The sequence below is a fragment of the Ammospiza caudacuta genome, chromosome 3 (assembly GCF_027887145.1).
Source record: "Ammospiza caudacuta isolate bAmmCau1 chromosome 3, bAmmCau1.pri, whole genome shotgun sequence".
Lineage (NCBI taxonomy): Eukaryota > Metazoa > Chordata > Aves > Passeriformes > Passerellidae > Ammospiza > Ammospiza caudacuta.
The window spans coordinates 59,532,642-60,099,411 of record NC_080595.1 but is presented as its reverse complement, the minus strand read 5'-3'; the positions used below and the strand labels follow the sequence as shown (position 1 = coordinate 60,099,411).

Sequence of the window (566,770 nt, the reverse complement as noted above, 5' to 3'; positions counted from 1 at the left end):
GTGACTAATAACAAAACATAGTAGATAACATCCTTGATCTTAGGGATACAAAAACTTCTGGAAAGTGATGATCGGAACTGTGATGTAAAACCCCAGATCATTTGAGGGTTCACCTAGATTTTTGGGAACTTTTGCCTGCCCTTTGCTGCTGCCCTGCTTAGGAAAGCTGATTCTGCCATGTTGTGTGCACTAGAGGCAACCCATAAGAAAGCATCAAGCCCAAAACCAAAACCTCTGATTGCTTTTCCTCCACTACTTCCATTTTCACTGCTGGAGTTGTTTTTTTTTTTTTTTTAATGGTGGTTGTGTCTAGAATCAAATTGATTTAGTATCTCTGCTCTGGAAAAAGTGGCTTTAATTCTTCCTTTTCCTTCCTTACTTTCCTCAGAGGAAGTACCATCTATTGTCTACTGTAACTAGCTGTGCCAGAGCATCTCTCTGTTTCCAGTCTGGCATCCCTTCCCTGCTGTTCCAGGGCAAATCTCACATTCCTAAGCAGCTCGGTTCAGTTGCCTAAACAACAGCCATCTAGTGCTGTTTAAGTGCCTTGCAGTATCAGCAGATATTACACAGAGCCTGTGCATAGTCCATTCCCTACAGAGGAGAAGGAGGAGCAGGGTATGCTAAATCTGGCATCTTAGGGGGAGTGGGGAGAAGTTGTGGATGCCCTGAAAGCATCCAAAACCTGGTTGGATGGGCCTCTGAGACACCTGGCCTAGTGGAAGGTGTCCCTGCCCATGGTGGGGGGCTTGGAAATACATGATTTTTAAAGTCCCTTCCAACTCAAACCACTCTACAAATCTAAATGTTGCAATAATTAGAACAGAAGAACTGGTCCCACCCTCTCTTGGTAGTATCCATCTGTGCCAGAGTCAGAATGAGGACCACGTGGATGGATGAACCTTGGCCTTCTAGCAGGATGCTTGCCTTGCAATTCCCATTGGCAAAGAGCCTTCACAGAGGAGGTGATGGGGCAGGAAGGTAGGATTAGTGTCTTAGGAAATAAGGACACTTCTGGGACAAGAGAAGAGGGACTTGTGCAGACTCTGCCATGGTTAAATGAGGTCAGGCTGTGCCTCTGAAAAGGCTGAGAGGGAAATAAACAGATTGGAATGAACAAGGAAATGAGGCTGCCTGTGGTCCCTCTTGGCCAGCAATGCTCAGTGACAGAGCTAAGCAAGAGCAAACCCGTGCTTTTACAGCAGCACTTAGTGTTTAAAAATGAGGATGGGAGAATGAGCATTCCTGGACTCAAATGGGAACCCTGGCAGAGCAGTCATCCCAGGGACATGGGATCCCAGGGAGGAATAGGATCAGTGGGATATGATGTTGCCAGGCTACCAATCTTACAGGAAAAGAAAGCAGGACATATTTGTGGGGGAGTGATGTTGTATTTGAAGAATAATATGAGGTGTAATGGCATAAAAATGTTCCAAGGAAAAGAGGCATGCAGTGGAACCCCTAGTTAATGGTGGCATGGTGGGACCGTAGTGACAGGGCCCTGATTAGGGGACTGATCATTGTAACAGGACTGGGCAATGTGAGCTGAGAGGGGCTGCACTTGCAAAACAGGGAGCAAGAGGGGATGGTTGTGCTGTTCCTCTATAGACTGGATTGATGCTTTGTCAGGGCAAAGTGTGGAGGTAAAAAAAGTTTGACATGAAGTGTTTCCTGCTGTGTAGAACAACCTGCAGAAGTTACTGATCTCTGTTTGGACCCAAGTGGTTCACGAGACCTACTTCAGAAGGTAGCTGTCTCAACGTAAATAGATTTCAGCAAAAGCAAGCCAAGTGAATTCAGAACATGAATATTCAATTTCAAGACAGGGCGCTCTGTGGAAATGAGACAATTTGTCAAAAAAGAAAATAAAACAACCTTGAAAACACTAGTCTAGGAAGTGAGAAAATTGAAGCTTCTAAAAATTACAGTATTAGCAGTTGAGGTAAACTTTGCATTACAATTAGAAAGAAAACAACATAAATCCAGTGAAATCCCTTCAAGACTTAATAAAGAAGTTGAGGCTATCACAAAAAGTGGATTGATATTAAAAAAAAATGGGGAAATTGCCCAAAGGAAGAGTCCATAAATTATGACAAGCAAATAGGCAATTAGGAGAAAAGATAAAACTTGAAGAGAGCCTTGCTAATGATGCTTGAGCTATTAGTGACAAATTCTTCAAATGCATAAGAATTGGGAAGCAAATTCTTCCCGTGGGATCCATGGGAACACTTGCTGGCTGAAGGTGCTCTCAGGGCTTCATATCCAAGGACCTCACTGTATTTGCGCTTGTCTTTGCTGCTGGGGAGATTCCTACACACAGTGATCTTTTTTCACAGCAGGAAGGTGTGAAAAAAAACCACAGGACCCAGATGAGGTTTGACTAAGCAGGTGAATGAAGAAGTTCTGAGGACTAGATGGCATCTGTCCTGGAGGTCTGAAGGATCTCCAAGGGGAATTTACTGCTCTTCAGCCTGTGTGACACATTGTACCTGCTGTGGCAGCAGACTGGTGGGTCTCCCTGGCAATTCCTACCTATGACATGAGGCTGGAGAGGATCAAGGGATCTACAGTGAGTCTGATTTCCGCTCTTAGCCGGTTAGTGTTGGAAAAGAGAAGGTCACTGAAAGTGTGGATGAACAAAGCTGGCTTGGAAAGTCCTCGTCACTGCAGTGAGATCCTGTCTTGCTGCTCTGCTCAAGTTTGGTACACAAAGAACATGGATAAAGAAGTTCTAGTTGGCACACTGTAGCTTGGATCTTTCACGTTCAGAATGCCAACGCAGATGGACCATTGCTCTAACCCAACAGGCTGTCTCCTGTGCTCCCAGACACAAGATTTAAACCCTTGCAAATCTTTGCAATGGAATGAATTCTGTGATGCAGGGCACCGTGAAGTGAAAGCCACTGTGGGCTGCTGCTATGGCATGGCAGTCTTTGTCCTCTTGGAGTCTACCTGCTCATTATACAGATAAATGTTTATTCTTCCTTTCTCCAATTTGTCTGAACACTGGACAGACAAATATATATCTGATCCCTGAGAACTTACATCTAGTTTCCCCAGACTGACAAATCACCAAATGTAATTTTCTTGCTGTTAAGAATTGGCAGAGATGTCCCAGCAAAAATGAACTTACAGAATCCTTCAGAGCAGCATGTGTTGTTAATGGGGGTTTAATTACCCAGGCATTTTCTGAAAACAAATGTGACAGAACACAGATGGTTTGTCCAATTTTTAGTGTACTGGTGGAGAGTTGTGATACCAGGTGGTAAAAGCAATTGGGAAGAAAAGTACTTAAAGACTTATTTCTTACTAGAAGGAAGAGTTGAAAAGGTTACGCTGGGGAGCAATTAATATGATGGTGATTGTGAAATGATGCAGTCTCTGATCCTCTGGATGAGAAGAAGAGATGACTGAACAGTCAGGGTCCCGGACAATGAGAAAATTACAAGTGTGTTACTGATAATTAAAAAGGGGAAAGCAGGTGAGTTATTTTTAACCTTTCACCAGTTATCTGATAAAATCTGAAACAAATAATTGTGTGGTATTTTGTAGGCACCCTTGAGGTAACAAAATAAAGATTACTGTTATGAATTTGTCAAGAACAATGTGTTAAGCCAGTCTTTTTTTTTTCTAAAATAGCAACCCATTGGCAGGTAAGAAAGAATCAGCGGGAGCTGGCATTTGACACTCTTTCACATGTCCTTATAAGTAAATGATAGAAAAATGGTTAAAATGGAATTGCTGAGGTGTAGAATCAAGATGTATACAGTATCCATTTTCTCAGGTGACATTAAATGTTTGTAGTCAAAATGACAGGATGGATTAAGTGGGGATTTGGGTAGTATATATTGGGGTTTTTCCTCCTTTTAGGATCCCAAAGCATTTTTGGTAACTTGAAGGAATTTCTGGGAGATACAGTGAGACAGTTCAATAGGAACAAGTTCAAAGTACTTGAACTACCGACTTCCATTTATTAACTAGCAGCTACATTGGTAGTTAATAAATGGAAGCAGTCAATATTTGACCTGAGGCAGTCTGATGATTCAAATAAGACACAGGAAAATATTTCCAAAAATCAAGCACTAGAATAGATTTCAGAGTGGCAGTGTTGGTGATGCCTCATCACTACAAGTGGTTAAGACTGGTTAGCCAAATCTGTCCTGGAAAAGATAGAGGTACAAGGTGATCCTGCTGTGGGACAAAATTTTTCTGAGACTGACTTTTCTTCCCGTCCTGTGTTGTTCTGACTCCCTAATTTTAAATTAAAAACCTTTTCTGAGCTGCATTCCCTTCCCCTCTGCTCTATTTTGTGTTCTCTTTGAAGTGATACGTTCTTTGAATTGTGCCGCTGATACTTTTCTGCTCATCTGTTTCACCTGTTTCAAAATCATAGGAATTGTTTGCATGACACTTTTATTCCTGTTCTGCAGTAACAACCTGATCCTTGACACAATAATCACTGAAGAGCACAATTGCTTCAGTGCTCGATGAAAATCTCAGCAAATAGTGAAGGAATTGGAAATACCTTCCTGTGTTTTTTTCCTGAGTACCCTTTCGCTTTTTTTTTTGATTCAATCCTTTAAATATTTTATTCTTCCTCTCTTCTACCTCCACATGTTGTATTCTGTTCTCCAAAGCCAGTTAATTTATGAGGAAGGCATTTCTTGTGCTCTGTGCTTGCGCAGTCCTGTTCTCTCTTTAAGCACATCGCTTCCCTTGATGTTGCCTGGGCTAAGTAAAGGAGGATTTAATGTAATTACTGAGTGAATTTGGAGAGAGCTCTACATTGTTGGTGACTGGGATGAATTTAGGAGTTTGCTGTATATTTGCTGTCTGAGCAGAAGGAGTTAAGGAGATAAAAGGCTGCTGTCTGGTCTCCTGTGTGCATTGTTTTACTCCCATGACAATTTTTTACTTTTGTTGACAAGGTAATGTGCCCACCCATTCTTTCTGTCTCTCTTATTAGGAGAAGACAGAGCAGTGAGTCAACATGTTTCTGTCTTCTGTTGGGAAGTATTAAAATTCTACAAGGCTTGTAAGATAGTATGGTGAAGAATCTATTCCTGTCACCATGACCAGGAGGTTTTGTGTGGAAAAATTGCTTCCAAATATGTTCTGCCTCTGAAAAAACCCACCTTTTATTCTGTGAGACACAGGGAATTTGTGTTGGAGCCACCTGTTTTAAGTAGACTGTCAAAAGAGCCATAGGAGGATGTCTCAAAACTCAGATGGGGTGATTCCAAATAAAGGATGAAAGAGGAATGGGACTTCTGTGAGCAGGAAGCACAGGCAATCTGTACCCTGCAGCAGGCAGAAAACCACATCTGTGCCTCAGCCACCCCAGACATGTGCCTGTATGAGTTGTGATGTGTGTTGCAGAGTGTGGATGAGAAGATCTGAGGTGCTGGTCACCTCAGCAGCCTTGGGAATGGCCAGCTGCAGCTGCACCTCTGTGCTGATGAAGGCTATAGAAGATAAAACAAGCTTGCAGAAAGGCAAATGAAAAGATGAGAATCTTCAAATATTTGCTTTTCCCTTCTGTCAGGGTTTCTCACTTCTGGAAGTGAATGGGATATCCCTGTGAGATTTGGCTTGTTTGCAGGAGGGAGTGTTGCACTCTCTGCAGCATCTTGCACAAGGGCAGCAGCTCAGGGGAGGATGAGAAGACAGCTGGGTATAGAATAATCAGAAAAAAATAAATTCGAACTGCTGAAGGCCATGAAAAATCTTTTCTCTGTCCTGCATGTTGAATTCACCTGCAAATCACTCTGGGGCCATTGCAGGCAGCCTCTGCCCTTGGGTTTGGAGTGGCTGGTGAGACTGACCACTGTTGTCCTGGTAGTGCAGCTTTTCCTGAAGGGGCTGGGAAGGGATTTATTCTCTGCTCAGTCCATTTGTTGCACAGCTACACTAAAGGCAGGCCCACATAAGATTCAGCACAATGGCTTTAGCTGGAGAAAGGGCCCTGCTGTAGATGTATGGGTGCATCTGTTTGGTCTTCACACTGCAGTGGTGATGTTCATCAGGGGTGTGACCCGCTCAGCAGATGCTGCTGTATTGAAATAAGAGTTAACATTGATGCCTTACTTATTGCTAGGCTTGATCAATGATTTCAGTAATCAGGGGGAAATCAGTGCTTATCTATTAAGATTCCTCAGTAAATCGAAGTATGACAGACAGATAATAGACCTTGATGGGTCTTTTAGACCTTTTGTTTCCTTAATAAATGCAAGCCAATAATATTCCTTATCCAAAAGCAAACTAAATAGCTGCTAAAGGAAAGAACTGGTATCCTTGCACCCCAAAGTGTGCCAAAAACAGGTGGTACAGAGAGCACAAGCACCCAGGTTGCTCCTGGTGGGGCCAAGATGGATTATGTTGATTACCAGCAAGATGGCAGTACAGAAGCCAAATTGGTGTGAACTCCAGTGGAGAGTGGGAGAGTTTTGATCACTTGTTTTCCATGAATCAGCTCTTCTGACTGTTTCTGTCTAGGAGGGGTGGGGGGAGGATGGCAGTCAGAGGCAGCAGAAATTAAATTACAGCAACTTGGGATAGCAAAGTAGCATTTGACGTGAATTCTGAGGTTGAGATTCTTATAAAGATCACAGCTGGCATCAAAACGTCTGAGCCTGGGGAAATGAAAATTATTTGTGTTGCTTAGTTCTTTGTGACAGGGAGTTTAGTTCCTTGCATTCTAAAAATATGCAAGACCTCCCCCTGCTTTGAACAGCAGCATTTCAACATAAAATATTCCCCTCTACACAACCACACAACCTTATTTCTCAATGGAAGGGTCTTCTTCTGTAGATGCTATTTTAAATTTACTGTACAAGAGACATGTCAAATTAAGAATGTCTCTAACATTATTTATTGAATATGATTTAAATTGACTTGAGAAACAGTTCTGTCAGCTTGAAAATACCCCAAGTCATTCATGTGTTATAACAAGTTGCTCATTCCATGATTTCAGACAAGCAAGTGTCTCCATTCTGGGGTTTTCCTTTGATTAGCACCCATTACAATGCTTCTGTGAATGAATTCTTTTAGTCCTCTAGAATCTCATGCTGTTCAGACAGTGCTGTAGGAAAGAAATGGACCTCTTCTTTCAGTGTGTGCACTGAAGTATACAGCGGTGTTTTACAGCATGCCTTGGAAAAAGCAAGAAGTCAGGAGACTCTGTGAATTGCATTAATAAAACCACTGGACTGGCACTTTGTGATGTGACCCATTACAATTCCAGGCAATAATCCCTCCTGCTAAGAATGCCATTCTGTGTGATTTAACCAGACCTGCTTCCATGCAGGGCATGCTTCTGCCTCTGTGAGAAGGGAGCCAGGAGCAAGTGCTTGGATTTCAATATAGAGAGGAGGAAGGGTTGGTGCAGGATGTGAGGCTCAGCCCATTCTCAGAGAGTGAAGAGCAGCAAGCCACTGCTGGGATCCAAGAGGGATGGGCAGAGGGTGTGTGTGCGGGTGGATGTATAGGAAACAAGGACAGACAGGGATTCTGCAGGAGGACTGCTGCACATCCAGAGCTTGCTGTATGTTGACCTTGGGATGTACTGAAGGCTTCCACTTCAGAAGAAACAGCACAGTCAAATACAGGAACAACTTATACATTTTGAACCTATTTCATCACATTCAGACACATGAATGGGTGAGGCGTGCTCAAACCTCTGCAGCAACTTCTGCCAGCTTAGTCCACAAGAAATGATGCTTGTATCACCTTGTTAGGAGCCTTTTCCTTTTTAAAGGAAACCTTTAAACCTGTTAAACCTTTTTCTCTTTAAGTTCCTGTATCTCATTTGTTTCTGTATTAAATGTGGTGCTGCATTTTCTGACCATGTTGGAAAATGTGCAGTGTGCTGTTCAGTGCTTTTTTTTTCATCACAAGAACACTGCTTTAGACTTAAATATCTGTACCAAAGTAATGTGAGCTATATATTGAGTCAATGACTGCTAAATAAGTGAGGTTGTAGTTCCCTCCACAGTAAGTGTGAGTTATTCCAGATTTTGCAAGACCATCTGTATTCCAGACTTCTAGCTGAACTTAGTGCAGAATATGTTTGACAGACAATAGTGTTATTAGATAAATTAAGTGTTAGCAATTGGCTGTCAGCTTAATTATGGTAGCTGGCTGCTCCTAAAAAAAACAGTGAGTTGTTTGGGATGGAAGTGTCAGTGTGATAACCTTCTCCAACTTCTTGCAGATCTTGAAGTTGGTACAGCAAGGCAGGAAAATGCCTGCAGCAAAGCCCTGCTCAGAGGCCTTATTTGATAGCATTTTTTGTTTTGATATGAAACAACCATTGACTGAATAACAGGATGACCTCCACAGCTACTGAGCCACAGCTCTCTGACAGGGCACTTGGAGATTCTCTGCTGTTCAGTTGGCTTGGCTGTTAGATTTTTGTTTTCCTTTTATCAGCCAATTCATATCAGATGTCCTGTGTGTTAACATGAGGCTGAAATGGTCAGGAAGCAAGATGTGCATGAAGCACTCTGGAGATGCCTCATGCTCTCTGTTGATGCTTGACAAGTACATTCATTCAAAAGTGAGCAAGGGGCTTTTTTCATGGACCTGTGCCCTGGGATTCACTTGCTCCTACATTAAATTGCAACCCAGTCAAAACCTGCCTGCTTCTGCAGTCTTTTTCCTTGCTTGCTTCAAGGACCTGAGCTGGAGATGAGCTTTCTGGTAGGAATAACTAGACTCTGCAGTGAGGGCCATCACCAGCACTGGATTTTGCAGTAAATAGCACTGGTAGTAGAAACGTATTACACAAGTGTCTTATGTTCTAAAGCAATTGTTATAGTTTGCTTATAAATGATGTTTGCATAATGTCATTTATTGCATTTCAAGACTAGGGCCAAGGCAATATCCAAGAGCCACAAAACCTGACTGTAACAGGGTGCTGCACCCTGGGGAGTGGGAATGAATCTGGGGGTTCCTTCAGGCAAAGTTCCACCAGGTGTGTCCAGGAAGTGACCTTGTGCCAGCTTCTTGACTGGCTATGCAGCTGTGTGACCAGGCCTTTTCCCCTGCTAAATTCTCCTGACAAACTTCTGTTCAATGGCAGTGAGCTGTGCTGTCTCTCCCAAACACTGCTGAATGGAACGTCTCTGTCTCCTCTTCATCTTGTTTGCCTGTTTATGTGAAAATATTGGGTTACTCTGGGACTGGATTTCTCCCTCCTTCACTAATGTTAGTTACCATGGGGACTGCTAATAGGAGAAAAATCAGTGATTTACCCAAGTAAAAGCTGAAAGCACTTCCATGTTTTGTTCATGCTCTGCACTGAATATAAGGTTCCTGAAGGATGGATATATGAGTGAGGTTTGTTGTGTGAATGGTTGTAAATGCTAAGTAAGGGGAGTGTTGTTCTTGCCTTCAATATATCTGGCATCATAAAAGAGTGTTCTGGTACTTTTGCTTCCATGTACTCTGTGTCTTATAGTAGAGGGATTTCTCTATGAAATCGTATTTTTCCTCCTTTCAAAGCACTTGTAAAATGCATATATATTAGTTAGCTGTGACAGGCATTTTTAGGATCACAAATAAATTCTACAAAGTTTCAAAGAGAAAGAATGCTCAGATCTTAAACAAGGACTTGATTTGACCTGAGGTGAGGCAAAAGGCAGATTCCCAATGAGTCTCTTGAATGTGGTGACAAGTGCTTTTATGTGTATGCTGCTTGCTGAATGGCACCAGGCAAATGCTCAGAAATCCGAAACTGCTTTTTTGTTTTTCTTTTTTTTTTTTTTTTAAGTAGAAGTTGTAGATGACTGAAAGAGACTTCAGGAGTGTAATTTCCACTTTTCAGTACTGTGTAAGATTTTTTTCCTTGGTGGTGGCTTTCCTATAGAGGACAAATTAAACAGAGAGAAGAAACTGCTAGGAAAAATGTCAGAACAGCCCAGCACCAAAGATTTGCTATTTGGCTAGGGCTGCTGGTAAAGAATGCGGCTTCCAGGTAGCCACTGGCTGGGTCATCCTGTGTGATGTGATGAAGAGGAGAGGATGCAGCTCTGTAGCTTGCCTCTGCAGACCTGTGCCATGCTGCCATGAGGCAAGGTGAGCTCCACCCTCTGTCTTTGGTGCCAGACTTGTTCAGGCACTGATTCTGAGTACAATACAGGTTTGGTGCATGCTGAGAGAACTGAGCAGGAAAAGGGAAGGTGTTGGAGTATTCTGCTTCAACCTTCAGCTTGCCCTTGGGATGCATTAGGTGTGGGTTTCTGGTCTAAATTCAGCAAATGGTACTTACAGAGTTAAAAAATCTCCATGTTGGTCTTTCTGCCACCCCCCCCCCTTCAAAAATGCACATGCATATAGACACACATGCAGACTTATATCTAAAAATGTGATTTAGAGTTCTGTTCTTCTCCAGCAAAGCAGAAAATTTATGTATGCTTTACCTGCACAGCCCTGTTTCAGTTCTGTATAGGATCTCTTCCAGCTGACCTTTCCCAAGCTGGCATTTATGTTTTGAGGGATTGTCCTTGAATCCCTCACCCTTATCCTGCCTCCTTCTGTCACTAACATCACAGTGAGTTGGCAAAGTCAGCATGGAATGCTTTTTTCCCCCTCAGACTACTGCAGAAGTAAAAGTTGGAAGCTGTGCAAAACGCTGTTACCCAGATTGAAATTAGAGAAAACAAGGCCCCACATGCCAGACTGGAAAACAATGTGAGGAAACTGAGTGATGAAGGGCAGGGTTTCTGGGTGGAGACCCCTGTTCTTGATCTGCCTGCTTTTTCAAGGGGCTTGCATCTGGGGCTGCAGTGTTGCTGCTGTGGATGTGTTCACTGATGCAGGATGAGTGCACTCCTCAGCTCTTCTGTGGGCTTCCACCTAAAGCTTCTCACATTCCCTTCAGTGAATGTTTCCAACTCTAGTTCAGCCCAGGGAACCTTCACATCCCAAGCTCTAAAATATTTCATATGCCCCTTTTTATAGCAGGAAGAGAAAATATGCCCTTGTGTGGGGTTTTCCCAGTGTGGGTGGTGATGGAACATGTCCTAAACCAAGAGCAATTTTACAACCCCAGCTCTGCCCAGTGCAGTTGGTTTGAATGGCTGTTTCCAAAGAACTATGAGAAATGTTTATAGGTTATTTTGTCTTTTTTTTCTAATTGCATCCGCTGTAGAGAAGCTTCCCATTGCCTGCTTCTGTTATTGATAAAAAGCTCTGTTAAGGTTTTTTAAATGTTGTACAGTGTTTCACTTTTTCTATAGTAAGAATTAATTCTGATTGAATACTTTGCTTCACTGAACTGCAGATAAGATGAATGGGGAGCTGCTGGCTAAGAAAAGGCTCTCACAATGTGTTTTAGACCTCTGTGTCCCTGAGCACTTGATCTATTGATGGGTTTTGTAATGCTGTTATCCTGCTGATCTAGTTGCAGGATTTTACCTCATGCTGCAGAGTGCCTGAGGAAGAAAAAAGGGAGTAAGAAGTAGTGGTGACCCAGTTATTGGCACGTGTGTGCACGCAGAATGTCCTGGATACCCTACAAGTCATTGTTGGTGGACAGTTTCCTTTGTGCTGGGCTCAGTCTCAGAGTTTGTTACTCCTGCTGATGTTCTTGAGGAAAAAAAGGAGCAGGACAGAGTGGATGGTATGCTCTGTGTAATTTTTTTTTTTAATAGCCAGGATTGTGGCCCTCATACTACCTTATAGAAGGTGAAATTGATGTTTTAGGGCTGCTTTAGGAATGTCCTCAGATGTGTTTTTTGAGGCTTAATACCCTTTGGTGTAAGCTGTGCAGAGTGAGGGAGAGAATTAGTATTAACAGTACTCTTAAGAAAAATGTGGTGGCTAACCCTCAAAATCCCAGGGCTGAAATTGCATTTATCTTCTTCCAAATGCTTTCTAAAACCATAAGCTTAATAATATTTGCTTGGAGGGAAACCAGAGATATTTTTAACTGGAAGAGACCAGGCTGCAGGGAAGGGGCGTTTAGCCCAGGACCACGAGCATTTAGTGCTGCTTCTTGGCTCCAGCCTCCCTGAAGGGAATGAAAGGCAACTTATTTGCTTTGTCCTTGTACCACTGGCACCAACACAGTGCCAGTGACAGCCTCATTACCTCCTGGAGTTCTCCCAGCTTAAATATTTCTTTAAAGCAGATACCTACAGGGCCAAATTCCAGGTAGTGTACCCCTTCTCATTGGATATACACCCACATGGATAATTTACATTTCAGGCACTCTCATTATACGTTATTCTTGACTAAGCAACTGATAGAAAATCCAAAGTATTAATTAGAAGCATGATATCCAAAATCTGTGCAAATAGTGAATGTTTTGGTCTTATGAAATGTCATAGGCAGGGGCTATACTGATTTGGACCCCACTGAGCAGTGTGTGTAGAGAATTACACATGACTGGCACAAAGTAAGGTCCTGTTCAGGTTCACAGCAATTGCCAGTTATATCAGTGATGACAAAGTCACAAGGCTGAGGCATATCTTCCAGTGCCTGTTAAAATTATTGTTATTTTTTCTGTCAGATATGAAGTGCAGTTGACACCTACCTCGATGCCTCCAACATGTTTTCACAGCTGGCATGTAAATACACATATATCAATCCTTCCTGGTAACTGGCTGGCTGACAAAGCTACTGAATGCACTCACAGCCCTGTTTGAATCTGGACACACATCTTGCAGCCTCTGAGATGCTAAATAAGCCATGAGCTGTTGCAAGAGTCAAACTAGTATTTATCCACTCTCTTGTACCCAGTTCTTGGAGTTCTTCAAAACTTCCCAGCACCATGAGAGACCTATCAGGAGCCCCAGGCTTGTCTGGGCTTCCCTTCAGCAGCAGTGGCCTGAGATGCACAGCTTGGGTGAGTCAGGACATTGGGGGACTTACATGAACTGCCTGGCTGATCTGTGTGCTCTTTAGACAGAATTAATTACAACTAAAATCAGAGGGTGAAGATCACTGGGATAAGTCTATGCCACAGGCATGACCTTCACATGTAGTAGCTGCCCTTGTTCCAGAGAATACAGTGCAGATGTAATTTAGCACTAAACCAGATGTGTTTGAGTATGTTTCAAAGTTGATGCTTGCCAATATAGATGGTTCTTTCTGCTCTAGACATCAGCCTTTGAAATTAAAAAGAGAGCTGAATGAGTTTTTCTGGTAAATGGGGCATTTCTACCTCCCTTCCATGGGGCTTCCCTGCTTTCTAATTAAATGTGTGTTAAGCCAGAGCAAGAAAAAAGTCACTTTTCTTTGTGGCTATTTATTGTGATTATCTCTTTTCAAACTACTTGAAATAGATGAAAATTACTGAGACTGCATAAAGGCATTTTGCTGCTTTGTGAAATTTCATGGAATTTGGCCTGTGGATTTAAGAAACCCGTAACCTGCACACACTGGCATTGCACTGGGTGTATTTCCACAAAAAAATTGGGCTAAGAAGGTCAAGCTGTGTTTAGTCCCAAAGCCAAATATTACACATTGGAAAATGTGCCTCAGTTCCTGGCTTACTTCTAAATGAAAAATATTATTTGTTTTTAACTGTTAACAATTCCTAGCGCTGCAGTGTTTCCCTACTTTATTTAAGGTTTTTTGCAATTAGAAGAAAATGAATAATGCAAAAATGAATTTGCAAATTAATAGGTTGAATTTATGGTGCTAAAAATGAGGCTGCGTTATGAATTATTAATGTATACCTGAATGAGCACTATCTTTTCTTATAACATTTGTGAGGTCCATAAGATTGAGTCTCTTTCCTCACCAAAATAGTCTTGTTTGTTAGCCAAAAATAACAGCATCAAAATCACATAAGAATAACAAAAAAAAAACCCAGACGAAGTAGGTTTTATGAGTCATATTCATTAAATATGTAGAAACACAATGATCTGTTTTAAATACAGACTAACTTTGAAAGGAAAAAAATAGTCTAAATATTATACAAATCAATGTGGATGTTAGTCTTTGTAGAAAGGAAAAGGTTGTTAGAGGGTGGCATGAATTATTTGTTCAGAAACTTGCATTAGAAGATGTTTAAAAAGGCTCAGCATATTTTATAAAAGGGCAGAAAGCCTATTCCAGCACAACTAGCTGAATGAAATTCACCTTGGGGATTCAAGTGCCCTGAGGACATCTACTCAGCACTCAGCTTCTGCAGCGTTCACATTGCTGTCCTTGGCCAGAGGCCCCAGAAGCACAGGAATGTCTGACAAAGGCGACAGATGATAGAAGTCCTGACTTCTATCCTTCGATTCTGAAAGAGAAAATATTTAGCACTACAAGAATGGGACAAATGAATGTTGATGTACTGACAGACCATCCTTACATTTGTATTTAGCAGGAACATCCTGTTAATTAGACATGAGGAAAATCCAGAAGTCCCTACCTGAGGTGCTCCCCTCTGGTTAGGGCTCTCTTTCAGGGCTCTGCACCTGAATGACATGGTGATATGACCTCTGTGAACTCTTGGAGGAGGCAAAAGGCCTAGACCTTTCTCCTGGTCTCTTCTGCATGTGTGTGGAAGATTCCTGAGCTTGTTTGTAGAGATAAAAGTTGGCTCAAACCCTGGTGCTTTGCAAATCACCATTTAGGTTTCTCCTGTTTAAAGACAGATCAGTTTTACAGCCCTTTGGGTAGTCTCTGCAGATGCTGGCCTTGTTCAAACCAGCTTCCCAAGAAGTGAAAATCCCAAATATACTGTGAGTTTTCTTTGCAGTAAGTGTCTGCAGCTTCACTTCCTCTGTAATCCCTTCCTTTGGGGCCAAGTGACTCAATACTGCTGGTGGTAATGAGCAGACCATTTTGACTGATGAGCACTTCACACTGATTCTGTGATGCTGGGGTAAAGAGCACAGAAAATTCCCAGAGTGCAGCCTAAAAATGTGCTTCACTCAAACCCCTTTCTTCACACTGATAAAAGGAAGGGGAAAAAATGGGTGTGAGGTTAAATACTGTTCTACTTTCAGGTTTTGGCTTTTAGATCCATCCTTTTCATGAACAAATATCACTCTGTTTAAGCAGTTATCTATGCAGTTGGAGCACACCAGGCTTTTGTCAGTACTGGGGTCCCAGTTTGCCAGGTGCTGGGCCGGGGGTGCCAAATCATTTAGAGCCTAGTGAAGCCAAGACACCATGAATGGACAGAGCAAAGTGCTGAAAAGAAAGGAGAAACGTGAATGGAACAAGTAGCTGTGGGAACAGATGTACATTTGCAGGCTAGAAGCAAATAGTAATTAAGAAGCTTTGAATGATTTGTAGTACTTGCATACAAACATCACCTCTTTAACTTGCTTTTCTCACTTTCTCCCTAGATCTCATCTGATGTGGCACATCAGATGGACATTCAAATAGAATTTTGTATAAAAGGAATTAGAGGAAAATAAATATTATATTTGTTACATCTGGGAGACTCTTTACATCTGTTTTTGCAAAGATTCATGAACAGGAGGTTTTCCAAATGGGGAGAATTTGGTTGATGACAAGATGTTGCTCTGTCAATATCATAGCATTTGAAGAGCAGCTGCTGGTTGTATTTGAATCTAGAAGGGGCGGGAAGGGGGGAGCAGGCTAGCTCTGGGCTGGTAACTGCTGAGAAAAGGAATCATTTCTAAATCACTCTTTTTCTAAAATGTGGGGACTATGCACTAGGGACACACTAAGTCTGAAACATCTTGGTGCCTTTTTTCCCATTTATAATACTAACCCATCTCTAAGACACTGGCTATGGCTTGCTTTTCTCTCTCTCTCATGATGTTTGTCAGTGCTTTTACAGCCTTTGGCAGCTTCCCAGCCAGAGCAGGTTCCCTGCCAACAGAGTCCCCTCATGGCAGCTCATCCTATAAAGGGCTGACTGCTTTGATGGATGATAAGGCTAAAGAGAATGAAGGAACAAGGGATTTTTTTATTTTAAGGCAAAAGTCCCTCTCTCATCTGAAAGACACTTTGTAAATCGAGTCAGTCCAAACCTTGCAAGCTTTTACCAAGAGGGAGCTCATTGGGGGTAAAAGCTGTTCCTGTGGTGCTATATGTGTCATACTGGGTGTGGGAGGTGGAAACATTAAGGCAGGAAAGGTTAGGAAATTAAAACCAGAGCAAATTAGAGCCTTAGGCTGTGAGAGAAAAGCACAGTGAGTGAAGGGAAGAATAATCAGTCAAGGGAGAAAACTGGAATAAAGAAGGAAGGAAGTTGGAAAGCAGAAATAGAAACAAAAATGGTTTGTAAGCAGGAGAAAAGCTGAAGAGAAGTGCTGGAGGAAAATAAAGTTGATATATACCCATCCATGTATGGACACTTGGTAGAAGAATGAGGAAGAGCTGAAACCAGGATGACAAATAAATCATTAGAAAAGATAAAAAAGTCTTTTTGCTCACTTCCTTTCTCATGAGTCCAGCTGGTACCCCTCAACATCAAATCTATTATTGATGTTGAGTTCTGCAGGTATCTGGTTGAGCCTAAAAGGCCTTGGCTATAATCATCTTGTGGAGATTTGCCTCAGTGCTCATAATTGTTGCAGACACAGAAGGAAATACATGTTTTGAATCAATCCAGTGTTTCCTTCATTTTTTGTGTCCTGGCTGGACTCTGAAGTTGTCAACTACTTCAGCTTTGCCCACCTTACCTTATCTTACCTTAATACATTTTTTGTTTATCAGCTATTCAAGAACTTCTAGTGCAATGTATACATCTCCTGTAGATTATGCTTCACATCCTCTGGCTATTGAGAAACATAAAATTACATGTTCCCTCAATGTCCATATGATCCTTCCACAGCATCAATCTGTCACTTCATTTCCTTGCTCATTCCAACAAAACCCCTCATATGAGTGTGATTACTCAGGAGCATGTAAATTGTAACTTATGGGAGAGACCTGTACAGATTTCTTGGCAGGACCAAACCCATCCTACATGCCTGTATGCTTGGGTAAAACTCTCTTGGGTCTCCAGAGAATTTAATGAGCCAGTCCAGACTGGCTCATTACAAACCCTGCATTTACAATTGCCTTTTCCAGAGGCAATGTCCAGCATATTAATGGCTACTTTGTTAAGACTTTTTGTCTCTCTTTTTTTTTTTTTTTACTTTCTCCCCAGCTGAGGAGGTCTGCAGGACTGTCATTACTTTAAAGTAACTCTTAAATGTCTAGAAATAGGGTTATTGTAGGTTTTGAACACCTTTCTTGTCTACGCCTGTAGGTCTTGGGGCATTCCTGTCCCATTCACGTTTACTGCGATAGCACAGACAAGTGCTCCCTGAAAATGATGCATCAACTCTTCTCTGTTTCACGGTGAATTTTCTGGATTCCTTGCATAGCTCAGGTTGTGCTCTGTTCCACACCAAGTGGTGCTGCCTATCTTGCTGCTGCAGGCTGTGCTGTGGAGGCTGGCACGGGCTGCCAGGCCCCGCTGCTGCCGGCAGCCAGCAGGATGGCCCTGGGCCTGCTCCGCTGGAGACGCCTGCGGCACGAGGAGGGAGCAATTCCAGCAGAGAGGGATTGAGCTGGGTTGAAGCAAGCTGTGCCCTTAAAGAACAGTGGTGTTCTGAGTGCTTACTTGTGGTGAATCTGGCAAAAGGTTCCCATTTTTTGTTGTTGTTTTGGTTTTCCCCCTTGGTTGCTGGTTGCTCGTACTGTTACAGTGATTAGATAATGTGTTTATACCTCAGCCTGGTTTGGCTCTTGTTACCCCCTACCTTCAAGGCTCGTTCCCTGTTTCTGTCTTTGATCTAGCCTAGTTTACAAACCAGTTTCCTTAGGATATAGGCAGAAGTTCTGGGGTTTAAGCAGCAGTTGTCTGCTTAGTCACAATTGAGGTTTTATGCAACATAAGCACTGACCTGGACTCTGGATTTTTTTAAAACCAGCCCTCCTTGGGTTCCAGTGAAGGTGGCAGGAACTCTCCAGTTCATGTTGAAGTGTAAGCATTCCAGCCTAATCTCTGAGTTGCAAATGCATGCAGATCCTTCCCATCAGTGCCTGGGTGCTGTAAGAATCATCTCTTCTGGGATTATGCAGACTTCAGTTTCTATGATGTGACCATCCAATCTGACCTCCTATACTTCAGGCTTACTCCTACAGATAACCCTAATAAATGGGTTTAAAAAAAATATGAATGTAAAAGTGAAATAAATGAGTTAAGAAAATTCTAAAAGTGAAATTCAATGTGTTCTGCCTGTGCTTATTTTGTGAATCTTTGCTTCCTCTATCAATCAAAAAGAGATTAAATTTATTCACTTGCTTAATACTTGGTTAAACATTACACAGTCCATCGGCTCCAGATAAATGTGTCCCCAATTACATGGGACTTTTACTAATAGAACTTGAGCTAAGTAGTAGTCATTAGAGTAAATCAAATACCCCAGTAAAGTGGCTTCAGCTGAAGTTAGGTGTAGTCCAATCGTGGCCCTCAGGGCATGTGGCTCGATTGCTTACAGCCTGGCATGTATGTTTCTATAAGTGCCATTTTCTAAATGAAAAATGTCTTCTTTCTTTTTTTTTTTTTTCCTGTGGATCCTTTCAATTCATAATAAAGGACCTCAAGTACTTTTTGAAGCCTCCTTGAGGGAATTCTATTTTTACTGGGATTTTATAAAGGGAAGTAAATGGGAAAACAGGGAGAATTACAGTGTTTCATCTTGCTCACCAAAACCTCACCTTGTTTGAACTCAGCAGTCTGAGTATATTCAAACATCACAGAAGCAGAAAGTGTTCAAGTTTGTGGAATAATAGCCTTTAAAAATTCACAGAGTGTTAAATATTGGATGAATAGCTGAATGAAAATTCCAGACCTAGAATGTGGAAAGATTAGTCAAACTTCCCAAAGGAAATGTAGCTTGGGCAGCTACACTGTCTTTCTAAGCTGCCTACCCCTCCTCTCCCAGGTGTAATTTTTGAACCCAGCAGTCACCTGAGCAGATCTGATGGAAGCATGGGGTTTCAAAGGACATGGAGTTGTTCCAAGCTCTGGCAGGGTGGTTAGTCAGAAGGGAGGGACAAAGGGGCTCTGCAGGAGGATAGAAGCTTCTCCATGCACATTCTCCATGAGGCTCAAACCCCTTGCAGCAGCTGCTGCCCTCAGTTCAGCAGGGAGCAGGACAAGGTGGGGGGATGTTCAGACAGCCAGAGGTGTTCGGGGTGGTTCCAGGGGGCCACACGGCGGGGTACCACAGGCTGGAGGTGGTGTGCTGAGGTCAGCAGGGTACATGGGATGTAGAACATTAATCACCAGGAAACCAGCTTCATTCATCTTGTTGGGAATAGAACAACTTGTTGGTGCTGTGTGAAGGAAGGGAGAGAGGGAATGAATCTCTGTGCATTTATATCAACAATTTTAATGTGTAGCTCAACACTCAAGAATACAAAATATTGCTTCAGCCCTTCCCTGATTAAGACATCAGGAAGAAACTGGGCTGCTGGAGCAGAGCAGGCAGGAGGGGGCAGGCCCAGCTGGGATGATGGAGGAGGCACCCAGGAGGGCCTGGGCACTGCAGCTCAGTGTGATGCTCCTGGGACACTGCCTGTGCTGTGCTGGCCCTGTGCTGGCCACTGCTCAGCTGGCTGCAGTGATCACCCAGTGCCACAATCAGAACTGTAACTACATCAGGAATTTTTTTTTTTTATCTCTTTTTTTGTGGTTGTTGGGTGTTTTTTTGTTTTGTTTGTTTGGGGGTTTTGGGGTGTTTTTGCAGGGGTTTGTTAGGCTTTTTTCAGGGCAAGAAGGTAGGATGCTGCTGCTGAGCAGGAACAAGATGTCTTCCAGTTACAGCTGCTCATGCAGAAGCTCTGTCTGGTGATGCTTTGTTTATCCTCCTTGTGAGGATTGTAAAAAAGGAACCAAAAATACCAGGCAAGCTCTGCTTTAAGGGATAACCTCTATGATATCTCTCCTTTTGCATCAGAAATGTGCAAATGGAAAATGACAGCATTATTTTCCTTTCCCTCTTTTTTTGCTGCAGTATGCTCTCTCCCCTGCCTGGCATATTGATTTGCTCGAGAATCCAGGCAGCAATCTGGTGGAGAAAAAAATTAAGAACACACAGGCTTTGCTCAGCACTATATCATGACTGGACTCCTACTAGAATCTAATAGTTTTTGCCCCCAGATCTCAAAGTACTTCATGTGTAAAATAATGTCCCATTTCAACAATTTTTTTTCAAGCTTTAAACAAAGAGAATGACTGAAATATATTTCACAAATCATCTCACGAGTGTCTTCCTTGACCTCACATGTGTCACACAGCTCTGTCTCGAGCATTTTTGAATACTTGAGATGGCATTTTGCAATGCCAGGATATTCTGGTTGCAAGGCCTTTCTTCATTTAAACTGAACTTGAGCAGTAGCAATAAAGCTTTATGCAAGCCTTGAAATCATCAGGAGAGTAGCCTAGAAGATGTAATTATATTTGTGCTCTTTTGTAGTGGTGCTCTTATTTGTGAGCCTGAGAGATGTAGACAAGCTTGCCTCTGGTATGAAATTTTAAAAAATATGCAATTCAGACAGAATTTAGAAAATTATTTGGGGGAGGAGCCAAGGAAAATGGTAGATTTGACACAGAATCCCAGAGGTAAGTCAATCCATAAAGAAAGATGTTGAAATTTCCTTACAAGAGAGAGAATTTAGTTATTTTACAATATAACATTGGTGATGCAGACCCTGACCCAGGTTTGCCAGCCCAGAGTGCTATTTCTGACAGTATCCATAGGTGAAGACCTGTGGAGGAGTCTGAGCAAGACAGGTACGTGTGATACTTGGTGTTCTCTCAGCCTTCACGTTTTTGAGCTCGGAGACTTCATGGCTAGATGTGGCCCAGGCAGCTGCCCTCTGTGAGAATATGTCCAGCCTTCCCTTGAAGCCACAAAAACTTGTACCATCTGCAGTGGCCTTTGTCAAGGAGCTCCTGCTGCCCTTTTTGCTGCTATTTTGGCTCCTTCAAGCTTCAACTGATGACCCCCTGTTGCTGGTACTGTTTCTTAGAGAAGCAGACAATCAGTCTTTTTGCAGACTTTTTTTTGTATACCCAGAAGTCACCTCTTTCACAGACTGATGTGTCCTACCTCACTCATTTGTTCCTTGTTCAGCAGCTTTCTCTACCTTTGATCTTCTCTTCTGCCTTCCTCTGAACATTTGCCAGTTCTGCTATAAAGCTTTTAAGGGATTTTCTTGCTCAGTTGTATGAGATTCCTCTGCAATTTTTCACAGCTGGTGCTAGTCCTTACTATCCTGAATAACTTGGTATTCTTGATAAGTTTTCTCACTTCACCCTTTTCTGAATTTTCCATGAAAATACACTGAACAGCAGTGTATTTATGGAAATTCAGACTCTTCTTAAACTTTGCTTACTCTTCATTGAGAAAATGTTGCTACTGTTTCCTAACCAGGCAAAGACCTTCCATGAATGTTTGGTTTCTTGTAATGTTTCAGAAGATGTTTTTGAAAATCAAGGCAGTCAGCATCAACCAAATTACTCTTTTCTTTAGGTTTGTGGATCCCTTTGCAGTTCTCCAGGGAGAGCAAGAAAGATCATCTCATTATAAAAGCCTAACTTTTCATACTCTGATCATACCAAGTAGCTTGTGCTTCTCTAGTTGACCACTATTTTTTTTCACTATTACCATTCCTCTAAATTGTCCTGATTCAAAGGTCAGGCTGCTTTTCCTATGTCGCTTCTGATGATTTTTTTAGGAATTGGTGCCACTTTGGCCCGCAGCTGTGACTGAATGTTGCAATGCATCCTAGAGCTGAAGAGATGGAGGAGCTCAGCACCCTGCTGGTGTCCTGGCCCCATCCTGGGCCAGCACTCAGGACACATCACACTGCTCTCAAGTGAAAAACTGTGTGCTCAGAGAAATAAAAGGTATTAAAGCATAGATAGGTAGGCTAGGCTGGGTGCTCACATGGGAGGGGGATGTTCAGTCCCTGCTGTGCCACTGCTCAGTCTCTCTCTGCCTCTCTCCCTGCATGTGCTGTGGGTGTAGTGGTATTTTCCCAGCTCACAGGGTTAGGGCTGGATAAGTAGACTGCAGACAGCAACAACCTTATTTACTACTGGAATCTGTGCCACAGTAGAGCCAAAAATAGGTGGGTGAGTGTACTTACAGTACCAGTGGAGCATTGCTAACCTTGTGTGACAGAGTGAGGGTTAGCATGCTACAAATGTGCTGTGCAGAGGGAGTGGGAAAGCCTTGGCTCAGCACAGTAGGATCATCCTCTCCTCATGGAAAAGGTGCTGGTTCCCCTTGCCAAAGCATTGCCATAGGCAGGACTTTCCAAACAGGACATTTTTTGTCTGATTTGACCCTTTGTGTGTGAGCTTTAGGGCCTGCCTAGGGTTGTCAACCTGTACCTTCAGACATGCTGGAAGTTCTTCATGGTCTGGAGATGAAACGGGGGTGGCAGAAAGGGCCAGGCCTTGTGAAACACAGGATGACAGAAAGGGACAGTCACAGAGGGGCACGCTGGCCACGAGTCTGCAGAGAGTAGTTCAACCTGGCTAGAGTGCAGTTATTCCTTATGTTGCACTACACCTCTAATTTAGCTTCTATGTGGAAATTGCTTTCAGCAGGTAGTGATTTGCAGGAAAAATAATATTATTCTACTTGGTATTATGAGAGATATCTCAGGCTGTCTGAGGCACATTGAACTGTGTGCTCTCCCTGCTCCATGCATTGTTCATTAGTCCAGCCACACCTCACAGAGGCATTTGCATGAGTGATTAACTGCCATTTCCTGCAAATCAAATTACTTGGAATTAGAATTTAAAATTACTTTCCAATTACTGAACCACACTTGTTAGTGAGAGCAATGTTTTTACTGTGCCATATTTAGAAAGGGCAGAGGCTCTTAACTCTTTCAAGAGAGCAATTATTTCTGAGAAGCACAGTGTGTCCAGGGATCCCAACCTTATTTGCTTTACACTGCTAACAACCACTGGAACTGGTGATGCTGTTCTCACAAGTGAGACAAATTAATTTGCTTCTTAAACTTTATGAGTAGAACAACATAAAATTTCCTTTATTAGCATCATGTTTCAAGGATGGTTGTATGGGCTTCAGTGCAAAATTGGTTTTTGTTTTTAAGGTGTAAACAAACAAAATTAGGCAGAGCCTTTTCATGACAGGCTGTATAACTGTATGTGCAGATGTATATATAATTCTAAATGAAGATATCCCTATTATCACTTAGAGTATCAACTTAGAGTATCAACTTAAATTTCCAATAGGAATGTTGCACTAATATTAGAGAAAATAATTTTCTAAAAATATTCTTTGAAAATTTACAGACCCTGAGTTTCCTCGTGTCTTGTGTCTGATAGTGATCAGAAAAATTGTCTTTCTGTCTTCCTGAAACAGAACTAAATAATAAAAGGGATTATGCAAAGATGATGAAGCTAGGACATCATATTTTAAAGTTGTGCTGTGGGAACTTTGGCTGGCATCAAGAAAATAAATGCATTCATGTTTCTTGATTCCAGCAAACCAAGTCTTGCATGTAACTTAAATGACTTCCTGGCTCTCTAGTGTGGTTTTACAGAGTCAAAGCCTTATTATTAATGTCTGCTTGAAGAACACAGTACCCTGTTAACCGTTAATAGGAGTCAATGAATCCTAATTGATTCAGCGACCAGGGAATATTTGATGTTCAAGATCATAAAATATTATGAGAGCAGCCATTAGTTTTTGCTATCTCCTGCCTAGAAAAGGAAAAGATTTAGTTAAAAGGAATACTGGAAGTACAACTTGTTTTTTCTGTGTTATATATAAAAGCATAATGACATTGTGTAGCTAACTTGAACTGACAGGAGCAATGAAATGTAAGGTTGAGATTCTTACTACCTCTAATCTTGCTGAGGCTGGAAGTACTGCAGTGCACTAAGCAATAACACCACAGAAATAAAGAGACCAATTATAATTGTAAACAGGGGCATGGAAAAAGTAGAGCTTGACTCATTTCTTGTCAGATTTATTGGCTGACTGTTAATATAATCATAGAATAACCCCTTCTGAAACCAATAGAGGTCCCCAAATTAACAGCAAAAAAAGAATTTGCCCTAAATTTGTTTCATCTCACCCCAAATGTTGCCTTTAATTTACCCTGTCAAGTTAGGGCATGGGTTTAAGGAGGAGTGCTGGCACAAAAGGCATCTCATTGGTGCTGCCTTCTTTCTTTTGCTCAGGCCAGATGGCTCTGCTCTGGGAAACCTGCAGTGCATCCTGGAGGGCCATCATAGTATGGGAGGTGATTGCTGAAGATGAGCTCCTCTGCCAGCACCCAGACAACTGGAGCTAGGGTTTCACTGACTCTCATGTCCTAATTGTAAGCAAAGGCGATATTTGTGCTGTTAAAGGCTGTTTGGACCTGTGATGGAGGCTGAAAAGGGAAGAGTGCTATGAAGTTGGACATTGGAAAATAAAAGGAGAGGGAAGAGGTAGGGGAAGTGAGAGGAAGATGAAGCAGGACAGCATGGGTGGATGGAGCAGGTGAGCAGGCGGATGGTAAATGAGCAGAGCTGCTTGCTGCCAAGCAGCTCCCAGAAGACAACACTGGGAAAGAGAGTCTTGTCTCTGTGAGGCCTGAATGCACTGCGTCCCCCTGGGCTATGGCTGAGCTTGTCAGCTTGTGTCAGCATGTTTTCAGAGCGTCCTCAGGAGGGTTTGATTCAAGGGTGATGAAGAGTGCAGAAAAGAAGCCTTTTCTTAAGACACCTACTAGCACAAGAAGCCCATCAAGCAGAGGGTCATGGTAATTCAAGCCTTTACCTTCTGAAGAGAAGGCTGACATACTTTCAGTGATCTGCCTTAACCATTGCCTTGAAAGGACCTGGTTTTGAAAGAGATGAGGACTTAGCATCTGAGGCATTTTTTGCCACCATTGCCAGGATGCTGGAACAGCTGAACAGTTGCTTGGATCTGTTGGTTTGGTGTCTGTTCAGAGGCTCATCACACAGTTTTGCTGGACAATTAGCTCCCTGAACCTTCTCTAATAGGAATAATGCTGGGCAGAAACCAGACAGGACAGTGCTGTGCAATGTATTTAGACAGTTAAATGGTTAACAACAGAGCTCCTGTTGTGATTCAGTCATGCCAGTAGCATAATGCCAGCTTCTGTCCTCATCTGACACTTTCATGCTGCTTGGAAGGAACCGCTGGGGAAATATGCTTTCACAGATTGTCACTTGTACAGCCACAGCCCTCAGAGCCTTGTATAATAAGGCACTGGCTGAGGAAAGGGAAATAACCAAGTGCTGGTCACATACCATGTCTATTTTTGCTATCAGCACAGCCTCAAAGGCAGCTGATTCTGGGTGGGAGGTAAGGCTTCTCAGAGGGCCCCTCAATTAACACCAGGGCTTGGACAGGGGCCCCGCCTGGTTTCGTAGATAAAGCTTTGCTGCTTTTTCATTTACTGAGACAAACCTGACTAAAATGAGCAATTGGGTTCTTATGCTGCAAAAAGCCCCTGACAAAGCTCTAAAGTAGGATCCTCGGTGTGTGTGTGTACCTGCTGGCAAAGCACAGGATGACAGACTACCTCACAGTTAGCAGGGGCAGGACAAATCTGTGGCACAGAGAAAGCAGTATGTAGGTCCTAATTATTTTTTATTTTGGAGTGAAATCACACTGAAAAGCAAACAGTTGCAGTCAATACTGAAAAACGAGCTTATTTATCTCTTTGGACACAGAAGATGCTCCAGCATTGATTAACTGTAATGGACTGCAGGGCACTGATTGCAAGGTAAGATATGATTGATCAAGGGTGGGAAGACCCTTGGTATAGGGGCAGCACCTTGGCAACCTTTAAAAGAGCATCAGCCATGCATGCAGAGCTGTCCCAAGTGATGTCCATGTGCAGTGAGCAGGGACTGTGCTGCTGCTGCAAGATAATCTGGGAGCATCAGGCAGGGCAGAAGTCTGTTCTGTCACTGTACTGGTGACAAGGCAAGGTGAGGGTGAGGATGCTGGCAGAATGCCTGGATCTCTGAGTTCACTCATTTATGGTGCATATCGTATTTTTCTAGAAATACCCATTCATAAGTTTTTAAGTAAAGTAACCTCTGTGGAGTCTGAGTTTCTTCTTCTTCATACCAACAACTACAGTCATAATACATCTGTGATGTGAAGAGTTTCACAGTGGGTTTTGCCTGTGTAGTTAGTCTGATCTTTTCAACGAACTTAGATCCCAAAGATACAGAAGAAAATTTCAGACCAGCCCATTTCCAAGCTCAGTATGCATAAATCAGATCTGACCCCCCTGGGAGGAACCACATGCCAAGTTCACTGGCTGGTAGAATAGCAAACTTCAAGAAGTTTAATTGTCCCACACAGTTGTATTTTTCAAACAGTCCAATAATATCCAGTTTCAATTTCATGAAGCAATTGTCTGTAAAGAAGTGTTGGCTGAGTAAAGTGAATTGTTTGAACAGTGCTGGGATTTTGAACTGTCCTTGTGAGAAAGGCTGTGTTTTTTTGGTTTTTTGGATTTTTTTCTGGACCAGCCAGGGAAAGCTGCAGCTCCTTTCTATAGGAGGGAAGATGGTGAATATTAATCACCCCTTGGCAACATGTCACGTGGTGGATTGCAACCCCATAGAAGTGATTTGCTGATTATCTGATGTGACAGGTTAATAAACAAATATTTGCACATATTTGTTAAAAGTAACAGTAACAGGGTAAAAGTAACAGTAGAGTTGGGCAAGATATCTGCATCTCCTGAACTCTTAGGTCAGTGATTTGTGTGGGAAAAATGTTTTGCTTTCTGGCCTTGGGGAAAAGGGCGGAAATATTTTTGTCAGGAAATATTGTTTAAATTCTCTGTGTGCTTGGGATTTCTCTTTGAGCAGATCATTCAAGAAAATAACAAGATTGGCAATTCTGGGTTTCTTGGCTGACTTTCCAGCCTCAAGACTGCTGTGGCACATGCTGACCTGACTACCCAGCTATCTCACCCTCTCTGAGTACCAAAATATTTGACATTATCAGACTCTCTAAAAATGTCTCCCATGGTGTCTGATGTCTCTGTGGTTTACCTGAGAGCTGGGTCAGCGCATGTGCTGTTCTGTTCTGCATTGCACAGGCATTTACTTCCCAGCTTCCCTTCATAAACAACAAGTGCTGGAGCAAGGCAGAGGGAAATACCGAACACCATCATCCTTGCTGCAGGTGAACCAGAGTCCCAGCCGATCTGTGGCCACTGATTCCACTGAGGGAAGGGAGGAAGGGTTTCACTTGGAGGTAATTCCAGGGGGCTGCAAAGTGCCCTTAGGGAGATGCTCTCTGTTGGGCTGGGTGGGGAGCCCATGTGGCAGCCCCACCATCCAAGCCAAGCCTGCAGACAGCAAGGTGTGACTCCTGTGGAGGAGAGCAGCTGGAGAAGGTAGAGCCAATGATGGACACATGCACCTTAACAATGAGAGGAGGCTGTGGATGCCCCTGGCAGTAAGGACAGGCCTTCAGACTCATGGTAGATTTCTTCAGGGGGCTAGGAGATGAAACTCATTCAAAGCATGTAAAGAAGAAGAAAAAAATTCAAAACAAGCAACCCACAAAAAACCTGAGCCCTTTGAACGTTGCTATTTATGATTACATAGGAATCCAAGGCTTCCTTCATGTTCATAGCTAGAAACTGTTTTCCTAGATAAAGTTTTAGAGGCTTAGATGTAATCAGCTAAGGAACTCTTCAAATAAGCTAAGCCGTGTTTTGATTTGGTGCAAATAAGAAGTGAAGTAATAGGAATAGCTATTCCTGGAACAGCTGAAGCTTTGAAATGCTGATTTAAAATGCTCCATGCTGCCATTCAGCTGTCCTGTCATAGCAGTATGGAACAAAAGACAGTTTTCCTCTCCGTGAACATACAAAAAGAAGGATATATTAGCAACTGGAAATAAAAATCCAGCTCTAAAAAAATAGGAGAGAGAATTTTTGTCCTCTTTTACCTTTTACTATATATTTTTATTGTATTTTTTTCCTCCCTGTATTTCTTCTTAGCATCAAAAAGACAATAGCAATGTTTCTTACAAAAGACATCCAGTTATGATTTCTCTACTGCTGTTACCTCACTCGACATCATGATCTGAAAAGCCAGATCATGTGGGGCAGGACTATGAGTTTGCTATAAACACTCATTCTCCTGACAAGGAAGAGAGATCTGGCATGATGCCTGTGCTGCAGCCAGAAGCCCAGGCAGGGCAGGAATGGGCTCTGTGACCCTGGGGATGAAGGCTGGGGAGCTGCAGGGTGCCAGCACGAGGAGCTGTCAGAGTCTTTGCCCAGGTGTTGGGTGAGCCTTTGGCATGGTGGCAACTGTGTTGGCTCTGATGATGGAGCTGGTTTTGGTCTACCTATACATGTGCTTCAGCCCCACACCCTGGGCAGTGTGGTCAAACACAATCTGCCTTTTGGATTTCTGTCTCTGCATTCTGCCCCTGCCTTCCCCTCTTTGGCCCAATATGCAGAGAATGTTTCCTGTGATATTTGATCCAATGTTTGCTGTGATATTTGATCTGAAGGAGGCTATTCTCAGCCTGCTGGCCATTGGGAGGAGACCACTGCTACCCCTCCTTCCTGTTCCCTAAAACCCCCTATTCTGAAGAGGTTTTAACAGCCTCTGTTAGGCTTTGTGCTCACACAGGGCTACTCAGAAATTGACTTTACTTTCCCCCATCAGCTGGTATCAAAGGTAACTCACAGAATAAAGCAGATTTGAACACAGCCTGTTATGAGTCTGTGCCTTAAAGTGATTGTCGAAAAACAATATTTTGTCTTTATTTTGCCCCCAATTTGGGGCATATATCTTCCGAGGTCTGAGTTATCTGCAGACCCTTGGTGGTTTCCATATAAGTTCAGTGATGTTATTGGGATTATTGTTTAGAGTTTTAGTGAGTTTCTGAAAACTCAGCCATGCAGCTTTACTTCAGTGAGTAGCACTACTAATGTCCACCAGATTCCTACCATGTGGAAACTCATTCCTTCAGCTTTATGGTGGTAACATTGGTACAGCAACAGCAAATTTCTTGTTCTGCTATGAATCTGGGGGCAAATTATTCTCTGGGTTAGATTTACTTTCTGAAATCAGAAATATTTTTAGGAACACTTGTTTGTCCTTCTCAACTTGTTTGTTGAGAACAACTAATGGTGTGTCTGATAAGACAGATCCCAATAAATGGATTATTCTATTTAGAAAGGTCCTAGTGAATCATGTCTATAGTTAGGTTATTTCTTCTGCCTGTGGTACATAAACACAGGGAGTTTGCAAGTGAAGGGCGCTATACTGAGGACAAATGGAAAGAATTGCTCTGTTGCATGGTGCTCTGTTGTCTTGTGCTTTTGTTGCTATGGGATGTAATTCTATTACCCACTGTACTGCTAGATTTCAAAAGGGTAGTTCATAAGCACTAATAACATTTGTGGCAATCTGAGCTAAGTTAATGAAAAAGATAATCAAATCTAATGCTCCAGGGCAAGATATGTGATATCTCCAGGGGTCATAAAGAGATCATACAGCTGTCTCGGGGCAAGGGGCAGTTGTATGTGTGAGTGCAAGAAGAGGCAGGAGGCAGCAGAAAAGTGAGGGCCCCCTTGCCCAGAAGTACTGTGTGCTGGTCACTGGCAGAGGCAGGAGGGGATTGCTAGATATGTCTCAGAAATGGAGATGCTTATTAAGCTAATGATATTTTTAGTAATGCCAATACATAATAGATAAGTTTCAGCTGATCCCAGACATTTGTCTCAATGTGTTGATTGGGAAATTGGATTAAGTAGCTCATGCATGGCTCTGCCTTGCTCACAGCAGGCATATACTGACTTGGGAGCTGACCAAGGATTGAAATAGCCTTTGGAATTTGTTTTTTGGAAAACACAAGCTTCAGTGTGAAACTCACTTTTGAAGCAAATGCAGTATTTTATTGCATCTCTAGACAATACCCAGTGGTGAATTTTTCTTGCTTCTAGCTATAAACACAGATTCTTTTGTGGACCCCTTCATCACCACCTACTGGTATATTACTTGAGGGTCCAAGCAGGGACTTTGTGTTCTTTGCAAGTATATAACTGATGATGTTCAGCTGAGGACACATGCAATGGGAATTACAGCCAGCACCCAAAGCCATGTTTTCTCTCACAGACTCATGCTGTATTTATTGCAAGTCCCTCCTTCATCTTACTCTGCACTTCTGTATGTTCACTGTGAGCATTCTTCTATTTCCACTAGTGTTTGTTCTCATTAACACATATCTGCTTTATGCTACAGTATGATTCTGTCCTAGTTTCAGCCAAAGGCTGATTTTTAGCTGCAGCCACGAGGTGGCAGAGCCTGGAGCTGTGTGGGTGTGCCCAGGTTGTTACTCTGTACCGTGCACTTCATCAGGGGGAGGCAGAAATAAGGGATTCTCACTTCCAAGGAGGATGATGTGGCTTGTTGACGCTGCCAATGTGTTTTTCTCCACTCCTCTGGCAGCAGAATGCAGGCTGCAGTTTGCTTTGACCTGGAGGGGCGTGCAGTACACCTGGAATTGACTCTCATGGACTGATCCAGACTGCAATGGAAATCTGTGAGGGTCCAGAACACCTGCAGTTCTTTGATGACATCATTGTATGGAGCAACATGGCAGAGGAAGTTTTTGAGAAAGGGGACAAGGTAACTCTGATCCTCCTGAAGGCCAGTTCTGCCGTAAAACTAAGTAAGGTTAAAGGACCTGCTCAGGAAATTCAGGTTTTCAGAGTAAAATGATGAATGCAAAATGAATGTTGTCACATTCTCATAGACATGGTCAAAACCCAGCAAAATACCAGCTGTGTTCCTACCAGCAGGCAAGGAGGAAACATGGTTTTCTATCTCATTGCTGTTTCCAGTAAATTTTTCATATCTCAACTAAGGATACCTGTCCTTGTCTGTCTCACTGGAGGCAGGACTAGGAGGGGAGTTGGTCATGGCTTTCATTTTAGTGGGAGCACTAAATTATGTAATTCCATTCCTACACCACAACTCATACCAAATCTTAGCCATGTGAGGATATCACGCACCATAGCCTGTGTGTATATTGCCAAAGGTAGAAGATTAGGAAAAACGAGAAGGCTAAGGACTGCATGAAATGGTCCCTCCTTGCATATTCCTTCCCAAGCCTCAGAGACTTCCTAAATTAGGTGTTTTAACTACCATACTTTGCCTTTGACAGTTAAACAATTCTGAATAGACGTGTTGGATCCCTTTTTGAATGTCTGGATCTCACTAATTTTCTGTAGCACCGAATAAGGAGCCCTAAGAGTGCTCCAGTAAAGAGACTTCTCAAAGTAAAAATGTGTGATGGGCAGGTGCCATTTGTTGGCTTCAGGTGTCCTTGCAGCCTACAATGGTGCCCATGCCCACCATGTGACAGTCTCATGCCCATGGGTGATCCTTGTGTGACTGTCCCACCATGGGTCCATCCATACTGGCATTTGCTCATCACAATTTTTTTCTTTGAGGAAAAAAAATAAAGGGCTGTATTTGACACTAGAGTACTTTTTTTCTTTTTCCTTCAGAACAACAGCTATCCACAGAATTTAATGGGAAATATTAAAGTATTTTGGGACTAGAAGCTTTTAGTATGATGGTCTGTACCTTTTAGGAGTGCTTACATGTTTTTCATGCAGTAATAGTGGAGTATTTTGCTGTTTGCAATTGTTGTATTTCTATCAACATTTTCTAACGTCTTTCCATGTTTGTCAGAAAAACTCCATTAATTTCTAAGAGTAGGATTATTTGTAACATTTCTCCTAACTTTTTTGAGACTCAAAAAAACCCCAAAAATGCAGCTGCTAGTTTTAAGGGTTTACTGTAGAGCAGAAGAAATGATTGTAATAAATTTTCTTGAATTTGCCATAACATTAATCACATTTCTATAAAGCTTGGATTGAAAAAAAATTAACAGAAAAACTGATTGAAAGCTACTGTACAAAATTAACTGCTTCCACCCACCCCTTCCCCCAGTTCCTCAAGACACCACCATGTTTCTGTTTTAACTGCTTACAATATAAAGTTATTTAAATTAATTCAGATTTTAATTAAACAAGGTAGGCTGGGGTTTCTGTGGCATTGAAATGCAACCCAACAATTCTCAATATGTAACACCACATAGATTTTGCTTAAGTTAATACCAAAGTGACTTTTATTTAACTTTCTTTCTTTCTCTGTTCTACAGAAGAAAAATTAATATCACCTGAAAGGAAGTCAAAGTTATTCTGGAGCAGTGAGCCATTACAAAGTTTCCAGCATTGCAAATAGAGGTAGTTATTTTAAACAACATAATTCACCCTTCTGTATTGCTCCTCTCTCTTTCAGCACAGACCTGTCTCTTCATAGGATGAATTCTCAGCTGCAGAGCATCCAGATCCTAATTTACGTGTATGTGAATAATCAAGGTTAATACATTCCCTGTGGGAGAAACTGTCAGTGCCATTCAGACCACATTCTGTTTTCCTCCCTTGCCACAGAGTAGGCTGTTGAAAATGTGTCCGACGAAATTGCAGGTTCCTTCCCTATTCTCATGAATTAATTTAATGTTTCTAATTGGGATTAGGTAAAGTACCTCTCCCCATGACTGGACAGCCGGCAGGTGGGACAAATGAGTTTAAATATCTACTCTCAGTCATGGAGAGAGAGGATAAATGTACATATTTTCTTTTTTCCCCACATGATAATTGTTTCTATTCCTATAAAGTGTACTGATTTGGGGACTTTTTATACATGCAGCCCAAATCAGTGACCCAAGCACGTGTCCCAGGTCACAAATTGAATGGAGAGTAGGAAAGACAAAATTCATGGCTTGAATTTTCAAGAAAATTGTCCTCTTAGCAGAGGTAAATGGAGGTTTATTGCCAACTTTACTGTATTAGATTAAATTAGGAAACAAACCACAACTTTCTCATGTCCTCTTTATTACATCTCTGATGGATTTGTGCAATCCCTTGGCTGGTACTGGGGCCCCCCTTCTTACATAGATCCCAAATACTGCCCATAAGGACTGGTATGTACAGGAACTGGGGGCTTGTGTGTTGGAGTAGGACGCAGTGGAACTGCAGTAAAGTATTTATTCTATATCTGAGCTGGGCAGCTGAGAAAGCCCAGCCTGGGTACAAGCCTTGAGGCAGTTTCATGTTGCCTTTCAGCATGTCTGGACAATATGTGCACAGCTGTGCAATTCACTTGGCCTTGCCCTTTTAACACAAGGATCATGTGTTAACAGAGGATACAGGTCTGCACTGTCAGCCAGACTATCATTGTGTGTGGCCAGCCAGTGTGGTCACACATTCCTCTTCTTGTGCAGCAACCTGGCCACTAATCTGTGCTTCCCAACACACAGACCAGTCCACAAGGCAGCTGGCAGTATCTGCTGGGGCACTGGAAGGTAGGGAGCCCTTGGAGTGACGGTGCCAAATGGGAGCAGTGAGGGTGTGCCCAGTGCTGCAGAACTGGCGGCATGAGAGGTGTGAGTGGTAGGGCATGGACTGAGAACCTGTCAGGAGGGAACCGGTGCATGCCCCAAATTCTCTCTCCCCTTTGCGTCCTGGTTTCCATGTTGAGGAAAGGGAGATGCAGTGACCCCCTGCAGGTGCCAGCTGGGACTCACCATCTCCTGGTATGGCTACACTCACAACTGCTCCCACTTGTCTTGGGAGGGCTTAATCAAAATGTGAATTATCTTGCCATGGATGCTGGGACATCAGAATGGCCCTGTATGCCATGGGATAAGGACTGGCAAGGATGGTGCTTGGCAGGTTCTAAGGAGAGCTGATGGACACTGGTGACTGCATGCAGAGAGCACTCCTGCACCCTGCTCTCCAGCACAGCCTTCAGCACCTGCTGACATCTGACATTTCATTATCCAGTATGTCCCAACAGCCCCAGACAAAGACAGCAAATCAGTGTTGCTGTGTTGGTTCAGTTCCCAAGCAGCTGGCTGAGGTAAAAATGGGTTAAGCATTTAGACATTGACCATTATTGGATTATACAAGGATCCTATCGGTTTTTAATCCTTGATAAGATGCTGAAACATGCCTTTTAAATTCACTGTAGCCCTCACATGTTTTTCACTTTGATTCCTTGAATTCTTCCCAGAACAGCCAGGATGAATACAGGGCTCTGTGAATTGTCTCACTCACTTTATAGAGAGGCAATGCTGCCCCTTTACTTATCTGTTTTATTGACCCATTGACATAACTGAGGGTGGTGCTGCAAACTGATTTGTGATTGGTGATATTCTGGATTCCTAGGACACATGTAAAATGTTAATTTTATGAGTTAAACATTGAAGAGGGATCATTAGTTTTTAAAAGTCATATTCCCACTTGGCTCTTCTCATAATCACTGTTACAAGGATGATTACTGGGATGACCATGACAATAAAAAATAAGAAGGGAGAAGTCTTTTGCCTTAGTCTGGAGTTTGAAAAGATCTTGGGGTTTTTAAATTTATTTTGCTGGACAGCACTTATATGTATGGTCAATGACTCTGTTTGCTGTTTGTAAGATGTTTCCTCTCAGAAAATATATAAACCTGGGTCTGGAGGTTTTTTTAACTGCTATTCATTAACAGCAGCTATTCATTAACAGCAGGAGCCCATCACAGATGAGATTGTGGGGGCGGTGTCTGAAAAGTAGAAGCAAGATAGGGTAGAGGACTGAACCTTGAGTCCACCCCTTTTTGCTTACTGTTTTGCTGCTCTTCCCTCTTCAGCCTCTCCTTTTCATGAGAAACTACTGAACGTGGAAGAAAGGCTCCACATTTCCATAGTCATGGCACTCTTTTCTTCCCTCACACCAGTATTTATAGCCATTATATGTGTTTTGATTGGGGTAATAATGAAGAAGACAAATGGAGAGAAGGAAAAACACGACACTAAAAGCAAGCATCCATCTCGTCCGTGGGTGGATGAAGATTTAAAAGATGGCACTGACCATCCCTTAGAAGAAGAAGGTAAGAAAAATCTTATCCCAAACACTTTTATTGTTTGAATCTTATCTGCTGATATGAATAAAGGAGGTGTAGACTTTGGGACTTGTCCACAGTGGCAGCAATGCTCAGTGCAACACTGCTGCTGGGCCCTGAGCTTGTCAGCTCCCAGCCAGGGAGGCAGACCTCATGTCATGTCACTCTTGGTGTAAATTTCTATTTCCTCCAGACCCCAAAAATCAGAGTGCAAAAAAAAAAAAAAATTCTCAGAGACTCCTGTGTGTTCCTCTGTACAGCACATCTCAGACCTATGAGGGACTTTAGGGACAGTGTAAGGAAAGAGAGGAGATCCTGCTGAATTCCCCACAGACTCTTCCCAGGTCTTATTATTGTGAGCAAAGGGAAGACCTGAGCAGATGTTTCTACCTGCAAGTAATCCCACTTTATCACTCAGTGGTACATGTTTGGTCTCAGCACAGCTAAAAATTTGGAAATGGGTTTATCACTGTTTTTACAAAGGTCCTCCATCTGTGGCTTCTGAGAATGTCAATGACAGCTTTTTTGGGAGCTTTTTTGATCAAATATTTAAGAACAAAATGTGGTGGTGGTGATAATCTGGTCACTCAGCTGCCTATTTGAACCCATACAGAATGTCCTTTATTTTCATTAGCTTTTTCTGATTCACAGCTTGGACAAAAGTCTAAGCTAAAAATGTACCCTTCCTTCTTCTTACTTCCTAACTATCCTCCATAAACTCACTTTATTTCTTTGTAAAATAAAAATCTACAGAGTTCTGTTTCTATCAGTTTTTTAAAGTAGTAGTTAATGCAGCTCTCTTTTTTTTATTCTTTTTTGTCCCTCAAGCTGGTTTCAAAGACTTGTTGAGGGGTCTGTCTGGGTTATTTTTTCCCCCATAATAGCACTTCCCCCAGTCTGCTTCTAGGAATCTTAAAAGTTACAGTGTCCTTCTGCATATAGACCTATTTCTAAGGAGTAATTTAGCTCTTTTCTCAGTGTTCAGCGTACTTTGAGTTAGTGTTGTTTATCAGTTTCTGAAAAGAGTTGATACTAAGAAAGGTTTAAACCCTGTTGACTATATTCCAAATATATAAAATTTCTTTACAAATCACTTTACCTGATGGTTCAATGCAAAATACATTCAGTAAAAAATTTTTCCATAATCTCTTTGTCATTAATGACTTACTACTTCAGTTAAATTGCTGCAAATTAGAATTCCTGTGGGTAGTTAAAATGATAATCTATGAATTATCATCTTGGACTATAGTTGTTTCTATCAGTTAAAAAATTTAGATCCTTTGCATAAACAAGCCTATTAGCTCTTATCAAGGAGCCTCACTGCTGTAGCTCCATATATAAAATTTTGGTCTTTTACGTGTTAGTTGTTTTCCCTGTTATTCAGGTTCTAAATTCAAAATTGTACTAGTTTTTGTTGCAGAAAAAATTGCTTGCAAAAATTTTTTGACAGGTAAACATGTTGGTACTGTTGCTAAGTTTTGTTTACCTACTAAGTTTTATTTACTTTTAAATGAAACCTTTCTCAATATACCATGTCACCCAATATTAAATTTTCTTGCTCTTTTAGTAACAAATAATGACCTTTCCCTTAGTGGTGTGTGATTCAAAGCAATTTCTTTGTAAAATAGTTGTGTCTTTTATCTCTAGAAATATTAAAAGGTAAATTTTTCTTCAGCCCAGCCTAAATGAGAAGAGTAGCAAGGAGAAGAAAAAGAGTTAGTAAGGATCTGCTACTTTGCTAGAGCCTTAATTAAGGGTCAAAACATGTTAACCTTGTTGTCAGTGTTAAAATTTTCACTGACTGCACTAGGTGCTGAAATGGAAACATGGATGTAAAAAGAGATTTTTTTTAAATACTAAAGAATACCTGCTGTGTAAATTCTGTTATTTTATTAATGTGTCTTACTTTATCAGACAAGCTCAGTTCTACTTAAGCGTCTCTGGCTGACTTGTGTTTAAAGATTCTCTTCAGTTCCTCTGAAGAGAATTTGAGTTAGGTAACATGAAGGTGACATTCTTAAGGCATGTTCTAAAGCTAGAATCTAAGGTTGCCCCATGTGAACAAGCTGAATTTTCAGCAGCCCCCTGAATAGGAAGGTGCAGCTGAAGAAGTGTTTTGATTCATGTTCCTGACCAAAGCAAGGTCTATTTGCTGAGAGAGTGAAGCACTCAGCCAGAAAAACAGAAAAGCATTGCCCTCACTTGTGGCCCCACGACCTTGCCTGCAGTGGAGCCCTCAGGGATGTCTCCCATGAGAAGGACATGCCTTTGAGCAGCAGAGCATTTGGTGCAAGGAGCTGAACTGCTTGGGCAGACTCAGTAGGGTCACTTATTGGCAGTGAAGGGTGCAATGGTGAGGGCTAAGTGCTCCTGAGCTTGTCTGTGTTGTGTTTTCCACAGCTGAGGAGATGGATGTTTCTCATGGCAGCCAGAAACCCAGTTCTTTTGTTAAGTGCAAAGCACTCAGGCCATTTGTTTAATGCTTTAACTGGCATTACTTCAGATTTTTTTGCATGCCCATCTATCCCATAACCTTTTTCTTCATTTATATTATTAACCTTTTCCTTCATTTATATTAAGATCCAGAATGAGAGATTGTTATGCTGTGGATTGGCAACGGCACTGATGATACACTCTACTTAAGGACTACAAAACAACACACAAAGTCCCAAATGTTCCATTCCTACTGAAAATGCTCTGCTAGTTGCTTGTGATACTCATTGTCATAGACCTGTCGTACTTAAAAGCATTCTCCTCTCCCCAGTTTCAAAAACTTCCCATATCTTAATAATACTACTACTGGCATGGATGAGGCAGTAGCAATTTAAACCTCCTTTTCAATGACAGTTCATGTTTTGCATCATTTAGGAACACAGGACTCGGATGGACACAATGCATTACTGTGTGTATCTTCCTGTTGCTGCAAATACACCCAGCCTTTGTCATCAGCTGAATGAACCTGAAAACTGGACTTTTGTCACCCCTTCTCTTTAACCTTGATGAAAGGTTGGTCCAGAATTTCTTAGGATAGGGTTAAAAACCCCCCTCGACCTTTCTGCCTGCCCAAACTTATTTAATACTACTGTATATCTATTTAATCTGTTCCATCCTCTTGATTTCAAAGGATTCTCTTCTAGCCCTGGCATATACTCTCCTGTGGTTTATGGATTGCAACCAGATTACCTCTCAGCTTTTCTATACTAGGTTTTCTCTTTACATAATAGCCACTCTATTTACCCTAAGATTGTAAGAAACCTTCAGCAACTATATTCCAGTTGAGGTAATTTTCACAATATTTTGATGCTGGGTTATTTTTTCCAGGGTCTGTGCCTCTCCAACTTGGTACTTCTTTTGCTTAAGATCCCTGACCCACTCTTGAGGTTTCCAGGATCAGCCTGCTAAGCACTATTTATAACCTACTAGTAGGGTAATCCATCTCTTTTAGTTCCCTATTAGTCACACTCAGTTCAGGGCTGGATTCACTACTGGGATTCCTGTAGTGGCCCATTTTGCAGCAGTCTGCCATAAATCACATAAAGAACCCACAGGGTCAGTTACCCAGCATTTAAGACTAAAGATGTGAAAACTTTCTTTACATACATTGAATTTTTTTCCTATGCATCGTGTCTTTACACTGGAAAAGAGAGTTAGAGAGGAACTGTATGCTCAGGAAGCAATTCACTAGAGAAGAAATTTGTTTGGAAAGCAAATGCAGTAGTCTTGACTGGGGTTTCTCAAGGATCAGTCTCAGGATTAATTGTTAATATTATCTAGTGGTCTTTGCATAAAAGCAAGGAGAGTAAAAGTGAAATGTCTTAATGACATACAACTGGAAGCCAGCAACACAGAGAAGTGTCAGTGTAGGTAAAATAAGTGGCCAACAGAAGTGAAATGACAACTTACTGTTCTCAGTATGAGTTTTTAATTAAGAACTCATGCTTCAAACTGAGGTAAAATTTATTACTTGATTTGCAGGCTGATTATAACCTCCCATATGGAGTGCTGGGAAGAACATAGTTATCATCCGAAAATGTATCCAGAGAGGAATTTCTGATAGAGATAGAAAAATGTACTTTTAAAATGAGATAAAAATGTACTTTTAAAATGAGATTCCATTTGGGATGTGTGAGCCAAAACCATTCCAGATTTACTTAAAAAGCAGGAAGCTTGATGACTACTGTAAATGGCAATTGATGGAATTGATGGCAATCTTGAGAATGTGGCTAACAAGGTAAAGGCCTTGCTAGCAGGATGTCTGTTGTCCATCAAGTGGTGGAATACAAAGAGGTATAAACAAGACACTTGTGGTATTGTGTAACGTGACTGTACAAACAGGAGAGTGGCTAAACACAGCAATTAGAGATATAGAGTGCATGCACCAAACAGATGGTGCTGATAATGATTTAAAGTTAGCATATGGATCGTGTTAACTGCTCGGAAAGAATGGTAGACACATGATGGAAAAGAATATATAATAGATTAATTTATTTTAAGAAAATAAATTTGCCAGGAGAGTTTTTGTTTTGTGTGTCAGTTCCTGCACTTCCAGGTTTTTCTGCTTCAGTCAGTATTCCCATGCTGAGTGTATTGAGGTTTTCCATTCTCATTGGCCCTGTCACCTTTGTCCCATGTTCAAAATCTCTTAAAGTACATTTCTTTTTTCACCTTATTATTAAGTTGAGATTTCTTGACCAAACAGCAGCTTCACTTCTCTTCTACTTACACAGGAAAACCCCTCACAGCACTAAACAAGCAAGCACTCACTATTTTACCAAGTGTAAATCACACAGGGAACATTACCAAAAGGCACCCTTTTACTTTTTGAGCGTGCACAAGATGATCACTGAAATAATTTTTACCAGGGCTCACTGCTTTCCACTAACCTGGAGCCAGGTTCTTGCAGACTATGGCCAAGAGCGCTTAACACAGGCATGAAATGTTAAACAAAACAAATTCTCAGGGTGAATTCTTTGTACAAAAAATGAAATGATGGTGGTTTGGGGACCAGAACCATTCAGTTTAGATTCAATTTATGAAACTGGATTTATTTTGCCCTTTTGCGCAGGCTGAGCCACACGTGAATATTTCACTGCTTTTAAAATGAAAAAAAACCAGCCTGGTCTCTAAGGCAACTGCATACTACTAAAACACAGAAGTAATTGCTGTTTGAATTTGTGCTTGAGATTGCTATGATTTGGGAATAATAGCCTAATAGCAGCAGAAAAAGAACTGGAATATTTTTTCCTGACTCAGCTCTCTGTTACAGATTGCTCAATACTATTGACTAGTCAAAATGTAGCATTTAAATAGCTTTAACTTCCAGATCATAGCTGCAAAAAATGCTGTCCATGCTGATTCTAGGAATATGGGGGAGAAAGAGGCCTCAGAGACAACAGAATATTCATTTTGTGATATAAACAGACAGATTTCATTGAAATGGAGAATCATTTTGAATTTTTAAATTAAAGCCAAGAAACACAATATCCTACATTTGATATGTTGTTATCCTAAATATAGATGCCTGACATCCATTTCCTCTTATGCTGAAAGTATTAGGAAACCAAAGAGCTTAACCACAAAGTCACATTTCTGCAGAGCCAATGCTTGCCATGTTTCTGCTATGAAACATGAATATGGAAGAAGTTGACATTCAGCTCTTCAGAGGAGATTTTACACATACTAGTAGTTAAGCTTCTCCTTACTTCAATAATTTAATTGATTTTTTTTCCTTATTGAACAGCTCAAGAAGGAACACACATGTTCACATTTACTTGCTGAGAAAATTGGGCTGGAAGCCTGTCCACTTTTTCAGTGCTGTTTCAGCTTGTAACCCGTTTTTGCAGGCAGGCTTTCAGGCTGAAGCGGAGAAGGCAATGACTTCTTTGTGGATCACGCTTGCTACAGCAGGTCAGGACCCTCCTGCCTCTTGGTATTCAAACAAGGTGTTTATTCAGTAGCTGGAGCTGGGGATCCATGAGTTGTGTCAACTGGAACCTCAGACTTTGCCTTACCAGAGGTGTAGAACTGCAGTGTATGCCAGTGCAGGACAAGGTGCCTTACAGTGTGAATGCCAAGAATATCAACAGCATTCTCCAGCAAAAAAAAAAAAAAAAATCCCTAACCACTTGTATTTTCTTGCAGAGGGTGAGGAAGAGTGGCAAGGATTTGAAGAAAATGTTGCCCATGTCCCCTTCGCTGGCGAGCGCTACTCTGAGGCTGAAATGATCAAGAGGTCACAGACATTCTATGAGCTTCTAAATAAGAGACGGTCTGTCAGGTTTCTCAGTGATGAGCCGGTCCCCAGGGAGGTCATTGATAATGTCATCAGAACAGCAGGTGGGTACTGAGTGGTTCAAGGGCTGGGGGAAAAATAAAGGACCAGCACTGCTGTTCAACTCTGTAACCGTGGTGTAAAAGGTGGTGTGGAAAAGCCAAGGGAACTGGAATTTTGCTTGTGGTTTTCCTAGATTCACCTGTAGCTGGAATGAATTAGCACCCATTGATTGATTGGAAATTACTCAGCTTGAACAACTGTATGTCAGAGACTCATTTGGAGTCTCCCAGCTTCTCTGTTGCAGTTCACCCATAAGGGAAGAAGGGCATTTCAACAGCATGAAACAAAAAACTTAATTTTCAACTTATAAAAGATGTTATTTAAAATTAAATTTATGTATGGTTTACAAAGACATCTTTCAAATAGAAATATTGAAGTGTTTTCTCAAAAATGTCAAGCCATATGTACTTCACATGCTCTAAAATTTAATGCATTAAAATGATATTTATCATGTGTGGGTTTTGCATTTTGGGGTCCCTCCACAAACAAATAGATTAAATTGTCTTAGCCATGCAAAATATTCCATACATATTGAATATATGTTGGCAAAAATGTTTGGTGCTTAATAAAGGGAAAGAATTTCAGTCTAAAAAACCTTTTCCAGTTCTTCCAACATTAGTGCCAGACCCCTGTTGCATACGATTGGAGTATTATGCTGAGGACCGTAATAGAGGTTATTTGACTGAATATCAGAAATGGATTATCTTTGTTGTTGTTGAGATTTTATGTATTTCAAATCATTACTGTCATGTCCTGGCCTAATCTCATCTCTGCCTAACATTGACTTCAGCCAGGAGTGGTTTTGATTGTCATGATTTCTCTTTTTCTATGAGCCAGCTGCTGCTACTATAGAGAATATTCCCAAGCTGCCTTAGAGAAAAGTTCAGTAGCCTTTAGCAGGGTTAATAATCTAAAGAATCTCCACATTTGAGGTGCATTATTTTCCCTTTAAGAACTGTAAGCAGCTTTGTTACTGCACTGTAAAGACTCTCCATCTCCCTCTAATTAACTAGGCATCATTAAAACACTGAGCATGTTTTGGCAAATGCAGCAAAGCAAACAAGCCTGGCGTGCAGATGAAGTACTTAGTAACCCTGAAAGCTTTGGGCTGTGTAGAGAAAAAGAAAACAAAAGGAAGCATAAATGCCATCAGTTTTTATGCAAATCTGAGGAGAGGCAAGGTTAACAATAAAAAACATTTTCATATATCTAGATGAGTTCAAGCTGCTTATTTAGTGCTTCTTGAACTAAAACCAGTCCTTAGTATTGTATGCATTCAAGTTCTTCAAATGTTTTTAAATGTATATGAGGGATCAGAGAGATCTAAACAGTCTTCTTAATGTATATATCTGTGAACCTGTGCAGATATATATTCTTCAGCTTTTGGCTTTTAACCTCTAGGCAGTTAAAATATTTCTCCAGTGGTGTTGGTGGGTGAACAAGTATAGATTTAATATATATAATATATATTAAATATATATATATAATATATATCATATATATATCCACACCTATGAACACCAGCTGTCTTTGGGACAACAAACTCAAACCTGTATGCTCTATGGCAGATGTGTGTGCTGCACAGCTCCTTATCTTTGTCAGTCAGCAACAGGTTCCTGCCGGGGATCACTCAGCCTTGTTTTCCTGAAAGCCATTGTTTTCTTCCTTTAGCTAAAACCACGTGTCAGAGTTGGCTGTGTATTTGGACAGAGCTCTGCTTTTGGTACAGCACTTTGTAATAACATTACTGCATTCGTATATATTGCACCATATTACTGCCTCATCATAAGAACCACCAAAAACGGAATTTTTTACAAATCCTTAACACTGGCTTCCTGTAAGATGGCAGTATGAAAGGATTTACCTCTGTTCTTCAATGGGATTTCACATTCTTTGAGAAAGAAATGAACAGGATTGTCTGCCAGAACTTAGTCCTTTTCTTCCCATCTCATCCACTTGCTTTCCTATTGCTCGCTTGGTCAGCCTAAAAGCTCACAAGAAAGAGCTGATACCTCTCACTGCTCACCCTCCTTCCTGGGTTTTTACTTTTCCTTGGTTTTGTATGAAGGTACTTCACCTAGTGGAGCGCACACTGAGCCCTGGACCTTTGTGGTAGTGCAAGATCCGTATTTAAAACATAAGATTCGTGAAATTGTAGAAGAAGAAGAGGAAATCAACTACAAAAAAAGGATGGGAGACAGATGGGTAAATGACCTGAAAAGATTGAGGTATGAAAAGTCAATTACCTAAGGGATGTGAAGATAGCTGTTGTTTCAATGTAGGAAAGGCTTGTATAATTTTCTATTTCTTCCACCCTCTCACTTCTAATGTTTTTCTAAAATCTATGTTTGGAAACAAAAATTTCTAAATATATGTAGAACTGTGCCTTGGTGGCTGGTTCATAAAATTGCTTCCAGTAAAAGGGATTACATGCTCTCTATTTTGAAAGTTTTCCAAGCACTTGGCTCCATCATTATTTTTTCCTATGTAACCTCTGCGGCTGAAACTCCTCTCCCAGATTTTTTTCTGTTGTTTGCCAAACAGTCAAGCTCCCAAAGTCACTGGAAGCTTTGCTCCCAACTGAGGAAGCCCCAAGGCCTGTCCCTATCCAAGTGCTGAATTATGCAATGTTTAATTGTTCCAAATGCCCTCCCAAGTCTGACTGACTTGCTTAACTTCACACAATGGGAAGATGTCTACTGAGCCTGGCTTGTCAAATGGAGCACGGGCACAAAGCTTTGTAGGATTGACTTGCCCTGCTTGTTTGATTATATTGCTATTTTTTGGGTGCTTAGATGCTATGCAAATTTATGTGCTATGCAAACAACTGTCAGAGGTTCTTATGTTTTGAGTGACAACAGTAGAAAGCACTTATTTTCTTGTCTAAATCCTATATCACAATTGTCATTTAAGAAATTGGGAACCAAATTAATTGTATCATGATGAAATACATGAATGAAATACATGGATGAAATACCCAGGAACAGAAAAGCAATTTTTGCCATTGGAATATATTTAGGTTTAGACCTTAGACAAAAAAGTTTTGAACTTTTCTGACAGCAGGCTTTCCTGCAATGACAAAAAAGTTGGTACTGCTGGTAACAGGCAAATCTGCAAAATTCCAGGAATTAAATAATCACAAAGGCAAATGCTCATGAGGCCAGTTCATAGATAAGAGGTCAAGAGCTATCTCTTATTTGTATGCAATTCCACTCTTCAGAGTGAGCAAGCACATCAACTCCTCAGCCAAATCTGTTAAAACTGAGAACTCTCTTCCAGCTTTTTTCCCTTTCTGAAATGTTTCTATTTAAGCTGATAATACTTAATCCTTTGCAGTAAATGTTCTAAGGTTTAGCCTGCTGCTTTAATTGTCATGTACCTTTAGTGCCACTTTGCAGACAGTAAATGTAACTTACAGGAAAGTGTAGAGGTTGCAAAAGAAATGTCTTAAACATTCTTTCGCAGAACAAATTGGATCAAAGAGTACTTGGACACTGCTCCGTATCTGATCCTCATTTTCAAGCAGGTGTATGGGCGGCTTCCAAATGGCAAAAAGAAGACCCACTACTACAATGAAATCAGTGTTTCCATTGCCTGTGGTATCCTGCTTGCTGCACTGCAGGTATGTTGACAGAACCAACATACTGTGAGTCCATATATTAATTTGGATTACCTACCAAGACTGTTCTGCCCAAATGAGGGTGGAACTCAGTTTAGATTTTAACATTTTTAATCTCCTGGATTACTCCAATTCCTGGCAATATGTCCTAGTTTTGAGTTTTAATGTTATTCTACACAGGTCTGCATCTGAGAAGGTGATTCCTATCCTCAGTACTCGTTAGCTGGAAGAAAAATATAATGTTGCTTCCAGAGTTGTCACTCTTTTCTCGGCACAGGCTTCAGCCCCTGTGGTTTCTGCCTTATGCTAACAGGGCTGACAGGCTCTTCAGACTACCCAAGCACGACTGTGTGGTGCCACACTGGCCCCTTCTTTTCAGTAATCCCTACAAAACAGCTTGACACCAAACCACTTTTAGTATACAATGCTGAAAAAAAATCAGGGACATATGCAACAGAACACGCTGTACTATTTCAATCAGTCCTTCTGAGGCATTTCTGAAACTGCACTGATCTCTAAAGCTCAGCATGTTTGACGCCAGCCAGTTAGATTTTCTCAGCGGTTTCTCAGAGCTCACTTCTGCTTCTTGTACCTGATGTACTCACACAAGTGTTAAATAGAGAAGCCATTCTCATAGTTAACCTGGCCTGTCAGCAAGATAACAGCAAGGTGCCTCCTCTTATATTAGGCCAGCTTCCTACCAGGCACTGCCATTTCTCCTCCATTCTGTTTTGAATGGCACTTTCTTTCATGCATTGCTGCTCCTCAGGCACCACTCAGCACCATCACTGTTAGCTCTTCTCCTCTTGAGAAGATCATAGAGATTACTAAACATGACAGGTGCATTTCCTGGGCACCTCTCCCTGGCTGACTTGTGTCTCAAAGCCTCCCAAAATGCTTGCACTGGGTACACAGAGAGACTGAAATCCACAAGTGCAGCTCTCAGGAAGTGACTCAGCTGTGTGATCACACCTGGGATGATGTCAGCTCTTTATTGTTTGCCCAGATTTTTTAGGGTTTTTGTGATGTTTTGAATGAGAGGAAGAGTGATACATAGACTTATTTTGGGATTCTGATGTAATCCATAACAATGGCCAGTGTGAGAGACGCCAACAGACTCCTGTGACAACTTCTGAGGCAGAGCCTGTGTCCACTCTCTCTGTGAGGTACAGCTCTTGAGGAGGAGCTCGTGTGTTCACAAGGCTGTAAGGCAGCTTCCTACCAGCTGTATGGAGGCAAGAACCGAAATCGTTCTCTGTATGAGCCAGATCGTAGAATCAGGGAATAGTTTGGTTTGGAATGGCTGTTTCAAGATCATCTAGTCCAACCACCAGCACCATGGGATGACTTTCCAATCGTATCCCCACTACTGCCTCTCAGCTTCCCTGTGGCCAAGGATTCCCCATCACACTGGCACAGCAGGCAGGCTCTGGCTCCACAGCACACAGACATGGCACACAGACTGTGCTGCTGCTGTGGTGGAGAAATGCTCCACTTCTCTGAAAGCACAGCAGGCATCTTTCATGGTGCCCCTGAGGCTGTTAGTAAATCAGGTGTTCTAAAGGCTGCAGCAGGTCTGACAAAGCAGCATTTCTGGGCTAGCTGACAGAAGGATGTGTACAGGTGTGGTGGGAACAGCCACTACCACAAAAAGAGCACAGACCTCTGTCTCTCTGTTGCTGTGTGTCTTGCTGCAGAACGCAGGTCTGTACACAGTGACCTCCACCCCACTGAACTGCGGCCCCCAGCTGCGGGTGCTGCTCCAGCGGCCAGCGAACGAGAAACTCCTGCTGCTGCTCCCCGTTGGGTATCCCAGGAAAGATGCCACCGTGCCTGCGCTGACACGGAAGCCGCTGGAAGACATCATGGTGGTGATGTGAGCCCAGAGCCAGGGGAAGGAGAGCAACCCTGCTGACAGCTGAAGTTGTCACTGCTGTTTCTGTGCATCGTCCCCCTATGTTGCTGTTGCTCTTGCTGTTTACACCTTTATTTCTTTTTGTGCTCATAATCCTCTAACAGCAGTGAGCAGTCAAGCGCTGTGCCTTGGACAGCTGCTGTTACTTGTCTGACCAGGGTGTTGTTGCAGGGGATATGCACAATGGCATTTAAATGATCTCATCACCTGATTTTTCTCATGCATTTTGGGGACGAATCTCCTCTTGACCTGGAATATATATTTTCTTTATACTTTTGTGATTGCCATAACACAGTTATTTTAAGAATTTTAATGAAGGTTGTATTAAAAGATACAAAGAGGTCAAACTGTGCTGTCCTGTCTTGGCCAGTGTGTGCTGTTTAAATGCCCCTTCCCCTTTACTGTGTTTACTGTGTGCAGAAAGATGGTATTTTTCTCCTATATGGTAGGATTTTTCTACTTGATTGATGTCAAAAACTTTCTTAAACTATTGCAGCTACGAGTGTCTCAGATTGGAGGAAATAGAGTAGGAACAAGACATTCAAATAATTTCCTTGTTACCATTTATTTGTACGTATTCCACGCACAGTTAGATCATGTGGTAGCTATCAGTCGTGCCCCTGGAGGGAGCTCCTAATCTGGTTATCCTGTTCATTCCTACAACTATACCAGTTTAACACCCTGAAACCGAGACTGCTTTGGACACCCTGGCACGTGGGAGGTGCTGGCACGGCAGGCCCAGCCCGGGATTTGGGAGCTGCTCGCTGGAAGGGCTGGCGCTGCCCGTGCCCGGGCGGGCAGAGCCCCCTCGTGGGGCCGCGGCTCCGCCAGCAGCGAGAGGGAAAGGCTGGAAGAGACGCGTCCTTCCTGCAGGGCTCCCCGTCCTGGGAAACACCTCCCCACCCTCGTCTCTGCTGCATCCAGCGCCAGGCACGTTCAGCCAAATTGGTTTCAGCCGTCCTTGAGGGATGAGAGGCTGGAGAGCAGAGCCACAGAAAGGGACATGGAGGTCCTGGTTGATGGCAAGTTGAACAGGAGCCAGCAGTGCCCTGGCAGCCAGGAGAGCAACCCTGTCCCGGGGGGCATCAGGCACAGCATGGCCAGCCAGGCAAGGGAGGGATTGTCCTGCTCTGCTCTGACCTGGGGCATCACCTCGAGTGCTGGGGACAGTTTTGGGTGCCACAGTACAGGACATAAAGTTTTTAGAGAGCGTCCAAAGGAGGAGCAACGAAGATGGTGAAGAAGGACCTGAGGGAATGGCCTGAAGTTGTGTCACAAAGGTTTAGGTTGGTATTAGAAAAAGGTTCTTCACCCAGAGGGTGGTTGGGCACTGGAACAGGCTGCCCAGGGCAGCGGTCACAGCACCAAGCCTGCCAGAGCTCAAGAAGCATTTGGACACTGCTCTTGGACACTCAGTGTGTCTCTTGGGGGTGGTGCTGTGCAGGGCCAGAAGCTGGAGTCGGTGATGCTTGGGGGTCCCTTCTAACTCAGGATATTCTGTTCTGAGCTAAATCACTCCTTATCTGAAGTCTAACCTGGTCTAGTGGAAGGCTTAGCAGGGGGACTGAAAGTACAGGATCCTTAAGGTTTTTTCCAATTCAAACCATTCTATGATTCTACAAGTCAAATCCCATTTACCATCACTTGTCAGCTGAGCAAGTGGAGGGGATAAAGTTTTGCAGAGGTACAGATTTTGGCTGCATCGATGCCTCTGTCACCTAGTGGGAAAAACTGGGGTTTTTTTTGACAGACTATTTTGTTGGTATTTAGGAGATACGGTAATGTCTTCATCTGTTGTACTAACCCGTTTCACATTCTCAATGGTACAGCTATGGCAGGAAATTTCTTGTGCAGGCCTAGTCTGAGATCAGTCAAACACAATCCTGTAACTACAGTCAAACACAATCTAAAACAGAAAAAAAAAACCACAAAAAGAAAAAGAAGGAAAAAAAAAAAAAAGAGGAAGTCCTGGATCTACACACAGGATTAAAACTAGTAAGGGAGGTATGGATGAGCTGAACCAAGCCAAGAAGCCAAGGCTGATCACCTGCAGGTGCCCAGTTATCAGGAATACATGTAAAAGTCACTGTTGCCAGTTTTCCTTCTGTATATATGCTGCTCTTGCCCCGTCATGTCCCTTCACAAGCAGTTTGTACCTGCTGGTACTACTCTATTTTAATTCAGAGTCCACATCAACAGAGGAAGGACTGATTCCCTGCCATGTTGCAATCTTTCCTACAGAAACAAACTCTCAGCTACAGAAATAAATTGTTTCTGCCCGGTCTCAGTCTGCAAAGTAGATGACACTCACAGAAAGTTTACTAAATTAATTCAGTTTAAAACAGCAGGAGCTGCATACATAAGGCTATTTCTAGTGTGGTTTCATAACTACAAAGCAAAGAACTAAAGCAGTTTAAAAAATACATTAAAATTGTCACAATAACATGATTGGTATAAGCCAATATACCTTTTCACATCAAAGAAAATTAATGGTTGGTTTTTTCCTCTGTGTGTTCATTCTGGACACTAAGATACACAGTAGTTTGAAAACTCAAGCCCTCACACCTACTAGATGGGAAAGATTCTATCCAAAATGCATTTCTGGAATCATGAAATGTAAGTAAAATAAGCTTCTCTTTTCTTCTTCTTTTTTTTTTTTCTTTTTTCCCCTTCCCTTAGAAATGCTTATTCAAATGGAAATATTTCAGTAGTATTACTACTGCTGATGATACTGCAGAGTCCTTCGTAAATCATGTTAGAATTCCTGTTGTGACAAACCTACTTGGAATTGCCACTGTTCTCCAATGACTGCATTGTCTTTACTTAAAACACAATTAAATAATAATAAATTTTGCCTTTCCATGCAGTACACTGTTGAATAAAACAAAGGTTAGCATTTAAATTGTTTTGCATTTAACTAGGGATACCTCATCGGCATTTGCTCAATTTTAAGGTAAAAAATGTTTTTTCTGCTATCTAAATGGATTTTCCCATGCTTTCACTAGTGTCCATTGACTGTTGGCCTGATGCCACCCATCTCCAAGAGAAGTCTGATTTCATCTTTCCTCTATCTTTCCATCAGGTAGCTGCAGACAGCAGCTGGCTCTCTCCATTTCTGGGAACTTTCTTCCTTGAACTGCATGGACAAATTTGTGTGCATTCAAGTTCTGCATTTTGCTCTTGAAATCAGGTGCAACATGGTGGGTTGCATGACAGTCCAGATAATTAAAGGAATAAGTATCACATTTGTTGGAACCACAGCCAACTGCCCATCTCCTCCCTCTGCAAGGCTGACTGAGTGGGTGCTGGCACTGTTTTCAGTCTGCCCTTGAGCAGGGAGCTGGAGGATATTGCAGCTGGGGTTCATTAGCAATCCAGCTGGCCGTGCCATGAGGCAGGGAAGCATTGCTCCTGGAGCAGCACTGCCTTCCCCACTCCACGGTCTTCTTTTCAGGACAGGTGAGCCAGAACGCAAATGATGCTGCAGAAATTTTTTGAACTGAGGACTCTGTTCAACTGGTCTATGTGCCCATCTCCTCCACAGCTATGTGACCAAGTTCAAGATTCCCCTAAATGAGCTGGGTTGGAGTAACCATCTAAGTGCTCTCTGCTTGATGGAAATAGCAGGTTGCCAGTATTTAGCTTCTTTACAAGTAGTTCAAAACAAAGTGCTGTTATCTTGAATGTGACAGAAATAATTCCCAGGCAGAGTTACTGTGTCTGAGCTGGTCCACAGGGATGTAACAGGCTACAATTTATTAGCTGTGGGTTTGAGCGTTTATTACAATACAAATTCACACTAGTACAATAAAAGTAAAGCAACTTCCGAGTGTGAGGAGGAAGTATCAGCTTGGTGCTGTGGATCCCAGATGAACAAAAGCACACAAGGCCCTACTTCAGGTTGTGGTTTTGCTCTGATTAAGCTGCAGCACTTTGAAGACATTTAAGGAGGTAGATGTGCCGTCAGCATCTGATTGATTTATTTCTTTAATTGCTACACAGATGTCATGGGCCCATGAAAAGTCAATATTGAGAAATAATCCAGCTTGAAATTCAAGGCAGGATCAGCTATACTTGACTGCCAGGTACTGACAAAACATGACTCCACAGCACTAATAAACTGCTCCCAGCAAAAGACTTGAAAGAAATTAAAATGCAAATGTTAATTCTGCCAGCACATGCAAGTCCTAAGAAGTTTTTGTTTCCGGAAGGGCTCAGCCTTGGCATCATGTTGTGTCACTGATGAGACCTCCATGGAAATCATTAGGAAGAGGTTGGGCTACTCTATTGGTTTTGAAGATTTCCACCCACCTAAGTTTAGTCAAAGCAGAACAGCCATTGTACTTAGAAATCTCAAGGAACTTAATTATTTTTTTTGCTAACATTACCTATATCAAGCATCTATGAAAGCCAAGCCTTTGCAGATATAGACAGAACTCTCCTGTGCTTGTGGAGTGTAAATAATGAGAACACTTAATTACATGAGAGCTGGGCAACAGTTCCATTCAAATTTAAAATGGAAGAGTCATTGAAGCTTGAATCAGTGCAGCAGCAAGTTAGCAGTTAAATACACATCCTGTTCCAGATATTAACTTAGCCACAAGATTGGAACTGAGTTGAACTAGTTCTGATAGAAACAACAAAGGCATTCCAAGAGCCAGGTGACACAGTGTAAGACATGGGAAAACAGTGCTGATCAGCAAGGTGGATAATAACCATGACCCCAAGGCATCAGTTGACAAGATTTTTGAGACATACATTTGAGAGATGAGGTTTTTGAAGGATTTTTAAGAAAACTCTTGAGATTTTTTATGAGGAGCTGCCCTGTGCCTGCAGGTAAGTTCTTGTCTATTACCTGAGGGCAGGATGTTGTAGCTGAGACCACAAGTGACTGAGCTTGGAAGGGTGAGACCAGAATCCAACAGTTTTGCCCTACAATGTGACAGCATTGGTGAAGTTATCCTGAGGAGTACCTCCTGAAAATACCACGTTCAAAGTGTGGATATTGGGAATCAGATAGACAAAAGCACAGCTGTGGAGACCCACAACAGTCACAGATAAGCTTCAAAGAGAAGAACTGCTTTAACAGGCTGCCTTTCATTTTCCAGTTGTATATGCAGTAGGGACATGGGTCTGAAGATTATGCACTGGATTTTAATTAAGCTTTTGTGTCATTGTTTTTGTAGTGCAAATGGTCCAAATGTCAGAAGGCTTTTAACATCTTCAAACTATTCCTTTAGCTCACTCATAGGATAGCAATTATCCATTCAGCTTGCAGAAGGCTGTCACAGCCAATTCTCTGTGGGACTAATGCCAAGGTACCACTCTTGGGTAAAGAGAAGTATGCTCCCTAGCAGCTTGCTGTGCAAGATCTCTCTATGCAAATAGCATTACCAAGTGGAAGGGTTAACAACAACCTGCTGGCTTTGTCTTCCTGGGGGAAATAAATATGAGATGTGATATAAGTCCCCCCTTTTTCAGTCTGAAGATCTTAGTTTGCTTTCAGTACTAGTGTACCAGTAAACTTGTTCTTTGTGGCTTATGAATGAAGAAAAAAGAAACAGAGCAAGACAAGCCACAACTACTAGGCAATGTTAAGTGTCAAAGGAGTCAAAGAGCTGAGGAGAAAAAGAGCTTTCCTACACTGGCCATTCAGTTTGTTCCTGGTTGTGAACTGGTATGCATTAAATTTAGCTCTGACTAAATTTCAGGAGACTAAGTGACCCTTGAAAAATCTGTGTCATTCTTGGAATGATGTGTTAAAAGCTACTAATGAGCAATGACTTAGCTGCTGTCAAGAAGGATAGCACTCCTCTTTTTAGACTTAATACAATACAGCACCTCATTCTTTAATATTGTTCTCCATTTCCCTTTTTGCTGGAAAATGGAGATGGGGCACATGATAGGAGAAGAATAACTTTAAATTCAGTGAAATATAAATATTGGTCAAAGGAAAAGGTGACATATCGATAAACAAAGTGATGGACATTAGCTTTATAAATTTAAATGTTAAGTGATCACATATTTTACAGTTTTGTAAAATTGTATAAAATGAGAGCATCCTCAACTTTTAACTAGGGTGAATTATCAATTAACTTTAGTAGCAGCTGGTCCTGAAAAGGGAAGAAAAACTTCAAAATGAATACTTGAAATATTTATAAATAAATTATCTATTTAGAAATCAAAAGCCACTGAAAATACTGACTCGTGATTATTTTCTTTTGCTGCTTTGGAGACCAAAGCAGCATATGCAAGTATAATCACTTCAAAGAGATTTAGGATCTGTTTCATGCTGAATTGTATTTCAGACTGCCCTTGAAATGAGAAATTGTATTTCCAAACTCTCTGCTAGCCAGGATGTCAAGGCAACAACTGATCATCTCTGTGTAGGATTCCAGATATCCTTACTGTGTTTCAGTTAGGATATGTTATGCACTGAACAGGGCATGGTGGCTCATTTCTGTGGTTCAGTGAGAACTGAGAGACAAACATGATGCACAAACCTTAAATACATTGCCCTCAAATGTCTCTGTTTGCTAGATAGCATCATAAATCAGAGGTGGTCGATGGATGGTACCTGACAGGGAGATTTCTTACTGTCACCACTAACTCTGGCTGTGCAAGCACATGCAAGTCTGTGTATAAGAGCTGTATGTATAAATATAAAGCACAGATAAAGCATAGCTGTGAAACAGCAGAACTGTTCTTGCCTCATGTCATACAGATTGGTGCTTCCTAACTGGTTGCAGTTTTGCTACTCTTCCAGGAATAAATCTTAGAAAAAAGCACTAAGGTCAGAAGGATTCTTAAAAAGGTCTTAGTTCTTAGCAGAAGATAGGAATGTTTTTTATAGAGGGTAACCTCTAACTATTGCTTCTCTCTGATACCTGGTATCAGGTATATCTCACAATTTGAGTGCATGATGAATGAACAGCAGTAAAATAGTATCTGCTTCTTCTTAGTATCTGTTATTAGTATCTGTTTATTCTTCTGGTTTTGATCTCAATTTCTTTTCTGTCCTTCATTTCACATCTGTCACCTCACGGTACATTTTTGCTATAGGTACTTTTTGATCTTTAAGCATGGTGTTCCTATTCTTTAGTAGAACAAGCATGAGTACTATGCAAAGTGTGTTGAGCTGGCAGAAGGGTCAGGAAAACAGCAAGCACAGGTCAATAGCAAGATATCCATCTTTCTGCCCTTATTTTTACTGTGATTTTTTTATCTGTGTGGGTATAGTACCTGAACTCCACTGGATTTGTAGCAAAAAGTGGTTCTGACTCAAAAGTTTGTCTTCCTTTTAGCTGGATTTGTTGTACTATCTGTTTATAATTAGATGACAAAACACAACTATGAATGTGGTCATAAACAAAGATTAGAGCAAACTCCCGTCAACTGTTGTCTATTTTAACTGCCAGCAGAAATCTGGCAGGCACCTCCTTTCCTGCAAATCAAAGTGAATAAACACTCTCTGTGAATATTACCTTCCCATTCAATTTAGTAAATTGTTGATGAACAAATTGCAAAGTTCAAGAATGTAATTATTTAGGATTAGTAGAGAATTTCTTTAGCATGTAATTGATATTCTGTGGATCATTTGATTAGCAGCTGAAAACAGTTTGTAATTGATGCTGTAATTAGCCAGCACAGTGCTCATTCCGTATGAGACTGCAGTGTTATAAATTTGGGTAGACCCAGAATACAGAGCAATGCAGCTTGACTGCTAACCAATTCACACTGTTTTGTAGGAGACTACACTTTCACCTGCAGGAATTGAATACAGAAGATTGCAGCCAGGTCTGAATCAAAAATTGCCTCAGAATTCACCTGCCTTTAACTCTGTACTGATGTCAGCTTTCTTTGTGTTCCCACTTTGTGGTTTTTGTATCTCAATGGTGGTTCAGGGCAGATAAAGGTGACTGATTTCTAAAAATCTGCATGGAGAGTAGCTATGGATGGTGATGGGTCCTCTGTATAAAAGTCTCCTGTCTGTGGGGTGTTCCCTCAGAGCACGAGACTCCCTCTTGACTGAAGACTGTGTATTTTCACCTGCACAATCATGCAGCAGACCTGTATTGTGGGAGGAATGTGTTTCCTTCCTGTCCCTTAGATGCAGGAGAGCAGAGTCCTTCTGTAAGCAGCTGAATGGGGAAATACTATTTTCTGCATGGATTATGATGTAATAGGAAACCCTGTTGCCTGCAGGCCAATATCTCTGTCCAGAATTAAAATGCCTTTTGTATGAAAAAAGTAAACGATGTTTTAAATAATCTTTCTTTTTTTTTTTTTTTTTGGTTTGTTTATGAACTGTAGAACTAACCTGGCAGCTCTGTTCTGCTCTCTAAGGGCTGGATACATAAATGTAATTCTATGGTTTAGCTTCCCATACAAAGTCTAGTCACATGGAAGGAGCTTCCCCCCAACCTTTTGTAGATACAATCTTTTTTTTCATCCCCAGCTGCTCCTAATTGGCGAGAAAACACATGAAGTGCTCCTTTATATTTGCTACCATTGCCTTTGTACCACTAGATGGCACGAGAACACCGTTTAGGAAGAGAGGACCTTTGCCTGGAAATAAATTGACTCCTTAAGTCCCCTTACTCCAGTTATCTTTAACCACACTCTGTTGCCCAAATCACAGATCTAGGAATATGCATCTGAGAGATAAAAGCTGGAGGTTTATCTGTGATCAAAAAGGACATCACACAAAGACTGAATTTGTCGTGCACCTCAACAGCTTAAGAGTTGACTGTAAATGCAAAGGGTGAAGCTCACTTCATCCAAGCTCTGACAGGCTTGTATAGGTGGGGCTTTTCTTTGCTGTAGAAGGGACCCAGTTTTATCTAGTTACGTAGTCACATACTGCCATATACTTTGCAGTGATACAGATGCAAACTTCCCACTAGTCATAGAGCAGACTGCCAAGTTCACAGGTGTCTTCAAATAAGCATATGGTCACTAATTTTCAGCCATTTCCTTCCATTGATTTAATTCCCCATGTGTTTCCCTTCCTCCCCTGTTGGTCCTCACACTCTTCTCCAGACCTCTGCAATCCTGGCTGGCCAGCAGCTAAGGCATGACACATGACTTGTCTCTTGAGAAGCAGATCCAGCTCCAGTCTGCTCAAAGGCTCTTACTGGCTCCTGAGAAACACAAAGCATGGTTGGCCTCTGAGTAAAGAGCACAGACTTTTTTAGTTTCTGCTGTTTGAGAGAAAAAAGAGATAGTTCCTTCTTTCGTTCCATTCAGATATGAGGGAATTATACAACACAAGAATATATGGTGACCTCAGAAGCCTAATGGGAGCTTAGAAGGGCAAAAATGTCTAGGAGTGCAACACAGGTTTGAAGGCATGTCTGTAAGGCTGTGTTCAGGCTATATCTGCTGTGTTACAACAAAAATTGTGTACTGGGGGAAGGTAGGCTTGGACTTGCCTGCAGGTGTGGAGGAGTGACTTTGGTGCCCAAGTAGTGAATCAGCCAGATGCCAACATCAAGTGAAGGAACATTCTCCTCATGGAAGATTCAGTCAGGTAGCTAAGACACAAGGCTGGAACAGTGTCCATGTGACACTGGATAAATCACTTTACATATTTTTTCTGTCAGCGCATGAATGGTGGGATTTGTGCTGATAATCTACAAAGGAAATGAAGGGGGAAAATTATTAGAGCAGCCCATGATAATCTTGGTCTGATAATCTCAAATTGGCTGCTTACATCAGTTTTCTAGATTTCATATTCAGCTTATCTGTGACTAAAACTTATCTGCACTTGATCATTAATCACAAATGTATTCTTCCTGTAAAAGTCGTGGTTGCTAAAAGGGTACCAGGAAAGATGAAGACCAAGAAAGGAAATACTGCAGAAATATTTTAACACTGGGCAGGCTGGCAGCAATGAGCTTTGTGCACTTGAGGAAGAAAAAATTTTACATTTGAACTTAAAATTTGTCTTGGATGCTGCTTTCAGCATTTCAGTTACTTCTGAGGAGGATTCCAGGTGTCTACTTGAAAATAGAAAGTGTTCCCAGGCAAGGATTTCTGTCTGTATTCTGCACTCCTGTACTCACACAGAAGAAGAAAATTTCTTACAAAGGTAAGGAACTAGATGGAATATACAGTGTTGGATTTTTAAAAAATAGATCCATACAAGTTTAATAAAAGCCTCCTTACTATGTTGTTTCTATAATGTCTATATAGATATGAGTGAAATTTCTCCAATTATTTAGTGATTCCTTGCTGTGTAACCTAATGTACACTGCTTTTCACTTTTTCACTAGAGGCAATGCAGAGCAGTTGATGGAGAAACTGACTTTGACAAGATACCTTTAGTTTTTACCTTGAAAGAGTTAAAGGTAAAATTGAAGGGAAAAATTGAAGCAGAGGGAGCACTAAGAACTAAGCAATGAGAGAGTCTTATGAATTCATGGCATATGTGGTAGAAAGTGGTTACTGTTCTGCAGAACTGCATTACTTGAGAGATACAATTCCACAGCAATGTTTACCAACTATTCTTTGGTGTTTTCATGAATTACAGCAATAGGAAATTATTAGCTGTACATGCCCTTGGCAGCCTCTCTGCATATATCCCTTTACTGGCTGCACCTGGAGCTGAGGAGCAAGCCTGCCTTGGGTAGTGTGGTTATGCCTGATGTGGTTAAAATCAGAGCGATGCTGAGGACTTCAGGGCTGACCACCACCTCACCCAGGCTAGCCCATGGCTCTTGCTGAGCTTGCATGTGCTGGGTGTTGACTATCTATCAAAGCCTGTGGTGGTGCAAGGCAGAAGGAACAAGTTCTCCCACGTGAAGAAAGAAAAGTGTGTGTGGCTGAAGGAGGAAATAAAGCACTGATCCCACAGTCTTTAAAGATAAACTATGCAAGACTGAAGGGTTGATTATTTTTAGTGGGGGTGAGCCTAAGGGGAGGGCTTGTCAAAGAGATTAAACAATTGCAAGAAGCAGAGCAGGATTCTCCTGCAGCACTTTCCATCACACCTGCATCCTGGTGTGAAATAAAAAATGTGTGCATGGTGGGGGGGTGCAGGGGGAGACATGGAGGAGGGAAAAGCTGCATTTGGGAGAGCTGAAGTGGTAACAGTTAGTGGTGGAATTGTTATTTCCTGTCACTGCTTTTACCCTATTAGCTTCTCTTATGCTGATTTCTTTCTGTTAATTCCCTGGATAGCCTCTGAGGGTTGTTTATCATCCCGGGGCAAAATGGTTCCAGCCTGCTCTCACCACTCTTTTCCTGCACGCAGTGTTGCTGATGTGTCTAAATATCCAGAAGAGCCTGAGGACAGAGTGGGAGGATATTTTCTCGTTTTTCTAATCTCTCTGGGCTCATGACTTGCTCAGCACTGTTGTAGTTCCCCCTGCTTCTCACAGATACCCAGGCTGTGAGGAGCAGTGCTGTCATGCTGCAGCCAACAAGGTGCTGCACAGCTGCTGGGCATTCATCCGTGCTGAGCCAGGTGCTGTGTAACCTTCCCTTTGGGAACATGTGTTTGAACACTGCTCACATAGGTTTTACATGTGAAACCCAACCTAAACTTCCCTTTGGGAACACATGTTTGAACACTGTTCACATAGGTTTTACTGAAGTGTTTGAACGCTGTTCAGAGCAGTGTGGTCACAGGGGGATGCCATGGGTGCACTGGGAAGGGTGGGGTATTATTCAATGCCGCCCTTTGCCAGCTAGGTTTTACTAATTTCCTGGTTCTGCTGCATGGCTTATCTCCCAGACAGAAGGAAAAACAGGCTGGGAGGGTGTGTTTGCCCCAGAGAGAGAAGGGAGGACAGTTGGAGGTTCAGCCAGGTGTTGTGACAACAGAAGCTGGCTTTTTTTTAAATCTGGAGCAAGAGTGTGAATATGTGACATGCATTCCGAGACTGGGAATTAGGGTATAACCCCATCTGAGTCTGTCTTCTATCTTTCTATTCAATTACTTAGTTCAGCCTTCTAAAGAAAAACAACTTCAGGTGGCAGTCCATCACAGAAGACTTCTGTGACTCTTTAGTCCTGATATCATTCTCTAGTTTTGTATTGCCCTACAGATCTTCTGCCTTCAGGTCTTGGAGTCTAGAAGAGGAGGCTTGTACATAAAACAGCACCATGTATTTCCTAATAAGTAAACTTTGGGGGAGAGGAATCAAAGAAATATACAAGCAGATAATCCATGTACAGACCTATTCTCTTTAGAAGCCTATCAAGCAAAAAGTGGAGTCTACTGGGACTCTCAGCTTTGAGTGGAGAGAAGGAGGGACTGAAGGCTGTCTACTCTCTTAATGGTCTTTCTGAATACTTCAGGAAATGTGCCTCTAAACCCAGTCAGATGATGCCTCCTCCACAGTTCTAATTTCTTCTTACATAGCAGGTTAATCTGACTTTGGGAACCTCTTGTCCATCACAAAAAAAAAACATTTTTAAGCCTTGTCCTAGAGTATTCCCTCACCCTACTTCATAATCTGAAAGGAGGGATGAGACCCCCTCCATATCCTCTGAAGGGCCCAGTGATCCTAAGTGTGACAACCCTCTCCAAAAACGGTAGGTAAATGGCTGAGCTGCATGAAACTGAACTATGTTCTTCCCTGCCTGATGTAGGCAGCTTGTTTTCCAATTTAACTCCCTGTTTTTATACAGTAAATTGCCTTCCAGTAATCAAACAAACATTTAAAAGATTATATATACAATTTCAGGCATCTTCAAATCCGTCACAGATGTCCTTGGGGTTTTGTATGCTCAAGGGAAAGCTTTGGTTTTTAAAGATGGAAGAAACAGGAAGAAGATGAGAAATGAAAGGGGAGAGACTGGTTGCTTTCAGAAATATGGGAATTATCAGTCTGAGCCAGACTTAAACCATGTAGTCTGGCTTGGATACATGGAGTGCAGAAGGGGACTCTAATTATCACTCAGCACACACTGGTGGAGTGCATGTCTGCAGCCATGGAGGCTCCTGGAGTCTGCACAGCTGAACTGTCTCCCTTTGGAGCTGGGATCCCTGCAAGCAGAACTAGAACTTAATTACTCTGCCTGTTCCTCCTGGGAAGGGATCCACACACTGACGTCTGATAGCAGGCTGAGCTAAGGGAGGAGCAGGGAAAGAGGAGCTGTTGCCTTACTGTGGAACAGCTGCATTTTGGGCTCAGTGCCAAAAGTGGGGGAGGAAAACTTCTGGAGGCCTGAAGAGATAGAGAAAGGCAAATCCCTCCAGGTCTTAGGCTTCAAGAGACCAACGCCGTGTGTGGGCAGGAGCTGGGACGCTGTGTGGGAAAGATTTGCAGTTTCAGTAGGAGTTCCCTCCCAGGTCTTCATGCAAAGCAAGTCCCCTAAATCCCAGGCTTTATCACAGATCTAGGCTAGTACTCTGGGATGGGCTGCAGAGTTACAGCCTCCACCCCTTTCCACCCACTGGCACAAGATAGTGGTAACCTCTGGATTTAAGGATGCACTAATGGATTTAAAGATGGTCACTAATTTTCAGCCATTTCCTTTCTCTGATTTAATTCCCCATGTATTTCCCTTCCACTGCGGCACAGAGGGTCTCAGAGCTGAAACCAGCAGTGTGGCCATCTGAACCCCCCCTCAGTAGCATGAAGCAGTACATTATGGCAAACTCATGCTCAGGGCACAGAACCTGGCAAGTCTGTGTAATGCAGTTGCCACAGCTCTCAACCACCTTGCATGCTTTATATTCTGTTGGGTGCAGGACAAGGGCATTCCAGCAGGGCAGGGAAATTTAGGGCTCAGTAATATGGCAGCTGACTGACTGCTATGAAGTGAGAGCACAAAGACCATGTATTGCTTTTATTTTAGGGTGTTTGAGATCAGAAAAGCACTTTGCAACACTGCACACATGCCTGGGCTTCCAGTGACTTCATGATTTAGAAGTGTCCAGCCACACCTGGAGGGAGCTTTAAAGTGCAAGTCAGGATGACAGCATCTTTTGTAAACAATGGGATTTTCTGGGATTATGTTTGAATGGTTGGCCCTCTTGGAGAGGGGGAGTATATATTAGATCTCTGCAAAGTTATGAGAAGACTTTATGCATTATGTAATTTATAAGGCCACTGGTTACCATTGAGCCAAAAGCCTGTTTCAAATTGAATGGGTTAAGGTTATCCACATGGTGCTGTTGAATAAATTCAAATCCCATGGAATACAATTACATTAAAAGCTTCAGTCAGTTTAAACCATTTCTCTGTGGATTTTATTTTTGATAAGCATAAAAATACCTTGTAATGAAACCAGGTAATGGTGTGTTACTTGCAGGAATGTGTCATAGGATTATGTTGTGACCAATCTAAGTGCTTTTTCTATGTCTCACATAGTATGCTCTCCATAAAACGTTTTTTCTTTTTTTTTTTTTTTGTATTTAAAATTTATCCTGACTGTCTGACCAGGACAGGATAAATACATCTTAAAGAATCCTGTCATGAATATGAAGCTGTTCTGGCAAACCAGTTTAATTTTCATGAATCTCATTGATAGAGGAATATATTTTTAAAAAATAAAAGGTAAACACTTCTTTTGAAATTAAGGCAATGTTTTGTGACCATAATGCTTAGCTCTTGTTCAGTGGCAGTGACCAGGTAAACCATGCTGTTGTAGCCCTATTAGGTGATATATGTAAGCTTTAAATATGATATCAGCAAAAAAAAGGGTGTAGCTTCAAAACAAGCTTTGGCAAGAAATCAGTCTGGCAGCATTTGACTGGACTTTCAGCAAAGTAGAAATAATAAAGTACACTCTTCTTCAAATTTGCTTGTCTATTGGTGGAAATAGTCCTTGTGGTATTTGTCCAGTTGTGTTACTGAATCCAATCACTGCTGGCACCACTGGATGTCAATTCTGAAATTCTGAGCAGTAGTTTTAAGAAAAATGCTTTTTAAAGAATCAGTCTCAATTGCCCCAGTGATTGAGGCTTCAGTGCATTGTGGCATTGTTGCTATCAGCATCAGGCCATGCTGACAGGCATCAGGAGCTAGGAGATAACCAGGATCTGTAGCAATGCCCATAATATTGGAAATTTGTCCTCCCTAGCAAATGCACTGTCCCATTCTAAGAAAGGCTGTTGGGTTTTGACCTACTGAGGTTTTGCTGCTTCTGAAGTGAAGGGAGTGAAGTGGGCCATGGATGCAGTTCAAGTGGTTCTTTGTTTTAAGCAGCCATTGGATCTCAGCAAACATCAGAAAATTTTGGGGTACCAGACATCACCTTTGCAATCTGAGCTGTATCTTTTCTGGCATGCGGATACAATTTTCTTTTCCAATATAGAGAAAGGAAGTACATTTTGGTTAAGGTTGGTAGTGTCAGGAGATAACATTTGCTTGAAAATGAAGGTGTATTGTTCTAGCACAATGTACTGTAATTTAAATAATTCAGGATGCAATTTCTTCTGTGGTTCCAGTCTGTAAACTAAACTAGAAACTGACATTTTAGCTGGTACATTCAGTTTCAAAACATTGAATACTACACATAACGTAAGCAAGAATTCTCATTTTTTTCTTTGTGTAATTTTCATAAGTAGTGGTGCTTCAACTCTTTTCTTCTCCATCTGAATAATGTCTCTAACTATTTTTTGCTGGCCAGGATCCCTGCATTTACTCTTGCTTAGGAACTTGCTGCAGAGAAATGGATTTGTCTCCCCTCAGGTGAGATTACTGACACTCAGTCCTGCCTTCCTGGCAGGGGACCATGGAGGCCAAATTCTCTTTCAGCCTATGCAAATCATGATTCTGCTTGTTTGCTTCTCTGTGTAGGTTTTCCTTTCAGCCCCATCTGCTGTCCTTTTGCCTCTTCCACTATCTTTTCCAATGCATCATTCATTCTTAGTGCCACCTGATTTGGATCTGGTGATTCATGTATATGCTTCCCTACTGAATAACCAGCACAAGGCAGCAAAGTCTACCTGCTGACTAGTGACTGCTTCTTTCCTACTTTGCCTTTTTCAGAGTAGATTGAAGTCCAGCTTTTAATGGAGAGAAGGGACAAGAGTTATGCAGTGCCACCAAATTGAATGCCACCTTCACTCAGCTTTTGTGCAAGCTTTAAACAGTGTTAGAAAATTATATGAGGGGACAGAAACCTATCATGTTTAGACCATATCTAGAGGTTTTTCTTTAGATCTCAATATCACTATTATATTCCACATTAACAAACTTGTTAATAACTTGTTCTATTTGCTTTTTAAACCAAGGTTTAGCAGGGTTTTGTTTGCTTCCTGTGGTGACATTTGAGGGATTTCCATGTATGGCTGCATCATCTGAAAAAGATGCCAAGGCTAAAATGGACCTCATGTCACAAAGTCCACAGGAGTCTGTGTAATGTGGATTTCTCCCATATCACTGTTCTGTTCAGTGCATGGTAGAATGGATTTTCCTAGTAATGGTTGTGCGATGTTACAGACTAGGGATAAACCAATTGGAAGACTGGGGAATTATTCCCAAGTCTTGCATAAGTAGCTCTGTTCAAGCTCTGTTTTGACTCCATTCATGAGCCAGCTTCCACATCTTTCTCTCCATGTTCAGGCTTTCAAGCTTCTAGAAATCAGCTCAAGCACATGATCCTGAATGGAGTTTCACCATGGTGCAGTCAGACATTCATGAAATCAAAACTAAAGAACATGCCAAGGAAAGAACTCACCTCACAGGCTAGATGTGGAAGCAGTGTATTTTTTGCAAGAGGAGTCGTCCCTCCAAGTAATTCTTTACTCCAAAATCAGAAGCATCAAGTCCCTTCAGGATGGCACCCACGAGGGTTTGGGCAGGGACAAAAGATGGGAGCTGCTGTGCCTTCAGGGGGATGACTGTGACTTCCAGGTACACTCTGCTCCTGAAAGATGGAAATTCCTGTTGTGCACAGAGGTAATGTACAGCTTTGAGCATATGGCAGGTGGGAGCTTCTTGCCTCTTTGAGAAGCAGTACGTGATTTATCTCTAGTTCAGTAGAGAAAAAAATTCTGGCGTGTCTTTATGGAAAGGTTGCTGGGCCTTGACCTCCTTTGACCTGATTTAATTGAGGATTTTGCCAAGCTTATTACATGGGATGTTCTTTGGCAGCACTCAGCAAACAAAGCAGGCTGATCACAAATTCTCATTTTACACGTGCACAGAACAAAACATAAAAATAGCTCTTTAAAAAAAAAATTTCCTTTTCACTGACATATAATAACCTTCCTTTAGTGACTTGTCATAGACCTCAAGATCAGTATGACAAAACATCTCCGCTTCCTCAATTTTATATCTTCCCAGACACATTACTTACACAAGGCTGAAAAATTTTTGAAAAGTGCATATCCCATAATTTTTTTTCTTTTTTTTTAAAACTACATACTGGTTCTACAGAAGTATCCATTTTGTGTCTGCCTACCAGCAGTGTCTGCCTACCAGCAATATCTGCCAATATTTACTGATGCACCTGCTTTACCTTTTACATTTTCCCACAAATGAAATACTGGGACACACTAACATATTTCAGGAAAAAATATCCTTTGTATACACAAAGCATTTGCTTTTGAAGTATTAAACCTCAGCTTGTTGGTCTGACAGCTACTTTCAGGACAGTGCATTTCATTACATGAATGAGTGAGACAACAGGATAGATCAAAAGGGAATTATAAGTGAAATTACCTTTCCTTACTGTTTTTAGGCAAGATGCAATTTTTTTCAGAACATTATTTATTAATAAAAAAGGTGAGAAGTAATATTTCGAACTTCTTGATGAAAATGAAAATTACATTCCAATATAACTGGCCTCAGTTTTATTTGAAGAAGCTGTCTAGAAATTCTCCTGTGGTAACTCATCACCCTCCTTGACACCGGGTATGTTTCTGGGCTTAGGACAGTCAATAAGAAAGCAAGTGACAGCAATTTTTATTGTGCCCATAACAATTAGAAAGTGATAAAGTCTCACAGTAACTCCCTTACTATTGAGAGTTTTCCCATGTTTGGAAGCTAACAAGACTAGAGATTTTCACCTTTATGAAATGTTATTAGCTACAAGAATGAATCATTTGCCAAATCTGTGAAACAAAAAACCACTGGTGTCTTAACAGCTCTTAAGGTTCATTGCAGGATTTGCTTTAGTTTTCTTATTTAGGAGGAGTCTACCTCTGACCTAAAGTAACTGCAATGCTGTATGTTGACATCAGTAGCATTCCTAAGTGTCAGGAAAGGAGACTAAACCATAATTAATCAGCTGACCAAACTGCTAAAGACTCATATGTGAGCTGGTTATTTTCCCTTTACCTTCTTTTTTGCCATCTCTTGTTTTCTGTTTGGCTGTTTCATGTTTATGTTATAGAAAGAAACAGGTAAAGAATCACTTACTTGGGATCAATGTAGGATTCAAAAGAGATACAGAAATGGGAAAACTTGAGTGAATATGAGGGTTAGGTATGGCCTGTCAAGCTCTGCAATTTCACCAATAAATTCTAAATTTCAACCAAATTCAGCAGAAGTGGAAACATCTAAGAAGATAAGTCCCAAAAAATATAATGAAAATTCACTGTGAGGAAGAAGACAAAGAAAAGTTTGAGTTCAGTCCGTATCTTACCTCTATGATGTGCAAGTGCTGCTGTCAGCACTCAATGTTCCAAATCAGTTGTGACCCATGCTGCCTCTTGCCCAGTCAAACAGGAAATGTGTGGCAGGAAAATAGAAGTGTTGTGAGAATCAGGGCTAGAGCATGGAATATGGGATACTGAGAAACTAGGATGCTTACTACAGAAGAGATTCTGGGGATATAAGAGCAATCTGATGGTGCAGTGGGAGCTTTGATTAGTATCATGGGAAAATGAAAGTCTTTAGTGACCATATGGATATGCAGAAGACAAGTGCTGTCTGGATAGCAGCCTGGATTTGTAATACTACTTTCTTCTTTACATGTTTGCCCCTTTAGTCACCCCACCCCCTTATCTTTTTTTCTCCCTCCTCTGCTTGACAAGCTTCCTCACTGACGTCGCAGCCAAGGTGGCCATAAATCAGCTGAGAAATGAGGAATGAATAATTTCCTTCCCCTTGGGGCACTAGCACGTCACTGCTATGAAACACTTAGGTCACCTGTCTTCCCAGCAGGAGCACAGCAAGGACACTGTGTAACCCAACAACTTCCATGTGTCTCCTCCCTTTAGAAGAGCTACTGCAGTGGCTACAAAGTTGGGGGGTTGTATTCTTAGTGAGTTCTGTTAGCTTTTACCTGAAGGTTTTTTTTTTCAAGTCATGTTTTCTCACAAACTTCATGTTTTCAGATACTTCTAAAGAACCCTATGCTTTTCCTGAAATACTGCAGCAGTTCTGGGCTGATAATTGCAAAGATATTAGTTGTCAACAGCTTTAAAACTATATGAATTTTTAGAAACAAACAAACAAACAAACAAATACCGAATCACAGAGGAGTTTCAAAGCAAAGTGAAAGGAGAGTTCTGAACAGAGCACAAGATCCCAGTAAGGCTGGTAAGTGTAAGAAATGTAGGTTGCATAGCAAGCCTGGCCCGGAGATTGCATAACCCATCTTGGAGATGTCAGTTTGTCATTCTATGCCCAGTTTCACCTAGTTAGGAAAGAGGTTAGTACTCCTGTCTTTAGAAATACAGTGTTGCCAATTTATTTAGCTTATCTTTTCAGAGCATTTTGTGATGCATAGCTAGAAGGCACTATAGAAATATAAATGACTGTTTGGGAATTAGTACAGTTCTGCTACCATCTATTCAGCTCCTCAGGAAAATTGTTTTACTGCCTTGGGCTGCTCCTATAACACACTGAACTTGACACAAATCTGTTCCAGCGTGACCAAGCTGGAGGAAGTAAGCAACAGCGCTTGTTTTCCTGCCTCTGTAAACTCATCCTGCTTTCTCTCTCTGACTTACACAATAGAAACAAGACAGTTTAAAAATGGCTGTAAACTGTAGCCCTTGAGATTCATGACAGACCTTAAGAGAATTTCCTCAGTGTAAGCTGAGGTGATTTAGAGAGATTGCCTTTCTTTAGCTGGAAATGTTTTAAGAATGTGTTAACAGCATATAAATTAAAAAGGGATTGAAGGCTGGAGCTTTAACACTAATGCCACAGGAGGACAAGTCAGTGCAAGATCAAGCAGTTGTGGAAGTAAAATCAAAGCGATGTCAGAGCGATTAAGAATAAACCACATCAGAAGTGCAACTGGTAAGAGCCTTAATCATTCAGAGTCAAATAAAGCAGGGAATATGGTATTCCTTAGCGCCACTTCTTGGAGAGATTTTTCTGGCCAGATGCAGAATGGAAGAAAGTGCAGTATAATAGGCTGTGGTTCTCAGATGAAAGATGAAGACTGGACTTATCTGGGCTAAATGGGGGCATATATGAGGTGTCTAGTGGCTGATATAATGTAGTTTACTCTTTTACAGCATACACTTGTTTTTGGGGTTTTTTAACTCCTTTGCATCTGGTGCAGGTAGTGTCTTAACTGCAGCAGTGAAACAGTGAACTAGCTTGTATTTGTATTTTTCCTATTTAATTCTATTCCATAGAGGGCTGTGTTGTCAAGGAGCTCTAAAATCTGTGCTCCACATTTTTCAGTATGGAGAACACTTCTGTTTGCTAGGCTGGCAGCTGCTGTGTAAGCTTTTCAGTCCTTTTTAATCACTCTGCCTCCCATAGCAAGTTACTGTGAATTAGTTCTTTGGGGCTTATTATCCAGACTCTTTTACCACCCTTGAGAAGGAACAAGAGGTACTGAAGAAAGCCCAAGGGGATATCCTCTCCTTAATGAATCTCTGCTCTGCCTGTAGAGCCACAGTGCCAAGAGAAGGATGGAAGGGTCATGGCTGGAATGTATCATGCTCTGGATGGTGGTGCATAAGAATGGATCAGAGCAGGCATGAAATTGCTTTGCAAGACACTGAAAGCCAAGTTGGCTTTCAATGATACCAGGAAACAGAAGGATAAGGACACTGGAAATTTCCTTTACCCATGTCCTCACTTAGGCTGCAGTGCTGAAGTCACTGACAACTGAATGATCAGTAACTGGAAAGAGAAAGGAAAAAGTCCAGTATCTCTGCATTTTTTTGGTATTTGCTCTGATTCCAGAGAATCTGACCTTAAGCAGCATGCCAAGGTGGGGAGGCAGGGCTCTTCACATGCAGCAGTCACTCTAATTGACAGAAAAGAAATGTGATTATATTCCTTGTACTTCCATTGATGGGTTTTACTTACCCAGATACTGATGCTGCAGATTTATACTGGAGAGCTGTCAACTGAGATTTCAAATGAGGGTGTTTGCCCCTCTTGCTCAGCAGATGTGGCAGCAACAAAAATTCTCGCTTTTACAACAGAAAAAGAATTCTTCCCTATTATGCATTGTAGTTGCTGCATTCTGATTGGAAACCTGCTGAGACCATTTTTACAATATAAGGCTCTTCTCCCTCATTAACTCCATCATGTCAGGTGCAGGAGATAGTACAAAACAAAGCATTTACAATAAATGCTGAAGCTTCAAGCTCAACACACACCTCTGTGTAGACTGGAGGTGCATGCTACTATTCCAGGTTTTTACTTCATTAAATCTCCAGGGATTTTGACTCATTAAACTTGCTAATCCCAGGATTATTTTTTAATTGCAGTTTTCATCTCATCTGTTGTGCTACCTGTTGCTCCACCAAAGTTGTGCTCAGAAGGAAAAGCATGAGAAAAGAAACCAGGGGAAATTTGTTTCTGTGGTCAGTTGCTGCCTGGAGCTCTCTCACTGACTTCTAAGTATCTTGTGAAAGCATGACTGAGAGTGGAACAGTTACATCTGAATAGATTAGGCTGTGAACATCTTCATGAAGATGGGGAGGTTCACTTACAGGTACAGTATGTTCTTGCAGCTAGCTGCATCAATATGAAGAGGGCAGAGAGGCACACCAGCTGTGCACAACTGCACCACATTCAGCACCATATGCAGTGTTTGAATATGAACAAGGCTCTCATTTCAGTTTCAGTTCTTTCCCTCTCTCCCTGTTAAGTGAATAAATCTGCTTTGTTCCTGTTTATGTGATACAAGTGGGTGCGAATTAGCAGTTTGGAATTACTGGTTTGGGTTATTAACTTGGGTTCATGAATAAACAAAATGACTGCTGCCAGGGAATCGTGCATTAATTATCCTTGAGCTATGCTGACGGAAGAGTGATAGAGAACCAGCAAATATACTACAAGCTTTTGACTGTTTTATTATTATTAGAATTGCTAAAAGGAGAAAACTGGGAAAAACTGCTTTTCCTGTTTGCATCTGGCCTGTGCAGGGGGCTGCAATTCAGGCACCTCCTCTAGAATGTGAATGACGGATGTGTTGTAGTTACTAGTTTTTTGTTGTGGTCATTACTAGCCAGTCAGGGAAAGGATCCCATTCTGATTTCTCTTGCCTTGGACATCCACTTGGTTTCCATAAAACTGCTAACTGTTGCTGGTCATCTTGGGGCCAGCTCTGGTAATGAAGTTGTTAAGTGAGACCTGCAGAAAACCCCAGAGAAATGTACTGATTAAACACTTTAGTTTTATCTTCTACTGTTCTTCTTGCCTGGTCTTTTTCACCTTCTTCCGGCCTTGTGTTTTTTTGAAAAAACTGTATGGGAAATTATTTGGTTCAACATATGTTAAGGAAGTGGAAACAGCTGGGGGCCAAAGGCAGAATGTGGCTGGCAAGGCAAGTTATTATTTTTATACAGAGCTCTTCAGTTAGGTCTCTTTGTGTAGAGATGTCATCCCACTTGGCCCAATTTTACCTCGATGCCTCCTATTAATCCCCCTGCCTTTGAGCATTTTGTCTGAGTAGTTTACACACCTGCATGTTTATGCATTGTGATCCACTGCAGCTTCTCCTTATCTCTCCCTTTCCTCAGCACTTTTCTCTTCCTTTTCCTCTCCTACAGCAGTTGCCACTCCTACAGATACCAGGGGCAATGGGAGGGGTCTGGCCCGGTTTTGTCTGTCACCTTCCCAGCCCTTCCTCTTCCCAGGAGAGCCTAGGGTAAAAGCTGCTCTGAAGGAAAAGAGACAGCCAACTTCTGCCAAGTTTGAAGAGCCAGACCAAGGATCAGTTGAGAAGGAATTATTAGGCAGGGGAGAGGATGGGATCTCCATGGTGCCCAGGGAAATGGTCTAATTTAAGTAATTTGCATGGAAGTCATAATGAGACTTAAAACTTCAATTGTATGGGTGATATTCTATGCTCCGTATTATTATGTGTAATTGCATGTATGTATTATATTATTATGTATTCTAGGGTGATAGAGCAGGAACTCACAACCACCTCTTTTGGGGCAGGAGAAAGCCTGAAGTTATTCCATTAGGAAAACAGTGATGTTACTCTCTTAGAAGAGAAAAAAGTAATGCAGTAAGTGATGCTGTACCAAGGCAAAGAATAAAATTGTCTCCTCCTTTTTTCTTACCCTTTCCCTGTATGTTTCAAAAATTCCCCTTTGAGTCTATTGCCACTTATTCCCAGTAATGAATTCAGCTGAGCAGATTGGCACATTTTTGCCTGTCACGTGGAGATCTCGCATAATGTGGGTGAAGCAAACAGATATACTTGGGCCTTGATTATACCAAGGCCACTTTATATGGCCACAGGGATCACTCTTGGTGTAGTCAAGCATCAAAGACCAAGGCCATTCTGTTATTTCTTCCTGGTTTGCTAAGGAAAGTGATTTAGTTGCAGAGCTCTTACTGCTGTTTTGTTACTGTTGTGTACAAACCCTTATAAATTCCTGGGAACTGAAAAACACTTCCAAGCAAGACATGATTTTGACCTAATGGCTTTCATGTGAGAGCTTTGTAGCCTAATTCCTGTGTCAAAGATCCCATAAGACTTATTCAAAGTCAGCATGGCGACATTTAACTTTTAGTTTTGTATCAGTGACTCTGAAACAGGAATTTGGCAGCCTTATGCAGAGAGGAGAAATGAGGCTCAGAGCCACCTCACTGATTCCTGCCACAGGAGTCTTTAAAACAGCCTTAATTCTGATAACCTCCCCAAAAAAATTTCAAACTGTTCTATTGAGTGTGTCACTAACAGTATTTCTCAGAATCCATCTTTGTGTCTTCTAATACTTTATTTATTGAAATATATTTAGTATCTTCTAAAGCTCAGTAATGAAGTTGCTGGTTTTATGTATTTTATGTGCAAAACAGGGTAGCCTTTATGTTATGCAGTGCCATTAGGTGAATATAGGAACATTAAGCTTAATAGCTTAAATGCTCAAACAGCAGGCATGGCAGTTGCTTTACCTGATTTTTTTTATTAACGCTTTTGAAGTGTTCACTTGTTATGTATTTATCATATGCAATAAAATGCTCCAAGGGCAAAGAGCAAATGGGTTAAGCCATTGTAATAAGTAAAGCTAGTATCAGTTAGCTTGCCATTGCTTTCTCCCATTAAGCTGGAATGGATCTTAGCTCTGGCAGCTGCACTTTTGTTTCTTTAATGTTTTTTTTTTAAAGGTCCTAGGTTGCAGCTATGTTTTTGTCAGTAAAGATAAAGCTGTTGGTATTGATGCCAGCTAATTGCTTCATTTCTACAATCAGGTGTTTTCCATTTTAGAATCCTTTGATTTCCTATCAGTCAGATGGTAAAAAGAGGAGAGAGGTTCTGTAATAAAACTTTCAAAGTAGGAACAGAAAATAAAATCTATTTAGAGTCTAACAATATAATTCTGGCCTCCTTTCTAGTTCAAAGGGACAAATTACCAGCAGCCTCTGAAAAACCAGAACATGTACAAGACTTCATAAGCCAACGATTTCAGGAAATATTGACAGATCTAGTTCTGAGGCAGAATTTCCTGCTTCCTGCCTTGATGGATAAAATACTGACACACACAGATTCATCTGTTCATTTTGAATATGTGCTGACAGAAACAGTCTGACTTTCAGAGCAGTATACACTCCACGTGTACACACTCGGGATGTCCCTGACTGCACAGATCAAGACTCTTGCATCCTGTTTGACATCCCAGGGGATCTACAAGAGGAAAACATAAGCTGTCATGGACTTGTGATGGCAAAGGTATGAAGGTGACACCTAGTATGCTTGCAGGAGAAGGAGCATTTCCTCCTGCCAGGCTTCAGCACATATTTTTCTGCATGAAGAGAAGTTAGCTCAGTAGCTGAGCTTTAACAGCAGTAGTTCAAAATGGTTTCTGTCACTTTCTTTGCATTGCTGTTTGTTCATTTGTCGCTAACCATCTCCATCCTTTTGGTCTTCTTTTTGAAGAGACCCCATGAAAACATTTTGAAGGAAAAAAATCTCAACCTGACTTGACTGTGGAAGCATAATATGCCTAAAAATTTATTATTTTTTCCTTTTTTTTTCTGTTGTAACTCAAACAGTTTCAACTAGTCCTAAAAATATCAGCCAGCTTTTTAGTACTAAAAGACTTTTGCTTTTTCAGTAATTTGGAGCCAGTAGCATTGGTCACACTTAGAAGATCGTCTCACCCGAAGCTGTCACAACTTGCAACAATGCTGTATGTTGGAATGATGGACCTATTGGTGGAAACCAATGGTTAAAGCTGAAGTGAACAGGCAAGGAGAGAGATCTCTCCGGAACCTTTTTTGTGTCTGTAGGCCTTTAGAAAAGCTTGATTTGTAGGAAGCAATGCATTGGCATTTAAGCTGTCTAGACATAGGTGCCTACTTTGAATTAATTTTGAGGGGAGTTATGCCCAGGCGTGCTTTCTAAGTGCCAAAATGCCATAAAAAACATGGTATGGTTCTCTTTTGGGGGCCATTAAAATAAATAGTTTGTTCAGATATTGTACTGACAAAGACAGTATGAAAAAAAACAAACTAGGGAGACTTTGATAAAGTAATATACAGCAAATGTAGTTGCATACATTAGGTATGTGTATAGTTCTAGTCACGCCCATGGTAGGAGTGAAAACTTCTGAGAGAGGATAACATTAAAGAAGCAGCAAATGTTTGGGGTACAGCTGTGGTTGTTGGCACTTAATGCACATCTAAGCTATGCATCTGAAAGCCATTCAAAAGGCCTAACTTGCATAAGAGTGCCAGGAAACACTACTTTATTTGTAGACATCCTGGGTAGCTGTTGCCAGACTATAAAGAAAAGGCAGAGAAGGCACAGAAAGGAAAAAGTCTAAATGTAATGTATGTTTTGGACTGAACAATCTGTCCTCTTCTTTTGAGACACTGCAAGCTTAAGGAGACTTCAAATGGCTAAAAAGCTGTAATTAGAGCCTTCTTCTGAAACATGCATTTGTTTCCCTGACACTATGCAGGAGAGTTCCTGTTTTCCTGTTGTTTCCTGTGGCATAAACATTTATTTTAAATTTCTTTTGTCATCTGGGGAGATGCAGTCTGGGGGAGACGTGCTTTCACATGACATTCTTCCTTCCCGCTGCTGTTTTTGTGGCCTCAAAGGCAAATGCAGGATATTCCTCTTTCAGTTCCTTCAGTTGCCTCTGCTTATTCCAGTATCTCTGATCAATTAATTTGCAGTGATGTCAGCATTTCCAAAGAGCTGATACAATTGTGTGAAACAAATATAGAACAGACTGGCATTGAATTTCCTAGAAAAGGCTGAAATGTTCTTCAAGCTTGTATAGATTATAGAGGATTTGAACAATAACAAAAGTAGAATATTTCAAGTACTGTAATGTAAGTATGTATAATATTACAAGTAATATAAGTATGATTCAGTTGATACTAAAACGAGATGAGGATAAACATCAGATTGACATAATTTGTCTAAACCCCTTGGGGTCAAGAACAAGTTTAGCAAAACCCTCAGAAGACTTTTTAATCAATTGGGACAATCCAGATAAAATTGATCCTCTCTGTGCGTGGCCCTGATCTGTACTATCTCTAAAGTCCCTTCCTTGCTGTACTTCTGTGACAACTACATGACTCAAGTTGCTTAGCAGGTGATATCCTATATCAACACTAAGAGTTAGAAAGGTAGGAGAACTTCAATTAGCTGCTGGTGCACACTGATAATCATATTTAAGATTCTGCCTTCTGCACATCATTTCTCTATAGCTGCACAGCAGTGATCTGGACTGAGCAGTCCAGTGGATAATCTATGCTAACAAAGCATTAATGGGAAAAGTCTCATAGGAGACTGGGAACTGCAGAGAACCCATGTTAAAATTAGCACACAGGTGTGCTCCTGCAAGAAGTGCTTGGCCTGATTTACTGCATGACCTAATGACTCATGACCATATGGTTAAACACCTCTGGATAATCTAGCTTAACTTTCTAATAGTTGCAGGAAATCATTTAAGTAAACCTTCAGAAAGGCAGGTGTGAAGGAAGGAGTTTCTTGGTTGAGATCCTTATAAACTCAAAAATGGAAGATTGACATTAGGAGCCCTGTCTTTTGAGATGACATGTAAAGTCCAGTTTATTTAAGGTGCTTTCTGAAGGCTATAATTGATGAAAGCCAGAAGTTTGTGCTCATCAGGACAGAAGATGGGAGGCACATGTGTGTGTGCTTTACTCTGAAGAATTGGGCACGAATTATACTTAAAGATCATGTGGGTTTATCTTCTACTAGGAATTCCATAGCATTAGTTGACCTTGGCCTTCATTCAGTAATGCTCTTTCTCCTGTAATGCTGTAAATTACTCTAAAATTGGTTTGCTTTAGCATCATGTGAAGGAGAGAAGGTAGAAAGGAAATATGAATGGTCAAATCAATTGTGTAGCAAACAGAAAATATGTAGCACAAGTTTTAGATAGATGTGCCCATAATCAAGTGAAAAGGACATGATAGAAGTGATCCAGCGATTTGTTATAAATTAATTAACCCCTATAAGTAATTAACCTCTTTGTACAAAGGTCTGTATTTCAATAGAAAGATATGCAGTTTGAAGAACAGTGAATTTTGTTTGTGATGCACTTATCTTGCACCTGTTTACTCCAGTATTGCAAGAGGAAAGGTTTAACCTTGTCTCAGTGAAGGTTTCACTACATAGCTTTGGTTGTTGGCCAAAACCAGCCTGTGTGATACTTATGAAATGTTGGTTATTTTAGAAATCAGGCTTCTCCTCTCCTCAAGCAGCCTTCGCCATATTCCCTTCCTCCTTCTGACTGGAGCACTGTCAGCATGTTAGCCTGCCATCCTAGCTATGGAAATTTTCTTTTGTGTCTCTCCTCATAAACCACATCTTCTGTCCAGGTTAAGGACAGCTGATGTGATCACAAACTAACCATAAATATAAGTGTCCATAAAGACTTTTTCTTAGGCCCTGGCATTCCTATGGAGTTTATAGCAACTGGCAGGGGATTGGGTCTTTCAGTAGGATCTGTTTTGGGCGAGGGTGTGGACACCAGGCTCTGGCAGAGGAGAGCAGGGAGTTGGGAGTGTAAATGTGGGAAGTAAAGGGCCACCTGCTAGTCTGCAGATTGGTGCTACTGCTCAAGGAGAAGAGGCAGAGGAGGCTGAAGTGGTTTTGGTGGTTGGGATGTCAGTGGGCTCTTTACCACAGCATCTCCATGCAAGTCCCCTTCAGTTGAACTAGGCCTGAGTACTGATGGCTGAAGTAAGACACAAGTACAGTGTGGGTGTCAGCTGCTCCTTGGTACCTGCCTGGGTATGCATTCTTACTACCTGATAAATTTTATCTCTGTTTCAGTGATGAATCACTCTCCCTGAAGGATAATGTACATTGTGTTTACTACAGAGAAGTGGCATGTAAATAGGCAGTTAATGCAAAGTAGCTGGCACAAATGCACTACTACTTACAACCTGAAAAATGTGACTTTCCAGGTGTCGTAGTGTATTTTTGATATTCTTAGTCTTCTAGCTGAAAAATGTCTCTTCCCTTCTGTCTGAGGCTTCTTTACCAGAAGCAGCAGGGTGTGGTTTTGCAGTGTGGTAGATGGATGTGGGAGGAGGCTTAAATTAGATGTCAATAAAATTCAAAGTAGGAAGGAAAAAGCCATTATGAAAGCGTTTATCACTGTTGCTTCCATTGCCAAGGCAGGTAAGTGTGCCATGAAACCATCAGGTGTCAGGTTCTAAACAAACAAGAGATAACAGGCTGCTTCACAGGCTACTGCACGTTGAAGTTATGCAATCCTTGGCCACGGCATGTCTTGGGGTCCAGAAGTTCTCAGAGCTTCAGAAGCTGGCTTTGAAGGTTCACAGATGAAAGATGGCTTGAGATTTAACAGGCACAAATATACCTACCATGGCTTAAGGTGTCTGTCATACACCAATCCCTGGACACCAAGCATGAATCTTGCAGAATGTCAGTCTGAGCTTTCCATGCTGATTTATTCCTTGCTGATGTCCACTGCTGGCCAGTGTCAAGCACAGAACATTGTGCTAGATGCCATTTTTGACCCACCATTAATTTTTTAATGTTCATAACTGTGCTACTAGAGGGCACGTTTGTACCAGTACTACTGCTTCTACACTTGGAGAACATGGTGTTATCTTGTACTGCTTTAACTATTGTCAAAAGGATCTAGTCTTTCTGTGTGGATGAGGCAGCAAAAGGCATTTCAGTAACAGCTGGGCTGAACCAACAGTTTATCTTTTGCTCTGAAGACAGAAATGCGGTAGAAGATATTTTTAATACAATCTTTATAACAAAATAAAAGTCAGATGTTTAAATTCCATATGACAAAGAATACCTTTTAGGCAGAATTGCCTGTTTGAGAGTTCAGTGCCTTGTTTTGAGTAAAGAGAATTGCTGTTTGGATTTTGAAAACAGAGGGGAAAACAGAGACATTCAAATTTTTTATAAGGAAATTTTTATTAGTCTGTGGATACCTGCTAACTTAATTTAACTGGGACTTCATATCTTGTTTTCCCAGTTGTGTGATTAGGAAACTAATGCTGCTTTTTGTAAAGACTGACTGGAAATTTATAATTTTGGCAGGAGACCCTAAGGGTTTGCACACTGCAGACACCAGCCTGCAAGAAACTTGGGTGAAGCTTCTTGCAGAGGGAGAAGAGGAGGCTTTCCAGTTATTTTAATTTCTGTAACGAGGATGAATTAAGATATTATCCTTTCTCTGATAGTTAATGGGCTACAAGTCATTTGTTGGGCACGAGGAGAGGATGAAGTTGCACAGACTAACTTTCTTGGATACTCCGTTGTGGTACAAGCAAGAAAAATGGCAGATAAGCCTTTGATCATGTGATGGAGTCAGTTGCTGGCCATATCTGCCTTCAGGCTGGCCAGCAGGACAAGTGCAAACTGCAGATAGGTTATTGAATATCTGTGTCCATAGCTATTGACTAATATTAACCTTAGGATAAAGAAGCCAGAGAAGCCCTCCATACCTCCTGCTCAAGACTTGCTGAAACCCCCCTGCCTCATGCTGGTGTATCCTGTGTCCTAACAAGGACATGGAGTCCTAAGGAGGAAATTCAGCAAACCTGTGCCCAGAACTTTCCCTAGTACCTTGGTCTCCTTTCTCTTAACAGCTTCTCTGAATGGCTTCAATGCCCCTTAGTGCCAAGATCCTGGAATGTGGTGTCCTGGGAACAACTTCTAACCACAAGAAAGAGCCTCCCTGTCTCAGGCCAGTGCTCTCATTGGTCCCTCATTGAAACAGGATAGTAGGAATAAAGTTCTACCTTTTTTGCCTGCACAGGCAGCAGAAACAAACACAGCTGCCAGGAAGGAGGCCACAGATGCAGCAGTGATGGCTGAGATAGAGAGTTCAAGTGTCTCATTAGACTGGGAGTGCAGTAGGAAGGTGAAGGCTGCACCATGGTCTGTTCAGCCCCACGTCTTAGAGGCAGCAGCCTTGTTTGGCTGAGATCTGAACCTGTTTGCTCCTTTGCAACATCCACCTCTGTTTAGTTTCCCACCTATGACTCTCCTGCTGTTCCTTTTGTTCCCAAAGCTCTGGATGCAAGTATAAGAACCAGAACAACTGGGGACAGGACACTGCTGAAGACTGACAGTTTAGGGAACTGTGAGAGCAAGGGAAAGGAGGAGGAGGGGGACACTTGTTCTCAGCTTTTCTACATGCAAGGTTGCTAACATAGCCCTAGTGGTAATGCAATGGTGATGTTCTCAAACCTTGTCTGCCTCTCTCTAGCTCAGTACATGGGTTTGAGCACACAACTATCTGCATTAACCTTGAGCTTGGACCATACGCTTTCAGCTGTAGAGTGAGTTGGTGGTGAAGTGAGACAACAGAAAGCAGGAATTTCTGGTCAGGAGGCAAACCAAAATTGGGAAGGGGCTTGTATGACATTCATTGTGATTCAGAGGAACCCTGACAAGAAATGTGCAGGTTTGGTAAACAAGCCAATAGCACTAAGAAAACACCTGGCTACATGTCACCAATTTTGACTCCCAAGGGAAACTGATTTGCAAAACATTGTCATTCAGCTCAACTCTCAGAGGCTGTGCAGCTTTTGCTCAGTAAACATTGCCTTACTCAACAAAGGCTATTACTAGTGAAGAAAGAAAAGACCAGGTATACAGTTGCTGTGAAGTAAAAGCCTGCAGGCAGAATAGCTGACATTCACTTAAAACCCTATAATTCTGCTACTGAAGAAAAGAAAATGCTCTCAACTGGCAGATGAAATGTACTCTTTTCCTTGTCTTCATGTAAAAGGTCAAACAGAAAAAAAAAAATCAGGAGGTCAGAAATAAATCAGGAACAGTAAAAATAGTCCTTAAGACATTGCAGCGTTAACAGTGCTTTTCTTCCTGTAGCCTGATCTTGCTGCAGGAAAAAAAAAAACCTGGAGAACCTGCCAAAGCATTAAAAGCAATACAATTGTGTTTTGAAAGGCAATAAAAGCAAACTGTGTGGGTAAAGGGCTGTGCCATTCACCTTTCATCTCTCTGATGGTCACCCGAGGATCTCTTTTGTGTTTATAAAGGGTGCCATTTTAAGACCATTTTTGTTGTTTGGGAGAGTTATTTGAACTGTATCTATGCATTGCTGAGGTAACTTTAATTGGGTTGCTGTTTAGGTGATGCAATTAAACTGTTGACCTTCTGATAGCAAAATATTCAAATGAAATAGTCTTGTTTGGGTAGGGGCTGTTAAAACGTATAGTGGCTTATTGATATACTTCAGGTTTATTGACCTAACCTTCTGAAGTTACCTTTTGTAATGCAGAAAAACTCCTCTGTGCCTGGCATTCATTTCACAGACTTTCCCCCCTGATTTGTCAGGGGCAAGAGCTCAGAGCATCCTTTACTCACTATTTAGTGAAAGTCCTCCTGGAATTTGCATGTGCAAAGAAATTCAGTTCTTGCATTGAACTGGGCCATAGGGCTTCAGTTTTAGCTTGCAGAGGAACCTTTCAGCCATCCCTTCCAGGAAGAAAGCCAGGTCAGACACAGGGCGTTTGATTCTCAGTTGTATGTAAAGAGTTAACAACATCTGTGTTTTTTCCACATATTAGACACACATAATTAGAATAGCTTCTCATGTCACCTTGCTGGTTCATGAACACAGAAGGATTTGTGCATTTATACCCGATGCTCTGATCAGACATAGATTATTTTGTAATGGTTTTCTGTTTGGAGCTAATCTCCATAGAAGGCTGAGACCTGGAATGTGATATCAGTGTGAAGAGGGTCTGTCACTTCATAGCTCTAACTGGGGTAGATTAAGACAAACTCAATTAATTGACCTTTTCTTCTTTGATATCTAAGGGCTACTTTCCATTGTCTGAATTCTGATTAGCTTTTATTTCATCACCACCCCGAAGATGATGTCTGTGTCTCTGAAACACACTACACAGTCTAGTCTGCTTTCAGCTTCTACCTGCACTTCATTCTCCCTGGGTTGTATCTGTTATCAATCTGATGGAGAGACTTCTCCTTGAGGTCTTCTGTCTGCCAGAGCAGTTTATCCTTTGTGGTTTAACTATTTTCCTTTTTTATATCTTGGGTTTTACTTTTGGAAAAAAAAAATTGTAGTCACGGATGGCAGTGGTTTTCCATACTTCAGATACAGATAACTTCTCTTGACCTGACCAACCAGTTTGTTTCTTACCATGTTTTCCCTCCCTGCCCTTACCCAAAACAACTTTTCTTGATAATTCAGGTTGCTTTCTGACTTCTGGAGCATGTTTATTCCTCTTCCTGAGGGACAATGACAGCTGGTCCTTCCTGGTTGCTGTGAGTTGTCAGGGCTTAATTTCAAGTCCTACTCTGAAGAGCTCAATTATGGGAGTTATTTTTTTTTTTCTCCTCCGCCCCCAAGATTTAGCATAAGCCAAAAGGGAAATTAATCTGATGGCTCTTAGAAACAAATTTGTAAATTTTTTTATATCATACTTTTGCCACAAAAGAGTTTCAAATCCTGTTTTTATGAAATCCATGGAAATTTCCAGTGGATCCAAGTCTGAGGTGGGTGTCTGTTAAGAATCAGAAAACAAAATGTGGTATGAGTTAGAAACAGAGATCATATTAACTGTTTTCTTTCCAGTTTCCTCTCAAAAGAAAGTTCTGTTGTCCCACATATTTCTTCTTCAGGCTGTTTTCCTGGAGAAAGTCTGGATGGGCAGTAGGTTATCAGTTACTCTGCCCCATAAGTTCATGTTTTTTCAAATTACTACCTGTAAATGAGGTAAAAAAATATGTGCTTTTACAACTCTAGTTTCCTGCCAAACAACCTGGGCTCAAGGCGACTCTTCACAGTGACATGTCCAAGGCCAAAAGCAGTTCCCATATATACCATGAGATAAGAAGTTTTTTTGACTTAATAACATGCCTAACTTTCCCTAAAAAGCTAAACAAGCATCAAGCTTGTTAGGATAATTCATCTTTTATGTGGTCATTTCTTTGCTTAATCTATGAAACTTATTAGAGGCTGGAATACATCTAATTTATACAATATGGTATTGGGACTCCAGGGAAAGGTACTACTGTTCAAAGAAGAAAGGGAAAGTGAGACATCTGGAAAAAATCAGATGAGGAAAACCAGAATACAAGTTGGTGGAATTGCCACAAAAGTTTTATTTTGCTAAAATTCCTAGGGTGAGCTTGTGGCATTATTCATTTTACATGCCAATTATCCTTGCCTTTGCATCTATTTATAGTTGCCTCCTCTGGAGGCCCAGACTGAGAAACATACTTTTGAACTCCTTCCACACTCTTGTTGCACAAACCCATTTCATGCTATTTTGGGGCCAGACACCTGCGGCCAGAGTAATGGACGGGCAGTGGAGAGGAGCAGGCCCTCAGAAAGAAAGGAATGAAAACAATTCCTGCACAACATTTTGTAAGACTTTGACCAGTTCCAAAATGGGATTCATCAATTTTCAGCAGCCCTGAAGAAATCACGTGCCTGGTGCCTGACCAGTTTAACCACAGACACTGTCAGTGCAGGGGGAAGGCCGGGCGCTAATGTCCAGAGTCAAAAAGCAGCTCTGGCCGCAAGCGCCACCATCCCACTGAGCTCTGGCTGCTCCAGGGTAGATGTAGGAGTGAATCCTGCAGATAACCTGGAGACAGAGCTCTGCCCATCCATCCATGGTACAGTCAGAGGGCTCCTGGCTGCTCTGCTGGCCCTGGGTGAGCCCCATGGGCCTCACATGGCCTCGTGCACCCCGGCATGGCCCAGCTCTCTGCCCACCCAGAGCAGGGGCTCGTGGCAGGCGCTCGGCGAGTCTGGAGGCTGTTTGGCACTGGAGGCAAACTAATGCAAAACACAGTCAAGGCTTTCATGTGAGCCCCTGAGGAGACGCTGGGGCGGCTGGAGAGGATACGCACAGCCTTGGGTTTGTTTACGAGGAGAGAGAAAGGGCTGCTGTGGGAAATGGCCGCATCACTTGTGGTGTACTGTGTGCTGTTTATACAATAGTGCCAGGTGGCAAGCACAAACACACTCGTGACAGAGCACCTCAGGAACTCCTTTTGATCTTCTTCAAAACCTAAAAAGGGAGAGAGTTGTTTAAATTTGTACTACTGTCACTGCTGCTCAGCTGTTTGAACCTTTTTTCCACCCACTTATGTTTACTTCTCTCTGCGCCAGTGAGTTTCTAGAGCACATTAGAAACATTGCAGGCAATGCCAAAGTTTGAGCAGCTGAGGTCACTTCTTCAGCCTGGAGGTGGGGAGGCTTGACAGATCTTATGGTGGTCTGCAGCTTCCTCATGAGGGAAAGTGGAGATGCAGGCACCAATCTCTCCTCTCTGGTGACCAGTGACAGGACGTGAGGGAATGGCATGAAGCTGTTTGGGGGGAGTTAGGTGGGTTATTTCAAAAAGGTTCTTCCCCCAAAGGGTGGTCAGATACTGGAACAGGCTCCCTGGAGAGGTTACCATAGCACCAAGCCTGCCTGAGTTCAAAAAATGTTTGGACAAAACTCTCCAACATGGTGTGACTCTTCAGGCTGTCCTGTACAGGGCCAGGAGCTGGACTTCGCTGATCCTTGAGGGTCCTTTCCAACTCAGGACATTTTGTGATTATATGAAATCCATGCTTTTCTCTTTGGATGGATGTTTTATAACAGTGAAGAGCTGGGTAGTGTGATCATAGTTGTATTTGTAGCAACCTCTGTTGTCTGCAACTTCCCCTTTTTTACGGACATGTTCATAAGTACTATCCCAGACTCAAATGAAAAATATTTGTTATTGTTTCATAAGACACTAGCAAGGTTGGTACATTGTGTGAGTCCAGGAGTGTAAGAACTCCTGGCTTTTCTATTCATACTTTGTGAATTTAATTTACATTTTCAGATTAGTTTTATTCCCTGTAGGTATGTCCTGGACTCCTCTCTAGTAATTATTTTTGATGACTCCACCAACGCCTACTTCTTAAGACAGAGATGATCTATTTCAGACTCCTCCGCTGAATGAATTTAGCCAACAATCCACTCTGGCAGATGTTTTTACTTTATTTCTTTCCTTCAGGCCAGTAAAAAACTTTATAAATCTTTTCTCTGCCATTCCAGAAATGTGGGAACTTCCCCCTTGACACCTGAAACATCTCACTGACCTTGTCTGCATACAGTAGAATATATTTGTAGATATTGCAGACACCTAAGTTTAAATAAATGAAACCCCAATATTTAGTCTTATGAAGGGTTGATCCAGATTAGACTAGTATCCACAAAACTAGGTTTTTCTTAAGAATACTTACTCCTGAGGCTCATATGCCCACAATTCAACAGCTGTCAACATGATTACCTACTGTAGCAAGTCCAAATGCTTATGTTGGTTGCCCCTGTTATTTATAAAATAACATTGTGTCTCCCCTCCTAATATGCACATCAGTAGCCATGAAATTAATGGACTATTTCCATTGATCTCAGGAAATGTTAGCAAAAGGTCTGCAAAAAATGCATGAAGTCCTTCTCCAAATCAAGCTGAGGCATGCTCATGGCAATCTTTCCTTTGTCTCAGTTTTGAGATGTTAAGTAATTGGTCTGCTCTCCCATTGAAGAAGACCTGAGAGTTCAAAGAGGCTACTTCAGACTCTCCATATGCCCTTTATGGCTTGTCCTGTTTGGTTGGAACTGGAAAAGTTGGTTATTTCCAGGGAAAGAGTAAAGTGAACTGATTGCTGTAGTCTATCTCTCCTGAGACTAGGGGACACATTGTTTTTTGGAACTAAGATTTGCTAAGAAGCCAAAGATTAATTGGTTATGGAGACTAAATTATCCTTTCACTTTATAATTTATTAGAAAACTTCATGGCATTGTGAATAAATAAAATAGAGATTAGTATTCCAGGGAAAATACATAAATTCACAAAACTGCAAATGAAGATTAGCATACACTTTTGTGGTTTGGTTTCTTTGGTTGGTTTTTTTGGTTTGTTTTTTTTTTTTTTTTTGTAAATTGTGAAGTTGCTGGAATTTTTCCAAAGTAGTAGCATAAAAGGGGGTATTTTGTATCTTATTATCTCTGTGCTAATTGCATCTCATTTACAGCCATTTTAAAAGAAAATTCCCATCAGGGCAATACACTATTTCAGTTTTCTTCATAAAGGAGTGGTATGGGAATCTCTCCCTTGTCATTCTATCTCAGTGCCATTCTTTTTCTTCTGATTCTCAATGAGCTTGCAAGTTGTCTGTGTAGAATTTGCAGTATTTTACTGTGAAAATTTGTGTTGTACTCCATGGACATCTTGATATCACACACCTACCTGAGTATTTTCTGCTTTCTGTGCATTCTCTGCAACTGCAAATCCCAAATGCTTGCATCAGTTAAAACTGTTAGTGGTTCTATGGGATGGATTCACTCAGGTTCTATGCTGTGTTGAGGAACAGCCATTAGTGTAAAACTCACAGACATGAGGCAAAGTCATGAACACTTTATCCAAAAAACTCACCACCCCACAAAAAAGTAAGAATGACTTGGTTAGGACAACTATACAATTTGCACTTCCATCCAGCCACAACAGCAGAGTGTAATCAGAATGAAATTTTGTTCTTCCTCCTTTCCTTTTGCCCTCTTTGAAAGAAAACATTTAGAACTGTAGCTTTCTGTAGGATTTACTGAGATTTCATGTAACCCAATGTCTGGGACCTGACTTTTAGAGGTAGCGAGAACCTGTAACTCAGGTTTTGATTTGCAGCAGGTATGGGAAATGCCTGCTCCTGCACAGGAGGCAGTGTAAGTCAGGAGCTGCTTTGTAAAACCAGTGCTGTTGTCCTGGTAGTGATGGAAGTAGTAGTGATTCAGGGGACAGCTGTAATGAGAGTGCCATTTGCTTATAAAATGCCAAAAGGTTGAAATAACCATTACTCACTTGCAAGATAGGTGTGTGTGCTTATTAACCTTGAGCACCTATTTTATTAATTATATTGCTGTGAACATTGTGTTTAAACTATCAATCCTTTATTAAGCCTGAGAGCAGACAGCCAAAGCTATCAGGGTCTTTCATATCTGGAAAGGCAAATTTTGCAGGACAATATGCCCACTGGGGGACACCTGGGAAGCTAATAATCATAGAATTGTCCACTTAGGTCACCTAGGCAGATGTCATGACTGCCTTAACTCGCCTCCTCAACAATAGCCTGACTATTTCCACCTGTAGTGGGTTTTCGTAGGAGTGACTTGCTGAATTTGAGAAATTAGATCCCTTCATGCCTTAAGGGGAGTTTTATCTCTGACACCCATGAGGCAGCATTGAGGTTTTGAAGATGTGTGAGGAACAGCAACCTAGCTGTATTGCCCATCTTTCTCGAATAATCACCTAGAGAGGCCACAGGAGTTCTTGACACAGAGAGCAGGTATGCAGTGGGAAAAAGTGCTGCTTCTTTGCATCTGCTTTGCTGAGAACACTCCTCTAATCATTTCAGACTTAGAAACAATGTGCTTACCAACAGCAGAAATAGGTCCAAACCATTAATAGCTGCTCAGATTTTAGACTGGATGTTTGGGGATCTCCTAAGCCTCTACAAGTGTTTTCTGTATCTGTCTGGCATAAGAAGCAAGTAGTATTCTGCCATTAATACTGTTACTGTAATCCTGTATTATTTGTCCATGTTTTACACAGCATTGTTCGGCTCCCTAAGGACTAGACTTTGGCCAGTGTTGGATTCTCATCAGTGAGGGATGGCTTGTGCATCTGGGTTTTATATCAGAAACACGCTCTCTTGTTTGTGTGGAACTCATTCAGAAAAGTGACTGAACTGTTTTTCAAAAGTGGGATGCTGTAGTTTTATACCAATGGAGTGCCAAAAGACTTAGGTTTATGTGTCCTTGTTTCTGGTTGCAGGAAAATACATTAAAAGGGAACACATATGAAATTCTGCTTGTGTAATGAAGAATATTCTTTGACTATACTGTTTCCAGTGTAAACTACTGAACGTGCAAACACAAGTTTCATGGGAGATAAGCCAAGGTGATGAAGTCCAAGCAAGATGAGGAAGCACAGAGACTGTAAACACATTATCTTCTATTAAAGGAAACATGTGTTGTAAAGATATAGCGTCTTGTCTTTTATTTTGGTAAGAATATGTTGTTTTTTTCTGATACAGGTGGCAAATTTACCAAGGAAAACATGCGCCAGAGAGTAGAGGTAGGCCAGAGCACTTAACAAAAGCTTCATTATCTGTTGTTCTGTTAAGCAGAAGACTGAATGCTGGTCTCCTGAGTTACTGGCAAAACTAGCTTTTTCAATGGCCTAGGAGTTTATCCCAGGTGTTTTGCTACCATAGTGACAGTCTTTTTCACACACGTAGAGAGCAGTTGGTTTAAATTAAGAACTGCTTTTATCAGGATGCAGTTTTTGGAACCAAATGGCAGTTACAGTTAAATGCAAATATAATGAATAGTATTTCTCAGTACACCTTTTAGATGTAGATTAATACTAGGCAGGATACTGGAGGAATCACTGCAATGCTAACAGATCACAGTAAATACAGCAGAAGTATATATGATACAGATGATTATCACCGTTTTTTTATTATGGTCACAGGTATAAACTGGGCAATTATTTTTTGGAGGTGCAGTTTTTGTGAAGCAAATGAGTCTTATTGACAGATCTGGTTCAGATGATGATCTGACAGATGGTTTGTATTCACAGAGAATTTGCAGATGCCACTTGTGACTTTCTATTGCAGTTACTGGGAACTGATTTTAAATTCTTTGTTGCTGTTTGAGACAGATAGTTTTATTTGTTTCAAAATTTTAAGAAAACTGAGCTGTTTATATCTTTGAATATGCTTACTACATCAGCTATGAAGTCATTTAAATGGTAACAGTGCTAGTGATCATAGTGGAGTACTAAAAACAAAAAAATATTTTGATAGATCAATAGGGTTTTTTTAAGCTCAAAACCATCTATTTGATTGAAATCACATGATGTGTGACTGTGATATCATTAAAACAAATATCCCAAATGAGCCATCCCTCACCCTTCATACCAAAGGGGTGACATCATTTCTGCACATTGTATTGATAGTTTTTGTCATTCAGTACAGAGGTCAGACAAGTAAGCTGCGAAAGCAAGCTGTGATCCAAAAGGCCACACCAAGTCCCAGCACGAGCTTTTTATCTTCTTTGAATGTAAGATCATAAGAAATTAACTTTTACTCTGTTTTGTCCACCTGTGTTTACTGTAGCTAGGGGACCTATTGCTTTTCTGTTAGGATTCTATTTATTTAACGGCAAAATGAGAACAGAAAAGTATATGGGAAAACTCCTAATAAGGCAAATATGGCAAAAGGAGTCTGCACATTACCACCCCACACAGTGGTAGCTTCAGAGCAGACTGCTGATTGTTTGCCTGGTTGATTTTTTCCTGTGCTTCCTACTTCAGGGTATGGCTCCTACAGCATCAGTCTCATTCTTTATGTGTTGTGGAAAATGGCATTTGCATTGAAGTCAGTGATAGTTGAGTGCATACACTGGAGAAAATAAACATAAACATTGCTTTCATTGTCTCTTCCTTCCTCTATTATGTATGCTAAACTTTTGCTATTGTTGTTTTTTGCTTACAGAGTTACCAGGAATACCAGTGGAAATTGTGTCTTCCAGTTCCTTCCTTGAAGGAAGGACAAGGAATCAGTTTTTTATTTTTATGTTTTTAATGATGGAAGAGTACCAAGTCACAACTCTGAAACTTGTTCTACTATGAAAATAGCCCTGCTGAGAACATAGCATGGCTTTGTTTTGCTATTCCACAGAAAAAAATCAAGAAGCTGATGAGCAAATGGAAAAAATATGTTGGAAAAAAAGGTTTTTTCTTATAAAAATTTGCACATGTTTATCCTTAGAAACATTTGCAAAAGGTCTTTTGTTATGTCCTGAAACAACCTGTTCACTGAACAATATGTAACAGTTGAGCTAAATGCTGTTTGCTTTTATCATAGTAGCAGCAGAATGGATGTGACAGTGCCTGTAGTATTGTTTGCAAATTGAGGCTCATACTGCTTGTCAGACACAGAATATTCACTGTATGGAGAGATAAATTAGTTTCCATTTTTATGCAAATTTTCCTGCTTATTGCCTATAGAGCTTTTCTGTCGTATTTGGAGGTACTGCACGTCAAGCAGAGGAGAGGCTTTGCATTACTTCCAGAAGTCCCACTAAGATATGAGGGGATATGTAAAGCAGTCAGAGAGGCAAATTAATGCTGTTTCTTTCTGCTTTCTCTGCATTTCATCATTGATTGAAGACACAATTTAGGAAAAAAGATTTTGACATTTCTAGTTGAAATAGCACATTTTCTGGACCACTGTTATTCATATAGCTTTGTATGTAAATGTGTTCATTGTGTTGAGAAGACACAAAAACCCCAGCAGAACCATCTCAGATTGCCCTGTGTGGTATAGACTGCGAAGGAATGAGAAACTAAAGTTGCCGTGTTCAACACAGAATTAGTTCTTTGCTGTTGGAACATTTCAGTTTTAAAAGTGGTAGAAGAGAGATGAGGAAAATAGGGCAAGGATAGAAAGTGTGACTTTGAAAAGTCTATCAGAAGGATTTCCTGTTTATCTTACAGCTCATCCATTGGAACACTGTCCTGGGATGCGAGTTTACGTTTCCTCTCTGATTGAAGCGATTCTCCTCAGAGAGGCCATCCCCTCCTAATGTTTCAGAGATGAGAGTCCTTCTCAGGCTGTGGCAGATTCCTGGCTCCTGCCTACTGGAACTGCCCCATCAGCACTGAGCAAGTGAGACCTCAGTTTTGCCTGCTCCCCTGGGAAGCAGGACTGTCAGGTTCCATGTTGCACGTCCTACTTTGGATGGAGTATAGTCCAAAACTTCAGATAACTGTGCTGTGTGTACCTGTGGTCGGAGCCCTCTCATGAAACTTAGAAATACATGTTCAAGTTGTCTCAAGCAGAGGAAGAACCCAAACTGAGGTTTCCAGTACCTAGGCAACATCCTCAAGTCAGGGGGGAGAAAGAAGTTATGTGCAGTAATAGTGTCCCATGATATTCCCTGGCTGCTCGGCAGACATGTAAGCATTAAATGGGAGATCTGGAATGGGAATCTAGAACAGTTTTTTCCATATTTTTCTACCATGGGAAAGCAAGTATTGCTTATCATACCTCTAGCTTAATAAAACTTGTGGGTTTATGATTATCTTGGAGACTTTTAGCCCATGTTCATCTTGGACTGAAACGTTTCTATAGCCCACCAAACACTTGGGAGTGAGAAATATGATTATGTATGTCTGGCTTTCTGGAAAATATCCAAGAACCCTTGCTTCTATCTCTTCTACTTTTGTTGCTGTAATTATCTTGGTATTTTTAACAAGCCGTGAACACTTTTGGGATGAGGTGGGCATGGGGAAAGTATTCATTTGGCTCTACTGTCCACAGAATTTTTAAAAATGCTTCTTTCTTATTTTTAGAAGTTATTTATAAGTTGACAATATAGTATGTGAACTCATGAATAGCATCACGAGATGAGTATTTCAGTGCAACACAGAATTCCTCAGCTTTATTTGCATCTTCTTTTTTTGGCACATTTCCAACAAATGCATGCCACTTAGGTATGTAATTCCTGAAATTTATGTCCTCACTGTATTTTTGTAGAGTCTTTTTTTACCTTGCCTATTATTAGTGAATAAACAAATTTTGCTTTCTTAAACAAGGTCTACTACAGTACAATTCTAAGATCATTTCTGATGAAAATTCCCCAGGTGATTGGCAGACTATACTAGAAACCACTCATTAATACTGTCCCTTTGTTAAATGTCTTTGAATTTCAACAGAAGTGCTTTATGGAGACTGCTTCAATGGAATCTGCATTTTCATTTCTAAAGGATTTGAATGCTGGAAGACCTATAATATGTATAACATTAATTCTAAATGACACAGCACTTATAGAATGTAATTAAAATGTTGCCTGAGTGCTTATAATTCTGTGCACTATATTTTTGTTCTTACAATCTTTCTTAATTGAGAAGTCCATTTGGTGACTATATTTTTAATCCTACCACAATTTCAATTTGTTGTTTTTCTGAATCTGTTCTGAATGTCAGAATAGATATAGAGACCATCCACCAAGTGGTCACTTATGTAAAGCTAGATTTTAAAAAAATCTTGGGGTTTGGTAAAAAGTGTGGTCCACTTCACTCCTTATCACTCTTCTTCTTATTGACATAATTACCATGAATTACATTTTCCTGCAATTTAAAATTATGATTTCTCCCTGGCCATATTGATTGGAGTTTTTTGTTTGTTTGTTGGCCTTTTTTTTCAGTTGGTTGGTTGTAGGGTTTTCTGATAGGTTGAATATTGTGTGCTAGAGTAGAGATGGCAGACTGTCCACCATTCCACAGAAACTGGTTCAGCATGTGTGGGAGATCTTAGGGTTCATGTCCTCATTGCATGCTCTCTCTTCTGAATTCTTTTCTATTTTTCACTGCAATCTATTTTTCATTGGCTTTTCTCTCATTAATACCATAAAAAGGTCAAACTGAACTTTTTATCTCATCCGGTTTTAGTTTTGTTTTTCTGTTTGTTTTTTGTTTTGTTTTGTTTTCTTTGTGAGGTCAAAATTAGGCAAAAAAGAAACCTTAACTGAACACCTCTTTTTAAAATCTACACTAATAGCACTGGGATAGAAAAATAGATTGGAGAGAGTTTTAATCCTTAAAATGCAAAACAAGGACATGTAAGACATGGACAGTGAAATGTGGAAATAAACAGAAAAGCAAGAGGGGTTTCTTGTCAACAGTATTTGGTAAGTGGAAAATTGTCAGAGTCCAGAAAGGCCATAAAGACTTCATTGTGTCTTTCAATCAAGTTTTAGAGCCAGATGGTTACAAGGCAAATTCATTCTCAATATACAGCCTCTGGAACGATGACCATAGCATTCAATTAATCTGATGTGACCAAAATGTCAAGAACCTCATAAAGAAATCTTTCACTCATCTGGCTTATTATATCAAGAGGGTTTTTTTTGGGTTTTTTTTTTTTGTGAGTCTGATAAATATAGGGCATGGAAGGAATTGACTTATTTATAGTTTCTTCTTATTTCATAGTGATAGTGCTTGCCATCCCTCCCATGCAGCTGTAGAGCTCCTTAGATAGGAAAGACATAGACTGAGTAACCATAATTGCTACCAAAAAGGAGAAAACACAAAAGGATTGTGTTCAAAACACGATCCAAACCCAGCTCTGCTGCCCTGCACTCTCTGTGTAATATTTTACCATTACTTCTTCTAAATGTAGTGTTGAAACCCATTCAAGCCCAGATGTCACTGGAAACTCATAAAAGTACCAGTTGAAGCAATCCCATGCTGGTTGAGCACCCCGCTAGCCTGTCTCGGACAATGGCCAGCACCAACTGCTCGGGGGAAAGAGCTTAAGAAACACAACAATGATCCATTCCTCCTTCCTTTCTTCTAGTGATCAGTGCTGCAGGCATTTCCTCTTCTTGATATCACATTAGAGCCATTGTTTAGTTATCCTCGATGGACCTTTCTCCAATTGACTTGCCTAATGCCATTTTCAACCTGCTAATATTTTTCACATCCAAACTTAATTTAGAAGTGAGTCATACAGCTCAATATCTTGTTGTGTGGAAAATTGTTCCCTTTGGTTTTAACTGTTTTTAAACCTGTCATTGGATAAATTATTTTGTTTATATGGCAAGGAGTAATGAACAATTGTTCCTTATTCATCTTCTCTGTCTTAGTTATGATTTTATAAACCTCTCCCCACACACACAGTCCTGAGCTGAAGAAAGATGGCCTGCTTTGCTTGAGCCATACTTGCAGCCACCCTTGTGTCCCTTCAGCGTACTCCAAGTTCTACTGTATCCTTTCAGAGGGAGCATCATCATATCAACACGCTTGCCAGATGTAAAAAATGTGCAACAATGGAAGTACTCCAGGACATAAAATAATAGGATTTGTGGTTTGTCTATAGATTTAATGAGTAACTGGTTTGGGAATTTGGTTGGTTTTATCTTGAATAGAATGGTGATTTTTTTCATCTCTCTTTCTAAATGAGTTCAAGCTGCTTTGCATTTGGACTAAGCAAGCTAGAACTTGCTCCAGAATAGGAATGTTCACTCACATAGAGGCAATCTGAAGCAGCTATCCATTTGAAAATGTCTCCCTATCCTGTTATACATCAATTTGCATCCATCAACAAACCCTCAGTCTCAGAGCTTTCTGCATTTCTTTCACAGGAGCACTGTGTGGATTAATTATTGCACACTGTTGGTTGAAAATAATTAGTAACAAAATTTAATTACCTTCAACACCAGTTGACTCTTATCCACACATGTGCAAACTATAATTTCCCATTCCTTTGGGATACATTTCTCATGTGGGCCGCACGTTTAGTAAATTGAAATGTGTTGGAGGTTCTCCTTATATTGGGAAATTTGTGTGGTCTGCAAACCACAGAGACAAGAAAGAGTTCAAAAGGATTCAGTAGAATACAGTTGGCTGTAGCACAGTAGATACACAGGTCAATAAACATCCAAGTAGTGCACCTAAGTTGATAACTAACTACTGTGTGTGCTATTTAGACAGAACTGAGAGATGAACTGCCTTCCAGTCTCACTCAGTTAAAGCAAGAATATTGTCCACAGTTTTAAGTCAGAAGAGACAACTATTGTCCATTCAGTCCTGCACAAATCTGTAATGAAACTGTTAAATGGCAAATCCGACAGGTATTTTCAGCAATTGATATTTATGAGAAAACACTATATAGCTGGAATCAAAATGGTCATTTAAACAAACTTTTTCTTAAGCCCAAGGTCTAGTATGCATTTTAACATAATTTGAATGTTTTTTTAATGCAGCTTGATGGAGTTGACTCTTGACCAATAACAGTTAAAGACTCTACAATATAACATACTGGAGCTCTTACTAGGTTAAAGGCACTGAGAAAACAAGAGAGATGTATATGACAGTGATCCAGGACTGCCTCAAGGGACCTGGATTTGAGTTCTGAAATTGCTGATGACTTGTATTACAGATATGGTAATTTTTCACTTCCAATTTTGTTTGGCTTGCTCAGCTGTAATGTATTTGCAGAAGACAATTTCTGTATTTGTAGTCAAACACAACGTAGTCCTTCTCTCTTGGATGTCTGCTAGTCATTTTCCCTGCTACAAACCTAATAACACAGAGATTTCCTAAACTTTCCTGCAGAATATCTTTATGCACTTTGTAAATTCATGAAATTAGTATGAATTAGTTAGCTGAAGTCAGCAGGAAGTGTCTTTTTTAGGAGAGGAGGTGAGTCCTTACTCTTTGAGTCTTGTCATATTGTTACTTACTGAGCAGTGGTTCCACGCGCTAATGACTCACAGATTCCAAGATACGAGAGTCTTGTTCTTGTCCATGCACGTGCCATCCTGTCCATTCCTATTGATTCATTTCCAGGCTGAGAGCAGTGTAAGTGGCTGGTCCAGCAGCATAAATTACTCAGCAGAAGAGCTGGGCAGTCTTCTACAAGGTTAGGGCAGCATCCAGAAGAGTCCAGATGTCACGTGTGTGGTGTAGGAGCAGGGCAGGGGAGAAGAGAGGCCAGGCAAGGGTCACACTTCCTCTTTGTTGGCCACCATAGGGCACCAGGTTTGCTCAGTTGTCCATGGAGCCTTAGCTTAATAAACTGTTAAATTGTCTCCAGTTGTGTATCAGAGGCCTAGAAGATTCTACAACTCTAGGCTGACCCAATTTCTTTCTGAATTCATGCAGTATGATTACTTACTTCATTTACCAGAGGCTTTAATTCAAATGCTGTGTCCCCCATATACCTTTGTTAACAATGACACAGATTAGTAAACATACTTCACTGTTGGAGCGATGACTGTCTTCCGTGGGGAGGGAGCAGTCTGTTTTGGCATTCTAGGAAACTGTTTTCATTTTATCAACAGACTTTGTTTTACATAGCTGCATAACATGAGACTGAGTTGAACTTATGGTCAGGTTTAAGGTTACTACTGAGGATTTCAACTTTTCAACTACAGGGGAAAAGGTCTTACATTTTTTTCATCACAATCTCTGTTGAAAATGTTTGAATTTGCCTAGAAATAATTACTGTTTCCTAACCCAGTATGATCTTCCAACAAATACAAAGAGGTGCCTGGAGTTCAGACACCATGCAGATCTGTTTTGTTGTTTGTTTATCTTGGTAAACTAGGAGTTTTGTTACAATAGGATGCATATTTTGGCTTTTGAAAGGCAGCAAGGAGCACAGGAAATTATATGTGCTGACAAATGGATTCTGAACTTTTGTTAGGAGGAAACAATTTCAGAGCCTCCACTAGGAAAACTCCACCCATCTTGTTATATGGAGTTTTAACCACTAGCTGTTTAACGACTTACATGCTATGAAGGACATGCATGTTTTCTCTTAGAATAGATTCTTATACTCAACCCTGCTTGTACACAAAATTTCATGGATTTCACTAAACAAAAATCACTTTGGTAAATGTTTCAGGAAAAAACCTCTACTGTATTTAACTTTACTGTCGAGTTCTGTGTTCTTTCAACATAAAAAACTCTTCTCCCACTATGTAACAGAAACACTGCTATTAACTGAATCTTCAAAGCAATGACGATGATTTACATAATATATAGCATGTATATATATTAATGTACATAATATATAGAATCTCTCCCTGTAGTATCTTGTAATAAGGAGAAGGTCTTTCTCAAATAGGCTTAACATATGTTCTTACTGTTTTTCCTTGAAGTAATTTAATGACAAAGGGCAAGGAACTGCCAAGCACAGTGGAACAGAAGATTTGCCCTCGTGGGTGAGGGACAGTCAGGAAGGTCGGTGTCTCAGGGCTGGGATTTCCCATCCATGCTGCATGCACTTGGCTGGGCCGCTGACCATTGTTTCAAGTGATACGCTGTGCTGGCTCCCACGCAAGGTGATTTTTTTCTATGTCACATTTACTGAACAAGCTCTTCTCACAATATCTAGGATAACGGCTCATTGTGGCTTCTGTGAATACAGGGGAAATTCCTGGCATATTCCAGGACCAAGACATTTGAAGGCCCCTCAGTGACTGAAAATGGGACTGAACCTTTCTTGAGGGTACGTGAACTGTGAATCTGAGAGTAAAATTCACTTTTCACTGTGGGAAAAAGTAGTGCTGTCTTGGCTTTCTGCATGGTCTTTTCTTTAGAGCAATGTATATCGCACACAATTTTGCCATTATTCAGTAAAAGTACTGAGTGATAGTGTCTGACATGGAGCTGTTGTTCCTTCAGATTTTCCTTATTCTGGAGTTCCTGATTTATTAAGGAAGCTGTACCAATCAGGGCACCCCTTCTAACATTAGACTGTGAAAAAGAAAGAGGAGTGCATCAAGTGTTTTGGGACTGAGGTTTCAAGGGAAGAAGTATTAGCTTCATTTAGCCAATCTTCTTCTATTACAGCATTGACTTTGTCTCTTTGACTTTGGTATATTCTTTGCTATACTCCCAGGAGAGAAACCTGTATGACAGAAATGAAGAAAACAATAGAATAATGGATAAACAGTCTAAAACTTTTGGCTTTAGGACATCATGGCTTATTTCATCTCCCCTCTAACTATCTGCTCTCTCTCTCCCCTCACATGTCAGATGAACTCTCGGGGTCTCTTATGTCATCTTGTTTTGGGGTGTTAATCTCCTAGGACAAGGAGGTCAAATATATAAACTATAATATACTGATCAATATAATGGTTGGCTAGTGAAGGTCAATTAAATAATAAAAAATATTAAAACTAGAATCACTCTTTTTATTGTAAGATTGACGCTTCCATGGAACACAGGCATCTCCTTATATAAAGGTGGGGCTGCCTCTTGACTTGTTTCCTACTTCCAGATTTCCATTTTAACCGTGGCAGGAAGACTGGGATTGTGACAATAGGAAGGGGAAACACAGAAGAACAGTTAGTAGCAGTAAGTTTTCTCATGTTTAGAAATAGCCTGTATGCAAAAACAATTGTCAGCAGCTTTCAGCAATTTCAGTGGTGGGTTTTGTTTTCCCAGACCTGACCACCCCCTGTTCATCAGTCTTTTCACATCCATCAGTCATGAGTCTGAGTCTCTCAGCATCCCCATGCTGAGCTGTCATTAATCAGTCTGCACTTTGGAAGCTGCTTCTAAGTCTGCTTATGGCACAGCTTAGGCAGCAGGGACCAGCTCTATTTAAGGTTATTATAAGCACAATAAAGCTTTTCACTGTCCTGTATAAGAGGAAAGATAGAAATGCAAGTTCTCCCAGATCATTAGGAGAACCAATGGCAAGCTGCTGTCAGCCATTCCAGAGAAAAAAGGAACAGGGTCAAATCTGATGTACACTCACTAGAACAGGTGTGTATACCCTTATCTGGTGTCTGAAGTCAGATGCAACTTTTAAATTATTTTCATGCCTTCTAACATCAATACAAGCTACTATGCAAGCTCACCAGTGGGGAACAGCATAGTTCTGGTGTGAAAACACATAGCTAAGATTTGGGACCAGTGCTCAAATTCCAGCCTCATTACACCATGAAATTCTAAGTTACAACTTTCTGTCGTGTCTTCTATGGGTGGTGAAAGCTGAACAGCAGTGAAGACTCAAACCATTGTGTGACACAGTGAACCATGCTACGCCAGGATAAAGTTAAACAATGGAACAGTAAACACATCCAAATCCCCTCTCTGCTACAGTGTCCACCAGTAGGACTGCAACTGCACCATGGGATCCTGAATTGCAAGTCCTTTTATTTGAGGGAAAGGGACACACATTCTAAATATTAGTATAATTTTATCACTTAGTTTATTATATTAGTCCAAAATGCTGTAGTGAATGTCTAGATCAGTTATGCTTTTTCATAACTGCCATCTTTTATAGGGTAATGCTAAAAAAAAATCTAGTACTTTGGTTTATCATTCACATCAGAATGACCTACACCCTTCTGAATTTGGGTACATAAATGTGTCTGTTCATATTTTTTATGTTTCTTTGCAAAAGAATGTTTCTACTCTGCACAGTTCGGTCCTGCATGAGGAGCCACCAAAGATTATGTTGTCGTTATTATGTATGAAAATGGAAGAAAACAACAGCTTCTTTCACATTCAAATTCAAAGTAGAGGTGAAAGGAAAGGTTTAGTTGCAGTGATTTTTGCTGCTTCAGCTGTTTGCACTAATGGGGGTAAGGCGCTTGAGTGCTACTGCTTTTGTTTTTGAACAGAGTGCCCCATCCTGTCTCCCTTTGGTGCTGGGGACTGGGTGGAAGGTTTGCTTTGTTTGCAGGGAATCTGTCTGCTTCCACCTGTAATCAAAAGACTGGTGTACTACACCCAGGCCCTTATGAGAGCTGTCTTCCTTCAGTGCAGCAGATCCCAGGGAGATGTGGATGGACTTCCTGAGTGTCAGATAGGAGAGAGGTGAGAGAGGTTATACCCAAGCTAACCTGGTCTGTTACAAATTTTTAGGCATGCTCTAACTTTGATTAACGAACTGTTCTGCCCCAAATATTTCTTGGATGTCTACATTACCATTTTCAATTGTGCTAACTCAAACAAACCAGCAATCAATTAACTAGAATTACAAAACTCTAGGCTAAACAAAGCCATCGTGAAGAAACTGGCTTTCAGCCCAGTATCTGCTGATGATGGGATATGAAACAGCCTATTGATTCTGCAGCTCTCGAATTCTTGTACAAGAGTAAAAACAATGGTATTTGCCTTTTCAATAGGGAGAGGAAAAAAAAAATCCCATTTTATTCAATACCTCCACTTAGAAAAGGCAAACTACATTACTGAGCCAATTTTTAGAAGGTTGTACAGAAAGAAGTGCTTCCGGCACATTAAGAAAACTTCAGCTTAAAGCTATACAAACTCTAGAAGAAAGGCAAGGACATTAAATTTTAAATTAGATTTACATGTCTACCTGTCAAAAATGCTGTGCAAACTTTTTGAGGTATTTTTATCTTTCATCAAGAACGCAATTTGAGAAGACAAAACAGCTCTTTCAAGTTTTTGTGCTGGTGACTGTCAAGTTTATTGCTAATACTATGATATTTAATGCTTTTCATCTGGCTTCAGATGACAGAAGCCTAAATGGTATGAAGATCTCAGCTTCTAGTATTCATGCTTTGGGGGAGAAAAACTTGGAAACTTGAAACAAACACACACAAATGGCTTAAATAAGAGGACATGCAACAACAACTGAAAACATCACTTTCCTAAACCTCTTCTTTTTAATTAATTCTCTGCTCTGGAGGAGCAGTTTTGTAGTTTTTCAATGCACAAGGGTTGCCAATACAAAAAGCATGTGGTAATTGTAAAAGCAATAACCAGTCCAGCTGCATTCCCTGTGCAGAAACTGAGAGGGACGACAAGCCATAAATAGTGGTGTCACCGCCACTCTTTGCCTCAGTTAAGGAGTATTATTATTCTAAACACAAAACAAACTATTGCTTGGGCTCCAACTGAAAGTTTCAAAGCCTCATAAATCTGCCAGGTCAAAGCCAATTTTCATTAGAAATTTGGAAGGGAACTTCTTGAGAGAAATAACCAGTGCTAATTTTAACTTCATTTTACTACTTGTTTTAACAACCTTGTCCAAACCCAAAGTTTTCTTCAAATGGAAGAATACAAATTTTCCTCTGATTTTCCTCATTCTATGTATGCCTATCGCTCAGCATTAGTCTACTACAGCAAACCCAACCAGGACATCTACAATGAGTACATATTTTCCTTTAACCTGAAGCTGCTGAGAACTGTCTGTAGGCAGAGATTGATGTGATGAATGACTGCATCTTAATTACTGATGGGCTTTAGGTAGAATATTGCTGCCTAAGCTGTTGTGTCCAAGGTCCCAGTCAAGGCAGGTGCTTTTCCTCAGTGTAAACCTTTTTTAGGTTTGTTCAATAACAGTTTGGAAACTGCTGCCAATGAGGAGAGTTGTTGGCTCCAAAACATGAAGAGAAAAGCTTTGATTTTTTTTTTTTATTAAAAAGGAAAAATCTTTCCATGAGAACTCAGCAGACATCTGAGGCAATTTTCAGAAAAGTCTACTCAAAAGGAAGGATGTGTGTATGTGTTCACTCTCTGATTGCCCTTCCAAGAATAATTTTTTTCCACTACTTTTTCTGCTTTGGAGTATCTTCCCAGGTGGAGAGGTCAGCCTTCCCAACCTTCTGAAAAGGGAGGGGAGGCAGGTCGGAAATGATGGTCATTTTCCTCCCTTTTCTTAAGAAATTCCTCTGCCATCACTACCCTCCTGCTATAACACCTAATTGTCTTCATGCATTCATTGTACTCTACACAGAAAACCTGCTTGCACCACAGTGTTTCCTAGACTAAATATTTTATCATTACAATATATGGCATTATATGTTTGCCAATATGTATAAGAAACAAGATGAGCAATATAAGATAAAATCAGAGGTCTCTTTCTTTCTAGGGATATTTATTCCATTTTCATGGTTATGAAATTTTGTTCTCCTTCTATGCAAAAAAAAATTAGCTCTGAGCATCAATGAATGCAGCGATAGGAAAGACATGATTAGAAAGAACTTCAAAAATGAGAAAAGCAGCAAAAAGGTTTTAGAGTGAGAGATATTGATCAAGATATTTGGTATTGTGAGAAAATTCTCTTTTTCCCCTACTTGCTAAATCTTTTGCTCCAGACAGGAACAATTGATTTTAACAAACATTTGGCTTAATTTTGGTGGGGTTTTTTTTTGGTGGAAGCATACAATAGGCCCATACCATGCAGCCAGTCAAAACCTAGGTCTTGGGCCTAAAGAAAGGCAGCATAGAAGTGTGGGGTTTTTTTTCAATTAAAAGACAGAAAGTAGTAAAAAGGAGTACTTTACACAGTTCAAGTGATTAGGGTAGAACAGAAAAATATTCTGCCTCTAACGTGTATTTAAATAAAGATGTTTCTTTGCTTGTTAACCACTGTCAAAAGGGACCTCATTCTGGGAAACATGCTGAAAAAAGGTTTTCTTTGTATACCATGCATATCAGCTGCCTAGTAGACAAAGAAAGATTCTTTGTGACTCTCTTGGTTTTATACACAAAAGCAAAAAACAGTGTCTGCATCCATAGGTATTGTTTTCCAGTGAAACAGTTTTATATCATACCAGTCCGTAAGATTCAGAAAAAAGAATTGTACTATTGTTGGCCATAATGAAATGTTGTGATTAAAAGAGATCTTCACTCTGCATGTCAAAACCAAATATATAGGCTTGAGAGCATTTTTTAGCTTTTTGCTTCTCTGTTTTGCCCCAGATTGACTCTGCATTTCTGAATTTCTTGCTCTACTAGGATAGCTCTTAACTTTATTAACATAGGCTCTTATGAAAGGAATTCCTCCAGGAATGACAAAACAGAGAGTTACTAACTATCAAAGCAAATTCAGGCTTCAGACACAAGTGTTTCTTTCTTTTTTTTTTGTCCTGATACTGTGCAAGCTATAGTGGTGTCTTGTAGGTGAAAAGAAATATGCAGCCGGAGGGTGTCAGAGGTTTTTCCAGCAGTATCCTTGTCAATAAAACAGCCTGGAACTTTGTTTATAGCTTGGCAAAGCCATCAGAGGCTGAATTAGTCACAGCAGCGGAGCTATCTGCTCACCAGTAGGGAATCTTCATATTACAAACATTTTGCATGAACCTCATGAGGTTTAATAGGAATTACTTTATATACTAGTAAAATCTATAGATTTTTACAGACTTTAGAGCCTGTTTTTACTCTTTCTAACACTTTGCAAATCTAACGTGAGTTCCTCTGGCTCCTAGGCTCTTCTCTCTTAGCTTTCTACCAGATGCTGCTGCTAAATGTTCAGCATGCATGGATGAGTCTGGAGGCTTGGCTGGAAGGCAAAAGAAGTCTGGGGCTCAGGAATATTGCTGCCTTTCCTGTCTCTCTCGGTGAACTTCCCAGAGTGACTGCTTCTCTTGTTTAGACAGTAGTGTGGTTACGATCCCATCAAACAACTGAGCACAAATGCAATTCTGTGGTATAGCTTACAAATCTTTAGGAAGACTGGTATTTTCAAGCTGTCTCAAATTTGTGGACCCCTGTAAAGTGAATCTAAGTCCACTGAAGCAAACTTTCTTTGCTCAGTTATCTTTCCTAGGAGTAGACCACATATTAAAGACCACTGATCTAGTAAAAGAGACCTCTCTTCCAGCTGAAATTTAAGCTACCTTTACTCAAAAGTTCAGAACACTCTCAACATCACTTAGATTAAAAATTCCCTGTTATAGGGACCTTCTTCTTTTTTACAAATGGTGCATTCAGTACATTGGTCACTGTGCTTTGTGAACATTATTGCAGTATAAATAATAAATGGCAGTTTTATCTGAGGGTTCTCAAAAATATCACTCTGTAAGCAAACTTCTCCTCACTGGATTTGGAATATTTGGAAATGATTACTGTTACATTCTCAGAAGCAGGATGTGTTTCATGATGGTTGGTAGACTAGAGGTATGAGGTAAACATTGTCCTAGCTGACTGAGTTTTTGTGGTTGCACCCTAACTTGTACAGCTTTCATAAGAGAAGCCAAGACTGAAAGGAAACATGGGAGTTTCATGGAGCACAATTACAGTTGTTTATTCAATTATTAGCCAGTCCTGAAATGACTCACAACACAGCTGCTCAGATTTACAGGCAGTTAACAGATTTAAGTGTTTGTTGGCTTTTTTGTTCAAAGTGATGTTGTGGGACACTGTCCTGGGACAGATGTACCACAAAGTCGAAGGCTTGAGGAAACAGAACAGACTTTTGTCAATGGCTGTGAGAAAGATACTATGGAAGTGATTTTATCCATCATATCTTGAGATAGCAGAGCAATCTAGTAACAGTATTCAGTGAAAGTTGGGCACTATTGTCTCTGAGATGCTCTGAAAATTCTGCGATTCTCTGATCTGTTGATCAGAGAATGAGTCTTCCAAATACTCCAATTTTGATGTGACTTTATTTGGTAACTCTTGCATCTGTAATGTTATTACAGTTTGCTGGCTGCTTGACTGATGGAATTGTTTCAAAACAGTGATAATTGACATTCAGTCAGAATAATTTGGAACTGTTTTGGTTACATTAACATTCAAATTTCATACTTTTTATACAGACGATTGCTTTGTGAATAGAGATAGAATAACCAGTAAGCAAAGGCCGTGTCATGTCATATAAACAAGTATTTACAAAATGCTGTGACACATTGCCTTTTCTAAATGATATTGTTTCTGATTTTAATTTGGGGTTGTTCTCCTGTACTAGACTTCTATATTAAGTAACAGGAACTAACAACACTGACCATAATACCTTGGGATTTTTGGGTTTCCTTTTTTACTTTTCTTTTTAATTTTCTTCTGTTTTTCTTTCTTATTTCATTAGTTCACAGAGGTATCTCTTCTGCTCTTAATATCCTTTGCCTAAGGTTGAGGTACCATCTTTTTTCTTGCTTCTGTTTAAAGTATTTTGTATTTTTACACTTCTATATACAACCATTAAAAATTGAAAGCATCTGTCCCTACTGTATGTAGCAGGATTTGTAAAACTGTAAGAGGTTCTCTGTCTTTTTGTCAATGACAGATCTTCATTTTAGGGCTTGCATCCTTCTTCTGGACAGGCACTGATCGAGCTCAATGCAAGTCTCCATTTGGAGGTTAACAGCCTTCATTGTTACAAGTCCTGATAAAGCTTTGGACTTCCCTTTCCACTGCCCTGTCTGCACTCATGTAGATGGAACTACAGCGAGTTTGTTATCTTTGTTCTGTCTTGACAGGACCTGAAATATCACCTTCCCTCAATGAGTCTGCAGTCACTGAGAGTGAATTTTTGAGTGTTTCTCAAACTTCCTGAGGGTTGTGATGAATTATGCCTGCTGCCCATGGTCTGGTTGGCTTTTGCCACTCATAGAATTTAGTAAGTGAGAGGAAAATCTTTTGCTGTGGTAGTAGGCGAGGACAGCACAGGATGCAGCTTTGATGAGGATTGGGATGGCTGAACAGTGGCCAAACAGTTATCTGATAGGTGATTTGGACTGCGAGTTGCATTAGACAGCGATACAGCAAAGGAGATTACAGTCCTCTTAGCTCCTTCTTGGAAGTTTGCCCCTTGGGATCCTCTCTGATGCATGCCCAGAGAAATGCCCCTGCAGTCTTCCTGCTCTGGGGTCCTCACTCTCTGATGGGCAGCAAACCAGAATAAATGCAAGGAAGCATCCAGGACTAGTTGTGCTTGAGGAAAATACTCCAGGGACTGGATGGTGATCTTGAAGAAGTTAGGGGCTGAATTTAGTTTATTGCCTAAGAAAAAAATGCACATTTATTACTTATTACTCAGAAGGTAGTTTAAAACAATTAGTCTAATTATTGTGGAGCATTGTACTTTAAAAGCTACAGCTGAAAGTAGGGAACCACAAGATTTCCATGTAAGTAGTAAAATTTCTTTTTAAATAACCTAGATGAGTCAGAAGAAACCAGTAGTTTCTTATATTTGAAGGAGTTTCCTTGAAGTTGGAGTCCTGTAATCACATGATTTCATCTGCCATCTGAGCACCTGTATTTGCAGTGTTGAAAAGCAACTCTTAGTTGCTGCTTAAAACAAGTCCTAATGTACCCCTTGCCGTGCTCTGAAGACCTTGGACTTGATCCTGCTTTTTTGTACATGTAGACTCACCACAAAGCATGTAGCAAGAAAAAACCCTTTTAAAGAGCATGGTCTTGCAGCCCCTATATAAAACACACAAGATGAAGGCCTCCTTGTGACATCTTAATACTCTTTTTGTGAATAATTAATTTAAGCCAAGAAGAGGCAGCTGAATTTTGAGAAACAAGCACCTCCTGTATGTCCAGTAAGGCTGTTTGCTGTGCAAGCAACTAAACAGAGAAGAGGAAGTGGCTGGGATCCTGCTCCAGCTTTATTTTGAGCTTTTGACTGTCCTGTCCAGAGAAAATGGGGTAAGCATCTTTCACCCTGGAGGGGTTGCGATGAGCCATCCTTAACTGGTGGCTTTGTTACGAGGAGCATGGAACTAGTGGGAACTTTCTTCTAGAGCAAGACGGCTGCAGGCCGAAGTCCGAAATTAACGGCTAAATTCCAGCTTTGTAACCAAAAATGCTCCAAAGAAAATTCAATTGGGAAGAAGATGAGCCCTTGTAAGACTGAAACATGGTTTTTGTTTGCAAGGGTGTAGCTGCAAATGTTTTCAGGAATAATACAGAGGAAAAACTTTCTGTAGAAGGACAGATGGGAAATGTAGACAGCTATTCTTTAACACAACGAAAAAAGCATCATGGTGGAGGCGGAGGCTGTGCTTGAGACCCAAGACTTGTAAGGAATTTGAGACCTGAACTGACAACGTAATTGCACCAGCTTTTGAATTTACCAGAAGCCTATTTCATGAAAACTGCAGCTGGTCTCCTGCAGCTTTTTTTATGAAATACAGTTGCATTTGTGGAAGATCCAAGCAGTGCTGCTATGGGGGAAAGCAAATCATCTCAAAGATGTTTACTTCTGCATGGAAATATTCCCAGACAAAGGAATCAAACCCTCTCCCTAGAAAGATTAAATTCAGTTGTTTCCTTCTGTACAATATTTTGCTATTTTCTTTTGTTGACCGTCTTCATACTTGTAACCACTAAACTTTATGCTCTTACTCCCATTCTTAATGCACACTATTTGTTTCCCAAGGCAAGTGGCATGTAAAGTCGTCTTGTATTTAAAGTACTTCCACTTAAACTTTACAGTAAGATTGGGAGTAAGATATTTTGAACTTTGTGATTAAATTTTTTAGCAGCTGTTGCTGTAAAGACTTAAATATGCTTCCAATTTTTTTTTTCAAACAGGTATCTCATCGCCTTGGAGGTAATTGAATACCTGCAGGATACAGGCATAAAGTAGGTATGATAGCATGATAGCATTTTATTTGGTATTAATGGTTTTACTGGAACATGTAATTACTGGAATGGTTGTGTACTCCTTGGCATAAGTGTACATGAAAGAGTGTGTTCCACAGAACAGGAGTACAGCTCTAAAAACTTACTACACTTAATAATATTGCTTTGCAAAGCAAATGAGTGTACCTGTGCCTGCCAATTAAATTGTATTGTGGGTGGAAAAATTAATTTGGACACAAGGCAAGGAGAACACTGCATTTTTTTTTTTATTATTGTTATTTTTATTGCTGACTGGGGAGTGCCCAGGTTAACATTATATCTCTTTTCCCTGTTTTACACCCTTGTGCATGGCATGGATGAAGCAGTTTTCTTCTACAGATCCTCCCCCTCACCAAACAATCAATTCTGGGATGTATCTTTTTCTTTTAAGTGTGCATGGTGGGGGTTTCTTTACAAGTAGCAGTTTTCTATTATTGTACGGACAGGCTTTCCCCCCTACCCAGGTTCTAACTCAGAACAGATAAACTTGTGCTTCTCCTAATTTCAGCATTCACTTGTGCATGCAAGTGAATGCTGAAATTAATCATCAGTCAGCAAAACTGAAGTGACAGTGATCTCTGTACATTTAAAGGCATTGGTTACAGGTTTGCTGAGTCACAGCCAGAATGAGGAAAACATTAACACAATGACTGGTGCAGTTCAGAACTGGTGATGTAAAGATATGCTGTGATGTTTGAGAACATATGTACAAACTTATTGGTAGACCAGTTGATATAAGCAGGCCTAGAAGGAAAATAATTTCAGGTTACAGATGCTCAACACAGTAAGCAAATCACTTTCAAGTGGTACATGAAGGGGAGTCCTGGCCACCATTGTGAAAGACACCAACCCATTAGCAGTGCAAATTTCTGACTGCCAGCACAGCTGGAAGGATAGAGGTGAAGAGCTGGCAGATGGAGCTGGATCCCACCTTATGTATGGGGGAAGGCAGGGATCCTGCAGTGTGAGAGTATGAGACATGCTGTGCGAGTGAGCAGAAAAAGATGTGTGTCAGAAAAGGTGGAGCTGGGAGAACAAAGACCTGCTTCTTGCCTGTGCCCAGGAGTGCTGCTGAGAGTGACTGACAACAACTGGTGCTCCCCCTCTGCCAGTGACCTTCTGGTGCACAGGCAAAACCCAGGAGAAAGGTTCACCTGCCTGCAGCTTCCTTGTCACCCATGCCCTTTTACCAAGAATTATGTGAATTACCTTCAAAGACAGGAGTTCCCACAATTCGTCCATGTATCTAATTCCTCCAAAAATGTGTGGTTCTTCAGATACACTATGTTGTGTTACACTGTTGTGAAGCTTGGCCTTTAAACCTCTCTCACTCCTTCTGCAATGATAATCCTACATTATCAGTCAGTTGCCTTAAAACTCAGGGTATTTTGTCAGTCCACTGTAATGTTATTTTTAGCACAAGCAAACAGAAACCAGACAGACTCATGATCAATCCTTTGGGGAAATGGAGGTAGAAGGATGAAGAGAGAGGAAGAGACTTCTCCTCTTGAAGATTTTTCCTGTTAGTCACAGCACTGAGGAAAAACAAACTCCATATGGAACAGATCATGTAAGGCCTTTAAAACATATTTGGAGAGACTGTACAGTTTCTTAAAGGAACTTGGAATAGTCAGTGGTTTGGGGCTTTTGCTGTATTTCCCATTTGGGGATGTGTGTGCATTTTCATTTGTTTTAATTTGGACCGAGTTAAATGCATCAAGTAGTAGTTTGTTTTATTACCTTCTTTCAAAGATCTATTCATAAAGGAAAAACATTCCCTGATTCCCCAAATGGGAAAGAGTTACAAATGCTTCTCTCCCAGTAGTTTCATCAGAGAAGTATTGCTGCTTTTTTTCTTGATTTTTTTTTCATTTTTTTTTTCTATTGACTTGCAAATGAAGGCTAACTTTTTGTTCCCAGCACAAGGCCAGAGTGTAGTGTGCTGAGGCAAGGATGTGTGCTCAGCTGGATGCTGAATTCAGACATAGAGTAGGTATGTAGTGCAGGAGATCACAACCAGTGGGCTGATTTTAGTGAAGCTACTAAATCTCATCTGAAATTGCCCTTTTCCCACTTGCCCCCCTGCTATGCGACTTTGTAGAATACTGTTCCACAGTATTTACTGTGGAGTCCAGCCTTCTGTGATCTGCTTTTCCTGCCTGGTAGGACAGTGATGTCTCCCAAGGAAATAGGAGTGGAGTGAGATTTACCCCTTGGTGATAAGGTTCTTCACCCAGAGGGTGGCTGGGCACTGGAACAGACTCCCCAGGGAAATGGTCACAGCACCAGCCTGGCAGAGTTCAAGGAGCATTTGGATAACGCTCTCAGGCACAGGGTGGAATTCCTGGGGCTGTGCTCTGCAGGACCAGGACTTGGACTTGATGATCCTTGTCAGTTCTTTCTAACTCAGAATATTCTGTGATTCTATGATAACTCTGCTGTAATTCTGCAATGTCAATAAATGTTATGTGCAAGAACAGCTGTAATTAAAACATTTGAGGATTTTTTTTTCTTGAAAAGGTAATACAGTCCCACTTATTAAACAAAAACTTTTGTTTAGAAATGGGCCCAAAATTAATAAATGGGGTAATCTTTTAAAATTCAGCACTGGTCTGAAGAATATTCAGCGTGTATATTGGGAAAGAGCTCTGGGCTTCTGAAGCAATGATAGAGAAACAGACCCTAACCAAGGTGTTTTCGTGGTTTTGGGCGAGTTTTTTTGTTTGTTTTTTAAGGATTCCAATGAGAACAGGTAAGGTGAGGGCAAACACTGAAACTTCCTGCTTTTCTGAATTACTACTGTAATTACTTCTTGTGACATCTGAAAAGTATGAGCTGTTCTAACCTCTCAATTTTCCTTGCATTCCACATGCTGTGTATTAGCATGAGTAGAGGGAGAAACTGTTACAGAACAAAAGCAATACAGCTTTACTAAATGTGAAATATGGAATGAGGTTTCACAGGAAACCAAGAATTTTGTTAGGGCTCGGAGGAATAAGGAGCACTGAACAGGTATGAAGAATTCAGGCTTTATTTAAGCCAGTTTTTTTCTCTTTTGTGTGTGTCTTTTTAATGGTTTTTTTTTTTTTTTTTAATGTTGTGTTACTTTTAACACACCTTTCCAAAGAAGATGACCACGAAGCAGGTGTAATGTCTATCCACAACCTCTTGGAATTTGCTTTTCATGGGTCTGTATTTCGTGGTGGACTTACCCCCTTCGCATTTTGGCAATTTGGTAAACTCATTTACAGAAGCTCTCTCAGACCTGTGAATTGAATTTCAGACCTGTGGTGGAGGAAGAGGAGCCGGTTGGCAGCTCGGCGAGGCGGGGATGGGGCTCGCAGGGCGGAGAGGCTGTGACCTGACACACGGGGGAGGGCAGGAGAGCCCAGCGCTTTTCCCTCCGTGAAAACAGTAGCGGATTTTTAATTTTTTTTTTTTTTCTTTCCATCCCCCATTCCCTTTTCCTCCCTTCTTCTTGCCGAGGCTGTAATCCGACTGCTCTCTTTGGCTCCATTCCAGAGACAAATCCGAGTGTTTAATCCCCGTTCCCCCCTTTCCCAGCCTCGGGGGCTGAGGGGTGGCGGAGCAGGGAGGGGAAGGAGAGCCGAGCAAGCCCCAGCCCCGAGCCGGGCCAGGCCTCCCCGGGGAGGGGCTGAGGCAGCGGCTGGGCTGCGGGAGCTGCATGGAGGAGGGGAGTTGCACAGACTCCTCTGCCCGGCCGGCAGGAGGAGGAGGAGGAGGAGGAAGTTTGGCGATTAAGCGGCTGCCCGGAGCTGCAGCGCACGGAGTGAGCCGGGGCGCGGCCGCGGGCGCTGCGGGGCGGACAGCCGGCAGCCGCTGCACGGGCTGCGGAGCGGGGTGAGCTCCCGCACTCCACCCGCACCCCCGCGCCTGGATTTCCAGCGGGAGGAGGAGCGCTGGAAAGACGGCGAGAGGCTGCCGGTGAGCGCTGCCGGGGGCTTTGTTCGGTGGGGCGCGCCGGGGAGGGGGCGGCGGCTCCCGGAGCGGCTCCCGGAGCGGGGCGGGCCGGTGGGACGGGAGGCACCCGGTGTCCCGCAGCCCCCGAGACCGCGGCGGGGGCTCGGCAGCGCAGCGCGTTCGGTGAGCGCAGCCTTTGTGCGCTCCCGCCGCAGGCACCGTGCGCCCGGCTCCCAGCGCGGCCGCCGCGCCGCTTTGTGCTCCGCCGGGCAGCCCGGCCGAGCTGCACCGGCTCAGCCCGAGCCTGGCGGCGTCAGCGACTGTCAGCGGCGAGGGAGAAGGTACTTCTTTTAAAATACGATAAAATTCCATAGGGCCTCAGGTTCTGTGGGGATGCTTTAACAAACCCCCAAAACCCATCCTCTATTTAAAAAAATGTTTTAAAGTTAATGGGATTGTGATAAGTATGGCCTAAAGAGGTTTAAAAATATGATTGATCTATTGTTAAGTAGCAGGAGCTTTGATTCTGTGGCGAGGCAGTGGGGCAGAGCTGCCCTATAGGGTCCTGTATGCATTTCCCCATATCCTGCGCTCATCTTTTCCTTGCTTTGCGGGTCGTGTGTACTAGTCCCTGTTGCTGGAAGAGAAGCCCTTCAGATCTCATCCTTCAGTGACAGACCTGAGGCACTCGTTTCCTTCTTTCTTCACAAGCCACACTGCTCCAAGTATGAGAGAAAAGGACCCGAAACAAACTTAGATGAACGTTCAGCTGGTTTCCAATACGGTCTCTCTCTAGTTGGCTTTTTTTCCTCTTTTGATTATTAATTGGCAGGCACAGAAAGAGCTGTGGCCTTGCTTTTTTCTTTTAATGCTTACTGGTACTTCAGCAGTTTAGTAACCCTGCCTAGAGAACCTGATGACTTATAGGTGTGTTTTGAAAGCTGTGTAATAAGAGCCTACTAATAGTCATCTTTTGCTACTGTTTCATTCTTGGAGGGAGCAGTCTTTGCTGCTGGAGAGCTGCGGTTCGAATTTCCACAAGCGTTTGTTGCCCATGCCTCTAGCTAAATTTATAAAGGAATCCTGTTAGCTTGTGTGAAGCTAAATCTGGATGTAGCAACTCCTGGCTGCACAATTCACTGTGGTTGGCAAGGCACAATATATAGCTTCCTTGAGATTTATTTTTAGGGTTTTTCCCCCCTGGTGTGTGTAGGACACGTAGTTGTCATAACTTTGGGAACTCTTCACCAATGTGTGTGTGGGTGCTTTGGGATGAAAACATAAGAGTTTTGCTAAGGTTAGGAAATGTATTAATAGAGTGCTTGTCTCGAAAATATGAGAAGGCAGTTTGAGATTGGCCTCTTAATGAATATTGGTATTGTTCTCAGGTCCATGCAGATGCTTAGCTATTAAACTTGGACTCCACTTCTGCTCTGCGTTTTCAGTTGGCAGACTAGAAATAGTGCAGAACACTGATAAAAAGTTCAGTTTTAAATGTGTTCATTTATGGGAATGCTGGCTGTTTCTCACAGATCTGGAGAGCCCTAAGCCAACAATGTGGATCTGTGGCCACACAACTTAGTGCATCTCTGCAGAGGCATGTTATGATTCTAACACTAGGTGTTAAGGTGTCATTTTTCTTGCTGTTTTACTTTTGATTTTCCAAAAAACAAAAAGAGAAAGGAAAAACAAATAGGTTTGTAGCCTAATCAGTTTGTAATTTATAGTCTTACTTGATAACATCTTGCAAAGACAGCATTGACTTGATTTTTAAGTGGAAATCTTCAAGTAGTGAACCTAGTTTGTTGGCAGCTCTCATCATTTCAGGACATCTGCTAATGTGTTCTTCCTTGGGCAGGATGTGAGACTACAGATTAACTGTCTAGAGGCATACTTTGAGACTAAAGTGTTTCATTGTGAGGCCATGGAAAAAGGTAGAAAGGGTTTGGAACTAAGTGAACGCTTGGTACCTTCCTGTGTGGAAGTGGGCTGGTTTTGTCTAGGTTTTTTATGGGGTCGTGTTTTGGGTTTCTTTGTAGTTTTGTTTTGTTATTTCATTTTAAACCTTTGTTGTTCCCTAGAAGGGAAGTGAGAATACCTGCTTACTTTCCTAATAAGTGGCACGTAGTGAGCTTGGGTACTTTTTGCTAATGTTATTTGTGTAGGTTGGTTTGTTTGAACCTTTCACTGACACAGTCTTTCATGTGGCACCGGTGATAGTATTTCTGTGAAGTCATTTGGAGCAGTATGCATGTTTGAAAGCTGCCTTGTGTGCATTTATTTGGATTGGGCTGTTGTATACCTGTTGTCCTCTGCCTTTCATATGCTTGTGATTTCTTGGCTCCCGTTCAGGAAAGGCTTTTTAAAGCCCTGCTAACCAGATAGGGCTGTAGCAACTGACAGAGGCATTTACTTGAAGTAGTGCTTTATTGTCTTTGAATGCAAACACAGCAATGCAGAGCTGGTCTGTTTCTCTAACCATAGAACACTAACAGAACTGTAATTTGACATTGGCTTCTGCCATTTTATCTTGCTTTCTGGTAGCATCACCCATACAACTTTTAGGCTCTGGTGAGTACTTTTGAGATCAACCCAAAAATGGGGAAAATTACAAAATCTGCTGTTACTAATAGTGAAGAGTAGATCCACAGATTAGCCTGAGATACTGCTATTGAAAAAAGTTTATGTACAGAGGTGTCATCTCTAAAATTGTCAATCTCTAAAAAAGACCAATCCTAAACCAAAGCAATTCTTAGGGAAGGATACTGCAGAATGGATGGAGCTTTTTAATTTTATCTCTTCATTTTTTAAAGAATTCCAAAATAACAATATTTTAACAGATACTTAGCAGAGTTGTTAAAGTACGCCGGAGACTCATTCAACTGTTGGCTTTTATTTATTTATTCATTTATTCATTTTCTTCATGCTTGGCTGCATCAGTTGCAGTTGCTGGGCACCACTAAGTCTCTACTGGCCAAGCCAGAGCTGCAGCTCTTGGTCTTGGGAGCATGGGGTTGTGAAGAAGAGGGACCACATTTCTGGTTGGCAGCATGGCCCTGTCATGCACCCCAACTCCATAGGGTCAGGAAGTAATGGGAACATCCAAGCTGATGAAGGGAGCCATTTGCAGGCTCCATTAGAAGTGTTTCTCAGATTGGACATGTATAGAGCTGTGGCAGTTATGAATTAGAACAAAGGAATTAATCTGATGCATCTGATGCTCTTTTGCATTCAGTTGTGTTGAGAAGGAAGGTTGCTGTGTTAAAGAAATGTTTTATTGACATGTTAAATTAATTATGGCTTTAAGTTATTTTGCCATAAATTTCTTAATTGCCTAATATAGTGAACAGATAGATAATATATATCTAGAATATATAATAATAATATATCTAGATGATAATATATCTAGAAGATAGAATAGAAGATAGAATAATAAAGTATGAAAAAATATAGGTTAATAATGTAATGTCTACTGAAGACATTTGGAGAGACGGTGATCCTTTTATAATAAACTGGATTTTTTTCTGGTGGGGACAATGAGGATGTCTTACCAGTACTTACTCTAAATGACATTCTGTTTCTGTAGAGTTAAGAGGGGGAGGTGGGGGAAAAGAATTTTTGCAGCCCTCAGCAAAGTCTGGAGTGACTGAAAGGCTTGCAGAACTGTTGCTGAATGGTTAATTCTGAGAACCTGCATTACTGTCACTGCACATAGAAAGTTGTAGCTAGTAGAACTGTCAATGAGGAAAAAAAAGTGGAAGAAAGTGTTATTCTTGTAGACTTAGAATGCAAAGGATGTAGAGCCTAGATTTCTCCGCCACTTTAGAAAAGCCTCACACACCACAGTGAGTGGTGAAACCACAAAACTGGCCTCGGAACGGGAGTAAAGGGAATGAAGAGTAAAGTCAATCTTAGTGCAGTGGCAACAGTTGCAACTCTAAGTACAGGAGTCTTTTATATATGTGGATGAGAATACAAAAGATGAATGTGAACAGATTTAATAATAACTAAAGGTACCAGTATGGCCTGTTGGTATTCATTAATTAAAAAAAAAAAAGGTGTGTGACAAACTATCTCTTAGTGCTTAAAGTCTCCCAAATCACTTAAGGATATAAACTTTTTTTTTTTTTTAATGATGTTTGTATCAAATAGGTGAGTCTAGGCTGATTCACCAAAAGTTGAGTTTATATGAACTTGGTCTGAAATAGGCTTAACCATGAACTTGATTACAAATACAGGAAGAGAAAGGGGCCTAGTCAGGGAGGACTGGGGAAGGAAATGGAGGGGAAAACTGCTTATACTTATGAAGGAGGCCTGAAAGAAGCAGTTGTCTAAGCCATGCTACAACTCTTTAAACCATTCTCATCTCTTGACTGGGGTGCCTACTGAAGTACCTGCATGTGGGAGTGGTCACTACCTGTGTTTTCACTAATCACAATGCAGAGCATTGCTGGTAAAATACAAAGCAAGGCAACACTGTGAAAATTTATCTGTAAGAGTGACTTCATGCATTTGACTTGATTCTTTTATTCCTTCCTCAACATGAGCTCCACTAGTGCTGCTTCCTAATGTTCTCTGGGACCATGATGATTATGCTAGTGGAGGCTGCATGTGTTTTTTATAAGGGTAATGAACAGGTATAAATTGAGCTGGCAGCAGTTTCCCATGTAAACTTTAAACTGAAGCAGTGCTAATTAACTTTGAATCCTTTAAGTCTTGCTTGCCTGCTCTGAGTTTCAGACTGCAAGTGGTGCCAAACCTCTTCCTGTAAGCATACATTCTGTAGAAACTTGCTTGTGAGCCCTGCCCAGATGTTTTAAAACCTAACTTAATGAATGCTAACATTTAAATATTTGAACCTTCATATCCATTCAGTGTTTCAGGATCACGCTCCAAGCATTAATATCATTCAGCTACTGTTTTGTGCTGATAAGATGCATGCTTCCTTTCCCTGGAAGTACAGAGCAGAGATAAAAAGTGTGTCATGGCTACAGTGATTGAATCACCTGCTCATTTGCTTGCTCACAGCCATTGGAGATAAAACCTTGGGGAGAGGATGGATGTTTGGGTTGTCGTAAGGAGCGGTATCGGGAACAGCGTAACAGCCGGTTTCTTTTCATGGTCATGGCTGACATCTTCCAGCCCTGTCATCTGGGTGTGGGCTTCAAGGTTGGCCTCTGCCTTTTAATTAGCCCACATAAGGAGTCTCTAGCTCCTAGATTTAGTGCATAGGCTCTAGTGCTTGTACTTTCTCCTGTCCTTCCCCTTGTGTTATGCAAAGTTATCTGTAAACACAGACAAGTTTTCCTCCCTAACCTCCTGTAAACATTGGTTTGTTAAAGTATTTAGAAAATGTTTACCCTCAAGTATGTCCCCTAAGATTAGATACACTGTCTGCTGCAGCTTCATTGTGATTTCTACATACTGGAATCAATGTGTTGTTCGGGGGGGGTTTCTTTCTGTCTTTGTTTCTTTTTCAGTATTTGCATTGCCTGTCCCAGTGAGTCCAGATCCATAGCTAATGTCCCAACATGTTTCAGAAAGGCAGAGACAGAGCAGCTTCCATTCTGCTGCTGCCACTGGTCTGTGGTGCTTCAGTATAAAGTAACATAGTGCTTTGTGTCCTTGATGTCTGATATGGGGGAAAAATGATAGTTCCTTCTTTGTAAATAATTTCGAAAATAGGTGAGATGAAGAACTACTTATTTGCACGTCAGAAATCTTTATCACTTCAGTATGCACAGAGCTTTCCACTTATTGTTTTAAACTGAAACCAAGTTAATAGCAGAAACTTGGGTTTGGCTTACAAGCAGTATTGGTGCTGCCAAGATGAGCATGCTTCATACTCAAGTGCTTGTGAAGCTTTCTCACTGTTTAGTTTCCAGTCCCTTCTCCCTATCCTGATAACAGGCCTCGTGAGGTTGCTCAGAGAGCTGTCACACCTCAGTGTCTGTGTGATGGCATCATAGTTCATTTGCTTGTGTCACATCACATTCAGTTGCTTGTGGAAGCACTAATTTCTCTGAAGAATCAGCAGTCAGCCTATTTGAGTGGTAGACAAAGATGTGTTTAGCAATAAACCATTACTGAATTTGGAGAGATAGTTTGCCTTCCCTCATACTCTACCAGCATGTGGTTTGTAACATCTTTCTGTCAGTCTCTTCTGGTAATTGTCAGTCTCTCTCAGGTTGGATGAATCTGAAGTCATAAATCTCTGATTTGCTTTATCTTGGTCATTCTGTGCTCCTCCTGCCTTGAAAAGGGTTGCTGTCTGTGTCCTGCTAGCAGACAGGACCACTTAGTCCACTCCTCACTGGATACAGCCTCTGGCAATCCTTGCCTTATCAGGTTGGTTGCACTGTGAAGGCTCTTCTGCCTGATGGTATGAGGAGATTGTCTCCATCATCTCTTCCTCCTGAGCTTGAACTCATTCAATCTCCTGAGTTTTCCCAGATTTCTGGGAAAAGCTGCTGACTTTCTTAAGTCAGTACCGTGCATCAGGCACAGTGTAGATAGATGTTTTGGTAGGCCACTCTAGAATACTGTGATCTGTTATTAAGTGGAAGTAAGTAATTTCTGAGGGCATTAATGACCATTTAATCTCCAAGATTTTTTTCTCGTATCTTGGGACTGCCCAAGACTGACTTGGCATGCTTGTGCTCCTCCATTGCTTTAGATAACATGGGTCCTAAATTCATATTGGAAATATCTGTGCTAGGAGAGTCGGTGCTAAGCACATTTCTCAGGTGAAAAGGACAAGTTTTCTGCAGACCTTCCCTTCAGGAATTGTTTTCCATTTTCTTAGAGCCTGCCAGAGGGAAGTGCAGACCAGAGCACTAAGAAAACCCCACTTCTAGTGTGAAGGACAGAGTGGTTTGCTAAGACACAAGCCATGCTGGGCAGATTTTAGAGCTGATCTCCTGGTGCTGACTCATCCTGGTGATCTCAGTTACTGCAGTTTGCACTTTGCCACTTTACCTGCAGCAGCTGTCTCCTTGGCAGTGTGGCTTGTTCCCAACACAAGTGTGCTTCCTCACTTGTGGCTGTGCATGCTGACAGGGTCACTTGTGTTTTTCATCTTAGACCTAGGCTGTCCTGCTGCTGCCAAGCACACTGCAGATCCAAAAGGATCCATGCTGAAGAGGTTCTTTCTGCAACCTTGCAGCAGAGGATCCTGCTGATAAACAACCTTTGCTCTCAAACACAGATTTGGCTCTTGCACTCCTCAGGCCCCTTTAAAGCAGTTTGTTCATCCAAAGCACAGAATAGGTGTGCTTTGGATGACTCAGAATCCAACAAGGTCAAAGCAAGGAGAATAGGTCATTTTTTTTCTGCCCTGTTTTGGTGAAGCATTGGTGTGATTGGGACCTGTAATATGCACAGGTAGGGTATGGAGGAGAAAGGTTTTCTCCCAGACACCACTGCATGCTGTTTGTATAGGATAGGGGCTGCAGCTGCTTTTCAAGGAAGAATTCTGCAAAAAACAAAACCATGATGATCTCATTTGCTCTATTCAGAAGAAAAGCTGGTCATCAGCCTTTGTTACTGAAGACCTGTTGCTTGTGAGTCTCTTTTCATCTCAAGAGGGGACAGTGCTGACACACATACCTGACAGATGCACCTGCCCACCCTGGCTGTGTGCATCATGCAGCTCCTGGAGCTTCCACAGGGGTCTGGATGCTAGGGCCATCTGGGTGCTTCTTTGTTGGTGCTGTCTCACAGGGAGTCTGCCCACTAAATGTTATGGGTTTTTTCCCTTTTGCTCTTTAAATCAATGTCAGTGTTGCACAAAGAGTTCTTTCACTATTTAATAGAGGATCAGTGATGTCCATCCTCTGATGATTTTAGGAAAATGTACTGGGTTGCTTCCTTTTATTTGTTAATTATAAATATTGAGTCATATCAGGGGGTGATTAGTTCTGGTATCTGGATCACAGTTACTTGTCTATGCCCATACTTGCCCAGTGCTGGCTTCTTTCTGGGGACAGTTTGAGGTCATAGCAGGGATGGTCTGGAGGAGTTCTGGCAAAGACTCACTCAGCTGTTGACCTTGTCATGCAACTCACCTTTGTGCTGTTCACTGTTGTGAATGGGTAGAGTGAAAGAAACTCCTGGAGCTCTGCATGAACTTAGTCCATGAAATTAGCTTAATGTGTCTGGGAAAGCTCTCAGCTGATTGCATGTGGAATAAATCCGTTTGCTTGGGATGTGGTGCATTTTCCGTCTGTTAATGGGTTCTGTCGTGCACTGAGAAGGTGCTACAGCATGTGGCCTTCCTGTAACAGCAAACTGCATTCCTCAGCCAGAAAAGCTGGGCTTTAGGAACTGGCACATAGCTCAGTAAAAGTCATGTCAAATAAATTTTTACTTTAGTCCTCCTCTCTGGTGATTAAACTTGCACAATGGTTTGCTGTCTAGCACGTGTGAACATCTACTAAGGATTTTATTCTGAGCTTTTCTTAGAGGGTCAGTATGTGGAATTGTTCAGCAAGTGTTTGTTTTAAAATGCTACAGTATGCGTTGACACAATTTTATTATGTCCAATGTGCAATAAAATCCAGGTTGTAGGGATGGAGTTGTATGGGTGTATGAGGTGTGGCTGGGGACTAGGTGAGAGCAGGAATGTCAATAAACAGAATGAATATCTTGATATCCTACTTGAAATGGAAGCAAATTCCCACCTGTAATTTTGTGGAACACAATTACATGTAGTTGAGTGGCTCTGGGTTACTGTAGTCTTTTAGCCTGGCTGAAATGGGATAAGGAAATTATTTAAAAGCAGAGATTTCAAAGCTCAGACCTCATGATTTGAGGGAGCCCGTTAACTGGACTAAAGTGATAATGTTAGCTTTCACCACACTGAGAGAGTCAGTAGAACACAAGGGTTATGTGTCATTTACACTTCTTAGGGAAACTGAGGTAAAGATAATCTCAGTGACAAGGGATAAAGTAAAGCACCCATCCTCTTACTGAAAATTATTTTGCTTGCCTCCCAGGTATGCTAGAGTATACTTGAAAGGAGCACCTCAATTTTACAGCATTTTGAAAGATAGTTTTCAATGTTAGGGGCTTTTAATTTAACATTATAGTGTGAACCCCAAGTTCCAAAGTGTTTTTCACAGGAGAGCCAGACATTATGGTTCAAGTCAGTTTAAATATCTGAATGCAGGTTTCTTTGGTGCTTTTGCTATGCTATTTGCTTGATGCTTTAACCCTATGTATTTTCTAAAAGTGATTAAGAAGTCAAGCTTTTTGTTAATAAGTGTTAATAATATATTTCTAGACTAAGACTATTTTAAATCATGCAAACTTTTTAAAAATGAAATGGAAATTGCAGGACAAATGGTGTATTTGTTAATCGCTTTCTTGAAGGAAACATGCAACATCTTTTCTTCATGGTAGTTTTTCTAGTACAAAAGTGTTCAATTTTCTTACACTGATGGTTAAGAAATAAACCACTGAATTGATAAAAAAATTTCACAGGATGAAAAATTCATTTTCCTTACAGATTAACCTGTTTTATAGTGTGAAGATAGTAAAATCATTAGAAAACCTTCTTGGAAAAGTTAAAGAAGGCTGATAGAACATTCTGTAGCATCCAAGATCTTGTACTTTAGTCAATTTGGATGTCACTGTCTCAGATCATGCATTAAAAGGTTTTGAAAGGCCATTGTATCTGCTGGGGGTTAGAGAATATCTCAGCTTTTAGCAAATAATTTTACCCTAGAATTAAGAAAGTGTTGTTGATGAAACTACTGTCAAACAAGAGAGCCCCAGTAAAAAGTGTAGGCTTCTTTGGGGTTATCTAGATTCCTGATTTTCATTTATTCATATATAATGTATATTATATATATATATACACAAATGTGTGTATATTTAAATGGTTATATTGTCAGTCTGTTTTTTTTTTTTTTTTCTAGGGTTCTTAAGGAGACTGGGTTCTCAAGCAGTTGAAATTGAGTCCTTTGACTCTGGAGGATTTGAGGCTAGGGAAACTTACATGATAAGTGGAAAGTAGGATGGTAATTATAGGTCACTTTGCATTTCTGTTTTGCTTAATTTAAATCTGAACTACAGTCAGGTGGTTGGGAATTTGAATGTTACAGCTGTTACAGTCTGATCAGAGGAACTCTGTGAGACTACTCATGTAGTCTTCTTCAGATTCCTCGAAATGTTAGTGGAGACTGCTCTGTGTCTTCAGTTGTTAAAAGGAAAGACTAAGTGAAGGAAATAAAATTATTGCTGTAGTTGTCACTCGGTGATATCAAAAGAAAAAATATACTGTTTTAGTCTGTGAAATTATCTGCTAATTTATTGCTATAAAGATAGCATGGAGAAGGCAAATATATTGATATTTTATTAAAAGAAAATTTCAGATGGATTTGTTTTTTGTATTTAAAAATGTGTTTATCTGTAGATGAACATTATGCCCCATTAGCAAGATTGAATTGATGGCATTACTGTTGAAGTTAAAAATAGACCAGTATTTTTGAAATGTGTTTTTGAAATAAAAAATTTTGTCTGTTTATGATTTGGGTCAGCTAGACCAAATTAACTTGGACACTTAGCAGGGTCTCTCATTTATTCTGGCATAAGAACAAGCGTTGGGCAGAGCTTCCCAGTCTCAGAAAACTGATGGTGGTGAGAGGCCTCCATAGTGTTCCCAGCCAGCTGAATGCCTGAGGTATTTTGCCATACAGGAAATCAATTGCAGCTGAATGTGCACTGTTTCCATTTCAAGTATATAAACAGGCCTTATGATGGTATAAAAAAAGAAGAAAGATATTAAATAGTTTCTTGAAAGTTCAGAACAGGAACATTTGATGTTCAGTTTCTGTGGATTCTTCACTGTCACCTTTGGCTCAGTCCATGGCACGAAAAGAGCACAGAAGGAGAGGTGAATTAATGTTGGATACTGTAGAAAAGGGAAATGTAAAGCAATGTCTTAGAGAAATGAAAATAATAAAAAAGGTATCCTTGTTCAGTTCCAGTTGATATTCTGCTGAGGCTGGGAGGGGTTACAAGTTTAGCAGAGGGAATGAGCTCTTTCCCTTGTTAAATCAAAAATCCTCCATTTTTAGGCTTCAAAGCAGGCTAATAAATTTTGTAAGAAAAAGCTGCGCCGCAATTCTACCTAAATAGCTGGGGTTGGTAGGAGAAACACTATTTTTGTTCAGATATTTATCACGCTTTGTTGACCTTGTGAAAATACCTAGATTTGGTGGAGGTACCAGGCAGATCACAGTGACCTATATCTCTGATGTGCTTTATAGACCACTGATGTTGCTTACCAGGGAAGTGAGGGCTCATTTGGACAGAGGTTTCCAAGCATTAAAGATAATTATGTTGAGAATCAGCTCTAACAATTTCCAGAAGGAGTGTGGCCTGGAGCCCTTGGGGTTTAGAGCTTGGGAACCCAGCAGTACTTCCTTGCTTAAGCACAGCCATACAGCATGGCATAGGCAAGCTGTCTGATCCACATTTTTAAAGATATGTAGGTAGGCAGAAGTGATAAAGGCTCTTAATAGGATTTTCAGAATGACATTAGTGTCTAATTCCTATTCAAAGTCTGACTCCTTAGCTTGTCTGAACTGGATTCAGCCTGTGCTATGTTTTATTCAGCTGCTCTTTCGGACAGAATGGGAGGTGTTCGTACAGCAAGCGTGACTTAGGGGGAATAAACCGAGGTGTGCCTAGACCCCTGCTGAGCTGTGCAGCTGAGCTCCCTTTTATCCTTTCTCTAATTCCATAATTTCCACTCTCCTTTCTGCAGAATGCCAGAGACTCAACAGAGGAGAGGAAAAGTGACTCCATTTTGCCCAACCAAACAGCGACATATTAGGTGAGTACTCTACCAGGTAAATTTTTTTACTATTATTTTTACATTTTTTCTTTAACATTATTTTAAATGTGAGATGATTTTTGGTGTGTCTCTGACTGAGAGGATTACCACTGGTGTACAGTGAATGTGCCTCAGGTTAACCATGAGGCTGCTTAGTGTCCAAACCCACAGTAGGTCACTGTGCTGAACAGCCTGGCATGTGGGTTAGCCAGGAGAGAGGGTGTTCCTCATGTGCACACTAGTGGGGTTTTATGCCCATTAAATCCAATTTTGGGGGGCACCTAAGCAGTTAGGGGAGGTTAACAGTTCAGTTTTAGCATTTGTTTCTGAAATGGAGGTTTTACTAAAGATCTGTAGCTGAATTTTTGTTCAGTGTCTTGATTCTCTCCCTTTTGGAAGTGAAAGTACCAGTTTTATGGAGAAACAATGTACCTGTGGGGAGATCCAGGACAACTTTGTTCTCCTGAGATTTCCTATGTTAGTCTGTGTCATTTTAGCTTATTTTCTAGTGATTTAATTTTGTTTATATAATCTCACTGCCTGGCAGTCTTGGAGCATCTAAGAAACTTGGGAACATAGGAAAAAAGGAGGTTTACATGCCATGGAAATGCAACCTGATTGTCATAACTGATTTCACTCATTGACTATCTGAAGCAAATCAACATTCCAGAAAACTTCTCAATAGGACTGGAAGGAGACTCTACAGGAAATAGTCTCCTTCTCTATTTTCTCTCTCATATGAGAGCTTTAGGCAAGATCCCTTTTTCCTCCTCTCCAACAAGAAAGATTCCTGGTGCCAACCTAAAGGAGTCTTTTCTTCTCTCTGAAAAAAGCAGACATTCAGTGACTAACAACTCAGTCACTGCTATTTGGAAAAACTTGATGCCTTACAGGTAATCTGCTTCACTCCTTGCAGTGCTACTGTTGAAAGCAGCATAGCATAGATAAGTATATTTAAAAAAAAAAAGGTGAATTGTGTTAATTGCCTCTCTGGCTTCTGTGGCCTGCAGAAGGAATACTAATATGCTATATTAGACCACTAATTAATAATATTTATTCTTTTTACCTTACTGTTAGTGGGGCTTGTAGTATAATTTTGTAGTATATATTTATGATCCAATTGTGTTCAAGTGTTTATGAAATTTTAGAAGAATGGCAACTTTATTTTGACTCCAGTGCTTTGAGATTGCATAACTGTAATAAAAAGACACTTGCAGGACTGTGTAGCACTAGATTAAAGCTTACATCTGACAAACATTAATGAGATCTTACTTTCCTTTGGATCCAAGGGAGAACAGTCTCTGTAAGCAGAAAAATGTTTTGTGGAGACTGCAAGAGGAAAGACCAGAAATTCCTCTTCAGCCTTTTCCAAAAATAGCAAGATTTTAATAAGGTTGCATGTTTTAACATGCATTAGAGAAAAATAATTGTCATGACCTAAATGCAGTACACTAGTTCTCTGTCTTATTTGCTGATAGTTAATTACTAGCATATTTTTTTATCCACAAGCATGGAGGGGCTGTACATTCCCATCTTCCACACAGGAAATAATTTTATTTATTTAGCTTGAAGTTTGTGCATACCCAAATGCATGCAAAGTATTTGCCTAGTGACCTTAGAGTGAATTATTTGCACAAACTCTCCCCCTTTCCTGATCTCCAGTTAATTTCAAGTGTGCTGCTTGGCCTTGGTTTTGATTTGCAGTGGTTTTATTGTGTTTTCATGATGAACAAAAAAGCTAACCAGACCAGCAGACTAAAATAACCTCTTTTCTGAAAGCAGAGATAACATGGATTGCTCCTGTGGCCTAAGATGCAGAGGATTTCCTAAGATTCTTTGGGATCCCTGGCAGACAAGCATTCACTGTGAAGTGCTTCAAAAAATTGTTGTGTCAACAAAGCTGGAGTGTGTGGGAATGTATCAGCTAAGGGGATAAGGCATTCAAGGACTGGATGAAGTGCATATTGTAAGGAATTCATTTTGTGGGAAAAAGGAAGAAACAGAAAATATGAGGACTGGTGTTCTGTAAAAATAGGAGCTTAATGGTTTAGGCAGATACAGCTTTGAGGGATGGATGTTGAACCTTGCCAAATAACCACCAGTAATTTTTCCAAATTTGCTTTACGTGTCAGGCTTATATCTGGAACATCTAAGAATATTTTCATTCTGAAAAACTTTTGGGGGTGGTGGGGGGAAATGCTTTATGAAAATTGTTTCTATTTTGTTATTATCCATTTGAATTACATAACAATATTGTCTGTTTTTAATTGTTTCAATAAGTTGGTGGTTAGAATATCTTTAGAAGGATTAAAATGGGCTTCAGCATCTATTAAATCATAACATGTGTAGCAGAAAAGGAAACATTAGATCAATATACTTTATTCTGACAATTCCATGTGACTTTAATATGCAGTGTGTTTATGCTAAAAGTCAATACATTAAAAAAATTCCTTGAACATTTTTGCATCACTGAATGCTTTGTTTAGGTCATGCCTTTAGTGGTGTGAGGGCTTGCAAATCTGTGTGGGGGTGGAGAGGAATGATCCTATGCCCACGTATGAGCTTTTCTGTAAGTTGGGTCTATTTTTGGTATGCAATGAAGCAGAGGTACAGAGTGAAAATAAGGGTTCAGTTGCAATGTGAAGGCCTGTAAAAGCTTTCCTATTGTGGGAAGTGCGTACCAAGCTCTTAGAGCAGTTGCATTAGTGTCCATGGGAATATTTGGAGTTTAATTTAGCATGCTAGATTAGGGCCTAATACCTTAATTAAGGCTCACATTTTTAATAAGTTTCCTGCAAACCCTTTGTGGCTGACTACAGTTGTGGAACAGACATAATATAAAGCCCATGTCTAGGGTTTACTGTTGTTGGCAGTTTTATGAAAGCTGTCATTCTATTTCAGAGTGATGAAGCTGACCAGCAAACGTAGTCTTTAATGGAAGGATTCACAGATCTGAATAGACTTCTTAAAAAATTCTAATCCAAATAATTTATGCCAGTGATGTATTGAAATTCTATGTACCTAGTACATTTAGACTGATGTTTTTATAAAAATTGTGATAACTGTTTTAGAAAAGCCTTTGTTAATTGATAAAACGGCTTTTTCAGATAGAGGCTGCTTAATTCTCTTGTCAGTTCCCATGTTTGCGGTTTTCTGCTATGGAAAGCACTAAATGTATTTTCTGAAAAAGTTCAGAAATAATATAATTAGGATTTTTTTGGTGTAACTTGTAGGCGAAGTGATTTAATTTTTAAACATTTGTATATTAAAGTATATTAAAGTTGAAGAAAAATTCTTATATATTTTTTAAAAAATCCAAAGAAACCAGCTCACTCACGCCTCTCTGCTCTCCCCGCCGCGCTTGCTCAGAGTGGTCAGTCCTTTCCCGCTTCCATCCCCTATTGTTGCGGTCAAGTGACCAAGGAGAAGTGTACGCTTCCTTTTGTGTCCTGTAGATAGAGCTTCTTAATTGATGCCTGCTGCTTTCTTTCTGGCAGAAAGGAAATGAATGGGCAGTAGTGATTATAGCACATCTGTTGTTTTCTGGTGAGCATCCTGTACAGCAGTGACACTGTCTTGAAGACTCCTTTTTTCCCCCCTTTTTTTTCTTTTATTTTTCTGTTGGCTGTTTTTTTGTTGGTTGGTTGTTTTTTTGTCCTGTTCAGGGCTAGTTAGTAGAGAGGGTACAGGGACAGTGTTGTTCCTTTATCACAGGTGTAGCTGGAGCAGAAAAACAAATTGCAGACTGGAAGAAAATCACTTGCTTTTCAAACAAGTGTATTTTACACATGCACACACACACAATCTTACAAAATCTTTATGGAGGTGCTAAGTATTGGTTGCATGTGAGTCCTGTCTTCGTAGTTGACTGCCTTGTAGAGTTAATACTCAAAAATCAAGCTGGAAATGGCTTCCTTTGGGGAAGGGAAGAAATAAGGTAGCGTTCATACCAAGGACTCAAAACCCAAAACATTCACACATCTTTCACTACAGTTTCTGAGATGCCATTTCTAGGTCTGTGATACCATTGTTCAGCTCTTGCTTGAGCATCTACTGCTTGATGTGTTGCAGCATAGCTTTCAGAAGTGCTGAGAAAGAAATGGGGGAGCTCTGTAGTGTGCTCCTGCTCTCCCAGAGAGGAGGTTGGACGTATATGGAGCTCCTTACTTGGCTTTACAGATGACAGGGAAAGAGGTTCTGGGGACAGATAAATGTTGAACTATTGATAAGTGTCTGGCCTGAGAGAAGAATGAGACTTGATGCTTGGGAAGACAAATGTCTGGAGAAATGATTGAGGAAGGCCAGTAAATCAGCTGGGTGAAGTAGGTTGTGGTAGCAGAGTGTACCACAGCTTGTCCCTTCCATCGTACCAGCCATAATTTTTCCACAACTTCTTTTTAATTTCTGTTTTATAAAGATGTGAAAGTGGTATGCACTCTATGCAAACCCTGAGCGTGTGTCTTGGCCATTTTGTTGTCTCTTGCCATGCAAAGTTCTTGAAAAACCATTAATTGAAAGAGCTCTGTGAGTTTTAGTTCTTCCTACTTATTTGGTTGTTCTTTGTTCCTTCCTTTTCTTTCATTCTGTTTAATTGCACCATTTCTTGTAAGTAAGGTGCCAGTACTCTGCTTTTGCACAGACTAAACACATTGATACTTGAACTAAAAGAGTTTGTGTTGAGCTTGGATGCAGCTGGTTACCTAAAGTTGGTGAACTGGGTAGTGCTGCCCTCTTCCTTGGGGGTTTCTGATGGGTACTGGATAAAATTGGGGTTTTCATCAGCCCTTTCTTGTCACTTGCAATCCTGAGAGCTGCTTTGTCCCTGTCCTCTTAGGAGAGGATCGTTTAACAAAGGGTATATTGAGATGTACAACTTTCTATCCATACAATGCTGGAAGCTTACAGCCTTTCAAAGGTTTTTCAAATAACACATACACCTGGCCACTAGAAATGGGAAAAGTGAGAGAGTGTTCTGTAGTTGCACACCAACATGGGTGAACACAAAATTTGTGATACCAGAAGTGAATCATGCTGCAGTTAATGTCCCAGGTTAACCTTTAGCCATTCCTTGATCAGAACAGAATTCAGAAGATGAAGAAGCAGGTGACATAAACCCAAATTTAAATTAAAATTGAAATTGGGTGGGGTTTCCTTCTACTGTGGTAAAACTGAGTTTTGTTTCCCCAAAGACTTATCTAAGAGAAATTTAAGCAACTAAGTAATCCTTTTGCTTTCTGAGTGAGATACTCAGAGACCCTGTTCATGCCTCTGAAGTCTTTTAAACATTTAACCTACCCCCATAGGATTTCAGAATTATCTTGCATCTCTTGGCAAGCATTATGGTGTAGTAGCTAAGTGTTAGTCATGGCAAAAGCCAAGTAATACAGGAAAAAACCCACAGAATCATTTAAAATGTATTTGTTCGAGTTTCTGTGTATTCCATTTTATGGATCTATTAATATATTAAGCTTTATAAAGAGTGCATTATTAAGAAACATAATATATTGTTAATGTGAGCTTTTTACAATTCTGAGCACTACATTGATAGATTATTCTGCACCACTTGAATTACTTGTGAGAAACACTTGAATATTTGTGTGACTTAATGTATTCAAATTACTATACACAAGTTTGCTAGGATGGTTTTAATATGGAATCTTGGCTTTGAGAACAGATGTGACTTCTTTTATCATGAATTTAAGATGCAATACATGATGTAGAGCGTGACTATAGATTGTTTTACAAAATTTTCAAAGACAGCTCTTTGAGTACATATGCATTGATGACTATACACACAAAATCCTATTAAAAATTAAAAATACTTCTTCCATTAAGGCAGATATTCATTAAAGTTTGATACATAGTTCTTCAGTAAGAGAAACTTCAACAAGACCTTCAACCTCTAAAAGAAAGATTAGCTACTGCTTTTATCAGTACGGACATTGCTTTGAAGAAACTGAACATCTGGTTTACTTCTGAGAGAATTATGTTCTGTCCACTTGACCCTTTGTAAAAGTAAATATTTTTATTAGTTATGTTATGTAGGAATTTGAAAAAATATTTAATAAATGAAAAGCCCCCACCTTTGCATATTTAGCTTCAGTTACAGAAGTGCAATACATCAAATGATCTTATGTTCTTGATTAATGACTTCCTATTGTATTAAAAATTATACCAGTATGGAATTTGATAAGAGACATAACTTTTTCTTTGTTTTCCTTTTAATAAGAAAATATTTCTTTTTCTCCCTTGTTCCCTCCCAGAATTATGTTTGTCAAACCACAGACATTTCAGCCCTCACTCCTTTCGTTCAGCTGTGGCTGTAAACTGCACTTCCAGGGTAAATCCACCTGGATGATATTTGCTTTCCACATAATTTAAATGTGTAAAGTTTTGGCTGTGATCAAACAGAGGTTAAAGTTTATTGGAGATGTAGATTCTAATCCTGTTTTCAAGGTAGAACAGAACAGACTGTAATATCGTAGGTGTTATATTTATTTCTTCTATGTAGAAATAGATTTCTTAGGAAAAATGCCCCCTATGCATCATAGGTTTAAACACAAATGTTACTTGTTTTGTGCTGGTATGAGAGTGAGTGGATATCTTTAAAATACACAATGCAGCCTTTTAACTAAGGAAAGGCATAGGACTTAATGAAGTGTTGCACTCGAGAAATTATTTTACAAGTCAAGCCAGTTAGGAATTTTTCAGCCAAAAATATTTTGTTGGAAAACAACAATTTATTGAAAACAGAACATTTCACACAAGCAGTTTTTGACAAAATATCAGCAAGAGAAGTTTTTCAGACGCAGGATTGTAAGAGAACCTGTTTCAGTTCCATAGAAAAATAACAATGTAACTCAAACAAATACTATCTCTCTGGAAAGCTCTCTATTTTTAATTATACTTTCTTTTTGAATTAGAGTCCTTCAGTGATCTCTAACTGTTTTTCACAAGGAACATGGCTATTTTCAAAATTCTATTTTTTATTTTTTCATTAAGTGGGAAAGATGGCTTCCTAGTTGATTCTAGTCTATTGATGTTCATATTTGGAAATTGTTCCTATGGAAAAGAGTCTTCCATTGTTTTAATGCAAACTTGCTGACAAATGGCAGACATGGCATGACTCAAGTCATGACAAATTATTTCCTCTGTTCTTTTTCATTCCTCATTTGACATGTATCAAAATCTGCTGGTAACTTGTCAGTGAAGTTAAGACTTACTCCAAATTCTTATAAATTTTATTTGTCCAATTTCTTGTTGTTATTGTTATTATGATTGGTCTAAACTGTGTTGCTTATGTAATAGGCACTGTAAGTGCCTGTCTCTTTACTGGATATGCCAGGGTTGAGGGTTTATTAATCTTCAGGGTGAAGTAAAGCCTTTCAAAAGACTGTGTATCAGAGTAGACAGCTTTTGATCAAGTGGGTTGCAGGATAATTGAGCAATGCTTGTGCCAAATTTGTCTAGGATCTAAACCAAAAATACAGAGTTTTTGTGTTTATTTTGGGAATAGGTTCGTAGTTGTACGTTTGCCTTGTACTGCAATATTTATGAGAAATGACATTAAACTGCACTTTAAACAGCACATTATAATATAAAATGTTACTGTGTCTCTGAAGCACATCTGGTAATGCAAGATGTAAAGCTATTAATTTGGTCAGGACAATGAGTTCCTTACGAATTGGGGCTAGCCCATTGAAATGAGTTTGCTCCTGAATTAATGATGATGGAGGGTGGGGAATTTGGAGTAATGACCATCTGCTGGGTTGTTGATGTCCAGCAGACTTTAAGAGACAGAGTGACGCCTGTGGTAACATGCTTGGGCAAATCTTAATTTCTGTATTGTTACTAAGCATAGAGCAAGGAAAGAAAAGATGGGTGAATCTGTAAAATTTAGGTAATTTTTGCATGAGTGAGAGGACTGTCTTCCAAGGGTTGAAGCTTACTATTATTCTCCATTCTTGAGAGCAGCTTGATTTGATTCCCCCACCAGCCAGGAGAGATGAGAGGCAAAAACCTCAAATGCTTTTTACTCTGGGGGCTGGAGGAGCCCCACACAAGTGCTGTTGTGCTTCATCTCCTGTGGTGCAACAGTGCATATTTGATAAACTGAGTGCCCCAGCTCTTCATCCCTGTTGCTATTCATTCCATGTACCTAAATGGCTTCCCAAGATGTAGTTTATCTGCCTGAAACTCTAATTCTCATGAAGCTCTTTAACAGCCTTTCAGCACCAAGAGTGGTGTACGTTTCTTGAGATTGTCAAATCGTATTTTGTCTTACCCATACCTTTATGAGACATAAAGATACTTGAGTAAATTCTGTAGTGTAAATAACTGTATAAATGAGGGAGGCATGAAATTCCCCTGCACAGGTAGTTTCCTTCCCTGCTTTCTTGGATATTAGTCTTCAAGGTGAGTGACATAAGCTGCTGCATGCTTGCTGGAAATGAGATTAGTAGCTGGGGTTTTTTCCTTAAAATGAATGGGCAGTACTGGTACAAAAATGCACGCTTCTTTCTGTATGTGTGGAAAGCATAATGTAAACACACATCTAATTATAAGTAGACATCATACAAATATCTTAATATCTCTATAGTATCATGCTTCCTGCCATTGATCTTTATCACTAAAAGTAAACAAATAAGTTTTCCTTGATGATTCTTATATGTTAATCTAGGATTGCAAACCTCTACTCACAAAAATGCTGCTTATGGTAGATATCTTGAAGATTACAGTGTCCATGGTGTTCTGATATGTTTGGATGGAATATTTTCAAAGTGTATTTAATACTCTATATGAAGTGTTAGTTTGGATATAGGGTTTTCCCTGCAGTCTACAGTAGTAGGCTCCCCCTTGGGAATAGGTGGAGTGCAGCCTTCTTGGGGGAGGCACCAGTATCCCAGAGGAAAAGTGGAATGTAAAACACTACCCAATAATCAGGCACTGGGTGAGTCATCTTCTTCAATTTTGTAGAGCATTCAGTGTTCTTCCTAAGAGATTTCTTTTCCTTCATTGCAGCTAAAAGATTGATAGTCTTTTTTCATTTGGTGTCTTCTTATAATCTTGCTAAGTGTGCACTCTGATGCATCAGTTAAAATAGATCTTTGATGGAGTTCTTGCAGGGTAGAAAAAAGAGCAAAACTGCAGAAAAGAGCAGAACATGTATGTGGTTGAAATGGACTTGATTATCTATTTCCATGTTAATACATGCTTGAATTGGTAAAAGAAAAATATATTTTTCTAGTTACTTCTCTGAAAAATCGAGCAGTTCTCTTATTTCCTTAGAGAAATATGCTGAATTTTCAGCTTCATAGATTTGAGACTGGTAGTTACGGGTAATCTGTTTTAGCTAGTAACTTTTGTAACAAATTAATTAACCAAACAGTTGAGTTTCTGTGTAAATTTTGCTGACAGTTAACTTTGGAAAAAGACAAAATACATCTAGACATACTATAAAGGTTATGCTAATTCAAACCATTACAGTTTACATGATTCAAACCCTGTTCCTTAGTTTTGTAGTTTTGTTTTTGGGGTTTTTTACCAGTTTGATAGTAAGAACAATTCAAAAGAAGTGCCACATAGTTTACATGTTTTATAATAAATCAAACTTTTCTTAAATTTAGGTGTAAAAACTCAAAGCTTTTAAAAATAACTGGTAATTTTGAAGTTTGGTAGTTGCCTTAACATTCACTATAGTTGCTTTTATTAAGTACCCGGAGTTCCTGTTTTCCACCAGCTGGGGTAGATGCTAAAATGACTGAACAGTTTTTAAAGAAGTTTGGCCTTTGTTTTATGATTCATTCAATCAACTGTGATTCATTGCAACTTCTTCCCAAACTTTAATAGTTTTTGCTTAAACTATATTACAGTTGGATTTTAAGAGAAAACCTGAAGCCCCCAAACCAAAGAAAATTCCCTCCCACTAAGGATCTGCTTTACATTTCATGCTGGCATTTGGCTGGTAATATCACAGAGATGCCCAGACTTAAACTTGTGTATGGATTGTGTATGGATTGTGTATGGAACAGCCAAAAGAGGAATTTGCTTGCCACAGGAGAGCTGGGCAACTGCCCCTGAACTCTGCTTGTGTCAAAATCTCTTGCTCTGACACAGTGGAAGGAGGCATCCACCATTTATTGGATACACAGGAGCTGAAAGTGCAGAGACAGAAAATTATGCTTTTTTGGGAAAAGGTTTTGGTCTGTTTTAAAGGTCAGGACTGAAAGGTGAAAGTAAACGCTGACCCAGTGGCATATGCATAAGGGAAGGGGAGTTTGGTTGCATGTAATTCTACTTTCTCCTCTGCCGAAAGTATGGTTGTCTTTTTTCTTTCTTCTCTCCCTGTTCTGCTTTTTATGCCAGCAGGTGTTTTTCTGTCTCCAGTCAGAGTTCTTTAAATCTTTGAAGTGTGTAATAATGCACAATTAAGAAAAGATTGTTCTAAGTTTTTTAGAAGTTTTTATGAGCATAGGTGGCCTGATAGAGGAGTGCTGTAAGGTTGCACCTGTGTAAAATTCAGTTGGGCCTAGGAGTGTTCCCAGGCCTGGGAGAAGATGGTCTGTGATGGTCATGTTTGCTGGTGTGATGGTGGGAAATGGCAGCCTTCTCCACAGACAGTTTGCAGGCATGACTCAGTCTCTAGAGCGGGTCAGCCATCACTTGAGAGATGGCTTTTATGTTCCCTGTTTTGGACACTAGGATTATTTATTACCACAGAAGTCTTATTCTGTCCCAGTTTGCTTTTGCACCCAGGAGCACTTTTTGGGCACATCTATTGCATTAATTTAAGAATAGCCTTCGTTTTTCTGATGATGAAACCCTGCAATGTGACCTCAGCATTTATTCAGCATCAGAGAATCTGCAGGTTGGTCCAGAAATCCCATGAGTGTTTTCACTGCGGGGAAGATCAAGGGTCATGTTTTATTTGATGTCAGCACATCTTCTCAGTCTGCATTTCTCTGCAGATTTTTCATTCCTTGCTTGGATAAGTTTGCCCTACAGAATTGCTGTTGCTTATTTCAAAGTGAATTTATGGATTGGTTGTTTTGTAGAGAGAAATGGAGGAGTTTGGAACTGGGAAAGAGGAAACAGAAGAGTTTGGAACTGACTTGGCACTTTGATATGCCTTGGTGGGTGAGCACGTGGTGGTGACCACTGGGGGAAAAGTGTTAATAGCTTGGTGGTATCTCTGGGAATACTGCAAGGCTGTGGGAACTGTGACAGGATGAGGAGGAGATCAAGTAACTGTCATTGGATTTAAAGGGAGCAAATCTTCCCCCTGCTCCTCTTGCCTAAATGCCGTAAGGCTTAGCGGGCTATAGAAATTCATTTGCTGATCAGATAGAGTAGTTCCCCGCTTTTTGTGGTAATATACATAGCTCTTAGAGTGTGTTTGAAATACAGCAGGGACTTTTTCTTTCTTTCATGCAGCCCCACTGAATAGGCTGGCATGGTCTCAGAGCGAGGCAGGGCCAGGTGGTTTCCTCACTCTGCTGTGCCTCTTGCTGGGTTAAGTGGGAACCTGGTGTTGTTAGTATGCACTCTGTGTGCCTGTGTTCCTCAGAGGACAAAATGTGGGCTAGGCAGCAAGAATGGAGGAGCTGGGGTTTTTATGTACTAAGGGGATGGTATTACATAACTTGAAACAGCATTATTGGAATACCTCTGTGTTGTTTCAGTAGATCAGTGCTTAATATTTGTATGAAACATTAAGGTTTATAAATGGTTAGCTGTGTGTCTTGGCAGTGCTTTAGGTTTGTTCCCCACTTACTAAACTCAGAAGGGTGTTTTGCAGAAAGTTCACATAAGTTATTTCTTCCCTTAAAAGTGGAAGAAAAGGAACTTTCATCTGAATTCACCGGGCTTAGCTCTGAGAATTCAAAAGGCTTTGGAAACTGGCTGAAGCTCTTGGTACTGACTTGAGTAATATCCCTTTGAATATTTACTTTAATCAAGCCTTTAGAGATTCCCGCTCACACCCTGCCCTTATTTTTGTTGGTTTCCAGTACTAGATAAAATGACCAATGAAATATATAGCTGTTTTCTTAAAAATAGGTTCTTCTGGAGTTCTCAGTGGTATTGCTATAGCTGGATTTTGTGTTATTTTAGCACATAATAGGTATTTCTTTGTTTCTGTGTTTGAAAGATAAGTCCACATTATTTATTTTATTTTCTGAGAAGGTGAATGAAGTATCAAAGTGCACAATGGCTCAGACAGTTGTCTGAGAATTACTTATAAACAACCGATTGATCAAACCATATCTCTTAGACTGATGTAGAAAGGAGAAAAACATTCATCTGAAGGAAGTCGCCTTTCCAACTATAATCCTCTTAAGTCGTTATTTGTTTCCCCATGTGTTTTTTCTGAATGGAAGTAATATTTTGGTCAGGAGCCAGTGAAGGTTTGCATTTGGCGATTCAATCTTTAATAAGAAATTTGGCTCTTCTGAGAAAGAATAGTGGAGATAAGATGCTTTATGTATTTATATAGAAGAAGTTTGCATGTCTAGAGAATTCAGCAGTTTAACCCAAAAGAAATGTTAATTCAACAGCTTGTCACCTGCTTCTGTCAAAATGGTCATTCAAATTCCTTTGGAAATTCTGGCAGGTTAAAAATTGTTACTGTGAGTGGTTTCCCTTTTACCAGTTTTAGTCTTCTAGACTCTGTACTTGTGCTGATCAAGTACAAGTGCTGAAATAATTTCCTTTCCATTTCTAGTTCTATTTCATCTAATATTCCTTATTTTTTCTAATGAGTATATTTAATGACTGTATAAATGCATGTGTTCTGTCAGAGATGAAACATGAATGTAATTTGAAACTGTAGTTTCTCTGTGCTCTGCATATGCAATTCAGTGCCACAAAGGCTGGTTGGACTATGCCTGCAGTTACAGAACTCTGAATTGAGGGCATGCTTTTCAAAGCTAATATACAGCAAGAGGGCTCTGGCTTCTCCATCCCCACTAGTTGCAGTGTTCTGTAGATAACTGCAGGCTTTGGCTCTGGAAAGCATGTTGTTTGCAAGCCATGCTTCAACAGTTGCACTCTGGAGTGGCTTGATAAATAGTGAAGTGTTTTTACAGGAAATGTCCCAATCTGAGTTATGAGGCCATTCATTTGGGTAAATTGCAAGGGAATGTACTCAATGCTGTTAGCTTGTCTGTTATTAATTTCTTCTTTTTTAACAATGTGTGCACAGTGTGTATATAAATATGTATACATATATACACATAGATGTATGTATTCCCAAAGTAGGGAGAAGGAAAGGCTGGAGGAATGTGAAAGGGTCCTACAGTCAGGACCAATCAGCTGGTCCTGAGCCAGGGCTGGGGGGCTGCCAGGTTCAGCAGCATTCGGAGCCTGGAGTATGTCAGCGCTCAGAAAGTTTTAACTGTTGACTCTTTTATGTGATTTGCTGTGTTGTTTCCTAATGTTTCATGCTCTGTGATGAAAACAAAACCCCAAAATTTTCATTAATGATACTTCACTGTAGTCAGAAAGTTATATGGACTTTTTCTGGTGGCTGTGGGTAAAAAACCCGCAACAAACGTGTTTCAGAGGGCATGCCTAAGTAGTTGTGCATGGCTGTACTTTGGCTAGCCACTCAAATGACAATTTCTGGAAAAGCTAACTGAGTATTACTTTCTAATAATTATAAAGTCTACATCTAAACCTCTCATTTCAGCAGTAATGCCATACTCAGGCAATTGCAGTTGAAGGAGAAATACAAATGGGCATTGTAGGGGCCCGTTCTCCTCATGGTGGATCTGTGTCTGAGTATTCCCTTGTAAATGTAACGGTGTCACTGTGTGTCATGGAGACAAAACTAATGAAGGACCCGCATATAAAGCAATAATTATCCATTATTCTGGTTTTAAGTAGGCTTCCCTTTCATGAACATTCCCCTTGTCAGCAATGCCAAACCAACATTCCGTTGTATCTCCCCCCACCCCCCCGCTTTAACTCTTCTCAAGAATTTGCACTTGAAGGGGAAAATATCATTCTCTCTTCTTTACTTGGAATTAACATTGTTTAGGAAAATTTTTAAGAAAGTAAACTGACTTTCTGGGCAGTGCTGACATTTTTGTCTTTCATCAGTATGACCTTATTCTGGAAGTTCTATGGTTTTCTTTTACAATGAGGTCTGAAGTTATTTCTTTGAAAATTTGCAGTGAATCCAAACATATTGCAAGTATTTTACAGAAGAGGTGTAGCAACCTAATTGGAGTTGATGCATATTAATTTCTCTGCTGTTAGCCAAATTGGAAGAAAAACAGTGGTGCTTTTAAAAAGTATGCGCGTGAGAGGATAAATTTGTGTTTTTAATTTGGTGCAGAGCAGCATTTTGTGATTTGCTGTTTTTTGGTTTGCTTTTATTTTGAAGGGTGGGAAGGAGCTTTCAGAAATGTGTTTAAGTGCAGAGAAGAAATACCCCTGAAACAGCTGATTTTGAATAGCACTTTTCTGTATTTATACCCTTGAAAAGCATTGGGCTGTTCTGTACTCTTGGAGTATTTGCTTTTAGATGTACCTTATCTCTGTCAAGTTGTCAGGGTTTACATTGCATACTGGTTATATGAGTTGAGGAAGATGTCATTCCCTATCTCAGTGCCTTGACTTTGGCCCTGTACAGAGTTTAAACACATACAGATTTTATTCTTGCCATAGATAATAGATTTCTACTGACCTTGACTATAAGGAATTTCTCTGTAAGAGGGCTATGAAGTTTTCATTTAAAATGAAGCAAGCCCCAGAAAAACCTTCATTATTATCATAGTCCTGTGATTTCAAGAGAAGCTACCCTGCGTAATAGAGGCAGCCTGATGTCCTTACTAAGCAGATGACAAGGTTGTTTCCTTTCTTCTGATGAGTAAGTGTGACAAAGTTAGTGAACTTTAGTTGGGTGTCAAGAAACTTCCTGAAACAGAAATGAAAAATACAAAAAGGAAGTGTCAGAGGGTGAAACACCTGCAGACATGGTAAGATTGTTTCTACCATTGTTAGATCAAATTTTTCAGATGTATTGGGGTTCACTGGTGTGTTATCTGTCACTGTAATATTTATTAAGCATGTAGGACTGGATTCAAGTAGTTTAAGGCTTTGCATATTATAGTTTATTTTCACTGTTATTTGACTTGTTTGCTGTAATTGGATTCCTTGGGCTCTAACAACAGCTTTGCTTCCTTGCAGCATGTTTTTATTTTATTTCTTCCATGAAATGATGCATTTACCCATCAGTGTCTTTTCCAAGATGTTGTTTGGTGATACCCCCAGCACAGGCATCATGTAAAAAGAGAAGCATCTTTTTAAGTGCTACACAACCTCTCTAATAGAAAATAAAATTTGGAGGAGGCTTACAGCCTGTAAAGGCAGGTACCAGGTGCTCTTTACTATATAAGCCAGCTGCAAGTCTGGAGGATTTTTTGTTTGTTTGTTTTGCTTGTTTTTTCTTCTATAAAAGAGAAATAGGAATAAAAGCTGCATACTCGGGTGCTAGCTGGGTTATTGCTCCTTTGCTTGTTTGGTTTTTTAATATCTGTGAGTGGAGTGGAACAGCAGCAGCAGTCCTTGTCTTTAACCCGAAATCATAAAACTGTAGTTGCTGAGCGCCGGAGGCTTGAATATAAAAAAGACTAAAGGGGGACAGAATGTGAAAAGGACTAAAGAAGGACTCTTTGCATGTGTGCATCGCTACAATCAGCATCTCTTCTAATTGTAGCAAAGTTCAGAGCTTTGAAAGGAATTTGAGTAATTCTCTGATATACAATGCTGAAATTCTTTCCTCTTCAGTTTCCTTTTCTTAACTATGTGCACTATAAAGCAATCTCTGCTACTGAAGAAGTTTGACAGATTCACATCCAGCTGTGGAATGTTTTGGAATTTTTTTTCTTCATCTCTTAAGCCAAAACTTCTGGCCTGGTAGTGAGGTTTAACCTCTGCAGCTCATTAGAATGAAATCCTAGAGTGGCTTTGGTTGGAAGAGATCTTAATGTTCATCTAGTTCCATCCTCCCTGCTCTGGGCAGAGACACCTTCCACAAAACCAGGTTGCTCAGAGCTCCACCTAACCTGGCTTAAACACTTCCAGGGGTGAGACATCTACCACTTTTCAGGGCAACTCCTTCCAGTGCCTCACCACCCACAGTAATAAATTCATCTGAACCTATTTCCTTTCAGTTTGAAGCCATTCTCTCTTGTCCTGTCACTACATGTTCTTGTAAAAAAGTCCCTCTCCAGCTTTCCCATAGGCCTGCTTCACATTCTGGAAAGCCACAATCTGGTCACCCTGAAGCCTTCTTTTCTCCAGGCTGGAAAACCCCAACTGTCTCAGCCTTTCTTCCTAGGAGAGGTAGTCCATCCCTCTAATAAACTTGATGGCCCTCATCTGGACTTACTTTGACAAAATACAAGACCTAATGCATTTGTAGTTGTATTTCTCCTGAGAAAGATTCAAGAAGAGGGGATGCTAGTGACCAGTCAAAATAACTAATGTAGATTTAAAAAAATATACTTTAAACTTTATTTTCCCCCACAAAGTCTGAACAGTTGCCTGGACTGTTTAGCTGGGAGGGTGAGTGGTGAGCTAGGCAGAAGTGCAGCTGTAAACCCAACATCCAGAGACTGTATTTAGGATGACATGGTAAAAGGACTGTGTAAATTCTGACAGTGACAGTGAATTTGTTGGGGGGAAAGTCAGGTATTCTTTTTTGGCAACTGTTAGAGTTCTGGCCATGGGTTTGGCTGTTATCACAATATGGGGACTTGTACCCTTAAATCCTGTAGTCTCTTTAGTGCTGTAACTGGTCTGTGTGCATAGTACATGCTCTTTGTCCTTTTTCTGCACTTGGTGTATGCATTACTGAAGAGCCACAAATTAATGGTGCTGGAAATAAGCTCTTGTAATAAAGAAAATGTTGAACTGTGAGTTCTTGTCTATGTTGAGGCATTTGGGTTTCTCTTAAATAGGTTTGTTTCAAATTCAGTTTTCTTTGTGTGGCCCTAATTAGCACTTAACAGTAGAAGTACTATCTAAAAAATGAAATCAGGAAGCAATGTAAGGAAAACTCAGTTAAAAGATTTTATCTCTATCTTTCTAAGAGCCAGTAAAGAAAACCATGCTGTTGGTTGGTTTTTGCAGAGTAACTACATGTAATGCATTTTGTGGGGCTTTTAATTGGCTCAGAAAATGCTTTGCTTAGAATACATTGTGTGCTTCACTGTATAGTTGTTGAGTAGCAGATTTCTTTGAGTAGATGACAACAGTATTTTGTGATAACGATAGCTGTTCTTGGCAGCGATGACTTGCTGCCGCTGTACTCTCAGCGGTCTGTGCTGGGACTTGCCTCTAAGTCCCTAAATATCTCGGGACTGACCTGCTTATCCTGCTTTTCCTTGGTTTTCATCAGTGTATGTCAGGCATGTCCTGTGCTGAGCCACTTTACCTAAGTCTGTCTGTTTTCTCAAGCTTAGATTCAAAAGAAAGTGTCTGAAGTGACAGACTTTCTGTATGTAAGTGAAACATGATCTTTTGATGGATTGTTTTTTCCTTTGTTCATGTGGGGTTTTTTAACTTTAATGAAGAGCTGCTGAGATTAACTGCGCTGTACAAAGACATGAGAGAAGCAATATGTGTACATAATTTGAAAAACGCCCGGTGCTTTACAAAATAATTCTGTTCATTCCGGTTATAGGGAGTTTTGAAATAAGGAAAAGGTGGTAGAGCAGTTTAGCTGTCAGGCTACCCACCCCCAAATCCAGACTCGAGTGATGGGTACGACGACTCAGAATGATTTTTACCCCTTGTCCGACACGCTGGCCGGGAGGGAGAGGCAGGTTCTGCTGCAAGCGCTCATTTTTGTCTCCGGTGCAGCAGCAGCGGCGGCAGTGCCACCTGCGGGAGCTGCGCTGGAAGCGGTGCCCGCGGCTCCCAGCATCCCGGCAAGGATGCGCTGCCGCCGCTGCCAGCGCCGCCGTGAGTGGATTTCTGTCCACATTCTGCAGCGCTGCGTGATTCCTTGTCATCTTGGGCAAAGCTGCGTGTGCAACAGTGCTAAAAATATTTTCAAAACTACTCGTCAGTGGTTCAATTTTACAGAAAGGGAAATAGCAATGGTTAATCATAGTAAGGAATTTCCTACAAACTGCGCTGAGATGACTTGAGTTTGAAAGACATTGCTTTAACTGAGCTGAGAAACTCCTGTGATCAGCACAGAGTTAATGCATACATGCAGGAAATGCATGCATTTCACCAATTAAAGCGGATGTCTTTCTGCTTAGGCTTTGAGCATATGCTTCACAAGGGTATTTGGGGAGTGTCAGTCAAGGTTTTGATCCCTCTTCCTCCTCCCACAAGACCCTGTGGGGAGTTTTCCTCTTTGTTTCACTTGGCATAGAAGCAGCATATGCTGTTTTAAGTAAGGAGCCTTGCAATGTGGTTGGACACAGACCAAAATTTGAGTATAGCTCATCTTTTCTAGAAGTTCTGTACAAAGTTTGAAGGAGAAAATATTGTGTCACATGCCCTTCTAGACCTCATATCTAGCGTTACTTTAAAAAACACACTGTCATGCCTTGCAGACTGAAACATGGTGATTAGCTGTTGAACTTGATCTTTTAGTGGGTTTGGAAAACCATGACCAAAACCTTGGAGTAGTGCTGGGAATGGATTCAAAAGTTGGAGAGATGGGAGGAGGAAGAAGACAACGTGTAGCAGTTAAACCACAGAGGAGCCAGACAGCTAATTCTTTACATTAAAACATTTATGATGTTTTTCACATTCAAACACTGTGAATTTGCAGTAAACCAGAATAAAAGTGACAAAGGGATTCTGTGATTTGGTCTTTGCCTGCTGGCAAAAAGTTAAATGTTTTGGATTGGAGCCACAGTATGGATGATTAGCTCCAGAAACTAGGCAGAGGATGCTGTAGATTAAATATGTTTTGAAAAAGTGGGCAGGAGAGTGATGTTACTGTGACTTTCATCAATGGGCAAGTGTGTAAAGGAGGTTTTGCTTCTTCTTGCCAATGTAGATCAGAGGGTCTTGTTTGGACCAGCTCATCTCTTGTGGCATTTGTCTTAAGTGTCACAGTTACTGCCTTTCTGTGGAAAAGAAAGTGAAAGGATGGCATGGTTTGGGAATATCAGCAAAATCTGTAGTATCTTACCAAAAAAAGCCCACAAAATCCAAACCCCCAGCTCCAGCAAAACCCCTCAAAGCTGGAACATTTAGGTATGTGTTGATGTGCAGGGGGGGAAAGACTGGAAGATTTTTGTGGGACATTGTTGAAGAAGGAAAGCTGTAACTCACATCCAGAGTGCTGCTGGAAGGGAATGGAAGGAGCCATTAGAATTCTGTGCAATTTTTGAAGGAATAACTATGAACTTGAAATAACATTTGAATCTTAAACAGGTACTGCCATATTACGTAGGAAGGCTGAGGGGTGGTGGTGAATAGGAGCAGAAATGAGGGCTTGGTTTATGTCCTCATAACTGCTATCCCTTAGGTCAGTGTTATTTAGGGTTTCATTCAGTGTCACTTCTTGGTTCATGTGAAAGAACTGTGTTAGTGTTAGCATATGAACTTGTTTTATGGTTTATGTGACCTGGGATCAAAGCTATTCTCGTGGGGTTCAGAGCAGCAAGGCATCTGCTCCAGAAGGGATTTTGTAGGCAAACAAAATCAGGGACAGATGTGCTTATTCTCTAACAAAGATAGTATGCAGTGTTTAACACTCAGATGTCAGAGTCTGAGTGCATTGATGTGAGGATGAGTTTTACCGTAGCCGTCCTTGGAGTTTGGAGTTCATCCTGAAACCTGAGAACGTAAATGCTGGTTTTGGGGTTCTCTGAGTTGTTTTGCATTCAGAAATGCAACATCCAGTACCATTCATCCAAGAAGGGGGGCTGGCTGTGCAGGCTGTCTCTGGGCATCTTATTGTCCCTATTTGTTTACAAAATATTTTATGTCAAAAAACCTACTAACATCTATTTTATTTCTACCCCCCTTGAACCTTTTTTTTTAATTGCAGCAGAAAGAACTCATCTAGTTACTATTTTAAAAATAATCCAACAGACAGCTTTTCTGTTAATGGTACAGTATGTAATGTAGATTTTCATGAGTTCTGTTGTTTTACATGTATTCATGTGTGTATAAAGCACTGACTATTTAATTTTAATCTGTAAAAGGCTGCATTTAAAATTGTATTAAAGTATTATAAGGGAACATGTATTCTGATGGTGAATAAAGTGACCACAGCCGAATCTGATATTAATGTTGATTGTGCCTGTGGAAGATGGGGGAGAAGTGCAGTGTCTGTCATTGAAATGTGACTGTATTTGACAAGTTTCTGAAGAAATCCAACCAACTTTCTTGAATATGATCACTTCCAGCTATATGGAACAGATATAGACTAAGGGCCAAGGGTTTGACACAAAGGAGGAGGGTCAGGTTAGATTTTGGTTAGTGATGATCATTGTTCAACATAAATACATAGCTGAGCTCCATAGTTACATCTGCAAACAGTCCTGTGACAAACAATGGTCTCTTTCAAGCGCCTGGATGCTTTTTTGAGAGTATAGAAATAAATTTTTCAAAGAATGAAAGTAGAACAGAAGTCTTCTCTCCAATGGAAATTGGTCCATGAAACTTTAAATGTGAAAATTGTGATTAATAGTGATTTTGAATAGTTGGAAACCTTTGCTGATGGTTTTCTTTTATTTGTTTTTTTTTTTTTTTTTTGCAAAGTACAGTTAATTAAAGAGGCAAGGAATATATTTGTCTGTGAAACTCAAGTAATCCATATTTTTTGTTACCATGATTTTTTTAAAGTGTTTTTTAGCCTCCCATGTGCTATAAATTTGAATGTTTTACTAATTCACCTACAGCACACTATTGGCTTAGATGCTGTGTTTAAAGGATCTTATGTTTTTCATAACGCTAAAGCTGATTTGCAGTTTTTAGCAGCTCAGGATTTTAAAAGCAAATCAATCTACTGGTAGGAACAGAAAATTTCTTGAACTAGGACCTCCCAGTATGCCTGTTTGGGTGGCCCTGGCTGATTATGGCCCATGAAAATGCATGGTCATACATCTGACTGGTTTTGGTTGCTGTTAAAAGAATTTTGCTTAACTGAGCAATGTAAACAGTATAGCTGTGTTTATTCATAAATTATCAATGCATATGTATTTCAAGTTCTCGTACTAGGATGTTCAATGAAAAAGTGCTCTAAGCAATAGGTAGCAGTTTTGACTAATGGACTAAAAAATACAAGGTACCTCATGGACTACTAGAATAGCTGAGCCTGAGATTCAGAGAAAATTAGAACTATTTCAATAATAATATTGCAAGAATATTTAGAAGGGTCTACCTGGAATGTTTTTATAAGGTGCTTAAAAGCTTTAGGATACTGCTACTACTAAGATTGTCTGGATAAGTGGAAATTATTTGTATAGAAAGTGAGCCAGCATTATTTCCTTTTACATTTACTAGCAAGCTTGTACCCCAAATGCTACTTTTTGACTGAATTTTACATGAGTCCAGCTTGGGCTTACTGCAGAGAGAGGGAGATTTAGTTTCCTCATCTGGTTAATACTTTTTGTCAGATATTTCCTTCCTAGATTAAAAAGAGGAATTGTAGAAGTAAAGGAATGCTCAACATTGACTTCTGTTTCTTGAATAATTCAAAACTTGGTGTGTTGCAGAAAACAACAGCAGAGTTCTCTATTTCTTTTTTTTTAAGTTTTTTAGTACATTCTGCAATTTCTAGCAATAGCATGGAACTGGTTTGCATTAATGAGACAGAAAAGGGGAAAGGTATTTTTAAAAATATATAGATTTGTGTACTTTTTAAAGAATTAATAAAACACTTTTCTGTGCCACGTTACTGGACCTCAGTTTTTAGATGTAATGTTTTCAGTTGACAGTGAATTGGAAAAGTGCTGAAGACTGTGTCATGTTTGCACCTGGTTGTACAATTCTGGTACAACTAAACTCCTGTAAACTTTAGAAAAAGCAGCCACAAATTTCAGACTGTTTCATTACTGAAAACCATTACAGACAGTGGCAAGAATCTTTGTGGGGGGAAAATTCTTTATGGAAAGGGTTTTTCAAGCATTGAAACAGGCTGGCCAGGGAAGAGGTGGAAATACATGGAGATTAAAAGACACATAGATGTGGCACTTAGGGACATGGTTTAGGGGTAGACTTGGCAGTGTCAGTTTAACAGCTGGACTCAGGGATCTTGGAGGTGTGAGAGTTTTGGGACATTGTTCTGAAGATGTGTTTTTCTAAGCACAGAAGCTGACTTTCTTTAAACTGCAGTAGTGTTTTAAGCCCTTGCTATCATGTTTTGTAATGCAGAGCTGCTAAACTGGTGAGTCCGTAGAAAACCATTAGTGGGACTGTAGTTTATAAAATTGCCATGGATTATCCAAATGAGCTGTTGAGACAGAGTTGTTGTGGCAGTGGCAGGCCTGAACCTGTTCAATAAATACCTTGGTCTGTGTGCAGTAATTGAATGATCCAGCTTTCAAGTTACTATTCCATTATTAAAAATGACAAGGTCATTCAACGCCCATTTGAATCCCACTTGGTTTTGTACTGGGAATGATAGGTCATGCTCCATAGCAACGGATAAGCACAGGAACTCCATTAAATTCGCATAAATGACTGTTGGGGTGTGCCTTACTTGCAGTCAAATTGCTTTCTGGTTTTGAGTTTAGATAGCAGAAAAGCAAGGCTGTCACTTCCTTAGAACGCCAAGTACAAAATGCTGGCCTACTTTAGACAAGGAAAGGTTTGACTTACGTAAATAAAAATCCGGGCAGAAGAGGCAAGAAAAAAGGTCTTTTTTTCATGCTTCTATTTAGCACCTCTACAAAATGTCAGTGAAGAAGCCCAAAATTATTTCTGAGACTACAGATCTTTTTTTTGTCATTAATATGTTAGTAAGTGACTCTGTGAGCATTTTCATGGTGAAGTTTACTTAACATATTTATTTCAAGTCTATGCAACTCCAACCAACCAAAACCAGAAAACAAATATGTGAATATCTGTTTTTCCATTTTTAACATATTTTTTCCTGAATAAGTGATATTAAATTATTTATTTAAAATTTAAATAAAATTGTTTTTGTATTTTAAAATTAATCACAGAAAGTAAATATAGTATTTATTGATGACATTTCTTGTTTCAAATATATTGTGTGATTAACTGGTTCCTATCAACTTTACTAGTAAGTCACTGGATAGCTGAAATTTGATTTATAAACCTGTGTAATGTTCAGAGAATATGTAGTGCATCATTGAATGCAGAGTGTTAGACACAAGCTTGCCAAGTTTTAAAATCAGTTGGTGTATTTGTTCTAGCCAACTGCTTAGTGATGATAACCATAGATAATTAAATTTGAGTAATCTGTTTGAAGAACAAATTCATTTTTTAATTGTCTTGTGGAGAGTGGGTTCTGTTTTACAGCAGATTTATAGAGGAGTTTGGAGACCCCGAGGTTTTTATACTTGTTTAAGCCTCTGTTGTGGTCACACTTGTTTGTTCAGTTTGTGGCACTGTCCAGCTGTGTTTTATGAACTCATAAACCCAGACCTTCAGGTGGATAAGCATTACAGCTATTAATTTGGGGGAATTAGAGAAGATGTTTAGCTAGCTCACAGTCTTCACTATATGTACTGTTATGTGGGTGAAATATCTATGTTAAGGACAAAGTAATTCCTGAGTAAGACATGGTGGATTTTATCTTGAGAAGAGATGAATTGGCTGATCTAGAAAATCATACAGAAAATCTAGTAGAATTTCCATCAGCTAAATAGAAATTAATTTCTACCCTAAGAAGTGTTAGTGGATTATAGCCTCATGTGTGTCTGATATTTCTAAGTATTTTGCATATTTGTGAATTAAATATGACAAATATACTTGCCCTGGATATAACACCTGAAATACTGTTTTACAACTTAAACAGCTAGCTTAAGAAATCCTACAAATTTTGTATAGTTTGGTTGTAATGTAAACCTAAGATCTTTATTGGACATTAGGGCACAAATGTTTTCATTTTATGTCTGAAGATAGGATTCAAAACAAGATATATGAATTTGAAAGCAAAATAATTTAAGAAGGGAGGAAAAAAGGGCCATTTATTTGAGTTCAGTCTCAGTTCTGCTGCAGGGTTATCCAGTGAGGTCTCCAATAATTCTGGATCTAATGGCTGTCTTGAAAACTGCATGCCAAATCTTCAAAATTCATTAGGAATTAGGGCTCTACTGTGACTACTTCTGATGCTGTGCACTCTGTACAGTGCTGTACACATCACTGAACTGTGTGGATTGTCAGCTGAGATGAAGTCCCACTTGGCACACAAACTCCTTCAGACAGAGAATCATCCTTGTTCTGATTTGTCTGGTCTTGGTGCATCCTGTCTGATCTTGAGGCTTTCATTATGTAAAATGGAGTGTCAGCGTTGCTGGTGATGGAAAAATATTCAAAGATGCCGGAAAGGAGGATACAAAATCCCAGCCAGTGTGTGGTGGCCAGATGTTGACCACTGGCCAGTACCACAGAGGGTACATAAGGTTGCTGTAAGAGGAGACGTGTTCATTGCCTTCCTGAGCAGCCTTTTCTTCTCTGCCCACTGCTATGCTGGAAGAAATATTGGTGCTCTGCAGTACAGTAAAGCTTTAATTTAGGGGATTTTCTGTTTGATGCAAACTGCTGTGACCCTCCAGATGGTCACTCCATGGTTAACTTCAGCAGTACCTGAGTGTAAGCAGCTCTTCCATCCCAGTTCAGACCTCTCACTCGAAATTAACTGAGGCAGAAAAATGTGTGAAATCAAAGGCAGAAGTTCACCAGATGTAATTAGTGCTCTCAGGTCTGAGGGTCTTTTTGTGCCTGGTAGAACATCCAACTGAGAGCCTTCTGAAGGGTGCTGCAGTTAATCCTGAGAGAAGTTTGTCTGTTTACGCTTCTTACAGCCAGACACAGAAGCGATGAAAGCTGAGAACCCATCCTGCACAGGGGCTCTGGAGCAGGGGAGTGCCTTGCTGAAACATGCTGGTTTTGATGGAAAACTCTTCTTTGCTTTGTGTCCATCAGGTTCTACTAAGCCTGTGTCTGCAGAGATGCCAGATAAAACACCAGGTGCTACAGAGCCTGTGCCCAGAAGTGAAGGTTAGTAGTTTTCTTCCATTTTTTTGTCTATTGAAAAAAAAGAAGTGCTGTTTGGATTCTGTGAAGAATTTTTTGAAGTTAAAGACTGAGTTTCCCTTGCTGGCCTTAATCTTAAGTGGGGGCTGGATCAGTATTATATATGCATGTTTATCTAGATAGCAGGAAATTTTTACTTGTCTTTGGGTAACCTCTCCATCCCTCCCTAGCCCAACATCCATGATTGTACTAAAATATATAATAATGGGGAAGTGCACTGCTAGGATTTCAGCACTGGAGATGTTTTGTCCCATTTGCTAAAGAGATCTTGTTAACTGAAGACAGTTTTTTGTATGGGATACTTGAGTCTAACAGAACTAAAGCTGACACATTTAGGATATGGGTTGATTGGTACAAGGAGGAATTGTCTGTGTAATTTTCACTAAATCAGTGGAATCTTGAAATGCTCAGTCAGACTATTTTGTTTCCTCTTGAGGTCTATTAATTTTAAATTTCTACATCTGAAGGTTTGGTACTTAGTTTCGGGGAAAATTCATTCTTTGAAGACAATTGTAACCCTGCCTAACTTGATTCCTTCTCCAGAAGCACTGCTGGATGTGTCATTAAAGCATTTTATAAAAATTTGCTATTTCGTGTGAAGTGAAATTTGCTATTTCATTGTGAGGTGTTTCTGACAGTATTGTGTCAAAACTATAGTAGCTCTTGTATATCTTTGCTTTCTAGATCATTGCTGTCCTCACACAAGGACTATAGGACTATATTAATTAAAATGTGTGGTTTAGTTTGACTAAAGTTTACAGCTCAGGATTGTTTCTTCTATGCCTCAAGACAGAGGTCTCAAAGTTTAGTTTAAAGTATTTTTGTAGATTTTGAAACTCAGTTTTGGCATTTGAAAGGCATGGAGTAGCAAGCTGTAATAATAATTTCAAGAAGTGCATCAAATATAGCAGAGAAAGGTAATTCTCTTCATGTAAAGGGAGAATTAAAATTTAAATTTACATTTAAAATTTATTGTAAAGCTTAATATGTTACTGGGAGAACTCCCGACACAAGGGGAGAAACAATTACAGCTAGTCTTTTAAAAATAGAGCTCTCTCTCATGCACATGTTGTGTGTCATCCTTATAAATAAATGCTTATGCTAAAAGCGTTGCAGTGCGTTCACTTGAAGCAAAAGCCTACAATAAAATATAGCCAACTAAAATGATGAGATTATTCTGAATCTTCATTTTCAAATTGCAGTTATCATTGTACTTTGTGATAAGAGGTCATGAAGTTATTCCAGAGTCAGTATGAAATATCCTTGCTCAATTTGTTAGAGCAGGATGCTGATAATGCCAAGGTCACAGCTTTAGCCCCTGTATGGGCCATTCACATTAGAGTTGTACTTGCTGATGCTTGTGGGTCCCTTCCAACTCAGAATATTCTGTGTGATTTTGTGTGTGTGCTTTAACAAATGCAATGTTTACTAAAACAAAACTTTATCCAGGTTTCATCTGGATGCTTTGTTTTTAATTGCTCTTTAGGAACTAATTTTTAGATTAAAAAAAATAAGATGAGCTAATGAATAATGATGAAACTGCACTTAAGAGACCTGTTTTTTTGTCTTGAGGAAAATGCTCTATTATAGATAAAACATTCTAATGATATGAAGTCATGAGTGCTGGAAGTTAATGAGAGGTTGTGTTGTTTTATTGTAATAAATACATTCAAAGATGTTATGATAATGTTTACTGAAAAAAGATCAGACATATATGACAGTGGCTGCTGCAGCATGGATTACAAGATAAACTTCCATAGTCAGTCTTTGATCATATACATCTCTATTTACTTAGCATTTATACAGCTAACTGGTATGTAGAAATATTTTGCTGGTATTACTGAGTCAGAATTGAGAAGTGGGAATTTCATTTCTCATGATTAAAATAGCAATGATCCTTATGTGCATAAACATTTATGTGAACTTTTGTAATTGCTTCCAGAAATCATAACAACTTATTACTGCTTGTTTTTTCCCCCAAAAGAAATATTCTTGCAATCATTGGTTAAAAGAAAAGAAAAAGGTGTATTTGTTGTTACAGATTTCTAACAATTAACCTCCAGTGTTCATCGGGGTCAAGTTGGGTTGAGCAAAGTGTTGGCAAGTAACTGATTATCTGGAAACTTTGAAAAAGCCAGTGTTGCTTTAACCTAGCAGTGCCCCTCCCTGCCCCTGACCCACTGCTCCATATACTCCAGTTAAGCCATGAAGCACACAGGAGCAGACAATTGAGAAAGGAGTTTCCTGTAATTAAGTTACTGTAACTTAGTCCTTGACTCGAGGGTCCCCAGTGGGTGGGCAGACTGTTTGCTTTTCTGCCACCTTTTCTGTCAAACCTTCTAGAGTCAACAGTTGTATTTATAAATGTCAATGCTTGCTTTGTGCTATCAGGAGAAAAAACCCAGGACTTGGAGATTTGGTTGTTGCAAAGATGGAAGTGTGTGCATATCACACAGGGAAAAATACTTTTCAAGAAGCTTGTCTAGCTATCAAGGAGTGGTAGACAAACAAATTAAAACAAAAAACTCCTACCACGATCCACGTATAACTATTTCTTAACTGTTTTCCTTTGGCAAAGCTATTATATTCTATTTACAATGGATGCATTTACAACAATGTACTGTGTCAATACCAGGAAGTGGATTGAGTGTATTTCTGGTTTAGCTTGCAAAGGAATTAGCTTTTTTTTTTTTGCTTGTGTTTGCTGAAAAATCACTCTTAAACTTCTGGTATAGTTAATCGCTGGAAATGAGGTTATGACAGGAGCACCCCAGCCACAGGTCAAATTCCTCCTCTCTCCTTTAGAGAGGCTGCTGTGATTCACAGTGGCTCATGATGGTATCTGGAGCTGAGGAGTTAACTTATTTACAAAAATTTAGGGGAATGATTGTAGAATTCTTTCACTACAAATTATCTGTTTTATAGGATTAAAACCTTTTCTAGCTTAACAAAATTTTGATGATACTGAAAATTTTTTCATAAAACACAAGTGTTTCATCCTGTGGATAGTGGATTAATTTTTTTTTTTTGTCCTGATACCCATGAACAGCTGTTCATAACAAAGCTAGGCTTGCTTCAAAGAAACCAGATGAGGTCTACCTTAGTATCTATTTGGAAGATTCCCAGACACTAAGTTTTTGGGATATCAGTCAAGTGCTACCTTAGCAGTAGCTTTGTGCAAAACACTCAGAAAATATATATGAATGTGGGAACCTTTATTCAGTTTCTCCAGTCAGCTCGAGTGGTTGTTTTTCTGTGCCTTAAAGTAGGCATATTTGAAGAAGACATGAGGAAGTTAAACTCCCACAAAGTCTTCTTCCTTTCCCTCTTCCCACACCAACTTTGTCATTAAGTAAGAGCCATGACTTCCCACAGCTGGATCCTCTCTTACTGACTTCATGGTCCACACTTGCATCCTGAAGGAAACGAATGTTACACCTGGACTTTATAAACAGCCGCTGACAAATCCCTGTGGACGACCAGCTTATGTCATTGTAAAACATCCTACAGCAACAAGGAGTGGTTTTCCTTGCATTGTGTACCTGGTGGCACTAGTGGGAGACTGCCAGCTCTTTCTGTTGCTGCTTGTGATGTCTCATTGCGTTTTGTAACTCCTCTGGCTTAGCTTTGTGTGCTGTTTTTGCTGTAATGTGCAGCATTGCACAGGAAAAACGTGCAAGCACAGCCCCATGGATCACTTCAAATGCAATGAAGAAAATAGCATCAGTATTCCTACTTCAGATTTTGCCAAGGCTGGCTCTTTCATGGCAGGAATGCCAGGGTGTGGTTGTATGGGTTAGGAAGTGCTGCCTTTTGTCCCAGTGCTGCGTGGGCTTTCAGTGCATCATGTGTAATGGAGAAAGTTGTTGTTGCACTTTATTGTTACTGCACCCCTTTTAAAGAAACACAGAAATAGATGGGAAAATGAAGCATCTTATCTAAAGCTTTTTCAGATCTTATGTGCATGTGAAGTTATAGGAAACTGTGGTGATAGTGCACTTGTAGGCTTAATGCTACATCACTGGGCTGAGATGGGCACAAAAAAATCTGTGTGCTGACACTGTGTGGGTGAGATGGAACATGGCTATTTATGCAGAAGGTGGTGGACATTGTGGACTTCCCTGCAAAATAATATTGTGAATTTTTAAAAATCATGAGTTGGAAGGGAGACCAAGAGAAGACAGCTCCAAATAAATGAGCCATTGTAAACTAAGGAAAGGCCTTTAGCTGAAAATGGTTGGAAGCTAGAAAAGTGATTGGGAAAACATAGTACATGCTTTTATATCCTCACTATCCCCAGTAATTTAATTTTTCTGTGCCAGGTTATTCCTTAGTTACTATTCATAGCCTCATTTTGCAGCAGCTTGTAATGCCCCCAAAATCATATCTTGATGGAGGAGGAAGTCTCTGTATAACGACAATATCTGAAATTCTTAACCCTAGTGTTTATAAAAGGAGGAGATGAAGCCTAAGTAGATTTGAAATCTGATTCAAAATGGGAGAAAAGCAAAGTGGAAGGGTGATGAAATCGGTTATTTTGTTTCAGACTCCTCACTAAATTGTTGGCTTTCCTCTGCACACTGCAAGAGGGTGGCACATCCTCCTTTGAAAAAGGGGCTGTAGGCTGTTGTCACAAGGCATAATGACTCTTGTCATAACTCTTGACATGTGGGCGAGCCTCCAGCCCGCAGAAGTTGAGCGTTCCCAATAGCTGAGCCAGTCCGTGTGCAGCCCCTGCGGTGTGCAGTGCAGCTCATGTTCTCTGCTGGTGCCTGAGGCGTTAAACCACAGCTTGGAATCCACTGGCTATTTTCTTGAAAGCCCTTCGGTGACCTGCCTTAGTCACTGAGCCACTCTGGCTGGGTCCCACTTTCTTTCTCAGTCGCCAACAGGCTGAAACCAGATGGGCTTCTAAACTGCCTCAGCTCAGTGAGGAGGAGGAGGAGCAGGAGGTGGTGGCTGTCTTGATCGAGGGCAGCGAAGGGCAGCGAGAGGCAGACTGTTCTGAACATTGTGAAATGTCTGAGTACAGCAAAGTCTGCTCCTCATCAGAAGTGAAGATGCAGTTGCTGTAATATCATGGTGATTAAGTCACTGATAAGGTTGGGCCATTAACAGGTAGAATGACTTGTTCTTCAAATGCTGAGCACTTTCCCTGGTGTCCTGACTGGCTGGTATCCTGCCAGAGATCAGTGTTCCAGTCATCCACAAATTATAAAAAGTTTATGTAGCCTGAACTGCTTAAACTTGAGGTTTGGAAAACTATGGAGGGTTTTTTTTATATCAGCGATCCCATTTTCAAAGAATTACTTACATTTTTCTGTTTCAATGGTAACTAATTCTTAGTTCTCAAGAAAATTAAGAAGTGTAGCAGTTGAGTTTGATGCATTTTTTTTTGCTTTTTTATCAATAAATTGCACACAATGTAAAATTATATGTATAATGTTTCACAAATAATGTGTACATATTAAATAACCAATTTGGGGTAGTTCAAAATAGAGAGGCTAAATGTGGCTTGCATGGAGCAGTCAAATGTGATGCATCTGGATGAAAACCAGCTAGTTTCTTTAAAGCCCTTCTGAGTCCTAATGTTATTAATTTGTTTCTGAATTGATCTTTCAAATTGAGAGAAATCTTAAACAATTCAAACATTCCTGGAGGAGCAAAGGTTCCTTGCTAGAGAAAAGAATGAAGTGGCATACTAATTTTCTGTGTATTGAAGTGTAAACATTCATTTTCCTATCAGAAATGGTAAATAGTGTCTAATTATTGAATGAATTAATTATTTTGAGCTTAGATGTGTCTATAAAATGCTTGACAAAAAGATTGAACACTGCTTTATAAATAGGTTTTTTAAATTTTTGTGTTATGTTTAGCATCTGTCTTGCTTATCACCTCAGAAATGTGCTGCTGATCCTAAAAAAAAAAACTATTGCAGGTTTAAATTATCTTTTTGTCTTTAAAAATATTTTGAATACCATAATAGTTTTTGGAGAAGGCCCCAACCAGAAGTTACACTCTAATACTGGAGTCTTAGCTGTGCATGACCTGGAGTAAAAACTTAAATGTGCTATTCTGTGATTACAGAGCTTAGCAGTATGCTTTGCCTCTGCTCATTCTAGATTGGGATAGATAACCATTGCTTCTCTTGAGATTCCTTTATTGGGAAGACTTTGTCCCCAAACAGAACAGTTATTGTTGTTAAAGCAGCTACTAGGTGTTAAATTGCTGTTCTGCAATAACAGAAACAGCCTAAAAAGACAGTTATAATGAAAATTGTTCTATTAAAAATGCTGATTTAAAATAGTTTCCTTTGCCAGTTTCATAATGACTTGTTTTGTTTTGTTTTTGGTGGTGGTGGTTTGAGGTGTTTTTCTTTACTATCGTATATTCCATGTCATTGTGTGGAAACACAATCCAGATTGCTGGCAACTGCACAGGGTTAATATATGGAAAATAAGTAATAGTAACAGTTAGTCTTTCAACAGTTTCTTAAATGTAAATCAGCTTTCATCCCCACAACTGTGCTTGTTCCCTCCCTTTTGGAATTTCTGTCATATTTTGCCTTGCTGCTTTAGTCAAGTGACAAGCCAGAAATCTGTTTTCAGATTCATTGATTCCACCTCCTCCCCAGCCATATTTCTTCCAAAGTAACTTAAAGGACGTGGAAGGATAACAGACAAAAATGAATTACGTGCTACCAATTAAAGTGAGCTGCAACTCTTAAGGTAAATTACAACGTCAAGGTTACATTCTTTCATCTTGTGCTGACCATATCCTTAAAACCAAAAGATCCAAAGTAGTAAAAATAAAGATAAAACACCATTTTGCTGTTTGAGTTGCAGCAGCACAGGTACCTCCCCATTATTGACCGCTCGCTTCTGAAGAATTTTGACAGGTGTTATATAGATAGCAAATGTAAGCCTACTAGTAGTAACTATCACTTTTTTTTGTTATTTACCCAGTTATATGTCTAGCAGTAATTTTAAACTATTCCACTGACATTAGAAGTGGGCTGAGAGGCCTTGATATGCTAAATTTAAACTTGAGAGATTAAAATATACAGAAGAAAGTTTAGTTGTAGTTTTGCTTTTTTAATGGGTTCCCTGTAGTTTTATTTAGCTTAAAAAGGGGTAAATGCTGCTTGCTGATAAACCAGGAGGGGAGGTAGCTTTGATGTTTTATGAGCAATAAAAAATTTTGAAGCGATATGTCAAACTCCTGGAGTCAACTTCTTGAAGAGTCAGCAAGCTGAGGAGAGCAGGGAAGGGGAGTAAAGGTGGGAGGCTGCCTTTGTTGTACTGTGCCCAGATCCATTAGTGGTGCAGGCAAAAGAGCAAACAAGGTACTTTAATTCTTTAAATTATATCCACATTAGTTTCTGGTCATTTCTCTGGTCAGAATACACTGCAAAACCAATTGTGCAGTTCAAGACATGAGAAGTTATTTTATTTTTTTTAATCTGATCTTAGTTGTGGCTTTTGTGGAGTGAGTCTTAAGATAAATTCCATTACATACATCTTGGCAATGGTTCCTCCAGCATATATATTGTAGAATAATTTAAAAGCGACACTGCTTCCAGGTGAAGTAAACACTTTTTTTCCCATATGCACACAATGTAGTCTGTGCTTCAAATGATGGAATGACCAAAAAATTTATTAAGGTGGTAAGAATTTGATCTTAACCTTTGTCCTAGGAAATATAGACTCTTCTGGTTCAGAAAAGACAGGCAATCCAAGTTATTTGGGTTCTGTTTTGTCTACTTTCTGTCGAGATAGTTATAAACTACATGCTTGCTCTCAATGTCTGTTTGTTAGAAAGGGTGGTTATCAGTTTGTGTATTTGTACTTTTCACTGCATAAAAATTTCATGTTCATGGTTAAATCTTATCTCTTGTGAGGGTATGTGTTTCACAATGGAAAGCAATATTGGAAGAAACAAGTCAGTCATGTGTGAGGCTAATTGTTAGGGAATTTTGCCTGATGTCTGGCCAGGAGATGGTTCTGTCTGGTCATATCTGAAGTAAGCCAGTGTTTCTAAAGATGGAACATCCTGCCATGAATGTTTTGTGGTTTTGCTGTATGAATATAAATTGTAGGCAACAGGAAATCCTTTAGGAAGATAAGACCCTGCTACAACTCTCCCAAAAAGCAAATGGCTGCATTCAAGGTTTGGCCCCAGTTAGGATCCCTACCCTGTGAGAATCTTTGTATTAGATCCCAGTCCTAGGAGCTCTGTAGTCACTCAAAAAAGAGACACAGAGACCCTTCTTCACACTGTAAGTATGATAGGTATAAATGGAATTTTTCTTATGTCATTAATGATTTTTTTCCACAACTGAGTAGTAGTAAAATACATTATTTTTGTTTAAAGGCTGTCTAAAATTTTGAGGATCTTTTCCCCTTCAGAGAAGTAGCAATATTAACTAGAGGCACTGGTCTAATCTTACAGCATTTGGCAAATTTCAAATAGGAAATTGAAGAAGTCCCAAAGCTGCCCTCCTCATCCCCACCACACAAATATTTTGTGACCTGCTGAAACAGGCAAAGTATTTAAAGACCCATTCCATTGACAATCTTTTTGCTAGGTAATCCTTGTGACAGAAAGATGTGACAGAAAGATGACTTTCTTGAGTGTGAAGTCTGTCATGAACTGTTAGTCATTTCTCTCCTCAGAAACATTGATGAAAGATGTCCTGATTGTATTTTAAATCCATATTCATTATTAACGATTGTTGGTTAGTTCTGCTGCTTACCACCCTGTCTCATTTCAACCTCTTGAAGGAAAAAACTCACACCTGCATCTTCTTACATATCTGGACCCCACTTCTTGGGACTTTAGTTTTAAAAGAGCACTGTGCTTCAATCCTGCAAGAAGGTGGCTCCTTGTAATTATGGAGTAATCAGTGGGTGTGAGGAGCTGTATGGTGAGTTGTGTTGGAGCACTGAGGTTTCAGATTGCATCTTCAAACGGTAATTTTAGGACCTACAAATAAAAATATTTGTCTCTGCATATTTCCTATCAATGTTGTGCATTTAATGAAGTGCTTAGAAATATTTTAAGTGTTTCATAAGAGAAATGCTGAAGAAAAATAATGTTTCCATTTAACATGCTGAAGAAATTGAATGCTGTTGAGAACCTGAGTTCCAGTGTTTGTCACAATTCTTCAGCTCTTACTGCAAGATGTGGCTACAACCAGGGTGGCAGGGACTGATGGCTTTTTTGAACAGGTCTTACATTAATGCCTCAGGTTTTCTAATAATAAAGTTTATCTGCTCTCCAAGGCTTCAGGTGTACTGAAAGTACTGGCTTTTTGGCCAACACCCAAAGCTGAAGGGCTCGTGATGACATGACAAGCTTAATTTGATTTGGAGAAGCAGCAGTGGGAACTCACAGTGCTTTATGCTTCTGGGAAGTTGCTCTGTACGCTGCTTCCAGAAACTTCTTTGTCAAGTCAGAAAGCTAGAGTTTCTGCTTTAGAATCAGAACAACTGATGCTATGTACAGCTGGGCCTCTGCAATCTTCTGTTGTGACTTAAACTTTTGTACCCTACATGGATGCTGTGCATTCATCACAGACCACGACTTGCTCATCACTTCAGGCCTGCCTGGAATCCACATTATTAATGCAGCAGCTCCAGTTTCTTTTGCCACACGTCTTTCAGACAGATGCAGACATGTGGAATGATTCAGGTCATGCCTTTGGAGTAGTTCTGTGGTCTAAATCCAACTGTCCCAGCGTGTTCCTGTGCCCTGTGCTACACTGAGCTCTCCTGGCCACCAGGGAGGAGCGGTATGACCCCATCAGAGCTAGCATTGGCTCCAGCCAGGGCTGTGTTTGTGTAATCAGGGTTCAGGAGAGTGAGCCAAAACCACCAGAAATGCAACACATTTTTGAGTGCTGAGCCCTCTTTCTTGTGAACAGCCTGAAGATAGTGGTTTAGACTTTGTTTGGATAGAGGTAAATTTTTTTATGATCCCTGATGGGGTAGAATTTGACTCTGCTTCATACAATTTTTAGTGTTTTAAGAATGTAGTGTTTCTAAATGAGAAGTTTTTGGGGGTTGTTTTTGTTTTTTTATTTTATACTTCTTTGTTGGTGCTGAGCCTGTATTTAGATTTTCACATTTTTAAAGACAGCTGGGCTACCTGGATAGCTTGCTTCTGTGGACTCTTTTCTTGAGAGGTGGGGAAATCAAAGTCTTACTAAGAATAAAAATTATTGCACAAGCTTTTTATGTTCACAAATTTAAAAGTCATGGAATTACTGCTGTGACTGAAGACCACGATACCCAAACCCAAGTTTGCACTTATCTATTGTGGGAAAATGTCACTGCATTGTTGTCACTTCTGAATACAGACAAATAACTGCCTTTTATAAAATTGTCAGAGTTTATAGGCATATTTACTTTACAGCTACTTTTATAAGTTACCCACACCCTTTTCTGCATGTGAATAAAAGAGCTGGAAAGGCCACACTGATAATGTCATACCAGAAAATCTTTAATGTGAAATACAGAGAATATAAGGAGGAGGGAAGCTTGTGGGGCAGGAAAAATCACACTGAAGATACTGTATGGAGGGGAAAAAATATAAGTTTTGTGTCTATTCCTTTTTTTTTTTTAATTTTTAAATTTAAAGAAAATAAATTTAGCTTGCCTTTGATATAAAACAGCAGATGTGTTTGTAAGCACCGATATACAGGAAAGCTTCTTGGTTCCAGGTTTAAGCCTTTAAAATTCCTCTAAAATGAATGCATATTAAAAGGAGAAAAAAGAACCAGAAAACTAAGAAAAAAACCAACCAACCAACCAACCAACAACACCCCTGAGTCTCGTAGAGCTGAAAATACTGCCTGTTGACCAGACTTGATCCTGCTTAATCTTTTTCTGCCAAGTTCGACATTCTGGCAAGCTTCCTCAAGTCTGGATGTATTCAAGTACTGTATTTGGCTGACTTAGTTTGTTACTTTGTAAAGATATATGAAAATCCCAGTTCAAACATTTCAGCCCATAGTTGTTTTTACAATCTGTCAAGAAGCACAACTAATTGATATTTCACTTTATACATCAGATATAATTTTTCTACCAGTACATTATGTATTTGGAAGTACATTTTCCATTTAAGCAAGTTCTGCTACTATGTATTTTACCTGAAACACTTCATAGTTTTACAGAATATGTGCTCTTTCTACTGAACAAGGTACAGTAACACTTGGCAAGTCATTAAATTTTTTCTACCTTTTTTCAAATTAGCAACATCTTCCAAGTCTTGGCTTCTAATGTTTCATCTGACTTTAATGCACAGTGTGTCCCTGCAGAGATGACATCTTTGTTGTCTTAACTTTGATTTTATGAAGAACTACAAAACCATTACATATGAGACATTCTGTATTGGAATACCTTTGATAGTTCCGTCCCTTGTATAAAGCTGAAGTTTAAAGTGATAGAAGTAAAAGTAATCAAAACTGTATTGTTTTATTGTAGATGTTAATTGGTCTTCTAAGGCCAGTGCTGATTTCAGCAGTAATTCTGCTTGTCAATGCACATATTACCTATTGTATTTGGTGTATGAAGAAAAGTGGAAATTTTTGTGTCCTCACAGGAGTTTTAAGAATTGAAGAGAATGAAGAGAATTAACACTGAATCTGCACCTGTTGGAGAGGTATCTAGAAGTTTCTAAAACCTGGAAGTACTGAAATAGGTGTGTGAGCCTATCCCCTGCAAAATGTGGTCTTTGGAAGCTGAAGACCTGAATTGCAAGGGTTTTGTTTCTGGGATCTTCTACTGTTTAGAAAGAGATTTAGTCTTTTAAGCAATAACATATTGTAGAATCAACCATGACAAAAATATTTTTATCCCTAATTGTGCCATCAGTTCAATCCTGTTTCTAGACTGAACATGTCTGTGTGTTTAGCTTAAACCATTAAATTTTTGTTTGAAGAAATGGTTGTGACCCTCAGACAGTTACCCGTTGACTGTGTAAATTGAACAGATGGAGCTTCTTTTACCTGTTGTTGCAATGTAGGATTTCTGGCAGCACACGTTTCTCATGTCTTCTTTTGCAATCTTTACAATGCTTGGATGTTTAGAAATGCTAGAGCTTGAGTGCACTGAAATCCTGCACATCTTTTCATTTTTCTAGAAGGCATTTTTTCCCTATTCCCACTTGATTAAGATGCTTAGGATTATTTATAAGTAGGGGAAAACTGGTCCCCCACCATTTGGAATTAAAGTGTACAAGCAGAAACTTGATGAGATGGAATATTGCTCTATATTGTTCCTAAAATAATGTGAAAGACTTCGTAAGAAAGGTACTGACTCATTAGTAGACAACACAGAGTTAAACTTAGGCACAGAAACAAGCCAAAAGTTGATTTCTTCATTTATTTCAAGAAGTCCACTTGGAACAGCAGTCCTTGTAATTGATATGCAGATGTTCGGAATTCTTTTCTGCTGACATGGAATAAAGGCTAATCCAGGTCAGTCAGTACCTTGTAATTAATGCACATTCTTCTCCCTTTTTCAATCTCTCTTTTAATTTATTTCCTTTTTTTTTTTTTTAACATTTCTATTCTTTTTTTCTCTTGGTAGGGAAAAGGGAGCAGTCCCTGGTTTAAATCTCTGAGCTAGTCCAAAATTGTAATAAAAGTTTTGAATAGCATTCAGGTTACAGAGTAAAACTATGCTAAACTACTAAATAATAGAGCCCTTACATTTAAAATTTAATTACAGGTAATTCTTAAATGCAGGGTGATTTTTTTTGTAATGTTCTTCTCTGCCCACCCTGGTATTGTGAGTTTGCAGAGAAGCAGTAACTTGCATTACCATATAATAGTGCAGGGTGTTAGAAGGGTTAAGCAGAAAGGAAGATAAAAGCTACTTTGAGCTCACTTTGTTGCCTTGAACTTTGGATGCTGTTGAATATAGCAGTCATCTGTGATCACAGGTATCTTAGCAGCTGTATAATCAAAAACTATAAATGTCCAGATAGGAAATGATCCAATAATTAGAGGAAACAGCACTGAAGTGATGACTTGAAGTCACTTTCGTTCTTAAATCACACAGTTGTAGCTGTTAGACTTTATCCTGTGATCTTTTCTCAGTACCTTGGCAGAGTACTTGAAAACTCTGATAATCAGATTGGCTGAGAGTTGGAAAGGAGAGGAGTATTGGGACTGCTGTTTGTTGCTCCTTGCCAAAGAAGCACCTCCTGATGGAGAGGTGCTGTAGCTAAAGTAGACTGGAAGGAAGCTAAGGGCTGGTCTCTCTCTTACCTAGGTGCCCACCTTTCTTTCTTTGTGTGTGTTGTATTGCAAATATTAATATGCAAGGGAGGGTTCTAGAGTGGTTTTGTATATGTGCCACTGAAATCTAAACACTAATCAAAGCTTCAAAAAGAGCTCAGATTTTTAGTTTGGACCAGTTTCAGAATTAAAAAAAAGAAATCTGTGGCCTACTTACCAAACAAAAGGGCAATACGTTTTTAGTTCCTGTGTGTAATACAACCCTGAATGTTGGAGGTTTGTGGGTTCTTTTCTTTCCTATTTTTTTTTTACCTACCAGAAGAACATTAGGAAACATTCAAAAGTGAAATGGATTTGTTTCAAGCAAAGTGGGATTTTGTAATTTAGGCTCAGAAGTCATCAGTGAAGGATTTCCTAAAAGTTATGTAAGAGAACTCTGTTCTCAGAAACACAAAAAAATCCTCTACCTCTTCTGTGATGTTGAAGAGTTGCTTAGTTATCGACATGTGTGCACACAATATTATCTGCTTCTTCAAGATACTCAAGTGTGTTTTTGCATATTATGTCTACTAACCTTGTGCATGTGACTTGGGGCTCAAAATGACTCACAAATTTGCTTGCTGGCATGGTCATAATTATGACTTATATTACTGAGAAATCCCTTGTCAACTCTTCAGATTCTCACAAGAGATTACTCTTCTAAAATGCCAAGAGTCCTCTTTATCAGTACTGAATACTGAAAACAGTATTGTATCAAACAGTGTGATGCAAAAGAAACTGAAATATATAGTGATTCACTGGCTTTATTTACCACTGTGGTAAATAAATACAGGTTATGGTTAAAAGTTCTAAGGACTCTGCATTTAATGCTAAATTTCTGCTTAAAATTCATCCCTTTTGAAACACTAGTATGTTCTGGGGAGGTGACTAATCTAGGCTGATTTGTGGACTGCCAACTTTGAGAACAACAAAAAAAAAAAAATCCCTGAAGAAACTGTCCTGAAGCAAATACACAGACACAGACAGACAAAATCTATTTGTTTTCTATTTTGAGTCATAGGTAGCTGGCTCACAGTTCATGTTACTGTGCTGTGTCCTTGTTACTACAGAATAATTGTGGTTAGTATCACAGAATAGTCGTCTGAAGTTTATTCAGTGTGTTTAAGATAATCTGAGATCTTCATGTCAAGATGTCATAGCAATATTTTGTATTTAAATTAGGTGTGGGGATGGAATATCTGGAAAGCTTAGGTGTACTTTGAATGCCATTCTCCTGCACAAAAACCAAAATAAGTTAGTTTTGAAACACCTCCTGTAAACTATGCTGCCAATAGCAGCAATTCTAAAATGAGCATAGAGAAAACATAACTTTAAAGTGCCTGTTGAATCAGAAATCAGTATATTTGGACTCAGTGATACAAAGCTCTCAGAACAAGACATTTAAGCAAATGAGTAACTTTAAATTCATGAAGGATTCATAGATATAGAGAAGTTGGCATGCTCATTGCTAAGTACTCACATTAAAATTTCCAGCTTGCAGGGAAAGAGCTATGATTTCTTGATACAGTTAAGCAGATTTATCAGTAGTACCATAAGAAGGAACAGTCCCATCCTGTGTCTAGTTACATATTCACTTACCTCTGCTTGCTCTCACCCAGCATGCAAACCAGAGCGTTTCAGGAGCAAGACCAGCAGGAATGTAATTTTTTTTTTCATTTGAGGGTTTTTTTTTCTCATGTGAACCGATTAACCATGCCTGAGCCCACTTACCTTTGGTCTTTGCTGCTAAACATCCATGTTCATTTTAAATCATGCTTGGTGCAGTGGATTTGCCCAGCTTTATTAAATGTAAAAGCTTAGTTCAACATTATTCAGGCCTTAGTAAGATGTTCTGCTTCATGCATGCTGAAAAAGTGGCTGTAACTCATTTTGCTTCACTTTGGTGTTAACTCTGTGCTAATAAAATAATGGAACTTCTGGACTCAAGCAATAAAAATATCACTTCTGAAGCAGATGAGAGGCTGTTTCTCATCCAGCCAGGGCAATTTGATACTTTTAATGCCAAGTTGGGAAAGGATGTAATTGATAGCTTTACACAGAGCGACAGGCACAGCTTGCAGAGGGAAAGTGGCGTTTTTGTTGGCTCTGGGACAAGACTTTGAAATCCGGGTCTGTTTATTTCCTTGCCTGTAATACTTAAACAAGTCCCTGACTTGCCTAAGGAACCTGATAGGAACTTGACGGTGTTCTAGGCAACCCGAAGGGAAGAATTTAAGCTGTCATCTCAGGGGAATTTTCCTTTTTTCTCCTCCATGGTTAGTATTTAATAATGTTTCACTCTGCCTACCACTCTTCTTTGTCCCTATAGTCCCAGATCTTGTCCTAAGGCAAAAAAAGATGCTGCTGACAATCCTATTTGTATAAAGCAGTAACTATTCACCACTGTAAGGCTCTTTAATGACTACTGCTTGTTTTATTACAGGAGATAGATAGTTGTTTGGAGCTGGAAGGATGTTAAGTTCTGACTCAGACACAGAACTGAGGTGTAGTGGCTGGCTCTTTTTCAGGTGAAGCTTCACCCATACTCTAACACATGCTTGTTGGCAGATTTTGTTGAGAGATTAAATGACAATGATAATTAGCCTTTGGTTATGGATTTACAGAGGATGGTTATCATAAACAAATATAATCTTAAAAATATTTTTACAGTGATAATTGGACACTACAGCTCTCAAGCTCTCAGGTCTCTTCCACTCAAATTAAAGGGGAGAAGCATCATGGTTCTAGAATCCAGGAGGATCTCTGCTGAACTGCAGATTACAATCCAAAACAAAAAGCATGAAACATACTCTTTTAAAAAAATATTAAAATCTCAATGTCACAAGCAGGAGAAATGCAAGTGTCATTTTACTGACATTAAACGATCCCAGTTTGAAGGGGTCAATATGCACATAAACATGAAGAAGAATAAAAAAGGTATCCATGGGTTTCCTCTGAAACTGCATCCCTTGAGGGTGGATGAAAAGAGACCTTATCCATACTTGAAGGATTGGAAAATGATGTAAAAAAGTGGATGTGCCTGTAAAGTACACCACAAATGTCTGGGCTTTCTAGGAGTAAGTGCTAATTTTCAAAGTCCTGGGATTATATTTACCAATTATTTGGTATAATTACTTGGTTGTATTTGGAATGCAGTGCCCAGAGTAGCTTATTCTTTGTACAATGATATTTAAATAAAGCCTGTGATTATGATCTGTTCTCTCCAAATCTCTAATATGTCTGTAGGAGAGCAAACAGGAGCTCTGATTTTAAGGTGTGTTTTTGGTGGGTTTTAATTTTTTTTACAATATTTGCTCAGTGGTTGGTATAATCCTGTTTAAAAGGGTTTTTTTGCTTACTGGGCATGTTCTGTCTGGCTACCATTGTTTCATCCCTCATTCATAACTGAGTAACTTAATACTGAAGTCAAACAAGTTGGAGTTTCAAACCCAGACAAGGTTTTTTTGTCAACCCATTTTCATTTTGTTTTGTGCAAACAGGTAGTACTTTTGTTGGCTGTTCTGCTGCTAGTGTCACATTGAAAACATGTGAAGCCAATTTTTGTACAGAGTAAACATCCTGTGGTTAGAAGGGCTTAATTAGCTCAGGTGCCTTTACTGCTGGCATATACCTCCTTATCTTGAAAGTAGTGTCCACCAACTAATCCTTTATTTATGTTGAGCTTTGGAATTTCCCTTGAAATGCCTGTTTGTAACCTCTCCCAGTATAAATGGTAAGTGAACAAAGTGTCAGGTAAACAGTGAGGTTGCTGGTAAGCAAATTAATAATACAGATGAATGTAAATTTCTTCTCACTGGTGGCAGGTTGGATGCCTGTGATTAACCTCCGAAGGAGTGCCAGTGATGTGCTTATGCCTGTGATATGGTTTGTTACCTTTTGTTGTACCATTTTACAAAGGAATCTTTTTCTTTTGTTTATGCATGGGAGGACTGAATTTGTTAATCAGGTGTCCAAGGCTATGTTTTCAGTGCTCCAAAGGAGGGAATTGTTCAATGACAATGGATAATTTGCGATAGCAATCGCAATGTGAAATCCTAGTGGGCATTTGGATCTCTTCATCTAAAGCAAGCTGATATCACAGTGTATTCTACAATTCAGCATGAACAAAATGGGAGCCTATTTCCATTTTTACAATGATGGTACTAGCTCAACTTGGCTCCCTTGGCAAAAAAAAAAAGTATCATTTTAGTTTGGTTTTGGTAAATTCTTAGCCCCATTGTGAAATGGTCTTTCTGATTACAGGATTAAAGGTAATCCTAGAGAATCCTGATAGTGGCGGCTGAAAAAGAAAATCTGTAAAACCATTGTATTCTGTTTCTCAGGTTTCTGGTTCTATAATAGTATATGATTGCACTGACAACTGGTTAATTGAGAGTATCCCATCACAGGAGGAGAACAAGGAGTATGGCAGAAGTTACTGCTTTCTTCTGTCCCATATTGAGAGAAGGGTAGTAGTGTAGGGAAGTTGACATAAACAAAAGTAAAGAAATCATAATTTTGGCTTAACTATACTCTACATGGTAAAAGAAGCTTCTAGACATCATACCTGAAAAAGCTGCCTTTGTATTCTTTTTTTTTTATTAACCCAAGAGCCAGGTAGCTTGCCATTTCAGATCAGGTCATGGTGTAGGCCTTCCTTACAACATAAAAATAAATTCTGATCTGTTTTGAGTTTGTTTTCTTGCTCTTATTCAAGATACTGCAGCAACAGCAATATAGCTATTAGTGTATAATGGAGTAAATTGGGCTAGACTATGATATATCTCCCTGGTGTAGTGGAGGGTGTTTGCCTGTTTTTTCTCTCATACTCCCTGCATTTAGGCTCTGAAGGAAGAACTGCATACGCCCATAGTAGAAAACTTTTTTGAGCTTTAGGGGGCGTTAGTGGGAATGGACCCTCAAGCAGGTGTCACGACCATGGGCACAGGTATTTGAACTGAAAGTGATCACCCAGGCTCCAGCTGGCAGAAGAGTGCAAGAAAAATGCTGGTTTAGGTCCAATAAAAGCAAGTGCTCATGAATATGTTATTTCTGCTGCAAGTTTAACGTGTAACGGTAGCACAGAATATGCCTGCTCAAAGGCATTTAACTCGGAATTCAGGGTTGACTTGTTCAGATCAAAGGGGGAACTCAACCAAAATACTCAGATTTTGAGAGCTCCACTTTTAAATTTTTTAATGTTACTGTTATTTTTACTGTTTTTTAGAATGTAACAATCTGCACATCTGAATGTAATGCTGATCCTGCTGGTAAGACTTTGAGAGTGAACAGGTTCAGGGGAAAATCGAAAGCATAACAGCTTTTGATATCCAGTCTGTTGTGGAATGGAGTCAGATCTTTTTTTTTTATCAGAGAAAGGGTCATAACCTCATCAAGCATTCCCTCCCTTCCTCATGACTCCCCAAAGGTGCAGTGCTCTTAATTGCTTTTGGCAGATAAAAGCTATGAGGAAGTCGGGCAATAGGTTTTATTTTATGTTACTGTCATTAGTCTGAATTAGTTCTTAATCTAAGATTACAAAGACATTGTTTATAAGGATATACCTACTGCAGTTTCTGTTTCTACTCCTCTAGGTTATAGAAGGCAAACAGTAAAATATCTTAGATCCTTAACTTACTGAAAATTGAAAATGTTGTAAATGCTTAAAATTCAACACTTTCCTCTTTGTTTATAAAATCATTGAGCTCTCTTCATGTTACCCCAATATAATGACTGTATCTGCAGTCCATACACAACACTGACTATTTTTCATCTATTTATACTTGCTAGGTCTATGTAAGGATAAATTGTGAAGTAACATGAGGTGTTTCTAATCAATACAGCAAGTGAACAAAAATGCAAAGCCTTGCTTTGCATTTGATCCTAGTTTTGTGAAAAGACTTCTAAATCATACTACCAAGGCAGCAAGTAATCTGTATTGTACACTTAGATTCTATATCTAGACCATACTGGCAGTATATGTTTTATTCAGCATTAAATGTAATCCAGCAGTGATGCTGGGGACTTGGTGGTCCTGTGGCTGTTCCTCCTTTAAGGTGAGTAATATTAAAAGAGCTGGTAGCCCTTCTGATGCTACATTTGTAACAGGGTGTTGTCAGTTCAAAAATCAATAGCTAAGGTGGTCATGTGACTGTATCTGTCCTTTCCTCGGTGTGTCTAAAAGTGCTGCCTTTAATGTTTTGGTCTCTGGCCTTTCTGTTTGTTTTAGGGAAATCCCTTTTGTATTTTCACTCTAATGTTACTCTGCAAAAATGCATATTCACATAAAGAACTAAAATTTCTCTGTAGGTTGATACATTCCACAACAGAGCAGTGACATTGTCACAATCTAAGCAGGTTGTGTAATTGTGATGGAAGAACTTTTAATAAAAAACAAAACAAAAAGAGTAGGAAATGCTTTGAGTGAATTCACGGGCATATAACTTCTAAGTAAGATATGCTTAATATTTAAATGAGGAACTCTGCTTAAGAGGACAAGTGAGATTGCTCTGACCTTGATTCTTTGCTCTGAAGAACAAAGTTAAGCATGTGTGATAAAGATAAAAGCACACATTGCTGTTTGGTGAATTGGAGCCACTATTAATATTTGAATGTGGCGGCCAAAGCCAAGCCTGTAAAAATGGGAAACTTGGAATCAAATTGAGTATTACCTGACACAGTAGTACTTTTTGATACATGCAGCTGAAAATCAAGCCCTGCTTTCTCCAAATTCTTCATGTGTATTTGAAAGGTGCATGCAATTTGTCAAATAACTTCATTTTTGAACAAGTGTGATATAAAACCTCCAGTTTTTAGATGCTGATTACAGTAATGAAAGGAACAAATCTGTTCCTGGTCATACAGAAAAGAGCTGAAAAGACAAACACTGTATTTACTCATGAATTTTAGTTCATGGAAGATGTAGCTCATTTGCTTAGTGCTGCCTGAGGGAGGGAGCTGGAAGACGATGAAATTAGTTTTCTGCTTGTTTGTTCAGAGGTTTCAAGTGTTATCATTGGGTTGAGTTTGTTTTTCTTTTCTGATCAAAGTTAGGTGCAGAACTGCAAAGTTAAAAATTGCTATGCTGATGATGGGAAACAAGCTGCCTCCTTTGCTCCTTCCTCTTTGCTGTCCCAGCTCCTTTTTCCCCCATCCAGCCCTAAAACCTTCAATAATTACTTTGATGATTGAAATTATGGAAATGTTCCCAGTGGTCCAGACCTGCCAGTACTAATTAAATCTCAGGATTTGTCAGTCTTTTCAATTTAAAATTAAGCTTTGTAAAGCTTATCTGAACATGATTTTCTTATCTCTAGGGGCCCTGACTCACTTCATACTTTAATATGATTTCTAGGGAGTAAACATGCATTATCTTTAATTCTCACAGCTGTGAAAAAGAATTAATGAAAAACCTTCATTACTTAGTCTCTTTCCATTTGCATCTTCCTTGTTGCAAAATTTGGTCAGAACACATGAAAGAAGGGACAGGTAGTTTCCCTGAAGCTCAAATGAGCAGGCTGTTGGCCCCCACCCATGAAGTATATTACTTAGGTTTGTGGGGTGTATTTTAATAAATGCTGGGAAGCATGTAGTTGCTGTTGTGATAACTGCTGAAGTTAGGGTCTGGAAAATACAGTGAGCATGTGCCATGTGTGCATTTCTTGCAAATTTATTGCTTGGCATGCACATAGGTGTTTGACAAACACTGATGGAGCATGCAATTGTAGTTGTTATTCAGCTTAACACTTACTTAATGTATGTCTTGCCCTCCAACCCAGCTAGAATTTATCTTTTAATGCTAGGATAACTTCAAGTAATATTTTGACTCTTTATGAAGAATTTTACTGAGGCACGTATTGTACTAATAATAATACAAGCAGTAGTGAATACAGGCAGTGATAGTGAGCAGTAATGGATGTTTTAGAACATGTGGTAACTGCACATCTGGCGTGCCCTGCCTTTGAACAGCTAATTGGTACTTCTGGGACCTAAACTCTTGTACTCTTTAAGGACTAGAGTCAAAACTGTTCAAACGTCAGTGCAGGCTCCTTATTATGCAGTGCTCTACCCTTTGCTTATCAACTGACATTATTTATGTGTGAAACTGACCTCCTGCCATTAGTGAGTGTGGCTTTGCTAGCAAGTGGTACCATATAGCATAAGTGTTTTTGTTCAAAATAATCTTAGAGAAAAATTGAGTATTCATGCACACCATGGAAAAGAAGTTAAGTTGATACATTATAGTCTGTTTCTAGTAAAGAGGTGTCCACTGTGGCTTTGGGGCTGCTTGGTAACTTCAGTAATTTAAGCATGTGTCTAGAAAGGAGAATAAAGAAAGAGATGTTGTATACGTAAAGATGTGCACTTCAGAAGTTTGGGAACGTTCTGCTTTTGTCCTTAAGTTATTATAATTAATTTAATATACAACTAATTTATTTTCTTTTGGCAGAAAATAGAATTTTTCTTCCTATTTTTCTTGCCAGATTATGTGGGTCTAGGTTGGTGATGTGGTGGGGATGTTACTGTTTTAAAAATCTTTTCTGTCAGTCTTTTCTGCAGTCTGTACAAGGAGCTTGAGTCCTAAACACAGTGTGAATTTATCAAGCAGCATTTCCCACACAGCTTATGGAAAACAATCCTGGAGGACTCCCAAACTTAAGTAACTGAAAGATACTGCTTGCTGTGCCTGCAGCTCTCTGGAATTGGAATGTAAAACTGGCAGTGGAATAAATGCACTCCCCAAAGAGGCTGAAGATGCTGCAGAGCAGCAGACGGGGAGAAAGAACTTTCCCGAAAGAATGAAATTTTTTTGTTTGTTTTTGGTTTTTTGTTTTGTTTTGTTTAGCCTTACTCCTCTTTGAGGCCTGCAGTGATGGCAGATGTCCAGCTCAGTATCAAAACTGCAGTTTTAAAATTGGAATGAAAAGATGGCTCTTAGCCAGTTGTTAATCCTGTGCTGAAGGTCTCCAGGAGAGTGACCAGGGCTGCACAAGTGCCCGAGGAGTCACGGCGGGGTGGGGCAAAGCCTCACTCTGCAAGTGTGTTTCTGGACAATAACATTTCTACAATATCTGAGAAGCACAGTACCTAATTATCTGCTGTTTCTTGGCCAAATTGGGCTGTATGGTGTATATAGTTATGCTTCCAGAGAAAATGAATCTGCATTTGCTGTAGGAAGAGTTTTATGGGGTAAGCCTTTCCTATTTTTTTCACCTTTTCCATCTTTCTCTCTTTTGTCTGCTTCCTCTAAGAGTTTTCATCAATATTTAGAGTTCTTATAAGATCTTAAAACCAGAATATTTTCTAAATTTCTGATAATGCTGTTCTGTAAAACTGTTTGGCATTTTTTTAATCTTTTCTTTTCATGTACCAGCCATATAATGTAGTACAGTAAGCATTGAGTGTTGATTCATTTAAAATAGAAGATTTATTGTGCTGTTTCAAATAATTTCTAAAGTGTGCTAATGTCTAAGAATGAAACAGCAAGAAAAATGACAAATAGTGACACCTTGTATTTTCATGACAAAATTTTGAGAGGAGGATCTTTGAATCACTGAGTTAAACATCTCTAGGATGACCAGTCACTGTGGCCATTGAAGTTGGTCCATCTCTGTGTGCTTGTGTTCTGTCATCTCAGTCAAGCACCTGAATGTCTTTAATTCACTACCTAAGTGACAAATGTCAAATCAGCTGTGGGGCTGATTTGATCATCATGGTAATTGTATTTTGTATGGGTTTACATGGCTGTATAAGAATGAAAAGCTTTGTTAGAACCCAGAATGCATTATTCTGGATGTTTCATTTGTCATTTCTCTTTGAGATGGGGGAAAAGAAGCAGAAGATAGAGGGAGACACTGCAGACTTGGAGTGTTTTAGAGATGTTTCATGACGTGTTTATACATAAACCATAGCAGTGCAAAGTCTTTTTATTTTGGGTGTCAGCATAATATCCTATTCCTGTCACTGCTATTGTTTTATGTCTAGAGGTTGATTTGTGGAAGTGTGATATGCAGACACATGCGAAAACACAAGTAGTTGTTGTCATTAGTTAAAGGTTAAGAAGATCATGGCCTCACATATCATTCTAGTTTCCTTTAGTGACTGAAAGATTTGCTGTCTCTAAAAGTTGATAGCTACAGGAGAAAGCTTTTCAGAAGCATTTTTCCTTTAGTTTGCTGACTTTTTAAGTTCAACAATTTACCTTTCTATGGTTCAGAATACGTAAATTGTAGGTCTTGGCCTCCGTGTAAGTGATCTACAAAGGATGGCTTGAAGTGAAGCCTTACTTGTGGGAGAATGTGGGAAAAAAGGAGAAGGGAATATTTAACACTCTCCAAAGGCACTAACTCTAAAAGAGATAGAAAGTCCTAAATGTGCATCTGAAACCATGGAGGCTTACTGCAAGTTGGTTTTGTTTGAATCAGCTGACATGAAGCGATGTCTGTCCAGAAACTAATGTGCCATGTGTGCATTTCTTCACACACAAACATGCACACAGACACACAGACACACACATTAGATTTCTTAATTCCAGTTTAATCAATGACTCTGCATGCCTGAACCCGAAGTCTGTATTTAAATGCGGATAGAAGGAGGATATGGTCTGTCAGTCTGCCTGTCTGTCTGTCATCAGGTTCTTATGCTTTTAATAACCCACAACACCTCCCCAGAGGTCCTTTGATAGGCAAGGGCATGGGCATGTTTTCTAGTTGAACCTGCAAAACCATCTGCCCAGTCTTTGGGCCATCTCAGCCTGGTTTTTGTGCAGCTCCAGAGTGCAGGTACCTTTGTTCTCCCCAAGGTCTCCAAACACAGAGGAAGCTTTGGTGCAGTGACAGAGGGGATAATTCCTCCTGCCCCTGTAGCCCTGGGCTCTGTGCTGTGGCAGGAACAGTCCTGCAGCTGCCCAGCTTGAGCAGAAGCCTGGTGCAGGTGGGAAGGGAGCTGAGTGTCCACAGCACCATTACTGCTGGAGTGAGCTCTTAGTGGGCTTGAGGGTGTGTGACCCAGAGTGAGAGGAGAGAGGCAAGCCCACCACTGGGCTTAACAGGGATTTAAAGTGACTCCCTTAGAGTGCTTTGAGACTGAACTTGTCTGAAAATTAAGATCATAAATGCATTTTTCTGTCAATTATATCCTTATGTTAGCATTTAATCCTCTTGCAAGGATTTTATTTAGCCTATAAACCAGATAACTGTTTTATTACAGTCTGTCAAAAGGAGCAAGAAAATATTTAAAGAGTATTTATTAAGAAAATATTTTTGAAGATACATTTTCCTTGTGCCTTTAGAGTACAGAGAGAAAGACAGCAGATGGAAAATGCATTATATTATTGTTTCCTTCAGGAATTAATGTCTTGAGTGACAAGAGCAAAAATTTGGGGAGGTGTGTTGTTCCTGTGTATGGTGTGGATTTTTTTGCAACGCATATAAATATACTTTAATCATGTTTGCTAGCAATGTCAGATACTTTGTGCATTTCCACAGCTGTGTCTGGGTTTTGGGAATAGTCTAGAGAATACATGTCCAGTTACTGTAATCTTGGATAGCTTTTTGTAGTTAATTTATTTTTGTAACCTGGGGCTTTCCACTGCACTGAGCATTTACTGACCTTTAATTTCATTTACTGGAGGGTGGAGAGGAAAGAGGAGAAAAGAAAGGCTTTAGGAAATCCCTTTCCCCACCCTGCAGAAGAAGGTAACTTTCTGTTTAAGTCTTCTTTGGGTTTAAAGGCTCTAAGCAGAGAAAAAAATACAGATCATTTTGCATCCTTCATAAAAGCCAAATGTTGAAAGCAAAGTGTCAAATATTCAGAAGCATTGCAAATTTGATAAAACCTCTGGAATAGATGATAAAATGATTTTAGTTCCTGCTGAACAACCTTTATGCTGATACATGATTATTACTAATATGCTGTAGTTAATATTTCAATAATGGTCTCTTAAACAGGGTACTTTTACTTTTTATAATGGATTTTGCTTTGGATTAATAATGCACACACCAGATCAATAATCTCTTAAGATGCTTTTCTTCCTACTTAAAGATCATCTAGTGTTCTCAAACTGAAAATATTTCCCCATGCAGTTGCTTACTTTTTTTTGCTAGATTAATTTAATCTGCTCCTTTATTTCCATTTTAAATCAATAGCAGACATTTAGTATAAATTAATACTTTTTTTCTTGTGGTCCAAAAGGTTGGGTTTGTCAGCTACTTTCCTACAGCTGGGGAAAATCTATTTGTTCATTTCTTAACCTTTTGACATGTCTGTTTTTACAAGCCTGGCTGTTTGTGATGGGGAATTTAAGTATAGAGTAACAACAACAGAAGGAAACATCTCTTGTTATGATCAGAGTGTAAACTGAGCCCAATGCAGCAAAGGGTTTGTAAACCTACTGGTTTACACAAGATTTTTGCACACTAGGGAAAAAAAAGAAGAGACCTTCTTCTTCATACAATTCCATGTTGAATTTTCATATGGCATAACAAAAAGTTCATTTTTAAAAGTTTTATTCACATTTCTTGGACATATGACTGTAAATTGATTTGCAAAAAGTTTAGACTGCTGATTCTCCACTCTAAAAGGAGGCTCAGCCAAGTCACAGCTGTATTTTCCTTCTATTCATGTGGCAAGTGAGACAGGTCTGAAGAGTCAAGACCACAGAGCCCTGTGTGAAGTTGCTAAAATGCCTTTGCTGTTGTAACAAGCAGGGAAATGCAGGAGTTTGGAAGGGAATCAGTTGACAGGGTGTGCACACTAAGTGTTTTCTCATGGCTGACCCCAGCCTCAGGAGTGTCCCAGGTTGATGGTGCATGTAGGTGCTGAAGAAAGAAGTAGCTCTATCTGTCTTCCGTCTCAGAGTGTTACATCTATCAAACGTTCAGGCTTCAGCAACTCAGTGCCAGTCCTGCTTTTATCACACTTGGCAAGCATAACCATTATATCAAAAGTATTTAACCTTGCCTGTGTTTTTGCAGTAAGAGTGGAGAGTTGTAATTGTGACAACAGATCCAGCTTTGTCCTTCTTTCTCAAAACAAGGTGTATCATGTGGCAACAGATGATAATGATGCACGTATTTATGCCATATATATATGTTTATATAATATAAAGTTGGAAGGTTTTTCCCTCTCCTTATGTCATAAAAACCATATCTGAAGGTGTTGCAGTGCCAAAGGACACCGGAGTGATTACATGTGCTATAAGCATGTGTGAGATGGCTTCTGCATTGATCTGAGGAACAGTTAAGGGTCTACCTACAGCAGCAAAAGTATCAGAATGGTGCAGTCCTGTTCTGGACCCTACAGAGGCACTGGCTGAGGCTTCTGTTGCCAGTGGGACTAGGAATCTGTGGTAGAGAGCCAGCTCTGCCCCAGCACAGGGCTGATGGCAGACACTGCAGCATCACCTCTGGGTTATGCAGACAAAACCAGCTTTTGCTAAGTGTGTAAAACATTATTCTCATGGGTTACTGATAATTAAGTACTAATGAAAAGTATGATTCCCCCCCACCCCCCATATTGGTAGGGTGGCTATTTTAGCTTCTTATTTAAATACAGTAAGTCTTTCCTTAAAATTCACACAGAGAAAGTCCATGTCTAAGCACTTTGAAAATTTGAAAAACCTGAAACCCTGACATGCTGCATGTGCATCCCTTCTGTACTGCTTTGGCAAGTCCAAAGGTTTCTTTTTTTCTTTCTTTTTTTTTCTCCTTCCTTAAAATGAATCTATTTCAGATGAGAATGTGGAGTTACATAGTGAATTACCTTTATTTGTGCAAAGTATAAGCTGTCACTGCCCACACCCATTCATCTCTGTAACAAAGGGGATAAATGAAAGGGGCAAGTGGGAGTGCTAAGGAGGGATTCCTAGCTACATCACTATGTGCAGAGTAATATTACAGGCTCAAAGCAGAACCACTGGTATCAGTGATATGCTCCTAAACCCACTGTGTTAGTCTGAAAAGAGGAAAGCAAACATAAGAGGAAGGAGTGTCAATACAGGGGCTGGGGGAGGGGTGTATGGGTAGGCTCCAGTATAACACACTCAGTGCATACTGCATAATTGTTTTCCTGTTTGCTAGTGGTGATTATTGGGTCTTTTATCTTAAATATGCTTCTTGCCACCTTTGGATGTGAGAGATAGTGCTGACATAGTGAGGCTTGGAGTTTGAGCTATCCTTTTCATAGTAAATAGAAATTGATAATGAAAAAACCTCATGATCCTTCCACTTACAAATCTGGCAAATCCCTATGATACTAGTTTGCTCCCATCCCTGTATGTCAGTGTCATTGTGACTACTAAGAAAATCCATAAAGTGGAAGATGGCAACTCACAATCTTACAAATTGGCAATGGTGACTGGCTAACACTGTTGAGTGGTTAGGCATTCTCTTCTTGCTTTCCTGGGCTTTCATCCTCTCACATTTCTCCCTGTGCAGTATTCTTCCATTGTAGAGTTATTGGCAGATGCAAAAGTATGATCAATAAATTATCAGCTGTATCAGGATTTTTTGTTGAATGTTCTTCTTTTTTTTCCCTGGGTATGAACGAGTTCTAAATAAATCATAAATGCAACCTATATCAATATATGTTAAATGTAGTGACCAAACTGGGTTAGATTTTGTACAATCCTGTGGCAGATACCTCTAGAAACAGTTTGTGTCAATGTTGTTAATTGAATCTTAAAGATGACTTCTTGTTGTTGCACCTTAAAGGGCAAAGGTGATTATGGATATTGAAGTCTCTTTTTAATAATTTCAGTGAATCTGTACTGTGCTTATTGGGAGATGCTTTTTACCAGTCTCTCTCTGGTAATTTTGCCATTGAAGATCTCTTACCCATTGTGATCCACTGGCAGCTTCCCTTCTTCAATGTGCACGTTCATGTCACAGTTTAGCTGTGGCACTCTTCAGTTTTTGATGTTGCATTTTTCTGAGTCAAGATCAGCTGTAACAATTGCCATGCAAAAGGCAGCAACATGAGCACAGTCAGTTTGGCTATTCTCACTATGAAGTGTTCAGGCCTTCAGTGCAAGATGCCTTTGTCATTATTTTCAAAGAACTTTGCTGTAATTTCATCAGGAGGAGAATGTTTCTCCCAGACTGTTTTTCTAACCTTCAAAATATTTTGCAATGAATTTGTAATTGGCAGGATCTGTGCATAGTTTAAAGGTTTGAAGTGTTTCAAGTCCATTAGTTTTACATTATAAAGAACATTTATTAATTGAAAAATCATTGAAGAGGAAATTTTAGTATCTTTTGCTGCTCTGTTAAGTTATACTGATCAATTGTAAAAGAGACTTGTACTCTTATGCTACTTGGTCTGATGGCAAGAGAATATAGCCATCCTTATGGCCTGTGGTATTAAGAGATGCGTGGTTTTGGATACAGAAATAAGTATAGCTGATTTCATCCATGGCTGTATTTAGAAATTAGTGCAAAAGAATTGAGTAAACCCACCATCCTTCTCTTTTGCTGAATAAAGTTACTTGAACTGAACCAGCTTGCAAATAATTTCATCATCTTACTAAATTGTTATGGCTGGTCATCTGTTTGCATTCACTTACTGACTTAATTACAAAAACTTCACTAATCTTTTGTCAAGATCTTTGTTAAGGGAATGCTTCAATAGTGACAGAATTTCTATATAAATGTAAAAGTGAATGCTTCTTAATGAAATTCTGCCTATATGAGTCATAGTTTATAAGTAATGCCAGAGATGGAAGAGTAGGGAACTGCCCAGCTAAACTTCTTTTAACCTGTGCCTCTTTTGTAATCAAATAATGGTAGTCAGGGTTTCCAAAGAGATGAGGGTTTGAAAAGTGAGCATGCCAGCTAATAGCTGTGGTAGCAGGCTGAGGGCTGTGGAACAATGCCCGCGGAGTGGCCTCTCGGTGCGTCTCTGGTGTGTCTGTGCCGCGGAGATCAATAGTGAATGCGCGGCATTGTTCAGCTGGGAAGAGTCTTGGGGCACTGGGGATGTCAGGGCAGACCGAGGGAAACCGATTTTCAGCTTGCAGCCTCCTTGTCAGAGGGCTGGGAGAAGCCTGGGGTGGTTGGCCATTCCTCAGGGCTGCTCTGCTCTGCCAGCTTCGTGCTCGTCTGTGTGGGTGCCCTGCAGGGATCTGCTGCTCCACAGTGTGCCCGTGGGGCAGCATGGAACAGAGGGGAAGGATTTTCCCCCCCTCACGATGAGTTTCATGTTTGAATGTCAAGTGAAAGCTTCCCTGAGGGAAGTTGGAAGATGACATTTGAAATTAAGGAAAAGCGTGGACATAACAGAAGTTATTTCATTGAGGATTTACACCTTAATGGTCTGAATTTGGTCACAGGTTTTGGAAGAAGAGAAATGTTTAACTGTGTGGGGGTTTGGGTTTTTCTTAAAAAAAAAGATACTCTAGATAAGTCATGAGAATGGCTCTTAAGAGAATTACCTGGTAAGTTCCCATGTGTGTAGGCCATGGAGTTGAGAAAGCTTTGATGTTCTCTCTATAAACAGGAATAACAAAAAGAATTGGGGTTTAGAATGGCTTGTTAGGAAAATCTTGCAGTTCCACCAGAGAGTTAATACATCCTCCCCTTCTCAGCCCCACCCTCACCTGTCTTAGACCACAAAATTGGCCTTTGTGGCCAAGCTTCTCCAAGTCCAGTCTGTGCGTTTTGGATTTGAAAATTTGATTTGGATTCTGGCTCTAATATTTTAAAAAGGAAGGCTTTGCTACTTCTTTCTCATAGAAAAGCAAGTAGAAAACCCAAACAAGGAAAGTGGTGGGACCGAATGTCCCTATGTAGAAGAACTATAAAATGCAAAGGAAAAATCTGAGAAAAGTAACTGCTTTAGCTGTACTGACTGGATTTAAATAGGAGTCTAAGTTTTTGTTTTTCCTGTCTCTGATCTAAACACTGAGAAGATTCATCTGAGTTGTTTACTAAATACCAACGGGTTTAGATGTTGTTTACTGTAGTTAACAAGAACTCTGAAAACTGGCCTATATAGAAGTGCTTGAAGGCTGCAAAAGAGAAGTAAAATGGTACTGGCTGTAAAATCCAGAGAAGCAGAAGGATAGTAGCAGACTGTTGTCATCTGATGACTTTTCATGAATGTTTTAAATTTCAGCTACCTTGCTGTGAACCACAAAGTGGTACGTTTTTAAGAGGTTTCATGTCCCTCTCTTGTTTGCATTTGTCAGGGTTTTTTTTTCCTCCAGATTGACAAAAAATTGCATAATAAATCCAATGGTCAGAAGAAATCTGAAGATCCCTTTATTTTACTAACGTTCTTTGTATGGTGTTACATATGTCTATAAAATTTAATGGCTATACCCCTGGATAGAAATGTTACAGAGTTTTGATGCTTTGAAGTCAATAGGATTATTTTTCTGTAGCTGTTGGTAAAGAAGGCACAGATTCTGCAATATATATAGCATTAATAAAATGACTGTCTGGTTCAAATTAAGCTTTTTATTGCTGTGATAAGAAGACACAGAGAAAGGCTTATGACTCAGGAAGTCAGTTGCTGTGAATTATGAACCAAATGTTCTCTGTAACCAAGTCAGGGCCTCTAATCTGTTTGCTTCTTGCCCTGTGGCTTCTGAAGTGTGATTGTTGTCACTGTTAATCTTGAATTCTGATATGTCAGTAAGTGTTGCAGGCATTAACACCATCTGCATATGGGTGCAGAGGCTGCACTGCTCTGTACACTGACATTGCAGAGATTTCAATCTCAATTCATGCTTTGCTTCTTGAATACAAAAACTCTAAGGAAGGTACTGCTTGTTGGGATAGGAGTTTTGCACTCAATGGTTTGTCTTCATGAAATAACAGCAAAGAAGTAGTAGGAAGCATTGTAGATGCTGCATAAGGGCCTTAAAGCAACTCTGAAAGCAGTGTGAAAACTTCTTCATCACAAACCTGGATCTGTTGGAGTGGCTTTCATAGACATGCATGAAAAGCTGACAAGGCAGGGAAGGGAATGACAGGGAAGGGAAGTTTCATTTTCATGTAGCACTGTGTTTTCTCTGTATTGCAACAGGCAAGGACATTGAGACGAAAGGTGTAAAATATGATTCCCATAATTTAAAAATGCAGATGTTCTCCCCATGCTCCAAGGGGTTATTAGGAAGGACCAAATCAAGGTAAATGGCAGTCCTGATGTGATAGGGTCATCAGTAGAAAATAAAAAATTAAGAACTGGGGTGGCTACATTTTTAAGGATCTGTTTGTGGCAGCAACAAGACACCTTTGATTTTTCTGCTGTGACCAGTTATTTTGCTGCCATTTGGCAGTCTTAGTCTACTTGACCTTATTTATGTAAAATTCCACGCTTAGCTGTAGAAGCAATACAGTGAGAATACACTGTGTATGTTAAACTCCTTTGAACCTGAGCATCTGCTTGGTTTCTTTTTGTTTCCTTTCGTTTAATGGTTTGTGAGATGTCAAAATACTGATGATAGTATTTTTTAAAAATCTGCTGCAGTAGTTTATTAAATCCAGAGTCCTTTAACTGTCATTCCATATCTTCCTATTGAACTGGGATTTTGAGAGAGCTGTTAGTTTACTGTTGTAACACCATCTTAAAAATAAGACTTAATGTTCCCTTTTAGGAGGGTGAGCACAAGAAAACAACTGACTTGAAATGCCATAGCCAGTCTGTGGTGCAGCCAGACCACCAATATGTCTTAGTTCCAACCTGCGTAGAATTTAAGGATTCTTCTCTCCAAGACGTAAACATGAACAGTGCTTTCTACAACTTACACTTTTATTCCAGAGAGAAAACGCAGAAGAAACTTTTCATTTCATTGTAAATGTGAACATCTGTTCAGCAGGAGGAGCCTGCTGTTACTATTTCAGTTCTGTTTCAAAATTCTGGTTGCTTCCTGAGGTGCAGAGGAGGTTCCACTAAGTGGCTTTAGTTGGAAACCAAATGGGAGAGATCATTTAGCTGTATTTAAAGAAAACCATCAATTATTTAAAGCTTCTGAAACTCACTTCTATTTGGCATCTAAAATTGTCTGCTGTATGAGAGAAGTGGCTTTTATAAAATGTGTTTTGCTTCATGCAGGATTTTCACTGGAAAGATTTGTGGGTCAACAGAATTTGGAGGCAGAAGGAAACAAATAACTGTTAAAATGAGTTTAAAAGAACTAATCTATTTGTGCTAGATACTGCAGTTACAAGTTATATTGAAATTGAAAGAGGTGAGTTGTAAAAAGATGTCATACAAGTTATTGTATGTTGGTCATATGAGTTTTTCATGGGAACTAGCAAGAATGATTCATAGATGCTACGTTTCCTTCTTCCAAAACTGCATCACTTTCTCAAGTGTATTTTACCTGCTTTAAAGTGAGAGACAGTTAACAATTTTTAGTCTTAAAAACCTTCCAATGTTCTTGGTAAAGCAGCAAATGTTGTGTGGTGTATTGGCTGACCCAAGACCCTCTGTGTGTTTATGCTGCAGTGGGCTTTGAAAAGTTGTGAACTTCAGTAGCAGCTTTGGGCTGCTTAGATGAAGTTGAAAGCGTGTGTGTTACATGTTGGTCTGACAGGACATTTGCCCAGATTAGTCCAGGAAGAAGTAAAAACCAAATGTGGAGTTCAAGCACTGTTACAGTGATACAGTGTGGCATGGAAAGTCACCAGTGACGTGCCAGCAGCAAGGCCTGATCCTGTGTGGTGCTGGGTGGATGGAAGCCTATGTGTGTATTTTCAGTCTGGCACAACGGTTTGAGTGTAAAACTGAGTTTGAGTTGTACTAAAACATTCAAGCAGGATGCTGTTGAACACTTTTCATACATTTCTTCACTAAATGCCAGTAGGAGCAAAGAAAAGGTGTAAAAGCTTTGATTGCTTGTCATCTGGGGTGTTATTCCTCCATATGCAAATTCCATATTCTACAAATCTTCACTGAATTTTCATTTGTTCTGATGTAGAAAATAATTGAACTGTGCCTTTTAAAAATTCTTTTTAAAGAGGAGAGAAGCCAGCCTTCAAAATTGACAAGGAGATGCAAAGCAATTCTTCTAAAAGGCCTATAAATGGAGGATTGGATCCATATGCTCTGTTTGTGTTGCAGTACATCAGCAGCATGTGATGGCTTGTTCCTTTTGTTAGGTGTCTCTGCAGCACTGTGTACAGATTAAATAGCTACTGCATTGCAGAGAGTTATTAATACATTACATTGCATTTCCAGGGAAGATGTCAGTGTGTCCTTTAGCCTGAATGTACCTCGTGGTTGAGTTAGGGGTGATTTTTAAAAATTTTGCTGAGGATAACTTATTTTTCAGTAAATTCTTAGCCAGCTGGGAACTATAGAATAACATCGTTCTTAACATCTATAAACTTCACTTATTGTTGGAGTTTCAAAAAATCAAAGCCTTGTTCCAAAATAAAAACAGGTCACCCTTCTCAAATCTTAACCCTTATACACTAAAAATGTGATTTTATGCCACTGAACGTACAATAGAGGGAAGTGGGAGCAGAGAAAGGTACGCAACTCCTAAAATATAATGCAGATAAACAAAATGCATGAAATACCAGAAAATGAGAAGTGGGGCCAGCCCATTATTTTTCTGACCTATCTGTGTACTGTTTCATTTGTGATGCACATCAGTAAAACAGGAGGCTTTTTGCTTTCCACTCTTCTGCCCTGACAGCTCTCAGAGCTGTGCATGTTTAAAATGATGGAGGTTGAGAGGTTGTTCCTGGGGAAATTCTTATGTGTGGGGGAAAATTCTGCTGACTTATACATGGGGATGGAAGGGACAGCTAAGGTCAACTGCAGGTGTGCTGAGATGAAAGACCAAGACAGAGCAAAGTAAGGATCTCAGCTCTGTGTCCCTCTTCCTCCACCCGCAGGAGTGCTCATGAGAGCTCCCTGTGCCAGTTCAGGCTGAACCAGCTAAAGCTCACACTGCAAAGCTGCAGCCCCTGTTTTTACCCAGCCCAATGAAACAGATGTAGGGCACTTTCTGTCATTGAGACTTCAGAGTTCAGGAGTTTTGTCACCACTAGATGATGAAGCTGCTGATACTACTTGTATTTCTTAAGACTTCTCAGAATTGATCAAGTAGTGCGCTATGTTTGGTTAATGCTCTACAGGTCTGTCCAGGAATTAGTTCAAACCTCTGACTTGGAGGTGATAGAAGCTTTGTAGGCAAGGTGGGCACAAGGTGTGAGGAAGGAGAAGTCCAGAGCAGTAAATCATTAGCTCCTGACAGAAATATGTGTGCATGTGGAACATAGCAAACCTATGGTATATTTGCCATATTCAAGTGATTTGAGTAGCTGTGTGCTGCACTGTAGATGTACTGAAAATTTTGGCACCAGTGTTGTCCATTCTGTGCCTTTGAGTGTGTCCAGAACTTACAAATATGTGGTAGCTCACTCTAAAGTCTTTTGCACAGATCTTGCAAACAAATCTTTTAATGTAAATATGTAAGTATTAAAAAAAATCCTCAGAAGCTGCAGGAAAACCCCGAGAATACAGGAGGGAGCATATCTCAGTGATCTGTGATGTCAGCATGGCAGGCTGTAAACACCTGATCTCTTAGCCTGGGTAAAAGGGACTTTCACCCCAAGAGCCCTGATGTTCAGATCAAAGTGTTTCACAGCTTTGCCAATGGTCTCAAGGCTTCCTTTTCTACCTCCAGTTTCCTGCTGTAAGGCATTGTTCAAGGACTGTGCTCTTTAGGAATACTCTGAATGAAGCTGAGGCTGTGCCATGTGCAAGGACATCAGCAGTGGATTTCAAGTATAATTTTAAAGATAGAATGCCTCTTTGTGGGCTACATTTCAGCATGCAGCTGTGAGAGCACACCTGGAAAGTGATGCCAGCAGCTGGGAACTCTTCTGACTTCTTTTGCCTCCCAGCTCCAAGATGGAAATGCCACCACACCCTCTGCAGGCAAAGGAGATGTCAGCTTTCTCATGGGTAAGCAGGTTAGCACCAGCTGATATCCTTTTTTCTTATTTTCTGTTTTTCATATTTTCTTTTCTCCTGCTTCTCCTCTCAGTGTGTCCTTTCTTTTTTCTTTTTTTCCTTTTCTTTTCTCCTTTTCCTTTTATTTGTCTTCATTGTGATTTAGCACAGAACACTTGATGGTATGGTTTTCACATTTTCTTCTAAAATTCATTTCTCTTGCCCTGAAAAAAAACCAAAACCACTGAAGCTTAGCAAGCACTCTGCAAAAGCCTGTTCCTGTTTATTTTAGGACAGAATAAGATCCAGAATGCTTCTATTTCCCAGGATCGTCCTATTATATTGCAAGTTCATGGAAGTTTCTAGCGTAAACACAGACATTTCCCAGTACCAGCAAGTGATTTATTTGCTTTACATGCTTATCAATATTGTCTACAAATCAAGCAAAGAAATGCTGTGGAAGTGGGGACTCTACTTGATGTTTTCTCAGTGTTATGCCTGGAAAAATGGAAGTTAGTGGGTGTTACTCAGTGAAGTGTGCATTTTAAAGTTACCCACGGCGATGCCCATTGTCCTGTCCCTGAAATGCATGATGTCATATGTCATTTAAAGCTTGTAGTGATGCCGAAGGCTGCCGGTGCGCTGGGAAAAAAGCGACGAGAAAGTTGCGAATCAGGTTTCTGTGAAGCCTTTGTGTTTAGGGTTTTGATAGATAAAAGCTGACTCATGCAATATTTCTGGCGGAGGAGCTGTACAGACTAGTAAGAGCTTCTCGTTTTACCTGAGTGCCCAATGAGCTAATTCGGGAGCAGCTGAAGGCAGAGCCCGCGCCTCTCTCCCCTCTGCCGCACAGGTAGGTCCTGGGCTCTTCCCTCCTTCGGGGAGAGCTGGAAAAGAGAGAGGACTTGTTCAGCCCGGGTGTGAGGAGCCAGAGACATTCCTCAGCGGTGAGATACTGTCGCAGAGGATTTTCCCTGCAATAATGTTCTCGGGCATTAGCGTGCTGCGTTGTGACAGAGGCTATTCTGCTTTACGTACTGCGGGCAGTGGCCGTGGGGGGACGGCGGGTGGACTGATAGAAGCACATTAGTTGGTGACTCTTTTCCCTTGTTGTGAGATTTCTAATAAATGGGATTTCTGTTCCTCAAAGTTCAGTTAAAATACTTGGCAGAGGATCGTTTGTGACAGTCCAGGCTAGAAATCTAATCCTGCAAATATTGTAGCTCTCTAGTGTGCTGTTTTTCACAGAGGGTGTTAGTTTTAGAACTGATATGTATTCATATACAAAATCTAGTGATTAAAAATCTGCTGACCTTCACTTGGACAGGATTCAGAGCAGAAGATATAGGGAGTGTGTTTAAGATCATTTGGGATTCATAGTGGATGGATTTTAATCTTTCTCAGGAAGCTGGAGAGCGTTTTTGTTTCACAGTTCCAGTGTTGCATTTTGGATTTGATACTGAATGTAGAAATTGTTCTCAACTAGTTTGCTTTATTGTATCCACAGTATGAATGCTTTATTTGAAATATGAAGATATCTCAGGGAAAAAAAAACCAGGAAAGATATTACTTGTAGTCTCATTGCTTTTTGGTAGCTAAACTCCAGAGGACTGTAATTTCTGGTAATGTTGACTTTGTAGATAACACCTGAGGTGCTCTTTTTCTTGCCAGGAGAAAGGCAACAACAATGCTAATCATGAATATAAATTAACTTTGGAGTTTTTACTTATGCAGTATGTCATAAAATTTCATGTGCAGTAAACAACTTGGAGGAATAAACACCTATATTTAGATAGAACTTTGATATCTTTAAGTCAGTTTTATATTTAAAGACAAAGCACTTTATCTCTCATTGTATACTAATGTTCTAGCGTAGCCAAAGCTGCACAGATAATGGAAACCCATGTATCATTACCATGAATATAATTACAGGAAGGAGGTTTTTGTTAAAGAAAAGCAAGTGATAGAAGAAGGTTATGCATTTTTGGTGAGAACTTGTTTGTGACTGCACAATGAAAATCTGAGACATGCCAAGATGGTTGTTTTGCATGTGCCTTCAGCCCTGTAACTAATATTAGAGTTGCCTGTTGGGATGAAACAGTAGTATTCCTTGCCCTTGCTTGTCTGTGGAGCAGGGACGTGTCATTGTTCTTGCTGGGGAGCACTCTGGGGTCATGCCATGCCAGTGTGAGTGTGACACAGGAGCAGGGAGCTTTGCAGGGGCTGGGAAGGGGGAGAGAGTAACTGAATTAATGCAAAGGCACAAACAAGAAATGACCTTGTTTGGGGAGCACGTTTCCTTGTGAGTAGGGACAAGTAGTAATTATCCTCCTTTCAGTGCTGAACTAACAAGTAATTACTGTTATTCCTTAATTAAAGTATGCAAATTGGAGATTTCTTTTTTTTTTTCTCCCCAGACTGAGTTAAATACCGTTATTCACAACTGACAAAAGTTCTCAATATTATTTTGGTTCATCCTTGAAAAGGTTCAGTAACCAAAAGAAAGCCTAACAAAAAAAGCAGTGAACCAGGCCAGACATGGGTCAGGGTATAGAGGACTTGCTCAGATTGTGTGCCTCCAAAGGCTCTGGGGGTACCTGCGATTTCACACAGTGTTTGCAGACTGAGTTTTTATGAATGCACCTACCCTGGTGCTGCTGCTGAAACTGGGAATTTGGGGTGGACTGGGCTTGTAAATCAGTCCCACAGGGTATGGGACAAAGTACTTGCTTTTTATGGTAAGTTTCTATGAAAGACAGAAATTTGCAAGAGGTTACAGTGTTTGCAAAGGCACTGGGTCAGTTATGATTCATAGAGAGCAAACCTGGGGAAGGCTGTTTACTCTCTCTTTACTCTCATTAATTCATTGGTGAATTTCTCACCAGGCATTTGCTGCAGACCTTAGGTAGCTGGTGCAAGGGTGAAGTTACTTAGTGGTACAACTGCAGAGTAAAACTACTCTTCAGAGTTCTGAAAAGCCAAACTGCAGTGGTTAGTGGTAAAACTGCAGACTAAAACTACTCTTCAGAGTTCTGAGAAGCCAAATACAGATGCTGACAAGAGAAAAGAGGATGGGCATGTGGCTGTGGCAATGAACTCCATTCAACTGCTCTCTGTCCTGATGCCCTTGTTACTGCAGCAATCATCTAAAAACTCTTCCTAATTTTAACAGCAGGGGTAATTGTAGAGGTTATTTTCCTACCTAAGTGTTTTAAGATGATCAAGTCCAACTATTAGCCCAGTGGTTATGCCAATTCCACCACTAATCCAGGTCACCAAGTGTCACATCTACACATCCTTTAATTAAGTACCTCAAGGGATGGTGACTCCATTTCCCTGTGTACCCACAGTGCAGTTGTGGTGGGTACCAGTCATTGGTTTTTCTGGGTCTGGATTGAAGGCACTTGAGACAGTAATTCTTGTTCAGCCCATTTGGTAAAGAAATATTTCCTAGTATCCAATCTAAACCTCCTCTGGTGCAACTTGAGGCTGTTTTCTCTTATTTCTCTTTCTCTCTATTGTTCTAATATTTGTTATATGGGAGAAAAGGCCAAACCCCATCTGGCTACAACCTCCTTTTAGGTAGGTAGTTATAGAGAGCAATAAGGTCTCCCCTGAACCTCCTTTTGTCTGAACTGAATACCCTCACCTCTTTCAGATGCTCCTCGTAAGATTTGTGCTCCAGACCCTTCCCAGCTCTGTTGCCCTTGTCTGGACACACTCCAGCACCTCAGTCTTTCTTTCAGTGAGGGGCCCAAAACTGAACACAGCATTTGAGGTGTGGCCTCACCAGCGCTCAGATGGGTTTCTGAAGACAAACTTGTGAAGCCTTGGAAGATTGACAGATCCAGTGTTACTGGGAAGGGCTATAGGTTTTTCACAGCTCCCTATATCTGAGGCAGGAACTGGGAGCTGGGCAGAACCAGGGTGTGCCCCCAAGTCCTGATTTCCATGAGCAGGGTGTTTGGTGTAGCACTTGGCAGCTGAGGGAAGGGAGCTGCTTCCTGGTTCCGTGCCACGCTGAAATCCCCACTCTGCTGTGCCCTGCCTTTCTTCCAGGTGTGCCAGCTGCCCAGGTGCCTACCTGCTGCTCTGCAGGAACACTGGGCTCCTGCACCATCACAGTGCACCCTGAGAAACATATTTGACTGGTTGGAGACAGAGTGCGCAAAATTATAACAGAACTCTCCACAGAGAAGCCAAATGACAATTTATATCTACCTGGGAAAGGAGTAAAAATGAAGTAAAAAGGAACTTTTCAGATTACTAGTCAGGATGAGGCTCTGAGGACACAACAGACCAAGTAGAAAATAGCTAGTTTGGTGTAATTTATGTAGAAACATACAGGAATAGCTATTTGTATAAAAAATAGAGGAACTTGAATCAACCATGTTGCATGCAATTAATTAGCTGTGCCTTGCAGTTGCCTGAGGTTTGCCAAGGTCGCTGGGAATGCAGGTGTTGAAGAGCAAGCCCATTTTAACTATTACAACTAATCCTCAGCTTTTTTAGAAAGCAATGACACTGTCATTAAACACAGGAATAAGTGGATTTACTTTGGTTTTCTAAAACATGTTATGTTCTCCTAATGCTTCTGGCCACAAGTGTGCCCTATGTAAAACTACCTTACCATTTTTTCTGACTCCACTGTCACTGATATGAGCTGTATTTTGCTTCTATTTTCTATATTACTGAAAATTTTTGTGAAGCTACTTTTTATAATATTACAAAAATTCTTCTTTTTGTGAAGAATTTTTGTAATACTACTATTAATGCCTTTGCATTATTACCTGAGAGGCAGACCATATGTCAATGAAACAGGAAGAAAAGAATGTGGGGTAATGGAATTTCATAATATTTTTGCCTTTACTTCCCTTCTAAATGTAGCTAATCAGGTGTTTCTTTGTCATGTAATTTTAGTAAAATACCTTGGAGTAACTTAGCAGAAGTGCTGCTCCTGTTATCTTGTTTATCCTGCACATTTTTCAAGGAGGCATTTTTCATTCAGCAGTGTTGTGCTTTCTAACTTGAATGTGAAAAATGATCCAAAGCTGATAACAAAAATACATCCTTTCTTATCAAAAATGTATACTTTCTTATCACCAATAATAGCAAGGCACACATCATTTTCTGTACCCACATAGAAACAAGAGAATTTCAATTTTCTCTTTTAACTTTTCTGCATTTTTGTGTTTTAATTTTTCCCTATTTTATTGCTTTAGATCTTATTTTTGAATTGGTACTTGATGTGATTTTTTCAAAAAGGGTATGAAAATATGCTTCTATGCTTCAAAACTAGAACCTGGCACAAAGAAAGGATATAGATTTTCAGACTACAAGATAAAACCAGAGGTACAGACCTTCTGAATTAGGTTTTTAATCTCATGGCCAATTTCTAACCCTTGTAATGAGCAAATTACTCTCAGTTTTAATTCTTTGCATCACCTTGAGGGCAATACTTCTTCTTAATAGAAAGCTAATCCCATCATGACTGAAATGGTGCTAGTAATACTCACGTACAAATGAAATCTTATGCATTCAAGATAGGCCAAATAAATGAAAACATTCTTCCCTGGTATTTTATTTCTGCTCGCTTTGGATTTATTTTGAAAAATGGGAGAGTTGCTTTCAGCTTTGGATGAAATCCTCCCCCTGCTCTGACAGCTGCAGGAGCTGTGTGTCAGGGAGGTTTCTGCTTGTAATTGCACAGCAAGTCTGACTCAGTTCAAGAAGGGCCACCTTAAAGGTTGGGCGGGTTTGATTTGCAGCTTTATGGTTTCTTTACTGAAACTGCTGTCAAGAGCTGTAATTACTGGTATGAATTTTTGAAAAGTTGTCACTGGACTAAAATAAGGACTAAGCTACCGTACTGTGGGTAGCTTCAGTATTGCATTTCTTCCTAAATTGTTGCAAGTTTCCCTTTTTTCACAGGGCAGGCATTATGAAATTCCATGAGTTTGTGGCAAGATTTTTTTTGGGAGGACACTTCTTACTGAAACAGAGCTTTGAAGTATTGAACTTATCTGCAGCTACTTTTGCTGATTCTTATGCTGTATTACACACAACTTGGCCAGTGACAAATCTGCATTGCATTGTGGACAGTGTCCTGCAGGGCAGTTTGGCAAGGAAAATAAAGCAGAATTGAAATGCCAACAGAAAGACAGACGTCTTATTTTGTTGTTGCACTGATCTGAAAAACAGCTTTGGGTCAGTTCAGCAGGGGGTAATATTCTGGCTTGAGCAGAACAGTTTTAGAATTACTTATTTTTCCCAGTAGAAAACTGAATTATTTGGCAGCACTCTTTCCGGTTGGGACTCTTTCTTCACACACTACATTATTTTCTTTGGGAAATCATTCTGCTTTTAGTATTTTTGTGCAAGCCACAGAGCTGGTAATTGATAACTGCTTTTAGGTTTTTTTAAGACTGTTGGCTTTAGGGAATCCAAAATGAAAGATGCTTTCTGGAATCACTGTGTGTTTCTTGAGGTTTCCAAACCTCCCAAGCCAGGGTCAGGGCTCAGCTGGGAGATAGCAGGGACTGCTCCCAGTAAACTTATGTGGGTCTTTTATAACCTTGGAGAAAATGTTTTAGGTTCTGTTTTTGTCCTGTGCTGAGCCTGAGCAGTGGATGTGCCAGCGACAAGCCCAGCACACTGGCAGAAGAAGGATGTGCCAGAGGCAGAAGTGTGAGCAGGAGGAATGTGGTGTTGTAGCCCTCATTGGGGGATCCCCACAATCTAAAAAGCATTAGAGTTACAGTGTGCCCCAAACCATGTTGTTCTGGTTGTCTTTTGGTTTAAATTGAGTTTTGGCTGCTTTCTATGCAAAAAGATTTAAAAGTATCTGCCGTCAACTTTCACGTTACATGGAGCAGTAACAATAAACTCACTTCTTGTTTGTTTCTGTGTTTGTTTAGATGACTTCCACTTACCTCTTGATGTTGTACCAGCTGTGACAGAGGCCCTTGACTCCAAGAAGAAGGAGGAAGACTTGCACAAGGAGAGCAGAACTTTCCACTACTGTGAGAAAAACACCATGGACCTGTCAGACAGTGACCGTCCTGTCAGCTTTAGTTCCACTTCCTCCTCCACATCCTCCAGGGACAGCCACTGCTCCTTTGGAAGCAGAATGACCTTGGTTTCAAACAGCCACCTGGGTCTGTTTAACCAGGATAAGGAAACAGGTGCCATCAAGCTAGAGCTGGTCCCAGCCAGGCGATTTTCCAGCAGCAAGACATGCAGAAACTCTGCTGTGGAGCAAGAGGATCCTGAGGGAAGCCCTGAGAAAAGGCCAAGCATGCCAAGGAAAGCAGAACCAAAAGGAGCAAGCAAAAACTGTGCAATGTCCCTGGTCACAGAGCCCACCACTCCAAAGCTCCTCTACGTAGACAGAGTCGTCCAAGAGATTCTGGAGACAGAGAGGATGTATGTGCAGGATCTAAAAAGCATTGTCAAGGTAGGGGGCTTGGTTAATACAGTGTTGACTGTTCCTTAATGCCATTTTTTACATTGCTTGATTTCACAATGGGACAGATGGACCTGACAAAGGAACTGGCATTTGCTGGTCTTTATAAATTAGTGTAACATCGTTGTTCAAATGTATTTCTAGTTTTTATTTAATTAGATAAATCTAAGATGTTACTGTGTGTTCATGAAGAAATAAGAGAAAAAAAATCCTACAGCTGACTGCAGTAGTGAACAAAGAGTGATAAAAATAAATTAGATTGCTCTGTGTCCTAGAATGTATAGTAAGAAGCAAGAGGGATTTAACTGCCTTTTATGCTTTATCTGAAGAGTCTTACTAATTTTTCGCAGTCTTCCCCGAGTCCTAGCCCTGCAAGTTCTTTCCTGCCTTTTCCCCTGTCCCTTTCATACAGCTCACAGCTGCAGTCTGTTCTCTCTCTGTCCTTGGTTTGTAGTATTGAATGTGGCATATGTATCTGCTGGAAAATATTGTTGCTTGGCTGTAATATAAAGGAATTACATTTTTTTAGTACTTATTCTGAAGGGGTGTAGCATTTATTAGCAGCAGTAGAGTTTTTGTCCAATCCCTAGCCTAACAGTACCTTTCATTTCTTCTTTCTAGTAGAGGGAAAAATATGGATGAGTCCTTCTGTGGATTGTTCTTTTCACTCTGTACTTGTGTCTGTGCCATCAGCATCATTCTGCTTTGCATTTTTTAAGATGACAGTTGATTTCCTTGGCTATTGTTTGTAGCCTACATGTTTAACACACAAAGAAGTGCTTAGTGTGCTCTTTGTAGAACCTGGAGCTCTAGGTAGGTATATGTGGCCATCTGAGATAGGAAATACCAGCCAGCTGGAGACACTCTTCCCCACCTGCAGCTCTAAGCTGCATGGTCCCACAATAGCAGGGGAAAAATGTGAAGGCTTTGATAACTAAAATTCATGTTGTGATTAAACAGCAGTACCCCACCCTGCAAAGTTCTGAGAAAGGTTGCTGCTTCTCCAAGATTTCATTGGTTTCCATAGCTGGTGCTGTTTCACTACATTCAACTCTTGCCTGAGTTTCATTTTGGACTGTTTAAGGTTGTCAGATGTTGCAGAACCAAGTCCCCTTCTGTGTATAGTAACCACCCATAAGGCATGATTTCCATGGTTTTGGTTCCTTAGCCCTCACTCATCCTCCTGTGCTGTGAACTCTACAACTTGAGAAACTGAAAACTAAAATTAATATCTTGTAACAGATTTTCCAATTACAAGCAAGAATACCAATAAATGTTTTCTGGAAAATACTTCAAGCATCACTACAGTGGATGTAGAGTGAATAAGGCAAATGCATTTTTAGTTATGGAAGAACTGAAGGAGTTGTGAACCTGTGAAATGCCCAAGCCTGTTTCCTGCAGCAACTGATAAAGAATCTAGAAAGCTTCGTGTGAAAGTGTCTGATCCAACCTCCCAGCTCAAGCAGGGCTGTCCTGGAGCACTTGGCAAAGGATTGTGTTCAGATGGTCCTTGAGTACCTCCAATGAGGGAGACTCCACAACCTCTTTGGGCAATCTGTTCCAGTGCTCAGTCAGTCACCCTTCCTCATATTCATGTAGAACTTCCTGTGCATCAGTTTCTGCCCATTGCCTCTCATCCTAGTGCTTGGCACCCCAGAGAAGAGCCTGGAAACATCCTCTTCACACTCTCTCTTCAGGTGCTTCATTGACAAAATTCCCCTCTTCTCAAGGTTGAACAAGCACAACTCTCTCAACCTTTCATTGTAAGAGTGATTCCCCAGTGCCCTAATCATATTCATTGCCCTCTACTGGACCCACTCCATGTCTCTGGTGCTGAGGAGCCCAGGACAGGACACAGCACTCCAGATGTGGCCTCATCAAGGCTGAGTAGAGGGGCAGAATCCTGTCCCTTGAGCAGCTGGCAATGCTTTTCCTAAGGTACCCTGGGATACCACTGGCCTTCCTGGCCACAAGGGCCGCTGCTGGCTCATGGAGATCTTGTTGTCCACCAGGACCCCCAGAACCTTATGAGCAGAGTCTAAAAGTAGTAAGGAGGGCTGGGATTTTTTTTTTGTGTCAGGGTGGGGGTTTTTTTTGGCAGAGGGAGGGAGAAAGAGGAGCGGGGCAACCCACATACAAAGAGCTGAAAACTGAAGAGGTATCAGATTGAGGACAGCAGAAGAACAAAAGGAAAAGATCCATAGGTGCTATTTTAATCACCTTCTACCCCCATCCAAGAACTATCATTATAGATGTAGTCTAATGCTTTTTGTCCTCTAGTAGAGGGATTTGCTGATGCTACATTCTCTGTAGGCAGTAGAAACGTACTTAAAAAGAATATGTTCTCACTGTTGTTTCCAGGACTTTCAAACAGGTTTCAGGGCTGGAACTGAAAGGGTGTCAACTCTCACATCCATGAATCTACATTCTCTACATTTCTGGTATAAAAATGCAAAGCAAATTTGCATATATTTTCCTTTCCTTTGGTGGGAGTGCTATTTGTTTGGGTTTTAGATTTTTACGGAGTGGGAGCTTTTTTGTATTAGTTTCGGTGGTGGTGTTGTTTATTTATCTTGATCATTTCTTTTTTATATCCACACTCTTTCCCATTAGCCACATCATTAACAAATACATAAACCAGTATGGAAGGCAGTATTAGCCCCTAGTGTATGCCACCAGCCACTGGCCTCCAACTAGATTTTGTGCCTATGATCACCACCCTCGGGTCCTGTTGGTTCAGCCAGTTCTCAGTCAAACTTTCTGTCTGCTTATCCAACTCCTGCTCCTCCAGCTTGTGCATGGATGATGCTAAGGGAGTTAAAAGCCTTCCTGAAGTCAAGGTAGACACTATCCACTGCTTTCCATTCATCTACCGAGCCAGTCATTTCATAGTTAAAAGGTTATCAGACTGGTCAACATTCCCCTGGTGAATACCTGATGGCTGCTCTTGATTACCTTTTTGTCTTTAGTGTGCCAGGAACTGGTTTCCAGGGTTAGCTGAGCACAAATGACCTACTAACATGGATGATTGTGAAATTGCATGTAGGATCCTGGTACTAGTCATAATATCAAAAGTCAGCTCATTAAGAGTTAGCCTAGCACAGTATTTTGGGCAGTGTCCTTTCCAGCCTATCTTGTCCTTAGAACATGGAGTTGTCATGAAGTAAAATACTATGGAGGAATGGGGCAAAATAGAATTTCACCCTTTTTTATGCCCATATTGACCTAATGATGTTAGGTCATTGGTTAGTAAATAAAAGTCATAAATTCTGTTGCCTTTTAAATATCTGGGTGATTTTAACAGTGCCAGGTTGGTAGACAGAAGTAGAAGTTGACTTCATGGGATGTGGTTAATGTGATTTTTAAGTGATCCTGGAGAGCTGTTGAGGTTTTCCAGTTTTCTTTCCAGCTGCTGACAAGAAGTATTTGGCAGGCTTAGGATGAATGAAAGGAGGCTGTACAGGTGCTGTTTGGCACCTTTGTTCCAGGATAAGCATTGAAAACCAACTGTTTTTCTAGCAGTACAGCCATTTTGCCTGTGACCTGGAAGGACAGTTAGGTTAGCATTGTTTTGAGGCACGCTGCTGTGATTCTTGCACAGGCAAGCATTGCAACAAGGATAGAGTGAACTTTTCCACCATTTGCTACGTTTTATCAGATGATCTGTTAAGGATAATTACAATTTTGAATAGGTGCAGCTTGAAGCTTGTTTTAGGCAAGTTTGTGATGAGAAATTGGATACCTCTGCTTCCTGCTCGTGTCATGCTGACAGGTGTACTGGCCAGGACAGAACTCACTGACCTTTTCCTCTTCAGGACCTAGCCTGACTTTTTCAAGTAGTAATGTAATTATAATAGACCTAAACTTCAATTAGAGTCACTTACTGAAGTGATTTTATTTTCCCCTGAGTAAAATGCTGTCCCTGAAGTTATAAAAAAAATCTGTGTTTTGCCCTTGCAGTTCATAGGTGTCAGAAGCCCCCATTCATAATGTGTATAAATGCTTGTAACTGTAGAAAGACATAGACATTTCTGTTTTACCTTTGCAAAATTAAAGAATAATGTAAATGCACTATTACAATACTTGCATCTGCACCCCTGTCAGTATAATAATATAATTAAAAGGTCATTGGTATCTACAGAATGACTAGAAGAGACTAAAGTGTATTTCACATATATTGATGTAAACATAGGTTGAGCTTCAGAAATCTTGAACTCTGTCTGAAATCTGGGAGATTCACTTATGTGAATTGATTCCTCTACACTTTAATCCCAAATGTGACTTCTTTTTTTTAAAGCATCTCCACTGAACCAGTTGAAGTCTTTGTCCTTTCTCCTCTCCAGATCTTTGGTCCCCTGGCCCCCTCCTTTTATACTTAAGTCTCCTCATTTGAAAAAGTTGCATTCCCCTCTGCACAATCTCCTGCTTATGATCTTTCTGCCTCTCTGTCCTAAGTCTTATCTCGTAAATCCCATCTGCATCCCTTACATGATCTTTTGCATTTTAGTATTAATCTTTCTCATGTTCTTCATTTCTGCTGATTCCAGAGCTCTCTCCATAGTTCTCTCAGCAGGCCTGACAACATTTTCATCACCATTCCTAATTTTTCTGCCCTCTTAAGTACACAGAAGTTAAGAGGGGTGTCCACCAGGCTTTCCTTGGTTCCCATTTTGTCCTTCCTATCTTTCTGTAGCACTCCTTTATGTCTCCTCTGCCCTGAAATTGCACAGCATGCTTTTCGATACTGTTTGTGGCTTGCAGAGAGTCACTGAGATATGGGAGCAAACTTTTCCATGCTCTTGCCTCAGAGGATTGGATCTGAGCCAGATATCACTGGCAGCACCTGAGAATGGCAGTTGTGAGTTAAGGCCTTGTAAAGCCTGAGCTGAACCTTGCAAAGGACCATTGCTAGAAATTCCTATTGAGGATACATGAATTTGGAGGGTTTCTCTTCCCCTCACCCCAGTATAGTCAAAAGTAGGGGAATTTACATTAAGGCAGCAAAAGGTACTACTCTGCAAAACAAATTCTCCATTATGCTTGAATCTGCTGCTGTCTCTCCCTGAGACACGAGGATATGGTTCATGTCCCTGCTAGTCAGCCTGGGGGTGCTTGTCTTCTCAGGGGAAAGGTCACCAAAATTTTTCAACATGAGCAAAAAAGGGCATTCTTTCTCAAAAAGCCTCAGGGGAATGGCTTTGCTGAAATCTCCTGGAACAGCTCATCAGGGAGGCAGGTTTCTGGCATGGAAAGCTTCATCTGAGGTGAACACGTCTGCTGAAGCTGTACACCCCTTGTGGGCTGGGGGCAAGCCTTGCAAGGGGAAATGTTGGATGTTTGAGGTGGATACGTGTTGGGGCACCCATGATGAAGGGAAACCCTTCTGAGAGGAAGTCAGTGTTGGAATGTTATTGTTCCCTGTTTCCTGTCTCCCAGTGCTGCAGTAGAGGACATCTCCCTCTGTGCTTTAAGCAGTTAGTTAAAAAGACCACTCTGAGGACTGCAGTGTGCACATTGCCACTTGTGATGTGTTAAAAGCATAGCTGCTTGTGCTCTGGGTTTGCTGGGTAATGTAGCTCTGAAAGTTAATTCTTTGTAGACTCAAAACCTGAGATTTCCAGTATAGCTAAGGCATCTTTGTTCCCACATTATAGTTAATTTCTACACGTGACCTCTTTTTCTATGCCTGCTAGCCTGCATATCTGAGAAAGACACCTTTGGATCTCTGACATAGGTTGCCTGTGAAAATTTGGATAAACAATTTAAATTATGTGAAAAACAAATACTATGTTTTGTATAAATGCAGTATGATTATGCAACAGTGATAAGTTTAATTGTGATTAGTATTTGTTAAATTTTTTAGCTGAACTTTCTCACTGCTTTTCTTTTATACATGAAGAAAGAGCAGTGTCAAATTCTGATTGACCTCCTTAAGGGAAAGCTTGGCTTAAAAGCAAGGGAAGTTTTGTCTAGTACTGAGATATCACAGCTGAAACTGAAGCATCTCAGTACATGTCCAAGAGGCATTCTTGAAGTTTGTGAAGTTTAAACAGAGCAATATAAATCAGAGCAGAAAAATGTTCCACTTAATTAATTTGTAATGAATTTGTAAGTAGGTTTATTAGAGGGCAATAGTGTTGTGTTTTGTTTCTGGAGTTGCTGTTTATGAATCAGCACCAGTGCAGGCTGCTGAGAAGGGAGGGAGGTAGGAACACCACAGGGTAAGTTACCAAACAGGTGTAAATAGCTGTTCTGGCTACCTTTAAATAAAAGCAAATCAGACTTCATTCTTCTGATGCATTTCATAGTTCATAGGGATAGTTGCATAGATGCATTTCAAGAAGTCCACAGGGATAGTTCAGTTTTCCCTGTGGACTTCTTCCTTCCTGTATGTGAGCCATATTAAACATCCTTAAGCAACCTAAAGTAGTGGAAGTATACACAAACTGGGTTTTGTGTTTGTGTCCTAAATAGTTTTAGATGCAGTTGTTTCTGGAACTCTGAGATCTTGAACAGAAGTGTTTTGCCAGGTACATATGCTGTAAACTCCTCATCATATGTGCCCTTTAATGATGCCTAACAAAAGCAGAAGCAAAACCCAAACCTTGTTTTGCTTCTGGGCAGGATGGGAATGGTTCTGGGTTTTGGAGAAAGAGGTTTTGTAGCTGTACAGTAGGAACATCATAGGTTGTGTACAACCAGAAGTAACCTAATAAACAACTTGTGTGGTGTAAGCATCTGCTTATGCTGTGGCATGAACAGGGAGCTGTTTGTAAACTAACTTCACAGGAAATACACAAAGCCAGGGTTAAATATACCAATGCATGGTTTTTCTTATCTACATTGTTACTACTTTGGTCTTATTTCTGCTGGCAACATTTATAAATGTCTTTCATTCAGCATGTTCCCAAGTAAGACACTGAATAAAAAATCATTGCTGCCTTCTGTTTCCTTCACCTGTACTTTGCATCCAGTTCTTATCTTACATCTACATTGTAGAAACTTGCTGGGACAGAGTCTGTCTTTGTCAGGTGATTGCAGAGCTTCACGGATTGACTGGGACTGCAGACATTTAGACAGCACAAATGTATAGCTGTAGCTTTGGGTTTGTTTTAAGGTCAGCTCTGTGTTTGGACAGCACAGAAGGGTGAGTTACACTGCAGTAATAAATGAGCTGTCTATAAATGTACAGTGAGCCTTTCTTAAGCTGTGGGTGGGAGAGAAGCAGCAGGGAGGGCTGCAGCTCTTCCAAGGAGCCACAGAATTGCCGAAAAGCCTGACTGCTGCTGCTCTTGTCCTCCCTTTTCTGGCAGCAGGGTGTAAATCATTCGACCGTGCTGTCTGCAACCTCCTACCCACTTGCTGAATGTGAATGAATATCGATTAAAGGATAGAAGTTAATCTTCTGTTCCAGAAAGGTTTATTCTTTTGGGAGCAGGGAGGGAAGGGGAAGATGTAATTTGAATGTGGAGTGTGCCATTTAGGAGTGCTGGTGGCAGCCAGGGGACTCCAGGATTGAAACGTCCTTCCTGTGACTGCACTGAGGCTGGAGCAGGAGGTTGTATCCCTGCCTAGGGGGGTGCATGGAGCCCTTCTGGGATTCAGGAAGTAACAAAAGAGAGGTCTGTTCACCTCTGCCCTCCGTCTTGTTGTTGCTTACTGGCCGTGAATAAGGAGCTCCACAGAGCAGAGCAGCGGCAGCTCCACAAAAGTTCATAGAGTAGGCAGGAAAACTGTGAAGAAGAGGTCTGAGAGTGGAGAGGCAGGGAGAGGATGTACAGCTTATGCTGAAAAATTTTCAGTAAACATTACAATGTTTAATGAGATTATATCTTTTTTGCAGAATGATTGGGATTTTCCAGAGAAATTCCATCATGTGGAGGTGATTTAAAGGCAAAGATATTTTGCATTTCCACCCAGGCCATAGTTTCTGGAGTTTTCTTTGTGTATATACTCATTTCCATTTTGGTCCCTGGAAACACTTGACTACTTTTAAAGTTGTTATATCACTGTTATTAAATATTACTTGTCAGTGAACAGTGTTCCAGTGATCCATGACCTTTAAGCCTGAATGCTTAACAAACCACATAGTAGTCTCTCTCTTTTCTGCTCTTACCACTCCTGCAAATTAAGGTGTGGAGGTAGCTGCTATTTTTCCTGGTTTCATGAGCAGACCATTTTGCAAATAAGACACTTGAACAAAGTTTTTCCTTGCAAACCACCCACTATAAAGTTCCATTTCATTGCTCTTCATATATTCATAAGAAAAGCCATCCAGAAGTCTCTGGTAATCATGTGGTTACTAAGGTTAAGATAAATGTGCATTTAGGATGTGTGCAGATTTTCTCCATTTTGCTGGGTTTGCATTTTCATTCTTTGGAAAACAGACTCTTTTGGTTTCCCTTCTTGTGTTTTAAAATAAACATTTCTCTTCTGGAATGTCTCATTTAACTTGTAAGCATATTGAGATCTCTTTTAAAAATGTTATCATTCATTTGCCTTACAAATTGGGGGAAAGTTTATTTAACAGGGCAAGGGTCTACACCACAAGGCTCAGGTTCTTTTCCTGGGCAATTCATATATTGGAAGTCCAAATATGCCTTAATAATTCTCAGTGTTTTGTTTGATTATGGTTCAATAAGCTTATAATCAGACCCTCTAAAGTGTTTTGTGAAAAATAATTTATAGATGTCCTGATGAAGTTTAATTTTTTTTTAATTTATAATTACTAAGAACTTCCAGCTGGTACTTTTTTTGAGTAAGATTGAGATTATTGAATGATGATGGTGATTGACACCAGTGATATAGATCTAGAAATCTTTATAGCACTTCATCTGCCTGGGTACCTCAAACTAATTCACATCCTAATTACTACTACTAATATTACTATTATTGTGTTCATTTGGCTGTTTTCATTACTGTAGGTTATTTCTTCTGTGTTTTCTTTTAACTTTAGAAAGGCATTAGGTGAGGGCATCACATTACTTCTTAATGACATGTCAGTAAACTACTGATAGCATTTGTAATTCTGTGATCCCCACCTGTGCTCTGAACTTGCTCCTTACCACACCTCCGAGCAGCAATTCTGAGTGCCACTTTCTGGGAAAAAAATCTTATAACTCTGATGTGGCAGTGGGTGGTGGCTGGTAACTGAAGATAAATGTGGGACATGGTTTTAATCAGTGGGTTTCAACTTCAATAAGTTCATGTTCTGAAGTGTCTAAGTGGGGTTTCACATGAGTTTCTGTTCCTGGTGATTTACCCATAATCATCTTTACAGATGTTGGACCATTTACAGAACTTGTCTGTGTATAAGCCATCAATCACAATTTCGATGTGAGTGCTTTTAATGCATCTCTGTAAAATTACAGTTTGATTTAATTGACAAGGTATACCTTTCAAGGTATCTTTTTAAGATGGGAGATTTTAGTATGAAATTCCTGCAGTTGAACAAGGGAATATTATTAAACTCTGACCGTGTTTCATTAGAGCAAAAATTCACTACAACAAAGAAGGCAAAAATCCATGAGGGCAGTCCATCCAGGCAGGCTGACAGTTCAATGCTGGATCAGCTGGTATCAGGTTTTAACCCTCCCAGAGAGCTTTGTAGGCACAGCATTCATGCTAAAACTTCTCATGGGACACAAGAGGAAAGCATACACTGGGCAAAAAGAGAGGACATAAGAACCTTGACTGGTGGAGTAGACATTGTAGGACGTGTGAGTCGCCCCACCCCAGTCCTAGGGGGAAACTGTGAGACAGAGCTGGAAATTGATACAGGCATGCTCTGACACTGGGGCAGGGGCAAGAGGATGTGCAGAGCTTGCTGTAAAGGCTCAGGCTCTAAAGCAGTGACGGGGAACCCAGAGCTGCAGGAAGCTGTTCTGCTATCTCCCAGCCATGCTCGCTGGCGAGGCAATTGTCCTTGCCCAGGGCCCCTGTGAATGGATTCAGGGCGGCAGAGTGTTGAGGGACCTCTCACTGACAGAGTTTTCCAGGGCAAATTCTTTAGTTCATTTCCTGAGATTAGATGTGCTCTGACAGCTTGAAGTCCTGTGACAAGATCTCCTGACTGTTAAATTGCTGACATTGATGTGCCCTAGAAATTTCTAACTTTGTATAGGAATGTGCCTGTGCTCATGTCTGCATGGGCACAACCGTTCAAAGGCAGCCTTAACCAAAGAAAGTGTGTGTTTCCAAGGTGCAAGACATAGTGTTAGTACTAAGGAATCTCTCACTGCTAATTTTGGCTGACACATAACTCCCCCTGTGGCTTTCCATGCGTGTGGATGAAGCCAAGGGGACTACTAGGGGTCACTACTTCCAGGCCTTAGTAACTGCAAATGGGACAGTGTTTTAATATCTATAATATAGGTGAGGAAGTTGAATGTCCCCCGGGAATAGCTACATAGAAAAAGTACTTTTTTTGTAAAAATCCACTTCTCTAGGAAAAATTTCAGTTAATACTGTTAACTTATTTACAAACCCCTAACTGTGTGAAGTGTAGGGAGATCTCTGTCATGATCACCTTACTCTGCAGTGTTAAACAGTGGAAATAAAACTTACATGTGCTTTCTCTATTTTTAGTCTTTCCTCATGCCCCGTTCTCCCGAGTGCTCCCATCACCATCAATCTTTGCCCTTCCTACATGCAGTCAGTATCGCCTTACCGTGTCACGCTTTATTGCGCTGCCCGCGGGCTGCGTGTGAGCCAGCTGCACGTGTCCCTTTGGCACTTGGCACTTCCCAGGAAGCTGCCTGCAAGCACATGTGAGCTTGGTGTGGACCCTCCACCATCCACCCAGGGAGAGGGCTGGTGCTGGTGAGGTGGCCTCCTGCCAGCTCAGACACTCAGCTCTTCAACAGGGATATCGGAGAGGAAAGAATCAATCACAAACCACAGCTAGTGTCAGATTATGTAAAGCATATGAGTTATCTTGGCTGCTCCCATTTGGAGGTGGGCTGGCTGTCAGTGCTGGGAGGTCTTCTCCATTTTCCCATGATGGCAGAGTTAGTGCTCTCCAAGCACGTCCTTGGATGTGTAGGCATGTCCTCCCAAGCCCACCTGCAAAGCCTGGCATGCCTGTTTCCCACCCACAAGGGCAGAGCTTTGCTGCTGCTGTCAAGTAGCAATCTAACATGCAAGGTACAGAGGGATGTAAAGCAAAAGGAAAAGGTGAGGAGGAAGCACACAGAGCACAGGAGCTTTCTGCTCACGCTGCAGAGGAGAGCAGAGCAGGCTGTGTCTCCAGGCCTGCATTGTCCTCAGAAAGATCCTGGCTGAGGCTGTTGGTCAGTGGCAGCACTGTGCTGTGCCTCAGTGGCCATAGCCCCAGCTAGGGGCTGGTGTTTCAGACCTGTCCGTGCTTTGGTCTCTGTGAGCTTTTTCCAGCTTCAGATGTCTGTATAGAAAACTCCACCAAATACCAGTAAAAGCAAAAAGTAGAAAGACATGCTCACAAAAATTTTATTTTTTATTTAGGTTTCTGGGTTTGCTTGTAGTGAATCTGTAGGGCAGACAGTGCAAGGATTTTTAGGTTTCAATCCCTTGGACTCATATAGCCAAAGGAACCAGAGCAAGATAGCAAAGTATGCTTAGTATACAAATGTACATTGCCTTTGCAGAGCAAAGCAGTACTTTAAATAATTGAAAAGAGCTTCAATGAGCTGCCCTGACCAAAATTCATCATCCTTGGCCACCTGTTGTGTGGATAGCATGCTATTCTTTGAACCACAAGGTATTCAGAGTATGCTGCTATGTATGCTGAATAAATTAATAAATAAAATAAATAATGGGGGAAAAAGAATTGAAAAAAAAATCAAGCAAAAGGTGAATTGGTACATATTACAATTACCTGTAAATAAGCACTGGGAAGCATTTTATAGTGTCTAGTCTAATGTAGATCTGTTGCCCAACTTTCTTAGTGTGCAAGTGTGTGGCTGGTTGGGGCAGCATGGCTCGAGCTAGCAGGCTACATACAGGACCCATTCCATGGCATGTTTTCCTTCTGGCCTGCAGCCTTTTCCTCCAAGTGGTGTAGAAGCAGTGCTTAGGTGCCTAAGGCTGCTGAGCTGTTTCAGTGGTTCCTCTTCTGCACAGCCATCTGATTTTGGCTAAACAGATCGGTGTTGGGTAGAGGGGAGTTGGGAAAAAATATGGCCATGAGTATGGGCTAGTACTTAGGAATAAAATCTGCTTAACTAGTAGCACAGATCTAGGGAGTATCAGAAAACTGAGGGTCTGAGTGATGCTATAGCACTGCCTGGATCATGTCCAGCTTGATTTAATATTACCTATCCTTCCTCTGTCTACAACACTGCTAGAAGCCATTGAAGTTTTGATAAATACCTGGTTTTAAATATTTTTAGGTCAGAGATTGAGATTTTGTGATGTAAGTCCTCAGCTCTTGAACCCTGAAATCAGAGACATGGGGCAGCTTCTCTTTCTCCTGCAGCTTGTTTAGGCATTAGAAAGCAAAGTTTCCTAGTGGATAGAATCCCTTTTTGATTCTTTTCTGGTATTGATATTTAATCAGATTTTCAGTGCTGTGTGCCTTGTGTGCCTGCCTCTTAGCAAAGGTGTACCTGTGCCACTACACTGCTCTTTTAACAATTTTGCTTCTCTTTTGTGATATTTTTATATGCACACTCCTGCCCTGTAAAGGGATTATGAAGAACTTGTATATATGTTTCTTGCAGAGCAGAATAAAAATTGTTTCTCATTTTACAAGGCAGACTGGTTTTTTACCCATTTTTTTTAGAATTACTATATTAATATTAGCATTAATATTATCCCTTTTAATGTGCAATTTTAAAATTACCATAGTAATGGCTGATTTATTCTATGGTCTAAACAACAATAGATGGAGTTTTTAAAGTTAGGGGTGCATATGTGTTCAAACGAGAACCAAGGTGGCTAGAGAAAAAGGTCCCACTCATTTGCATTTGGTTTCTAAAGTTTGGTCATGGAATACATTAATCAGTATGTGAAAATAATTTTGCTCATGTTGTGCTTTTCTTGACAGTGTTCTCTCATTACTGATTAATATTTTTTAGCCTCTAAGGTTACTGTTTTCATAATTTTATTTCTCTAGAGATCTTTTTTTTTTTTGTGATTGTGGAGGAGGAGACGGTAGTTAGGCTATGCAGCTTCTAACAGACATTCCTTCTGATGGATTTGGCATGATGAAAGAAAAATGGGGAGAACATCAAACCCAGCAAGAAGGGCAGGGCAGTCTGGCAAGTCTCCTAGTTTTTGGAGAGTTTCAAGGAAAAGGGAGGAGAAAATTATGCAATACTATGAGAGCAAACTGTGGTCCATAAATCGATCTAAGGAGCTGGACATTTGTGAGGGTTTTTTTTTCTCCTATAAAGTAAGCTAGGTGTTTATGCCATAACTGCAGAGAAGCAGTAAAAGGCAAAGGTTATAAACAAATCATTCGGTGCCGACAGAGGGTTCATAGATGCTGACAAGAAACAAATAAAGTGAATAAGGTCAGTACTCTGTTCTGATACATTTCATTGATTTCTGCACCATGTCATTACATTTGCAGCCTGCCCTGTTATCTTGTAGCTCCAAACCTTTCATTATGGCTCCAGATGATAACAGCTGTTGATACACGGCTGTGACTACCATGGGGGTAAAGTACCATTTGCTAAGAAATAATGAGGAAAACCCCCACGTCTGGGTAGCTTTGATCTGCCTGTGGTGTTGTCCTTGCAGAAGGTGTTATATGCCAATACTGCATCTGTTTCCTGGATGAGTTCATGAAGCCTTTATGAGAACACACGTGCCCTATAAAGCAGTATAATCAGACAGGTCCCACTGGCTGAGCCAGTGCAAGCAATGTGCTGCTGTGCAGGGCCTGATCTGCAGGACACTAATGTGTTGGGACTGTCCAAGGTCCACCTTTTTCACAAAAATTTGAATACCTGGAGCTTTTTGCTGTGTGTCTATCTGCTTACACCAATAATAGCAACGTAAACATGTCTGTAGTCTCAAGTCAGTAATATCGACAAAGTTAGAAAGCTAAGCCAGGACAGCAGTCCCCAAATTGTGTAATTTCCTAGCAGTATGAGGTGAGGTATAAGATAATTCTGAATCCCAAGCATTTTGAACAAATAACCGTCTTGCCTTACCCTAGGGAAGCACAAATCCACCCAGTTGTTTCTGGTTTGTTTCTGATCTGAGGCTGGATGAGGAAGGGGGCCTGAAGCACAGTCTGAAGGAACTTCTAGCAAAAGGGTGGTGGTGTCTAGCAGACTGTGGGTGTGTGGTGTTTGTAGGCTGATGCTGGCATATCTTACAGGAGTTCAGGAAAGCTGCCAAAGCACCTGCAGGCTGCTGCTTGACAGCAACATTAGAAGGGTGCCTGGTTCCCCCTTTCTTACTAATAATTGGTAAAAGACTGAGAAGAGTAGGTGTATGTGAAGGGAAATCAGGCTAAGAGGACAAAAGGAGGAGAAACCAGGTCATGCATATAACACTGTCTACAATACTGGAAATAACTGTGGACTGTTTGTTATTTTGAAGAAACCCAAGCTTCAGCTATGTTGAGATGAATGAATTGGAAAGGAACTCCTCTTTATTCATTAAATGTGCTGTATGGAGTTACTTAATGTAGGATTTCCATTCCGCTGCAGTCCAACCTTGTCATATCAGCTCAGGGTGCTGCAGTGTCCCTACAGTGCTAAAAATGTTTTCAGAGGTTCACAATTCCACTGGAGCTTTTCTATTCTTTGCTTTTATATGATGAAGATGTGTCTCAGGTCAGAAAAGGTTATTTGTTTAGTACTCTTACTGGAGTAGACCTGAATATATTATCTGCTTCTGCTTTGACCCAATGTACTGCTTGCTGCAGTTCTGTCTGCCTCACCATCCTGAACCTTTTCACTCTTCTGCAGCTTCTGAGTATAAATAAAAAGCTGAAGTTCAGGGAGCCTGTGGATGTGATTCCAAAGACTTCCTGCACAAATATATTTCAAGGTCAGGGGTGGGCTCTGAGGCTGCTGCCAGCCAGGAGGGAAGGTAGAGTAAGTTTGGATGCTGTCACAGGAGAAATGACACAGCTCTCCAGGGACTTGCCTGTCCATTGCTACTTATTGCTCTTCTTAAAAACACTGATACTAGGTTACCTTGGAATAGACTTACTTGCTTTGCCCTGGTGAAAAATACTGAGTTTTGGGAGTGATGAGGGCTACCTTTAACTGGAGGTGATGATGGAGTGTGGATTATTGATAGGGGAAGGGGACGGGAAATTCTGCTGATACCTCAACCTGAATCTTGGCTACACCTCTGAGTTTGCTGACACTGCTTCAGCTGAACAGAAGGATATGGGCATGGAGGCTTAAATGCTGTAATTCTTAACCTTCCTTATGAGGACATCTAGAAACCAAAAGTCAGGTCCTTGGCTGATTCAAACCCTTTGTCTGCACAGAATTTACACAGAATAAATCTTGGCCAGTGTATGTGTTCTGTAATACCTTTTTCTATGTGACTCTGGAACACAGTTACATCTTAGAGGTTTTCATGGTCTTTTGGCATTTCACAGGGTTCCTTCCCCACAGCACCCTGGAATGCTGTGTTGCTTTTGGGAGGTTGCCACACCACATTGTCTAGCCACAGGCTAAAGGATTTTATTTATTTTTATTTCACATTGTTTCAGCTGTTTTCACTTTTATTTCCATACTCCAGCAGAATTTCTTTGTGAATGTGGCAGCACATCAGGTTTCTTGTTTCATGAGCTGTAGTTAAATAGCCTGCTGGATTTGTTTGCCCTTATAAGAGATTTTTAATACTGTAGCAGCAAAATAAAAAAGGTGACATTGAGCTCTTATCGAAGTGAGGGAAGAGGTGGGAAAGTTATTCTCCCAGAACACTGCTGATCTGAGCTTTTCTAGCTGTCATGTTCCTATTCAAATAAAATCCCTGGATGAGAGTCTATCAGTCTTGTAAGGGCAAAAAGAAATTTTTGCTAGAGTATATAGCAATGTAATTTGCAATGCAACTCTATGCTTTGTAAATTGCATGGACATAAATACATTGAGATCTGTCTTCTACATACTCTTCATTCTTTGGTAACCATGATTTTTTAAAAAGTAAAAGCTTTTTTGAGCCTCTGTTGCTTGTGTACTTTCTGTTCTTCATTATATAGCTTTTCTGTTACTAAGACTGCATTAAATGACATTCTTCATCTCTTACGTTTTTTTTGTCTTTGAGCCAGACAAATGATCAATTAAACTGTCACTATGAATGAAATTTGAAAACCTTTGTTTATCAGTAGCGAGAGAAACATTGGCTGTGCTGTCTAAGAGGTATAACTTAGCTTTCAGCCTTTTGTTATTTTCTTGGTTTCAGGGAACAGATAAGTACTGTTACCATTGATAATAGAGTGACTGTTCTCAGAGGGGCTGCTGAAGGCTTTATTGTAATAATAAGGTGAAACTGATATTCAGAGACTCATCTTGTACAATAAAACATAGCTCTGTTTACTGATTTAGGAAAGGAGGAAATGTCTCAAGACCTCCCTCTCATTTCTCTTGTAGGATTACCTCGACTGTATAAGTGATCAGACCAAGCTGTCCCTGGGAACAGAGGAGCGATCAGCCCTGTTTGGAAACATACAGGATATCTACCATTTCAACAGGTAAATTACTTTTTAGCTAAATGGAAACATATCAATAGCCTGGGTTAAGGAGAGGGAGCAAACCAGCCAAATTCACTTTCATTACTTTTAAACTGCCAGGATCTATAAATCAAGAAATTATCTAATTTTAATTCTAAACAAAGTTAGTTTGCTGACACCAGATTTTTTTAGCTGATTTGATGCACCAAGATGGTCTCCATGTACTTTTTTTGCTTTTATGCTGGGTATTTACATGATTGTAAGCCTAACCTGCCCTGTGCTTTAACTGAGCTTAATGCAAGACCACTGTAGAAGAAATTATTGCCTTAATGAAGAGATTTTTTATTCCTACTATATCAGCTCCTTTTGTATACCTATGTGCATCACCCAGATCTGGCTTTTGTAGTGTTTTGTGCTACTAGGTGCTCCCTGAATTCATTTCTCAAAACTGTATTCAAGTACCTTTCCTTAATTGAATTTTTGTGTTCAGTGTCTTTCCAGCCTTCTCTAAAACGCTGCAGATGGGATTCTAGTGTGTATTGGGAGCCTAAAGTAAATGTCTCGCTTGCATATCTAGTGCCACATTGTGTGGGATCTCAGTATCTGCAGTTTGAGGAGCATGCTACTGCTGCTTCTGTCTGAATCCTCTGTTACTATAAAAAATTATTAACTTAGTCAGCATTTAAGGAAAACCTGACTATTCAACTGATGCAGGAAATATATTGATGTAAATTCCCACATATTTTATATCCTGTAAAAGCACTCTTAGCTTTGCTATAGTTGACAAAACTATATCTCCCAGACCTCTGTGTTCTTTGGAGAACAGCAGATAATTTAATTGAATCAAAAGAGGATTCTGAAGCGGAGCACTTGTGTCAAAGATCATCTTCAATGTTTTTCCATCATCATGCAAAGTTACTTTTAAGGGCTTCAACTGCTGGGATTGCTGTTTAGTGTCAAAGGAAAGAGTGAGAATGGATCTATTCAGAACTTATGGACAAAGATGAAATCTAAAGTCTTTTCCTGAAGCTTAAAATAGCTACTGCAGGGTAATGGAAATATGCTTAACTAGAAAGCTGCTGTGTCCTGCTTCAGCTACAACAACTGACTTTACTGAATGTCTAACAGCTGGAAAATACATAGTGGGAGCATGCTAAAATAGGCTCATGGACTGTTTTAGAGCCATGAGACAATGATTGTGAGCTTACAGATTCCCAGTGGTCACAGAGTGGAAAAATATAGTCCTGGCCATTATATTTTCTGATCCTTCAAAAGCTAGAAAAATGACAGATGTGATAGCTAGGATGCGTTTATGCCAGCTTCATTGCAAATATTGCCTACTAAAACTACTTTAAAGTATGATCAGTTGTTATACAGAATTACTGAGCTGTGCAAAAAAAAAATGCAGCAGTTAAAAAGAAAAGAAAAAGAAAAGCAGTTTTGGGAAATTTTAGAGATAGATATGTTAGAATGGTTAAAACGTCCTGGAAAGTTGTCCAAAGCATCTAGCAAATTACTAATGTGTTTCAGGCCTTCTGATATAAAGTTCTGCTTGGAAATTGTGAGTTCTTAAAACTGAACACTCACTGTAGATCCCAATATATCTTCAAGGATTAAGTTTACTCCTGTGTGAAATTTGGCGTGTGACTTTTGGGTCCTAAACATACTCTCGAGCCTTTTTTATTTATCCTTAGCTTCAGAAAAAGGTCCATTTGGCAGTTCTGTGTTAGTAGTTTCAGATGTTTTTTTAAATAGATTTAGAATTATCTTCTTTTTCTCAACTTTCAATTTGACTGTTAATCCATAATCAAAGATTTCAGTCTGGGGGGTTTTTTTCAGACTTGCAGATCTGAGAAATTTCATTTCAGTGAATGGGAATTTCTCTCAGCTAAACTACCTAGGATTTTCGAGTGGTGTGTTGAATGGCAAAAATGGTGGTGATCATGGTAACTGCTAGCTACTGTATGATTATGATCTCTTCTTGAAAAACTATATTTTTTCTGAGTTTCATGGTGGTAAGGTCTGGCTTCTTCTGAGGAGAAGCCATCATCAAGCTTCATCGAAAAATCAAACTATCCTAAGAGGCATTGTAATAAGACTTTCATTCATTTGACAATCATTTGACTTGAAAAGATAATGAATGCACTGTATTTAAAATTGTCAGTCTTTATGCTTCCCTCTCTCATCCCAAAGGAGTTAGCATTAGCTCCCAATGATGTTCATACAGATTCAGATTTTCCAAGCTCTGTAGCTCAGCACATGGTCTTCACTGGCCCTGGCTCCTGTGTCATGTGTCAGTCTGAGTCTTGTTAGTGGTCCAGCTGAAAGAGCACAGAGCTCCTCCAGCAGTGCTCGCTCCTGCTCCCTGCCAGGTTGGCTGGCATGAGCCAGTTGCAGAGGCCAAGAACTGTGACCAGCAGAAAACCTCTGGATATTCAGGTGAACAGGACCAACACTTTTCTCCATTGTTCCTTCTGCCTCCTGCCAGGTACTTAAATACAGCCTATAATAAAAGTGATGCTTTTTCACATCAGCTTGTTATTGTAGGAATTTATTTAATATTTTCGGAGTGCCTGAGCATGACGGTTTTGCTGTTTTTACAGTGGCAGACTGCTCTTACCAGTCCTGTTCTTACCATCCAGATGAGACAGAGCAGAGTGCAGTATAGGTAACAAACTCTTTCAAAAACAGGCCTTACACTCTGGGCTTGTGCTGAAGACACAAACCACTAGTGTATTGAACACATACACATGGATTCAATTGCATGAATACATACAATCTTTAAGTGTTCCTCTTCTCTGTCATGAAGGAGAAATGATGTGGTTTCATTGGAGACCTGTAGGAATAAAATGACAGTCCAGGTGCTGCGTACTTTAGGCCATCAGGAGAACTTCTGACTGCCAGCCAGCAGGAATCCTCTGAGCCTGTTTGGCATGTTTGATGTTATTTCCAAAACTCAGTCAGTATAACTGGTGGCTATGGTCACCATTGCTACAGCTTGCTTCTTTTGCTGATGTAAATGAGCTTCATGAGGTTGGGGTATCAAGCAAGGGTCGTATTTTTATTCCCATTTTGATGAAGGGAGAAATTGAGCTGTAGAGGTTAAATTGTCACTGTACAAAGTGACTTAGTGACTACTGAACCTAAGGTCTTTGCCTGTCTTTCTTCCTTGTGACTGCATGTTGATTCCTCCCTTTCCTTCCTCCAGTAATTAGAGAAGCAAGGAACAAGTGAAGAAACTCTTCTGATTGACTCTTTTTTGTACATGCAGAGGGAAATTGTGTCTGCTTACAGGGGAAAAGGGTAAATCCCTAGATACTTAGCCTAGGAACTCTTAGGCAAAACTTGTTCAGGGAACTAGCTGTGAATTGGGGAGAAAAGTGGCCCTAAATGGAAAATCATCTGTGAGAGTGTGTGTGGGGGGTGGGGGAAGGGTCGGGGAGAAGAGGGTGAGGAGGAGAAGAAGAAAATTCTTTTAGAGAACAATTTGGCAGAAAATTCAATTTCTTCTCTGAGTATGTCCTTCAGTAAGACTGAAAACTCTTTGGATCAAGGAGATAACCTTTGATGTTTTCTTCTTCTACTTGAACTCTTTCTTTCACTGAATTTAGTTTCAATAACTGAGTTTAATTCAAGAGCAGACAGGCTCCATTATTGCTTTGCTCCTGCTCAAATGAATTCATTTTCTCTTTGGCATGTAAAAATTATAAAATCCTCTCATATGTTGTTTTTATGCATGTAGAACATATATGCATAAAAAACAGAAAACTTTTTCTAGGCTACCCATTTTATCTTTGATGAAGAAACACAGTAAAAGTAGACTAATTTTCCTGAGTGAGCTACATAACATTCTTCATGTCTGAGAAATACGTTCCCAGTTCTCACCACTATTTTTCAGAGCAGTTCATCATTTCCCTTGGTCAAGTAAAGCTTGTAAACATAAAAAGTCTTTACAGGACAGTGCACGTGCTTAGGTGGCTTTTAAATCTTCTTAATTATTTAGTTAATTCATTTTATATCATGTTAATTGATATACAAGCTACACAACTGTGTGACTGCACCACTATGATTATTGTTAAAGAGCTGTCAGTCACAGAGTCACAGAATAGTTTGGGTTGGAAGGCACCTGTAAAGGTCATCTAGCCCAGCCTCCTTGCAATTAGCAGAGACATCTTCAATTAGATCAGGTTCCTCAGAGCCCCATCCAACCTGCCCTTGAATGTTTCTAGGATCTTCATCTACCTGAAGGAAGGGGCTCAGCTTTGCTTAGCAGAACAACCAGTCAGTCCATGGTCAACCTGATGACTTGAATTTTGAAAAAGTGGGAATACAATTTCCTTATAGTTCTCCTCTGCCTGCAAATAAAAAAACCCAGTATCTGGCAGAGGGAGGGGACATCAAAGGTGTTCTTGTTCCCTTTGTAGGACTCCCTGCATCATTAAGTGCTGCCATGAATAGCGCAGCAGTGTCTGGTTCTGAATATACAATTGTGTCCATTCTAAAGTGTGCCATAATTGTCTTACCTTGTCCTCTTCTTTGTTTTAGTGAACTTCTGCAAGATTTGGAAAACTGTGAAAATGATCCTGTTGCTATAGCAGATTGTTTTGTTTCCAAGGTAAGTCTGCAGCACCAGATTCAAAGTGCAGTGGGGGAAATAAGATTCATTTATTAGTTTCTGAGATCTAATCCTGACAGCTTGTGTTATGTTAGCCAAGAAAAGTCAGCAAATCTATGGAAAGGGAAGGAATTTCTCTTAGCAATTGATAGGGATATGCCTCTGATTTGCATTTCTAAAAATCAAGACAAAGGTGTCATTTTCTTCAATAAGTGTATCTGAGCTGTTTATTGAGTTCATTTTTAGGATTTACTTTTTTTTGTCAACTATTACAGGGGTTCTCTGTTTTACTTGCATCTGTAAATGTAGGTGATCAAGCCTGTTACTCTGGTTATGCCTTGTCAGCTTAAAAACAACTAGAGAGTAAAACTTGGCTGCATTCCTAAAAAAGGCAATAACATTAACATACAAAATGTGCCCATATTGTTTTCTGAGAATTTTTCCTGAAACCCACAACTCTACCTTAAATTTTCTTTTTAAGTGGAATGGTCTAGCCTTAAGATTCACATCCCATTCACTCTGTAATGCTTTGAATTTTCTGAACATTGATAGGACATCTTGATTCTGTTGGGCAATACTGAATCCAAAAATATGTATTATGGGAAGTTGTTAGATGCAGCAGAAATACAGGGAAGAGGGTGACCTTCATTGTAGGAAACACATAGAGCCAGTCAGGGAGACAAGGAACAGCTGTAATGAGTAGGACAACAAGAAATTAAATAATTTGGGCTACAGATGATGGTAGTTCACTGCAGACTTCACCAGAGAATCAACATATATCTTGAATCTCTAGAGCCCAAATGTCTTAAAAAAATAATGCTATCTCTGTGGTATTTCTGGAGGAAGAGAGATCATGTAGTTGTCTAAAGTTGAATTATCGCTTTATAGGTGTGTTTGCCTTTTTGTATTAAAAAAAAAAAAGAACAACGAAGAACCAAAATTAAATTAATACAAACATGAAAAAACTCCAAAGAAACCAAAAAGCCAAAGTCTGTCATGTTTTATACTTTGTCCTGAACTCAGCATTGTCAGCACCAAGCACTTAATGTAATAAATCTAACACACGGATTTAGGATTAACAGGACCACCCTCTCATTAATTCAGTAATTTGTTTGGCACTGTTGTGACATAAGGGATTTTATAGTAAATGAGAGTGATGATACCAGCTAAGTGCTGCTGTTTCACCAGATCTCTTGGTTCAGCTGAGTTTGAGAAAGTAATTTATCTAGTAACTGGTCTTTTGTAAGCACTGAGAGACCTTAGTGTTGGCACCACTAATGCAAAAGCAGGATGCATTTTTGCCCCATTGCAGTGGGGTTTATGGCATGTTGTTAATGCTACAGATAGCCTGGATTTAATTGAATTGAAGGAGAGAAAGAATGGGATAAGGGCAAGTGCAAAGTCCTGCTTCTGGAACAGCATAACCCCATGTGCCTGCTGAGTCTGCCTGACTAGAAAACAGATTAATAAAAATGATCTGGGGTCCTGGTGGGCAAGAAGCTGTGAGTAAGTCAGCAGAGGGCCTGTGCAGTGAAGGCCATCTGGGAGGCCTTCGGGGTGTTTACAGATAGAACAGTTTGGAGCTGGTAGATATTTCTGCTGTATTGCTTGCTTATAGCTGGGACTGCTCCTGCTGGGATGTAAAACAGAGATGGTGCAACTGATAATAAGAAGTCCAGGAAAAAATTGTGTTCTCATTCAAATTGGCCAACTGAAAGGGCTTGTCTGGTAGACTTTCTGGCCATTACTTCCAAAACCCATCTGCATATCATTGCTTGTGCCTTTTGTTCCCTTGTCAAATGCTTTTAGCATTTGTATTATTGGCAGGCAGCTGCCTGATGGCTCAGAAATTGCTAGAGATTGCAGTACTAACAGGCATTTTTTAGCTTCATCCAGACAAGTGCAGACACTTAAAAGCAAAATCAAACAATACCAAAATACCCCACAGTTCTGGTCTTGGCCGAGAGGATTTCATTACAGCAACTGCTGACTGTCTTAACAAACTCCAGTTGTCCATTCTTGGTTGCTTGTGTCTTCCCAGCACTGAGAAGTGGAAATAAAACTGCCTTTTTTGGCAGCATGTGCTCCTTCAAGACTTACAGGACTTTGGCCATTTATTGTTTCATTGCTCCGTTAGATCCTCACTGTGAGTGAAGCACAGGGATATTATCATGCTGAAGTCATAGCTCACAGCCTTAGCCAGTGGAGATGGCTGTGCTGGAGCTTCTTGAATGCTTCCAGTGGAACTGTGCTTAGATCCAGCGAGCTCTGGACCTAGTGCCATTTTTTCACCCAACTGTGAATATTGTAGGTGTTGCAAATCTTAAGGTATAACCAAGTTTTCAGTGTAGTTACTGTGTTTGCTTTTTCTACTCTTAAGAAGCTCAGTAACTGCATAAAGTGAAAGTTTTTTCTTTCTTAGGGTTCATGTGAAATCACATGAAGTTAGTTTGCCGTATAACAACAGTTATGGTTAAAGTAACTCTGGAGCTTGTTGTATAAAATGTTTTATATTTGGGAAGATGTGGGGATCTTGATTTTTGAAGTTTTGGATCGTTCTCTTTGAACTTTGTTATTTGGTTTAGGTCAATAAAATTTCTTGTATTGCATATTCTACTTCTCTCACACACTCATACATGACTGTGTTTCCTGTGTATAAATTTCATGCTTCAGTAGTAAAAAGCTTTGTAAGTTTTAAGGGAAAGGATTATCAAAACACACTTCAGTGTAATTTGAACAAAACCCACATCATTGTGGGTTTGAATCTTTATATTAACATTTTCTGTGCTGAGTCCCCAAAGCAAATAGCCCCTAAAATGGCAGCTTTGATTTATTAACAGACTTCGACAATGTTTTTAGTCTGAACTAGCCAGTAACATAAAACTCATTAACCACTAAAATAATGATGCAAAGCTGTGACTTTATGGAAGTGGAAATATTTAATAGCAACTTAAAACATTATATTGAATCCCTCTGCTTCCAAGTATTTAAATACATTAATAACTCACCAGCAGATAGACACAAATGTAGAAAAGCACACTTATTTTAAAACCTGCTATGCAATCATGAATTGCAGTCTTTTTTTCTGCCTCAAGATGCAGATGGTATGGGTATGGATATTTGTTTTACAGTGGGATGGCTGCTGCATGGAAATAACCTGCCTCTGAGGGTAGTGTTGTACTAATTCAGTTTATACCAGTTCTGATCCTCTCTCTTTGTCTAGAAGAACTGCATTACCACTGGATGTAAAAGTTCTTGGAGACATATTGCTGGTAACTAATTGGAGACTAATAAAAAGGTTCCAGTGCAAGGTTAGCTATGGCTTAGTTATTCACACAGAAGACTTTATAAGGTTTTTTTGCCAGTCCAATCTTTCATTTTCATAGTAATGATGCCAGTGTTAATTAGAAGATTGACTTCGGTATTCTATACGTTTACATTTAAGTGAGTTGTTTTAAAGGAGAGCTGAATTCTGGCACATCACTCTTCTCACTCAACACCCCAGAAATTCAGAACATATGTTTTCTGCAAGGCACACTAACAGCTTAACCAGGGGGAAAGGGAGAATTACTTTAATCTAGCATCTCATTAGTGAAGAGGATATCCAGGCAATTGGCTTCAGTTTGCACACTGACTCCACTCATTTTCTCAGTCTCCATTTTCTTTTAAAGTGCCTTTTATGGCTATAAAAAAGCACAGTGCACTAAGAGTTGAGGGAGTATATGGAATATATGTGGAAGAGATGTGCAGTGAAGTGACTCCAGTGTGAGGGACCAGTGTAAGTATAGCTGGGGTCTGCTCACATTTGGCTTTGCTCTTGAGAGGGACTTCCAATCAGCGTGGACAAACTCTCAGCTTGAGTCTCAGGTTTTTGCAGCTTCTACCACAACAACTTTGTGCCCTCATATTTAAACTGATCCCTGGAGCAATTCCAGAGCAGAGATCAGAGATCTCTCTCCATGCAGAGATCAGTTTTCATTTGGTCTGAAGACAATTGATGTGAATAAAACTATTTTCAAGCTGAGTAAATTTAAGAATGTCAGAAGAAATACTGATGAGCATAGCTGGTGTTTTCCTATGTTGTGAAAGTAGTTGGAAAAATAATAAAACCATCTTAGTTTTTGGTTTTTCTCTTGCTCCTGTTCTGAGCAGGGCAGTTTTGTCAGGATGAGGAAGAACTTCTCTTAGAAGTGGCTCTCTTGGCCACTTTCCCAACAAGTACACATGAATCCAGCTAATGCCTGGGCAAGGTGTATGGTGTTGATTCACAAGAGATCTGCAAGTTTGAGTGCGTATCAACAATCTCATCCTGGAGGCAAAACACATGTACTTGACTTTCTCCTGGCACTATGCTCACATTGCTCAGTAAAAGTAAATGCTCTCTGATGGTTCTGTGTGGTGAAATGAGCTGTGGCTCACTGGAGCAAGTACACACGTAAGTGCAGTGTGGAATTCGGTGTTATGTCTGCTCAGAAAGCAGGGGTGATAGTGAAACCATTCTTAAGCTTTAGAAGTATCAAGGGCATAAGAAACTATCTTTTTTTTTAATACAAATTTGTTGCATTTAATAGCTAGACAAAAGTTTTTTTTAAAACAAACAAAAAAAAAACCCATTAAAAGTAGTTCTGACCTTGTGTAAAAAAGCCCCAAACCAAAAACCAAACCAAAGAGCAAGAGTGAAAAGGCTCCTGGGGATTTCAGATATGCTTTTGATTTTGAGGGGAATGTGCACACAGCCTACTCTGTAACCCTGATGTGTTTGGCCTTGTTTGTTTTACAGATAGTACTTTCATTGGTTGAAATTTCACAAGAGATACTCTTTTCCTTTTTGTTTGAAAAGCAGACTAATCATGTGATATGAGCAGAATAAAAACATAAAAATTAATTGGCTCAAAATGTTCTTCATGCTGCTTATGAAGTAATTCTATAAATTGTATTATTCTGTTAGGATAGCTATGGGAATATATTAAAATTTTACCAAAATCCCCTGAATGAAAACGTTGAATTAATATATGCATATATAAAATAAATTACATTTTTTTCTCCATACTGAATTTCACCTTAGTGTTATCTCTTAAGCACCCTGGCTTATTATAAGTGCTGGCTAGTTTGGTAGTGATTGCCAAAGAAAATTACACAGTGTAATATCTGCAGCTCTCTGAGGTTTGTTAATTCTTCATTTTGAGGGGAGAGGGTTTGGAGCTGTGGCTGTGTTTCCAAGCATGGACAGGAGCAGTCTGTGATACAGGCTCACTTCCTCTGCATGTGGACATGGGGCATAGGTAACACCACCACAAAACCTAGCTGAGATGACAAAGTTAGTTCAAGTGTGAAAAACCAAGATAAATTATTTAACAGTATTTGTATCAAGACTACTTTTAGTTGGTTTGTTGGTTTCTAAGAGAAGAGCAGTTTAATAAGCTTACAGCCCACCAGTGAGTAAATGGGGATCACAGTCCCCTGGGGAAACATTTATTAGAAGTTTGCTTGAGTTATTTTCTCAGAACAGTGAATACTGAAATCCAGTAGGACATACTGAAATGAATTGCAATGCCTTGTACTCCTGCAGGGTAACATCTTACTTTGTACGGGGTCCTTATGGATGACGGCTCAGTGCACAGATGAATGGCACACCCTGCATTACCCCCAGGAGAGGGGAACGGGACCGGTGCTGCTGGAATTGGCAAAGGGCACTGCCTGAGATGGCTCTTTCTGATGAATGGCTGAATGAAAAACAGCCAAACCCCAGCAGTGAAAAACAAAAGCCACAGCCTGTGTTAGCCCTCTCCCCAGGGGTGCTGTTCCTCAGAGCACTGTGCCTTGTGTGAACGCAGATGTTTGGTCTCGCCATTCACCAGCAATGGTCCCTGGGAGACAGCCCCTCGTGGAGCACAGCTATTGTGCTCCAGAATGCCACAGCCCGTTCTGAAGATGCTTGGAGTGGAAACTGGGTCTTATTCACTGCTGGAGGATTGTGTTTTATCTGTCGAGGGCTTATGAAAGAAAAAGTGATTGATACGGGGAGCACTTTGCATTTCTGCAGTGCTTTCTTAGCCTTTAGGACTCCAGTAAGCTGCAGAAATTGTGTATTGTTTGGGATAGAGGTTCATAGGCAGATGTGGACTTAGAGCACATGGGAATGCTTCTGGAAATCTGTTCTTGCATAGAATTAAATGATGATTATTAAGAAAAAAATCTTAGGCCAGGGAAGAAAGAAATGAAACTCAGACTTTAGCTCTGAGAAGTTTATCAGCATTAAGTTTGAGTAATTTTAGTGTGACAGGCAAGTGTGGAAACCCACCCAGATCTAGTTACAACTTGTTGGGGTAATAGCTGTCTGCTTTCACATAATTTACTTCTTAAAAAAAAAAATCGCTTTTGTGGCTTCTAATTTCACGCTTAGACTGTGCTCACATGTGAAAGTATTTGTAATTGCTTGAAAATGGCACACCAAACATAACCTGCAGAACTTAATTCTCCCAGTAAATACACCAGGTGCATGGTGTAATTTTTGGGGTTGTTTTGTGCAGGGCCAGGGGGTGTTTGTGGGTCCCTTCCAACTCAGGATATTCTATGATTCTGTGATATGGGTGTCCTTCAGCTCACAAAAAAACTATAGACAAGTTCATCCAGCTATTTGAAGGACATAAGTGTGGTGATGATGTTTTTGTCAGGTTTTTGGCTTTTTGGGTTTTTTTTTTGAGATGCATAGATTTTTATAGGGTACCTTGGAGGCTTTGTTGCAAAGTTTGTTTTATCTCTGTGTAGGTTTTCTTGGTTTTTCTTTCAAGTAAAGGAAGAATCTCTCCCACAAAAAGATGAAATTAAATTCTGGTTGTGTTAAGACTGTCACAGTGAACATAGAGAATTAATGGATCAGGAGCTGAAGGAAGTGTTGTCTTGATATCATGTTTATCTTGCACACATTAGCTGCTAGTTTGACAAAATCTCAATATATGCAAACTTTTCCTCCCTGTGCAGAGTGAAGATTTCCACATATATACACAGTACTGCACCAACTACCCAAGGTAGGAATTATGGGTTCCTTTTCTTCCTTTGTTCCTTGGCTAGTTTGTGTAATGCAAGTTACACTCTATGAAAAAAAAAAAAAATCAGCTTCTGCCCTTCCTAAATTGGAAAGAATTTACCTTTTATGTAAAAAAGAAGAAAAAAAATTTAATGAAGTTTTGTTTCATCTATTCTTGTGGTTCACTGCTTTACCCTTCTTTAGAAAATGATGGTCTTACTCTGCAATGCTGCTTCTAGAATTTCTAGTAAGAGAGACTGGTTGCATGTCAAGGGAGAGCATAGCTGAATGCACAAGATAATTTTAAAAAAAGCCAAACCAAACAACAGAAACAGCAGTTATTGGAATGGGAACCTGCTGCCCCTTTTTACAAGCTGAAAAGGAAGCAATTCTTTACCTGCAGACTTATGGAAACAGAGTGTCTTAAAGCCGTGTGTGGATGTTTTTAGGTCTGTGGCTGTGCTGACAGAGTGCATGAGGAACAAGGCACTGGCCAAGTTCTTCAGAGAGCGGCAAGAAGCACTGCAGCACTCTCTGCCCCTGGGCTCTTACCTCTTGAAACCTGTCCAACGCATCCTCAAGTACCACCTGCTTCTGCACGTAAGAAATGTATTTCATTTTGGGCTGCTGCACGTCGGGGTGCCTTCCTCTGGTAGAAGGCTTGGTGGTTAGAAAGGTTCTGGTTTTCCTTAAATGCTCATCCTTTTGTGGGTATTTGATTTCAACATGTGGAGGCTTTCTGTCTTTGTCACTTCACACCATATGCATCTATTTGGAGCGGGGAATTTATGGTAATTATTTTAGACACATTGCATCAGTCTTTGCATCCAAATAGTTAACACTTTTTTTGTATGCTGGTCTGTAATTCTGAAGTTGTTCGGAAAATTCTTGTCATGATTAAACATTTTGTTCACAAATTTATTGCTCCAATGAAGAACAATGCTTTTCCACATGTTGCAATGCTGGGGGTGGTTGAAAAAAGGACTAAATACATATAAACACCCTGACTGCTAAGAATTTTGTGGAGAGGAATGATGGAGGAAGTGGGAACTCTTTCCACATTGAGTGAATTGACTTAAGCAAGTTTCGGAAATTCATGCTTTATTCTTAACATTTTCCACATATGTTACCTATTACAGAGTCATGTTCTAGTGAAGTGTAAAGACACTGATCCTTATTTTAAATGCCTGGTGCTTTTCTACTCTCCAACTGTAAAGCAGAGTGTAGTGTAATTCCATCAGGGTTTTGTAAGTGTAGAAATGTTCTGTGTTGTAGGAAAGCCATTAAATGCTGTCTGAAAGATCTCCTGTCAGTGTGCTGTGCTCCCTTTCTGTGCCTCTCTGGTCACACTGGCTGCTTCAAGTGTCCTTGCTGCTAAACGGCCCCAAAGGCTTGATTTTGTTTGTCATCTTGTGTGAATCAAATTGATACCAACATGCATCACTAACAAAGGCAAGAACGTTGCCTTCGAGTGATTGCGAAGCACAGACAAAACAGTACAGATGAAAACACAGTGCTGCATTCGACTGGGAAAATTCACTTAGGTATAAGGGGACTGTTTTTTTTTCCCTTTGTCTTAGGAAATAGAAAACCACCTTGACAAGGACACGGAGGGCTATGATGTGGTGCTGGATGCCATAGATACCATGCAGAGAGTGGCATGGCATATAAATGACATGAAGAGGAAACATGAACATGCCATCAGGCTCCAGGTGAGTTCCCAGAGAGATTTTATGGGTGTTTGTGAGCTGTTTTTGTCAATATATATGCAATTAACATTTTTTAGTTTATCTTTTCTTTTAATCTTTGTCAGTCATAATTTAGACTGCTGTTGAGCATGCCTGTGGCTGTTTGATCTTGGAAACCATGGTCATAACTGCTGCAGGAAAATCTCAGACATCTCTAACCTACAAGCAGCATCCTGTAAAGCATTTATTTTGCAGTAATATGGAACTTAAGATAACTCTTCTTTCTTCCTTTCCCTCAATTGTACAGCACTGCTGTACAACCCTAGGGCATGGCTTTGTTCAGAAATCCTGTGGTTTCCGATTTCTTCCCTTTGTGCTGATTAATTTTGTTTTGAGACATTTCTTTTGCTGATTCTTGTTTAAGTACTTTCCTCTTGGGTTTTAGAAAACTCATTATCAGTTGCTTTGTGAAAAGCATAAACCTAGAAACATGATACTTGGAAAAACTCTAGCTTCGCTTCAAATGAAGATTTTTGAAGGAGAAGAAACAAAAGCTACACCCTGAGTAATTTTTGTCATCAAGAGCAAGGAGCAAGCTCTTTTGCAGAATTTATGCTCTCATTCTGTTTCCTGGTTCCCAGTGAATCACACTTTTATGTTACATTTTCAATATTTATATCACTTTAAGAAAATTTAGGGGATTTTTTTAGTTTATAAAAGGGAGTAATAAGCTTATCCCATTTCAGAAATCCATATCATGTAATTCTTTGCCCATTTTTTTTTTAACATCAAATTTATTCACCCTTTTTGTGGTTTTCTTCTTTTTTCTATTTTGGGTTTTTTTAATGATTGTTTATTTTTTGTATTGCTGTTGTTCGTGTGTAAGGGAAATTTTACAATGTCTTGCCTGCAGCAGGGTAACCTTTGCCACACATTGCTGGAAATGCATGCTAATGACTTTTAGAAACAGTCTGCTATAAATCTGAGTAATTATATTCAGAAGTAAATAGGGGTTAAATGCTTTTGGAAAAAACAAAAGCTTATTTTTTATTTATTGAGCTCAGCTGGCAAATGTTTGGGTTTGTGGAAAATGTTTATGTTCATAGTTCCCCCTTAAAAAAGTAAAACCTACTTCTGCAGCCATAGGGATAGGCCTTCTGTGGGCTCTCACACTGCAATGTGGTCTGCAAGTACTGCAACAGCAGTTCCTGCACAAAGTGTCCCTCAAGAGTGGTGGACTTCATCCCTGTGCTGTATCCTGACTTATTAACAAGCTTCTGGAGAGATCTGATACAATGCAACATTTTTTAAATCTTGGTTTTGCCTTTTTTTTTTTTTTTAACAACTTCTGTATAGTCCAAAGTTGTCTGGTTTGGGGTTTTATTCCTGTGAATGCTTTGGCCAGCATTGGAGCTTCAAACGGACTGGGATGTTTTCTAGCTGAAAGCTTTGTTAAAGTCTAATGTTCTAGAGTGACCAACCTGGGAAGAGGCAATCTGTCCCTGCTTTGCTAATGCTGCCAGGTTTAAAGTCCAGTGGATGTTTTTAAAGAGTTCCCTAGTTAAAAGTTTAGCCTGCTTTTAGAATTTGAGGTCCCATGCTTAAGTTCTATGTCATTGCCAACAAGCAGTTTAAGGAAACAGAATAGCCATAGCTAAGTGACACAGTCTTGTGGAGATGTTCTTAGATGCTTCTCCAAGCTTTTTTTTTTTTTTTCTTAAATAATAAATAAGATGAGAAATACCTGTGGTATCTACACAAATCATTAATATACAAGCAAATATTCAGATGTTCAGTTGACTGAATCACTTGTGGTTGTTTAGTCTTCTGAGAATCATCTCTTCAATCCAAACACTTCACAGAAGTGTCTTCTGTCATGGGCCTATGGGACATGGCATTATAATTAATTCAGTGGGAGACCACACAACTTCAGGAGGGTACCCAGGGTGGGAGGGAAGTGTTAAGAGGGATTGGTTGAGGACATGAAGGAGAGTGTGAGAGAGACTGATGAGTGAATGTTTCTGGGAGCAAGGGGAGCAGAGGTTGTGCTCTTTTATTACAGACTGCCCCAAGGAGTTCAGGGCTCTTTTGGGTCCATGTAAAGGCAGTAAGGACTCAAGGCTGTTTAGTGTGGGCTTTGCAGTGAGCCTCCAAGCACCTGGCTGCAATGTTACACATAATCTACCAGCCTCAGGATTGGTGTCTGGTGACTTTCCACTGTTGGATGCTAAACATTGTGTAGGAGAGTGCAAATGGCCTCAGCAGATCATTTGGGTCTTTTGTTTCAACAAGGTCTCTGAAATTAATTTTGCATGTTGTTCTTTGATGTGTTGCAGGAGATACAGAGTTTGCTCACTAACTGGAAAGGGCCAGACCTTACGAGTTACGGGGAGCTGGTGTTAGAGGGAACGTTCCGCATTCAGCGAGCCAAAAATGAGCGCACGCTGTTCCTCTTTGACAAGATGCTGCTGATTACAAAAAAGAGAGATGAAATGTTTGCATACAAAGCTCACATACTGGTATGTCAGAGAGCAGGTGGTAATGTGCTGTCTACAGGTCTCCCTAAAACTCCTCTGTGATTCACATTGTTTCCTCTCTTTGTTGCAGTGTGGAAACCTGATGCTTGTTGAAGTAATACCAAAGGAACCACTTAGCTTTAGTGTTTTCCACTACAAAAATCCTAAGATGCAACATACTGTCCAGGTACCACAGAAACCCCCCTGCCCCCTGGGTAATGTGGCTCATGTCCATATGGTATTTATGGCCCTGCATAGTGCAGGAATGAATTTTTCTCATGGTGCCCAATTTTTTTATCAGGCAAAGTCGCAGCAAGACAAGCGCCTTTGGATTCTTCACTTGAAGAGGTTAATTCTAGAAAATCATCCTGCTAAAATTCCTGCTAAGGTAAAAAAAAAAAAAAAAAGCAAAACCAAAAACTAAGCAAACAAAACATGCAAACAAAATCACAAGACACCTCCTTGTATGGGTGCTGACTTAAAACACTGATGCATGCAATATACAGAGAGCTTAGACACCAGGATGTTAATTAATGTGTTGTTTCCTTGTATCTTTAAAAGTTCCTCAGAACTAATGGGGAAGTTCCACTAGAATTATCTGCAGGGCTTGGTATGGGAATAGAAGAATGGGTTAGCAGCATTTGCTTGCCAGGACAAAAGTAGCAGAGGTGCAATGTCAGAAAGCTTCACTCTAGGAGCACATTTTACCTTGATGCTGCCTGTCTGCAGAGCACTGGGATGCACTGTTTGCAGTACTGTAGGTGTTTAATCAGTCTTGGTTAGATGTCATAGCAGTGAAGCCATTGGCAGTACACACTTCACTGCAACTACACACACCCATCCTCAACCCAGCATCCTTAGCTGGGACATTGGCCCTTTTTGCTGGGATAGCTGGAGAGCTTTATGGCAGAAAAAATGAGGCACTGATATCATATTCATAGCTATAATATCTTGGAATGAGGAAATCTCCTCCGCTTATGTATGGAATCCACTCTTAGAGCTTCAGGTGATGTCTGCCAGTGTAATATACAGCACCTCTCAAAGGGTGTTAACTCTAATTCTTGCCAAGACACAGCAGACATTGACTGGTGTAGAAACAGGATTTTTTTTTCACAGAGTTTACTCTTTGTTTTTCAGTTTCCCTGACTGTTTTTTCACTCAGTTCTATGCTGTAATGGCTAAAAAATGTTACCTGTGACTGACATGCACCGTACTGTACTAACATGCATTTTCAACAGTGTGACAAAAAGAGACTTGTGGAAGAAAAAAGCACTAGCAAGTCCTATTGCTAATTCTCCTCTTTTTGTTAACAAAGTCTATTGAAAGATTAATGTTTATACTAGTATCCACACTTACACTGTAAATACTCTATTAGGTTGTTAAAAAAGTACAGCATGATCTTGGCCTTTGTATCATTATTTTCTTATTTCTTACACAATTTTTATTTTAGCTGTAGAAAAAAAATGTGAAACCAAAAATATTTTTTTCTTAGAGAAATAACTTCACTTGAGAAAGGAAAAGTCTAGTGAAATAAATCTTTGAGGTTATCTGTACATTTTGATTTCTTTTTCCCTGTCGAACTGGTAATTGCTTGTTGTGAGGCTTCAGTCTGCCCAGCTTCTGGAGAATGCAATAGTAGTCCACATGTGACGCCTGGTGGAAAATTACCAAACTGCACCTGTACAAGGGCAAGCGTTTTAGACAGGATATTTCAGTTTGGGTTGTTTTCTTACTTAGTAGCTGATATGCTTCCTAAAACATCCAGATTTTTTTTTTCTACTAAAAAAGGGACAAATTTTAAGCAATCAGGAGATGCTCTTTATCCTGCATTAATCTTACTTAAACCAAATTATGATTTGTTTTGACACACACTCTTCCTCTCCTTGCGCTGCCTCTGCAGAGGTGAGCACGCAAGACAGTGTGCCCACTGGGGGGCAGTGAACAACAGGTTTTGTGTGCAGACCTGGAGATAAACTCTGCTGAGTTCCTGCCACCAAAATTTTCCTCCCTGTATGAAACAAGTCCAATGTACAGAGAAGAACCAAAAATAGAAACCCAAAAAATAATGCTGCTAACCATATTTATTAATTCCCAAATTAAAATTGCTGTTACTTTCATACAAGTTCACTACTGTCTGTAATATGCAATGCAACTTGCCCTTCTACTATCAGTTTTAACTTCTTCATTTGTTACTTTTTCTCTTCCAGGCCAAGCAGGCAATTCTCGAAATGGATGCCATACGTAAGTTGGTTCTTTTTCCCTTTTGTTTTAAAAATTAATAAAACCATATTCAGCATTTTGGCTTTAGCTGTTGATGTCATCTGAAATGGAAGAATGCCAGGCTTATGTTCCTTGAATTATGACCTGTTGGAAAAGGCAAAATTAGATGCAGATCCTGTGGAATTTGCTGGGAAGGCTCTGACTGAGAAACTGGCAGACAGACATGGTGGTGGTGGATAAATGTTCCTGGGTTAGCCCTCTGGAGCCAGGCCCAGCTACATGGGTAAAGCATTCCCAAGGCTGCCTGGGAGCCAGCTGCCCTAGCAGCACGTGTCGCTTGTGTAGCTTCAGGCTCTGATGGGGTGCAGCTGGATTAGGCATAAAGGGATGATGGCACTGCCTCCAAAGAGAGCTGCCAAGGTGTGTGAAGTGCCATCCTTGTCACTCTCTTATTCCCTGTGCCTCTGCTTGTTCCTCAGATCACCCAGGCTTCCACTATAGCCCTGAGGGAGAAATGAAATCGCCATACCAGCCTAAGGAAGGCACTGCTCCTCACAGAGTGAGACGGAAATCAGGTGAATAAACTCATTTATACCCTAGATGACAAAAGGAAAAACAAGCAGGGTTGTTTTAGGGGTGGATTAGGCTGGGTACATGGAATTGGTTTTTAATGTGCACTCCAGGCAGTCTAACGTGGTACAGTATCTCTCCAATGTGGATGAAGTATCTTATTAACCATTTGTCATTCTTGTAATTTATTTTTTTACCTACTGTTTGCATTTAATTTAAGGAATATACATTTGTAATGGTGAATGTTTAAAGAACAGTTGGTACTCTCTAATAGATTAAAGTTCATATGCAGTAAAGCCTGTCACATTATTTAAATTTGACATCCCTCCTTACTGCAGTTATTATTGTCTCAGAAGTGGTCCATCCTGATTATGATAGGCTTATTATTTCAAAACATGATTACTATCTATACTTAGTGTCATGTTTGCCTTATGAATAATAGAGATTGGAGAGGTGGTTTTGCTGAGTGAGCTTTTTTTGCCCTCCTAGCTCAAACATTTATCTATAATTACTCTCAAAGACACTACCAATGTCTTTGTAGTTGGGTGACTTCATATTGCAGTCCCTGTGTTCCCCTCTTTGTGTCCTTAAAGACCTTTCCAATTTGGTGTGTAACATTGGATATTGGGAATAACTTAAACAAGGCTCATGGGAGTATTGGTGTAATGATTTAACATACAGCAACATTTGTGCTTCAAAAGCAATCAAGTTCCAATTATGTTTGAGGTATGTTCTCCTTTGTTTCTGAGGTGTTTGCACACCTTTGTTGCATTGGTGCTGCTCTTTCTGTGAAAGGAAGAATACAAAATGTTTCTACTGATCAAAGGGCCTCCTATGTAATCTTTAGCTACTTACACTTTCTAAGCCCATCTAAGACTTTGGTACCTTATGCATATTTCAAACAGAAAACCTCTAACACTGCAGTGCAGTAACAGAGGTGATATGGTCTTTTGAAAGCAGGAATCTTTCCATGGGATAAAATTTATGTATGCCTAGATGAATGGAGGGCAACTGCTATTGCATTAAGAAACAAGTATATGCTTTAGTAACAGCTGTAGATTTGATACGTCAACAGATCATCTTTGTGAGGAAATTTTGCAATAAAGAAATTAAAATCTGGCTTCACTGTGTGGGCTCAGAAGCTTAAATTTTTATATACATGTTAAAAAAAAGTTGTTCAGGATGCCGACAGCTTTCTTTGGAATACCACAGTGGGTAAACATGTTGTTGTCTTTTTCAGAACCCTCATCTAGAGTCCATAAAGTTTTGAAGTCAAATGGTAAGATATTTTGTGTATTGTTTACTGACCTGGTGCTCCTGTACTTTGTAAAACAACTGAAGACAGAATCTTTTTACTTGTAACTGTCCCTAAATACATTAAGGGGAGGAAGAGGAATTTTTGGGGGAAAAAAAGCCAAACCCAAAATGTTAGTGTTTAAATCTAATAGCTGATTTTCCACACTTGGGGATTGGTCCTGTAAACATCCTAGGAACTGAACACACCAAGTCTTGGTGATTGTGAACAGTTCCTCAAATCACAGCAGTGCTGCAAAATCAGGGCCTCAGGTGGAACTCTGGTAAAGCTCATGCTGTCTCTGCTTTATCAGAAATCCCCATATAGTCTGTTTGCTCAATTGCTGCTTCATTCAGCCCCCTTTGGGGAATTCCTAATTGGGGTAGCATTAAAACAGGCATAGCCTGACACCAGTTTGGTATTTATTGATGTGTTTTTGTTTTCAGATGTAAGCCCAGACATGCAGAAGGTAAGCCATTTCTTAAATTCCTTGTTTTAGCCCATTCATATGACTTTAGAGCACAGTGTTTACTGGAGAATCTGTATCTTCTTGGTTGTGTTGACCTTAAGAATGAAAACAAACCCATAAATATTATTTAGCATCTCAAATAAGATTACTGGAATGAAAAAAGTAGAAATACAGCTTACTATTTTGGGAGTTTTTAATAAAGAAGAAAATCAGCAATCCATATATGGTTGCGGTTTATAATACAGTCCAATCAATTAGTAGTGCTACAGGATACTTAAAAATACCACTAGAATCAAGGAAGTGCAGTGTATAAAAATAGTGTTTATTCTTTGGCTCATATTACCTTATTAAATACAACTGGAAAGTTTCAACTTAGTCTGACATATAGATATGTATAGATATATATCTATGTAATGATGTATCTCCAAACAGAGCACATGCAGCTTGAGCAGATTGTAATGAACATTTGTAAGTTTTACATTTTCTGTAAGAATTTGTATGGAAATTCCCAGTGCAATTTGAAAGTCTACTTTTGAGTTTCAGGTCTTGGGGTTTTATTTAAGATGGAATTTTAAAAATTGTGTGTGTGTTATAAACAGAGTACATTAGGTATTACTTCATTGTCATGCCATAATATTGAAGCCCAGGATTCGGTGTGAATGGGGTCTTTTGCATATATTTTTTCAGTTCTAAATATTACATGGAAAAGTACTGGTTGTTGTACTTACTTCTTTATAAATCTCACCTCAGTGCAGCTTACTGACTGTAGGCTAAACATTGCCTGTGAGTCTGATTCTATACTAAAATACAGAATCTCTAAAAACTTCTAATCTAAGCGTTTCATGTTTGTTTTTTTTTAAAGCGGATGGGCATTGAAGGAGCCCTGTTATCTCAAGCCACCAAACTAGGATCAAGTGAAGCCCTACTGAATTCTAGGAAAAAGGTTTCACTGGAATCCAGTGGGCTGGAGAGCCAGTTTCAAGAGTCTGTTGAACCAGCCTACAGTAGTGATCACGATGAAACTCTTCAGACTTCTGCAACAGAACAGATTGATGCTGATGATGAAGAAGAGTCTGAACAGGTAGGAAAAAGTGGGGAAAAATAATTTTTTTTTTTTTTTTTTTGTGGAGAATGGAAGAAGGATTAGAATTATATGTAAAACAGACAGGAATGTGTTGCAAATGTTTACAACTTCCTCTCCTCAGAAACATTTTAATTTAGACTTCACACAATACTCACTTGCATTTTAACAGAGAAGATGTAAAAACCCCTACACAGAGGGAGAAATTCCCACTACTTGAATTTTACTTACTCCTTTGCAGTCCTCCAGCCTGGTTGTTACAGAAAAGTTTTACCTGTTGCAGACAACTGGCCTTTCCTTGTTTCTTCAGCTGATGCCATGCAAAAACCTTTTTAGGCCTCATGCAGAGACAGTGCTTTCAAAGCAAGGACTTGAATATTATACTGAGATTCAGACACTGCTGCATGTGATGGGATGTTTCTTGATCTGTGAGCCTCTGGCAGGAGCTATGAATGTGTGAACTTGAATATGAGAAGTTTTGAGTACGATTTATGAAAATGACAGTCTTTATCTCCTACTACTGCACAAATGGTAGTTTTTTTTCTTACTTGGTATGATGTTTCCACACATATGTAATGCCTTTGAAAGGCTAAAAATCCAACTTCAAAATGTGGCTGCGTTAAAGAATCTAGATTTTCAGTTTATTTGGTTTAGTTGATACTGAGGTCATATCATTGTGTGGCTCATCTGTTTTATGAATTATATGAAACCAGTGATTGAGATTCTTTTTGAAGCTGATTGCATTTCCTCTTTGAAATTACACTATTTGCATTATAAATATTCCATAAAATAGTATCTTGTACCAGTGTAGTGCAGTGACTTGTAATTCCCCCTCTTGCCAACATAAGTAAGAATGAAAGAATGAGTAAGCACAAAAAATACCACAAAAAACTGATACTATTAGCTTAGTGGTTACTACTAGATGTGGCAATTGTACTTTTACAGGTTTTATAAGCTCTGAATATTTCTTGTGGCAGTGCTAACAACTCATAAGCTGCTTCGTGTCCCAGTATAGGTCCCTGGCCTGTTGTAGCTCCTAGTAATTCCTCTGAACCAGACTGTACAAAGAACTGTAGGTTTTATTACCTCTCACATTTTTTTCTTTAAAATCACAGCAAAACTCACTGCAGAAATCAAAAGGGGGAAGAAAAAGACTTAATAGTCAAGCTGCTGAAAATGTTGAAAAACGAAGAAGTCTCAATCTCAATAAATGTGAAATGCAGGTAAGTAATTATTATTTTTTACTTCTATTTTGCTATGCATCATAAGTATGTCAAAGAAATGTTTTCCCTAGGTTGACAGATAACATCATCTTCTGTTTATCAATGTTCATATCATGAAAATATTCATGTCTGTGACAAAAGACTGTTTCTTTTGGGGGCTGGGAAAAACAAGTAGCTAACTAAACCAATCAGCATTAGCTGAAGACAAAAGGAATTGTCTTTCCCTCTCTCCCCCAAATTCTGGCCAGCAATATCTAAAGCATCCTTTATGTTGGCATTAGGGAACATGTGGCCTTGCTGTAAAAACTTACACTAAAAAAAAAAGACATTTTCAATGGCATGTGCTAGACAGCACAAGATTCCTTTCTGCTAGGGTTATAGGCAAGGAAAAGGAGAAGAACAAAACTTTTGGCACAAGCCCAGAGTCAGATTAGCTTAATCCAACTGTGAAACTGCAGAGTTAGCATAAAAGGTTTAATCCAACTCCTGCCAAACAGATTTGCCTTTAATTACTCATGCATTAACATAAGCTACTGTCTTGTATTTGAAGTAAGATGTTATTAAACACCGAGAGTAAACTCTGAGCCATGGTAAGGATTAGGAGGCAAAGCAGTCTGGCACTGCCACCCTGGCTCCCTAACTCTCTGTTGGAGAGGGCACTTGCCCTGCCTATCTCCATGTGATTCTCTGCTGCAGGACAGACTGGCGCTGTGGCAGTCCTGTGAAAGAGGGAATTGCTGTATTACTACAGGGATATGCTAATGTTACCTGCAAATTTCAAATCTCCACAGAGCTCCAAGGACCCTTCGGATGAAGAGTCAATGCAGTTGAATACCGATCTTCCATTTCCCTGCGCAGCTAGGCAGCCACAGTCTCCTAGACAGTTCAGCACACCCCAGAGCAACTCTCTGATCATGAATATCCTGGGGGGAAGTACCTCTGTCAGAAACATCTGGACGGACCATCAGATCAGGCAGGCATTGTTCCCCAGCCGGCGCCCACCTTATGAGAATGAAGACGATGAAGACGATTACCAGATGTTTGTACCATCAGCGTCTACATCCACCACAAGCTCAGCTCCTGGTGGGGAAAGGAGGGGTTCTTCTGGCCGTCCATGCAGCTGGCACTTGGGGCAAGTGCAGCAAAATGAGACTTCCAGCCCCACTCGTCACAAAATCGTTAGACGGGCCAGTAGTGCTGGTGAAAGCAACACATGTCCAGCCAGTGCCAGGTGCAAAACAGGGGAGCGTGGCTCTCGGAGGGAGGTGAAGGCAGCAGAGGGGAACAGTAGGAATGCGTATCCTGAATCTTCAGAGGAGCTGACTATCGATGATATTGAACATGTTTATGATAATATAAGCTATGAAGACTTAAAGCTGATGGGTCTGACAAGAAGAGAGGAGACACACCATGGTCCCCGGAGATCCGCTAGAGACTCTCTGTATGAGGCTGAAAACAAAAGCAGCTCAGATTCAACTTCCAAAAAGACAACAGCAAATCAAAAGAGGACCTCCATTCATGCTAGCAGGGAGGAGATACTGCTCAGTAAAGAAGCACCAACTTCAAGTTTGGATGAGCTCAGAATTATTGAAGACAACATCTATGACACCATACGGCTTCCAGAAACATCTCTATTGGGTTTTAAACATGACTCCTTAAAATCCTCTAAAAGGAGGAGTTTTTTGGAAAAAGACTTTGCATATTGTGACAATCTGCGACATTTTGTTTCTGAGGAGAGTCTGCAGTTCAGCGAAGATGAAAGCTCTTACCATCGTGTGCCCATTGACACTGACTATTTGAGCTTAGTCGATAGCTCCTCCAACTCTGACTCACTGTCGCATAAGTCTGCAGCAGACAAACTCTCAGAGGAAGTAGATGAGATTTGGAACGACCTGGAGAACTACATCAAGAAAAATGAGGAAAAGACAAGAGACCGTGTCCTTGCAGCCTTTCCTGTTTGTAAAGATGACATGCAGGAAAGGCTGCATGCTGGTAGCACACCTCAACTGAGTAAAGATGTAGAGTACTCACTGTCTACTCTCTCTCTGCCAGAAACTCCCATTTTCCCTAAAACTGTGAAGCCCAGGGCTGCCACCATAAGTGAGGCTAATCTCAGGCTTGAGGACACTACACCATGCAAGGAGAACTCTTTTATGAGTTTGAACAGATTTTCCTTCTCCACTGAGATGCCTTTTGTAGATAGTCCATATGAGCCTGTCAGCAGTATTCTGTCCAGCACACCTGCAGAGGGCGTGGAAAATGACTTGGCTGTTATGGATAAAACAAAGAACAGAGTTTTTATGATGGCAAGACAGTACAGTCAAAAAATTAAGAAGGCTAACCAGCTTTTGAAAGTTAAAAGTCCAGAGCAGGAACAGCCAGCTAGCAGACAACAGAAACTGAAACACAAAGATCTTGCTGCTATTCTGGAGGAGAAAAAACAAGGAGGTCCTGCTATTGGTATGTTAAAAACATTTCTGTACAGGTACATTTCTTCAGTAACTTTCAGTGAACTTTGTGTTCTGAACTGGAAGATTATGAATTTTTCGCACCTTGGTCATTGAGTATCAGGATCTTATTTTCTGTGTTACAAGTGAAATTAATTTTCTCAGACTGCTTTAATGTGAATGGTCTTTTATATCTCATTTCTTGTTACTTGATAACTTTGGGAAGAAATAGCAGGGCAGTGGCAGAAAAGAGCAATTCAGCTGAGACTAGAAGTAGAAATCATGCCTGAAGCACTATTGGTCTCCCTACAGAAAAGCAGTTATTTCCTTTAATAGCATGATCTTTAGAGTTTGACTAAACCAGTATTTTTTCAAGTTGGTCTGTCTTCTAACATGTCACATATATTTGCTCAGGTGCCATTCAAAATCATACCCATAAGCATAAGGAATGTGGTCAGATAAGAAAGAACTGATAATCTTTCTATCAGCTAATGAATGTGCGAAGTCATGGATATGCAACAGGTCTGGAACTATTTTTGTCCATGACCGATTGAAACAAATGAAAGATGGGGAGCCAGCAGACTCCATGCACCAGAGTGTCATTCTTGCTTTCTTGTGATATTTTTTAAATTCCCTAAATATCTTATTTACCAGGCCATTTTTAGAATGTTCTTTTCCATTTTAACATGAAACAAGCAGCATATTATTGGAACCATGTGCTGCATTGTGTCCTGCATGACTGCTCACTGTAGCAAGATATTTTATGCTTCTTTTCCTCAACAAAGTGTACTGAAATGTGATACAAAGGTCTCCAGTGTTTCATGTTACTTTGCAGAGGCCAAATTTATTGACACAACTGAAAGCTTTTCTCTAAGAGCTTTTTAATACTAAGGGTTTTGAGATTTTTAAATTTTTGCATGATTTGCTGAAATGGATTCCTCGTCTCTGCTAAGTCAATTCTCTCTTCTTTCTAGGTGCCAGAATAGCTGAATATTCCCAGCTTTATGACCAAATTGTCTTCAGAGACAGTACGCCTAAGGTCCAAAAGGAAGCCGGGGCTGCTCCTCAGGAGCCATCAGCTGGGAGGTTCTCCACACCCGCATCTCCTCCCCGTTCCCAGCCTGCCTGTGACTGCTCAAGAGCAGAAGATTGGCTTTTGCATTCTACCTACAGTAACGGCGAGCTGGCTGACTTCTCTCCGTGCTCCGAATCCCAGGACCCAAACTCCAAGAACTCATTTACAGAAGCTGGTACAAAAAGCAATTCGAAGGAGCTGCCATCAGCTGGCTCAGTGCCTTCCCTTCAAATTCCCAACCGTTTGCACATCCCGGCGCAAAGGTGGAGTGCCATTATAAGCCAGCCAAACAAAGAAAACTTGCATCAGGATCACGTCTATAACTCACTGGGGAGGAGAGTAAGCAGTGTAAAACCACAGACATACAGCAGGTCACAGTCCTCTTCCTCAATAGTGGTCAACAGGTCTGGAGAATCAATTGTATATAATAATGAAATTGATAAGAAAAGGGTCCATTTGAATAGGAACTTTCGATTCAATAGCCATCAAACTCCTGGAATTGCTTCAGGATATACAGGGCCTGAGATGAGAAAGCAGATCCCTGAAAACTATTCAGATATGATTCTGCAGGATTCTCAAAAGGTCCTGAGAGTGAACAGAGCCTCCCCTCTGACAGCACAGATGGCTACTCAGAACTATTTTTCGAATTTCAAAGATTCTGAAGACGGAGAAGGGGATGATGATGACTATGTTGAAATAAAGTCTGAAGATGAGGGATCTGACTTGGAGACTTCTCAGAACCAGACCAGGAAATCAGATCCTAAACTGCGTAACACAGATGCTGTTCCTTCTGAAATGTTCTGTGGCAAAACTGTCTCCTGTACTCCTGCAAAGTCTGCCAGCAGCAAACACACACTTACCCCATATCTGACTGCTTACAGTGATTCGGATAAACTGAATGACTACCTGTGGAGAGTACCATCTCCTAATCAGCAGAATATTGTCCAGTCTTTAAGGGAAAAGTTCCAGTGTCTCAGTTCAAGTAGCTTTGCTTGATGCTTTCAGTAATTTCTAGCTGTACTGCCTTATCATGACAGAATATATACTAGGACAATCAGTACTGGCATCACGTATTTCCATAATATTACACTATCAGGCATTGTACTGCAATAATGTTGTAAATAGATGCAAAATGTATCTTTTAAAAAATGGTTTAGAATCCTGGATGTGAAAAAGGACATGTGCACTGTCTGGGGTCTCTCTGCAGCACATGTGAGATGTGAACTTCTCATCTCCTACTGAACCTTCACATCTCTTCCTTCCTTAGGTGTGATACCCCCTGATTCTTGCCATCCAACCAGGTGTAATAACAATTGATTCTTAAGCCATTTTATCATTTGGAAACTTTGATATTTAGACTTTCCAGTTGGTGTCCAGTGTTCTGCATCCAAAACACCTGTATGATTACTCTGCTTGCATACAGGAGCATTTAGCTGGGCAGCTGCTCCTGTCACTGTGTGGATTTCTAAGCAGGGTTCTGGTGATTACACCAACAGGCTACGTGTGCAGTTGCACACACCTTTTTGCACGTTACTTTTCATGAGGCAGATTCCAAGTGTGTGGGACCAATGCATATACTACATTACTTTAGAGCAAGCTTCTTACATTTTAAAGAAAATCTAGTCCTAGTTCTTGTGCCAGGCTGATAGCTCTGTGTCTGAAGCCTCTTCTCTACTTACTGGAACTGCGTAGGAGGCAGAAGACAGACAGTGGAGGCTTTTTATGAGAACCTGTGGATGTGACAGTCCTTGCCTGGGGAATGGTTTTGGCATTAGAAGGGGAGCTGCACTGCTTGTCAAGAGGGCTAGGCCAGTCTTGGTACCTCCAGTGATGGTGGCATTTGTGACACACAATCCAAATCTGAGTGCCTTGTAGCTCAGCACCCAGCTGTCAAAAGCTGCTGGGTAGTGTTTGAAACAAAGCTGTGTGTTACACGCAGTGAGCTGCTGGGCACTTGTTCAAGCCCCAGTGTCAGTAACCCTTTGAGACAATGAGGTTTGGCCAGATTCTTGGGTGAAATGCTAATTGTGGGGCACATTTGGCCCATAGGGTGGTTCAGTGATACTGTTGGTTGAGTGACAAGCTGCAGTCCCCAGGGCATGCATCTCCTGCAGCAGGAAGTGACACTTCCTGACAGAGAGAGGTAAAAGATATCTTTTGTAAATCAGTCCATGCTGACTCTAATCCAATTTATGTACAATAAAAAAGTAGCTTAAAAATGAGAATACATTCCATTCTTTTGCAAATAGTGTATAGAATAAAAGCTGCCGTTTAGAGCAAGGGCAGGCTTTCCAGTACCATCTACACTTAACTCCCCTTCATCATCTTTGTTGCACAGTTTTGGATTCTGTTACTTGAAAACATTGTACCGAAAGGAAAGCCTAGATACATCTACACTGATCACCTTGTGTGACTGTTGTTCTTTTTTGGTGCTTACATTTTTCAGATTACATGGATAAAGCCAGTACCGAGTTAAACATATCAATAAACAAAGGAATTTCATTGAAATACTGTTTTTACTAACCATGTATCACTCCCCTCAGTTACAGAGCACTGTACTTCCAGAACAGCTGTTTATTTACTACATTGGTTACCATGAGGAAAAACTGAAGTTATTAGTGTACAGCTAAATACTTGTAGACTAAGATTTGAGGACTTGAATTTATTAGAACTGACTAAATTATTTACCACACGTATCTTGCATTGGCTAGGAATTGTTATTTTGAGGGCTGGTTGGTCATGGTACTTACTAGCTCGTACCACAGGGATACTTGTTACAGTCAGCACACCCCCTGTGATAGGACCCGTATCTATCTAGTAAAATCCGACTGAAAAATAATGTTGTACATATTTAAGACGCCTAGGTGTAGCAGAGCCCATATTTATTTAATATAGCTTGTAAAGTATTGTAAATATGAATAGAAGGTAAATCTGTGGGCGCGCATCTAGATTTGTTTAAACGGCTTTAGGAGAATGTTTAACTCGCATCTCATGCAATCAATGGAATTGGGAGGGAGGGGAAAAGAACCAACCAACCAGAAAAAAGGGACTTTACTAGTATTGTAACTTCTCCCAGGGACCATTTCATACTATTTTTAATAAACGTTGAGTATGCAAAAGCTTTGGGTGCTTTTCATTGCGGGGCGCGCAAGAATGAAGTTATTGGCTGCAGCCTATCGGAGCTGATGTTCGGGGGTGATTTGGATGCAGTTTTTCTCTTGCAAAGAAAAAGCGGAAGCGACGGCGGGGGAGCGGCGGGGCGGGGAGCGGGGCAGGCGGCGCTCCATCCCCGCCCGCCCCCGGCCTCGCCCCTGCCCCTGCCCCGTGCCCGCCGCGGCTGCCGGGGCGCCCCGGAGCCATGAGGAGCGCGGCGCTGCGGCGCTGCCTGGCCCCGGCACTCGCCGCCGCTCCAGCCCCGCCGCTCCCGCTGCCGCCGCGCCGCGGGCTGAGCGCGCCGCTGCCCCGGGCCCGCAGCGCGGCCGCGGCCGCCCGGTAAGAGGCGCACGTGGGGAGGCAGCGCCGGCTGATGCAACCGGGGGCTGCGATGGTGTGGGCACGCTGGAGGAGGGGTGGCGGGGATCTGGGCGATGCGCCCTCACCGGGTGCGTCGGGTTGGGTTTTGAGGTGGGATTTTGGGGGGACCCCGTAGGAAGATGCCCCCCTTCGCCCAGAAGCGCTGGCGGGATTTGCTCCGGGTTTTGGTTTTGGTGGCGTTTCGGGAGCGGGCAGAGCTGCCGTCATGTGGCGGTGGCTCAGGTGAGGTGGTGCGCAGATGTGTGCCTGGAAAAACGTGTCCCTGGTCCTTTCCCGTCCCAATTCAGCCCTGGACGGGATAGTTTGAAACGACATTGAATTGAACTGGTCCTTGGCTTCTGCAAGGGTAGGAGCTGTCAAAAATCCACTCCAGGCTGTTCTTCTCTGTTTGTCTTCCTTGGTATGGGGGACGGACAGACATATTTCAGGGGGTCTCCTCTTTGCCCACCTGCACCTGCAAAAGGTAACGGAGGAGAGCTGGCCGCCACTTACCCAGAATTTTTTTTCCTGAAGGCATTCCCCGTGCCTGGCTGTCACTAGTTTTTCCAAGAAGTAATGTGGGAAACAGAGCTGCCTTGTCTCCCTTCTGCCAGTGGTTTTGAAAGGCATCCATGAAAGTGGCTGCTCTGCTGCCCAGGGGTTGGTGTAGCCCGGGTTAAGCCGTGGCAGCCCCAGCTGTAAAGGCCTCTGCATCTCCCACTGCCCTGGCCAAGGGTATGGGGATGAAGGACCCACCTCACCCAAGAGCTGATCAGAAAACTCACAGTGCTGGTTCCCTTCCCATGGTGGGGCTGGACAAGCCCTCTCATGAATTAGCACAGCCTAGCTATAAAGTTTTGGGCATGCCAGAGCAATGCCCCACATACCTATTAAAAAAAAAAAAAAAAAATTAGCCTTTTGAGGTTACCTGCCTGCTGAGCATCAGCCCTCACAGTTCACATCCCACCATAACTTTGGAGATTGAAAATTTACAAGCCCAAGCATTTCTGTTACATTGTTGACTAATCTTGGTTTCTGCCCACTAATGTTTGGAGGATTTATTTTGTTAAAGATTTGCTTGTCACTGTGTTGCAGCAAAGTTACTGACAATGCAAAGAATTCCTTGGCCTCTCTTAAGAGAAAAAACCCCCGGGTTGAGCCAACGCTTGCCATTATTCAGGTAAAGTATGTCTGTGCATTTACTGGCTGTGAGAGATCTCCTTTGGTACCATTAGTTGTCTGAAACTTGAGAAGCACACCCTGCAAAAAGTAATTTTAATCCTTTTTTAAAAAGAATATTGTCTACTTTATTATAAAGCAAAGCAATAGGATGAGGTAGCTCCACCAGATGGTAAATTGCCTTTCTTCAGGCCTGGCAAGGCTTTGCAAAGGAAAGGAACAGTTTTATCCCTTCTTCCTTTTGCCGATATAATCTTCGTTGTTTTAAGTATGGATCACTTTTTCTCACACCTTGTCTAAGCTGATTAACTTAACAGTTGAATTAAAGTAGTGTTCTCAAACCTTTATTTAGCATGAAGCTTTTTTTGCAATCCTGAGCAAAGTCCTTACGTTCCTGAAAATGTGGGCTCCCTTCACTTCCCATCCCTGAAATAACAATGCCAGGATTAATGAAAGACCCTTTTGCTTCCTGTCAGCCATGCTACCTTTGGGTAGCTACAGCTTATCAATGTCTTCCTGCTCTTCTAAGGAGAGGAAAACCACACTAAAAAGTCCCAGTCAGCTCAGAAGGGTTTGTGTGAAATAAGTGTCAGCATCCTGTAGAAGTAGCAGCACTTTCTGATGTGAAGGAATCTTGCAGAATTGAGAACCATTGTTTCACTAATGCTGTGAAGAGATTTCCATTCCACTGATGGTGCAATTTTTGATAGGCAATCAAAATCGGAGATGAGGATTGCTATCCTTGCAAAGCTGAAAGGTGTTCATTAGATTTCTGAAGATTTGAAAGCCACAAAATTAGGAATGTTTATCATTCAGAGGAGACCCACTGCCATGCTGGCAAAAATGTAATTGTCCTGTTTCCTAGGATGGTGGTATTGATTTTGAGTGGGCACACACTCAAACTGACCCAGTAGGTTTTAAAACACAACTGTAAGTATTTTTAAGTACTAATAGTGAATCTAAGTAATACAGCAACAAAGGGTCTTCTAGTGAGGATATCTGAACTGTCTCTCTCATCTCTCACCCTTCCTGATAATTGCATTTTCACAGAGCCCTCTAAGGCTAAAGCTGAAGCACTGCTAGGAAAGCAGTGACCTGTTTTTTCTCACTCCTGTTAGTCTCCATCCAGTTGCACCATGATCTGGAATAGGACTGGGATCTACTCCAGCCCAAGGGGTCTAAAGAGGATTCCTTTCAACCACATTTGTCTCCTGGGTCTGGTTTTCTGCATGGCTACATGCATGTTTAGTGCTGGCACAATAGAAGGGATGTCCCTCTTGTCCCTGTTTACCTCACTTGGTCTGCCTCATGAGGTGCCTGTAGGAGCATGTGGCCTAGATCCTTCTGGGTAGGATTCACCCAAGCTCTGTTCTCCAGCTTTCCAGTCACTCTGACTCTGGTCTGGTTGTGAAGACTGAAGCAGAGCCTATTTTAAATGTGTATTTGTTGGTGCAAAGAAAACTTGCTTTGGTGTTGCAGATGTTCTTGCATGCTCTGCTCTACCAGTAATGTGGGCAGAGCCTTGATTTGTGCTGCTCCCCATGTGCCACATCTGCCCAGAGGAGCAGAGGGAGGGCAGGGAAGTCACCTCCTTTACTTGTGAGCAGCAGCAGCTGGCATGACAGGGCACCCCCTCTTCTGCAGGGCTGGGAATGAGGAGCTGCCGGCTGAACCTGCAGTGGAATGATTTTAGGACTGTCCTTTTCCTCTTGAGTCAACTAAATCTGAATCAATGCCAAAACTGATACCTCTGTTGCTTATTATCCACGTTGAACCTCGGCTGAAGCTATGCAACAGCAAAAAATGATTGGGGGTGCTTCTTAATTTTTTTGATACTGAAAAGTAAAGCATCAGGATCATGCTTAACAGTGGAGCTGTTGCCCTGCAAAGCTCAGCAAAGCACCACTGGCTCCCCTGCACCTCCTGCCCTGCCCTTGCACTGTGCCAGCCCCTGTGCTGAGCTCTGGCCTCACCTGTGCTGCTCAGTGGGTTTTGATAGGAGCTGGTTTAGGGCAGGGACTGTCTGCACTCACACAAGGTAAGTGTTCACTGCCAGTGCTGCAGGGATATTACAGGGGACAGTGTGGTACCACCAGTGGCTCCATCCCAGTTAAACTTCTTGAGCAGTCAGTGTGGGGGCACAGTCCCACATTTACTGTCACAGGGGAGGAGGTGCTGGGCTGTCCCTAGAACTGTCTCTTCTTCCTTGGCACAGTGTGAGCTCTGCACAGTGTCCTCAGTGCAGCAGCTTCTGTGCTGCCACTCAGCACCTGCTGCCACACTTGGGAAGTGGGATGCTGGTGGTGCAGTGCCAGGAATGCTGGCAGTGCAGGGAGGGATAGAGGGCAAGCCCTCCTTCCCTACCAGGAGTTGTACCTCTTCATCTCTTTTTTTCACTGTCAGCAGTCTTGAACTATTTGGGATTAACATGGATGGCCTTCTGCTTCTTTCTTAGAATTGTTTCTTATTAGTTTAGACACAGACATTGTCACTATGTTCCTTGCATAGATGTGCATTAATGTATTCATTTTTAAAATGTATTGTTTTAAAACTCAGTTACTGTTTTGTTCCCCAAGGCACATAATGACCAGTTGACTCAAGAAGCAAACAAGAACTTGGCCAAAGAGGTAAGCATTAGCTGATACATGTGTTAATCTTGAGCTACTTGCCTTTGGTAATTTTAAGTCTTTTCTTTCAACAGATTGGTCTACGTGTTATTCACATCTGTCTTCCTGAAGGCAGCACCAAAGATGAGGTAACTGAAGTACCTGAAAGAGCCTTCCTTTTCCATTTTTGTCAAAAACTTCTATTTATTACTGACATTCATTATTATTTTGATTGACCACTGGTAACTCAAATTAGGCTTAGGATTGCCTTGGTTTAAATAGCAAATATTATCCTCTTACTGGCAAGAATGAAAAAAGAGAATTAATGGGCATGTCTGCTGTTCCCTGGCAAGCTGGGGTAGATTTAAGAGTCATGTTTTGGGTTTGTGCTTGGTGTTTAACTCCATACCAGCTCAGGTATCCTGTCTCCCACAATTGCTCTTCTGACTGTACCTGATTATTACCCAGATTATTCAGGGAAATTATAGATTACATGATTATATGGGGAAGGGAGGGGAAAAGAAGGGGGTGTTGAATTTGTCTATTGATTTTTTAATGTTTCAATTGTGTATTAAAAAATAAACATCCCCCCCAAATAACTAGAGGCCTGAATTCTTTGCCTTGTTGAAGGTGCAGAACTTAATATCAATTATGTTTTAAATATAGAAAACCATGTGAAAGTTAAACAGTGAAGGAATGTATAGTAGAAGATGACTCTGTTATCAGCTGGCCTCCTTGTGCTTGGCAAGTTTGATAATCCTGCAGGCTTGTGAGTTCTGTGTACTCTTTTGTTTTTTGGTACACTTTGTTCTTAAAATGTTACTGCCTTGCAGTGTAATCTCAAGAACTGCTTCCAAATACATTAAAAGGAATTTACTGTGAAGTTTTGTAGATTATGGATAATCAGCTACCCATTTAAAAAGAGTGGGCTTTTGAAATGAAAAACAAATACACTTTGTTGTTGGAAAATGCATTTTATCTGTTGAGTAATATAGCAGGAAATATGTAAAATACAGTGACTGTGCAGCAGTAGTTGCAGTTAGTTTGAAGTCGTATCTTAGAAGTGGCTTGGCTGTGTATTTAAAGAGAAAATTGGGGTATTTCTTTTATTTAAAGGAAGTTATTTCCAATAAAATTTATCATGATTTGCTGACTGTCTTGCTTACTCACTATGGCAGGTTTTTTTCATCTGCTAAAATCCACATCTCAGTTGTGTTCCCTGGTGTGGGAAGGTGGGAGGGATTTCAATACCATGCACATTTGGGTTTTGTCATAACTTTCTCTGTACAATAAAGGCAAGTTAATACTATGCTACTTTACCCTGCATGAGTTATAAGTAATTTAAATGCTGTGATGATGGAAATCTGAATTAAAGTAAGATGCAATTAAAATGGAAAAGTGAATTACTTTTCCACGAGGCAGAAATACAGCTTGAGTTTTTAATTGTTCCGTAGGCCCTCAGCATTTTGTACCATATCAAAGGGGTTTTTTAAAAGAAAAATGCAGATATTTTCTTGTCCATATACATTCACCCTTTCTAGTGCAATGTATACCAGTCCTGTTGCTGTCAAGTGCCACAGGACCTTAAGAGATATGCCTGGTTTTGCCCCAGGAGTCAGGAAACTAAAGAGGCATTTCTGTACCAGTGACATGCTTTTGTAATCTGTGTTTAGCATGAAAGTAGTATGTTCTCTTGGTTCAGAGTTGCAGCTAATCTAATTCCTGCCTAGTTCCTAGCTTAAGGTTGATTGCATATCAAGTGTTTGGGTAATAGAGTTCACAATTACAATGAATAGTTTAAAAGAAAAGCATTTTAAAAAGGCATGGTATTAGTTAAGGGGAAAAAAAATACTTATAATCCTTTACTGTTGGATATTAATCCAATTCTATTATAAAGCTTTATGGTGCTTGCACAGTGGTTTTGTAATAGGATGGGAAGACATGCTTGCATGACGTTTCTCACCTAAAAAAACATGTTTGACATGTTTTGTTCCTTTGTATTCTTTGTGGTCACAGCAGAATAGCATGAATCGGCATTATATTTTAGAGAGGAGGGAATCAAGGGTCGGTGGGACAGTCTCAGATGTCAGATATGACCAATTATAAACTACTTGAACTTGCATCTGGTTCAGAACTTGAACTCCATAAACTTCTCTGTGGTGCCTTTTCAGCCTAACAGTTCTTCACAAGGCAATTGCCAGCTCTTAGGATTGGGGTGTTTTGAGAAGGAAAATTGTTAACCATATATGCTGGTTTAATAAAATGATTTTTTTTTTCTTTGTATAATTGTTCTTTCACGTGTTACAGCTTTTTGTCCCTCTATTGGGATGTGATCTGGTCCTGTTTTGCACTATGTATTAACTCAGGTGTCCTGTGTCTGAAAGCGACTTCAGAAGCCATTACAGTGACAGGCTTTTGCTGAGGTTTGGAGTGCTGAAACACAAACTGCTTTTGGCAGCATAATGTCACATAATATGTGTTTGCTTTGCAAGATGTTTAGAATAGAGTCAGGGTGGCTTAATTTGGTAAGCCACTGATAACAAACTGAGTAGAGCTTTTTCATTTGGAATTTACAGTAATAAGCAGGTGGCCATAAAATAATTGAAGAAAATTTACAGGTTTTACCTCATTCTAATCAGATTCTCCTTTTATCTGTTGTTCTGATCTTTAATGTTTTTTATTAACTTCCTAGATTGTCAGTGAAATCTTGAGGCTCAATGAGGATCCTAACGTGCAGGGCCTTGCTCTTGACCTCCCAGAAAGCTTATGTAGCAGTAAGGTATTAAATGCTGTGAAACCAGAGAAGGATGTGGATGGGTAAGTGGAGCACTGAGAAATAATGTTAGCAGGCACAAGCCTGATGGCTCTGTAAAATCAGTTTTCTACTCTGCTTTTCATTAATGAATTCCTCAGTCAATGTGTCTAGCTGTGCTATTGAGCAGTGATAAAAGATGCCTCTGAATCGAGAAGTCTTTTGCTGAAGTAGTTTTGGGCATTATCTTTTTATTTTTTACATAATGTACATTCAGGGCATGGTCCTTTCAAAGAAATAAAAAAATGAAATCTTGATTTACTGGTGATACTTAAGGTATTTCATCACTTCAGTAATACAAGTGGTAGGCACAAAGTACTGAATTTTCACAAGAAGGATTGATGGGAAAATTGCAGAGAGGTTTTAACTTCCTTACAGCACTCTCTTGTGGTGAGAGAGTAAGCTATAATAGTTTGGACCCATTAGCACAGATTTCCAATCAGTGTTGAGTTGTACTGCTCTCAGAAGAGACCACTGGTGTAATTTAGGTTTGTGAGTTATCATTTTGCTGCTCTTGTAGCCTTCCTGCTCTTAGCTGCAGGCTATTACCATTTTTTTTATCCCACTCTCTTCTTTTTTTTTTCATGTCAGGAAAAATATCTAAAAATCCTTCAAAAACCTTTCCATTATGTGGAGTACAGGATATTGTCAGTATGGGAACACCTCTGTTGCCCCCTCCTAGGCCAGCTTGTCTCTGGCAGCCAGTCTGGTCTCACTGCAGCCTCTGAAGTGCTTGTGCCCAGTGTGCTATGGGTGACATGGTGACAAGTAAAGAGCTGCCTGTGTATCCTGGGATTGTGTTACCCATTCTAACTCAGATCCCTTTCCTGGCCTCTCTTGAGGCTCAGTGTTTGTCTAGCTGAGGTGTGGGATGATACAAATTAGCTGCAGTACATGACTGCCAAAGGATTTGCTTTTGTGAGAGATGTTTGCTCTTGGGATTTAGCTCTTCGGCATGTTACAAGCATTGCTGGGGATTGATGCTACACAAGCTCTTTTTTATGTTAAATTTCCATATTTTTCCACTGCAGATTATCCAGTGTAAACCTAGGACGTTTGGTACATGGTGATGTCTGTGACTGTCTGGTTCCTCCTACAGTGTGTGCTGTGATGGAGCTTCTTGAAGATATAGGTGAGCCCTTCTATCACAATCATTACATTAATTTTGGCCTGTTTTAATCCTGGCTATGAGCCAAATATAATCTGACTTTGTTGTGTCTTCTCTTTTGTGTTGCTTTCCCACCTGACATGTATTTATCTCCTGCTAGTGACAAGGTGTCCTCCTGCTCAGTGACATCTGAATGCTGTATTTGTAGAAACAGGCCTTAGGCCTACAGATTTTGGGTATTAGGCAGGGGTTAGCTGCCATCAGGAGGTTTAATTTCACTGAAGACACACAAGACATGTGAGTCTTCCAAACAGAAAATACAGGCATCACTTGGGGATTTCACTTGATTGTCTTGATTGGTGTGAGGAGTTGGGGAAACCCAGGTTTGCCTGTAAATTGCTGCTGAGCAAATCCTTTGCTTTGGATTGTGCTGTGTCAGTGCTGACACTGAAATGGCAGATTTAAACAAGCAGGTTTAGTGTGTGTGAAGACACTGTTGGTTTAAGGCAGTGTGTCAGAAGTTGTCTCTCTTAAAGTGATTCATAACTGTTGAAGTGAGCATTTCTGTAGCAGAACTGTAAACAGGAGATTAAATGTACTTAGTAACAAATATGAATGAAGGGATTTGTGCAAAAAAAAGCGAGAAGAACAGTATTTGCTTACTAGAATTTAGAGAGTCACCAGGAAACTCCTTAAGACCTGTGCTTGCTGTCACTGCACGGGCTCCAGAAGTGCCAGCTGTGCTGCACAGCTGCTGTGCTTGTGCAGGCACAGGGCACTGTCCTGTTCGGAGCCCCTCTGCAGCCCCTTCTGCAGTGCTGCAGCCCAGGGTGGCCTGGGGGAGCTCCATGCAGCTGCTGGTGCTGGTGCCCTGCGCTGGGGGTGGCTGAGAGCCGTGCCTTGTGTCAAACAGGTGGGAAGAAGGTGCTGCTGGTGGGGACACACGGGGCACAGGGAGCTGCCCTGCAGAGCGTGCTGCAGCGCCGCGGGGCCGCCGTGCTCAGCTGCCACTGGGGAGCCCCACAGCTGCAGAGTGAGGTGAGTGCTCTTCTGTCTGTCTGGCCTCATCCTGCATCCCCACTGCCTGCCCACCTGACAATCCTGCCCTCAGCTGCCATTCCCAAGGGGGAGACTCCTCGTGGCAGTCACAGGTGGCACTGGGGTTGCTGGTAGCCAATGTGGATTAGGGTCTTTTCTCCTTCCTGCTTGCTCAGAAATAGTGCAAACACTGACCTCTACCAGAATATTACATGTAACAGCAGATGCTCTAACTTCATTATTTTACACCAAAGGAATCCAACAAACAAATGTTTTAGCTCTCCCTTTTGCTTTGTCTCTGTGCAAGAGAAATGCCCTCTTTTTTTCTTGTCCTGTGATACTGTCATCTGCATGAAATTACTTCCACTGGATTTGTGTTCTAAAGGTTTGAAAGTGTTGCTGCTCTTGGAACAAAGAAATCCCAATCTTTATCTTTGAAGAGAACCGTAAAAGAATTCAAAGAAATTCAGGAGCCTTAAACTGAAGGATTTACATGATCTCCATGTCTGCTTTTTGCAGAACTTTTAGACACAACTTAGAAGTTGGTATGACTTCCTGTGGAACGTAACAGTTTGTTCCTTAGTCCCAGATTTCACAGAATGCTCCAGCTGGGGTGGCATTGTCCTGGGGGCACGTGCAGCAGGGCACAGGCTCGGTGCTGGGGACAGCTCTTGTTTGGACAGCCCGAGCCGCAGGGTGGCAGCCAAGGCAAACCGATGGTGTCGGACCGCAGGAGGCGCCGACAGGAGCAGGAAACAAATCCGAGCAGCTGTGATAGAAAGTTCTCTGGCACACCCGTGTTTTCACAGCTGTGGATGTTTTTGCCAGGCCTGTCTCAGCTCTGGGCTTTTAAGTGACTGACAGCACTTAGGAAACATATGGCGCTCTGGGAGATGGAGTGCTGTGAACTTGATCCTTGCCATGTCTCATTCCTCAGCTATTTCTCACTGCTTGGGGCTGTGCTAGAGGACTGCTCTGGGCTGGATGGGGTGGGTGACAGGGTGGCCAGAGGTGTTTCCACTGGTTCACAGCAAAAAATCTGGATTGGGCCCAGAGCTGCTTGTGCAGTGCTGTCAATAGCTGGAGAGAATTCTGTTTCTTTCCGTCCAGATGCTTTCCCATAATCATGCTTTGCTTTTTGGCATTCCCCATAGCTTACCTCTTGGATCAGGCCACTGATGGGAAACAGAATGGGAAGCCTAAGTTTGAGGCTTTGTGCACTTAAGTCTTCCCAGGTTCATTTTCACTTTTGGCAGTAAAAGAGTTTGTACTTTGCCTGTGGGACTAATCAGCAGAGCTCAGGGGAAACCTACCTTCCTCTTCCTCACCTGTGAACCTGGAGCAGCATGTCACCAGTAATCCCAGAGCTGTGCTGAACCTGTCTGGATGTCACTCTGATAGCTAACTCTAGTTCCTTGATAAAATCTAATGCATGCAGGGAAAACTATCCTGTTTCATATTCCCAGAAGCTGGAGAGTCAGAAACTAACACAAATTTCTAACCAAACAATGAAGTACTGTAGCAACTTGAATTTGAATGACAATGTTGTTAGATAACATGATTATAGAATTTATATTCTTCTGCTTGTTTAAAATGCTGATTATGAAAAACAGGTTTAATGTTCACTAGGTTTCTTCTCTTGATTTTTTTTTTGTTATTTGAATTTCAAGTAAGAAAATGTGTTAGTTGATGTTAAAGTTTTTCAAAGACTTGAAAGAACCAATTCATGTTTTGTTTTTCCTACACAGTACAGTAACTTTTCCTTTCTCTACGGTGCCAGTTTGTGTGCAGTTGTTTGGAAGTATAACCTATGGTAGCATAATAAATTCATTTAGGAAGTGAGGGATAAACTTATGAAGAGTAGGATTTTTTCACTGAGATGCATTTGTTTTGCAATATATACCAGGAAAGGAGAATTTTATCTTAAGGGTAGGAGAATGTTATTTGTTGTAATCCATTGGCCAGGCCTATTTGCATTGGAGCACTAACCCTGACCTTAACCATGTAATGCCTTTCTTAAGTGGTTACTGCATTACCTTAGACTAGCTCTGATGATTTGTTCTTCTTTTTAAAAAGGACAGCATAACAACAAGTGTTTCCTTTGGAAATTCTTTTAATTTAAATGAGTTACACAACACTAAGTTTGTAGGTTTTTTGGATGAGGTTTTGTATTGCTATGGACTTACTATTGCTTTTTTCACTTGTGCACTTTTGCAAAAATATTTTGAAAATGATCAAGAGGAACTATGTTTTAATCCACCTTAGGAAAAGTTTGAAAACACAGGGGTAGCTCTCCTAACAAACAGCATAATGTCATCTACCATCTGACTTAATGTGCTCCTTTAAAGCAAGCCTGTTCTGTCTTATGGCAGGAAAAAGGAATAAAATAAATAATGATACATTTCCATTTCATTGCTTTGATCTGAAATAATGGTCACAGTCTCAATGTTCTTTTCCCTCCCCACTTCATGTTTTGTTAAGTTGAGCAGATTATTAATATTTCTTTTTGTTCCATTTTGGTTTGCTTGCCTTCAGTTCTCACAGCACAGCTGAGCCATGTCCTTCAGAACTGTTGAGCTTCCTGGGCTTTCTAATAGTTCACAAATGCAAGAAAGCATTTTAGAAGGTTCTGGCACATCTGTGCAAAGTTGTCATGAAGAAATATTGTTCTGTTTGCATTGATAGGTTCAATGTAAAAGAAATTACAAAGTGAGAGATAGAGACAGAAGCATCTTAGACAAAATACTTAAGATGTTATCATTCTGTTAAGCTTTGTGTGGATAGCTCTTCAAAGCACATTCACTGCATTGTGCCTGAAGTATGACCTAGTGACATACTTTTAGGGACATGTCCCCTGTAATTTTGAAATAGGACTCCCCAAAAGTCAGTTCAGTATTACATGTGAAGAATAGGAGCTGATGTCTATGATCCTTTTTTATGTCAGAATTATGCTTTCTAGTTTGAAAGGAAGTTGTCAAGTAGATTAATATTGAAAAAAAAATTGATTATTTTCTTGCCAAAACATCGGTAATATTTAATACCTGTAAGAAAACAGAATCTTGTTTCAGTCATCTAAATTCAGTCAGTCATTATTTCAGCACATCATCTTTAATGTTGTCCGTGTGTGAATCACATCATGCCTGTTTTAAGACAGCTGCTATCATACAATTTTATTGTAAAAGAAGTGAGCATTGGTCTGTCTAGATATAATTAGGAGTAGAAAAGTTGTTTGCAAAAGCAAGGTTAAGAAGTATGATAGTGGTTCAGCTGGAGTGCTGATTGGGAGTTTCCTTTTCAGGCTGAAAAAGAGCTTATTTTGGCCACAGTGTGCTTTTCCTTAGAACCAACACTTGAGCTTCAAACTCTTGGACATTTCTTAGCTATTTACTATCTTGTTAAGACCTAGACTCTTGCTATGGGCATAAAAATACATTTTGTATTGTAAGCATGAAGGAACGGGAGACGAGGCATGTGGATCCTGTAAGAGGTGAGGAGAGGGAAGCTCCATGAGTGTTTCTAATGATGATGATGTAGACAAAGTATTTCCACTTCAACATCTTATGCACATCATCTCTGTTCCTTCCAATTTTGAAGTGTATCCCCTGTCTGTAAGCTAGAGGAGCAGTTGCTAAAGTGTGGATCATAGTGGCAGGCTGGAGCCCACAGCAAAAGTGTGGGCTTGATTTTCAAGTGCACTGTGTAGAGCAAGTGCATTCAGGGTGATGTGGCAGGGAAAGCTGGAAGAAACCGTGTAATTAGTACATGCCTTGGTGGAAAAAGTACCTGAAACTAGTCACTGACTGAAAAAAATTTCAAAATTTCAGAAAGTAGTTAGAATTGCTGTGGTTAAAGTGGAACCTGATCTGTAAACTGATGTGGAAAGAGACTTTTTTGATAGAGTTGTGAAAAAACTTTTAATCAGATTTCTGTTCCTCATCACATCTCTTTAATTTTATATGGCCTGGCTTCATACCCAGGACTCTGAGGGTCTACATTTCAACTTTTAATTTTAATTTTTATTCTGTTTGATCATGCATTTAAAAATGGCTTTTGTAGCAGTCCATTTTAACTACGGAAAAATGAAAATTTTATGCAGTCTTCACAGCAAAATGGAGTTTCAGTGATCTGTAATATACAGCTACTTTGTGCCATTATCATTTAATACTTGGCTGGAAAGTCTGTATTGTTGTTTTAACATTTGGTGTTCTGTCTTGGGAATGGGTGGTGCTTCTTAATCTGCTTCAACTTAAATCTTGGTGGAGGGGATCATATTTTGTTATGAGGTAAGGTTGCAGATTATTTATTGGCACAGCTCTTCCCAACTGAAAAAATATTTACCGGTGAGAAGGCAGGATACTGCTGGACTCTTGGCTTTGTCTCCAGCCAGTTGCCTAGTGCATTAGGGAGGGTTTGGCCTGCTGCTTGTCATTCCTTCCTCTGGCCAGCCTGATGGGATGGAGCCTGGCTGTCCAGGAAGCGTGAGGCAGGCAGCCACATGCTCTCCCTCGTGGGTATCTCCTTGACCTTCTGGCTATGGCTGCCTATAACATCTGGTTCCTGTCAGATGTGTCCTCTGTGTCCTCTGTGCAGGGCCTGTGGTGCATTTGCCAAGGGAGGCTAACTGTGATTTTTTCATTGGACTTTTCCATCTCTCACGTCCGTGATCAGTTTCTGATGTAGGAGTTGACCCTGAACATGCATGCCAAGGCTTGCTTCTTGCTTTAGTGACTAAACAGGCAGTCAAAAGGGTGGGTTATGGCAAGAGAGAAAAATCTTGCAAGAGAGAAAACTTCTTGCAAGTGAAACTAAAATTCCCTCGTGGAGATCACATAAATCTCTTCCAAGGATACCCAAAATTCTGTACACAAGTATTTTGCTTTCAGTGGACTTGCTCTCCCAGTTTCTGGATATGCATTTAAAAAATACTCACAGGGGAAAAAAAATCTCAAAAATATTTGTGATAAATATATTTTATTGACTCTGCAGGAGCTTTTTCAATAGTTGCACATAAAATATTGTTTTCTTTGTGAAATAAGGGAAAGGAAATCACACTGGGGAAGGCTCTAAGAAATCAGTGTGTCTTGAACCTGTGTTACAACTCTTTGCTGCCATGTGATACAACTTTTTTTCATGGAGAAGGTGGGGCAGGGCAATGAGATGAAAGGTCCAGCTGGTTTTCTGTTAAAATTTATGGGTATGTGTGATGTTAGCTATCTGAACCACCATTAATGTTGGCTACAAAAATAATTGTGTTCAGCTGTTAAGAACATTTTTCAGCATTAGGGTCGGTAGTCATAGAGATGAATATTTGGTTCCATCAGTTGTTTTCTGACATTACAGTTACTTTGAATCAATTCTGTCATAAGCATGTTGGCTGAACATTCATCAGAATTATTACTTGTTGCATACAGCTCTCAACTTGTTCATCAACTCACGATGCTGAGCACTGCGCAAAGCTCTTAGTCCTTGTCCCAGAGGCTTTGCATGGAAAGGCATCTTGACTTACAGTATATGATTTATAACTGCTAGAATATGAATTATTTTTTCCTTGCAAAAAAAAAAAAAGGCTGTGATCATGCAACTGAGAAAAATTACTGTTTTTCTCTGTGTTGATGTTGATTGTTACAGCAGAGATTTCCTTTTTTTGCAGGGCAAAGTGTGCCTTCAGTGCGGTATCCTTGGTACATGACGCATTGCAGCATCTTTTTATCCAGATTTCCTTGCAGATTTCCCAGTATCATTTGACCTGACACTGGACAAGCATTATGACTTATGTGCCCCTCTGAGAGTGGCCTGTAAGCTGATATGTGCACCAGACTCAGGAGTGTGACCAATTTGAACAAGGCTGAATGGCTGTGCACAGGCAATCACAGGAGTGTTGCTGGACCTGTGACTGAAGCCTGAATCAGCTCATTGCATTAGTCATTTGTCAAGCAAGTAGACCTTCTCCCACATTTCTGGCTTTGTTTCCACATGGGGATCTCAAAGGAGGGTTAGGCCATCCTTGGGTCCTCTGAGGGGAAGATGGAGATTTTTTAGTTTTCTGCCTTTTCCGCAGCAGTTACGTTCTTCTCCCCTCCTGGATGCTCAGCTGTGCCAAAAACTTGCTATCCTGACAAGATTTGTAGCTGTTCTTTCTTGGCAAGAGTGTTGGGCAGGGCTGTGTCAGAGCACTTTTGGCCAAAAAAGAAGCTGGAACTCTTGTCAGTCACAAATCAATTCACAGAGTGGCTCACTGGGTTTGTGACACTTGGAATTAATTTACATTTATCCAAAATATTATCAAAGCTGCTGTATTTCTGAAATAATTTTTGCAGTCAGGCTTGAGGCAATGCTATGTCTGTGTTTTGCTTTTTTGGTGTATCTTAATACATCTGCCTCTGGTGCTGTCCATTATCTCATGGTGATTCTGGTAAAGGACTCTGTTTCAGAGGAAGTGGGGAGAGAAAGGCACTTGGGTCTTTGATTATAAGAATTTTTGTGGTAACCATTTTTGCTCCAACATTGCTGGGTTGAGCTAAATCAGGGGCAGTGATTAGCAGACATGAGCTGAGAAGGAAAGAAGTGCTTTAATTGGTATTCAAAGGCACTGATCTTCGCAGAAGGGGCCATCCTGCAATCCTGACAGCTGGCCTGGTTTTCTACTGTCAGACAATCTGACTGTACTCTTTATAAGTGCCTATTTACTGTCTTTCAACCCTTCTTTTTCTTAAGTTACTCAAAGTTATTTTGGACTTTAGGACAATGGTAGAACTTTTTGTTTGGAAGGATATAACTCCCATTAAATATTGATACTTTGACCTCATTCACCTGATCTCACATTTTGTTTACCTAACTTAATTTTAAATGCTATTAAGTTTCGTTGCAGGTAAGAATCAAACTATCAGTTTGGATAGTTTGGATCAGTTTTTGTTCTCGTTGTCTGTAAAAGCTTTGCTCAAAAGGCTATTGCTGTGTAAGTGCGAATATATTTAAGATGCCTATCCAAGTGTGTGTTTCTAAGATGAAGTGCTTGTTTTGTTTCTGGGGGTGCTTTGGGCCGTGCCCAGCTCCGTCACGCAGACGCGGTGGTGTTCGGCAGCGCGAAACCCCACGATGTTCCTGTGAGCTGCACAAAGCCTGGGGCCACCGTCATCAACTGTGCTCGTGATCCTCTGCCAGGTAAGAGGTGATAAAAGGTAACAGTTCTTGCCAGTGGTGTGCAGTGAGCCTTTGGGATGTGTGTGGCATCTTGGTGACAACGCAGCATGGTTAAAAGCTGCATCTCTGGGAGGGCCTTCAAAGGAGTGTGCACAGGGCATGTGCACACCTTTCTTTGGTGTATAAATAGGGGAAAGATGTTAGGTGGGAGAGGAAAGGTTGGAACAGATTCTTCATAGCAGGATGGTTAGATAAGCAATGACCCAGTGGATTCAGAGAGTTCAGAGTCAAAAGTCATCATCTGTTGACTTTTTTGGGTCATCAGCTGCGCTATTACATAGTGCTGTTGTGTGTAGTGTCTTGTCCTATGACTTCTGTGGGCTCACCTGGAATATTAGAAAAGGAGAAGAAGGGAAGAAACATCAACTGCAAAGTGCTGTGAAACTGCAGAGAGTGGTGCAGGAGGGAGTACAGAAATCATGTGTAGTTAAGAAGAGGCAGAATGTCTCCTGCAGTCATTTTTCCATCAAAAAAGGGTTTGGATTAATCTCCTTCCTTTTCCCCTAACTTGTTGTAGAGTGTGTATGTGTTCAATAATTTCTCAGTTGAAAAAATGCTACAGAATTTTCTTGGGAATAAAATCAAGAAATCTTCCCAGAAGTTACTCCGCTGCTAGAATAATGTGTAATAATAATAAACAACATGTCATTTTACCTGTAAAATTTCTTAAAATTCTCTGAAGATCTCTAGATATTTTCTAGATTTTTGGTGTGTATGTGAATTTGACTGCTCAGCATCCCAATGAGATTATGCTGCAAATGAATAGGAAAATGAGGAAGTACATGGGTAGCATGACTGATTATCTGGGGTTTTTTAAAATCTTATCACAAGTGCACTAAATTGACATCTGTTGACCAAAAGTGTGGAAATGAGCATAAAGCTGAGAAAACCTAATTGCATGGGTTTTAAACTAGGGATATTCCCTAAGGGCAAATGAAGCAGGTACTCCATGCAGAGCTAATGCAAGATCAGGCTCATAAAAGAGCAGCTGCTGTTCCCATGCAAAGCATGGCCTTAGCAATAGATTTTTTTCCTTGTCTTTCATGATATACCCTTGACTTGAACAGACACTGCAGGTGTGGTGATCTGGGTTATTATTCACTTGATTGTCTGAAGGCATTTGGGCATTCACTGTCTGCCTCCCAAAGCAGATCTCTGATCCTGCTGAGGATATCAAGGATGGGTACCAAGCCTTTTCCCTTCCTGATGCTGCACAAGTTGTCCAAAAAGAATTCATGTTTTCTTTTTCCTGTACTAGTGACAAAGAGAATCCTTCCATCTCTAATGCCCATTTGCTTCCCCTAGGGGTTTTTGGATATAATTGCTAAGTATCTGTAGGGCAGAGCTTGGCACACAGGTCTCTTGAGCAGGTACCCAGCCTGCTATTATGACACAGCCTTACATGAAGGAGGACTGGGGGAGAGGGGGAAAGGAATAGAGAAGAGAGAGAGTGGTGGTACAGCAGTCATACCTAAAAATAAATAAATATGAATCTCCCCTCATTTTAATCCTGAAGGTATAAACCTCTTATGTGACAGACCTGGGGAGGTTCTGACAGGGTGGGATGAGCCAGTCCATGCAGCCTGAGTGGGCACCAGGAGTGACTGGACTCTCCCAGCACTGTGTGCTGCCTGGTGCAAGCCCCACTTTCAGATTCCTAATTCTCTGCATTGAGAAGTGAGTCTGAGCCTTCACAGGCCTCAAAGTTATGTAGTATAACTGCATGCTACATCTTAAGACTTAAATATCTTCATGCTTTAGTTGCTCTAAAGAACTGTAGATAATACTAGTGTTTCCCTTCTCTGAAAGAGTGTTAGAAGAACTGCATTACACACCACAGTAACATTCATTTCTAATGCAGGAAGTGTAAGATTTGGCGTAAGCATATACATCTCTTTGCATTTTTCAAGTTGTAGCACTCTGTTGAGTACTGCATTTTTTTTTTTGAAAGACAGCATGAGATTTTTATCAAGATAATTTAGCCAGAACTCTACCAAATGTCTGTCTGTCTTTTGGTAATGCTTTTGAAGTTGTCAGAACTTTGGGGTAACTCCAAAATTACAGCAGAAATGCATTTTACCAGCTATAAAAATGTTGGTCTCAAGGCTTACTAGAGAGGAACACAGGTGTCTGACAGGAAGAATGCACTTAGTTTAGATGCAAGATGTTTGTGGAAAGCCCATTGTGGAGTAGTTGTGACCTTGGAGAAACAACTGAGTCTTATAACTGTCTCTTGACTTCCATGGAATCTGGCTGAGGTGCTTGGAAATTGTTCTGGATTTTTTCTTGCTTTAGAAATGTCCGACTTAACATCTGTGGGGTCACAGGAGCTAAATGAAGCCTGAAAGCAATAATGGCCATGAAGTAATATTTGTTCTTGGTAGATGGTGGCTAGATTTCCAACTTGTGTAGGTGTGCATGTTGTCTAACACACTTGCATGTTTTAAAAGCACTCAGAATTTGCAAGGATGTAGCTGAACAGGGGAAGTGTAATGTTGTAAATCAGGAGAGTAGAGATAAAAGTGTTCACTCCAAAGTGACAATTCTTTTTCAAGTATTTTTTTTGACCAAATTTTAAAACATTCTGCAATTTTCTAGCAGTGCAACATCTGCTTCTGTTGTACTGGCAATCTTGGAATCAGGTGAGTGCTGGTAGAGTCTTGCAGGAATATACTTTATATGCGAATGTATGGAAATGAAAGTAACTTTCTGAACAAAACTTAAGGATGCCAGAATTATTTGAGATTATTTGAGATGTCCAGCTCCTTTGGGGTCATTTGAAAGCTGAAGCCCACATGGCTAAGTATGTTAGTGGGAAATTCAACCATTTCCCCATCTCTATTCTGAGCTGCCTGAGCAGACAGGTAGCACCTGGCAGCAGCTCTCACTCACCTGCACAATAGGGTATGAGTCAGAGGAGGGAGCACAATATCTAAAGTTCAGCTGATCTGACCATAGTCTGAAGCAGGGAGTGCTATTGCAGCTTCCATGTGGAAAATTTATCCTAGGAGAGCTGTTGCAATCCTGTGATTGTCATGCTAACTCCATGCGTGCATGACTTTCACCTCTAGCTTCCCCTTCACCCCTGTAAAAGCCTGGTTAGTCATTTGTGGGGTGACTCTGTAGCATAGGCAGTCTGAGAGAAATAGTTTATTGAAGGGAATTGTCTGATTCTAATATGTATTTACACACATGCTAGCTCTGCCCTGATAAAAATAGTTGAATTAAGCCAAATAGCATAAAAAGTCAAAATGTTTCTGTAAAGCACAGCTGTCTGAAAGGGGATTTTAAACTTCATTTTTCCTACTTCATTTGTCTGCTTGGCAGCTCTCCCAGCCTGGTCTCAAAGCAACAAGAGTCAGCTTATGACTGTGATAGACTATTCCAGTAAAACTCCTCTGTCTAAATCTAAAGCTGAGCATCTCCAGAAGAAATTGTTGGGGTTTTGTTTGTTTGTTTGTTTGTTTGTTTTAATTGCAAGTGTTAATGCAAGAAGAAGGACTTTTCAGACACTTTCTTAATTAGAGTTTAATATGAGGACTGTTGCCTTCAGCTTGGTTAGCTGTGTCACTGATGTGTGGATGCCTGCTGGCAGGAAGGTTTGAGAAAGGGTCAGGAAGCACATGGAGTGAGGCTGAGGGTCTGCAGGGAGGATCTCCTGTTCCCTCAGCAGTGGACGTGGGAGAGTGGGCTGTGGCTGCCAGCCTGTCTGCAGTCTGAGGGTGCTGTGCCCTGCTGCTCTGGGACCCTTGTGGGGAGGGATGGTTGTGCAAGGAAACGTGAGCCTTTTATCACCAGTGCAGAAGGGGTGAACAGAGCAAGAGCTTGACCAGGTCAGGGCTTGCACTTCAGTTCCCCCGTGGCAGAAAGGTTAAAGCTGTCAGCGTACAGTTGTTATTTTTTATTACAATTATATCTACGCCCTTCAGAACGTGGCCACGGCCTTGATATGCCCACAGAGACTAGGATGTGAATTTTGGAGAAATTGTGTCTAGATAAAAGTCAATGAGCAACAACAGAAGAACAAGCCAGAAGAAGGATTACAACAAAATGACAAAATAATATGTTTAGTTGGGGTAGCTAATGTATGATTATCATTTGCTATATTGCCACTAGAAACAATTATAACTGTCTCTGAAGTTGAAGTCACTCTGATTTGTGTAGACTCTCCAGAATATCTGCTTTTAGTATCATGCTGATGAAGATAACTGTTGCTATTAAAAAAAAAAAAAATTGTATCCACTATTTCTAAGTTATAATGATCCTGTATGGTATTTGTGATCATTTCATTGTTCTTGCCCACTGTAGTGTGTGTGTCAAAGAGAAGACTGTCTTTACCATGCTCATTTAGGTGTTCTGTTTAAGAGTGCATGTAGCTTTTCAAATACATCTCTGCGAATTTCTTTGTGTGGGTTTGTGTAATATGTTTCAGAACATACAGTTACTCTCTGATTTTCATAGTCTATTCATCCTTCTGGTTGGTTTCATTTGAAGTATTAGAGAAGCCACCTATAATTTTGTCAGTAATATTGGTAAATTTCAAGTCAATCTTCAGAAATTTTTTATTTGTATATAACTTTCAAATGCACATGTTCCCACTCACAGAAGATTTGTGATTTATAACTGCAATACTTATATTTTTCAGAGAAACACAGCTATGGTCAGCAGAACAACCCTGCTACTGAAAAGACTGTTGGTTCTCTTGCAGTAGCAATGAGAATGCAGGTTAGTGTACCTCTGTTTGTAGATTGTACCAATGTTACAGATTTGTTGCTCTTTCTATAAGTTGCAGAAATTGCTTCTACAGTTTGTATTTGTTTTACTCATTTGACCATCTTACATGGCTTCCATTTTAATAGCAGCTCTTAGTCAGATAGAGTAATACCTGTTGCATTTAATTAGAGAAAGGTAAATTAAAAATCAGACATCTTATAATTGTGATTAATACAGTAAAGGTTGGCAGAAGCACTTGTGTCAATAGGCTAATGTCACTCACTCTGGTAAGACTGAGAAGATTAATTGTATCTGCATTTTTGCATTAAAATGGATAGAGGGTCCAAAGCTATGTTATTTAATTTTGGAAGCAGCATGAGTCAGTCAGTGAACAATCAGTATCTTCCATTATTTTTAAGGTGTGAGAGAAGAATAGTAATTCTCTATCTTGATCAGAATAAAATGTCCAACTGCCTAATTAGAGAATCTTCTCTGCCACTTATGTGTTAGTGGGGTTGTTTCTTTTTGAAATGTGGTCATACAATAGAAAAGTGGCTCTTACTTTGTCCTAAAACCATGAAATGGAAAAATTTTTAAGTTTGGGGCTTTTTGTTAGCCTTTGCTGTGGAAGTTATTTCAACATACTCTAGAGACTGTTTGAAATTGCTGTTCAGCCTTTATGATGCAGCTGTTGTGTGCTGTTTTCTTGTTTAAAACCAGAACATGGTAAAAAACATGGAGCGATGGATCCAGTCCCAGCAGTACAGGAAGTGGGACCTCCACAGCTTGAAACTGCAACCCGTCTCCCCAGTGCCCAGGTAATAAGTGCTTCTAAAGAAAAAAAGTGAAAAATATTTTTAAAAAGAGCAAGCAAGTGTGACAACCTAAAAATGTGCTGTGCCTAAATAATTTTTAATCTTATATGGATTATATGTTGTGCCATTCTCTTGTATGGCACAACATATAATCCATATAAGATTAAAAAAGGCTTCATCATGACTGTGGGCTTCTGTTTGATATTGATTTTTACTTTGATTTTTACATTGGAGCCAAGCTTTATTTCATGAAGTCCTAAAGCTGGAAGGTTTCATTGTCAAAGGGAGGAGAAGCCTTGTGCAACACCAACAGAAATACAAAAGACAAGAGGTTCCTAATGGCTGAACCCTGGTGTAGGAAGGTGTTTAGTTAAGGCTCAGTGGTTTCAGTGGCATTTGAGTTTGTATTTATTTTCTTCCCTCAGTAGAAATACTTTCTTCTGCATTAGACTTTTAAATTCCTGTGTGGGTGTGAAAAGCAGGAAGCATATTTATTCTCATAGCCAGAATCTTTTCAATCAGCTCCTGTCATTCACTTCCCAAGGCCCGTGTCTGGGCCTCAGGGATTTCAGGTCTGCCTTGGCATGATTGCTGACATCTCTGATATTTAAAGCAGTCTGAGCTCTTTACTGTGCTAAAGTGCTTTGCTGTGTGTTGGTTGTGTTGGGTGACAGAGAGAGGAACCAATGGCTTGAAAGTGAGGAAAGTGTCAGCATTTTTTTTTGCTTATTGATACGCCTGCTTCTGCAGATGCTGAAGGAACCTCTCACCAGAAGAGTCTGAGAGAGTTGGAACTCCATAGTCTGGAGGATAAGAGGATCTTACCAGTGTGTCTAAATACAATGTACAGTAATACAAACAGGAACAAGGCAGGCTCTTTTCAGTGGAGCCTAGGGACAGAACCATCAGCAGTGAGCACAAACTGAAACCCAGGAAGCTCCATTTGAACATCAGGAAACACTTCCTCACTGTGAGAGTGACCAAATATTGACACAGATGTGCAGGGTGGTTGTGGAGCGTCCATCCTAGGAGACATTCAGAAGCCACCTGGACATAGGCAACTAACCAGCTCTAGATGCCCCTGCATGAGCAGGGGGGTTGGACCAGATGACTTCCAGAGGTCCCTTCCAACCCCAGCCAGTCTGTGATTCTGTAATTCTGAATCCTGCTGGTGTCATTTTGGAAAGCTGTGACAAAATGTTGTATTTTGATTTATTTTTCACTGTCTCTTACAACAGTTCAATGGGAATGAACACAAATGTAATTTAAACCAGAGATGCCAAAAGAATGAGTTTTCCCTTGTGACCAGGGACACAAGGAGGCAGAAATGCTTGAGCTTTTTCTGGAAATCTAGAATTCAGTTTTTAGAAATGAAGCCTAAAAAACTCTCCTTCAATAATACAATGAAAGTATGTGATGTCATGAGAGTGATGGTAAAAAAAAATACTCACAAAAAGGTATTCCCAACCCTCTCTATGACATTGTGTTTAGTACATCAATAATGATATAATTAATAAATAATGGTGTATAAATATATATACACACCATCATATAATATATATGATTATAATTAGTAATAGGACTTGCATTTATCTGCTCAGTCTATAGCTTTTTCAGTCTTTTTCTTTTAAATGTAAAAAATCCCTTCAGATGGAAAGTATCCTGTAATAAAATGTAAGCTTTCAGTAATACACCACGTTGTGTGGAAACAGATGGAGTATTCATTGAAAGTGAGGCAAAGCTGCTTAAGCACTAAAACTAAGAACATCTGCTTTTTGATTTCTGTGAGATCTGGGTTGAAGTATGTCCAAATATATTGGAAATGGAATGGAAAATTTTTTTACAGTATGCAGTAAAAAAGAAATGTCAGGTGAGTAGATGTAGAGCCTTCTTCCGTCTTTTAAATTTTTCTGTATTTTGTAAATTATCACTTAGCATTGTCAGTGGTGGCCTTCTTGCTTAACAGTTTTCATTCATGCAGAAGAACCACTTTTGCACATCTCCAGCAATACTGAATAACATAACATATTGAATAATTCTGGTATTTCCAATACAGAGAATATTTTGTCAGACTAAAAGAGTCAGCAACAAATATAGACTTCTAAAGTCCAGGTATAACCAAGTCTTTAATTTTCTGTGTCTTGGGAAAATATATTTAGAAGGAGGAAAAAAATGTAAAGTAATGTTGTCGTATTAGTCTGTATCTTTCTTCCCTTGCTAAATGCATCAATTATTTTAAGGAAAATAGTCACTCTGAATTTTTTAATTGGTTAGATCTTTAAGGGACCACACTATCACCAACTTAGCAAGAGTTTTCTGGGACTTTAGTTGTTTATATATTGGAAGCTCTGAGTGAAAACTTCAGATGGTCTTTTGCAATGTGATGTTTGTAAGCCACTCCATCTTGTGCTCTCATTTAATTTTTATGACTAGCTGTGTTTGAAGTCACACATAGGAAGCCAAAGGTATATCCTTCTGTGAAAGAGGATGCACTTAGTATGTCTTTGAAAGAAAGCAGGTTCCAGCTTAGTACTGTGATTGAGTAACTCCTTGTCCTGTAGTTCTGGATTATGCCATTGTTTGGGTGGGTGGTTTCTGGGTTTCACTTACCTGCTGTGGGGTGCAAAAGGGGGATACTTGAGAGCTATAAATGAATAATGGAGCCAGTTTAGGATTTTCTCAAAGAATTCCAAGCCATTAAGTTGGCACAGACTGATCATTTGTCGAGTGGATGCAGAATGGCTGAAGTACACACACAGAGTTGAGATCTGGTTGTAGTTTTATGTTCACTGGTGGATATTTAAGGTCTTGCAGAATGTTTTAAAGTTCAGGACATGAGCTTTCATAACACTGCCAGATTCTGTCTTAAAAATACTGTGATCATCTGAAACTACAGGAAGAAATTTAGCCTGGTTAGGCAGAAAGTAATTTCTTAAGTGTGAGCAATTCAAAGCCCAAGGAGACAACTCTTCACATCCTGTGTTCCAGCCCCTGGGCTTCCATGCTGCAGGAGCTTACAGCTTCTACGTGCTTATGTGGACATAATGGGCAACGAGGTCAAGCTCACAAATGCAAAATGCATGATGGAATATTAAATCCAAAGACCTCAGGTTGTCCAGGTCAGGAATTGCAGTTACAATAGTGTCCCCTACAGCCACATTCCCTCAGGGAATCTGTGGCTTGCCTCAGCTACTGCTCACCCTTGCTGGGGGTAGTTTGTAAGCTCAGTGGATGTCTTGGTTGAACCCTGTGCTGTAAACTCCTGCTCTGTGGCCATTCTTAGTTTAGCTGTGTTTTAGAAGTGCATGAGTTGGTCTTCAAATGCCTTGTTTCCTTTGGTGCCCTCGTGGGCAGCAGCAATGTTGGTGCTGCCCTCGGATGAAAGGCACTGCATGCACAAGCTTCGGGTTTAGCGAGTGTGTTTGTGTGACTGTTGGCCAAGGAATGCATGCACTTTTTAGTAAATTGTATGTGCTGAAATATGCTGTGAGGGAGGAGAACAAAAGGGAAAAACAAATCCAGAAACATCCATTCCAGTGGGACGTGCTTGAGCATCCAGCAGACACATTTCTAGCTTGATATGAAAGCATTACGTAATATTTGGAATCTGATTAAAGGAGAGCTCTCTATGAAATTGTAACAATTAACAAACTCTGTATGTGATTTTCAATGTTATATTAGGTGTTAGTTAATATTTAGGTTTGGTTAATAAAATGTGAGAGGGGAATTAAAAAACTCATTACAATAACTCCATTGTTGGATTATTTGCTGTTGTTTTGTGCTCTGTTGTCGACCACCTAAGCTGACAGAAATCTCCTGGCTCCTATTTGTTTTCTTTTCCAGTGATATTGAGATTTCCCGAGCACAGAGTCCAAAAGCTGTTGATGTACTTGCCAAGGAGATAGGATTGCTTACAGATGAAATTGAGATCTATGGCCAAACCAAAGCCAAAGTACGTTTGTCCCTGCTGGAAAGGTTAAAGGATCAACCAGATGGAAAATATGTTCTAGTTGCTGGGTAAGAATGCTATGTAATGTCATTAATGTCTGCTGTTTCCACTCTTATTAATATAAACATGCAACTCACATCTTTTTTATACTCTGTACAAATAAGAATCTTCAATGTTTTCATCTGTATGTTGCTCTTTTCTGACAGTGAGCAGGTTTTGAACTTCTTTGAAGTAACACAGCTTTTCTTCCAAACTCATTTTACTGAATTAAAGTAAATTTTATAAAAGGTAATTTGTTCTATGATTCTGTGAAATGTTGGTGAGTGGAGTTTTTCTTACTGCTTTATCAGAATTTTAAATGTTTAACTTGGATATTTAAGGCTGCTTGCATTGTGGCTGTTTATAAACAAACATTAACAGAAGCTAGATGCTAATCTGTTGATATTAACAATAAAAACTTTTTTTATTGAAGAACAGATTACAAAGTTTAAAAAGCCATGTTTTTTCTCTGAAATGTAGACATGTCTCCAGGCAGGCTTATCCTGCTTGCTTTTCCCACGATTCTAGCAAATGCAATGCTCAGCAGGAATTATGCACTTCTCTTCTGAAGAGCTTCAGGTTTTTCTTGCATTCAGTGACACAACTTTTTCATTCACCTGGTTTACTAAGTGGAAACTTGTACTTGTGAACAAACATGTGAAGGTTTTCATTAATACTTAAATTGCAGTGTGTCTTTATATTCTGAGTTAATCTATTGGTTGCTTCCTTTTAACTAAAACCAGTCAGGTTTAAAATGCAGTTTTGGCTGATGCAGAAGGAGAAGGCTGTTTTTAACCACGCCTACCTATGGATTCCTCACCTTGGATGGTGTTTCTTGAACTGTTTGCTTTACTGCCTTCCTGTGGGAACAAACCTGGATTTCTGGCACTGAGATGGAGCTGTTTTAGTCTGACTTGATGTCACAAAGCTGAGGCAGGCAAGATATGAGGCTTTCCTCAAAGCTATGTGATAGAAGTCCAGCGTTAAAGATATTCCTGGAGGATGCTGAAGCAGTTAAGAGAAGGAAATAACAGCTTGTTGAGCTTGGTTTCCTTTGGCATAGTTTTATTTTGGTTTTTGTGGCATTGGAGAAACAAAAACAGGTTCAGCATTTGACTGAGTTTAAAGAAAGTTGCTGCCATGTATTTTCATGCTCATGATGTCAACAGCATCAGGTGGTCATCATGCTGCAGACCAATCCAGGCTTCCCTAGCAACAAACCTCTCTCAGAAGAAGAGGTTATTTGAAGATGTCTGGAGGTGCAAAGATAACAAGTTGCAGAGCCCCATTTGGGTGGATTTAAGTTGTGTCAGATTGCATGCACCAGTGCTTACATTTCTCCACACTGCTTTGTCCCCCATTCTCCTTCAAAGAAGTTGTCTCAAGCAGTTGTCACAGAAAGAAGTGCATCTGCATGTGGAAGAAATGCAGAAGCTTTGACCATCAAGACAAAAAACTGGCAAAAAGTAGAAAATTGTATCCTCTTTTAAGTTTACATAAAATACACCAATACAGAATGGTGTTTCAGAAACAAAGGGCTGGGTTTGGTACCTAGCCAAGCTGGTGATGCAATATGTTGCTATTTGTAACATCTCTGGAGTCATTGCATCTTGTGGGGTTAGTGCAAAGCCACATCTGCTGCAGAAGTGCCTGGGCAGGGTCACTACAATAGTGGGAACATTCTCTTCTGAGGGAGTTCAAAGCTTGACTTTGAAATATAGTACATATAAAATATACATATAATGTGTGTTTATATGCTCTCAGCTGCTCCCCCTTGCTGAAATGGCTGTAGCAGATGACAATGATTTTAAGAAAAGCAGGGAACTCTGTCTGATGGGGAAGTGTTCAATGCAATGAAAATCAAATATCACTGAAGTGTGGAAACTGGGGAGTGAAATATCCTCCTTTGCCTTCATTCTCTCCCTTGCCAAGGCAAGGACAACCAGAACCTGCTATTTGGATTATTATGTTTGTTCACAGTAACCAAAGATATTTAAAAATTATTTTAGAATGATGCAGTGCAATGAAGCCTTCAGAATAAATTTTCAATGCTTCAGACGAAATGTTTAAGATATATGTTTATACTTACAGTTCTGGTGGAAACATTTGTAATGTATGATGGGAACTTCTTGTGTGTGAAAAGAGTGTAAAGTGTGTGTGTATTCAAGAAACTGCAAAACCTCCAACCTCCATCCATGATGCAGACATTTGTGCCTTTAGTTGCACATTCAGATTTAAATGTTTCACCATGTCTAGGAATTTATAAATATTTGCTGCAGATGCATGTCTAGTTTATTCCTGATATGCTAAAGACCAAACTTCTTGTTCTGAGCAGGAAAATACAACTGAAATGTACCTTTTTATCTCTATGGAAGGTTTAGGGCCCTTTAAAAAGTTGCTAACTGCAGTCTTTTTTGTTCCTTCTAAATGCAAGCAAATATGGCTAAGTGTCTCATCCATTATAAACTTTGTATGCTGAAGTATTATAAACTTTGTATGCAGTTTGATGAACAGATCATGACACCCGAAAATAAGGGTAAGACTTTATTTCTTCATAAATTTCATGTACCTCTATATGGAGACCATTCTTTTATCTTTTTTTTTTCATTCTTGCTTTTTTATTTTCTTTTCTATTTGGCTTGCTCTAGGGCTCGTGTTAAAACACTATGGGGGCAGAGCCACAAGTTATTGTGGAGCAATTGGTTCTTGGGCATTCACTGACTGCAAACAGAATTTTAGTGTGTTAAATAATACATCACAGGATCTGTTAACTCAAACTGCCTCCACTCACTGCCAGCTGAGAGCATGCAAATGAATGCAGCTTGTGCTTGACCTAGGAGCTAAGTTTAGTGTTCAGTGTAACCTAATCATGTATTCAAGCATGTACATGGCATATTCACAGACACAATATGAAATTACAGCTGCAGTTTGTTAGAATCTATGTCTGTGTGTGTGTATGTTTCAGTATCTTGTTTCTAAATGCGCCAGTGTTGTGACTTTTAGCAGATAGTTCTGCAAACTTGTTCACTTCAAAAATGCAAGACAAGAAAGAATAAAAAGTGGGAAAATGATGAAATACAATTCTGCTTTTAACAAGAAATGTGTTGGATTTTGAATGCTGGAAAATTTAAAATCAGTACTTTTCTCCTAACAGTAATAGATTGTTCTGTGATGAACTACGTTTTCAGTGAGATAAAAATGGAGAAAAAAAAAGCATTGTATTTCTTTTTACTGTGTTCCTTGGGCTGCAAGGTGATTAAAAACTAAGAAAAAAGGAAAATAAAAATTAGAGGAAAGATACAGGGAAGGATAAGAGAGAAAAATGCCCCTGTGTTGATGCCCTCAATTGTCTGACAGTCCAAGGTAAAGTCATAGTTGAGACAGTTGTCATCTATTGGTCATGTCATTACTCAGCTCCTGACTGGGATTGTCGTGTATGAGTCTGTAGTGGATTATGAGAGTTTGCAGTGGAGGATTCCTGAGTCTGTTCCTGTCTTTGTTCAGTCATTTTAGCTTCATAGTGACCTCTGTGCTTTTGTATTTGGAAGCTCCAGTCCCACCCCAAGGATGCCACTGCAACATTGCCATAGCCTCATCTCGATGAGGTGACAGCAGTTGCAACACTTCTGTGCTCAGAAATACATCTTTGGCAATTGTCATCTAGGATGGGAGACGTACATAGATGGGAACTCAGTTGCCCATGGCCTCCATAGCCTGGCTTTGCAGGTTTCCATGTGGATCACATGAGTCATGAACTCATTAAAATCTTTGAATCTGCTGATACTTATGAGTTGAACATAGAAACTTTGAAAGAGAATTGTCACATATGCAGTGAAGTTCTTGCTGGAGTCACGGTGGCTGGTGTAGCTGTGAGGAGGTTACAGCTGGTGCAGTGTGTGTCTCCCTGTTTGTTTATTTTCTCTTTGGGAGACCTCGTGTAGCTTTCCCACAGAAACAGCTCTGCTGTAAGCTAATGTGATGTATAACAAACAAACAAAAAGTCTGCATATTCTTATCTTTGTTTTGATATACATAAAGAGAGAAGGCTTTCCAATGTTATGGAAAACTTACTTTGCCAGGGAACTGATGACTGCTTGGTAGGTGGCAAAGTTTAAGGCGGGAAATTATTGTGGGGTTTCTGTATTTTGATTGAAAACATACTAAAGAAATTTGAAGAATAATGCAAATGGCTGTTAAAGTCTCTTGAAGTTCATTAAAATCTATTGCATTTTAAAGGAGGTTTTTCCTTAATTTGAATAAGGTTAAAGCATAGCATTGCACAATTGAGCTAAAGTTAGCCATTGGCAGTTGTAATTTTATACCCATGTGAGCAAGTGACCTAAGCTGCAAGAGTGTAGGCTCAGTAGTGTAGCCAGCAAAAACAGCTCAATGTCCACAAAACAGATTAGGTGGATTATTTCATTTATAAACCCCAATGAAAGTACAGCAGGTACAAAAGGGAAGATATTTAAAATAAAATTTCAAAAGAAAATTATTGGAATAGAATTTTCTTTAAATTTCAGGTGGTTTTTTTTTCTTCTTCTTTTAACTAATGTTTAAAGCTGAGATTTTGGTAACTGTTGAAACTAATAAATAACTGTTTAGCTCTTGAGGTTTCTTGCCAGTTTAATGAAAGAGCAGCTCTTTTTGCTTTCTGGAAAAAGGTCTGTCTCATAGAAAACTCTCAGTGCTTTCTGGTTCATATTACAGTGTCATGTTAGAGTAGGCCAGTCAAGTTACCAGAGCATTTTAGTAACGTGACACTTGACTGATTGTGTGTTGTTTTCTTCTGTGACAAGGAGATATTATTCTTTATGCTACCAACGTGCATTCTGTTTATGCATTTGTCAATTGCAGTTCCATTGTCTTTTCTGGATGAAGGCTGCATCTTTGATTTTCCTGGTTTCATAAGAGTTGTAAAGAGTCCTTGTGTTCCTGTGCATGCCAGATCAGCCACCTGACACATTTTGACCTGAAACCAAGTAAATAACTAGGGATTGTGTCTCTGAATTCTCTTAAGTGTGAACTTCATATGCCTGATGCTCAAAAATAGAGGTAGCCACCAACAGGATGCCCTGCAAATGTAATTTTTTCTGTTAGTAGTGCAGCCATTGTGTGCACAGAGTTTTTGGAAAGTTCTTTACTGGCAACTTCCAGTAAACAATTACAGGAGTCTCTTTCATAGTAGAATACTTTTCTTTTGAGTGTTTCATTACTATTTTTTCTGTTTTTTGGTTTGGTTTTTTTTTTTTTTTTTGTTATTATTTTTAAACAATTGCTTCATGAGTTGTCACCTTGTTAAGTGTTTTAACACAGTAATGCCTCAGGATTACTTTTATATGCCTTAAATGTGGTTCTAATGCACAGGAATAAGAGGATCAAGTAAAAGAGATTAGGACAATAGACAAAAGTGAATGAGATAGTAGAGGAGAACAAGGGATAAGGAAAAACCATGCTAAGAATTACTTGAATGGGTTTGGGGAAACCAGTGTTATGGCAGTAGTCAGAAGGTGAAACTGGTAGTATAAGTGAGTTAACCTGGCTGTGATGCTCTGAAAGAAACACATTTGTGCAACAGTAAAGATCCTGGGACAAAAAGGAGATGAGAAAAAGAGTGGTGGGAAAAAAAGAAGCTATCTGTGTGGCAACAGTAAAGCCCTGAGGGCTCCTTGTCCTGACAATGCAGAGATTAAAAGTATCCTTTCTTCTAGGAACTGCAATCTTGAAAGTAAAAGAAATGAAGTAGCATTCTGTGCTCCTGCAGTAGATCAGAAGAAAATAAGAAGGCCCAGTATGGATAAAAAAACAACAGGGACCAAAACTGCTTTTGAGATGAAGGATATGCTCTAAATCTCTCACCTCTTTTTTGGCTCTACATAGGTACTTTGCTAGAGTTCTATGAATTCTTTTTTAAGTCAAAGAAGTGCCATTCTAGGATAATTGAGTAGTCTAGGATAACGAATAGTAAGTTACTGATGATGTTTTAGAATCTGATGGTTGGTGAACACAATGTTATAAAATGTGGGAGAAAATTGCTAAAACCAAGTGCCCAAATAAGTGGCCCATGGTCACATAAGAGTAGTTCAAACTGAAGAATTCAGGGAATCTCTTATAGATGTGCTTAACCCCATTGATTTCACTGAAAATTTGGTTAAAAGACTACATTTCTGAATTTTTTTTTCCCTAGAACAGTATAAAGATGTTGATTTGACTTACTTCCAAACTCCCCACATTTTCCCAGATATATCTATCCAGGGCATCTTTTTTAAAGTAAAAGCCAAGGATCTGATGATGCTGTAAAAGATAGATTTATGAAAAGTTAACATTTTTCATCTATTTTCTTTCATGGGACAAAGAAGTGCTTTTGCCAGTCTGTGAACTGACTGAACTAAGCTGATTCTTACAATTACTCTAATGTTTTTGTGCCATTTGAATTGTGATCTTAGGATAGGAATATCTTGGAAAAATTACTAGTTGGGGAAGGAAGTGTTTCTAATTAGAGCTAGATGTTTCAGCTCAAGTTTTGAAAAGGTCACAAGATAAGGGTTCCCCTTTGACTAGATCCATGTGCACGCTTGTAGTTCCTTGGGAATGAGCACTAGTTTTTACATCAGCTTCACTGAAGTACTTCTCTGCAGGTAGAAAAGGCACCAAAAATGTGAATGGTTGCTCTTTGCCAAAAAGGAAGATTTGTGTGAGAGTGGTGTGAATGGAAAAAGACTGGGGCTTTCTTCTTTTGCCAGTCAGAAAGAGAAATGCTGCCTCAAAAGAATCATTGAAATGCATTTTGGAGCCATGAGATGTGTTCATACCTCAAGAAAGAAAAACAGAAAGAGAAGAAAAACCCTAGCACCCCCGACACACTTTTAAGATGGATCATAAACAAATGTGCTGATGTTGAAAGTAGGGAGAGGATCATTTAAACTGAGGTGTCTCTTGTTCACTGAAGCTGATGAAGTTTTCTACTTGCCAAATCAGCTGTCATTGTCCCTTTATTAAAGGAGCAAGAATAGAGTCTTCTCTAGGGACAAGAATAGAGTGGAGGTTAGAGTCTCTGATTTGAGTTTGCAGGTATTTCTAAAATTCTGTCCTGTTTCAGTCATGGTCTAAATATGGGAGCTGTAGCATGAGGCTTTTGATCTTTTGTATGGACTATGATTGTCATTGTCCCCTATTGCCCTTAAATCTCTGAAACAGAAGTGTACAATGAATCATGTTCAATTGAATATAGTGGATTTTGTGTCCTGTTATATTTAAAAAGCATTTGCTCTGTCATTGTTGAGGATTATGGTGACTGGAGAGGCATAGCTGAGTTCTACAAAGAAAAGTGTTGGTTATTTAACTTAAAATATTCTATTGTTTCATTCAAAGTTTGAACAGTGGGAATAAAAGATCTCATGCATTACTGCAGAAAAATATTAATACATGCTTAGAGTATAGTGATGGATGGTTTGTTAATGAAACTGGTGAGACTTTTGTGCTGTAATAAAAATGTCTAAATTCAATATATTCTTTTTAGAACTTTTGCCAAAATAATCTTCTCTTTTTCTGCTATCATAGTAAATTGCTTAAATAGAAGACACATGTATATTAGCATTCCAGCTTGAGCTAGGGCTAACATTGTGGCAGTATTTTTGTGAAGATAAAGTAATCTTATTGAAATTTGCTGTACAAATATTCTTCATTGAAATCAAAAGCTCTAAGTTCTGATATCCTTAGCCAGGCTGACATCAGCAAAGAATTTGATTAATCTTTTTTCTTGTTTTGCTAGAATAACCCCTACACCCCTAGGAGAGGGGAAAAGCACAGTCACAGTTGGTCTCGTTCAGGCGCTTACTGCACACCTTAACATTAATTCCTTTGCTTGTCTGAGACAGCCTTCTCAAGGACCTACTTTTGGAGTGAAAGGTACATAATATTTGCAGAACCTGTGACCTTTTTCAGATTAAAAGGAAATACTGCTTTTCTGCCTTTTTGAATTTTTTTCTTCTGTTTTACTTTCTTAATTGCTTCACTCAGTTGATTGTCCCAGTCATAGCATATTAGATTTTTTAATACGTATGTAACTAATACATTAAGGTTTCTTGCACATGACTTCCTGTGCAAGGTTCATACCTATGTTCCTGCACTTAACATGTACTGATAATGCAGATAAACCCTAAACATAAGGAAAGGCAGAGGGATGTAATTAGCCATGAGGAATTTTGTGTGAGTACACACTCTTCCAGCCACCCCTCTACATGGGGACTCTTTAAATACATTTCTAAATATTACTGTCTAATTGCTCCTTGAGAAAGGCTCCACATTGGATATTCACAAGCAGTACAAGGAATTTAGCAGTTGTGGTTCAGTTGTGTCAGCAGCACACGTTTGGCTAGGTCTGAACCTCTTCTCTCTGTTCTCCTGAGCTGTCTCCTCTAATCGTGGGCTGCTGCCTTTTTGCTTAGAAACCCTTTAAGAGCCTGAGGGCCAGGTAAGACCCAGCCAGATTGCAAGCCCATCTTCAATGCTGTTAACATCCTGTCTCCATTGTCCTAACAATGTACTGAGACTGATGTGCTGAATAAATAGCTCATGACACTGGTTCAGATTTGCCCCGTCTCCGTTCGTTTGTAAATACCGGCCAGCAGCAGGAAGTAATGCAATCTCTTTTTTGCCATTTCTCAGCTGAAATTGGTGCCTAACTGGGCAAGCACCCCCATCTGCTCTGCTTTGCTTTGCTGAAGTTTAAGTTAACAAGTTTGGCTTCAGCTAGAAGGCTCCTGGTGCTTGGTGCTTCTCAGCTAAGACTGGTGCATGTGAGTGCTTTAATGTGAGTGCTTTAATCCCTCCACTCAGCTTGTGTGTAGGCAACAGCAAATTTCTTTGCCTGTACCATGTACAGAGGAAGGAGTGCCCAGGCAAGGGTGTGAAGGTTTCAGAAGCAGTGCTTGCTTGTGACTGCTTTGTCTTTCCACCCAGCAGCTGCACGTGCATGACTGTGTCCTAAATCCAGGCAAAAGCAGATTTACATAGCCAGAGCCTGCACCACCCATCACATGTAGCTTTTCATTTCAGAGCAAGAATTCCCTTTTTGCTACCTACTGAAAAAAAAAAAAAAAGCCAGCAAGATTAAGGAAATCATGTTTATTTGGGTGCATCACTGATCTTCTAATAGAAATCAAAATGTCAAAAATGTGTCATCACTGCTGTGTGTTTCACTTGGTGTGTTTAAAGATGGTTGTTTTTTTCCAAAACTGATGTGACTGTGTGCTTCCCTGTGCAGGTGGAGCAGCTGGAGGTGGATATGCTCAAGTGATCCCCATGGAGGAGGTGAGACAGCCTCAGCCCGCAGTCTGTGGGATGGCTTAATGAGCATGGTGATATTCATAGCTGAAGATTGACTTAGTGATCTTGGAGGTTTTTTCCCACCCTAATGATTCTGTGACATTCACAGTGCTGGTTTGGAAATGTATGGCTGTTTTACCCCAATAGAGTCTAATTTAGAGCTCAGCAAAACCTCTCTATGACTAGAACTGGTTGAGGAACCACCTTGACCATGCACAGCTGGTCCAAGCAGAGTCCTTATGTCAGCCCTGAAGTGCCATTAAAACTGACCTTCCAACTCCTTCTGTCAGACACACAAAAATACAGTACCTGTGTAACACAAGTCTTAATTTGAGATGCTCATCTCAGAGTTTTCACAAAACTTTGTTTGTTAAATTTTGTGTCAGCAACATTCATGCCTGTGAGGTATGGGGCTGTTCTCCTGCAGCTAAAGGAAAGCTGCCTATGGCCCCAAAGCCAGGATGCAAGCTGTGCTCTGGGGCACATTCAGCAGTAATGCACACCTCTGCTCCAGGCCAGGTAGTGGGTAGTAATGCTAAACTGATTCCATATTAATGATGTGGAACTGTAACTCTGGGCTTCTTACTCTTGAATCATTTAGCAAAGAATGAAGATGTTCTTGGCTTTGTTTGGCTGCACTTAAGAGTAGTTTACCATGTGCTCAGATGAAAACAAGTCCTTCATATGTCCCAGTGTATTTTCACCTGGAATTCTTCAGCCTGTCCTGACAGCTGACTAATCAGAGCTGCAGCCTCAAGGAGATAGCAATGATTTGTGCTGCTAATTTGTCTTAATTAATTGAATTATATATTTTCTTATAAAAAGATCCTATTGTTTCCCCCTTCTAGTTCAATCTTCATTTGACTGGAGATATTCATGCTATAACTGCTGCAAATAATTTGCTGGCTGCTGCTATTGATGCTAGGATCTTGCATGAGAATACTCAATCTGATAAGGTGAGAATGATTTTCTTCTATCCAGATGACATTTTTCATTTTTAGTTTTTCAATAAACTGCATTTCAGAGACAAACATGTTGTTTATCATTTTATATTTTCATATGTGAACAGTAAGTGTTGCTGATGCCATTTTATGTTCTGCTGGGAAATTTTCCATATGCAATGTATTTTTCTAGCAAATAGCTATCATAAGGTAGTCTTTAAGATAATGATCCTGGGCCCAGAACATTGACAACTATTTCTGACTGTACTAAATAGTGTAAAAAAGCATATTTTCCCTACCTATAATCCTATTCATTTCAGTAATTTGAAGACTCATTTCAAAGTTACAAATTGTTATTTCTGATGTGTGGTTAGGTATGATGCACCTTAAGAAGAATGAGTTATGGGGAAAATAAACTATATCCTTGTCCCTCTGCTAAATATATAAAATGACCTTAAACAAATCTTAACTTGGGGCTTTAAAGGGAAGGAGATCAAAGAAGGAGCTCTTTTTGTTTTCTGCAGCATTAAAACTGAGCAGAGTTGTACCCTTTGCTTGGTACATTTGTACGCAATGTACATTTAGGTCAATGTACTTCTAGGCCAGTTTGGAAATTGTAATTGGAGTTTAAATACTTTGGATCTTGGTTAAAGTTTTAAAAGGTTCCCAGTTTCAAAATGAATATATAAATTTTTTGCTGAAACAGAGAAAACCAATGATTTCTGGCAATTGGATTTCAGACTGTTAAATCAGACATGGCTCAGAAGCCTGCTGCCTTCTCAGAATTATGTTTTAAGTCTCTAATCAGAAGTCCACAACTTATGTTAGGAAGTTCTTACTGAAATTAGGAGGAATAAATTAAAAAACATTAGCTTTTTATAACTTTTCCCTTCAACTTCTTTTGTCGTTTTTCCAGTCTTTGTATACCAGGCTGGTTCCGATGGTTAATGGCGTGAGAGGATTTTCTGCTATTCAGCTTGCCCGCCTCAGAGTAAGTTGTTCATTCAGTCTCTCCTCTTTTATGGTGCCTCTTCATGAAATGCATTCTCTTACACAACTTGTTTAAAATTACTTGATGTATGGGGCTGAGTTTGTATAAACTCTCATAAATATATCAAGTCTAGACTTTTTTTCTGAAAGCATCATCCTTGGAGTAATAGGATCTGGGTCTGATATTATTTTTATAACTAGGATTTTTGCTATTCTTTTCTCCTGAAATAAACCAGTAATGTTTTTAAATGCTGTGTCTTTTCTGATGAAATATTAAAGTCAGAGTTTTTAAAATACTTTTCCAATTATGGTATAGGCACATTTGAAAGCTCACATTCTTTGGTTTAGCAATATTTTCTGATTTTGAAAGTCTAATATAGCATATACTTCTGGGGTTTTATTGATGTCAGTCTCACAGTGTTCTTCCTTCAAGGGGTACATTTGTATGCTCAGTGTATTTTTGCATCCCATCTTGCTCCCTGAATGCTTCCAGAAGAGCTTCCTGTGCAATTCATGTGTGTTCAACATGTCTGGATTTGAGAGTGCCATTCTGATAAAAGCCTAGAGAGGAACACAGCCCGCCAGTGTAGCAGAAAGAGAATATGAACCTCTCAGATATGACCCCTAAGGACAGCTCCAGTTGTTCTGTGGCCAGTTCCATATTTGTTGTTGGCTTCTGAGTCCTGACTGACTGTGTTTCAGTCATGGGATGGCAATGGGCAGCTGCCACATGCACACTTGGAATTTGGGCGTGGAAAGAAGGATAAGAGGTAGTGACAGCTTCTGTTTTGGTAGGGGGTAAATGAGGCCTTATAACATTTTAAGCTTTTGTGGTGCTCAGCTGAATGTCAGTCAACTAAAATGAGGCTGATACCTGCTTGACTCTGAGGCAGAGTCAGGCTCAGAGATTGTTCCATCAAAATTTTGGGATATTTTCAATTTGTTCTTGTTTACACTGTTGCAGAAAACAGGTTAGGGAAGGAGGGGAAGTGTTTCCTTTATTCATAAAATACCAACTATCTCTACATTTGAAATGGATTTCTCTCTTCACATGAGCTGCAACTGAGTAAATAAAAGTTTGCCTTTATAACATTCAAATACATGAATCATAATTTCATATAATATTCAATATTCAATATAATTGAATTATTTTGCTGTGAATTATTCTCAGTGTAATGATTCCTTATATCTAACAAGATGTCAGTTGTAAAGAAATCACTGTGGGATCAGGTTGCATTTTTCTTAAAACAGGATTACTAAGATTGAAATTTACATATGTGGGGTTGATAAGCCAGAGCAGCTACACCATTTGAAGCAAATAAGCCATTTCATTGCACTTCTTGAACTTTTTGTGTGTAGAGGCTGGGAATAAACAAGACTGATCCTAAGACTTTAACAGAAGAGGAGATCAGCAAATTTGTGCGCCTTGATATTGACCCATCCACCGTAACATGGCAAAGAGGTATGTAGTCAGGAAGCCTCACTTTATCTTGGATTTCATCATAACTTATCTCCTAATTTGCTTAACTTTACCTGAATCAGAGCTGTTTCTGCTCTGATAGCAAGAGGAACCAATTTGCAAGTGGGAAGTGTGGGTTCATAACAAATGCAGGTGCAGCATGTTGCTCTAAACTTGGGCAAGTATCTGCAATAACTCAGGAGACTTTGCTAAAATTCTGAAAGATAGGTTTCTTTGACGGTTTAAAGACATCCTCAGTCGCTCTCACATTAGGTAATACCTCTCCAGACATGTGAAAGTGTCTTTTCTGTGCATTTTGCAAATCTTAGCCATTCTTTACTTAACTGTGTCTCTTATGGTTCTAGATTATTGTATTTGTCCTTCTAGATTGTGGTCCCTCATCCTCCCAAGCTCAGACGCCTGGATAGCTCAAGAGACTTAATAGGCTTAAGGGATTATGTGTTTTTCTGATTTTTGAAATCTCTTGAGTTGTTTGCTTCATTTAGAAAAAGAGATGAAAGATGTGGTGCTGTTGCCAAGCAAACTGATACCCACTCTGATACCCTTAGACAAGTCCCCTCTGCTTTTTCCAGTTGTAGTGCTCGGTCAAATTTCAGTGTTTACCTCAATTTCTACACCTATCTTTTACTTCTCTAGGGAAATAAACTCTGCATAAAATTCTGAGCTAAATACCACTGGATTTTATTTTCTTTCTTAGTTCTCAAACACTGACGTTATCTTTGTTAAATGGAATGTATTGTGATGCTTAGAAAAAAGGTGAATCTGTTGAGAAGGGAGGAGTCTTGGCCATGCTTTGGTGTGCCCTTTGTGTGCATGTCATCTCAGGCTTGGGATGTTTTTCTCAAGACAGTTCTGGGGATGTGGCGTAAGATGTTTTTTATTAGTCACACAGTGTGTCTGGAAGAGACCTGTATTAGGATAAAGAAGTAATATAAATGTTTAGTGTAATATGACTCCTCTTTTTTATCAGCATGGGTTTGGGAGAAGGCAACATTGCTCAACAGCTGCTAACCTCAAGGGAGTTATTTAATTAATCTCAAACGATGTTAGTGAAATTTCTATTCCACACAGCTCTATATGATGTACATACCTTAAACATTTTAGGAAAAAAAAACCCTGAACTGAGGAATGGTTTAGATAACTTGGAGAATGTTTTATTTAGGACTGTTTCTGCAGTCCATATGTCTATGAAGCTTGTTACATACCAGGGAATTTGTGGGGAAAAAGAGCTAAGCTATCACGTCTTCTGAAAATTAATTTTGGTCAGGACCTGTTTCCATAGAAGTATCACAAACTTTCAGTTCATGGTCAGCTTACACTAACTCGAAAACATACAATATACTGAAAAGTGGGAAAGTTCCTTCTTTGTCTTTCCCTGATAGTCAGATTCTGTTTACATCTCTAGAGGATAAGAAAGTGGATACATTAAACCTAACACTTATTTGAAGCTAAACCTTAGTGAAGGCTTTACTTTGGGTAAAGGAAGAGGGAAGATTTAGAGAAGGAAAGTTTGTTTTTATGGCAAAACCAGTTATTTCTTATTTTATTACTACTTAGTGCAGCTATTGGAATCTTGTGGGAGAGTGAGTGACCACAGTGAGAATTGGTCACAGTGACCACAGTAAGTATATCTCAGTGACCAGGGGCTGCAGGAGCAGTTACAATTTCATGGTAAGGGTATTTAGGTTACATGATTTCACGAGGAAGATGCAGATAAAAAATCAGCTCACTGGCTGTCCAGGCTGGTGGGAAGGTAAGTTCCTGTCCTTAGGAATGCCTGTGTAGACAGGGAAGACATTTAGATCTGCTTAGGTGTTGTGAGACTGAGGTTCCAAGGACGAGAAGGGAGAAGTCAGTGCTGGAGAGACCAGCTTGCCATATGGCTTCACTGTGCCATATGGTGCCACAGCTTGGTGCAAGGCTACAGCTTCCATCTACCAGGCTCTGTTCTGCAGTTCCTGCCAGCAGTGGAGTGTTTTAGAGTATGACTCTGTATATATAGAAACCAAAATGAGTTGGCCAAATCTGCGTTGCACCATCCCTTAAATGGGATTCCTGAAGAAATTAGGAGCCTAAAGACTGAGCAGAGGGAAAAAGATATGTGTGGTATTTACAACAGCCCCAAGGGAAATGCCCAAGAAGGGGAAAAGTGACTTAAATCTTGGTTTTCTCCCAGCTCACTCACAACCCTGAACTGGGGTTTAATTAACATTCAAAGTCCCTCTTGTTCTTGCGTATTATGTCATCTTTTTCTGCGCAGACAGATTTTTTTTTTTTTATTTCCAAAAGCAGCAGGAAAAGTGGAAGGAACTCACTTACCTTGAGTGCTGACAGCTTCTTTGGAGGTTCCTGGACACTCTGCTTATAAATTAACAGGACTCAAATCTACCAGAAGATTGAGTTCATTGCCAAGCTAAAAGCTGAACTTATCAAGAGTACCTTGCACCCTTTATTTTAGGTTTGGTGCAAATATAAGCATTTCTAGGACTACAGAGACTGAAAAGATAGTCTGTTTTTTCCTTTAAAAAAGGAACTGACCAAATCTGATCAACATCATGCAGTCTTACAATCAGTTCTTAACAATACAGCAATAAAGCAAACAATTTGGAGTAGATCTGGTGCTTTGTATCTACTAAGACTGATTTTTCTCATGTAGGTAAAATACTACATAGTATGTTAGAATACTAAGAATCTGTTACCTTCAAATGCTGTTCAAATAAACTGTATTTGAGTTGTTTCAACCTGTCATCAAATGGTATCAACCAGAAGGGAGCAAACAAGTCAGTGCCAGTGCTGATATGCAGAAGTGTGGCCATCTGGTTACACTGTTGGAGCGGTTGAATCTCACATGTGTTGAATCTCAAAAAATACAGGTATGCCTGGAAAAAGCCATATTCCTGAGTCCTTGTTAACATGTTGTGCTTTTGCCATTCCCTTATTTCAGTGGTGGACACAAATGACAGATTCCTGCGCAGAATAACAGTTGGGCAGGCAAACACGGAGAAGGGATTTGTCCGTCAGGTATGTAAAGGCATTAATAAATCACACTCTGGACAGACTCTGCATTAGAGGCTGAGAGGGTTTCTGCAGTTCTTTCAGCATGCTTTGAATTGCAATAATGATGTCTGTTGCTGTTGTATTGTAATCTTGCAGTGAAACTGATGGTGTTAATGAGTAAGTGAATCTGAAATTTCAGAAACACAAACCAATGCATATTCTACAATGTGTCAAAAGAACTTAAAAAATTGCATGTGTTGGGGGTTTAACATTGTCCTATAACAAGATGCCTTTATGCTCTCATAAAGTTAATTTGCATTACTTTTAATTGTTTTTAAATCTCTGTAACAATTTATGTAGGAGACACGTAATTCAAATTACATTTAAATTTCGTTTTAAAAATTGTTTAAAAATAAGCTTTTTATTCAGAGTTCTCATTTGCCTGTCATGCATGTCGGCTTTGGAATCTGAGCTGTGAGAACTTTGAGCATGTCCTTGCTTTTGCTGTGTGAGTTTGAAGGGATAGTTCAGCAGAAGAGTATGTGTGTACTTTTCAGTGGTGTAAAAAGCTAACCTCCCTTACTAAATGAGAAATTATGGAAGTTTATTAAAGAACTTACTGATAAATTGAAAACCAGACTCCCAACACCACCTGAGCAAGTGTTCCTGGTGTAATGGAGGTAAATGAATTTCTGAAACAGCCCAGCATGGAACAGCAGCATCAGGAGGAGTAAATTCATAGTGCTGATGTGGTGTGGCTCTTAATTTGATGAAGATCTTGTAATCTAACATTCTGGATCATGAAATTCATGAGATTCTGACTATTTTGATGTGAACAGCTCTCGTGGTAGAGATAAGGCTTTCATATTTTTGGAAATCCTAGCTTTAATTTTTCTTTACCATTTCTTCCACATTTTCTTTTATGTATGCCTAAATAAAGAGACCAAAACATAGTGCTGTGGTTTTTGCAGCAGGTAAAGCAAAGCCAAATTGGAGAGAAGAACTTCAAAGAGAAATCATAAAATCCTTGAGCAGTTTGGGTTGGAAGGGATCTTAAAGATCATCCAGTTCCAACCCCTCTGCCCTAAGCAAGGACACCTTCCACTAGAAATGCTCTCTTACTTTGGTTTTGAATGCACAAAATAGAAATTTTTCTGTCTGCAGCTCACAGGAAATTCAATATTAGCTAATAGTCATTTCTGATAATGGGCTGGGACTACAAAATATTATATTTGGTGTGAGTTCCTTCAACACTTGAGACCTTTTCATATGTTTAGATTTGTTTCAGTGACTCAATATGGTTATTAGTCTTAAGCTGGGTTCTGCCAGCCTTATTGTGTAGTGTTTTACCACTGTAATTGTACTACTGAGTTAAATGTGACTTATTTTATTTTAGAGTAGTACTTGATAATATTGCTGTCAAATGTTGCTTCTGTACTTTTTTAGGTAAAATTAATGCTTTTAGTATTGAGATGTTGGACTGATGCATATCCATTCACAGTAAAGATGGACTTAGTAACTCAAGAAATAGAGATAGCAGTTAGGAAAACTCATTTCAGAGCCTAGCTAGAGATCCAGAGCAAACAGGACTTCATGGCTAACAGATGCATTTTATAAATATTTGGAGTGATGTTCTAGCACTCTTAAAATCAATGACACCTGTGTAAAAAGGCAGAGCACAGCAGGCACAAAAGTCTGCATTTTAATGAACAGGGATGCTATGGTTTCTGAAGAGTATTACATGACTGATGCCCTTGATCCTGCAATTGAATCCATGTGGGTGGATCCTTTCATCAATAAAAAACTGACTTTGCAGCTAAGACTTCTGTCAGCACTTCATAGGTGTATAAAGGTTATTTAGAGTTAAAATAGCACCTGCTACTACAATCTTTTGTGCCTGTTTCTTCAATTAAATTTTATGCCACTCTTTGAGCATCTGCCTGGGATGTTTTTCCTGTCCTTTTGGATTTATATAGAGATCATGATAAAAACTTTTTTGGGGGGTCTTCCAATAAACATTCTGATAAATCATAAGTATTTTACCATATGGGTTGGACATAGATTTCTCAGACTTATTTCTTGTCTTACATATGTTGCAGTGACTTACTGAGGACATTTTCAAATTCAGAAAAGATAGTGGAATCCATGTCATCACAATGCTAACAAAGTTCATTGCATTTAGAACTGCTTCCAAAGAATACAGAAAATCTGTTTTGTGATTTCACCATTTCACTTGAATCACTATGCTGAATTATTTTTCTTTTCTGCAGTATGTAGGACTCTCTGCCTATGTCCACAGCAGAAAAGTGCTCAGGTGTCTTCAGATGTTTTGACTAAACAAGTGGGTACATAGAGGTCAGCCTGAATGGGGCTGCTCTGGGCTGTAGCTGTCAAAAACTAAAAGCAGGAACATGGGTTAAAAAAGGGCAGAAGCTCTTAAAGTACTAGGCAAATGCACAAGAGTGGTAGGGGGTATGTTCTATGTAGATGCTTCTTAAAAACAGACAAAGCTCTCAATTTGAACAGATTCCTCTGGTATTAGTATGGGATACATCTGCCAGAGGTCTCATAGAAGCAGTCCTGGGCATTTTTCTTACATATATAGCAGTAGGATGTCAGTTACTAAACTTTATGTAGCCTTTAATTGCTGGAGATGAAGAGATTACCAAAGAAATTGCAGTTCTTGATCACTGCCAACACTGCATTCCTATCACATAATACATTAGTGGCTTTTCTGTTCTTCTCTGTTTATGTTCTGACAGCATGTGGCCTGAGCTCTACTAGTAGTGTATTAGTACAAGTACTACTAATCTACACTCTTCAAGAAAAGTAAAAATTATTGCTTATGTTGTGCTGAAATGCTGCACAGTATGGGTGTGTTTCTACAAGAGCAATAGAGCTGATGCCACATATAGTTAGTTCTTTGTGCTTTTTGGTTTACACATTTGTTCATTTAATTACCAAAAACAAAAGGACCAGAGATATATTTTATGTTTTCATAGGTCAAGCACAAGACTTAACAGCATATACTCTAAATTTTGAGCTTAAGTAGAAAAAGAATGATCAAATGTAACAAGAATGTTTTTGAAACCAGAATAAAAACCTGTTGGAGATCATTACAGAAAAAAAAAAAAAATTAAAGAACCCGCCACAATGCAGTGTTCCTTTGCTCAGGCCAGTAAAGCTCAAAAGACATCTGGTGATTTCCTGTTTCTGCCACAGAAAGAAAATTCTTGATCCTTCAGGGAGCTTCTCTAAGGATAATGTGAGCCAAGGGGCTAAACAGCCTGCAACACGGGTCCTCAAATAAATGTAGTGTAATGGAGAATATTAATCAGGGAATATAAAGTGTTTGAAGTTCACAGAATCATACAACATCTTGAGTTGAAAGGGATACATCAAAGTCGGACTTGGCCCTGTGCAGGACCATCCCCAAGAGTCACACTTTATGCCTGAGAGCATTGTCCAAATGCTTCTTGAAGTCTGTCAGGTGGATTCTGTGATCACTCCCTGGAACTCTGTGCACAACCACCCACTGGGTGAAGAACCTTTTTCTAATATCCAATCTAAACCACCCCTGACACAACTTCAGGCCATTTTCTCAGAGAAGAGAAGAGATCAGTGCCTGTCCCTCCTCTTCCTCTCACGAGGAAGTTGTGACTGCAATGAGGTTTCCCCTTGGTCTCCTCCAGGCTGAGCAGACCAAGTGACCTCAGCTGCTCCTCATATGGTATCCCCTCAGGATCTGTCACCATTTTTGTAGCCCTGCTTTAGATGCTTTCCCGTATTTTTATGTCTTTCTTTTATCATGGCACCAAAACTGCCCCCAGCACTGGAGGTGAGGCTGCCCCAGCCCAGAGCAGAGCAGGACAATCCCTCCCTTGCCTGGCTGGCCATGCTGTGCCTGATGGCCCTCAGGACAGGGTTGGCCCTCCTGGCTGCCCGGGCACTGCTGACTCGTGTGCAACTCACCATGGACCAGGACCACCAGGCCCCTTTTTGCAGCTCTTCATTCCCACAGCTCATTGTCCACTCTGTATGTAAAGTTACTCTAGTCTTAAGTAATCTCAAAAGTTGTAAGTTACCATTTAGAACTTGTTTGAATTCCAGCATGAAATTTATCTTTCCTGAGTTTATTCCTGATGATCCCCTGTGAGTATTTCAGCTGACTTTGATTTGGTTCATGATTCTCATTTCTACTTTACAGGCTCAGTTTGATATTGCTGTTGCAAGCGAGATTATGGCCATCCTGGCACTTACCACCAGCCTTCAAGATATGAAAGAAAGACTGGGGAGAATGGTGGTGGCTAATGACAAGAAAGGACAACCAGTAACAGCAGAGGATTTGGTATGTTCAGTGCTGTAGAGACCTGTGAATAACCTCAGACATGTTTGTTGTGCCTCTTGAAGCATTAAAAAGGCAGGTACATGCCAAAGATTTTGCTTTGAACAGCACAGTCAGATATCAAAGGAAGATCATCTTCTGGGCCAAAACCTGCTTGAGAATGAGAACAAGATGTAGAACTCATTTCTTCAGCTCTGGTAACATCTGGCTCAGAAAGCCTCTGGTCTCCATAACCTACTTGGATCATTTTCTGCAATTCTTAAGGCAAACAAATTCAGTGCTGGAGGGAGTCAAAGTGCGGGCTCTTATTTGAGAGAGCTGGTAATGTTTGCTACTGTGCTTTTAGAGTCTGCTCAGATGTTGCAGTGATAGTTACCACATGAGTGCCTGTACCACTGAATCAGAGTGGAAACAAGCTGTTCTTAATTCAAAGTTTGCTGATAGTGCTTGGGACAGGTTTATCTGTCATTAGATTTTTTTTTCTTCTTTACCTTCACTAGTTGCTGTTTCCTCATTCCCTCCTTCAGCTTCTGAAAAAAAAAAAAAAAAACAGTATGTTTTTTCTTTAAATCACATTCTATCCCTTGAATCTGGGCTGTGAGTCATTGAACAGTGGTTGGAAGCTTACGTGAGGTTGTGTATGGCAGGTCCTGGTGCAGCCAGAAGCTACCAGCTGATGTTTGTAACCAGCTGTGTGCCAGGAGCAGTCTGATGCCAGCCCATCTCTGATGGCTGCCTGTGTCACACAGGCTCTGTATGTTTTCTTCTCTTTCTTCCTGTTTCTCCCCGTTTCATGAACATGTGCTCAAACTTATGAGTAATGAATGAGTAAAGCAATGAGTATCCTGCCCTGTCAGCAAAGATAGCAAATCTGCAAGTCAGGAGCACCTTCACAGCTGTAGTGGGTTCCAGTTTAATAAAGAAATAAAAACATGATATCTAGAGTTCCTGGATTTAAGAATGAAATTAAGATAAGGTTAAAAAAATTTCTAAGTACAGTCATTATTAAAATTCAAAGTAAATCATCTTCTCCCAATTATGCAGGAGACATATTCTAGCTATTGAAGTTTTACTTTTGCTTTTCAATTGTATAACTTTGTCTTGGCCGCATTATAAGGCATATGCTAATACTTTAAAATTATTTAGTGTTAGAATTAAAACTGCATTTGTGGCATGTGATTTTAATTTTGACACTACTTTTGTATGAAGGTACTTTTATTTATTAGCACTGCAAAATAATTGACCTGCTAACACTTAATGCTAATCAGCTTGATGAATGAAAGAAATGGCTTTTCCATTGGGGCAAAAGAATTTTACAACTTTTCCACCGTGTCCCTAAAATGAAAGTAGTGCTCAGCAAAATGTCTGTTACTAATTCAATTTTCTTTGGCTTTTTTAAAAACAAACTTCCTATGCTTAGTGTCTCAATCATTTGATAGTTTTGCTTGTACTGAACATATGTTTCTAGTTGTTCTTTAAAGCAGTGTTTTGTATTATACCAAAAAAAAAAATAAAACCCAAAAACCTGCCCAGAAAGAAAAAATCATCACAGTCTGAAGGACATGTGTTATGAGTATCTGCAGCTATGCTGCTGCATTCTTTTCCTTCTGGAGGTTCTCCATACCATGCACAGGAAAGACTTGGGTGCATGTCATGATTGGGAAGTGCAGGAACTCCTACCTCTTTCGTTGTGCAGTGTGTTAAAAATGAGTATGAGAACCATGGGAATAAGAGGAATATGATTTCATGGTTAAGGATGTAAAGCATCACTTTGGAGAGCTCCATTCCTGTGCTTTTAGCAAAACATTCATTAGGTGCTCTGTCCACACTGATTCTTACAGTTCATAAGGAATTAGTCGTTCCTCAGTCTAGTTTAATACTAGGGAGCTTAACAACTGAAATTTATGGAAAGAGTGAAACTCCATCAAGAACCTTGAACCAGGAGAAATTATTTTCTGTTGTCTCAGGCTGAGCATCCAAAATTGGTGAATATTTTTGAGCTTGATTCTTGTGTGCGCAGGTTTCTCGTTTGAGGATCAGGAACAATTGTTCATTTCTGAGGACTTACTAATGTTGCTGACGAAGTCAGATGCTGTGGTGTTGGGATTTAAAAAATGTCAAAAGAAATTAGCAGTGGGGTTTCTATGATTTCTGTATCAAATTAAATAATCTCTCCCACCTGTACAAATTAAAAAATTTGTAGAGGGGGAGAGAGCTTATGAAAAACCATATTGCACTGGTGAAAGTCTATTGTATAAAGTTGAATTCTCTGGAAACAGCAGCAAGAGAAGTATAGTCAAAGACCATAACAAGTCATAATTCATATGTGGGAAGAAGATAAATTTCTGTTCTTTCATGTAGCATTTTGTCTCCTTTGCTGGTTTCTTCCCACAGGTGATCAGTCTGTTTGAGCAGCTTGGAACTAAGCCTACCATTTCTAGACTTTAAATACAGTATCTACTCTTCCCCTTTTCCCCTGCAGCTTGTGCTGCCTGTGTTGATATAATCCAAGGATTATTTCTTGGGAAGATTTTCACACACATCAAGAGGTTTGATGTGAAGCAATTCTGCTCCTGAATTTCCATCCTCCTTTCAGGTCAGGGTCAGTGAAGAGGTAAAGCTCTCCAGTTCAGTAAGGAAAGATTTCAAGACAGCGAACAAAGAAAGAACACTGTACAAGATGTTAGAATGCTCTCAATCCAGGTTCAATAATTTTGACTTCTATTTTTGTAAAACAAAATCAAGTTCAAAAGCTTGACTATATCATAGTGTGTTGACATGGAACATTTTATCCCAAAGAACTGCAATTGCATATAGTTCTAAGAAACTTTAAAGGCACTTTTATCGTGAGAAATACCACACAACATAAATAATGGGTCAGTTCTGCCTATCTTTAAAAAAATTATGCAAAAAATTCATGCAAGTTTAAATATTTGACAGTAGTCTTTAGTTTTTTGAAATCTATGTGAACCAAAACCATTAAACCTTTCTCTGTGATTTGTTTCCAGATGTACGCACAAAATACTTCACAAAAATACAATTGCTCTTAATTTTGACTTTATATGCAATATATTTATCATAATGCAATAGTAAAACCTAAAATACACATTGACAGATATAAACCATATGCAGAGACAGGCTAGGAATAATAGAAAAAAGATAAATTGAATATTTCATTAAATGAGAAGACTCTTTCCACAAGAGTAATGGATTAAATGTCTGTCCTCTGTAATGGAATATGTTGAACTCTTTGCCAAAATGTGGTGCTCATTGTACAGTATTTTGAAGACTTAATTGCTTTTTGGCTTTTACAGTGAGGTAGAATTCTGATGGACACATACCACATTTTTATGTAAAGCTAAATCAGAATATATGCCCAAGATCAGTATTTCAGCAGATATGAAAAATATTAAATAAATATGTCACTTTTTTTTTTAAATAAGACTTCTTCTCAGCTTACTTGCTGTGCCATACTGTTAACTTTCAGTAATTCTGGGACCAAAAGAAAAAAATAAATAGCTTCGTATTTGCTTATGTAAATGATCTGTCAGCTAGTGAGATTTTGTTCTCTGGTTGATCAGAAACATTGTGTACAGTGTTCACTTCAAACAAAAGGTGTTCCAGTTCTTCTCACATTGTGGTTTAAGGTTTAGTTTTGTTATAGGACTGAAATTACAGAAAGTATTATTATTTTGTTAGAGACTATAGTTTCAATTGAAGGGAAGTTGCAAGTACTTCATTATTTTCCTTTTAAAGAAAAGGGTTTTTCTCTGCCCTTCAGTCTGTGTAGCCTTTATTCATTTCATAGTAGTTACTTTCAATCACTTTCCTTGTCATCTGGTGTTGGCTTTCATTTCCAGTCTTGATAGACTTCAGAGACTGCTCCACTGGAAGTTGCTTTGAAAGTATCTTGGATTTTCATCTAAGTTTGCCTTTCCTGTGTCATGTGTATAATTTATTTTATGCTCTGTGATCCGTGCTGTCCTGGGGAGCATACCTGCCCTGATGGCTGCTGGATAGATGGAAGGAGCATTATTTTCAGGAATACCTGTGATCAATTCCAGGAAGGAACCCAAAAAGTTGAACATCTGTATACAATTGATTCAGAGCCCTGCTTCTTTACTCTGACAGTGAGTTAGTGGAAATCTAATGATCTTTGGGCTCTCACAAGCTTAATTGGTGTGCAAGTGTCAAAGCCCCTAATTCTTTTATAAGAAGTTTACCTGTTTTGAATTGGAAATAGGAACCTGATTCCTTAAACAGCTTTGTGAATCAGATCCAGGACTTGGAGTGAGCTGTAGGAATTGTATATTAGATACTTGGAGGATTGAGTATACAAAGAAATGAAAACTTTGTTCTCAGTCACGTCAGATAGGTATGAAAACCTAAAAAAAGTTTGCTTAGCTTTTAAGGACTGCTATTGACACCAAACCTGGTTAAGAACCATGGGAGGCACAAGATATGCCTATTGGAGTATTTACATCTTTTTTTCTTTGCTTTCAGCTTCAGATAAAGTGAGTTGTTGTGTCCAGAAGGTGTGTCTAGTATTTCCAAAATAATGCATTAGTAATATCTCCCAAAAAGTTCAAATGGAGAGGAAGTGGTTTTTTACTTCACTGTTTTTATCAGATTGGTGAAAACATCAGAAAACAAAGGAGACAGGATTTGAGCCATTATTATCTAGAAGGAGCAGGGGAGGAGGCTGGGGAAGAAGTGTCCTGATTTTATTTTTCACTTCTTCTTTCCCCAAGTCTTCTTTCCAGTAGGTCTGATCCATGGCTGCTCAGGTAGTTATTCCTGCTGTTGACCACTTGAAAGACCAGATGTAAAGTTTTGCATTTGGCTTTTTTTTTTTTTTTTTTTTTTTCCCTCTAGATGAGAGTATTTGGGTCTGTAAACAACATAGCACCAGGCTGTTTTTATGGAGGTGGTGTAGTCTCACTATTTTGAAAGAGCTGGAGTGCTTATGTTTCCTTGCATTTTAATCCTAACTTCTAAAATCAACATCTTAAGAAACAGCAATCTAATTCAGAAGATGAAACACTATGCTGTTTTCCTATCAGTTTCTCATATTATATCTTTGTGGATCCATTGGGTTTTGTAAATAGTGGGAGATGCAGAGTGCAAAGACAAATCTTTTCCTTCTCTCTCTCTGCTTCACAGCCCTCCAAGGAAACACTTGCTATGCATCAGTAGAAGCCAGTTTTACTGTTTTGGTTTCAATTCAGTTTTATCTGAGGCCAAATATTCTGCATCATTTTCCTCTGAAGTCTGTGCTCAGAAGTGATCCTCAGAAAGGGGAAATTTGTATTTTATAAAATACTGCACTTAATCATCACATACTTGTATATCTTATCTGTTGCCATCAAAATTTTCATGCAGACTTTGATTTCTCAAATTTGAGGTTAGTTGACAAAAGCTGTGTTGGGAATTATAAAGGCACTATTTCTATTGCTTTTCTTTATTTGAATATTATTGCTCATCTCTTTATAGGAAACTTGGATACTGTACCCATGTTTTTTAATCTTCATTTTAAACAATTTACAGCAGCTAGGATTTTTCTTTGGTTTTCATGTTTCTTTTCAATAGAAAAATATATTCTTATTTTTTTGCATTCTCTGGCAAGTCTATGAGCCACTCTTTATAACACTGCTGTGGTTTTTTTGAACCATGATCTAGTTCTTTCAAAATGAAAACCATCATCTCAAAATCAAAGTAATACAAGAATAAATTTGGACATATGCTGGTGGTTTCTAGAGATCACTCTTCATAAAACCTGATAGTGATGTGCACACTTTGTAGCCTTTTTTTCCCCCTACAATGAGCATTGAAATTTGGTGTAGAGGTTGTTATGACTTTTATTTCTTTTAAGGTTTTTAAGGTCAGTCAGTGTGAAATTTATACTTCAACAGAATTTTTAGGGAGGAGTAAAGTTTTTTGCAACCAAAATGCAGGAGTTTGCTCAACTCCTTTTGTGATCTCACCATCACAGTAAGGCACCTCTAACTTTTAATCTTGTGACGTATTTCTTATCTGCCCCTAGTAAACTCTGAGGGTGCTTTCATCCTGTATCTGTTATGTATATATTTGTACAAGTCTTGAAAAATACTCTTTCTGTTTCTGCTAGCTATTGATTTATGCTGTAGATTCTGTCATGAAAGAAATACATCAGTCATTTTTTTAGGCAGTTTTAGCAAGCTGTTGCCTTCTTGCTTTCTCAGGTCTCAGTGGCCTTTGGCACTTCATCTTTTGTTACCTTGAACATCCTCATGCTGATCACTTAACTCTGTTTCTGATCTTTCCATGAAATAGGACAAAGAAGTTACCTGTTGCCTTTTAAGTGTATTCAGAATAAAATAATTTTTGTTTAGACACACTGTAAATACAGACTTTTAGAAGTCTCGAGATAATATTTAAATAAATTGACTTCCTTATAATGTGGACTCTTGTCTTTTAGGGAGTTACTGGTGCTTTGGCAGTTTTGATGAAAGATGCAATTAAGCCCACGCTAATGCAGACATTAGAGGTAAGTATGGCTTATGATACCTGCCCTTCTCCAACTTTCAAATTCTGTGAAATTTGTCCTGATTTCTGTGCTGATCATGCTTCTCTTCAGCAGCTGTACTTGACTTTCAAAGTTGAAGCCAGGGTCTGATCCATAAAAGCATTCTAGCAAACATTCATTTCTTTATGTTTAACTATTCAACTCTATCTGCATTTATATTTTTTGTTGTTTTTTTCCTTTTTTGAGATCTGGCTATAGTCATAATTTTACCTAGTGTTGCAAACAAGCTGCAGTGCATTGTTGAGCTGCTTGTGAGCACAATGGGAGGCAGGTTCATCTTCTAAGTCACAGGTTTACTACTATTTCCCACCTCCACACAGGGAAGTGTCCTTTTTGTGTATTTCTTTGTATGTTCCCATGACAATTCTTGCAGAGCAGCATTTTGTGTGGGAAAAGGTGCTTTGCTGTGGCCATTCTAATCCGTATTACAGTTTGTGCCATTCAAAGTCACAGGAGGGTCCTTTCAGCTGTTTATGCATTTTCAAAAGATGGCTCCCAGCCCCCCTATTTTGCCACAGTGCCTTCATGGACTAAATGAAGCTTTCATGGGCTATGAGAGGAATGTTTTACACCTACCCCAAAAGCTTAAAGAATGTAGAATTGGTGCAAGCTAACTTTGTGCCTGGGCAATCTGGTATTGACGTTTTCATGGGGAACTGATGAGCAACATTCAAGGGGAGAAGGAGAAAGAAAAATGAGAAAATAATGAAGCAGCCTTTGAAAACAAATGCACTGGGAGAAAAATGAGTGTATATATATTTTTTCATTTGACCATCAAAATTACATAGCTGGAATATTTCACTATGACTCTTGATATGATGAAAAGTTGAAGAATGCAGAAAGATACCAGTGCAATCACCAGTTGATAAAAATGTCTCATTTTCTACAGCATGTTGAAGCTATAACTACTATATTTTTGCTTTTGAGTTTGGATGGGGACAACTTCCTAGTCTTGGGGGATATTAGGAAAACAGAATTTAAGTCTGTGTTATTTTATTATAGCCATCTTAATTATTTTCCCCTGCAAAGGAAACCTGTTCTTTCACGTGGCTGTCTGAAGAATGTATGTGTGTGTGTGATAATTTTAATATAACATCCAATAGGAGAAACTGGAGGTCAGATAGCATTGAGAATGTCATGGCCAGAGCTCAGTATTATAATCACCACTCAGATAACATTGTGTGTGTTAAGCACCAGTGACAAGGTAGCTTTGATTCTGACTGTTTAGTCACTCTATTTGCACTTTGCATATCTGTTGGAAAATACTGTGGTTTTGTTGCAGTGTTCTGAAAGACAATTATAAATGTCAGAAGAGATTCTTTTGATCGGATAGGCATTTGGTTCTGGGACTTGCATGCATTTATTTTTTGCCTGTGCTTCTTTATATTCACATTTCTATGCAATAAAATTCCTGCCTTTTATGTGGTATTCTTTTCTAGTCTAATCTATGCTATGGCTGAAACATCTGCCAATTTTCATCAAACACTGTTGCTTGTTAGCAGGACCCTGACCACATTACCCAAAGATTAATTTTCTCCCTAAATTCTTCTCACAAAATTATTTTTAAAACACCAAACCAAAGCAGCTCAGAAGACTCCTTCATGCTCCACTCCTCCACTTTGAGTCTTAAAGATGAATTTTTGTCACCCTTTGGATACTTGCTGGCTTGCAGGCTAATGTGAGTTACCTATCCAAGTAAAGGAGATCCCCAGTTTATCTAAATATTTTCCAAGCTAGTGCTGTGCTTTGGCTGAGGTCCTTCTGGGCTGTGCCATTGCTCTCATGTAGAATCACAGACCCTGCTGAGTTAGAAGTGACCCCCAGGGAAAACCAAGCCCAGCTCCTGGCCCTGCAGAGCACCAACCCCAAGAACCACACCATGAGCCTGAGACAAACACTTGTTGAGCTCTGCCAGGCTGGTGCTGTAGCCACTTCCCTGGGGAGCCTGTTCCAGTGCCCAACCACCCTCTGGGTGAAGAACCTTTTCCTAGTATTCAACATAAACCTCCCCTGACTCAGCTTCAGGCCCTATCACTGGTCACCAGAGAGAAGAGATCAGTGTCTGCCCCTTCCCTTCCCCTCACAAGGAAGCTGTAACTGCAGTGAGGTCTCCCCTCAGTCTCCTCCAGGCTGAACAGAGCAAGTGACCTCAGCCACTCCTCACATGGCTTCACCTCAAGGCCCTTCACCATCCTCATGGCCTCCTTTGGACACTCTCTAATGGCTCGATGTCTTTTTTTACACAATGGCACCCAGAGCTGCCCCCAGCACTGGAGGTGAGGCTGCCCCAGCCCAGAGCAGAGCAGGACAATCCCTCCCTTGCCTGGCTGGCCATGCTGTGCCTGATGCACCCCAGGACTCTGTTTGCCTTCCCGGGGATGCAGTGCCCACTCTACTACTGCCTGAGCTGTTGCTGCTCTTGAGCTCTCTTCATTATTTTTAATTCTTCATCTGAATAACTGTAAGAGGTGCTTTTAATAGCTTCAGTTTGATAAAGGAAAAGGAGGGGAACAAGGAGGATGTTGTGCCCTGCACACTTGAGTGTACTCTAGTGCTCCACTTGGGAGTTTAGAGCCCTCTAGCATGCCAGATTTTAAGCCAGACTTATCCTAGACTACACCACCCTGGGGTGGTAGATGTAGTAGTATTTTTTCTGAGTAATGCCATCTTTCTGATGAATGTGTGAATTGCAAATCAGAAATGAGGATAATGAAACCTACATTACACTTGAAATAAACCTAGTAAGTAGCATCCAAAAGTTAGCATCTTAAGTTTCCAAAGAGGTTACCAGTAGTAATTGGGCAACATAATCCTAGTCCCTTTGGGGAGAACAAGTTCTTCATAAAGCTGTAAGGGCCTTTAGCAACAGCACCACAATTTGACAACAGAAAAATTAGAAATAATCCTGCAGCACATAGGTGGTGAAAAAACAGATTAATATTATTACAGAGAACACAGATATAGCTCAGAATGTGCCATGGACCTGTCTGGCAATTAGGGACAAAACTGTTCACCAAAGTAGATCTTCCAGATCACTTTGGAGAATGGCAAAAAGACTGCTGGATGAGGGAGAGCAGGAGTTCTGGATGACTGAGTTGATTTGGCATAATTTGTAAGTCATGGTGACTGTGGGTAGCAGTGACTGGAGGGAGCCATTGCAGAGAGAGTAGGCAGATAGAAGTAGCCAGTGCAGCTGCACTCCTCCGTGGTCTGGCCACAAGCCTGTGGATGGCAATTGTGTTAAGCCATGGGAGTCTGAGGAGTTGCTTCTAAGGGCCTGTGAAAAGGGAGAAGAACAACACGCTCAGTAGATTTCCACCAACTTTATATGATGTCTGCATGCACTGGAGAAGAGGCTTAGAAGGTCATAAATCAAAAATTACCAAATGTCAGTCCTGCGTGGAACTGAACTGGCAACTTATGTCAGTGCTTTTTTCATATATGAATTGATGTGTGGTTTAATTTGCTGGTTTTTAAAGAGGTTTCTTGGTGGGTTGCTTTCTGTCACAGTCCTGCTACTCTGACACCAGAAATTCTGCCTGAAAGTGTTACTGATTGACAGTGTTTTATATGCAGGAATGACAGTAAAAATCTGAAAATGGGAGACACAGGGCACTCCATCTACAATAACCACAGACTTTGGTGGAGCTTACTTATATCCAGTGCTGTAGAATTGAGATTACTTTGTTTGGAATGTACATAATGATTTCATAGTGTTTATCTATGTTCCTCATGACAGATTTGTTCTCCTGTCGACTGATCCCTTAATGTTCAGCATTTATTTATACCATGCGTAACAGAGCAGCTGCTCTATGGGACAGCCCTTTGTAGTTGCAGGCTGGCTGCTCTGGGGTGGTTTGTTGTGTTACTTTTGAAGTGCCACTCACAGTAAAGATGAGAGAAGAATGGTAATAAGTATTATAAACATCCTGCTAGTGGCCAGATAACTTCAGATATTTATTGACATTCAGGGTTTATTTTCTTTTACTGAAACTTGGATAATAATATTTTCTATACTGAAAGCAGTCAGCAGAATGCATCCCTGTGCCACTGTTGGGTTCTCCATATAGTTTGTTAAGAGTGTAGCAAAAACAAGTGGGACAGATGGACTGGCACAGTCACTAAAGCTGGCCTGAGGAGACATTGTTGTCCCTGTTCCAAGGTGTGCCTGAGGCTCCCAAGGTCCTGCTGGAGTTCACTCTCTTCAGTACCTAGGCTCTACTTTTATTCCAGGATTGCTCTTGTAAAAAACATTCCAATTGCTCTTCCTTTCCTTCTGGTGGATTTCAGAGTTCAGGGGAGCATCTGTCTCTGCCAGTGATTTAGTAGTATGTTTGGATTTCAATTTAGTCATGGGAGCCTCTTGACTTCCAATATTCTGGATTTTGGATCCTGCAGTCCACATTCCCTTCCTATCCATGTTGTGTGGATGAACTCTTGGAAGCGCAGTAGCACAGGCAATGTGGGAGGAGACCCTTCTGGCCCCTCTCTTTGCATGGGTGCTGCAGTGTGTGCCGGGCTGCCCAGTCACTGCCAGTGGCTGTGGGTCCGTGCATCACATCTGCCCCATGTGTGCTCTGGGCTCTAACGAGACCAGTCCTGTGATTGCTTGCCACAAGAAATTAGGGGTTAGAAGAGTAAAATTAGTCTTACTGAGTAATAAAAGACAAATTGGAAAAAGCCTTATGGATCTGAGTCTGGTAGCTGGAAATTTGTGGCCCTACTTATTTGAATGCCAAATACTGGATTAAAGTAGAAGTAAAGCTTCAATTTAGTTTGGTGAAAGTTGTTTGCATTTGATTTCGTATGTTACAAGCTCTTTGGGATAGGGATAACATATTTTGCATGGCACCTATTAGTCTGACGCCCGAGTAAGAAGCTTTGAAGGCACTTGTAGTTCATGTTAAGTTTTTGTGTACCTGTGTAAAATCTCAGTTGATTTTGCAGCATGTGTCCATTAGCAGATAGAAAACAAGAAAAAAAGCTAACCCACAGTAAGCACTATGTTATGTTTATAGTGATCTACATCAGTTCTCTTGTTACAGGGCACGATTTCTCCTTAATTTACTATTTTGGCTCCTGTTTCTACTCTAACATGTACGAGGCAGTTATCTGACTTGCAGCTTAATTGTGTTGTTTCTGGAGAACAGCCCCTACCCATGTGTGTGCATGTGGCAGTGGCTAAAAAGTTGCTTGTCTTTCCTCTGAGCAAAACAATTAATTATATGCTATTACTTCCAAGGAAGCAACAATAAGAGATGCTTTTTGTTCATATATCATTTTTGTATATGATTTCTAGTCATCATTACTAAAATGTCCATGTTTTCTGTAAAACACCACTTAGATTACAGCAGTGAAATGGAGATTTTCATATGTAGGTTGTTTCCTTAAGTTACTGGTGGCTGGGGGAAGGGAGGAGGAAGAACCAACTTGTATTTTAAGGTTAATGGTTTCCAAGCTGTGGTTCAGGGGACTATTAGATGTGCCCTGCAGCTGATCCATAGAACTCTGTCCTCCTTAACTGGTGTTTCTGGCCAAAACTTGAAGGAGGTTGCCTGGTAGGTTGTCTGAAATTTTGAGGGCTGGCACTATCTCCTAGTACAGAATGTAGAAGAAGATCAATGGAAATAATGTGAAAGTGTCTGCTTACCTTTTCTTTAACTAGCTGGGTGCTTTAAGATGCACAAACACAACAATGGGCATTTGTTTGCCTAAGTATTTCATAGTAGAACAGCTGAAGTGACATTCTTCTGTCTGATTGTGTATTCTGTTTTAGAGAAAAAAACAACAGTTAATGTAATCTCACCTAATCCTAATCCCTTTCTGAGAATGCTTATTTTCTAATTTCTCCTTTCCTTTGGGTCCCTGCCAAAAATATAAAAGAGAAGCTGAGAACTGCTTTCCACCTCACAAATTTCCTATACATAGCTAATTTGCTTACTGCTTGCCTCTCCTTTCTCTGGTTTAGATTGGAAAACCAATCTAAACCAGAAAAAGGAGAGGCAAGGAGTATGCCATTAGACATAGACACCATGTATTTGTATTTACACAGGGAAAATCAGCTCTGTCAATTTTCCCTGTATGGTGTTTAGTGCAGGACCTGGGCTTCCAGCAGCAGGGAATGCGTTTTCCATTGTGTCACTATACCCACTGCATGTCCCTTGCCATCTCCCTCTCCAGCTCCTTGACCCCTGATTCCGGTCCCTCATCACTTCTGCTGGCTCCCCTGCCAGCACAGGAATGGCTGCTGCAGCCAGTGAGGAAAACAGGGGCACACAGGGCTGGAGCTGGGCTCTTCCCTGGGTGTCTGTAGTGCTGCATTTAGTGCTTGTAACAGGATTGTGCCAGAATAGCACACCACAGTATTTGAGCTGTGGAAATGTGAAACATGAACTAGTACAGGGTGGGGTGAGGAAGTTATGTAGGTTTGCACTACTGTTCATTACCTTTCTAGGAATGAAACAGGCAAATGAGGTCTCAAGCACCTGAGATGTTCCCCTAAGTTGTCTAATAGCATTTCCTTGCTATATGTGCTTTGATAAGTCTGAAAAATTATTGAGTTTCTTACATAATGTGCTGGTTTGGCCTGGGATAGGCTTAGTTATCTTCACATCAGCTCGTCCAGGGCTGTGTTTTGGATTTGTGCTGGAGACAAATGCCATCACTTGGCATTTGTTGGTAACACAGGAATGTTTCTGTAATTGCTGAGCAGGGCTTGCACAGAGTCAAGGCCTTTTCTGCCTCTCACCCCACCAGCAAGCAGGCTGTGGGGTAGGCAAGACATTGGGAGGGGACACAGTCGGACACAGCTGACCCCAGCTGGGTATTCCCAATTGTGTGGCGTTGTGCTGAGCTTACAAAGCTGCGGGAATAAGGAGGAAGGGGGGACATTTGGAGTGATGGCATTTGTCTTCCCAAGTAACAATTACACATGATTACACATGCTTTCCTGGGCTGAACTCCTGCCTGCCCATGGGAAGCAGGAAGGAATTCCTTGTTTTGCTTTGGTCATGTGTGTGCAGTCTTTTCTTTACCTGTTAAATTGGCTTTATCTCAAGCCATGAGTATTCTGACTTTAACCCTTCTGATTTGCTCGCCCATCCCACTGATAGAAGAGTGAGTAATCAGCTGTGTGGGGCTGAGTTACTGGCTGGGGTTAAACCATGGTGTCTATACATTGAATTACTTACGTATATTTTTTTTTTATCATCCAGGGAACACCAGTATTTGTTCACGCTGGACCTTTTGCTAACATTGCACATGGAAATTCTTCTGTTTTGGCAGATAAAATTGCTCTTAAATTAGTTGGAGAGAAAGGATTTGTAGGTAAGTAAATATTCAGTTTATTGTATTATGATCTATTAGCATATTGACAATGATGCAAACGAATGGAAAAATTAGCAATAAATGGTAAGAACACTACTTCATTATTAATATCAGTATAAAATAATCTTAAAGTGAATGTGTAATAAGACAAAAGCACTTCTTCTCTTACTCTGCTTTTTGTCTCAAGTCCTGTCACTGTGGTCCTGTCACCATGTCTGACTCACAAGTGACCTGCTCACTCCACAAGGTGGCTGAGCCAGTCAAATGACTGGATTGCATTTAAAGAGATGTCCTGTTGTTCTTTCTATTAGCATTCATCTGGCCTCACTTGATAAACCACCAGAAACCATTCTTTTTTTCCCGATGAATTATTTTTCTACCAGTTCAGTAAACTCAGTCAAATCAGAGGTCAGGTGTCCCTGAGCCAGTGCAAAGGCAAGGTAAAGAAAATATTAATTCTGCCTCATTTTGTGGCTGTGAGCCATTGGGTTGGTCCAGCTGCATTGTCAAACCTCACCGTGAGGCCCTTATGTTCCCATGAAAGCATTTGAGTGGGCTGACTCTTTTTGTATGAGGAATTCAGCCTTCACAAGCAACAATAGACACACAGAGCTTACAGTTGCAGGCAAAATAAACTCATGGCTGAACAATGAACTAGCTTTTATAAAAATTGTTGTGAGTGTTTAAACCTTAGAATTAATTAAATAAAAGAGGCATTGCAGCCCCTTCACTGGTGATGCCTTTGCACTGCTGCAGCCATTCTTTTCTGAGTCCTGAACACCCAGGTTGGATTACCTTAATCCTAAAGCTGAAGTTTGAGTACCTGTGGAACAGGTTTGAGTACCTGTGGAACAATGGTCTTGAAAAGATGCAGCAATGTGAAAAATGAGGTTTATTATGCTAGCCCCCTTAAACTAGTAGAGAAACATGCATGTATATGCTTATGTCATACCTAGGTACAGGAAAGGATTGTTTTTTACAGTGTTGTACATCTTAAAGGTCTGGTTTTTTCCCTCTATTAATCAACATCCATTCAAAGAAGAACATTTTGCATTCTGAATACATTTATTTAATGACAGTTGAATTCCTGTTTCATTGGGCCATGTTCATTGTTACATGGCTTTGTGGAATGAAGAGCAAAAGAATTTAGGGTAGCTAACATTTTTCATAAGCCACGTGAAGTGACTTTGTTTCTGCAGTGTGCAATCTTTTCAACTGAGGAGTCAGTTGTGTATCAATTGAATGAAAGTAATGAAAGTATGCTGGCGACAGTCTTGAGTCTTGATCCAGGTTTCAGAGTCCAGAATGTATTGCCTTCGATTTGGATTCCCTTCCATTGAGTGTGTCCCTCAGGCACAGAGAGCATATCCTTGCATTTCTTGTGCTTTTTTCAGTCTTATCCACCTGTTTGTCTTTAACGCTCTTTTCTGCTTTGTTTGTCTTTGGCTTCAGTTTCTCTGCTGGGAGACAAAGCAGCGTAGCTTCAATATAGGAAAACCTTTGTGTGTTGCCAGCTAAGGGCTCTTGTTCAGATTCTATTCCACAGAACACAAATCCCCATGAAACTGGTTTCAGAATAAGACTGCCTTTGCTCTGCAGAGCCAGGAACTTCAGCATGATTTGTGGTCCTTTGTTAGAATATTAAAAGCAATAGTTTTTAGAGTGGCCTACTTAAATAAACTTTTCAGGTAGTCACAAGTGTAAATATTTGTTCTAATGGTTGTAATTACCATAAGCTTTATGGTTTAAAAAATTACATTTTTTCTGGTAACTAGTCAGAGCACTTGGGCAGAGACAGCACTGGTTCATTAAATAGGGTAGGACAGAACAGTTTATTAAATACTGTCCTGTCCTACCCTACACAGCTGAAATCTAAATGACAGCTCCAAAGTGCTCACCAGTCCACACTAAGGTGGCATCCATACAGATGGAGGGCCCAGTGCCTTGTGAATCTGCATGGCAAAGCAGGCAGCAAGAAACTTCACTGCATTCCTGCTCACAGGAGTTTGCCTGAGCCTTCTGTGGCCATTGAAATTCCAAGGGGAAAGCTGATCCTCTAGTTAATTCAGACAGCCAGGGTGCAGGACAGCTATGCTGCAGTTAGGGAAGTAGCTGAGTAACTTCATTCACTCCTGCTAAAAGTAGAAGTTTTCACTGTTTCACATTTCTCTTTTGGGAGTGTTCTCATGCGTTAGCTCTGGCACTCATTAAATCTTGTATGAGCGATTACAGCCCTGCCATGTCGCTTAGTTATATAAGCTCAGGAAAGAATTCAAAAGGTGCTAGGAGTAGAGTAAGGTATCTTGCAGAGCCATGTGGCTAGGAGAGACATTTGAGGGACCACAGGCTATGAGATTACTCTCAGCTGCATCCAAAGCAGGAACATTAGAAATCTGTGACATATTCTGCAATTAAATTACTTTCCTGAATAGTAGAATCAATATCTGAATGTACATACGTTAGCTCATTCACTGTGAGATGGGATGATGATATAGAAAATATATAATTAATATATTTTTTGTTTTATATATTTAGTGTTTACATCTATTTCTTTTTTTTTTTTTTTCACTTACACCACATTTATTTTAGAGCAGAATTTCCTGTTAAGTGTGCGGACAGTACTGAGGAGAACAGCATGGTTTGAATTTGCAACACAGTTTTACAAACACAAACTTTTCTAGTTCTCTGTCCTGGTTTGAGCTCCCTCCTTCCTGCAGCTGCCTGTTTCCAGTCCCTTGCAGCCCCTGTTTCACCAGCACACCTGTTCCCAGAGCCACCTGACAAGCTCAGCTGGACACTTGGTCTCGATTGAAAACAACTACAACAAAAAAAGCCTTTCCTTCCCCCTCAACAGACAGTGTCTGGGCAAGCAACTTTGTGTGACAGGGGAAAGATGAGATAATGCCACATAAGATGGTGTTTTTGCTGGAATAAATATTTATAGTATTAAAGCCTCATTTGGAGCTTTCAAGTGCCAGTATAGCTACTGTGGCTGCACTAGCTGACCAGACTGAGCCTGCATTGCCAGGGCAGTTAAGCCTGTCTCCTTTCTCAGCCTGTGCTCAACTGTTTTTGCATGACATCCCAGCAGAAACCTATTGCTTTTTTTGTTGGCTTGGTTTTCTGCTGACTTAACACAGAAGCAGTTCAGCCCAGAGTCACAAAAACACCAGATCTGGTGCAGGAGAGGGTGAGCTGGGACAGCCAGCAGTGAGAAACCAATCTGTTGTGAAGATCCAATTACTTGTGTGACCATGTGCCATGGCCAAGGGAAAAAAAAAAGAAAAAAAAAGAAAAAAAAGAAACACTCTCAAAGTGTTCTTTTAAAATTTATTTTTAAACCTTACTTTTTCTCTCTACCCTGCATTGCCCATTTCTCTGCTTGCCTTTCAGCTGGAATGGCATCGTGCTGTGCCTTTTGAGTAGTGTCAAGTAACAGTGATGTAGGCAGTCTGCTTTAAAGAAAATATAAATGAAATTTAACCATTGAGTCCTGTTGTGAACTCTCCCTAACTGAAGGGTTTCCCTGCTTCAGTTTCAGCTATCCAAGTGAATCACAGGTCTTCATTAGGTTTAAATAGCTTAAGCCTTTTAGCTCATCTTTTTCTTTCTCTCTTTCCTGAGCCTGGTTGCTATGTACCAATAACTCAGCCTTTTTGCTTTAATTTTGAGTTCTTGGTATGCGTTTTGCTCCTGAACTTTAGGTGTGATGCTGTAGCTGCCACTGCCTGGTTTGCACTTGTTTGTCCTCTCAGCCTCTTGGTGTTTCCCTGCTGGTTAGCACCACTCGCCCTGGCCCTGCTGAGAGCAGGAGAGGCCCACTGAGGAGAGGGCTGCAGGCAATTCCTGCATGGGGAGCACCCACACTGAGGCACAGTGAATGTACCTATCATCACACCCTACAAACTGTAGGGTTTGTGTTCAAACTGTAAGGTTTGAACTCGGGGCTTTTCCTGAGCTGTCAGACATTACTGCACTATACAACTCAACAGATTGCCCTGTCCATCTCTTTCATCCCTTCATGTTCAGCTGAAGAGAGGGTTTATTGCAAATCAGAAGTCAAGTGAAGCATGAGCAGATCCTTGGAATCCTAAAGCAAAGTTCTTCTCAAGTTTGTTTTTCAGGTTTGGACTTTATGGTTGTCGATTGTTTTCTTTGCTACTCCCGATAAGCACATCACATTTGATGCTGAGAGCATGCTGTGCTGGGCAACCTTGTCCTGGTGTTTTTTATCAGGTGACAAGAGGGGAATTATTGCAAACTGTTGCTGGCTTAAGAAAAGTCCACTTTCTATTCCTTTCTTTAGTTGGTACACTTGATGTAATTGGAAGGAATTTGTAGACACAGTAAATTTTTATAAGCCAAGTAATTGACTCTTTTTATTGTGTTGGTACTCTGTTGGTTAGAGTAAGCTAATGATGCTAGCTGTTGTAAGTATCTCAGTACATACAAAGTTTTATTTCAAAGGCTATCCATTTTACATACTCTCAGAGCAGACATTGTTTAACAAGTTTATAAAGCACCTTATAAAAACTCTATGTGTTTAATACACTAAGTGAATAATCTTCAGTAGATTTTTTTTTAATGTCATAAGACACTTCAATCCATTTTTTTGTGTACTCTTTTTCCAAAAAAGGAAATAAAGCCCAAATACTTTGGCTAAACTTCTCTTGGCGCGACTAGTAATGTGATATTATTACATTTAAATGTCAAGTTCAAGGATTTATTTTTAATTTTTTTTTGCTTGATATCATTAGAAGGAGATTCCATGCAGTGACCCTCCAGAAAGCTTTAATTTTTAAGAATCTGCCCAACATCTTTGTAGCTTGCATTATTTAATCTCTGACTTCTTCACTCTTACTTTCAGAAAAAACCCCAAAATTTAGCGTGATTGCATTCCAGGATGTTGCTCTCTGAACAATGTGGCTGTTCCTGTTGAAGTGTTAAAGCAAGGCTAAGGTTTCATGGTATGGGGTGGTTGAGAGCATTATCAGTGTAGGTGTTGCTTGCCTACTCTGACCTAGTTTGTGTACTGCAAACTAGAATTAGGGTGTTGAGAACTTTACAGTATTTTCTCTGACCCCATTCATAGTGCAGCTGCTCGAGCAGCTGTGCTGGGCACAACTGTGACAGTGGGCTGGGGGGAGGGAAGGTGATACTGTGTTAGCTGGAATTGCTGTGAGGCTCTTAAAGTCATGGTCTAATAATACAAGTCCCAGTGGTACCACAAACTGCAAAATAAGATGCCATTACTGCCAGAAGATCCGTGAATCTGTGCCCTTCACTTGTGAGTGGTGGGGCCATTCACATCCAGGCTGCCCTTTTTATTACTTTCCTCACAGCTGCTGAGGTAAAAAGTGAACTCCATTGCTTTCACTTGCTGTAAAGTGGGAACAAAAGAATCATCTCCTTCTGCATGCTTTTAAAATCTTAGCAAATTTTCTTGCCAGTAAGCAGGAAAGTCTTCAGAAATGAAATGTAGTGCAATGTGGTTTTTTCACTGGCATGAAGTCAGGGTTCCTGGGTGCTGAGTTTACTTGCTGCCTTGTCACAAATAATCCAGATGCAAATCATGCTTGCTTGTAGCTTGCTGCAACTGGACATCAGGTGACAATGATTTAAATTACTATCTATTTGTGCTTTAGTGCTTAAATCAGTCTTGAAATAATTTATTAATTATTATGTGAAATGAGAAACAGATATTTTCTTATATTTTTGTGTGTTTGGAGTCGTTAAAAAGTTCTGACTCTACCTTGTCACTGCAGATTTCTATAAATTTTTTCTTCTGCTCTTTATCATACATTGCAATATAAAGCTTTTCAGGAGAAAGATTGAGTAGAAGAGAGCTGTCCTGAATGTTTTTGTACATAAGGAAGCATCCTAGCATTAACTTCATTATCATATATCACTGTATTTCAGAGCTGAATTCATTTGAAATCCTATAAATTATGCAAAGCTGAACTCAAAACTGAAAGTTGGTATTGATCATGGACTATTGAATTATGTCTGACAAATATCACACTTGGCATAAAAAACTTATGTTTTTCCCAGGCAGGGAGGTGGTGCTGTTTTGAAGACAAAGCCTCCTAAATTATGGACTGTCTTGTAGTGAGATTTTACCTTCTTCATTAAAAAAAAAAAAAAAAAAAAAAAAAAAAAAAAAAAAAAAAAAAAAAAAAAAAAAAAACATGTTGGAAATTCACTTAGTCTTTCCTTGCTACAAAGCATATTTGTAAATGTTTGTTCCCAAATCTGCTGTTTATATCCAGAACTGCAAGGGGCAATTTACAGGAATAAAATAACATGTGGTTATAAATCATCAGCCTTTTAGCTGAGTTCTCTGCTTCATCTGACAAGCATATCAAGTGGTCTCTCCTGCATAAACTGACTTAGCTCCAGCTTGAAACCAGCTAGGATTTTTAACTCTTGCCATAGCCAATTGGGACTCATTTGATCTGGTTTTTTGTAATACTGTGTTGCAGCTTAGTCCTCTCTTTCTCAAGTGATAATTTTCAGTAATACTGACTAACTATTCAAGCACACATTTTCCATACATGACTGTGACTGACTCAATACTGCTAGGTTCCCCAACTCCTCCCTGATGTTTGCAAGTATGAAGTTCCCAAATCATAGGTCAGATTTTTGTCACTTTTCTCCAATGGCAGTAACTCCTCTTTACTGCAAATAGTTTTTATTCCATTTCTGCTCTTCATAAATCCACAGAACCTTTTCACCTGTGATACCTTTTCAAGCTTTGCTATTGCCAATAAACTCCATCAGTGTTGCTCAGTCTTTCTGTGGACATGGTTTAACAAGTATTAAATGTTAGAAAAAACATCAAGTGTGTAGTCACTCAGACTTCCCCCCATTACCTGAAGATAGGTTTGATACTTTTCAGGCACAAGGCACCCAAAGGAAAGGAGCTTGAGACATTGATACAAGCATTGTGGTTTGTATTTTTTTTCTTCTTCTAGGGTTTTGAAAACTCTGATTCACACTTTATTAAAAGAAGTGCATTCGGTTCTTGTGTATTTTGGTTTTTTAATTCCATTTGTAATATATTACAGTATCCTCACATCATTAACTTCTCTGTTTTAATTGGTGGGGCTGAAGACCCTTATAATTTGTTTGCATTTCCTTTGCAGGTTCTGGCACTTGTTCCTTAGCGTAGCAGCTTGCTCTGTCTTTTCCTCTCTTTTAGAGCTTATGTAATTAATAATGACATTATCTTCTACTCAAGAAGTTAACCCTGCAGGATAGCAAAGCTGTTTATTTGATTGCCTTTCCTCCTAGTGACCAGGAGTTACCACTGTTCTCATGCCAGATGTCATGTGAGAGACCAGGCATTTTAATTTGTACATTTAGAGAATTTTGAATTAATGGGTGATTTCACTATGAAGAAAGAAATTTTAATGGCTACATGACAGAAAATAATTAAGAGATAGTGTGGCCTTCTCACAGTTATTTTCAATGGGGTTTTTGTTGTTTCTGAGTGGATGGATGCTGCTCTGTGCCTCACTGGAAAAGGAATTAAATGGTTTTCTCACAGACTAGGAGCTGTGCAGGGGCACATGTGCTTTGGCTGTGTGCTGAATGAAGTGCCACACCACCACTGAGCTGGCTGGGTCACAAACAAGCAGAGAACTGGATGTGTGTAGCTTATTTGAGAATTCCATGTTTTCTTCCCTTCGTATGGTTTTTCAGAGCAGAGTGAGATAGTGTTGGGGATGGGATTGTACACCTGGGCAATGTGCTGCTGTGATGATGGGGAGGCGGGAAGGGCCATGTGAGTGTTTCTTCTGGCTGGCTCCTGAGGAGCTGATGCCATGAGGAATCCTGTCCTGTCTCCTCTTTCTGGCCCAGTGAAAGACAAGGAGACAAGGCTGCCGAGTCCATCACCTGCCACCAGCAGCACAGTCTCTGCTGGAGACCTCCTGGTCTGTGGCACTGCAGTGCCTGACAGGAGCCATACATCTTATTCCCACCTCCATCCTTCACTGGCTTTCTGGCCTTAAGCAAGTAATTTCAGCCTCTGTGGCTGCACATGTAATCCCATTCTTCTCCATGTGTTCTTCCAGTTTATGAACTTTCTTGGGGGCAAAAACTGTCTCTCCATAGTAAAAGGGGAGGTGACAAGCACTGCTGTAACAGGAACTTTAAGGTAACAGGCTTTTGTAGAGCCAGGGCAGCTGCCAGTACTTAAACATGCATCAGGAATTTTCTTACAAGCTGACATGGTATTTTAATGTCCTTTATGCTGACCTCTTCTGCAACATGTTAGAGATTAACACAACTCTTTCCTCTGGCAGTCATATTCATAAACTAAATGGAGTGTACAACTGTTAAGGGCTATCCATTATTCTCAGTCTCAGGATAGTTACGCAGAGGTAAAAATAGATGGGAAGGATCTGTCATTCATTCAGAAAGTAGAGGCACTGCCCAGTTCCTGATAAATAAAATACCATTCTAGTGAGTAGAAAGTGATGACATAGCAACTTCTGTTGATTTTCCCTTCCCTCCCCAAGTTAACAATCTTACCTAGTTTTAAAACTCCCAACACATAAGAAGCAGTTCCTTTTGTTCTCTTGTTGCCGGCTGGTTGTGTTGTTTTTATTTATAAGAAGAAAAGAACCAGGGTTTAAAAAAATTGCAAGCAGTAAAACATCATGTATGCTAGGAAGTTCTCTTAATTCATCACTTGGCAAAGGAAATAAAAGCAGGCTCCCCAGCTAACAGCGTTACTTTTGCTTAGGGTTATTTGGCAGAAAATCCATCATCCTCTCTCCATTTGTGAGTATTTCATATTGACTTACACCCTTTAGCAAGGGTCAGCAGGGCAGAGTATGCATAAAGAGTTCAAGTCCCATTTCAAAGGCTGAATTTTAATTTTAGTGGATGGTTTATTTTTAATATCAGTTGAAAATGCTAGCTCTTTATTAGATTTTTGTTTGGTTGGTTTACTGACCTTTTGATCCTGAAACCTAGTGTTCTTTTTATGCACAACTTGTGTAAGAATTAGTTTTCTTCAGATATTTACTTCATGTTGGAGAAACCAGTGTTTACTTTTTATTTTCTGACTCATTCTGAATCTGCAGGCAGAAGTGTTTTGTTTTCTGAGAGCTTTTGTAATTAAAGTTGTTAATAATGTACACGTATTGAAGGGGCAATGTTTGTTTATTTATTTTGCATATTTACTTTTGGAACGGGTGACTTAGTTCATCAAGGCTCCAGAGAAGTCAATACAAACATGGAATGTGAAAAGGACATAAATATATGTATTTCCATTTCTGATTACAGTAATTAAAGTAGGCAAAGTTTTCATAGCATCTAGCACAAATTTGCATTTTGCAGAGTTGATTTTCTGTTTTCCTCTAGTATTCAATAAGCTCAGGCCCACTGAGACCTCTGTTAACAGGGGTTTCAAAAACCATTATTTAAAGCTACGTTTTCTTATTCAGGATCAGAACTCTGATATGTTTTCTTTTCATCCTGTGCTGCCCTCTCTGTGAGCCCAATTAAAATAATGTGGTTTGGGGAAAAGGTTAAGATTATGTCTTTAGATGTTCCTGGAAGAAAAGTGCAGATGCTAAAGGCTCCAAATATTTCTATTTACAGATGTTTTGTTTTTTCCTTAGAAATGAAGTACCCTATGGTAATACAATGTAAAAGAAAAACACTGTGATTTCTCTGAAAATATACTAACTTTAAATTGCTGTTTTGTTGGGATTTTTTAGTTTTCAGGCAAGAAGCTGTATGTTTTATTGTATGCTGGGTATTTTAACAGAAAATAATTACAAAAAATAGTTATTTCTCTTTGAGAACAGAAAGTATGTTTGTTTACATATCTGATTTTATCATCTAATTGGATTAGCTTTAAAGAAAAGTTCAAGAATTCATGTCTAGGGATGTAAATTTGTTTCTAAACCATTTTTAAACATGTTAATGAGATTGCAAATAATGCTAGGTTATGTATGGCCAGTATGATTTGTTGATGGGAAGAGTGGTGTTTTGGCAAAGAGCCAAGGTGCTTTTGAAGGTCGGCTGCTGACAATATTTGAAAGTGTTCAAATGCTGCTGTCTGGTTCTATAAAATAATACATTAAAAGAAAAGATTAATATCCAGAATGGTATCTCAGGGTCAGTTTAATGCTCTGGCCTTGTAATTTAATTTTTGCAGTTTTATAAAGCTGCTGTTTAATTAATTTGATTTGATTGAGGAAACAGGTTAGATTGCTACAATAAGAGAAAATGTAGGTTACAGCCTTTTTTAAATTTTGGGTGGCCTACCTGTCTTTTACATGGTGGGCCTATTTTTTGGCCCCTTTATTGCTGGCTTTCTATGCTGACAGCTTTATTGAAGCTGACAGTCTCAAGCTCTTCAGCTTTGCTACCTGCAGGAATAAGGGACATGCTTCTAAAATATTTTCAGCTTGGCACTGGCTGCGAGCCCTGAGTGGGAATGAAGCTTCAGGGACAAGCAGATATTTTGCATGCATGAGGACACGGTATCTTTGTGCTGCCTCCATCTACAGCATCTCAAACAGAGCTCCCAAGGGACTGAGTAACAGCTTCATAAATCAAGGGTTGCAGGTTTAGCCTGCCCAGAAGCCCATTAGGAATTCAGTGTACGTTTTGGGGGTCTTCACTGCACCAGGAGCAAGAAAGCACAAAAATGTGGGGGAGGGCTAAAGGATGATAGAGTAGCTAAGATGACAAGATGATGGGCAATTATGAAGAGGAATTGAAAAAAAAATTAATAATTTATAATCTGTAGTAAGGAGGCACAACTAATAATGTAGAAATATTTCAGAAATGGTAATGGGTAGTTTGCAATGGCAATTCTGTTGCCCTGATTACATGGATTGTGGTTAAGTGGATAAATTCACCATAGGCATTAAAGAATTGATTTAGCTGTGAGCGGTTGCAAGGATTTGTCATGTAAACCAGCAGAATTATGGTTTGGTTTGATTTTGATTTTGACTGCATTTTTTTAATTGGGAATTCAATGTAGGAAGATGGGATTTGTTAGTGTGTGACCTTAGTACTGTCTCTCTCCTCAGCTTGTAATTGTTTCTGTAAGATAAATTACACATGGCATCATATAATTTAGCAGACACAATTATTTTCAACAGCAGTTTGAACCAGTTGAGGTTTTTTTCCTTATCCAAAAATTATAGGGAAAACAGCAAATATAAATTAATAAGTTTGACACAGATCATCAATCTTACTCTTTGAGTAGAGGTTCAAATACCAGTTTTGTATATATTATTTTTAAAATGCAGGTGATTGCAACCAAACTAACGCCTACCTGCAAAAAGTATTGGAGAGCTTTCATGATTTCTGAAGTTGCTTCTGCTACATTTCTCCCTGTATGTGGCTATTGCATGAAGTCTGTGCAGCACCATGAGGTTTACCTGCTTGCTTCTTTTACCCTCTTCTGCTCTCCTGTGGCTTATGCTGCACGTTCTCACCACTAGGCATTATTTCCTGTCTCCTAAAATACTACTAACAGTACCTGGTGTTCTCTGTCTCTATGAAACATCTTTCAGTTTATTGATATCTTAAAGTTTGTATGTGCTTAACACACACATATTGTACTCTTTGTAGAATAATTTCCACTCTCCAGCAAAGGTCTTGGGGTGGTCTTGTAGAGTAATTTACAGCCTCTGTGTCAGATGTTTCACTAGGCCATTTTTACATCAAGACAAACTGCTCATGCAGGGGAATAATACTCTTCTTCCTGGGGATGCATAACAGGAAATGCCCTTTCCCATGAATTTCTAAAAGATGTAGTTGTGCTGTCAAGAGTGTTGTTGGTGTCCTCTCCTAGGCCAATCATGTGAGGAAGGCATTCTGTCTCCTAGTAAAGATTTAAGTGGGATGAAATAACACCAGAACCTGTTTGTCCTTCTGGGAGAAGGATGCACTACATGGGTACACAGAAAAGACAGGCAAAATGATTATCATAGTGTGTGATAAGTGCTCCCCAGATTGTGTAAGGGCGGAGTGCAGAATGCTTCTCCAAGTGTGCCCAATCGGGGGGTCCTGCCCGGGGCGAGTGGCTGTGTGCACTGCGGTGTGGGCTCTCAGGGCAGTGATGGATGACTCTGTGCCTGCCGTGCCCCGGGTGACTGCGCCAGTGACAGCAGCATTGATCATCGCGATTCAGCGGCCCTTTGTTGTGTGGCACTCGCCGCTGCCGCCGCTCCTGCGCTGTCTGCGCACAGCTGCTTTTGTTCTGTGATGAGGGCGGCTGGCAGAGGGATTTCCTGGCACCCACAGCCCATCATGCGGTGGGAGATGCTGCCTAAATGGATTTTGTCTCAGAGTTTTGAGAGGTTCTGGTGGCTGCTTGTTTGGCTGCAAAAATTCTGTGTTCCTCATCACGACCTGTATCATCACTCATTGCCCGGTTGTGTTTCTGCTGCCCTTCAGAAAGTATGTCTTCTTCCAGGGCATGTGCTGAAATGGTGGTTTGCCTCAGGAAGAGGCAAACCCGTATTCTTTGCATCCCGTATTTTCTTTAAAAAAAAAAACAACCCACTACAATATTGGTGCTAAAGCATGCTTTGCTTCATGACCATTTGATGAAATGTTTAGAACTTTTCAAGCAAAGAAATTTTCAGGCTCTCTGCCTGCCCCTTGAAGTTAGTGTTTTCCAGATGCTTGTAACATGAATTCTCAAAGCATGTTGCAAGTCCATTTTCAGTAGCTTTTTTAAGGAGAGTGTAGAAGGACCCAAAACCTGAGAGCTCAACAGGAAGCAATTTCACTCTGATGAAAGGTGCTTCAGCCAGCTGGATCTTTTAAAAGTGGAAGTAAATGAAAGTCTGGTAGTGAGATATGTATTGAGTAACATGGTTTAAGTGTGATGAAATTTATTTTAAGCCCTTAGGGAAACACTGTGTGTACCATAAGTTAATGTACTCCTTGCAGAATTGTAAAAGAATGGCCTTAAATGAAGAGTCATCAGTGCTGCTGTTAATTATTCCTTCCACACAACTCTAAATAGAGAGGTGGTGAGGTTTTAATTTTGTAATTACCAGAAGACTAATAATTCTTTTGCCAAAGACCATGGTGATCTTTAAAGTATGTAATGTAATTGCCTTATTCCTGTGCCATTAATTGTGCTCCAAACGTGGTCATCTGTCTTATGAGCAAATGTTACTCTGTTACCTCAAAGAAAACGTGCTATGAATGGTGAAAGGATGCAACCTGAAATTCCCAGTTCTTTTGTTTGAATTTTTCTGGTTAATGTTGTAACAGAAGGAGGTTACAGAAGAGGAGGGAGACTGTGTATATTTGGTTAGTGTGTTCAACTATGCATTGCAGTTCATGACACTTAGCCTAAGAGTTACATATCTTTTCATGGCTATAGGACACAGAAATTAAGAGAAAGTGACTGTAAAACCTAGCAGGTTTAGCAGAGCGATTCAAAGAAATGTGTAGCTCATGAAGCCACATTCAGCTCACTTAGTTTCTATTAGACTGAATCATTTGTGACTTGTAAGACATCTTCTGTTTTTAATCTCTAGTAATAAATTTAAATAATGAGCTCATTACTATAGTGAGCTGCAAGAAAATGTCAAATTTACATTCAAAGTATCGGAATATGGTTTGACAAGGTGGCTAGGGAAGAATTAAGTTTTCCACTGCTGAAATGTATCTTCCTTCCTTCCCTTGCTTCTGCTGCTTGTTTGAACATGTTCAGATATTTGTCTGGTCTTACTTCAACTAATTCAAATATAGCCCAGTGGAAAAACTGGCAACTTTGTGTGTGTGTGTGTGTGTTTTTGTATGTTTTTGCTTTCTGTTTAGCAAATTTGCAACAGTTCACCTTCCAATTAAATGGATGCCAAAAAGTTTGAGCAGCAGGGACAGAGCAGGAGAAAAAGGCAGAAGACTTAAGAATGAGCAAGAATTACCCTTTCAGCAAGTCAAGGTGCTCATTTGGTTCAGCCACGGTGTAAAACCATGCCCTAAATTGGTGGTTTGGAGGCAGGAATGACTGCAGTTGCACTTCTGCATATTTTCAAGACAGGGAGGCAAGCAGAGCTGTGGAGATGTGCAGAGCATGCTTTCTGTCACACAGTGCTACTCCTGCCAGCTCCTGGAGTTTTCAGTTTGATTCTCACCCTGAATTTAAAGTCCAACATCTGCAGCATAAATACATAAACAGGCCTTTAACACCCACAAAAAGGAATTGTATCCTTAATTGTCAGAGGATTGAGATGTAAAAGTTTTCTTCACCTGTCTGGCTTGGAGTAAATAAATGAATTTTCTGTACTTCTTTTTTGTATATAGTCTGGGAATGATCTGTATGAATCATTGTGAATATTCTTTTGTTTAATGTATAGGATGCTCTTGGAAAGTTAACAGCAAATGATATTAAAAGTGAGTAACTGTGAGAGGTTATGAGGTAACCTTTAGTTTCTTATTTAAAGCTGCTCTGCATTTCAATGGTAAAATTACTTTCTTATGGAAAAATAAATGTTTCTGAGGAAAAGATTGAAACAGCTTGTTATGGAGTCCCAAGGGAACCAGCACTTAAATTAAGTGTATTCCTGGGAGCCAAGTTTCCTGTGCAGCCCTTGCTGCCAGCAGGCAGTGACTGTTAGCCGAGGCCTGAGGCTCAGCCAAAGGAGATAATAAGTGTCCTTTGAAGGAAGGCAGAATGAATTGCCATATCTGCTGGTTCAGTCAAAAGCATGGATTGGGTGTCAACAATCAGAAACCTCCAGTGCCCTGATGTCAGCAGGGCAAATACTGCCCTGGCATCTTTCTTTAGCAAAAGATGGAAAGTACAGATTACATCCAATTAGCTTATGGTCTGTTAAACTTAGGGGTAAATATTTTTCCTATTACCTTTTCTTCTAGACTTCACAACAACAACATAAAATTTTAACAAGCAGTGCAAAATATTTTCTTCATGGCATGGAAAATGTTCAGGCTTGGCATATTCATGTGTAGTTTTGTGCTGGACTTTGTGTTCAGCAGTGGTAGCAGTGAGTTCCTGTGTTCCATGGCATCTGAGAATGCGCGGAAAGAAAAATGAACAGGAAAACTCCCTCTGTTGGGGGGGGGTGGGGAGGGGGAGAAGAAAGTATTTGTTACATTCCAAAATCAGTCATAATAATGGAAGTTCACATCAAATAATTTCTAGAGTCAGAATGGGCAAACATCTGGTTATTCATCCCTAGCTCTACTAACAAAAATACAATATCCTGTTAGAGAAATCACTGATCATCCTGGTTTATTTTGGCGATAGCACACCTTGATATTTTTCACTTAAAAAAGAACATATCAGTTACTTTATAGCTAGCATATCTCCTGCTCCAGGTTCACAGTTCATGTGCTTCTGTGACTTTGAGCTCTTCCTTTCCTGAGTTTACCAGCAGACAGCTGCACAAGAACAGATATGTTTACATGCGGGGAGTAAATGGCAACTTGCAGCTCAGAGTTTCCATTTCCTTTTACATTGTTCAGGAATCCAGGCTCACAACTCGTCCTCAACTTTGCCTCATGTGTGTGCATCTGACTTGGCCCTTTATGGTACAAATGCTTTATTTTGACGTTGATTTGTTGATACAAAGGGCTGACTAGGGAAAAGATACTTTCACTAGAAATTACCCTCAATAAGCATCAAGTTCAATTGTGGGTGAAATAGCTTTTTGAAAAATATTCCAAACATCACTTTCTGTAAGGCTTTTAAGCACTATATCAATGTAAGCATAATGTGGAACCACTTTATGCAGCTTTATGAAGATAGATGTATTTTTAGATGGAGAAAAATTAGCTTTTGTATTAAGAATGACGGTGAAGTCTGATTAGCTGCTTAACACATGACACTGTCTATTTAAGCTAATGTCACATGTAGGTGATTCCCAGATGTCCTTGATAAGGCAGTAATTACATAAAGGAGGTTGTGATAATTATAAACAAGAAACAAAACCGTGAGAGGGATTTGTTCATTTGCCTGAACCCTGAAATAGAATTAAAGACTCCAGTGAAGAGAGTTTGTTCTGACTTTGCACCACCCAACAGACTTCTCTCTATTGCCCAATTTCACCCCTATGGGCTTCTCCTTCCCCATTTTCCACTTAACTAATTTTGATCTTTTGGGTTATTGCTCTGAAAGAAAACTATGGTTTACTGATGATTTTGGTAGCAAGAGTGGGTGAAGTGAATGTCACATAAATGATCTCTAGAAAGACCTGTAGCAATTGTGTGTTGTGTTTTGCCTGCTGGCTTTTTGACCTAAGATCCACAGTTACCTAGATATGTAAGAATGAGCTGCTTTTGGTCACACTCGTGGATATTTTATGAGAATAAATTATTTTACCTTATTTGACCATTTTGATGCAGTTTATTCTGATATATATGTAAATTAATTGCTAGGTTTGACCTATAGCCCACTCTTAACAGTAATGCAATGGTAGTGCTGATACTTTGATTCGCTTTGATTTCCAGGCCACAAACACAGTTCCTGTGTTCCTAACAGCACTGCTGATACATGATATTTTAATTTTTAATTCTCATTCCAATGTTCTTTATGATGTTTAGGCTCTAAAACTCAAGCACAAAATCAAGCAACAGGTTTGCACTTTTAAGTTTTGCACTTTATATGACGACACAGTGAGAGTCTAGAGAACTGTATTGACTGAAAGTTGCACCCAGAAGATAATCTTTACCACTTGTCCAGCTCATCATTGAGTCTGGTCAGTGCAAGGAGGGGATTCAGAAGGCAAAACAAGGCCTGGGACTGTAATAACACTGATCTAGTATATGTTTGCCGCGGAGTTGTGTTCTCAGCCTGGAAGTGCAAATTCCTGTGTGTTTTCTGTGAGCTTGCTGAAGGCAAATCATTTACCTCTTTACTTTCATTAAAACTGCATTGGAACTGTATTTGTGGTCTGGAAATCAAAGCAAGCAATTAACACCATGCTGGTACCTATTGCAAACCCCCTACCTGGTTTCAGGTCAGCAGCCTGGGTAGCTGTGATTCATGGAGCTGGGAAATGGTCGCTTGGCAGGGCATGGGATAAACAGCCATCTGGGAAGGGGGAACTGAAACTGGGCAAAAATGTATAGGCAGTAGCAGTGCTAGTGTCATAAACTTTTCTTCAGCTGAAGTACAGCAGGCCACAGCTACTAAAGTAGATGTTTGTTGCCCAAAATTTATTTTTCACCTGTAATTCTCTTCTATGACAAACTATGAATGAGAAATTATTGTCAAAATAAATGGACCTGCGTAGTACTTTAATTTTCTGTTGTTACATGTAAAGTGATTAGCTCACCACGTACTACTTTCAATTTTTGTTGTTACATTTAAAGTGATTAACTGGTTTATCTCATGATCATTAAGTGTAGAGTAGTTTGAAACTTCCCATTCGTAGTCTGTGTTTTTCATTGACGCTTTCATTTGAAAGCAGGAAACAATCTGAAAGTAATTCTATTAAGTGTTTCATCACAAAGATTTTAAAATATAATAGCTTGGCATGTTATTCTATCTTCTTAATATTCCTTGGAGGAAATAAAATGGAGTTGCAACTTTCATCCAGGCAGCTTTTCTACTACATCCTGTTTCCTTCCGCACTCTGGAGAAAGCACTGGCGTCTGTCTCCCTTTCCTCCACTTCCAATGAAAAAATCCCTGTCTCCATGTTGTAGCACTCACTCTGGTGAACTCTGACACAGTATTTGGGTTCTTTATGCAAAAGTGAATTTTATCCTCTGTATCAAAGGGAAGATTGCAAAGAATATGGAAAGTGCACGGCCCTGGCTGCCTGGACTGCCCAAAGGGTGGCTTGCTGTGCGAGCAGTTGCTGTGGAAGGCTGACATCTCGGCTTTTCTCCCACTGAAAGGCAGACTTGCAGTCCCCCCTTTCTCAGAGGGAAGCTGACCCTTGAAAAGGCTTGGCATGCAATGGATTAACTCCCTGGAAACTTTGTTTGGAAATGTTAGGAGACTGCTATGTATATGTGCTGGCAATCTCTGTAAGAGACAAATTATTTTCCCACCCTCTCAAGCACTTGGTAGTTTATCTGTTGTTTATATTAAAGATTGATCGTGGTTATATATTCCTAATTCAGGGTTCCCATTAATCACCCTATGCCACATAAGAGACTGGAGAAGAAGAATGAGGGTTAGTGGAAAGCAGAAATGTGATCCCTGGCTCTGCTTTTAATGGGACTTATCCTGGCATTAGCTTTGCTCCTATGAATTACTGCATTTGTGTAAACATCTTTTTTTTTTTTTTTCCCATGTTTGGTGTGTCTGTTTTTCTCAGGGCTATTTAGAAAAAGATGATATAGTTATTACAGTGATTGAGGAGAACGTTAATCATGACACTTGCCATGTTACTATTTCAAGAGGTCCCTGCTCCCCCCAGCAGGCCCTCCCCCTTGTTTGCTACTACTTGCTTCCTCTCGCAGCCCCAGCAGCCATTTCCTCCCTAGAGCAGATCCAGGCAATTGTTTCAGCCTGTGCAAACTGAAGAAGAGGTGGAACAGGACCAGTGGGGTTAGGACAAATGCTGGGACTTCCTAAAGTGCATCGGCTGCCAACAGTGCGATGCTTTCTGCCACAGCAACAGAGCAGATCTGTATGTCCTCCTCTTTGACCCTGCTGAAGGTTGCCAATTTTGAAATGTTCAGTCACCATTTGTGGTCCCTTCCCCTCCTCAGTATGAGAGACAAAACTGCTGTCAAGAGGGAAAGAGAAGGGAATTTACAAGTTTTTGCAAGTTGATTTGGGCTATGAGAACATATTACCAGCCCTGCATGGAGTCAGGTCCAGAAGCCTCTGGAGCAAGCTGTTTTCCTGCCCTGACTTGTCTGCCTGAAAGTCCCTTCACATCTTTAAGAAGTGTGCACTGAGCCCAGCTCTTAATTGTGTTCTGGTGGGAAATTGTTGCATCAGTAAATTTTCAGCCAACAGGAGATCTAATCCCTAATTTTTTTTTATTTGCTCTGTGCTTGTCTTTGTCTAATATAAAGAAATTACTTGGATTTTAAAAGGAGCAATTAAAATAATTTCTATTTGACAAATCAGAACAAATTCACGCTCAAGAGACTAGTGTCCTTTAATACAGATTATCTTCTCTTTATTTGTAGGTCCACTAAACATACTTTGACAGGTGTGTCCTAATTCTGCACAGATTTTTCTCTTGAGTCATGTTACATTCATGTCTGACTTCTTTGGTGCAAAATCCCATTATCAAATTAGTTATTTAACATCATATTCAACACTGAGATGTGGCTGTAACTGCTGGTTTGTGTTTATAACTAAACATCCTCTCAATAAAAGCAAGAGATCACCAGAAGTTCTGCAAACCTAGGAGAATTCAGGTCCATTAATGGTGATGAAGGCACATCTTTAGTGAAATCAAAGGAGGAGGAATAATATAGGAAAGTCTTATATCTGACAATTTGCAATATTTTTACACATAATTGCACCAAAACAGTGATTTTAGAGGACTATGTATTTTTTTAAGTACTTTGATTCAAACTAATTTAGATTGCTTGGTTTTCCCCCCCATGGAACTACCTTTGATGGCATATTGTACCTATAAGAATAAGAAAATTTATTTCTGAGTTGAGAATTGGTTTTTAATCAGACTCAGTAATGTAAATAGACCTCTATTTAAAAGTTCATTGAAAACTGAGTACTGGTGTGTATTTAAGCGCAGTGTATGCTGAAGTAGAAATATCCCCCAGTGTTTAACCAAAAGCATGTTTAATGTGTGGTCTTGTTTTGTTTTTTTAATGTTTAACAGTAACTGAAGCTGGCTTTGGTGCTGACATTGGGATGGAGAAATTCTTCAACATCAAATGCAGAGCATCTGGCTTGGTTCCCAGTGTGGTTGTACTTGTTGCTACAGTGAGGGCTTTGAAGATGCATGGAGGTGGGCCAAATGTAAGTTTTTGCACCTTTCTTGGAAAAATCAAATTGTTGCTAATATTTGAAATAAGTAAAATACCTTGATTTAAGAAATATTTGGGGTAGTCTATGGGGCAGTATTTAGATAACCCTTCTGATATTCTTCATTGTATAGATGTTATCACTAAAGTTAATGCTGTCTCTAAAACTAAGTCACAAATGAAAGATGACGGACAAAAGAGCTCTGAAGAAGTACTATATCTTGCAGAGGAAGGCAAAGTTATTGCATTAAAAAAAAGCAGTAAGAGATAGATACTCTTTTCCCTGCCTTTTGAAACAGCATTTGTAAGTGCACTGAAGTTGTCACAGGCTGGGAAATTTGACAGCCGAGGAGGAATGAGACAAGTTCGAGTTGCAGTATGTGAGTGGAAGTAGAGAACATTGTTAGTCAAGGTTTTGACATTTCTTTCACTTCAGTAATGGGTACTCCTTATGTCCTTTTATGTTGCTCAGATTAATTCCCTTGGGGATGCTGAGGTAACTGATGAAATTTTGCAAGTGTTTTCTGGGTGTACCAAGAGTCGCCAGTGTATAATTTTTTGCTGTCTAAGCCGCAAAGAGATTTTAAAGATTACTGTTTGTAGAAATGCTCCCCGAATGTGCAGTCAGATCAGACTGTGCTAGCCAAGCAGAGAGACACTTAACTCCTAGGAGCACTTTCATCTGCCCAGCAGCACGCTGAAGAGTGATGCTGCCAGGGAAACAGTCACACTGGGGGAAAATACCAGAGCTGTTTCCACAGCCACAAAATTTTAGAAGGCATGGTTTCCCTTACAGCTAATCTTCTCTAAGAGTTAAAGCTGAGCTACCCTTTTCAGTCTTTCAGATGATGTAATGATATAATTTTCTATCATTTTAGTATCATTTCTGATGCATGTTTTCTTTATTTTGAATTACATTTCTCCATCTCTATCAAAGCAAGTATATTTTCACATGTGTTATCACTCAATCTAGCAAAAATAGGACTTAAATATGTCTTAATAACTGTCTCTATTTCTGTCTCACTTGTGTCCTTAGAAGTTTAAAGGTTTCATTTGTTTACAAATGTGATGCATTCATCACTGAGGCATGTAGAGTACCAGATACTTTTACTGGAAGGTTAACTATAAAAAGGACTAATGCTAGAGACAAAAGTAAGTCTGGTGCCTGGGACTGATGTTATGTGCTCCTTGGAGACTCAGCACAGTGTCCCAGTACCCCTGTGATGCACTTTGCATGTCTACCTTTGTGCTTTCCAACCAATTACTTGCATGCAGTTCCTTGCCATGGGCAGTAATTAAAGAACATCAAAGATGATGTTCTTCTGTGTTGCTGTTATTTCTTCAGCTGCTGGAAATTGCTGCCTATTGTCTTTGCACTGCTGGTGTGCTGTAACAACATGCAGAATGAGATCCAGCTGCCTCCCCTTGTAGTCTTTTGCAGCTAATTGCTGAGGCACTACCTGTGTCCTGCTACCCAAACACAATAGGAGGTGTTGCTAATGTTTGTGTGGGAATAAAACACAAGCTGCAGTCAGGCTGTGATGCTGTGAGCACTGGTATGGGTTAACTGGCAGTACAGAAAGGCAGCAAAATTGCACTTCAGACCCTTTAGGGTTATGACAAGTATCAATCTGTGATGACTTTGCTTGTTTATTATTACCTGATCCCAGGTAACTGCTGGTGCCCCCTTGAAGAAAGAATACACAGAAGAGGTAAGAGGAACTGTTATAAAACTTTAAAGAGGGTTTTGTTTAAAGGTACAAAATAATATGGTGTACAGAGAATCAGAACTTCTCCTTGCTCTGGCTGGACAGTGTGCAGCCTCAGGTTTGACAATAGCCTGCTCTAAAGCTGACATTCAGTGCACATCTCTAATGGGCATTGCCAACAACTAAAACCACCTCATCCTCCCTCAGCCCCTTTGTGTTACCCCTCCCAGGTGTATGGTGTGTGTGACTGTGTGATGGATTGTAATAACAAACTGAAATAACTGAAAAATAATCTTTTCTCAATAGTTTTTCCAGGGCCATTAAGTTTGCAGACTGATCAATGTGCAGGCATTTATAGAAGCACAAGAGCAGCATGGTGTAGGGGTCAAAGACACTCCCCGAAATTAATGATAGCATAACCTGACAATTATAAAACAAGGTTTATATATTTATGCTTCACATTTGGGGTGGGATGTCACTCTTCAAACAAAGAGTGAATTCTGCTGGTTTGTTTTCTTCGTCACTTCACTCCAGACAAGTTGTGATCTTCTGCTTGTGTGAAGCTAAGGATATGTGTTTTGTTACAACTGAGACAAAGCCTACAAAGTGTGAGGTAAAAGAGTAAATAAGGAAATCCAGCAATGTGCTTGGGGTAGTCTATGGATGTGCGTACATGAACTCTGCACCTGACACATCTGTATGTCAAACCCAACCCTGCTACTGCAGCCTGTTTGTAAACTTTGCAAACAGCAAAATCCCTTTCACAATAATGACAAGCAACCACTCATCAGCTGCACCATCTTCCTGTGTCTCAGAAGAGAGCAATGGGTTCATGCACAAATTTTGGACACTGCTTAGTTACTTAAATATATCTGATGCTTATCAATTGGAATGAGAATTAATAAGTGCCAGAATACTTTTGTCTGGAGGAATTTCACTTGCCTGCAACATAAACAATGCTGATCATTGTTTATGTTCACTTAAATTTATGGAAATTTCTTTGGCTGGAGAAGACTTTATGTATCTTACCATTTCCATTAATTTTCATTTAATTGCACAGAACCTCCAGCTGGTAGCTGATGGCTGCTGTAATCTACAGAAACAGATTCAAATTACTCAGCTCTTTGGAGTTCCTGTTGTGGTTGCTCTGAACGTCTTCAAGTAAGTCTGTTCTTTCATTACTCTTGTTCAAATTCCTCACTTTTCATGGTTTTTAAATTATTCAATTTGGCACGAACAAAGAAGCTATTAAAGAATTTCCTTTTTTCATCATGAATATAACGATATTTAAGTTTTTAGCTTGTTCCTAATGTTCTAAAACCATCCAAAAAAGTATATACTATTACAGAGCTGATAATCTTCCATATTAATTAGCTATAACAATTACAAAATTTTCTTGAAACATGTAAATACATATGCTGTACATAAATGCATTATGTATATGGCACAATTTCTATATATACATCTACTTTACCACTGCTGATGGTAAAATAAGGGTAAGTTTGTAAGGTTGTAACAGAGAACTAATTAAACAAAATAATGAGAGAGGACTGTTTGGTTGGCAGAACTGACTCTCCAGCTGAGGTTGATCTGGTGTGTAAGATTGCAAAGGAGTCTGGAGCATTTGATGCTGTACCCTGCCATCACTGGTCAGCTGGTGGTAAAGGAGCAGTAAAATTAGCTCAAGCTGTGGAAAAGGCAGCCAATCAAAAAACCAGTTTCAAATATCTCTACAGCTTGGAGGTAAGATTTCTTTTCTTTCTTTTTTTTTTTTTTTTTTAATGAATGCATTCTGCATCAGAGTTGAATTTAAACAAGAAGAACATTGAGAACATTGAAATAAAGTTATCCAAAATACTTGGAAAGGAGCTTGCCTTGGTTTAAAGCTGGAGAGAACAAGCAATCTGTGGCTTGTCTAATCAGGGAGCAGGATACTCACTGGTAATGATTGTTACTTAGTGCATTGAATGACACTGATCTGATACTTTCAAGTTAAACATAAATGTATGTATGCAGATGGAACACTCACTGATTAATTTGGGAGACTTCTCCGAAGATGTCACAGTGACAGTATTTGTCCTGTTGGTCAGATAACAGGTCATGTAGTTGCTGTCCCACAGTCACAGGTATTGCACCAGGTTGTGGCTTTCTGAAGCACTCACTGTCTGTCTGAGAAGGATGTGACAGGGAGCACATCCCACACATCTGCCCAGCCCAGCCAGGTCAGTACAGAGAGGAGGCACTGCCCTTACCTGCCCTTACCTGCACAGCCAGCTCTCAGGTGCACACAAAGAGCCCAGGTGACTCAGTCCTGTTCCTTCTCTCCAATGATCAGATTGGAGTCTGCCAGTGCAATATGGTGCACACAATACACGGGTCAGTGCAGCTGCTGCTGGCCCCAGGCCCTCAGTCTATGTAGGAGCAGCCCCCAGGTCTTCTGTCCTGCTCCAGCTGATGGCACCAGAGTCCACAAGCCCCTGAGGACTGCAGTTGCTGGGCACAGCCCTTTCCTCGCACTCTCTGTCCTCATAGTGCAGAGCAGAGAGCACACCCACACAAAAGGCAGTCAGAAACCAGATTTAATATTAATAGAGAGGTCATCAAGCACATAGCTCAGTTAGTCAGATTACTGGCCAGACACCTTTATACAGAACTGACCCCTTCTTCCTCTATTCTCTCATGTTCTTTCCACACTTACACCTTTTCAATCCACCTTGATTGCTCCCTTTTCCCATCTTTGCTCCTTCTACTAACAATCTTTAGACATTCCCACTATCCTCTTTGCAAATCCCATAATAAGGTTCACACAGTCCCAAAATCTGCTTTTTCATACATCCCATAGAGTCCTGTGCTGCTGTAGGCAATCACTTCCTTTCATTTGCAAAGTTTTTTCATCAAAGAATTTCCCTGTTGACCCGTCTTGGTGCATTTCACACCAAGGACAATGGTCTCATCCTCCCCTTGGATTGTCATTGGAAACAGGCTCAGGGTGCTCTAATTTTCACTGATTAGGTTTTTCCAGTGATTACATTACAAAGGGTTCCTCCACCTATCATTGTTCCTCTGATCCTTGCTGGGGCTTCAGGGCTAATTTGCTTAGCCCTTAGATAACCTAACAAAGGACAGTGTGGTCCAAGTTTCAATGCTCTGTCTGTTTAGAGTTAGGGACTCTTTTTCCATGCCTCAGAGACTGTTATTGCAGTTGTCTGCAAGGTAACATCCCAGCATTGTGAGCTGGATGTGAGCTGTCCGGGGGAGCTTGGACCCCTGGCAGCACTGGAGGTGCTGGGGTACCACTGTGCTGGCAGAACATTTGGATGCACATATTGCCAAGGAGGTTATACAAATGATTTCCCCGGGCCTTCCTGGCTATCCAAATGTGGGTGGGTTTAAATCTGAGCAGCCAAACAGACTTCTCTGGCTCCAAGGAAGCCCTTGTCAAGTTTCAGATCCTGTGCCCATGCTACTTAAGTTTCTTTAGAAAATGTTCAAATGCTATTTTTTTACAACAGAACCTTAGCTTCATTCTTTTAAATGGCTGGAAGTTCCTGTTTTGATTCTTCTCTCCAGAAAAAAGTTCAGCCTGAGGTAGATATGCCCTATGGTCATCTTAAGTTCTCTTTTCTCCTTGATATGCACCCTGTATCTGTTGTACCTATTTTGTTTTTTCTTTCCACCTCCCCTGCTGTTTCACAAAGTGTCAGTAATCCAGCCAACCCATATCAGTATTAACCCATGCCCTGACAGAATAGATGGAAATGAGTTGGATGGAATATTTTATGCATAATAATAAAAGATGGAATATTTTTGCTGCAGCATGTATTCAAGGCATTTTGCCCATGCAGCAGTTTTACAGCTGAAAAATGGACAATGTATAAACCTTTCTAAGTTTGTCTCTACTGAGATGATCTGAAAACTGAGGCTGTCATCTTCTGGGGCTTGTGTGATAAAATGGGGAAAAAAATTCTTTGAGAAATATGCATTACAGTTTCCTCACTGGACACTTGTGTTAGAGGGATTGTGCATTAACCTTTGACAAGGCTCATACCAGAGCTCTGGTTTTACTATCCACTGTGTAGCTCACAATCTGGTGGTACAAGTGAGTAAAAAGGATTGGTAGGGGTGGACTCTGCCTATTAAGAAAATCAGATTGATTTCCACTTTAATGTCTTTCCCAGACACGTCGTTTCGTGCTGTGTTGCAGAAGCAGCATGAGCACAAAGGGAATGAATCACATCTTTACATCAACTTAGTATCCTGTAACTTCACACAAGTACTCTAAGCCTCAAAAATACATTGAAGGGATTTTATAAAAACATATAAAGATTTTTAAATACTGTAAAAAAGTACATTCAGGCCAACAAAAACAGTGAAGTGTAAAGTTCAGGCTTCTGTTTCATCCTTAGTGTGCAAAGGATGGGGACTGAAGCAGCTGAAGTAGGAGAGTGAAACAGAAATGCTGCCACTTTTACAGGATGTAGGTCAATTGGTTACTAGGCTCACAGAGAAGTGAAGGAAAGCCACCTCTTCCAAATAAGCCTGCCCTGATTTTTTTTTTTTTGGGTTGTTGTAGCAGTTTTGAGGTGTGGTTTCTGCTGTTCAAAGGGGTAAAATTAAGAAATTTAAGGAAGATAGGAAGCAGTTAAATAGGATTCAGACAGATTATTTCCCCCCTCATTGTGCCTAAAGGGGGTGTAAGTGAAAGGACATAGTTCCATCCCTTATCTGATTGTCAGACTTGTCCAGTTACTTGAATAATATTAAGTCCTGATTGCCTCAAGTTCCACAGGATTTACTGATTTACTGTGGTTGTGGGTTTTTTTCTGTTTTCTTTCCCTTTTGGAAGGTCAAAGAGGGGAAATACCCTGCTTAAAACCATTACCACTTCATTCATATACCTGTCTGTCTTCATGAGATTGCTCTACTGTTCCCTTTACTCCACATCTCCATTTAATCCTGTCATGTCTATGCACCTTGTTTTTCTATTGGAAAACTTAATCAGAATTTGCTTCCAGAACTAGCTATAATTAGAAAAATTTCCAACAGCACAGACCACTGTAGCTATAACAGGTTCATTCAATATTCTGATCTTTTGTTAGAAAGCAACACTCAGGGTATTTAAAAAAAAGCTTCAAACCCTTATATGTAAAACTGGTTAATATCCTTTCTTTCTAGTTTGAACAAACTTTGCAGTAAACTTTCTTATTAGTGTGCAGTCAGACATGTACTTAGAGGATAGCCCATGTCAAGTGGGCTCTCTTTGTTTCATTTTTTTTCCAAATGCATTCATCTCTGTAGTGCTTTATGTAATTTCCAAATATGTCTTTGAAAACAAAAGCTTCTTTGAAGGATGTTTACAAATACATGTTTACAATATGTATAGTGTGAGAAGAAAGAAGGCTAGAAGTATAGACTAGAATAAAGTATTTTCTAGATCTGTCAAATGCTGGGAGTTAAAAGTTGAGAATCAGATGTTTTTTTCTGAAGTATCTTTATACCTTTATACCATCTTGTCCAGTGAAACCTGAGCATGTGCCAAATGAGCAGTTTTAGACATTGGACACAACACAGTTGTGTGAGTTCAGGATTCAGGCTCTGCTCCTGTTCAGTATCATAGCAAGCCAGTCTAATTAGAAGACTGTGCTCATTTTATTCCTTGAAGCATCTAATTTGGTCTCTTTAAACTTCTTTGGGTGTCATTCCATGACATACCCTTCTATACTCCCACTTTTAGATGGCTTTTTGGGTTCTCTTTATTTGTTTCTCTAAGCAGGCAATATTTTTTTCCTGGAGGCTGCTACTTGTAGTTTGACATTTTTTTAGTCTTGATTATAGCAAGGATTTGTTTGACATTTGGTATGAGATGAACAAATATTTTTGGGGGCTTCAAATGAGAGTAGAATACCTCATATATGGTTTGGGGAGTGCCTGTGCGTGGCAGTCATTTCATGGATCAAATACAATACGTGACCTATGACAAGTAAATCCTGCACCATCTCCACTGTAAAAGTGTAAGAAAAGGACAGAAACAGAGTACCCTGGAATGCTTACAGTATTAGGAATTGCACAGGTCAGGGGGATTGGTTCAGGAGCAACAAGGAGTTTTCATATCATAGACTTCAGAGTTTATAACATAGGTTAAAATATTATTGGCAGTAATTGAAGTAAATACTTCAATTGTGTGGTTTTAGTATAGATTTTTGCCCCCTCTGCACAATAATCTCTATTAAGTTACCGTTGAGTTGGTTTCTTGCAGAGTGTTTCTCTTCAGTGTTTGAAGGATGGGTTTGTTTAAAAGGCCTCCTGAACTCTTTGTGAAATCATCTGTGGCGGTTTATTTTAATATATATTCTTGCTACATATGGAAAATATCAAAATATCAATCCTCTTATCACTGTTGACTTCCCTTCTGGGCTCAGTTTTCTTGAAGTATGGGTCTTTAAGTTGCAACAGAAAGCTATTACTCAAAATAAAGTTGACTGAACCATTAAAAGTGAGTTTAGATAAGCAGGGGGAGGAATGGAGAGGATGGAAACGCATCCCATTCCCAAATTTCCCTGGCTCCAGCGCCTGCTCTTGATCAGGAGAAGGGGGAAGCTGTGTTCCTCACTAACGCACGCCTGCTGAGTGACCTGCCTTCACTCTCCTGCCTCCTCTCTTCTGCTGTGGTGAGCTCTCCCTCGCCTTAGAGCAGCCCTCCTCAGCCTGGGATGGGAAGCATAGGTCTGAGGAAGGTTTTTGAGGGATACATTGCCCCTTCCTGCAAGTAGCTGGAGTGGAGTGGGCGCTGGGGAGATGGAAGAAAGGAGGACAGGCATTTGGCATGAGGCAGGATCAGCACATCTGGCTGCTCAGTGAGTTAGCACCGTCCCCTTCAAAAAATTACATGGTAACCTGACAAATATTATTGAAGAGCCTCAAATAACCAGATATATGCTGCACTGGAAAACTAAATTGGAGACTCTAAAGGTCACAAATGGGAGGGAAGAAAAGGGGTTGTTCCAGCCTTCCAAATTTGTCAGATGACAACCTTTTTTGACAGTGCTATGCCTTTAGGTAATATCATGACAAATGAAAATATTTCCAGGTTATACAGTGAAAGCTGATTGCACAAATATTTTGGCAGAGTGCAGTGCATTGCCTGGCCAGCCTGCAGAACAAAGGAGAACTTTCTCAGCTTGGGAGCAAGGTTGAGTAGCAGCACTTCTCAGAGAGGCATTCAAGCAGTGAGCAGCCTCAGCTCTGGTGTTTTTCTTTCCCTGCTGGGAGCATAATAATAGTTTGGGCAAATCTGGAGCATCTGAGTCTGGAGCTTTGTTTGCCCCTGCCTCTCTTTTGCTGTAGTGAGGTGGTGTGGGCTGTCACTTATCTCATTCCCTGCAGTCTTTGCTTCAGCTGTCACAGACAATGGGTCACTCAGAGGGCTCTAAGGGTAGCATCAAAACAGAGAAAACTGCCAGCAGCTGTTCTCTGTGCATTATTTTCTCTTCCATCCATGATCTCCCAAAGCAAGAATGAGCTGTGAGTGATGGAGGAGGAAGAGCCCCTCAGTGGAGGACAAGGCTCCTTGGTGCATGTACTGCAAGAGGAGGAGCAGCTCAAAGAAGAAGGCACAGTCAGAAAGGTTCATGTGGTCTGTGTTTGAGGACACCAACCTCCAGGGGAATATCCCAAGGCAGAGTGTTTCTTATTGTTTGTAAACAGGAGTATTTTCTGTTTCCTCTACTAATACCACAGAGTTGCTAAGCCATGAAACCCATCCATTGTGCATCTGCTGTCACAGCAGCCCAGCAGACCTCTGCTCATTTGCCCAGGAAGCAAATAGCTTCTGTGTTGTTCTCTGTACAGCACAGAGTTCAGTCATGTGTGCCCCTAATGGAAAGTCCTTAGGTACTGCTGGGGTGGGAATAAATGAAATGGTCCTTACTGAAGATTTTCCTAATAATTGATGGCAATCATTTCTCATCCTGAAATGCAGGCTGTGCTGCCCTGCACTGGATGCTGGGCTTTAAACTATTTCCCCCCTCCCCTCTAGTGCCAGTAAGACATCTAGCAATGAAGCCACATTAAAGAGGAATTCCATAGGTCTGTACCACCCACTCCTCCCACTCCCATCAAAGAGATTTCTGTGGAGTCTGGACACTTGTTTCACTGAATTGGGTGTTCTAGGGTTGGAAGCTATCTTCCTGCCACTCCATGTCTTTATTTGTGGATGTAGGCTCTTGACAGCCCTGTACTTTCATGATTGTTTTCATTATTTCCCTATTCTTTGCTTAGAACAATTTTCTTATGCACAGCTGGGATTTCAAAGTTGGGGAAATGGAAAATAAATCTCTAAGGCCACAGGCTTAGGTGTTGATTCACAAACTGTTTAGCTTGACTGAAAATGCTTTTCCACTAATTAAAAAAACCAACTCTCGTCCTGTGCCAGCAAAGGAAGAGGAGTGCTAAAGACTTGGAAATCCTTTTGTCAGCCACAGATCTTCTGGAACCAGAATATACAGATACTTTAATAAATGTGTTTTTATGTTATCCAAGGGAAAAGCTAGAAGTAGGAGTTTGAATGTGCAGAGTCAGCTATTGTTTTAGCACTGCACTCTGTCACCCCACACAGCACCTTCAGCCATACTCCCATCATGTTTTCATTTGGCAGCCTTCCCAAGAAGAGGAATGAGTGATGTCTGCATGCTGTTTCACTTAGCCAACCAGCAATTCTTCTTTATTGCTTTCAGTGAATGTGTAAGTTTAAAAAAAAAAAGTGCCACTGCCTTGCATTTCAAATTATATTAAGAATTTCTGCTAAAACACAAACAGCTTAGTAACAGTGAGCCCAGAGGTTCTCACCTTATAATTAAACTGGTGATGTCATAATTAAAAATAGGCATTGAAGCTGAAGTGAATGTTTCAGGTACTTGAAATATTAAATGTGTAAGTTACAAGTAAATAGTGCTTTTGTATATTCTCTGGTTAAATGCATGTTTTTTCAACAGAATCACAGTTTTGTTGGAGAATAAAGTAGTTTTATGTTATATAAATGTGAAGGGATCCTGTCAGACAGTGCTTCAGTGTTGGGTATTCACTTATGGTGCTCCATTTAAACTAGACCAGGGCTTCTCTTGGAAGTGGGACTTACCTGCAACCTAGTGGGATGTAGTATGACTAGGGACTCACTGCTGTTGTCTCTGACTTTACAGAGATGTGTTCTGTTGGTGAGGAAGTCAGGAGGATGTTTAAAAGCAGAAGAAATTAAGGAGGAAGGGAATAGGGGTGGTTTTCAGCAGTCTCAGGGATTGGCTGTGTGGAGTTAAAAAGATTAGCTCCTTTCTCCAGTAGGGGAAGAGCTTAAAAAGTCAGGTGTCCAAATTAGGATGCAAAATGGAGATCTTGAGCATAGTCTCAGACCAGATGCCTGGTAATATGCATGCTTTGTTTCACTTCATACTGACTTTTGGCAGAGAGACTGATTTCAAGAATCCCAGCCAAGGTGTGTGTCCCTGCCCCAGCTCGCTTTTTCTGCTGGTACCTTTCAGTGCTCAGATTTGAACAGTTTGAGCAATTCTTCCTGCTTCACACGGGCTTTGCCTTTATGATAAGGTGGATGTGTGAACTGATATGGGGTTGCAATAGGGTTTTTTCCCTGGGCTATGTTTTGGCCTGGCTGACTGTCTCTGGTATGTGCAGCTGCACAAACAGCACTGCTGCCCTGGTTGCACTGGCACTTGGGTGACTGTGAGCAGCAGGGGATACTAGGGTGAAAGGAAGATCTGTTGTAGCTGGTCTGCTGTCCATGGAAATCCTTATCAAACCCTACATGAAAAACAGATAATCTGAAGTCAGCTGTTAGAAGTGAAGGAAGAGATGAAGGAAATGTGAGAAAAGGTTAGCAGAAATTAAGCACTATTCAATTATGTTTTAGTGAAAACATTGCTGTCGATAGTAAGGGAAGAAAGATTTTGTAATAAGCACCACCACTTGGCACTAATATTGTGTGTTGCAAGTGTGATGGACTGGAAGTGGCAGTATGGCTGGATGATAACACTGGTATGATTCGGTTTAGATAATCAAAACAGTCCTGGGAATGACAGGCTCTCACCTTTATCAGTGCTGATTTCATGGTTTAATCATTCTCTATCAAGTAATGAAATGTACAGCTACATAGATGCTGTTTTTGTGAAAGCAGTTTGTGCTTTAGCACTTGTTGTGCTTTAGCCTAGGAGATAATCTCATTTATGGTGTGGGTGCTTGGCAGCCTCAGCAAGCCTGTGTGTTTGTGCTTGCCTGAAAAGCAGCATATGGCTTTGGTAGCTCTAAATGTGTGAGATTTCAGAAGGGAACATTCTCTCTGGCAGGAGTGGCAAGATTGGTTGTTTCTCAGAGAATCTTAATAAATTGTCTGCAGATATTTCTATTGTGTCACCCTGAAGCATCCTCTTATATTCAATGTAAATTTACATAAATATTTTAAATTTACATAAGTATTTTATGACATCATTTTCTCAGGAAGCTGAAATTGAATTTGGAATGAATTCTCTGAAGCTGCCATAATTCCTTTAGCAGTAGTACTGATAGGTAGTTGCATATCTATAAAAGTCAGGTTCTGTCCAAATCTATAGTGTCTATTGTCTATCTGTCACCTAATCTTCACCTAAATCTACTTAGTTGTGCAACAGTCACAACTTTACATAGGGGAACTGAGAAGAGGGACAGCTTTTATTGCTGAACATAAATCTTTTATGCTTTTGACACTCTGGACATTTTACAACTCTCTTTCTCACCCTAGCTCTCCAGGTGGCAGAGGTGCTGTGAAATCAAGTTGTTGTTGATATGGGTGCATCAACACTCCCCATTTAGAATTTTAATCCTCCTTTCCTTAAGACTCTTCTGGTGATGGCCTGCAAGTGGTTGCATCAGCACAGCTAAGGGTGCAGCACTGGAGTTTGCTAGTGGGAATGAACAACCAGTTCAGGAAATTCCTAAGCCCATTGTAAAAAATTCTCAGACAAAACAAGAAGTGAGAGATGGTGTGCTGCTCCTGGCCTGGACAGGGTTAATTTTTGCAGCAGTACAAAGGGGGCAGACCAGGAGGTTATTCTATACAACCTCACATCATGGGGGCAGGGGAAAAGGAGTTGCTTCCTGGGAGAAGGAATTCCTGGAGGGTCTTGGTGGGGACACTGAATTGGAGAGTATCATTCCCAAATCACAGCAGATGTGAAATTAATCTTTTTTTAAAGTATCTGAGATCTGTGGTTTCTGCTGGCAGACATTTGACCAAAGTATATAAGTCACAAACAGGTAGTTCACGATTTTTTTTTCTAAATAAGTCTGATACCAGCTGGAGCAACAATCCAGCATAAAATCCCCTAATGATTTAGTTACTTGTGCAATAGAAGTTTAATTTTTCAGCCCCCTTCTCCATGTGAATTAGCATTATTGCTACATATGGTGGATGTCTTTGCACCAAATCAGTGAGACTGTTTTGATAGTGAAGTGCTGAATAATCAACAGTTTTGTTGAAAACCTAAAGCTAAACAAGTGTCTTGTAAATCCAGGCTTCTGCTATGTAAAATGCCTCTTGAACAAGTAGAACTTCATTTCTGTTAAAATAACATTGTGGCACTTTCAAGCAAAATTAATTTTTATTTCCTGTGTAAAGCATTAGGTGTTTTTTAGCTTGGAAAACATTTCTTTAAATTAAAATGAAGTTTCCTAACAGTATTATTTGATAACTGAAACACAGGAAACTTTTTAGCTTGAAATGCCCTGATACACTGTGATTCTAAATAGATAATGCTTTAAAAATCACAATAAATACTAGGAAACAGGTGGATCCTTAGCATGGTGTAGTGTACTCCTTTCCCTACTCCTGAAACTTCAGGAAGGAAGCATATCTGAGAGTGTGCATGTGCATGGGCTGTGTTGATGTCCATAGCACATCTGTGCCTTCCTGCTGGTTTCTGTCTGAGTTTGGCTCAGCCGAGACTCATCTTGCCTCTGCTGAGGTTAAATAGGCTCAGACTCTCCTCTGACACCATGCACACATTGCCTCACCTGTTTGTGTGAGCATGCCTGGCAAGAACATGATAGGCTCAGGAAACCACTTTTTTTTGCTATTCACACTCCCACATCTCCTTCCTCAATGGTGATTCTTCTGAGGTTACATTTGCCAAATTTGAGGTGTGGGTACTGACCCAAAAAGTATCTGAAATTCTGGTTAAAGAAAAAACAAGCCAGGAAAAAAGCCACAAACCATAAATCCACAGGGATATGCTTTGACTGTCCAGCTCAGACTCAGCCATGCAACACACTGCACATATCCCAGGAGAAGCAAAGTGCCACCACTGTCGTTAAAGCACTCTCCTCTGATATTAGCCAGAGCCCTGCTGGGTTTCTTTTGGAAAATACAGCTGTGGTCATTGGAAGGGGGCTGAAGGCACAGTAGTTACACGGCTGTCAAATTAGTTTGAAATGTTTTGACACAAATGCAAGTTGAATCTAAATGTCCATCTCCATCTCAGTGAATTTACTGAGGTTTAAGCAGAAAGCTGTTAGTTTCCATGTTGGCCTGCTGACAACAAGGAATGGAATTCCTTTTGCCTTTCCATTTGCCATTGCTGTTAGTCCTTTACTGCAAGCAAACAGCACCCAGAAGGCAAATTAACAGACATGTTTTGCATTTCTCCCACTGTGTTGAAAACTGCCATGGATATGAATGTACTTAATAATCACCCTGAGACAAATTTCATCTTGTGATGGCTGTCCATGACACTAAGTATTCCATTCAGCTTGCTGCTGCCAGGAATTATACCCAGGATATTTGCAATGTGCTATCTCCAGTCCTGATTAGATTAGATTTTCCTGCACTGCTTGGATTCCTGTAAAAAGCCTGTTGTTGGGAATGTGACATTATTCCACCCAATTAAGGTGCAGTAATTGTATCGTGAGGATGTTCAGAAAGTGCCTTGTGAAGCTTCTTTAAACCTGTCTTTGTAATTTCAGATCTGAGGGGGAATTTTAGCTGAGCCTTAGTAGCTTTTAACTGCCTTACATTTAAGGTACTTGGAAGTCTGGAGAGATTCTTTTCTTGTGATAACTCTGTTACTGAAGTTCTTTATTAATGTAAGCTTTATTTTTTCTAAAATTTAATCATAAATACAAAAAAGATTGGCCTGACACAAACCTTTCAACTGATATATCTTTGCAGAAAAAGAACTACTTCCAGACAGGTATTGCAAAAATGTGGTTAACTATGGAACTTCCTATAAATGCATCAGATAGGGTTTATTATTCACAAATTAATTAATTTCTTGCCTTTGTTGGAATAAAATTATACACTTCTATTTTGTGTCCTGGTGCTTTTTGAATTGCTTTTTGGATTGTATTTGTATTACCAAGTCTTCTTCCCCAAGTGATTATCTCTCTAGACTTTGTTTAGCACTTATTCCACAGGTGTTGTTAATTAAATATTCTACAAGTTACAGATGAGATATTCCCTTTAATATTGTACACATCTCTGGCCATCTATAGTGAGCACAGAATTATCTGAACTCGTGGTAAGATGCCTCCTCCATCACCCTGTTCCTATTGAAAGAAGTCAGAGAGTGCCTTGTTTAAAATAGGCCAGAGGAGTCACAATTGCTGTCTCCTGGGTCATTAAAAACAAAAGGAAAGAGAACAAGGAAATAGGAAAGAGTTGTTTACTCTGAATACACAAAAATGATGGCACAAAAAGTAAATGCCTGATCTGAACACAAAAACCTGTTTCTTGAAAATATGTTAAGAGTTTTGTAACAGATTGAGTGTGAGAGTCTGCCTCTGCCTTCAAATAGAAGCTGTGAAGACAGAACTTGTTAAGTTTGAGCTGAATAACATGATGTGAATACTCTTGGAGACTGGGATTAAACTTAGTGACTTGGGGTTTCAAAATGAATTTTAGAATTCTTTCATATTATTTTTTTAAGTGTCCAAAGTGCTTTACAATATCATAGCTACAATTAAAAATATGCATGTTACAAAGGATAGGAGGTAAGAATAATAATAATGAAAGAAAACCACAATCAAAGGAGCAGTGATCAGGAATTTTCTGCTACAATTCCTCACTTCTCAGGGGAACCTTCCCTGATTCCTCCTACCTTGCTTTGTCTACTCATGTAGGTTATCTTTATTCTGAAATGAAACTTCCTTGTCTAGTGATCCCTGCTAACCTAGTGGAGATTGAGGTGTAGGGTATCTTTCACTCTCATAACTAGATGGAAGTAATTTTCTCCCCTCACTTCAGGTGAGCATAAGTTCACGTTGTCTCCTCTGTAATGCACAAATTGTGCAGCTTCCAAATTCCAAATGATGGAGTAGCTGAAATCACAGCTGTTAGTTCATGTACCTGTGGCTGTGTATCATATGCATCACCACTGCTCCTTACTTGTTCTTGTGCTTTAGCAAGAGATGAATGATTAAATGAGAGATTCATAGACCTCACTCAGCAAACAAGATCCTAGTTTCTCTTGGCCAATGTTCATCCTTGTATTGTTTCCTTGTCTCTGCAGCTTCCTATTGTTGAAAAAATAAGGATCATTGCTCAGAAGGTATATGGAGCTCAGGATATCGAGTTGTCTCCTGCTGCCCAGTCTCAAGTTGATCGTTACACCCGGCAGGTAAGAGCACCAGGGAATTGTGTAGGCAAGTACACCAGGGAATTGTGCTGGATGTGAGTCTTGGGAAACATCAGGGTGTAAATGTTCTCAGACTGGAGTGTTCAGTCAAGCTTTGCTGAAAGGCATGAGCTTACCCATGGTAGTGAACTGTGGAGGTCAGTATGGGTTGCTTTGGATTTGGTAGGACAGAATGGTTTTAACCTTGAGGGCAATCTCCTGTGAGATATGAATGGAGTTCAGAATACTTCTGGGATTGTCCATGAAACTGTACTTTCTGTGCAGTTTGGGTTACTCCCCTAAACCTGACAACTGCGGATCTGCAAAAGTTGCTGCTAGCAAATGTAACCAATTTTAGCATAAGAGTGTTCATTTGTACCTGCAAAAAAGAGTTTGCAAACACAGTAAGACCTGTGCACAGCTATACACAATGATAACAAAGGTCCCAATATTTGTAAAATCTTTTGATTTCTTTCTGTTCCTATTCATAACTCCTACTTTCAAGGAGTTACGAATAGTAGAACATGAAATACATCATCTATCCTAACGCGTGTGAGAGCATGTTACAGTTTAAAAAGTTTTGAGACCACGTGGAGAGGTGAATGTGTTTATTGTAGTGGAATGGCTTCTGGACATAAATGTGGCTGGAGCCTTTCTGTCAGAAAATAGAAACAGTATGCCCAGGAAAAACTCCTGAGTAAACTTCAGCAGCTTGGTCAGACAAGCAGAAGTCCTTGGTCAGACAGGTGGACAGCCATCTTCCCTAAAATGCAAACTTCCTGAGAATTAATTTGATTTTTCTAAATGGAAAAGGTTACTTAGTGTACTGGAAGCTAAATAATCCATGCCCTTTTTTTTCCTGCTGTGATTCTCCAATCCATTTTTTAGTCTAAGTGTTAGTATATTAGGAAATATTCTCACAATGACACTTAAAGAGTTGTCAGCACTGGGCTGCAGAGACAATTCCCTGAAGTGCCACCTCTCCTCCTGGCCCTGTTTGTAAAAGAATTGAATAGAAGAGTGGAAGGTGCCTGACTCAAGATTAATCAATAACTTGGAGATAAATTATGGGCAGGGGGAGCTACTGAGGCACTTTTCCTGATTTTCTCCCACATTTTCAGTAATTAGCACTCTGACATTAGTGAAGGGGGTGCCATCACCTCATGCAGGTTTTGTCTTGTTTAAAAACAAAGAAAAGGAAAGCATCATGAGCACCATCTGTGTTTACTCTCAGGAAGACATTGATACCCTTAGAAAATCTTGGACCCTGAATCCTGGTCTCAAGTTGCTGACTGGATCATTAGAGCCCAAAGAGAACTGCTGTACGAGAGGTTTCTAGAAGATACTGATAGCAAAACAAAAACATAACGTGCCTTTACTGTGATTTTAAAAACATTTTTCTTTTCTTTCCCTTTTTTTTTTTTTTTTTTTTTTTTTGTTAGGGATTTGGAAATCTTCCCATTTGCATGGCCAAAACTCACCTATCCCTCTCCCATCAGCCTGAGAGGAAGGGTGTTCCCACTGGTTTCATTTTGCCGATTAGCGATGTGCGAGCCAGCATTGGAGCTGGATTCATCTACCCTCTGGTAGGAACGGTGAGTGCAAAGCGTTTCACTCATTAACTCCCCTTTCACCCAGCTTGACAGGGAAGTGCATTTCCTGTTTACCTCTAAAAATAATGTGTAGAACCATGTGAGTTCTTGCTTTTGTATGATAATCTTATCCTCAAACCTTATGGAGCTCTGCTTTGATAGGAAAAGATAATCAAGAAAATGCAATGTCATATAAGAGCTTTGACTGTCGGGTCTGAGAGAATGGCTCTTGCTGTTGCTTCTGTTGCTGTTGTTTTTAGGTTAGTCTAGGGTGTTTAGGCACCCTAACGCCACAGAAAAATGAATTTACTTGTTGTTGCCTTTTCTTATTCAAATTACAGCCTTTGAATAACTAGTTAGATATTATTCTAAATTTTAAATCTTTTATCTATAATTACAACCCATTTCAATGCATTTAGATTAAAGGAATTTTGTTGGGAATAGAGTATGCTTAAAAGAATTGCTCTTCAGCTGATGAGCCTGATTTGCTCCCAGTCTTTGTGAACATCACTAGTGGTGCTGTCAAAGTAAGTTATGGTGGGAAGGGGTAGATTTTTAACTGCAGAAGTAATAGCACATTCCTTCTTCTTTATTAGAGATTTAAACAATGAGGTGCTAAAAAGAGACAATCATCATCCTTTCTTCCTATCCATCCTTACAAGTACAGACTGAGATTAGGAAGCTCCTGATATTTCTTCCCTTGCAGGCCTTATGGAAATAGCTGAGAAGTGAGTTGGCTCATGCCTTCTGCCAACCACGCACATCTTCATCCAAACAGCAGTTGAACTGCATCTGACATCTCCTACCTAGAGTTATTACTTGCATGTCGCTGATTCATGGGATGGTGCTGGAGAAGGGATGCAAAAGCCATTGCATTTCCGGAAAGAGTACTCTCCCAATGTTATCTCATCTTCCCAGAGCACGACCTGATTTCCTTGTGTAGCAGTACACTTAGGAAAGGTTGAAAGTTTCTAATCTATTGTTTTGAATTCCCTCCGAAACAATCAAGTGTTTGAAATGAGGAAGGAAGTACTTTCTGACCAGGAGGGTTCCTGGAGTTCAGGAAACTGTGTCACTTTAAGTCACTGGACTTGGGGATACGCTTTCCTTCTGCATGACCACATTATGCACATCCTCCAGAAGCAGAGCGCAGCTGTGTATTTAAATCATGTAAGACCAACTTCCAGTTACTGGTGACAGGGTTAAAATTTGTCAGAACTTTTAGTATCTCCTTCATGGCCTGGATTCAAGTTTGCACTGCAAGTTGTGTGTCATGAAGTTATGAGAAGGAGTGCATGTGAGTAATGGGCAGCAACTAATTCAAATCCATGAGGGAGCTTTTCTGTTGGATGTCAGAATGAAATATTCTTGGGTTGAGCTTTCTGAATGAGTCACACCCTGCATGCTTTGCTATAAACTAGCTGCAGTTCGGTGTCATAAATCCATAGAAACTGTCCATAGGAGCAGTATAAACCAAACCAAGGATTACCTCTTTCTGTTGCCATTTGGAAACCAAAAAATGAAGTTCTTTTGAGGGATATTTTGTATATGAGATTTCTTTTTGGAGGAGAGTGTAAAAAAGACGTTGAAGTTAGTTAGCCTGACTTTGGTGAGAAGCAGTATTAGCCATGGAACCTCTCCCATATCCTGAGCTGGGAAGGCAGTATAGCCTGTGTTATGTATTCCAAGAGAGTTTGTAGGCGACGTGTTGTATAAACATAAGATGCCCAAGAGGTAAAAATGTAAATACATGGACATCGATCATTGGTTGTTTGGAAAAATATTGCTAATGCTCAGGAATGTAATGCTCAGGAATGTGGGACAGAACACTTCTTGGAACCATCACAATTGCTACAAATCAGAATGAATGAATGAATTTGAATGTATTCCTAACATCGTTAATGCACAGTTCTTTCTTTAGAATTAAATTATAGCAAGAGGTCCCACTTGCTGCCTTTCAGAGTGGAGAGTTGTGAGCATCATGAGACAAACTTTCATAATGTAATTGCACCACGACTTTCAAAACCACTTTTCTAATTTGTCACCTTCAGATTTTTTGTGCACGTTGTTGTCAGCAACTATGTCTGAGGGTTAGTGTTACTTTTTAAGTTGTGCAAGAAGAAATATTTTTGATGCCTAGCTTCAAAACTGAAAGCCTTCCCTTGGCATTTCTCTTACTAATAAAGCTATCTGAAAATGTCTGCAAGAACAAAGCAAGTATAAAAGGGCATGTCCTGAAGGCTTAGAGTGGTTGGAAGTCAATGTTGTGAGTAGAGGGATTACAGAAATCCCAGTGACAGCCTATGGTGAAAACATCCAGTCATGACAGTGGACTAGATTTCTTTACATAGGAAAAAAAGAAGGAGCATATAAATTTTTTTTCCCTTCCACTGCTTGCTGGCTAACTGTGTTTAACAGAGAGGTCCCTTAATACCTAAGCTGCTCAGAACCTTCTTATAACTAAGGCTTTTCTGATGGCAGGAAAAAAATACTATTTTTCATTAAAGTTGTAGCGATAATTCTGATGCTAATTAAATGTCAAACACCATTCTCAAAGCATATTCTTTACCAGGCAAACTTCTCATATTCTAACCTGTCAGAATTGATCAGTAAAGCAGGATGTCAAGAGTTCTGCTCCAATGTAATGGGGAAGAGCATTACAAATGAGAGAGATAAGTACTGCTGAAAGATAACAAACTATCTGCAGTAATTAGCATTTGTAGTTCAGCCTTGTCACTAGCACATGCAAAGTAATGAGATTTGTATTTATCCCAGCTCTGATACACAGTGATTTTTTAAAAACTAAATATTTAGCATGTTGTCTTCATATTCTCTAAGCAATATTTGGTTTGTGTTATGGTTGGCTCCAGTTCCCATACAGCATGGAAGTCTTTCCAGGAAAAATGAGCTGAGCCTTATCAGAGGAAATCAGCAGTGAAACAAGAGGTGCATTTAATTAACACTGGCACAGCTTTTATCCAAGTTCTCTGAGACCATGACCCAGAGGGCTACATCACTCTCACAGGTGGACTGTTGACATCATTGCTTGGCTTAACAGAGTGATGGCAGGAAAGCTGCTGGAGTATATGTAGGAAACCAGTGAGGTCATTCACTAGCAATGCTTGGGTGGGGAGTTATTAGATTTTTTGTAGTTTGTGTGTTTCTCTCCACACCCACCCAAAAAGCCATAGCAGTTTTGTGCTTTCTCACATTCAGCCACATTTCCATTGTTCCTTTTCATGTGAGTTGCAAGAATGCAGGAAGGTCATAGAAATAAAACCTGTTGCCTTTTGCCTTTGGGAAGTGATGCTACCAAATCACTGCTGCAGGAAATAAATCAGTGTTTGCGTCACAGTGAGATTTTTAAGCACGTACTGCTCTTCTCCAGCCATGCACTTTCATTTCAATGGGTTAAAATTACAGGCACGGTCACTCTGAAAATATGTGGAGCCTTTGGAGTCATGGCCAGCTTCCAAATTCTCACAATGAACTGACATCCTTCAGATATCAACATATCTGAAGAAAGGTCAACCTATTACAGAAATATTTTTCTCCTCATAGAGAAAGAAGTTCAAGTCTCTGGAGCTAGTGCTGAAACTATATCCCCTTGGAAGGAACTCTTTGGGTGACCCAGTGTAGTTTGAAATCAGTGCATGGGAGGAACAAAGCTCTAGCTCACTTGTGGGTGAGAGCCAGGACTGCCCTGCCAAAATATTACCTGGATATAGTAAGAGGGAAGAGACCTCACAAGTAAATATTTTTATTAATACTTTCAGAAGGAAAATACTGTTCCCCATTGAATTAATATCTTCTTTCTTAGTGCTTAAGAGCTTATTAAGTTTGGAGAGTGTGTATTGAACATAAGGTGGAGTCCAGGCCACCTGAAGTGAAATTGCAGTTTTTCAGTAGTGCATGATGCTCAGATTGCCTCCAAACTGTCATTTTGTCACTTTTTTCAGGTGCTTTTATGGAACAGATGAATAATAATTGTTTGATTGCTCAACTCATCCTGATGATCTATGTAACACAGGGTAGCATTTCAAAAACATAAGTGATGGTGAGGTTTATATTTGCTTTGTAAAACATTTAGCTTGCAGTTCAATTTTGTATTGTTTACAAAGCATTTAAGCTCTGCTAGGTATTCAGACCACTCTTGGTCCAAAAAAATGTCCCTGGGATGTGGCATTTGGCCTTGTATAGTTGCTGTGCTGTGCTGTAGCAGTGCTCAGAACAGCTAGGTGTGAAAGCTAGGTGTTCACAGACTCTGTGGGCTGGTTTTGAGATAACTGCAAAAAATGCATAGTGAGAGTAACTGCAATGAGAGTAAAGGAAAGTCATAAAGTTCACCTCATGTAGGAAAGTAGGTTAACAATTGTTTAGTTCTAAACTGGAAATTGGTAACAGGGAAAGAAAAGCTGCCCTCTGTTAGATGCTGTGCCTTTGTATCTATCACAGTAGGTGATAGATGAGGGACAGGGGTTTTCTGAATTACATCATTCCTGTCCAGTGACCAGCTATGCACACATGGAAATGCTGAATGATGTTCTGCTTGGGGGAAGGCTGAGGAATTATTCAGGATAGGGTTGATGGGCTGGGGGTGACCATATAGGTATGATTGATGGCTGGAAGTGAGGGTGGGGACAGTCACCCTCAGTCTGTTGTGTCTAAAAGCCAAAGGCTGAGAGGTTAGTTAGTAGGCTGAGGTTAGTGTAATAACAGAAAATCCACTTCTGGCCCTTGGTGGATTGCATGATGTGGTTGTGATGATATTGGGGTGGCCAGAGAGGGGAGGGTCTCTGTAGATGAGGCAGAAATAGTCCTAAGTGAATGATTTAGCTGAAGGGCTAAGGAAAAAGTTGTAAATTATAATGGAATGGTTTGCCTTTGCAAACATCCCAGGTGTGTGGACTGTGAGGCAGTTAAAATTCAAGGATGGCAGTGTCCAGTTGTGAACACAAGTAGGAATAGAGGATTGAGGGCAGGATTGAAGAGATGGGATTGGCTGGAAAGCAAAAAACTGAGTTGTACTGATGGGAGGAGATACCTGTGAAATGATTTGGAGACACATACAAGATGTACATGGAGATCTGGAAGAGGACACTGACATAAAAGCCATGAAGGTTAAAGAGCTTGGAAGATGTTCCAAAAGCATTAGTTAAACAATGAGATGACCTAAGATCTGGGCAGGAAGAAGTCATGTGAGTAATGAATGTAGTTACAGGAGAGCAGAACATGCCTTGCTGATGACTAAGGATTTTTTTTTTAAATTTAAGAGGAAAAGAGTAGAGGTCAGCTGGCTTGAAAATGTTATTATAATTTCTGTAACTTTTGAAAGGGAATAGAAAAGAATGTATTTAAAAGGTAGAAATTTCCATATAGTCTGTGTATTTACTGTTTACTTCACCTGATTTAAACTGATGTGGATAAACCAGTGCTTGTTGGAAATACAGAGTAAATATACTTTGCTTTGGATCACTGTACCTCCATGCCATGGCTGTGACACAGGAATAGGGTAAAATACTCCCTTACAACATGAAACAACACCCAAAAAACCCTACAAACCAACCTCTCTTCCTCCTCTGCTGTGTCTTGACAGATAATAAAGGCAAGACACTTACTTAGATTTTGTGTAGTTCATGCTGTCACTCTTGGCTGCTGTTTGTTTGCTAGTAAGCATTATTTAACCTACATCATAATAATGTACCATATATTGCCTCTTCTGAATGAAAGTCCCTGTCCCATTGCTGGCCAGATTGAATTTTTAGCTTATTATTGCCTTTTTCCACCTAACCTTACACTCCTTGAAGGCCAGCACTTGTAGTTAGAGAAATGAATGAATGGTTTTGATTTGTTTTCTACTGAGAAGAAAAAAGAAGTTTTGTAGGTGTGTGTGTGTGTTATTCAGTGAACTGAATTGTTGAAGAAAACTTGGTTTTTTTGGGACAGAGTGAAATCACTAAATAACATATCAAATAAGAAAATAGACCCTGTGGTTTGGTAAGCAATTTCATGTTTAGTTTTGATGAGATTTTTTCTTACTATAACTTTCATTTTAAGCAATTCTTGTATTGCTCCTGTGAAATTATTTCTTTGTATCCAGTGTCCACTATTTTCCAAAATAATTTTCCCATCTTACCATGTTTTAAGTCTTTTCAGAGAGTTTTTTATGCAAATGTTTAAATTTGGTTTTAAATAAAATTAACTTTTTACTGACAAAAATGAACAAAGTGTATTTCTTGTATCAATCAGGTTTCCTTTGTCATCTTTTCCAAGTATATTATATTGAATACATCCATAGAAATGTAACATTATGTTTAAGCTCTTAGACATGTCAGTGTTAACCTAAAGTAGTTTATCTGAATAGGTAAACTTAAAACTTATTTACAAGTACAAGAGGTGACTTTCATGTTTCACTTTAGCCAGAAAAAGTTTCAGACTCATCCCCTGAAAATGCATTTTGACGGTCTCCCATCTCTTGAGGGAATTTTTCCTAACCTCCTTTGCTTTACATGTGAAAGGGCATGGAAGGTGTGGTGGATCAGAGCTCAGAGCAGCTGCAGAGGAGTTTCCCAGGCTGGTGTGCCAGGCTCAGGAGTGCTGGAGCTGATGTTCTCAGTTTAGAGGAGCTGACTCGGCACAGCAGCCCCGGCAGCACGGATTCACTGATCACGGGCACTGCCTGGCCAGTGCAGACACGTTTGAGCAATGCAGGAACCAAGAGAATTCATTGTGCTCTGGAACAGTTTTGTTCATGGTGGTTGTGAATGTCTTGCTCTCATCAGAGCTGGGAAGTTGTATGTAATGAACTCAGTGCAGCTTAGGCGTGCAGATGCCATCAGTGCAGGCAAATGGGAACCACCTGGAGTGCACGTGGAGCCAAAGGCACACCTCTGGGAAAGCATCCTTTGCTCAGGGCCTTCAGGAAGCCTGGGAGTCATTAAGATCCTACCTGTGATCATAACCAGTTTGGGTATGTCTTCTCTCTGTTTCATTCCCTTGTCTCTGATTTACAGTCCATGATCCCCATAAGAATGGATATGGCTGCATCAGTTAAAAAGGAAAAAACAAGAGACTGATAATCCATATGGAGAGTAGGACTCTTTAAATGATGTACATTAGCTTATTTGCTCAGGGCTTGCCTTTAACAAAGATGTATCAGTTAAAAGTGGGAAGTGCAATTTGGACAGAAGCCAGCACCAGTTTTGGACAACTGCCCTTGGATTTTATGCATGACCTCAGAGAAGAAATAGGGATGTTGCAGTGGGAATGCAGGCACGTGCAAGTCTGAGCAGTCAGTGAGTGCCTCTTGCTGGGTGTTCTGCAGGGCAGAGAGGGAAACAGGTGGGTGAATCGTGGCAGCCTCTCTGTGCTGCAGCAGTGCTGCCTGCCCACCCTGGTCCAGCCTGCAGCTCTGACCCTGCTGGCTGGCACACCTGATGTGTCCAGAGCAGGTAAATGGGTTTGCTTCAGAGCTCATCCAATCAGCTTGGCACGTGTGGACTTTGATCAGATGTGAAGAGCTCAAAAATCAGTTTATGGAATGCCTTGAAAGAGTAGTGTTAAGGGTTAGATTATGCTATCTATGTGCAAGATGTACAGACTTAAACATTAGAGAGGGCAGCCAGGGATTTCTTCCCCATTCGTGATATTTTGGGTGACTTGCTGTGGGAAGAGGCTGATGCTGCCAGACAGAGGAGTCACTGAATCTGATTGCTTTGGGGCAGGATGGGTATTGCTGCTGCCTGTCATGGTTCAGTGTGGTAGCAGCAGCCATCCTTCATTCCAGCTTTCTGCTGTTCCTCTGTATAGGAAAAAAATGAAATTATGTTTCATGCTCTCTATTTTTGCTTCAGCCTGATAAGCTTCCTCAGTTGAAGAAACTGAATTTTCTGAAAAGGTTCTCAGTGGCTCAAATGTGAAATTTAGATATCCAGCCGTTCATTAAGGAATAAGTAGTTACTTTTTAAAACTATGTGCAATTTTTTTGAGAGGCTATCTTATGCTCACCTAAAGGAAAAAAACCATTGTCCTTTCAACATTTGTACAGATGCACTTTCAAATGCTGATTTGTAAATTTTAAAAAGATTGATTCCTTGATAGCAGCAAAAAACTTTACAGTTTGGATCAAGTGAGTGAATTTTTTCCAGCCTGTCCAGTAAGACAAACTATCTAGCAGATGTAGATAGCTGTACATTTGAGCTTGGCAACTTACTGTTACTGAAACTCTAAAAATGATTTAAGGCTAATAAGCAGGAACCTAGCTGGAGGCTGCAAGTCTGTGACTGAACAGTTTTATTGAGTTCTGGATAAAAAAGGTGAAAGATGTTTTGAATTTAATAGTATTCCCAGCAACTTACTGTCTTTTGTTAAATTGTGACATATAAAATAAACAGCATGCTAATTAACATTAAAGAGGGATGAATATTTGTGCCTTCTGGTCAAAGGACTATCCTTGTTAAAACGGGAAATGGACTCTGATTTCCTTTTTTTAAGTATTTTCTCCATAAACTTTGTATGACAATGTGAGGTTAAAAATAGGTTACAATTTTAGACAGTAAAATATATATCTATTATTAGTTAACAAATAGCTTTTATGGGGAAGGAAGGACATTTTCCAGATTGTTTTATATTGAAATAAATGCATCCTGCATTTGTTATGCACAAAATAGTATTTACTGAGAAATTAGAAACTAAGCTTCTCTATTTTATTATGTTGTGACATGGACTGTAGAAGCTGTAATCCTCAACATTTAGGTACTGTCTCTTTGTATTAGTAATTTGCTAGACAAGCAAAATTTTTACTTTTTTTAAAAATAAGGAGTCCAGAAGTACAAACAGTAAGGTCCCCCTGACAATTCTGGGACAGGACCATGAATAAAATTCACAATTTCCTGGCCTACAAAATCATGAGATGTTTATGTCTAAGAATGTGAAGAATCAGCATGGGGTATTTCCATTGGAGTAGGCTGACCTACATTCTGTGCACAATGCTAAAAGATAAAGTTATGCTGCTACTCCTCCCCTACTCCACCCACCCACCCACATAAAAATCCTACAGTATTTCCTGAGATATTCCTCATGTGTCCTTATTTTTAAAAATACAAAATGTACAAATGCTGGCATGCTGAATTTTCCTTTTGATAAGTGGTAATGGGTTTGCTTTGAAAAGAACTATCTTTCTTCACTTATGAAATTATGAAATGCCATGAATAGAGCATTACCTTGTGACCAACTTGGCCTCACATCAAGTCCTGTGTGCAGTTTTGGGTGCCACATTAAAAAAAAAAGTTATAAAGCTATTAGAGAGCATCCAGAGGAGAGCTGTGAAGTTGGTGATGGGTGTGGAGCAGAAACCTTATGAGGAGCAGCTGAAATCACTTGGTTTCTGAAATGAACAGCAGAGGAGACTGGGGGGAAGACCTCATTGCAGTCAGTAGCTTCCTCTCTCTGGTGGCCAGTGCCAGGACCCGAGGGAATGCAGGAAGGAGTGTCAGGAGAGTATTCCCAATGAAACATGCCTGACAGTGCTGCCATCTGGGACAGCTGCAAAAGACCCGAGATGTGGCACCAGATGGGTGGGTGTTCACTTTGACAGCAAAGTTTGGCTTCTTTGAGGTAATTTTGGCTCTTACCTCCATAACCATCCAGTGGATGATAATCCCATGCTAGCTTGACACTTTACAGGTTAGTGCCTGGCAGCTGGACATTCAGCTTTTCTTAAAGTCATATAAAAATGCCTGATACAAATGAAACAGTCTTTTTAACTGGTTTCACATTTTTAATAATGTTTTTAAGAACATGTCGAAGTTTGGAGCTAGTAGGCTAAACAGTTTCTCTCTAGGGATTCCATATTTTCAGAAGATAAAATTCTGTAATTGCATGATATTTTAGGCTGGAGTGCCTGACCACAGCATCTTTGTTTAATAACCATGTTTCTTTAGACAACATAAGGAGCTGGGCTTTAGGCTTAATAAGAAAAGGTAGTGACATGAAGAAATTCAGAATGAACTATTCAGTCATATATAAGAATGTTGCAATTGGAAAGAAAGTATTTTAGAAATATTGAAGTTCTGCACGAGCTGTCCTACTTCAAGACCAGAAATGCTCTGAAGACTTTGAGTCTAAAGTTAACCTCAGTCAGAGTACATGCTTTCAGGAAAAGTAGCGAGAATTAGGTAATCAGGTCATGGTTCCTTTTCTGCTCAGCTGCTCAGGGACTATTTTTTCATGTCACTTTTTTACAGGTTTTTACTTCACTTTTTTTAGTTGGAGACTACATGTCTACAGCAATTTTAAAAGCATGGTCGAGTCCAAATCAACTGTTTCTTTTTTTTACAAATATGCAAAATGACATAAAGATACTAATTTTTAATCATCATTTAGCAACCAACACATCAATTATTAAATATGTGGAGGCTCGTGATAGTTGCAAAAATATCATTTATATCCCCTTCAATCTTTAGAAAATCTTGCTCTGCTTCTCCTTAAATTCTGGTTTTATACTCAAAAGCAGTCTGTAAAGGAGCACTGTGTGTGTGTGGATGAGAAAGCTGCATTGTTGTATGGGAAAGGATTTCTTCATAACTCTCACTGAAGTGGCAAATCTTTTGGATCTTGTAAGGCATCTACCAGGCTGACACCCTACAAACACTGAATATTGAGTGTGTCTTGAGGTAGCCTTCTGGTTTTAGTGTCGCAATCAAATGAGCATATTATAAGCAAAAGCAGCAAAGAAATGTAGAAAATGTGTTTGCCTTTTAGTAAATCATCAGTAAGCTCTTACACTGAGATGGTCTGGGTTTGTTACTTGCTCACTCAGTAAAAACAACCAGTAGACTGAGGCTGGAAGAACTATGACAATTTGTCACCTGTAGAAACCTGTTGTAGTGTTTCTAGTCTTTTTTAAGATTAACTTAGATAAGTGAAAATAAGTCTCCTGGCTGATTTTACTTTTCACTCACATTTTTTCACAAAACAGCATGAAATTCAACACCACTTAAGAGTTCCTGCTTGACTCCTTATTTTCAGTCAGCCCTGAGGGGCACAAGTACTGCTGGAGAAGTGTACCTGGGGACACCTGAGACAGGTGGAATCTCAGTGGTGTTGATTTATATTACACTTTTTTTTCTTTTAGCCAATGCTGTTTATAACATAATATGACAAATGCACCCCGAAAAAGAAGTGGTTAACATCACATAGGTGATACCACTGAGTTGTTTTTTCCCAGTTCCATTTGCAACATTTGCCTCATGCTGCTCAGAAGTTACTGCATTTGCACAGCTCTCAAAAACTGCTGGGGCTCACTGCTAATCTGAGAGTTTGTGCAAGGAAGCTGCATGACAAAGCTGTGACTTGTACCTTTCTTTGATTCGTGAAATAGCCCAAAATACAGGGGTCTGTGGTTGTTTTCCTGGAAAACAGAAGCTAGTTTGGTATCTTACATGCAGTGCTGTTCATATTATATTATAGATGCCCGATTTCCCTGCTCACAGTAGAGTTCCCTTGTGAGCATCTCCAGGCTTCATTCAGCCAGTGGTTGTTCAGAAGGCTGTCCTGCAGATTTTTCTCACCATCCAGCTCATGGTTTCGGCTCAGATCCAATTTCAAGGTTTCCAAGAGTGTTACTACTATGCAGGATATGTGCCTGTTTGAACGGATGTTGATATATAGATAGTGCTTCTGGTCTCCTATAATTTTACTCTTTTCGTAGAATCACAGAATCAGTCTGGAAAAGATCTCTGAGATCATGAATTTCAACCTGCCACCTAACATCACCTTGTCAACTATGCCATGGCACTGAGTGCCTCCTTCAGGGACGGTGACTCCACCACCTCCCTGGGAAGTCCAATCCAATTTCTAATCACCCTTTCTGTCAAGAAATTCCTCATAATATCCAAACTGAACCTCTCCTTGTGCAGCTTGAGGCTATATCCTCTCCTCCTGTTGCTGGTTGCCTGGGAGCAGAGGCCAAGCCCCGCCTGGGTGCAGCCTCCTTTCAGGGAGTTGTGGGGAGCAGTAATGTCACCCCTGAGCCTCCTTTTCTCCAGATTAAACACCCCCAGCTCCCTCAGTTGCTCATCAGACTTGTGCTCCAGACCCTTCACCAGCTCTGTTGCCTTTCTCTGGGCTCACTCCAGCACCTCGATGTCCTTCCTGTAGTGAGGGGCCTGGGACTGGACAGAGCACTCAGGGCCTCACTATGGGGGAGTAATCACTTCCCTGCTCCACCTGGCCGTACTGTTGCTGATTCAGGGTGCCACTGACCCTCCTTGGCCACCTCATGTTCAGCTTCTGTTGTTGAGCGCCCCCAGGTCCTTCTGTTTGGGCAGCTTTCCAGCTGCTGTCCCCCCAGCCCGTGGTACTGCCTGGGCTTATTGTGTCCCAGGTGTAGGACACGGCACTTGAACCTTGCTGAACTTCTGTAAATGCCCATTCACACCCAGCCTCAACAGGAGCATTCCTGCTCTTGAATGCCCTGTATCACTATTCAGAGGAAATGTATTTGCTATACAGATCAGTTCCTATTCATCTTTGCCATTGACCAGCATTTTTTGAGTGGTGTCTCTTTCTTGTTGGAAGTGTTTTAAGGATTTCTGTGTATTTATGTTGAAAAGACAGTTTTCCACCCATTGGTTTATACATGTTTGACTTAATTCATGATGTTATTACTGGAGGTGGAGTGCAATGAATGAAGCAGTCATCATGTGATGTAAGAATTTCCTTATAAGTACAGAAAAATGTAAATTGTGGGAATGAATTTGTTGATAGAAGGGTGCTTTTAGTTTGATCATCAGGTATTTGTGGAAAATTTCCCTGTAACTGGAGAGATTTCTGCTGACAGTTGAGAGTATGAGGAGTCATCATTCTGTTGTTTCCCCAGATTTTGTTTGGATTGTGGACTGCATTGAAAATGTATGCATTGTTTTACCCATTAAACCATGCCTTTGTTGTGCTCAGTTTTAGTACATGTCATTGCAGCAAATTGATGTGATTTTGATAGATTATAGATTTGATAGACTTATGATAGCTGAATATCTTATCTTCATTATAGTGGTCAAGAGCTTAATTTTTTTCCTCCTTTTTTCATCCTTTCCACCTCTTCCTTCTTTTTTTTTTTTTTCTCCTTCCTCTCACTTTTTTTTCTCTCTTTTTTCCTCCTGGGAGCTGTTTTTGCACCTGGAAGCAGTTTTTATTTTGACACATTTGACATAAAGGATGGGATGTGTCCAGTTTGGGAAGCAGAAAAGCTAGTGGAGGAAAAAAAATTGAACCATTGCAGTGCAGAAATTAAGAATATTCTTTCTGGTCCTTCAAGTATAAATAGTTTTCGGTTTCAGTTCAGGATATGCATGAGAATAAATTTCAATTAAAGGGCTTTATTTAAGTGGAGAGAATTTAGCTGTGTTGTTGGAGCCATAAAACTTAACATTTTGTGGAAACAAAATGGCAAACAAAATTATGGCATACATTAAACATAGAATGTGTAATTTACAACTTTAGGAATCCAGCCAAGAGGAAGTTGTATATTAAAAAAACAACAAAAAAAACCCCAAACAACAAAACCAACTAATAACCACATACATGCTGTTCTTGGGATCAGTCCTGGACTGAAAAACATGTGTATCCAAATGTGGGATTTTTCTGTGTGGTCAGAATTTCAAGATGTGCATGCCAATATTCCCGAGTTCATTCAAGGAATGAAGATGTTTCCATGTGCCAGCAGCATCTGTGCAGAAGAGCAGGAACGTGAATACCCTGAAAATGTGTGTTGTTGCCTCCCTCCTTCTGCCTGTGTAGGTGTAAAGGGGAGGCTTGCTGGCCCCATCTCTGTGTCTCTCAAATCCCCATTTTACTCCTTGAGCATGAAGTGTTACATCCCTTTGCATTAGAGTCACTGTCTCTTGTTCTTCCAGGCTCCTCAGAAAGGACAGAGGTCAGTTAGGAGACTTCTGGCTTCTTCCAGGCAAGAGTGAGCCAGGGAATGTACTGAATGAAAGTGTGTTCTCAATAGTACTTGCTTGAGCAGTAAGCAGCTTTTACATCCTAAATTCAATCTCTGAAAGTCCTGAACTTCTCATGATCTTCAGCTCTCTGCTCCAGCTCTCCTTCACATGTTGTGTTGCTGTTTATGGGCTGGTGTTGCTGGCTCTCTCTTAACTCAGACCTAACCTCTGGAAACCAAGGCACTCTGCTGTATTAAGGCTCCTGCCAAATGTGATTCTTGGAAGACATAATGTAGCTTTTGCCACAGAATGAGCTCCCACTTTTTAAAATTGTTTTGGTAAATTGTACTTTGCCCTCCAGTAAAGTTTATTCTGTAGTTTAGTGAAAAGTAACAAAAAAAAGTAGAAGGGCAATTTGTGTGAAGCCTCAAGGAATTTCTTGTGGATAAATTCCTAGAAAAAGTTGACAAATTAAAGGAAAGTTTGGAGGAAAGGTTGCCAAGTGCATAAAATACATTTGCTTTCATTGTAAAATGAATTCAAACCTTCAGCTAAATCAATTTTAACTGTAGTGTAAAGATCTCTCTTGTTTGGGCCAGTGCTGTTGGTTCTGTTGCATTAGTATGTCATTTTGCATGAGGTAAAATTACCTGCAGGACCATATTAAATTGAAATTGCTACACTTGTTTGTAAATTGAGGAGACACCCACAGCCATTCAGAGGAAGACAATCTGAATCTGTTCTCTCTGTGATGCCGTCGTTAGGTCTGCTTTTCTAAATAGATGGGTTAGTGTGCTCATCACCAGTGCAGGTCATGGGGAAGCATTGCCAAATAGTTTGTATTCACTTTGTTCCATGTGTGTAATAAGTCTGATGCAACTTACTGCAGTGAGAAATTCCAAAGATAAATCTACTCTACTGAGGAAGTGTTAAAAGCAGCTGCTACAGGACAGGAGTTTCTTACAAACGATGAACGAACCTGCAGAAGCTGTTTTAAACCAACAGAAAACTAACAAAACTCTATGGATTTTTGTACTTTTATGGAAAAATAACTAAGTTAAGAGCTAATTGACTTTTTTGTGTCCAAAGATAAAATGGGAAAGAATATGCCTGTTTTTTAGTTTGTGTATCCTGTGATGCACTTCAGTCCAACTGTGAAAGTAACTATAGGAGGCATAGACTTTCAGAGGAAATTAGCTGCTGAAATTTATTTTTTTTAATCTGTAAAAATAATGAAAGAAAACCATTTCCAAAAAAGAGGGGGGAAAGGCAATCAGGTGTTTCTGCCTTTTCACAATCTCTAAATAATGTTATTTTCAGCCCTACATAATTCTAACAGCTCTATATAATTTCCATGGAAGAAAAGATTAATTACATTTTAAATTATCTGGCTTTGGATGCAATGGCATATTGATTCCTAATTCCACTGAGAATGGATTTTAAGATGCATATGATAAATTCTTAATAAGTAGTTCTTTACTGCAGCTTTAAAAATGCAGTTCTCAGAAACCCTCGGTATCTTCAAATTCCTTTCCTTGTTTGCTTTGGCTATTTAGACTTTGAGGTCTTCAAAATTGGAATTTCTCCTAGATCACAGGCACCAGGGCAGAATTGTTCCTGAAGTTCAGGCTACAGAGATGGATGTTGCTTGTACTGCATTATAGATGGTATTTGTTCTCAGGTCTCAGAGAGGTATAAGGACTCTATAATGTCATTACTGCTGCTTCATTGTTTCTATCTTTTAGCAATTATCTTCTGAAGTCATGTGCCTCTGTTCTTTGCATTTTGCTGATGAGATCTGTCTGTTAGTTCAGCTAGTGTTTTTCTCTGCTTCCTGCTATGTTTTCCCAAGTGGCTTTGGTACCATCCCTGTTTGCACAGGACATATTTCCCCCATTTTTTTCCAGGCCCTCTCGTTCACCTCACAGCACTTGTTTCTTCTGCCTGTACTGTTTTCCCACAGTCCTTCAAAGAATAAAGAGCTTTCCTAGATATAAAAAATAATGTTGCAACAGCACAGCAAATGTTGAGGCAAAATTAGGATGGGGAAATAAACTAATTTTCAGTTACTTTGGCTTTCAGTTATTGCCACATACTGCCAAGCACCAAGACACACCTGTGCAGGTCACCTCCAGCATCCAGGCATCAAGACACGTGTGCTCAGAGCAGGCCCCAGGTGTTGGGTCTAGATGTGGTGCTTTATTTTATACCTTTTGGCAGCAGGTAACAAATAGTCTTTTGGCTCTCCAGCCTGTTGGTATCTGAGAGTCTCTGTGATTCACAGCATCTGGTTGCTTCTCTTGCTGTGAAGGGCTCCTTTCTTACTTGCCCATTTTACATATAATTTCTTAGGTGGCATATTATTTTCTATCTTGTCTCCAAAGCCATGTTCTCAATCTTTGTTTTTCCTTCCAGTCAATAGACTTCAAAAGTTTTGATTTTTCTGTTTAATGATTCTGTTTTACATCTCCATTGATCAAAATATGTAATAATTTTCCAAGCAATATCTTACTTCTCTTCTGAAAGAAATTTTTGTGTTCATTTGAATGCCATATGCACACTTAGCCATTTTTCAGCCCTTCTCATACGTTCCCTTTGGATCAAGCATCTCCTCTGAATAATGCCTTCAGCTGATAGCCAGGAATCGAGGATATTAACTGCAATTTGCAGACTCAATTACCCAATTGTAAAAGTGGTTGTTGATTTCTTAGTGTACCTACTTATGCCATGAGGCATTCATGAAAGATAAATAAGCTATGTCAGAAATGACCTTACATTAAGGAGACTGATTGGGGGGGGGGGGGGGAGGGGGGCTGCATATTTTGAAGAGTTTATTTAACTTATATCACAAGTTACTTCACATACTCTTAGATAAAGGCTGCAAAAAGTGTATTTTGGAAGTTGTTCATTAATGGATAAAAAATCTGTCATCAGTGGCAGACAAGTGAGATGTCGGGCAGTAGTAGATGTTTACTGTGCAATGGACATCCTTAGCAACTCCCAAATGTGCTGTTCAAGATCAATCTGCAGTGCCATTATTCCCATTTGATAGGCCGTCATGTGGTATATTTGCTGTAACACACTCTTTCATAGTGCTTTTCACCACTAATTTTCTGACGCGTCGCAGTGGAGGCACAGGTTAGGTACAATCCTTGTGCTCAGATGAGAAGGAAATTGTCCATCAAAAGCAACACAGCTGGGAAATTACCTGGTCTTTGTGGAAATCAAACTAGCATGCTAGCAGTAGTATGTGCCACTTGAGGCCTTGTTTGAATCACAGTGCAACCCTATCACATTCACATTTTCTGAAAAATCCCTTCAACCAGGATTTTTCTCCTGAGAAGCTGAGAAGCCTCAGAGAAAAAATGAAAACAATAATTATCTCATTTGCTTCTCCTCTGTTTTGCTCATGTGGAATGTGTTTGGAGATTGTTTATCCAACAGGTGATTGTTTCTTTGGATTCTCATGGGACTGTTTTCACTCATTGGCCAATCAGTGCGAAGCTGTGTCAGGACTCTGGAGAGAGTCATGAGTTTTCATTATGATCTTTTTAGCATTGAGTAAGTATCCTTTCTGTATTCTTTAGTATAGTATAGTTTAGTATTCTTTAATATAATATAGTATCATAAAGTAATAAATTAGCCTGCTGGGAACATGGAGTCAGATTCGTCATTCCTTCCCGCCATGAGGGTCCCTGCAAATACGATGCAACCCAAGTCTTAAAATCCTTTGAGATGTTGAAGCTGGTTACATTTATTCCAGAACATTTCCATAGGCACAGATTAACCACTTAATACTCAGGGCACATTTAAAACCCCCATGTTAACTGGCAGATGCCACGAATGTGCAGATATTAGAAAGCTGCTGACGTGAGTGTGTATACAAATTCAAGCTTATAACATCAGAGAAGGATGGCCAGTCCCAAGTTAGCTTACACAGAGCTAAGACAAAGCTCCTGCAGTCTCACAGAACCATCCCCTTGGCCATGGATGAGCAAGGGCAGGGCTGCAGTCTGCACATGGGTACCTGTGCCTCGGGGCAGCCTCATCCCCTTCCAGCTGCAGTCCTCTCCTTCCAGAGAGGAGATGGAGCCCCTGGGCAGAATGGAGACTTAAGTACAGGGTAGGAAAGAGACCAAAGTGAGGAATGCAGACTTGTATTAATTTTTTTTGCACTGAGTATCTATTCTTTAGTACTGTTTTCCAGCCTGTTTATGTTAATATACACAGGTTAACCCTTCCCACTCCCTGATGTTCAGATGGTCTTGAACACAGGAATGTGTAAGTTGCTGGTTTGGGTTTTCACTTATTTTTAATTTTAATAAAATAATAAAAAGTTATGGTAACTAGAAAAAAGAAGCCCCAAAACAGCTAAAACGTCCACCTTAAATGTTGTAATTTAAAGTTTAGCTGCTTATCTGCAATCCTTTGGAGGGATCTGTCAATCTCTTAACAAAACAGAAAACAAAATCTTGTAATTTTCCAGCAGAAATTTTTAGTAGCAACTGAGGTATTTGTTTTGCTTTCGTTTTGTTTACTGATCCCATGATACACCCCCCAGGCCAGGCAGCTGCAAAGCCTGGTTCTGAAATAGTTTATGAAATGTTGCTACAGTGTGGATGATGCATTAGGGCACAATGATGCTCGTGGAATATTGCCTCTGACTCCTTATGACTTATTTAGCAAAAGCTAGGTCTTTTCCAGGTCTTCATTTCATCTTTTGAAGGTTTTCCTTTATGGATGATCAAAAGGTAATGGTAACTGCTGATTCAGCACTGTAGGTAACACCTCAGAATATTATTCATATCTCTTAAGCAAAAAGACAGGTGTTTGTCTTCATCTGTTTTGGAAGTGTTTGAAGAGGGACCTTTCCCACCTTAGGAACAGAGTATTTGCAGGAGGAAAAATAGATTCACTTCTCCTAGTAAATCTTTAGCATTTATTTTGAATCAAAAAGTTGCCAATAACATGCTCAGAGAGTTTGGTCCTGTACTGATAACTCAGTGGAGAATGGAGCCGGTGTAAATAAAGAGTTGTGGGTACAGTTGAATTGCTGCTTGACTATCAAAATGGGAGATATTTGCTCACTGACCCCAGCTGCCTCAACAGCAAGGATAGAGAAGTGTGAAGTCTGGAGAAGCACAGGTAAACTGAAACATGCCTGCATTTGCATAACATCATTTGAAGAAAAATATTTCACCTGTTTGTTTTCAGGACTAATTAAATGGGCCTTAAAGCTTCTGCCAATAGATAAGACATTCCTTTCTAATTTCAAATATGAATTCTTTTTGGAAACTTGATTAGAATTTCAACAAACCCCAGCTGCCAGCAAAACTCGCTGTTTTAATAACCTACACATATTTAATTTCACATTGTCAGTTTTATCTCTGCCGAAGCACCTATCACCTCATGCTGCCAATCCATTTTGGTGCTGGAAACATTTGGAAAGCTTTGATTTATAGTAAAGACTTGCCCTTTCTTCTCAAATGCCTGTCTCATGTTTCCTGTCTTCATGACTATCCATCTAATCATTCTTGTTTCATTTCATTTCAGTAACTGTAGGCTTTTGAGAGACATGATGAGCCTTTTATTTTGGGGAGAAAACCTTCTGAAGAAAGTTAACATAGAAAGAAAAAGCAAACATTTTCTTGGGTATGACAGTGCATGGAAAAAAACAGTCAGTGTTTTGTGGTTTCAACATTGCTTGGATAATTTGATTGGATTACACAGTTGTTTTTTCCTGTGTGCATTACTCACATTGAGAGTTTGGTGTTGCATTGCTGTAGAATATGTAGAATATTAAGAATATTCTACTCTTAATAGAAAAAGGATAAGAGCAGAGGAAAATTGAGAGTTCTGCAGTGGTAAGGATGTTGAGTTCGCAAGCTGAATCATGATGTTGCCATCTCATATAGACCTGGCGAAGTATACTTAATAGAGTGTAAATAAGAGAATCTGTTCCTTGGACTGCTGTTTGAAAACTTGGTTCAGAAGGTAGGAAGAGCCCTAGTGCCAGCAGAGTGAAGTTTCTTTATGAGTTACTGGGGAATGAAGAAGCGTGTAACAGGCACTGCTTCCATTTGCCCACAACACGAGCCACCAAACGTCCATTGCCGATACATGAGGAGTAATTGAAGATGTTTGTACTGTGAGTAAGCAAAGGCATACCCAAGTGGTGCAAGATGCAGCTTCCACTTGTAGTGCGAGCTGCTGAGGGATTCTCACTGTGGTTTAATCAGCCCGTGCTAAAATCTGCATTGCTGGTGTTGCACCTGTTGTGTTAAAGCTCACACGTGTGCCTGTGTGCTCATGGTGGGCATTGGGCATGAGTTACCTCCTCAGTTTTGCCATGTAGGTCTGTCTTGTACTATTTTAAGTAGAACTCTGGAGTTAGCAATTTTGTCCAGTCAACACCTTTGGCAAATGTGACATTGATTGCATTTTTTAATGTATTTTTTTCTAAATATCTAATGTCTGATGCCGAAAGCAATGCATTTTCTTCTTTGCTCTATGCAAGCTGCCTTTCGTGTATCAAATTTGCTTTCATACAGGCTTACTTCTTATGTAGAGGTTTGTGTTTAGTCTGTCGTTGGTGCTATATTTAAGATTAATGTTTGTTATGTTGCTGGTTTTAACTTGTAAGTTCAAGCTGCCAAAGGAAAGCATTTGCTCCCATTCCATTTTAGACAGTGTCAGAGGATTTATTTAGAGTGTGCCTTCCAGGCCCACTCACTTGCTCCTTGGAAATAAACCTGGATCCAAGCTGGATTATCAGTACGTACGTGAAGGACCATGCTTGACTTCCATAACATTTCTCTTTCTTAACATTTATTCTTCCTCCTTGCCCTGGAGATTACACCATTGAAGATAAATGCGACTTACAATAGTGAGCACAGCAGTACTCTCTGTCTTTTTGCACAATAACTGTTTGTTATCTTTCCAAAAAATGTGACTAGCCAGACAGCAAGCAAATGCCATTTCATACACCTGTGTGCCAGATGTTTTACAGCTGTGCACATACTGCTGCTGCTGAACCTCCAATGAGTGTCATGGGACAACTGGTTCAGGAAAAGTATAAATTTTTCTCTTGGGATGGGCTGAAATGGGATGGGAAGGAGATGGCTGCCAGTCAAAGGAAGTGCATAGCACAATTAAGAAGCAAATCTTTTGGTGTCTTATTTGGGGATATTGCTACCATTGAGAGTTACCAAGATTCCCTCTGGCTTCTTCCCAGCTAAAATATTTTTCACAGCCCCTCAAAGTCTAATGAACTTAAAGTAGGTATTACTCAAATTTGATTTGGTAGCATACAGGTGAAATGATTCTTGTAATGAGCAGCATAAATAGAATCATGCGTTACAAAGCTAGGTAAGAATTAATGACTATAAAATTCATGTTGTTTTTAGGGGTAGCTCAGTATCTGAATGTCACAAAGCTTGGAAAATCTTCTTCTTGCTGAACACTGGAATTTTATTCCTGGAATGCACCTTTCTATTTCTTAATTCTTAAAACTATGGCCAGTGTGAAAAAGGACTTGGTCCTATCATCACAATCCCCATCCATTTTCTTTCTTTATGACTCCTACAATGATTCTTCTTTACAAAGTACTTTGCAGCATTCATTTGAAGCTTGCACAATCCTGTAAGGAAGTAGGTTGGTTTTACTATTGTGTAATCTTTTATTTATTTAGCTATCATAACTCATTGCTTTGTATGTCAGACTGAAAGTTCCAGCAACTGATATGCTACACATGGTATTTGCATCCAAATCTCAGTGTGGCTGCAGCTGGATTCTGTGTCACATCTTTAAAGAGTGGAAGGAGGATGTCACACACTGCTCTGGGAATGGGGCCAAGGTATTAGACACGAAAGTGGGCAGGCACATGTGCCTTTATGGGGAGAACAGGGGAAGAAGGAGTGTGGTCCTGCAAGTCTGATAGGCATGGACGTTTGTTGGTTGCTTTAGAAGCTGACTCAAATTTTGGATTAGCATCTGTAGTCACTGACCCAAAGCTTCTAAGCCTTTTGAAAGTCTGTTTTTAAGGTGATAGTTTCAAGAATTTGTTTACTTGTGTCCTTCCAATTTGGCAATGAAACAGTTTTTACTTTGGTTTCTTATTTGGAGTGAGACTGCAAGTATGTTGATGTGAGAAAGAGAATTATAGCCACTGCTATGATATTGATTTTGGCATGCAGAATTGAACAAAAATTACGTTAAATTAGTATCATGGTAACTCAGTGTGAGAGACATCAATAGTTTTAAAGGAAGTGGCCAAAATCTTATCACTAGAGCACAAACTTCTCCAAAGCTCTGTGTTTAGGCTTTTTTAACTCTTTCCTTCGATTAACTTTTTGATGCTTTTGAGAAGCGTTGAAGATGGTGCTTTACTAGGCTGTGGAGTGGGAGGAGCCCATGGCATGCTGTGCAGTGCAGCATGGAGATCTGTGGTGGTACAATGGATGGCACAGCAGGCATGGGAAGGATTGCCTGTGGTTCCAAAGTTGGTAGGATGGCCATGAGCAGGGCACTGTGCCTGTTGAACACCCTCTGGCTCAATGGCATGTTCATCTACATATACATACACATTCATATATATACACATACATATACATGCACACACACACACATATATATACACATATATATATACACACACACTAGCTTTTGCTCCCAAAGATATTGTGGGTTTTCTTTGCCACCTTTATGTTATGTTGAGCTGGGTGTTGTCGGCATGGGTACAATGAACAAGCAGGGAGGAGGCAGTTCTGGACCAGCATACAGCCACGGACAAGCCTTCCCTCTGGTTTTGGGGAATGCTCCCTGTGCTGCTGGGAAGGCAACTCACACCTTCTGTCTGCTGAATGGGTTTTTTGGCTTTCACATCATTCTATGAAGTCCATTTATTTTCAGTCTCAGGTGTAATATGGTTTTAGTGGAGGGTTTTCCCCCTGTGATTGTTTCCTGAATTAGTAGATCTTCCTTCACTTTGGCAAGGATTTTCCGTAATAAAAAGTTTCATCATCAGTTATTAGTTTCGTATGACTGGTCTGTGAAGCACAGAGGATTATTGAAAGCTATAAAATTTGTGTTAGCTGTTTTCCTTCATCATGATGAAAATTATCACAGTTGTGTCTCAGTGGGTTTGATCATATAAATTTATTGCTGGTTACCCACAGTAAACCAACAAGCTACAACTGTGTGACTAGAACTCAGATGAAATTATCCATTTACAGCCAAAGTGGATCAGGGAAAAAGCAGCTGTAAAATAAGTGCTTTAGTTGTTTTAGTAACAATTTCTTTGCTTTTAGTGGTTTTATAATTTTTTTTGTAGTTACTACTGTCCATAACTTTTAATCAGTATTAGTTACATTAGGTTACAACTTTATATAATCTTGTTTTTAACCCAAATGACAAAAATGTTGATACTCAGTTCTGGTCTGTGGTGAAGTGGGAAAGGAGCTGTGGTAGAACACAGTGTGCTACTAATAGCACCTGATGAACTAGCATGAAGTATTGTATTATTAATTGATTTAATGAGTCCTTAGGTCCTATGATACGTGAAAGAAGGTTAATTGATTTCTTTCAACATAACTGTACTGGACTATGTTTAAATGCATTATTTGATTATTATTTTCTTGAAATACCCAGTTCTGAGATTTTCAGTCCCCCTTCACTATTCAACCCCAAATTGTATTCCTTTTGCTCTGAAGCATTTTACGAGGAGTAGCTCAAAGCACAGTGTTTCTTCCTTGTCTACATCCCTTGGGTCAGCTGTGAATGGCTGCTGTGCTGGGCACAGTCCTCTTCTCGAGCTAAGCAGAAACATGTCTGGCTGACAATCCAGGAGCAGGTAATGCTGAAAGGTGCTTGTCTGATGTGCATGACCAACTCTAATTGGTTTGGCACATTTATATTCCATATTAATGTCCTCTTTTTTGTGTAGACCATATGAAGAGTGGCATGGAAGTGTCAAAATTTATTGTTTTTCATTGGACTCTAAAATAATGTTGTTTTCATCACTTGGGAGGACAAGTGCCGGAGGGGTGGATCAGCTTCCCTGCAAGGCCCTGTTGGACACAGCCCTGCCTCACAGACAGGTTACATTTCTGCAGCTGGATGCTCTGGAAGGCCCTATCATAAAGGGAAATGTGGCTGCTGAAGCAGTGCTGCTGTGAGTGTCAGGAAGGCAGGCTGGGGCACTCTCAGCCCACGCGCCGTTCCCTGTGCTACTGCTCTGCAGAGCGCCTGAGCAAGCTCACCCGAGGTTCCTGTCCTGACAAGACAAAGTGCTGCATTGTATATGAAAGGGAAAGGTTTAAGCTGTTTGGCTGCATCCCCAAATTCAATTAATAGTGCTGGAACCTGGAGGTGGGGCCTGCATGGGCTGTGCAGCACACATGGTGACTAATGTGCTGTGAACCGCAGGTGCAGCAGGCCAGGAATGGTGGGAGCATTTCAACCTAGTCAACCCTGTCAATTCAGCCTGTCACTCATCATTTTGCTTTGGGATAGCTGGTTTCAAAAAGAAAGAAATAAAGTAGAAGTTTCATATAAATTAAAATCATAAACTGAAGGCTTATGTAAACATGACAGGAAAACTTAACAGAAAATATTAAATAAAAACAGCAAAACCTTTATTTTCAACTAGCTTCCTTTTGACAAGAAAACTTTTCCTTCATAGGCATTCAGAATAGTGGGAACACAGATATGGGCACCCCCACCTACCTGCACACTACACACCTTTAGTTGTAGTATGCAATTAAGGATGCTTCCACTTCTGGATTTGCATATTCAGGAGAAATCAAGTCCAAATTTCAGAAATGTTCACAAGTAGGTTACATTGTCAAGAATCTGTATGCTTTGACTGCAGTCAGAAGCAACTGATAAGTATTCATGGAGATAAAATTCCTCTGTGTATGCTCACATTCATTTTGATTGGCAAATAAGTTATTTATCCTTCACAGTGGCTCCCTTCCAGATACCCTTCACAGATAAGGGTATCTTTCATCCTTCCTCCTCCTTTCATCTCTTTTCCCCACCCCAGTGTATTGGATGCATACTGGAATAGAATCAAATACAAAAGTTGTATCGATCCACAGTGTAATGCATTTTAGGATTTTTGCATCTTTACTGGAAAATAAAACACTTTGGACAGTTGGAGAATTATTTCTGTGATGTTGCAGATGTATTTATTTACTTATTTATTTGCTTGTTTATTAATTATTTGGATCCTCCTTTAGCTGTTTTCATCCATAGTTTTCTTAACCCTTCTTTGTATATTTTACACCCTTGTTTCTCAAAAAAATTATGTGAATTATTTTCATAAGGAATAAGGAGAAGGCATCCAGGATTCATCCATTTTACCTTTCTGCTTGCTTTATTTTTAGCTTCCCTGGTGCCTCATAGAAAGCAGCAGCTGTTTTGCATTCTGTATCACATGGCATCCTTTCTAACAAGCCACTTTAGAGCATCCTTCCTCGGTATTTTGAAGGATGCAGGAGACTTACTGGTACTTTGCTGCTTCCTTCTCATTGCACCATCATGAACTGGCAATATGTCATCTATGTGGTGCTGCTCTGTATCGTCAGAGGACTAATTTAATTAATTTTTATTAACGGTGCCTTAATTGAATTTTTGAAAGACAGATAAAATTACAAACACGGCACAGGAAGAGCATAGGAAGAATGTCTGGCAGAGCTATACAAATAGATGTATTGTTTCAAATATTCCCTGTGCTCTTGAACAAGACATGTAATCTGTAAAGGATTATGTGTAAGAGTGCGAAAGATGCTCAGAGCAATATTGAAACTTATTCAAGTGGTCAAAGCCAGTAGAAAAGGGAAAAAATAAAGTCAGGCACATGAAATCACGAGTGCCTCCAAAGCGCAGTGGCTCCTCTTCCCTCTTCCAGACACTCAATCAAAAAAATAAAAAAAAATCAAATAAAATAAAAATTATCCTAATGCTTGTGCTCTGGAAGGGAGAGAAAGAAGGCTCCTTCAGGAGAAAGAGCCAAGGTGGCATTAGGACCCACAAATCCCTAAGAGGTGGGCATTAAAAAATGGGGACCACAAGCAAATAAAGTTTTCTAATAGCTCCAGTTGTTCAGTAACACAAAATGCCCGTGCTGCATAAGGATCATCAAGTCCCATAGCTGTTTCCACTGAGCTGGAGAGTTCTTGGTATTTCTGAGTTTCACTTCGGACCCCTTTTGAATTTGTTTTAGGATAACTTGCTGTTAGGATACACTGATATAATTCCATTAAAAGTATATTTTAGTGAATGTGGCCTGTCTTCCAGAGCTCCCATCCCTTGACTTATTCATCAGATTATCCCAATTTGAACATAGAAAGTCCATCTGCCATGAGAAACCTGGTAGGTGAGCAAGCTGTGTCAGTCAGTGACCACACTTCCTGATATTGCTGATAAATGTGCTGCTGCAGAGTCTATAGTAAGAACAGATTCTTTCACCTTTTTCTGAAGGAAATGTCAGCAATAATTTAAAATTATTTAGATGCCATTTCCTAATTGCTTACATGCACTTTACAAAATAGGCACAACTGGGAGACTTGCTTTACTCCCCAGTCAGGAGGACCATGATGGAGATCTGGTGAATATAGACACAGACACCTACCACACACAGGCATATGTCATGCTGGAATGGGGTACCCTCAAAATTTAAACAGAATGCCTGCAAGCATTTTTATTCCAGGACAGAAGTGCTTTTTTCTAGGTAAACTGAATCTGCTCTGAAATGTTAGCTCAGCCTATGTTTACTATTGCAACTGGAAAACATTTAAAATCACATTTTCTAAAGGGAAAGCAACTTTTTTCTTTCCTTGGATTGTTTAGACCAAACGGACCATTTCATTAAAGATATGTTCTAAAGTCTGTTTCCCAGACACAAAAGCCATGATAATCCAAAAATGTGCCTTCTTGTAGGCCTTTCAGTATGATTTCCAGTAAAGCTTAAAAAAAATAGTAGTATATGAGATGAATCCCAGATAACTGCAGTGTAATGTCTAGTGGTTTCATCTTCCAGAGATATACTCATAAAAGTTCATTTTTAGGGGTCTAAAGTAATCTTCATTTTATGGGGCAGTTAAAGACTTCTGTTTTGATGTTGTCTGCTGTTCTCTGTGGGATTGATTCAGAATCAAATACATACTGTAGGGGAAAATTCAGCATGACAGTTTGCTGCTGGCATTTTTCATGGAGAATTTCAGTATTGTCCCAGATGGAAAAGAAACTTACAAGGGAGTTTTATTTTTTTGTAAGTCTATATTATAGCTAACCATTCTTCTACTTATCACTGCAGGTACATGGAACACTGCCTGGTTTTGGAATCTTTCCCCTCTATAAAGTACAAGTTATGTTAATATTTCTTGACACTTGAGTAAGAAAAATTCTTACATATTATCAAATTCAAGACAACTGACTGCCCTTTGATTATTTCCAGACCCACATAATGTCAGTCACAAAGGTAATACAGTATGAGGTTTAGGGTTCTGACAGACATGTGTCTACAAATGAAAATCATATTGCTGGAGCTGTGTCAGCCCCTGTCTCTCCGAGGGGTGGCAATGCCCTGGGTATATGAACATCTGATTTATTTGTGAATCATCTCCACAGTGCTTACAGTTTGCTGTATTTAGTGTTTAGTAGGTAGGCCTCTGGTATTTTCACTTTGCTTTATATCACTCTAAAAAAAAAAGTGGTTGTCCAGAAACCGGGTTGAGAAGTGGCCGAGGTATTTCAGCAACAAGAGCTAAGGGAGGGATAGCAGGAGTGTCTGTCTCTGCTCCAAGCGCCACTGTCCTTGTCCCTCAGTCAGTCCTAAAGCTGCTGCAGTCCTTTGGTGATGTGGGGAGTGCTCCAGCAGGCTGCAGATGTGTCCCCTCTTGGCAGCAGTTTGGGTGTAGGAGCCTGTGCTCTGGAAGCTGTAAATCGCTGCTGCCTTGGGGAGCAGCCCAGGCTCCCAGCCCTGCCTGCCTCAGCCCTCTCTGAAGGAGCAGCAGTGGCAAGGGCTGCCTCTCGTTTTCTTTCTAAGGGGTTTTCACTAGCAAAGAGACCATCAGCCTTAAACATCAGGATGAGGTAGGCAAGGGTCAAAATCTTGTGAGAGGAAATGAGTAATAAGGACGTCACAGACCATCTCCTGCGTTACTTGGAGTTGTGCCCTGGATATGTCATCGTTTTCCCTTCTCTCTCACTGAATCTTCTTTATTTATATATATTTTTAATAGTAGCCTCAATGACAGTGAAATGGATGAGTGCAGGACCTGTTAAATGCCAGTTTCCCCTTGTATGGCATCCATCTGTAAATGCACTTAGAACAAACATCTGCTCCCAGAAATTACTTTCTGGCCTGTGCTGGTTTTTTCAGTGTCTGCCAGGCTTTTCATCACCTTCCCCAGTAATCCCAGCAGGTCCACAAAAAAGTAAAGATCCTTATTTGTGTGACATTGCAGCCACTTCAGCTGGCTTGTTAAAACTCAAAAGTTATAACTGAAGGAGCATTGCAACCCTATTCACAAGAAAGAGAAACTTTTCAGTTGTGAAGGTCATCGCATATGTTAGGCATACATAACCCTGGTTACTTCTGCATTATAATCTGGATCCCACAAAAATTAAAATTCATGTAAAGTACCTTTTTCAGCTAAAATTTGAATTGGTGGGTGACTATCTAGACAGTAATCTTGAAAGGTAGAATGTTACAGAGACTGTTGTCCAGCTGCACATTAATATGTGACCATTCCCTTCTGAAAACAAAATACTGAACTGGGTTTTAAATATCAGCTTGCACACTGTATGACGTGTAGTATTTTGCATACTTGCTGACTTAAAATGTGTGTTTAGAGCTGATGATGTTATCAGAGCTCTGCTGTTATCCCTGAATCAATTTGGCAAAAGGTTCATATTCTTTAGCAACTTGACCACTTTCTTTCTCTTCATTTAATGAAAACTTCTCGGTTCATTCTTCACATAAACAGTTTTAAGACACTTGACATGTTACCATGTTTCTAATATTTGAAGTACTGAGAAAGCCAAGAATTTTTAAGTTGTCATGTTCATATAGAATTCGTATCTCCAAAGCCTTGAAGTCTAGAATTTGTAAATCCAAAGTCTTGTGAATTTCACAGACATGTATTTATACCTGTATTCTGTCCCTATGGTGTTATACATAATTTAAAGGTTATCTGAAGCTGTCTCCATAGCACCTGGAAACTAGTTTTTCTTTAAAAATATTTTCAGTCGGTGAAGAGATGCTGCCAGGCATTTATATTAATACTTCTATAAAAGAAGGAAATACTTTCTCACATGTGACTAAAATGTGGAAGTCATTAACGCAGGAAAGCCATCAAGTCCAAGAATTTAACAGGACTTCTGAGAGGTTATAGCCATCAACATTATACAGGGTTGTAATTAGAACAAGCAAGTAATTTGGAAAAAATGCTAAGCACAGTGTTCAGGGATTCAGTTGGTCTTCATCTATCAGCTCCCAGGTGGACAGAGATTGCTTTGTCAACCTCCATAGTTTCAGCTTTTCTCCGTGCAGCATCTGGCACCAGCCCTTGCACAGGACACTCCTGGGACAGGAGCTTTTGCTGTGCCATGGGAGGGACACGCTCCCTGCCTGCCTTCTGGCTGCTCTGAGGTGTGCAGCTCCTGCAGCCATTGATCACTGCGCAGCTTTCTGAGGCTGCACAGATCATTGATCACACTGCACAGCTTTCTGAGGCTGCATAGATCATTGATCACACTGCACAGCTTTCTGAGCCTGCATAGATCATTGATCACACTGCACAGCTTTCTGAGCCTGCACAGTGGCCTGCTGCTCTGTGCCTGTAGGCAGCAAGGCTCCAGGAGCTTTTGTTACTAGGCTGAATCCAATGGGAAGGTGATGTCCACAAACAAATAAAGCAAAGTGGGTATAGACTCCCCTCCTTCTAGCTTTGACAGCTCTTTGTCATTCCTGCGTTTCAGCTGTGGCCAGGCACGTGCTCTGCGCTATCCTGCAGGGTCAGGCACAGTTGAGGCAAAGCAGCAGGAAAATGGAGAGGGAACATGCAGTGGTGCACAGGGAGCAGAGCAAAGCCTTTTCTGTTTGCACCAGAGAGAAACATCACACTGCTGGCACTGTGTGTGTCAGATTTGCTTTGTGTCTGAGACCCTGAATGAGCTGTGCTGACTGCAGAGCTCTGCTCCAGACTGTAGGAAAGAACATCAATGCCATTGTACTTGGCACCTGTGGAAAAGATGTGATGCAGAAAGTAGACACAGAAAATAAGCGCTCTGCAGGTAATCTGTCCAGAATGGGATCAAGGAATGCTTGTGACAGCACAGATAAACTCCCTCTGAGTTTGTGAAGCTCTTTGTCTCTTTAATTTTCTATGGAAAAAAGAAAAAAGCTTATTTTCTTGATAACTCACAGAAATAAAATCAACTTAAAAATAGCTTTACTGTCAGTATTTATTCTCACAGTCTGAGAAATGCAATGTGGAAGCAAAGATAAAGCAGTGTTTTCCTACAAATAAACAACAAGCAGTTTTCAAATGAGAATGACTGCATGAATTCCAGTTGCTGGAGGGGATGCTGCTGATGAGGTTGCAGCTGCACTCAAGGGAGAGCGCTCTTGCTCACCAGCAGCCACTGCTCAAGGCAGGTGCCCGGGCAGGTGGGTGGGAACACACTGCTGAGGCACTGCAGCTCTGCAGGTGAGTCTGGTGTGCCATCCTGGGGGATCTGTGTTCATGGGGTTGCCGGGAGGGAAGGAGGAAGGCTGGGCATTAGTGGCTGTGTTATGGGTTGTGTTCTTTATGCCTTGGCTGAGCAGCGGAGTTGTAAATGATTTCTTTGCCAAAAATGAAAGTTCATTACAGATTGGGCTTGTTTTGATTAGGAAGAGTTGAGAGGATATACCATAAGAGTAAATAAAGCTAATGGCTTTACCTGCCAAAGTTTGTTCACTTTGGCATTGAAGGGATTGAACCTTTCCATGATGGTGACACTTTTACAGTTTTTCTAGTGCTTGGAACGAAGCTCCCATAGACTGTACGAGATGTTTGTCAGAATAAAAAAACTATTGTGCTAACTTGTGTTGGGATGCAGAAATTCATTACCTTCCCTTTTCTTTTTTGTCCTTTCATATACTTCATTTGGGAAAAATACTGCCCACAAAACATCTGTTTGGGGGGTTGGTTTGCTTTTCAGACTGAAAAAATGTGTTTCCAAATAGAGTTGATTTTAATTAGATAGTTTAGCAACATTTTTGTTGCTTCTGTGAATATATTGTTATCCCTGGTTTTATTGCTGAAACAGGGGTTAGGGAAGTGACCTGCTGCAAGTTCATAGAGAACATATTGTGAGAAATTGAGAAAGTTGTGTAAAAATGCTGATACAGCATTCATTATGTAATAGAAGAAGATGTTGCATGCAGTGTTATTTTTGAATTTCAGTTATATGAGACTAAGATAAGAATCAGTTACCAATTTCAAGTTCCATTATCCTGGCAACACCTCAGCTCCTTTTGGCAAATCATTTAACCTTCTCTGCTTCCTAGCTAACAATTTAAACTCGTGATCTTATTTTATTTATTTCCCAGATGTACTTGAAGTATTTCATTCATATGTGTAAGTACTTTTAGAAGAATTATATTTATAAATAAAAAATACATAAATCTTTATTATATTATGTAAGGATACATGTTTGTGGTATAAAGATTTTGCTCTCCATCAGATAACAAAATTTTATTTTATTTCCTTTGACAATTAAATGTCTTGACAGCTTGTTAACTCATGGTTAACAGAAAGTGAGCAGAAATTAGGGGTTTAGTATCTTCTTAGAGAATCTCTGAAAATCAGTACTGCTGTAAGAAAGTTATGTCCCACATTCATGGGTAGAATTTTTTCCTTTCTCCTTACAGCTATTAGTGCTGTTAAGATGGCTTACAAAAGAGCTGGCTCTTCTGAACACTTGAGTTCATCACAAATCAGTAACTTTCGGCCTTTTTCAAAGTATTTCTGTGTTCCTTCATTTTTCCAGGAGAAGTGTGAGCTCTAGCATAGGTTATTCAAGGCTTGCTTTTCTCAGCAGCCTTGTGAAGACTTCTTAAAATAGTGGTTTGATAGACTAGAGGAGGAAGATTGCTGATCTAAGTGACATCCTTATTTTTTTCTATTTTGTTCCTTGTCAAAGGGGACTGTAGTACATTCTGGCATTATTCTAGAGGACACACTATATTAAATAGTGTGTAATGCCAGAGGTCTGCATTGGAATTGTGACTCAGACTATCTGATTTATGTAGACAGTTTAACAATTTGGCATCCTTGTATCCATCCAAGCTGGATCCATTCTGATCTTCTGGGTTAGGAGCAAATAGAAAGGAAAAGCTTTTTAATTCCTCAGTGGAATCATTCCTAAGATGGAATGCATGGACCAAGCCTATCAAAACAATTGTTTGTCTGGAGAGCAAAGCTGTGTAGGGTTAGAAAGCCACATCCAGTGCTTCTTTGTCATTGTCTATTTCTTGTTTGCTTCAGTCTGTCATGAAATAGTGTGTGTTAAGTTTAATTTGTAAAGAGCAAATAATTTAGATTGTTTATCTAAATAACAAGTGACTTGAGAAAGTAAATATAGAAACTTGAACTAATGAGATTAGAGATGCTCACAAGTCAAGGTTGGTTCATTATGACAGTCCAGTGATAGTGACTGATGCTGTTGGTGCCCATCACACTTGGTTATTCTTTGGAGACAAGCTTCCCAGGCTCTCCTTTCTGACTCTTCCCGTGATACCTACAGACCAGAAAGCAGAACTGCACCTGTGAAGTGCACATGCTAGCTTTTATTGTTTCCCAGTCCTGAAAACTAGATTGTGTCTACCTAGCTGGGACCAGCAAAGTATAGTCACCTCCTCTACCACTTTTTTCCACTTCTGTTGTTTTGAGGTGATTTCCAAAAATCTAATACCCTTCGGTACCACAAAGGTCATCACTGGCACTTAGTTTAAATCCAGCAATGAGACCAAGCCAGTTTGGCAATTTAACAGTTAAAAAGAATTGATTTTAAGGAGTTTCTCATATACCTCTATGATCTTTAGAAGCAGTTTTTCCCATATATATACGCACACATATGCACACACACATGCACGTTATCTTTGCCTGAGATGGTATTTCCTAGTAAACTTTACTTACTCAGGAATCAGTGGGTCCATTTAATTGTAACCAAAAGGGCTAGTATGGCAGCAGTTTAATGTGCTTTTATTCATCACAGTTATAGAATCTTTTTTGGTTTTTCCACATTGTAATTTGCCATGAAATGACTGCATGATGCTCCTCATGCTCTTCTGGTATGGTGTGCTGAGAAGGATAAAGTTTGTTGTGTGTTGAGTGCACACATTTGCTTCACATAATCTACTGCTGTCACCATCTCCAGTTTCTGGGCTGTAATTGAGGTTTTGTCAGAAGATTTTAACCAAAATGTCATAGTGATGATCAGCAGCACAAAGTGTGACTTGCTCCCGGAGTTTGCAGAACAGCACTTCTAAAGAAACCCTTGGTACAAAATAAACAGGTTTCAGAGGAAAGGAAGGGTGCCCAGTCCCTGAGCAAATACAAGGCAGCTGAGATGGGTCACCCAAGATCTCTTCCCTCCAAATACCACAAAACCTGCTCTGTTTTCAGCAGAAATGGAGCTGCTGGCAAAGTTTGGAGACCTCCTCTTTACCAGGAGACCCGAACTCTGAACAAAGCAGGAGAATTATTTACCCGTGAACATCAGGTGCTTTAAATTCAATAATAAATATTATTTAAAGCACTTGAGAAAAATGCCTTTATCCTCTAGATTTATTCCTTCAGAGGCCCACTTCCAGCACTGATATATTGGACACTTTTCAAGAATGGGAACAGCCCTGGGAGCATCTGACATCAGGATTGAGCTGCAGGGAAGGATTTCTCCTGAATGAGGAAGTGATTTTGTACAGGAGGCAGTGAGCAAGAGTCCTCTGCCAGGGATTCTGTCTAAAGCCCAAGGGGGAAAGGAAAATCAGGATGCAGGCTTTGGTCAAGGGAGCAATTACTTCTGGAAATGGATTTGAGTGGGCTGGGATGAAGGAAGTGTTTTGGAACAAGTCACCTGGAATTTGTAGTCTCCTTTTTTTCTCACTCCCTTCATTTACTTCATGAATAGCTTTTTTTTTTTCTGAGGGGTTGTTTGGTTAAGTTGGGTTTTGTAGCTTTCATTTTTGTAGTATTTTGTTTATCAATTATCCTGTGTAGGGCAGAATGCTCTGTGAAACATGGTGTGGATTGTATAGAATACAGTTCACTCAGCTAACACCATCTGATGTGCTACCTCAGTGAGGTGAATTTTTCAATTTAAATTTAGTACATTATGTGCTGTTATAACGGGGACCATTTTCTTCTGCTTCAAGTGTGGTTTTATAAATTCTTAGATGAAAATAAGTTGAGAGAACTGTGCCAAGACGAACTGCAGTCATATATGTGAGTCATAAATATTTTACTTAATTGGGGAAATCGCTCATTCTGTTACAGATTACATCTATTCCTAAATATTTTATTTAACAGCTAGAAAAATGTCCTTTCTGGGTCTTTGGTCCTTCAGCACATCACTAACAGCAGCATTTGAGTTCCAGACTGACTCACCAAGAAATCCCTTGCTTCCTTTGGGATATGCACCCAAAGATCTCTCCAAAAGTTGTACTGGATAGATGTGGACTATTGTGCGAGTTTTGTTTATTCCCTGGGGTGCCCAGGAGGTCACTTTTGGGTTCAGATCATCTCCATTCAAGATGAGTAATTTGTTGGATCCTGGTAATCCTTCAGAGGATGTAGCAGGGCACAAGTTGCTTTTGCCTAACTTGAACACCTGGCAGCAAGGCCAATTCGGATTGTATAATCAATATTCAGTACTATTATAACTTCATCCAGATGCTGAGAGCAGAGGAGCAATGTCCAAACATTTTGTTGTTGTAAATCCTTTCACAAAAATCGAACAATTGCCAAGAATGTGTAAAACATCAAAGTAAGAGGCAATTATAATACAGTAATTGATGCCAGATGGACTTCTGCACCTGAGATCAGTCAGCATGCCAGTGAAAAAGAGACGTTTACTGCAAGAAACACTACAGCATATGTCCGGGTGGCATCAGCATCTTTTCAAACATTATTTTAACCATTTTGAAGGCTGCTAAAGTGTTGAGTTTCTTGCTGTGGTTGTTCTTAGACATTGCAGCGAGATCCTTTCCTGTTAAAGATTTCCTGAGAAGGAAATATGATCTTCGCTCTCCCTAACTCCTATTGCCCTCATCAGGTTTGGCAAATTTTCATTAAAACTTAAAAGTAAACCATTATTTAAACAGTAACTAAAGATCATTGGTTAGCTGCTTTCAGAAATCCTTGTTATCTTCAGGCAATGAAAAACAATGAGATGATATTTTCTTAAACATTATGTAGCTATTAAAGTATTTTTTTAAAAAACATTGCCATTTCCAAAAGTGAATTTATTAGTTTGTAAAGATTGATATTTTTTGAAGGAAGCACAAACTTGCCTCCACTATGCATCTGCTTTTCCTAATATGAGATTTGGAGGTTTGTTTGCTTTTAAGAGGTGGGGAAAGGTCACTTGAGTATCACTTCAGGCTTTGGTATGGTATCATTCCCCTCTGTAATATGTGGTGGGTGGGTGAGATGAAGACTATATTGTGCATTTTTTTGTTTTGGCCATTTTGTTCTGATGTTCTTGTAGTTATTGGGGGGCAGGAGGGGTGTGGAAATGCTGTTTTCTTAACTATTCTCTTTTGTTATTTTCATGACATTTTTTTTTCCATCATTCAAAACCTGAGCTACCTTTGAAGTGATGGAGCTCTGTAGACTGGAGGAATTTTCCAGTTCTGTGGAACAGACTTCAAGCTGATTCTGGGAATGCTTAGTGTATGCTGCCTAATTTTTCTGTGACCTTTTCACACCGAGTGCCTCAGTGTGCTGTAGGACAGTCCAGTTTGAAGATGAAATAAGTGAGTGCTCATTGGAGGCGTTTGCACAGTTGCATGCTTCAGAGTGCTGGAGCCCTACCCACGACCCTCATTGCATGGAAAGTCTCATGAAGTATTTCCAAGTATAGGTTTGAACTGGAGAGTGCAGGGACCGTGAGGGATCCAGACACCTCTGCAGCCATGCAGTGCAGTGAGGTGACTGTTAATCTCTCTCTCCTGCTCCATGGACTGCAGTTCCCCTGGTGCCAGCTCCCAGTGCGTGGCCAGCACCACACGTGCCAGTGGGAGCAATTGGCACTCAAAGCACAGCTAAGGGCAGGCAGGACTGGAGAGCTGGAAGGATTTCTTCAGAAAGTTATTCCATTCACCTTTGCATGCCCTGAGACTGGCAGATGCACTGAAGTTGAGCAAATTTCTGGTGGTGGATCTGTCTTCCGAGGCTCTAACTCACACTAGGAAACGTTATTGAAACCCTGAAGCGTAGCTCCTTCGTGCTGTGCCTCAGGATTCCAGCAAGTTCTGGCACGCTGACCATAATGCATACAGGTTTATAGCACTATTTATAAATCTCTTGAGTTTCCTCTTGTATTGTTTCTTGCTGAGGGAGTGTGGGATATGCAATTCATCCCATCAGATTTTATTGAGGAGTTATCCGCAGTCATGTGCATGCTGGATTCTCTTGAGAAACAACATCTGTTTTCTGCAGTATTTCAAGTTTGAAATGGTTGTGAGTTGTTACAGCTCATTTAATTAACAAAAGGATACAATTAAAAATGTGAATTACTTGTGTTTTTTGTCGAACACAATGTTAACTCCATAAGCCACAGAATAGGGAGGTTTCCTCTATAAGCTATTTTTTGATTTTTCAGTATTTTCTAATGAGTTGTTTGCCATACTTTACATAAGCACAGATTCCTCTGATTTTCTTTCTCTATTCCACAGAAACCATGTTATGCCTGTAAAACAGACACTTCTTGTCTTATAGGTGAAAAAGACACTGAACATGAGTTGGACGTGGTCCTTGGGACCATCTGTTTTGCAAATTGTGCCATTGAGCTAACCCTGTTAAGGCAACCTCAAGTTCTGCTGTGATCTTTTCATATAGATAAATGAAAAAATACAGATACATATATGGATGAATACACCTCAAAGGCAGGATGTGAAGCACTGATAGGCATATAGGTATGATTAAAAAAGAAAGCTAAGCAGCAGAGTTCCTTGTGGGACCACAACAACCCTGGTGAGCAGGGTCTTGGTGCTTGACTGTGTACAGCTGTTGGGTAGATCTCATGGCCAGCTCAAATTACAAGGCAACACACAATTGTAATTTAAATGAAACTTAGCTACTCTTCCAGTAACTTTGGATGCATTTGTGGAGAGGGTGTGGAGCAACACTTTCATTTGCCTTTCTTGAAAGTAACTGGCATTCTCCATTTGTAAGGAGGCTCATTATGGTATTTTTGTTCAGTCATGTAAGTAAACTTCTGGAGGATCATTAATGTCAAATATAACAGTAGCCTTCAGGCATTCTTAACTAAAATTCTATTTTATCTTCCACCAGCTGTGCATTTCCAGGAGTGTAAATGATCCTTAGGATAAGCTGTCTGTAAGACTTACTGCTCTAAACACAGAGAGCCATAGTAACAAATAGCTCTGTATTTTCCACATCATCTTTCTGCAGTTGATTCACCTCTCATGGATGTGTGGACAGTTGCAGAGTTTGTAGAGAAAATGGTCTGCTCCTAGAAAGCTAGTTCCTATTAATTCCTAAATTATTTGTATAACTTTTTTTTTCCATGCATGAAACATTCATATGAATTGCATTAAGCCTTAAGGTACCAAGCTTATGCCTTAAATTTTCCTTCTCCCAGGAAAAGTGTGATAGTAGCAGTTTTATCCAAATTAAGTACTGATTATTTCAGCCATCTAAATCCAGTTTGTGATTTTCAGTGGATAAGGTTCATTGTCCAGTTCTTACCCTGTTCTTTTCTCACAGCCACGCTGTGCAATGTTGCATAGTTACCATTCTATAACCCAAATGTTGTTGCAATAGAGTGGAGAGAGTTTTGTTGCTCTCTGGGCAATATATAGAGGATGTATATTTTATGAGATGCTAAGCAAGTGCTGCATGACTATAAATTTCTGTGGGTTTTTCTCATGCTGTACATAGCTGCTAATAAAGTGATTTACGTTTTAAGCATATTTTCACTTTCCTTGTTCATTCTGCTTTTTTCAAGTTTGAAAACTGAAGTAATTTCAGTAATTGGTTATTTCAGGAAGAGAGGTGGAGGTAGTCTGCTGGGCACTGTGTACAGAAAGTGCTACAGCCAGGAGGTGTTTGGCTTTCTCTCTCCATGCACAAAAATCTGGGCTCTGGTAACTGAGGTCAGGGAGAGGGATCCCTCTGGATCATGCCTGCTGGAGTAAAGACCAGCTCACTTATTAATGCCTTCATTCAGCATCACAGAAAGGGGTCAGAGGGAAGAGGATCCTGAGCCTGCAGCCATGTGGAAAGCCAGTCAGGTGAAGCCTCTCTGCAGCCTTGCATCAGACTGAGCCCTCTTTTCTTTCCTGCCTTTGTGGTTGAAGGAGAGCAATGGAGGGCTGCAGAGGGAATAATCAGCAGTACCCTCCTCAGCCAGGCAGCCATCTCCTCCTACTGACCTTGAAGCAATGAAAAAGGGATAGATTCTTCTGCAGGTTACCTCTGTGTGTACAGATAATGAGAGCAGAGAGTAATGATCATAAATCTACATGGCTTTGCCTGTTTGAAAGTCTGGGCCATGGGAAAAATGACAGTACATAGTTTATTTTCATTCTGTAATTCACATAAGTATTTGTTCCAAAGTGTTCCTTCTGGAGCCGTTTTTTTTTTGCCTTGTACTTCATTTTATGTAGCAGTGGTTTTAATTCAAATTAACCTATTCCCTTTTGTTGACTTCAGTTTTCAATATGAGAATAGCTGTATTTCCCAAACCAGCAATAAACTGGTTTGATATTTGCATTTGTTTAAATGTAGTAACTTTTCATTAGGTGATACAGTACAGTTATACCGGTGTAGAACTATGCCTATGAAAGAAAAAAAAAAAAAAAAACCAAGTCCAAAATACGAAATAGATATGTAGGACTTTTATTTAATATTTCTTTTAGAAAACAAAAATAAATAAAACAAAAAACCCACCCCAACCACAAACTCCCTCCCACCCCCAAAAAAGGAAAACTCTTCTAAATTAGCCATGGTTTTTAAAAAACCCAACAAAAAAATAAAAGTAAAAATAAAAATTAAAAAAACCACCTTGGAATTGGGGAGTTTGCTTTCAGATGTTGAACTGCCATACACAAAGTAACCAGAAAGTTGTCTTTGGCAATTTGTTCATTCCCCTCCCAGCGAGATGAATTTCATTAAGGCAGTTCCTTATAAAACATTAACTCAGAAACTGGAAGGAATCTGAGACAGAAAATAATTAAGTAACCCTAATGATGTAGTAGTCCAACTACCGTGGCCAATGGATAAAGAATAGCAGCAAGGTGTTTTAGTACTTAGCTAAGATGCCAGGGTAGTGTCAGCCAATAAATGATGTCATGCAGTCAGAGGCAGGGTTTGGTCAACACAAACTGACAGTTTTGTCTTTTAATCCTACTATGTACGATAACAAAATATCAGGAAGAACTATATTTAAAAACAGAGGAAATGTACTGAGCCACTAGAAGAGCTTGTTGCATTGTTTTCCCTCTGAGCGAGATCTCAAGTGAGATGATGGCTGTGCCAGTACTGAGCCTTTCCCCCTCCCCAGCACGGGATTAACCTCTGAAATGGCAGCAGCATTTCCTCTCTGGAGCAAATGGGACTGTGCTGGGGAGGTTTTACATTTTGCTTGTATTCCCATGATGGAATCACTGCGTGAGTGTTGGGAGCAAGGCTGAAGCATTAGGGAGATGCTGACCCCTCAGTGAGAATGCAGCACTTGGGGTTGACAGGATGAAACACAGTCTGACCCAGAGCGTGGGGGGGCCTGCAAGTCTGGCACTCTGGAGCAGCTAGGATGGTGGTCATAAGTTTTTCCTCTTTGGAATTATGCCAATTATGCTGTTAGGGCTTGCCTTTGGCCAGAGCAAACACTGTAGCTGAGCTGTGCTTGTTGGGGAATTAGGGAGGATAGAGGGAGGAGTTGCCTGGCTTTGGCTCTTTGCTGGAGAGCAGGAGGTGATGGCTGGCCACAGTGTACTCTGGCTGCTCCCCCAGCACAGCCTGGGGCCTGGAGGTGATCTGGTCATGTGGTAAGCACATTTAGTTCATCAGCCAACCAGCCCTGGCCACAAAAACATGTACTGACATCAGTTCAGTGTGTTGAACAAGGTTGGTTGCAGTAAGACGAGTGCCAGAGCCAGCTCCAAGGCAGAAGCATTCAAGGGGTTCCCAGGGTGAAACTTCCAGCAAGCTGTTTCAGCTCACTCATGAAGACATACCCTAATCTGACCCTTTGTGTAGGGTATTGTGTTTGGAGTGTTTCTGGTACTTAGGTCTGTGTAATTTTTTTCCTACACAGCCATGTTTTAAGGTTACCTCCTGTGGTCAGGTTAACCATCAGTTTTCATGAACTCTGCTGACTTGCCCTGGTGAAAAGTTTGTTCCTCAAAATCTAGTAAATAAGTTTTAATGCTTAAAGACTCTCAGCCAACAGTCAAGCAAAGTTGAATTCCAAGTTTGTTTTGAGAGATTGTAAGGTCTTTCATCAATTTAGGTATTAATATAGGGCCTATTATAGCAGGGGCATTCTCCACTTTGTCCACTTATGAGGTTAAGATATCAAAAGGGTTTAAGGAGTCATTAAGCCCAAATGCTGTTTTTAGAGTTCCTTGAATTAGTGGAAAGATAGCGAGATATTCAGGGTGTGAATCCAAAATTAACCAAGTTGATCCAAACTTGGTCCTGTTTTAAGGCACAGACTTTACAACTCCAGTGGGGGGGCACTAGGAGTAGGGACGCCCTTCCTGGCTTAAGGGACTGAAACAGGAGAAAATGAGGCAGATCAAAAACCAGCATTATTCTGCCAAACCTGCTCTCCAGACATCTCCTTTGCAAGGGAGAAGTGAAGAATCCTGAGGCAAGGAGTTGGGAACTGGGGGAACCTCTGATTTAAAGGGACTTAAACTGTTGTGGGGCACTTCGAGATTTCAATGTCAGTCATGTGCCTTTAATTGCTGCTAAAAATGCCAATTTCAAATAATAGTATAAATAGCCTGAGTAGAGCTGTAGCTAACTGTGTAATTTAATTCCATGAAACTAGTGACATGTTTAAAAGTATGCAGATGCTAGTGTCTTATGCTAGATCAGGATCTTAATTATGCATAGTTTGAGATAATTGGGTTGCTTTAGCTTAGTATCTCAACCTCTTAATTCTAACTACTAAATTAGGATTCAGCTGTAATTCCTGTATGTTTAGTAGAACTATTTCAATTTGCTCCTGACATTAGGTAAGTGTTGTGATTAATTCTGCTTCTGTATTCTGGTTTTCTGTGGGAGAGGTCTGAGTTTAACACGTTCATATTACCAGGTAAAGTCAGACAATTACATCTTTGCCCTTTGCTGTGATTTTTTTTCTCTTTCTTGTCTTTTAGAAGCTCATACTTAAAAATTCATCAAAAAAGTATCAAGTTTGACATTTTTAACAGAAACAAAAAATGTGGTACAGATTGCATCTGTGGTCGAGCCTGTGTTGAACAATCCAACCTTTCTCTTAATCTAAGGTTTACATGCAAGGGCAGACTGATTATCTGCTTCCAGGTGCAGGAGTATAACTGAATGTCATTGTTTCCACAGATGAGCACCATGCCAGGACTGCCCACAAGGCCGTGCTTCTATGACATTGACCTTGACCCCATCACAGAGCAAGTGAAAGGATTGTTTTGAGAGTGACATCCAAATTCAGGTCAGTCAACAGCCTTTATTTTCCTGTTCCAGCTTGAGGGAGGATGTTTGTGCCTAGCATGTGTGTAAGAAAGGTTGTCAGGAGTTTATCTAGGCTCTAATTTCAGTAAGGATTTCAGACACTTTGGGGGTGTATTTCATAATGTGTAATTTATCACATGGGTATCTCATTTGCTGAATGGTGACTGGCACTTTGCTGTTGTGCCTTTTGGATTTCCTGGCACTGTCAGTTTGGCACAGGAGGAGCCAGCTCTGCAACTGTTCTGCTGTTGGCTATGGAAAAAGGCAGTCTGAAGAAACCATGTCATCTTACTCACCTCAAATACTCCTTGATACTGCACTCACGTGGCAGCGTGTGTCTGTCATTACCTAGGTATCAAGGAAGATATTTCTCAGTTTGTTCATGAGCTCTGCTTTGTTTGTTCATGTTTTGTTTTCATAGCCGTTATCATCTCTCTCAAATGGAAATAAGCATTTCAGGAACACAAAGCTCTCCTCTTAGCCTGTTTTTCATGCTGGATTCTCTCCCTTTTCCTCGAAGGTTGCAGTTCCCCCACCACCTCCTCCCTTTCCCTAAGTACTTAATCTTCTTGGTGTCCTGCTTTAATTTTGTGCAGCACATGTTCCTCACTTAAAAATACAAGATGTTATGAAAATATTTCATGCTCCTCCACTTTAACCTTTTAACATAATAAGTGGAGTAAGAGAGAATGTAACCCTGACTGAAACAAACCATGTGTGCCTGTCATGGGATTCTCTCCTTTCATCACTTAGCTCTCTCCCCCAATAGATTGGTCTGGAGAGCAAAAGGGTTTTTCTTTTTTAAGACAGAGCAACACTATTACTATGAGCTAATAGGACTGTGATGGGACCCCAGATCAGCCACAGCTTTGAGGTGAATGTGCCCAGGTGCTTCAGCCCTGCTTTAGCAGTCCTTTTTTACTGTGGACTGAGAGAAAGGGATTTCATTTTCTATTTCCGGGTTAGATGGATCGTTTGGAGGAGGGGAGAGGCTTGCACAACCCAACCAGACCAAGTGAACTGTTCACTTGCCCACACATTCACGTGAATGCCACAATATTCATGAGAATAAGAGATTCTGAGAGCAGATTCCACCAGTTTGTGTGTGTGCCAGTCAAGACAAGTAAAAAGCACCTACCTTGAAAGGTAACCTGCATGCACAGGTAATTGGCTGTATGCAAACCAGCCCTGACTGTTCTGTGGCTGGGTGGTGCTGCACATACCACTCCTTGGCACATATCCAATTTTTGTTACTGATACACATGATATGTCTGGCAGCTTCATGCATACATATTGATTCATCATGTGTCAGCCATGTAATTGCTTCTGAATCATTTGGAGTGACTGTAGAATCCTAATATAAAATCTATATGCAGATTCACATGGCCTGCTTAATTGGGTGTTTACTGCCTAGTCTTACACAAATCCATCCATACCACGGACTGATGAGTTTGGAAGAACAACAGTAATTAAGCAGACAAAATACTCCATTCCAACTGTGAAGGCCTTTCATTGGAATCTGTGCATGAAATGAAAATGTTAAACTTAGCTTTTAGTCAGTGATGGTGTTTTGTCAGATATAAAAAGAAATGCTAATGAAGTCACAAAAACATAATAGGTAGGAAATAACATATATAGCCAACTGTTAAAAAATTATTTTAATTTCATTGCAGAAATGGTATTGTTGGCATCTGACAGATGAACGATTCATTATGTTTAAGCCTTTTAAATAAAATCCAGCTTAACTATATATATATATATATTTCACCAATATAGGCACATGCTCACCTGTCTTCCTACCTTTAACAATCTAAATAAATACCTTGTGAGTATGGTAATACTCAGTGAGCGCCACACAAGGTAGTCAAGTGTTCATTAGCTCTAGAATTCATCTGGTTCATGTGCTAGATTTGTACATTGCTAATTTTGGAAGAAGAGGGAAATAATATTCCTATGTAGTCTTTACTCCCAACTTTCTGTGGAGAAGTTTAGTAGTATCCTTCACATACACACTGAAGTGAACCCACGCTGTAGGTGATATTAGGCTTTTGAGGTCTTTGTGGGTTTGTTTCTGTGATGGCAAATCAAGGGGGTTTTTTTCATTTCATTTGAATTCTTCAGCATTTTAGTGTATGATGTGCTATTACTAATAATATAGTGTTTTGCCAGGTCATTAGGGCTGATTCAGATCTTTAAGACATTTTAATTGGAAAATATTTAGAAATTTGTGGAAGAGCTGCAGATATTTCATTATAAACATGCCTGTAGAGCTGAGAACAGTTGTTTTAGTGTGCAGTTAATATCCTCCTCTGCAATGCTTATCTTCAGACCTGTGAAGGAGATACAGGCAGAAGTTCCTGCTTCTCAGGATGCTGTGTAAGGCTCTGGCTGAGCTAAAACACAGGGTGTCATTTGCCACTCTGATTTTTCTCTACCACTTCACACCAGTCATTTGAACATGCTCTAAAAAGTCATAGAAGCAAAAACCTTATCATAAAAGTCAACTCTGTTTTTCCTCTGTTGACAAATAGCCAATACATGGGTAGACAATATTGCAGTCTCTCTGTAGGAGCAACGTGATCTATCAAAAAAATGAAACATTAATATACAGAAATGAACCCAAAGGAATCTGGCTAGTCCTTTGTCACTGGCCAATGTCCTATTTAAATTATACTGCCAACTCATACATTAAGAAAGTTGAAATTGTTCCCTTAGGAGGTGTCTGTAGAGAGCACCAGTCAGAGTAAGACTTTGCTGGAGACAAATCTCCCAATAGGAAGGAATTTTAAAAAAAAGTAATATTTTCTTAGTGAGGGGAAGTCCCAAACTGGACCTACATAAGTAAAGTCTTTTAAGGACCCTTGTGAGTACTAAGGATCCCTCTAATTTAATCTGTGGCAGTAGGTGCCTGCTTTTACTGTGCAGGCTTTGAGTATCTGGGTTGATGGCAGCAGGGGGAAATTGTTCTCCTCAGTTGGTTGTGACTTCATAAGGCTGCCACTGCCCACAGTGGCTGATGTATTCTCACACTCTTCTCTTCAACACTGGCACAGCATCAGAATTATTATAATAAACAGCCTGGATACTTTGAGCTTTTCTGAACTTGAGAGGAGTCGGGGCTCTGCCTGTGAGCATCTTCACGGCCATAAAGAAGTCCATAAAGAGAGAGGAGACCAAAACTGGTGTTCTAAAATTGCAAACTATTTGTTAGATGTTTTCATCTTAATTTATTCAAATACAAATAGAAAGTGCTTTAAGACCTTTCCCTTACATCCATTAAACTGAGCCTATGGACAAAAAAACTACTTCCTTTAGTCTCATTCCACAGTATTAGCTTTCAGTCAGCAACAATTACTACAGTAATGTGCACTCTGAAGTCTGTATCATGCTGGAGCACGAGTACAAATTTTTTGTTTCTCACCTAATAGGGCTGCACAGATAATAAATAGGAGGTGCATATGGCATAATTATACATTTTTTCTTATTGTGGTTAAGGCAAAAATATCCCATTTCACTGAAGCACTCATTTTAGAATGTGAGGCCTTTTTTTTTTTCCTTTAAAGAAAGCAAAGATATCTTGTTTCAATGTATAAATTTCTTATCTTTGTCATTTCAGAAGCCTGAAAATTAAGAACTCCAACTTTCCTGTTTCCTGCAAGTAGGAGACAAAAAATGAATCTGAAATATTCCTGTTATGTGTCTCTGGAGCAATGTCAAGATAGACCAAAGAGCAAAAGTTTACTCTTTCTTCAAACTAGTTTTCATCATAAAATATAGCTGTATGGTTAAAAAAAAAAAAAAAACAAAAAAAAAACAAAAAAAACAAAAAAAAACAAAAAAAAAAAAAAAAAAAAACATGGCAAGCTAAAGTTTTTCTCTCTGTAATGCAGGAAGCTCTCTTCTAGGGCTTACGCTTGTTTGTGGATAAAATGACATTGAAAAAGAGCAGTTTTTCAACTCAGAGTTTTGTCTTTTCTCAGAGGAGTGTACATAAGTATTTCCTTTATCTTGGCTATCTACTAAAAACTTGCATAAACATGATTATGCTGTGTGACCAAGCCTATTTCTCTCTGAAAAGTACACTTTTGCTCCTGGCATTCAAGAGCTGAAACTACACACAGATTGACTGCACATTTTTGAGTTATCATCAAGCGTTGCTCTGGATGCGTTTGGGCAACAGCCAAGCTTCAAGCAAGGAAGATATTAAGCAGAGAAAGAACAGAGCATGTATTTTGTAAAAAGTTTTTAATGTATAATTTGTTTCCTTGTTGGGCAAAGATCTTTTGAAACACTTAAGCCGTGGCTGTCTTGTATCCATAGGTCTGTCTTTATCCGAAGCGTGTGTTACAGGCCGTCCAGCTGATTATGTGCTTGTTGTGGTGAAGCTGGTTGCTCAGACAGGGCACTGCTCCTTCTGAAGCGCTGTTTTGCTCCTGTTCATGGCTAATGAAGCCTCCTGCTGTGCTGGCTCCCGACCTAGAGTTCTTCCCTGGCAGTACACAACGGCCCAGAAACAACAGAGGAACGTCCATCAAGCGGGGATGCAGACAGGGCACAGCTTTTTTTTCTGCTTCATTTTGCAGGTTTTAACGGCCACACTTGTACAAGTGGAGAGTATTTCCATTTGAAGGGGCATTCAAACAAGTTGAATTACGGACCCTGTGCTTACATTTGTCTCAGTAACTTTACTTTCCTGGTTTTTCCTAAAACTTGTAGCAAAACAAGCCTTAGGCACAGGATACTGCATTGAACTTTCCAAACTGCTACTCCTCAGGAAACTCTCGCTGACTGACTGTTGGTTCCTTCAATAACAAAAAATGGAACAGAACAATAGGGTGAATCGAGACAATAGGCCATTGTTTTTTTAGGTAAAAAGCGGTGAAATAATGATGAGAGAGTTTATTTTCCTGATGACGTTTTCCATCCTGTCGCTTTGCTCTGCTTACGCACATCTGCATGTTATGGGCTTTTGCAGTGTAGCCTTGGTTCCCTTCTACAGAGCCACATTTGGAGACTTAATTATCTCAGGAACTCTGTAGTAATTGAGGGGTTTGTTTTGGTTCTTAAAATCATGCTTCGTTATTTATAAACTCAAAACTATAATTATGGACAGTAGAGCAAACTGGGGACAATTAATTGTCTGTGCCTTCCCTGGAGTAGCACGGAAATGTCTGCTGACTGCATTTCAGTGCTATTCATAGCATGGTCCTCGAGCACCATGGGGATTGCTGTGAAGATAAGTGTAAAAACTAGAGCAATTTAATATTTTATCCTTACTAGACGATAGAGCTCATAACAGCCTAGATTATGGATGCTTTAATTACACTGGGGCATGACAAACATGGTAAGTAGAAAGCAGATTCAAGCTCTCAGAGCTGCTGGGAAGAGACATTTCTTATATTTTCTATTAAATTGTGCCACAAAATACAACTCAATGTTATTCATACACACAATAGTGTTGTAAATTGGTCTTGCACACAGTCATCTATCTAGCCAAGAAATAGCCAAAGAGTTTTGGAAGAAAATAAGTGTGGTTTCAAGAAATAGTTTTCCTAGTAGCTTCCTTACAGGAAAAATAAACAAGGTTTTCTCTCCATTTTGTCCAGAGAAATTCAGAAAATACATAATTGTGGCCTTTCTTGGAGTCACTGTGGTTCCCCTGCAGGTGCACTGGAATTGTCCCCATGCAGTGTGGGATACTAAATGTGGCACTGTCTGATTGCCTGTGAAGCTTCCGTATGGATGTGGATGTTTGAGCAACAAGTCTTATAAGTCATCTCAAGCTGCTGTTTGATACTTTCTATAGTGTCTCCATCTCGTCCCTTCAAGCTGCACATGCTGGGACCATTTATCTGACCCAGCAGTTTCTCCCTAAAACACCATTCCAGCTCATTCAGTTGAGAGTTTGCAAACATCCTGTAATTTTTCTACTGTCATGTGCACAGGATTTGTTATATTGTTTAGATAGCTTCAGTAATTCAAGAAAGCTGAAATGGCCACTTTTGTCATAGCTTTTCCCCCACCCCATCTAGTTAACTATCTCTAAAATCTCTCATGCTATTGCATTTTGGTCCTTTGATCCAAAGGGACTGAGCTATTGGCCACCAGCTGAGCCACTTCCTCCAGGAGAGTTTAACATGAAAACTTTTTAAGATCAGTCTTATTGGTATGTGTGTCACTTGTTACATGGATGTGACTGTGGGACATCCTTTGTTTTTTGCATCTACTCTGAGCAACATTGTCACATGGCAGAACCAGAGATTTATAAGGCAGCTTGCCAAGCTTAGCCCTGCATTGCTGAAGTGTGTTTAGCACCATGCAGTTGCTTATTGTCAGATCTGCTTTCTGTAGTGACTGAATACTTTGCTATTGCTACTGCTGAACTAATTCTGCAATGACATTGAAACACTTCAGAATACATGCAACAGGTTTCTTCATTTGTAATGTGAAATTCAAGCTTCCAGAATTTCAGTTGCTATGAACATGAAAATAAAGTCTGTGTGCTAACGTTTAGTTTGCACAAGTGGTGCCTGTCTGAATTCATTAATAAATACATCATCCATTATTTAATATTGTTCTCTGTCTATGATCTTGTCTACTTAAATAGTGACTTTCCTTTTTTTTAATTCCTCCTAAGCCATTTAGTCTTCTCATGTCTGTGTCTCCAGCTAAACACAGCTATGCCAAGGAGAGGAGCTCAGCCAGATGTGGGCAAAGCATGGGACTCTTGCTACAGGGTCATACATGGGTTCTTCTCCATCAGTACAGTCCTTTTGAAGTTGGTTTGTGCTTGGGGAAGGACACACTAGGCTAACATCCTGTCCTGGTCCCAAAATAATCTTGCTGCTGCCTTTGGTCCTTGTTGTGAAGGGCTGGGTAAGATGCAAGGGCCGGTTGGACACTTTTCACTTCTCAGTTATCAGCTGGATTTGTGTGGTGTCAGGTACAGGAATATTACCTGTGGGCTTCTCAAGGTAGGATTCAAACACAAGGGATGCAAAAGCTTCAGGAATTATGGATGCTAAATCATTAGGCCATAACAGAGCAGAAAACATCCTGGGAGCACACATTAATAAAATGGGGAAGGTGGGGGAAGAAGTCAAACATTGTAGGCACATAGTGGACAGGGCTCCTGTTTTCTAAATAGCTACATGGAGTCCTAGCCATGTGGTTTGCATTAGTACTGGGTTTTTAACATGCTTCTCATAGCTAGATTTCCAAGCAGCTTCTCTGCAGTGTTTCAGCCAGGACCTTACCCATATGGAAGAGGTCTCAAGCACTGAGTTTGTTCTTGGTGGCCCATGGGTCTGCCCTGCTGACAGCCACCCAATCAGCCAGGGGTGAGTGTGGGAGGCATGTGCAAACTCTCCCCTCCATATAATTACTAGGGTGTTGAGGGAGGGTGTTCCCCCTTTAAACATGCAGGTTTTCATAGAATTTTCTTTGGAGAAAATATTTTAGAGAAAAATGTTAAGGCCAAGATATGACCCCCTTCTTGAGAGGGTTGGAATGGAAACACTGAAAGCTCCTTCAGGCATTTGTCCTGAGAACAGGACTGCTGTGCTATACATGTTACCATTCACCATGGAGTTAAGGCCAGAGTGTTTATGTAAAGTAAGTTAAATTCAAATATTTTCACAAGTGTGGTCATAATAATAGTTCCCTACTCCATGTGGTTGAGTGTAATGTATTACATACACACAAGCATGAGCAAGAATCAATTTGTGCATGCAGCTTTTATGCAAAATCCTCAATATTTGCTTCCCCAGTAAAATTTTTAACTTAAACCTTTTGAGTAATGATTGGGAGGAGCTAACTGCTACATATCAACATAGGCTCAGCTGGGCAAGACCTTGACAAACCTTTTTAAATCAACCCTGCGCTGGACCTGATCTCCAGGTCCCTTCCAAGGTAAATTGTTCTATGCTCCTATGAGCTGAGATGTTAGCAGAAAAAGTTAATACTGAGGAAGCTCAGGGCTGGAATACACCCCACACACACCACAGGCACCTTAAGAACTTTACTTTGCAGAGTACTAATAAAAAAGAGGATGTATCAAATACAAGTCATGCCCACTTCTATGCAATACACTAAATCAAGGTTTAAGTTATGACATTTTAAAAGCTAAATTGTTTCCCACTGGGCAATTTCCGTCATGCTCTTTCAACTCAATTACCATCAACATCTGGTCAAAGTTACATTCTTAATGCCAAAGAAGAGTTTCAGCTCTTCAGAATACAGCCTGTTAGTTGCCTGTATAATGCAGGCCCTGCATGTTCTTATCACACACAGAGCTTATATTTATTCTCCAGAAAAATACAATTATGGCTGTATTTATACAAAACGTGTATTATGTACATGACATGTAGCTGCACCACTATATGAACCCCAGGATATTTCCTTCCATTTTCTTTTTTGAGGAAAGGCTGAAGGGGAGGAGAATATCTGACTTGGAACAGCAGACCAGCCCCTACACAGCTTTCAGTCAGACAGAATCTCTGCAAGGACACAAAATCCCTTTATTCACTGGTTCTGTGCTTGGGTGCAACACCTATTCCCACTCAGCTCCAGCTCATCTCGATCACCTTGCTGTCTCCATTGCAGTCAGAAAAAGTTCTATTTGCCAACCTATTGGTTTTTTTCCAAGTGTTTGAGGTAAGTGAACTCTCCCTGAGGGAGGTTTCTGGGGAGAGCAACAAAACCAACATCTAACTCCCATCTGCTCTTTATGACATTAGCTTGAGGTGGCAGTTTAATGAACAAGGTCCTCCACATCAGTGCCATACAGAGGATGATTTTTTCCCCCATGTTTAGAATGATAACCACTGTCATTCAGCAATTCAGAATGATAATCACTGTCATTTGTCAAACATTAACATCTGGCAAAAGCTTGGCCATCCAGGATGAAACCTGTATCTAATTCTGCTTCTTGAACTACCGAAAGTCAGGCAGACCTTAAACCTCAGTCCTGTCAGTAATAAACAAGTACCAAGTTATTTAATTCTCAATAGCAGGGGGAAAATGAAAAATAATAAAAGAAGAAAAATTATGAAGATAGTAAATGAAGGAACAAAGCATAGGAATCAAGTTCACTCTTTTGGGACAGATTTGTATGAAAGCAGTTGTAAATCAAGGTGAGTCTAAGAAGTAATTTCACTAAATCTCACATAAAAAAATTCCTTTAAGTGGAGCAGTATATAACTTAGCACCAACACTTCTGAGGAAGGCTATATATAAAGCAAAAGTGCATTTAACTGCCAATTGCTGCTGAAAAGGGGACTTTTAATACTAATTTGATATTAAATAAATACACTAAATCAGCACAATCTATTGAAGTGTAACTAGGAAATAGTAGATAAAGAGATGACCAGCGAGTGAAAAATGTTGTCAGTTAAAAAAACAAAAAGTCTAAAATAACTTCTGTGATAATAATGCACTTGGAAAGTTAATGCTGCTAGAGATGACCAAGAGCCAATTCATAGCAAGGTGTTGTAGGCTGTTTCCCATCAATCCTTCCTCACGGTATGGATTACCAGGTCCCCAGAGACAGGAAGAAGATCTTGCACTGAGCTTGTGCCTGGCATTACCCACAGCAACTGCAGGGGACCAGAGGGGTGGCAGCAATTGCCATGGAGCCCAGAGAGAGGCAGGCTCCAGGCTCAGATTCCTGTATTTACTGAGTCCTCCTCATATGTGCCTCCTCTGTGGCAGGTCACTGCAACAGATAACCTCACCTTGGCTAAATTTGGACATCTCTATCCCACAGCTGCAGTAACGCAGCAACAAAAAAACCACACACCAGCCTGGAGGCAGAAATGGAAGAGTTATACCCAGTATGATTTAAACACGTCTGGGAGCTGTGCAGACAACCTGCAATTATCAAACCAAGAGTTTCACGAGCTGTTTAAAAGACAGATGGTTTCTTTTTCTAACCCTTCAGAAAGGACCCACAGCATCCTCATCCAACACTGTGCTTAGGGAAGGAGTACTTGAGTGCAAAAACCATTCCTTAAAACACTCCTTTTCTGCTGGCATTCCAGTTCTGTCCCTTTAAGCTCTGACAAAAGAAAAAAGTCCCAAAACCTCACTCTCTCCCAGTGAGAGGATCCCATCAAATATATTTGTATATCTGGAAATGGATTCTTGCCCCAAACCTCTCTAATGCTCAGGTTTTTCCACTGTTTGAAGACAAGTGGTAGGAACAAACTGACAGAAGAATACACTGTTTAATCCTGTATAAAGGATGATAAAGTGAACCTACAAAGCCAAATCCAAACATTTAGAGAGACAAGCCTGGATGCACAGGAGCAATTAGGCTTGCATACTTGGGAAAACATGTTTGGGGAGGACCTTTTTCATAACTCCTGAAGTGAAGTGGCTGTGAAACCCAGCTGTGGCAGGGAGACATGCTGGGAGAGCCATACCTTACTGAGTGCAACTGAAATGGAAACAGTCCAAATAACCATTTACTCATCTACATAAACTTCAACCTTAAATTTAGCAGCATTTCACCTTTTGACCTAGAATTTTACATTGCCTCAACCAGCTTGACTTGAGGCTGAACAGCTACAGAAATGTTTACAGTCATCTGCTACAGCAGGACAGAAGGAAACCTCGCCTGGATCTTGAAACCAATGTCTGGGGACGCTGCAGACACCATCAGCACTGGATCATTGGACTCACTGCAGACAATTGCCATCATGCCACCAAGCCCAGGGGCTGGCCAGAGCACCCCACACTACAAACAGGGCAAATCCTTCTCCCTGCAGCCCACCACCAAGTGAAGATGTAGGTGTTTACTATGTGGAAAGATGTGCATGACAGATGTAAAAAGAATTTAAAAAAAAAACAAACCAAAAAATCTCTTCCAAGATTTATAAACTTAAATGCTGGACTCAAAAATTCAAGTACATGCTTGAATTTCTACATGACTTATTAAAATGCCAGTGCCCAGCAAGAAAATAGAAATTTTTTTTAAATACTTTCAGTAGAGGTAAGGAATCCAGTATAGAGTCAGAAGGTTATAACTCTATACTTTTTCTAATAAAAATATTTTAGAATCTAAATATTCACTCAGATCTGGTACAGATGCTGGCCCTGTCCACACTGCTTACACAGAACCACTCAGGATGGAAAGGACCTCTGGAGCTCACCAGGTCCTACCATATGCTCAACATTGTATTTATTGCTAAACAAGATTTCTTTAAGTAAATTTGTGTTTTCATGTACAAATTTAGGGACTAGCTCACATGCTGTAGGGCTGCTTAGCAGCTGTAAATTCAAGGACTTGCTCATTCATGCAATGTGCTGAACAACCAAAGGCTTGCTGCAAAGGTAGGACAGCCAGAACCAGCCAGTCCCTGGACTGTGGAAGCATGGCACAGCTATTCCCCCACAACTCCCAAAGGAGCCACATTAAGACCACTAACCTGCTCATTCTCTTGGATGAGTTGTCACAGTCCAAGTCACATCCTGCAGACTTTCAGAACCTAATCACTTACTTTGAAGTACTTGAGGGGAAGCACAAGAAGAACACCCAAAAGAAACAACTCTCACTCCACCCCAAAGCCCTCAGGTGTTTTAGGTTTCTTTGTAACAACGAGGTCTGGCGGGGGCAGGTGCTGCCTACCTGTAGGTGCAGAGTTTGGGGTAATTGGGAGTGGGGCTGCAGCCGAGCCTCATCCCCAATGGGCTGCAGCTGTGAAAATCAGGTGAACAGTTCTGAAAGCAATGAGACAGAAGTGCCCAGGAGCACTGAGCCTCATCCCCAATGGACTGCAGCTGTGCAGGACAGGTGAACAGTGCTGAAGGTAATGAGACATGGAGTGCCCAGGTGCACTGACCAACCTCAAAAGGGACACACAGGTGCAGTGCAGTAAGGTGAGGAGGGGTATAAAAGGTTGGGCTGAAGGACAAGGGGAGTAGGTACTTGTAGCCTTCTGAGGTGATGTTGGGCTGTATGGGTTGATGCTTGAAGCCTTCTGAAATGCTGTGGTGTTGCTCTGTATGGGTTGGAGCCTACTGAAATTGTATGATGCTACTTGGTGCATTGTGGCCATCTCGATTGCAGCGTATGCTGCAACACCTACTCACACCAGGTCCTTGCCTCAGAGTTTTGGTCTTGCAGTGTTTGATGAACTCAGGTGTTTGGCTCAATGGCCAGAACTACCCTTGCCCAGTGGAGCCATCAGAGCTGCAGCCCTTCCACAGCCCCCTCCTACGAAAGCAGATGGATGGGTTTAAACCACCAGCTCTGGGTGCCTCAGCCCATGCAGGCAGCCTTGCCCCAGGGTGGGTGGGACAGTGCTGCAGGAACCACTCCATTGCTAAGGAAGGTTGGTGGGAATAGCTGGCATGGCTGAATCCTGCCATGCAGCCAGCTCTGCCCGCTGTGCCGTGAGTCACAGCACCACATGTACCCCTGAGGCAAATTGTCCCTCAGCCCAGCCTGGGCAGGCTGTCCTCTGTGTCCCTGGAGAAATGCCTGGTGCTCCTGAAGAGGTGGATGGTACCTGGGACTCTGGATGGTATTCAGGAATGGGTGTCAGGTCTTAGAAATCAGTATCCAACCACAAAATACCGTGACCTGGCACACAGGTGTTTGTGAACCCACAGCAGGACTCACACACCACCTGCCTGGTTTGTAAGCACAGCAAGTGCTGCCATCTCTGTCCCACTTGCAGCCTGCTGGATAAGCCAGCAGTGCTGTTGCCAGCCCATGGCTAGATTTCCTCAGGGCTCTCAAGCTAAGGAAAAGGAGCAAGGAAGGGGGAAGAAAATGGCAATTTACTCCCAGTAGTGTGCTTTTCCTCTGAAATTGTTATCCTGCTGGAAACTCCCTTGGCATTCAGAAAGTATCTGTGTTTAATCCCCAGTCTTGTTCAAAATGCAAAGTACCTTGCCTTGAGACAGATAATTTAATCTCCTTTGGATAATTGCTACCAACTAGACTAACAGCTGACAAAGGTCAAGTCATTGGTTATTCAAAGCAGGATTTCCCCCATTTTACAAAAAAACTTCTACTTGATCTTTGACTTGTTAGCTGCAGCATGTGATTGCTTTCAGCACTGGTAATCGCTGCCAGGGCTGTGTGCACACAAATTTCACACACATAAATGCAAACTGGAAATGCCCTGCTCACTCATACCTCTGTGTGATACCATAGATCACTTCCAATTAATGTTCAATAAAATTTATATCCTCCACGGCACTTTGTATACATTTGCATATATTAAATTGTCCCAAGGCTTACTAAGTAATGAAGGGGGATTCTTAGCCTTATTTTTATTCTTTCTCAAGGAAATTGGTTTTATGGGACCATGATATTTTTGCATATTTGTCCATCCCCTAATGCTGAATCAGTCCCTAAGCAGTAAATTGACAGACAAGTAAATGACTGTAGATTTCATGAAAGCAGTGAGAGATGAAGTGGAATGGACACATGAGAGAGATGAGATCTTTTCCATGGTGATATAGAAATTTATGAGGAACAAGCTTTCCAATTTCACTTCTTGCCTGGCTATGCTTTCATTACATGTAATATTTTAACTAAAATACAGCAATTTTGTTGCTGTATTTTAGAATCAGGAGTCATATTGCTTTAAGTTTGTAAATCTGTTGCAAAGCAATATAATGTTCATAAAATCCTAAATTGCTACAGTCTCACATGTTAGGGCCCTATTCAGCCCTAAAAATGGGTCTATGAACAGGGGATAAACCTAGTGCTCTTTACTGCATCTTATGAATAGAAAATGCTCAAAACAGGGCAAACTGACTTCACTTTTTAAACTGTACAGACTGAGAGTCAGCAAAAATTACTTTAGAGGAGAAAATAAGCTCAGAACCTCAATGCTGCTCTTATACTCAAATCACATCAACTTTATTTGGTGGAGGAAATTCTCCATCAAAGTTTCAACAATGCATTGCAAAAGTCTCTGTTTCCAACTATTCATTGCCCATACTGGAAGGACAAATTCAGGACTTGTCTTGCAAGTCCTTGGACAGACACTAAGAAATACAGTTTCCTGGAACAATATGAAAAATTAATCCTGGCATCATTTTTCAAATTACTATTTTCCTCACCACTGTTGGGAGCCTGCCAAAGCATAGCTACTGAGATTTGACTCTCACCTTCCCAGATCCGTGGCCTTGTGCTATCCCCAGGGCTGGTCCCTCTCACATGCCCCAGCAAGGGCACCTCCCTGTGTCCCCATGGTTTCTTCTTCCCCCAGGAGCACGGCCTGCTGGGTCATGCTTTACTCCATAGGAGCTGATCATCAGACCCAGACTTTCACTCCTGGTCACTTCTCTTTGTAGCCAGGATGAGACTTCTACAGTATTTCTGTGGTGCAAGGCAGCTGCAGAGGAAAAGGTATAAAATCAAAGGGATAATTCACACACTGTTTGTGTTATAGAAGTAAAATACCAAATAAATCACCCCTTGTTCTATCTGAGGAAATGAGATTACTAATTATATTACTTTTCTTGGCATGTAAGAGAAGGTCCATCCTTGTTTATCTGCTCTGTGGTGCCTGGGAAAGCAGAGCTGATGTTATTGCTTACTGGCCTCTGCAATGCCCCAGCCATGCCCTGTGCATTCCCCGTGCCCCTGGAGGAACTGGGCAGCTCCAGAGACACATACCCCTGCAGGACCCTCTTCTGGGGAGGGAGCACCTTGGTCTGATGCAACAGTAAATTGCTTCTGTTGTGTAAGAGAATAATTTAGAAACGGCATTTCAGCCTGAATGTTTTAATCATGGGAATGTGTGTAACTAGCAATCGTTTATCTGTGATCAATACCTGGACACTATTAGGGCACAATGGAACAGCTTCCCAGAGCTCTAGACAAATGCTGCCCAGCAGTTCCAGAGCTGCAGTGGTGAGAAATGTCTTGGCTGCCTCTGGTGAAAGGCTCAGGAGCTGTTTTTTAGAGAGGCCAGATTGCCTCTGCACCTGTGGGTGAGCAAACGTTGGCAGCTCTTCAGGGCACGCTTGTGCCTTTCACTTAAACCATCCAAGGTCTTCATTACTGCTACTGCTGCTGCTGCTGCCACAGAAAAATGCTGCTGTATATGAGCTGCACACAAAGCCAGGTGGGAAAAGGCGGATCCATCACACAACTTCAGGCTAGGAATATTCTGTCTGCATGGTTGGTTCAGGTGTGGTGTGCTGTGTAGCTCTACACTCACCTACAGCATTGCTATCAGTTTACTGAGAACACAGAGAAGGGAAAATATTTCCGTCTTAATTACAATCCTGATGTTTATTGCAAAACCATTTAGTGACTGTAAAAGCCAGCTTGACAAACACTTACTGCTCACAGGATTGAGGGACTGAGGAGACAGAAGAGCAAAAAATTAGGCCCAGGGGAATTGCTGCAGGAGACAAAACGCTGCAGCTGTTTCTACGTGGTGGGAACATGAGAGGCACAGCAGGGCAGGTTGTTGTCTCTGTGTGTACCAAGCAATGCCAGGCAGAGGAATGGCTCATTTCAGGTGCCTGTTGAAATTGCTGAGAGTAAGAGAAATTTGCAACTCACCTTCTTGTAGTTCTGTGTCTTTGCTGGAGCACAGTTTGAGAGGTGAGAAAAAAAGACACAAAATTTGCAAAATTCTTAAGCAGAGGTGAAGCAAGAGAACAGTGGGAAAAGAGACAGCAGGCTAAATGGGCTGTGCACCATCATCAGTGGAAATAGATGTATTCAGGAGTTTACACATCTGATTTTTCAGTTCAAAAGAAATAATACAGCACTACTGGTTCTGACTGGTTCAATGCTGTTTAAAATAGTTTAAACTATATAAAATACTCTGTAAACTTTGGAAATTTGAAATTAGGCTTTTAAAAATATTTTAATTTTAAAAGTACATTTCAAAACCATACACTGTAGGATAAAACAGTTACATCTCAAATACTGAAAGGCAAAGGTAAATTGGAGTTTTGGCTGATATTTTCATACTGAAATAAAAATACAAAACGGTAAATTATGTGTGTCTTTATCCTATTTGCCCAGTCTTGTAAGAAAGCTGGCTTGAACACACCCTAGATTTTACCTAAAATCTTTTACTACAGCCCTGTAATCACCAATAGCCTGATCCAAAGTCTATTGATCCGTTTGGAGCCCTTCCCTTGACATCCACCCAGCCCTGCTGGGATCAGGGGAAGAAAGGAAGGTGGGACTACAGACAAGGTGCTTAAAGATAAAATCAATGGCAAGGTTACCAGGAATGAGGTCTTTTGTTTGAACATAGACGTTGTTGGCACAGATAGACATGTCACAACTCATGGTCTTTCATCCTTCTGCTTAGATTTTGACCCAAATGACTTTTCAGTTCTTGATCAGCCCTTTGATAAAATGTACAGGCTTGATAAAAGACTTATGTCGATTTTATCCTATTGATCCAAGACTCTAAGATAAGATTAAAAAAAATATTGTTCTTGAAAGATGGGAATAATTCCTTTCCAAGAGATTCCTCAGTCAATGCTGGTAGGTAAGAGGTCTTCATTATCAAAGGCACGTAAGAAGCGCTGCTGCTTATACAGGAAATGTATTTAAGGAGGTTTTATTTAGACAAAATGTGTGACTCAAGCAAAAGCATCTGGCAGACAGGACAAAACATTTCATAAATTTATTTTTCAAGATGATAAATGGAAATAAATAGATCTCCAAATGTTCATTTCAAAATGGGGGAGGATTTATTTTCTCAGCTTTTTATGTTTTCCACAGGGAAATGATAGGAAATGGTTGGATTTCTATCACTTTTTAAATACTCTTAAAAAACATTTTCCTACCCAACATTAATGGACAAATAATCAAACAAGACAAAAAAAACCCTAAAATTCACAATGAAGCCAAATTTTCTGTCAGAACTCAAGCACTTAGATTTTAATTTTTACATCAAAATCAGGAAGGATTAAAATATCCACAGTGTGGAAAAACCCAATCCTTTTCCTCAGAAAAGGCATGACGAGAGTTAGTTCCCATCAACAGCAGTGGGCAGCAGGACATGGCAGTGACGGCAGCTCTCTGGAAGGACACAGCTCAGGCCAGAGACCCCTGGTGATGCCAAATCCTTCTGCATTGCCACCTCCAGACACCCAGTGAGCGCTCAACACGGAAATGTGAACAAAGGCAAAGCAATTTTCACTGAGCTCAGCAGTCCTGGGAAGGATCTTGGTGCAGACCTGTTCCGCCCTCTTTACATCCTCAGTTTGTCAAAAGAAAGGTCAAGAAGATCCTCCCTCCCCTGCCATGCTTGGTGAGACCCTATCCCAAATCAATAACAAAGCTCCAGCCACTCTCAGCAGAGGCAATTTTCACCCAGAAATATTCTTGAACTTTAATTTGAGAGCAAACCCCAGTGACTCCCAAAGCACTGCTGTTCACTGATCAGCAGTACGGAAATTTTTAGAAGAAAACCCATCCCTTGGGATGTTCAATGAATGTGATCCACCTACTTCACCCTTCAGCCCTGAAGGATACTTCCTGAAGGGCTCTTTCTGCCTTGTTATGGCAATAGCAGCAACGCTTCTGCTTTCCATCACTAAAAATTCCACTCTTTGAATTTACAGGTTCCTGCTATTTATAGTCCCTGAAAGTCCTTGACCGACTGTTCATTTCGTAAGTAATGCCGTCATATGAAGCCTAATTTGCTGAATATGATGTTTCCTTTCCTTTGTCATATTGAATTACCAGCAATTATGGCTTTAGTCTAAAGTAATATGAAACTAAGGCCACATAATAATTTACCCAATGAGCTGCACCAACACTGTATGAGCTGTATCTGCAGCACCACATCCCAAGTTTAAGTCAGTCTGGGGCTTCCTAAAAACATAAGTAACAAAAAGGTACTATATCTGATGGAAAAGTGGATTTAAAGGTCCCAATTTTAATATGCAACTAAAAAAAGGGAGTACAAAAAACATAACTAATGGGAGTATGAAAAATGTAACTAATGGGAATATAAATAAGTAAGCCAAACTTTAGCTCATTGTGAGCAGTACCTCTTAATTCCAACCTAACAATATAGAGATATTTCCTTAGGAGATTCTGAAAAATACTGAATAAAAACCTTGAAATCTTTCTGAATGAGGGACTCCAAACATCTGGTATCACATTTGAAATACCACTTGTTTTTCCAGTCACTGAGGGGGGAAAAAGAGATGAATGGATTATTCTTCTTACTCACAATGAATACCCTAAGCAAAAAGTCACTCAGCATTATTCTCTCTCTGGTATTTTCCCCCACCCATTTCTTTACTACCACTAAAAATTGTTCAGAGCACTGTAAGGGAGGAGGCAGATCCACAGGACCTGTGGCTGCAGCATCCTCCAGAGCTGGCCTGGGACCCAGGGTGGTACACAGCCTCCACAAGACCCAAAGGGCCTGGCAGGCTGCTAATGGAACCACTGCTCAAGCTGCTATATCCTGGGGGTGAATTATTATTTCTATCTTGAAAATAGCCTGCACTTTGGCTTAATGTTCTCTGACAGAGCAACAGCCCATATTCCAGTTCTGGCAAGCTTCTAAAGGCCCAGAAGGTTGACTGAGGACATGAAATTTTAAATACCTATACAAACTTCTTCCAATAGCAGAGGGCTCTAAGTAAATTCCAGTCTTTTCTTACGTCAAAAGTATCCCATGAGTGACCTCTCACACTGAGTTCCCTTAAATTTGGGCCAAATTTCTGAAGTGCAAATACTCACAAATAAACGATGGCAGTTAAACCATTGTAGCTTTGAGCCTTTTTGCAACTTTGGGTAAAGATTTAGAATTTCTTGCCCATTCATTCTGCCCTACTCAGGTAACAGGGAACACACTGCTGCAGGGAAAGTAAAAGGCAAATAAAAAAGAAGATGTATCAATTGTCCCTAGACAGAAGGGAATTAATATCACAAATGCTTGTTCCCCTTTTGCACAGATACTGATTTGATACTTGAGTGAACATTGTGAACTTGAGTTTTTCAGGGCTGAAGCAACTCACTTTCTCAGCAAGATGTGCCAAGAAGCCAATTACAAAAGGACAAATGATTCATTTAACAGGAGTTTTCATCATGTTGCCACACTGCCTGACCTCCAAATGTGCCAGGATGCTACAGTATCATTTAAACTGGGAAAAAATGCCTCTGTATTAGCATGTGTGAGGTTCACGAAGGTCCCATTATAGCTGTAATGTTAAAAAACCCCAACCAATACATAAAATAATAGTCTAACTTGAGGAGCCCTGATGAAAAATCAAATAAACACAGCATTTAAAGACAAAACGAAGTACACACCCATATGAACAATTATTACAGTTCATAAGGAAAAAATTGCGTTCAAAAATCAAGATGAAAACCTTGCTGGTGCTCACAGCTGAGTGCATGCAAGAGGGGGGGAATGCAGAAGGGAGAATGATATCACGCATTCTAGGTCCACATCACCACAGCCCTCCAAACTGAAGTAGTTTTCTGCCATGTTAAGTTTAACCTAAATCATGTTCTCCCCTCGCTGCAGGATCACTCCTGCTGGAAAGGGTGGCCCTGCCCACTCCTTCTCCCTCCCTTCTCCTGACAGAGCTCCCATTTTCTCTCTGCTGCACCTCTTGCTGCAGTCTGTCCGCTGCTCTTGCTGTCCATAAACCACTGCTTCTCAGAAGCCGTAAACTGTCAGCCAGGAGAAAGAAGTATTTACTGTTTTGTTTTTTTTTTTTTTTTCCCAAGGTTAGCTTTCCTTGGGAGGGTGAAATAAATCTCACTGAGGCAGTGAACTCCAGCTCCATCCCTCACCATTTAACTGCTGCTCTTGGGTGACTGGCTTTGTTTCTCAGCTGCTGTGTCACTGGATGAGATTTGTGCACTAGAATAATTTGTTGTGGCCTGCCTTTAGTTTCTTTTCCCATTTAAATTAAATATTAACTAATCCCAGGGGTGCTACCAGTTTAAAACAAAGCCTAAAGACTAAGAAAAGCCAGACCCACAGCAAAGATAATTTTTACCTGATCTGCTACAACATCTGGAAACAAAAAGATTCTCAGCTCAATAATTCATCCTCTTTCTCATCTGTATCAGTTGGAAGAACAAACCTTGTTCCTGTCTAAGGAGCTATGCACTGTCCAGTGCAAAAGCTATCGCTTGGTTTTACAGTCTGCAAAGTATCTAACAATTCCCACAGGGCGGGCTGGCAGGACCGGGATGCTTTTTATCTCAGGAGAAACAAAGGAAGGAAGGACCTTTTTTCTGAAGACAGTTAATCAGTATTGATCACAGGGACTTTATGCAAAGATGCTCGGGCAGGGAGCGAGAACAAAGCGTAGGCAGCACTCTCACATCCTGCCTTAACACAAGACAGAAAGGGGAAGAGTTTCCCACTCCCACACCCGCCCCCCATTTCTCTCCAGCCCAACTGGAGTTTGGTACCAGACTGTTCCACGTGTTCCCATGAGGAGGAATGGCAGGAGAGGTCTGGCAGCAGGCAGCAGCTCTGTCTCCTGCTCTGTTTGTGCTTTCGGCACCAGCCCCACCATGCTTTAATGTTTGACACATCCGCAGGATCGAGCTCACCATTCAAGCAGGGGGGGCAAACCCCAAATGCTGGGATGGTATTTAATTTCCATTGACGCCTCCACAATGGCATTTTAAATCCTCCCAGCCAGGAGGACCTTGTCCTTCGGCAATCCTTTAACAACATTGGCAATCCTGAAGCATTTTACATCTTATCCTCTCAGAGCATCTCACAGAGAGTTTTGTTTAACAGTGCATCTAAGACCAGAAAAAAATCCCGTATTCCCTTTTTGCTGTGTCAACAAGCAAGAACAAAAGGGTAAATGCTTTGCTTATAGCTGAACAGCAAGTCCTCACCAGCTGAGAATCAATCACCACCTCTCACTTAGCTTTATAACCAAATCTCCTGCCTCAACACAGCAAAGATAGGCGACCATCTCACCTCAGTGAGAAAAACTCGCCACCATGTCATCTCTTCTCCTTCTTTTCAAGCCAGCAGTGCTTGCTTGCTTGCTTGCTGCATCGTGTGATGAGCCTGCTCTACATCACCCGAGGACAGGAAAAAGATGATTAGTTTAGTGCTCAGTTACCTAAGGTTGCTATGCTGGCCATACAGACTGACAGCAGCCCCATCTCCAGCTGCTAGTGGCACACATCTCTGCACCACAGCCTCTATAAAACACACACAACAGCCTGATAAAACACAGGCATTGCTGCAAGTAGACACAAAGGACCATATCTGCAAAATGGAGCAACCTTGATTTTTACCAATAAAAGCCACAGGATGCTGCATTTACAGGGAAAGGTACACATTACTTCATAGCACTGACTGGGAAGGGATGCCTGCAGATGTATGTACCTGCCTGCATGTGACCTTACCAATATGCTGGAGTAATCACTTGTCTGTAAGGCACATGCATCTTTGGATATGAGATTGAAAAATACCCTCTGTGTCTCTACCTATATTCTGTTTCTTCTCCCTGCTCTCATCATAATGCCTTATAAGCAGTCTTTATAAATCTCCACTTTTCTGCTGCCTTCTTTCCTTCCACTGCTCTTTTTATAACCAGACTCACAGGTCTTTATTATTCTTTGTGGCATTTGTAACACCAGTTTCTGCAGAGTGACCTCAGACTTTGCTATTTTTAAATAAGTGTATATGTGATTATCACTTAACCTGCTATCCTGAGCCATATTTTGACCAGCTTGTGCTATGCCACTGGGACAAACTACCCCCACACTTGGTGACTACAGCTCCTACAGAGCCTCTCTGGTCTCAGACACCTTGGGTTTCAATAACACAGTAACAGTGTCCTTAGGTCTGCAGGAGTGCTAACATCACTTTCATGATGCCTTCTCTCCATCTCTGGCCAGAGATACAGATATGTTCTTTCATGTATCCTTTAACATTAATTTCTGCTTGCTTTTAAATGTAAAAATTCAAAATATAAACATGTTCTTTAATCTTATTAGTGAAAAAATTTTGGTTAGGGTAATGATCTAGATTTCCATAGATAAAGCCAATTACAGAATAGGAATCTGTTTAGCATTTTCTCATCTTAGCTCTGTACTTCATTTAGCAGGGCATTTTCAAACCTCAAACAGTTGTAAACAACACAAGCAGGCTGATAAAAGTGCTGCAGACCCACAGTACCCCAGGCAGTAAGTGGGAGTGGGTGTGTCAGTCACTGCTTCAGAGTATTCCCAAGGGGTGAAGGACTCCTACGATGGCTATCATCCCTTTAATCTGCATATTGCAGACTCAGGGTAAATGTTGCCCGTGGATGCAATCCTGCTTTGCCAATAGCTGAGGGAAGGAAGGCATTAACCACCACTCCCCTGCTCCTGGATTTCGATGGGGTCCCTGACCAGCACTATCTGTGGTGTGTGTTTGTGAAGCGGGTCAGAACATGGGTCCACCGTGGTTCAGTCATTACCTTCCTGCACTGCCGGGTCACCTGCATGTACAGACTTTATTGGCATCGTATCTGTGTCACATTAGTCAGAGCACATTGTGTTTTTGCTGGGTTTGGCTCTCTGTCAGTCCTGGAGGCAATGCACCATCCAGCAAAGAGCCTGCCCGCCGCCCCTTGGAGAAAGCTTTTGAAGAAGGCTCAGCAGGCAGCACCCACAGGCACCAGCTCAGGGCCCTGCACTGGGACCCTGACAGTGCTTGGCCAGCACCAGCTGCTCTAACACCAAAGGAGCCACTGGTGAAGCTGCAGCAGGAGCTGCAGCTTCTCTTCCTTTGGAGAGAAGCAGGCAGAGGGTGCCTGGAGCTGGCCAGCCTTGGCAAACCTCCCACCAGGGATAGCACCGGGGATGCGTCCTCCCTACTTTAGATTTTAGTCCCTGCTCAATGTGCATGCGTGTGCGTGTGGATAAAGGCAGAAAAGGCACAGCAACAGCAGGGAAGAAGGCAGGATGGTGCTTAGTACTTACATGAATCCATATCCAGCAGTGTTTGGAAGTGACTCCCCTGGACACAGAGTTTAAAGGAAGTTTTTATACAGCATACTGCATCTGCAGTGGTGGGTGGCTGAGATACAGGCTGAGGGAAACAAGGAAATCATCTGGTCTCTAGTACAGATGCTGAGGAATGTGTACCATAAACCAAATCCAGATGGGCTGAATAATGAGTAGACGCTATCTTCACCTCTTATCTCTCCAGCTTTGTGTTTCACCATCATGCTAAGTGGCCCCTACCCTTCAAGTAGCCTAATGATTACTTTCTCCAAAAGGTTTAGGTGTGATTCAGAAAGAGAAAGGTGACTCCTCACATCAGATTGAGTTACTGGTCTGAGTATCTCTCTCTCTCTCTCTCTCTCACACACACACACACACACACACTCTCTCTCTCACACACAGATTTCCCCAGCTGCCAGCACTGCTAGCACAGGGTGACCCCCTGGACCTGCCCAGGGATGGGTGCACCCCAGAGTCATTGCAGCCACTGACACCCCACCAGAACCTGTGTGTGCCCACTGCCCCTACAGATAAAAAGCTGCCACTGACAAGCATGATAATGGCTTGAAATTGTTTTCCTCTCAGAACTACAGCTTTGTGGATTTTATTTTTTTTTAATATAAAAGTATGTGTCACTTTGAAATGCTATAAAAGTGCAATACTTTCATGTAGAAATGTTAGACATCTGCACTACATGCATTAAAAAGCAGTTTCATGTCAAAGCCAAGCAGGTTGTGCAGAGAACCATTAAGTGCCACCATTTCACGTGCGGGTGGCTAAGTCAAAAGCAAGAAATTGGAGCTGTCAGTAGGGATGAGCTGCTGGCACCCAGCAGAAACACAACCACAGCTGTGGTGTGGTGGGGGGAGGAGAAGAGTGTTTGCCACCCGTTTATCTCTGCTAATTTAGTCCCCAGCATGAATGCAGAATGAGGGGAAAAAAGAGATCTTTGAATCAGGACAACACCTTGGCTTCCAGAGCAGAGAGAGTAGAAACTGTTTCAGCATAGCTCATATCTGTGAAACCTTTCAAAGCTGTGAACAAGATGCTAAATAGATTTAATAACACTATCCCCTCAGGATGCAATAACTTATCTGCTTACATGTTTTATCACTCAGATATGGCACTGCTGAGAGGCCAATCCCTTCCGTGACAGCACTGTTGCCCTGCCAAGGGCTCAACAAGCCCCCAGGAAAAAGGGAGGCACATCCCCACGGTACCCGTGTGGACCCTCCCCTCACTAGCAGACCTTGATTCTGCCCAGACAAGCCCTGAGCCCCAGAGTGTGCTCCTGCCCATGTCTGGATTCAGGGCTCTGTCACTGGAAGTCCCCAATGGCCACGATACCTGTGCATGTGGCCCTCCTGTTCCATAAGCAGAGCAATCTGTAATCTTCCCACCAGCAACAGCTCCACAGCAGCTAAGGCATCCACATATGGATACCATGGAGCTGCCAGGAATTCATGCCTCTGTGGCATGAGGTCATGCAGCCACAACTCTGCTTGGGGATATTGCACTCCATAGTGGGTGGGACAAGCCAAATACATGGTTAATTATCAGCAACAATTTCCAGCTACTTTATTTGAAAGACATTAACTTACCTACATCTTGTCTCTCACACGCCTGCACACGCACACATGTGCATATACACTCCCATGTTCTTTCCAGAAGAGGGGAGAAAATAGGCCAGGCAATATGAATAATGAAGATGATGGCACTCCCTGGGGCCATATTCTCATACAGCTGTGATCCTTGCAGCTCCATTATGAAAGTATCACCTTCTGAATTCAGACACGTTGAAACTCTTTGTAATTGAACTGCAGATTTATGTTTAAATTAAATGCCATTGTTCTTTCAATTGTGAAAATAGGGTTGTGTCATTAGGTTGGACTTTCATTTCCCAGTCTGGGGGATCCCTGTGTCATCTACAAGGCAGATTGCTGATTCTGCAGCACTCTCCTGACACTCTCTCTCTGTGCTGTGGCCCAAGAACCTGCTCTGCTGCCAAAAAGAGACCGAAGATATCAGGAGGCAGACACACCACATGGCCCCTACTCTAGATGAACAAAAATTCAGCTGAAGAAATATTTTATAAAGCTTCTTCTTTTTCTCATTTCCAGCGGGGAGTATTGGCTAATGTGGCAGCAGGGTTGCTCTGAGGTCAAGATGGAGAGATCAAAGGCAGGCACTCTGGTCTGCAGCGCCTGGGTCTTTGGGATGCTGCCAGGAACAGGGCAGGCCCTTGGGAAAGCTCCCGTGGGAGAACAAGGGTGTGCTTGCTTCCCCCCCTCCTCTTAGATGCTGCACCAAATGGGCTGTCCCTTTCCACCACTTGCTTGCTGTGAGAAGGGAGGAGGGAAAGGGATGTCACACGGGAATTTCACGTTTTTCCCGTGGTAGGGAATTAACCTTGCTCATTTGCATGATAAAGGGTGAGATTTCATTTGTTTAATGTGGTAGGCAGTACTTGCAGCTGCTGGGAGGGACACTGCTCCTCTGAGCTGGGCCACCTTCGTGCTGGGCATTGCTGCAGGGAACCACTGTCATGGCTGCAAAAGCTGCGTGCAAAGAGCAGGAGCAGCAGTGCATCACAGCATAAGCTAACAAATGTGCATGTTTCACTTTGGGAATGAACTGCATCCAGGTCTCTCCAGGGACAGACCAGACTCCTCCTCACTAAGAGTTCATGCTGCCAGTGATGCTCTTAAGAGGAAAGTGATTACGGTTCTGATGTCTCAGCCGTGACACAGCTATGAGTGAGCTAAATCACATGCTGTATCAGTTTAAGTAGATCAATGTTAACTTGTGTGAGCACACGCACAGGACTCCTCCATATACTGATATGTTTCCAATTGGAGTGCTTTGCCAGCACAGGAATGTTTTAAATCCTTGGCAGCTTCACTACCAAAGCTTCTTTAGCTTTGAACATTTTCTTAAATCGTGCATGACATTGTGGGTAAAACAAGCAGCCCTTCCCTAAGATGAAGAAAGTATCCCAGCAAATATGATGATCTGGCAGCATGGCTGGTCTGCGTGAGATGCTTCTGCTGACACAGGGATGTTGATGTGGGTTCACAGCTCCTCACACTCCTTGGCTGCCACAGCCATCATCCCCCATGTCTGCAGGGCAGATGTAGCTCCCACAGGGCCAGATATGACCAAAAGTGAATGCTGGGGATGAGCTCCTTTATCAGCTGCAGGGGCAAAGCACGTGGTGAGAAGGCTGAGGGCAGTGGCACCTCCCGTCACCTTCTCTTGCGTCAGTAAAGCCTGATCTGGCCACTGTATCTGCACTGTCTGAGTAGGTCAGTGCCAGGGACAGAGTTTGCAGTGTAGAGGAGTGTTGGGTTAGCACAGCACATCACAGTGGCCATGCTTACACCTGCCAGAAAGCCTGTATGAAAACGGTATCTTAGCAAAAGGGAAATCAAACTCCAAGACTCCCTGACCAAAGCAGTTACATTGTTAGGAAGCCCATGTGAAATCAGATGAGAGTGACTTATTTCACTTCAGCTTTAACCAACATCTACCCGAACCTGTCCAAATCAAGTATGTCCATTTCAAAGGAGGGACCACAACAATTTTGCACTGGCTTAATTATGTAGTTTCAGGTCAAACTGACAATAGAACCAGTGCAAGATGTAAGATAGGCATGAGAATATTATAACCATAAACATGCAGGGAACAGAAATAAATATTTTATCTTGTCAACATGGGTCATATAATAATTACTAGAGCTGAAGAGAAACATTTAACTGCAAATGGCATTTTAATTTAAAAAATCATGTAGCTCTGAAGAGGAGCTTATATGATGAAAAACCTGCTTAGTCTAATGAAATTGTACTTGTGCCCTTCAACCCACAGTTTGCTTAAACTCTTAAAACTATCATGGCTATAACATAAAAACCACTACACAGCACACAAGAGTATAACAAGAGTATCCAAATGTATGTGGAATAATAGTATTACAGTAATATTTATTGCGCAAGCTAATAAAAGTAAACTGACCCACAGACAAATTCTTATGAGATGGAAAGTCATTGCTGAAAGATACCTGCAAAATCATTCAATAATCCTCCTCATACATCTCAAAGTGTTGCCTGAAACTAGCTGTAGAAACACTCATGCCCCCTTCTGCCCCTATAGTTGTCCCTCTGTTCACCTTTTCAGAAGATGCTCTTTTCTAGTTTATTTTTTGTGAACCACAGGTGATTATAGTCAAGTTTGTGCAAAAGGTAGCTCTCTCAGACCAAGATATAAGACCTACTATTTCCACAAGATCATCGTGCTTTGCCTGGAATGCCAGATTGATCTCATGTAATTAATATTTCAGATATCTTCAAACATCTTCCCTGATTTGGTTAAACTATTAACACATGTAATGCTTCTCTGCGTTTCTGGATTGCAGCAGTACATTCCTGAGTAGAGAAGGTGCCAGATTAAAGACTCTGTTAAAAAACTTTATATTGTTGGACTATTAAAAGCGAATGAATCTGACAGTTTAATTGCTATTTCATAATATTCCGCATTTCCTCTTTTTATTTTGCCTAGATTCTGTAAACAGACATCAGGTTAATTTTTATTTGTAACTGAACTTTTTGCAGTCCCTGCCAATTCTGGCTCTCTTGGCCCAACAGTATATCAGTGTGACCATTTGCAAGCACAACAAAGCTTGTTGAAACCTAAACAAATAGAACTTAATTAAACAAAACAAAACCAAAGAAAAAGAGAGATAAAAAAATTAAACCTTTGAGTTTTTTTTTAAATCATACTGACGTTAAATTTTATGTGGCACTCCCTTACCATGTTTGTTTACACAAGACAGAAAAATTAGTAAGAAAATCTCCAGAAACTAATGATCACTCAAGAAAAATTACACAGAACCATATTTATTCTGTGCATTCAGAGTTTAATTTTCCACTTTGGCTTCTGTAACAATTGGGTCAGAGCTCATGAAAGGGTTTTTCTCTGAAAAATGGACAGCATTATAAAATCAGAGCTCTTAGAGGCACTAATCAAATCCTTGCACTGAAGACTAACAGCATCTGTAGTAGACCCATATTATATCATGTCTCTACTGTCTCCAGAGATCCTACCCCACAACACTGGAAATACTTAAAAAAAAAAATTATTAAGTTTATAATGACCAAAAAGAATAGGTATCAAGGGCCTGAAAATTTAAGAAGATTAAGATTGCTTCTGCAGAGACCCTCCTGAACAATGCCTTTTATTCATATTACATATCTGTAGCAGAGCATTACCATTTGCTGGAATTCTTCTTGGCTGCATATTTTTATCTAATGAAATGCTCCAAAGTATTTCCTCCTTGGATAGATACCACAGAATGTTACACTGGGACAGTGTAACTGAGGATGTCCTGTGCAAAACAGGGTACTCAGCTGTTTGGTTTTTCACCATTTTACTTGCATCTTGCATCAGGTTTCAATAACCAACAACTAAATTATTCATCTGCTTCATATGCTCAAGCACAGTGCCATGGATACTCCTATTGAGTCTAGACATACTGGAAAAATGGTTCAAACTGAGAAAATGTTTGCTGAATCCACCCTGATTTCCATCTCATACAACCCAGCAGCTGAAGAGCAAAGGGATATAAAAATAAACATGTTAACCCATCCATTAACTTCACTCACCTGTGCAACTCCTCTAGCTATGCTGCAGCTTTTACTGAGAAGAGCAGGGACATGCCTAATGCATGTAAAGCATCTTGAAATATTTCCTTTCAAGCAGAAAATTTTGTGGTATTAAAAAATAAAAAAAATCTTTATTGTTTTGATATCTCTGACTAAACCCATTTGTTTCTGGTCAGGGATAGTCTCCCAAATGTCTCCCATCAAGGATACCTGGAAAACTAGCAAGAGAGACGTAGAACAATGTTCAGACCTGGAACATGATGGCATTGAAAGCAAAACCAGCAAAGGGAAAATAAGTTTTACTTCACAATTTGAGGTGACCTTGTGTACTGCATTAGCAACACGATGTTCCCTCAGTTTGGATAAGAAAATTATGTGTGATTCACAAAGAAACATTTTGAGCACAGTTGTGCTCGTTAGTCTCTGTATTTATGGCTCTGGCAGCTCTTCCACTGTAAACATCAATGCTGAGGATCAGATCTCTGCTGTGAAATGCTCCTACAGAACAAAACATCACCAGAAAGCACCACAGGAGGGGTTTGAGGGCAGTACTATTTCTCACTTTCCTAAAACTAAGTTAGTTCTGTTTTTTGTAAGGTTATGCAAAGTTCAATAGAAAAGGAAAAAAATAGCAAATCTGGGTACTCAGAAATACCTCAATGATTTTGAGTTGTTATGATCAAAGTTAATTTAAGGTATTTTTAATAATGGAACTTCATGACACAGACTAGCATCCTTTGTAAAAGGGATTTGAAGTGGTTTTATCAAGGCTGAGGCTCAGACTGATCCTTGTACACGTGCATGGGGAAGGAGTCCCTGAAGCACAAGTGTAGGGGCTTTTTGGAAGACCGGATGAAGAGTAACAATATCTCTGGAATATTCCAATTAAGACCAGTTGCTCTTGGCTACCTAGTGAGAAATGTTAGAGTCCCTCCCATGACCATTTACCCTGGCAGCAAATGCAGTGAAACCACTTAAACCATCCTTCTCTGGACATCATTCCCTTCCCCTGCTCCTGTCCATGACCCCTTCTTGCCACTGGCCTGGGGAATTGCAGGTGTTTTCCTTATGCAGGTGGTCTCAGGGATCCAGTTCACATCACAGTCATGACAGGAAGCTGAGGGGGAGCAATATATCGTCTTGTGGGGGCTCTGGCAGAGGAGGCAGGGGAAGGAGGAGAGTGAAAGCTATGAACAAGAGTGGTGGTGCTGTCTTGTAGCACAGTCCAGGAGCAGAAAACATTTTTACTCCCTTTCTCTAAAGCTCTCTGCAGAGTCTGGGGTGGATGCCTGGCCTCCCGCGATGGGGTGCTGTGCAAGTTCCAGGCTCCATTGCAGAGTGTGGAGGGATTATTTTAGGAAACTGAAATGTTTCCATCTCTGGAGGTCTTTGAGAACCGGACAGATGAGCAGCAGTCAAGAATAGCTCAGTTATAGTTGATCCTCCCTTGGGCCAGAGAGGCAAAGTTGGTGATTTTATATGATTTTTTTTTCTACTCCTGTGATTCCATGGTTGAAGTAGGACCGTGGTTCAACAGGGCACCACGGTTAACTAACATCTCATAACCAACACTACATGGAGTTAACCATCATATGCATCTCTGAGTTGGCAGTTTGCATTTGCTCTTTCATGCAGTATTACCCTACATCTACAAAGTTACCAAATAACCAAACTTCTCTTTCATCATCAAAAGTAGTTCTTACAAAAGCTAGGGGTACTGCTTGCCCCACATAAAAATTCACAGAACTAAAAAATTATGCTTACAAGGACCATGCAAGAGAATTAACACATTTACATGAGAATACTTTTATACTGAAGGTGCCACTGATGCTGCATGTACTTCTGTCATGGAGAATGGGAACGTGAGAGAAGGGAATCCTTTTGCCAGCATTACCTTACTTGCAGGGAATTCTGCCTCTGCACCACCATACATCCCTGGAAAAAATATTCTTATTACTGATGGATGGGAAGTCTATCCATATAAAGTCAATTAACTCCTGCAGCATTTCTGATCCTCAGAGGGGAAAAGAATTCTTGCCTGTGCCTTTTGGGGAATCTGCAGAAATATGGCTCTGGTCAGCTTTACATTGCCTTTGGGACTGATGCACACACCCTGTTTGATTGAAAGGGATCAGATAATCATGGGAAAAACCCCTTGGGACAGAGGAGTAATATGAATATCTGTTTGATACTGCAGTGTGGACATTCAGACAGAAAAAAACACGGCTTATACCCCTGTTTCACATTACTTTTGGGGTATGGCAGGTAGTGCTTTGGGGTAATGCTCAATGGACTTGAAATTAATGTTCAAAGCAGTTTAGTCAGATATAGCAGTCACTGAAATAGAGATTAAAATTAAAAATACTACACCTAACATAGTGTTAGATGGAGGATAGTTAAAATCTTAGAAAATATTATCACTTTTTCCAATGCCAAGTTCATTTCCAGATACCACAAAAACTCAGTCTGGGGTAGCTTCCAAAAACATTTATTGTTTCTGGAAATCAGATTTAAAATACACAGTAAGCTAAAAAATAAAAGCAACCTAGTGATTCTGTCAGCCACTACACAACAGAGCTTAGCAAAACCATACCCCATGAAAAAGAAAGCGATTTCATAGCCATTCTTAAAGAGATCTTTTCCCCTGTAGTAATCTGGTAATGAGCAGCATCGATGTCACACTGTGGACTTGAAGAGACTTTAGTGTGATCCAGTCAGACACTGCCTCTGCTCTCATCGCTCCTGACTTCACAGCCACAAGCTGACAGAGGGGCTGGCTTTAACCTGTAATTTCTGTCACACTGGTTGATCCCTGTCTAGAGCTCCATGGGCAGCACACAGCCACAGTGAGGCTCACAGGTATCATTTAAATGCAGGGCTCAGCCCCTGAAGCATGCTGTGGGAGCCCAGCTTGGTACTGAAAAGATGTATAAAAATAAAAATTCCACACTAAGCAAGACTTACCATCTCTGATTTTCTGGTGTGCCTGGCACTTCAGACCTGAAAGGAGTAACTGCAAGTTTTAATAATAACTTATTTCAATATAGGTTGGGTAACTTTAGCACTGAGAAGAGACTGCTAATGAATAAAGGAGGCATTAAATTCCCAGCCTCCAGCTAGAAGGACAGCTTGGACCTGTGCTGGTGCCAGTGGAGAGGAGACAGCCCAGGTGACAGGGACAGCTCTGCCCACACAGGGAATAGACTTCAGGAGACCCACTGCCTCACTGGTGGGCTTCCATGTCATGTGTGCACCCATTTGTGAAGAGCTCATGCTAAGAAACACCTGCCAGACACAGACCATGTCTCTAATGCAGCTGAAAGTCCTCTGGGAATGCTCCAGTACCACACTCAGCTTTTCTGGGAAGGAATTCAGTTCAGGACTGCTTGCTTTTGAGAGTAAACTTCAGTAAAGTCCACCGGAGTTTTGTTATCATGTAGTGTCCATGTTAACTGCTCATACTCTTAACTAGCAGTTTGCAGGTTGTTGGATAGAGTGGCCAAAGGGATTTACCAAGCTTCTGCGTGATGCCACTTAAATCTGAGGACAGGTCTGAAAACAAGGAGGAGAATCATACAAAAAGACTGCTTTTAAGTTTTGCAAGAAGGTTCATATTTTGCTGCCAAGATTTTTTTTATGCTACCATCACAGGATGAGACACAAGCCACTGGCTGCAGGGGGATAGAACATAAGTAAATAAAGGTAGTATAGAATGTAATCTTATCCCTAAAGAGTTGCAGCTGAACCAATTACTAAAGATTAGGAGCAGGCCTGATGTTAATAGCCACACCTGTAGCCAAGCAGAAGAGTATTACAAAAGAGTGGATTGGTTGGTTGAGGGGAGCTGGAGTCAGTTGGCTGCTGTGAGCATGAGTCGGTGCCTAGAGGAGCTGCCTACAGAAGCCATCAAGGAGGTATGAAACTCCAGCAATATGGAACCCTTGCAATGTAATGACAATAGAACTCTTGTAATATAATGACAACAACTGACAATTACAGCTGTGATATTACAACTTGTAATTCAGTGAGAAACAAGCTACCACCCATGCTGGTGCCTGGCCTGGCTTTCCTCAGAGGGCAGCTGCCATGCCTGGAACATGCAGCACTTCTGTGCAGAAAAAGTATTTCTCTGAAAGATCTCTGGCCCCCAAGTCATTGCCTCTGCAGCATCAGATGGAAAATATTTATGAACCACTCGAAGGATAAAACCCCCTTCTGCCCCCCAGTCTTGGCCTTTGCCAGCACCCATTCCCCCATGAGGCTAGATGCTGATGCTCCTCCCCATGGCCTGACAGACATGCTTGCTTTTGAGTTCTATGTGTTTTGAGAGACTGACTCCTTTTAGGATAAACCAACCCTGCATGCTCCAAATTGTCTTGCTGGTCCCTGGAAGGGCATATTGAAGTTGTTAATTGTGTTTTGTGAAGACCTATCACCTTTAAGGAGTATTTTCAGCTTGTTTAGTCTTGCAGCCAGAGCCAGGCCAGATAAAGAGGGATTCATTTCTGTCAGCATTATCTCCATGCCTCCCCACCACCTCACGTGGGCAGGCACAGAGAGAGGGGTCAGCCCACAGACCCAGCAAAGGGCTATGGGCACAATGATGTGGCAATAATAGCTCCTGATTTTGTGCAAAAAGAGTTTATTGATATGATACCAGTTTAGGGTAAAACTTTTGCGACTATTTTGCATTCAGTTTTCAACCAAACACTATATTTTTGAAAAAAATTGTTTCCTTTGCCCTCATTCCTTGCTCTCTCTGGGTCTCACTGATTTTCATTGCTTCTTTCTACCTGCCCTTTGCTGTCTTTGGAGTCCATAACCATCATCCCTGTGTCTCTTGACTTCTGCCACTCCTGAATTCTTTGCTTCTCTTTCCTCTTTGTTTTCTCTTTATCTTCTTTCTTAATTTCCCCTTCCTTCCTGCTTGTGAGATGCACAAAGATTGATTTCCAGCTGAGCGAGGCATCCCACACAGGGAAAGTAAACCAGGGAAGTAGTTCTTCTGAATTATTCTAAGCAGCCCCTCTCACTGCTGCAAACTATCATTGAGGCAGAGAAAAAAAGGGGTGCAAGCTCAGTCTGTGACATGTAAAATGACATACGGGAAGTCAAGTGGCCAAATGGAGAACTCTGGTTAACACTGATCTTCAGTGATTTGTGGTCACCTGCTGACTACTACAGTCTCCTCCCTTTTCTGGTACTGAAATCTTCTCCAGACATTTTCCTCAGCAAACACTCTTACTTTTGCCAGTCTGCTCTTAAGACTTTATAATCCCTTTTGTTTTCACATTGTGTTTTCTCAGCCCTGTGTTCTTTAGTTCTGTACTGAAAAAAAAAGAAAAATAGCATTCTGGCATGCAATTACTAATTCTGGTGGAGCTAGACATTTTTGTAAACATGGCTGAACGATGCATGTTGTTCTCTCTTCAGGCTCCTTTATGACCTCTGGTAAAAGCCACTCATCCAGTGTGCCTTGGTCTCATCACATCAGGACTTCCAGATTTCCTTACATTTTATTTGAGGGAACCAACGTTTTAAAAGACAAGGGGGTAATACGCTATTATTATTTTTATCCTTTGCCTGCCCCTGTGTTTTTCCTGCTGCCTAGCTTCCATGCAGCTGTTGAACATTTAAGAAAAACATGTCTCCCACTGAGCAAGTTCCCTACAAATGTGAATTGAGCTTCAGGCAAGAGGAAATGTGAGTCCTGAGGTCACTCCTGAAATCAAACTCTTGCCTGGCTGCACATAATTCTACTGTTGTGTTTTAAGGGTGATTTAGAAAAAAAGTAGTATATATTTCCCACAAAGAGTATAAAAAGAAACAAATACTGGTGATCATGAGATGATCATATGATCCTTCAAATCGCACTGTTTTTCTGGTATTTTCAGTCATGCTTTTCGAGTATGCAGCTCAGATCCAAGCAGAGAGGGGGAGAATGTGGGATTACAGAGAGAAGATGACCCGCTGGTGCTGACCAGAGTTTGTATTGGGAGGCCCCTGTGCACTCCATGCTGATGAGTGGAGAAGACTGAACTTTCCTTTCCACTTAAAGATGCTGGAGCTACACCCCCTTGTTCACCGGGGAGTAGTATTTCTGTCAGATATGAAAGCAGCTTCTAATCTGCTCTGACCTTGGCAAGAAATTCAAGTCCAAATGTAGTAACATAGAAGCTGACAGGTCAGCCTGAAGAATTTGAAGTGGGGGAGGCTTCCTTGCCTTCTTGCTTTCTTTCTGTCTTTCCCTCCTTTTGATTGAAATCTTATCAAGGATCACTTCAAGTGCAGTGGCAGCCTGACCAGCCCTAGAAATGACACCAGCTGGGTCATTGTCCCTCCTCTTACAGCCAAGGTGCAGAGACCATTTACTGGCTGGGCTAAATCCATGCTACTATTGTTATAAATTCATAAATGTGGAGACCCCCAGAGAAAAGCTTGTTACCTTTTTATGTGTAAAAATTGATCTAAAGTTTACATCTGTACATGGTACCTTACTGAAAGACTCCTGTCTTCATGCCAGAGGCTCTCTACTTTTTGTTTTCTGAGACACAGACCCACACAAAGTTTGAAGATTGTTCTCGCTGCTGCTGAAGGCTTTTGCCTGTCAGGTGTGCTAGTGCCTTCTTCCACAAAGTAAGACAAAACTGGGACTATAGAAATGATCTATGTTTGCTCTACTTCCTGCATCCTTTCTGCATCTCTAAGATTTTTCTATGTGCCTCAACAACAAAGGGGCTAAAAATGCTTTGAGCTCAAGTCCCGATCTGGGCATTATTTAGAAGTCTGAATAATGATGGTTATCTTTCTGCCTATCTTTCTTCTGGTAATTTTTCTGGGAGTGAGCTTATTTTTGATCACGTTGGCAGAAAGTTAAAAACCTCTGGTTAAGAGTTGAGGTGCTGCTTTGTACTTTGTCAGTCAAGTGATCAGACTAGAATTTCTATGGATTGCTCACAACAAAAATTATAAATCATGAATGACCAAGGGGTATTTATAGTTTGTATTAGCTCAGAAATAGGCTTTTTGAGCCACACCAGGACCCCCCCCCCCCCCCCCCCCCCCGCTTATATTTGGCATTATACTGGCCAGAACAAAAGCACTTTCCTTGCATTCCTTGCATCTGAAAATTTACAATCCCATGACAAAGTAGTGTAAACAGCACATCTTGTGGCTTCCTTCAATTCAGTGGCCATGTGCACCAGTCCAGGAAAGGGAGGAGGTATTGCCCACCCAATGGCTCTGCACCCCTGGGCATGAGGGGTTCACCAGTGAAACCCTTCTGCCAACAGGGACCCTGGGCTGCTCTGTGCCTGGACACCCCCTGCCAGCCTGGGCTGACAGACACCATACAGGTGAGGGGTTAAGGGAAAAGGGCCAACTCTCAGAGGTGAAACCTCATGTGTCTGCAATAGATAGGGATGGGCCCATGAAGGGATACAAGGAAATAACAAAATAATGTAGCTGAGTAATCAGTAGTCATAGGTCACCCACACTGCTACCTATCTGCTGTCCCATTTTCTGTAGATGACATGTCAAAGGCATGATTTAATGAAGATTCTGAAGGACATTGCCTCCAGGCATTAGGAGCAGCATAGGACATAGCACAGATGCTCCTGTTTGAAAATCTCAAAAGCAAATGAAGGAGGTGGGTAGTCATGACTATTGCCAGTACTGAAAGATAACTTATAAATACAATAGGTTTAGATGGGAAAGCCAAAGATAAGTCAATCACACTTGGTGGAGACCCAGAGCTAAGCTGCAAATAGACAAATCAAGAGGTAACAGTCTAGGGAAATTATTCTGGGTGGGTACCAGCAGAGCAGGACAGTGCTTGCTCAGGCCAGAGAAAGAATGTGACAGTACTAAGACACAATCTCAGTGGTCCGTGTTTCTTCTTAAACATTTTGCCATTTCCTACCTGCAGCTATAAAGGTCTCCCAGGTGCATAGACCCTGCTCAGGGTAGAAGGAGGGAGGAAGGATTTAATGGCTTATGCAGTTTCACACTGCAAATGTCTGCTGGCTCAGCCAGCAGCCACAAAACACAATGAGAAACTGCCAGAGGGGCAGGCAGTCTGGAGAGCCTGGTTCCCATTTATGGGACAGGGCTCCTGAGGGGGATGTGTCTGTCCAGGTGGGCAGAGCTGTGGCACCCAGTGCCTTTTGGGGTGGCCGTGGGTGTCTCCCCATGGGGAGATACAGCCTGCTTGTGTCACCAAGCCTTTGGGAGAGCAGATGGGGATATGGAGGCTTGGCAGAGACTGCAGGCAAAGGGTGGGCATCTCAAGTGCCAGCCAAGCTTGTGAGGGATGGGGATGCCTCAGCAGCAGTGACTGGAAGCATATTGCTGCTGTTGAGAGTGAGAAGGTGTTTCCTTTACCTACTGATGTGCACACGTGGGGCAGGCACTGGGTGGTAGGGGAGCAGGAACAAGGACTCACTTGAACAAAGCCCTAAACAACCTCATCTAAGCCTGAAGCTCACCCTGTTTTGAGCAAGAGATTGGACTAGATGACCTCTGGAGCATCCCCCCAGTCTAATTTACTCTCTAAGTCCACTCCAAATTCCAATTTAATTTTCAGGGTGGTGTTTTAGCGCCTGCTGGCTCTGAACTCTGCCATTCTTGATAACATCAGTAGTGCCAAGGCATTTCTACACAGTCACTGGGCTCAGTCCTGAGCCACAGGGGTCTCCTCCAGAAGACAAAAGAGCCTCACTCACCTGCTGCTGGAACAATGGGATAATGGCATTAGGGGGACCTTCTGTGCCTCTTTATCTCTCTCCTCTGGGCATTCCTTCCTTGATGAGGAATTTCCTCAGAGCTCTGCCTGAAAGTCTTCTTGGGTGAGATGCGTTTATCTGTGCAGCAGATAAAACACTGCAGTGGAGGTCACATTCTTCCATCTTTGACACTGACTAAGCTTGCCTGCAAGCTGGTGTCCCCTTGCACCTGCACACCACATCATTTATTCTCCTATGGCACTGCATGACTATTATACTGATAACATGAAACTAAATTACAGCCTCACTGTATATTTCCCCTCCTTAGCTGGAAAGTGGACACTTGGCATTACAGGGGTATGATGAAACACAGTCCTTTGAGCTTATTCCTTCTTCTCTTATGAAAGAATACTCATAGAGAATATGGTTTTTTCCTTCTTTATAAAGCCAAATTTTACATTTCTTCCTCATTTAAGAAAAAAATTTAATCCACTGTCACCTTCAAGCTTCAACACCCAAACATTGCCTCCTGGAAACACCAATATAATTATACAGACAGATCAGAGCCTGTCCAGTAACCAGAGCTCTTACAGGGTTGAGAGGGGACCATTTGGGCTGTGCCCAGGACATGCTGTGAATCTCTTCAGCCAAACTCCCAATGGGATGGACTTTTGTAGTCTCCTGCCCTGTCCCATGCCCTGCGAAGAATTGTCTGTGGGCAGATGACAACAGCTAGGCTCCTGAAGCTAAGATATCTGTCCAACACCTCCTGGGAAGAGCACGATAAGTGAAGAACTGGTGAGGAGAGAAACCACAGCGAAACTACAGAGAAATCAGAAATCACAGGCTGGGTAGTAGTAGACAGGTAGTAGAGACAGATTGGTACTAGAGAAAACTACAGTCTGGGTTTCTCTCTCTCCTGAAACAGCTCTGGGTTGTCCAACAAGGGTCTCTGAGTGCTACAGAAATGTGCAACTACTTGCTGAATGACACACTTGCTACACAAATATGCCTTTACTGAAATAGCCATCAAATTCAAGACTGAAGTCAATTTCTGCTACTAACATTATTTTTAAATTGCACAGTGTGAGGAGCCAATTTAGTTTTGTTATGTGTGACACACAGATGTGTGTCCTTACCCATGAATAGGTTTTTTCTGATACAGATCACCTCTGTGATGTCAACCTATTAGATGTAAAGATTCTGCTCATTTTATCTGTTACTGTGATTTTTCTGGGATAGGTGAACTCCTGGGAAGTAAAGAAACAGTCTTCTACCAGCAAAATTTATTCCTTTTTCCTTATTTCTCACTATGGCATTATCAATTCCACTTGCAAAACAAGTATTTTTACACAGATTTTTGTAATTTTCTTCTTTTTATGCTCATCAGAATTTTGTTTGTCTGATACACATTAGCTCCTTAGGCATATCCATGTGTTTCTAACAGCATCCTATAATTTCCTAACATAACTGGACAAGAGAGAGGGGCGAAAAAGCTGAAGATTGCAGTAAATACAGCTGAGGTGAAGTCAGAGCACTATATTCTCCATCCAGATCTAAGGTATGTTCTTGAGAGCTTCCCATTTTGAGAACACTTACACGATATGTTTCCACTTAGCTTTTATGCCAAAAATATCCCAATGCAGCTCCACCACTGATAAGGGAAGCAAGAGCCTTCATGTAAACAGGGCTCCAGGCAGCTGCTGGAGCTCCCAGCCACTGTCTCACACAAACCTGTGAACAGCCAGCCTGGAGGGGATATGGAGTGGAGGAGCCCCTGGCTGGGCAGGCAGTCCTGTTCCCCATCACGGGTGCTGGGGACCAGCCCTCCCATGCCCACCTTGCTGCTGGCTCCCCATCCAGCCTGCTGCCCTCAGGACCAGCCAGAGCAGCCAACAGCAGCAAAGCTTGTGGCCACTTGCAGGGACCAACAGAGTCAAGGCTGGAAGGAGTGCATGGGGAAAATCATCGATGGGGCAGAAGACAGCAGGAAAATATTTCATCAACACAGGCTCACAGCCTGAGACATTTGGTTCATCTCTTCTGTACAAAAGCATCAGCAGTGGTTACATCAATCATAAATGCTTTTGGAAAAGAAGCATTTTTAAAAGTAAATAAATTAAACCCTGTCTACAGACTCTGCATTATAAATATCATTATGAAAGCTATACAGGTTTCAGGGGAGTTTTAAAACAGTCATATGCTAGCTGCAATGCTGAAAGATTGTCCTGCCATTTGGAAGGTCTGTGCTTGCACCTCTTAGCAGCAGTTTCCTCAAAGATGTTTCACTGGAATAGTTTTAGATAACGTGCCAGTAGAGCTTTAATTATTATCTTTCTCGATTCCTTGGATTCACCCTAAAAAGTGTGCATGCGTTCTTTTGTCAAAAGCTTGAATATTCTTGCCTCAGTGCCAACACTTGATGACTTTGCAAGAGGACCAGAGGAAGCTTATGTGACTGCACTTCTCTGGGAAGTCTGTCAACAGAAACAGACATAGTGCCTGAACAACACTTAGATACAGCAGGAGGCAGTTGCAGGGTTCAGGGTAAAGGTCTGGGCAATAACCACCCAGCACACAGGCACAAGGCAGGGCAACAGGCTGACAAATGCCAGAGTCAGAGCTGTCATTCATCATGGTTCCTTCTGTACGGGCAGGGTGCAGACCATCAAGAATGGCAAATTGGGAACTGACCACCCTCTGGACAAGATTGGAGATGTCGGATATCTCTCTTAAAAGTTCCTATGCTAGATGTACTGCAGGAAAGAAAACAAATGCAAGAGGAAAGGAGACAGAAGCTGTGCCCATCTCAGAGATTATACAGAGATAGACAACAGCTCATGACTGTCTGCAGCACAAGCTTGCAGAACTGTGGTGGTTCAAAGTGGGGACAAGTCACAAGTGTACACACAAACTATCCTGCCAGCCTGTGCTGCTCAATGTTATCACCAGAAAGCCATCCCCAGCACATTTTATTTCACTGAATAGATGTAACCAAAGACTTTCTGCCAAAGGAAAGTAATTTGTGTTCAGAAAAAGGCCAGTGAATGGGCATTGAGGGGTGTCTCTCTCAGCTACAGTGCTTGCAGCATCTTTGCTCTGAGACTGCTGGGAACAGAGCCGGTGCTCCCAGGCACGAGCAAAGGACTGAAGAGCGAGTTTACATGGGAGGAAGGAGGCAGTGCTCTGGTTGCTTGCAGAGAAAGCATTTTGTGGTCAATGACCAGTGAAAAGAGAAATGATGTGGCACAGACCTTGAATTATGTCACATTTCCCTTCCTGAGGAACTCCCTGGCAAAACCCTGATCTCCCCACTGCACATGCCGTTCTCAACATCTCTGTGTGCCACTGAGCCCTACAGCCAGCCCTCCCCTCTCCAAAGCCCAGGAATCCTCTGTGTCTATGCCCAGGGTCCATGGCTGAAGGGGAACCCAAGACAGCCCTGCAGCAGTTGGGCTATTCTCAGCTGCACTTGCAAAGGAGCAGCTGAAGGCAGGGAGAAAGGCAGATTTGGTGGGGAATGGAGGTGGTATCAGCACTTTCTCCACCAGAGACACGGTGGAGAAAGGATGACAGCCAGGAAAAGCTGGGAACAGGCTCCTTGCTCCCTGTTGTGAGTGCTGGCTGGTAGGTGATCCAGAAGTACTGGGTGGATATGGGTAAGTTCCACCACGGGGACTCAGGCACTACTTAAAGCTCAGACCTGTATCTCATCTCTCTTCTGAAAATGATGACTAAGCAGAAAGGGGGAGATATTTATCCCAACTCTGTGATCCACAACACCAGTTTTGGTCTGCTGAACACAAACAATTCCAATAGCTTCTTGAGTTAGCTAAGGGAGATGATAAAAATGCTTTTTCAGTCATTGACTTGATGTGTGTTGATTTTTTTAGGGAAAAAACTGACCTGCATGTGAAGATTAGGCCCTTTGTAGAATGGAATTTTTTCAGAATTTTTTTAAAATAAAATAGTGCTTTAGAGGGTGAGGTTTAAATGTTCTAAAAGAAATCGTGTCTGTACTATAAATTCTTCAGACCATTCCTGATTTAACCATGAACTCTGTATAGCATAGGTACATGCATATGTTTAGAAAAAAAAATATAGTTATGGTGAAGAACAGTTAATGGATCTGTTTGCTACCCATTGGGCACATTGTGGTTAGTTTAATTTAGTTTGTGCTCTATTTCACTGCTGATACCTTTGAAAGTAGCAGGTAAGAGCATGCCTACATACATGCTGGTCCTGTATTTGTGGCATGGGAAAGATGCTTTGTGTATTCTGGGCTAGGAGAGAAACTACCCTCTCCTTGGCTTTCCTTGCTTGTGCCAGGATCTGCTATGAATTAATAACTGGGAATCTACCCTGCATGACAATTTAAAAAAAAGAAAAACCAAAAACACCACAGAAAACACCCCACCCACCAACAAAAAGAAGTCCAAAAAACAAAAAGGCGGCTTGATCTTTTTGTTTCTTCAAAGTTGCCTAAGACATGGGACCTTACATTTCTGCATCAGCTGAAAGCTGGACGTCCTTCCCTCAGGCAGGCCCAGCATGGCCGAGGTGCGGAGCCGGCGCTGAGGGCTGCTGGCCGCGGAGCCGAGCGCCCGGGGCAGGAGGCGGCAGGAGCCCCGCGGGGGGCGAGGGCAGCGTGGCCGGGCGGGGGATGCGGTCCCTGGCCCGGAGCCCGTGAGGGTGCCGGCGGGTGGGCGCTCGTCGCTCGTCCCGGCCCCGGGGGAGCGGCGAGGGGCCCGAGGAGCTGAGTCAGCGCCGCGGTGCCGCCGTGGAGGGCCGGGGGCCGGGCGGCGCCCCCGCCCCGGCGGTGCCCGGGAGGGGCGGGGAGAGGCGGCAGCGGCGGCGGGCAGGGCGCTGCCCCCCTTGGCCGCTCCTTATCAGCCCGGTTTGATGCTGCAAGGCGTGTCCGGGGATCTGCTCATGTGATGGAGCAAGAGGCAGGCGGGCGGGGGGACCAGGGGAGGAGGTGATTTTCCTCGCTGCTCTCGCTCGCGCTTTTTTTTTTTTTTCCATTCCCTTTCCCCCCCCCTTTTTTTTTTTTTTTAAATTTCCCCCTCTCGCGCCCTAAAGGAGTTTGCGGAGAGCCGGGCTCCTTCGTTCCCGGCTGTGCCGCCGCCGCCGCCCACCGCCAGCCCCCGCCCGCGGCTCCGTACGGCCACGGGGCAGCGCCATGGGCGCCAGCAGCTCCGCCGAGCCGGCCGCCCCGCAGGACGGGGCCGGGGCCGCCACCGAGCCCCCCAGCACTCCCCCGGAGCCGCTGCCCGCAGAAGACGCGGCGGAGCCCCAGCCACCGGAGGAGCCCGCCAAGGTAAGGCAGGGGCGGCGGGAGGGACGCGAGGCGGCGGCTCCCGCCGCACCCCCGGGCCGGGGAAACTTTCCCGCCGCGGCTGCGGCCACCTGCCGCAGCGCTGGGCGCCCCCCGGAACGGGCGCGGAGCCGGGGCGCGGCGGGGCCGGGACTGCGCCACGGCCGGCGCCGCAGTCATAAAACTCCCGCCGGCGGCAGCAGCGGCGGGGCGGGGGGCGAGGGCGGCTGCGGAGGCGCCGCCGCTTTTGTGCGCGGCCGGGGCGAGAGGAGCCGCACCCACCCGCGGCGAGGTCTGCGCCAAGGAGCCTCCTGACTGCGGTCCTGCGGCCGGATCGCCGCGGCTCTCCGCAGCCCCCCCGCTCCATCCTCTCCCCTCCCGAGGGAGCAGGTGGGAGGCGCGTCGGGGCGCGGCTCGGCAGTGCCTTCGGCTGGGGGCCAGCCGCGCTGTGCCCCCTCTCCCGCCCCGTCCGCACCCCGCGGCTCGGCTCACCTGAGCCGCCGCCCCTCGCCAGCCGCCCGGGAAAGGGGCGGCGGTGTCGGCGGCGAGGGCTGGAGCCATGCCTGTGGTGCGGCCCGCTGTCGCACCGCATAGGGGCAAACTCCCAGCCCGTGGGGAGAGAAGGAGCTCTAGGTATGTGTGATTTAAAATAAGACGTTGAAGAATTGAAAGAAATTCTTTTAAAGCATGTCTGGTGTTTAAAAATAGATTATGAATGAAGCCATTTATCCCTCTGGAATAGGCGCGTTTAGGGGATTTTGGGACTGAAAGGGAGGTTATGTGCATCTGTGTGTTTACATAGCGTGGCTTTCGGGAGTTAGTGAGGGGAGAAATAATGCCACGTTCTGCCGAGATCCCCTTCTTTGGGCTCTTCGGAGTTTGGGTGCTCAGAGCAGGGAGACTCCGAAGTTTCTGTGACTGGTGCGTGGGTGTATTAGAGCTTGAGAACCGGTTATGACTTTGTTTCTTTGACCTTGTGGTTCAGATTTAACTTTCAAGTTGAATTTCCCATAGTTCCTGGCTGCCACTAGACCTCCTTGGGCGTGTTTTGACAGATTTGAAAACCACATTGCGAATGAACTTTAAATTAATTAAGATATATTTTATTTTTTTTAAACTAAATAAGCATTGGGGGTTGATGTTGGTTCACAAAGTATTTAGCAGTTTTGTCGGGCAGTTTTAGAATTCAGATGCTGACGTTTAGAAAAGCGGGAATTTATATCAGGCAAGCATTTGGCTATTGTGGTTGTTTAAAATTTAAGATAATGCGACTTTGAAGAAGGGACATAATATTCATAGCCATGTTTATCCAGTTATGGGAACTAAGGCCTTCTAAAAAAAGGAAATCACAGTAATACTGTTCTCAAGTGCAGATTATTATTAATACTGTGTTTTATGTCTTCTGAGCTTTAGGAAAAATGTCTTCTAGTAGATTTTTGCCTGATTATTCAAGCAGAACTGTTTAAAATTCGGGAGGTTCTTTTACCATTTCGCTGCTATAAGAAGTTGTATTATTGCTGTTCTCATAAAACAGCTGGTTTTGCCTTCCATTACATTGCATAAAAAATCAGTTTTAATGAAGTTTAGTCATACTTTTTTTGTGTCTCATTTAGTCTGTCTTACTAAAGTAAAGTAACTCTATGCAGATTTGTGACACAGTTTTTCATCATTATTCCTTCCAGCTCTTTGAATTTGAAAATTACCAGGTCTTGCAATGCCCCTGGAGAAATCTGTCAGACAGCTAATATATTTGTGGAAGATAGGGAATCTTTTGGAGGGTGGTCTTCTATCTTGCATTTTCCAAATTAAAATGCTTATTACAACCTTTTTAGAAGAAAAAACTTTGGAAAATTACTTCAGTGGAATCCATCTTGAGTGAGCCTTGGCAAGGCAATTACAAATAAACCATCTAAGCAACTAGTCTTGTACAGGATATAAAATCCCAGAGAAGTTGTGCTTTCTTTTGTGATGTGAAATCCTTGAAATATTTAATTAAAATTTCTTTCATGATGTAGTTGCATTTTTTACAAGATGATAAACCTTTTCGCCTTTTCTTCTAGAAAGGAAAAAATTTATAGTCATTAAGCTGTTTTGTTACTCACGTGTGACTCTTTGGCCAGGTACCCGTTTTTGATGTCCAGGTTAAAAAAAGGGAGGGTGTATGTTTCAGTGTTGCTCACTTCTACAGCCTAGGGACCTTGGAAAGCACTTGGTCTGCAGAGCTTTGGGCCCTGGCTTGTGAGCACGGTGGGTTAAATGTGGGCTCCTGTGGTGAGTACCTCAGCTGTTGACCCATCTTCTCAAAAGTTCCTCATAAAGCAGCTCAAAAGTTTCCAGCTTGCCACAGTAGTAGGACTTGAAATGGGCAGATGTCTTTACTGTAGCAGACAAGACTTAAACTCCTGCTCAGTGGAGGAGCTGCTCCTTATCTTGCATAGCCACCACTGTGGGAAGCCACCTCTGCAGGCAGGTGTGGGAGATCCTGGTGGTACTAATCCATTCAGCTGCCTGAACTGAATTAATCAGATCTGTGAATTGACACCTGAGGTCCTGCTGAAACCAAGAGGCAGGGTATGGTTCTACAGAAGGCTGATTTTTTGTGATGGAGTTACCTCCTTGCTGTTGTAGCAGCAATGCTTTTTTTCCCCCTCCTTTTCTTCCTCCCCTGTTGTTCTTTGTTTTGCTTTAGATGACACAGTCTCACTTGGCTGTGTTGTGTCCTAACCTTGCCTTTCTGTAAGCAGATTAAACTCACTAACCCTTCAGGAAACTGAAATTTATTCTTGCTGGACCATTTTCCTGATCTGCTTGTGAGTTCGACTCCTACATTGGAGAGGTGAGACCGAGAACCAGGACTAGGCAAGCATTTGCAGCAGGGCAGGAGGGGAAATGAAAAAAACTTCTCCTGTTGGTAGCAGTGAGCTGGTGAAAACTCATTGAAACCTCAGGGGCAGAGTGTCCTGAACAGCATGGAGGCCTGAAGCTTCGCCTGAAGAGGATTTATTAGATTTACTAGTGCTAGAAGTAGGAACAAGATCTTTCTGGTCTTGAAGAAGGCCAAATGAAACTTTGATGTCCTGAACTGACAAAAGCCATGGCGATGTCTGGTGAGGTGGTTCATGTGCTCCTGTCTCCTCCCCAGCGCACCTGCATCTTCTCCTTTATTGCATCTGGCACGGTGTGAGCTCATTCAAGGAGCTAAGTCCCTGGAAAACTGTTCCAGTTCTTTGGCAAAGTCATTCTCTACTGACTGAGTGAGATGTGTTAGCCTCTGGGACTCAGCAGAAACTGCAGGTACAGGGGAGCAGGCAGGATCTTGTGTCCGGAGTTGGACAAGAAGCTGGGTCACACTTGTGTTGGTGGCAGCATGTGACTGGATTGGTTTGGGCATCTCCATTTTGTGAGCACCTTCTCTGTTCATAGCAGTGATGTGGCTCTCACCCAACTTCCAATTTTGATGCTAAGCATTGGAGAGATGGAAAAAAATGCCAGCATGGTGCCCTCCCATGAGACGGAAGGTGACTTCAAACCAGGATAGCAGTGTCGTCCTACCAGCGTTGCAGCTAACAGTGACAATCACACATGTGCCACTTCTATTTTATTTAGAAGTTTGAGGTGCCAGCTTTAATACAGGTTTTTTTCCATGGCCTTGTGGAAAGAGCCAAGCTCTGTTGGAGCAGCTACCTGAAACAGAGTAGGGAAACTTCCAGAGAGAGAATCTGGAAAAATACGGGCATGCTAATAAGCTATTTTTGCTTGGTTTGTCAGAGATAATATTTTCATGGGGATTGATGGCTTGAAGATGTGGTGTGGTGGATTGCTGGCATTCAAGGGCCCCCGCTTGAGCAGCAAGTCATTCACGCAGTGTTTTCGTGGTGGCTCCCATTTCTAAGTAGTAACTTGATTATGCTACCTGTGTTGTAATGAGAGCAAGTGTGGGCTAGACAGTAAATATTTGGAACTGTCTCTTCTAAAGGGCTTACCAGCTGAGATGTCAGAGTGTCTTATTGTCCGAGTGCCTGACAAATAACAGCTGGGGCAGACTTACATCTGCTGCTTAAACAACTGCGTTCTGGTGAGGGAGCTGAGTCAGCCTGAAAATACTACGTTAGCAGTGGTGAAACGAAGCTTATACGAGGAAAGTCCCTAGACTGTGTCTCTGAGAGCCCAGTTTGACACATTTGGTCTCAGGCTGCAGAGTTCCCCTGGTTCAGCAGGGTCTGATTCCCATTAGATACTTCTTTTCCATCTGGGGAGGAAGAGACTGGTACAATTCAGTGGTAAGGTTTGGAGGGCTGACCATGCCTGTGGAGTGGCTGGGGTGAAAGAATAAAAATGTGTCATTGAAAAAATGCACAATGGAAATTGGTGTCGTAGCGGCACCAAAAGCGTGAAATAGCCCCCTGGTAGAGGAGATAAGAGGGAGGTGGTGGAGGGAGTGGCCGGGCACTTTGAAAGCCGAGGCAATTAGCTTGTGTTTGATGTGGTGGAGGCTAAAGAGATGCAAAGAGGATCGTCGGGACTTTGAAAGTGCTCCAGGTTGGAAATGCAAGCCTGGGTGTGGTTGCTGAGAGGAGAGGAAAGTGCTGCGTGCTCAGCCCTTGTTCTGACTGGTGCTTAGAGCCTGGCTGAGCTGTACCTGTGCAATGCTTCCATGAGGTGCTGTCTGAAAGAGCTGAAAGGTAGGAGACCTGGGAAGGAGCTCCATTGGCATCAGGCTTCAGAATAGCAGACTGGGAGTGGTGTTTCTTTCACAGGTTGCAAAAAGAGATCACAGGGATGAATTGGGTGTAGAAACTTTTTGGTGTTTTGACTGTTTTGTTTTATCCATTTGGATTTCGAGGGTAGCCATCCATAAGGAGGTGTCACAGTGAAATCAAGCTGAGAATTGGGGGAGAATAGGGTAAATGAGGAGCTGAAAGGTGTGGAGCAAGTTCTTGGCTCTGTCTGCAGGAGGCAGAAATAAGGTAATGAAGTTAAGTGTGCTGTTATGTGCCTTACAGAGGAAGGGCCTTGTGTTTTCTTCACCTGGAACTTGCAGTATCCCACAAGCCTCTAATGTTTAGCTAATGCAAAACAAGACAAACTGCTGTGAACAGAGAGTTGGAATGATCCAATTTTTTTCTTTTCCCAAGTGTTGGTGTTTGAAGTTCTTTTTAATGAAGCAGTATGTGCTAAAGGCAGACCCCCTGAGCACAGCAACAGTCTTTCCCACAGTTTCAAAATCAAACTTCAGGAAAAATATTAGGGACCATTATGTTAGTTTGCTCAGTTGTTCAGACAGCTGGATCTGGCTATTTTAGTAATCTAATGTAGAATCAGTGTAGCAGGATTAACAGAATGAAGCAAAATTAACTCTGGTACGTTTGGGCCTGGTGTGAGGAATCCCTGGAATGATTTGGGTCTGGTACAAGGAATGTTGGGAATGATGGTCATAGCTGGTGGGGGAAGAGGCTGGGTGCTGTGAACCCCTCAGGAATGGTGCCTGAAGGAAGCATCCACTAACGTACAGTGAGATCTGGGACCTGCAGTCCATCCACATCTCATGCAATTTGTCTGTTAATTTATCCATTTTCAATTTTGTGTGCGTTTTATGGGATCTAACAGTTGGGCCTGCTGCTGGATGCACGATGGAGCAGAAGCTGCTCTTGGTTAGAGTGATGTGGGCAACAAGCCCTGTGCGTTTTAGTCTCGTTAGTTGGGTGTCTGCCCTTTGCTTCCATCTTTGTGGTGAATGTGAGGCAAATATTAAAAAAATGTATGCAGGATGTACAGTAGTGGTGGGACAGAAACTGGAGTGTTGCTTTGCTAATGGCCCTTTGTTTTGGGAATGAAGAAGCTGAAAGATCAGTGAACTGGATAACCAGTTCCCCTTGGTTTCTCCCATGTTCATGAGACAACACATTCATAAATTAATAATCAAAAGAGTGTAATGAATGTGTGCCACAAAAAACTGATAAATGTTGGTAAACCTGCCAAATGTAATGTCTCATTACTTGTAGATAAATGCGTAAAGATGAACAGAGAGATTCCTAATACTGTTAATTTTTGTCTTTTTAAACTTTGTTTTCACCCATCTCTCTAAACTCTGTTGTAGTTGTCTAAGCTTCACAACTATTCTCAATGGAATTAAGAGCACTGCTCACCAAATTAGATATAATTGGACTAAACTGCAGTTTAGATCCCTTCAGAGAAATGAAGCAGTTAATGTGAAGGAAAACTGAAATTAGTTTCTTTTGAGGACTAATGCAGTGGGACATACTGCACTGACCCTTGTAAAGAGCCTGAGCAACTTTTTTTAGAACAATTTTTTTTTCTTTATTTAAACTAATGATGCTGTTATGTCTCCTTTCACTTTACAAACTCCCCAAAGGTTTCTTCTCCTTTGCATGTTTTAATTTGGAAAAAATACTATTGTTTTATTAGTTTTGATTATTCAATTATTTAAAGCAGAACACTTGATTTGAAAATCTAAGTTTGCCTTCCCAAGGCCAAGAATCACATCAAACTCTTTCCCAAGAGACTGGAGTAAAAAAGTAGGATTATATTGCAAGTCTGGTCAGATTTGAAAATACTGAGGTTTTTCCATGTATTTACATTTTTTACTCAGTTGTGACAGATGGATCCTGTTTCCAAAACTGAATTTACGTACAAGGTGAACAGGGATTATAATTATACTGGCTGGTTGTAAAAACTGCCTATAGTCTTACATTTAGTGATGTTTTATATTTAATTATGTTTTTCATACTCGAAGCTATTGCAGATTTAACAGATCCAAAGGGTTATCTGCTAGACCATGTGACTTCTGAATTTTGGTCTGAAATCCCCAATCTTTAGGATTATATAAAGTCACTGTTTTCCTGAATGCACCAAAACTATAGAATAAATTCAGAGCTGGGGTAATAGCAAGTACTACCATTGTTAATATTTTATCCTAACAGTCTGTGCTTGATTTAAAATGGAGCCAAGCTGTACTGCCTTGAGGTACCAAGCTCCTTTGTACTCTGGTTCTTTGCAGAGCCCACTGGTGCTTATCAGGCACATGGTTGACTGTGTCTGTACATGTGTGTCCATACATGGGACTGGCTTTAAAATGGTGTGCTGCCCAGGGGAGGTTTGGAAAGAAAGGCAGAGAAATCTTTGAATAATATGAGGAATGCTAAGATATTCAGTGCTGTTGCCTTTCTTGTGACTTGAAAGAATTGTTGGTACTAATTCTGAGAGTGTCATCTTGAAATAGTTATCCATGGCTTTTTCTTCAGATAGACAAATTTCCTGAGAGCCAGTCAAGTCAAGGTTGTTCTTGTGTTTGCAGGACTAGCAGGTGTCTTTCAAGAATGAATCATTACAACTTATTATTTATTAAAAAATTAGTGAAGGTCCTCTACTGAATTTGTGCTGAAGAATCTTAAAGCCCTTTCAGAATCAGGTTGTTCTTTTCTATGTCTTGATTTTCTCAATTGTTTTTAATTGGTTACTCCCATTCAGCTAATGCTGTGTGCAACTGCAGAGGAGCTTCCCAGGGTTTACATGCCTTTGTTCAGTAGTGTGGTGTCTTTATCCCTCCTGAGCTCCCGTGTTTTAGATTTATGGGAAGGATGATGTGAGAAGCGGGAATGTAATCTGAGTGTTGAGCCATTCCGTATTTCTTCTATTTAATATCTGGTCTCAGCATGTGAAAACTCTAAAGCCAAGTTATTCCATCTGTGGTATTGGCAGTGGAGCAGAATGGGATCCTTTTTTGTGAGGTGGATTATGTGGCTGTGAAAGGCAGCTTTGAGGAGCGCAGCAACGCCGGGTGGAAACAATTTGGCTTAATTAAGGGCTTCTGAACTGAAAATTGGGAACCTGAATGCACACACTTCATTGCCTGTGGAAGTGGGGTACGGCGCTTCTCCCAGATCTCCCCCAGCATGTGAGAAGAATCTGATGATTAAGAGGAAAGCCCTTTTCCTGGCTCTCTGTCTGCTGATTTGAAATTCTGTTGCAGCAGGCTAATTACTAGTAAAAATAAGTAAATAGATTTCCCCATTCAGTTTTATGTGGGTGGGGGAAGGGGCTGGAAGAGAATCATCAGGAATGTGGCATCTTCCTGATCCTAGTTTGGTGCTTCAGGCATGTGGTTGTTAGATCCCATCTTTGGGTGTAATGTATCTGTGGTACCTTTGATTAATTAACAGGGCTTCAGTGGCAGTATTTTGGGAGTACAGACAAATCATAAGACAATGATACGTAATTAAAGTTTGCTGTTCCACCAGAGGAACTTCAAACCTTCGCTTCAGGAATAATGGGTAATTAGTTGAAATGGTTTCTGTTGGAAGGTAATAGGTTCAGTTGAAGAACTAGTTCATTAAAAGGTAATCAATAAATTAAAGGGTAATTAAGTATCTTATAATGACCACAACACGTTCCATGCTTTTAAAAAAAAATGCTTGTGAAAGTATATTTCTTTTAATAGGGAAAGTCAATGCAATTTCTGGAAATAATTAGAATGTGTCAAGTGTGGAAGCTGAAAAACAGATTCTTCTTTTTGCATATGTTAGCAAATCTAGAAAAAATATTTCAAATGCTTTGAGTCCCAAAGAATTGTAAAGCTCTTTCCTCCTGTAAGAATAGTTTCTGCCTAGTAACAGAGGTCCAAAAATTCTAGTTTTAATCTCAGTTTCACTGCATTTCCTCATGGGAAATTCTTATGTCTTCTGCTTTGTGTCCCGAATAGTTCAGTGTCTTTGTAGTTGTATTGTTGATGATGATAAGATAAGCCCATCAGTAGAGGTGCAATACCAAAAGCTGTATTGTAGAGAGGATTCATTCATATATCAGAGCAGTTGTGCCAGACACTTTGAATGAAGAATTTCTTCCCATCAGCTAGATTCACCTTATCCTTTTCCTTCATGGAAGAAATCAATTTCTACACAAGGTTATAGGCCATGGTCTGTAAGACCTGCTTCTTCTGTGTATTTCATGCAGGAGAGCAGAAAGATAAATAGTCCCAGATTATGTGTTTTGTTTTTTTTTTTCCTCACAGAAGTACTTTTATTTAATGAAGTTAAAATGGCTTGCATGTATATATTCAAAATGAGAGTGAAAGAACAATATTCTGTAGGAGTTGGGGGGGAATCCAGCCTAATACTGACATTTTCTTTTTCTTTCCTTCTCTCTTTATCTTTCTGTACTACTGTCCTTCAATCAATATTTGACCACACAGGCTTTAAATGCAAGTTTGCCAGTACCTGATGTTGGTGAAGACAGTTTGAAGGATGATGCCTCACCACAGGAGCCACTGCAGCTGGGAGCTGTTACAGCATCTAAGGAATCGGGTGGGCAGCAGTCAGAGGTGGCTTCACCGCTCCAAGAACAACCCGGAGAGCAAACAGAGTCTGCTGGAGCAAATGGTGAGTACAAACCCCTGTTCAGTGCACATGCCTTAGAGGCCTGCATGCTGAATGGGATGAGAAGTAGAAATGGGGATTGACTAGCTGTGTGCTGCTGAACAGGTATTACTCAAGTGATCTGTTGTTGCTCAGGTGCTTCTTGGGCACTGTTTTGTGGGAGATGTTTTCTCTGTAGGAGAGAGTTCATATGACAAGTGGCTTGTGGACTGAAGGTGTTGGTGTCAGTGGTGGACATCCACTTGTTAGGAACAGCTCAGATTCCACTTCTTGTGTTATGCCTGGTGCATAGGCCTGTCCCTTCATAAGGCAGAAATCCTTTATATGTTAATTCATCAGTGGTGTTAATGATAAATGATTCAGTACTCATAGAAAGGGACAGGCTGCTAATCCTTTGGTTTTACCTGATGAAAGTTCCCTTTCCTACAGCTTTTAATTGGATTTGCATTGGGACCACAAAACCTTTCTCATCATAGGCATGCCAGTCTGTTCTGTCTTGGGACTGTCTCCCTTGCCTTGCTGCACAGTCAGGAATGTGCTGTTCTTTCTCCTGTGTGATCTGGCAGCCCACCTTTCCTGCTCTCATCAGCCTCTTCTTGCTTCCCTCTGTTCCTGTTCACAGGCGTGTGTTGAGAGATCTGCTTCAGCAGTCCTGCTCCCTGCTGACTTCTTGGCAGGATGGCAAGAGGGAGGGCTTTTCATTCAGAGCAGGAATCTAATGCTGCTGGTGGTGAGCTGGGAAGGGATGGTGACAGGGTACGAGGCACTGTCTTCAGTATCAGCCTGTAGAGTGCCTTAAAGGCACATGTGTAACCTGTGGTGTACTCTAGGGTTTGAATCCTGGTAAAAGCAATTCTTTGTCACATCTTCACATTAATTCCCAGTAAAAGGCTACCATATCTTATCCTGAGCCTTTGTGCCTTTTTTTTTTAAATCATATCAGTAGAGACTTTTGACACTATAAAAACAGAATGCAACTTGTTTTATCTTTCATGAAACTCCACTTCTCTAAAATTTTACTCTTAAGTGGACAGGGATTGGGGGGAGGATACTCACTAAACAGTGTCACAAAGGAGAAGAAAATACTTGATGTTTGGAAGTAGTGTCAGAAGATTTTGTGTTGATGTTTGGAATTAATGTCAGAAGATTTTGTGTTGATATTCAGCTTCTTGATCAAGTAAAAGAAAAGGCCATCATCAAAAGGGCATGAGTTCCAAGCCAATAGTCAAAGATTATAATTATTTTTGAAGAATCCTGGGTAGTTTCAGTTGTTCGGAAATCACATTCCTAGGATATGTAATGAAGAGGTGAGAAGCTTCCTCTGAGTGCAGGTAATTATGTGTAACCAGTTGCATGGCATGATGTGAACACACACAGCATTAGGAATCTGGATTTGAGTAGGCTGCCTGAAAAACCTTGACTTTGTTTTGAGAATCATCTCTCTGTGGTTGTGTGATGTTCCTATTCAGTGGAGCCAAGTCCACATGGTAGCGTTATTTACATGAAAGGGAAAACGGTACTATGTGTTTGCTCTTAAAGTGAAAAAATCCTTTTATGAAGATGATGCAGCGTGTATTTGCTGGTAATGATAGATGAAAGTGACATCATCTATAGAGACAAATAAAACTTGCCCAGTTGAGCACTAAAAAGAGTTCTTCAAATAAAGGTCATGTTCAGATGTTTCTTTTTGTCCACTCCTCTGAACCTTAGACAGTCTGGTCCACCTCATCTGTCCTTAGGCAGATGAATAAAGATGGAGAAGAGGTATCTCTTAGTTGCTTCATGCAGACAAATCTTTCCACATAGAAAAATCTCCCATTTTAGTGCTACACTTCATGTTCTACACTCATTGTTTATTTCACCTTGCTTGCAAGTCTAAACTCAGAAGTAAAGTGTTGTGTAAACCAAGCACTGAAACAAAAGTGTTTGCCTACAGTAGTGTTTATGATTAAAAGTTTTTTGGTGTGGTTGATTCTTGTCATCATTATTTGAGTCTTGCATTCAAAAGACCACTTGAGAGATGACTTAGACTTACTAAAGTTGCCACTATAAAATGAAATTAACCAGATATTGTGGTAAATTGGCTGGGAAGTTGGCCAAGAGTCAGAGAGATGAAGGCTCAAAGTATCATCAGAACTTTGGAGATACTCAACATAATCAGTTGTAATCAAAAGAGAAATAGTGTTGCTATTATAGGAGGGCACCTGTATTAGATACTGAGCCTTTACATTTTATTTTATTATATTGCGTCCCTTTTTTACTATCAGTAGGAGCATTAAATTATTATACAAGTATCTGGAGTCTATGAAACTCCTGACAGCAGAATTTGAGGCAATTTATAAGTAATTAGGTTGTAGAGAGTTCCAATTAAAAAAACCCTTCAGAGAAATGAAAACAAAACAAACCCAATCCAACCCCACAGTAACAGGCAAAGGAGCAAATATTTCAGTGTGGAAGAACAGAAGTGGTTTTTGTATGGTTTTGTTTATATCCATGGGGCTTTTAAGCAGCATCTATTGATGCTGGGTGTGGATGCCTTGTGGGAAGCTGCATCGGGCAGGAATTACAACAGCGGGAACTGAAGCGGGCGGCTGGTTCGGAAGCGGCGGCCGGCGCTGTTCCCTTCGGGGCAGACGGAGATGATGAGGGCTCGGAGCGGCAGTTCCGAGGCGGACCCCGAGAGGCACCATCCTTGTGCCGGCCAGCGGTGGGAAGAGCCGGGGGGCGGGGGGCGGTCTCGGGCGGGGCCCGGGGCTGTCCGGGACGGGGGGGAGCGACCGTGGGGCTCGGGGGAGAGCCCAGCCCGCCGACGGGCAGACTTGCATCAGGCAGGCTCTCCGTCGGCCGTCCGTCCGTCCGTCCGTGCAGCCAGCCGGGTGCCGGGGGCTGGAAGCGCCGCTGCCGCCGGCTGCGGCTGCCCCGCGGCCCTGGGAGGAACCTCGGAGCGGGAGAGGGAGTCGGTGGTGTCGGTGTGGCTTCAGCCATGCTGGGGACAGTGACGATGGCGGGTAAGCGGCGTGGCCCTGCCGGCACACGCGGTTTGCTCCCGGGCTGTGCGGGCGGCAGCAGCGTGCCCATGCCGGGGCTGGGCGGTGCGCCGCTGCCCGGGAGCCCCGGAGCGCCGAGCCCCCGGGGTGACCGGCTCTGGAATTCCTGGCAGGGCCTTGGGAGTTAAAAGGTCTGCCTTAAGTGTTTTTATCTCGGTGAGAACCGCTTCCAAGCCAACGCTGCTGGAACTTCAGGAAGTGTCATATCGCCTCAGTCGGACGTACGATGTGGTACCTGTGATACGGGGCTTTGTGAATGTGGAGGTGCTGGCTGAGTGTTTTTCTGCGGGATGGGGCTATGACCTGGTGTCTGAAATCGGGGAATGGAAAGAAAAGGTAGTGACTGCACTGATGGTGCTATTTTACATCAGTCAGGCAATAAGGCAGTAAAATACCTTAAGAGCTAAATTTGGTGAAATTGGAGGGAATATGGAAGTTAGCATCGTTTATATGTTGTAAAAATATTTGCATGAGAGAAATGAAGCTGTTGCTCTATTGTTGTTTTATCTTAACAAAGCGAGATTCAGAGGGGATTAGCACAGTGGCAAAGGGGAGTGTGTGTATGGGGGGCAGCGGGATCCCAGCCTGCAGTACCAAAAACTCAATGCTGTGTGTGCTGAACTCCACACATCTTACTTCAGGAATTAGCACACAAGCCACTGAAGCTGAGAGCTAATACTGTAAACTAATTGGACTTTCTGAAAAGATGACTTCTGGAGGAGCAAAGAATTAAAAGAAAAAACGTTTTTTCAAAAAACTTATGTCAAAGAAAGACAAACATGCCTTTCTCTGGGAGACAAAGTGCTATTATTAAATTTAAATAACCAAACCCCGGATTTTTTATGTTTTTTTTTTTTCCCCTAAAGATAGCTAATTTGCATCAGAATTTCTCTCAGATTGATGATATATGGCTCTAGCTATCTAGGAAATCTTTATTTCATTGTATTAGTAATTACTCTCTTGTATATTGTTTGCTAGAGCCAGTGGATGAATTCAACAAATAGGGGGAGTTTATTCATGCAAAATACTCCAACTTTACAATACATATGGACAACAAAGCCGTAGAAGTGCGGCTCCGTTTGGAGCGGGCCCTGGGGAGGACTGTACGTGATTTGAATCAGTGAGTAGTCGAGGAGATATCCTACTGCTGTTTACAATAGGGTTTTCATTAAACTCGATGCTTAATGAGCTTATCACATGCTGAGTCTTTTTCCTCAAGGGCTCTCTATTTTTTTTATTTCCTTTTATTGTTAGCAATTAAAGGTTAAACTGTTTTTCAAAAGCAATGTCTTTATAGGTTTGCAGAGTTTTGATTGCTTGAGGTTTTCTTATTTAATAATTCCTGTGGAAGAACCTTAGATTTTCACTGCAGCACAGCTGCTTCTACAGTACATTTCCCAAGAACTGCATTTAGCTTGTGGTATGTGTTACCATTTCTTGGAAGGGACAGGGAACTTCTGCTTATTGGTATGCAGGAGTGTATTAAGCTGTCATGTGTCTAATTAGTGCAGATGTAGCTTCATCTCCTTTGTGGTGAGTTTGTGATGTTTACATTAGGCTTTATGTGGTCGTTTTGATAAAGAAAAAATTTCAATCTGCTTTTCATTGTTCATTAATCATTAGGGGTTCTCAAAAATGTCTCAGGGTTTACTGGCCTGTATTGCTTATCCCATCTTTGTTGCTAATGGAGCCATGAATTTTTTCCCCTCAAAGACCCAAGTGCTAGAGTTGTGTCTATCTTATGCTTAGTGAATACATTTTATTTAAAGAAGCAGAACCGAGTCACTGAATGTGTGATGTGGACAGCATGTCTAACCATGTTATTTCATAAATATTTGTAGCATGCTGGTTTGGTTCCCAAACAGAACAGCTGTGCTGGTCTGAAAGCAGTTTATTATTGTGAGTGTATTTAATGAAGAATTTTTAACTACAGCAACTATATCTAAGCCATAGCTAGTGACACTTCTGGCTTTAAAAGGCTTCTGTTTGTTTTTAAAGAACTACAGTGTTTTCTGGTTTTTAGGGCTGTTTCTTGAAACACTGAAATGAAAAAAGAAATATCTTGAATAAATGAAATACATAACTTTTCCTGCTGGAATTTGAGAAGCTGGGCTCAGAATTGGAATTTGAGAAGCTCTGGGTTGGAGCAGACAAGTACAGCTAAATCAAAATCTTCTAAAAACAAAGATTTTTTGGGGATTGTTAGAATGCTACAGTATCATAGTCAAAATGATTGTGTGTTTGAGGTTTTTGTTTGTTTGTTTGTTCAGTTACTTTTCTATGATGTCGTTTTCTGGGGATGCTGCTTTTGCTTTCTAAAGGAGCTCTAAGCCATGAAAAAATAATAGGTATTTTGCAGCTTGTTCCTTTTTTCTGATTTTAAAAATAATCAAAAAGTATGTGAGATTTTAAAACCTAACTCTTCAGTTGCTACCGAAGTACCAGAGAACTGAAGACTAAATAATACTTGTTTCAAAAGCTTTGAAATAACATGGTTGAAAAGCTCATGAATCGCATGGATATGCAGTTGAGATTTAGCATGCAGAAATCTGTAAATCCTCCCTCGTTATTTAATTAATCTGAAAGAACTTGTTCCCTGCAATGAACATGACAAGTCAGTCCTTGAAAAATTGAGGGAATAGAAGGGAGAAGGACGTAGTATGTGCTTTCTATGGAAGAATTGTTTGTACATTGAAGTGGAATTAAATATGGTGTGTGGCAGGCAAAGGAAGGAAGAATTTGTGAAAAACAGATTGTTAAGAAGCAGCAATGTCACAATTGCAGTTTAAAAAAATTGAATCATTAGAAGGATAAAACATAATCATATTTCTGTGTTATTTTGTTACTGTCACATGAGTAGTGTGTTTGATTTATTAAACTCAACCTTCTGAAACTTGTGATTAAAATAATCAGAATTTGTGGTATAGTGCCCAGTTTGTACACTCTGCAGTGGAAACGTAAATGCACTGATTAGTTTTCTTTTTTTCTCTCTCTCTTTTTTTTTTTTTTTTTTTTTAATGTTAAAGTGCTCAATTTCACAAATAATTCCAAATAGCTACTTTATTCTAGATAAATCTGTTCAGGGTAGGTTTTTCACAGATATTGTAATTTCAGGCTGTCTCTTGTTTTTTTAATTACTTGTATCAATTTTTGTCCTTTTTTATATTATCATTAGTGTTTCTAATGATAATTAGAAGAATTGTGCAGTTAAGAGAAAGCTGCATTTGACAAATACAGGCTTGGTTCAGATTTTTTTAACAGCCTTCTGTTTGTATCATATGCGTTTTAGAGCAGTAGCTGGTGGTTTGTTTGTGGCTTTTTTACGAGTTGTGTTTGTAGCAAAACTAGACACAAGGAAGGCAAGTTGCTCAGGGCTGCAGCATTTGCTTTTGCTCGTGCAAACCTAGTGAGAGAGTTGTGTATGTGACAGCAGCACGGTTTGGCCCTGAACACTGAACAAATGAAAATGCACAAAGTCCTCTGGAGCCTTGCAGTGGCCAGAGGAGTTTGCAAGGTGGGCGCTGGGTGTGTGTCACATCCATCTGAGAGACTGAGAATGCAGGGAATTCATGGAAAAAATCCAGCGCTGTGCTGCAAATCCTTAGGGGGAAAAGTCAACCAACTCCAGATGTTGACATGGTTGACTTCGAGCCCACAGAAGTGCTGGAGATTTAACTCTTGCAGTCACCGTGGTTTTTTTTAACTCTTTGGCAGCTACCAGGGGAGAAACACGTTTTCACTTCTGGAGAGAGATGAGAGCTGGGAGCAGTGAAGTTGCACTGCCGACTGTGTCTGTCAGTCTACAAAAAGAAGAGTTTAATTACTCATTTTATTTTTAATGGGATGAGACAGGAGTTCAGTCATTCTGAAAATACTAATTTTCCAACAACTGATCAGCATGGTCCTAATAAAATAGAAATAAATTCTTACGGTGGACTAAGTACCTATGAAATTGTGAAATGAAGTCCTTTGAGTCCTCAGGACTGTCAGTTTTGAAAGCTTCTTTGAGAATAAAAGTTGCAGTTACTAAAACACGAGCAGCACCTTGATTCAATTAAAAATATTTGAAAAGTTAACCGGTATGTAAGCAGTTAAAATAGAATTTCAGTGCTGGTCCTTGGCCACAATGGATTTTAAATAGCTAAGTGTATCAATTTTATGATATCACCCCTGATCTTTATCACCTTCTCTAGGTATATTTTTGTTGTATTCTATTCCTTGGCTAGCACATAGCTAGTAAAGTATAGCCCTGCTCAGGAGAAACCTAAGGAAATGTTATTCATATCAGTATTTTACTTTATTTGTTTTGTTTTGTTTTCTGGTAGCTGTTTGGATGAACCTGTCTGGTGTTTCTTAAAGGTGCTTTCAAAACCACTGAATTAATTCAGAAAGTGCTGGTTGTCTTGCCAGAATACCTGTGGTAGTGACATGCTACAGAACTCTGACCAGCAATGCCTTGTGTAAGTAACTTCCAAACCTTTCTGCGTTCAGAATTGCCCTCACAGTGTTTGGGCACTGAAGTATCATTAATAAAAACGTGACTATAGAATACAACTGCTAAATACAAAGTTCCAGGTGTTTGCGTTGTGACAGCTTGGATATTTGTGGCACTGGAGCTTTGTCACACAGCAGTGGCAGCCTCCTGGCAACATGCAGGCAAATTTCCTGAATGGCACCTCTTTCCTCAAACGCTGAGGAAGGGCATCAGAAATTCAGTTTTAAAGAATCTTCCAGGATTTTAAAATGTTAGAGGAGGAGACAAAGTAGAGACTGGGTGCAGCAGCAGCAGGTCACTTAACAGCTGACACTGGAATGTTACCTTGGGGATGAAATACCTTCTGGACAGGTTGAATCCTTTGATGGAATTGAAGGAGCAGTGCTCGGGCAAGGTCTCTTAAGTATATCATCTGTGCACCGTGAGGGAGGGTTTTTTACCTTTAAGTGTGGTGTGTTGTAGCATAGCTGTGATTTTCAGACTGGTATTAGTAAGTGCGTTCAGTCACTCAATATTTCTGTTAGTTTTTCCTTTTGCACTGTGTTTAGTGAAGTATTGCAAGGTAGCATGTCTGCTGAGTGGACTGACAAGGAAGACCTAATTGTTGTCAGCTTGGCTTAACAATTCTGAGAGCTTATCACTGCCTCTAAACTCGGTGTTCTCTGTGTTTATGATTGCATTTGCTATTGTAATGCATGCCCATACCTGCAGATTTTGTAATAGTCGCTGCTCTTTTCACCTGCAAAGCATTTTACAGAGACATGGTCTTTATCTTTGGGTGTTATAAACGCCTCATTTTATAAACAAAATAAGCAAAAACCCTTTGAATACTTATCTTAAATATGAAGAGACACCTTTATTATACTGATTTTACATCTTATCTTTCTTTGGAAATGAAATGCCTCGTTTATTCATATTCTTTATCATTCCACTCTTACAGTAATTCCATTTATCTGTAATACCTGAAACTCATTTTAAACACTGAATTTACACTAAACACCTGTTCTGGTTTGGGACAGAATTGGAAGGAAATTTGGAAGGAAACTTCCAAATGGATGTTTTCTTAGGGGAATTAGGAAAAAATTATGAATAAATAAAAAAAAGAAATGTCACCTTTTTACAATTTTTTGAAACCTCAGGGTTTTCAATGTTTGAAGGGCATGCATTCCCAGGGAGTGTTTGCAAGAGGAAAGGTGAGCCCATAGAAGTCCATGTCTCTGGCTGCTCAGCAGTCCCAAGTGCCCTCCTGACTTCTCCATTCCCTTCCCTGCACTTCTGGTCCTTCCTGCTTAGACCCAGAATTCCCCACTTGCTCTCAGCCCTGTATTTCAGTCTACCTTTATCTAACTCATGTCAGATGGAGATTTTCATGTGTCTGAGAATAAACATGTTGCATTAATGCAGGGCTGGGACAAACAGAAAGATTCTATGGACCTTGTTTCGAGCAGAGATGCTAAGAGGCCTTGCTCATGTGGAAATTTTTATTCAGTGTTAAATGATCAGCATTTAGCTTCATAGCTGGTTAAGCCAAAAGAATAACTTTTAGTGTAAACAAGCTTAAGAATATATTAAAGTACCTGTTACCAAGTAATTACAAAATATGTGATGTTTTGAAGATAATCTCTGAAGAAGTGCCTCTAACTTCATGAATTCCCATTAAGCCTTTGACAGTTTTCTGTTAACTTACATTATTTTATGGAAATGACAAGGACTTTATTTCCAGACCTAAGAATAAATGAACACAGATACAAGAGTGGTTCCTTGACTTTATCATTGTATAGGCTCAAAATAAAACTAAATAAACAAAATGTGTTTGAAATAAACAGAAGTGTTTGATCGATAAGAGTTATTTTGCTTGTGGATTGTACGGATGTTCGCAAGAGGTATATTACCAATAGAATAAAAAATTCTGGCAGCTTCTTCAAAATGTCTGTTTTGTCTTGCCCTTCGCCCTCACAAATGGCTCAGTTCAAACTTCTCTGGTCTGAAATGTTTGGCGAGTTAGCATGTTAGCAGAGATCAGGCTTTTAATTGAATTAGGAGTTAACAATTGAGGTAAATAATATTGCACTGTTAGATAAAGGAAAAACAAAAAGCTTTGCTTTTGTTGACTTGGAAACAACAACCAGTAGGCTGCTGATAGTGAAACATAATTTGCCCTCTCCATAGCAGTTAGAAGCCATTATCCTTGTAGATTTTGTTTTGCCTATTGTGTAGTTAGTTGCAGCCTTACCTGGACTGCATTGTCTGTGTGCTTCTGAAGAAGCAGCCCTTGAAAAAGGGAGAAGTGGGCAGAGCAACAGGCGTTGAGGGACTTGTGGGGGTCGGGTGTTCCAGCAAAGTAAGGCCAGCTGCACAGTCAGAGACAGCTTCAAGGTGGTTCAAATAAAAACCAAATCACTTTGGGAAGTTGATGATCCCATGCTTTGTAAATCTGTCTCCTCCTGCTTCTGAACATTGAAGTAGCACATGTACAGCTTAAAAGAAAGGGACCATGTCTTCTTTTAGGGTGTTGCTGTTCAACATTTAACATTTTTAAATAATTTTATTTTTCCCTATTGGCATTCTAACAGGTTTGGTCAGAGGGAAGAGTATGTTCCTTCGTGCCCTTGCACTTTTGCCGGTTGCACAAAATCTAGGATCAAGGAGAATATTAAACTGAGATCCTAGCAGCATCCAAGCCCAAGAATCTTTTGGTGTCTTGAATATGCCATAGATGTAATTTACAATGCCAGTCTCTGAACTTGAGTTGGCCAGAGGAGAAATAATACTTAAATTATCCTGGCAAGACTGAGAGAGGGGGGTTGCCCGTGACCTGAACAAAAAATTCAAACCGTCCTCAAAGAAAAGATAATGCAGACAGACCTATGAGCAGTGGGGGATTTTACCTTCTTGCATAGTAACAACTTTATTAATTCTAAACAACATGGAATTGCTGTAGATGGTGATGGTGTGTGTGTATGTATTGAATACATACATATATTGTACAGAAGAATTCCAAAGATTCGTGATCTTCAAAGCAATATATTGTTATGTGTTTTGTAGGGGTTACGAGTTTTCAGAAAAACAGTTGATTTCCCATGGGTGTTTTCACATCTTACTATTCTTTTGGGACAGAGCTGTAAAATTAGCTTCCTTTTTTTGTCATCGTTTTAGGTCAACAGGCTTCTTTTGAGTTTTGTTTTGCTTTGTTTGTTTGCAGGTTTTTTTTGTTCATTGGGTTTCCTCAGATGTGTTTGTCTGCATGGAAGTATTTAATGAGCTTTGCTTCAGGAATAATTGTATATATTATTCAGTATTGTCTATGATAATTTTTTTTTTCACCTAAGTTTGCCTTAAAGTAAAAAAACCCACAAGCCACACAAAAAGAACTGCAAAATCAGGCTATAGAATAAGAGAATATAAGCTTTGAAGGTATATTTGCAAATAAAGTGTGGAAAGAATTGTAGAATGATGTGAAGAAGGAAAATAATTATAATAGGGATAGAACAGAAACAAATTCTTAAAAATGTACTACTAGCATATAGAAAAGATATGCAGATAATAATAGAACGTGTATGTTTATGAAAATTAGTAATAATGAAAAAATATATAAAGGTATATTATAACATTAAATTTAGAAGGAAATTAACTGGGGTTTTGTTGTTTAAACAGTTGGACAAACAGAACATTCCAGTGTAACTGTGAAGGAAGACACTGAAACTATGGAGACAAATCCATCTGACTCGGGCACCACAGATGGTGTAGATGCTGAGAAGGAGGATGCTCAATCAATTAAGCAGTTGCCAGCTTTGGAAGAAGTTGCAGAAGACCAGGTGGCAGAGCCACAGTCTTATGATCTGGGTTTTAAAAAGGTTTTTAAATTCGTTGGGTTCAGATTCACAGTGAAGAAGGAAAAGACAGGAAAATCAGAACCCGTTCAGCTGCTTACTGTGAAAAAGGAAGCAAAGGTCCCTGAAGGAGCTGATGATGAAAAAGAAGTTGCCTCAGAAGAAACAGCAGTGCCTGAGGATGTACTCTCTGCAGAAGACAATACCAAAGATACACTGAAAAACGAAAAAACAGAAGAAGAATCTCCTAAAATACCAGAAGCAACTGAGACTTGTTCTCAGACAGTTGCCTTAGCCACTGAAACTGCATCACCATTAAGAAAACTTTTTACTCAAGGATGGACTGGATTTAGAAAAAAGAAAAGTTTTAGGAAGCCTAAAGAAGATGAACAACAGTCTCCTGTGAAAGAAGAGGAGATAGAAAAAGAGGAGACAACATTAACAACTGAAATCAGTGAAAGGGAGGAGAAACCTGAGTCTGAGAAGCAAAATGAAGAGAGAAATGTGACCGCAGTAACTGTTGAAGCACATGAAAAGGAGCAAACTGAAGGTGAAATGCAGGAGTCAGAAGAGACTCTGTCAGCCACAGGAGTAGAAGGAAGTGAAAAGAAAGAGGTAGTCAAGCATGATGAGGAGGGGCAAAAAGAGGACCCAGCAGCTGTAAAAGAAAGTGCAGAGGAAAAAAAAGATGATCAAGAAAGGAAACTGGTGGAAGTCCCAGAAAATCTTGGTAAAGAGGAAGAAAAAACTGAAGAAGGAGAGAAAGAAGGTGAGGTGACAGAGAAACCACTAGAAACAAAGTCAGTGGTACCTCTTGTCACTGACAGTGTGAATGGAAAATTGACAACATCCTCAGAAGGCCTACCTGTGGGAGAAAAACTGGAGTCAATGGAAAAGTGTGAAAGAGATGACAGAACTGAAATGGCCTCTGAAGAGACATGTGAAACAGGGTCTGAGGCAATGGAAATTTCTAGTGATCAGCTTAGAAAATCTGAAGGAAAAGAAGGAAGTAAAAATGCTCTACTTGGGAAAGAGACATTAGATGACAAAACGGAGGAAGCAGAATTAAAAATGTCACCCACAGCAGAAGATGTTGCACAGGGAGAAGCTCTGGATAGAACCACAGAGAAGAAAGAAAGCAAAGAACTACTACTCTCTTCTACTTCTGAACAATCCCTTGACACAGAGGATAATCAACAGTCAGTCAAACCCGCTGATGAAGGACTGCAGGGAAAACCTGGCGCAGATACAACTGATACTGTCAAACCAGATGAAACAACCGTGGAAGTAACTTCTGAAGAGGCAGCTGGAAAGAAGCCTCCAGAAGGTATCACAAATGAAGCAGAACTCCTGTCTTCTCAAGAAAAGACTAAATTACAAGGTAGCCCTTTGAAGAAACTCTTTACAGGTACTGGGTTGAAAAAGCTGTCTGGAAAGAAGCAAAAAGGTAAAAGAGAAGAATCTAAGTTAGGGGAACAGGGTGAGCCAATTCAGCAGTTATCAGATTCCCCAGATAGCCCCGAGGAACAAAAGGGGGAGAGTTCTGCTTCTTCTCCTGAGGAGATGAATGAAATTCCCTCTTTGGAAAAATCTGCAGATGGAATACAGGTCACTGAAAGTGAGGATGCCACAATTACAGATGTGGAGCGAAAAAGAGAAATTGTTACACCTTGGGCATCATTTAAAAAGATGGTGACTCCCAAGAAACGTGCCAGAAGGCCCTCTGAAAGTGATAAAGAAGAAGAAATTGATAAGACAAAAAATGTTGCAGTATGTGCAACTGAAAATGTTGCTGATGAAAATCAGGGAGAAATACAAGAAAATGGGATTGACCAGAAACCAGAGAAAATTACAGAAGAGCCCAAAAGAAAAGTTGATACCTCTGTCTCCTGGGAAACTTTTATATGTGTAGGTTCTTCAAAGAAAAGAGCCAGGAAGTCATCATCATCTGATGAAGAAAGCCAAAAAGTAGAAGAGTCTGGACAGAGCAAAGAAACAGCGACAGATGCAGTTCTTACTAGCTCTCAGGAGAGTGACCAAGGACAAGGGAATTCTTCCCCAGAGCAAGCTGGAAGTCCATCTGAAAGTGAAGGTATTTCAACATGGGAATCGTTTAAAAGGTTAGTTACTCCAAGAAGGAGATCCAAAACCAGAATGGAGGAGAGAAGTGAAGACTCTGTTGTGGAGCATTCAACATCGGATGGTGAGCCTGGAAAAGATGAATCATGGGTTCCATTTAGAAAACTGATGCCTGGGCGCAGGAAGAAAAAGTCAGATGGAAAGCCAGAACCAGCTCATCTTAAACAAGCGAGAGAAGACATGGCAGAAACGGCTGAGGAAGATTCTGATGTTCCAGCTGTTGTTCCTTTATCTGAGTATGAAGCAGCAGAACAGGAGAAAATGGAAGCTCAACGAGCGAAAGATGCTGAAGCGACGAGAGAACAAACCTCAGAGGAAGAGAGAGCAGAAAAGGAGACCCTAAAGACGGGGCAAGGATCTGAAGGGCTGATACATGCAGTAGCTGTGGAAGAAGAAAGGGCAGTGAGCAGCATTGAGGAAAGGTCACCATCATGGATATCTGCTGCTCTGACAGAGTGCATTGAGCAGGTGAGAGAAGAGGAAGAGAAGGAAACTCAGAAAACAGCTGAACCAGGTGTTACTGTGGAGGATGCAGTGGTAGCTGCTGAGACAGTGCCAGTGACTAGAAAGGATGTAAGCGATGACACCGCAGCAAGTGAGCTGGAGCTAACCTCTGAAGCTGTGACTGCTCTGGAGACAGCAGAAGCTTCCTGTGCTGAAGAAACCATGGAAGTGTCCCTTGCTGAGGAGACAACTGAGATGGTTTCTGCTGTTTCACAGTTGTTAGAAACCCCAGATACTACAGAGGAAGCTACACCAGTTCAAGAAGTAGAGGCCACCGAACAAAATTTGAAAGAATTAGACAAACAGACACAAAAAGTTCTTCATGAAGTTGCTGAAAGAGTAAAATCAGATGTAACACAGCCTGTTAGTGAAAGAGCTGTGACAGAAACTATAATTACAACAGTACAGGGACCTGAGTCAGAGGTGAAAGGTGCTGCTAAAGATGGGAATGTTGTCGGCCAGGAAACCGTTGTGCTTGAACACAAAGAGGATGGCTCCCAGCCCCAGCAAAGTGCACTGAGCATTCAGGGCCAAAACGGAGTTGAAGAGAACGTATTACCTGAAGGTTCAGCAAAAAGTGAAATACCTTCTGTGATGGAAGAAAGCACGGATGGATGTCAAGGATATGTAGAAGACCATAAAGAAGTAAATGAAGTGCAGACGACAACAGAGGAAACTTTATCACATGACAAAGAGTTTCACAGCATCAAAGCCATCACTCCCAAGGAAGAGCTGCTTGCAAACCAGGAGCCTTCAGAGCAAGAGAAACTGCCCATTACAGAGTTGACACCGGATGAGACAAGAGATCAATGTGCTCCAGAAGGAAAGCCTGCAGTAAGTATTGCATATAACACAAAGGTTCATTTGTCAAAGTAAAAGTCAGCAAGTGTTAGGTACTGTGCCTTGTTTAGAACCAGATTATGGGTATATTACTGTCAAGAACCTTCCTTGTGTAGCCTGAGGCAACTGAAGTTCATTTCCAGTGAGAGATACACGGCTGTCCAGAAGCAGCAGGCAGTGCAGCTTGTGTGCAGAGTGAGGTGGATGCAATAATGGAGTGGGAGATAGTGTGCATAGATGCAGAGGTACTGAAATGATTGTCATTAGGGCTCCTGCACTGCACAAAGTGACTGAAGATACTATATGAACACCTGAGATACAGATGTGATCCATGTGGTACCATACACATTGGATGGTATCTTCAGTTGTGGGCAGAAATCCAGGTGAAGCTGAGGTACCTCTGCAAAGGGAGGACATGGAAACAACACCACTATCTCCAGCTTTAAATGCTGTAGTTGCTGTGGCTGGCACATTCCTACCTTCTTCCCTACCTCCTCATCTTTTGGCTTAGTCTTTGTTTCAAGTGCTGCCAGCTGTCCCTTCCTTTAGTTAATTTTAGGTTGCCCTTTGTTTAATGAGCTACATGTCCTCAGAAATGACACAGGCTGGGGTCTTGGTGAGGTACTAATCCCTGTGTCATCACTGTATGCTCTTCCCATAACACTTGTCCTTTTGGGTGTTGCGGTTTTTCACCTAGAACATTGCTGGTCACTCCCTGCTTGTAGCCCTTTTCACAGATCTGTTGCAATTCTTCACAGGTTCAGGACAAGACAGAGGATGGAACCTCATCCTTGGGGCTTACAGCTGAAAAGCTTGAAGGAGAGGGCAGAACGCTCACTGTGGGATCAGAGTGCACAGAAGCAGTTGTCACTGTTAAAACTGAGAAACAAGATGGAATTCCTGACTCAGAAGAACAAGTTTGTGCTGAAGGAGTTCCTAGCAGGACACCTGCTCGGAGAGAGGAAGATGATGCTGTGCACAACGGAGTAAAAAGCGCAGAAGTCACTGTTCCTGAGGTTCTACTGCAGAGCAAGGGAAAAGCCTCTGCCCTTCCCTCAAAAACAGTTGGCTCAGAAGCAGCTGCAGATGCTGAGCAGAGCATGAGCAATGGGTGTGACAGGGACATTGCAGCAAAAGATTCTGTGCCTGTCACAGAGCCACAATGCAGAGACAAAACAGCTGAAACCCCCTCCAAGAGTGATGAAGTGGAAGGTGCTGTGCTCAAATCTGAAACACGGTTGGAGGGCACTTCCGTCGTTGCTGAGGCTCCCGTGCAGATTAAAGCAGATGGGGCATCTAATTTATCATCAGCATGCCCAGAGATTGTTGAAAATGAAAGTGCTGTTATCACTGATAAATGTCCTAAGAAATGTGAAACACCCAGCAGTTTGGCTGGAGAAGAGACTGTGGGAAAAGGACAAGAACTTGTAGAAACCTTGAACTGTCAAGGTTTCCAGAAAGAAGATAAGAAAAATGAGCAATTGTTGGATGGAGCCAAAGAAGTATTTGAATACAGAAAACAGGAATCTGTGACACACGATGAATGTTCAACTGCTGTCCCGCAAGAGGAAGGCTCTGGCTCAGCCTTTCCACAGGCTGAAGGCTTGGGGGCTCTGAAAACACCTGTGGCTCTAGCAGCTGCAGCAGGTGGAGAGCATGTCGTGGCAGAAACTGCGACACGCTCAGACGTGACAGCCAAAACTGTACACTTGGCAACTACTCCAGAGCAAATGGCTTCTGAGGAGGTCCCAGTTTCTAACACTGACTGTTCAGGCTGTGGGACTGCAGAGCTTGCTGGTGTGGAGGCACCCAAGCCTGGAGTGACTTGTGCTTCCATGAATGGAGTATCAGAGGAGCAAGAGCAGCCCCAGAGCACAGGGCAGGCTGAACACAATGGCATTCCTTCCAGTCACAGTCTGTCTCCCAGCCACCCTGAATTTCAGAAGCATGTTATTCAGTCTGTGATCATAGAGTCCCAGAGCACAAAAATTGTGTTGAATGCCATCCAGTCAGCCGTTCACAAACTTGCAGAAGCAGAAGAGTCGGCTGCCCTTGAGTCAGAGGAGAGCATTAAGTCCATAGGGAAAAGCCCATCAGATATAATTGTACCTGAACTTCTGGGAAGTACACAGGTAGATCAACAGCTTCCAGTAAAAGAGGAAGAGATACAAAGTAAGGAGCAAGAGCTCAAGCAAACAGGAATAGTGAAAACTGCTACCTTAACTGAGTCTGCAGAAATCCATGCAACTGTGGAGAAAAAGGACATGCCTTTAATTTCTGAGATGCTGAAAGATGGGCAAAGTCAGAATTCTTTAACAGTCGTGACAAGCTCTGAAGAAATTTCAAGGGGAAATGTGAGACTTCAGAAATCAACCCTAGAACAAAGTACTTCAGAAGATTCAACCAAAGACACCCTAGACATGCACACACCAAAATTAAGGGAAAAAGAGGTTGGGTACATTATGGAAATCTCAGACCAACATACAGGACAGCAAACATGCAGAGAAAGTGAGGAACAACTATATCATCCACCAGTGGAAGATGGGAAAACACAAATGTGGGAGGATGAAGGTTGTCAAGAAGGAACATCTTGTGATAGACAAAGTCAGAACTCAGTGGCTCTGACGCCTTGAATGTAAGTAGCATTTTTAGCCAGTAATTTATTTCTTTTTCTAAGATAGTTGTGAGGATCTCTAAACTGTCCTCTCTGATGTGTTGTGGTTGTTTGTTTTGTTGTTAATTATTTTGCTGTAGGGCTGCTCTCACTTCAGTAGCCTTGGACTTGGCCTATATTTTGGTGTGGTATTTCTGGGAGGTAGTAAATGTATTTTTCAGTTTTCCTAGGTAGGAACTCACATGACACACTTAATGTATTCAATTTAATGTGCAGACACACTCTCTAAGAAAGCTCTTCTTAAAATCCTGAAGGATGTGAGTATTGCCTTCCATGGTAAACCTGGAGTGCCTCATGTACAAAACTCTTTACACTTCAGAGGAATTTGAATCAGAAATTACAAGTACAGTCTCTCCCTAGGATATGTACTGCACTTGCTTCACTAAGTCATAAGACCTTTATCTCTGAGAACTGCTTGGGGAAATAATGTATTCTTGAGAAAGTAAGCAGTCATTACTAAAGCTTTTTTACTGTCATCTTTCTTTCAGATGTGCTAAGCATCCATGTGGCATGTGGAGAGATGCCAGTCCTAGAGAACAACTGACAATCCTGCCACAGAACCAGGAGCTTTATTCACTACCCTTTCTTCTTGGATGTTAGCATCTGTTCTTTTGAAGACCTCGCCTTGCCATTTTTGTTAAAAAACAATGCCTTTAATATTGGCTGTATCCATACCTGTGTTCCATGAAGGTTATTTGTCTCTGCCCAAAATAGTCCATTAAGACTGGAGCTGCACCACTCATTGACTGGGCAGACCACTAGAATTTTTGCCATGGTTATTACTGTGCCCTCATTTAATGTGTGTCCTGACTGTCCAACCTCCTTGAATCCCTTCACTTGTCCCTGAGTCTCCCTCCCTTGTTTAGCAGTCTCCCTTACCACTCACATCTTTCCTAGCTGCCTTGATCTGACCTGTGAATGGCTGTAGGTGCTACTCAGCTTGTGTGTGAGGGGGAAGAGGAGGGCTGGCTGATGAGAACACATGAGACTTCTGGATACGTCTGTCAAACAGCAGGAACTGGATCACGCACAAATTGTTTGAGCAAGGTGCTCAAGTTTGCTGCCTTTCAGTCCCATTCAGGTATCTCTGTCCATCTTTCAGTTGTATTTGTGCAGGCCTGATTCAGTCAGAAATTATATCTACAGTGTAGCTTTGAAAGGAGATGGAAAATACCCTTCCTCTGTTGTTCCAGACTTCAGGTCTCAGGACTGGACTGTAATGTATTGAATATTTATATGTATGTCTTAAACCCAGTTCTGATTTTAATGTAGAGCGATGATACTTCTGTACTGTTTAGGCATTCCCTTAAATGAATATTGTAGAGTAGCCTGGAGAGGAAATTGATACTTATTGGAGCAGAAATTGATAACACGTAGTTTCCTATTTATTGTTCCAGGTTTTTCCCCCTGTAAAATCTCTCCAAAAATTTGGCTGTCTTGCTTTGAATATTTATATGTATACCCTAAACCCAGTTCTGATTTTAATGTAGAACTATGATATTTCTAATGACAAAAGGAGAGCCCTGACCTGACCCACTGCTCGCTTCTACTTGCCGACCTCCCTGGTTTCTGAGAACCCTCCAGACACCACCGCTTGTTCTGGTGCCACTTTGTATCTCACCCCTCTGATTCCAAGCTCTGCTAATTTCTGGTGACCTCCCCATCCAAGGCAAAGCTTTTCCCTGCCCTATAATGTCTTAACATCTTCCCTGCATACACACTTCCTTCTTTCCCAGTCCCTGCCTGAACTGTTTTCCCACCTCACCATTTTTTGAAATTCTCCCCACTCCTGACAATTCTCTGTCTCTTCTGAGGCAGGAGTAGAAAAGAGGAAAAAAGGGACTTGGTAATGAATTCTGCCTTGAATTTCAAAAAGCTGATGAGATTTTTGGGGTCCTGAGGTCTTAAAAAGCTTCATGAAAGGTGGATTGGATTGAGAGCAGGTGAGACCAGAATGGGTAGGGTGATATAAAGATGCTTAGAAGCCCCACGATTGAGAGTCCTGGGATGTCTGTCCCCAACAGGAATTGGTCCTCTCCTTTGTTGTTTACGTTAAAATCGAATAAGGGGTACAAGTCAGTACTTTCAGCTCTGATTTCCAAAGTGAAGGTTACAATCACACATTGTGAAACCAATGCCCATCAAGTTGAACAATAACTCACTCTCATACCTGTATAGTAATTTATTTTAAAATCAGCTTTAGTGTACAAATGCTCTTGTTACGGCAGGTGCTGGCCTCTCCTCGAGGCTGCGCGTCCAGCGAGCGATGTGACTGATTGCACTGGTGTGATTGCACCATCTGGTGCTGCCTGCGTGGAAGCATCAAAAGATTTTTCCTTACCTCAGAGCGAATGATATAAATATTTAAAGCCAAACAATGTGGTTTCAAACAATCCAGTCTATCTCTGTCCATTGTTAGAGGCAGCCTTCCCCCTTAGCTTTGGGCGATTCCAAAAACCTCAGTTGGTTTCCACGCATTTAGATTGGCTTGCAAGGTAATGATGCTCTTAATAACACCTCACAAGTGCAAACTTGGCTGAATTTGTACAAATTGTATACCTATGTACCTTAAGCCATATTGCAATAACTGCAGCAGGTAAAACAAAATAACAAAAGCATGACCTGTGTAATCCTGATTCTTACGTTTGTAGCTCCAAAGCTGTTAATAATATGTAAAGTTACTTCTTGTCTGAACCTCATTTAAATAAAGCTAGCTTTACCACAATGTAAATTGTCTGTTGGTAGTAATTGAGCAGGCAAGGGCTTTTAACTTGCCTGTTCTCTCCATTAATCCAGGGCCTAGGTAAGCGATGCAACAAACCTAACTATAAAACAAATACAAAATCTTCTTTTTATAACTGACAGCTAAAAATACCTGCTGCATCCAAAACCACGCTAATGGTGCAGGGAGCATGTCTCCACAAAAAGACACTACTTTGTTCCAGTGTATTGCTTTGGCCTCCGAAACTCTCCTTGAGACTGTGACTTCTGGCTTGTGCTTAAAAGCTTGAAGCTTCCTCTAATCCAATGTATTGGGTTACTAAATTTGATTTTGTGTTTTTAAGGTAGATTTCATTGATTAAATAAAATGCAACTACAAATTTGTTCTAACTTGTGTATGTGGTGAGTTTTTTTTCACCTTGCTTAGTGTAAATTGTTTTCTGATGGTTGCTTCATCTTCAGGCAGTTAGATTTGCTCCTGAGAATTCACATTCAGGTTTTGACGTGAATTACAGAAGCTAATTACAGAATTAAACTATGATTTGGCTCTAAGTTTCAATAAAATGTGCATATTTCAGAAGAAGTAAGAATAGAGTACTCCTGAAGACTGAAATACTTTAATTAAATTCAAGATAGAAAATGGCATTCTGTGAGCCAGAATGAAAAATTAGTAAATCATACACCTTGCTGGTGTGACTGAAGTATAGAAAACTCCAACAAAGCAACAACATAAATGTCCACTAAACCTCTGTTATAGATTAGCAGATTGAGGGTCTTGGGCTCATAACTTTTAGGGCTCATAACGTATCTTTTAGGCTCCCCCACGTCTGCTTAGTGAGGGTATACTCATGGCACCAGAAATCTGGGCATGCCTGTTTTTTATTTTGGCAAACCTTGGACTTCAGACATAAAGTTTTTCCAGCTGTTCATGTTCTGTGGCTGAGGCTGATTAGCAGTGTGTGTATCTCAACACAGATTCACACACCTGAACTAGTTTTGTAATAATTGGTGCCTTCGTATCCTCAGCCAAAATGCTGAATCCTGTATCTGCAAACACCTAGTTGTACTGATTGCAGCAAGTGCAGGGATATTGGAGCACTGCATGCAGCCTGTCTCTCATCTTGCTTTGGCATGGTGTCAAGGGCCCACACTGCTGGGGACTGATCTCACTGTCCCCTTTTGGCATCTGGAGGTACAAATTAAACCAGCATCTCCTGCCAGACATTGTGCCTCTGCTGCCCTGTTTGCAGTATTTGTGCATTTATACTGCTTAGTGAAATCTCTGAACAGGCATCTAACCAGGGATTGGAGTCCAAGCCTCTTGCACCCTGAGGAAGTTTGTCTGCTGTTTCCTCTTGCAGGGTTGTTTTATTGGCAACAGCTCAAGTATCCTGCCTGTTGGCTCGGGCTGTGGAAGTGGATCTGGCTTTCCCATGCAATCCAGAGCATATGGGAGGCAGCTGTGCTCACTGAGGAACCTGCACAGCTTGGATACAGCAAGTGCTTGGGGATGGGCAGGAGGTTTGCCAAAAGCAGAGAGAATTCCTGAGATGTTCCTGTGTGGATGCTGAACGCTGGATGTTTGTCATTCGCAGCTGCCACATGGGAAGGGAGTGGGCCTGAGGAGGCTGATGGCCTCACAAGGAAGGATGTGGCTTGGAATGAGCAGCAATGTGGAGCAGAGGGCCAGTGGAATTGGCAGCATGGGGTTTGGAGTTCTAATTTGGCAGGGGGAAGAATGATGTGATAAAGGAGGGTGACTTTGCTCTGTGAACGTTTTGAGATACTCCTAACAAGGTGGGAACAAGCCACCACAATGCTAACACCTGCAACAGGGCTGCTGTCATCTCTAGTTGGGCATGACATGTAGTCTTTACAAAAGTAAGAATTAAAGTCAGGGGTCTGGTGTCTGTTCTGCTGTCTATAAAGTTAGCATGTGTCTGTTCTGCTTCAACATCCTCCTGAAAAAATACTATCAACTCATTAGAACAGGAAGAAGGGTTTAAGGAAGCATCTCGTATTCCCCCTTGAAAATGACATCCACTTCCAGAGCTTGAAAAGGCTGTGAATAATCACAGAATGATTTGGGACAGGTGGGACCTTGAAGACCATCTGGTTCCAACCCCCTCTGCCATGGGCAGGGCAAGGAGTGATGATTTGATGAAATGAGGGGAGCAGAGGTCTGATATGCCACAAGAGCTGTGCCCTGGGGATGGTCTCTGTGTCAGCTTCACCCTGTCCTCTTCATCTGTTCTACAGATAGGCCTCTGTCCCTCCTACAAGGGAGGATAACCAACACGATGCCTTTTCTCTAAGCAGCCAGACAAGAGGGGATTGTGGCAAACTGCAATGCATTTGCAAGCCAGTTGCTGCCCTGGAAGGCAGACATCCCAGGAAGCAGCCTGCGAGCAATCCCTGCCTTCTCCCCAGCAAAAGTGCTCCCCTGGGAGGCTCTTCTGTGTCCCCTCAGCCTGCAGTACTATGGCCTCCTCTCCCCTACCCAAGCTAGCTCTCTCTGCTTTGTAAGCAGGTTCCTGGTGAACTTTTAAATTAATTTCTGAGGGATTTTCATGGGACAGTCCCAGAGGCAGCGTTACAGTCAGTGGTACCTGTAATTTCCCATAAAAGCAGCTGTATGAAACAGAAGTCCTGACACACAACCACCTGGACTAGCATGATTTCCTTTCACTATTCCAGGGTAGCCATGAGGGCAGCAAAAAGACAGACAGAGGTGATGCTCAGCCAGTGTTTGAGGGTAGTGTATGCCCAGGGCCAAAAAGGAGTAAAGTTTTCAAGACTGGCTCACTAATGTAGAGGAGGCTGGGAGGTTACAGCTCCAAGGAAAGTCTGCTAGGTAAAGATGGGGCAAGGGGGAAACATTATTTATTCAGAGGAAATTTTCTTAGCCCAATTACATTTTTTTTTTAATCTCCCAGATAATGTTTTCATTATCATTTCATGAGCATGATTAAGAATCTGAAGGACAAATATGAACTGTCCATTATTCTGGAACTGACATGAACTCTTCTAAACTAGAGTATTTGCTGAATAATCTTGAAAATAGCATTATTTTCTTTGGCATACATCTCCCTGCTGGGAAAATGCTTTTATTGGATTTTTGCATAATCTGTCTTGATCCTGCAATTGGATTCCAGCTCATACATCCTCTCTCCTCCCCACAGCAGAGCCAGCTAATGCCTCACAGATGCAAGGGGGGAACCTGCATTGGTATGAATGATGTGGCAAAGGCTGGGCATATTGCTTACAGTTCTCATACAAAAGCATGTTTAATTTAAAAATTCCAAACAAACAGACAAATCCCTTGAGCCATTATTGGCACCAGTTGGTAGAAGCAGGCTCTTATTCATTCTGGGCTCATATTAATCATGGCAGTATATTGACTATGTTGAAATTGCTGTTTGGTTTTCTTTCACTCATAGGCAATAGTTGCTCACGAAGAGAACAGACAATACTTCTTTCTGTAAATACCCCTTGAAGCGTCTCAAGGCTCTGGACGTTCCTGTTACTAGTTATATATTTTTCCAATAGAAGAGGCATCACATTTTGTTTTCTCTTTCCAGTTAAGAGCTTGGATCACTTGGGTAGCATTAAACCCTGCAATCTAAGCAGGTGAGATGGTTTTGCTTAAAACTTCTCAAAATCCTATTTTTAGTTTTAACTACTGTACAGGGAACACAGGGATGATGTGCTATAACAAAGCAACCTGCTATATTTCTATATTGTACCACAGAAACCAGGAAACTTGGCATGTCACTGAAAAAATAATACTTGAATTTTGAATGATAAAGTAGGCAAGGTAATGATTATTTTTTCCTATTGAGACAAAGTAAAATTAGCAGGAAAGTGGTGGTGGTGGCACTGACAACAGGCAGGGAAGCAGAAGAGCACAGCTGGAGGATTGCAGGAGCAGAGACCAACATGCATCAAGTGATGTAAAATTGCTGCTACTGGAAACAGAATGTTTATTATGACAAATTTGGAATTAGGAAAAAAAATCAGAGAAGTTCCACAATCTGCAAATCCAGGAAAAGATTTAAATGAGTCGAAAAAAAGGAGTGCTTTTATTGAACATGAATTTGTCACCTGTTTGCAGGAATGCAGATAATATGGCCACTGTGGCTTCTCAAGAATGAAGTGCTCTTTAGAGAACTTGTTCATACATACATATGAACATTTGAAGTAAGAGTATCTTCACTTTAAAGATAACCTGATCGCTTTAACATAATGCTTACCAATGAACCAAAGAGTGTGAAGGTAGTGCTTTCCTTTCTGCAAGAGGAAAGACAGGTAAGAGAGCTTTTAAAAATTTGCTAGAAATAAGAAACATGAAAGTGTATGAAACTAATAATGATCTTTGAAGTGTAAAGCTCAATTGTCCTGCTCGTTACCAATTTTCTTAAGGGAGAAACCAAAACCCTCTACCTGGCTCCTACTCTAAATATAGCACACAAACCAAAGTTTAGAAGGTTATGTTTGAATTTTAAATGGGCTAAGACTGAAATATTAATGATTCCTCAGCTTAGAAGAGCCTTAAATAGACTATCAAGTGAGCAGCGCTTAGGTTAGACTGTTGTGATCTCAAAATGTAACCAAACAATGAGCACAGAGTGTCCATAAAGTGAGAAGATACTCTGGCTCTTAAGCAGCGAGGAGGACGAGGAGGAAGACTAAACAGAGGGAGTATTACTGGTGATGCTTGGGGAGTTAATACTTTCCATCCCTTCCTAAGCCAGCGCTCTGGGCTGGAGGAGCAGATGGACATTTGTGTACTTCGTGTGCACACACACATGTGCATACACACACCCTCCCTCTGGCAAGGACGTGCTCAGGCTCTGTCCCCTGTCTGGACCTGGGGACAGGGAACTTCAGCAGCTGCACTGAAGCTCAAACAATCGCTTCCCCTTGGCCTTGCGCTTCCCTGGCGCCGCTGGAACATGGTGTGCAGGGACGTGCCGGTGTTTCCGCTGCGCTGAAACGTCTCTGCCACCTGCTTATCAGCTCTCGGGTCTCTCCTGGCAGCGCTGCCGCTCTGTGGGGGACACAAAATATCCTCCCGGGGCGTCTTGTCCCTGGTGCACCTGCCCCTGCCAGCCTCGGGACTTGGCGCCTCTCAGTGGAACCGCGGAACCGCCTCTGGAGCCCACCGTGGAAAAGGCTCTGCTCTCCGGGACGAGCCCGCTGCGGGACGGGGCTGCACAGACCCTCCTGCCCCTTTCCTTGGCTTTCCAGTGCAGCCACTGTGTGCGGGGATGATGCCCGGGGATGATGCCAGGGGGATGTTGCCCGGAGATGCTGCCCGGAGATGCTGCCAGGAGAATGCTGCCGGGGGATGCTGCCCGGGGGATGCTGTGCGGGATGCTGTCCGGGAATGCTGCCAGAAGGATGCTGCCAGGGGGATGCTGTGCGGGGATGCTGCCAGGAGAATGCTGCCGGGAGATGCTGCCAGGGGGATGCTGTGCGGGGATGCTGTCCGGGAATGCTGCCAGAAGGATGCTGCCAGAAGGATGCTGCCCAGGGGGATGCTGCCCGGGGATGCTGCCTGGAGATGATGCCCTGGGATGATGCCCGGAGATACTGCCAGGGGATGCTGCCCGGGGATGCTGCCCGGGGGATGCTGTCTGGGAGATGCTGCCAGGGGATGCTCCTGGAGGATGCTGTGCGGGGATGCTGCCAGGAGAATGCTACCGGGGGATGCTGCCAGAGGGATGCTGTGCGGGCGTGCTCTGCGGGGATGCTGCCAGGAGATGCTCCTGGGAGATGCTGCCCAGGGATGCTGTCCGGGGATGCTGCCCGGGATGCTGCCCCGCGGAGGGCCGGGATGCTGCACGGTGTGACGGCACCATCTAGCGCTGTCCCTGCACACCGCCGCTGCATGCTCGGCCGGGAGGAGGCTCAGCTGGGGCTTCTCACAAAAAAAAAAAAAAAAAAAAAAGGAAAACGTAGAACCATTATCTCCTGCTTCTTAACATCTCAAAAGGTGGAGAAATCGATGTGGCAAAGGAAGAAACTTCTGGCTGTTTTCTTCCCAGCTAGCTGAAATTCCACCCAGCTCTGGCAGCTGTTGAAGAGTAAAAAGCAGGGCAGAGTATTAGTTTGCATTAGTGATGTGTGTGCACAAAACACACGTGTGAAATGATGAGCTGCTTTAGTGGGCTCTGAAGGGAAAATGCAAGTTCAGTTCTAGATGGCTGCTGGTTTTGGAGCCTGAAAGTCTTCAGAGGGAGCTGCAAGCCACAGGAAAGGTACAGACTGGGCTTCTGAGCTGGGAGGTAGGGATACACCAGCTTACCCCAAAAGCCTTTGGCAGCAGATCCAGCAGAAACTGGGCTGCTGAGGCTCTCCTGCTTCCTGGGTGATGGAGGGAACACCTGCAGCGTGAGGCAAGGGAAGCTGAGAGAGCACTGGAGTCATTAGCCAAGGAAAAGTGGCAACGTCTTTCAAGACATTCAGCCTGTTTGCAGATACACCCAGTATGTACCACAAATGGTAAAAACCAGAGGAGAACCTCAATGAAAGTAAAGGTAATGGAAAAGGAAAAGAGCCAGCCTGTCTCTATGTGAAAAGGAGAAAGCAAACTGGGGAAATAGAGAAGCACTACTGAGTACAAGTGGTTGTGGAAAATGTACCTAGATGAAGAGCAAACTCTAAGTCAGTTAAATGTACAGACAACATCAGTTTTACATTAATTAGCTGAGTTTCCTTCTTCATAATAATCCCCTGTATCCATACCCAGGGATTGTGGTGACAAAGAACAACTTCAAAGTACAACTTCAAAAAAAGTAATGACCAAGGCAGAGGGTTTTAGGGGTGTGGTGTCTTGGGCACCTGCATGGCAAGGAGCAGCTAACAGCAGATCATGGAGGCCCAGCAGCTGCTGCCAAACCACTCACTGCATCTGTTCCCAGTACAGCTGATATAGTCACTCCTCTTAATGATGGATGGCCACTATCAACGTGAGAGAAATGTTTTTCATGACCCCAGCACTGGGGGCAGATCGATGAGGTTTGATGTTATCTGTCAGGGACTTCACTGTACATTTACTTGTCTATTCCAAAGCTTAAACTGTAGTTCTAGCATGTGTATAGCTCATGCTACATTGCCTAAAGAGCTGGAAATGTTAAAATTTCCACAAGAGGTCACTGTGAGGCAGTGCATCAGTGATGGAGGAAGGGGCTGCTTCACAAAACCTGTAAAGACTATGGACACAAGAGCCCAGAGAAACTAAACAAGAGCCCAGTCACAAATTCATCTTTTGGGCAGTCAGATGGACAGGTGGGAGACAAACAGGTGCTACAAGAAACCCAAAGGTTATCCCTGTCCCAGAATAAGAAATTAGTTATGTGCTGTGCCAGAGACTATTAGGAGGAGGAGGCATATTCCAGGATGAAGTATAATAATCTGACTACTCCTTAATTTACTAAGGAAAAATGCAATCTGGGAATGGAGCCCACAACATCAGAAGGCCCTAGTGCTGTTGAAGAAAGCCATCAATGTGTTTCAGTCACTGGGACTCATCTGCCCTGTGTGGCCCCCTCACTGTACATCCAGGTGGGAGAGACGGGATGGCTGGGGACTGGAGCAAGAGTGACTGCCTGGACACATGCAGCATCAACCCACTTTGGGTTCAAAACAGAATGTACGAATGCAATCATATGTAACAATAAAATTGCTGTAAAATAATTATGAAAAGAAAAAAATATTTTGAATAGGAAGCCAGAGATTATGGTTTTAGAGGATGATCATGAAGCTGGGCAGTGGGGTCATCATGAAGGCAAGTGCACTTACCCTCTAATAAAGCCTTTTGAAAAGCAAAGAGTATGAGTGTTTATTTCTGTGGTAAGCATAGGCTGCCTCACTCCCAAAGCTTTTTACACTTCAGTGAAATTTGCATCAGAAAAGGTGGAAGGTGTAGCTGCTCCCTAGACCATTTTCTGCATTTGCTTAACTGAGACCTTTTTATCTCCATCTCTAAGAACTGCTTGGGAGAATAAGATAATCTTGAGAGAGCAAGTTGTTGTTAATAAAACTTTAATAATTCTCTTCTTTCTGTCAGATACACTGGGCATCCATGTGCCATTTGGAGAGATGCCAGTCTTGGAGAACAGCTGCCAAGGTTCTGGCAGAGTCAGGAGCTTTATCCATGAGGCTTCATTCAGGGGTGCTCACAGCTGCTCTTTGAAGACCTTACCTTTTTGTCATGGTCATAAAAAGCAGTGCCTTTAATGCTCAGTGTAGCTACATGTGTGCTCCATGCCATGGTCTGCACGACAGAGCCAAGATAATGGAAGATATCTCAACCCACTCCCCTCATGGAGGACATCAAGGATTCCTCTGCCTCCTTCTCCCTTTTCCTGTCAGGAGACAGGGACAGAAACAAGGACATGTCCTGCACGTGCTCTCAAGTGAAAGGGAAAACTGAAGCTGAAATTAGAGAAGGTTGAGTGAGAAGGGGAGAAAATCACATTCTGTTTATAGGCTGCAGTGGTTAAAATACTTGTTTGGTGTCATTCCAGCTGAACAGGCAGTGTCCTGAGCCTGCACTCTCCACCAGTGGCTACACTGACTTTCTACAGCCCCTCTCTTCCTTCAGCAGCTCTTTTGCAGCCCCATTCTGGTGGGAGGTCACCACTCTGTTCCTCTGCCAACCCTAACCCTAATCCTTGTCCTGGTTCTGGCTAGGATAGAGTTAACTGCCTCCCTAGCAGCTGGTGCAGAGCCATGTGTTGCACTCAGTGTGGGAATAACACAGGGGTGGTGAAGTTGTTGCTGAGTAGTGCTTGCCCCAAGGACATTCCAGCTCCCGTCGCTCTGCAGTGAGGAGGAGCACGAGGAGCTGAGGGAGCATGGCCAGGACAGGAACTGCCTGGGACTGCTGGGCTGTGCCTCTCTTGGTTGTGGCAATGCTCACTGCTGGGCTGTGCCTCTCTTGACAGACCCAGCACGGCTGCTGCACTGGGGACTTGGCCACCACAGTCCCTGTCAGAGGCAGTGCCATTCCTGGACCCCAACCATTGCTTCTGCAGGTGCCTGAATTCCCTGGGATCTCCTTTGGGTTCCTGAGAGCTGGAGCAACTCATCCATATCACCTTAACACATTTCCTGCTGTGGGATGATACCAAGAAATGAATGCATTTTCTTGGTCCCATTAAACACTGAAAAAGAATTTTGCCATCCAGCTGGTAGGTTTCAAACACAGATTGAGGAACTGCCCTTGTCTGCAGCACTTTGCAAGCTGGCACTTTTCAAAACCTCCTGTTTCACTTCAGGCAGAGCAGTTCAGCTCCGTCCAGGAGACCTCTGGAAGCCTGGAGTGTCACTGCTTTGGAAACCCCGGTTGTGCTCAGTGGCAGAGACGTCAGTGCTGAGTGCCACTGTCATTTTATCTCTATTTCCCAGCTCTCAGAGCCATGTTTAATCACATTCCTTGACAGCAAGAGGAACTAGATGTGCTCATTTCATCATGAGAGAGTCACCACGGAGGCGTGGCTCTGCAAGCGAGTACCGCTACTGGCAGCTGCATGACAGAGCAAATAAATCCTCTTGGCAGCAGCAGCTGCACTTTTTTCCTCTCACCATGCACAACCTCAGCTCCTGAAAGCACTCTGAGGGAGCCCACCAGCATGGCCAGATGCTGAGCAAACCATCAGCTCATGCTCCCTTGCGTAGTATCAGAAGCAGGGAGAGGTTTTCTGTGGCATTGCAACACTAGATGAGTTTCTCATGGGTCTACCATTGATACAGGAATTGATGACTTTTAATTTCTGTAGGTCAACTTCTTTTTTGAAGCACAAAACATCTCCTTTAGGACAAAGAGGAGCTATCTATGGTGGGGGGAAGGGTGGAAAAAGCATTAATACAGCCATCATTTCCAAATTCCTAGTATGCTCTTTTAAGACACAAATGCAAATCCCAAGCTAAGATTTCTGACTCTTGAGCTAACGAGAACTGAAGGTAGTGCTCCCATTCCCTGGGACAAGTGTACCACTCTACTTAGAGGAAATAGTTAATATAATGTAAAAAAATCCTAAAGCAAAACAAAAAGCCCAAACCCCACCCCAAAACAGGAAAGGTGGTGTCTTTACAGGCATGATCACAGCTCCACAGCTTAGGTGGCTGCTTCCTGAATAACTGCTCAGTTCTTTCAGACTCTCCCCATTTAGTTTGAGCTGCTGTTTCACCACAATGGCTTTCCACTCTATGGGGCACAGCTCTGCACACAGATGAAAGCTGATCCACATTTCACCTGTTTCCTTCTGCTGATTTTTGCTTTTGCTTTGCTTGCAGCAGATAAACTCAGAAAAAACTGGTGATATTGTGGCCCTTTCCTTTGAGACATTGAGACATTTCCTATGTGACAGGAGAGTGATGCACAGCAACACTTACATCCTTCAAGTTATGCCTGTAGTAGGGTTTTTAAAAAATTAATATCATACTACAGTTTTATTTAAAAGGCCATGAGAATTTTGAATGTTAATAAACTCAGTGAACAAGGATAAAGTTTCTACAAATGTTCTTTTTTCAGTTCTTGTGCACAAATCAGGACTTGTTCTGGGTCCCCATTCTGTTATCAGCATTGCAAAGGTGCCTCAAAATGAGATTTAAAAAATCTAATTCTGAGTAAGAATGCAATTATATCGAAGAACAAGATTATTATTATTATTGAACAATTATTACTCCATATTCTGTGCATATGTCTGTCTGTGTGCCAGCAGCCAGAGTGGTGCTGGTTTGGTGATGGTGCATCCCTTCCTTTCCTCAGCACCTGCCAATCACATGCTTTGAGTGACTATTTCACTTCACATCCTTTGAGCACTGCTGCTGGGGTGGAAGGACCTGACCTTCCACTTTTTCCTGACTTTACCCTTTTACAGGACACTCAGGAAAGGCCTGCTCTTGCTGGGTTGGGACCTTCATGCTGGCAGAGACCAACAGAGAGCCTGTGGCCAGTGTCCATATCCAGGGCTGCCCAAAAGCTGTGCTTTTAAAAATTGTGTCAACTTTTGTTAATTTTTAACTTTTGTTAATTGTGTTAACTTTTCATTATCCAGAGCTGCTGTATTGCAGCAGAGTTCCAGATCCCTGCTGTATTTGGTGCCAGACTGGCTCAAGTCAGGAGATGAGAGGGCAGCATCAGAAAAGGGGCCCAGATCCACAGCAGCAGAAAATGGCCCAGATCCACAGCAGCTCTGGCTTGGCTCCTGCTTGGTGCTCCCCGAGGTACAGCCCCTGCTGAGGCCCAGCCCTGCTGGCAGAAGTGCCTGTGGCTGCAGGAACAGTGGCACAAGGGACTGCAGCCTGGCACAAGTGACTGTTTGGCAGGTCTGGTGAGCCTGGAAGACTTTGGAGTGAGCTGCAACAAGCCACAGGAAAGGTACAGACCGGGCTTCCAAGCTGGGAATACAGGAATACACCAGCTCACGCCAAAAGCCTTTGGCAGCAGATCCAGCAGAAGCCAGGCTGCTGAGGGTCTCCTGCTTCCCAGGGTGATGGAGGGGACACCTGCAGTGTGAGGCAAAGGAAGGATGAGCACCCTGACCCTCACCCTGGCAACTCTCTTGCTCATAAGCATGTGCTTCAGTCAGTTCCTGAGTTAATGGATGTGTGAATTGTTGAAGCAACACAATGAAAGATCAGACTAATTTGTCAAAAATGGATTGCAGCCTGGTTTGACTTCTACCTAATAAGTTCATGAAATAAATCTTGATTGACAGAGTACATTGCTCTGTGAATTTGAGAGACCCAAATAAACAATGGCAATATATTAAATAATTCACTGCTGAAACTGGAATTGCACAATACAGTAGTAACAAAATAGAAAGTGCTTTAACCATGTGGTTGAGAGATTAAGGATAGAAGGAAACAAAGGATTGATCAGGAATCTCCCTTACAAAGCGTATGAGCTGCTTCAAAATGAGACCTGACACAGTGAGCAGATTGGGTACAGGCGGTGGATCTGTGCTGAGGCATGCTGGAGTGGTGGGTGCCTCCTCCACACTCTGCAGAGCAGTACAGTAAGTGAACATTTGTGTTAACTTTCATGCTGTGGCTCTGCTTCTCTCTTCCCTGAGCGGATTTCCTAAGGTTCCAGGAAGGCTTCAGCTTTGGCCAAGGCAATAGGCACAGGCTGAATATGAGGAAGGCCTGCTGGCAGCTCCTTTGGCACTGGAACACTGGCACTCATTCCTCAAGGAATGACAACAGTCACTGACAGCTGCTCCTAGGCCATGCTGAGCTCTTGCATCTTGGCACACGTGATCTGTTCAAAAGCATGGATGCACCAACATCACAGCACCAGGGCTGTACTGCACAGGAAATGTGTTACGTGGTTTTGGCTAAATTCCATCTAAATATGTCCTTCTTAATGGCAGACTTGATAGGAGACCATATTTAAGGACAGTGAATTCCTCTTATTTCTAGAGATGATCACAGATAATTTGGCAAATGCACATTAATGGTGTTGCAAAAGATTTCTTGCTTCTCTCTATTTTGTTGTACTTTTGGTATGAGTGGGATTTCATTATCCAGTGAGAATGGGCATTTTTACAAATAAAAACAAGTGAACAAAACAAGAGCTGTAGAAGTGGAAACATTCTGTCTCAGAGTAACAGCTGGAGTATCTGAACAGCCAGCCTCCATCACCACTGGTAGTCTGTCACCTAGATTTCATTAATCAAAGTATGCTGCTGTAATTAACAGTGTAACATTTACAGTGTTGAAGTAGGAATCTAATTGGTTTTAAATTTTTTTTTCAAAGTAACCCGATTACTCCTAATCATTCATAACTATGAAGTATCTTAAAACACTTGTTGATGTTTGGGAAGCAATAAAGAGGAGAATCAATGACAGAACTCCAAAATTAACTTCCTTTATATGTCTTTACTTTTCAAGATTAAAAGATGTGGAAATACAATCAAGGAAAATTACTTGAACTTGGTCAAGAATTAATCTGATTGATCTTTAAGTGCTTGGGACAAGAATAGCTAAAGAATTGTATTACTCTCCACAAAGGCAAAATATCCAATCAAGGTAATCCTCCAGTTAAGCAGATTGGGAAAAAAATCATTGAGAGACTGTGATGCCAGCAGGTACCAGGTACCACAGCACCTGCTTGAGTCTAACCAGGTCTCCTTTAAAAAAAGATGCAAAAGATGTTGCAATGCCAAAGAAATTATTTAAAATAAACAGAATGAAATAGGTTTCTTTTTTTTTTCCTCTTGCAGCTCACAAGTTTTTGTGACTGAGGCTGTTACTTTATGGGATTTGGAGCTGAAGAGCCAGCCAGATTTTTTAAACATCAAGACAGCAACTGTAGGCTCTGCAGTGCAAACAGGAGAAATTTTAAGTATCCAATGTTTGTTACACAAGTCTTCTGATAAATTCTCCCTCTGCTGAAGCAGAATGATTATCAGACCAGTGATGGAGAAGATACTTGATGGAAAAATATTGACTGCAATGGACTGCAAACTTCACTTTCAGAAGTGATAATCCTCTATTGGAGCAGAGAGATTTGTAGGTGTTTGATACTTTTGAAGTCAAGGCAGAGATGTCAAGTGACATGCCTAGGAAATTACCTTGGAAGATATTCCTTTGGAAAAACATGGAGCTGAAGTTCCAGCCCACGGCCTTGAATGATGGCAGATTTTCACCAACTTCTCAGCAGTTCCTGCTAAGATGTCTGCTTTTATTTGGTAGAAAATTCACAACTTCAGCAGGTGAGCAGACTGAATGAGCAATGAGCAATGAGCAGTCACAAATCTCCAAGTCAAACTGAAAACCAGACCCCGGAGTTATCTCTAACTGGAATAATAATTCAGAGGGTTTAAAAAAGAAGCTTGAGCAATACTGCATTTGTGCTGCAATTTCCCAAATTCTTGATGCAGCTGTTAACCAGAATTATACTGTTTCTAATATGTTGTAAAGGAACAAAACTGCTCACGAAGTTGAAAGGCAATGACCTAAATATCCCAATGGAGCATCAGACAATAAAAAGGTATTTAAAAGAAACCATTATCATAGCTCAACACATATTAAAACAGTCTCTTTATTGTGGCTTTTTTTTCTCTTTACCTGACAGTGTTATTTCATAAGAATAAATATTAACAGGTGAAAGTATCTCTGCTGAGCCTGCAATTTCACATTCCTTGTAGCAACAGGACCATCATAACCAACTCCTTCCATGGCTGCTTGTTTCCCTGCCCCACCCTGCTCATTCTTGCTGGGCAGCACACCAGCCTGCAAGGCCACTCTGCCCTCCAGAGGAGCTGCCTGCCTGAGTGGGAGTCACCACTTCCCATCTTCTGCACCCTGGGTGCTGCCAGCAGCAACGCTGCCTTCAGTAAGGCTCTTCCCAGCTCATCTCTGTCTCTGCACAATCTGTGAGCTGTTCAAAACCTTCTGCAGAGCTAAAATAAGGAACAAGTTTGACAGAAAAATAGCTTCTTTTAAGACTGGTTGTTTTTTGCTTGAGTCCATTCAACACGTAACCTAGAAAACATCATGATGTCCTAACAGTGGAGAAGGAGAAGTGAGAGCAGGAATAATGTCTCACAATAAATGCTGTGGCCACATGCACCCTTACACAACCAGCCATCTGGGGAGTTGAGCTGAACTGCTGTACTTTGCCCCACAGCAGAACTGGAGCATTGGATTTAAAAAAAAAAAAAAAAAAAAAGCATCTAAGCAGTAACTAACAGCTGAGGTGGTAGCACCTTTAGCAGCTTCAGTCATTTTGGAAATGAACTTGTGACTATCCCCTAAACCAAGATATCTCAAAAGCTGATGTTACCCTGAACTAGGAAAGGTTTATTCTTTTGTTTTTCTATTCTCAGAGCATTTTGGACTAAGAAAGATGAAATAAAACCCACATTTAAGGAAATTATACTGGTAGATGAGGATCCTAAAGTTTTAAAATGGGCAGCACTAAAATAATTCTCTAAGATGTTATTTTTTTACCTCAAAAGACTTCTAAACTTTGAAGTCAATTGATTTTAAACCTATTACTCTAATAAAAGAGAGATAATAAAATCAATAGCACTTACAATAAACTTTACAATAATGGTCACATTATAATAAGCTGGGAAAAAATCTAGTATGTAGAGACTTTTTGTGCTAAATCCACCTCAAGTTTTAGTAAGCTCATTGTTCACCTGTGTGATGGAGGTTTTTAGTCTGATAAACAGAATACACTGCTTGGCTTTTAAACTCATTCAGCAAGAGCTCATCCAGGAAGACCGAACACCAACAACCTTTCACCTTCAACTCAATAAATCATATCCCATTTAATTCAGTTTTTATTCAATGAAATGATGTATAAAAACTTACAAATCTGAGAACTTAACTATACACAAAAAGATGATATTCAGTTTAAACGTATACACAGAGAAGAGCTGTGGTTTGTGACTTGCCCTCTCCCACCCCTCCCCCCAAACACACACTGTCTCCATTTATGATGGGGCACTTTTTCTGTCCACTTAGACCTTCTGTTGGCCCAGTAATTGCTCAGTGGGCTTCACTGCTGCTGTCAGTTTAGGTTTTTAGGCTACCAGCAAAAAATCTGGGCATCTATATAAAATAATAAAAATCAACAACTTGATTTTTAACACAAAGATGCAGTACTACCATCAGCAGTAACTAAAACTACAGAATTCACCCTTTCAGTTTTTGCAGGCTTTGTCTTGGCTTTCAAAATAACAGGACTCTCATAGAGCAGAATTTCCCAGCCAGCACTACAGATTCATTTTAAAACAACCATGATCACCTGTTGCTATAACACAGCTTTTCCTTCCTCTTAACTCATGCCATTAGACCAAATGAAATCATGGACATTGCTTGCCTGAGTAAGGGAATAAAGCTTTTTCTCTCTCCTTTCATCCAGAATGACTCAAAGCTCTGTATAGCTAACAACACACGCATGTGCTGCACTGATGATGGTGCAGTGCTCACCAGTATGCCACTTCCCTAGTTTCCTTGGTAGCTTGGGTGACAACACTTACCTACTGGCTTCTCTTCAACAGGTCAATAAAAATGCACACAGCTCAGGACATTTCAAATTTGGCTAAAAGCAACCTGTGCAATGACTAGCTTTGTCAAACAACTAAAAGACATTCCAGGCTGAATCAGAGCAGACGGCCAGTTACTTAAAAAGGATGTGTGCATTTATTTACCTGTACCAAATATACACACAGACACTTTATATATATATAAATCTTTATACATATACAGTATTTATATATATATATATATAAAGATTGCCATCACATTACTATTACAGCTACTTAAGTCAGAATTTGACTAAGTAAGACTTGGCTTGACTCTGAAACAGATACCCAAAGGCATACTTGAAGGAAAACATATACGGCTGAAAGAAAACCAACACCCTCAGCTCTTTTTAACTCAATGAACAGAGATTCCTGCATTCTTTGAGGAAAAGTTCTGAGGGCTTAGGTTATAACCTTAATCAACTTGCATGCGGACTTGTAAAGAGCACGGTGTTTAATCTGCCAGATCTCAAAATGCCTTCTACCAGGGAAACTAAAATACAAATATCCTTGGCTTACCAAACTGATACTCTGTTTCTCATTACACTCATCATTGTATCTAAATACACTTTTAAGCAATCTAAATTTTGTTTAAAATCTATTAAATTTGGAATAACTAATACTATCAACATAGTTAGCTGGATTGTTTTTCCACATGTTCCTTTGTATTAAAATCAATTTTGTTGTGGTTTGATGCAAGAGCTTTTTGTTTGTTTTGGTGGGAGAGGCAAAGTCCAATTTCCTTAATGTGCCAGTACAGTTCTGGTTGCTGAAGACAAAGGGTGGGAAGGAGGTTGCTGGAAAAGATGGTAGGGGTGAGGTAAGAGGTAGGGGGAGGAAAAAATTGATTTAATAAAAAATGAGTAAAGAAACTTTAAAAAATTGATATAGGTTTCACATTCAGTCTAACAACACTGCTTCCTGCTCCTTTTTGATGGAGGCTAACACTGCGTTATCAGTCTCTGTGGCTTCTGTGTCCCCACCACCTAACAGAATGGAGCGATCTTCTTCTAGCGTAAAGACAGAGTTTTGATTTTGGCACGAATGTTTGACTACTTCATTGGGAGTTGAAAAAGTTTTGTCACACAAGTTACATTTGTAGGGCTTGTTGGTCTGTACAAGCATGTTGTCCATTTGACTGCCTTCCTCAAAGGTACAGAGCTCCAGAGTCTGTTTATCCACCATGGTGTACGTGTCCATGCTCTGGTTTAGGCACACGTGTCTGGCAGCCTGGTTAGCCCTACAAAAGCTTTTGTCACAAGTGCTGCACTTGAAGGGCTTGCCCGTGTGTATGTACATGTGCTCCCTCCAGTGGCTTTTCTGAATAAATTTGCGACCACAGATGGAACATTCGTATTTCCGTCTCTTTACCTCCCTCTCTTGATCTGCCTGCTCCAGGTTGTCGATATCTGCGATATCGGAGGGGGGAGGCGTCTCTGACTGCTGCTGCCCATCAATTATTGGGGAGTCTGAGATCTGCTGCAGCTCGCTGTCACTAATCATCCCCGCTTCAGGCACTTCCATGGCATCTTTATCAGCTGTGTTGTTACAAAGAGACAAAGAAATATTACTTTCTCCCTGCTGGCTAGATGTGAAGGGAACTCCCGTGTGGATCTGCAGGTGCTCCCGCAAGCTGCTGCGCAGGTTGAACCGGCGGCCACAGAGGTGACAGGCATAGTATTTTGGGAAGCTTCCGTTCCTTTTCATAATGCTTGGCTTGACATGTGCTATTGTGAGAGAGGCAGGCTGCTCATCTGAAGAAGATGCTTCCATATTGGCCTCTTCTCCCGAAGGTGAATTATTACCAGCAGCAGACACCAATTCCGGAGACAGAGAAGATGGCAATGGGTCAGAAGCAGACATATTTGTCCGGGACACTTGTGGCAGATTTGCACCCAACTGCGAGAGCTGTGAGCCATCAGAAGCCTGCTCTTGGCTCATCCGGGATGTTTGAGGCCGTGGTTCTCGCCCAAGTTTGTCAGTCGCTGACGTAACCTTAGTGGGATGCCTTATCTGGTGATCTGCAATCTGAATGCCATATAATGAAGATGCTAATGGAAAGACTTGATCCGGGTGAGAAAAAGTTCCCTGACTTGCAAGGCTGGCCTCTTGAATTAGTGGATATGCATGCAGAAACTTTATTCCCTGCTCTAGTCGAACTGGGTCAATGAGTTGTGGTGCCATCTTCCCAGTGTACATCAAATGCAAGAGATAACTGAAGATATCTGGCTGTATGTCGGTCGCTTTCAAACGGACACATTCACTGAAAGGTGAAACAAAATTATAAATAAGACATAAGGAAAAGATTTTTTCCCAGTTCTAGGTTATTCAAGCCCTGATAAAAAGAGGAGGTTTCTACTTAAATTCAAAAGACAGAATCTGCAATAAATATAAAGGGAAATGCTTTACTGTGAAAGAGCTAATCTCAGGAGCTACTTGAAAGATGACTTCTTTCCTCAGTGAAGTAACTGGCTTGAAAGCAAAGCTGTCCCATTGCAACCTATACCATTTTAAATTGCTGTTATGTTGTGTAAATGTGTTGTCACATATTAATATATTTTGTAAACTGCAAAGACATTTTCCCCCTTTTGTTGGCTGGATTCAAACACATCTGTAGCTAAATTACAACCTGCTAGCACGGCACTCTAAATTCACAGTCCAATAAACTTTTCTCAGTATTTAGTCCTGAAAACACCTAATTCATCTGCCACTTGCTTGCTGGGATTCTATGTCCTACTAGGGTTTACAGCTACAGTTCTGCAAATGTGTGGTATTGTGTTGTCACAAGTGCATTATGATCCAGAAACCATGCAGTACAGAGTGTGAATTCACCCAGAGATCTCATGCAACAGGTGTAGCCCCTGGAATCCAGGTTTCATACACAGCAGAACAGCAGATTTTTTCCTTGAATAGGGAGGGAAAAACAGCAGCACCAGTGGACTACCTGTTCAGCCTAGCAGTCCCTTGAATTAGAACACTCAAAGGGAGATGCTTTGGCTGTGATCCCCTCTTCAGCCCGACTGAAACCAACACCACCCTCCAGCTCAGAGTGTGCCCTATGCATCAACCTTTATGATGCTCTGGACTGAGACAGCCACCACTGCTCTAGCTGAGGCTGTACCTCTGTGCAGAAAGTAAGGCAAGGTTCACAGAACAAGAAAGGAAACAGGGAACATCCTGGTGAGATCAGTTAGCTAACGAGAGGAATTGGGATTCTAATTATTTTTCATAAGTATTTGTAGCTCGTCTATTAGAAACAAACATAAATAAACCACAGAAATTCAGAAATGGGCATGATTACATGCTGTGGTCTGAATGTTCTAACTACAGTAGGCTACCAAGCGGAGGAGGAAATTATAGCCAATTCTTCTGTTTCTTGAGGTGCACCCTTCTTGAGCTCTCTCTGTGACCGCTTCTGAATTCAGATATATGACTCAAAAGTAGACTTGCAATACTGTCCTTCAAAGATGACTGTGCGCTCTTGATGGACCATCAAGACTGATAACATCTGCCTGCAGTCCTGTTTCAGAAGTGCAAATGCATTTCTCTCCTAGCAGTTCACTTCTGGCTAAGAACTCTTAGCCAAAGAGTTAAGTGTGAATCACTAACTTTTAGAGTTAGGTCAAGTATTTTGGAAAAAGACCAAAAAATCTTTAAAGTGGTCTCACACTCTCGTGATCTTTTCAATCATCTCCACAATGTTAAGCCTGTGGTACAGAAATAATTAAAAAAAAAAAACACTGAAAGAAAAGTACCCCAAACCCCCTTATTTTCCACCATTACATAGTATTCTATTATTTAATTGACAATAAAATGCAAAGAAATGAAACACATATACCTCTTTTGTAAGTTTATTTCTCAAAATCTTCTAGCAAGTACTTATTGGATTGTATGTAACATTGCACAAATGTCAAGAACAGTGTCAAGACAAGAGTAGAAGACAGTGAGTGGGGGAAGTAAAGTGCAGCAGAGAAGACAGGATTCTTGAAGTATTCAATTGTAGAAATTAAATTTTCTATGCTTTTTTAAGGATAAAGAACTTGTGCTTAATTATAAAATTAGTGTTAATGAATCACAGTTCAACTTTAATATGTTTGAAAGTGAGGTTCTAGTTTGCAGTTAAGACTGTTTGCAGTTAAGACACTCTTTATGTCCTAACAAGAAGCAAAAAGAACATTTTGTTGCTAGACTCCCTTAGCTTAGTTAACTGAACAACATTTAAACCGTGAACCTTTTTAGAGTTACCTGGTTTGATGAACAAACAACATCTTGAAGTAGTTGGAGAAAGAAGCGAGGACAGATTTGTGTGCCTTGAAGTAGACATCCCCAATGGCAACTGTGCAGTCACACAGGAAACCAAACTCTCTCTGAGCATTTAGCTGCTGCAGCAGAATAAGTCCATGGTTGGCCAAATCCATTTTTTTATACTCTGAAAAGCAAATGACTTGCATGTAAAACTTTACAATAGATGCACAGATGCAACAGTAGCTGTGTCATAACAGATATTTTCTCCAATATCCAAATGTCATACTTTAGTAACACATCTTAATCCCAAGTTACTGTATAAAAGATACCTTACACATAGGCAAGGACTTGTCTTTCATGATGGGAAATGTGATTCACAAAGGTGTGAGTGATTTGCCAAGGCTTAAAGAGCAAAGGAGAACCAGGACCAAATTGTTCTGGAAAGGCATGGTGTGGGTACTTGGATATAGAAATATAAATAGCTAAGGAAGATATATTAACAAGTAGTAAAAACACCTATACAGAGTGGGAAAAAGAAAGTGTTTTGGTTGCCACTTGTCTGCTCAAATAGGAAAACTGATTTTCCTTTCTGATGTCAGTCATTCACCCACACAAGTGGGAGTAACACAACCCAATAAAAGACAAGTTAGATACTTTAACCTAGAATTTCAGTGTCTCTGTGTATCTTTTACCTAAAAGTTATGAGTCCATCCAGCTGAATCCAAGGCCAGCGTTAAATAACTGAACATTTGTTATGGTTATGCCCTCTCCTGGGAAATACCAGATACATACCTGAATCTTCCCAGGCTCAAACAGTGAATTCATTCTAGGTATTGGCAAGCCCTCTGGAACATCAATACAGGAGGGGTCAACCTTTTCACCTAATAACTATTGATCTATTTATTGAGACCAGCCACAACAGCATTTTTAAGAAGTCTGCATGCCTCATACCTGCCTAGAAAATCAAGAAACTCAGAGGGTGGGAGGTGCAGTTCTGTCCATGGCTGGCCACTGTCCACCCACCAGGCAGGACAACCAGGGGTGCAATGGGGCACTGACTGAGCCCCCCTAGGCCACTGCCCCTCACCCTCCTGGGCACCTCCTGCTACCAGGTGCTGGAAGCTGCCCACAAAGAACTACCTAAGGGCTTTAAATTTCTTCTCAAGGATTCAAGGGCAGTCTTGGAAGCAAAAATTGGTAACTTTGGGGGAAAAAAACACACAGGAAAACACATCAGGACAGTTACCCATGGTTGGATGGACGGATGGACGGATGGATGGATGGATATAGGGCTAGTAAGATCAGCGAGTGGAAACAAACTTAATCAAAGCAAATAGAGCTTTGGGCAAAAGTGAAAGTATGAAGCACTGTAAATCTGTACATAAACATATAAAACAGCAAGAGAAGCCAACAAAATTCCTGGCCATGCAATGCCCAGAACAGAACCAGAACGAGAAGGTCAAACTAGAAGTGGATAAAAAAGTTTGTAAAAAGTCTTGGGTGTTTTCCCCTCTAAACTTAACAGCAAGTTACCAGAATTTAAGTCAGGTTTAGACAGTTAGTTTCTTTTATACAGTAAGAGCACGGCTTTTTGGGAAAGAGAACAGAAATATGCCAGTATGTTTAGTCATTGGGGAAGCAAATATTTCTGCTTGCTGGACAGGGAAGAACTCCCTCATATATAAAGGAATAACCAGGACCAAATGCCTTCCCTCGCATTCACATGAGATCAGAACGCACTGGAGACAGGGGTGTAAAGACAAAGAAAGAAATACAGTGCAAGATACAGCTGATTTTTTTCTTACAGTTAATAAGAGAAAAAGAAGTTAGGTTTCAGCTCTCTTTAGTTACATATTCTCCTCCCTCAACTAATGTTTGGATAACTAAGTTTGTACATACAATAGGCTAAGATTCTCTCTCTCTCTCTCTCTCTCTCTCTCTCCACAAGAGGGAATACTTGCTGTCAGCAGGAACAAAAATCATGTTTGGTGTTATTTAATCCTGCAAGATGCCCCATGTGGGTGATTTACAGAAAACTCGCTAGATTTTTTTTTACCTTTAATTTTGATTATTAATGTGTTTTACATTTTTAAAATTCAGTCTGGTTTGCACTTGGACAACAAAACTTGCCAAGCAGAGAAACCTCCGATGCGAAGGCACTCAGAGCCAGACAAGCATTCTTTCTAGTTATTACCGTCCTAAGTGTGTTTAGTTTGGAGCTTCACTCTTACCCCGAACAGCAAGCCCTTCCTTAAAGACCTGAATTGAACTTTTAAGAAATGATACATGTGCACAACATTGTGTTTCGCATGTATCTGGATGATACCTAAGCGCTCCAGCTAAAAGCACTGCAGTAATTACACTCTAAGGAAATGACAGGGCAGATGAGAAGAGCGAGGAAAGCACTTTGCACATTACAGGCATGCGTGTGCTCAGGAATTTTACCCTGAGCTCAAGGAAGCGGCGATTAACACTGGCAAGGCGGTATTTCAGTGCTGACCGCTGCAACAAGCGTGTGAAACACTTCTTGTGCCCTGAGACCCGTGGGGACAGTGCCTCCCTGGTGGGCCCCGCTCTGCCTTTGCAAGTTACCGGATCCGTTCGGCGCTGCCGGAGCCGCCACGCGAGCGGGGCCGGGCGCTCGCTCGGGAGGCCCCGCCGGGACACGGGGGCGGCACCGGCCCAGGATAACACCGGGGGAGCGCCGGTACCGCACCGCAGGACTGGGCCGGGCACGGGCAGCCAGCCGGGCTGGCAGGGAGCAGCTCAGGCACGGCGCTTCCCGCTCTGCCCTCGCACACCGGGCAGCGAACCTGGACAGCACCGAGCCCGCGGCGCTGCTCCCGCTCCGACGGCAGAGGGCACCGGCGCGGCCCCGGCCGCTCACGGACGCGCCGCGCCTCCCGCAGCGGCGGCAGGCGCCCGCTCGGTCTTCGCCCTCAGCCCGGGCGGCGGGCGGGGAGCCGGGACGGGCCTTCCGTGCCTCCCACCCCCCCCGGCCCCGGGGCGCTCCCGCCTTCTCCGGGCCGGGGGCGTGTCCGGCCGCGCGCCCGCTCCATGCCCGGAGCACGCTCGGCCCCAGTGCGGGAGCGGACGGCGCGCTCCCATTGGCCGCCGGGGCGGAAGGCCGGGCGGCCGCGCGCCGCTCTCACTGGCTGCGCCCCGCCCCTCCCTCTTGCCGCTGGCCCCGCCCACTCCCCCCGCGCACGCCACGCGCGCAGGGACGGGACGGAGACGGCGCGCGAGACGCAGCGCGAGCGGAGCCGCCAGGGCGCGCGAGACGGGAAGAGCCGCCGCCGCCGCCGCCGCCAGGGCCGGCCCATCCCAACCCGCCGGGGGGGGGGGGCGGGGGACAGGCGGGGCCGCCCCGCCCCGCGCGCGCCGGATCCCGCTGCTGCTGCTGCCGCCGCCACCGCCGCCGGAGGGGGCGGGAGGGAGGCAGCGCGGGCCTCAACCGGCCGAGCCGAGCCGAGCCCCGCGCCGGGCGGCACCGGCCCCCCCCCAGCCTCCTCCCTCTCTTCCTCTCTTCCTCTCTCTCCGCGACCCACCCACTCCCCTCCGGCTCGGCCCGGCCCTACACTCGGTGCGCACCCATCCCCCCCACCGCGTACCGTGTCCCGGATGGAGCCGCCCGGCCCGGCCCGGTCCGGCCCGGTCCGGCGGGGATTCACCGGGCAGTTCCACCTCCCGCCCCGCAAAGCCCCTCGGCCCGCTCGGACCCGGCGGGGCCCTGGGAGCCCCTCACACACAATGCGGAGGTAGGGCCGAGCAGGCCCCGCCGCGCCCCCGCCGCCGCCGCCTCAGCCCGGGCCGCGGCCGGCGCGACGGGGCCGGGCGCACGTGCGGGCGGCGGGGCCGGGCTGCCCCGCGGGGCGGGCGCGGCGCGGCCGGTGCTCGCTCACCTGGGGGGCGTGGGGGCCGCCGGGTGCCGCCGCGCGGGGGCCGCCGCCGTCTCCGCGCCCGGCAGCAGCAACAACGGAGTCAGCGCGGCGGCGGCGGCGGCGGCTTTTCCTGTCCGGTTACGTTCGGGTCACATGACCGGGAGCGGAGCACAGAGGCTGCGGCGAGGAGCCCCCGCCGTGGGGGAGGGGAGGCGGCGAGCGCTGTGGCGGCAGCGGGAGACACCCAGCCCCCGCCCCTCCCTCCGCGCCCGCCCCACCGCCGGCACCGGGAACGGGAGCGGCCCTCCCGCCTTCCGGGCCCCCCCGGGGCAGAGCCGCTGCTCCCCTCCTAGCGAGGCGCGCTGCCCCTTTAAAACTCCCGGGCGGCGGAGGCCGGTGTAGCCCCCCTGCACCCCCCTTCCGCCTCCAGCGCTGCGGGATAACGGGGATCGTGGCGGCGTGCGGGGCTGGGATGGGATGGGACGGGATGGGGCGGTGCTGTGCCGTGCCGTGCCGTGCTGTGCCGTGCCGTGCCGCGCCCGCCGCCGCCTTCCCGGCGCCCGTCCGGCCTCGCCGTGGCGGCAGAGGCTGCTCGGTGCCGCCGCCGGGGGGCCCCGAGCGGCTCCGGCCGGGCGGTGCTTGGCGGCGGGTGTGGGATGGAGCGATGGATGCCGGCGGGTGCTGCCCTCGCTGCCGGGGAGGAGTGACGGGCGCAGGTGCGTCCCGGCGCTTCCCGCGGAGTCGCCGGGGATGTGGGAGACGGGGACGGGCCGGCAGCGGCGGGACGCGGTGTCCCGGGCCCATCGGGCACGAACTCTGAGAGCCGGTGCCCTCCTCCGCGTCACCCTGGCTGCTGTCCAGGTGTCATTTATAGCGAGTTCTCGCTCCGGTGCGTCGGAAAGTGGCGGCGTGCGACCGGTGTCTGTGAAACTGCCCTGGGCACGCCGTGGCTGAGCTGTCAGATGGGAGGTTACAAGTTCAGTTGTCAAAAAGAGTGATTGAGAGTACGAACGTGGAAATGTTGGCTCTGCTGGCAGTCTGTTTAGCTGGATGCAGGTTTTTTGAAGGGGATACTCTTAACTTGCCTTTTTAAGGGATGATATAGCTGCTGTATGTAAAAATCACATCTGCAACTTCCCACAGTGGCAGATCTGGTTGTGGTGGAGTGCAGAGGGAGAGTGGCTGTAGCAAGGCCTCATTTTATCCAAATCCAAGGCGTGCTGTAGAATAATACATGAATGCTTATAAAACAGCATAAAGAAATACACCAGCAGACATACCTGGAAAAAATTGTCGGTCTTGCAGAAGTTACTAAGTCAGAGCTGTTAGCGTGGAGCAGGGATGCCGTTTTCTACAAGGGGCTGGGAGGCCCTTGGATGTGATTTCTCCAGGCAGGGAATCAGTCCAGGGACAGCCTGGATACATCTGGTAAGCAGAGCAGCGCCATGGACCAAACCATTTTCAGAGAGAAACTTTGTTGTTGAATACCTTGCGGGAAGATGTTTGGCCAGCAATAGGTGAAGGGGGTTCCTTTGCACCCCCTGCCCTGGAGCCCTGCTCCTGCTGCCCTCCAGTGTGCTTTTTGTTGTTCATGGCATACAGCATATGCTGCAATGCCAACGGTCTGAATTAGGTCCAGATGATTATTACCTTTTTTAAGGTACTTATTTAAGCCAGCATTTAGGGGCCTAGCTGTGCCTGGGATGTTGTTTCCATGGTAATTAAATAAGATATACTATGGAAAAAAAGGCCCAAACTTTGAACTTTGCATCTTGACAGCAGGTGTGCTGATGGGGAGGAGGAGTCTTGTATTTTGTCTGGTTTGTAGATCCACAGATGATTGCAGCCATCCCAGACTGTTGTAACTTCTACGGGATCTAAATTGATAAAGGATTAGACCAGTTTTATGTGCCTGACTAAGCCATCTCCACTGAAATTAATGGATGTCTTGCTAGGCACAGCTTGAGTCTTTGCATCAAATAACTCATGAATATTAATTTATTTACTCAGCTTAAACTGCATTTGAAAAGTGCAGGTTTTTAAGACTAGTGAAGTTTTAAAAACTTTAAAACTTCACTTAAAAACCCAAAAACCAATCCCAAAACCCAACAACTTTTAATTTTAATGGAGCTGAAAGCTGTCTGCTGCTGCTCCAGTACTTAGAATCTGAACAGAACCTAATCTTTAAGACCCATCTCGAATAGCTGAGATCTTAAAAACTTGTCCATTGTAGTTCAGCACAACTCTCTGAGTTCTGCTATGTGAGCATGTGTCAGAAAGTTTATAGAGTGTATTTAACCAGTCTACTTGGCAATTTTTTCCCCTGAATGGTTTCCCTTGCATTTCAGTTTTGCAAGCTAAATACAAAGTAAAGAGAGTAGATGGGCATTTGAACTCAAGTTGCTTAGTGGTTTGATGATTTGTCTCATTCTCCTGGAAGATATTGAAAAAGTGATATAATTTTTAATTTAACTGAGTGGGCTACTTAGTAAAACCAGTGTGTTTCTGGCAGATATCTGGCAGGCTTTTTAACCTCTTTTTCTCTTCTGTGCTGCACTTGCTTACTTGTGTGTTGGCATTTGTGTGGGATTCTCCTCTGTGCTGTCTCTGAAACTGGAGAAAAATTAACTTAGCTATGGTTTATTTGTATTATTAACAGCTCATAATTCAGCTGTAAATCACCTTTATTTGGACTGAAATACTTGAATCCAGCAATAATGCAGTTTCTAATCCTGTTGGATTCAAGGCCTGTTGGAATCTGTAGGAAGATGGCTGTGTTGAGTGTAATGTTGCCAAACTTCAGACCCTCAGTACTGTCACCTGAGACGTGTCACCTGTGTCGCAAGGAGTGATAAGCATTCACCTGATGAATTTGGGACACTCAGCTTATCATGTGAATCTAAAATATTATTCTATCTCTTCTTCAGATTTTTGGATTTGTTTCCTAGGTTACAATCCATGCACCTGATAGTGTAATCAAAATGTATCCATGTCTCATCAAGTGGCATTACTGAGCTTTTAGTTTTTATGTTCCGGCTTTTCCTCTTGAGTTTCTAGAGTACTTGATTAGGATTTCTTTCCCACTTTTATGACTTTTTGAAAGGATTGTTCAGACAGTGCTACACACATCTGAGCACATTCTTAGTTAGGTGTGATGCTGTTGATGATAGGATGAGTCCCTAGGTTTTGGGTTTTACTTCAGTCTGCACATACTTGGATTAGAGGCAGCATTTTGTCTGATAAGATCATATTTTACATTGTAAATGAGCATGCTGCTGATGATATAAGTGTTAATAGGATGATGGAAGTGTCTGCTAATCTGAGTAAAGTCACTTGAACCGTGGGAGGAACTTGATCAAGTCCTGTAAGTGTGTCTTCTTGGATGAGTTCAGTTGAAATCTGGAGTGGAATAGCAGATTTTTTTTATTGCTATAGTCAAAACCTCACCAGCTCTAGTGATGTCAATTAGGCTCAAAGTGCTAAGATTTTTTGTGAGTTTTCAAATTTCTCAGCATTTCTGAAGAGTAACAGAGCACAGTTGCTGTTCTGAAGAGCTCTTTGCTCACTGCTCCCTGCAGCACTGCTGACACACTCCCAGAGGAGTAGAAGCCATGGAGATCTGGGAGTTGCATGTCCTAGGCAATGCGTGGGAATTGTTCCCTGAAGATGTGGGACCCTATTTCACATGGGTACAACTCTAGTAAACCAAGAGTTTATGCCAATGCTGTAAATCTGTTTTATTAGCACAGCTGCCATTTCTAACACTTCCACTTTGGATTTATGCTGGTGAGAAGGCTTGGTGGCAAGTTGTAACAGCTGCAATAGCTTCATCCTAGAACATTGTACCTCTGAGTCTCCAATCTTTTCATCCAGGACTCTCTCCTCCCCGTTAGAATTGTGCACATAGCTTGTCCCAAGTCTCACCTATCTTTCAGACAGCATTGTAGGAATGTAAAAGTGATCCCTGGGAAAACTGATGTATGGGCCCAGCAGCAGTAGTGCAATGGCTCTGCTTTTTTTTGCCTTGGCTTCTGTACTCTTCCTTGCCTTGCTGTTGGGATATGTTTGTGATAGGTGAGTGCTCATCCCCAAGGAGATCTGAGCTTTCACATTTTTGTTGCCAGTAGGTTTGGTGGTCTGACAGGTGAAGGAGATCCATGGTGTGGGAGCCACCTTTTGTGTAGGCTGTATGAGGTGAAAAGATGAAGAAATGGATCTTTGTTGTTCTGTAGGCTAAGCTGGTTTTCTGGTATTGGGATATTAGGAATTGTTTCTACACCTAGTGAACAAAACTAGTTGAGTAGCTGCAATTTAGACCAGGGTAAATAATTATAACCACCCATTTGTCAGTACAATGTATGTCATTTAAGGAAATAGTTTAACTGTGTGTATAGTTTTTCTTGTTAGGAGACTCCTCTCTGTCAGAAATTTTTAGTGTAACCCCACTGACACAGTTCTTGCAGTGCGATCAGCCATCTATTTTCTGCCTTTGGCTTAGTCCAAAATGAGCCTTTTACATTGGCCCTGCCCACTTTTAACAGGTAAAACCAAACATGACAATGTCCTCTTGGCTGGAGCGACATTTTTAGTGGAGATTGCCTATAAAGTTACAGCAATATATGTACTTGAATGTGTTGTTTTCCTTAGGCAAAAAAAGATTCAAACTGCAGTGGTTTCTAAGTGCATTTTTATGCCCATGCAGGTGAGGTGTTCCAGAGGAAGCAGCTCCCAATGACAGAGCTCCAGGGAGGTGTGTGCATGCATCCAGCAAGCAGAGCTGATGTGAACAGCACAGCAGAGAGCAGAGATTGACTCTGTAGCTGAGTGCTGTCACCCCAGAAAAACAGGTCTGGAATTGAGTCATAGCTCTCAGCATTCCTTGCCGTTTTACAAATAGCTACTCTGGTGACAACTTCCCAGCAGATGTGCCAAAGAAAATCGTGTGTAAGTTATGCTTTACCTTATGTGACAGAAAAAGCACAGATAGAAGCAATTGGCACAGTTGGGATCCTTATAAAGAATGGTCTAACAAGGCTCATATAAACAGATTTTTACTGTTCAGTCTTAATGTTTTTAAAAAGGTCAGCATTTCAGAGTTCTGAGTATTTTAGGATTCCTCTCTGGTTTTCCTTGCATATTCTGTATTTATTGCTATTGCATCTTTTTTTTCCCTCAAGTGACCCTTACTGGTTAGAGTAGACCCATTTTGATGAAGACTCAAACTGTGCAAACTATGGTGATGATGGTTGTTTTCAGTTGCACCAGGAGACCATGGGGTGGGTGAGGCAGGCAAAAGATGGGTGTGTTCTCACAAATAAGGCAGTTTTGTGTTGCTTCTGGAGCTTGAATCTCATCCTGCCTGTGCCATAAAACTTCCCCCTGGTCAGGCCATGTGTACATGTGCATGGGCTCCCCAGGGGATCTCTGGCTTGAAGCAGAAGCAGGGAGTGCAGGCAGGGAGAGTTTCCCACGTGCTGTGTGGTCGCAGAGGGCTCTACTCCCTGGTATACCGTGCAGTGAAAGCTCAAGTTACATTCTTGGTGAATTCAATTCCCAGCTTGGTTCTCTATGTGTAATATACCAAGAGGATTCTACATAGAGTTAGCTGCTAATACAAAAGCCCCTCATGCTTGGATGCAGCTGCCCGTGTGTGCCCCATGAAAAAACAAACTTTTAAAGGTCTGTTCAGGCTTAACTGAAGCTTTTGCATTTTAAGTGTGACTAGCCACTCAATGGAGTAAGCAGGGTTGAGGGCTTGGCAAGAAGTACAGTATGACTTTATGCTTGTGATTTTATGTGCCAAGATAAACTGATTTACAGTTTCAAAAGTAACTGCACTTCTTTTGTTTTGAGGTGTTGGTAATTCTTACAGTCCTGAGAGAGAATACTTCAGATGATCAAGCCTAGACACTTTATGCTTTTAAAGAGCCTTTAGAAGTCCTCCAATGACTTTGTTAAAACCACTTTTACTGATGCAGTTGGTCTGCATATTTACATTTTAGCAATTTAGTTGAAACACTGAAACATTAAATGTGAGATGAATGGGAAGTAATGTCGTTGAGTGTAGGTATTACCTCAAAGCGGGGGAGGGAGAAGCCTGAAAAATATTTGCTGGAAAAATTAGAATTAAAATGTAACCTAATTCTCTGTTAATAATTTTAAGTGGTGCTTGCTAAATTTTCCTGCTGCATTAAAGATGTAATGTTCTGTTTCTCAACAACACTGTGTAAGTCAGGCTATGGATGCCGAGCAGTTCCACAGTGACAAGTATTTGTCACCCTGCTGTCCTGACCAATTCACTCCCCTGAGCAGGGCCTGACTGTTTAGACATTCTCAGCAGTTCAGAGAAGAGGAACTTGAGGTATTCCAAGACCTCCAGTTACAATCTGTTCTGATTCCAGTGGACAGAGCCTCCACTAAGAGCAGCAGCTTCTTCAGAGGCACCCATGGCATTGTATTGCAATTTATGGCAAAAGGATGGGTTTGTAGTCAGATGTTTTTGCTAGCTGTGCCTGACTTTATTTTTATCTCCATTATGTCTATTTGATGTATTCAACAGGAGTCCAGTATTGCACTCAGAAATAATTCTCTCAGGTGAACAGAGAACAGTAAGCTACTGCAACTGTAGTTGCATTTTTAGCCAGAATTTAGTCATCATGGCTTGTTAACAATGCTCCAGGAACTTTTAACAGAATCTTTAGGTTCTGTTCCTTATTCAATACACTGGACTAAAGTGAATTTGAAAGAGGTGATAAAACAGCAGTTGTGTACCAGTTTCTGAAAATACATTTAGAAAAAGAAGTTGCTCAGAAAAAAAATCTGTTCATCCTCTCAAGTAGCACTCTGTGGATTAGGAACAGATTAAAAATAAAAAAGAAGAAACTTTTACCTTAGATGATAATTAAGACATCTCACCCTATGCTAACTCACTCCTTGCAACTTACACTGATGAAAATCAGATAGCATGATAAGGTGGACAGAGAAATACTGTGACTCTTCCTTTAGTTTACCATTTTGCTACAGGTCCTTGTGACTTCTAGGATCAACTGATTCCCCTTCTATATGAATACTAAATGTAAAAAAAGAATGAAAATAGTACTACCCATTCAAGTATATAAACACCACTTTCTGATGGGATGGAACATAATGTTAAATATATCTGCCACGTATATTAAAATCATGCCAGAACAAATGGTAATGCCATCTCCAAGCTTGGGACAGTGTTGCAGCTCTCCAAGAGTGAGCTGGTAAACATGAGAGAAAACATCTATCGGAAATACACAAAGTAGCCATTTATTCAGCATCATTTTAACTGTTAAGGGAGAAAGATGTAGAGTCTCACCAAATACAGTCAGCACACATGAGATTCATCCATAGGTTAAGCCCTCTCTAACATTATTAGTACAGTGGCTGGGAATAATGTTCACAGACTGATTTGAATTTTTTTCTTAATTTGAGCAGAAGATTTAGAGATTTATCAGGAGACACAACTTCATCATTCTCCAGAAGCATCTGATCAGAATATTCCAAGTCTTGTCTTTTCTATTGTTTTGTCTGTTTTCTTCTTCCTGAGTTTGATCTGTCATCAGAAAACTACCCTTGCAAGTTCAAACAGAACCTGTGGAACAGCAAACACATTGGTGTGAATTTTTATTTTAAAACCTTTAAACCACTTTACGCTATAAATCAGATAATCTGAAAAGTAACTGTAGCTGCAATTTGAAAGTTACAAAGAACAAATACTAATCCCTGTGTACATCACATTAATACAGTAATCTTATTTCTCAAAGTATGAAGTATAGAAATTGCACTTGTTATTATGTCCTTAATACTGAAGAAAGGCCCACCAACCTCTATGGTGATCAGTATTACTATCATCCACTCAAGGCGCAGCGCGTGCTTTTCATTCAGGTGATTTCGCATTAGGTCTGTCAGCTCCATGCAGTGCTGGAGCTTTTCATTCATTACCTGCAAGCAATTACAAACATCACAAATCTGGACTTCAGAAATGGAATCAGATCACTAAATAGGGAAACACAGAACTAGAAAGGGGTTAACACCTCTGCAAAATAGAATAGAAAATTATTAGAACAGAAAATTCTGTAAGACAACATGCACAAGCAACAGAAGCTTCAGCATAAATGAACCTGTTATTTCAGTGGGTTCCCCAAAAGAATATAAATTTAGATATGCATCTACAGGTATTGAAGTGTTTCTGGGTGATACCTACTCATGAAAACAGTCATAAGCAAAAGAAGATACAGCTTTCTGGAATGCCCCAAAATTGAGTATTTATGATTGCTGTACCACCAGGAGGTAGTTTTCATGCTTCTTATTCTGGTCCAGCAGTAAACATTATGTCACCCTTCAAGAACTGATGTGAATGATCACGTCAGTAAGAAGAATCCTCTTCTCAGTTCTTCTATTTAAAGCCTAATTTAGTGGCTCAGGAAATAATTCATTTATGCGAGGCAGGTTAACCTAAACCAGGTAAAGGTGCGAGTGGGCTAATAACACCTGGAAAAGGGGAGAGTATATAATACCTTATTATTTATTCACTTTCTGCAAAGAAAGCACATTCACAGAGCAATCTATGACCCTGCTGAGCCAAAGACAACTGATCTGAGCATGGAAGATTCAAACAACAATAAAACACTCACCTTAACTCTGCGATTAATGTTGAGAAACTGGCAAGTCTTGTCATAAAGCTCTTCCAGTTGTTCTCTATCCCAGTAGAAGTCTGGTGTTATTAGCAGGTCTGAGCTCAGATTTATACGGTGTCTAAAAAGAATGGGCACTACTGTAGTTCAGTCTTCCTCGTGGTGAATATAGGAGCAAATATTTACATGCAATTAAACAAAATAAGAAAATTTTCCTGTAATTCTACATACAGTATGAAAAGAATCTCCTTTCATAGTAAAAATACAAGTGGAGTGATTATTTAAAATTGGTCACATCTCCTGAAACTTTTCTGCAAGTACTCTACTGTGGAACTCTTTTGAACATTAATCACTTTTTCCTTATGCCATCATTGCCTCCTCAACCTGTCACCTTCCTTAGTTTTCGATACCTGGAGAGAGGTCCCTGACTATGCTGGGGCTCACTGAAGCAACAATACAGAACTCCTAAATGTGACCGGTACTGCATGCTGGATATGTGTGTGCAGCACACCCCTCAGAATCAGGCAATGGTCTGAGCATCATAAAGGCTGAAAGCTAAAATCTCCTGCCTTCAACGTATTGCTAACAAACCTTTGGATACCTGGAATGTCATTGTTGATTACTGATCAGTCCTTCAAGTACCCCAGCGTTTGAAACAGGATTTTTTTTTAACTTGGAGATTTTGGTGGGATTTTTTCCTTTTTAATTTTTGAGTGTGTAATGGTCTATATTGTCAAAGACCAAATTTCACTTGAGGGATGAAAAAACATTAAATACAATGACTTAGCAGTGGTTTCTGAGTAAGTCAAGGGAAGAACAGAACTCAAAAGATATTTACCGACTCTAGGCTGTAGTTAATAGTGCTACACCTACCCACCTTTCTCCTGGTATCCTTTACATGCTGTAAATACAGTACCTACTGTAATTACTAGTTTAAACACATGTTGGTGGACTCAGGAAAGGAAAAGGGTGTGGTATTTGGTCATTTATGATATACTGCCTACTTAATGCCTGCAGTTGAAATGCCAGTGAGTGGTGAACCAGTGGGTCCCCTTACTAATGTAAATAACACACAAACTCCAGTCAAACTAAGGAATTCTCCCACCCTGTCTTACCCTGCTCTACTTGGTGTGCATTCTTCTCTTTGTATACTGCACAATGTAACTTTTACATTCTGTGTAATACAATGTCCTGGGTGTAACCAAAGAATTTACCTTAGTGCAAAGAGTTCTCCAATTTTCTGCATCACGTCTGCATGAGAGAGTTTTACCTTCCTTCGTGACTTTAGAATCTGAAAAGTAGGAAGTTCTTCACTGCTTGATCAAGTAGTATGTACTAGTAGTTAAGAAGTCCACAGTTTTACAGCCTGAAGTATCTTAGAATGCACACTGTACTTACTAACAGTTTTGTTTGCTTAGTGCCTTGCTTCTCTAGCTTTCTAAGAATATCACCGTGCAACTGGTTTATCCAGGCTTCTCAATAAATCACTGAGTACGTCATCAGTAGCTACAGAAATACTGGGGCATTTTCTTAAGTGATTTCCTGAACAAGAGATGATTTGTTCTTCCTTCCTGCTGTTTGTATTTTAAAGTAATGACAGTGTTCTTTTACCTTGCCACTCCTTAGCCTTTTAAGAGACTTTCTCCTTATAACAATCAATGTATTACCATTTATTTCCTTCATATAAAAGTAATAAACCAAACGTTTTCTGTTTTGAACTCTACAAATCTCAATTTTATATACAACATTATGTGAGCTTTGTACTGTAATTACGTCTCATGAAAAACTTTTAAGTAATTCACTCAAACTCTTCATTATGTTCAAGTCAAAGCACATTGTTTTCAGCCCAAGTTAGCACACTCTGTGTTTGGCCAGATTTTTAACTGCTGCTTATCCTGTTACACATACATTTCACCAGTAGCAAGTGACAGTGGCACAACATAGGAAACATTATTACAATGCAGAACCGAACTCCCAGCCCTTTAAAGGCTGATGATTTCTTGTCCAACCCCTCTGCAGGTGTTCTGAGCTTCTCTACACTGACGGATTTACGATCAAATGTGTTCAACATTCAATTGTTTTTTCCTATCCTCAGCTACATATGGACTGATTTTTTACAAAACACAGGAGAAAAGGAGGGGAACAAGACCTCACCTCAGGAATTGACTGGATAGATTCCACAAAGTTATCCAGTAATGATTCCCAAATAGCTAGCTTCACTGCAACACAGAGACAACAAAGCAAAAGACTGTGAGAAGTACATATGCTTTCAAGTAATTCTACCTTTACATCTGCCAACAGGCTGCTTCAGGACATGTCGATGCTTACAGACATTATTTGCAGCAAGTTACAGTTTGTACCACACAATCACTGTATATGTACCAGTGGGCAGATCTGGGCTGGGCACTGACACAGCTCTGCACACAGAACCAGCTTCATCATGAGCACAGCTTTCTTCTCCAAGTGATCAGCTCAGATCCTGGAGAGTTTCTGCTTCAGCTCACAAGTTGTGTGCCCAAGTGCTCTACTGGATGTGTGAGCCCTCTGCAAATTACATTCCAAGGAGGCTGAGGATAATGAGCTATGCTGGCGTCAGGCTGACTTCATGTGGCACCTCAAGAGCCTCCGCTGCATTTCTAGTGTCCTGCACAGCTCTCGTTCTCCATTTGTGCAGTATTGATGCACTGTGCTCCAGCCAGAGTTAGCTTGTATGGACACACCACCTGTTCCTGTTGAAGCTCAATCCAAACTTGAGCAATCTCCTACTTTGTTTTTAGGTAAGTGTACTGTTACTGAAGGTACTAACTTCTGTTCTACGGAAGCTTGAGTTCAGCACTGGCATTGGCAACACAAATTCTGCTATGCCTCAGCTTGAACCTAGTAAAATGTTTCTGCAAGATGATAATATAACTTGGGCCTTGTTCTTTAGTCCACAGATTCCCAGACAAGAAAGAAGTAGCAACAGATCAAAACTTAACCTCATTCAATCTGATAAAATTAATCAGGGCAGATTTAATTGTCAAAACGAACTCTTCTGTGGTAGTAATCAATAGTATCATCTGGCTAGGACACTGCCAGTAAACCCAATGCTGAACATTTTGCACACTCATCTTTTGAATACAAAGGCCTAATCCAAGTCATTGACTTAAATTACTTCAAATTTAGCCCTTGAATAAAACAACAGCCAATAAGCATTTCATCTGTCACCTGTTATTTGACAGAGGCTGGTTTCTGCCATTCATAAATCTGACTAGGGACTATACTTGCATCCTTTATTTTTACTGAACATTATCTCCTGGGAATAAATCCCTTGCTCCCTTTTAGGAAGCACTACCCTTCCATACAGTGCCTTTATAAATAAGAAAACTATAGAGAACAATATTCTTTTTTCTCAACAGCTCTTCCTTCAACAGTTGAGAACCACTTACTTACACTGCACTCCTTGATGAAATGGTGTAGCACTTCAAAAATGTGCATTCTGTTTCTCTCCTGTGTATAGGTGCACTTCCCCAAAATACTACTGGAATCCTGGAATTTACCCTAAAGGCAGTAGAAGTAGACAGACCAGACTTCCCTTAAAAGGCCTTTTTGAGGACAGCCTTCTGCTGCTGGTTCTTAACTCCCACTCCCTCCATCATTCAAGGTCTGAAGCAGTAGACAGGTGTTATTTGCTCAAGCAGCAGGATGACTGGTGAACCTGACTTCTTCACAGTGCCTCCCACTGTCTGCCACCATGGCTAATAAGCCTGCAAAACATTATCTGTGACTCTGGTCCACATATGTGTTACTGATACACCTCCCCAGCTGGGAATAGCTGCCCTGTATCACTTTTTTAGCTGGCAACTAGCTTTTTCTGTCAGAGGAAATGATGTCAGTATGAATAATTCAAGATTACTGAGAGGTTTCTAGTAGTCACCTCTACACTCATTGTTATCCTAGGATAGTTCTCAAAGGTTGGGAACAGGATGCTCAGTAGAACATGTATCTTTTGCAAAACATGTTTGTTAATGTGCTTTGTTCAGCTTTAAAAAGGTTTCCATTCAATAAAGCAATTCCAATTTACAGAAAACATGGTAAAATCATTGAAAACAAATCCTCTCAATCTGAAGCACAATCACTCTTTACAAAGTTTGTCTAAACCAGATACCAAGCTTTTGCCAGCCTGTCACTGTACAAGTCCCACTTATAATGACATTTCACAAAATCTGTAGCATAGACTACATAGTATGAACAATTTTAACTTACCAGAAAGACAAAGAGCATTTGAAAAGGCAAATTTCTGCAGAACAACTTCATCACTATCCAGCTCAGAATTTAACAAGATTTGTCCTTTATGGAGCTTTGATTGACCTCTGTTAAGACAAGATTGAAGCATCTTCATTGATCGAGCCACCAGCATAGGAACACTTGAAGAATAATTGACAGTGCAAGAAAGGCTAGTTGTTTATGTAGATAAGGCATGCCATGTCTGTATGGTATCATCCCCATCCTTGCATTTTACTCAAGTTCAACCTGACAATATTCACAACAAATCACTGAAAATTAGTTCCTCAGTCTAAGACAAATATTATGGCCAAATTTTCTAGGTGTAAATGCAAGTGCAGCAAGCTGTGATGGTAACTGTAGCATTGCTGCATACACACAGATTATTCAGAGTAAGCAGGATGCTGGCCTCTCTCCTGCTCTTTAGCTCCTCTGTTATCTTTCTGTTTTCACTTTCCGCTGTCACTCTTATCAATCTTACTCCCTCCCCACTATGATGCTGCTTTCCCTAAAACATCTATTGCATAGAGGGTAAGGAGCAAAGAAAAGGGGACAAAAGACTTGTTCAATTTTTCATGTCAATCTCACCATGAAACACACAGAAGCGAAATGAAGTATGTCAAGAATCACAAATTACACAACTAAATAGTACATGCAGTTTTCAAATGGTCAGGAAAAACCAAACAGCTGTCTCCTTATCAAGTTACTTTAAATAAGCTGAGCATCATTCATTCAGCTCCTATTAAAAGTGTCCTGTCTAGGGGTTGCTTTTGGGTGCTGTTGGAAAATTACAGATAATATATAAAATCATTTTCATTGTGAAATATTTCTGTAGAGATAGTTTTCTTCCCATGATGAAAAAACATTATTTAACAAGGAGAGATAACTTGCCAGGTTTATCATTACATAATAATCAAACTGTAACTTTCCTACTAAATGAAGTAATTGCAGAAATTACATCTTTGTATATGAATCTCAAGCACTTGATGAAAGCTTACAGAGAGCATCCTCTTTAAAATCAAACTCGTCTCAATAATGCATGTTAGTTTTTTTGCTGTGACATACATCATTTCTGTTTGGGATTGCTGAAGAGTTGTGTGGGCAGGGAGCTTCTTATTTACAAGATCTATCATATAAGCAAATCACAAAGGCCACTACTTGCAAGTTTACCAAGACAGAAACATTTATCCACTGAGATTTATAGTCTTCTTTATTTTACTCATTTGGAAAAAAAAAGTAAGGACAAGTATATTTTTACTAGCTGAATTACTTTCGCTTGAGTTTGGTTTAGGTCTCTGTTAGCTTTTATACACAGACCACCTGAAGATACTTACTCTCCTATTCTATAGTTCAGCTCTTCATTCTCCCAATGGACCAGTGCAACTTCGTATGGCTGAATTTCATGCTGCTCTAGCACTCGCATGATATGCTTCATCTAAGAAGGAGACAATTGCAGCAATTAGCATGCAGCAAATTATCACTGCAAAGAACTTGCACAGGGCAGGCTGATGAATGCAACCTTCATGATGAAGTTATTTACCTAACAATGAAGAGGTGTGCTAAATAATGAAGTTATTATTAACATAGTTTACATCTGAAACTAGTTGTGGTTTGAGAAGAATTTGTAGCTATAAACAGCTGCAAGGAATCTGGGAAAACTGAAATGTCATTTTATATGTGCACACATGGAACAGGGTAAGGATTAACCACAGCAGCAGTAAGGGCAACACGGATGTATTCAGTATTGTAACAATGAGAGGTACTAGATTTTGGCAGATGTCCGACTGTGGGAATGAATCTTTACGAGAAGTACATTAGGTGGTTGTTTCTGATAAAATTACTAGTTTGCTGCTAAATCAGTAGTCTTGTTTCAGCTACCAGAGGTCAGTTATATTACAGAAACCCTTCACTACTACAAAAATCTGGAAAAATTGTTTCAGCTGCCACATTCATCCCTGTAAGTGGTTAAATGGGCAGTTTTACTTGCAGAAGTAATCTCGCTGCTCCTTTATTCTCCAGCACACTAAAACCTGATGCAGGAAGAAAGGCCATTTTCTCTCACAAAACTTTTTCCTCTTGACGTCTGACTTAGGATCTCTCATCCTTGTTCCTTTCTATATGCTACAAGGCTCCCCTCAAAAAAATCATCTGCAATTAGAACAAATTCTGAACTAAAAAAAGCACTCACCTATGAGTTTTTAAAAGGCATTTAGCTACACAACAGCCAATAAAAAACCAAACCACAAAACACTTTTGATGCCTAAATTCTTTAGAGTTCAATCTTGTACTAAGTCATACTTGCACTCTCCTTTTAAAATAAAAGCTCATAGTTCATCTTTTAGCACAAAACTGTACCCTATACATTTTTCATAAAGCATATTTTCCAGGTTAAGTACTCTAAAAAAATCTGTTGGATCACTTGCAAGAGGGATTTTCTTTGCACTGCTAGCTTTCTTCATTGCTTTCAAGAATTTTGGTGATACTGTCTATGTAACACAGTAACATTTTTCACTGAAAAACCCCTCAACTGTACAGCTGAAACAGCTCCTTTCATAATCCTGAATTCAATATTAGCATGACTAAGACTCACCATACAATTCAAGTCTTGTGATAAAAACGGGTGAGAACATAGGAAGCATCTGCTCTGAGGCCAGTCACCTCAGCAAAACAGCAGTGTCCAGGGACAGTTCAGCAGTGCAAACCTCACACTGCTTCTAGGCCCAGCCTAATTTTATAGAAGGGACTAGCTGTGACACAGTAAAATTAATTAGAAGAGATGTTCTGGAGTCACTAGCTGCAAACTCTTGCTATTATGGGCACTTACGTCACACAGTTTCCTTTTAAAAAACCTCCGAGCTGGTTTTTCTTTTTGCCCTTGCTATTTTGGTAAGGAAGCTGCTGTGCAACCTTCCTACTCAGGTATTTAAAATTGCTCTTTTGTTTTAAGTTTCTTTTTGTGATCAGTCTGTATTTGTTACTTCTTCTGGTAAATGTCCGTTAATTTCATTTTTTTTTTCTCCTACTAGTAAATTTGGGGTACTTTTGTCCATTTGCAGTGACACTCTACATTCTGTTCTACTGAATTACTTTCAGCTTCTGTTCTACAGACCAGTTTGAGATTTTTCTCCTTTCATTTCAGTTCATTAAAGCATGTCCATAAAAACGCTTCCTGTATTTGAGCAAGTTGTTTGGCAGTTAAAGCTTTGACTATGATTTCAATAAACAGAAAGAGGCATTTTCCTCCTCTTTTACAAATAAAGCTAGCAAGGGACCAATTACTGATGCTAGTATTGACCAGGAAAACAAGCTATGAAATTTTCAAAGGTATTTAAGCTTGTACAACAAAAGGAGAATTTTCAGAGTACTCTGGTGGGCTAAGGTGTTCAACTCAAAGATCATCAGGAGTTAAAGCAGCTGGTCTTCAGTAATATTTGTGAACCAGTAGTGTAGTTAGAGCCATAGCATGCAAACAAGCAAGGGAGAACTGCTATCTTTTTTAGGACACCTGATACATTGACACCCCCCCAAAACAGACAGGAAATCGGGAACATTTCAATGCTGAAACAGAAGAATCCAGAAACTGTTCACATCTGGAAACAACTGCTCTGTGTTTTCATTTACCCCAGTGAAAATCCTCCTGTGAACTTCAATGCATCTCAGTATCATCTATTTAATACACCATTTAATTTCACGTAGTCTGTCTACAGATTAGGTCAATTCTAGATACTTTTGTATCTAGAATCCAGCTTAACCACAGTAAGAAAAATACATTTAAAACATTAAATAACTATGAATGTATTCATTAGAATAGATATGCTTCTGGCATACCCTTCTAGGTCAGCAAAAATCACCAAAATATAATATGTCAGCAACATATTTAATAATTATACCAATCAATAAAAAACTTCCTTCAGGAAAATTGCTGGCTGGTAAAAACACAGGACAGTACTAATGAGTTGCTTATAATTCTTTTTTTTTCTTTCAAAGTTGTACAAACATAAGTCTTTAATAACTGACTTAAAATGGAACAGAATGGAATAATCCTTTTCTTCTAACATACTTTCTGTTACATTAGTGCTTTTCAAACAATCATTCACAGGTAGATTTTTATGATCTACTTTTTCAGGATGTAGAACTGCAACAATATTCTTTTTGTCAGTCTCACTAAATTAAGATTTCAGATTTTTGTCTTAAGTAGATGAATTTCAAAGGTGATGTATCAGCAGCCCACACACTTGAGGGCAGTAGCATGCAAGAACCTGCACTCATTGGAGAAGAATCAATCAGCTTTTTTCCTTCACAGAAAGATCAATCTCCCAAACAAACCTCTAGCATGCTGAGCTTTGTGAGACTGACAAAACACTTGCTTATGCAGTTTTAACCAAGTTTCACTTTACTTACACTTTTCTCTTCCACATTCCAAAATACAACAGCCCCTTCCCTGTGAATTCAAGGAAAAACTGAGTGTAATCATACTGTTTTAAATGTATTTTAATGGAATACTCAAATTGTACAGTGGCAGATTTTGTCATTGTGAATCAAGAAACTTAAAACTATGTTCAGAGAAATTACATACTAGTTGCTTTTTAACCAGACTTCAATGACAAATCATGAGAAGGTGTTTTTCAATCATTTAAATAATTCTGATTTTTTAAAAAATCATTCTGACTGGACAGTTATTCCTTGAGTTTCATGAGGTAATATGACGCAAGATCTAGCAAGCTGCACTACTTCCTTCACACCATTATGATTAATGACATAATATTTTGAGCATGATTTATTGCTTACCTGAAGAAAAAAATCATGCCTGGATCATCTTCTTTTGCAGATTTCTCAGTACTGACCACCAAAACATTTGCAGCATCTGGTTTAAAATAAGTGAAAAAAATAGACTATTTAGTCAAACTTCTAAACATGACAGCTGATAGCTGTAAGCATGTAATTCAACAGTTATACTAACACATCAGCCAGTTCCACATTTTATTTTTCTGATAGAAATGCTTGCCAGGGACCAACTAAAATATCAAACTACACTGCTTCTCTAAACTGGGGAACACATTCTAGATCGACTGGGCCTCTGCTGGGAACCTCACCAGAATCTTCAGCTAGTGAAAGATAGTAGTCTTGAAGAACAAAAGACTTAGGAGAAAACTGATGCAGACATTGTAAATAACCAGGAACAGAACACAGAAATGGACATACAATGTGAGAGAACTGTGGAAGTTTTGCACAGTTGCAAGGAAATTAGCAGTCAAATCTGCTTGCCTGGAAGCTCTTCATTTCTATACACTAAAGGATTAATCTGCACTCAAATTGTGCTGACTTTGCTTTGCCAGTCAGAAACTTGAAAGAGTGTACCCCCAAGACAGGGGAGCCTACACCTGCATTTCCCTGCACATCAGAAGTGTGCTTTTGAAATAAATCATCCACCCACTCTCCCTTACCACACTTCTGATGTGCACTGCACAACAATACATAAAATGTGAGGGCTTTTGCATTAAATTAAAATGAAAGAGAAGATAAAAAAATGCTGCTGTGGTACTCCAACCACTAAATGGGGCATTTGTTACAAAGGATTAGACCAGAGCTAGTACAAGTAGAATATCTCCAAACTTACAAAATGTGGTTGTTGGGTTCTCAAAATAGGGGTTTGATTCTTCTTCTACAAATCTTCTCCACTGTGCCACTCACTAATGCAGATGGAGTTTTGTAAGTCCTGATGTGGTTTCAAACCAGCATGACTTGTTTTGTTGCAGCACTAGTGGAAGCTAGACCAGGAAAGTCCCCTACTTCTATTTAAGATTTTGCAAGGGCTAACAAAGAATTTGCAGGGCCTAACAGCTAAGCCTTAAAAATTTAAATGCCTTTTGAGGAAAATCACAAGTCAAGTGATGTAGTATCAAAAGTTGTTACTTCTGCTTGTGTACAAATTCTACCTTTACTGCTCAGGCCATAGAGGGCAGGTAGACTGAGGCAGCAGAGAGACACGACCAAGTACCAGATACCTTTTTGCTAATATCTGAACTGGGACCCCGCAGTTGGTCTGAATGAGCCCTTAAAGACTTTTCTTCCAATTGCTAGTCCAGTTCAGAAACACATAATTGGATGAATAACTAGAAGGATTTTAGGTGTGAAGTTTGAGTTCATCATGGAAGTAACATTTGTCTACATTTTCTCATTTGCCTTTTCAAATACCAGCCATATCTTTATTTATCCACTCCAGCCAAAACACACACAGTTGAAGAGAATTTGGTCTACTTTAAGTGGAGGTGCAGAATCTGCCTCTAAAATGTTTTTAAAGAGGTCAAAACCAAGAATAATGCTTTGGAAAAACACTACAACGCAACAATATCACACCATAACTACTGTTTTAGATTTCTATGTGGAAATATTTTTAAAAATTATTCTCTCAAATTCAGTGTTTGGCTTGGTAACCAACCACTGCTACATGCACATGCCAACCATCACAACACTTCAGATCTGCTGGCACAATCCAATATCCTTTCATCATTACTTCCTCCAAACCTTTGATAAACAGTACTCATGAGTCAAAAACACCATGAAGAAATAAAAGGAATTGGCAAAACTGACACTCCCAGGGTAAAATGATGTCAACAGTAACATTTAATTCACAGTCATGCTGGGGGTTGTACAAAGTTTCTATCCCAAAGCTGTGAAACCAGGGTTAGTTTCAATACAAAGAAACTACAAAGAAACATGAAGTCTATATTCTAGTGGATATTGTCTTTCATGTTTATCTTTCTGAACAAGACAGTCATTAGTAAGTCTCGTGCTTGAAAGAGACCCACTGGAGTATCACTGCACTTAGATTATTATTTGAGAGGCAGACAGGCTCCTGATAACCCCTACTGAAATGCCCATGAACTGCCAGTGCTTCTCCTAGCTGCATATAATCTGTTCTTTCAAAGGAAGAAGAAAAATATTCTACTACTGACATATGAAAATCAGAGCTGTTCCAGGGCATAAGGTTCCTTAAGCCATAATAAGATCAATTTGTTTTTCTTTTGTAGTATAATGCAGCTATTTGCAAGCCATACTTTCCCAAGTCTGCAGAGATATTTTATATAGAAACCAGAATCAATTATTTTGCTGAAGCCTAAGTGTAGCATTCAACAATTGCCAGGATATACTTGGCCCAATAAAGAAGTATCAACAGCATTCTCTTTACTAGAACTAAACACTTATGTGTGTATCTTTTTCATTTCACTAAGTCAGCAAGATTCTCTCTTGCAAGCCTTCCTCTCCAACTCTGATTTACATTAATAGAAATCTAGGTACGAAAGAAGATGCAACACTTCAAACTACAGAACTGTTTTGACAGCTGATGTACTCCACTACCTCACTACTGAAGGATTAATTAAAATAAAACATTCAAAAACTAACAGTTAGTGAATTTCTGTACAAATTCTCTGTATCAATTTCCAAAGTTATTTCTCATGCATGCATGTAATTTTTCTGTACTTCTTAATGTAATTGTAATGTTGGGAAAAAGTATCAGAGGATACTTTTTCCCAACATTACAACTGGGAAGAGCCACTCACACTGCTGTTCTGAAAGGTTTTGATGTGGGGACTTTTAGGTAAATAGGATCTTAAAGCAAAGCAATAATTTTACAGGCAGTATGATATATTCCAGGATATTATCAGAATAAGAATATATAAAGTTACAAAAATTATATCCCTCACCCATATTTTATTTCCCCAGATATAACATTGCATTTAATATGTTTCAAAAATCTACCTCTAGGCAAACTTGTTATTTCAAGATATCCATGTGAAGTCAGGTCATGACACAGATTACCAAGATGATATTCATCTGCTGTTGCAAAGGCTGTGCACTGCATCAGATTCTGTGCCAAAGGAACAGAGATTTGAGTTAGGGCAATGCTGAAGCAAGATGGTAATAAGACAATTTTGCTTCGACTTTTTAAAGACAGTGACAATTTTCATTTATGCATTGTTCTGTGGTATCATTGCCATGATTTCTACCTGGTATACATATACTAACAAAGAGTACTTGCTCATTGTTAACTGGGAAAGCAAATCACACACTGAGAACAAGTCGGGTGGCATGAGTGAAGTCACAACAAAATCTCTATGACAGAGCCTCAAAGACAACTCTTCTTCCCTGAAAGCCAATTAAATACTTGAACAGTAGAGCTGCACTTGCTGCTGCTCCCATCCCACAACTTATGACACACTTGGCTGACCACTGAATCCAGAGGCAGGACACCCCCTGACAGAGTTAAAACATCGTCAAAATCCGTTAGTGTCAGCTGTCCTGGCTGTGTCCCCTCCCAACACCCTGTGCACCCTCAGTCTCCTCGCTGGTGGGGTGAGGCACAAAAGGCCTTGGCTCTGTGCAAACCCTACTCAGCAATAAGGAAAACATCCCTGTGTTGTTAGCACTGTTGTAAAGATAAATGGAGTTTGAGTACCCCAGCGTGTTTATCAAGCAGAAGCTCCAAACACAAACGCTGTGCCCTGCCATGCACCAAGCCACTGCCCGGGCTGAGCCGCTGCAGCACAGAGAGTCAGCACCTTCGGGGCCAGCTGCAGGCACTGCACAGCTCCAGCGTCCCTGCCTGCCCCAAGCTGCATGCTGCACTCACAGCAGGGGAACAGCACACAGCTTGTCCCAGGATCCCACAACCTAAACAACTAAAATGTCCTATTCAAAGAAGTAAATGGAAAAATGATACTGACTTGTAAAGAGATGTGAGATTTTCGTGATTAATCAAACAAGTCACAATACACTGATTTGCAAATTCTACTACTCATCTGAAGTGCATTTCTTTGTTCTGATACCATGTATGACCTATAAAATTGTTTTTCAGTACAATGTAGTGGAAAACGTCCAGAAAGCAATGTCTCGCTGTGCATCAGTCACTTCCCAGCTTTTTGTAACTAATACAAATGGAGATGTAACTAACAACAAATGAACAAAAGAACTGTGCTCATCTGCAGGCATTTAGGTCCACAATACACTTGAATGTAAAATACAAGTTACATTCTTGCAGCACTCATACACTGTCAGATAGCAAGGCTCCAAGAGGGGCTCTGCTCCCTGTGGGGGGGCTGTCAGCAATCATTAGAATCACCACCTCACATTTGAACTTTTCTTTTTTAATGTCAACATTCTACCATCAAAGCCAAAGCTTTGCTTACACATCATCTTAATTCAGCAACCACTAGCAGAAAATAAGCTTCCAAAGTAATAATAATATTCAGAGAGCAATTTTGTAGGCATATTCCCATAACTGTGCTAGAAGGTTGAACTAACAGTGGAACAGAACTCTGCTTTCAGTTCCCTCAAAGTATCATTTCATTATCATAATTTCAACTACATAAATCCATTCTCAATCACTAAATCACCAGTGCCAGTTATACATCTGAATCTGAAGATTCTTCCAAAAAGCTCCTGTTATGATAAGTATGCATGCTCTGCCATGAAATTCTTCTGTCAAGAGTTAAGGAAGCAAATTCTCATCTTGTAGTCAGTATACAATCTGAAAACCTCTGTCCTGCTCTGTGTTTTGCACAGTGTATTACTTGGGCAATTCTTCATTTCAAGGCACTACAGGATTGACTTTCTGTCTTACAGCTGCAATTTTAGTTTCAATGGTTACATTTCTCATTTAGTTACAACCAGAGGTTTTCCATTTAGCTACATGCCTGAAAAAGCACTTTGCATATGAACTACTTTCAGGTTTGGGGATTTTTTTTTTTTTACAATGTACTGTTTCACTTACATATTTACAAAAATCTTGTTTGATAGAAAACATTTGGCTTAGGCATAATTTGTAATTAAGACACCTAAAATACGTGTCCATGGGTGCTGGTGGACAAAAAATCTACTCTAATCAGTGACTCAGTTAATCCTCAAATAGATGTGTTAACTGGCTAATCAACCTTAATGCCATCTTTTCTGCTACATCACTTTCACCTGCAAACTTCAAAAACCCCAGAATACAGCACCTGTACTGGCGCTAGAAAGGAACTTGAGCTACTCACCCCCTTCTCCTTTCTGCCTAAGGCATTATTGATTGAGATTCTATTCAGAGCAGCACACAGGATGGCTGCTCCTAAGGACAGCTAAGTACCTTGACAATTCTTTTTCTGTATCATCCTGCCCCCTACAACTGTACAGGCTCATGGAATCATAACTCCCCTTAGTCCATCTCTTCCAATTTTAGCATACAAAAAACTTTAAGAAAGAAAACCTGTAGGATGAACTTTAGTCCTCATATCACCACAGGAATCAATCTTTGTCTAAATGTGGTAAATACTGTGTCTATGCCTGAATTTCAAACTATTTCTATGCTAGATGGCTGTAGCATTAAGAGTTAGCTCAGAGGCTTTTCCTGCCATCAGATCGTACCAGGTTATCCAAGTAGTGGTACCGCTCACTGATGGTCTGACTAAACCACTTAACTGCTTCCAAGGAAATCCTCTATCTGTCCTGAAAAACTGGTTGTACAACGATTTACCACTGCTGGTGCCCTGCACTCTGCCTGTAAAATCACATGAAGACCAGTGCTGGGGAGGGCGGGAAGGATCTCACTCACCAAGTGCTCTGCCAAAGAAAGGTGTCAGCTGTCAGGCCCTCCCAGAGGGAAAACACCACAGATCCTCAGGGTGCTCACACTGAGAACCTCGGGAATGGGCCCACAACTGCTGTCTCCAGAGGCAGGAAAAGATGGGAAGGAGATGTCCCTAAGGCAACAGCCTTGGTGCTAGGGCCTGCTACACTAGAGGTAATTTCTGGCCCAGCATTTTGCCATGCAAAAGCCTCCTCAGGAAGTATATTATTATTTCAGTGCATCAGGCAGTATTTTCTCCATTTCTTCACAACGGAAAACAGTAAAAATAGCACTGCCTGTTACTTGCACATATATATGAAGATGTCAAACAAAGAAACTGTTTGCATTCTATGCTGTCATTTAAAAGCCTCAAAAATGCTGTCACTTCACCCAAAACCAAGGAGAAACAAACTCTGAATGTAATGACTATACCATGACTAAAAAGCTGGAAGCATTACATAGTCTTCCAGGACTAGTATTTTTCACTTTCCTCTTCCAAAGCAACATGAAAATATTAGTGGGAACTAAATTCTTTATAACTATCTTTTTATGTTACACTAAGGCATGCACCAAGGCATGCACCTGCTTATCACACAAAATACTCATCATAAGCTTAGATATGAGAAGGCAAGCACTAAAATTTTTCTCTGCTCACATTCAGTAGATCATGTAACAGATATACTTTGCAACGTGTAAACTATTTCTGAAGACACAGTCCTTGTTTTAGTCTCACCTATCATACTACTTTACTAACAATACCCTGAAACTCAGTTGTTTTAGCCTGATGAGAACAGTAACGCATCTGACGCCAGGATTCACTATGGGAATCCTACATTCAAGTGTACTTAAGGCCTGGCTTGGCTAGCTTAAGGAGATCTGGCTACAAATACGCACGGTTCTTCCTCATTGTACCTCACAGTACCTAAAACAGTATGTTGCTGCATTTCCTCTGTAGACATGAGAGTCTGATAATCAAGGTGCCATTTCTACACATAGAATGATCTTCCTCAGGTAACACAGGCTACACTTGCACATTTACTACCCATCTGAAACTTAATCTGAATATAAGCTTTATACTATTGACTTTCACTTTTATTTCTGTTTGAGTGAAACCTTAAAACTGGGTAGATCTGGATAAGCAAAGAGATGTAAAGAAAGTTAAATTATTCTGACAGTTAGACTTTGTTTCTCAATAGAAAATGTCATTTGAAAGCACTGGTCAAAACTATTTTTAATGCACTTCACCTTTCCACTTTATAGTAAACCACTCATCTTCCCTATACTTTAGTTAACACATTGCAAGTAAACTTCCATTTTACCTTCAAAATACCAAACATGCCAATTTCTATCAAGCTTGCTTCTATTTACAAAGCTCCAACACTAGTGTAAATAATGAAGTCTTTCTCAGCAACTAATTATGTTAATTTCATTAAAATGTTCATCTAAACGCAAATCTGAATGGAAATTAAACTGATGCAGTCCCTCAATGTCACATAGACTGTAAATGTTATACTTCACCTCCATGTCAGAGAGCGGCAGGTTCGCTCTGGATGGCTGCTTGGTCCTCGGTGCCTTTGGTGGCCTCTTGACTGGCTGGTTACTGGCTTTGGGGACAGTTTTACCAGCTGATACAACTGCATAAAATCTTGATGATGTGTTCCTAAGCTTTTTGATCCACTCTGTATTGAGCCTGTAGTTTTCCATCATTGTCACCCCCAAACGTCTCCAGGATGAGAAAAAAACCTCCCCATGCTGATAATAAACATTTCTTTCCAAAGTGGACAGAAATCCTTGGAGAAAATGCTGATTCCTGAGTCGCACACATTGACCTGTCAACCAAGGGAACGCAGGTTTCAGTGCACACAAATCCCAAGACTTTGCTGTTCTGTGAGCTGCTCTTTCAATTTCATTATCCAGCTTTAATAGTAGACATCCAGTTTTGTTAAAGCTTTGGGATTGGCATATTGTTGTTAAAGCGTGGAAAGATCTCATCTGAAGGTGCAGAAGTTTCAGTCTCATTTCTTCCCTCTGAACTGTATTTAAAACAAACAAACAAAATAATCCGTCAACATTTTGGAAAGAAATAAAATTATTTCCCTCTTAACTAAAAGGTGGTCTGTACTACTCTTGCATGTGCTAGTGCTCCTCAGCACACGACACTGGTGGGAGTAAAAAGTTTTTTTTGATTCTACGGAAACACTCTAAGATCAAAACACATCTGTGTGCTTGCAACAAGTGGTGAAAAAATAGAACTGGCTGCTGTATCAATATGTAAGAGGGCATCTTTTCCTCTGGCTGCTCATTCTGTGCAGCAGCCTGCACTTTCAGTAACTCCACTGCTTGTGAGCAAGCAAGCACACACGTTAAAGAGAAGATCAGACGCTGTGAATCACTGTGATACATGATAAAAGCAGCAATTAGATTACTACATGGTTGTAGGGGAATATCACCTGCAGAACACCCACACTGCTCAGCCCCAGCTCCAGCTGCTGTGCCACGACGAGCCGAGCACAGATCCAGCCCCAGCCATCTGCCCTGACCACAGGACAGAGAATGGAGCCCACTCACAGCCTTGCTCCTGCCAGTACATCCTGGTGCTGCAGGGACCACCAGGCCTGCCGGCAGAGCCACTCTGCAGTCCGAAACACAACGGTGCCCTTGTGCCGGCAGCTCAGACTAAGAGCAACCCTTCTGTATTTGCACTACATTGTGTGAGCTAATAAAATAAAAATATTCACAGACTCAATACTGCAGCGGATGTGTTTCGTTTGCTGAAAAAGCTCAGTGACAAGTCCCTACCCTCATTTGGCTTTCTTAAGAAGATTTCCTTTACAACACAAAATCCATCCTCAGCAAGTCATTAACAAAATGTCCTCAAGCTGCCTAGTTCAAAAAACTGCCCATTTTACAATATTTTTGAAAAACTGAAGGAGGATCTTTAATACTAAAAATACATTTAACATAATAGTTCAAATAAACATTTTATTTAAAGAGCAAATCATAGCGTGTGCTGTGGAACAAGCCCTCCATCCCAACAAGGATACCCTGATGAACTGATATTGGGCTTAACTTTGTTTTTCATGCTCTTCCTTGTACCTTTTTGCCCAATTTAGAAGCCTGTTATTAGAATACTTACTGGGATAAAATATTATTTTAATTTTAAACTTGTTCTGTATTTAAAAAGCAATGCTGTCCAGGACAAGGCATATTTACCTTTTTAAAGGCCTGATACCTCTTGGATAAAAAAAGAGCTGAGAGAAACTCAGCAACTGCAACCCAGTGCTGGAGAGCTGGTGCAAGGGGTAAAGTCTCCAGCAGTGTGTCGTAAGTGGCAGAGAGATTCAAAATGGTTTTGTTGGCGTTCCTAGCCAACAAAACCTCATCCCGGTTCAGTAATGCCAGGAATGATTTTTCAACTGTACAGGCTTACAGTAAGTTGCAAGGAAAGAGAGATCATATAGACCGAATTCCATCGAGGGGCCGGAGCGCCAGACCTGCGGCACCAGAGGCGCCAAGCCAGGAGGAGCGGAACACAGCAATCCGAGAGGAAAGCGGGACCAAGGGCGACCACAGCAGGGCAGGAGGCGCCACCTCCGAGCAGCAGGCACGGACTGGGATTTATTTTCCAACGTCTCCTCGGCACTTTAGCCACGCCCGCTGCCTCCCCGGCCGGGAGGCCCGGCTTGCTGCGGCACAGCCACCGACATATACAGGCAGGGCGGGCCCGCTCCGCCGGCGGGCTGACCGGACCGGACCGGCACAGACCGGCCCGCGAGCTCCGCCCGGCCCACGCAGTCCGGGCGCCTCCAGGCTGCCCCCGGGGCCCGCCAGCCCCGGATGCCGGGGACACTCCACCCCTTCCCTGCCGCCCTTGGCTCCAAGGCAAACAGCGCCCGCACCGCCCCTGCGGCAAGCGCGGGGGAAGGGCGCCAGCGCTCCGCTCCTATTGGCTGCGTGCCGGGAGGCGGGCACAGCGGGCAGCAAGCCGACCAATCGGAAGGCGAGGCCGCCCCGCCTGCACGGGCCCAGCAAGGCCGCCGGGGCCGCCCCCGCCCCGCGCGACTCACGGGCGCCCCTGGCGGGCGCGGAAGGAAGCGCCGCCAGCGCGCGGGGTCCGGGCCCCCCCACCCCCGACCCGCGGCCTCCACCGGTGCTGTGTGACCCCCGAGCGGCGACACCCGAACACGGGGGGTGCCGGGGCGGCCGCCCGGCAGCCGACCCGCTCCGGCCGCCACAAGGGCATCTTGGGGTGGGGGGAGGCACGGGGCTGGGAATCGCCCCTCACATCCACGGACGGGGCTCGCATTCGCCCCGAAACTGCGCCCTCCTCGCGAGGAACGGAGCGGGGCCCTCCCGGCCGCGGCAGCACCGGAGGTGTCGGGAAGGACGGGCGAGGCCGTCTCGGCTCGCCCACAGCCCTCCCGCGGGCGCTGCGGCAGGCCCCGCGGCCCCGGGATTGTCCCAGGAGGGGCTGCGCCCCGCTCCCTTGCCGCAGTGCGGGCTGCGCCGCAGCTCCGGCCGGCGCGGGGGCCGCCAAGGGCACCCGCTGCGCCGCCGGCCCGGCCCGGCCCCCCTTCCCCTCCCTTCCCCCGCCCCGCGCGCGCGCCCGCCGCCGCCGCCGCGGCGGGAGGGGCGAGGCGGTTCCCGCCGCCGCCGCGCGCCAGCACTGACCTGGGGGAGGGGGCGCGCCGCTCTCCGCCGCGCGAGCCGCGGCCCCGCCCACCGCCCGCCGGGCCCCGCCAGGGCGCGCGGGCCGACACGCCCCGCCCGTCCGTCGCCGCGCGGCGGGGCGCGGCCCGCGCGCCAGTAACGTCCGGCTGCCGCTCGGGGCCGCTTCCGGGAGGGGGCAGGGACAGGGCGGTGCGCCGGCTCCCGGGGGGGCGGAGCAAGATGGCGGCGGTACCGGCGCTCCCGGTGTCCCTGTCGGGCAGGTTTAAGGGGTCCGTCACGGCCTGGCGCGCTCGTCACCGGCAGCGAGGCAGGGGGCGGGAGGGAGCTGAGGGGCCGTCCGGCTCCCCGCCGCCGGGGAGCGGAGGTTTTCGGGCGCCGGGTGGGGCCGGGGGGCGGCTCTTGGCCCGGGGAGGCGGGCGGGGACAGCAGCGCCGGCGGCAGTGGGGCCTGTAGGCGGCGCTGTGGCCGCAGTCACCGGCCCGGGCCGGCTGTGAGGGGGGGTCGGCGGTGGTGCCGGGCTCCCCGTGCCGCTGCCCGGCTCCGCGGCTCCAACCCGGCGCATAGAAATGTCACAGTAAAAATCGTCCTCCGGGCCCGTGTGCGCTCTGTGCGGCTGGCCGCGTTCTGCTCATTGTCCTCGTACATGAGGAGCGGTTGGAGAAAATGTAAATCAATATATAATGGAGCCAGCGTTTCTTGGTGATGAGATACGTGATAAAATTCGAGCAGATACCTGTGCTTTTAGTTTTACATTTCCCAGGTTTTGCATCTCGGTATCTTAGCAACAGAGGTCGCGTTTTAGCCTAGAATTAAGTGCAATTTTTCCTTGTTATGTCAGGGCCAGTCATACAGCTTTTTCTTCCTTGAAAAGGCTGCTGTTTATAATCTGCAAAAGTAGGCACAAGAGCCTGACCAGTTTGAAATCTTTTTCGTTTTGGTGGTTTGGTTTTTTTGGGGTTTTTTTGGGGTTTTTTTTGTGTTTTTGTTTTTTTTCCCTGTCCACTGCTTTAACGGCACATCAAGTGACTTTTAATACAAAATGTTGTGTTATAACCGCAGCTGGCAGCAAAGCACCACATAGCTCAGCGGGGTGGGGAGAAGTGAATGAGAAGGGTAAAAATGAGGAAACTTGGGCGTTGAGAGCAGTTTAATAATTGAAGTGAGAATAAATCGTAATGAAAAGAGCAAAGATGAATAGAACCCAAGAAAACCAAGTAAGATAAATGAAAGCAATTGCTCACCATGAATTTACAGATGCCTAGGCAGTGGCTCCCTGGCCAACTTTTCCCCCTGGTTTCCACCACTGAGCATGACACCATGTGGTCTGGAATAGCCTCTGGGTCAGTTAGGGTCAGCTGTCCTGGCTGTGTCCCCTCCCAACACCCTGTGCACCCTCAGCCTCCTCGCTGGTGGGGTCGGGTGAGACACAAAAGGCCTTGGCTCTGTGCAAACCCTACTCAGCAATATGGAAAACATCCCTGTGTTGTTAGCACTGTCTCCAGCACAAATCTAAAACACAACCCCCATATCAGCTACTGTGAAGAAAATTAACTCTACCCCAGTCCAAAGTAGTACAAAGAGCTTGCATTTGTTTTTAAAAATTGAAGTAATTTCATCCTTTGCTGCAATAATAAAATAGTGATCCTCTCTTTTTTAGATCCTATGCATATTTTACGATTAAAGACAGACTTCCCCAGATCCTCACAAAAGTTATTGATACTTTGCATCGACATAAAAATGAATTTTTTGAAGAACATGGTGAGGTAAGAGTGAGGTCCCTATTTTCCCTGATGTTTATTCCCCTCTAGCCCTTGAGACATTTTCTCTGCCTTGTTTTTATTGGTGAGGCTTGTTTGTCTCAATCCTTTTGTCTGATTTTTTAAAAAAATAATTTCTTTCTAGTAGCTATTTTTGATTAGTTCTGTAACACCTTTCTGTCTAACCTTTTGCTTCTGATCTGTCACTTATGCAACTGCATCACTTACTTGGGTTTTTGTGTTGATGCAGTGTTTGATAGACAGTAACACCTTCTGAACATGACTGTGTTTCAACACTCTCGTCACCTCTAATTAGCAAAAAGTCCAATCTGAAAAGAAGTCCCATATGGAATTCATTTTAGGATCTTGGATCTGAAATGAGCTTTATTCACCAAAATATATTTCGTTTAATCAAGCTGTGATTTGTCAGGGACTCTCATATGGCAATTAAAACTTTGCACATTCCATGAACAGTTGATCTGTGTCTTTACAGGAATAAAGGTACAGAATAGGAACTTTTGTTCTCCACTTTTTCAGAAGGGTGTTGAAGCAGAGAAGAGAGCCATATCTTTCCTCTCCAAACTGCGGAATGAGCTGCAAACAGACAAGCCAGTGACCCCTCTGGAAGATGAGTTGCCCGATGCTGCGCTGTGGAACCGATACCTGGACTACCAACGAAATTTACCAAATGGAAATGGAGAACCAAGTTGGTTTCAGTCCCCTTGGCTGTACGTAGAGTGTTACATGTATAGAAGAATTCATGCAGCATTAGCACAGAAGTAAGTATTTACTGGCTTGGTATATTACTTCACAAAGCATTGCTTTTTCCCATTTTTATTTTGGGAAAAAGACAGCTGAGGAGAAAGATAAAGAAGATCTTAAGCTTTTGCCATACTGCTTTTTCCCCAGCTTACACATCAGATTTAAAATTAATACCTTTACTTATTATATTTAGCAGAATTTGAAACTTCCTTGATGCTTCAGTTTTGGTAGTTGGTCTACATGAAAACTCTTGAGCTTGACTGTACAGTTTGATTTTGCAGACTAATGTAAATTGAGATATGAAACCCGTGTAGCATTTCTATGAGGTTTGTTGGTCTAGAATTTTCTCTTCAGCATTAAACACAGAATATGAGAGCCACAAATCTGTTGGGAATTCTAACATGCTGCTTGCAATCTGAAGTTACCATTTGAGAATTGTTTATTATAGCAGTAGACCCATCTTAAGAAGCCCCTGTTGTTCATTCTACACCAGCTTCTTAGTTACAGCAGTGCTTGCAGCCTATGTGTTGCATCGAACTTTGGGAGCTGATACTGGTTAAAAATAACTGGGCAGGAAAAACTTGTTGTGCTGGTACCATGGAGACGTGCCAGTACAACGTCATGGGGTAGGAATGAACAGTTTAAGATCCCATTGCTGCCAAAACATTTTGAAAGCTCCCCGAGCACCGGATTTTACCCTTAGTGTTGTGGAGATGCAAACACAATAATGGGACTCAGTTTCCACTGGTATGTTGTGTAATCTGAACTCCTGAACCAAAAGCTTCAAATATGAGGCTGATCCCCTGGATTGCACTTAAAAAGCTGAGCAGACACTTTTCATTTTTAACTTTTAACTTTCTTGATCTCCATTGTTTAGTTGCTCTTAAGCATATGCTTGGATGGAAGTTCAGTCATTTGTTGAAAGGTTATCATGCAAATATGTCTCATAATAGGTTGGCTTATAATTTTTATATATTACAACATTGTCATTTGTCATGGCAATTTTCCAGAATCCCAGTAAAGACTTTCATAGGAATAACTTCTTAAGTGGATGAGAATTCGGTATGGGAAGTACACTCCAGCACACAGTAACACATTTAAACCAGGCCAGCTTTTCTTGACTTTAGCTCACTTGTATGTTACAGTTTTAAATCTCTTGTCTGAAGATTGGAGTTCAAAATGCTCACTGTCTGTGCAGTTCCCAGAGTTTTTGTGATTGAATACTTGTTCACTTTCAGAATATATTGCTCTATGAAGATGCCTTGCATAGTGTCTGTTTTAGCAAAATGCAATATTAGGCTGTTATGGAAATATGTGAAAATCTAGTATGACAAATTAGAAGTGGAAAATCTAATTAAGGCCTGTAGTACAGTCTAAAGAGGCTGACCTTTGAGCTTCCTTTGCATGTGCTGTTATGAAGAATGTGGGAAGTATGTCAACATATTTGTTCTTCTCTTTTTAGCCCACCTATTGACAACTTTGACGTATTTAAGGAAGGAAAGGCTCAAAATTTCTTTGAATCCCAAGAAGCTATTATTGCCTTATGCACTTATTTTCAGGAACTTCTTAAGAACATCAAGGATCTAGATGAAAAGCAACTTCAGGAGGAACTTTTTAAGCTATTGCAGGTAAACTGATAGTGCTTACCACAAGAATTGAAAATATCTCTCCTATTAATCAAACAAGAATTTGAGGTTATAAAGAATTTGAACTTCATATGAGAATTAAAATATAGATCTTTTGTTTGTAAAAATGTGATGAAGTCCTGAGAGCCCTACTGTATTGCTGCTATTCTGAAAATATTTATATTTTGGGTACTTGTTTTAAATGCAATGCTTTTTTATTAACTGCTGGTCTCCATTGTGTATATGAAAACCCAGCAATTCTTCCTTCAAAACCAGTATCTCTTAAACATTTTAAGTTAAATTCCAGATGACCTTTTTGATATTTACCTATTATTTCTTAAAACAGTTAATTTTAGTTGTCAATTTAAATGTTTTTAGACTTCTTTGGAGAAAAAATTAGAAGTCAGTCTAGGTCAGAAGTGGTTTAAAAGCTTTTTAACAGCATTATTCGTGGGATACAGTGCCTTTGAGTAGAAACCCCAAAGTATTGTAGGATTACAAATAAGTCCACTAGCTGGCAACAGTGTACTCCAAGTATTTGATGAATCTTTACAAAGGGCCCATTAGTGAGTACTTAAAATACATATATCTAAATATTTATTTGGCTGCATGCAATAAAAAAAAAATCTGCTTTTTTTTTAATTCCTTTTCCTGTGTTACCACTGATATTTTTTGGAATTGCAGTATGGAGATTATTTCTGTTTTGAGCTTTGTGATCAATGTGTTTACGCTGATCTAAATCTTCCATCTTTGTCACTTTTGATGCTTGTATAAATACAGAGCTTTGTTTGGTTTCTTCCACAAAATCTTGTCTCTGTTGAGATACCTGTACAAGAAGTTGAGTTTTATTAAAGCCTGGAAAAATATTTGGAGTTAGAGCCTTTGTTACCTAAAACAAAAACAAGGGAACAAAATCTTCAGTGTATATGAAGTTGAGAATGTAACTACAGTGAGACTTAGTAATTTTTTCTTATTTTTCTTTTTCCTTCTAGGTGTCATTGTGGGGCAATAAGTGTGACCTTTCTTTTTCAGCTGGTGAAGATAGCTCTCAGAAATCTAGTCCTTTGCAATCCCTGGAAAACATGGTACCTTACATCTTAGTGAATGATATGGAAAAAGTTTGGTCACTACTTGTAAATGCCAAAAAAAATGGAACAGAAAGAAGTAATGTTAGAGTTGACATAATCCTGGATAATGCTGGATTTGAACTTGTAAGTGATCTTGTGTTGGCTGATTTCTTGTTGTTGTCAAAGCTGGCTGATGAAGTCTATTTTCATGGAAAAAGTATTCCATGGTATGTATCAGATACCACAAAACATGATTTTAACTGGACTATTAGACAACTGGGGTCAGCTAATCATATGTGGATGTCTAGATGTGGGGTAAACTGGGAGGGCAATTTGAAAAAGGGAGTTTGGGTTTTCCTTGACCACATGTTTTGGACTTTACCACATGATTTTTCCAATATGAGTGAAGTTGCTCCTGACTTGTATGCTGAGCTACAGAAGTCAAACTTGCTTCTCTTCAAAGGTGATCTAAACTATAGAAAATTGACAGGAGATAGAAAATGGGAATACACTGTCCCGTTTCATCAAGCCTTGAATAAGTTTCATCCTGCGCCTCTCTGTAGTTTGAGAACATTGAAATGTGACACTCAGGTTGGCCTGAAACCTGGACAAGGTGAGCAAATTCAGGCTTCTGAACCTGAGTGGATGGTAAGTGGAAAGTATGGGGTAATTCAGTTTGATGCTGGTCTCTAGTTAAATGATTTGTAATATTCTGAAAGAGACATTAAGTCTGACTTTAATTATTTTCTCTGTTCCATGCTTGGCTTCAGTAAAGATTCTTTTTTGTTTGCACTTTTTCATCCCAAGTGATTTGTTGGTTTTGTCCTGTGGAAGACTTTATTGTTGTGCAAATATTTATAAACAGTCTTTGTATACGTAAGTCAATCTGCATTTCAATACATTTTGTTTTCCTCTTGTCCAATGTCAGCAGATCTTTAAGATGAATATTTAGTTGTCCATAATATTTTTTCTTCATCAGTGAGTGTGAGTTTAATGAGTGAAAGCTTTGCAAGTGAAAAATTTGCTTCAGAAACAGTTTCCCCAGTGCCACATTAGCATGAATTTACTTATTTTGGAATAATTTGCACTCCATGTCATTTCATGCATTGCATGAAAGTTAGGATTTTAGAGAATTCAGAAGTTAATTACAGACTGATTCTTTTGATGTTTTGAGGATAGTTTGCGTTACATTAAGGAATAAGTTACTGGGTAGCAGCTTGTAAACATTCATGTAGAATTGAAAATTGAATTTCAATCTTAAAGCACAAGTGAGTGTTGCTAGCCAGTTTGCCTGTGGGAGAGTTGTCCCATCTGGTAGGAAGATTAGTGGGAGAAAGGGCAATCTAATTTTAAGAATATTGAAGATACTGTTTATTTACAAAGCTCTACCAAAAAGGAAGCACAGAGAAAAGCCTCTCCAAACAAAAAAATAATAATGAAACCCAAGCAGTTGCATTAACTGGACTTTAGATTTAATGCAGACTTGATCTGCAGGTGGCCTGTCAGCAGTGTATGTATGAGGTTCAAGCACTGCTGCTTCCTTCTGTTGTGGTAATTCTCTTTGTTTTTCAAATGTATTTGTTTGGGGGTTTTTGTTTGGTTGTTTTTTAAGAAGGATGCCTTAATTGTTAGGGAGGATATACAGCCCCATTTGCACTGAGGAGTACAGGGTAGAGAAGCATATGCTATACAAGTTCCTGTTAACTGGAGTTGTTAGGTGCTCATTTCTACTCTTCTACCCTGGTCTCAAAAGCTGCTGCTTGTTATGTTCATACAACAAAGATCTATACAGTGGATAAATATATTCCAAATGCTGATGACTTTGATCATTTGTGTTTATTTTCTTCTTCCTAAATATGAAAGGGTATTTTAAGGTTCCAAGGTCAAGTATTCAAAAACAAAGATGCAAGGAATTTCATGAGGCAGTTGTAGGGAGGGTTATAATTTTGAGGCCTGGGTTTACTGCTCTTATCTCCTTTGTATCTTTGGCTTAGTACTCCTACAGGGTGAATTAATCCTTATCCTTAGGCACCTGATTGAACTGCAGAAATGAAAAATCTAGTCAAGAAGGCTGAAGGTCAGACTGCTGAATGTTTCTGACTGGAGAGAGCTCAGCAGCACTCCAGCTTTAGTGCTTTGATCAAATATGTAAACGACAGGATGAATCTGTGCACTGGAGACTCAGTGTCTCATCTTTGAAAATGCTGTTAGCTTGTTTGAAATGCATTTTGAAGCAACAACTTTGGGTCAAGAACAGAGAGATGGAAGTTGTGGAATATGTGGAATGAGAACATCATACCTTGCTCAGAGAGCAACTGGGGACAGAATCTGCTTTGCCTGTGCTCAGATTGTTTGTAAAGTGCTGACTTAATTGCTGGAGAGGTTTAAAGGAATATAATGAACAAGAAGAGAAAGTCTGTTGAGGCCACCCTTGACAGATAGATTTTCCTCTTACACAGTCCTTACACATGCTGAGAAACTTCATTTCGTTTTTTACTGGTTGTTACTGTGTCCCTGTGCCCAAGTTGCTTTCATGCTGTCACTTCTGGGAACTCACAATGAAGATTGGGGTAAATTAATAATATGAACTAATGTCAAATACAGTCCTACAAAATCCAAATATCAATTAGGAGATGCAGTCGTGTTAGCTCGGTATTACTGAGTCATGAAAATTACTACAACACACGTAATTCCTAGCTTAGCATGTGAAAGCTAATGTATGACATGGTGTCATACTGAAAAAATAATATCTCTATTCTCCTGTTGATTAAAAGTGCACTTTACATCTTTTGCCCCTCACAAAGAGAAGTTTATGTGGTAATACAGTGTGACTATGTGGCTGTGTAAGGAATGTACAGCCATAACTTCCAAATGCTTGACTTCTATAGCTGTAATTGCAAAGTGCTATGTCTAGGCAGAACTAAATATGCAGCATACTTTTATGTTTGTTGGTTAGCTATATTTTTGTAAAATTTTGATTGATTGTATGAAAAAAAGAAAAAAATAACATCAGTATTGCTGTAATGCAGTGTTACAGTCTCCCATGACACAACAAAGTTGTGAAGACATATTCCAGTGAGGCACTGTGTTTTTCTGATGGGTTTGCTACAGTTTACTTAAAAATAGGAAGCTCTTTTGTAGTTATTCAGTGTTAATTACCTTTTGTAATACAGCTTCATTAAATGCCAATGTGAACCTATTGCATTTAGGTGGAATTTAAAGACATAACCTGAAGCATGTGTTTGAAAACTAGCATGTGCTGTAATATAACTTTTTTTTTACTTGAAAGTTCCTTCTATCCATGTGTATTACAACTGATTGCCCAAAATGCTTCTACAGCATAACTCAGGAGAATGTACAAATTTGATCTGTACATTCAAATTTTTTGAGATTTTCATTTCATATGCCATTGGAATATTTATGGCAAAAGCCAAAGGCGTTTTCAGTAATTCTGAAGACCACAACAAAAAAATGTTTTTTACTTTTTATTTTTGCCTTTTAACTTTTGAGCAACTGTATTTGTAAGTCATTTTGATGATGACTTTCATTGTTGAGGAAATAGAAGGAACATAATGCCACAGGCACAGTGAAAGGCAGTACACACATCTGTCTGAATACTTGGTAAGTTATCCTGTGAGATATCTACAATAATTTCTTATGTATATAAGGTTTCTTAAAATAAATTGCTTGATGTGAAAAATAAGTTGATTGTATGCGTAGAAGATTGTAAGAATATTGAAATAAATTCTATAATTTTGTGGAAGTCAGACATTGTTATACTATTTCAGTGGCTGGGGAAACTAATATAAAGTAATTCAGGTCTTAGTTCCTGAATTTTTTTCTTAGGAAATGGATCTTATGCATAAACCTCTAAAGTGTATTTATCCAATGAGGTTTTGAAAGATACAGGTGGAAGAGATAGGTATCATAAAACATTCTTCTGTAACAAGACAGGACAATAATAAGGAATTTTCTAATTTTTACACTCCTGGTACTCCTGTTAAAATTTGAAAACCTTAAAAATGTTTGCGTATCTCTTCAATGTATCTGGTACTTACTTACTAAGGTTGGTGCAGCTGATGATGTCATTTCCAGAGTCACTTCTAGAACTGATAGGTGCTTCATGTGTTCCAGAAAAAATGGAAATATTTTGGTGTTACTCATACTGTAACTAAAATATTTCCAAAACACTTTGGTTTACACACTTTGTTAATGTCCCATAAACCCTAACTGTTGTTGTTGAAACAGTTTCTTTAAAGTTGTGTTATTTGCATTCATGGTTACAGCTTGTTCCATGTGAACATTTATCTCCTGTGCTGTCAAACAGCATAGGAAAAAAGTTTACTCTGTTGCATGAAAATTACTCTATGAAATGGTTTTAATCTAAAAAGAAACCCTTAATTGTGTCTAAAATAAAAATTCCAAAATGGAATCTTGTACAGAACTGTTGGGTTTTTTTCACTAAAGTTTGTTTGCTTACCAGCTTTCTGTTTACCCAAAATTACAGAACAAAAGCTTATAATTATTTTTATTTAAAGCGAAATGTAAGTTGAAATTCACCTAACACTTATCTAAGGATTTTAAAATAAAACTGAGAATGTGCTGGTTAAAGTGGTCCTTTTCTTTTTCATGTGCTAGTGGCAGAACACATGTGAGGGAAAACATCCTATAACATGGACTGTTTATGTTTTCTTGTTTGCTTCTGTTTTGTTTTTTTTTTTTTTTTCCTAAAAAAGATTTTGAAAACTTCTGTACATTTTTATTCTTGCTGATATACTTCTGTTTCTAACGGCCTGAAAATAAAAAGTCCATTTACATGTATTTTTACATGAATTACGAATTAATTTGTGGATTAATCCACATTCTGCCTCAACTTTGCAGTTGTGAATTCTTCAGACATGTTGTGACAAGGGTTTTTATTTACAGTGCTTTTTTGAGGTTTAGTTCATCTGGCATTGTTTCCACTGTGAAAGAAATATAAAATGTCCTCTTATGATAACTTAGAGTGAATAAACATATTCAGTACTTGTGTGCTGCTTCTGTTGTATCACTTTTCAGTAAGTGACATAATGATAATCTTTCAAACTCCCTGTGAAGAAAAACCTTCATCCTTGTAGAAATTTATTTTTCCTGGGATTCTGCTTTCTTCTTCCAAGTCTAATGAAGTAACAGATTAAAATCTGAGGTAAGACACATCAAGATATGGGCTTTTTAACTTGCTTTCTTAATGTTAACTAATTGATTGGTCTCACACTACCGTGGTAAGGCTGATGCCTTCCAAGTGACCCTGATGAAGGGACTGATGATGCATTTAATGCAGTTGCATTTGGAATAGGTTTCATCTCTTATCTCCCACTTCCCAAAAAAATATCATTAATTGTCATAGGAGAGGAAGTGCGCTAGTCCTAGATGATTTATATACACATGTAGTGTTAATTTTAGTCTAGGACCTATGCAAAAGGCAGAACCATTCAGGAAAAAGGGTTTGGGTCCAGCAGTGCTCCCTGAAGGAGCACTCAAGGAGTGTGTGCGCCCCTGGGCTAAGGTTAGGGAATTAGGAGACAGGTGAATTCCTCCAGACCGAGAAGGGTGTACAACTTGCAGTGAAGGGCCATTTTTCCATGGTTGGTTGTAGTCTTGTTTTCAGGTGATCCTGAGTTAGAGCTACACTTGAGTGCTTTTGTCATGTATTGGATACACAGCTTTGCCTGCATCCATGATGTTAGATTGAGCCTTGGAAGTTTTGCTGCTGCTTTGCTGGATTGTGATGGAAGCATTATCAGTAACTACCCTGCTTGGGGCAAATCAGGAAGTTTTCATACATATGTGGAAACCTGAGATCCACATAGAGTGGATTTGCAAAATAGCTGCATGGGTTGAGTTTAGACTCTTCAAGGACTCAGTGTCTGGTTTAAGTTCCTCAAACTGAAAACAACCTAATACATCAGCACCAGCAGTTTTCCCTTACACAGATTCCCACTTTCCCAAGCCTGATTAGTTGCCCCAAATGTGCATTGCACTTTCACCGCTCCCTTTATCCAGGCGGGGAAGTCCAGTGTTGTAAAACCAGGTTATTTCCTTCAGAAGACTGTGGATCCCAGGGACATCATCATGTGACTTTAGGTTTTGAAATAATTTTTACACATCCATTCTCATTTAGACACCTGCAGAATATCAGCTGGTACATTTTTGAATGTACTGGGTGCTGAAATTGGGATTTCATAACACCCATCAATTTTAGCATCTTTCCTCAACACCGAGCATTTTCATGGAAGGGAAAGTTTGTAGTAATTTTTAAATTATTTTTTCTTTCAAAAATTGGTGTGGCTTTATTAGGTCCTTACATTCAGGAGATTTGCTCAGAAAGGCTGAGAACATCCTTTCCATTTATTTTATGAAACACAGCATGAAGAATATGATTAATGAAAACGACTCCTTGAAATTATTTAGAAGTAAAAATCCCAAATTAACCCTTCCTAAATTATTTCCTCTCCCTTTTAAGGAAAAAGAAACATGAAATTATTTTGAGAACTCTTATTTTAAATACTAGCAAAGAAGGGTAAAGCATTTTAAAGTGTGAGCATTTTGTAATAAGGTAATTTTTTCTCAGTCAAATGGCTTGAAGAGTGGGTGTTGCACCTGCTCTTTTTCAGTGTGTTACATGACATTTCTACTTTTCTTCATCCTTTTTTTTTGTCTCTTTTCTTGTTACTCTTATTTTATATGCTATATACTCTTTATACTCTATCATTATTCATCAGAATAAAGTGTGTTTTTTTAACACAAATAACTTGAGAGATGTGTGGTATAGAGCTGTATAAGCACTCCCTCCCCATCACCAAGGGTGTAGAAGCAGCTGAAGTGTAACTCCCGAACCAGCTGTGGCACTGCAGGACTAGAGATGGGGAAGTGTGTTCGAGCACATGCTCAGGAGAGTTTGGACAAGTTTCACAAGCATTTACTCCTGCATCTGCACGCCACTCCAGTAGTAGGATGGATTAGGCTGTAGTCGAATGCTGGACAAATCCAAGATGATATTTTTGTTCAAATTTGCAGTGGATAGTAAAACATGTGCCAGATTTCCTCTGACTGCCCAGTACAAATTTAACCCGTCAAAAATACTTAATAGATTGGGATTGCAGAATGAGGTTACTCTGGAGCAGCAAGATCCACGCCGGCAAAACCCCCCCTCTGCCTGAGGGTTTCTGTGTCCTCGGCAACATCAGTGAAATGGTAGCAGGCACACAGGGACAAGGACAGGAAAAAATAATGCTATCCTAGCTTCTTCAATTTCCTCTCTGGAAAACATGATTAGATCAGCATTCCTGAGAAAGGTAAGGTATTTTTTGAGTACAGAAATGGTGTGTGATGGCACTGTCCTCAGAGGCTGATTAAAGCTCACAGGGTCTTCAGAGAAAATGATGTGCAGCTCCCATACACCCACAGATCTAACTTTTACTGCAACCTTCAGTTCCTCTCTTCCCATCTGTATCCACGTTATTTGGATGAAAGGTGAGAAGGAAGAGGAGGAGGTGCTCTTTCGGCTGGAGGCAGTTCAGCAGCCATCGAGGCAGGCTGCTTTTGCCTTGGCAGGTTCTGGGGGAGAAGGAAACCCTGGCTGGGTAACAGGAGCCGCTGCTCAGGTTCCATCTGCTCTGCTCGCCTCTTCTGACTTTTTATTTATAAATGAAAACGCGAGCAAGTATTCTCAGCTAAATGTTTATTTGAAGTGAAAACAAACAAACAAAACCAAGAAACCCCGGCGTTTCTGCGAGCTTCCCCTTGTGCAGACGGCTCCCTCGCAGCCACCGAGCCCTGTCCGCTGTCCCTAGGCAGGGCCGCCCTCGGGCCTTCCCCCGGGCCGCGTTGCCAGGGGCGCGGCTGCGGCCGGGAGCGGCTCCGGGGCCGGCGGGGGCAGCGGCGCGGCGGAACCGCGGTAACCGGGCACGGGGCGAGGCAGAAAGGGCCGAGAGGGTTGTTGGTCTGGTTGGGGCTTGGGGTTTTTGTGGCAGCTCCTCTATTAGGGAATAAAGCCCCCATTTTGGAAATATGCTTCCTTTCCTTCTCCCCTTTCTGTCGGTGTTGCTGTAGAGGCTGACTGTAACCCCAGGCTGGCTGTAGCCCCCCTTTGCAAGTCATCTTTGCAACATTCAATTTAATCTCGCCTTTAAACACCATCGCCCGAAACCCCTTCCCCCACCCCCCAAAAAAACCCCAAACAAACAAACCAAACCCCAAACAAACAAAAAGCCCCAACCCCAAAGCAGAGGTGCTGCAGGTGCGGAGCTGTGCCCGGTGGTCCGTGCGTGGTGCGACTGAAGCCCCATGAACTCCAGCTGATCATTATAGCTTATCTTTGCAGGTTCAAGGCCAGAAAGATTTTTCTTACTAAGTGCTGCAGAAGGGAGTAGCTTTCACAGAGCAGGAATTTATAGTTATCTAACAATTTCTTCTTTGCATCTCTTCCTCCTTTGAAAGGGGTTTGCTGGCTTTGATGTGAATTTAAGGGAGACACTAGAGGATATTGCTTAGAAGGATCAAACCCTTGTACTAAGGAACCTTGTAACAGTTTTGTGTTCCAAAGGATAAACAATTTATTTGTGTGAGCAGTTCATTTAGTTGAACATCAATTTTGTAATGAAGATACGTTGTTCTGAGACAAAAAAATACAGAATTTTGGTAGTTTGTGGTGGCAAAAACAACCACCATTAAATTAAATACAACTGTTATGACTCAATTACAAACTTTTTGCTAGCACTGCTTAGCAACAGAGTTAACAGTAACCTGCTCCACATTTTAACCAACCAGAAGTTTGTGTGTTGATTTTGGGACTCAAAAACATGCTAGAAATTACATGTTTATAAAATGCAAGCTACAACTAAACTAAATCAAGCTACAGCACTAATCAGTTTTTAGTTGTGTGCCAATATACTCAAGTATTTCTAAAATATTTTCATTTTGTTGACTGCAGTATAGTAGGCGTTTTAGGAAAATTGCAGCTGTTGGCAGTGCATGATGGTCTGTTTTTTAAATCTACCATTTAAGTAGTTCTGTTACAGAAGTTATTTAACTCTATTTAGCATTGATAAAGTAAAAACAGTAGAACAATTTGTTTGCACAAATCCCTGCATAAGCACTTAATCTTGTCTTAGCAATTACCCTTTTTATTGTTTAGGGAATAAGCACTGCAGCTCCTTGTTAATCATTTTGGAAAAGCTGTGAGCGAAAGTGTCAGGGGAGTTCCAAATTCCTTAATTTGTCCATACAGACAAAGGATGAAGTCAACCAGAAAGCATGTTAAGTAATGTTTAGAGTAGGTGATGTATCTCTCTAATTGCCTTCAGATGACTGTTGTCTTTCATCACATTAAATACATTTGTTACATTTAGATGCAAAGTCACCTCATCCTAAGAGAAAAACAAAAGATGGAAATGCTTTAACTGCTTCTTGTAGTAGTAGCAGCAGGTAAAACTAAAATTTTGCTTGTAATGAAGCTCTCCTTTGGGCCCATCAATCAAGCTCAAAATTGGCCTCTTTGAGGCCAATGAACAGCAGGAGTGATTTTTATCTTTGCAGTAATACCTTTCAATGATTACTGCAAGGGGAGGAGGGTAGAGCTGAGCAGTACCCTTCTGAAAGGAATTTAGAAAACCTCTTTGGTAATTTATTTGAGCTGCTGAAAACACTTAAGTTAGTTTTACATGTTTCTAGAAAATTACACTAATGCAGAAAAACTCCATTGGTATATAACAATAAGAAAAAACTACTTCAAGCAGTGAGTTGGCCTAGTTACAAGAAGGAATCAACGTGGGGAAATAGGATTTTACTTTGTGGCTACTAATCAAAAGTATTTGGGTGTTTCTGGCACTTTATAATGTGCAAGAGCAAGTGACAGATCTGAAATAGTTGTGAGATATTACTTGCAAATTTTGATTTATGTTAATATATAATTTTGAGATCCCTGATAGGCAAATTGGGCAAAGTATCATCTATAAAGAAGCCCCAAAATATACATACAAGACGGTTAACTTGTGAACCCATTTTTCCCCACCTCCTGAAGTAACTCCAATCAGGGAGTTGGCCTATTCCAGCTAACCAGTGACAGGACAAGAGGACACAGTCGTTAGCTCTGCCAGGGGAGGTTTTAGGTTGGGCATTAAGAGGAATTCCTTTACAGAAAGGATGGTTAGACGTTGGAATGGACTGCCCAGGGAGGTGATGGAGTCACCGTCCCTGGAGGTGTTGAAGGAAAGACTGGACGTGACACTCAGTGATTGTTTGACACAGCGGTGTTTGGTCATAGGTCGGACTTGATGTTCTCAAAAGTCCTTTCCAGCCTCATCAGTTATGTGTGATTCATTTTAGTCTGTTTTTGTAGATGTTAGAAAAATCTGAGTCACTGTGGAATAGTGTCTGAATCTTCTCATGCTCATTGCTGTTTGTAGCTTTGTGCTTTTCTGAGGTGATGTGCATGCTGGCTGGCTGCTACCAAGAAAAATCTGCAGCAGTGGAGTGGGAAAATTTTTCAACTACCCATTCTTTCAAGTATTTTATGCTGGATGTCACCTTTCTGGTTGCAACAAATAATAATAATAATCTGCTGCTGCGTTGTATTTTCAGAAGTTAGAACAATTTTATGCACATATACGCTCATGAATATTCATTGTCTTAAGAAAAAACATTGCAGATTTGGGATATCTCATTTTGTTTGATTTCAGAATATGAAAAGTTATGACACCGGGGTTTATAAAAATCATTGAATAGCTCACTGAGTCCAACCACTGTACCAATTCCTATACAAATATGTAGGTAAAAGGACCCACTGATTACTTTAAAATCTGAGGGGGAAGAAAAGATGCATTTCAGTTAAGATAGATCCTGTGTTATCGCTCAGATCCTTTTTAAATGGATCAGTATAGAAGAGGTGTAGGACAAAAGGAGAGGTGAAATAAAAACTTGGAGCACCTGGAAAGCAGTGGCAAAGGAAGCAGTCACTGCATGAAGGCTGCCTGTGTAGCTGAACTGGTGACTATATCCTGGACAAACCAACGTGAAGGTGCCTGCTTTGTTTTGATGTGTGTTTGAATACTGTGGAGACAATCAGAGCTCATAGGCTACTAGAGAAATAGTTGTGAGAAACTTTCCCATGGTGTTCTGCTTTCATGCCCAACTTTGCTGATGGTAACTTATAATACAGTTCAGTAAAGCATATCTGTGAAAAAATAATGTCGTATGCCATTGTATTAAATCATTATTTTTCAACCTTTTTCCCCTCCTCCCCCTATTTGTTCTGTAGAAACAAAGGAAGAATGAAGTCAACAAAGGTTCGTGTGTCATCATTTTTGGTATGTCAACCCTGATGTGTTTTGGTGCTTTGGGAATGGGAAGAAGAAATCCCTGCCCTGAGCACAGTCCATGGCAGGGCATTGACGAGTCACTCAGGGTGGTGATGGGTGTTTAAATGCCTACTGGAGGCTTTCAGTTTCAAAAAAGATTTTTTAAAAATTATATGTTTTGGGAAAGGGGTCTGGGCTGTGTGCAGGCAATGGCAGTGGTAGTGCATTTGGCAGCACTGAAATAGGAAATACAGCAGGAAATAAAAGAGAAGCTGCCAAAAGCAGAATGGGAGTGAGTGACTTTAACAGTTGGCTGATGTCAAAGTACATGGATAGGTATAAAGCTACTGAACATTGCTGTAGTTTTGTTGTTTCTGAGTAAAGGAAGCTTTCCAACTAAAGGCTGGCAGATAAAGGCAGTTATTTGGTAAAAAAAGTCAAAACCAAACCAAAAATGGTCAGCGATAACAAAAATCACCATATATTGTTGATCTTCTAAAGAACACCTATTACTAACAAATTGGAAGGTCTGAGTAGATATTGCTTTAAAGTATTGTAAATATAGGCTTAGCTTTTGTTTAGCATATGAAGTTAGATGAAAGCTTCATTTTCTTGCAGGTAAGTGGAAAGAGATCAAAAAAATTAATAAGGTGAGTGGGAGAAACACCCAAAACCTAGGTTACTTAAAGCTGATAGAGTGTTAATATATTAAGACTCCTTCTGTCTACTCTCTCCAATTCTTTTAACACTTCATCAATTCTATTTTCCTAACAAAAATCAGTATAGATTACATAATACTCATGAAACATTGAAAATATGATTTTTTTTTTCCACAGATAGAAAAGTTCCAAATCTGCACTACAAATTTCACTCCTGTAGTAAAGTCATGCCAATTTAACTGAGTTGTCTGATGGGTCTGATTAAAGATCAGATTTGTGATTGGCTGATGGCAACCCACAGAAACATAGAAAACTATTAATTTTAAAGCATGCATGTTTCCTGCTAAAAGTATGATGATAATACCAACTTTCCTAGGCTGGTGCTACCATGATTAGTTTTATATTTACCAAGGCACTGGAGGATGCAGAGATCTGCCTCTGTAAATCTCACTAAAACTGTAAATGAGTTGAACAGTAATTCCCATTGACTTTGGCACCTGGCTTCATTTAAACTTCTTTTAAATCCTTCTGGATGTGCGACTGCATCTTTAAAGTGTTCATAATTTAAAAATCTAATTTTTATGAAATGCACAGATTTTGGAGGTTTCAGCTCTAAAGCTGTTACATTGATTATTGCTGTTGAATGGGGGCTTCTTTTCTTCAGCTATGCTCTGAAATGTATTTATTTCACCAGTTTTGAGACAGACTCCTTTCTGTGAAGTCATAAGTTGTGGGGTTTTTGGGAAGAAAAGGAAAAACCTACATTCATGCAGTATTACAAATGTAATAACATACATAACCATCATGCCCAGTGTTACTGTTTGCAATCTCCATCCATGGTTTTGCAGCCCTGGTGTATTACAGAACGAGAAAAATGCCCTCTACACTAAAGAATTTAATGTGGTTGTACATGTGAAATAAGCAGAGTGAAGCAAAAGTAAGACAAAAGCAGCGAGGAGATGGCACATGCTTTCCTTCACTCCCTCAGAACAGTGATAAAGTGTTGAGAAAATTAGCAGCCCTTTTATCTCCAAGATAACGTGCTGTGTTCTATGTGGCTGCGAGTTCTCTGCATGTGTCAGTCTGGCTCGATGAGAGTGGCAACTCCTTTGTGGAAGAGCACAGCTGAGTGTCTTTGAAGGAGATGAATGCAATTAAACTCGATGGGTCTAATCTAGTGTCAACTAACACAGGGAGGAAAGATTAAAGAATAGAGCTGATGGTATTATAGCAACTAATCCAAGGTGATTTATCTTCTGCTGCAGTCTAAGCTAGTAGTTTTTCCTTATTCCTTTTCTCTATGTGTTGCATGGTAAATGCTTATTGTATTAGATGTTCACATATTTGGAAAGGCCTTCAGGGGTTTTTTTTCCTATTGGAATGGGTAGGGGCTGAACTTGTAATTTATCTCAGACTGAAAATTGATGCCGATGTTGGAAACATGAAAAGAAGATGCCTTTGTCTCCATTGCAGTATCTTTTCCAAAAGCAGTCATTATCTGGGGGTGTTTTGCATTTTGTAATTCATACCCAAATGTACCAGGATTGCAGTTTTGTTTCAGTCTGTGTGATAGCTGATGGAGAACAAATCTCATGTTCAGTTCTCTGCCATGTGTCCTTCCAGCATAACCTAAACTTAGTTGTGGTCTGAAGAGGTTACATTTCATCAGGTTTTGCTACTATTGATTGAAAAAAGAAAAAAGAGTTCTGTCTAATGAAACTCTACCAAGACTTCAGGTCTGAATTTTCATCTTGAAAGACTTAAGTAACAAAGGCCTAGAAATTCTGCTCTACTGCAGGAGAGCAGAACACCACAAAAAGGAGAAAGCCTTCTATAGAATCTAAAGGGTACAGATAAAGGGTTGTACAAGTGGTGTGAAGGAGACTGTACTAGAGGGACAGAGGCAGTGCTTGCCATGGAATCAGGACTTGAAAAAGAATGAAAGGTAATCATTATGGTGATGGCTGGGGATGAGATGGGGATCAGTCAGGAAGCTGAAGTTGTGTCCAAGTGATGGAGTTCAAAAAGACCTCTAATCTTGAAAGGTTAGAAGTGAAAAAGCAAATGGCAAGCCCAAAAGTGACTTGGAGGAGCAGATACAAGTGTCTGAGTAGGCATGGACTCTTCAGCCTGGTAGAGAGACTGTGGATGTGAGATATGATGGAAATCTGAAAAATCATGAGTGGCACAGAGAAGATGGATAGCCACTGCTTTTTTTTTCAACATTTCTTCTGAAGGAAAAATGAGGGGATGTGCACTATATCTGAAGTCTAAAAACCAAAGTGATTCTTTGCATAAGAGACCCCTGAGGACTCCCTTTGGATTAAAGTTTATACAGGTTGAAAGAGTAACTGGGTGAGTTTGTAGAAAAGGGACATTTTGAATGTTACTAAATATATAGAAACTGCTGGAGATAGGCAGAGCTGAAAACAGTGGGAGGTCATGGGACTGTTGAGGGGGACCATCTTACTTTAGCACTGGTGTTGGTGCCTGAACTTGGACATGAAGGTGGAGACTCATAGAAAAGCAACTCTTGAACCTATCTTTCAGTAAGTGTGTATTACTCTAGGAATAATACTCTGCAACATTTGGAGTAATGCCCTGGAGCAGCTCAATCAAACAAAAGAGCACTGAAGCAGAAATGTTCCAAATCTGTGATGTCTAAAGGTTTTGTATTCGTTCTGTCTTCACAGGAATCTCATGATCACGTTCTTTTGGATATTCCTGTCACTAGAGAGCAGATGAATCATTATCGAGCTGCAGCTGAAACTGCTCAAAGTGAACTTGCAGCACTTTCAGTGAAGTATGACTGTGCCCAGTCAGAGGTACAGCTAAAAATAATTTCAAATCCTTCTCCAAACCTGAGGATATTTTGCAGTTTCCTTATGTAGAGAATAGAAAGCTTGCAGAAAGTTCACAACTTGCTTTTCCTACAGAACTTTTGGGTTTTTGTTTTTAGAATGTCTGCATGATTTTTACTTTGTTCCCTTCTGTGATCAAGAACTGATTATAAGTTTGTATTTGGAAGATTTGAAGCAGTGTAGCTTTTTATCATCATCTAAGTGCAATATGTTTATATTAAACCTGAAAATTAATTAAATTGTGGTTATATAAACATACAGATAGATATCCTCCTCTTCCTCCTGATGAGTTAAGATCTAGCTGTTCATCTTTACTCATGTCTCCCTTCTATTCAAGTTATAGCTCCCCAAATGTCCTCTGCTTTCGTCATCAGTGAGATTGTGTTTGTGCTAATGAGGTTCATTGCAGCTAGAGAGGATGAAGAACACATGCACATACTTTTTTCTCTTCCTGCTCTGTAGATGATGTTTCTAAGGAGAGGATTTATTATAGGATAAGCTTTAGAGCTGCCTTATTTCCGTAAGCAATTTTTTTAAACATATAACTGGTTAAAATTGATTTAAGTCAGCAATGTGGGTAGTGGTCAGTTTTAAAGTGGAGTAAAACTTGCCTTTAGAAGACATGAAATGCTTACATTAATTCACATACAGAACTACAGGCAGAGGTGGCCATTGGCTGAGGTTTAATTTGATCAGTTGATCCTGCAGTTACTGCAGGGGTCCCCTACATTTAACATTTATCTAGAACTGGTACCTTAAATTTAAATTTTAAGAATCCATACAGAATCTCATGTTCTCATACGAAGAATTTATTACTGGAAATGTTGAATGCCTTTATTGCCAGAATGTGTGACTGATTTATAGATTTTTCAAGACAGTGCTTGCAAAAGCATAGTCAAAAAAGCAGCTGTTCATGCTCTTGTTAATAGAGACCTTCATGACCCAGATGAGGTCAGAGCCTTGTTCTGCTGAGTGCTCTGTAAAACTCACGATATGGGATTATTCTTGCTTTTTCTGCTATTGGAACTGACCACAAAGACAATGGACAGATGAAAAAATATCACATGGGGAGTTGAACCACAGAGAAATTTTAAGGTTATGAACACTCTAAGATACCATAGCTTGGCCCAGCTGCCAAGCAAAGCAGTGCTATTGTTCCTTCAGCTGCTCATTTCCTTCCCCACACTGCCACACCCCTCGTCCCAGCACAGATGTGTGTGTAGTTTTTACAGTGCTCTGCTGTGTCCATGCAATTAAGAAATAATTCCTTTCCTTCTGAGTTGCTTTTTAGCCAGATCAGTTTGCCAATCTTATTTCACCTTGTAGCCATATAAGTGCTTTTTCTAGCACGAAGAGGAGGGTGGAGTATGGAAGTGAAGCCCATGAACCTGGGAAAAAGCCAAGCTGCTTTTCTTGAACTCAGTGCTGCTCCAAAGTGTCTGATAAAGCTGTGCTTGCATGTGAAGCATCAGCTTATTGAAGGCTGTGCTGCTGCTGCAGCAAGGCTGATCCTCCTGCCTGATTTCTCAGTGTTAGCCTTTGTTCTGTGATTCTCCTTCTCCTCTGTGAGAGAAGAAGTGAACTATTTTCTATTGTTGTTATTGAAGTTGTTTGTAGGGGAGTCAGACAAACAGAGCTAGGGAGAGGACAGCATGCATGGCTGGGAAGAGGAGAAGCAGGACCTCCCTTTTCCAAGGCAGTTGCTGTTCTGCTGGCTCACCAGGCTCTCAAATTTCTCTCGGTATCCTGGGTCATACTGAAAGACTCCAACAGAGAACTGAATTTCCTGTTGTTCTGGATTGTAGTTCAATGTCTTAAATATTTTTTTCCCTTAAAATGTTTGCCACAATTTAGAAGTTCAGTCATTCACCATAACGAACAGTTAACTTGGCTAAATTATTTGCCTATTAATTTTATGTGATAGGACAGAAATCCTTCCAGTTGCATCTTGCTGCTTTTAATTGGAATTGTCAGGAAAGCTAAAACATGCCTTAACACTTCTTGTGACAAAAAAGTCCACTTTAAATTACTTGTTCCTAATAACAGAAAAAAATCATATGGAAATTTTGTTTGCCTGCTGAGTCTCCCTCAAGTGCAGTCGCCTAGAGAAGCTTCTAATAGTTCAATGGAAAATGGTATTTCTAACAAAGAGAGAGAGAAAAATCTACTGGACTCCATGGGCTCTTGGAAAGCTCTAACATCATCCCTGTAAGAGGTCTTTGACGTTTAAGGGTGATTTTTGTCCTCCTACCCTTCCTTAAAAGGCTCTGTTGCTGTGTCTGTGTAAATACAGCTATGGACTATCATACCCAATAATAACTATTTGCATAAGATGAGAAGAGGGTGCCTACCACACAATGCTCCAAAAATTTAGCTGCTTCTGAATATGCCTCAAGCCATCAAAAAGCCCCACACTCATACAGCAGGATACTTTGCTGTTACAACTCCCTGCATCTCTAGATTGTTGGAGGAATTGAGAACCAGATTTGGAAGCAGGCAGGCAGCAGGCAAAAAAGAGGGAATTGTGTTGTTAATAACTTTGCTGTAATGCAGACACATACGAGACAGCAGAACTTAAGTTAGACTTTTCCAAAATTCTGAATTAGTAAATAAACTTATTTTCCTGTAAGATGTTATCTTGAAATGTTGTATCATGTTACCCAACAGTAGCTTTTGTTTTTGCAAACCTCTTCCATTGCTTTTTCCTAGTCATGTGAAAGTAAACTTGTGTCCCTCTACTCAGTCTTGTAGTGATGGAAATGTATTTCTTGTCACATTACTAAGCTTATAATACAGTCTTGTTATTTCAGGGTGGGAAAACTATTCTTCATTAATTTTCTCCTTTTCTACCTATAGCTGCTTAAACTCAGGTCGAGCATGATCTCTAAAGAAGCTTCTTTTCAAGAGCTGAAGGCTGAAGCTGAAAGCCATAAGGAAAACAAGGCCAGACTGATGTCTCGCCTCCTGTCTTTGCAAACACAAATCCAGGAGATGGAGGAAGAGCTGTGCATGCTCGCTGCTTCTAAAAACCAGGCTGAGCTGGCAGCTCAGGTGGCATGTAAGGAAAACTTGGAGCTGAAGGAGGAGCTCCATAAGAAAAGTGCAGAACTTAAGTAAGAGCCATGTGAGATAAGAAACAACTTTTTTTTTGGGTAGGATGACAGAATGGTACAGTTGTCAATACAGAAAAATAAGTTGGTGGATAGACTTTATTGCAGTTCTGAATTCTGTTACACTGCCTGAGTGTGTGGAAGGTGTTGAAATTTGAATTTTGTTTTGAGTTGGTAGTCAATACCTAGAGGTTTGAATGTTTTGTACTTTGAAGGTGAAATGCATTGAACTTATAAAATATAATATCTTTTAACTGTCCTGTTCTTAGCATAGTGTATCAGAGCACTGATATGTCAGTTCTACATAATTGCTCCTGTTTCGTGTCTGTAGGATGGAGACTTGTAGCAAAATTGATTGGTATGAAAATATTCTAAGCTCTTAAATTCCAAAATCCGTGTCAGTCCTTTTAATAGACACTTGGACTTTTAAAATGGATTTTTCTGCCCGTTATCAGACTAATGTTTGTGACTCCATCAATACTGTCTAGAGCAAGGAGTGAGTGTTTAGCAGAGCAAGGTGAGTGTTTACCAGACCCCTGTCTTTCCCTAATCAGTGTTTGGCACAGCTCTGCCAGATTTTATGCATTAAAAATGAATAATTAAGTAATTTTAAAACTTAGAGAAAACCATTACAGTGCACTTGTTTAATACCAGCTGATTTGCCAAAATCCCTGCCTGAAGAGTGCAGTGTTACATAATGGCTATTAAGAGTCTTTAAAATGCTATTTCTGGTAGGGAAAAGAAAAAGAAGAAGAAAAGGGAAGAAAAACCTCCTATCCTGTTTGCTTGCCTAACTCACTGGGAGAAAACTTCTGGAATACTGTGTTTCATACTTGCCTGCCATTATAGTGATACAATCAATTTTATGGGTATAAATACCTGCTGTCACTCCCAGAACAGTCCTGGCTGCTCTCTTTGGCATACAATACTTGTGTAATCAGTTCTATTTGTGCTGGTGTGTGGTGATCAGGGGACTGCTCCAAGACAGAAGTGAGCAAAAAAAAAATAAAAAATCTTGATTTCCACCTCTACCAATCCCAGCTCTGGTTCACTGTGCGCCTGGAGTGTGCCCCTGGACTTCTGGCAAAAGGGAAGAGATACAGGGATAGTGACTCTGCTCATTTGGAAGGAACAACCATGCTGGATTGCTCGTGAATGTGCAGTGTTTGCTTCCAAAGCTTTTTGTTGTCCTCAGCTGATGGTTACATGTGTCACTTCACACTAACCAATGTGTTGACTCAGTGAACTCCAGTCCCTTATTCTGGCCACCCTGGTAGTGCCTGGCACATGACTAGTCCTAATTAGGTGTTCAAAAAAGACTTTCACTGAAAACCACTAATGAGAGGGAAGAGCAAGCCAGCACACATGAAGTGCATATTTATATTCTATACCTTGGGGATACAGTAAGAAATGTTTGGTGAATTCTCTGATTGGCTTCCAGGGTGCGCACCTCTCCTATTGGAAATGGTGCTTTTCTGCCTGACATGTCTATTGCCATGGTACTTTTAGAGTGTGAACTGTCAAAAGCATTTTTCTTCTTCTTTTTTCTTCCCTTGTCTTTGCTCATTAGTTCTGAAGAGCTAGCAAAACTGTGAAAAAGCTGTGTTCTACTTTTTTGTACCTGATTGCCTATTTTCTAGGTGCTCACACCTCTATGGCCCTACTGCAGGTAATTAGATTATTCGTAAAGTTATCAAATGAGTGCTTTGTACTTCAGATTTTTTATTTTTAGCAGCAGGCATGGTTTTGTTAGTGGATACCTCAGTTTTTAGAGCCACAGAACAGCTGTGGGTGGTCAATCTTACATAATATTCTGACATATAGGCATGCATATATGGCATGTCTGAGCCTAGTGCCTTTTCACTTCTGATATACCCCTCCTCACAACAGCAGTTCAGCAATCATCTCATGGTTTAGTTTTGTTGGGGCTGCAGAGGAAGGGAAGGTGCCCAGAGGTGAGGAAGCTGTGAGGGTGCTTGTGTTCTGGGTGACAGTGTCTGCTGCAGAAGGCAGAGCTCCTTTGGCTCACGGTGTGTGCCATGCAGCAGTATGTGGAACTGCCCTCACAGTGCCCAGAATGAATGTTTTCCATTCCCCTCTTTATTCTGCCCCTCTCTTTCACCTTGCAGCAGTTTCAGCAGCTGTGCTGATCCCCCTCCTAAGGTTATGTGTTAAATATTTTCATGGACTGTCTGTTTGGCTTACTGATTTATAAGCATTCAGTGTACTGTGTTTGCACTCATTGTGTATCTCCTGTTGGAGTCTCGTGGGGCTCTTTGGTTATGGAATGAAGCTTTGTCTGACTGCCAGCTGGGAGAGGAAGAAATCAGACATGGAAAAAAGTGAGTCCAGCAATGACTACTGGACCCACCTTAAAACTGACAATAGCGCTACACTCTGATAAGCAAATGATTTTCAGTAAAATATTTGCTCTAGACATGTATTTGGTTACATTTCAGGTCTTGATTTATTCTAGAGTGAAGAACTTCCTTTAGAAAGAATCTCGTTTTTCAAATGGAAGCTTGTCTTGCAAATTTACCACTACCAATCTACCAAGTCTTGCACTCTTCCATTAAGTCCCTGACTCGTGGGTGTTACTGAGAGATGCTGGAGTTGACATTTGGATTACATTAGTGGTTGTTTTGAGCTCTGTTTGGTTGGCTGGTTTTGCTATGCTCTCTGTTTGTAGTTTTTCATAAGTGATGTGCGTTTCAGCACCATGAGCAAGATGTTTTCTGTGTTTCCTACGGAATCAGACTGTGATGCTTCTTGTTTGCTGGACCCATGGTTGTCCCTGGCAAGGGGAGGAATGTAACCACGTTTATATTAAACTCACAGTTAATTTATTTGTTGTTGTTCTTGTGGAGTGTTTACAAACTGACAACTGCTCTCAAGGCTGAAGAATGCATTCATATCCCATATGAAGATGTGGGATATGCATCTGTGTGATAGGCTCCTGTTGAGTGAAATTGCTGGCAAAAAGTTCCCTTTTCTTAATATCTTTGTGGTAGCCCCTAGAGGCTGTCTTTTTGAATACATCCCTTTCATGAGTAGTGCTTCAGAGTACTGCACAGCAAAGTGCTTCCCATCTCTGCTTCTGCTGGTAAACTTCCCTTCACAGGTACTCTGGATGTCTTACACTTCCATTGGTCCAGAAAGGCTTCTCTTTACTTGAAGTTTGTTAATAATCTCTGTCAGCTTCTTTAGAGAGAGGGGATGTGCTTTTCGAATATTTTTGCTAAGAATTTATCACTCTCTCCCCCCCACTTACTTCTTCTAAGGTTTTGCTTGCAATTTCTACTTGTAGTGTCTTGAGGGCACTATTTATTCGTGTCACTTAGTTCTTGTGTTTTATTTACATTTATGCTGAGAATGAGATTGGGATCATAGAAGATTTTTTTTGGTGTTTATCAAAAGCAATGATGAAAAGTTTTCACGTAAGGCAACAGCAAAAGTTATTATGTATTACATAAAAGATATAGAGAATTAAATGCAACTTTTAAATTCATTTGGTGGTATGCAGAAGCTAGCAATAGTCTTGGGACAATGTATTTTGCCTAGAGTTCTTTTTCAGGGAACATTCATCCTGACGTATATATTTTCTTTGTCTGATTAGTGAATATTTGAATGACTGTGAAGAAAACATGACTCAAGCTTCTAAAATCAGTAAAAACTATGAAGAGCTCCTTACACATCTTTCTGGATTCTTGGACATAGACATCAGAGAAAAAGAGAAACCACAAGAACATTTAACATCAAAGGTGATTGTGTAGGCAAATGTTTCTCTACAGTGCTTTAACAGAAAAATACTTAGTTGTCACAGAAGTAAAACAAATAATAGAGATCTTTGTATTTAATTATGGTTTGCAGACAGTGCTATCATTTAAAGACGTTTTTTTTTTTTCCTACTGGGCTAATTTTCAAAGGTGCTGAAGACTAATAGGCCTCGGTGAACTCAGTCTGCTCTTATCTGCATGAATAATTTATCAGCCTGTAGTTCCCACATACAGTCCTGCTTAGATACTTGGTTAAAAGCTTTCCTTAAAACTTTAATGGGGGGATCAACAGGTGATGTGTAAACTGTAGCACTAGATCTAATATTGAGCTGACATACCATTAAATACAAACATCTGAAAAGGCATGCCCTAAAATAACCTTTTCTGTGTCCTGTAATTAAATGCTCTAAATAACTTTGTGGTGCTTCTGAGACTTAATAATATAAATTTATAATTTCTCTTCAGAATACTTCAAAACCTTTTGAAGTTCCAAAAACTAAGCTTCCATTTAGGAAAAGAAAGTTGCTTGTATATTCTTTTAACATCTGTCAGTGCTTCTGAAAGTAATTTTATTCTAATTTTATGCATTTGACTCATCTTCTGTCCACTCTTTGATCTCTATTTTTCTTTACTTTGGAGCACAATAGATATTTGGAGAAATTCTATTTCATAATGTTCATGTTATTGTAAGATTACAGTCTTAATAAATCAAGATCATCTAGGTATGTATCCCAGTGAGTGTACGCCCTCATAATATTACAAGCACATTCAAATTTTAATAGATGCTGTAAAAATGTTGCCACGCAAGATGCACTCTTGCATGCTTTAATAATTAATAATTAATCGTTAGAGCTTTAAAAAACATATTTTCATGTCTTTTAACAAAGTAGTAATAAATCTAGTTGGGAAATCTAATTTGTGCTGAAAGCTGTGCCTTAGGAATCCTTAGCAACTAGTTTTCCTGGGGTCTTGGCACATCTATTTAGCTTCTTTTTCACATTATGGTTTTATTTAAGACAGAATTGATCTGTTTTAGTCTTAACAAATGTCTTGCCAGCAGGAATCAGGGTACATTTTTTGCTCACTCTTTGAAGTGCCCACATTTGTCTATTCCACTGACTGGAAATAGCACAGTGTACCAGAACAGCCCTGGAATCCTCCTGGAAAGGACTCCTTTTTCCAAGGTGTTGGCTGCTCATAATGTCAGCACATCAGGTATTTGGCCCTGTCCTTGAATGTGCTTATGAAATATCTGTTACTAACTCCAACCTCTAACTAAAACTAAAAAGTTTTGAGCATGAATTGCAGCTTTCTTGTTTCAAATGAAAGGCACACATCTGAAAAAGCCAGGCTGGAATGGTTTGCTTTTCCCATGAAGGAGCTGCAAGGTCTGTTTTCTGACCTGCCTCGTGTCAAGCATGGATATGCAGCAGCAGTAGCTCTCCACCTGTTTAATACATCATAAACTCTGTGTGGGAGCAAATCTCAGTCACATTTAGCCAAGGTGGGGGTTTATGGTGAGAATATAATTCTATGGTTTTAGCTGTCTTTCTACTCTTTTTCTAAAGGAGCAGTAGCGTGCAATTATAAGTCCAACCTAGGGGTCACCAGAAACATTGAGTCGTTTTTGGCATGATTAGGAGCAGGTATAACTGGGATGAATATTTTTAATTTTTAATAGCTTTTAAGAAGCTACTAATATTTGATTTATTTCTCAAGGTCTCTGAAATATGTAAAGAAAATGTGACACTAAAAGACCAGGTTGCTGCTCTTCAAGAAGCTGTGAATGTCCATGAGATAGAGTCTAAAGCTAACAGAGAAACTATCATGAGACTGGTTTCAGAAGTGGCCAAGGAGCAGAAAAAGGCAGCAGGATACTACCAAGACATGGAAAAACTTAGTAAGGTACATAATTGCATGGCGTGTATGCTTGTCTGGTTTTCAAATGTTTTCTTGAAATTTCAAATTAATTTTCAATAGGAATTGCATGAGAAAAAATTATGTTGATTAGAGTCTTTCCTAAAAAGGACATTTTTCTAAGGTTATTTTCAACTTTTTGAAAGTGAGATATGAAGATTAAACAATGACATTTTGTAAAGTAGATCTGAGGTAGATTTGATGGCTTTCAATGCTCTTTGCAAATTTCTGGTTTTGCTGTCTTCTTAGTTTTGTAACCTTTGTGCTTGCACAAACATGTAAATAAATTAATGTGTATATTGTTAATATCTCAGGCACAAGTATGAAGTGGTGAAAAATGCTTTTTAAAATAATATTGATTTCATACTGCAAGTCCTCTGAGAATTTTTTTACTCAATTTTATTTAATTTAATCAAGATCAATAATCAATAATTTAATCAAGAAATTAAAAGGAATTGATTTGACACTATTCTTTCTCTTAAAGCACTGGCAGCTTAAGTGTCTTGGCTTCCATACACCCTAGATTATCTTTTCACTGCATTATAAATTTGTATTTCATAACCATTGACTCACAGCCCAAAAGTTGTAGCAATAGAATGGCTCTTGCAGGAAAGCAAGAAGTTTCACTGTTGGGGAGCCTTAGAGGAAATCTGTGCAGCAGGAAGGGTGGTCAGATGAGAAATGTAAGTTAAGTTGTAGGTCAGGTATTCCAAATTCACCTAGCTGTGATTTGTGAAGGAAAAGGATGTGATTTAAGGATTGAATTGCTCCAGGAGCACTCCCCATTAAGAGTTCGTATATTTCAAAGGATGGATGAACAAAGTGCATTTCTGTAGCAATTTTTCTTATTGCTCTGCACTTTGGGTGATGTCTATGGAAAGGAAGCAGTTTAGTGAAGCCAGAATGAAGATTTCCTGCAGGTGAAACAGTGCAGTTAAAGCTGATGGCCAGAATGTGAGAAAATAAGAAACTCAGACCGCCAAATGCGTAGCTGAGCTGTGTGTGATTGAGTTTGTAGGAATTTTTAACATAAAGACAACCTCATGCAAGTGAGTTTTCCAAAGTAGTACAGCATTTTCCCCACCCCTGGCATTCCTCTTTTCCTGAAGAAGAGACACCCACCATACACTTTGAAGGATATAGTGTTCTGATCTGGTTGTTAGCAAAATACTTAGGAGATGAGAAATAGCTGGCAGCCTGCTCTGGAAAAGAAAGAATTTGTGCGGAAGATAAATGTAAGTACCACAAGGGTAATAAATTTTTATTACCGCTGAAAATAGTTCTTACCAAGCTGTGTACAATTTTCTAAGACTCAATGGAACAGAGAGAGAGCCTGAACCAAAAACTTAAATAGGTCCTTTTTGCAAACATTTTGTTTTCATGCTTCACTTCAAACACACGTGTGTGAGGAAGAACAGAGTGCAGTTTTCTCAGTAAACCAGAATCAGGAGATGTTTTAAATCAAGATCAGGGCTCCATTTGTGGCTTGTTTTTCAAGTTTACTCTGACTCCCAAAACATTTACCAAGTTGAGCTGTTTTCTGAAAAATATTTTCCTATCATTATTTTGCATGTGCCAAATACATAATTTATTTAACCAATTTTACAGAAATATCTTTCTAAATTATTAGTGTTGCCTTTCAAAAGCATTGCCTTTGAAAAGCCCCATCTGCATAGAGGCTGCAGATTCCTCCAGTGCAATTTCAGTTTAGCAACTCAGATTTTCAGACACTGAGTAGATCTGTTGAAAAGGTTTTGCATTCACAAAATCGTATGAAGAAGGTCAGTATTGAAAAAGAAAGGAAAAAACAAAAAATGCTTTAAGTCCTCTTGTGTGAAGTGTGGGATCCCCTGTTCCCTTGATGGGTGTGAGGCTTGGTTACAGGAGGGGCACCAGTGGCATAAGCCCGTCTGACTTCACCGTGTACCTCATTCTGCACAGTTTCAGCACATGGACGCAGCTGCATGTGCTGTGACATGTTCCCCTGTCAAGGTGAGAAGCAGAAATCCATACTGCTCTGTGCCAGAAGACTCATACTTGGCTGTGTGGTTCTGGGCTGGTTTTGGACTTAATTAATGGAATTGCCTGTAGCTGCATTTACCCAGCAAAGCTGAGTACAAGAGACTTGCCTGTGTGTACCAGCAGCTCTCAGGATCGAACATTTTGGCCATCTTCAGTATTTCGCCAAATTTTCTCCTAGAATTCTTCCTAAGTGTATATAGAGACCATCACACTGTTCTGTCAGTCATCTCCACCAAGTTCTGGTCACCACACTGTTCCCTGCCACCCCTCTGAATAATTGCCTGTTTTAATTGCCAGGTAGTTCTCCACTGCCATTCCTTAGGAACTCTGTGAATTCCTTCTCTTGATCAGGTGCTTTTTTTTTTTTTTTTAATGCCCCAGGAGGAAGTAGCTGCCTGTATTCAAAAATTCTTACTGAATAAAATGAAATCCAGTTAATTACATTTGGAGGTTAATATATTTAAAGTATTCTTTAGCATGTTTAATACTTGAGTATTTGTTGCAGTTAGCTGGTCTTCATTTGAGGAACATTAACAAGTGAACAGTTATTTTATCTGTTCCCCTCTCAGTCTCCATGCATGACAATATCAAGCAGCAAAGAGTAAAAGCCAATAATTCCTGAAGCTAATAGAAGTAAAAAAATACAATTCAAGAAGCTTTTTTTTTCCTAATCCATTATTTTTATTTATTTCTGAATATATTCTTCTATTTCTTTCTGAATTTCTCATGCTTCTGATAGAATATTGCAAGATTTTGCTTCTGGAAATCTGTAAATATTGTGCATACATTTATTATGGCTGCATGGGTTATCAAATTTGTATTTGATGAAAAACAACTTTTAAATCCTGCCCAGATTTCTAGACTGAGGATCAGAATACCCAAACTTTCTTTCTGTATTTCCAGAGAGTGATCCCTGATTATGCTAATCATAATTAGAGAGTTATAACATTCTTTGATAGTGTCTATAGGTCCTCTAAAATGTCTTACTTGCTGTGAGCAAGTTTCTTTTTAATATTTAATAAATTCCTCTATACTATTTACCTAAGATATAGAAGAGGATGCATATATTCTTCCAGATTAACTTAAATACAGCATTGCCACAGATGAACCACAAGAACTAGTAAACTTTCTTGTTCTGTTTCACATCTTTGCTGATGGTTCAACCTGGAAATATTTGTGATTTCCCTCTGAAGTGTTATTTTAAACATTTGTTTTGCAAAGATGTGCACTGTGCAAAACCATTAAAGAACATACTTGAAATGTATGCAAGCAATTTTAATTAATACAAATGTATCTGCATGTACTACTGATGCAAAATTAACCAAGAAAATACTCTTCAGTATTCAATATTGGCTTATATTGTTATGTTAATTAACAAAATAGATCTAAGTAGTTTCTAATCAATATAAATGTATTAAAATAAATCTATTTTATGAAAAGAGTTAATTAAAATATGAAAACCTTATTTAAGGACTTTGATTGAAGTTGAGAAACATGGCTACATTTTGAATATACACAAATACTTAGATTGTAGGAGAGACAGCCAAATGATTTTAGGTTTTTCTTGTCCCAACAGATGTATACAGGAATGAGTTTCTCAGAACCTGGATATTTTTTGTTTTTGTTTTTGTTTATAAGATGCCATTAAGAAAATATTAGAGGCAGGTTTCAGCAGGCATCACAGATATTTCCAGATTGAATCACTTGAGAAGACAGGAGATAAGAGCAAACTAGTTTGCAATCCTAATGGTACAACTGTAGTAACTGGAGGTGCAGCTGGTGTAAGAATTGATCTGGAAAATACCTCCATTCTTTTAATACCTTATTATTACTGTTAATGTAATCTGGGCTCTTTTTTGTATATGTATACATAGTTGAATTTAGTCTGTTGAGAGCATACTTCTGATTGGGGTGTCAGTATTAATAGAATCATGGAATTATTTAGGTTGGAAAGGACCTGTAAGTTCATGGAGTGCAACAGTTAACCCAGCACTGCCAAACCCGCCACTAAACCACGTCCCTAAGTATCCTGTATACAGTATCCTGCATCCTAATATCCTCTATATCCCTAAGTATGTCTCCAAGAGTGGTGACTCCACCACTTACTTCCCTGGGCAGCCTGTTCCAGTGCTTCATAACCCTTCTTATGAAGTATATTTTCCTAATATCCAATCTAAACCTCCCCTGGCCCCAATTCAGGGCCATTTCCTATGTTTCTTAACTGGGAGAAGAGATTGACCCCCACCTGGCTCCAGCCTCCTTCCAGGCAGTTGTAGAGAGTGATAGGGTCTCCCTTGAGCCTCCTCCAGTTCAAACACCCTCGGCTTCTCCAGGTCCTCCTCGCAGACTTGTGCTCCAGACCTTTCACCGGCTCTGTTGTCCATCTCTGGACACCAGAGCACCTCAATGTCCTTCCTGAACTGAGGGTCCCAGAACTGATCACAGCATTTGAGGTGCGGCCTCACCAGTGCCAAGTACAGGGGGACAATCCCTGCCCTGCTCCTGCTGGCCACACCATTGCTGATCCAGGCCAGGATGCCATCGGCCTTCTTGGCCACCTGGGCACAGCTGGGTCATGCTCAGCTGCTGTCAACCAGCACCCCCAGCTGCTTTTATGCCAGGCAGTTTCCCAGCCACTGTTTGGTGGCTTGTTCTTCTTTATTTTAGACTTTGATCTTTTTAATAAACTATGTTTGTTTTCAGATGTTCGCAATTTAACAAGATGGTGATTAGGGAAGCTCCCTGGTACTGGCAAACCATTTTAGCACTGCCTTTCTGAAAGGAAAAATACACACTGCTGAAAACTGTAATTGAAATAAATGACTCTTTATTCTTTGCTGTAATTACCATAATGTAGTTCTGAGCACAGGTGGGAATTTTCTATTAATAGGACATGTCTAGAATAAAAAAGAGAAATTGGCAAGGAATCAGGCCAACATTTGTTTCTAAAACAATTCTAAAATTACTTCAGAAATATGAAATAGCAGTTTCCTAAATGTCAGGGGTTGTTTTTATTTATGTTTTTGCATGTTTGCATTTTTGCTGCTATTAAAAATTTTAGTGGTTTTAGTGTCATATTTTTATATTTTATTTTCTAAAAGTGTCCTGCAAACTCCTTTTTTTTTGGCTACCCTCCCTGCTGATCTACAGAAATGCTCCCAGATTTAACTGTTTGATTGGTAGGTATTCTGTTAAGACAAATGACATGCTGTGCTCCACAGCAAGCACACACAGACCCTTGAGTAATCACCATATTCGTAACTGCTCTGGGAACAGTTCTCTAAGTCCAGTGTGCATGACCTTAACTCATATCAGTCCACTTACTGAGCCTCTACTTATCACTGAGACCTCCAGAGAATCCAGTCCCTCTCTGTAAATATTCCATCCTCTGGAGTAATTTTGTCATGTGTGGAATAATATTCTTTCCCATTTGTTCTTCCCAATCAATAAATGCCCTGAGAAATGAAGACCTAGGCTTTGCTGTACTTTTAGTTGGTCTTGCTGCAAATATTTTTCCTGTATATGTGTGTGTAAGTACTCTTAATATTGGTATTGTGGGGAAAGGAGAGACTTTATTTTTTATGTTTACATGGTTATTTTTCTTTATTTTTTCTGTCATAATTTGGTTTTGTGTCATGGGTCAGGATGCACAATTCTTTCTGTCTGCTCTGACCTGTTAGGTCAATATTTATATACAAATTGTATAGATACATATGCACCGGCTATATTTTATTCCTTCCCAACCAAGCCTTGGTTTGTCTGGTCCCTCACTTCCCATTTCTGTGAATAAATAATCTCAGGAATTTCTGTCACATGAACTTTTTGTCAGAAAAACTGATCTCAGAGATCAGCTCTTATCACCGTTTTCAGGGATTGTGTCTATGGTTTTGGTTGTGTCTGTGGTTGAATTGTCAGGCAGTTGGAGTTGACCATCACTGCAGGTCCCTTCCAACTGAAATATTCTATTCTATCCCATCCTTTCCCCTCTCAGTTGTAGTACTTTGGCTTTATTTGTGATGCGTCGTTTTCACTCCTTGTTTTTCAGGCCATATTGTCTGGATGGAAAAGCAAGATTTCAATAGTTTTACAAAAAAAATTTGGTTTTATTCACCTGAAAATTTTATTTATGTATTCCTTTTTGCAAACCAATATAAGAGGTTAGTCTTTAGTGTGATTACAGCAGGCAAGGTTTTCATCAATTTCAGTGGCAGTTCCCCTATGAGACCCTGATGTTGAGCAAATAGGGGCAATGTGGGTCCTAGTTTCTCTGTCTGCAGTACCTGCTCCTGAGTTATTCCTTAATTTGTGTCTTGTGGAGAGGGTTTATAACTGATTCTAAAAGTCTTGTTTAATTTTTCATGTGCTTTAGGATCTTGACAGTGCTATAATAAAGAAGCAGAGTTTAGAGATGGAGATCAGAAACCTCCAAGAGAAACTGACTGTTAACCAGAAAGCTTTGGACACCTCAAAGCAGGAGCTGCACAATCTGAAAAAATCTTGCAGTGAGTTAGATGCAAGCTTGAAGAGTAGCAGAGAAGAGGCCAGGTCTGCTCAGAGCTCTTTAGAGGCTTTTAAAGAAGAAATTGCTACCCTGCTCAGCTGTGAATCTGCAATAATTAAACCTTCTGGGAACACCATTTTGGAGAGGATCCAAGAAATAAATTGCAAAGAGAAGAATAACGAAATAGTAAGTCAGCAACTACTGCACTTGCCCAATGTGTGTATTTATTCTCTTTGGGTTCTCTTTAATTTTATTCATCTGGTAGAGTATTGGTTCTTTCTGCTTGGGTTTTGGAATTACAGAAAACTTTAATTTTGCTGTCTATTGATATAAGTTAAGAGGGGAAAAGCATTCATGTTTTACTAAACAGGAAGAGTTCAGAAATTAAATTAATAATAGATGATGTTAAGAAGAAAAGACTTGGAATGGTCTTTCAGTTACAACATTGAAATTTGGTTTCTGTGCCAGCAGACATGAAAAGTGGCTATTTGGTTGCTATGATTTAATAAAACCTGTGAACAAGTATGGATTTGCTGCTACAATGGTGACTTCAAGAACTGACTTCTTTCTCAAAGCAGATATAATTGATGAGTTGCCACAGGCAACTTCTTTCCCTCCAATCCTCAAAACCTGCACCTAAAAATAAAGATGTGTTTTTACACTTACATCTAAGCATTATTCAGCATCCAAGAAGGCAAAAGGAGGACTCTGGCTTGAGGCATTTGGGCTGGTGGTTTGCAAAGGTGTGTTTGAATGTATAGATGGAGGAGGGACAGCTCAGGGGAAAAGTGAATCAGAATGCCAGGAAAAATCAACTTTAATATTCTTGCTAGATTTTGAAATTCTAGCATCTCCTGCTGATGTGAGTAGCAAATGGTTTTGTATTCTGTCCAAGGCTGGAAATAGTTCTTGAAAATATCCTCTGCATTTTGGTGAGGTACTTAAAAACAAAACCAAAACCAACCCAACAAAAACCCATGCCATTGCCCTTCTTGCCTACCTGGGCACATTGTTGGCTCAGTTTCAGCCAGCTCTTCACCAGCAGCCACACATCCTTTTCCACCACGCAGCTTCCCAGCCCCTCTGCCCAGCCTGCAGCAATGTTGTGACCCAAGGGCAGGACCTGGCACTTGGAACTGGCACTTTGCCTTGCTGAACTTCATACACTGGCATCAGCCCATTGATCCAGCCTGCCCAGATCCCTCTGCAAACCTCCCTACCCTCCTGCAGATCCACACTCAGACCCTGCTTTGTGTCACATGTAAAATTGTTGCAGTCTGAAATTATCCAGTAGCCACATTGAAACAAAAAGTAGGATTTTTATTTTGCAGGTTGACTGATCAAGCTGCATTAGTCCTAGGAATGAGAAGTTGTGGAGGTCAGAACTGAAGGTCCAAAAATGCAGCCTTTATAAAATGATGGATTAGGCATGGGTGGGTAACAAGGCTGCAACGTTGTTTTAGGAAATGCCTACCTTGTGGATTGTCCCTAAGCCAAGGATGAAAGTTACATCATGATGCCCCAGGATGATAAAATGACAGCTTCTGCTCTGCTTCTGTGGTGTAGTCCTTCACTTTCTCATGTTTAGGGATCTTTGAAGCCTCTAAAACCCCGTCTGCAACCTGATAAAGGGGCTGTAGGCTCCCTGGCAGTAGCACCTCTGTGGTTACTGAAATTCTTGTTCCTGCTGGATGATGTGAAATGCAAAATAGCATAAAATATCTTTGTGGGTTCTTGCAGATTTATTATTGTTTAGTGTTGTCTACTGCATAAGCATCAGTAATTTCAGTGGTTTTAGGCAAGTTGGGGCAAACTGTTTGTGTTTAATTGCAGTTTGAGTTGGAAACCTTTCAGTGCCATTAAAATGAATGAGAGCTCTGTGTACTTACTGTTAATTTTATTAACAGGAACCAACAAGATGTTTAAAATTAAGAGGCTGCTTGGAGATTAGTGTCTGAGCACTGAGTTTCAAATGCACTATAGTTAACTATGTAACCAAATAATTATATGACAGTAAGAAGAATACAGAGGGAAACAAGCAACTTGGTGTATAGAACTGCCTTTCAGTATTTGGCAGTGGCATAACCAGATGCTTTAAAGTATTTAATTTATGAATAGTTTACAATTTAATATCCATTACATTATATGCAGGTGTTATAAAGTTAACAATGAAGAATGAGAAATTTTTTCAAAATGGTTCTAGTTGCTCGTTTTGAGATTTTATCCTTTTATCCTTGGGCTCTGGTTAGATTACAGAAATTATTATTACTAATATTTTTTAAAGCACAATCTTTTGAACACTGCTTAACAGTTACCTGTTGGGAAACACTCCTCTGAGACTTAATTATCCATATCTACATTCTCCCCTACATGCTGCATGAATTTTCTAAATAACTTATATGCTTTTTCTAATCAACTCCTCAATAGAATAGTGATTTCTTTGGCCTATTTCAAGGAATGATAGCTGACTACCAGGCATTGCTGCTGTGCCCACATCTTTGGAAATTTTGTGTCTGAATTACTTTGTATTGATTTTTTAATACAGAGTAATTGTATTTGATTAATATTATTTATAGTATCTGCTGTTCATTTTTGGGTTGTCTCCACTTCTACAATTTTTTGCTGGTGGTTACAGATTTTTCTTTTTGACTTTTTAAAGGCATATATTTTAAAGATAGATATTTTGCCCTATTTTTGATAATTTAATTTATCTTTCATATCCTTCTAGCATTTCCCACCTAACCCCATATGCTTTGTTGTTTTGCTTGCTCCCTAGATGGTATCTCAGCTTGAAACACAATTAGCTAAATTGACTAAAGCTTTGGAAAATCAGACCAGATTGTACCATGAAGCCCTGGAGAGGAGCAGGAAAGCTGAAAAATGTTCTGAGAATTTCCACGATCAACTGAAGCACTTGGAAGAGGAATTATTAAATGGAGACCTGATGCAAGATGGTTTGAAGCTTGAGAAACAAAAAGTAGTTGCACACATTATTTACTTTTGAATGGAAGTCACTAAAGGCAGAGGCACAGCTCGTATTGCTTTAGTCTACTGGAGCAGTGCAAGTAATGTGAAACAGCAAAATCAGACATGATGTAGGGAGTAATAATACCTTTTCTTTGACCAACAATTGGAAGAAATAACTAAGCTTTTGAGTTCATTACTGTGAAACGAAACAAACAAAAAAACTGATCCTCCCCAAAAAACCCCAAACCTACCAAGCAAAAAAAAAACCCAAAAAACCACCCCAAAACCAAACTACGAGCTTAAAAGAAGTCCCTGTCAATACCCAATCAGAAGTCTTTCAATTATTCTTTGATCTGAAAATTTCTCTCATCTTTATATCTTTCTCTAAAACATAATATGATCTTCAATCTCTCAAGACCTTGTGTTGTGTCTTTGATTCTTTTATATTATTAGGCAATTATGACTACTAGGGTTTTTTGTCTAATTGTATGAATATGAATTGTATGAACACTGTTAGCCTATAACTCATTCACATACCAAAGAGTTTGAAAAATGACATAGTACCTGGAAAGCCAAACACTACAGCTATGAAAAGCAAAGTTGCAGCATGTTGCCAGGCCAGGATTAGTGCTTAGAGGAAGCAACAGTTTTGTCCTATTTGTTTTGTCTTAGACTATGATAAAATAACTTTTTTGAATGAGGCATCCATCACATTGGGAGAAAATTAGAAAAAGGAGGTGTTCCTTCTGCTCTGTTTCCTTTGTGAATAACATGTGGCCCTAGATTCTTAAATTATTCTCTACATGTTGCTGCAATGATTTTTTTTGCAATTTTTTTCCTGTCAATGAATAACTGCAATGCTTTTCTCTGCTGCTGCTGTTTTTAGTTATTTGAACCAGAAATATCATGAAACAAAAAGGTATTCTTAGTAATGAACAAATGGTGAAACTGTTTTGATGGTGTTTTGTTTTTTTTTCTTTTTATTTATTTTGTTGGTTCTGTGCTAAGATAATGGTTTACACCAGAAGTAGGAAGAGACAAAGGGAAACAGTTCTTAGTGAGGAGGGTTTTGGATTTTGCAAGAGAAGCTAATTGAGAGCAAGAGACTAAAGCAATTTTTAAAGAACAGGATGAAAGAAGGAAAAATTGGATTAAATGCTATTAGATATCTGTATGTATTCATATCAGTAAACCAGATGGAGATGCAATTAAAATAACCTTAAAAGCAATTTGTAAACCAGTAACTTATCTCTTACTGTTCCAAAGAAGGGCTGAAGGCTGAGGGTGTTAACATTGCTGTGTCTCCTCAGACTACATCGTATGTCATTCATGGCACCACTGGTACCAGTTCTCTCTGTTTGAGAGCTGACAGTGTGGGGCAGTCCATTTGGGACTTGGGACACAGCTGCCCGTTCTAACTTCTCCCTGCCCATGCATGGCCGTGTAAAACAACAGAGCTCCAGACAGGAACTGGAGCCAGAAGCAGGGCCTACCCATTGCTGCAGAGAAGCAAAACCCAATTTTTCTTGCTAAGAAGATAAATACAGTAGATCTAGGGATTTATGGACAAAGTAAGTGCTGACTAAGAAAAGGACATATGGAGAATTTGCAGTTGTGTCAGGAGCGTGCCCAATTACACCCTTTCAGTATATTATTTCTTGTAGTGTACTTGTACATAGTGTTGGCTGCCGCTATAGTGGGGATTGCTTTTAAATTGTGCTTCATGACTTTGAATGAAATTTTATTATTCTTCTGCCCACTTTCCCACATCTTAGTATATGAAATTTCTGGAGCAGCTTAATGAGAAGATGAAGCTGGACAGTCTAGCAGGAGAGGTTGGATTTGATATGGCCATGGATGTGATTCTGGCCCGGGTAGAGCAGCTGGTGAAACTGGAAGGGGATGCAGTGGTTGAGAACAAGACTGTGGCATACAGCCTCAGAAGGAAGGTATACAAAAAGACATACCATTCAAAGATAAACATATGGCTGTATCTCTGTAATGGCTTGCTAGAGGCAGCAGACTGTATATGTGCAAGGAGTTTCTAAGATATCCTTGACATAAAAAGAAGATAGTGAATGTTTGCAAACTGTGCAAAAAGGCTGCATATTGAAATAACTAAGCCTGCCAGTCAGTTGAACATGATACTGCTTTTCAAAAAAACTATGAAGTTATGGATGTTTATATCTGTATATTTGTCTACTTTTTAATACGCATTTATAGTTCAGTAAACAACTGCCAGTAATATTTAAATCTAAAGGGATCTGCCAAGGAGGGAGGCACATTACACAAACTTCTCTAGAAACTAGTAGGGTCTTGGTTGTACTTCACCAAGAATTACATGTTTCCAACAAGAACTGTTCCTTCATTCAGTTGTTCCTATAGGAACAAGTCTGTTCAAATTTGGTCAAACAAGTCTCTGTCATCCTGTTACGACATAGGAAAATCTTTTGGGTTTAGGCTTGTCAGAGTGGTATAGAGCTGGGAATTGGGTTTGTGTGAGGTTTAAAACAATAGAGAAGCACAATGAATTGGTAATACAAGGAGTATCAAGTGAGGGTATATATGTTCATACTTCCTCACAAAGTTTTCAAGAGAGGAAAAAGAGCTCAGGTTATAAATGCAACATGAGGATTAAATTTGTGATTATGTAGTACCACGGTCTCTCACATTTATTTTTTCAAATGTCCTTGTGTTTGGAAATCAAGTTGAAGACTCAGAAAGAAAAGCTAGAAAGCAGAGAGCTGCACATGAACCTTCTGCGGCAGAAAATAACCCAGCTGGAAGAAGAGAAGCAAGTAAGGGCTGCCTTAGCTGTGGAAAGGGATGAGGCCAATCTCACTGTCAGAAAGTTACATAAGGTGATCGAGAGGCTACAGAAGCAGCTTGATCTGGCAAGGGAAGCAAATACTGATCTCAAAGCCAAGCTGTCTGAAACCAGTGAACTTAAGGTGAGTTAAAAGATTACATTTGTACTTCTATCCATTTTTCTATTCCAGTTGGATACAGCTGGACTTAATTTAAAATAAAAGTGTGCATGGAGAACTGCTTAAATCTAGGTGGCATAACCAAATATAATACTACAATATTTTGAGTATTTTGCATTTTGTCTTGATATGCTAAGTAGCATCTGCAAAGCAAAATGTAAATTTTTGGGCTATTTTTACCAGCAGAATATTTGACAACTCTTTTTAGTACTCTTTTTCCAGGAAAGAGAGTGAACCTTCACTGTGGATTTCCTTTTCTGTCCAGATACCTCTCTTCACAAAACCTGTGGAGAATTAACTGTCTTTGAAGGAAAAATATTTTTGTTAATTGTGTTGAAATAAGCCTGTCTCCTTAAATAACTTTTCAGTTCACATGTACATGTGATGATTTAATGAAGAACCCAAAAGAAACCTCACTAAAGTGCTTATTTGTGATCACTACTGATATTTTTATTGTTTGCTCAAGTTAGATAAAAAAGTATGACAAATTTAAAACTTCCTTATCTTATGGCAGATCAAAACTTTGGAGCAGAACAGAACGATAGAAGAACTCAATAAGTCTCAAGACAAATTGGAAAGAATGAAAGAAAAAGCTGAGAAACAACTTAGATCTGCCAAATCAGAACTTCTTTTAAAGGAGCGTAAAGCTACTGAAGATAAAGAAAAAAACAAAAATATGTTAGAAGCAGTTACCAGTGAGATGAAGTTGCTTAAAACAACCCTTGCAGAACTAGCAAAAAGAGAGAGACAGGTGGGTGTAGAGGTATTTGACAAGTGCTAGGTGTTCCTTAGAGTGTATGAAAATGGTATATCTGGAGCAGCTATCCACTGTGCTTTAAAGTGTTCCAAACATTGTCAAACAAGGAAATTTTAGCTCACACTTGTGAGCCACAGTGACAGTTGTGATTGCAAAGCTCTTCTGCAAGTTTTACAAGAGAATAATAAATGCAGGCATTATTTTCTTTGCTCATCACAAAATATTACATCACCTTTTACAGAAGTATTAAAATGCTGTAAAATCCTAGCATCTTTCTTAAGGTTCTTAGGTATATCTTAGGTATAGAATTTACCAACTTCTCACCTGTTTCCTTTTGTTTCTGACACACTGGTCTCTTGCACTTTCTCCTTGCCAGTTGTAAGAGATTCAACCAGACTAAGTGATAGGATGAAAGGAAGGAGCTTCAAGGTGTGCTGGGGAGGGGAGGGAGGTTTATACTGGATATTCGGCAAAATTTATTCACTGACAGCGTAGTCAGGCATTGGAACAAGCTGCCCAGGGTGTGGTTGAGTCACCAGTCCTAAAGGTGTTTAAAAGACACCTAGACAGGGTTTAGTGATGGACTTGGCAATGCAGGTTAGGAGTTGGATTTGATAGTCTAAAGGTCCTTTCCAACCTAAATGATTCAAAGAGCCTGTGTTACTGTGTAACTGTGTATAGACCATAAATTCAAAGACGGATGGAAAATACAAGAAACACCTAGAACTTTATTAGATTCCCAGCTAAAAACTTTATGGCATATCTTGGCCTTAACAATGACTATGGATGAAATTTAAGAATGCTATTTCAGAAAATTAGTCTAGGAAAATATTTTTTAAATTTACATGGAGAGAAGACCAACAACCTGGGAATCTTTTTTTTCCCCTGGAAATCTTTAGTGCTGTTTTGTTTTATAACAAAGGTTAGAAATTTGAAAGGAAGATTTAATTTCTTCATACATCTCATGAGGAAACAAAGCATCTGGCACAGAGTAGAAGATATTAATTATATGCAGTAAATTATTCCATGCAGTCATACATTGAGTATTGTGCTAAAAGCACAAATAAAAATGTTGACTTTTTACCATCTGAATCCAAGGGGTTTCAAAACACTTGAATATTGTTGCAATATTCTTTGGATTTTCTTTTTGTTCTCTTTCTGTTGGAATAAGACCCCTTCTACTTTCTTGTAGCTACAGTTTGAAAATAAAATATAGCATCTGCTTTTAACTTCCTCAAACCCCAATATCTTGGGTTAATGCTCCAAGTTGCATTAATTTCCTTTTTTTTAAATTCTGATAATTTTACTCACTGAATGGAAGGTGCAAAGAAAATTTAGCAGGAGTGTTGTTGTCTGCAGCATACCTTTGTGTTTGAGTCTTTAGTACTGTTTATTTCTTTCCTTCATCTGAAGGCTGGATCTTTGCAGAGACTTGCCTTGATCTTTCAATGTAAAGTCTGTATGGAAACAAATTCCAGGTTTGCTGCCTCTTTATCCTGTCTGTGATCCAGATGTTTAAAAAAAAATCTTTAGCTTCTGCTAAGGGAGCTTGTCTAGCACACTGCCAGACTCCTGCATCAGTGACCTCCTGAACTAGTGTAGAATATAATATAATATAATATAATATAATATAATATAATATAATATAATATAATATAATATAGTATAATATATGGGAACTTGGGGATTTTGGTATAACGTTGTTCCAACATTTGATCCAAGGCATCTCACTGCGTTGGTAGTACAGGTAGTTGGGACTGAATTCTCAAATCACAGAATCATGGAATGGGTTGGATTAGAAGGGGGCCTAAAGATGATCTAGTTCCAACACACCTCCCATGGGCAGGGACAGCTCCCACAGGACAAGATTTTTCAAAACCCCATTCAGCCTGACCATGAACACTTCCAGGGATGGGATGCCACAAGTTCCCTGGGCAAACCTGTTCCAGTGCCTCACCAGCCTCCCAGTAAAGAACTTCTTCCTAATCTAAATCTCTCCTCTTTTAGTTTAAAACCCTTCTCCCTTGTCCTATCCCTATATGCTTGTGTAAAGTGTTACTCTCCCATTTTTTCTTTTTTTTTTTTTTTTTTATAAGCCCCCTTGAAGTCCTGGAAGGCTGTTATAAGGTCTCCCTGGAGCCCTCCCTTCTCCAGGCTGAACAGCCCGAGCTCTATCAGCCTGACTTCACAGAAGAGGCTCTTCAGCCTTCTGATCATCTCTGTAGCTCTCCTTGGGAACTGTTCTAACAGGTCCATGTCTGTCTTGTGCTGAGGACCCCAGACCTCAACTCTGTTCTGTATTGGTTTCCATATTTGTGTTTCTGAATCGATGGTAGCTCCTCAGGGTTTGAAACAAACTGCCTTTGGCAAAGTCTTAGAAACTGAGACCTTGTTTTCAGGAAAGCTGCAAACCCTTTTCCTCACAGAGTGAACTGCTTTAGATTTCTGCACAGTGTTCTTGGGGTTGGAGACATTTCTGAACTGTCCATCTTCTCCTTAACCTTAGCCCTTGACAGGATTGGTGGAATGTGGATGTTGCCACATCAGAACACGAGTCCAGTTTCTTAATGGTTCTGATGATTTTGTGGCATTTTGAGTCTCTTTCATGCTTGGGAATGGAGATCTTGGCATTCAAATAGAGAGCAAGAAAAGCATATTTCCTCAAATAGTAACATTTTCCTCTTTTATGTGTTGATAAGGAGTATTAAGGCATTTGTCATTTTGGCTATGTAATTTATTGTCTGTTCAAGAGGCCTTGAAGTTTGATAATGATACATATTGTGAGTTGAGAAGAGTAAATCAGCAGTGATGACAGTCACTTGTGGATGTGTATCCACTTGGAACTGCAGAGAGAAAGCTGTTGTCTTTAATTAATTACTTTACCAAATACTATTCCTATGACATTTTCAGCAGCCATGCACAGAAGAAAAACAGGCATTTTCTTAAGCTGCATCTTGAATTTGGGCTGTATCCTGATTGAAATCTAAGTCAGACTGCAGTATGTGCCAAAAACTTCCACCTTTCTTCTAACCTCCTCCTTTCTTTTTTCTCAAGAAAGTGCAGGGTAGAGGGGAGAGGTGGCAGATGGTGGTCAAGGACAAGCAAAAACCTCTGCTCTGGGAAGTGCCCACCAGAGTTTCCAGTTTGTATGGTTTTTGGTCATCTGGGTTCAAGTAAAAGAGTGTTTTCCTCAGTTTTTGGAGTTCAGTCAGCAGGGAAGATATGCTTGTGAAAGATACTAAAGAAACACTTGAAAACTGTTTTGTGTTTGAGATACTTGACATATCAGCTGTTTGTGTTTTGTGATTTGATGCATGCCTCAAAGTGCTGTTTCTGTCCTCTGCTGCTCTCTGTATTGAGCAACAGCTGAAATGCCTATATTTAGCACTGATAACACAAGTGCTTGTGTTTGTACATATGCCTATATGTCCATGTTTTCCCTGACTTCTCCTTTGCTTCCCATTTGATTTATTCCTTTGTGTTTGCCCTCGCAGTTGGCAGATTTCCGAGAGGTGGTCTCGCGGATGCTGGGCCTCGACATTGCCAGCCTGGCTCTTCCTGACTATGAAATCATCTCACGCCTTGAAGGGCTGGTCCACTCCCATCAGCACCACTTCTTCCCCTGTGTCTGCCTCAGGGATGTGGCAAGGACCCCAGAGGAGCAGCAAAGAAACGTTCAGCTTCTTCACTGAACGGAGATGGAACAAAGTAAAATTCTCCGTTGGCTTCCTTACCTGTTGGACCTCCACAGAAAACAGATCCTTGTTTCTGGTCCCTACTCCAGAGTCACCAACCAGGGCTAATTTTTAGAACTTCAACGGAGAGACTGATTGGAATGGGTAGAGTCAAGCCAGCAGCCTGGAGATGGCAAACAAAAAATCCCTGGGCAGCTTACTACTTCAGTTATGAAAATGATAGGCAACACATCAACAATGCCCTCAAGTTACAGTGCAGAGGCATTGGAGTCATGGGTCACCCAAGGTCAGCTCACAGTTTTGAGAAGTTACTTCAGTGGCATTCCTTGTGTTTTACCTCTAGGTGACAAGGATGAAATCAAGCAGGGGTTGCTCTGCTGCTGTTATTCTTGCCTCCTGGGACATCTCTGCATTTTTACACATAAGGGCTTTAGCTTCAAGATAACTGTCTGCAAGATAGAAGATTTTGGAACAAGAGTGGTTTTTTTTCTTCTGTTGGTTGCTTTTGTCTGCTTGTATGGCAAAACAAAAAAAATAATTTTTGCAGCAAAGGCTTTCTCACAGTGTCCTGTCATGTGCCTCATATAAATATATTTGAGTGTTGGCCTTGGTCTTGATGTCTTGAAAAGTTTGCTTCCAGCTGCTGTATTCCTTGGGCAATTAATCCACAGTGGCAATTCTTCTGGGTTAATGAAAAATTATTTTAGAATTCTTGTTCACTACAGAAAATAGCTGAACTACTAAAGTGTTTATTTTCAGAGAAGTGTACAAAACTGATGATGAGGTGTACAAAACTACCTCTTAGTAGTAAAAACTGCTTTCTGAGTGTTGTTAAACATCATGAATTAAAAAAAAAAATAAAGACAATAAATCTGTTTTAATAGTACATTTAAACTTGATTCTGTGGTTTTAGTTTTCTCTTCCCATTATATGTTTTGTATGGTTGTGTAGAACAGTAAAGATGACTTACTTATTTTTGTCTTGACCATTTGTGGGCTTTCTACAGTATCTCAGCGAATGATGACCCACTCAGTAAAACAGAACACACTATTTTAAGAAAAATGACACCTTTTCAAGTAAGAGTGGTAATTTTGGTATCTGGCTGGGGACTTGAAACATGTTTTTATTTCATTGGCTTCTAAAGAATTGTTTCTCATTGACTTGCTGTAAAATAAAGAAATAAACACTCAAGCTTTTGTAAAATCAGTCATTTGAGAAGATAGAAATAAATCTTGTGTAAATTCTTATGCTTCTGTGGCTAACTGGATTGAAATAAATTTAATTTTTTGTTTTGCAATGTAATGTTGTTTTGGGGGAATGACTTCAAATGGAAAGAGAGCAGGTTTAGATTAGATATGAGAAAAAAATTCTTTTTTGTGTGGGTAGTGAGGTGCAGGTTGCACAGAGAACTTGTGGATGCTCCATCCCTGGAAGTGTTCAAGGCTGGATGGAATGTAATTTTTAAGCATGATATGTTGATTGGGGAATTAAAGGGTGGAAAAGGATGCAAAAAGGATGCAGTAATTTTCTAATTCTTTGTGAGATAATACAAGTAGTTTCACTTTGTGTTTTATTGGTTTTATTGGCACTTTTTGATTTATTACTAAAGGACAAAACCCATTTTTTTCATCCACATTAATAAATATCATGCAAAACACGATTTACCGTATTTTGAAAGTTAAGTAAATTGCATTACAAATTCAGGTCCATGCAGCCTAGATAATACATTCATAACATTAAGAAATAGTCTCTGAGAATGACAAATGTGAAGTAAGGTTGCATTGCAAAATGATTTCCTGACGTCTGCAATGAGACTTGAAGTCTTCTGTCAGGGCCGCGAGCCTCGTCCCCTGGCACCCTGTGACCAGCCCTGGCACCAGCAGTGGAGCTCCAGCCCCACAGAGGCCACCAGCATGGGTCTCTCATTATTTCAAAGGAGGCAGGTTTTCACATTCACAGCAAGGCCAGAATATGGAATAAAGGTTTTCAAATGTTTTGGGTTTTTTTTAGCCCAACAGATCTGTATTTTCTGAAGTATTAATGCTCACCATGTTCACAAAGGAATATGCCCTGTTATCTGACTACTAATATTCCCTGTATTTGCTTTACTTTTGGAAGAGCACTGACATATTTCTCCACTTGGCCAAAGAAAAATAAATAAAAAAAATAAATAAGACACAATTTGATTTGAACAAAGTTCAGGTGATTTTTGACCTACATAATTTAAGTAAGCCCTGAAATCACAGACTTTCACTTTTTTTTCTAAGGCTTGTTCCATACAGCACTGAAGTAAGTCTTTCTTTTGGGAAAAAAATAGAGAAATTCAAAGAGGTTTATGAATGTTTTGAACATTTGTTTCAAATGTTTTCGTCTTTTTAAAACAAGATGCATTCATAACAAGACAGGCATAGCAAATGTGTATTAAAGTTCTATCAGCAGACACCCCTCTTCCCATAGATAATTTTTATTAGGTTTGTCTGTATTAAAAAAGGTGTGGGATTAAGAGTTTACTATCTGTTCATAATTACTCTTTTATTGTGGTAAAGTATATAAAATTCTTGATTTATCAACACAATGCATTCTGAAGTAGAAGTAATATATGTTAAGTCACAGAGCAGTACAGCTACAGAACTACATTTATTTTCTCCAAATAACAGTTGAACTAACTCCAGTGAAGACAACTTTACTAAGTGTCCAGCCAAAACTCAACAAATTAAAATGTTGCAGTTGTAGATATTAAAGTGAAATTATTTACATGCCATAAACACTGTAAAAATAAAATCACAAAGCAGAAAGAAAAATGTGTTATAAGTGTGTTAAAGTACATGGAACTGAATTTTTGCCTATGCATCATATTATTGATAATACACTATTTGCAACACAGCAGAACCATGCATCAGAATATTAATGTAGTAGAACCGTGGTTCCTCAATGAAATTAAGTGCAAAAGTATTCAAGTACTTGCTAAATTAGAATTAAGATGCATCAAGACAGATCATGTTAAATTACTCTTTGACTTCTGTTGCTCTGTAGTTTATTATTACAGAATAAAGCAGTTTGCTTTTTCACATTTTCAGTGTGTCATGCACAATTTCCTGCAGCTGTTCTGTTACTGGATTATTTTGCACATTATGATGGTGCAGGAGAAGGGAACTATGAATGACCCAAATCATAACAGATTTTAAGTTTAAAAGTAGCAGATGAGGAATCAGGTACATTTCAAGAGAAAAAGTAATGTATTCCACCAAATTTTTCATGTGAAATCAAAGTATTTTGTAAGACTACAGGTTGTGACTTTTTCTTTTGACCATCTAAAATAAAAAGGGTGAGGAATGAAGCAAAATGAAGTGAAATTCTGTAGAAAATTAGAGAAAAGGGATTTCTTGTATCACTGAAGCATACAAAACAAAATTAGTTAACTATGTGGAAAATAAGAAAATGATAGCTTGCCAGAATAGAAACTGGAAAGAATGTTCAAAGATAATCCTTTTCAAATGGAAGATTTCAGATTTTTTTTTTTTTTTTTGATCAAAACAAGTAAGAATCCTCTATGGAAATACTTTTTTTTTTTCTTGAAGGGAGATGAATTTATTAGATTGGACTCATAATTAGTGAGGAATAACTGAGTCAGAAAAAAAATTATGACACATAACAATGTGTTTGAACAAAATAGTTTACTTTTCTGTCAGTTTTAAAGTCAGCTAATGAGTCCAGAGACAATGAAAACCACTTATTTTCAGAAGGGAACAAATAGAACAGTTGAGATATGTTATTTCATTTTTTTCCCTGTGACTACTTACACTTTGGATAAGTAGGAGAAACATCACAAAGAAGATTGCAAAATGTGAGTCAATGGACTCCAAACAGGTTCCAGGTAGAGAATCCAAGTGTCAGATGGCTTCTGATATTGCTGGGGATGGGACTGGAGAGCAGGAATTCACACCAAACTCTGGGCTGGATAGGTTTCAGCCCCAGGTTGTGTGCACCTTCTATAATTTTTGTTATAATTCAGTGTTTTTGTGAAATTATTTGGGCTTTTTTTTTTTTTTTTAAGGAATGTTAGTATGTTGGGTGGGGAGGTTGAGTGCTCGGTAATAAACAAAACATTCAGTTTTCTATTAATACTGTTTTTAAACAGGCCAATGGATGCAATTTAATCTGAAAAAAAAAAAAAGAATCTTGCCCACAAAATGCTGGGAGCTCTGATTACAAAAGAAATAAGTGATGGTGCCCCTGGAATGCTGGAAAACCTTCCCCAGGGCTGGCAGCAACATGCCAGCAGATCTGACTCAGCCCTTTGCTCTTCTAGTCGTGTTTTTGCACTGTGAGGAAGAGCAGGGCCACGGCAGCTCTGGGGGCTGTGGCAGGGCATGGAGGGAGCCTTGCAAATGCAAATCTGGGCACACCAAAGAGGCACCTCTGCTCCCAACGGGGACTGCCCCCAGCCTGAAAATGTGCTTTGATTGATGGCTTGGGCTTAAGCTGGCATGCTTAAGGAAGTAAGGAACAGAAAGAGTATTTCTAGCACTAAGACTATTTCACTGAGTATCTCAAAGTATTTCCTCTGTGAACCCTTTGTATTGCAGCAGCGATGTAAAAATATGCAGTGTGAATTATAAAGTAACTGTATGAATTGATATGGTCAGCCACTCTGGCTGACTTCTTGCCCTTAGAGGAGGTCAGAGACTCACGATTAAACCAACAGGCATCCCAAAGGACTAGCAGAAAAACACGACTGGCGACAACTCTCAGACCTTTAACAGAAGACATTTTTTTTCTTAGTATCTACATGCTGCATTGGATTTGTTGTCATTCACCATACCTTTCTCACCTGCAGCAAGTGCTCAGCCCTGTTCTTCATCCAGCAAGGTTTCACATCTGCACGTTGCAAGGTTGGGTCAGCTGGGTTGTGCAGGTTTGCTGGAGAAATCTGTCCACAGTTTTGCTCTGCTGCCTCTTTCCATCCCTCAGACCTGGCAGCCTCCTCCTGCCCCTCATCTCTAGCCAGGGTGTCATCTCTGCACACTGTGTGGCACTCAGCAGACGCCAAGACACAGCTGAATCTCTTGTATAAGACTGCAGCGCCTTTTAGATGCTTCCTATCCCTTTAAAGTATTTTTCTGGAGCTGCCAGGGCAGGGATAGTGAGTCCATGTTTGTGTGGGTGGGAGAAAGAGCTGAAAGGTTTTGGTCAGCCTAAAGGATCCTATGAAATAGCAGGGCTATGTCAGGCATACGGCCACAAGGGGACAGATATGTACTGCGGGATCGGCAGGGGAGGTGGAGCTGCGAGAAGGAGAAATAACACCAGGGTGAAATGATGGCAGCAGACAAGCCAGGACAGGTGCAGATTCTTGTGAAGCAGACTGCCATGATTTTTATAGCAGACGTACTGCGGACCTCAGTGTAGGTGGATGGTATCCTGCAGATTATAGAGTACAAGTCCCTAAGAGCTTTCCTTAGAGATCAGTCCAAGCAAGGCTGTGCAGAAAAGGGCTAGGCTAGTGCAGACATTATCATAGTAATATCGATGCTTACTATTTTTGATATTGTTTGGTATTAGAGATATTTAGAATTATACTTTCATGGTATTAACTCCAGCATATGACACCACTATGTAGTCCTGGCAGCCTTTGAAAACATGGATTGGGAACAGTGGAACAGAGGACAGACAACAGAGCTGGGGTGTGTCCAGCAGGGGTGCAGAAGCGGCGTGACTCACATAGCCCACAGGGATCTGGATCTCAGCATGTATTGATGACATTAGCTGCCTGAGGGGTTGTGGAAGGAGCTGGGAGCACAGGGTGTCTGAGATGTACCTCACAAAGTCATGGAGCTAAAATGTATTGATTGATCCAAGTGGATAAAAATATGCCTGAAGACATTTTTCCATATTTCCAATTAGGAACTATTCATTTCAACAGCTCGAGACAGGAGGCTGTGGAGAGTGTAGGAATCAAAAAGAATAAATATTTGAAAAAGCAACCAGTAAACAGACAGGGATTTAGACTAATGACCTAAACAGAAAATAATGTCATGGGTTCAGAGCTGCACCGACTAATCCTCTGGTGATAAATCTTAACTGCTAGGCTTTATAAACTTCTCCTGACTTGTGGGTGAACTTCAGGATAGAAACAAGAGGAGCTAGTTGCCCTTGGAAGTCTGCTGGTGATATAGAGAGAAAAAAAGAAGCTGGAACAGAAGGAAAGACTGGCTAAGTGCCTGCTGCCCATCTGATTTTCGAATGAACACAGGTAAGCTTCCTTTCACAGTCTTCTGAAGCTCTACAAATGACAATGTCTGCACCAGCAAGTGATAGAGATCCAAAATCCCCCCATAGGACAACACTTTTTCACAACAGCTCTTTTATTCTTAAGTGGTGAGTGCTCAAATACTTTGTAGCTCTTTATAGTGACTTCCTGGCCTAGTCAAAGAAGAGGCTGTATTTCTCAAAAAATGTTCTTTCTGTGGTTTTCCTAAGAAATTGCTGACTGGGCTGATTTGGAAGTTCAGTTTTCACATGTATCTGTAGAAGTAGTATCATTGCCTGTAATGCAATATGATGCTTTGCTTTTATTTACAGGAGGATGGAAGTCTTCCTTGCCACATGTCAGAATTTATTTATTTGAAAATTCAAGCCAAAATTATTCAGCCTTTCCTAAGAACAAGACTAAGGGAAAACCTATAATTTCCCTTTATCTATAAACAAAAATGTGGCAATTTGGAGCAATTCAGGCCAGAGTCAAAACTAAGTTTCTTTGTAGCAAATGTTCCTGGCTTACTTTGGAGCAGCGCAAAGGTTGACACACCTTACTTCTCCCAGTGCTTTTTTCATTGAAAATAAACAGGAGTGGAAGGAGGGGACCATCTCCAAGCCAGAAGGAAAATGAACAGACTCATGAAGGAGCTAGCTATGGCAGGTTTCACAGGGAAGGGAGGAGAAGAGAGAGGGAAGTTCAATGGGAAAGACACAGTAAAGGTATGCTGTAAGATAAAAAAAATAAAATAAAAAAAGGAGCGAGTATGAGTAGCTGAGTAGGGATTTGGGAACAAGTGTTTGGGAGAGCTGATGATTGGGAAGCAAGCAGCGGGCAATGGTGAGGATTGGGAGCACTTCAGAACTTCTGGTCATAGATCAGGATGAAGGACAGGGGAGAAGCCAAGGGCAAGAGGCTGAGGCTGTCTCTGTTGGGTGCAGTAACAGGAAACCCAGGAGCAGCATGAGAAATCAGCATTCTCATCTCCGAATAAAGTGGGAAGCAAGGTAATGCAGGATGGAATCAACTGTACAAAATGTTCCCAGAATTTCATGCCAGCAGGAGATGGGACATCTCAGCAGTCCCATTATGAAGTAACTTGTTGAAAAATGCAATAAAGTGCAAGGCAGAAGGATCACTGTATCCTCTCATTCTGTCCTTGTGCCGAGCTGCGCATCTGTGTTGCAGCTGGACCTGACACTTCCCTGCTTTTCCTGGGCTCATTTCTCAGCTGCATTTCCTGACAAAGTATGGATCTTCCTGCAGTACACTAATCTCTCCAATTTAACAGTTGCTAAAGGAAAAAGCATTTCAGCTCAGTTGCAGCTTGAATGCCATCACTTAAACTCCAGGCTGTTTGATAGACTGTATAGAAAGTAGGTTGGAATCATGCAGGAATCCCTTTTAGTGGTTTTAAGATTGATTTCACACTCCCTTGTAAAATATCTGAATATCATTGCCACAAATAGCTCTGAATGATCATAAATATAGGGTGCTTTTTGGCATTAGTAGGTTAAGAGAAATTAGAAATAAAACCAGGAAGTGACAGCAAAGAGAAAACCCCTGTGTGGGATTTTTCTGGAGCAACCTGTTATAACTTACACCAGGGGACTTTGAAATTATAATTAAGAGTAGTCAAAATATAAGAATCCCAGATCTTCTAATTCCCACAGAATATATTTGAGTTTGTCTGTCCTGGAAGCTTACCATAATTTTCCAGATGGGCATGTTGGTTTTAGTTCCACATGATAAACAACAGGAGATGTAAAAAAAATTCGCAAAACTTTCAGCCTCAATTTAAAGAAAAGGATACCTCTTTCACACCAAAATATGTCCATAAAAAAAGGGAAGAGTTGCAAAAGCCCCAAAGTATCAGCCAGCAGGAGCCAAGTGCTGTGAGGGAGTGGGAATGATTGTGGATGCTGGTGGCACAGAGGGGTGCAATGAGGGAATGGGACCAGATTGCAAACTGGTGTAGAAGAATTACCCAAATTACTGAAGTCTCCATGTAGTTATGATGTATGCACTGTATACACATCTAGACACATGATAGTCTTTGTTTTCTAGTATGTAACAACTCCCAGTTCTGAGTCTGTGGTGTGCATTCATCAAGTAAGATAAAGTGATGTCTGCCATATTGATATTTGCCATTGTCTCAGTTACAGGCTGTTCACATGTAAGGTCAATTGCATGGTGTTTGATTACTCTTGAAATCCAGCTAAAATGCCTGTTTGAAAAAAATGACATTTTTTTCTGGGTATTGTGGTACCTTCTAGAGCTTCATCCTCCCACTGGAGGCAATTCATTTAGTAAGTGTCAATTCCTGTTTCTCTTGTAGTAGAGCAATGGCAACAGCTTGCAAAAAAAGAGGACATGGGTAGGTCAGCAACACACAGGCAGAAAAGGAGGGGCTTATTTGCTGAAATAAGGTAAATAAGGCTGGGAAGATCTGACAAACTCATGGCAGTACCTGCAAACAAGGTTTGACAGGACTATCAGTGGGACAATCATATGTGCACAAGTCTGGAGAGAATCTGATCACTCCTGTTACAAGAAAGGACTGGAACAGATGGATTTCAGGGGGATTTTTGTCCATCCAGAAGTACATAGTTATGTATCAGAGATCTGTCCAAGATTGGTAATATTTTCAACAACATAAATGGCTATAGCTCTATTTTGCCGTCCTGTTTCTATCCTCAGCTTTGCAGTTAGAAGCTATAGTTAAGTACTTATTTATATAGTTTTCAAAGCTGTATACATAACAGAGTAACACTGTAGCTTTTAAAAGAGCAACAAAAAGGGCTGAAAATTTAAAATTTAGGGAAATTATATTCTATGAAAAAGTTAAATACTTTGTCTACTGTGGAATTTCTTATTTAACTGCTTCTAAGTGTCCTTTGCTCTTCTCAGAAGCCTAGGTAGTCCAAATTAGGTGGTTTTTAAAAGCCTGAAGTTTTCAAGAGCAGTTTTTTTTAACAAATCACATTGTATGTGTACTTGTTTGTTTTAGTCCGTTACTAAATACTAGCAGGAAACTAAAATGGGTACTTACTGCAGATTTGAATTTTACTGGCTAGGCTAGTGTGAAGCATTATGGTGAAGCAGGGAAACCTATTACGAAGGTTAGAAATAATAAAGAAAGGTGAATGCCAGTGCATAATATAATTTAGGAGTTGCCTTTGTAGGAAAAAGCCTGAGAACTCTTATCTGATTTATTTTCAGAGACGTGATGCACACATTTCCAGCAATTTGCAACTAAAACACCCCAGCTGACAGGTAAAAGTTAGCATAGTGCTTTTTTTTTTGTGAAGCAGGTAGAAATTGTCAGTGACAGAATGCAAATTCAGAAAAGCTGATGGGAAAATACTGACTGTGTAAACATGGAGTGGCCAAAAGAATTGGGAGGCAAAATGCCACCAGTGCTGTTGCTGTCACACAACGGGATGTGCAGCCTGCTGCTGAGCAGTCTTGTGTCAGTGCCCGTGAGGATGCTCTGTCAGGGCTTCAAAAGGTTGGCAAACTAATTCAATCAGTTGGTCACTATCACAGAGCTAAAGAATCAGTCTTTTTCACATGACAGACCAAGTAGCTGCCTTTTCCAATGTGATTTGGTTTGGGTCAGCTGTCAGATGCAAAGAAGTGAGTCCTGCATTGTTACCCAACAGTTGCTGCCTACTCAGTACAAAAGCCTCTGGAAAGCAACATCCTGAAGAGCTGAACACATCCAATCCCAAGAGGATCAGAATTTGCCCTGTTAAGGCCAGGTGACTTTGACCTGTTAAGAACATTATACTATGTTAGGAATCAATGTAGGCATCAAAAAGAGTCCTGTTGGGGAATCTTCTTCCTTATGCTAAGAAAATGTGGCCTTTTATAAGAATAACCAGATTATTAATGGAGTAGAAATTTTCTTTCAGTACTCTGCAAGCTTCAGTGCCTGTTGGAAGCAACTCATTCTATTTATATCTTTAGTACAAATTTTCTGAACACAGTTATTGATTCAAATTTTCTTTCATTTCATTGCTAGTGATTTAGCTAAACAGCAAGATAAAGGTACTTGAGCCAAACAACAACAAAACAACAGAAGAGTACAGAACTGAAATAGGGCTTGATATTCTATTGACCAATTCATATTTTTATTCTGGGGCAAAGAAATACACATTTGCCTTTAACAGAATGACCGACCAAATTGCTGTCAGTCTGCCAATCTGATAAAGGTCAACTACTGAAAACCCAGTCTGTCAGTACACAAACTAAGTGACCTAGGCAGTCAGAAGTTCATTTGTTGTTTTGAAAGAAAAGTACACTATTTTCATAGGTGCATCTGTTCTGCATCAACTACAAAACCTTTAATGAAATTTTATGGTGGAAATAACACTATCAACTTTCTTAATTATACTCCATGTTCACTGGGGCTTCTTTGGATATCTTGACAACACAAACTTAGTTTAAATAAAATTATATATTTTAAGTCTTTCAAAATGTTGTTTACTTTTATTTTAGTCAAACAACTCTTGCCAAGAGCTAAACTGGGTGAATTAAACTGGAAAAGGGTGGAAGAGAGGAATACGGACACTATTCCTAAGATAGACAATTATTTGGTGTAGAGATTCACATTTTGATTGTAGAATAAAACTTTAACTGTTGCTTACCTATTTTCAAGTTACCTAAGGATGAAAATATTTTAAGCAGGTTTTACTCTCTGTAGAGTGCTGGCCGAGCAAACCTGGCTGTGGGACCTGGCAGTGGGACCTGGCAGTGTCTCCTGGACTGATGCTCTCGCATGGCTGATGCTCACCAAAGGAAAGGGCCAGGACTGGGCACCACAGAAACTTGTAGAGTAACTTTCCTATGCAAAGAAGTTTGCACAGGAAAAGTTTATCAGTTACTACAAAGAAATTCCCTTATGTTCTTGGTTAGGAGTTGATTTATTTATTGCAGTCTTGTTTATATCCCTCCTAAGAAAAGAATTTAAAAAGATGTCATCCTCTAAATGTGGCTGCCTGCACAACCATCGGCTGGACACATGTTTAATTTTGGAGTCAGCCAGAATAGTTGCATCACCACACTGATCTAAATCTCTCCCTGCCATGTCTTCCCAGAGGGAGCATTTTGAGTGTTGCAGCACTCCTCATGCCAGGGAACAAATAGCATTTCAATGTGTAGGTACCTTTTGGTTTTGTAGAAATTTCAGGAACTCACATCTGCCAATAAAACTGTCATGTGAATTGGATGTTCTCTCTTAATACATAAATGATGTACTTAGTATTTTAACATCCCTTTTTCTTTTCAAAGGTAGCACACATGTACATTTTTTATTTGAAAGAGGGAAGCTGCTCCCCCTGCTAAGCTGCGGGTGTCTTAGCCACTTATCTCTTTTGTCCTCTCACTTGCCTCAGTTCTGATGACTGTTATCTGCAGTAACTTCTTTCATAAGGGTGATGGTTTTTTACATCCATGTTCTACCTTTCAAAAAAAAAGAAAGCTTAAAGAAATTAAGATTTACTCTGACTTGTATGTAGGATGTAATAATTTCTTTATAGAGATGGGAAGAGCTTGTTACAGAATAAATTACATAAATGCTGTGTGAAAGCACTGCACAGAAATCCTCAATCAAAATGCTGAATATATCTGCTTACATGATTCCAGTAAATGAGTGATTACTGAAAATGGCTGCTAATTCTTCTGTTGCTCAGATGGTGCCATTTTCAGAAGCTAGAAAATACAAATTTATTGTTGTTTGTTCAATCCCTGTGTTATTGTGTACTTCTGTTCCCTTATTAAGCTGGAGATGAGCAGAACTGTTTCTGGTTGATGTGCTTGTTTGAGCAGAATGACCACTAGTGACAACATTACTGTAGAGAAGAAATTGATACCCATAGGATGTCATATAAGCAAGAGGGCATATCCCCCCCAGTTTATGCAGTGCCACTGTGCTGTGAGTGCACAGAGGAGCATGTAAGCACATATTAGCAGTATTTGTGGACATTTGTGGGGCACTGAGACGTGTGTGTGTGAAGCAACAGGCTTCCTAAGGAGATGCTGACTCCTCTAAAGTGGTTTGAAATGAATCAAGGTGGCAGTATTTGGGAGCCTGATGCCTCGAGTTTTAGCTATCACAAAAACCTCTTTCTTCCAATGTGCCTGGAGCATGCTTGTCTGGCAGCTTGCTCTCCCCCAGCTTTCCACTGTCTGACAGACCTCTGGGGGGTTGTGCCATCATTCTTTCTTTCCTGTCTTTCTCCTTAGTGTCACCAGAAGGATGCAGGTAGAGAAGTTGAATGCTGGCACCCTGATTTCTGTCCCACAAGGACAAGTGGCTGTGAAGGAAGGGCTTGCTCATCATGATCCCTCTAGAAGTTGCTCCCTCTGACTAACACATCTTTCCAATTGGAAGTGTATTTCCCTCACCAATCCCAGAAGTTCAGGAACACACAGCCTCTCTAAAAAATCCTGAAGTGAGAAAGGAAAACCAGCAACAGCACAGAAGCTCCTAATGATGCAATTTTTTAGCCTGATTTCTGATTTCCTCCAGAGCAAGAATGCTTAAGAGTGATGATGGTTGTTGCACAAAACTACAGATTTTCAATCATAAGCTTGGAGTGGTGAGCCTAGCCTAAATAGTTTTCAAGAAAGAGTTAAAAAAAGAGGAAGGTACACTTCAGCTTTTCTTCCTCACCGCCTTCTGAACTTACCTTGCATTGAGCAGATATCAGACACCATCCTGAGGAGATGGAACAGCTATTTTTTGCTCTTTGTTTTTCACAGAACTAAATCTAATTTTTTTTTTATTTTTTAAAAAGGAAGAACAGACCAAAGTAAGGAATTAAACATATCACTCTAAGAACTTTGTAGAAAGGGCACACATTAGGTCATTTGGCCCAACAGTAATGTCTTGATAACACAAAAGTTTATCAACATGTAAATGCAATAGAAATATTTCTATTAAATCTATAAAAAATAGTAATTGTAGAGCTATTTTTGTTGTACTTTAAGGAATTTCTCCTCCACAGCAGTTTTTCCTTGAAATTGTGGAAAGCGTAATACATCAGTTTTTATGAATTGATTTGATTGCTGACATTTATATCATCTACATCAAGAGAAGCAAAATTAAGCTAGCAGACAGCAGAGAAGCCAGAAGAAAATTAGATTTTAAAAGTCTATCTGAATCTCATTTACACTTTGCAATGCAGGTGTTGAAGTCTATTTCTTAACCAGTATATTTTAAAATCAAACTGTGCTCCTTTAAATTGCTTAAATAAGATTTCTGCTCCTTTCTGCTTCATAGACCTCCTCTTTCTTTGAAGCAAACTTAAATTCCTTCAAGAAACAGGAGGCTTCAGAAATGGAAACACCATGTGACAGTGAGGAAGGGCCATGCTGGCTGAGGAGAGCTCATCCTTTCCAGGGTCACTTTGCAGAAACCCCATATTTCTTAGTGGTGGGATGGAAAGGAGCAACAATAAAATATGTGTTTTCAAGGGGGAAAGAAATTGTGCTAAACCATCTCAGTCCACCTCTGCCAGCCACTTTATGTTCCCATTCAATGTATGGGTCACTCTCAATTATATCTTTGTTTAACTCAAATTGCAAAAATAACCCCTTGTTTGAAGCTGTTTCTACATATAAAGATTTATAGTGCTGGGAATAAAAATCATCATCTGGATTTCATTAAGATTTTCCTGGCAAGTAATTAATGCTGAAAGCATGTTTTGATCAAGCATCTCCACTAGCAGCAATGGTAAGTGAGTTAAAAGCAGCTAGCATTATAGAAATAGGTCTACTTGGGCTCTGGAAGTTTTTGCTAGTTTTCCCAGCCCTCAGCAAATGGTGGTGCTAGTACCTTATTTTTCATTCCCTGTGTTTCCTCATTTTATGGTCATATCAGCCTCTTGGTGACTGCCAATGAGCGGATCTCATCATAGCTGAAAATTCAGGAACATGTGCAAAGAAGCCACCCAAATAGACAAGAAATTTGAATATTCTCTCTCCTGGCTTTTTCCTTTAGAATGAGAAGACTGCAGGTATGAACCTGTCAAAGTAGGTAATTAATTTTTTTTGGTTTGTTTCTGTTTTGATTTATATCTGTTGTGACTTAATTGCATGTCTCTATTTACATGTACAGTAAGTCAATGTAGGTTTTTCTGTGTTATACCTGTTGTGCATTTTTGTGTTCTAGACTATGAAAGCGGGACTCTGTCTCAGCCTGCTTTTGGGAGAATTGGCTTTTGGAGCAATAATCAGTAAGATGTGGGATGCCCTTTTCCCAAAGCAGAAATGACAGCTTATCTACTGTACTCCAAGTAAAATGCATAGTATACAGCTCCCTGTGAAGTTCCACATTGCAGAAATGCAGAAATACCCACTGGCACCACAGCAGTGTTTTACACTGTGCACCGGGCTGGGGAGGTACCTGTGAGATAACCTAACCCTTGGTAATGCATAATAACTCTTTGTCTGTATTCAGTGGGGTTATTGGCTGTATGGGAAAATATCAGCTACAGGTGTACCTTTGGAGAAATTTCCAGAAAGTACTGATAACTTGGAACATATAGTGTAGCAGCAAGTGTACAACTCCTGTTCATTTCACCCATGGAAAATGACAAGCTGGAAAAGCCGTTATGAGTTGTTTTGAGAGGTCCGTGTTTTATCATCAGCTTGAAATTGTGCTTCTGGCTGTTAGTCACTGGGCTGCCAAAATTCAAGTGGCCTGAAGTGTGAGAGCTACTGGACCTGCAGGGCAATAACGGGAAGGAGGTTATTTTATGGCTGATCTCCCTGCCTGTGTTGTGTGCTTCCCTCTGATAAGGTGGCTGTATCAGCCCCACCTATTAAAGTTGTCTGACACTTCCCATTACAGACTTTGTTTTCAGATGATTATAATGTAGCCAAACTATAACTGTCTGAGTTGAAATCTGACTTCTTGTACTGGCGTGCTGAAGTGCTTCATGTGAAAATTAATCAAAAAAGTTCCCCAGGTTTGGGGTTTCTTTTAATAAGAACAGAGAAATTGTTTTGCACAGTGAAGATAATCTCCTCTTCGTGGAACTCTAAACGTAGTTGTGTGATCTTCGATGTGCAGGTCATGATTTCATCATCTCATTAGTGTGAGAAGAGTCAGTGTAGGCTTTGTACTAATGTAGAAAATGTGGACCCTAATGAATTTTTTCACGTATACTGTGTGGGCTGTCAAAGGTATTTTCAAAGTTTGAGCCTATTTGGCTCTCATTCCTTGCCTGAGTGCATCTGTGTTTTCTGAGTGGAGACTTGACACTTGGAAGAGAAGTGACTATTGGCTAAAGGACAGCTTTTATCTCTGTGAAATCAGACCAAATCTGGCAAAGCTGTAAGCTGCTCAAAGAACACGTAATTCCAATATGCTTGTGCTTGCTGGATGGTTCCAGCCTTATTCCCTATAGTTTATCTCTGTGTGCCCAGGCTGGGACAATTCAGGCTGAGCAGATGTCTCCTGTAACTGAAGTTCTCAAAACTGTTGCTGGCTACGCTGGCGCTGGACATCATCACAAAGATCAGGGGCTCTTTCTCTTCGTTGCCAATGCTTTATAAAATTATAATATAAAATTATAAAATTTAAAAGAATAACAGAGGAGACCTTGGTCCAGTGACCAAGCAAGAGAATAGGGAAAGGGATCTGGCTGTAGAAGACCACAGAATACAGGGACTGGGGGCCTATGGAATAGTGAAAACACTGTTTGGGTTACTCTGCTGGGTAAAAACCAACAAGGATTTAGTGGTTTAGTTCAACTAGACAAAGAGACTAGGGCAAAAAATGAGGAAGGGAGTTGAGGCATAGCCAGAGGTTATTTTTACCAGCCTTGAACAGAAAAAATGGGGCGGGTGGGCCATATAGCCAAAGCAGGTGTTTCCTGCAGGAGGGACTGGAATAGTGAAAAGTTGCACTGTAATGTCTATGAGAAGATGAACTTCAAGCATAGGGCTAAGCAGTAAACACTAAAATCAGCTCTGAAAAGTCAAAATGGGAAGACTTAGGTGTGAGAAGGCACCAGTCTAAGAAAGGAAAAAATAAGAGAAGGGACAGAAGATGGTTTTGTGGGTTTTATGGTTCTAGTCATTCACATGAATCGAGGCATCAGAACAATGTACATAACTGAAAGAATGTTACTTTGTTTTTCAGACCAAAACAACTCTAGACAACACCTATTCTAAGTGCTTTTGCAGTTTTGCAGTGCCAAAACTCAAAATGAGTGGATTCCAGAGACAAAATATCCCACGCAAGCTTAATTTTGTCCTTGCTTATTTACATCCAGAAAATGTTTCCCTTCACCTAACACGTGCACAAAATAGGGATGGAATAGTTTGTGAAAGTTCATGTCACAGTTATTTCAATAGCAAAGGATTTTGATAAATATATTACATTAGCTGGCACAAGGTCCCCCTGAGCTAAACAGTATGTGTTATTTTAGAACAGGTTATGAAAGAAATAATTTTTAAACCTGAGCTATTCTGTTGGAACCAAGAGGAAAATGAAACCTATGTTAAAGTGTATACAGCAAAGTGGCAGTGGAAATCCACAAATAGAAACAATAACTAGGCTAAGATTTGATGTTCCTTTACTTTAAATGCCCAAGTTTACAACTCTGTTCTTCTAATGTTCTTCTAATTCTTGGAGGGAATTGGTTTTCTCCACAAGACAGTCCAAAAAAATTATCATATTTCATGCAGAGCAGATGATACTGGATCAGGACCCAAGAATGAATACAGGGGTCAGTAAACTGCCCCTCTAGGCATGACCTGAAGGTGTGTAAAGGCTGTGTATAGCTTCCACGTGAACTTGAATTACTGCCATGACCTCTGATGCGTATTCTTTCACCCAAAGATCAGTATTTAATTAAAATTATGTGCATTAAAATATGATGCGTTTTCTCCCTGTCACAGTATTGCCAGGTGTGCATATAGCTTTATTTTACTTTTGAATCTGCTTGGAAAAAACATGTGTTTTGTGTTTCTAACCTTTTGCAAGTTTGTTTCTGTTTGAAGATTTTGCTTCCTTAATGAGCAGTAAATGAGCTCCCTGATAGCACAAACTCCTCATGTATTCCAATATTCTTTACCAGATGCTGTCAGCTTGTGCCCAGAGGTGGTGAGCACCTAAATTAGGCACCTCTTCGGAATGATCTCTGTTTGTCTGCTCAATGGAAAGGGTTTAATTTGCTGTTTAGGACCCACCCCTTTTCCCTAGTTAGTTGTGGCACTAAAATGAGATGTGCACATCAGGAATAAAGTTACATTGTCAAAATGAAGTTCAGCAATGTGATGTCTTTCTGTTGTCATCTGTTACTGCCCAGAGTCAGTCTTGCTCACGCTCACCAGGACAGAGCTGCCATGAGAAGCCTTTAATGATGAGCCTTCCTTTCATCATTTGCAACAGAGGGCCCACGTGCTTCACCTCCCAAAATCAGAGCAAATTCAGCCACAAGCAGGTGGAAGAGGTGTGATTTTATAATTTACAAAGTGGATGGTTGTATTTTTGGTGACTAAACTCAAGCTTGAATTCCCATTAGGTCATGGTGATTGTAATGGTGAGAAGGGAGAGAAAACAATGGAAAACATATTTTAATTGGAACAAAGTTGTGATTGTGCCTGTTCCCAAGAACAAAATCTGTTTGCTCTGTGCCAATAGCCCCTAGCTGCACTTAGCATTTTGGAAATTTTGAATTCCAAGTAAGAGCTTTGATTCTGTTATTTCCCCACTTTACATGCCTTAAACAGACAGAACCAGCAAGAAGTGAATAGGCAAGATTTAACTTTTCCAACCAAGTAACATACAAATGAAACCATATGACTACAAACAATAGCTCTTGTGTCCTATTCCTGCTATTTGTAGGTCCATATATTGTTCCTTTGGCTAGCTACCAGAACTCATAAAATGCTTTTAGGCAGCTGTATCCCATTAAAGCCACATGTTACATTACATCAATAAGGAACCATAGAAGTGCAGAGCTGACAGGGGTTTTAGAAGACTGCTTTTTTATCTTCATAGACTGGGAAAGGATCGAGCATGCCACCCTAGAAGACACTAAAAGCCCTCAGAGGAGCAGATTCCAGAACTCTTTAGACTATTTTGGAATTTCTTTTCTCTGACTGTTAGATAACTCTTTGTAATATCCAGCCTTAGTATTTTTGCATTTTTTTTTCTCATGGTGGACACTGTAAGCTGTTGATTAGCATCCTTTTATAGAGCTCTATTACTTATTGTAAGATCACTGTCATATCTGCTCCCAGCCTTCACTTCAGAGAAAAGAAACCCAATTAGCACGGTCTTTTTTTATCTTTTCATCACCTTTTCTGTTTAAATCCTCTAATGTTACAGTTCTCTGGATTCTGATTTGTTTAATTTTTTTCTTGGGAATGGATAAAATTAATTCTTCATCTGAGGACCCACCAGTGACCAATATAGCAATCAATAGCTTTTGCTGCCTAGTCAAAAATTCTTTCTCTTGTGTTTGTGCATTTGATTATATTCTATAATCTTCCTATAATGAAAAATTAATATAAAACATAGACATGAATATTTGCCCCAAACAGAAGAACACATAGTTCTGAGTATTAAAAGAATAATCATTTTTTTAAACAGTATTTTTGTTAACAAAAAATTATGCAATTGCAAGGAGGACTTTTGTTAGCACTGTCTCTTAAGTCAGATTTCTGAGTTTTGTTCATGCACTGAGATTAAATAGGGAACAGTTTAAAAGCTTAAGACTCATCGCACTAAAAAGAGATGAATTAGGGGGTGTTTGATAGAAATCTTCAAAGTTATGCATGATGTTAACAGTTTATAATTTCTTTCAGTACATGAAAGATAACAGAAGCCAGCTTCAAAACAAGAGGAAGATGGGTTTGTTTTTAATGCAACAGTCATGCAGCAAGTAAATGTTAAAGTGTGTTAAGGCTACTTTATATGTGTGGTAGTTTACATATGTTCAAGGACTTGTGAATAAGTTTGCCAAAACTATTATGTACATGGTTAGTAAATGGACAAATCAGAGTCAGTAAATGGACAAACCAGATCAATTCCACAAAATACTCTGAGGGTGAAGAGCTGGAGCACAATAAAGTACTCAGAAATACCATGGGCACTTGTTCCCTGAGCATCTGCTTCTGTTCAGCTCTGAAGATGTGGCTCTACAAGAATTGCCTGGTCTGTGCACCTGCCTGCACCAAAGGACCAATGCTGTTCCAATGCTGTCATGCTACCAGAAGGCAGCTTTCTAAGAGTGTTGCCTTTTCACCAGAATTTGAAAGTTACTTTTTTTTCCCCTGAGAGGAGAAATATCTCCCTACCTCTGAACATTATTTCTTTAAGAAGGTATTCATGGGGGAATGTGTTTGAGCAATTTATGAGTGCATAGAATGAAATCAAATATATAAAATACAATTATGATTTAGCAGAACAGGAAAGAAAATGGGCTCTCCTTCATTTACTGTGATTTAAGAAGTTACAGAAAGTATACACTAAAAATCAGAGAAACTGAAGAGGAAAAAAACCTAACCATTCTATTTTGTGCAAGCTTTATTCAAACAAAGGACAGCATTTCAGAATTAGGTGTAGCTGTGATATACATATCATACAGGTAAATTATAATCTGTTCTTTCAAATTTTCTTTGCAAAGTATGGATACAATAACGAAGGAAGGCAAGAGGGGAAGAAAGGCCGGAAAAAGAAAGATGCTAATTGAGTAAAAAAATTTTGAAAGACTGAAAACTGAAAAGATATAACTTTAATATTTCCTTCTTTGCTAGTTAAGATCCTTTATATCTGACAAGTGTCTGTACTTTTGTGTATAAATTACTTGTTGAAAAGTAAGACAACATTAGGATAAACTCTAAATGAAGGCTGGAAGTTGAAACAAGCTTCTAAAAAAAGCCCTCACAAAATCCAACCCCTTTACCTAACAAATCATGTCTGTCTGGTGCACCAGTGGAAGACATCAAATCTGCAGTAAGGTCAATGGCACGCAGCATTACCAAAAAGAGACATCTGTGTTTCAGACCTTGGAAAACAGATAGCACTTTAAAGCATTTGTCTGCACTCCTTAAGCTCGTTCATGGGCATGGAGGAGTTGCACACAAACATTCTTTGAAAAAATACAGACAAAGTAATTTTGGTATCAGTGAAAACTTAGAGAGGGCAGTAAATCATTCAGAGGATCAGCCTTCTTTTCTGTCTAGCATAAAGGACTAACAGATTGGGCTTGCCATACAGCACAAGGTAGAATGTTTGGACAGAATTTGTGGAAAAGAGTTTATTTTTAAGTTCAGGACAAAAGGCAGAGCTCAGGATGGCTATTCTTTGGCAATCAGATAAGAGGAAGACTGATCATCATTATATAGAGGCTGTGGAAGTTTTCTAATTTAGAACTCAAGATATAAGAAATAGCAAATCTGCTCTTCAGACTTCAGTGCAAGTTGTGTTTTAATCCTTCCTGGTTTTTAATCCTCCCAGAATTTTTTGGTTAAGGAGTAATGTAGTACTTTTGTGAACAAAACAAAAAGTAAACAGATGAAAAGCTACTTCAGATGGCATACTTTCCATAAGTTTGATTGCTTTAAAGTTTTGGTGGTTTTTTTTTTTTGTCTTCCAATGGGAAAATTTCTTTGTCAATATCTTTATGACAAAAATAGTTCCCCCAAATTCATACAATGCCTCCATGTCCCAAAGCCTTTAAGAGAATATTGCCCCATTATAGAAGTCCATGCAGCATTTTCTCAGTTTGTTGCTACACATTTCAAAAGATCAAATCATTCCCCTCCAAACCTCACAGCTGTAGAGAAGGCAGCTCAGACCACGCAGTGAAAGCACCTCTTTACTGTCCACCTCTTGACTTAGCAATTCTTGGGCTAGCTAATTCCTGAAAAGGGATCACAGCAGCATGGATTTTCAGCTGGCCCAAAAGATACACTCTCCACAAGGTATTCCCCTTGTGCCTCAGTGGCTGGCCCCTCTTGCCACCCTCCACGTGCCAGGGCGCCCTGTGCAGTGTGAGCACACTGTCCCCTCCAGACGTAGTATGGGATCCTGTCCTGGTTTTGGCCTCTTTCCCTTTTGTCCTTTTCCTCCCCTGTTGTTTACTACTGGGAACATTGTCAGAGTTCATGGTGAGTCAGTGGTAACCATGGACAAGCTGGCCTGAATTATCTATCAGCTAAAGAGGAATGGAAGGTGACTGGAGAATTAAACAGAGTTTTTCTAGCAAGAGGTTAGTATGTCAAGAGGTTAGTGCACAACTCATGGGGTCCAAGGAGGAACATCATCACGCAGTGTTCAGTTTACTTATGTCCATTGACACAGGGCTTAAAGATTTTTTTTTTTTTAATAGAGTTGGAGGGCATTAATGCAATAAGTAAACAGGCATGCTGACTCTTCTGTCTTGTGGATATTAAGTAAGACATGTCTTAAAACTTACCTTATTATAATATTATCGAATTCTCTGTTCTTTTCAAATGTTAAATGGCCATAGCAATGTAACTATAGATAACTTCACTGAATTTGGCAATGCTGCTATCCAGGCCAGCTGGAATTAATTTTTAAGATATGATTTTATAAGAAATCTAGTGCTCTTCTTGCCGTCACATAGTAATTCACTTCTTTCACTAATTTGATAATTGGGTTTTTGGAAAGGGACATGGATTTCTGGCAAGCTTTTTCTTCTATAATTTAATACTATTTGATTCACATAAACCTATTGCTAGCCAGTAAATAATTTTTTAGCATTTGTTCCATTTGTTGTTTAACAATGAAGATAAATTTACAGGAAGATTACCAGAAGTACCCTCTTGCATTTTTTCTTTTATTTTTTTTTTTTTTGAAAAAAATGCCATTTACTTATTTTTCTCCTTTCTTCCAGTATCTCCCTAAATACTAATAAATTTTTTAGAAGATTGGCAGCTCTCCTCTCCAAGATAATACTCAGAATTTTCTATGGGATTAACTGTCTGCGCTTATGTACAGATGCACAATTCCACTTACCTCCTGCTCTCCTGCAGGCTTTTCTTTCTAATTGCAGAGCCAGGGAATGAAAGCATCTGTAGTGTTGTGGGGAAAAACGTGGTCCTGTGCTCTTGAGGAAGCTGAGATCCAGTGAGAGCTTTAGGATGGATCGATGCTCCCGGTTTCCGCAGCTTTAGCTGCCGTGCTGGTAGGAGTCATTGTCCCAGGGGCTGTAGCTGAAAGGCTTCTGGGAAAGAAGCACAGGTAGGGAATTTGTGCTGTTCAGATGGGTGAGCTGGAGAGCAAGCTTGCCCAGGATACCGGACCCTTTAGAACCAGGTGCTCAAGTAGGGCT

At 40.7% G+C, this 566,770-nt stretch overlaps 7 protein-coding genes across 11 annotated transcripts; 5 read left to right on the top strand and 2 right to left on the bottom strand.

Moving 5' to 3' along the window:
- The first annotated feature begins 34,706 nt into the window (after positions 1-34,706).
- IYD (iodotyrosine deiodinase) lies at positions 34,707-47,139 on the top strand. The gene is made up of 5 exons (XM_058802505.1): positions 34,707-34,924; positions 41,078-41,272; positions 43,339-43,498; positions 44,736-44,892; positions 46,587-47,139. The coding sequence occupies exons 1-5, from the start codon at positions 34,744-34,746 to the stop codon at positions 46,767-46,769; spliced, it is 876 nt and encodes a 291-aa protein (XP_058658488.1). The 5' UTR covers positions 34,707-34,743; the 3' UTR covers positions 46,770-47,139.
- A 61,111-nt stretch (positions 47,140-108,250) lies between these two features.
- PLEKHG1 (pleckstrin homology and RhoGEF domain containing G1) lies at positions 108,251-234,101 on the top strand. Its single transcript, XM_058801049.1, has 20 exons — positions 108,251-108,468; positions 120,218-120,286; positions 145,388-145,462; positions 187,613-188,151; positions 204,705-204,805; positions 209,330-209,399; positions 216,381-216,427; positions 216,876-217,026; positions 218,007-218,138; positions 220,451-220,633; positions 220,722-220,817; positions 220,932-221,018; positions 222,838-222,871; positions 223,330-223,425; positions 224,661-224,699; positions 225,161-225,183; positions 226,046-226,264; positions 227,380-227,487; positions 228,279-229,947; positions 230,909-234,101. Exons 3-20 carry the CDS (start codon positions 145,414-145,416, stop codon positions 232,003-232,005), a joined length of 4,740 nt encoding a protein of 1,579 aa, XP_058657032.1. The 5' UTR covers positions 108,251-108,468; positions 120,218-120,286; positions 145,388-145,413; the 3' UTR covers positions 232,006-234,101.
- Positions 234,102-238,292: 4,191 nt separating this feature from the next.
- Positions 238,293-377,483, top strand: MTHFD1L (methylenetetrahydrofolate dehydrogenase (NADP+ dependent) 1 like). Its single transcript, XM_058801095.1, has 26 exons — positions 238,293-238,328; positions 238,403-238,456; positions 241,000-241,124; positions 242,151-242,251; positions 243,141-243,265; positions 250,315-250,426; positions 255,111-255,190; positions 255,899-255,996; positions 259,837-260,010; positions 267,753-267,889; positions 269,247-269,293; positions 270,157-270,264; positions 271,166-271,240; positions 272,599-272,701; positions 275,664-275,740; positions 279,924-280,064; positions 286,519-286,587; positions 293,841-293,952; positions 313,730-313,869; positions 315,545-315,586; positions 316,644-316,744; positions 317,149-317,326; positions 330,127-330,234; positions 331,674-331,826; positions 373,600-373,708; positions 377,345-377,483. Exons 4-25 carry the CDS (start codon positions 242,230-242,232, stop codon positions 373,687-373,689), a joined length of 2,292 nt encoding a protein of 763 aa, XP_058657078.1. The 5' UTR covers positions 238,293-238,328; positions 238,403-238,456; positions 241,000-241,124; positions 242,151-242,229; the 3' UTR covers positions 373,690-373,708; positions 377,345-377,483.
- Positions 377,484-415,978: 38,495 nt separating this feature from the next.
- On the top strand, positions 415,979-446,399 carry AKAP12 (A-kinase anchoring protein 12). Of its 4 annotated transcripts, XM_058801091.1 has the most exons (6): positions 415,979-416,028; positions 416,133-416,370; positions 425,576-425,762; positions 436,956-440,608; positions 441,373-443,249; positions 443,777-446,399. In XM_058801091.1, the coding sequence occupies exons 1-5, from the start codon at positions 415,988-415,990 to the stop codon at positions 443,245-443,247; spliced, it is 5,994 nt and encodes a 1,997-aa protein (XP_058657074.1). In that variant the 5' UTR covers positions 415,979-415,987; the 3' UTR covers positions 443,248-443,249; positions 443,777-446,399. The 4 variants fall into 4 exon arrangements, with proteins under 4 accessions (XP_058657074.1, XP_058657076.1, XP_058657075.1 ...); XM_058801093.1 differs by lacking the exons at positions 415,979-416,028; positions 416,133-416,370 and adding an exon at positions 416,903-417,000; XM_058801094.1 differs by lacking the exons at positions 415,979-416,028; positions 416,133-416,370; positions 425,576-425,762 and adding exons at positions 428,710-428,767; positions 433,132-433,266.
- A 16,104-nt stretch (positions 446,400-462,503) lies between these two features.
- Positions 462,504-470,331, bottom strand: ZBTB2 (zinc finger and BTB domain containing 2). Of its 2 annotated transcripts, XM_058801893.1 has the most exons (3): positions 470,215-470,331; positions 466,313-466,496; positions 462,504-464,330 (listed from the first exon to the last, which is right to left on the bottom strand). In XM_058801893.1, the coding sequence occupies exons 2-3, from the start codon at positions 466,483-466,485 to the stop codon at positions 462,968-462,970; spliced, it is 1,536 nt and encodes a 511-aa protein (XP_058657876.1). In that variant the 5' UTR covers positions 466,486-466,496; positions 470,215-470,331; the 3' UTR covers positions 462,504-462,967. The 2 variants fall into 2 exon arrangements, with proteins under 2 accessions (XP_058657876.1, XP_058657874.1); XM_058801891.1 differs by lacking the exon at positions 470,215-470,331 and having other exon boundaries at positions 466,313-466,518.
- Positions 470,332-477,461: 7,130 nt separating this feature from the next.
- On the bottom strand, positions 477,462-498,538 carry RMND1 (required for meiotic nuclear division 1 homolog; the record flags this gene model as incomplete). Its single annotated transcript, XM_058801488.1, has 12 exons — positions 477,462-477,811; positions 478,045-478,161; positions 478,854-478,974; positions 480,068-480,144; positions 481,008-481,072; positions 483,099-483,205; positions 484,451-484,551; positions 487,518-487,557; positions 487,905-487,980; positions 490,878-490,986; positions 495,238-495,752; positions 498,391-498,538. Coding segments are annotated over 12 exons (1,509 nt in total), but the record flags the coding sequence as incomplete, so codon positions are not given.
- A 60-nt stretch (positions 498,539-498,598) lies between these two features.
- Positions 498,599-545,350, top strand: LOC131555982 (coiled-coil domain-containing protein 170-like). Its single transcript, XM_058802333.1, has 15 exons — positions 498,599-498,659; positions 500,048-500,153; positions 500,685-500,926; positions 502,372-502,537; positions 503,527-504,249; positions 518,290-518,421; positions 521,314-521,570; positions 525,184-525,328; positions 527,063-527,248; positions 533,652-533,969; positions 536,560-536,760; positions 538,526-538,699; positions 539,459-539,701; positions 540,252-540,488; positions 543,989-545,350. The coding sequence occupies exons 1-15, from the start codon at positions 498,610-498,612 to the stop codon at positions 544,184-544,186; spliced, it is 3,378 nt and encodes a 1,125-aa protein (XP_058658316.1). The 5' UTR covers positions 498,599-498,609; the 3' UTR covers positions 544,187-545,350.
- The last annotated feature ends 21,420 nt before the right edge of the window (positions 545,351-566,770 follow it).

What these genes read in the sequence shown, in the direction of transcription:
- IYD (XM_058802505.1), top strand. Translation starts at nt 34,744, where the DNA reads ATGGCACTCTTTTCTTCCCTCACACCAGTATTTATAGCCATTATATGT. An exon ending in CCATCCCTTAGAAGAAGAAG is followed by an intron (nt 34,925 to 41,077) that starts GTAAGAAAAATC and finishes ATTTTCTTGCAG; the next exon opens with AGGGTGAGGAAGAGTGGCAA. An exon ending in TCCTGCTTGCTGCACTGCAG is followed by an intron (nt 44,893 to 46,586) that starts GTATGTTGACAG and finishes GTCTTGCTGCAG; the next exon opens with AACGCAGGTCTGTACACAGT.
- PLEKHG1 (XM_058801049.1), top strand. Translation starts at nt 145,414, where the DNA reads ATGCCAGATAAAACACCAGGTGCTACAGAGCCTGTGCCCAGAAGTGAA. An exon ending in AGTACCACCTGCTTCTGCAC is followed by an intron (nt 217,027 to 218,006) that starts GTAAGAAATGTA and finishes CCTTTGTCTTAG; the next exon opens with GAAATAGAAAACCACCTTGA. An exon ending in ACAAGGAGGTCCTGCTATTG is followed by an intron (nt 229,948 to 230,908) that starts GTATGTTAAAAA and finishes TCTTCTTTCTAG; the next exon opens with GTGCCAGAATAGCTGAATAT.
- MTHFD1L (XM_058801095.1), top strand. Translation starts at nt 242,230, where the DNA reads ATGGAGCTTCTTGAAGATATAG. An exon ending in AGAAGGGATTTGTCCGTCAG is followed by an intron (nt 275,741 to 279,923) that starts GTATGTAAAGGC and finishes TCTACTTTACAG; the next exon opens with GCTCAGTTTGATATTGCTGT. An exon ending in GTTGCTCTGAACGTCTTCAA is followed by an intron (nt 316,745 to 317,148) that starts GTAAGTCTGTTC and finishes TTTGGTTGGCAG; the next exon opens with AACTGACTCTCCAGCTGAGG.
- AKAP12 (XM_058801091.1), top strand. Translation starts at nt 415,988, where the DNA reads ATGGAGCAAGAGGCAGGCGGGCGGGGGGACCAGGGGAGGAG. An exon ending in AGAGTCTGCTGGAGCAAATG is followed by an intron (nt 425,763 to 436,955) that starts GTGAGTACAAAC and finishes TTGTTTAAACAG; the next exon opens with TTGGACAAACAGAACATTCC. An exon ending in CTCCAGAAGGAAAGCCTGCA is followed by an intron (nt 440,609 to 441,372) that starts GTAAGTATTGCA and finishes AATTCTTCACAG; the next exon opens with GTTCAGGACAAGACAGAGGA.
- ZBTB2 (XM_058801891.1), bottom strand. Translation starts at nt 466,518, where the DNA reads ATGCAAGTCATTTGCTTTTCAGAGTATAAAAAAATGGATTTGGCCAAC. An exon ending in TTGTTTGTTCATCAAACCAG is followed by an intron (nt 464,331 to 466,312) that starts GTAACTCTAAAA and finishes TTCACCTTTCAG; the next exon opens with TGAATGTGTCCGTTTGAAAG.
- LOC131555982 (XM_058802333.1), top strand. Translation starts at nt 498,610, where the DNA reads ATGGCGGCGGTACCGGCGCTCCCGGTGTCCCTGTCGGGCAGGTTTAAG. An exon ending in CTGTCGGGCAGGTTTAAGGG is followed by an intron (nt 498,660 to 500,047) that starts GTCCGTCACGGC and finishes TCTCTTTTTTAG; the next exon opens with ATCCTATGCATATTTTACGA. An exon ending in AAGAGAAGAATAACGAAATA is followed by an intron (nt 533,970 to 536,559) that starts GTAAGTCAGCAA and finishes CTTGCTCCCTAG; the next exon opens with ATGGTATCTCAGCTTGAAAC.